The sequence below is a fragment of the Chiroxiphia lanceolata genome, chromosome 3, assembly GCF_009829145.1.
Source record: "Chiroxiphia lanceolata isolate bChiLan1 chromosome 3, bChiLan1.pri, whole genome shotgun sequence".
Taxonomy (NCBI): domain Eukaryota; kingdom Metazoa; phylum Chordata; class Aves; order Passeriformes; family Pipridae; genus Chiroxiphia; species Chiroxiphia lanceolata.
Window position 1 is genome coordinate 1,131,204 of NC_045639.1, and position 478,283 is coordinate 1,609,486.

Genomic DNA, 478,283 nt, shown 5'->3' on the forward strand with positions numbered 1-478,283 from the left:
CCTGCCCGGGCTGAGCCCCAGGATCGGGTGAATCCCTGCCCGGACTGAGCCCCGGGATGGGATGAACCCCTGGACCCGCTGAGCACCGGGACCGGGGGAATCGCTGGACCCGATGAGCCCCGGGATGGGGTGAATCCCTAGTCCCCGGAATCGGGCGAATCCCTGCCCGGGCTGATCCCCGGGATAGAATGAATCCCTGAACCGGCTGAGCCCCGGGATCTGGGGAATCCTTGCCCAGTCTGAGCCCCAGGATCGGGTGAATCCCTGGACCCGCTGAGCCCCGGGATGGGATGAACCCCTGGACCCGCTGAGCCCCGGGATCGGGCGAATTCCTGCACCCCGGTATCGGGTGAATCCCTGCCCGGGCTGAGCCCCGGGACCGGGTGAATCCCTGCACACCGGGATCTGGTGAATCCCTAGACCCCGGGATCGGGTGAATCCCTGCACCCCGGTGTATCCCTGCATCCCAGGATCTGGTGCATCCCTGCACCCCGGGATGGGCGAACCCCCGCCCGGCCCCGCCCCGGTCCGTCATCGGGCAGCGCCGGCCCCGCTCCCGTTGCCCGGTGACGATGTCGGAGCGGCGGGCGCGGGGGCCGCTCCAGCGGGTGCAGCGCCGGAGCCGGGAGCTGCGGGAGCAGGTACCGGGCCGGACCGGGGCTATACCGGGGGGACACGGCCCGATCCGGCCCCTGATCGCCCCCGTTTCCCCCTGTCCCCGTCCCAGGTGGATGCGCTGCGGGCGGAGAGCGCGGCCGCCACCCCCGGGCAGCGGGAGGCCCTTCAGCAGAGGTGAGGGGGGTCCCGAGCCCCATCCCGAACCCCGACCCTCGATCCCTGTCACCTTCATCCAGGAGCCGCCCGGCTCTGCTCTGTGTGTGGAAAGAGATCTCTCCGTCCCCATCACGCTGCATCAGAAGGAGCAAAGAGTTCCCTCTCCGCCTTTCCTTTCTTCTCCCGGTTGTCCAGTTGTCTCCCTGCTCCTTCTTTGCAGGCTGGTTGCTGCCCAGCCCTCCGGGGCTGAGGAAAATCTAGAGAATGCTAAGAAGGAATCTCATAAATCCATACAAATATCTCCAAGGGGTGTCAGAGCATGGGGCCAGACTCTGTTCAGTGACGGGATGAGGAGCAATGGCCATAAACTAAACCACAAATTCCACCTCAACATGAGGAACGACTTCTTTCCATGCAGGGATCAGAGCACTGGTAGAGCTGCCCAGGGTGGGTGTGGAGTCTCCTCTCTGGAGACATTCCAAACCCACCTGGACACATGCCACCTGCTCCAGGTGACCCTGCCTTGGCACTGGATGATCTCCAGAGGTCCCTTCCAACCCCAGCTACGCTGGGATTCTGCCAAATGCTAGTGGGAGGTTGCACCTCGCAGGGAATAATCAGCCAAGCTGCTGTTTGGGCTTGGAATTCTCAATCTGCCCGGACACACAGCACCTAAAATGACGCCTTTCAGTCAGCAGGGACGGTTTGGGGCAGAATTTTAAGAAAATACCATCTGTCTGTCTTGCTTTCCGTGCAGATGTATCCAGCTGAAGAAACTGGTGGAGGAGAATACAAGTGCTCTCCATGCTTTGAAAAAAGTGAGTGTGGAGATGAATTTGTTTGTGGTTTCCTCCAAAATTCACCGCAGAAAGCATTTGAAGACCACCAACCTTCCATTTGAGGTGCACCTCAGGACAAGAGCAGTGCCCAGCACTGCACAGTCCCTGCGTGGCTTCTCTCCAATTTATATTATTTATATCAATTTATGTTATTTAAATACTCGCTTTAATGCTTTGTTGTGTCCAAGTCCTGCACATAAAATGTTTTATCAGCCCAATGCATTCTTTGGAAGCAGAGAGTGCAATTCGAAATTTAACGTGGAATTTCACCTTGGCAGAGTTTGAAAGGGCAAGGAAAATGTCACTAAAGAGGGAGTGAGAGCAGCCCAGGGAGGGGAAAGCTTGTATGGCATGTCTGGAAAACTGAATTTATAGGGGAACTTTGATTCTTTGGGCAATTTGTTGCGTTCTTTGTCAGGCTGACGAGCCCGCTCCAGTGGGGAATTACAGCCAGAGGAAGGAAGAAGAGGAAAAGCTGCTGCTAAAACTCTCCCAGCAGCTGCAGAAACTCCTCCTTGTCTTGGGTCAGGATAACGTGACAAAGTATTACAGAGTGTGAGTAGCTCAAACACACAACCTGTGTTTTTACAGAATGGTTGGAAAGGACCCTGAAAAACTGTTAGTTCGTCCCTTTTATTATCTGAAAAATAGAAGGAAAAAAAAAAGGAGTGCTCACGAGATCAATGATTTCTGGCTCACTGGGTGTTGGATAATGTTTGGAGGAGAGGGAGGGAGGAAGCACCAGTGGGATTTTGGAGCTTCTTCAGGACAGAGAGCAAAACACAGGACTGAAAATGCTGTGTCTGACAGCACTTTCAAAAAGTTTGGTGAAAAGGAGAATAAAAACAGTCTGATTTGTTTTGGGTAGGGATGAGGAACATCAGAAAGGTCCTCATGGAGAAGATGGAAATGAAGAAGAAGAGGAGAGTGAAGATGAAGAAAGTAGTGAGGAGGAAGACAGTGAAGAAGAAGAAGAAGATGAGGAGAAGTTGTTGGATGATCCAAACGTTAAAGAATGTGTTGCTGTTGGAAACTTTGAGGCACAGCAGGAAGGGGATCTCACATTTGAGGTAAATACTCTCTGTAAAGGGCTTTTACTGCAGATCAGTCTATATTAAGCAATAACTATAACTAAAGCCTATGGGTTTGGGGGTCACACAGTTCCTTGTGGGATTTGGGGGGAAGTGGTGTTTTCTTGGAGTCCAGTGTCCTTTTGCCACCCTCTGTTGTGGCAGTGTCCGGGATCTCTATTGTAGGAAAAAATCAAGGGTTTGTGGGGTTTTAACGTAAATATTTAGTTGTCTTTTGTCTCTGTCTCTCCTTCCAATGCTGAAGAAAGGTGAAATCCTGCTTATCCATGACAAGAAGGTGGATGGCTGGTGGGTGGCTGAAAATTCCAAGGGGGAGAGAGGCCTCGTTCCCAGGACCTACCTTGCGGTTGGTGTGCTGCGACCTCTGTCCTGTCTCACCTCTGGGCTTTCAATGATCATACAGCTGCATAAAATTGGGCACAATGCTCGTGTGGGGAGTGTGTTGTTTGGAAATAATGCCAGTTGTTTGGAAATAATGCCAGTTGTTTGGAAATAATGCCAGTTTTTGGGGAATAACGCCGTGTTTTTATCCACGGGGACGGAGATGTCCATCAAAAGCAGCATTTTTGTGCCTTGTGAGGATGTGGCCGAGAAGTTTCTTGACTATAGAAGTCATAATCTTTGTCACTAAAGGTCAGCTCTGATGACTGCAAGCTGCTGTGGATTAATTTGGGCTTTTTAATGATTTATCTGCAAAGTGAGTCCATGTAAATGCTGGACAGTTTTCTGCAGCTGCAGTGATGCATCGCAGACAGAAATTCTCCTCTTCTAAACTATTAACGTGGGCTGTGGTTGGAGAGGGCACTTTTAAGGACAGAACTGGGAAAAAATCAAGCCCTCTGCCCTTTTGAATCTGAACTGCAGGTTCCCAAGAAAGAGGAAGAAAGCCAGGAGGAGAGGGAGGAACACATAGAAGTGGTGGATGAAACAGCAGATGGGACTGAAATTAAAAGAAGGTAAAAGGAGTGATGTGAAAGCAAATAAGTATAAAATTATTCTTCCTCCTCCTCAAAAACCTGGTAGTACATTTCTTACCTCACAGGGGTCTTTGGTTCTTTCCTGTACAAGAGCTATGTGGGTTTTTTTTTCTCCTGAGTGGGTTTGTTGGGGAGTTCTGAGGTGTTAGATATGGTTAGGAAGCTGCTGCTATTTGAAAACAGACCCATATTTAGTGTTTAAATTTTCATCCACAGAAGGCTATGTTCTAAAAACCCCTGTTTTTCTTCCAGGACAGACTCTCACTGGAGTGCTGTACGAGCCATCACAGAGGTGGGTGCACCTCTTACACCTCTCATAATGTTGATTATTCTGCAGATAAGCTTTGCCCTTTTACCAAACAATGTGTCTCATGTTACAGACTGTTCTTTTTAATTAGCATCTCTATTTTGGCAGGGGGGTTGGTAGCAAGAAATGCCAGAGAAATGCTTCAGATGAGGTGGCTCATGCACCAGATCTCTGGTTTAGATAGAGTTCTAAATTAGCTGTTGAATTATGGCAGGAACACTGATACAATTTTGGTTTTAATAGCATGACACAGTGCAGGTACTGACCACCATAGGAGCAGTTCCCACAGGATTCCGCCCATCCACGCTTTTCCAGCTCCTAGAGAAAGGTAAGGATTTCTCCTGATAGTTCCAGTGCAGGATTCTCAGGGGTCTGTGGTGAGTTCCTCGCCCTGGTCACCAGCCTGTTGGAGTACAACCAGTATTGCTTAATTATAATTGGCTATATTTGTCCCATCAAATACTGTATAAAAGGCTTCCCCCCCCCCCCCCCTTCTATTAGGTTTTAATTTATCTGTGTGAAATCCTGACAAATTTCCTCACAATTTCAAAGATTTTCCTCTCTGGAAGATCCTGTTGGCATTGGAGGAAATGATGATTTTTTGAAGTTTATTTCAATCTTCCCTTTTTCTTGGGGAAGATGATTACACATCTCATGTTTTGGTTATCTTTTCTTTTAAAACGTTTCAGCTCATTTTGTTGATTAAATGATTGTGCTCCTGGGATGAAACACTGCACAACACTTACAAATGGTAACCAGTGCTCATAGAAAACACTTGCATAGTTTTGTTTGGTCAAATATTCAGCTGGACCTGAGTTTTGGGTGTTGTTCATTTTGTGGCAATTTAAAAAATGAAGGATTTTCAAACTCACCCTTGTTGTAGGCGATAAGTTTCGAGCGAGTTCCTACTTGCAGCCTGAGCTGACTCCATCCCAGCTGGCTTTCAAAGACCTGGTGTGGAACTCTGAAAAAAACACTGTGAGTATCACTGGTAAGGGAGCCTCGATGCCTTTGGGTTGGGGAAGTGATGGGGTCTCCAGGTGGGAATTGGTGGCAGGATTTCCCATTGGTGGGTGAATGAGAGATTGCCATGTCGACCCAGACTCCTTAGGCAGGAGATGTTACCACATCCTGCTCTCCACTAGGCAGAAAGTCAGTATAAATTGTCAGGTTGGGTATCTTTTAAGAGCCATTTAAGTCTGTGGATTCCCTCCCTGTCTGGGGTGAAGCAGTGGGTGACTGATGTGAAGTTTTAAACCACAAGCCCTGTGAAATCACAAATTGAATTTGTCTTCTTTCCTACTGGCTAATGATCATGTCTTCATTTTTTCACTGTTTTTGGAATATTTCTCCTGCTAGGACTTTGTCTGTCCCACTAAAACACCTGTAGCAATCTCCTCAGGGGAGAACTAAAGGCTCATGAAGGAGTTGTGCTGCTGACACTGCGCTGGGTTTGTGGCTGGGAGAATCCCTGCAGCAACCACCTCAGTCAGTCACAAAACGTGAAGCAGTGGGTGACTAGTGTGAAGTTTTAGACCATGAACCCTGTGAAATCACAAATTGAACTTGTCTTCTTTCCTACTTCTTAACTTCCTGCACCATTTTTGGAATATTTCTCCTGCTAGGACTTTGTCTGTCCCACTAAAACACCTGTACCAATCTCCTCAGGGGAGAACTAAAGGCTCATGAAGGAGTTGTGCTGCTGACACTGCGCTGGGTTTGTGGCTGGGAGAATCCCTGCAGCGACCACCTCAGTCAGGAAACACAAACCACATGCAGGGGTCCCTGGAGGTTTAACCCTTCCTTTGTGCTGTATTCCAGATCCATCCCAGAGTGACCAAAGTGTCCCAGGTTGTGAGTTTGTGCAGCTGCAAGATGATCCCTGTGCCAGGAGCCAGCGTGCAGGTGCTGAGCAGGCACGTCCGACTCTGCCTGTTCGACGGCACGCGGGTGAGCGAGGCCTCTTTCCGTGGCAGGGATGACCCGAGGGGCTGTGGAGCCCCCAGGATCTTTGGGTTCTCTGCTAGCCAGCTCCTCCAGTTGTCTCACTCACACAATCTGCCTCCCCAGGCTGCTCGACACTCACGCTCAGATTGCTCTGGTTTGAGCCCGTCCACCCAGAAAAACAGTTCTGAATGGGTTTAGTGAGCAAGCAGGACGGACTGCACTGACAGGCACCAGGCATGGCCAAACTTGCACACTTACCCCGTGTCCCACCCTTGTTACTCCACAGAGCACCTCCATCCCTCCCTTTTTCTGCCTTGGTTTCTCCCCATGTCTACTTCCATCCCACAGTAAGCCAGGGGCAGTCCCAAAGTGCCCTTCCCCTGCACCCTCCTCCCCTGGGCAGTGTGAGGTGCCCCAGGGAGCTGCTCCTGACTCACAGGGACAGTCACACCCTGCCCCTGGGGCTCAGGGCTGGGCTGGGCTGCCCTGGGAGGGGCCAGGGCAGGAGTTTCTCTGAGCCCATAATTTCGGTCCCCCCACCTGCCCTTGGTGCCTCGTGGCTCGTTGGTGTCTGTGGGGATGAGTGGGGTTGGGCTGATCTCTCTCCTGGGGTGGGCCTGGGAGTAGCTGGGTCAGGGTCAGATTCCCTCCCCTGCCCTCAATGCTCTGCCCCTTTTTGTGGTACGTGCAGAGCAGCTTTTTATACCCCCATCCAACAGTTTTCTTCCAGTTGTCTTTGCTGTGTGCATTGTTGGATTAACCTGGGATGATCTGCACTTTCTTACAGCAGCAGAGCTTTCCAGAAGAACTTTGCCTTAGCTTTTTTCCCCCCACTGTCATGTTTAGGTGCTGAGTAACATCCACACGGTGAGAGCCACGTGGCTGCCTAAAAATCCTCAGACATGGACCTTTTCTCCAAGGGTAGGTGACACAGCTACTGAATAACTAGTTATTTAAGCTTCTTGCTTGTCACTAGGAAGTCTCTTTTTAGTGTGCTAAAACTCTATGGAGTTTTAGTGTGCTCCACAGCTGTGCTCCATGGAAAGAAAAAAGAATAAGGTTTAGACTGAAATCGGTTCTCTTCTCATTTTTATCTGCAGTGGGATTGGGTCTGAGGTCTTGTGTGAGTGAGGGATGTGCTTGGTGGCCTTTAAAAATAAAGATTTGTTTCAAACAGTTACATTAACTTCTTTGTTTCCCCTCCCTCTCTCTGTCTCAGGTGATGGGCCTCTTACCCAGCTTGCTGGATGGTGACTGTTTTGTCAGGTCCAACTCTCTGTCGTCAGACATTGGGATGTTATTTGAGCTTGGCATCACTTACACATGCAATGTGAGTGTGTGAAGGTGCAGCATAAATCCCTCCAAGTGCAGGTTTGTGGAGGGATTCTATTGGCAGACAATACCCCTAACTAGAGAATAAAAGCTTTCTGACTAATGGCCATGAGCAGACCTGTGGTTACACTGAAATAATTTGTTCCAAACACCCCATGTCATGGCATCACGAAGGACCAGTTCTCTCTTCACTCCTGCAGGTTTTCTCTCCCTGTGATTTGTTTCAGACTGATGTGCTGTACAGTTTGGAAACTAAAATTTTAACTGTTCCAACAGCATGAATGAACAGTGGTTTGTAACTCCAGCTTGCCCAGATACAGCCTGTCCATCTGGGATGGATGTGCTGCTGAGAAGTACGACAGGTTCTAGCACAAGAGATGGCAAAGGCCAGAAAAACCACCCTAAGGGAAGGCAGGTTGTGATTTTCAACACACAGGGGTGGAAAGAGGAAAAGGAGGGGGGGTCACCACAACGATTTTGATGGGGTGATTATAATTAACTGTGCTTTGGTCAGCTGCTCAAAGCATTTATGCTTCTCTTTCTAGTCTACAGGTGTAAGGGGAGAGCTGAGCTGTGGCTGGGCATTCCTGAAGCTTTTCACTTCTAATGGGATTCCTGTCCCTTCCAGGTGAGTTTGACACGTTTTCCTGCTCTCTCTGTCCTCACATCCCCATGTACATACACCTGTTTTACACTATGAGTAAAGCTCACCTCCCATACTTACACACTGCTCATCCAGACCAGTCCTCTGGGATTCTGCCTCTTCTTTGTGTGTGCACTTTGCTGCTTATCCCTTCCCCAGGTAAAAATTTGGAGACTGGTTTCCAAGACCTGGAATCAGATGGGAGTTGTTGTGAGTGACTCTCTCTTGGAGAGTGTGAACAAACTTGTATTTTGCAGCTGATTTATGATTAGTTTCTGGGCCCACTGGTCTAAAAGAATAATAGAGTGTACAACTTTCTATTTTGTTAAGTGTAGAAAAGCTTTCTGTCTATTTACAGAAGTGATTCATCATAGCTTAGGCTTGCAAGACTTGGTTTTTTAGCAAATATTGGTAGATATATATATATATATTCTGAATTTATCTGAATTACAGGGCAAAAAAAATACCCACTGTTCTCTAAGTCTCTAAATCTCTTCTAAATCCCATTTCTAATTTTGTTTTACTATTTCATTAAGTTAAATGTGGTATCTACACATTAAATTTCACACTTGCTTCGAGAGAACTGAGATTACATTATTCTCTAAGGAATTTTACACATGGAAGATCTAAAACATTGCAGTGCTGACTCCTCAAAAACATTTCAGTGAAACAGCTGCTAAATTTCATACAAGAAAAATATTGGAGCTGTGGAAAAGAATCAATGCTGCTGGTTGCTTTTAAAATAATTAACCTCCCAATACAAGAAATTCCCCAAATAATTCACTTCCCAATATAACACAGGTTTCAAATTTATCACCTGGGGTTTGGCTGCTTAGTTGGGTGCAGTCACTGCATCCAAAACACTGCTTATAACATGGAGGGATGTGTCAGGTTTTGAGAGAGAGGGTTTTCCTGTCTCAGAAAGTGGTTGTGCTGTTCTGACATGTCCTTAAATGTTTCCATTTAACTGTGCTGCTCTTTTCTGACAGGATGTACGAGCTGCTGCTGAGTGGTGGAACTCCCTATGAGAGAGGTGTCGAGGTGGACCCCTCAATATCAAGGAGAGGTGTGTGGTTTCTCCTAAATGTGATTTAAATAAAACACCGTGGCAAATGCTGTGCCTCTTTTACAACAGCCTGGTTTGGGTTGGTGTGTTCTCATTTTGCATATATTTCATGATTCCTTTACCTGCACTTCCCTTGGCTGTGGAGTGCTGGGTGGCAAAGAGTTCCCATGAGGTTTTTGGGATGTAACTCTGGCCGTTCTTTCCACCTGGCTGATTCCATCCCGGGGCTTTGTTCCTGCAGCAGCTGGTGGGGTTTTCCATCAGTTCCTGGCACTCAGGAAACAGCCTGTGCTGCTGGTGAAGCTGAGGTCACCGAGTGTGCAGTCCAGAGATGTCCTGAAGTAAGTACAAGAGACATCCTGAAGTAAGTACAAAATGAGAAAGAGTTCCAGACAGCCCGGGATGGTCCCAGAGATCAGCGTTCCCCTCCCACGGAACACTGGCTGTGGAAAAACCCGAGGCTCGTGTCACCTGCATGCTGTACTCCATGTCTGTTTGATGCTTGGGGTTATTTTGTTGGAAATAAAGTCTTTAAGTTTAGATCAGATGGAAAACTGCAACAGCAGGAGTTGGGCCCTTGGAGCTGGATCAGTGTCCGGAAGCGGTGATGGATTCATGGAGATGCCATGAATAAACAACCTCCATGGAGCTGTCCTTTCCCTCAGGTTTTGGTGGATGATGCTCTGTAGGAGCAGTTTTCAATAAAGCCTCAACTGCTGTTCTTTGTTTGCCCAACAGTTTTCTGCCAGAAACATTAATTGGGAGCACGAGCTACGTCCATCTCTTGGCGTTTTATCGGCAAATCCTCGGAGACGCCCTCCTGAGGGACAGGGCGAGCATGCAGAGCACAGGTGAGAGCCAAAGAAAGCTCAGGTTCTTCCAGAGAATCACCCTCTCTGTTCATCTCTCTGAGATGTTTTTGTCATTGAGGTAAATCATCCTCTTTATTTTTTAATTACTATTTACTTACTGACTAACGCAGGGAGAGACAGAAGTGGAAGAGTTCTGGTTTTAGAACTCAGTGGCTTGCCCTGATTTTGCAACTCTGTGTCTTATTCAACAAAACTAATAATAGTTTATAGCCTTCCCCATTTTAAAATCCACTTGAAATACAGAAAATTTACATTTCTTAACTGTACTACAGGTGAATTTATATTGGTACTGAAAATGATTTTCTTGTGTTTTCTCCCATCTCTTCTCCAGACTGAATTATGAATCATCTGTTCCTATGCAAATAAATTCCCTTGTGCAGTTGCTGACATTTTTAACTTAGAATCTTTATCATACTTAAGCACCTGAATCACAGTTTCATCTGTCAGAGGTGCTTAACTCCCTTCCTGATTTTCTTCAACTTTAATATACATCCTGCCTATACTGATTTCAGTAGGTGAAAATAAATTAATGCTTTAATTAATAAACTCAGAGAGAGAAACTGAAGTGCTTAGTTTTAAAGACGAGGTGAGAACTGCCACACTTACCTGATTTGATCTTCATAACTTGGCACAGCAGATCAGGCTCTCCTGGGATTAAATTGCACCCCTTTGGATCCAGACCTCATTTGAAACGACTGAAAGGTGTTTCAGAAGTTCTTCTGGCTGTGTGTCACTAAGGAAGATTTCTGTTATTACAAAATCACCCATCACTTCAGAAACAGGCAGTTTAAAATGCCTGCTCTGTCTCACAGGAGCCACAAGTTCTGGCCTGCAGCCTTTAAATGTTTTGGTTTAGTAAAAGCTTCGTGTTTACTAAACTTTCCATCAGCTTCAAGAGGAAGAAATGACAGTGTGTATTAAATATTTGAACTCACAAGAGAAAGGAAAGACTTCAACCAAAATTCTGCCCTCTGTCACTTGTAATCTTATCCACAATCTCATCAATGAAAATAAGGACAGGAGCAGAGCACTTTCTTATGAGAGGCAGCCCAAAAAGCACCAGGACCCCTGTGCAGTGGGATTTACCCCACTTGGTAAATTCTCTGTGCCACTTGGTACCTGCTTCTCTTAAAATGCCACACAAGACATGCCAGGTCGAGGTAGAACCCAAGTGTGTTTATCCATAACATCCCAACCAAGCAGCACAGTTGCAGCTGTGTGTAAAAAAAAAAAGGCAGGTGCAGGAATGAGGGAAAACCCCTCAGGCAGGTAAATGAGGAATATTTAAAAGGAATATATGCTTGCTGGTGCTCCCAGTAAACCAGGAGCTGGTTTTTGTGTGTCTGTTCTCCTGGAGTAAGTGTCTCCCAGCCACTGAGAGCTGGCTACAGTCAGAGAAGTCAGTTGTTAGGGAGCTCTCCTGCCTTCCCTGCCCTCAGGAGAACTGTTACAGCTCATTTTCCCTTTGGAAAAATCCGAGGGGAGGGGATGTGCAGAGTACCTGGATGTGCTCTGTACTTAGCCTTGGGAATGTGTTTGTTTTCTGTTTCAGATTTAATCTGTAATCCTGTTTTAGCAACTTTCCCTCAGCTCGTGGATCAGCCAGACCTGATGGATGCGCTTCGGGTACGTCACCCTGTCGGGATTTCCAGACAAAATTTAAGGGTGTTTTTGTCCTGTGGAAAGATAAAGTTCTCCACAGCCTTGGTCTGATTTTACATTTCATTTTTAGAGTGCTTGGGCAGACAGAGAAAGAACGTTGAAGAGAACTGAGAAGGTAACAAACTACGGGGTTTTCTTTCCATATATTCAGTGGAGTCCAAACTAGCTGCTCCCTGTCAGTGTTATTGCTGCTCAGCTTTTCCTCTCACTCACTTAAAAAATAGAGACACGTTAAATAGAGTTCTCAACACTTCTTACTCAGATTTATAACAGTAAACCAGGAGGAGGAGGATAATTAAATTAACTTGTAACTTTTTGTCTCAGCTTTGTTGGTGGGGAACCTGTTACTCCCATGGATACAAAAGAGGCTGTGCATGCCCACAGAATCATCTGCCCTCCTCCAACCTCTGAGCTCAGGTCTGCCTGGGAAAAGGCCCCCAGATTCCTCCCATCTCCCCACCCCAGACAGTTTTAATCACGTTTTGGTGTGGAGGCAGCTGGAGAACTGACCCGGCTGTCACCAGGCTCGCCCTCACCCTGCCCTACCTCCTGTCCTCTGCCCGAAGAGCAGCTGCAGAGAACTCAGTGGGAAAACCACTGGCTCTCCATCCAGGACTTCCTGGGAGCAGCAGTGGGATGTTTCCTTCCCCGTGCACAAGGATTGCTCCCTGTTTACACAAACCCTTGAGTCAGAATGGCTTTTTCAGGGCCATTCATCCAAAAGGAGAGGTGAGCTGCTCACGGAATCGGTGACTCCCCGGGATCCCAGAACCATCCAGTTTTACCTGACTGGCGTGTGCCCCTCCCAGGGCAGGACTGCTGCCTGCAGGGTGCTCACCCCTCATGGCTCTGTGACTCTGAGCTGCCACATCTCCTGCTGAGCCATGAAGTGCTCGATGCCGGGCACGGCCCTCGCGGCTCTGGAACGCTCCGAGCTCCAGGAGTTTTCCCGCTGGCAGCCGTCAGGATCCTTCCCGTGTGTTTGATAATCAACCAGGCTGATCCTTAAGTCTCTGGGTTTTCCAGACTGACCTCTGCAGGGGAACACATAATTCTCACCCCGGAGCACCCAGGGGCAGACTCACCTCCTGCTCCGAGGAGCGCGGGAGCAGAGCTCCTGGTTCTCCTTCTCTCCGCCTCGGGAATATGAGCAGAGTTTGGGTTTCCAGGGCAGGGAGGATGTGGCACTAGTTTTAGGAAGGAATATAAATACCCCACAAGCAAATCTCAGTGCCCGTGGTTTGTGGGAGCACTGGCAGGGCTTTGGAGAGCAGATTTGTTGATCTATGGTTTGTATTCTTTAGGCTTATCCAAGATAATGGATATTTGTTTAGGAAGGTCGCATCTCCCTGTGCACAATCCTTTGGAGAAGTGCTTGGCAGCACCACGAGTTTGCACTGAAGTATTTTCTTCCCTGCAGAGAGATCAAGAATTCCTGAAGTCTGTGTTTGTCCTGGTGTACCACGACTCTGTCTTCCCTCTCCTCCAGTCCACGTTCCTGCCCAGCTACAAGTGGGCTGAGGAGGAGGCAGAAATGTCCCGCTGGAAGGCGATCCATGACTTCTTGAGGAAGAGCCGGGAGAACGACGGCGCTCTGCAGTACCTGCTGTCCTCAGAAACCACCCACAAAGCCTTTGACATCTCAGAGCTGGCTTATGATTTCTTAGGGGAAGTGAGGAAAAATCCTGGAGAATTAATGGATTAAAGAACAACTCAGGCTCTCTAAGGACGGGGTGACAACACAAATAAATTCTTACCAAAGGGACCATACTATGGAATTGTAATGAGTATTTTAACACTTTTACATTTTGGGAGAGGAGAGACTGGAATTATTTCATCAGTGTAACTTCAGTTTTTGACAAATGTTGGACAAGGCTCTGCTTGTCTGTCACTACCTGTTGTAGCCACTTCGAGTGCCGTATTTTGCCGAAGCTGAGGCTCCACTTCTCAGCACTTTCCTCCTCTCGTGCAGCTTCTTCCAATTAATTCCCAGTGTTGTTTTAATCAGGGTGAACAAAAGGCCCTTTGTGCCTGTCCCCCAGCAGGCTGGGAGCAGGGAAGGGGAAGAGCAGAGATCCTTAAGAATGCTGCTGAGCAAGGGCAGCCAGGTGAGGGGAAAAAAATCCTCTCTTGCCCAACCCGTGGACAGCACGTTCCTCCATTTTTAGACTGTTTGCCTGCTTTTCTGCCCCACTCAGGAGAAGGCTGGGCCATTCACAGGAATGTGCCTGACCTAACACACCTAACAGCTGGTGGGAATTCAGGGCACTGGCTCCCCTGGGATGGTTCCCTCCGTTCTGACCCCTGTGCCAGCTGCTTTTCCCCGAGCACCTTGTGACCGCAGGCTCCGTGTGCTGCCCCTTCCCAGGGGGAAGTTACCAATCCGGTTTCCCTTTAGTGCTGGAGCATCTGGATGCTTCCCGCAGCGTGATGGGGACATTGCCATTGTGTCTGATGGACTTAAGCCCAGGCCAGGCAGTTTTGCCAGGTGGGAAATGATTTAAAACAAGATCTTCCAAGCACAGTGCATGGAGCCCCAGAACAGCTCCCATGGGAGCACCTGTGCCCTGGAGCCTCCAGAAATGCCACAGAGCACTTCCCCCGGCCTAGGAAGGGCTCAGACAGGAAACATGGATTTGATCTTTGGTCTGTGTCACATAAGGCTTGGCAGTTCCTGGGGCATCACCTGACTCTCCTAACACAGACGGGATATCTTACTGGGACAGTGTCCTCCTGCTGGAGCACATTGCCCCAGTTAGTGAGGTGATTCTGTCCCCTCTGGGTCACCTTCAGCCTTCCATCCCATCAGCTATGGGGGAGTTCTGGGGCGAGGCAGAGTCTGCTGGATGAAGCAGTGAGTGCCTCCCGAATCCAAAGTGCATCCGTCAGGATGCAGAAATCCCAGCAACTCTCTCTCAAACCTTTCAGGGCACTTGGGAGCACAGGGGCAAACCCTCCCGGCTTGTTCCAGAGTGCTGTCTGTCCAAATCGTCTGCCAGCCAGTTTTGGAAGGCTGGATGTGCCTGCAGGGCGTGGAGGGGTCCGATGAGAACACGGAGCAGAAACCTGAACAGAAAGGGGAGGAGGCAACAACACTGGAAGGGAAAATATTTCAGGCTTGGAAGCGTGCCAAGGACGGCAACTCTTTGCAGGAAACATTTCTGCCCCGGTGTGTAGGAAGTTTTCTCCTCTCCCCTCTGGGTAAGGACCTTGAACTGACGGTGTGGCAGGGCCGGGGTCCCGCTGCCCTCCCAGCCCTGGCAGAGGGGCGTGTGGAGCCGCAGTGCCGGGCGGGTGCCGAGGGCTCCCGGGCCGGCGCGGTGCCAGCCTGGGCTGGTTCCTGTGATTACGTCCCGCGGGTGTGTCCCTTAAAACCCGGTGCAGGCGAGTGTGAGCCGAGTGATCCTGGTGTCAGCTGAGGAGACATGGCCTCAGTGGGTCCCTCCACGGCCTCCACACAGCCCGCCCTGCCCTCCGGACCCGCCGTCTTCAAAACCATCCCCTACGCCTTCATCCTGCCCGAGATCGTGAGTATCCCGAGCTCCGCTGCGTTACGGCACCTGGCTCATGGCTAAATTCCTGGGAGCAGCCCCCAAATGATCCCGGAGACAGCGGTCGTGGGAAGTAACATCTTGGCTTTGAGCCTGGGCTGGATGCACAAAGGTGGTCTTCGTGATGGGGTTTTTTGGAACAGCTTGAGGACAAGGTACACTCCAGCTCCATCCCAGGGTCACTGGCTGCCGTAGGGCTGGGAGAGGCAGAAGAGCTGCTGGCTCCTCAGGGCACAAGCAGCTCTTGTTAGCACCCAGAAACTGTTTGAAAATCAAGGGAATTTCGCTCTCTGTATCAAGCCTGTCTGTGTCTATCCTGTATCGAGTCTTCCCAGGGGTTGAAGGCAATTGGGCGTCTTCTGATGTGTGACATTCCACGATTCTTTCAAGCGCTCGTGGGTCCAGAGGGCACCCAGTGCGACTGGCTGCAATAATAGCTGGTGTACTTTGACACTGGGCTGGAGACCCACACCCCGCTGCTCCACAGGCATAATCCCTGCTGTGCCAGTGGGCTCAGCTCCCCTGGGCAGCAATTCCAGGCTTCACCCACCGGAGCTGGGGTGGCACAGGGCGGCACTGGCTCATCCTGACAAAGCCCTGGTGCTGTTTGTGCACAGTAAACCTGTTGGGTGGATCCAGAGCGAGCTACTGGCTCGGGGCTGGTGCGGGGAGCTGTGAGGAGGCCTCCTCGTGCTGGATTTCAAGCCCTGAGAATTAACAAGCAGGGCAGGGCTGGGCGATGCTGTGGCCGTTCACCTTTCCCAGATAAAAGCCCAATTTTCTGCTTCTGCACCAAACGCCTCAGGGTGAGACATTTCCTTGTGTGGAAGGCGGCAGCAAACCTCTCCCTTTCGTAGGAACACTCACTTCCCATGAGTGTTCAAGGAAACTGGTGCCGCTGTCGTGCCGGGATGCTCCGGGAAGGATGCAGGGCTTCCGCTGGCTGCTGGGGCCAGCCCAGGAGGGACTGGGAGGGAAGGAGTTTTCCTCATCCCGTGCTCACCCGAGGCGCCTGTTTGTCCCCGGCAGCTCTGCGGGACCTGGGTGTGGATCCTCGTCGCCGCTACCTCCGTGTCCCTCCCGCTGCTGCAGGGATGGGTGATGTACGTGTCCCTCACCTCCTGCCTCATCTCCCTGCTGCTCCTCCTCAGCTACCTCCTGGGCTTCCACAGGAACAGCGAGAACTGGAAAGTGCTGGTAAGGAGGGGCCGGGACGCCGGCAGCTGTCGGCAGGGAGGGTTCATCCCATCCCTGTCCGGCTGTGTGTCCCTCTGGAGCACTCACCCGAGCCTTGCTTTGCAGGACAGTTTGTACCACGGTGCCACGGCCATCCTGTACATGAGCGCCGCTGTCCTGCAGGCCAACGCCACCATCAACTCTGAGTTCAGCCCCAACTCACCTCTCTACTACCAACTCAACAGTGCCGCCTCGGTGAGCGGGCCCGGAGCACCCCGGGCAGGCTGGAGAACCACAGTTCCCCCTGGGAGAGGCAGCAGCAAACATTAAAGCCATGGCAGAGCCACCCCGAGCCCGGCTGTGTCTCACGGGGCAGAGCTTGAGCATGTGCAGCCAGCATGAGCTTCCAGGGTCCACCTTGCAGGGCTGGCCCCTGGGAAAAGTTGGGAACTTTGCCTCTTCTTTGAGGCTTGGGGAGAGCTCTAGGTTGGGGAGGCTTCCCCATCTTGAGGGCACTGGGAGGAGGTGGGGTTGGACTCTCCCGGCTCACCCCAGCTTGTGCTCTTCTTCCTCCTGTGCAGTTCTTCGCCTTCCTCACGGCCTTCCTGTACATCCTCCACGCCTTCAGCATCTACTACCAGTGATCCCAGTGCTCCCAGCAGCTTCTCCTCTGCAGGACGAGGGCTTTCCCGGCGAGGGACCCCGCTGTGCTCCCCGAGATGTCCCTGCCCGGCCATGAGGACGGAGGGTCCTTTTTCACTCTACCAGAGGAGGGATTTTTGTTGGCACACGGTGGTGCCCGTGGGGACATTCCCTGCCTTGCCCCGGGCTGAGCAAGGGGAGGGACGGGGCGCAGGCTCCAAGCCTCCAGCTCCGACATTCCACCAAATATTGATGACCAAGGGGAGGGAAAAAAAAAAAAAGAGAACCACTGTTCCTTCAGCAAACAGTTTTCTTTCTTATGTTATTTGCCTTTCTCTGGTTCAGCTACATTCCTCCCCAACACATAAACTGGCAATAATGATGCAATAATACTGTGTTCCCTGACTGTCAGGTTGTGCCATTTGGTAAATGCTGTACTCAGAATAAAGCGTCGACTGACAGATTTTGACCGCTCTGTAAGCTGTGTTCATTGAACAAGCTCATTTTATCCCCTAAGAGTTAGGGAAAAAAAAAAAAAAAAAACAAACCAAAACCAGAAAATGTTCACTTAGAAAGCTACAACAGGCTTCTTAAACAATAAATCGTAGAAGTCGTAGCAAAGTTATAGACGTAGTATAAAACTACAGCTTGAAAAGAATTCTTACAGCGGGTATTTACAGTCGTGCCTCCCAATTCCCCGTTACAAAACCTGCAGAGTTCAGGCACTGGTGTTGCTGGCGTCACTCCTCCCTGCATCCTCAGCCACGGAGGGAGCGGTGGGAGGAGCTGCCTGCTCTCCCTGCCCCAGGGAATCCTCCAGGTCTGGGATGGCGTTGCCCCGCAGCACGTCCAGGTAGAGCAGGTATTCCTGGAGGCAAACCGGCAGCGGCAATTCCCGGATCGCGCGCTCCGAGCGCAGCCGGTCGCTCCTCAGCAGGGACCGGATCTCCAGCCGGCACAGGTGAGACAGGGGCGGAATGAAGGCTGGAAAATTGAACCCCGAGTCAATCAGGGACACTGTGGGACCGCCTGCAGTTCCCTGGATCCCACCCCGGGCTCTGGCAGGTAACGCTCCGCTCCGCAGTGAAGGGATTTGCCGGTCCCTGAATTCTTCTGTTCCCTTTCCTCTGCCCCCCCAGCTCCCTTTCCCTCTTCAGCTGTGGTTACTGGGTGCTCTTACAACACAAATATATTTACTAATAGCAAAGGAAACAAAGAGGGAACCTCACCTCAATTTCCCCAAATAAACCGTTTTGGTTTCTTTTAGCTCCAAAAGCATCCTTTTGGCCTCAAACATTCCAAAGGAAGCATTATTAAATAACATTATCAAATAACATTATCACCTACACATTTCAGAAATCATTACAGATCTTTTAAAGAAGAATTTGCTTTGAAAGGAGTCACTAACAGACACCTGAGCACAATTTTTCGATCACACCTGTGTGTTAAAGCTGATTTTTCTGAAGGGTGAACTGTCAAAAATTCCTGGACGACCAATTGAATATTTTGGCTGACCGCATTTTTGAGTAGATTTGACTTTTTTTACAGTTTGCATTTTAATTACTGCCCAAAGCTTTGGACAGAACAGGACAGACACTCCACTGGAAATACAAATCGAATTAAAAAAATAATTTGGAATATCAAATAAAAAAATAACTTGGAAGCTGGCATACACACAGACTCTTTTTTTTTCTCCTGCCTCTTCTGCTTACCAAAGTGGCTCTTGGGAGTCCAGGTGAACTTCTCCTTGTATTGGGAAAGGTGTTCCTCCACACCTCGAGGAAGTCTGCTCCAGTTCATGAACTCCAGGACAAAGTTAAGGACGTTTTCACTCGTGGAGAAAATCCTGTGTGACAAAAACTCCCCTGAAATACCATTTTACACAACGGCATAAATAGAATAACGAGAACAACACAGAGAGAGAGCTTTTCTGACAAATCCTTCACAACCTTCACCCTAATCCTAGAAACAGGAAGCCACTACAGAGAAATCCCAAGTAATTCTACAGCACAAGTCTTTACTGATGTAATTTTATTTCCCTCCTTTTCCTTCCAAAAGTAAGTTATTTTTCCAGATGACGGTGTGAGGGGTGTTATATTAAAAAATGGGTGTTTAAATAGAGGAAGTAATTGCTATAAAAAGTATTTGCGGGTTAGGGAATAAAATATCAAAAAGCACCATGTGTGATATGCAAGGACAGTGAGATTTGCTCAGTCACTGAGTTGCATCCCTGTCGGGTGTTTACTACAGCCAGCAGAAAAATACAAGTATTTCAGAACTTTAAACAGGAGCTGAATTCTGTAGTGCCCAACTAAACATAAAACATCACCAAGCCGTTATTCGTATGTGGAAAAACTTAAATTAAAAAAAAAAAAAACCCAACACAAACAACAAAGCCCAGACTGGAACTTTTGCCACATTGTTTTGTTTAACAATCTTGAAACGCATCCGTTTCCTCTCCTCCCAGCCCTGGCCCGGCTTCACTTCCCATTTGCTTCCCATCCCATCCCTCCTGACCTATTTCTCCCATTTGAAATTCTCCTCACCGTTGCTGTATCACAGTATTACACACACCCCTACAAAATCTGAGCTAAATTTGGGGGCCATTAAGAGACGTTCTACATAAAAGTCGGGCAGTGATGCCTTTCTCCGGGGGAGTGATATAAAGCAACCTCCCTCCAGTCTGGCTTTCTTCCTACACCGAATTTTTTTTCCTGGCTCCAGACGTGGCAGTGCGAATGATTTATCTCAGACTTTCCACAGCCCCTCCCATTCCTGATCGTGGCAACTGATTATCGAGGACCATCCTGGGAAAGCCCAGGTTAGAAACAAGTTTTGCCCATCGGCACGTGGTATTTAGCAAGTAGGGGTGAGGGGCTCTGCTCACCAGAGGGCACACATGAAATTCAGGGGGTCAAAGCCAGCCAGGAGCAGGGAGGGCAGCCACTGCTTGTATTCCTTGTGCACCGTGTTGCTGTAGTGGATGAAATCCGTTAATTCCTCCCCGGAGGGCAGGGAACAGCCCAGCCTCAGGAAGCGCCGAAACAAAGCGAACTTCTTATGGCACAGGCAGTGGCCCAAGTTAACGGCCCGGAGGGTGATCCCGTACTTCAGGAGAACGTCGACGAAGTGAAAATACCTGGGAATAGGGAGGAGGAACAGGGGCATCCCGTTAAGTTTTCCCCTCAGAAAGCATCTCCCACTTTCAGCATCCAGCCGTATTTGCAGGGAGCTCCGGTTGTAAAAATGAAACCGTTTCACTAAAATCCTTTTGTCGTTATCCATCACAACAAGGTGATGACGTGATAATGGTGTGATAACGACTGAGATTATGACTGATAATTAGCGTGCTGCTTTTTAGCTTAGTTAATGATTAGAGGGCACATCTCTTCAGGAAAGTGGTGATACCTGTTACCTGCCTCATTTACAGGACATTTTAGTAATCACCTGCTCTGCTTCCCTTCCTAAATTACTTATTATTAAGCAACACCAGGACAGAAGGGGGGAAAAAACCAATATACAAGGATTTTTAAAGACAACTTCCTAGGAGCATGCCATGGACTAAATTCCCCACTAATGAACCTCTCATGAATTTAAAGGCAGCACCTAAGCCATCAATTTTGATCCACGTAAGTGAAACGTTCTGTTACTATCTGGGTTTAAAGAAGATTTAAAAGCCTTTATTGAAGATGTTTTCCCTAATGCAGCACACGAGCCACACAGCAGGACTTGGCATTAATATTCCCAAGGAGGAGTGTCTGCAAAGGGGGAACTAACCAGAATTCTGGAAAAAATACTAAATGACAGGCAACAACTGAGGGAGGAAGGCGGGAAACTGCACATTTAAAGTGAAATAAAAGGTGATATAAGCATGAATAGTTTCAAAACAGAAGAGGTTTCCTTACTCTTTCTGGAAGATCATGCACATGGGGGATCTGCAGTCGAAGTCAAGGCACTCCTGAGCATCTGGGCTGAAGCCCTGTTTGAGCAGCATTTCCAGACACGCCCCGTCCCCTCCGTATATGGCGGAATACACAGGGCTCAGTTTGCCCTTGCCCTTGTCACAGATCCGGTCAGTAACCGGGATCAGCAGCTCCAGGATCCTGCAAATATTTCAAACCACTGGTTTCTGATCTCATGCCACGATTCATTTGAAATGCACAGCCAATTTTCACACGCTTTGGAAGAAAATCCTGATTTTTCACTCCCGAGCTTGCATAGAACAACCTGGATAACTCCATACACAGGTCCTTGGCAAACACTGTGCTTTGGCATGGATTTAGGCTGGAAATAAATATTTTAATCCAAACCAGGGACAGCTATTTCCTATTATCCCCCACTCCTTTTTAGAGCTGCACATTAAATCCGGACTTCTCTGAAGTCTGGAAGCAAGCTGGAAACGTGAGTTGCAAATAAAATCAATATTTAGTGGAACAGAAAAATCTTTCTGTTCATAGCTCACAGCTCCAGGCTACGTCACATTAGTGACAAACATCAGTCCCTTTGCTACTGGAACTTACTGGTGCTGCTTAGGGGTCACATGTCATCATTAATATATGTGCAAATCATGGAGTTCCTGAGAGCTCCTTCTCCCGTGTCCTGCTGCTCCAGAAACTTCCTTCCACTCTTGGCCTTCTGCAGTGGAACTGTCTTGTATCACTCAAACTGGCCAAAGCTACAAATGCATTTCTGGAAGGGTTAAAGGGACTGTTTTATGGCTTTGATTTTTCTGCCTGGTTCAGCTAATTCAATATTTGCACATAATTACTTCTGCTACTTACCGGTTAGGAATATAATTCTAATTAGCAGCTGTTCAAGCCATGTATAAAGCCATGTCATTTATGTTTTATAATGGAGAGTAAAATGGCCATGAAGTGAATTGGTATCTGGTTCAGCACTGTGGAAAACCCTCTAAACTCATTAGAATGTGGATCAAACCCAGGTTAGATGCTGAATTAAAAATCATAGAACCAAAGAATGGTTTGGGTTGGAAGGGACCTTAAAGATGATCCAGTTCCACCCCCTGCCACGGGCAGGGACACCTTCCACTAGCCCAGGTTGCTCCAAGCCCCCTCCAACCTGCCCTTGGACACTCCCAGGGATGGGGCAGCCACAGCTTCTCTGGACAACCTGTGCCAGGGCCTCTCCACCCTCACAGGGAAGGATTTTTTCCCAATATCCCATCTAAACCTACTCTCTGTCAGTTTGAAAGAGAATACTAACAGACATTTAAAATGTGAAAAGAATCAGGACTTCTAAACTACAAATCAGTTTGAACGCTCATTTTTCTTCCTTTTGGGCCCAGAACTTCCTCTTTGGGGATTAGATTTGTGTCACCAGAATCTTCTGGACACCTTTTCCACCACCTACTTCGCATGGCCCATTTCGGCCGCGGCGTGAATCGGTAACTGCCACTGGTCCTCGTTGCAGTAGAGGTTTGGGTCTGCCCCTGCTGCCAAGAGCAGCTCCACACATCCCAAGTGTCCCTCCTGTGCAGCAATCAGCAGGGGGGTGGCTCTGTCCTTGGCCTGGCAGTTGAGGTCTGCACCTGACACAAAACAAAACGGAATTCACGTTCGCCGGTGATTATTTTTCCCCGGCGCGACTCCAAACTCAACGAGTTTTCCACAGCAATAAGGAAAAAAAAAAAAACAAACCCAACCTAAAATTTCAGATCACGTGCAAGAGCAGAACTAAAATTGTGTTTAGTGACAGCTGATGAAGGTTCAAAAAGGGAAATGAAGGCTCATTATTACCGTGGGACACCAGCAGCCGTAAACTCTCCAGCTGGCCATACTGAGCAGCGACAAACAGGGGGGTAATTCCAAAGTCATCCCTACAGTTCTTGCTTGCCCCTTTCTCCAGGAGGATTTCCATTATCTCAGTGGAACCCTGAAATAAGTATTTTTACCCTCAACCAACGGAAAAGCAAGGAAATTACATAATCTGTTTTCCCCCACACACACTCCAAACTGAAATAAGACACAATATATCAATATTCTAAAGATGCATTGAATAATTAATGGTCAAATAAATCAGACAAGTTTCAATTTATCACATTTGCTCACTTATGTGATAAGTACAAACGGTAATTAAATGAGTTTATTGGCACCATTAAGCCAACATATTTGTAAGTACAACCTTATGACTGCTTAGGTTGGTTAGGAAAATGTATCCAACAAAAATGCAATTAAATAAATAAATAAATTATCACTCAGAATACACTAGTGACATGAAAATTACAGGATGTGCTTAAAGGTTACCTGAAAAGAAGCTTGGTGCAAAGAATTCCATCCAGACCAACAATGAGGACCTTCAATATTTGCTCCGTGTTGGAGCAGAAACTTTATGACCTCTGTGTGTTTACTTTCAACAGCTTCAATAGAACAGTAATTAAAAAAAAAAAAGGAAAAATAATTATTATTAAAGAACTATCAAAAGAAAGAATTTAAATATTTGGATTTACGAACTTGCTGAAAAACTCAAAAGGTCTCGCTGCCAACTTCCTGACACAATAATCAGAATTCTTTTAAATTTGTCTTATATGTTCTTACTGTCTTTTGTGTTTACACCCCAAAACCGTGTTGGAGAATGGAAACTATCCACAAAGTTTTCAATTAAACTTGTTAAAATTACACCTCCACTGTGTTAAGACAGATAAAAAAAAGCAAGTTTCTCTCCTCCCTCTTTCCCATGGAACATGGAGACAGTTCCACAGTAGACGTGGATGCCTAAACTCCCCCTATCTTGGAATAGACTTGGAAACAAAGGTAACACAGGACCTGTGATGTTTGCCTGGGTATGGAGGTAAAACAATAAACACATTTAATCAGATGAGTTAGACCCTGAGGATTCACCATTTAAAGCATTTAATTATGATGATTTATGTGAAACATAAATCATAGAAGAAATGCTAAAATGATGGACCTTGATTACTAAACCAGGAATGGCAAAAATTAGTCTTTTCACGTAAGAAGTAGGGAGGAATTAAAATAAAACCAAAAAGACTTGAAACAGCCTCATCCATATGGTAATCCTGTACCTCCTAGAGCCTTCCTGTGCTAGAAACAAAGAAAAGGCTTTTTAAAACACTGCCTGAAACAGATTTACCCATAAATATAAAAGGGGGATTTCCAGAGCCGCTCCATGTCTGAGTCTAAAGCCTGGTGTTTAGGCTACAAATCTATGGGACACGGAACAGGAACTTGATTTGAAGTTGGTTTTTTGGGGTTTCAGGAAAGCTGACCTAGGAAGAGCGGGGTGGTGGCATCGGTGGTGACATCGTTGAGGTCAGCCCCGGCTTCCAGGAGGACACGGAGACATTCCAAGGCCCCGTGACGTGCGGAGAGGTGCAGAGCACACAGCCCTTCGAACGTCCTCGAGTGGATGTAGTCATCAGATGGGGCTACAGGGAGGGATAAGGAGGGGGAAAACGGGATATTCAGCAGCGAAGTACCAAAATACAGTTATTTTGAGAAAACAGGGGAGTTATTTGACATGTGTGGCCTACAAATGTGCCTCTTCCAAACGTCACCGGTGAACCACAACCTGCCAGTTTGTCTTTACCACAGCTCTGAAACCATGCAGAAACTCCCAAAACGAGTTAAGAACACGATAAATCTACATCATTTCTATTTTCCACGACAGGGTAACCGAGCAGAAAAACCACACTATTTACTATGTTCTCTTTACCTGCACGAATGAGCAGCCTCAGGCACTCACTGGAATTGTGTGCTGCCGCTTCGTGGATGGGCACCCACCTCCTATTATCCGGGACATCGATGCTGTATCCCTGAGCAATTAATTTCCTCAGGATTTCAACGTTCCCTTCCCTGGCTGCCAGGCCCACGGCCGAGCACCGGTCGGAATAGGCCTCCGTGAAATCCATCCTTGGGATCGAACTCTGCAGGAGGAAGAGAGGAGGGGGAAAAAAAGAGATGTGTTGGTACAACCTATGTAAGAGAGAGGTTTTTGTTTGTTTTGCAGAGGATTCGGTTTGGTTTGTGGGGTTTGGAGGAGGGTGGTTGGTTGTGGGGTTGGGAGATGGTTGTTTGTGGGATTTGGGGGGAGATGGTTGCTTGTGGGGTTGGGAGGAGGTGGTTGTTTGGGGGATTTGGGGGAGATGGTTGAGGGGCTTGGGGACAGAGGCTGTTTGTGGGGTTGGGAGGTGGTCGTTTGTGGGAAGATTGTAGGGCTGGGGGAAATGGTTGTTTAGAAAGTGGTTGGTTGTGGGGATTGGCAGAAGGTTGTTGGCAAGGTTTGGGGGGGAGGCTGTTTGTGGGGTTGGGGGGGAGAGATGGTTGGTTGGGAGACGGTGGTTTGGGGGGTTTGAGGGGGATTGTCAGTGGGATTGTGGGGAGGTGGTTTGGTGGGTTTGGAGGGTGTGGTTGTAGGGTTTGAGGGCGAGCTTGTTTGTGGGGTTGGGGGGGATAGATGGTTGGGTGGGAGACGGTGGTTTGGGGGGTTTGAGGGGGATTGTCAGTGGGATTGTGGGGAGGTGGTTTGGTGGGTTTAGGGGGGTGTGGTTGTGGGTTTTGTGGGAGGTGGTTGAAGGAGGAGGTTGTTTGTAGGGTTGGGCGGGGAGAGATGGTTGGTTGGGAGACGGTTGTTTGAGGGGTTTGACGGGGATTGTCAGTGGGGTTGTGGGGAGCTAGTTTGGTGGGTTTGGGGGGGTTGGTTGTGGGGTTTGGGGGCAAGGTTGTTTGTGGGGTTAGGGGGGAGAGATGGTTGGTTGGGAGACAGTTGTTTGGTAGGTTTGAGGGGGACTGTCAGTGGGGTTGTGGGGAGGTAGTTTGGTGGGTTTGGGGGGGTGGTTGTGGGGTTTGTGGGAGGTTGTTGGCAAGGTTTGGGGGCGAGGTTGTTTGTGGGGTTGTGGGGAGAGAAATGGTTGGTTGGGAGACAGTTGTTTGGTGGGTTTGAGGAGGACTGTCAGTGGGGTTGTGGGAAGGTAGTGTGGTGGGTTTGCGGGAGGTGGTTGCGGGGTTTGGGTGGCTGTTCGGCGGAGGTGGTTATCTGGGGGACTTGCGGGCGGTTTTCCGGGGGATAAGCGGCTCTCCCCGGCCGGCAGGGACCGCGCCAGCCCCGGCGCGGCCCATCCCCGTCCCCCGCGCGGCCCTGAGGGCAGGCGGCGGGCGGCGGTGCCGGTGCCCCCGCCCGGAGCCGCCCCGCGGCTGCGCGCAGGCCCCGCCGGGCCGGGCCGCCATGTGGGTGTTCGGCTACGGCTCCCTCATCTGGAAGGTGGATTTCCCCTACCAGGAGAAGCTGGTGGGGCGCGTCCGGGGTTACAGCCGCCGCTTCTGGCAGGGCAGCACCGACCACCGCGGCGTGCCGGGCAAGGTGAGCCGCGCCGGGGCCGGGGGGAAGCGCGGCCCTCAGCGCCGGGCCGGGCACAGGCCCCGCCCGCCGCCGGACGGGCACCGGCGACAACTGCAAAAAAACCACAACAGACAGCATAAGGGACTGCAAAAAGAGGGGCTCGGGAACTGGCCAGATCTGTTCCTGAGGTTGTTAGATAGCTGAGGGGGAAACCCCCTCGGTGAGGGCAAACCCCTCCGGGCGGGTGCCGGGCTGTGCACAGGGAATGGGAAAAGGCAGTAACCCCCTCGCTTGTATTTCAGCTTATTCTGCTCTCAGATCAACAAATGCGTGGATGAGGAAATATTTAAAACCTGACCGGAAAAGGAGAAAATAAAATTTAAAAAAAAAAAAAATTAGCAAGAAAAAGTAAACCAAAATTCCCAAGGGAGCATTCCCAATGTCACGCAGACATAATGGGAGTGAGGATAAAGTGTAACCTGCACCCGGTAACTCCACCGTAAACCTGGAATAAGGCTTTAAAAGAGCTCCTCCTGCAGAGAAAAAAAAAAAAGCTTAAGGATTATTTTAAAATAACAGCTTGCTGTGTGTGGCTTTAAGGATTATTTTAAAATAACAGCTCGCTGTGTGTGGCGTGGAAGGAAGTTTCACCTAGGTGTAAATAACACGATAAAACACCTCGCACAGAGCTTAGAGATAACACGGCTTGAGCCGCCGCCGCTCCTTCAGTCCTGATACATGTTAAAAAACAGCAATAAAACGAGGAAAAAACAGCTCTTCAAAGTATACAGCAACTTATCCCTTAGTTGTACTTAAAAAAGGTTGTCAGAGAATTACTCCCAGTAGTACAAGCAGTAATTAATCCCTCTATCAATAAGTAGTTAGTTATTTGTTCCTTACTGTTTGTTTTGGGCAGTTCCAGGTGAGCCAAGGACTCTGCGAACCAATACACTAAATACCCTGCCCTTCCCTGGGCAAACAGATCCCTCTCCCACCACACACCCCACCTGAACACGAAGAACCTCTCAATGCTTCCCTTTGTATTAAATCAAATTAATTTAGACGCAATTTAATGCAGTTAGGCTGCGGTTCTGTAAGGATAAAGTTGTTTTCCACCCCAGAATGTCTCTTCAATCCATGATTTAAAAAAATCTTCATGACCAGTATTGAGGGCACAAGTTATGGAAGCATTAATAGCTATGGAAAAAACTTTCCAAAAGGAACACCTAAGTTATCTTCCATGAATCATGGGAACAGACCTATTTCTCCTCAGGAAATAGGAATCATTTGGTGTTCATGAAGTTTTGTTGCCTTATTTTATCGGTTAGATCAGGATTAGAGGGCTGATGCTGGGAGAGAACTCATTTGATGCCAAAATTAGCGATTTTAAACTGCAGATGTAGTTCAGCATAGGGGTATGTGTTCTAAAATTTTTATAAAAGGAATTTCAACTATTGTGTTTCCAGTATTTACACACTGGCTTCTTACTCTCCCTACAAGAAGTAACTTCTTGGGAAAAATAAGCCACGTGCAAGGTATTCTCCCTCTGTCCAGCGAGACCCCAAGGGCTCCTCGAGGATAGTTTTACATTAATGAAACAGTTAATTATCACTGTTACTGTACTGTTAATACATAATCACTGTTTTAAACTGGAATAGAATTGAGTCTGGACAGCACATATGAAGCAAAGACGTTGAAACCCTCCCCATTTCTGACTGCCCTTCATTTAATTTCTGTGTTGCAGACACTGTCTCCTCGGAATCCAACATTCAGTTTATCAAAGTTAGTCTGATACAGATCAAAAGCTATAATAAAGAAAATATTTATACTGGATCTAGACCGTATTGGGATTGTCCTGGATTAGTTCTCTGAGCCTTTCATTCCTCTTCATTGCTTTTTTCTCGCTTTGTTTTAGTTTTGCTCATGATTTAGGGTAAAAGCCTCTAACTGAGTTATGGTTTCTTCTTTTACATTTCAGCCTGGAAGAGTTGTGACTCTGGTTGAAGATGCTGAGGTACAGAACTCCTGTCTGTCTCTGTGTCCAGAATGTCCTGTTGTATTCCCAATCTCTCTTAATCATTGCTTCTTTACAAGCAAATAATTGTATTATCTTTAGGGAAAAGTTCTCTTAGTGTTCCTTGGAGTTACACCAATGACTCTTGACTGTTTCAGATAATCAATCTAAACTCAGAACTTGGTTGTAGTTTGGGTCTGTTATTACCAAAGGGACATTTTAAAGTGTTTCCTGGAGTAGTCACTTTGGCCACCCAGTTGTAACATGCAGAATTCGATATAAATATATATCAAACATACATCATTTGATGTAAACATCAAGTGATGTGACAAGTCTGCTCTAATTTCAGCGTCACCTCCTGCAGTTGAACAAGGTGTAGCCTGATTTTGAAGGTACCTGGGCAGCCCACAGCAGTGCAGGAGAGGCTGAGGGAGCTGGGGTTCTTTAGGCTGGAGAGGAGGAGGCTCAGGGGAGACCTCCTCACTCTCTACAACTCCCTGACAGGAGGGTGTAGCCAGGTGGGGGTCGGTCTCTTCTCCCAGGAAGCAGCAGTAGGACAAGAGAGCTTGGTCTTAAGCTGTGCCAAGGGAGGTTTAGGTTGGATATTAGGAAGGATTTTTTTCCAGAGAGGGTGCTCAGCCATTTGAATGGGCTGCCCAGGCAGGGGGTGGATTCTCCATCCCTGGAGGTGTTTAAGATGAGACTGGATGTGGCATCAGTGCCATGGGCTGGGAACCACGGCGGGGCTGGATCAAGGGTTGGACTTGATGATCTCAGAGGTCTTTTCCTAAGATTCTCTGATTCTATGAACTGCCTAAATAAAGCAGCCCTTTGAAAGAAACAGCAAAAGTTGGCTTAAGAGAGTTTTGCCCAAATACTGAGTACCCTTTGGGTCTCCTTTTTGGCCAGGGCTGCGTGTGGGGCGTCGCCTACCGGCTGCCGGCGGGGCAGGAGGGCGAGGTGATGGCGCACCTGGACTTCAGGGAGAAGGGGGGCTACAGGACCACGAGCGTCATCTTCTACCCCAAGGACTCGTCGGTGCAGCCCTTCGAGGTGCAGCTCTACATCGGCACCCGCGACAACCCCAACTACCTGGGCCCCGCCCCGCTGGAGGACATCGCGCGGCAGATCCTGGGCGCCGCCGGGCCCAGCGGCCGCAACACCGAGTACCTCTTCGAGCTGGCCAACTCCATCCGCAGCCTCGTCCCCGAGGACGTGGACGAGCACCTCTTCTCCCTGGAGACCCTGGTCAAGGAGCTCTTGAAAAAGCACCAGCCCCCCAACTGTCTATAAAGCCACGTCCTGCTCTCTTCTCTCTAACGACCCGGTTCCATCCCGCTCTCTCTTCGCGACCCCCGGTCCCGTCTCCAGAGGAGTTCTGTGGCTCTGGTAACTGGGAGGAGCGTTTTCTCTCTGCTGTGCTACCTTAATTAGCGGTGCATATCTTTAATTAACGCTGCGTTCAGAACAGGAGTCGGTCATTAAAATTACCAGAATCGTTCATTTCAGCAGGGAAAACATTTTAGGTGTGATTTTGGTAGCTTAGCCTTTCATCCAAAGACTACACCTGCATGGGAATCTCACTAAGCTTCTCTTCGTTTAAAGATATTTTATTTTTTTTTTTAATTATTATTTCAGGTTTAGCATAAAATCTGTAGATTATTTTTAAATAGCACATTCTAAACAGCTTATTTTTAAAATCAGCATTCAGAGACAAGTCCCACAGATCTAAGTGGTGGTTTCTTGTGATTCAAGACCGCAGTGCTACTACAGAGAGAAATTTTGCACAGTGGAGCATTTATATCAGTGTTCAGCTGCTCTGAAATGAAGTTACTCCACTGAATTAGTCATCTTGCCCTTTAGGTATTAATTTATCCTTAAGTGCAGAGGATAAACCTCTTTATTGTCAAGGAAATAATTCCTTTTATTGTCAAGTCCTGACTTGGACTCAAACAAGCCATAACCTCTCAGTGCCTCATTTCACTTTTTAAGCCTAATATAAAGAATAAATCCCAAATGGTAAAATTAACTAAGAACACGACCTGAAGTCACAACCCAGCAAGAAGAGAAACTCTCAACGTCTGTTACTTTTAAATGCTGTTGTTGTTCTCTTAAAAAATCCGCCCAGCTCCGAGGACAGATTTTTAAGCCTGTTTTCAGGGATTCACTGACAGGAGGTAATGAAGGAAGGAACCCTCTTTTCAGTGACATCCCAAGAGGGTTGGGGAGCCCCCCCAGTTTAGGCCAGCAGGCTCCCTGACTCAACCCATCAGCACGTGGAATTTCCGTCCCAACGCGGGTCTGTCTCGCTCCTCAAAAGTTTATTTTTATTAACTTTTAACAAAGTATATTTTTATATCTTAACGTAAATGGTCCTGTTTCAACCACCAGGTAACGTCTGTTTTCTCAGCCAGGGAATGTGTGTTTAGTGGCTGCTTGGAGGCCTGGATTCTGCACCAGTAATTGCAAGAAATGTCTCTTTTCTCCTAAAAAGGTCACCCCTTTCTCTTCTTTGCATCTTCCTGGTTTAGACTTGTGAAAGTAAAACCACGTGCAACGGCATGAACACTGTCTGCTCTTTTAAAAAGTCTTCCTAAATTTAAAAATTCTTTCCTCAAAGACTGAGCCCTGTTCCTTAAAACAGGGCAGGGGGGTGCTCTGTGCTCACTAATGATCCCAAACCATCAAGGATGATTCTCTCTTTAAAACTCTCATTATTTAAGCACTGTGTAGCTCCCCACATGTTCTGTCTTTAATTGTCTTCAAGGCTCTGTTGGTTCATTTGCTTCCCAAATCCATAAAACATGGCAATAATACACATTCCAGTGTATGTGTACAACTCCAGTGCAATAAAAATGCATCGCGTTGACTAACGGGATTGGAAGTTTCCAAAAATGTTATTTTTAAAGTGTGTCCATAGGAGGATGGACATCAAAATGTGTCTTAATTATGCCCAAATGCGCTGGGAATGAGGATGAAAAACAATGCAAGAGCTCCTATAAACTGTCTCACCTTAGAAATAAATTAAAGCACGGGAAATAGAATAATAAAGACATAAATGTGTTCTTGCTGCATGGGATTGGAGCCACTGCTCTCCCTGCAGGCTTGGTCACCACCAAAAGCCTTTCAGATCTGTTACTCACCACAAAAAAAATTAATGTACACCTTTTATAGGCCATTTAGGCTTCTTTTTTTTTTTTCTCCTACTGGTTCAAACTCAATCTATATTTGTGCAAACTAGAGAGATTTTAGATACTGCTTCACTACACAAGCACACACACAAAGCTACTGCTAACCCTGTTCCTAGTCTTGCCCTTTGTATATTAATTTATCCTTAAATGCAGAGGATAAACCCCTTTACTGTCAAGGAAATAATTCCTTTTATTGTCAAGTCCTGACTTGGACTCAAACAAGCCATAACCTCTCAGCGCCTCATTTCACTTTTTAAGCCTAATATAAAGAATAAACCCCAAAGGGTAAAATTAACTTAAGAACACGACCTGAAGTCACAACCCAGCAAGAACAGAAACTCTCACATCTGTTACTTTTATGTGCTGTCGTGACCCCTTCTCTTAAAAATTTATATATACATACAAGTGTGTATATACACATACATATGTACACATAAGTGCAGATATACACACACATCAACTTATATGCAGTGTATACACACAGACACACATATATACAAGTGTGTATATATACACATCTATATACATATATACATAAGTGTGTATATATGGACATCTATTTATATACAATGTATACACACACACACATATATACATAAGTGTGTATATACACGCACATCTATTTATATACAGTGTATACACACACACATATATATACATAAGTGTGTATATACACGCACATCTATTTATATACAGTGTATACACACACACACACATATATACATAAGTGTGTATATACACGCACATCTATTTATATACAGTGTATACACACACACACACATATATACAACTGTGTATATACACGCACATCTATTTATATACAGTGTATACACACACACACACATATATACATAAGTGTGTATATACACGCACATCTATTTATATACAGTGTATACACACACACACACATATATACAACTGTGTATATACACGCACATCTATTTATATACAGTGTATACACACACACACACATACATACATAGGTGTATATACACAGACGTTTATAGAGATGCACACCCAGGGAGCCCTTAGAGCGCTGTCTTACACTCATAACCTCGTAGCTGTTGGTCGTGTTTAACCCTTAGCGCAGACACTAAAGACCGAAGTTAATTACACGCCTAAAGACCGAAGTTAATCACACGCATCCCGCTCTCCCCCCGCTCACTCCCCCCTCACACACCCCTTCCCTCACTCGCCCCTTCGCTCCCGTCACTCACTCCATTCACCGTCCTCACTCACTCTCCCTCTTGACTCACTCCCCCCTCACCGTACACTCCCTCCCTCCCTCGCTCGCCCCTTCACCCCCCTCACTCACCGTCCCCCTTCACTCCCTCACCGCCCCCTCACCCCTCGCTCGCCCCCTCACGCCCCGGTGCCCTCGGATCTCACCGGTGTGCGCGGCGGGGCCGCCCCGGATGCGGCGGGGAGCGGGCGGCGGGCGCTGCCCCGGTTGTTGATGGGCGCTGCCGGAAGCCGACGTGGCGGGCGGTGCAGCGCGGCTTCCGCGGAGCCGCCGGCCGGCATGAGGGGCTGCGGCCCGCCCTGCCCGGGCCCCCCGAGGGGCTGCGGGCCGCCCTGCCCGGCCCCGGGCCCCGCCAGGGGTGGCGGCGGGCCCCGCCCGGCCCCTGCGCTGCTCTGCGGGCTCCTGGCGGCCGTGGCGGCCGTGGCCCAGGGCGGCCGAGCCCTCCCGCAGCTCAGCGACGACATCCCGTTCAGGGTGAACTGGCCCGGCACCGAGCTCAGCCTGGTGAGGGGCACGGCGGGGAACGGGGCCCCCGCCACAGAGCGGGGACGGGGCTCGAGGGCTTGGGGGACACGGCCTGAGCCTGGAGGATCCCGGCGGATCGTGTCCTGACAGCGTGGGGAGGGCTGGGAGAATCCAGGGGGATTGGGTCCTGACAGCGTGGGGAGGGCTGGGAGAATCCAGGCGGATTGGGTCCTGACAGCGTGGGGAGGGCTGGGAGAATCCAGGGGGATTGGGTCCTGACAGCGTGGGGAGGGCTGGGAGAATCCAGCGGATTGTGTCCTGACAGCCGGCATGGGGAGGGCTGGGAGAATCCCAGGGAATTGTGTCCTGACAGCGTGGGGAGGGCTGGGAGAATCCAGGGGAATTGTGTCCTGACAGCCAGGGTGGGGAGGGCTGGGAGAATCCAGGGGGATTGTGTCCTGACAGCCAGGATGGGGAGGGCTGGGAGAATCCCAGGGAATTGTGTCCTGACAGCCAGGATGGGGAGGGCTGGGAGAAACCAGGGGAATTGTGTCCTGACAGCCGGCATGGGGAGGGCTGGGAGAATCCTGGCGGATTGTGTCCTGACAGCCAGGGTGGGGAGAGCTGGGAGAATCCCGGCGGATTGTGTCCTGACAGCCAGGGTGGGGAGAGCTGGGAGAATCCAGGGGAATTGTGTCCTTACAGCGTGGGGAGGGCAGGAAGAATCCAAGGGAATTGTGTCCTGACAGCCAGCACGGGGAGTGCAGGGAGAATCCAAGGGAATTGTGTCCTGACAGCGTGGGGAGGGCAGGGGGTAAAGGGGGATGGCTAGGGCTGGGGGTAAAAGGAAGGTCTTTGTAAGAACCATACAGGGAAACAGGGAAGCGAGAGTAAGAGGGGTGGGGAGGAGAAGTGGGATCTGGGGGACAGGGGGGATATGGAGGAGAAGTGGGATCTGGGGCATGGTGGGGATGGGGGTGGAGGTGAAGGACCAAAGCAAAGTGGACAGCAAGCGACCCCCAGCCAGTTTTAACCACCAAACCCCCACCTTGTGCTATAATTAATGCCCAGGAAATACTCTGGAGCACGTCCTGTGAATCAGCAGCACCAGTTCAGGGGTATTTCTGACCAGTAGCATTCAGAAAACCCACCTGGCTGATGCAAAGGTTGGTTGTTTCCATAGCCCACGACTGGTGTCCTGTACAAAGAGGACAATTACATCATCATGACCACTGTGGATAAAGAGAAATACAAGTGCATCCTGCCACTGATAGCCAGTGGCAACGAGGTGAGTCCAGCAGAGTTACTCTGAAATTATAAACGGGAGATGAGTCTTTATCGTGTCATTTTTAATGTCACAAAATATCCCTTCTGTTCCAGGAAGAAGAAAAGGACTACAAAGGTCCTGCTCCAGGGGAACTGCTGGAACCTCTCTTTAAGCAAAGCAGCTGTTCCTATAGAGTACGTTACTTCTGTGTTGGTATTAAATGCTAATTAAAAGGTTGTATGCAATCCAGTCCGTGTCAAGGTTTGGGTAGTAAATCAAGTACTAGTTCAATTTGAAATAAGGTCTCTGCACCTTTATATCTTAATATTGCAGATAAAATTCTGTATGACTGAAGACGTCAGGATTCAGAGAAATTGTGTTGCTACCGTAGCAATTGAAAAATGGGAATTTTACTTATAATTTTACCTATTTATTTATTTATTTTCCCTTCGTTTTATCTGTGTGAGAGTCAAAGAAGCTTTGCCTGGTGTGTTTCTCTGGAACATCACCGAAATGTTTGGGGAGCACTGAGGGCCCTCACTGTGCTCTTGTTTTTGAGGGTGCCCCCAGCATGCCCACACACTTGCTTGGGCTGCAAGCCCAACGTTTTTGGGGGGTTTTGTGGTGTGTAAATATATCTAAACGTAATTTTTTTAAATGTATTTCAATTTTAAGATTGAGTCTTACTGGACTTACGAGGTCTGCCATGGAAAACACATCCGTCAGTACCACGAGGAGAAGGAAACGGGGCAGGTAAGGCTGCTCACAACCCTTTCCCCACTGGCACCTTCCTGCTCAGCTCCTCCAGAAGGCTGGAATTCCTTCAAAAAGCAGGGAGAAACAGTCACTGACACTTGTTTTACCTTCTTTTGATTGCAGAAAATAAACATCCAGGAGTACTATCTGGGGAATATGATGATGAAGAACCCGTTATCAGAACCAGGTGTGTCTCAGATTATTATATTTTGCTGATGGTAATGAATTGTGTGGGTTTTAATTATTCCTGGCTGAGAAATACAACTGTAGAAAACTGATTCCCAGTGCAATAGAGTAGAATTTTGTAGACTGCTTGGGTTGTTTTCCCAAATAAATTGTTTTCAGTTTATTCTTTTTGACACCTCTCCTTGCACCCATCCTGTCAGTTTTGCTGTGCTAATTCATCAGCTGCATTAATCTGCAATAATTAGTGCCAGGGAAAGAAAACAGAGGATTTAAGACACGGAATCAGTGTATGACAGCCCAGACTTTGGCAATACACCCTTTTATTTGGGTGGGGAGAAGTGTTTTTCAGACTGTGAGCAGAGGGCAGAGCACCTAGCACACCTTGGGCTCTGCTGCTTCCTAACACAACGGAATCTGCAAACCCAAACACTTACCTTTGCTGGTAGATTTGATCCTTGAACAGTTTGGGAGTCTTTTCTTTAGGGAACCTTCAGAAATACTCAAGTGCCTAAGGTGGGACTCAGGTGGAAATCGAGTCGCTGAGCTCCAAACTCGAAGAGCAGTTTAGAGGAACTGATTTTCAGAGCACTTTCTGCCTGTAAAATAGTCCAAAGTTGTCTTAAAAATCCAGAGACTAAGCATTCATTCATCAGGGTCGATGGAAAGAATAGAAAAAAACATCCTCTGGGTTGGGGTTATTGTTTAATTCTAGGCTGGTGTGTAACAGGTGGGCCTGTTTTCCTGTTCCAGGGTTTTCCTAAAAGTGATTAACTGAACACTGCAGTCTTTTGGAGGGGGTTTAATGCTATTAATCCCATTCCTGGATCCCTGCCTGCAGCCCTGAGTTAGGTCTTAGTCCTGGAAAAAGCAGTGCCTGAGAAATAGCATTTCTGTGGGAGTGAGTCACAGGGATCACTGGTGGTGCCTCGTTCTCTGAGGTGCTGCTGCACAGAACACAAGATGTGTCATTCAAGTCACAATTTTATGGGGCTGGGTGCTGAAATGATGTGAGATGATGCTTCAGGTCGTCTCAGCTGAGTCCTTCAGGCTGCTGTCCCTCTGCCCTTCCTGCTGAGGTGGCAGATCGTGTCCCTTGCCTGCTTCCTGCGCAGCAGCTCACGCTCCTCCCCAAGCACCTGCCTGTTCCCTGTCCAGTTCCCTCCCTTCCCAAACAGGAGCAGCAGCAGTGACGTGTTTTCCAGCCCTGCCTGTGGTGTGAGGGCTGAATTAGGCCTGTCCTACCAACCCCAAATTGTTTTAAGGCCATGCTGACTTGTATTTTGCTCTGGACCCCAGATCACTGGTTGTCTCCTTTCTTTCCTCTTTTGCACCTGCAAGTGGCTCTTGGCAGTGCACAAAGTACCAGCAAATACACAAACCAGATAAGCTTCTCTGTATATAATTTCATTTTACTTCAAATGCCCAGACTTACCTCGTTCTTAATTATTCCCCAGATCAAGAAGAGAAGGAAAATTCCAAAGATGGTGCAAAAGAGGCAAGTGAAAAACATCTGTTTTAACTTTTCCCATCAATAGTGGAGGCAATTTATATAGGATCACAGAATCCCAGAAGGGTTTGGGTTGGAAGGGACCTTAAAGATGATCCAGTTCCACCCCCTGCCACGGGCAGGGACACCTTCCACTAGCCCAGGTTGCTCCAACCTGGCCTTGGACACTTCCAGGGATGGGGCAGCCACAGCTTCTCTGGGCAACCTGTGCCAGGGCCTCCCCACCCTCACAGGGAAGGATTTCTTCCCAATATCCAATCTAATGATGAAATTATGTAATTAGTCCCCTCCCAAAATGAGTATCAAGAAATGAAACTCTGTTCCTGAGCTGCACTTTTCTCACTTTTAATGATCAGTCCCAGCTCAGAAGTTTAATTTAGTCTTGCTACTTAAATCTTGCCCTTCTATTTATTTACAGTATTCTAATCTTAATCTTAGATAAGATGAATTCTGTGCTCTCCTTAACCACATAACCACAGACAGTTATTTTCCCAGCCACATTAGAGGTCTCCATTCCCTTAGTGACACTTCCATAGATTTTAGGTGGGGAGAAACACTTAACAAAGCACAAAATCCCTAAGAGATTGACTTGCTGACCCATCCCATAAAACTCTGTGCTTCCCTTTCCCACTTGTTTAGGCCCCAAAATTCAATTTGAGTTTCCAGGTTTACATCAAAACAATGGAAGTAGATGAAGCATGTTGGAGTTTGGAATTAGCAAGAGCAGGTTTGACCTCACTGCCAGTTATCCTTCATTTTCCTGCTGAAATGAAGGTTTTGTGTCTGTGTCCTTTATAATATCCCAGATACTATAAAGGGGTGGCTGTGCAGTGATCTCAGCAATATCCAGGCCTGAGGAGCATTTTGGAGGTCACTGAGGGGGCAGAACGTGGCCTATTTTAATGGCAGTGGTAGCTGTGCCTCTTGGAAAGTCAAGAAGAGCAGGTGTTTTGTAGTGTAGCTGCTTTTTGTTCAGTTTCAGAGGAAATTTAAGAATTTTACTGCCTTTTTTTTTTTTGACAGTATTTATGATGCACTTACAGTGTCTGGATTTCAGCCTATAAAGAATTCAGGTGTGGAATCTCTAGCCAGGAAGGGGCATGTTCACCCTTTAACCTCGTGAATGCCTTACTGTTTCACTCAGAGAACAGTTTTTTGGGAGGGTCAGTGGCCTGTGACAGTGGGATGTGGCTTAAAAGCCAGAGCAGGTGAGGGACAGAAAGGTCTTGGATCCTCGGAGTGTCCCGACCCCAGAAGGCACCTCTGTGTTTTAGCACAGAGCCCCATTTGTTGTGCACTGAAAACCTGCAGTAGCTCAAGCAGCACAGGTGGGAAAAGGTCAGTTTTGTGGGTTCTGGCATAAACAGAATTTTGGGAACCCAAGAACTCCAGCTGCTCCCAAGACAGGAGCCAGGAGAGGGACTTTACCACTTTAGGGAGTTAATTTCTTGAAGTGGAAGCTGGATAGAACACAAAGGAACAAACCTGAAGAGAGCTGACTTACAGGTGTGAAAAAGTGGAATTACTTTGCACATACCTTAAACGTTGTCAGTCACAGCCACAGGCGGGGTGGGATCCTCTGGATAAGGAGCAGCCCGGGCTGGGAATGCCAGGAGGGGCGGTGCAGGTACCGGGGTGACTTCTCAGGGGTGGCTTTGGCTGCTGAAACACCCGAGCAGCTCCCCAGCTCTGGTTTCACCCCAGCGGTGGTGGTGGGTTCCAGAAGAGTGGGAGGGGCTTTCCCTTTGCTCTTCCCCTGCGCAGATCCCCACGAAGAACATCGAGGGGCAGATGACGCCCTACTACCCGGTGGAGCTGGGCAACGGCACGCCCTGCAGCCTGCGGCAGAACCGGCCCCGCTCCAGCACCCTCATGTACATCTGCCACCCCGAGGCCAAGCACGAGATCCTCTCCGTGGCCGAGGTCACCACCTGCGAGTACGAGGTGGTGATTCTGACCCCGCTGCTGTGCAGCCACCCCAAGTACAGGTAGGGTGCCACGCCGTCCCCCCTGCCCGCGCAACGGGTTCTGGGGCACCTTGCTTCCCCGTGAAGTTGCACCACATTTGCACTTTGTGGACACCTGCAGGGATTGATCCCAGGTGGGAAGCAGGACTTGAGTTTCAATAGGCACCACAAAATCACAGAATCAACCGGGTTGGAAAAGACCTCCCAGATCATCCAGTCCAACCCTTGCCCCAACCCCGCCGTGGTTCCCAGCCCATGGCACCGATGCCACATCCAGTCTCACCTTAAACACCCCCAGGGATGGTGACTCCACCCCCTGCCTGGGCAGCCCATTCCAATGCCTGATTACCCTCTCTGGAAAAAATTCCTTCCTAATATCCAACCTAAACCTCCCCTGGCACAGCTTGAGACCGAAATGGGCATTAAAGGCAGATTAAGAACGCTTACCTTCTTTTAGCTTCAAGGTCTTGAGGGATCATCTTCATGGTGTTTGAAGACTGCAGATACCACATGTGTACACAGGCTTTTAAAATCTGTACAAAACCAAAAATGTGATCTCCAGCCATAACCTTAACCTTGATTTTAGCTCCTCACAACATGAGGAGCTCTCTAGAAGCCATTTTCATGTGGAAAATTCACAATTTCCGTGTTATTGGCCAAAAATCAAAGTGTAGGGTTCTTTTTATCCTCCCCTTCCCTGAGCTGTACCTGTGCATCTGAGGGATCCCTTAGTCTCAGCTGTGCCTTTTTGGACCTTCCAAGGGGCATAAAGAGAGGTGCAAAGGGAATAATATGACGTGCAAACACTGCAGGATAATGGACAGGATTCCTGGCTTTACACACAGATGTTGGAAAAGGGGAGTATTTAATCCCTGTTCTGAAACAGGCCACAGAGTCTAAAGGCAAAATCCTGCACTGTGCATTTTACAAACACTTGGCAGCTGGAGTAACTAAGTTAAATGTTTAGTGTCCATAATAAATTTTCTCCTGTAGATGAGCTTGCACATACTCTGTTATCTGTTGCACTGTTACCTGTTTACTGTGGGAGTCTTTTAAGCCTCTGTATCAGTAGCAAAATAAATAGAAAGTGCCCAGGCCAGCGGTTCTGTCGCTTGGTAAGAATAAAATGCAGAGCTGCTGCCTCCTTCCAAAGGGAAGGCATGGAAGGCTTCCTGGCCACCACCAGGAAACACTTCAAATGAACCTGGAGGATCAACATTCCCCACCTCAGTCAATAAGGAAGGGTGGGGGTGGCAGGCTGAGAACGCTGCTCAGTGGCACCACGGGGATCACAGCCCACTGTTTTAAGTGCAGTGCAGTTTTTTCCTGCTGTGTGTTCCCCCAAGCAGCCCCTCAGCCTCCAGGGCTTTCCCCCTGCACTGCCTGAGCAGAAGTAGCTGCACTCAGGAGCTCCCAGCTCTGGTGAGGTGAAGGTGTGACACGTTCCTACCTTGCTGGGCAGGTTCAGGGCTTCCCCCGTCAACGACATCTTCTGCCAGTCTCTGCCGGGATCCCCACTGAAACCCCACAACCTGGAGCAGCTGGAGAAACAGCAGGAGATGCTGAAGACACCCTTCAGGAGGGTCAAGGAGGTAGGATTTGTTTTCATTTTAAAACAGAAAAAATATTTTCCGTGTTTAACACCTTCGGTAGGATGGTGGCAGCCTTTCAAACAGCCTTTAAGCTTGTTGAGACCATCTGGAACTCACCTGATTTGGAAGGGAAACAAAGCAGGTCAGTTTGGGCTACTAATTTAAAGCTTTTGTAGCCTTTTTTAGCCTTCAGGTCACAAATGTTTGAAGGTTTGAACTGGAATTTTCTTTCGGCTAAAACTGACCGAAACAGCCAGCTGGGCTCAGCGTTCAGTAATTTATCTGATTTATAAGACTTTGCAGGGGATTTAACTGCAGCCTTTAAATTTCAGGAAGAAATGCCTTCAACAAAAGAAGAGAAGTTCTCTTCCATTCACAAGCCTGTGGCTGTTGGAAGCCACCAGCTGTTAACGGTGGGGACAACCCACATCTCCAAACTGACTGATGAGCAGCTCATCAAGGAATTCCTTAGTGGCTCCTACTGCTTCCACGGGGTGAGGAACAAGGCTACATGCAATAAACAGCTACTCCTCACCTGCATATCCTGCTTTATGTGTTTGCTTAGTTTTCACCTTTAACCTGTCTGTTGAAATTCGATTTATTTGAGCAGCGAAATGAGAGTAGCTAATGAGAATCTCACTCTGTTAATTGACAGTTATGGAGTTTTACAGCTCAAATTTAGGGTTTAGGGTCTGAAGGGAAAGGCACGGGGTTGTTTTGGGGTGTTCTGGTTGTTTTAGGGGTTCTGGTGGTTGTGCTTTTTAATGCTGAGCTTGTACCTCTCCCCAGGGTGTCGGCTGGTGGAAATACGAATTCTGCTACGGCAAATACGTTCATCAGTACCACGAGGTGTGTTGAAATACTTCTGGTGGTTCTCTGTGTTTTCCTTATTTTACTTTTGTAGTGCATTTGACAGATGGCTGGGGGGGGTGTTAGAGGATCAGGAGGAAAGACACCTCCTTTTAATTTTATAGTGCATATAATAGGTGCGCGTGGGGGTTGGAGAATCTGCCTCCTTTTCTTGGCTGATCAACAGCTTGGGTTCAAGAAGCTAGATTTCAGAAAGTAAACCCCTCTGTATACTGTGTCATTATCAGCCTTTCATTTTCTTTAGGACAAGGAAAGTGGCAGGACCTCTGTGGTCGTGGGTACCTGGAGCAAGGAGGAGCACGTGGAGTGGTCGAGGAAGAACGCGGCCAGAACCTTCTACCTGCGAGAGGATGGCACCCAGACCGTCAGGTACAGACACTGCTGCTGCCACCCCTGGCACAGGAGAGCCCTGGGAATGTTCACCTGATTAACAGATACAACGAACTGACAAGAGCAGCCTGTTCAGATTTATCCCCCCTCCCCCCCCCCCGCCCCAAATCCACATCAAAAATAAGTAATTCAGCACTCGGGAGATGGTGCAGAATAAAACCTTCCACTACTGAACAACCCTTTGTTCCTGCAATACAACCTGTTGCTGTTTGTGTATTAAATTCTTGATGAATAGTGAGGTGGTGGCTCACACCACTTACCTGCCTGCTTAAAAAAGTTGTGTTGAATACTTCCAAACTCTTCCGTTCCGATCTTTCCTGGCAGGATGGTGTCTCATTTCTATGGAAATGGAGATGTTTGTGACTTGACAGACAAGCCAAGGCAGGTGACTGTGAAGTTGAAGTAAGTGAACTGATGTTCTGTGTGTGTTTCCTGGGTTGGAGGGGGAAGCTGCTGCTGTTGTCACGGAGCTCCGAAGGCAGCGATTGTTAACTTAGTAAAAATGCTGCAGATAGCAGTGAAACGCATTATTTTGTGCTTCTCACACCCCAAACATCCCAGTTTCTCCTCTGTTTTCAGATGTAAAGAATCTGATTCCCCTCACGCTGTGACCATTTACATGTTAGAGCCTCATTCATGCCAATACATCCTGGGGGTAGGTAAAGACACGCCTGAGATCAGCTGCCAGGTCTCAGGTGTATGTTTAAGGTGGCCCCTTCCTTCCTTCCAGTGACTCTTCCCAGGATTCCTGCAGTGCCGAGTTCGTGGTCTCTGATGTTTTGGTGTCTCTGTTGCAGGTGGAGTCTCCAGTCATCTGTAAAATCCTGGATACAGCAGATGAATACGGGCTCCTCTCCGTGCCCAGCTGAGGACAGCAAAGCCCCCTCCATGAGCCAAATCCCGACATTTCCCACGGGAACAGCCACCTGTGTGAGCTGACAAAGGCCTCACCAGCACAGCTCTAAGCTGAGGGACTCGTGAACCACTTTGTGTATAACTATGTGTATATAAGAGCTTATGGATAAACTTTTAATGATTAAAACCCTGTCTTGCACTTCCTGCCTGGCTCGTGTGTGACACATTCCACCAGCAGCATCCCTGAGGTACAAACTGCCCACTGGAAGAACTGCACCACAGTAAGAACTGAAGCTTCAAGTGAGGAGCCCAGCTGCCACCAGAAGGAAAAGGTTGAAGCCAACCCTTCCTGCTCAGGAGCCACACCACCTCTCGTGGTTTTTCTACTGCACCAGCTTTACCTCTTTGTTTGACTGCTGGCAACTGTGTTTTCACTGTACCTTACCCCTCTCTTCACCTGCTGTTCCTTCTCCCAGCCTGGGCTGCTTCCCAGGACATTCCATCTATTTATTTATTTATATTTAACACTGGAGGGTTCATCTTCATATAATTATTCTGCTGAACACCCTCCCTGCCATCGGGTCTAGTTCCCTGGAGCGTGTCTGCCTCCCAAAGGAGATATGGGAGGTTTTACTCTGCTGGCACTAGAAATTCTCACAAGCTGGAGAGGGGAGGGGGGGATCAGAAGTTAGAAATAGGTGGAACAAGTTTGTAATGGCCAACACTCAGAGCCTTGAGCATTTGGGGTGTAGCAACAGTGTGTGGTGGTTGTGTTGGTCACTTCCGTGTGCCCACCACGGTTCCTGTTTTGTGGAGCCCTTGTGCAAGGCACAGGAATTCCTGGCTGCAGGGCGGAAATGTGCCAGCCCTGTGCCATGTGACTGGTCAGGTGCTGCCCAAAATAACCCTCCTGAACTGCTGGACTGTTGCAGCACATGCCTTTTAGTGTCTCATCAAGCAGAAAACCCAAACAGCAGCAGCAGCAGCATGACTTGACATTTAAAGTGACAGTCACTCTCCTTGCTCATATCAAGGTGCCAGAGGGAACTGGAAAAGGGGAAGAGTCTTCTATACAGATTTCATCCCCCCCCGCCAGGAAGAGAGTCTGCCCATATTTCCCCACCACAACCTTCTTGCAAAGCATTCACTAGATGAGCAAAAAGTGGCCCAGGTTTTAATCCAGGAGCTTTTAGAAAGAGGAGACGTTAAAACCAGTGTTGCCCACTCTTCAGATCCTTACCTTAGTTTCCCTCGAGTTCTTTTCCTCCCTTGAACAGTCACAGCTGGACCCATCTCATCAGGCATCTGGTCCTGCCTGCCAGAGGTGTCACTGCCCCAGGCCATGCAGCCAAAGTACAGTAAGGAAAGGTTAAGACATGTTTCTCCTCATGCTGCCTTTGCAAGGGGCTGGCTGGGTGAATCCCCTTGTTACAGCTCTGGATCCGTGTGATCCCTTTGGAATAGCTGTATTTTGAATCAAGGCTGCCCTGTAGCTCCTTGGCTGCTCTTGGGAAAACCTGGACAGGCACAGCCTTGCCCCAGCATCCCTTGGGCTGAGTCATGGAAAGGGAAGGGAACCCCCGACACCCTAAACCGTCCTGCCCACCACCCCTCACTTGTGATCAGCCCAGAGGACAGGCCAAGAACAGTCATCCTGCAGAATGTCCAGAATTCCCCTCACAGAAGGGGGAGGGGGAAGCACAGGCCTGACTCAGCAGCCACAGCACCTGGTGCCCCCCACCACCAGCTTGTGCCACTGCCTGAGCAAGCACAGGGTTGCCAAACCCGTGTTGTTTGTGTCCCTCAGCCTCTACTTCCCCCTGCACAGGAACCCCTTCCTGCTCACAGCTATTCCTGCCTGGCATCCGGGCTACAGAACGAACAGGAACATGCTTTGCTCCCCCTCTCCCCTCCCTCCCCAGCCAACAGTCGAGGTGGGAGCGAGGGGAGGAGGCAGGACCCACACAAAAACCCCACAGGGCACAGCAGACCATGAGTTGCTACTGCTACAAGTAAAATCCAGTAGAATTCTACCATTTTCACACATTTGAATCTAAAAGAAATGGACTTGAGAGCAACCTGCTGCCTCAACCCTCTCCCAGACAAGCCTTGAGGTGCAGGAACACGTCAGGGCCAAAACTGGGGGGCAAACAAGGTTCTTGGGTACGCAGAAAGCTCCCAGAACTGGAGGGCTGCAGTTTCTGTGCTGCCCTGCTCAGGTTTGTGCCTGAGGGGTTCTGCAGGTTTGCTCCCATACCTTTGGGAGGTAGAGCTGTTCCACGCAGACAAGTGCATTTCCTGGCCATAAATACCTAAGATTTTCACCCAACACACAAATCTAAGCCCACCTTAGTAAGAGAAGCTCCTGTGACATCTGGTCTCCTGAAAGGCTGGTGCTGATCCTCTCTGGGTTTGAGCAGCTCCTCTGCAGGTTCAGCTCCGCTCCCTTAAATCACCTTTCCAGCACACAAAACCCCATCCCCTGCAGAGAGAGAGCGAGAACAAGTGGCAGACAACCTGTTTTGTGAGTGAAATCTCTTTGCTTCATCACCCTGCCGTGGTCCTGCTCTTGGCCACACAGTGCAGACTTTCCTTTCTCACTCACAGACCTTTCTGGTGTCTTTTCTTCCTCCACAGTCCCCAAAAGAAGAGGTTGCTTAAAAAAAAAAAAAAAAAAAAAAGGAGAATAAACAAATACAGAGAGGGTTGGATGAGTTAAAGATAGAATAATTCCAGCACAGTGTGTTGTAGAATAACTGTGCTTGTACCAAAAAAAAAAAAAAAAAAAAAAAAAAAAAAAAAAAAAGTCTTTTTCACTTTGTCCCTTCCAGCCATGATTTCCTCTGGGATTTTGCTGGGCCCTGTGCTAGGACATGGCTGCTCCACCTTCCCAAAGGGAAGCACAGCCCACGGTTCTCTGGCAGCACTGCTGTATTTAGATGGAGAATTGTCTGACTTCTGGGGCTCACCCCATGCTGAGAACAGGAGATAAAATCTCCCCTGACATATTCTGACTGTTCTCCATCTCCTGTGTCTCTCACCAAAGCAGACTGGGATCTGTCTGAAGAACTGATGACTGCAGGGCAATTCCCAGAACCTGTCCCAGCAGGAAAGTGCCTGGTCGGACCAGACAGACAGCACGAACCACCTCGGATTTTCCAGCCCCCAGGACAGGGCAGGGGAGCCTTCAGGCTACCACAAGAGTTTCCAGTTTCCAGTCACCCCAGTGACCAGCTGCAAAAGAGTGGGGAAAAAAAGTTGTAAGTGATATACAGACAAGTTCTGATCCCCAGTGGAAGCTTGAGTTGATAATTGAGAGCAGGGTCCTTACCCAGTGGGTGTCCCTGTGGGCCACAGACCGACCCCAGAAGGTGCAGTGGCATTTCAGACCCCCCTCCCCACCTGAGCTGTATTTATATTGTATTCTCCGAGGGAGGGCAAAGGTAAAGTTAGAGTGGGTGTCACATCACGCTCAAGTGGAGCTCGAGTGGCTTTGGTCATTAGCATGGGGCAGTGGCAAAAGCAACGGGGATTTTTGAGCTCACAAAGCAAAGTTCTGCTTGGTGCAAATCAGCTCCCACAAGCTGTGTTGCTTTGGATGGAGCACGACCACGGCACCACTGTGCTGTTCCATGTCTTCCACTTCAAGCTCCCTCGGCATTCCTGCTCCCAAGGTGCACAGACAGCCCGTTCCTGGTGAACTCCGGCCAACCCACCCGCTCCTTCCAGCGAGCTTTGTCTTCTCCCCCCACCTGTGATGCTCTGCCCCGGACCGTCCCAGCGCCAGCGCAGCACAACCAGCCACCCCCACCTTCCCTTTCTCCCTCGGCCAGGGGTTGAGCAACGTCCGAGAGCGGCACGGTGAGGAAAACTTGACAGATCTCACCGGGGAGAATCACGTCCGGCACAGCCTCCTCCTCCTCCTCCAGCCGGGCAGAGGGAGTGTGGGGCGGATGCCGCAGGGCCCCGGGGCTGGGCGGGCTCGGGGGGATCCCAGCCCGCCCCCGCTCCCATCCCAGAGCCACAAAAGGCACCGGCGGCAGCACAAGGGACAGGCGAGGGACCGGAGCAGGTACAGGGGGTCGGAGAAGCGGCAGGAGGGCAGGTATGGGGGGCAGAGGGACGGGAGGGTGGCTGGGAGCAGGAACGAGCTGGGTGGTACATCCGTGATGCTCTTCACATCCCTGTGGTGCTCCGGCGGCTGTGGGGGTTCCTGCGGGATGTGGGGTGCGCCGGGTGGTCCTGCGGGATGTGGGGTGCGCCGGGTGGTCCTGCGGGATGTGGGGTGCGCCGGGTGGTCCTGCGGGATGTGCGGTGCGCCGGGTGGTCCTGCGGGATGTGCGGTGCGCCGGGTGTTCCTGCGGGATGTGCGGTGCGCCGGGTGTTCCTGCGGGATGTGCGGTGCGCCGGGTGTTCCTGCGGGATGTGCGGTGCGCCGGGTGTTCCTGCGGGATGCAGGAGAGGGTCCGGGGACACAGCTGGCAGTCGCTGGGGTCCCTTCTCTTAGACTGATGGTCTGAGCCCGTGGGCAGCAAAGGGGACTGTGGTGGCAGCAGGTGACTCACCTGGAGCTCTGCCTTTTCAGGGAATACATCCACGGCACGGAGCAGCGGGATCAGGGACTGGTGACAGAGACCCGGGGCAGGACTGGAGCCGGGCAGTGCTCCCGGCACTGGGAATCCTCCAAAGCCCCCAGATACGGGGGCAGTGACCTCTCCCGGCTGCCTCAGACAAACCTCCCACGTCCCACTTCCAAGCAAACTTCCCCTGACAGGTAAGGCCCAGCAAACCACAGGTAAATCCTCGGCAGAGCAAAGCTCCAGGGGGCTGGGATCACGGGAAGATCCGTGGTCACAAAGTTCCGTGGAGCTTTACTGAGGTGGCTGGACAGGTTTTGGACGGGTCAGACTTGCCTGGTTGTTGATGAGAGACATAAAAGAGACGTAAAAGAGTCCCACGGAGAGGTCCCAGACTGGCACTGCAGATTGTGCAATGGAAGAGGGCATTGCAGAGGTGCCTGGGGAGAAGGGAAAGAGAGAAAAAATAATTCAGACTTTATCTACAATGACCTGAAATGAATAGTGCCCTCCTTGAATCCTTATCTGACACTCCCTCTCTCTTACTCTCAAATAAGTTGTATTTCCTTTTGGTAGATCAAAAGGGATTCATGGATGCAATTAATGAAACGATTTCTGGATTTGCAAGTAAATTAGGATTATTTTTGAACACAGACCACATCATAATGATGGATTTGACATTTCTTTTCTCCAGGATGAGGGTCCTTCCCGTCTGCCTTCATCTCTACTTCGTTTCTTTCTTATTCAGTGGAGCACATGGATTCCTAACGTGGAGAATACCCACAGCCTTCCCAGTAGTTTATAACTACTCCTATTCCAACCTCTCCTCTGTCTCAGAAGCACAAGCCCCCAAAACAGCAAGAGCTCTCAATTTCTCACATAACGTCATCGAAAAAGTAACCAAGAGGGACTTAGAAGGTTTTGAGGCGCTGGAAGTTCTGGACCTTTCCTACAATCGGATTCGGGATGTTGAGCCCAGTGCACTCCAGAGCCTGCTCAGCCTGGTTTCTGTGAATTTGTCATTCAATGACGAGAAGCTGCTTCTGTCAGGTCTCCCACCCCACCTGGAGCTCTCAGCCACTGGCAACGCCTCGGGGTCTTTGCAGCTTTCCAAGCATCCTGGCAAGTCCCCAGAGGCTGCTCCGGAGCCTTCTGTGCCCACCGAGGAGCCGCCACCTTCCAGACATCCTCCTGTCCTGGAAAACCTTAACCCCAGGCTCAGGCGGAGCGCTGGGGATCTTCTCCGGAAGGGAGGGACAAACACAACAGTGTTTCCAGCGTTTCCAACAGCCACACCGAGGCCCAGCCTCTGCGGAACTCCGATCAACGGGACACTGGATCTGTCCCACAGAAACCTCTCCGAGGACGAGCTGATGCTAAAACTGGATGAGGACGCCTGCCAAGCTGAGCTGGCCAGCGTTCTGGAGCTTGACATCAGTCACAACGACCTGAAAATGGACCTCGTGTCGCTGTTCGTCCTGTTCCTGCCGATGGAAAACGTGCGGTCGATCGACGCCAGCTCCAGCAATTTAACCATCAACATCCTGGATGTGGGGGCCATCTGCAAGTTCCCATTCCACCAGCTCTTCTTCGTCAACATCAGCCACAACCCCATCAACAGCCTGGACACGCTGTGCCTCCCTTCCACCATCAAGGAAATCGACTTGTCCTTCACCAACATCAGCCAAATCCCCCGGAATTTCGCTGCCAAACTGCTTAACTTGGAAAACATGTACGTCCAAGGAAATCACTTCATCTACACGGCCTCTCCGCACAGCGGGAACGCACTTCCAACGTGTGTCCCTCCCCCTGGGACCGTGCACATCGAAGCCATTTCCCTTGTCAGGACCCAGTTCGGGACACCCATTGAAAGCCTTCCCAAGAAAGTGAAACACCTGGGCATGTCCAACTGCTCCATCGTGGAGCTGCCGGAGTGGTTTGCTGACACCATGGAAGAATTGCTATTTTTGGACCTCAGCCACAACCGCATCTCTGCGCTTCCCAACTTCCCTCCCTCCCTGAGGCACCTCGACATCAGCAACGGCGACATCAGGGTCATCCCCCCCAGCCTGAAATCCCTCTCCAACTTAACAATGTTTAACATCCAAAACAACAAAATCACGGAGATGCACGTGGAGTATTTCCCATCGGCTCTGAAAACCTGCGACATCAGTAAAAACAGGTTGAAGGTGCTGTCCTTAACCAAGGCCCTGGGGAACCTGGAACACCTCAACGTTTCTGGGAACCTGATTGCCCGGCTGGAAACCACCGACCCCCTCCCTGTGCTCACCAGCCTGGACAGCAGCCACAACCTCATCCCAGAGCTGCCCGACAGCCTCGGGGATTCCCTCCTGGCGCTGAAGTATCTTAATTTATCGGGGAATAAGATCTCCTTTCTGCAGCGTGGCTCCCTCCCAGCCTCTCTGGTGGAGCTGGACATCAGCGACAACGCCATCACCACCATCGTGGAGGACACGTTCGGCCCGCTGACGAGCCTCAGGGTCCTGACTGTCCAAGGGAGACACTTCTTCTGCACCTGTGACTCCTACTGGTTCGTGAACGTCTACATCCACCAGCCCCAGCTGCAGATCAGGGGCAGGGGGGATGTGAGGTGCAGCTTCCCCCCGGACAGGAGGGGCTCCCTGGTGGAGAGCAGCCGCCTGACGCTGCTGCGCTGCTCCCTGGGGCTCCAGCTGGGAATCACCGCCGGCACCGCCGCCCTCGCCGTGCTCCTGCTCACAGCCCTGTGCTGGCACTTCCACGGGCTCTGGTACATCAGGATGGGCTGGTACTGGTGCATGGCCAAGAGGAGGCAGTACGAGAAGAGGCCTGAGAACAAGCTCTACGACGCCTTCATCTCGTACAGCGAACACGACGCCGCCTGGACCAAAGAGAACCTGCTGGAGAAGCTGGAGAACGACGGGTTCAAGATCTGTTACCACGAGAGGGATTTCAAACCGGGGCACCCCGTGCTGGGGAACATATTTTACTGCATAGAGAACAGCCACAAGGTCCTGTTTGTCCTCTCCCCCAGCTTTGTGAACAGCTGCTGGTGTCAGTACGAGCTGTACTTCGCCGAGCACCGGGTCCTGAATGAGAACCTGGATTCCCTCATCATGATCGTGCTGGAAGACCTCCCGCCCCACAGCGTCCCACAGAAGTTCAGCAAGCTCAGGAAGCTGCTGAGAAGGAAAACCTACCTGAAGTGGAGCCCTGAGGAGCACAAGCAGAAGCTGTTCTGGCATCAGCTGAGAGCGGTCTTAAGGACAACCAACGAACCCCTCGTGAGAGCAGAGAACGGAGCCGCTCAGGAGATGTACGAGCTGGAATGAGACCTGAGGAACTGGGAAGGTTGTGCCTGGAAAGCCTGTGGTCAAACAGAAGTGTTTACCTCCTGCAAAGGTCCAGTGGTGCCACAGGGTTTGCCTGGATCAGCCCCAGGAGAGGTCACTGGCGGCACTGTCGCACCTGCGTTATTCCCTCTGATAAAGGAATCCCGAAGGGATGAGACCCAAGTGCTGAGAAACAGCCTTTTCTTCCCAGGTGCTTGAATTTCTCCAGCTATTTCCAGCATTTCTGCAAGTGCAGTGGATGCCACCTGAAGGGAAGAACAGCTCAGGTCACACTGCATGTCCTCGCTGCTTTTTGAGGTGGTTGCAGTGATAAGGGATGTAAAGATTCCCAGAGTAAAGATTCCTGGTTCCAGGACAGCCTAAGGTGGGAACACACCTGTGTGCAGGGAAGAAAGCCACAAGCCAGGCTGGCACACAGGCTGCAGCTCCTTTCTGTGGTTGGAGCAAGAAAAGATGAAAGATTTACTAAATTCAGCCACCTGAGAGGTGCCACTGCAAACCCACACTGCCCCAGCCTTTGGCCTCTGTGACTGCTGGGAGAGAGCAGACTTGGAAACTTCTATAAGTACAAAATAAAACATCCAACCAATGCAAAAACCAGCTGAGTGTGTCGGTGTCTGCTGTTAGGTAACTGGGATTAGCTTTGATTCATCATAAATCTCTGAATAAACAAAGTTCTGTACATTGTTATTTAGATTTAGGAAAGCTTCACTTGACAACAGCCACCCTGACCCATGTCCAAGGGACTCAGTGCCACCTCTGCATGGCCCTTGTCCTCACCTAGTGCCACTGGCTGATTTTATTTATTGTGTTTGGGAAAAAAATAAAAGGAAATTCAGCTGATCTAATTTTCACATTCAAGGAAAAAATCAACAGGCTGTGGCACAAAATAAACACCAGGTGAGGACAAATCGTTTGGTGGAGCACCAAGTCTGGACTTGCTCCTACAATGAGTGAACCCAAATGACTTCCCAGCAGAAGATCCCAGATCCAGGAATTGTAGGATGTCTGTGTGCAGCATGTCTGGAACACAGACTCTGAAAGGGAATTAGCTCTGCTCAGACAAAATAAGACAAATCCAGACCTATTTGCTGCCAAAAGGGGGGGAGTCATGAAACAAAGATCTGCATTTACAGAGAGATCTCCCAGAACTCACCAGGTGCAAACCCACCTTTCCTCAGCAGCATCAACTGCTTGGAGGTCTCAGATTTAGAGGTTGAAAAAACCCAACCCTGCAGCCCAGCAGCTGAAAAAGCCAACTCTTACCACCCACAGAAATTTAGGACTTAGAAAGGCTGTGAATTATAAAAACATTTCAATGTTTCTGTTCATTTAAACAACCAGAAGTCACTTATTAACGAGATTAAGGAGCCCCAAGTCATTCAGCAGCTGTTTTTCTAACAAGCTTCTTTATGCTTTCTCCTTTCTTTCTCAACCACCCAGCGCTCACATTTCCCACTTACTCTCTTCCCACGTTTCCCACCTCCTTTGTCCCGCACTTTGTTCCTTCCCTCTGCCTGGATCTCTGCTTTTCAACCTTGCAGTCACTCTTTGCTGGTTCCTTACTGGACCTTTACTGGTTCTGTGCTCAGCGAGGGGCTAAAAGAAAAAGGAGAAGTTATACTCCCGATTATTTTATCACAAAATTGATTAAATCAGTCCACGGTTCTCTGCGAAGTTGTACCTCCCTATTCCCAAAATCCAACCTCGATTTACTACACCCACAAACATCCCACAAAACAACGAGCTCAGTAAAACTGACAACTTCAATCAGGTTTTGCTCCTACTGCAGATGAAAAGGTGCTGCACCTTCCTATCCATACTTTTCATATTAACCCCAATATTAACACAAGGGTGGTATATCAGGAGCACAGTTGGCACCAGGAGTTAACAAAGTCTTTTTTGTACTAACACATCACATAAAGGCAATAAAACCTCCTTCTTGGACCCTTCTTGCTTTACTCCCACGTGAATATTCAATGCAAACGACTTCCATGAACGAGGTGTGAGGGGTTTAACCTTGTAGCACGTGCTGAAGTTCATGTGATCCAAACTAAAGGCACAGGAGAAGCTGCACACACACACACAGCAAACCCCAAAACTGCTTCATCTGTATTTTTTCCCCTCCAGCACAATTTGTACCGAAAAGAAATTCAACTGTAGAACAACCAAACAAGACTTTCAAGTTATCTTCTATACTTAGTTTAGAAAGAACCCTGTTATTCATTTGGAGAAAAAAAAAAAAATTATCTGGGCAGAGACAAAAGACTGATGGAAATAATTTCAATTTTACATTTGTATTAGAAAGTTGTTCACATCGGGTTTTATTGCAAGAAAGCTGGTTCGAATTATTCAAAACTAATTCAAATTCAGTGCTCAACAAAGAACAGTGTTCCAGGAAAACCTCCAAAGTAGTTCAGTGAACAAAAACCCCGAACCAACAACTCTCTCACGCAGCAGTTACCGTGGATGTTCTTCTGTTCCTTGTTTCCAAAGTAACAAATCACCTTCCCATCGCTGGCATTTTCCTAAAGATGTGGTAGTTTTCCTATAAGGAGGCACCAAATGTTTGTGGCAGGGTTGTTTTGGAGACGCTGAGGCTCTGCCGAAGGTGAAAGGTGATTGCTTGTTTGGCAGAGATTTGGTGACCTAGAGCCAGAACCCTCAGGAATTTAAATGTCCCGAGTCATTGTGTCTCACAGGGAATTCCCACAACATGTGACACAGTACAAAAATAAAACACAGTTCCTTTCCAGTTATTTGTTTGCTGTGTAGACCGACAGAGAAAGTTTCTAAGCAGACAGATTAAATCAAACTGATGTTAAGATTTCTTAAAAAAAAAAATCTCCGAAACTTGTAGTTGGTCAGGACATGTTAACATTTAAAAACGTTAACAGCTGTAAGTTCTGCCTGTCCCAATTTATAAAAACCATGGACAAAGGAGCAACAAGGAACACAACTCCACGCCTAACAGCTCACCAGTTAGGGAATTCCAGAGGTGACTGCATTACTCCTGTCCTAGAATATTGCAACATTCATCTTTATCTCACGTAACACCAATAAGTAGGTATTGCACAGCTACTTCTAGCAGAGGTAAAACACCTCTCCAAATTATTTTGGGATACACAACACCACCATCCTTAAAATAAGCACCCAGCAGATATTGATATATGAACTGCAGAGGTTTATTCCAGTGCTGTACTTCCCAAAAGTCCTTCCCAGAGGAAATATAACACTGACTAATGCCTTGTCCCACTTGAAGAGGCAGAGATCAAAATCCTGAACTTCAGTGGAACCTGATGGAAATTTTGCCATTTACCTCAAGGGAACCAGGATTTCACCCTGTGAACAGAAAGGGCTTTTGTTATTCCTGAAAGGTGCCACCAGTTTTTCCAACCTTCTGAGAGAAATTTCAACCCCAGTAATACCAAGCACCCTCCCAATTCTTCCTTCTTGAAAATACAAGATATTTGTAATACTCTGCCTTATCACAGAAAGGGTTGGGTTGGAAAGCTCATCCAGTCCCACCCCCTGCCATGGGCAGGGACACTTTCCACTAGTCCAGGTTGCTCCAAGCCCTGTCCACCCTGGCCTTGTGACATAATAAATCACATAGTTAGGGCATTTACTTTCTTTACTCGTCCAGCAGTAAAATTCAGTACCAAAAACACCCTCATGTAACGATTCCAAACACAAATCTAAAACGTATCCCCCTTTTTGACTTGCCAATGAAATTCCAGAGAAACCCCCTGACGGTCACCGCGGCGATCGCCCAGCCTTGTCTCCAAACAGCTGGACACCAACAGGAATGGCACTGCCATTAACTGGCAGCAGTGCTGTGTCACCTCCCCAGCCACCCTCGGGGGTGGTGGGTCAGGCTACACCGAAGGCACCGGGATGTGCCTGGTGAGGGCAGTGTCGCAGTCCCGGCCCACGCTGGGGGTGGGATGGGCGATGTAGGGCTTGGAAAAGCCAAACGTGGAGCTGACCGGCTGCAGGCTGTTGGGGGTGCTCACTTCTTGGGAAGGGCTGCTGTTGTACACGCTGTAGTAGGGCTCGATGCGGGTGTTCATGGGGGTGGAGCTGCTCTGGCCGCAGTGCTGGTGGCCCGCGGAAGCCCTGGGGCTCAGCACGCTGTCCTTGGAGTGGCTGGGAGCGCAGGCCTGCTCCAAGCTCTTCTTCTGAGCCTTCGGAGACAACATGTACGCCGAGTTGGTCTCGTGGTGGGAGGACTTGTTCCTGTTGACTTCCAGGCTGCCCTTGCCCATGGCCTGGAGCCGGGTCCTGTGCTTGCAGCAGCAGAAGACGAGGGCGGCGTAGCGCAGGCACCACAGGACGCGCCGCCGCAGCCCCGCGCTGTTGCGGGAGTAGATGAAGGGATTTAACCCGGACTTGAAAAAAATGAGGGTAAACCCACACAGCTCAAACTGGTAGAGGACGAAGCCCCCGCTGCCGGACAGCACGTCCTGCACCAGGGAGATGCCCAGGGGCAGGCAGCACACCAGCACGGAGAGTACGATGACCACACACGTCCCCACGGCCCGGGAGTCCTTGGCCGTGGCCAGGTTGACGGTTGACGCCAGCGGGAGCCGCCCGGCCTGCTTGGGCTGTCCGGGGGCCTGTCCGCAGCTCTGGGTCCGGTACAGGGCTGGTTGTGGCCGGGGGGTGCCCACGGCCAGCACGGGTGGGCCCTGCCTGGCACGCGCGTTCCTGCGCAGGGCCCGGGCGATCATCACGTAGGACACGGCCACCACGGCCACGCAGCAGATGAAGTCGGCGATGTAGAGGTAGAGGACGAGCCTGCCCCGGCCGCTGGCCAGGCTGGCCACGGGCAGGCAGCGGCGGGAGCCACGGGCGCGCAGCGTGGCCAGGGTGGCCAGGGTGAAGCTGGCGGCCCAGAGCCCCAGCGTGAGCAGCAGCGTGCGGGGCGCCGAGGCGGCGCGGGGCGGCTGCCGGCCCAGCACCACGCGCAGCCGGTGCAGCGCGATCGCCGCCACCGTCTTGAGGGACATGATGATGAAGCCGGAGCTGGTGAGGTGGAAGGTGAAGCAGAAGGCGCCCGGCACGCCGCGCGCCGGCCCCAGGAACAGCACGAAGGCGAACATGGGGGCGGCCACGCCGCAGAGGAACAGGTCGCAGAAGGACAGGTTGAGGATCATGAAGTCGAAGTCGGTGCGGAATTTGCGGAGGGCCGGGTCGAAGAAGGAGAGCAGCACGATGAGGTTGCCGTAGGAGCCCAGGCAGAAGACGAGGGCCAGCAGGGAGGCGCAGGCGGCCAAGGTGGCGGCGTGGGTGCCCTCCCGCAGCTCCGCGGGGCCGCTGCCGTTCGCGCCCAGCTGCTCCTCCCCGGGCCCCGCCGGCAGCCGCCCCGACCCGTTCATCGCCCGCTCACCACCGCCTCGGGGGGCTCATCCCCGGCCCGGCCCCCGCCGCCTCGGGGGGGCTCATCCCCGGCCCGGCCCCGCCGCTCACCGCCGGCTCTCCGCCGCCATGGCGCCCGGGCCCGGCCCCTTCCCCGCCCGCCCCGCTCCGCTCGCTCCGCGGCGGGGCCGGACCCGCAGCCCTCCCCCGCGCTCCCGGCGAAGGCGGGCCCGGGGCTGCCCCGGAGCGGGGCGGGGGATGCGGCACCGGCCTCCCCAGAGCTCCCCAGAGCCCCCCCGGCGCTGCTGCACCGCCCCGTTCTCAGCTTTGATGCGACGGGCTGTGCCAGCACAGAATGGTTTGTGTGGGAAAGGACCTTAAAGATGATCCAGTTCCACCCCCTGCCACGGGCAGGGACACCTTCCAATAGCCCAGGTTGCTCCAACCTGGCCTTGGACACTTCCAGGGATCCAGAGGCAGCCACAGCTTCTCTGGGCTACCTGTGCCAGGGCCTCCCCACCCTCCTGGGGAGGAATTCCTTCCTAAAATCCAATCTCAATCTACCCTCTTCCAATTTGAACCCATTGCCCCCTGTCCTGTCAGTACTTGCAAACAGCCTTGCCCTGCCTTTCCTGTAAGTTCTCTCCAGGCACCTCAAGGGATCATTCTGAAATACTCACAGGGAGGTGAAGTCCAGAAAACTCTCCTTGTACGTTCTCCCAGCTGGCTCAGGCACACACAACCCAGGGGCCTCCGTGTCACTGGAAATGCAGGTTGAAGAGATCAAAATCCAGCCAGGCAAGGCACAAAAACGCTATGGAAGTACAGTAGATCCAGTTTCTGACTTATGCATGGTACTTGTCTTACAATCATATATACATCAGTCTTAAACTTGTCTTAATAACCATCCCCTACCCCAGCAATCATACAGAGTTGTTCTTAAACTAGTTGTGTACAGGAGGGGGAAGGTCCAAGACCCAAAACATGTTTTCCTGTGGCTTCAAGGTATGTTCCCTCTCGGCTTGGCTGTCACTTATTTTCCCTCTTATACTTTTGTTCTCCAGCCTTGGTTAATTTGAATTCTGGGGGTGAATCCTACTGAGCCCTACTGACTACGAGTTTTTTTTTCAGGGGCAGCTGGGCTCTCCCTCCTTGGATTTTATTATTTATAAATATCAGAGGACACTGCATTAAGTGATTAAACAAGGCTGACAAAATGTCAGCCTAATGCAAGAGCAAATTACTTCAAAGTGGTTAATGCTGAGGAAATAGTGAGGATTGTTCCCTTCCCATGAAACCAAGGAGCACAAGATCCTCACCTGCTTTCTGAGCAGGCAGCACACCTCACACTTCAGCTGGAAACAAGACCCTGTATAAAAACTGACCTCAGTTTCACACTGTGTCTAACCCCTGAGGCCAAAGCCACAGGAGTAACAACACATTTTGCATAATAAGAGACCTCTAAAAGGTTGGGAAGGTCTGTGTAACTCCAGGTGTCCTCTGGCCAAACGCTCAGCCCTGGGTGACCACAGTTCAGATTCCAGTTCCTAAAAGAGCAGGCAGAAACACACTCACAGAAATAAAGCTGCACCTGTCTCATGGGATTGTTTTCAGCAAAAGGAATGAGCAAGGCTGAGTCTCTGAACTCATGTATGCTTTTGAAACCCCTGAAAATGGATTTAGGAGTCAAAACTGTAATCCTTGGGTTTTACAGCAAGTCAGCTGCTTTAGAACTAGTTACCTGCAATAGAGCCAAAAAAAAGTCTGATTTTTCTCTTGGTAACAGGTTTAGATTGTCACTCATTTCACTAACACAGTGTTTAACAGGTCTGTGAGGAGCAAGGGTGGGTTTAGTTAGGGTGTTTTACCCTAACTGCAGTTTGAAATGAAGGAGAAGTATTGCTGGTTAAAGTCTGAGAGGTTCAAACATTCCAGCAGAAAAGAGGGAGAAGGGTTTGTACTCGGGGAGCAAGGAAATGAGCTGAGGCAAAAAGACCTCTGTGGGAGCACAAACCCCTGCCCAGCCCCTTTGGCACAGCAAAGTGTCTCACTGGACTGTCCCTTTTTAAAAAGAGCTTCTTAACTTCTTAAAAGAACTGTCAAAGTTTGGGGTGGAGGAGAAAAGCATGGGAACAAAGCCTGTTTTGCAAGGCAGAAATCACAAGAGCAACAACTCACCTTTAATCCATCAGAAATCAAAGGTAGAGGCTTACAAATATTATCAGCAGAATTATCAGTGCTGAGAACACCCTTGATGCAAGACCACTTTCCTCAGAGTCACTCTCCCTCCCAGGGAGAGAAAACTAACCCTTTTTCCCCCTCTCACCTCAGGGACTTTCCCTCCTAAATCTCCCTTAACGTCTCTGAGAAGCACCTTCATTAGAAATCCTCTTCTGCAGAGCCTGTGCCCCAAGGTGGCTGTGGACAGTGAGTATCCTGTGACAGGGAAATCCCCAAAAAGCTGCCTTCCAGGTACTGCCAGTGAGGATGTAAAACACGTCAGCTGGTAACTCACAGCAGGGTTAAAGTTAAAACATTCCAAGGACAGGGGCCAGCAAAACCTTCTGCTGCCATGTGGGTTTATTTTCCCTTTTACATCTTACCAGATCATTGTGTTTTCCACAGCACAGGGGAAGCTGGAGGCTCTGCTGCAGGATTCCAGGGAGCTGAAGCTGTGGAGGAAAGTGTGAGACTGAGCAGAGTGTGGGATGCTGGGGATGCCTAACTGTGAAAAACTGCCAGGAAACATCAGCCAGTGCACCCAGCACAGGGCTCCCAGCAGCCTGGGAAAGGATACAAAGGATGAAAGGGGACATACTTGGATGTAAAAGGGACACATCAGAAATAAGGCCCTTCATCCCTTTTACTCTCTAATTAAAACCCCAAACCACCCACACACGAATTAGTTCGACTTGTCAGTAACACATCCAATTTTGAGCCTGTGGTACCACCCAAAAGCACAAGTTTAAAGTGTTATTCACCTACTGGATGATTTTTCTCATGTATTTTTATCAAAATAAGCATCAAATATATTTGGTTATGGAAATATGGGAGATTACACCACTTAATGTGACCATTTAATGTTCTAGCATGAGAATAACTGAGCAGTAGCTCACTGGCAACTTGAGCAAAAAAACCACAAAACAAAATCAACCAACCAACAACAAAAACCCCAAACAAACAAAAACCTCCCAAGCAAATAAAACCCCCCGAAGCAAACAAAAAACCACCCAAAAACCTCCCACAAATGAATTCTACCTTACATTTTTGCCCTTCCTTGGCTTCACAGTGTGGTCACAGGTTATCTGTGCAGACTGACAGGTCCCTAAGGCTATCAAGGCTACCAGACCATCTCCAAGGTGTTTTTCCATCTCCCTTCCTGTTCCAAGGGGAAAAATTCTCTCTTCTCATGCTAGAGCTGTCTCCCTCTCCAGACTGAGGTCCTGCAGTTGGTTCAACTCAAAGGCTTTAGGGAACAGACAGTAGAAGACATCAAAGTGATGGCAGCTCTGAATTCAGGATGTGTGTGTTGCTCGGGGAAAGTCAGGGAATAAAAGCAGTAATGGAGTTGTGGTCTTTGATGAAGATCTCAAAATTGTTCCTACAGTTCTAGAACAGGAGACTAACAACCCTTCCCTCACCAAAAGTCAGTCAGGACAGGTTTGTTCACACTACCACGTGTATTTTGAACCATTTTGCTCTATTTACCAGGTGATTGGTTTGGATCAAGGAATTGACTGTGGATTCACAACCAGCAGTTGGGAATTAACACCACCTCTGACCACAGAATTCCCTACTGGATCTTGCAACCAGTTCCACCTACACTTTGACTAAGGAAAGAAACTCCCAACACAGCACAAAGCAGCAGAGCTGGACCCCACCATGACCTGCCCTCCAGGTAGGCGGGACAGCACGTGCAATATCTGCTCCAACAGTTCACCAGCCAACACATCCTCTAAAGATGATCCTCTGCACCAAATGCTTTCCATCACTTGTAAAGTTCCTTGTTCTATCAGTAAACCCATCTCCACTGCAAACTAGTTTCTCCAGTTCCCAGAAGTTACTGAGTGTTTTCCTGGTACAAAGTGTTTTTCCATAAATGCAGCAGCTCGTTTCCAAGCCACCAGAACGAGGTCTTCAATTAACCCTTAGCATTGCCTTGACTCACTGCCAGATCCCCAGGGCAAACACAGGCCTCGCCCAAAAGCTCAAGAGCACAGCAACGACCCGAAGCTGAGGTCTCAAAATGAGACTTGAGAAACACAGTGAGCTGCAGGTGTTACAAACAGTCCATTTATTGGGTCTTTCACTACGTACACAGCTGAGATCAGAGTTTGGCACTACCCTATACAGGGACACATCCCTGTGCCCACACCGCTCCCACCATGACCCGCTCTCCAGATAGGCAGGACAGCACGTGCAATATCTGCTCCAACAGTTCACCAGCCAACACATCCTCTGCACCAAATGTTTTCCATCACTTGCAAAGTCTCTCATTCTGTCAGCAAACCCATCTCCACTACAAACTAGTAACTTCTGAGAACTGGAGAAACTAAGTGTTTTCCTGGTACAAAGTGTTTTTCCATAAATGCAGAAGCTCATTTCCCAGCCACCAGAACAAGGTCTTCAATTAACTCTTAGCATTGCCTTGACTCGCTGTCAGATCCCCAGGACAAACACAGGCCTCGCCCAAAAGCTTAAGAGCACAGCAAGGACCTGAGGTCTCAAAACAACCGATTTCCACTTGAGAAACACAGTGAGCTGCAGGTGTTACAAACAGTCCATTTATTGGGTCTTTCACTACGTACACAGCTGAGATCAGAGTTTGGCACTACGCTATACAGGGGTACATCCGTGTGCCCACACCGCTCCCACCATGACCCGGGAGCTCCCAACTCTGGGATCGGTCACACGCTCGGAGAAAGGTCTGGGTGCTCCCTCCCATGCAGGGAACAGGGAACACACACCCCAGCTGATGGGCTGTTCCTGTGTACCTCCCGTGTTCCGTGAGGGCATCACACCAGGGTGTGTGATGGCAGCACACACGTGGTGCAGTGAGATCTGAGTGAGACACGGCCAGAATGAGATACGGGGGGAAAAAACCAAAACAAACCCTCTCTTGCCTCTCGGACGCAGAAGAGATTCCGTTAAAGAAAATAATTTAAAAAAACTAAGGATGGCGTTTTGATTCGATACAAAAGCCAGAACCACTACTGTATTAACATCTAAGTATGAATCTTTACAAATTAATCTCACAATGGTGTTATGTAAAAGGTTGCAAACTGTACAATGTTTTGTCAATGCAATGCCTCTACAATTTATACAGTCTTTTACAACTATGTAACACATATTAAACAGGTTATTACACAGCCGATTCATACCAGTCTCTGAACAAAGCTTCAGGCAAAAAAAACACAGAGCTTCCACAATCTTCAAACGAGATATGTTTGCTCAAACAGTGACAATCTTTATGGGAATACACTGTTAAAAACTGCCTTTCCACACTGTGCATACAATATCATTCTGTGAGTTCAACCACCACTTACGGTCCATCATTTCCTATCTTAATTACATGGAGACATCAGTCTTTTCCCCTCAGAAATACGCAGATAATCATAGATTTTTTTATTCCACCCGTGGCCAAGTTCCCTCCCAAGGCCTGGCCAGGCAGGAAGAGCCGTCCCTCCCCGCGCTCTGCCCCGCCACCACCCACACCACACAGGGACCAGCTATTTACATTTGCACAAGGAAGGTACAAAAAGGCAATCCTGCCCTGAGCTGGCTGGATGAGACCCAAATCCCAGGAGTGAAAAATAAAAACTCTGAGGAAGGCAGGCTCCCGGGATCGTGTGCTGAGCAGGGGAGGGGTGCAGAGCTCCGCTGCGAGAACTCCGGGGCGCGGCACTCTCCGGTTCTGCATATCCGTGATGCTGGAATCAGCTGGGAACAGGGGTCAGGAAAAGAGGGTAGGAAGTGTGCAGTGGAGGTCACCGTGTGCAAGGAAGCAGAAACAAGAGTGATGTGTGGTGCAGGCCCAGGAGAAGGGTCTTGCCATGAACTCACGATCGGGCCCCGCGAGCGCAGCCACGAGGGGACCGTGGGGGCTCCCACAGCTGCTCCCTGGGGAGGTGAAATTCATTTTGGATAGAACCAGGTCCTTATGTTTGTATTTTTAAAAGTGGGTTTGATTAGGCATCGGGATTTCCAACACAAAGTTCTCGACATGATCAGTTGCTTTTGAGTCTCCTTTATTTCGCAGACAAGTTCCTGCATCCTCATTGTCCCGGGAGAAACCTGAAAGAGAAGGAATTCAAAACACAAACATTACCTCACACTGTTGTATATATTTGAAAACACACTTTAAAACTTCTCTTGGAATACTGTCACAAAACACCACAACACAAGAGAGGTGGGAGTCTTGTAGTGCAACAAAGAGAAACTCCAGGAATGGATTCCCTCTTTGGGGACGTGCCTGTGGTGAGGAGACCAGGCAGGGTGGAAGAGGAAAGCGTGTGGCAGCAGCCATTCCCCATCGGAGGTGTAGGTGATATACTGGGCTGGGTGGCAGCTAAAGTCCTCACAGGCCCCAGGAGCACAAAGCAGCACGTACCTCCCCTTTGGGGACACTGCCAGGCATTTAAAAGGCAGCCAACTGGCAGAAAATGGAGAAAAGGCACATCAATAGTCAAGAAAACAAGTGTCAATGTCTTAGCAAAGCACTGGGGTAACACAGGGACACATGGAGAGATGGGCAATATTTAATCAAGGTAAATCTGGCCTTGACCAAAGCCACTGGAGGGGGGTAAGGAGGGCAGATTTGGCTGCCCCAGGATGAGGGTTTCCCCCTACTCTCCCCAGGATTCCTCAGGCTGACACGTCTGCCAGGTGATGTCCCAACACATCAGCTCACCCACCTATGCATAATAGCAGGGTGAGACCAGGAGGTCGGTGAGCACCAGGAGCTGGTCGTCCGTGAACTGCTGCTTGTGCTCCTGCCAGTTGTCGTGGTGGGTCCTGCGGAAGTTGGACAGCGTCTTCTTCACAGTCATCTGCAGGACACACAGTCAGGAGGGATCCCTGGGCCCCGTGGATCCCAGCTCCACGCCCAAACAAGTGGAATACAACACACAGAACTGCTCAGAGCATCACCAAATGCTGGAGCAGAACCGCAGGTCGGGAGGGCTCCGGGGAATTCAGCCCGGTATTTTAATTTTCACAGCTCTTTTGGCCAGTGGTGTGACTCCAACACCCTCATAAAAAGAATTCTTGCACCTACAGTTCTGAGTTGGAAAACATTCAGGGATTCTTATGAGGTAAAAGCAAAATGCTTTTCCCATGCTGCCTTTCCCTGGGGTGTTGCAACCAATGGTTTGGGTCTCAGAACATGGGAAAGCAGATGGTAAGCTCATAGAAACACATCAGAGGAAAAACTGTCTCCTGTTATTAAAATAACTAAGATTATTATTAAATTAACAAAAGAAAAGTCCCATCAGTTCAGTTTCCTGCTTCAGGAGGTCACACCACAGCAAAGTTCGCTAAATCTAAGGAATTCTGCAGCTCGCTCCTCTAAAACAGCACAGGTTAACAAAACCCAATACAGGACAAAAAAAAAAAAAAGAGATTTAAGGGCAATTGTTTCATTAAAAACTTATTTCTAGGGCTGCTAATAAATCTTTGTTTTAAGAACTTCAGACTGATGTTTTGGTTCAGGTTGCTTTCTGGAATGGCACCCACAAAAGGGGTATCTTTAATTCAAAATAATATATATATACACACATTTTAAATACAGTTCCTGCAGTTTTCAGCTGATGTTTTAAACTTGAGAACAAGGACAAATGCACCACAAAAAAAAGACTTAAAAGCAGACCATGATTTAACACTATGTGGAATCATTCAGTAAAGGCAGCAGACACTGAGTTTCTTAACAGGTTCCTATTTTTTTCCTGAGAAAGGGGAACTAAGAGCAAGCCACTATTTTAGCTGTGTCCTCCTGACCACAGAAACGCTGTGTTTTTACCTCGATGGGCTGAGGATCGTTCAGGTGGGCACTGAGATCCATGAGGAGCTGGGGCATCCAGGTGGGCACGTCGTAGGGGCTGGAGAGGATGCAGGCGCTGAGCCCCAGGACCCCGGCGTGGCGCTTCACCAGCTCTGCAGGCACAGGAAATCACACCCAGGGAAAATAAAACAGCAGCAAGACCCCCCCCCCACAGGACAGAGACCTCCACCTTCTGCAGAAATCCAGGGAGTTCTACAGGCACAGACCTATGGATCCCCAGATTCGTCCTTCATTTTTGGTTTCTATTGGAAGGACGTGTCAGGGATTCATCTGCAACAGCTCTACGCTTCAAAAACACTTCCAGTGAGCTTCCCTCTCTCAAGGAAACTCATAAATAGTTTGTAGTGAGCTTGATGTATATAGGAAAAGTATTTTCACCATTACTAAGCTGACATGATTAAATGTGAAGCAGATCTATGGAGTATTAAATGGTGGGTTTACATGCTGTCCACACAGGAAGGCATTTTACCCTGTTGGAAGTTGAATTTCTCCTGACACACATGTTAATATTCACAGTGAAATTATAACATCTCTGTTTCAGCTCTACTGAAACCAAGCAATGCACCAATTCTGTGAAAATGTAAAAATAACAGTACTTTTGAAAAATCACTAATGGAGCATTTTATGAACAGCTGTTTGCCTGGACTGGAGCCTGACAGAAACAAATGACAGGAATGACACCATGGAAAATATGGAAACTCATTCTGAGTCAAATGGTTGTGACTCCCGTGCATTAAGTGTCCAGTCAGAAGCCAGAGTTGCAAACTAAGGCTAAGGGGGTTTTTTGTTCTATTTTTTTTTTGGTTGGTTGTTTAGTGGGGCTTTTTGTGTATGTTTGGTTGGGGGTTTTCGGTTTGTTTGGGTTTTTTGTTTTGTTTTTTTGTTTGTTTTTTTTTAGAATAAAAGCCACACTACTAAAAACAGAAGGTAAAAAAATGCGTTACGACAGCCAAGGAAGTTTATTTACTGAGGAACTTGCTATCCCTAATCATCTGCATCCTTAACTCTGCGAGCTGGGAAGTGGAAAAAAATCTCTTGAGTGTTAATTCTAAAAGAGCTAAGAAGTTAGTTTAACGCAAGAATACATGGTAAAAAAATCTGCTTTTGCTGTGTACTCTTGTTCATCATTTCTGCTTGCACATCAAATTCTTGTTTTCATTTAAAAAGGACAAGGATGTGCAGCAGGGATTGGGATCTGCACTACGCAGACAGAAACAGAGCATAGGAAGAAATTCTTTCCAGAGAGGGTAATCAGGCATTGGAATGGGCTGCCCAGGGAGGGGGTGGATTCTCCATCCCTGGAGGTTTTTAAGGTAAGACTGGATGTGGCATCAGTGCCGTGGTCTGGCAACCACAGCAGGGTTGGACTTGATGATCTCGGGGGTCCCTTCCAACCCAACTGATTCTATGATTCTATAAAGGTGCAGAAGGACAAGTGATTTGCCATTATGGTTTATGAAATGCTTAGGAAGGAAAAGCATCCCCCTGCTGTTATCTTTTACCAGGTACACATTAATCTTCCAAACACTGCTTAGCCCCCACCCCTGCAGTGCTGGCAGACTTTGTGCAGCACAAACCACAGGTTTGCCCCCACCCTGCTCCCCTGATTCCCTTACCCCCTGAGGGAATGGTGTCCCCCACGGAGCCCAGGTCCCTCTTCCGCTTCTTGGGCAGCCTCATCTTGCAGAGCTGCTCGAAGTGTGTCTGCATGGGCTGGTCCATGGAGAGGAAGTTGCACTGCAGGAGCCCGCTGAGCGTGGTGGCTGCCATCTCCCTCACCTGGGCATGACACAGAGCAAGGGCTTTTAGAGCCTAAAATCCCTCTCTGAGAACAGGTTCACGGATACCACTTTGAGGAATTTGCTGCATTTAGGTTGGAATGACAGAGACAGAAAACACGTGTTATGAGGTTAATTAAGGGAGAGAAGGTATCAGGCTCTGAGAGGCCTGTTTGTCCTTGGTGTGCTCTATCCTAATGAAATACAACAAAAAGGTTGGCCTAGTAGTCATGAATTAGACAAGATGGACATTTAGGGAGGTCGAAGAGCTGAGTAAAGAGGTTTTTAGTAAGACTTTCAACTCAGGAAGAGTTGAAAAGTTCATGAAGATGAGGAGCAAGAAAAAGACCCCCATGAGGCCGAAGAAAACAGAACGACCCCCAAGAATTCACCCAAAAGGATGACTCCGCCCCAAGTTCCACCTGAACCCCACCTGATATGAATATTATAACTAGATGATGTAATTGTAATAAGTATTCATGTAAAATATTGTAATCCCTCACCAAAATTGTATAAATTACCTGACTTTTCACTGAGAACTTGGGAGCCGGTTTGTCCAGCGCGAGCTGGCTGGCACCCCAACGTTGCTTGAAATAAATACCTTTGCTGCTTAAAGACTCAAAACTGTCTCTGGGCAGTCATTTTATGCTGTTTTGGCATCAGGCACACCAGCACACACAGTTCACAATTAACAACCCCACCAGCACAGCAGCAAACTGGGATTTAGGGACACCCAGCTGGGCCAAGTGGCCAAACTCCACCCAGTAGTACCAGAATTCTTTGAAAGACACAACAGGTGCTGGATTAATAAGCCACAATAAATAACTTCAGTGGCTTATGGCCAACAATTCAGTTCTATAACACCCCAGAATGATAAACTTCCTTGCCCCAAGTGCCAGACCTTTGCACTACCTGAATAAAAACACAATTCCAGGTTGGAAAAATAATGTTCTCTCGTGTAACACAGAAACCCCAGAGAACAAGACTAAACTAAGTTTTCACCTAATTTCCAAACTACTCAAAATACAGATCTCCTTTTCCATTCCTTTTAAAACAGCCACAGCACCTTGTCAGTGGATTCCAAGGAGAGCCAACTCAGAGCTGCTCTTAAAAACAAACGACTAATTTCTCAGGATCGCTGATTTCTCTCATCTCCTCAAAGCTCCCAAAGCCACCAAGTCACAGGACTGTAAGGCCACATTTAAACTGGGAACCCCTCCAACTCTCACTCCTGCTTCCAGTAATCCAAAGCTGCCAAAAACCTCCCCCACATTTCCAAACCTGCAAACCAAACGCCGACAGCGGCTGCCAGGTTTTTGGGAAGTAACTGCAAACAGAACATTTGTCTCTGTGGAGCACAACCACTTCCCAGGGCCCTGAATCCAGGGTGGCAGATTATAATAAATGATATCCTCGAACACAATGTTCTGAGCCTCCCCCAAAACAATAAGTACAGCTGCAAGTGCTGCCATAATTAAAGACGGCAAGCTCGACTAAGCTCTTGAGACCTCGCTCTGCTCCATTTCAATTTCTACCAGGTATTATTCAAACCTGATCCACTTTGCTAATGGCTGGGGAAGGAGGAGGTGAGAGCCTGCCAGTGCTGTTTATCAGCAATTTGTGAGCCCCCGAGGAGCTGAGCCATTAAATGAAACACAACGTGCTAATGGCAGAGCCCGCACACATAAAGCAGCTCGGCTGGGAAGTGAGCGAGGCCCCGAGTGAGCTGGGCTTATTTACATCACTACTGCCTGCATTAAAACCACTTTAATTCCTAAATTAACCACCCATCTAGAAGGAACACTCTGCTGCAAGGAGCACCTAGAAGCAAAGCCTTTAAAACCATACACAAGGGCAGCTGATCGCTCATCACATCTAACACTATATATTTACATATATATTTATCAATCATCACACTCACAGGGTGACTTTATGGAATACAAAAGCTACACAGGAATAGCAGAGGAATCTTGCAATCGACTACAGGATTTGGGTTTTTTTGGTCAGAAGTGACCAAAGTCTGTAAAACTGCAACAATACCAGAACAAAAACCACTGAGCAAAACCCAACTGCAGAAGTTGCAAGGGGTGCTAAAACAGAGAGAAAATACTCCCATTCCTGTAAAACTGTGGTGTAATATAAGAAATGTTCATCAAGACACGAGTGCATTCTGTGTATTAAAACAAAAGGATGGGTTGGATCATCAGGACTGGACCTTTGTATCAAAACAAGCAAAAAAAAAAAAAAAAGTGTCTTAAAATCCAAGAACCAAACCCTCAGTTCTGCAGGGTAAACACACCAAATCCTAGCTAAAGGTGAGGATGCTCATCCCAAAAATCCAGCATCCAAGAGCTGCACAGGAATTACTCTGCAGGATACTGCATCCTGTCAGTTATTATCGAGGAAGAACGAGATTACTTTTCAAAGAAAAGTGAAAGCTTCCATGGCAACAACACGACTGGAAGTGGTTCTGAACAGGGAGCTCTATGTTTCTGTAGTGCAGAGGAATCATTTGGTACGTTTAGAATAACAAGATAAATTGCATTCGAGTGAATAAAAGGGATTTTTTCAAAATGATGGGAGATTATGAGGTAAGTGTTCTGACAAACAACTCGGGGAGCACTGCAAGGTGCTGCAGAACCTCCTCTTTCTTCTAGAGAGGGAAAAGCACCCAAAAGTTGGATTTCATTGGTATCTGCCAGCTGCACAAACACCAGTGGAAATGATGGGGAAGGGGAGATGAACCAGACTGGAGATTAACACTAAAGATTCTTCACTGTCCTTGAGCATGGCTTAAATTCACAGCATTCAATGCAAACCCTCAGCTGTGGTGAGCTTGATGTATATGGGAAAAGTATTTTTGCCATTGCTAAGTTGACATGATTAAATGGGAAGCAGATCTGTGGACTAATAAATAGTGGGTTTACACACTGTCCACACAGGAAGGCATTTTACCCTGTTGGAAGCTGAATTTCTCCCAAAACACACGCCAATATTTACAGTGAAATTATCTCTATTTCAGCTCCACTGAAACCAAGCAATGTGGTTGGTTCGCCAATTCTGTGAAAAAGTAAAAAAAACAGCACTTTTTAAAAAAAAAAAATCACTAATGGAGCATTTTATGAACAGCTGTTTTCCTGGACTGGAGCCTGACAGAAACAAATCCTGTAAAGCTGAGCTGTGCTGAACTCCCACCTGGCAGCTCTTCCACAAAACCCCACGAAGCATTCCAGGGAGAAAGCATTCCAGGGAAGGGGGCACTTGCCTCGAGCTGCTCATCCTCCAGGAGCTGGATGACCAACCACCTGATGTCATCGACGGCCTCGGGGTTGTTGAGGAAGATGAAGAGGTTGTAGAACACCATGGTCTGGAGGTAGGTTAGGATGGTGTAACGGGCGTGCCAAGAATTGCTTCTTGCTGTCTGCAAGGAGGGATAAACCAGGGTGAGACCAAAAGCAGCTGCCCGGTGTAAAACCAGCAATATTTGATAAAAAAACCCCAAACCTTCTGGAGCACTTGCAAAGAACTTCCCTTATTCAGGTGGTTTTGTTTCATACACCCTTGGGTCTCCAAAGAGATCAAATACACTTAATTTCATACTTTGGATTTAAGTCCAAAACTGAGAGAAAATGTTTTGGAGTTCATTTACACTTAAATAAATCTTTATTTTGGGGGTCATGTGTGTTCCTGTTGGATAACTGATTGATGTTTATATAAACTCATGTAAACTGTGGGCATGCAACTGTTACTTAAGTCATAAATTTTTATAGTCTCCACTTCCAAAGCAGACTTATTTAATATAATTATATTATATTTATAATTAAATACAATTACATAATATTTATGATCAAATATAATATTAAATTAAATTATAATTAAATTATAATTAAATTATAATTAAATTATAATTAAATTATAATTAAATTATAATTAAATTTAATATTTATTTAATATACTGCAAAACTATAAAAAAAAGGACACTTCTTTATATGAAGGTTCATCCTGAAACTGAATTTTGAATTGTTATGCTCATGAGGAGACATGTTGGACTTCAACTGAACCCACTACTCAGCCAAATGTGAATTTACTAAAATGCAGTTCAATTTCTTACCAAAACAAAGTGGTTTAAATGTTTGCCAGCAGGAAACAAAACAAAACACATTTGCTGTTTATGGGAATGTTCTAAAACACTTGAAATAAACCCTCTCCTTTCACATGTAAATCAGTGTTTGATTCTCTTAGAATGACAGCTACTGAATAATCTTAAAGAAAAGGCAGAGAACAAGCAGCTTTAAGCTGTTCAGACCACACTCACTTGTTTTAGCACCTGAAGTACCAAAGGCACTTGCTGAGGATACAGCAAACCCTGAGACATCAAGGACAGACACATCTTTGCATCTCTCTTGAGCTCATCATAACTATTGTCGTTTTCTACGGGTGCAATCTGCAGGGAGGGAACAAAAAACAAAGGGCAGGGTTAGTGAGGAACCACTGGCAGGAGCAAAATCCTGAAAGGAAGGGTAATCCCACGAAAGGAGAGTTGTCTAGGCAAAATACATTTAATATATTGCTGGAAGTTAACTGGGAAAAACAAATCAACCTAACATTAAAATATTCTCAGCTGTTGAAAACGATTAAATAATCGAGAGATCCTTGTTCCTTGCCCCATTTCTTATTCACCTGAAGACTATGGCTGGTCTGAAGCTCTTTGGGGGGATTAAATGGGTGCCATTAAGACTTTGGTCCCCACTGCAATCCTCTTGGTATCAAATCCAGTTGATTTCATATTTTAAATCCAAGTCCAAAACTGAGAGAAAGCTTTAATTGAGCTCGCTTTCACTTAAGTAAACCTTTCCTTTGGGGTCACACACATTACTGTTGGATAATGGATTGATGTTTACACAAGGACACGTACTTGGGGTAAGCAAGTCTGGATTATTTCAGATATGTGGCACTGGATGACCCAGTTTCACCAAAGAATGTAAGAATCAGGAGAAATACCAGATTTAGAAAGAATTGTGTAACCAGGGAACAAAAGCAAACAACTCAAGGTCCCTCGAGAAGGGTTTGGGTTGGAAGGAACCTTGAAGATGATCCAGTTGCAAGCCCTTACTAATAAAGGAGAAGTTAAAAGGTGTACCTTGAAGAACAAAGGTAAGAGCTGGAGTTGCTCTGTGACGGCTGTAGAGAAAGACCGTCCTGCGCTCGCCATCAACCACTTCAGAACTGTTAATAAAGAGTTAATAAATGTCATAAAATGATCACTGAGCAAGAACAGTAACAACCCCCAAACAAGTTACAGACCATATTTATTTACTGCAACACTCCCCTGTGAGTTCTTCACACATTAGAGTGGTTCAGTTTGACCCTTGAGGCGACCTTATAAATCCCAACCCTGGAACAACAGCTCCAGTGTCACAGCAGACACAAGAGAAGAAATCCTGGAGTGCAACTACACAATGTCCTAAAATACCCCATTCCTTAACCTCAGGCACTCACTTGTTTTCAAGAGTTTAATGCCCTGAGTTCTCTCATCCTGCTCCCCAACCCCATTCTCTTCCATGACGTGGTTCTGAATTTCTTCATCCGCCTCCATGAGGGGTTTGAGGTTTTCAAGTATCCGGGCGGTGAATTCATGGACACGAGGAGATTTAGTTGCAGCAGTGTTTGGCAAGGAAACATCAATCATGAATATGTAGGTCAACACACTGGGAAAGCAAACAGAGCAAGGGAAGAGCACACAGTCAGCACCACTCCTGTGAATCCAGATCAATATAGTGACCTTTCAAGTTTAACACTCACAGAAAATTTCAGCTCTGCTTCAAAGTTATTTAAAACCAAGTGTCCCTCAGACACCCTCTTTGTAGACATTTGAATCAATCAGGGTTAGACCATCACTAAGCTACAACCCTCCTCCCCTCCAAAGTGATCTGCAACTAGTTTTTGAGTCACTAAAAGGACTTCAATTCTTTAAAGGAGTCACTGTTATTTTTGGCTTATTAGGGCTTAGACACAGAAATTTTGGGGTTTGGAGATTTTTTTGGGGGGTGAGGGGTGTTGTGGGTTTTCTGTGGAGGTTTTATGGGAGTGGGCTGTTTGTTGGGGGGTTTTTTAAGAGCTTCAGAGTCATCAGACATAAACACAATGGGCCATATGCAATAAACTGGTGAGGCCCTGGCATAGGTTGCCCAAAGAAGCTGTGGTTGCCCCTGGATCCCTGAAAGTGTCCAAGGCCAGGTTGGATGGGGATTGGAGAAATCTGGGATGGTGGGAGGTGTCCCTGCCCATGGCAGGGGGTGGCACTGTATGATCTTTAAGGTCCCTCCCAACCCAAATCATTCTGTGATTCTATGAATAAAAGAGAAAACCAGAGAAATCATCTCAAGTTTCTGAAGCAAGTCCGTTAATAGTTTATCTAATTTCTGTTACCAGTATAAATGCTTTCCATTGTAATTATTTAGATACTTAACCACCCTAATAAAACAAAAAGTTAAAAAAAAAAAACACCCCAACCAGCAAGAACTGCAGAAAAGAGAACACTGACCTTCCTATTCTCTCTCGGACGTTTTTGTAAACCTGGGTGAGTTTGGGCTCCAGGTACTTGAGCAGCCTGTGCAGCAGCTCTGGCACCCTCCACTCCTGCTGGGCCAGGCCCCCCTGCAGCACATACAGTCGGCTGGGAAGGAGAAGAGCTCAGCTGTGGTCACACAGAAGGGTTCCTGCTCCCCCAGCCCCCCCAAACTCTGCCTGGGAATGTGCACCCCCTGTGCCAACACACCCGAGTGCCTGGGAAGGAGCTGGGTGCAAAGAGGGGGAAAAACTACCCTAGGGAACAACAGTATAGGGGCTACACGAGCTCCAAACCTTCACAGCCTGTTAATTAACTAGTCTGAATGAGATTAAAAAATTAATCACAAAGAACCTGCCATTTTATGGGGAAGCTAACTGGGAAGTAGCCTCTCTGTTCCCCACTCCAAGGCAGCTGGCACAGCATCCTCTCAACACACCCCTGCCTCATCTCCTTCTTCACTCAGCCACAATAAAACAGGTAAAATTAACTTTACCAGGCATCTACAAATGATCCTCCTTCCCCACTCAGTGGAGATTCCAGCAGCAACTCAAACAACCAGTGCAGTTTCCTGGGATCTCTGCTCTCCTGAAGAGGAACAGGGAACAGAGATATAAGCAAATGGGAGATTTTTAAAATGTGGATAATGAATAAAAAGATGCATAAACAAGGAAATTTTTGATAGAGATTTTCTTTACATTCCTTGGGTTTACTCTATGAAGCAAGTGCAACAATAAATATTTTTTCCACAATGAACCTCAATAGGAGGAAAACCCAATAAAACCATACCCGGCTTTAATTAATTGGTAAATAGAACAGATAGAATTTTAGCTTTGTTTTTGATAGACATGAATAAGTACATCTGAATTTTGCTAATGAGGGCTCTGGTTGACAAACTGCACTGAGCTCTGCTGAACGATTTGACAGAATTATTGACCCAAGATATTTGGGGCCTATCCCTGACCCTGCTTCCCAGGAATCTGATTCCTGGATCCAGGTTTAGTGGACAGCAAATGGGGCACTTACACAGGAGGTTGCAATGCAGGTGCCCCAGTCATTGTAGGTCTCCACTGTGATGTTGGATAAAGCTGTTCGGAGCAAGGGACACAGGAGCTTCCAAAGTTTTTCCACCTGCACAAAGGCAAAAGCCAAGATTTTTTTCTACTTAAGAAACCCAACTCAGATATTAAAAGGTCTGCTTTATTGTTTCATCAAGGAACTGATTCTCTCAGTATTACTTTTGGCACAGAAATTCAGCAAGGTCTAAGACTAAGTAAAGTCCAGGGGGACATAAGCTTGTGAGAAACAAAGTCTCAAATTATAATTGAATAGGAGTTCATTATATGGAAAAAGCAAACAGCTGGCTGGGTGACAGAAATGAGGACTGATTCCCCAAATCTGCACACCTGCACATTTGGCATTTATTTTAGCTACTTTATGCACATTAATTATATCATATACATTTTACAGCTAAGTATTTAATACATGGGTTTTCTTACAGCTAAAGCTAAATGGTTATCTCTACAGCCAGTCATAATTCATGCATTCTTGGACAAACAGGTACCTAAAAAGATTTAAAGTTCTACCATATTTTATTCTTAAGATAGCAGGGAGGTTTAGGACTTGCTGACCTTGCAAGGGTCTGTTTTATTTCTTTATGGGGGTGTAATTAAGTTTTACAACCCCTTTGTTTTATTTTGATGCAGTCATCCATTTGTTTCACGAATCATAGCTATTCATCACAAGCTCTTACTCCTATTGGAAATCACAAACCATGGCAGCTCTGCCATCTCCTCACCTGCAAACTGCTCTCAGTTTTAACACTGAAACGTTTTACTGACACCAAATAATAGCAGGCACTAAGCCAAGCTATGAGTTGTGCTCCAAGTTTGGCAAGGAAGCACCAAGTGCTGCAGCATTTTCCAGTCCTTTCTCAGACCGAGGTGACACATCAAAAGCCCCCAAGCTTCACACTGGTTTAATATTTCAAAATTACTCCTTCACTTCCAAGAATCACTCAAAAACCACCAGTTCAGCACCTTGTCAAAGGTCCAGTGCTTAGAACCCCTTATGAGCCCAGCTATGATCTCAGCCACACATCTCTGGGGGCTCTCGTGGGAGTCTGCGACCAGCTGCTCCAGGTGGGGCTGCAGAACTGGCAAAAAGGCATCATCAAAGTTCCTGAAAAGGCCCTGGAAAACAAGAGGGGGGGAAAAAGTGTCCTCAGGAATCATCCAAACCACTGCCTTCCCACCAACAACACGAGCTGGTGAATTAATTACTGAGGTTTGGACATGCAGAAAGTGAAATGACTTTGCTGCTTTAACAGAATTATACCCCCAGTGTCCTGCAGGCTATTATATCACTCCAAATATGTTTCCCTTAAGCAGTTAATCAGAAGAGAGGATTAATAGGATTACTCAGAGCAGCTTTAAAAATCAACATTTTGCAACAGTGGGGTATTAAGCCGGGCAGTCTGGGGCTTTTCCACGCTCTGCTAAATGGAAGCAATTTGGTTGCTGAACTCTGGTTTACCTTGAAGAGGCAAAATCTGCGAGGATTAAATTTGTCCTTTCCTTTCCTGTCTTCTAAAGACAAAAATTTTATTAACTGCTCGACGAACTTGGGATCAGAAAAGTGATCATATATAATCTGTTCTGCCTGTAATGGGAAGAAATAAAAAAAAAAAAAAGAAGGATTAGCTTTGAGGTGTTTACTTGTCACAGAGATATCCCAATCTTTCCAAGTCCCATGTTTCGTTTTCAGTCTGTTTTTGGCAAAAGTCACGTCTTGGTCATCCATTTCCCTCCCTCATTTTATAGGGAATATTAGGTAATGTTTCCCAAGACTCCTGATTATCTTTATTAATGACTTTGGATTGTCTTTCCTTTCACTCACAACCCCTGCAAATTAGTCCTTCCCACTGTCATTAATTACCTTGTCCTAAACCCCAATAATGATGTGAAAGGGAGCAAGAAAGTGCTCATTAATACAGTTCTTCCATGACCCCTGACAGAAAAGCTGCAATACATCAAAATAATAATTTCTTTTGCATGCTGACACAGCATGAAGTGGAAAAATACAATTAAAAGTGTCTTGTGGGGATGTAGGTTTAGAGAGATCTCCACAGTGACCTGTGGGCAACATTAAAAGAAGAAAGGAGGAGAAATAGTATTTAAAAAAACCCCACAAACCTGCAGCTCTTACCTCTGTCAGCTCATCCCTCCTTCGCCCAAGCTTTGGCTGATGCTCAGCTGGGGCATAAACTGTCATGGTTCTGAAGATGACAAATGAAAAAAACAAAAATAGAGCAGCACATTTTCCAAAGTAAAATAAAGCTTATGGTTCATATATGGTCTCAACATTCCCATATTCTCAACATTCCCATATTCTCAACATTCCCATATTCTCAACATTCCCATATTCTCAACATTCCCATATTCTCAACATTCCCATATTCTCAACATTCCCATATTCTCAACATTCCCATATTCTCAACATTCCCATATTCTCAACATTCCCATATTCTCAACATTCCCATATTCTCAACATTCCCATATTCTCAACATTCCCATATTCTCAACATTCCCATATTCTCAACATTCCCATATTCTCAACATTCCCATATTCTCAACATTCCCATATTCTCAACATTCCCATATTCTCAACATTCCCATATTCTCAACATTCCCATATTCTCAACATTCCCATATTCTCAACATTCCCATATTCTCAACATTCCCATATTCTCAACATTCCCATATTCTCAACATTCCCATATTCTCAACATTCCCATATTCTCAATTAACAGGGTGATAAATATTTTGGAGTTGGGGGATAATCTGGCCCCAAAAGATCAACATTTACAAGGCAATTTACGACAAAAGAATGAAGTTTGTTATCAAAGGTTCTGCCACACAACAGAATTATTACAAACAAGCAAGCAGCAAATAGGACAAAATACACAGTATTTTTTGATGGTTCAATTAAAAAAAAATTAAATATCATAGTAAACCATCCTTTAATTTCCCAAAGGGTTTTTCCTGCTGACTCTCCCAGCTCTGATGGTACTCACTGTGGCCAGGTGTAATACCCCCAGTGTGTTTTCTCCACAAAACAACAGGATTCCCAAGCTTCCTTGGTCTTTGGCAAGCTCTGGCTGTTGTAGTGCAGCCACTGGTTGTCGGGTCTGTCACCAGCCTGGATCCTGGAAGGCTTTGGGCTCCCACCTGCTCCCACAGGAATTCATTCAGCATCAAACTCGCTCATTAAATGTTAGTGTGATTTACTAAAAGATTCCGAAGAGCTTTTATGTCCCACTGCCCCAAATCTGGGCAGTGATTTGCTTCAGGAGACAAAGGAACACCAGTGGAAGAAATCCCTCTATTAATTTATGGGATTTGAAATTATTTAAAAAAAAAAAAATCAAAAAAGAGATATACAAATTCTCACAAGTGACAAAGCTTTCTGAAAGGAGAATCTCTGAAGTTTTAACTCACTTTTAAGAGGTGAATAGCTGAATATACACCCTTGCAAACACAGGAGTGTTTAAAAAAAAACCCCAAAACTGAAAAGTTACCAATTATATTACCTACATAATATATACCTATTTGTTTAGGACATTAACCACAAGAGAAAAATTAAAAGCTTGTGATTCCATGTTTAATTTAACCAGAAAAACTTTTTGAAACGTCTCAGTATAAATGTAAGGCATTGCTTACATTAAACAAAACCTACTTATTTCGTAAGGGCAGATGGGCACTTTCTTGTGTGTTCTCTTGAGCTGCTTGAGAATCCCAGCCACAGCTGAGATGGCCACCTGAAAGGAAGCAATGGCCATTAATGTACCCATTCCATACATTTTCCCCCACAAGGATGTGGCTCATCATCCCTAAAAACCCAGTGACCATTGGAGTGAACTTGGTCACAGCCAAAAGGAACCAATCCTGGTTATCTCAGGGGATACACGACCTTATAGCCCAGAAAAGCCTCCCCACTAATCATTTTGGGTTTAATAACTTTAATTTGATGTTGTTTTAATAATTTGAGGGGGGGGAAAAAAAGTTTAAGTTTCGAGCCTCGCCGAGGCAACGACGGAACAAACAAAACACAAAGAGATGGCTCCCTTCAAATAATAAAGTGCAGGTGGGGAAAAAGCAGCCATCTGCAAAAGGAATTCTGCAATAAATAAGGAGGACTGGCTCCATCCCACACTTTCACAGTTTACAGACTTTACATATGTCACACCACAGCGCTGCCAAGGCTCATCTCCCTGCACGAGGAGCGTCGGGCACGTGCGCGGCTGGAAGGGGGAGGAGGGAGGAGATCCAACCTCCCTCTTTTTGGGCTTTATCCCAGCAAACCCTAAGGAGCTGCAAGGCAAAGGAAGGAAGTTCTTTGGGGTTTTTACCTTCCTGACCACGATGGCATCATGGTTGAGGCACTGCACGAAGAACCTGATGGCCCGGACGGGCAGGGGCCTGTCGTCCCTCAGCAGCAGGGACAGGAAGCCAATGCTGATGTGCTCGAACTTCCAGGGCCTAAAAACCCCCCCAAATATTCAAAAACACGGTGTTAAGGACCACAGCTGCACACACAGGGCTTGCTCAGAAATTATTTTATGTCTTAAGATGATGTAAATACACTTGGACTAACATTTCCACACACAAGTGCCAACAAATGTTCGAGTTCACAGTGGTTTGTTCATCTTGGCATTTCAATAAAACACTGACCTACAGGGATGTCTCTTCACAAGTCTTTAAACACAAATATTATGGTAAGAATTAGAATATATTTGGATGTCAGTATTAGTATTGCACAGACAGAGCTAGAGCTTTGTTCCCAGGACAAAAAAAAAAAAAGTTAAAAGCCCCAGTAACTGGTCAGACTAATTAAAGAAAAAAGTTTAACTCCAAGATGTGGTGATGCCTTATATTAACACATCAAGCTCCCAGTGGAAATGAATCCAAGACCATGCTAACTGCCCTCCTGGATGCCATGGATATTTAATCATGTAGCCACCCAAAACAACTCTCATGCACAGAAAGGGAGACTTACAGGTTTCTCTGTTCCACACAGTCCAGCAGCATGTTGACCAAGTTCTCGTAGTTTCTGAGAGAAAGAGAGGGAGTCATCAGCCAGATGGTACTGAGAGAACCAGTTAAAACAGGATAAAAGCCCCTCAACAAAAGGTGAGTGAAGGCAAAAAGGAGGAGGCCAAAAGGAAGCAGGAGGGCAGAAGACAGAGGCTGCCAAGGAAGGAGGGAAGGAAGGATGGATGGATGAGCCCAGAAGACAGAGGTTGCCAAGTCAAGAGAGAAGACACAGCCCACCAGTCCCTGAGCACTGTGGATTTCTCATTTTAGCCCTTTTGGATGACTCCATTTAATGTGCAGTCAATCCGAGGAGCACAAGCTGGTGTGAAGGGAAGCTGAACTCACCGCAGAGCCTCAGCACTCTTCTCCTTCTGTCGCTGAATTCCCAGCTGGATTTCCTCTGAACCGAGACCTGTGAAGTCTGATTCTGGATGAACCGACTTCTGCAGCAGAACAGCTGCCTCCATGCATTTCTCTGGGACCTATGGACGGGGAAGGAAGAGATTTGGGACTTCACTTAAAAGTTTTTAATGTCTGTTTTGAAATAAGCAGAGAGCAGAATTTCCTTGTCCACACAGCCAAGCCTGAAGCAGGGAACACAACCTTTTGTGCCCACACAGCAGAATTATTTCTCCCAGTACATGTTTAATTCTACTGTAAAATAAAGGTAAGAACAAGCTTTAGTGTTTCATTAAGAATAAAAGTCGTTTAAGGATTGCTTCTATTAATTAACCCCGAGCAACTTACTGCAAAATCCAGCCCAATGGTCTCGTACTGCCGATGGATTTTTTCTGCCAGGTCATCAAAGAGTCTGACTATGGATGGTTTTTCCAAGGACATGGCTTTGCTAAGCCCTGAAGAGACAATGGCTGGCCACGTCTGTGCAATGCAATCCCAGTCGTGGAGGTTTGCCAGGCACACCCCGCTGTGATTTCCAAGGAGACAATATAAGGCACCCTGGGAAAAGAAAGAGGGAGTTTGGGAAGGTTAAAGCCTTGCTCCTGTGTGATAGCATGGAATAAAAATGCATCTACAGTCCCCAACTCATCAAAATGTCCCATAAACACTCAGCTACGTGGCTTCCCTGTCAAAACACTGAAGATTTCTCACAGATTCCTCTTCATTTAATGAGATTGGAAGCCCTGCCAATTAATTTATCCCTAAAATGGCTGATTCCTGAATTGCATTAGAGGAGAGATGATTCACAACTGCCTCATGAGCATTGCCACCTCAACTGCAGCTCCTCAATTCCCATTCCAGGAGTTAAAAATAGGCATTGACACCCGTTTTGGTGATACCTGAGCAAACAATGGAATCAGGAATGAATATGAACACAAGTAATTCCATACACCTGTCATGCATAAGCCACAAAAATATTAGTGATGTTGATATAAACAAGCCCTTTCACCATTACAAATTCCCCCATAAAGGCACTTTGAAGAGACATAACACAAAGGGAAGGAGCCAGTACTTTGAATTGCTTTTGGGTGACGTCGTGCCGGTCGGGACGCAGGAACTCCAGAACCAAGGGAATGATGTCCCTGCAGCAGAAGTTGTAGGTCCCCAGAGCTGTGAAGAATGCCTGCTGAGCTTTACTCCTGACCTGTGTGGGGACAGAGACATCACTAGGAAATCGCCTAAAACAAAACACAAGGACTTAAAAAAAAAAAAACCAAACCAACCATCCTCATCCATTTCAGAGACAAAATTACTTGGAGGAGGTTATAGACACCTCACCCTTCTCAGAGCTGACTTTCTATTTGTGCACAGAAAGAAAATTACTGGCAGGAGGTTGTGAACACCTCACCCTTCTCAGAGCTGTTCATAAAAACCTACCTCTTGTTTCTGGCATTGACTTAAGAACAGCTACAAAGTTAAAGAAAATTCTTTATGTCACCAGAAATGACGTGTTTTTCAGGTCATTTGAAAAGCAAACAGATGGAATAACAGGTTTGGAATATATAACCACTGAAGAGATCAACAAAACACTGCTCATATTTCAGTTTAAAGGGGCTGTTCCTTACCTGACCATAGGAACTCGTGGACAAACACAGAAGATCCCTGATCATCTCCTGGTGGGAAGTTTTATATTCACAGCCTTCCATCGTTAGTGTTCTCAGCTGAATCCATGGAGAACACAAATAAAGGACAGATTGTTTTTTTACATTTCACACATACCAAAGAAACACCAGAGCAGGATTATTGTTATGATGACATTTAGCAAAACTGTGCAAATCAGTTTTTTCGAGGAAAGCAATTAGCAAGGATTGAGGGGGAAGAATTACCTCATGCTGCAACATAACCCTGTCAATCAGCAGAGCTCTGATATGTTGTTTCTTTCCTTGAAGCTGTAAAAAAAATTAAAAAAATACAACACAATTTGGTTTAGATTTCAGGATCATATCAGCAACTTAGGAACTACTTCCATCCCTCCCCAAAGCTTTACACAGCAGAATCACTGACCCTGTTCTCCATGGATTTTTTCACCAGATTAAAGCTTTTCCATCGCGAATCAAACTCGTGCTTGTGAGACCCCTGGAACTGTAAAACATCACTAATAATCTGTGGAAAGAAAGAGAGGGCAGGAGTGACTATTTTGCAAAACAAGCCACCTTGCCTTAAGCATTAAAAATATAAAGTATACCTTTATTATTAGAAACAGAGACTTGGTGTCATCTTCTGAATGATCAAGAATGTAGCCTGCAATTGGGAGAAAAGTAGCTTCTTATTATAATTATATTATAATATATATTATTATTATATTTAAAAATTAACAATGTTTCTACAAAGCTTAAATTTAGGAATTAAAGGCAAAGTAAACAAAATGTCTCATCTATAAAATCATAAACACTGCAGTTTTTAGCTGGAGGAGAGGCTGGACTTACGCAGCAATTTCCTTGTAACCTTTGCAATTGTTTCTCGGTAATTCTCCCTTGAGAAATCTGGAAGAAAATTAAACATTTTGCCTTTATTATATGACAGCATAAAAAGCAGTTTATAGACAAGTAAACCAAGGTAAAGCTAAAGCAGACTGTGCAGAACTGGCAGTATGGACCACTGTAAAAATAGTATTTCCGAGGACACTGCTCCCATCAGTTTTAACAATGCCCAGGTAATGCAAAGAGAAGAATCAAAATTATGGTCTCCAGAAGAACAGCAGAAAAGGGAAGAAAGAAAGAAAACAACACCTAGAACCTGCCTGACCAGAATTAGGACCTACTCACCATAGTCAACACCAGTGTACAGTTTTGTCTCTTCCAAAGACACCAGGCTTGGGACCCTGCATGAGAACAAACCAAGGATTAGAAATCATTGAGGAGGTGCATTTCACTGCCACTTAATTCATTTTAACAAGTCAAATTTAAAAGTTAGCAGCCCAAAGGTATTTGGATTTACTAATAATACGTCTGAGTTCTCACATTTATAAATTAACCATCCCTACGTGGGTCAGACTGTTTGTCAGAGGCAGGGACACCACAGGGACATACATGGGATATAAAAATAATATATATATATAAATTAAAATAATATTAAAATAATGACATAAGGGATATAAAAATAAGTTTTACTTACAGATGAGCCACTCTTTCTCCTTTCAGAGGAGGCAGAATGTTCCCAGAACCAATGAGGCAGTTATGCACAATGGCAAGACTCTGCTGCACATCATCTCTTAAACAAAGAGGAAAACCTGGTTACTTCTCTGTTAAATCCTTGAAAACAAACAAATGATGAACCGTATCTTTTCTGTGAAGGTTTCTGAAAGCTTTTTTCTTTTAGTTACATCAGTTCTAAACACAGGAGGGAGCACTGCAGAAATCAAGCTGTGCTCGTTTGATCCAACTTAATTCTATCACAGAACCACAAGATTTTAACTTCATTTTCTGAAAAACTCGTGAAATTTCACATTCTGCAACTGTGCAGGTAATGAGATCAGCTAATGTGAAAACAGGTAGCTTTGCTCCAAAAAAATTTCTCTGAAAAATTTTATTTAAATCTCAGACATAAACCTATGAAATAACTCCTCGCCCAAGGCTGAGCCAATTCCTTCCCACCACGGGGATGCAACAATCCCAACAACTTCTGTGTTCATTCAGAGAATTAAGGAATTCCTTTTAAACATCTCTCAGCTAAAGCAGGAGCTTCTGTTTTTAGTAACTTGGTCAGAGACAGAAAAAAATCCTTAGGAATGTGACGCAGCATTCCCCGCTTGGCAGCACGAGGGAGAACCTCACAGGACCAAATAAATATCAGCTGAGGTATATTTAGCTGCAAGGACAGGAAGGTTTGACACAAGGAATAAACAATGCTTGGGATGTCAGGCCTGTAAACAGCCTGGGCTCTTGGACACCTGTAAATGCTCCAGCACACATTAAATTTGTGATTGTCTCACACTGCAGGAAGCCACAGCTCCACACTGAGAGTTTCGGGATCTCTTTCAGATGCTCATTTCTGTTTTCTTCCAGCCACGCCTTTAACAAGTGATTGTTTTCTGTATAATTACTCCAGGACTTTCTGTAAGGTGGTATTTACATTGGAAATATAGTCTTTGCACGTGGAAATCTTTGACTCCACTGTCTTAAAAGGTATGGTAATTTCTTCAAGGTCTCTGCCTAAATCAGGACCGCACATGTTTTTGTTTTTTAAAATCTTCACAGATTTCAGTAGCAGTTTCTAGTTATGCTTCAAGATTCTTTTCTTCAATGAAATTATTCCAATTTTTCAGCAGTGATTCTACAGACTCTTTTGATCCATATTTCACGTCCCAGATATTCAGCTTTAACATCACCTCACTGGCAATAGCTGAGCACAGTCCATAGTGGCATTCAAGGAAAGTGCTGGAGTCTGTGAAATGAATATTGCTGAATTTTCTTTTCATTTCCTCTCATTTTTCAGGCAAGACCAGTGGCATATTATTCTCATCTTCGTTCTTAAATGACTGAAGGGCGTCCAAGTGAGAATCAAAACAACCCATCAAACAGGTTTTTTTCTCTGAAGAGAGACATTGCTTTCAATGGGTCCTGCAAATCAGGCAAATCTTCTGCCTGCAGATGTTCTCCCTCCTGAAGCCAAGACTCAAAGCTACCCAGAGGGGAGGGCAACATCTGGTCCAGTAACAAGATTGGGCAACAACGTTCCTGCCTCGGTTTCTGCTCGTGACCTCCCTGACTCAGCTCCAGCCCTGCAGGGACACACCAGGCACTGGATCCATCTGTTCTCAGGGAGGGGAGTGGAAAAAGGCACATTCCCAAGCCACATCAGCCACGTGTTCCACTGCATGGCTTAGGGACACAAATAAATGGCTTTGCCAAAACAACCAGGGAAGAGTCCAGAGGAAGGACTTCCTCAGTGCTGCCTGCAGTTAAATGGAATCAGGATCCATCCCAATTCTGTTCCAGAATTTGTTTTAAATACCTAGGCAAAGGGCCTCTATATTTATTTCTGTTTAAAATCATGTTATCCATTTCATGAAACACATTGCCAAGCTCCATGTATTCTTAAGTTAAAAATCTTGGAGATCTTAGAATAACGTTAAAGACAGTGCAGCATTACATTATTTGACTCCTCAATTTTTGTAGTGTCAGTAAGATTGGCAATAATCCCTGTGGGTGGCTAAATGCACCTTCTCCATCTCACCTGGACATCTCCAGTTCTCCAAGTGCATAGAGCTCCAGCCTGGTGAGCTCAGGCTGCAGGAAAGTATCCAGCAAATAAAAAGCAAAGTTTATCTCCTCGGATGAGGGAACATGCCACTGGATGTCCAAGTTCCACAGGTCACCTGGCTTACCCCAGTCCTATAGTAAATACAGACATTTATTGTTATTCCATCTACAAAACAAATTATGGATTTTAAAAAATTAGCATTTAATATTACTAAAAAAAAAAAAACAACCCCAAATGTGAACTAGCTAATGCTGTAACACAGTTATCCTGACAATTCTAGGAAAAACAATACTGTAAAACCACACAGAAATCCCAAACCTCTATAATGTCTACACATACCTGGAAAAAAAAAAAAACAACCACATATCTGAAAGTACTAAAAGGAAAATGACTGCACAGGTCTAACTGAAATATAACTTGATTATTCCTTTGACTGGATACAAATTCAGACACATTCTTAAGTACAACTCAGACTTTTGAGAGTCCCATAGAGAACAAAGTAATTGTGAATTTTTTCAGTTTCAGATGAGGAATTTAAAAAATATGTGGGTTTTTTTGTTTGTTTGTTTGTTTTGTTTTCTATTGGGGCACCCAGGATATTTGTCTGTTTTGAAATGATTAACTGGCCCAACTGGATGTTCCCAGCAGTTATAAAACTGTACTGGCTTTCAGTAACAAGCATTGGATTATCTGCAGTTGGGAAGTTGTGCAAAAGAACATTTTTCAGCACAAATGCAGTTGTATTTTCAAACAGGCCAGCTGGAAACTGCTGCACTGTTTGTCTGGAACACTGACAGATCGACCTCAGATCTTAACAGACAACCAGCACATGATTTCTGACAGCTCCAGTCACTTTTTATATTGCCACTTCTGCTTTCATTCATCTCAAGCTCAGCAGAATCACTGTTTATTGGTTATTCTGCTGACCTGCAAAATGCCCCATCTCCTTGCTGTGTATTACTGCAGTCATGCAATCCTGGTAAAACACACATCACAACCCACTATAAAACTGTACTCAAACAACACTCAGTACTCATTTTTTGCTACCCATATAATTTTAATTAACATGTCACTTTGCTTTCAAAGCATCTTGCAATTACACTTTCCACTGCTGCTGCTGCCTCCGTTCAGAAACCTCCAAATAAAACCGAGCCACACAGTGTATGATTGTTTAAAAAAAAAAAAAAAAGTCAAATCCTCTAATCCTAAATAAATGAAAATCCTTGCCTTGATAGGAAAGTATTCAGAAAGAGGCTTGTCAAAGCCACCTGGCACACTGCAGTACTCTGTGGGGTAGATAAGTGTAGCAGAACGAAGAAGGTGGTGCAGTAGGTTACAAGACAGAATGTAACCCTGCTTACAGGTTAAGTGGAGGGTGCGCTGCAGTATCTTCCCAAACTGCTCCCTGTACACAAGCAGCTGCTTTCCATCCACACGGGTGATCTGGGAGGGGAGAGGAACATGGCAAACCATCAGTGCTGCTGGAGGGGCTCAGCCCAGCCTCTGCCATTCCCTGTGCCACACTGAACTCAGCTGCAAGGCTGGACTTGCTCATGAACTGCCACGGCTGTTGGACAGGTTTAAGTGACACAGAAGGGGCTGTGACATCCTCCTCCTTCAAAATTTCCTAGCAGTACTCACATACATTTAAAAATTAATTTAAAAATACTCATATTTTATGAGTATTTTTTAAGCATCTCATGTTTTTCCCCCTGCATCGATTCCTCTTCTTTCTCTCCCCCTCAATAATTGCATTAAATGCTTTAATTTCATTCCACATGCACGCTGTTTCTCTTCTTCAAACAATGGCCACTCATGTCCCATTTAAAGTCAGAAACAGAAGCTGTGCAGCATCACTCATACATTTCCTTTGGTTTAATGGAATTTTTTCTTCTTCTTTCAGGGGCATTAAAGAGGATTCAGTGACACACAAGCCTGGGAAGAACGTTCTTTGCAATACCTCTGACAAAAGCTGAAGATTCCAAAGCAGCTCCTTGTCTAGTTCTTCATCATGTAACACATCATCATCTAGAGGAACAAGGGACAAGCTCTGCTGTAACCACACTGCAGCCAAGTTTTCCAAACAAGAAACCAGATCCTTCCACTCCAAAAGTTGACTCTCAACCCTCCCACTGGATCCTTCCAACTTCCCACTCCAACTCCCGTGTCCAGCTGGAAGTCACTTTAGCTGGTGTAACATCCTGCAACTGAGGAATGTCTGGAGACATTTTAAAGTGCCACATTTTTAAGGGATTGTGGCCCTGCAGCCTGATAGATTTCTGCCCTGAGATCACACAGTGGTTTGGGTTTTTTCAGACAAAACATTGGACTTTTCCATCGCTGAAACCAAGTTGTGGGAAAACACAGCCAAGTTTTCAAAGCTGTTTTCACGTTTAAGAAAAGCCAACCCAAGAGCAAGCAAGTAACACCAGAAGTGAGACGAACTTACTGACTGTGAGGTGAGTTATAACGTTGCAGCAGTGGGGCACAAAGAGCTTCAGGGACTCCTCAGGGCGGCACTGCAAACAGCACCACACACAGCCCAGGTTAGAACCAGAGGCAGCCCAGCACACACTGATAAAAATCTAACAACATCACCACAAAAGAGAGAAGACTAGATTGTATCTCAGCTCCAATTCAATCTACAGGTAGCCTGACTTCATGACTCTTGTTCAGTAAAACCTAAATTTAACACAAGAAAAACACCGTGCGAATTAACCCCTTGGAATCTGCCTGTGTGCAACCAGCCGATTTGAGAAGATGCAATACTAAGAACCACCTAAAAATTAAGATACTACACAGGAAAAAGCAGCAGCACTGGCTTTTTTTTCCCTTTTTAAACTGAAGCTGGAGTGGATTCAGAGCATGTTCTCTCACTTTCACTGCAGCTCGGCACATGTCGGCGACCATCCGACCGGCGACTCTCGTCTCAAATATATTTGAAACAGCAAAGTTAAAAACCTTCTCCAAGGCAACCTAAAAGTGAGCACAAAGACATGGAGGTTACTTTTTTAAAAAAAAAGGAAACTAGGTATCCCAAAATGTTTGATGTTACTCAGAAGGCAGCATCTGTGCTCTTCTAAAACAGAGGACTGCAATCAGGAAGCACATTTTAAAACAATCAAAAGAGACAGAGAGAGAAAGCAGCTCTGTGGAATGCCTAAAATATTCCCTTTGGGAAGAGAGGAGATGGATAAAATCTTGTTAACTAATGTAAGTTTAGGGTGCTTCTGAGAAACTACACAGATAATAAATCAGTCTCCAAAATGAAAACTGCTATTTCACGTGTCACAGCGAAGGGAAGTCAAGACATCCCTTAATTTAACAAATAAATAGGGAATTAAATTAACAACTATTTAAGTACTCAGCGTGTTTTAAAGCAGCTTATTTCCATCCAGTACCTTGCAAGGCAAGCTGAATTATATACAGTGTGGATCCCATGAGTACTTTAATAATGAACAATCAGGGAAAATACAAATTAAATACTTAATGACGATGCAGACTTAACTGAAGGTTTACATGAAGCAAAAGATTCCAAACAAAAATCATACCAAAGTACCCAATGCAGTGGTTCAAAATGCACAAAACCTGCCATCTCCAAAATATATATATATAAGCAGATATAAATGTGTTAACCCAACCTACAAGGAAGGAACCTGTCCACATAACAACATGGATTCTCCACCCCCTCTCTCTGAGTTATTTTAATCCAGATAACTCTTCTGATCCCATTATCCAACAGCTCCTTGAACAGCTTCTTCTGCCCAGCTGAAGAAGTGGAAGGGAGAGGGAGAAAAGGAAAGCAGGGGATTGGGTAGGCCAGAAACGATCAGGACGTGAAAAATCACAACCTGAACCCACAGAGGGATAAAATAAGCTCTCAGAATGACTTCATCATCAGTTTGCAAGAGAGCACAAAGAACCCAAGAGCTCTGTACTGATGAATATAAATAAAGTTCTCCTGTGCCCCCCCAGCCCTTTCCTTGGTTAAGTGTGGAAGTTCACAACGGGAAGAATCCCAACGCCCCAGTTGTTCACCACACAAAATTAAGCTGCTTCAATCAGGTGGAAAGCCCACGTTCTACACACCTTAAAGATGTCCTTTGAACACTGGGTAAGGATTGTACTGAAAGTAGAGGAGAGTCCCAGTTCCACCAGACTCTCCAGGTGAGTCATCTTCTCAGTCTCAGTCTCCTCTCTGGTTTGTTCTAGTGTGCTGCTCTCTATGAGTCCAAAACACCTACAAAATGCAACACAACATCAGCAAGTGAAACTTGAATCGAGTTCCTCATGCCAAGCTTTCCCCTCTCCTCAGCTCACTCACCTATCCATAAACTGCAGCACGAAATCCTCGAATTCAGCAGATGCAGAGCACAGTTCTCTTTCCACCTGCAGTTTGCCACCACAGAAGAGACACAAGAGGTTGGCTTTTCTCCAGGAAACACAAACACAGAACATATTTCCTACATGAACTACAGCACATTTCCCACTGCACAGGCTCGAGGACACTCCATGAGACAATTATTGCATGTTCCTTGCCCTGTCCTGTCCCAATTTCCTGGCCTGGATGTCTATCCAAGGAACCTCTGTGGTGAAATCAGGTTGTATCCATGAAGGATACAACCTTTGGCCTTGCTCCTGGATCCTCCTTGGCAGCAGGAGGTCAGTGAGTGCCAGAGATGGGGACAGACCTCACCTGTGTTCACATTTAACCCTCAGGGTACAAACCACTCCTGATTTTTGGGGTGCTGCAGCTCTGGGGCAACGAAACCCACCTTCTGATCTGGGCAAACTGCAGCTACTGCTGCTCTCTGAGCTACAAAAAGCCTTCTGGGAGCAAACAGGGGTGGTGATAAGGGGGATAAGACTCAGTGTCTAATGGTGTTACTATCTCTTGGCTGGAGGGGATTAAAAAGCATCCAAAGAGAAAGTAATAGAATCCCAGTCAGGAAAGGGAAGAGGAGCAGGTGTTTATTTAAGGAGGAAAACAGTTCTGGAAAATGACTAAAAACCCAAACCCTAATGCACTATTTAAAATAACTAGCAAGTTGGGGATTTTTTTTGTGTTGTTTTGTGTTTTATGGTGACAAGGACTTAAAAAATTAAGAGTAACAAAGTTATTTTAATACAAACATTCACATGGCAAGTGACCTCTGGAGACAACACAGTCCAACCTCTTGCTCAAAGCAAGGAAAGCTCAGAGTCAAATGACACTACACAGGGCCCTTGAGCAACTAGGTTTTGACATTTAAATATTAAATTGCGTGAACTAAACATTCTCTACAACAAGAAATGCTCAGAACACACGATTTGCACACTGGTATCAGCTCTGTCATGCTGCCCAGAAGCAAACATGATCCATATCTTATCACACACTGCTAGAAATTCAACTGAAAGCTAAGTGACAGTTTTGTTTTCACAGCTTACCTCTGAAAGATCATCCCTCTCTTGCAATACAGATGAACAATCTACTAAAGGCACCAAAGTAGAAAATGTTGCAATGAACTGGAATGTGATCTGTTGGGAGTTGCAAACAGCTCTTTAGTGTATTGTATTCTACACATTAAAAAGCTTTGGCCATTTATAGGAGCTAAAGCAAATCACACTAAAACCAAAAATATATCAGAGTCCAATTCTTACACCCCAAAACTTCCAACAGTTATTTCAGATTTCATAGACAGAAGGTACTAGTCAGCACTGCACAAAAATTCTCAATTTTCTAAGTAAAATAACTATTATTTTGTGCCGAACTTCAAAGTTACAAACCCCTATAATGTGTATGTTGTTTTAAGTAAATTAATATGAATTCCTGAAGGTGTGGACTTTCAGAACCTAATATAATGAAAACCTAATTATAAGGGTCTTTTCTTTTGATGTTAAAAGACTAGGAATATTTGTTGGGAGCTCTGGAGCACCTACTCAATCTTGTTGTGCAGAGCTGCCCAGAAAGTCAGTACAATGCTTATCACAATCACTTTGCACTGTTCAGTGAGCCAAAAGCATTATCCCAAGTTAGAGGGCTGCAATATTAAATTTTTATACTTCAAACTGTGCAGAAAAAAAAAGGCTAAGAAATTCTGGCCTGCTTTCACAGAAACATAAAAGTTTTTCTCTATAAAATACAAGAAAATATTGGCTGGTTGGCTCACAATCTTCTAAAAAAAAAAAAAAAAAAAAGAGAAAAAAGGAGATATTTCCCCACTCACCATACACTTGCTGAAGTCATTGGGATCCACCCCAGGCAGGGCTCTCATGAGCAGAGGTAGCATGTGTGTGGGACCCTCAGGGAACCAGCTCCCCCCAGACACCAGGCTGCGAGCCACCCCAATGACACAGCTCAGGGTGGCCGTGAGCTGGTGGGGCTCTGTCAGGGTCTCCAGGGCAGGGTATGTTCTGTAAAAAAATTGAGGACAGTCAGGTTAGGAAGGATAATGTCACAAAGCAAATAAAAGTTTCCTGCAGAAAGGGGAAAAAAAAAAAAAAAAAAGAAAAGAAAAATCCTGAGTGAAAAGTTCAAGCTGATCAAGGGTTCTGAAATGGTTTTCTCATCGTTTTCCGATGGACTCAACACTGATCTGTTACCAGGTTCCTTCCATTTCATCAGTGCTATCCACCAGCAACCCAGGGTTAAATAATCAGTGCATGGGCTCCTACATTCAAAGCTACAATGATTTCCCTGCTGGAACCTGAAGTGCACAGCCTGCACCAGCCTCAAGTGTAGGGTTCTTGTGGCAAGCACGGAAACGTGCCCTGGCTGCCTCTGAATAGAGACGGGATCTATGACTTCATGTTACATTGAAGTCCAGACCTTTCTACCAAAACCTGGGAGGTTACTGCGATTTATAAACATTTTCTTTTTACACTCAGTACTTTTTAAGCAAACTGCAGCGCTTCCTGCTGTCACCACCAACCCACAGTTCAGACAAGAGTCACAGTGCTACCCCTGCCCTACGTCATCCCAAGCGCAGCTCGGCCGAGTGAACGTGGAACTGCAGCCAAGGCAAACATTCCAGGGATAGTTTGAGCTGCAGAGCAGACGTGGAGTCTGCTCTCAAAACAGGAGAGAGCAGCCATACCCAGCACTGCTGCCCTTCTTGGAACTGCTGTGCTCGAAATGGTTCACGGAAGAGCAGATTTAGCAAGTTTTTACAAACAGTTGAGTCGGTGAGGTGTGGAACACAGGAAGCGCTCTTCAGTCAGACTCATTTCTCCAGTGGTTTTAAAATACATGGCTGTTAAAAGCACAAAAGACTGCACAGGGAACGTGGATAGGAACCAGGAGGAAAGCTTTTCACTGGAGCAGGAAGGAGCTACATTTCTCTTTGGAAATTTCAGGCACCAAGGCATTAGCAATAATGCAAGCTAAGTATTTCATGGGAGCACATATCTGCTGATTAGCTTATGAAGTCAGAGCCATGACAGCGATTTTGAACAACCTGTAACTGTAACATACCCTGAATGAAATAACAATATAAAATATATGTTCATTGCTGCACAACTCTCACGTGTATCTGGCCCAACTGAAAGCCAGAGAGAACGCACCAGGCAGCTTATAAATAAAGGGTTGCTTTTTCAACTGATCCACCCACTACCTGACACAAAATGCTAGCAGACATGCACAGTACCCAAGGACTGACTACCCTAAAGCACAGGAGCTGTCAACAGCTCTAGTCCTCCAGAACCAGTCCATTTGCCCCAGAACAAATCAAATTAATTAAAATAAAAATGGAAGTCCTCCCCTGCTCTTACCTCTCAAGCACAGGTGGAATTACCAACTCGGGGCGCATCAGGGCCAGGTTCTGCAGGGCCTGGGCAGCCTCCAGGCTCCCAGTTTTACTGAACATGGCCAGGAGAACGGGCTGGATGATGCACTGCACGAAGTCTGTCACGTCCTGGTCCGTGAGCTTGTGGTTCTCAGGCACAGGGGTCAGCCAGGTCACCTTCTTGTAGCGCTCGCGGTGCAGCCTCCTCACCACACTGCTGGGCAGCCTCTGCAGCAGCTTCATCAGCTTGTTCTGGGAACGCACAAGAAATGCTGGGCAGTGGCACCGAGCCCCTCAGTGTACAAGGGACAATTAATAACCCGACATCCTGCAATCACACAACCCCAATACAGGAAAACTCGCAACAGCTCTGAAATACAACGTTCACCGTTTGTCATTAAACTTCACTTCCCAAAATGTCAGTGATTATGCTGCCAGCACTGTGCCCTAGGACTTAAGAAAATCTGGGAAAACACAAAGAAAGGACATACTCAAGAATCAAGACTATTTATCAGTAATTAGGGCACCTTTGAGAGCATTCTCTGCACATTCACGTGTAAGCAAATACGAGTCAGCTCCTCTGGCACTGCTGTGACCAGCCTTGCTGTATTTTCTTCTCTACTTTCTACCAGCTATCACAGGGAGGTTCTTACATTCTCTAGCAGAGAATTCCACTAGTTACACCATCAAAAAGTTATGCTTCAAAGCAGAGATGCATTAAAAATCCTTTTGCTTTGTTTAACGGAATCACAGAATGGTTTGGTTGGAAGGGACCTTAAAGCCCATCCAGTTCCAACCCCCCGCCATGGGCAGGGACACCTCCCACTAGACCAGGTTGCTCCAAGCCCCATCTTAGGTTTTGGGAACTTGGAGACAGTAGGTCAGTAACACAAAAGCTCCACCACACAAGTAATATTGATGCTGTGCATCACCCTCCTGCTGACTTCTTTACCTGGCTATACACGAGTTAGGTGTGCTGTTTTGGACTTCCAAACTGCACCTGGTTTAGATTTTTGAAGAATACTCCCACTAGCCATGGTGCTGACATGAAAATAAGAGCACGGTCTGAATGACAGAGTGGTCACAGAGACCTGAATTTTCAAGATCCAAGCAGCACACAGCAGCAGAACCTGGTTGTTGGAGCACATGAGGCACTGACCAAGAGGGGTGACAGGCTGAAATGACAGCCAAAGCCATCGTGGCAGCACACAGACACTCACCAGCCAGCGCCCGTTGTTGGAGGGGTGGTAGAAAGAGGCAATGCTGTTGAACAGGCCAGACAAGTGCTTCTGCACCAGCTTACTTGGGCCACCCTGTGAGGAATAAACCACAGAACAAGTTCAAATGAACAGCTAACAGCACACAAAGCACAAGTGGAGCACTCTCCCCTCAAAGCATCAAATCCCATCCCACCCTCAGCTCAGCACTAATATCAAGTTCTCTCCACCCCATCTGCTGAGGTTCACCCTAAAAGAGGATTCAGGGGTTCAGCAGGTCCCCAGTGTGTCCCCACGGTGGCATTTGCAGCTGCTTGTTCCTTTCCAGCTGTGGAATAAACACTTCCACCTCCATTCCACACTGACAGTGGAACAATGTACTTGAAAACCAAACTTGGGGAAAAAAGCCTAAACCCACTCTTTTGCAGCACGCTCAACGTCACAAACATTCATCTTAAAAACATACTTAAAGCTTTGCACAGGTTTGTGGTTCCCTTTACGAAGAAGTTACTCACCATCATGGCTGTGATCCACATGACTGCATGTCCTACATCGTAAGCATTTGTCAAGAACCTTGGAACAACAACCTGATTGCTCCCCACTGGAAGATTTAAACTCCTCAAAATCCTAGTAAAAATCTGAGAAGATGAAAAACAAACATTGGCATAAATTACTTTATGCCATAAAATCGGCATAAAATTAATTTTCTAACCAAAAGGTGTTTGGTTTTTTAAAGCCATGTAAGTACCACGAACATGTTTTTTAAAAAAAAAATAAATAAATCTACAAGCAGAAAGATTCCAAAGGTCATACATATTACTTAATCACAAGAATATGACTAAGGGCCTTCCCACAAGAACACAGGGTTAATTATACAATCAGACAGCATTTGTACAGTCAGGTTTGTGGTTGGTTTGGTTGAGCCAGGTGATGACAGTAACACCTTCCAACGTGCCTCCTCCAAAAGGATGGCTCAATGGATGCACCTAATCTGAAAAACTGGGCCAGTGCAGTGTAAAACCCACACAAGGAGCCTGAATTATTCCTGGCATGAGAACACTGAAGACTGGTCTCTAAGCAAGTAAAAGTCACCTCCTGAGATGAGAGCTCTCACCTTTGGCACATACGGATCCCAGTCTATGTACCCGATGTTGTCCGTGGCCAAGCGAGCAAAGAGATTCACCAGATGCTGAAAACGACCAGAAAAACAGGGAATGTTCATTGGAATACATGGATAATAATATATCTACTTCACACAGGCAAGATATAAGCTACCCATGGCACAAAAGCACTTGTAAAGGGAGATTTCACTCCATCAGAACTATTACTGCCCTAAAATAGCTCCTATGTACAGACACAGCAGAAAATCCCCCCAAGGCCTCTGTTCAGCTTTCCCCAATATTGAGCTATTTAGGACTATTTAAGCTCTGCAGGATCCATCCTAATCAACGTGTGCTGGCTGTCACATTTGTGTGCTCTGGTTTAAACACATCTGTGGCTTGCAAAGGTCACAGGCATCAGCTGTCAGCTTCTGTCCAGGAAGAATTAGACACTCCATCACCAGGAGACAGCCCCGTGAATCCAAGGGAACTGAGAGATGTCCTCAGGGAAGAGAATTGTCATGGCTAAATCAGAAAGGAGATGAAGTCTCACTCTTCTGGCTGTGGAAGAGCACATCAACCAGCAAGTCTCCTTGTAGGAGCTTGTCCAAGCCAGGACATACCAAACAGGTTCCTGGTGCCTCTTTCAGTATCTTGAAGCCAAAAGGAAGGGCCTGAAAGAATCCTGCCTAATTCAGAGACACAGGCACAGAGGAACAGGCACCTCTCTGTCTGAAGGACACAGTAAGTTTTGGAAAACCCCACAAGCCACACCTGACCTAGCCTGAAGACAAGGGTTACATTTTCTTAAATGACCCACCTCCTTCGCTTGGTATGAGGAAACACCCACTGAAAAATTCCCTGCTGTGCACACAGACAACTGATTCCACAGCTCCCCTTCAAACAGTCAGTGTAATTCCTGCCATGGCAAGCTGAGGAAGAGCTTGCAGCACACAGAGGCTTAAATGGGATTGCAGAGTCAGAACTCATGTGTCTAATTATCTGCATCCAAGCCTGATGATGTGAACAAGCCTGACTTTAGGAAGTGGGTAAGACAGCAAAGGAAACAAGAAGTGAAAGCCTGAGGGGGAAAAAAGCGAGCAAACTGTCAGCATCCAGAGATAACTTCTGAAAGAAGGCCAAGGATTATTTTTTAAACTGTTTGACAGAAACAAACCAAATCACGATATTCAAGTGCGGGCTGTCATTGTTCTGTCAGAAATAGAATTAGGATTTCTGGGGGGTGTGGCCATGAGGAAGATGCAAAAGTTTATACAGACAACCTCAAACAGAGCTTTGGCATCTCCCATGTTCAAATGTGGACAACTGCCAAGTGCTGGGACCTGGACTGGCTCCCTGGGTTTGTGACGAAACACAACTGAAGCCAAAACCACCTACGGAAGTGGGACAAAGGCAGCGTTCAGGGGTGGCCTGGGAATCAGCTTTCTCCACAGACACTGAGGAGTTCTCCTGGTGGACATGGGCAGGAGATTAGTAAAAGCAGCCAGATGGTCAATGAGCTTATGTTCAATACTGAGTATGGGGAAAAAAACCTGGTGATAGGCCAAGTTTCAGTGCAGCAAATCCCAGGCACGGCTCACACCAACAGCACCTGAGCTGCTGCTGGGGGGCTCAACAGTGAGCCTTTCATGTCTCAAGTTTGCATCTAATCACATGAGACACACAGCAAGGGCACACAGGTACATGGTAGACTGTTCTCCCTGGAAGACAGAGACCCAGGGAATTTTTGGCCAAGGGGAGTACAGGTTCTTTACTGTATCCCAAATAAAGATGACAGCAACTCATTGTAGCGAGGGTAAAACATCACCACTCAAAATGAGGGACCAATGATGTGTTAAGATAAAGACAGGACAGAATTATAATTCACAGAAACCACAACAGCACTTTGAACAATTCCAAGTATCAGCAGGCAGCATTCCCAAGGCTGGAAAGAAAAGCTAGTCTGAGCTAGCCATTAAATAATGTTCATCAAGCACAACTGCAGTCTCATTTATTCAGACAGTAATTGCTTGCTACCAACAATGAAATTATTGTCTCTGCTTTCTTGTACTAGTTAAGGTAGAAGAGAAAAAATCCATTATATGACTGTTTGGCTTCAATTCCTTGCAAGCACATTGTAGGAATATTTAAATGAGGGTTTCTTCTAGTGTAGGTGAAAAGCAAATACTTACCCCTTCCCACTGGGGAAGATTTTGAACCGACACCCAAAGGCCTATAAATTCATCAAACCAAAGCCTGAAAGAGAACAGAATCAAAATAACTTCAACACTGAGAAAGCAGCTCCCTCACTGAAAACGTATCCCTCACTTTGCCAGGTTGCAGGAACTCACCTCTCCCTCAACCCATCCAGCAGGAACAGGGATCAACATGGAATGCTTGTATCACTTTGCCTCCCACAGCATCCCTCCACCCCAAGTCTGATCCTGAGTTTCAGTCCTTGCCTTTTTTTTTTTTAACTTCTCCTCCTCTTAGTCTGTTTTGATTGCCCCTTCACACAAGTGCTTCACCAGTGGTTTCCTCACCCACCTCGGCTTCACTATTCCATCACATATCAACATCCCAACCCAGGTGAGAACAACCCACACCTCATTCCCCTCTGCCTTACACCCTGAAACTTGTCCCTGTTGACCAACAGTCACAAGTGGCATCATCTCCTAGTCTGAGTTCCCCTGAGGCCAAGGAGCAAACCCTCCACGCTCACATTCCCCTTTCCAAACCGCATTCCCTCCCCTCCTGGCGCCACAGTGATCCCTCCCTCCATGCCCCACACAGCCCCTTCTGCTGGCTCAGAGTGAAAAAAAAAGAGAATTCCTTGTGTTTGCAACATCCCAGGACACCCACCTGAAGCCCTTGTGGTGCAGCTCGGGGGGAAGGGTGGTGGGCAGGAAGAGCTCGAAGTAGGTGATTGCCTTCTGCATGGTCACATCAAAGGGACACATCAAAGGCCTCCACTCATCCAGCATCTCCCCAGTGGCATCTTCTGGGAAATACCTGGAAACCACACACACACACAAGCTTGGCTTTGAAGTTCAGGTCTTGTTTTAGACATAATGAAAACCAGCTATTAATTCATCATAAATGTCAGTTTTACAGGAAAACCACGTGCCCAGAGGTTATTGCAGGCAGCCCTCAGCTCCACAGAGACTTCACAGAACAGAGGTAAACCAAGCATCATTTTGGGAACACAAATTGAAGGGTTCTTGTCTTGTTGGACCAGAAAAGAACCTGTGCAATGCAAAACCACCCCACTGTGAAGGCTGGATAAAAATCCAGCAACTACCATTCACAAGGATCATTTATAGAAACATTACAAGAATGCTGGTTATTTAATTGTTGTTAAACTAAATACCTATGCAGTGCAGTATTTTAAATGCATAGCAGATACAGCTGTTCATATAACAATTATTGCAGCCAAGGCTGTTAAAAAGCTAAAAAAAAAAAAAAATAGATATAAACCATGAAACAAACACTTACGGTCTGCAGCTCTTCACAAGTGTTTTCAGGACACTTTCTACAGAACTGAAACAAGAAAGGAAACATTAGGAATAACAAATTACCAGATTTCAGTGGCAGCATAAAACAAACAACCCTTTGCTGACCTTTCCCTTGAGAGCTTAAGATAATGTTGATGCAATTAACTGTCTTCTGTGAACATGCAGCAGCTAATTCCCTTCTACACAGACCTAATCATAGCAGTCAAAACTGCTCTGCTCAGCTCCTGGCTCTGCTTTTCATGTACTACTCTGGTATTTCCTGCTTTGAAGTGAAGAATTATTATCATTTCTTGTAAGTAACCTCTTGTAAGTGAACAATCAGCAGAACAAAGGAACTTCTCGGGCAAGTTGAAAATGCAAACAGAAAAAACGTGTTTGTGGACTTCATGAATCAGATAAATAAAGACAGCAGACTTCAGGAAGTTGTTATTTTTTTGGCTCCAAACATCGTATCTGACCTTTGCAATGGGGTTTTGGTTTTTGCCCAGGGGTTCTAAGAAAGAGAAGTGAACTGTCTGCAAATCAAGGGGTTATTTCATTCGGGTCCCTCACAAAGTAACAGCTGGTTTTAGAAGTGTTTTCATCCACAGCGAGAACATGATTTGAGAGATCATTTCAACACAGGATGCCATCAAAGCACTTAAGGACTAAATCTCAAAATAATAAAGAATAAAAGGGGGGGGAACAAAGAGACCAACCAGTGGAACCATAAAGGTAATAAATGGTCACATTCTTCAGATCTTCCATTTGTCACACAACCACCTCAAGAGTAAATTGCACTTTTATCCAAAAACATTCCCTGAATGAAAAAAATAGAAGTTCTGGCAGAACTTTCTACATCTTTTAGATTTGCTTTCTGTACCCTAAACAGAAATACTGCAACCTTTAGTCCATCATCCAAAACATACAGAAATGCCATTTTGCTCAGAAAAAGATTATGCCAATGCATCATCTTTATGACCAAAGATCAATTAATTTGGAGACACACAAACACTGAGCATGCACACGCTGTCTCTCCAGTCCTACACAAAATAAACTGATCCCATCCAAGCCAGGAGGAATAAAATATGGATAAACCACTATTTCAGTGCAATCCAGCAAAAGCCCACCCAGCCCTCACAGCACTACTTCAGTTCAAACAGAGCTCTAGGAAATGCAAAATTAGGGATATTTTAGGCAACACTGACAAAGTCAAGTCAGGACCCCTCCCAGAAAAGAAAATTTTGAGCTGACTGATAACTCTAACATTTGGAGAGGAATGACCAACTGTTCACTAAACAAAAATCAGATCAAACTCTGCAGGAGGCTCAGGAAAATTCTGGGTTCAAGCAAATATTGTCCTTGAACGAGTCAGAAAACAGGTAACAGTTGTTCCAAGAGTAGATAAATAAAGCACGAAGCAGCAGCATTCCTTAAGAGCATTAAAAATGAACATGATAAATGTTTGTGTGACAAAACAAACAAGCTCTGCCCCTACTGTCACACTCCACTCGAGTGTCACTGAGGAAAACCTGAAGGAGGGGAATTTGATTAATTCCAGAGGCCAGAGATCAAGTTTTCAGCCAGATCTCAGCACCTGCCAGTATGAAAGAGCAAAGGAGAAAGGAGGGGAACATCCCAATCTGGCTTCTGATCCCAAATTTAGGAAGCTAGGAAATAAAAAACAAGAGCAAGACGATTTTGTACCCAAGGAACCTCCACCCAAGAGACAGTCCAGGTACAGCCCAGCTAGAGGAGACATCCTGGAATATTCCCATTTGGGGATTGCTAGGGAGGAAAGGACAGGACAACACAGCTGGGGAGATGTATTACAAAACACCCAACACCATTTTAAGCCCTGTCATTAGTTATCTTTTTGGCACTGCATGTTTATTTTCTTCTTTTGGAAAGGACATGGTGATGTCAATTTGCAAATATGGGTGGGTTTTTTTCCCTGCACTTTCAAAGAGAAACACGTTTCAGTTAAAATGATTAACATAAAACTGACAGTGTTGACTCATAAAAAAAGCAGTAGGAGCACGAATTTCAGTTTTTCAGGAGAGGTTTGGGCCGTAAGGGAAATTCTAGTCCTGAAGTGGACACTCATCACAGAGCTTAAATTAAGACAATTAAAAGAGCAACCAGTTATAGTTTCACAAATTATTTGAGAGAATTCCTACCTACCATCACTGGATCAGTACAACTGAACCTTTCTTTCTCAAATACCCCAAACAAAGCAAAACCCCCTGCAATTCCACTGCCACTTACACCAGTTCTCTGCATTCCTTACACACCAAAAATTCCTGACGGTTTCCCTGCAAGAATTCCTGGTAAACTCTTGACACAGAAGCTCTTCACAGCCCCAAGGCTGTGGCTGGGTGGATTTTCCAGCAGTCATGACCTCACTGCTAAAGCACTTTCCATGATTTCACTGGTTTAACAGGAAGGTACATTCACTCCAGAACCTGTTCCTGCACCAGCACTGATTTCATCCCTAACCAGACACAACAATTACTCCAGACTAAAATCCACCTCTCCTTTGACCCCTGAAACACATTTGCTGGTTAAATTAGTTAAATTAGAGCCCCTGATCAGCCACTTCACACACGTTCTCTGGCTCCCCAATTAGAAGATTTCACATCCAGTGCGACATTCTCATCACCAGTGGTGTCATGTTAAATACTGGCTTTCCAAAACAACCATTTTATGCAGAGAATTCCCCCTCTGTGTGTGCCAAGTGTTACAGTCCAACAGAACATGCAGAAGATACATCAGCCAGAGCTGAACAACAAAAAGTCTTTCTTACCACCTATGCAAAACATTAAGCACAAACGTTTTAGGTGAGGACCAGCCTGGTCGATATGAACTGAATGAGGGGAAAAAAAAAAAATAAAATAGAATTAAAACGAGAGTTAATTTAACAGCTATAAATCAAATCAGCTTTTTTAAAGTATCCCTTGATTTGCACCAAGAAAAAACCCTCAAAAAAGAAGGAGCACTGTATGAGAAGGAATCGCACTGCATGGAGTGGGATAAAATCAAGCTAATCGAAGCTGGATGCTGCACACAGACCATCCCAACCTCTCCTTTTCCCTCCTGGAAAAGCTCCCTCCCCACCACCAAGTTTGTCTCACACAGTAAATGAGAAGTGACCCCCAGAGCAAGGTGTGCAGGTGCAAAGATAGAAGCTGAAATAAAAATAGAGCAAGGAAGGCTCTGCCCTTTCGCATCCTCACCTACAGCCACCAAAATAATGCAACTGAGCAAAGTGATGTTTCCAGCTACACAGACACCAGAGAAATCCAGCCTGAAATGCTCCACAACAAGTGACAAGGCTCCATATATTTTCTATTAGTGTCCCTTATCAGCAAGAGGATCTCCCCCTCAGGAATGACCGCTTCAGGATTACTCAGAAAATTACTTTTTAAAAGCAAATCAAACATTTTCTTCACCTGCATTTCTTCACACGAAGGTTCAACTCAACCAAACATAATGCATTACCCACGTGCTACCTTTTATAATCTGTGGTTTACAGAGCAGGACTTTCCTAATTAGAATCATCAGGAAAACTGTAAATCCTGGAAATCTGACAGATGGGCAAGGATTGACAGGCAAAGAAAGAAAAGAAAACAAGTCCTCGTTTTTCAAATCACCAGAACGTGTCTAAAATTCTTAACTGGGGGGGGGAGGAAATTATTTCTCCCTCTCATGGCATCTCTGAGTATATCCATGTATTTCCTACAGAAGGTACTTCACTTTGCTTCCTGTGGATTCCAGATCCTGGGAGGAGTGATTACAGCACAGATATTTAAGGGCAGCACCATCTCTATTTTTTCCCAATCCCTTATTGTGTTATAGAGCAGCAGAGGTTTAACTTAATACCTGTGCTGGTTTTGACTGGGATAAAGTTAATTCTCTTCATCTTCACATTCTTCCCTGTCTTTAGCTCAACCCCTGAGTTTTCCCACTTTTCCCCCCATCCCATGAGTGAGTGGCTACGCAGAGCTTAGTTGCCAGCTGGGGTTAAACCATGACAATACTGTTAAATATTCCACTTTAAATTTGTTAAAACCTGGGTTACCATCCCAGAATAAGTTGACCAGGACCCCTGTTCCAGCACATTTAGAAATTCATCTCACTCATAAACAAACATGATGCCAAACCCAAGCCCCTGGCAGGAGGAGCTCCGTGACTTAGTGCAGCCCTGCATGCAATTATTTGAAATATGCTCATGAAAACACAACCAGAGTATTTCCCACGTATCAAATTCCAGGGATTAGGAGCAAATTACAAAATGCTTTAAAGCCTTATAGGCACTCACGGCCCAGCAAAGGTTTCGAAAGGCGAACTTACTTGGGAAACCAATTTAATCCCAGATGTTCTGTCTTGGAGTACAATATCCTCTCCAACATTTCATAAAGCGGTCTCCATGGCAACTCCAAATCATCCCTGGAAAGCAGTTCCTTTTTCCTGGTAGGAAACAGAACACCGAGCACTTCAGGATGAAACGTTTACACGGAACACCCCAGCCCCTGCTCCCGGCTTGGCACCTGCTGCAGGAAGGCCAGGCAGGAACAAGCTGGCCACTGGCAGCATTCCCAAGGTTTTCCTGACTAAGTGAAGTAAACGTTATGGAGCTGTTAGCCAGCCCTCACCTCCCCTCCTGGCTGAGATTAAACCTTAAGACTTGGCTCTCTGAGATGTTTGCTTTTCCTTATAGGGGGAAAAATTCCATTCTTACATTTCCACAGCACTCCCAAAGCACAGTGGGAACTCCTGAACCCACAGCAGCTGCCCAGGGGAGGGGAGTGAGGTGACCTGGGCCAGCACCCACGGTTACACACGGATAGAACAACACTGAGCAAGGGCTCAGGAAGCGTCCCCAGCAGGCAGAAAGGTGTCCTTACTTCAGCAGGTTGATGAGCAGCCGTGCAAAGCCCTGCATCATGCTGATCTCCAGCCTGGGAATGGTCACCAACTCGTAGAGCAGCTTGATGAACAGCACGTGATCCTCCCTGCTGAACTTCCTCCCGTACAGGCGGATGTACCTGCCAACCAAACACAGCGTGAGTCAGCCAGATTGGGGACATTCCCATGTCACCCAGCTCCCCAGCCAGAGCTCATCTGGCTGGCTGCTTCAGGAAATGAAACTAAAACCTGGCTCACTGAGCCCGACAAAGAAGAACCTGAAGACACACAGCAAGGGAAGATGGGCAGCTGCAGCTACAGGAAGAGAACGACCAAATAAAGTTTACAGGCCCCTAAGATCCTACAAGTACTGCAACTTCAGGGACAGGACACAGTCCAGGAGCTAAAATACAACCCAGAAAGTATCAAGTCAAGCCCAAATCCAATAGCTTCCAGTAACAACTGATTTAGACACCGAGTTTTCCTGGTGGTGTGTCCCCACTGCTTCCCTTGTTTTTCCTGATCCTTCAGGAAAAGCTCTGGAAGATGTGTTTGCTCTTTTCAAGTTGAGATTGAAAAGAGACCCATATTTTAAGTCTTAAAAGATATTCTGCGCCAGCAAAACCTATCTAAGGCTCCAGGGCAGCATTTAACATGTGGCACAACTATAAATTACTACCCACTGGGAGACAACTTTTCAATTTTATTACTGCTCCAACTACTCCCAAAGATTCGTAAGAAATCTGCTTTCCACTTCCCTTTTCCCAGTGATTTCAAGAGGGGAATTTTTAAACGTTTACATCTGATGGGCAGCATTTCCACCAATGTTCACTTCAACACGTTGTGCTTATTTCAAACAAACCAAACACAAGATAACCCACTTTCCCACTCCAGGAACCTAAATTATGTGGATTGGTCAGAGACATCCCTACCTACAGAATTACACCACCAACAGCTGAACACCTACACCTTCCACAAGCCTAAAATGGACACGCAAAAAGAATCCTCAGGGAAAGAAAAATGGGTGAGACACATATATATACATATATAAAAAAAAAAAAAGAAACTGGAGAGGCCTGGAGAGTAAGTTTTAACTACAAAGAAAATACAGAGATCCAATTTATCTGTCAGCTGCTATTTATAACCGAAAATAAAGTGTTTGGCTGGTCCTCCTCCTTGACATTTGCTAACAACAGTTCTGTTACACAAAATGCTGTTTAATTAAGAAACAGAAGAAGGAGTAAAGTGCACAGAAACGTGCTGAACACAGAGATGTCACTGGGCCCAGGCAGCAGGACCAGATGCCAAATTCCTCCTGTATTTTACTTTATGTAGGAGGGAGGCAGAGTTTAAAAGGGTCAATTATTTGTCTTAATCCAGCTGAGCATTAAGGCAACGACAGAAAATAAATACTTCTAGAAAGGGGTGCTTAGCCTTTTCCTCCGAGAATAAATGGGTGAATTCTAACAGAGGGGGACTGGAATATTTTCAGAATATCCCCTCACAAGGGATGAAATAGCCCCATTACTAAATAAAAGAATTTAGGCATGTTCATCATATATTTATAAATATATGCTGGCTTTTCAGGATTTAAAAAAATAGTTAATCGGGTTATGGGGGGGGGGGAAATGATTCTGGAACTAAACTGTTGCAAAATAAAATTAAGATTTGTTACATGAAAGCAGATAATACTACACTGAGACCTGAACTCTGAATTCCACTGCCCTTTTGGTTCCTTTGAGGTTTTATGAGCTCTCAGCCTCCACCTGCCCTGCAAAAGGGGTAAATTAATTGTCCCTCATCATGCTGGTCCCACGGGTTCTGATTTGGAGAGAGAAAAAAAAAAAACCAACCAACCAAAAGCCACTCACACAACCTAAAAAAACATGGTTAGGAAGTGAAAACACTGGTTTCAGCTCCATGCCTTCTGTACAGAGTGCAGGGTCTCTGCAGATTACCAAAAAGCCAACTCCCTAATCCAGGAGTGCTGGGTATCCAGCCTCTCACTCCACAAGTACAATAGGTCTATTTTTAGGCAGTGTGCTGTGGGATCAAGTGACCACCCTGAAGTGCCCTAGAAAGTTGGCTGCTCTGCCACAGTTAAAAATTCCCCTCCCTTAAGCTGGACAGAGCACTCCCCCAAATTCCTGGCTGTCCCATTGGCATTTTCCAACACACGGGACAGGACCACGACCGGCTTAAAGCTCAAATTTTGACAGATAACATGGAAAATAATGAATCACGCTCAGCAGGACTATTTAAATCACATGCACACAGCACACACATCCCTTATGCATCCAGAGGAAAGCTTTTTTTTTTTTTTGACAAAGATGAAAAAAAAAAAAAGACATGTAAAACAAGAGTTTAAGGCAACAGTGGTTAAAACACTCAGGGGTCCCACTGAGAGGTTTCCATCCTCACTGTAACTTTGTGTCCTGTCAATCTCTTTCCAAACAGCTGAGCTGCATTTTTTTTCCCCCACACCTTACAACAAGACAGTTAAATGTCATTTTGCAGTAAGCCTGTGCCTGACAAGCACAAAAAATAACATTGTCAGGGACAGAAAGGTGTGTCCCTCAGCTTCTAACACCCCTGTCCACTGGAGCAGGAGGCACAGAAAGGCATTTGTGTGTTTTATCCTGGCTGCAGAGTCAACTCCACACACAGTAAGGACGAAGTGTTTATATTCTATTAATATGCTCGTTTACTGCCTACGTTCCAAAAATAAATTTAAAAAAAAAAAATCAAACCATCTGTAAAACACGAAAGAGGGAAAAATTGAAAGAGTGTGTACTTCTGACCTAGAGACCATGAGGGACTGTGGTGCAAGGCCAGTGAAGCAAATTATTTTGCTGCCACCTGCTCTTCCCACACACGCTGGGGCAAATTACACAGCTGAGATTCCCTGCTCTGCTTTCACAAGCAGGGTAGCATTTTACAAGGGGTAGCTTTTACCAGCCAGACCTGGAGGACTCCTGGGGTAATGACTGCAGATCTGAGTGCCAGTCTTCAAGGCAAGGAGTTTTATTTGCTTCAGAAGCCTCACCGAGTCACAAGTCACTCACTGCCCTCAGAGGAAAGTTCTCTCACCACCCTCCACACACATCCCCATCAAAGGACCGGTTCTCACGACTGAAAATTACCCATAAGAGAATTATGCCAATCAGCTTACAGACATTCCACCTGATAAACTCCAATTCTGCCTCATTTCCCCCCCCCTCTCCCTGCTCAGCTCGTGACATCAGCCCAAAACAGCTGCTCTCAAGATAAACATGTGCAAGTCACGCTTCCAGCTGGGCGGGGGGGGGTACGTAAGAAACTCTCCCTGGCACCGTGAAATACTACTCGAATTATTAATTCAAAGAAAGAGCCGGGTTTCACTTTCATTCTTTGCTGCGGCACAAAGAGCTGTGTGTAGGGCTGGGAGCCCTCGAGGGGGGTGTAACTGTTGCAGGTGTATCATCTGCACGCCCTCGTTTTCTTGGCCGGGCTGTGTGTTTGTACACACATCACCCCGTTTTTATTAACATTTGTATCTGTCTGTCTAAACAAGAAACAGATCAAAGGCATAAATTACTTCACAGAAAGCCACAGCCATCATACCACTGTGAAGATTCTGAGCTTTCTTTTTTTTTTAATTCATTTATTAATTACAGCTGTCCAGAAGGGGAAAAAGGGAGCAATTTGATTTGGAGACGAATCGCCGACTATCGAGAGACAGCAAAACTTGGATTTTATTGTCATTATTCTGTAATTTAATTTGGCTGTGACATCAGGACAGCACATGGCTGGAAGTGTTTTATCCAGGCCTAAACTCTTATGGTTTTATTTCACAGATTTCCAGAAGGTTTGGGTTGCAAGGGACTTTAAAGCTCATCCTTGGACACTTCCAGGCACGGAGCAGCCACAGCTTCTCTGGGCAACCTGTGCCAGGGCCTCCCCACCCTAAGAGGTGAATTTTTTCCTAATATCTGATCTAACCCTACACTCTGTCAGTCTGAAGCCATTCCCCTTTGTCCTCTCACTCCAGGCCCTCGCAAAAAGCCTCTTTCCACCTTTCTTGCAGGCACCCTTTGGGTACTGGAAGGCCAAATTAAGTCATCCCTGGGCCTTCTCCAGGCTGAACAATCCCAATTTTCTCATCCTTTCATCCCACAGAGGTACTTTCTCAAGTCAAACAAGCAGCAACACACCTCTCACGTTAACTACACCGGCTCATTTTTCACTCCAAGCCCACTGTTTCCTTCCCTGCCCACACCAAACACACTCAGAAGCCTCGTTACATCTAAATGTGCCACCCAGGGATCTTGGTACTAACAGGCATCAGACAAGCTGCAAACGCACACCGTGAACTCCAAACTTCAAAGAGGAGGTGGAAAAACCCACAAATTAGAGCCTGCTGACCTTCCTGTGATTCATAAGGCAGCGCAGCAGCCGTTCTCAGCGGGCCAAATTCAGTGCCCTGGAGCCTGAAGTGGGAACAGCAATTGTGGTTTACAGAGTGAGTAACGGGGTGATTCTAACGCAGCCCGGCACACTTTGAAAGGGCTTTCTGTGCCTATTCAGCCACAGTTCAATAGTTAAAAGCCCATCTATCCTCACAGTGAAAACTCCCAAGTTCGTTTTAACTCGAGGGGCACACGTAGCTCTACCACAGGTGCAGGCAACAGGTACCTCTGACCCCAGTGGGAAGTAGCAGATGGTTGGGGGGGGGGGGGTAGGAAGGGAAACAGCGTTGAACTGGTTCCAAGCAGGTTCAAACTATCACAGAACCAAACATGTGAGTCATTTTGCAACCACCACCGTAATTCTATCCAAGGCTGCCTCTTGGGAAACAGAAAGGCACTTACATTTCAATACAGTCCTCTCTGCCAGGCTGGGCTGGCAAACGTGTACGAAATCCCTCGCTAATACGAAAAAAATGGCTTAGGGAAGGAGGGAAGTTGTAAGTGAAGATCTTGAAACGGTACAAAATACAGGTATTCCATCGCTCCCGGCACGTAGGAAACGCTGGTTCTAAAGGCACACACGGCATTCAGCAGAATAACGTGATAAACATCCACAGAAGTTACTGATTGAAGCTACAGGAGTCACTGTCATGTGATGCCACATCCAGAGCCAGGGTGCCCAAAAAGAAAAAGGGCCAACCACACTTCGTAAAACTCACAAAGAGAAACCTGTATGTAGCACCGGGTGCTACCTATGAAACCAACGGGGCTTTATCTGTATCAAAACCACCTTCCCAGCACGCACAGCAGAGCTAAAATCAGCATAAACTAGACCGAGCAAGATATCAAGGGCACCAGGGGTGTTTACACAGCATTGAGCCAGAATTTAATCCCGCCAGCACCGACCCAACAAATCGCCCGCCTCGAGAAAGACTTTGTGCCCCTTTACAGCAGAAGCCACACAGAGACGGCACCAACCACAACTTCCCTAGGAAGGCAGGAGGCGAAACAGGTGGCCGAGCAGGAAGAAAAAAAAAAAAAAATAAAAAAAATTTAAAAACGGCAGAACGAACGAACGAACGAACAAACGAACGCGCGAGTGCTCGATTCGCGAAACCGGGAAGTTTCCGAAGCGGCGGACGGGGAGCCACCTTTGTCCCCGTTCGGGGATGTGGCGGCGCCCCTTGTGCGGGCCCGGGGCGAGCGGGGCCGCAGGGGCAGAGGCCGGAGGGGCCGGAGGGGCCGGGGCAGAGGCCGGAGGGGCCGGGGCAGAGGCCGGGCGGGACACCGCGCCGTGCCCGCCCCGAGCGGCGCCCGCCGCGCCGTTATGCGGGAGGCGGCCCGCAGGGGGACGGGCAGGGAAAAGAGGGGGGACGGGCGGGGGGAAAGGAAGGGAGGGGAAGGGTCTGCCGCGCCCGCCCGCAGCCCGAGGCCCCGCTGCCCGCGCCCGTCCCGCCCCGGCGCTCACGTCGAGAGCTTCCTGGTCCAGAAGAGCCCGCCGGGCCAGAGCTCCTGCAGCTGCACGGCGCGGGCCAGGTTGCCCTTGATGTGCCGGAGGAAGCGGGCGGCCTCGGCCTCCAGGCGCTCGCCGTAGGGCAGCAGCTTGTTGTAGACGATCTCCTTCTGCGGCGGCCGGGCCATGTCGGCGCTGCCTGCCCCGGGAGGGCCGGTGGTGACCGCGGCCGCCGCGCCCCGCCCGCCCCGCTCCGCGCCGCTCACTTCCGCCGGAAGGGGCCGCGGGGCGGCTCCGGGAGCGCCGGGACGGGGCAGCGGCACCGCCGGGACGGGGCAGCCCCTGCGCGGGGGGAGGCGCCCGCCCGGGCTCCGCGCTCCTGCGGGTGGCTCCGGAGCCCTTTCGCCGTGGAGCCGCCGCCCGCGTGATTCGGGGAGAACCCTTCACCACCACCACCCCCCCCCGGCTGCGCGCGGAGCTCCCCGCCCGAAAAGTCCCCGGGGCTTGAGCCGCCGTGCCCGCGGGAGCTCAGGGCAGCGCCGGCAGCGCCCCGGGTGACACGGCCCGGCCGGGTCACGGATGACCTCACGGGTCTCTCCCCGGCCTAATTGATGCGGCGGTTCCGTAATTAGCCCCGCGGGTTTGATAGCAGATTGCGCGGCCGCCTGTAAGAGGCTTATTTGAAATAATAGCGCCAGCCGGGGAGGGCAGAGCTCGCCGGCGGGCCGTGGGTGTGGGATAAACGCTGATGGATATGTGATAGCGCCGCCGGTACCGCCGATAGCTGTTATCTCCAGCTGTCCGCAGTAGAATTGTTAATTGAATTTCCCCTCAAGAATTATTGCGTCGTGGCCGTACGACAGCTGCAAACTGATTAGGTTTAAAGCTACTGACAAGGGCAAATCCTGTTTTGTGATCCTTATGCTCAAACTAGCTCTTCTTAAAATTAAAAAAAAAAAAAAAAAGGCTAACTAAATGCTGGAACACGTTAGGGGGAGGAGAGATGCCCCAGGAAACCTAAATATGACAAGCAAAGGCATCATCACGGCATTTTCCTGAGGAGTGCACTCACACCATCTGTGCTTCTCGCCCTCCCAGACCTGTGTTTTTAATAAAGGGAGCTCAATAATTTCGTTCAGTGTCCCAGACTTTTGAAACACCTCTCCATTCCTAGAAGAACTCCTATCCCGTGATCCTGGAAAATACACATCAACTTTCACATGATTACAAAATAGCTGGACTTTGTTATCATTTTTGTTGTGATTTGGAGGGTGTTTGCTGCCGTCTTTCACAGGGACTTTATGATTTTGTTGCCTCATATCTACATGAGGCAAAACAATTCTCTGCCCTTTTCTGGCCTCAGTTACAAATGAAACTTGATCGTGATCAAATTTCTATGGGGATAAAGAACACCTTGGTTTAGTGTTTTGCTGGTGAAGACAACAGGCAAAATTAATATGAAATGAGTAGTTTTATCACCAATTCACACAAGGATAAATTGGATAACTGGCCCAGAAGCTGTAATAAAAACCCAATATATCTGTGAAATATACATGTATTGAAACTGAAAAGTCTAAAATTACCTATTTTCTATCACTTACACTCAATTCTTAATATTTAATATGCAATTGCAACGGTGATTTGTTCAAACAGACATTTTCAGTGGGGGGAAGTGTTTTGTAAATTTGAAGCAGGTAGAGTTTGTTTGGACTTGGAGGAAAATAAAGTCCAAATTATACTCCAGTTTTCTGCAGTTGAAGTTGGCAGATACATAAGGAACTTCAAAGCTGCATTCTGTTGCTTCATAGCCACGTTATAAAAAAAATACTCCTCCCCTTTCTGACTCAGGTTGAAACTGAAGCTTGATCTTTCACACATTTTGGAGTATTTTGCAACGTGAGTGAGCACCTCTGACCTCAGGGAGCATATTTTGTCTGAACCAACAAGCCACCTCCTCATCTGTGACCTCAGACACACAAGTGCCTTCCACCAGAATGAAACACTTACCTGTTGGGGGGAAAAACATGCCAAGTGTACACTTCAGACTGTCATCCTACTAACTCCTCCTTCTCAGGAATATGATTCCTCTTTTCAGAGTTTGAAACAAGGGAAAAGGAGATTCCTAGTCTACTCATAATTACAATAGTAAGCAGACATACAGTACTTGCATTTTGAATGTATTTCCTGCATATCGATCAATTTAATAATTACAGTTAACAATTATTTTAAAAACTTATCCTTTCCCTCTCTTCATTATGCTGCCTTTCTGCTTTATAAAATGGGTACAAAAATGATAAATTTTGCCAAGTGAGTCAAAAATAAACACGTTCTTCGAGTTTGCAATGTGTTTTGGCTGCAGCAGTGTGTGAGAGCACATTTGGTTCCCGAGTCACATGACGGAGGACGGGCCTTTCATAACACAGGACCTGTCTGTGCTTCTTGCATCAACAGCTTTCTCCTCTCTTATCAAGTAGGAGGAAGAATGTGAGTTGCCAGCAACCCAAATGTGGCTGCCACCTGTTGGTTTTGGCACTAAATCCCGAGAGCTGATGAAGCTGGGCGTTGTAGTTGCGAAGAAAATACAACCTTTCCATTCATGAGCAGTTTTGGGTGGTGACAGTGGCTCGGGGCACGCTGGGGGTTGTTCACATGGGTGCCTGGGGGAGCCAACACCAGCACTAGCACAGGGATTTGGGAACTTGTCACTTAGCCTTAACCCTGGTTTCCACTGTCTCAGCTCTCCAGCGACTGCTTTTCTTACAAAGGAGCCCTGGCACAGTTTTCCCAGAGAAGCTGTGGCTGCCCCAGCCCTGGGAGTGTCTAAGGCCAGGTTGGAGCAACCTGGGATGGTGGAAGGTGTCCCTGCCCACGGCAGGGGGTGGAACTGGAGGATCTTTAAGCTCTCTTCCTATGGAGTTCAGGAACGACGCACAGACGATCAGTGCGATCAAAGCGATGTCCAATTTATTATTTAAATGACTTTTATACAGTTTAGTTTTCTCCAGGTACCTGCTTACAACGAGGTGATTGGGTAGCTCGGTCTGTGCACGTGTCTCACGCCTTCAGTTTATTGGTTCTGAAGCTCTGTCCACGCTGCCTGAGATCATTCTTGCCACCCAAAGTCCCTCCTGTCCATCTGCCTTTGGGGATTTTCCTGAGATTTTGCAGGTGTCCCTTTATCTCTAGTTTTCCCACAACTTTCAACTAGAAACACACGATTTTCTCGTCCCTTAACTATAAACATGCAGTATTCACCCAGCTAACAGGTATAAACATTGCATGGTTTCAGTTTGTAAGTATAAACACACCGAGTTTTCACACAGTTTGCAACTTTCAAAGTTATGTCAAGCAGTCCTAGTTCTTCTCAAAAATATGGGTTGTTCAAAATATGTCCATTTTCCTGCAAATACTCTACAAATCCCCCGGCTTGTTTTGAACAATCCATATTTACTTGGAAACTTTGTGGAACATTTTCATTACACATTGTAAAGCACAACTAACAGTTACTACACAACAAATTATAGCTATCAAAAGTGTCAACCCCTAAATTACTGATCCTTTCACCCAACCAGTGATGCCAAACTTGCCTAGCCAGTTGGACAATTTGTCCTCCTCACAGGTGACGTGAGACATGCGCTCCTTCATCTCTCAGAGCTGTGCAGAGATGCTTTCTGAGTGATCAGATAGATTCATGCAACACATCCCCTGGAATTCTTGACACCCATGCCCTTGTGCTAATAACAAAAAGTCAGTAGCAGCCCTATTTTGTAACAGAGCATGCCCTATACTATTTAAATCCACTAACAATCCTAATAAAATTCTAAAGGTGCTGTTGGCCTGCTTTAAACTCCAGCATGCAAACTTCTTCATCTGAGCAGTCACCCGCTGCAGCTCCTCCTGGCAGAAAGAACGCAAGAGCTGAAAAGGCTGTGGGGGAGACAAAATCAAATTTATCATTACAATCTCCCGTAAATTGAAGTCCTCTCTTGGTCCTTGTCCTTCCTGGAAGGCCTAGTTACAACTGTCTTTGCTGGCTGATATGGCAAAACCAACCATTCCAAGACATTCAGTTTCTTATTTACCTGCTAACTGACAAATTAACCCAAGGGGGTGCTGTTTTTCCCCTCCCGAGTTAATAATCATCACAGTCACTGCATGCTCTGCTATTATGTGATTGCTATATCCTGAAGCTACTTTGCCTGCTGTTTTTTGTAAAGCCTTCTTTCTCAGTGCAGTGAGTTCCTTGTACTCATCTGCATCAGTAGATGCACCCAGCAGTGGCATAAGAGGACGTATGTCGTCGTTGGTGATTCCACACACAGGTCTAACCCTCTGAATATCTCCCATTAGTTGCTGCACATCTGCTGAAGTTGATAATTGTGTGTTTACATCAATTTTCTGGGGGCGCACTGTTCCCTGGGTGATGATCCATCCCAGACACTTCCACGGATCGCTTTTCTGGGGCAATTTTTAACCCTCGCTTCTCCAGCTGTACCTGCAACTCAGCCACGATCAGATTTACCTCCAGCTGTTTTCCTGCAATCAGAGTATCATCTACCCAGTGATACACTAGCAAATGGGGATGTTCCTTTCTGAAAGGCTGCAATGCCCGTGCAAGGTACATCTGACACAACGTGGGGGAATTTTTCATGCCTTGGGGCAGAGTCACCCAGTGATAAAGTTTGGCAGGTTCGGCCTCATTGGTGGAAGGCACAGTAAAGGCAAACCTCTCTGCATCCCGAGGATGCAAAAAGATTGTAAAAAAGCAATCTTTCAAGTCAATAATTACGATGTCCCAATCTTTTGGCATCATGACAGGGGATGGGAGTCCTGGTTGTAGCGCTCCCATGTCCTCCATGACCTCATTAATGGCACGGAGATCGTGTAAAAGACGTCACTCTCCAGACTTTTGGGGGGGATGGTAAAAATTGGGGTGCTCCAGGGACTAGTGGATGGCGCAATATGCCCTGCATCAAGTTGCTCTTGGACCGACAACTGAACAATCTGCAGCCTATCGCCTCCCACTGATTTACCCAGACGGGGGTGTCTGTCCTCCGCCTCAGTTTCAGGGTTGGCTGCCTCTCAGTGACCACCCCTAAAAAGGGTCTGTCACTAGCCTTGCTCCCAGCTGACCCAACACGTCCCTTCCCAGCAACGGAACGCGCAACGCCAGAACGTACGGCCTGGTTCTTACCCACCTGCCACCCTTAAAGTAAAAGGTTACCAGGTCACGGCTCACCCAGGTCTCTTGCACCCCGCCCACCCCCACCACACCCCCGGGGGCTCGTGCCAGAGGCCAAGCCGGTGGCCACTTGTGACGAGGAATAATTGAGACATCAGCGCCGGTGTCCAAAAGCATGGTCAGCTGGAGGGCCTGTATGCTAGGATGCAGTACCATCACTGATTCTTCTGGCTTTCCTCTTTTAATATCTACGGCCAATAACGCAGCTCCCTGAGGCCCACCACCCTTTTGACCTGCAGGACACCGAGCTTTAAAATGTCCCTTTTGCCCGCAGTTAAAGCATTTTTTCTCTGCCCTCCCTTTGCCTGGTTTATTTCTCTTTTGCACCAACGGCTTCGCTGCTGCTCCGACAGCTGTAGCCATGTAAGGAGCTTCCTCCTGTTGAATCATTCTGCCTGCAGCTTCTAATAACTGAGCCATCGTAGCACCTCGTGGCAGGTCACTCAAAGCTCGTTTAGTTTTTTCATTGCCATTGTCACAGGCTAAAAAGTCCAAAAATTTGGCCTTCATGTTCTCATCTAGGTCAGGATGGGTATTAATTGCATGATGCAACCGACCAATAAACTTCCCAAACGGCTCTGTTGGCCCCTGCCGCACTGCAGTAAAAGACAGAGCTGTCTTATCATCAGCCACTGCCTGTATTGCTTTTTGTGCCAGCTCCTGGCTGAGCTGCAACACTTCGTTTACAAATTGTACCTGCGAGTCTGCCCGTGCAAAAGGACCCGTTCCCGTAAGCATTTGAGTTGTTACCCCAAAGAGAGGATTCCCCTGCTGTCTGGGGGTCGCAGCTGCTGCATCACACCCTGCCTGCCATTTCTGATAAAACTCGAACTCCTGGTGGGGAGAGAGCAACGTGCTAACGATCATTTTTGTGTCACAGGGTGTCATAAACGTAGAAGAAAACAAATGCTGTAACAGGGATGTAGTATAACTCGATTTTAACCCATATTGAGTTATCGCAGCCTTAGCTTCTTTTAGCATCCAGTCTAAAGCCTGATATCTCCTGTTTCCCCCCCCGCCTAGTAAAACTGAAAGTGAGTTAGGAGTTAACAAAACCTCTCCCTCCATCATAGCATCTCGCATAATTCTCTCCCATCTCCGCGCCGGATCCTCCCTGCTCCGGCCAGCCCCTGGATTCCCAAACGGCAGATTTACGGATCCTCCCAGCGCGGTCCCAACCTCTCCCCCCTCCATGAGTGGATTTTGCGGAGGTGGCGGAATCGACAGAAAAGGGTTTGGGGGAGCCTGCGCCTGAGGAGGGATAGGGGGAACGGGCAGTGGCAGAGGGGGTGCAGAGGGCTCTTGCCGCCTCAGCTCTTTTTCTGCCCCAGGTGCCTCCAAAGCTTTCAATCTCCGCAGGAGTTCCTGCAGCTGCGCCTGGTCCTTTGAACCCCTCTGTCTGCCCTCGAAATCGGATTCTTCAGAATCCGGAGACGAAGGCACAGAGGGCGGCACGGCGGTGCGGGTAGGTCCGCGATTCTTCACCCCCCCCGTTTTTCCTCGCCGAGGCCGTCCCGCCGGGTTCGCCGGGGGAGCGGAGGCCGCGGCAGCTCCCGGCGGGTCGGGGTCGGCGTCGCGCGGCGATGACGTAGGAGGGCGCGACGGCGGCGGCTCAGCGCGGGTCACGGCGGGGGCGGGCGCAGGCGCGGTCGCGGCAGCGGCGGTCGGAGCGAGCGGCAGTGGCGCAGCGCTGGCCGGGCCGGCGGCGCTCGGCGGTGGGGGGGCGGCGGGACCGGGCACGGCTCCAGGCGGCGGCGCGGCAGCAGCCTCGGAGGGCGCGGCGGGAGAAGCGGCGGCGGCTCCCGGCCGAGGCGGGGCTGTGAGGGCTTTCCCGGCCCGGGCCCCGCGGCGGGGAGGGGGCGATGGCGCTGGCGGCGCTGCGGCTCCGGCAGAGCAGAGCCAGCGTGGCCGGGCTCGCCGCGGGCGGAGGCGCTGCACGGAGTGGGCTCCCCGGCGTCCTGCACGGAGCTGGAGCTCTCCGGGGCTGAGGACGGACTGCTGGGGCCGCTGGCTGACGGTCGGGCGGGAGCCTGCGGTTTGGAGCCGGCCGGCAGCGGGATCTGTGGGACGGTGAATAAAAAACTGAGAAGCCGACCCGCCCTCTTTGCTTTCAGGTTCACTGCTCGCTAACGCAGCATAGGCTGAGGCGGTAACTTGCCTCTCGGTTCTCACGGATTGCAGCGCATCGGTTAACAGTCGCCACGGTGTTGGGTAGCGAGCTGCGTCCTGAGATCCTTTGGTGATCTCTTCCCGCAGCTGCTTCCCTATATCTTCCCATACCGAGACTTCGAAGGCAGCATTTACTGTGGGGATACACCCCTTATCTCGGGCCCGATTTAAAAGCCCTTTGAGGGTACCTGCATCATAGCATGACCCTCTCTTAGAGAGAATATGCTGGAGGAGTTTAAGCACTGCTTCTTCCTCCTTGCTCAGTGCTGACCCCGTCTCCTCCCCAGCCGCTCACCTGATTAGGGTGAGATTCCAAACCGGCTGTGGCTCGAGCTCTTTCCCGGTTTCCTGCCCCCTCTTCCCTTTGTGGAAACTGTCCTCGGGGAACGGGGCACTCTGACGGCTCCCTGTCTCCCTTCGGGCGCCACCTACGGACGGCAGGAGTTCAGGAACGACGCGCAGACGATCAGTGCGATCAAAGCGATGTCCAATTTATTATTTAAATGACTTTTATACGGTTTAGTTTTCTCCGGGTACCTGCTTACAACGAGGTGATTGGGTAGCTCGGTCTGTGCACGCGTCTCACGCCTTCGGTTTATTGGTTCTGAAGCTCTGTCCACGCTGCCTGAGATCATTTTTGCCACCCAAAGTCCCTCCTGTCCATCCGCCTTTGGGGATTTTCCCGAGATTTTGCAGGTGTCCCTTTACCTCTGGTTTTCCCACAACTTTCAACTAGAAGCACACGATTTTCTCATCCCTTAACTATAAACATGCAGTATTCACCCAGCTAACAAGTATAAACGTTGCATAGTTTCACTGTTTGTAAGTATAAACACACCGAGTTTTCACACGGTTTGCAACTTTCAAAATAATGTCGAGCAGGCCTAGTGCTTCTCAAAAATATGGGTTGTTCAAAATATGTCCATTTTCCTGCAGATACTCTACACCTTCCAACCCAAACCATTCTGTGACGTTACAGTTTGGAAAAGAATAGCCAATCCAACAGGAGCTTCATGTTACCTGTATCCTACCTGTCTTTGTCTGTGACTCACTCATATCTCACAAATCCCCATGATACAAATAAAGAGGAATAACTTGCTTTTTTGAAGAGGATCCCTTTCCCTCATCCCAGTGTTTCTAAATTGGTCAGTCATCCAAAGCTGGCACTGAAAGGTGCCAAAGGGACAACTTAGAAACATGCCTGTCACATAAAGTTCTATTTTACTGAGAATTTGTCTCCTTGGGTGATGAGGACAAGAATGATTTCAGCCTCTGAACGAGGTGCCAAGGAACTTGAGCTTCCTGTGTAGTGTGGGACAGAAATAGGCTCTTCTAAAGCGTGATTCAGAGGAACTAATTTTAGGTCCCTAAAATGAGGCTGCCAAAATACTCCATGACTTGTTTCAAGTTGGGTGGGGAGGTGGGTTCAGTGTCACCTACAGCACAGAGGCTGAACATTGGGCTGTTTCTGTAATGCCTGGTTAAATCTACATGTTCCAATGTAAGTGGAACATTTCTCAGTTCAGCTGAGCAGAAATAAGAGGCACTTAGGAAGGGGTTAAAGTGTCATTATGGGCACCTACATAATTTGAAAAACTTTACTGCAGAGACAAGGCTGACCAAACACGTGCAACATTGTTATCCTGCACTTTACATTCCCAGTGGTTCATCCACCCTCAGTTGTATCCTTTCAGGAGATACTGTTCGGCCTCCGCTCTTTCCCAACTGAAGCTAGTGGGTTACTGTTCTTACAATGGACAGTCACTGCCTGTACAAAAACAGGACCTAAATCCTCCTTGGCGAAATAAATGAATTTACAGCAAGGCTTGTTTTCCCTCTCCACTTCCTGGATTTGTTCTCTTTGGGTGCCTTACTGCCCAAGATTTGGAAAGCAAAATTGTCTCGAATCTGCCTTTGACAGTCTGTTTCCTCCACATGTCTGAAACTCCCAAAGATATCCCTGGAAACTATTGTGCCTGCAGGGAGAAAAAGCAAGAGGCTTGAGCCTCATTATGAGAGAGAGGCTCCTTCCAAATTACTCACAGCCATTTGAAATACATAATAATTCCCTGGACGTGACAGAAATGCAGCCAACTTTGGGGAAAGAGACATTACTTTTTTTTTTTCTTCCCCCTTTTCCTCTTGAGCCACTGAGATGGATTTTTGCGTCTCGCTGTCTTGCCAAACAGAAACCAGCTGCAGAGGAGCACGTGACGACAGTGAACTCCCAAAGGTCAATCCTAGGGATTCTGCTGTTCTAGGAAAATCAAAGAAGCACAGTCGCTTGGCAGCCTGCAGCCACTCACACAGAAACTGCTCGTTGTGGACTGGGGTGTTCCAAACAGCTGCCTGTGTTTGCCAGGGCAGGACTGTGACACACTTTACCCGAGTGCTTGGGTAGCTGATCGTATTTATTGTTTTTTCAGTGGCCAGTGTGTCTCTTGCAGCTTCATCTGCAGTTCCCAGTCCTCCGGTTTGTCTATTCATCATCAAAAGGAGACATTGGCAATGGCTATTAAAGGAAAAAAAACCATATAGTATTTGTTCTCCCAAGCCAGGATAAATCAAATAACAGCCAAAAACCTTTGCTCAGGTTTCCAGCCTTGTTTCAAGCAGCATTCAGCACAAATAACTGCTGTGTTTATCACGGCCTTGGCTCCAGTGGTTGTTCAGGCTTTGATTCTTTGGGTGGATTGAGTGTTCACTGTTTGGACGTGTGGATCAGGAATATTTAAATATTTACGAATTCTGGAAGAGGAGCAAGCTCACTTAAACATTCCCTTAAGCAATCAGTCCTTTCTCTCCTGCTCAAGAATTACTTATCCTTTGCTCCGGGTTGCGTGCATGGAATCTGCACGGGAGACTTCCTGGCACGTTTCTAAAGCAGCAGCTTCTCTCCTGGGACGTTGTGGAGAGACACCCAGCAGATTAACAACCCTCTGAGAGGATCACATGGAGCAAACTCGGAGCTGTCTAGGATTCATTTGGGCTAACGTGGCACGTTGTTTATGCCCACGTCCCAGTAATGTGGGGATAATAACTGTAATTGTGTCAGGGGCGTGATTATGGCAATGCCAGTCCTGCTGACTAACGCTGAGATTCAAAGAACTCCAAATTGGTCTGTTGTTGTCTCAGGTGTCCCATCAAGAAGAGCTCAAGATGAAACGATGACTGTAAATTAACAGCCTTGGAAATATAACTGTCAGAAAGGCTGTTTAGGGTAGAAGGAATGTTCCAATTAAAGAACACTGTAGGCCTGTAAATTCAGAGAAACCCCCGGGGAGAGGGGAAAGCCTCTTTTGCCACGTTTGTATGTTGTTACTTTGAGGCCAAGCCCAGTGGAAAACTGGTTTAGTCCAAAGCCATCAGCTGCCCTTCTGCTGGGCAAAGCACCAAGAACTGGGGGAAAGAACTAAGGGGGTTTAAAAAATCGAGTGGGAAAGACAATCTGCCTGGAACAAAAAGAGCAGAAAAAACCAGCTTGTAATCCGCAGAGAGGGCTCTGCAGGACAATCTGGTGGGCGTCGACTGTTGATGTGATACCACTATCTCCAACCCCCGTGTGTTTTCCTGCTCAGTAGCACTGAAAGGGATGGATGCAGAACCTGATTGATGCTTGCCTGGCTTTGCCAAAAGCACGCTCAAATCCTGTAACCGTGCTCTGAATTAATCTGCTCTGAATTAAACTCCCCAGACATAGCTGGGGAGATGGTTGTCCCTGGAGATTCCAGCTCCCTTCGCCCGGGAAAGATGGAGCCATCAGCATTTCTGGAATGGTATTAGCAGGAGGCTTGACAGGCTCTGAAATTAGAAGAAACTGGGTCAGAGTCACTCCGGTTATCCCCAGATATCCCCAGCAAACAACCCGGTGCCATCACACCTCTGAAGGTATGGTGGCACCCACCAGCTCTCCAGGAGCTTCTCAGGGAGCAGCAGGTCCCATCAGGGTGGCTTTGTTTAGTATTTCCTCTTGGCTGCCTCACTGGGACTTTTTAAAACTTGAATATTCACTTAGATATTCTATTTTCTCTCTGGGCTCCCAGCCTCTGTGCCTTTTTCTCTCTCCAGCCCCTGCAAACGTTTATTTTCTCCAGGACAGCTTTCAGTTTCTTTCAGACTGACCTCGGCCTTTGCTGCGGAAATGTGCGAGAACATTTTCCTGTGACAAGACTAAAACTGAGAACCAAAGATTAAGAACTGGCTGTGCACACAATCTCACTTCCCCCCTGCACATTCTCCCCTTGCTTCAGTTCACAGGCAGACATCCTGAGTCACGGGCTATGTCGTTGTGCTTAATGGTGCTAAATTGGTTTTCCAACTCCTCATTCATCTGCTTTTTAAGCTCATTATGTTTTCTGGCATCGTGTTCTGCAGCCGCAGTTTCTGATTCATGCACAGTGGGAAAAGTTGTTCCCTTTTGATTGTCATAAAATTTTTATCTGGTGATTTATTTTTTTGATGCCATGAGTTTTCCTATGGGAGAAATAACGAGGCCTCTTCACCATCCATGATTACATAGACCTGTGTCGTCCGCAAAAATCACAGTCAAGAGAATCTTCCTTTGTCCAGATGCTGATTTTCACCAAATTCATCACAAGTTAATGTCTTTAAAACATACCTTTGGCTGGAGTTCATCAGCAGATTCAGACTTGGAGAATGATGTGGGAAGGTGAACACAATGAGTGTGCAAACAACGCTTCTTCAGGGAAGAACTGTGATTCTTACCTGTGTCCTCTTCCTGCTGCCAGGTCCTGCACCAGGGAGTTATGGACCATCTGAAACCCTGTAATAACAGCAGAGAGCTCATTTTGTCCACTTCAACACAAATTGTCACTTAAGCCTTTGAAGTTACCCAGTTCCAAGTATTGGAGTAGCAATCGGTTCAGTGAGACTTTCCCTGATGGCACAGGCTGCAGTGATACAGTTCAAGATCCCAAAATACTAATTAGGGTTTCTCTTTGCTGCTTGTGAGAAGAAATAAAGGCCTGATGCAGTTAAGGAGAATGAATCAAATGGTTTCACAGAGCAGCAGAATGTAATAGCTGTCAACCCACCTCCCTGACAAACCATTCCTTTACCAGCCCACGCTCTTTTGTGCATTCTTAGATCTTTTGTAGAGCCCTAAATCCTCCCCAGATCTGACAGTATTGTTCTGGCAGCTGTGGGAAGGGTGATGCTTACATTTCCTACATTTCAAAGGGAATAAAGAACTCACTGCCTTAAATGACCACATCTCATCCTCAGAATGTTGTGCAAGGAGGGAAAATATAAGTTTCAGCAGCACCTCAATGTGCCCCTCGAATTTTAATGAGTTTCCTGTGAATGGGTATTGCATAAATCAAATGTCAGATGAATCTCCTGCTTTCCTGTCAAACCAGGTGATTAAGGCTTTGAATGTTCTCCTTCTAAATGTAGGAGGGAATTTTAACATTGTTTGCACGCAGAATAAACTTTCCCTGAATAACATCACTTCTACCTGTTTGTTAGTTCAGAATCTAATTTAGATAAAACACCCAGGTCTTGGATTCACAGAATCAAAGTATTAGTAGGGTTTAATTGTCCCTTTGTTCACAAACTGCTTATAAAGTTGGCTTTACATAAAATAACAATAAGTTACACTTATCCTCTGTAATGCCGTTATCCCCACTAAATTTAAATCCTTAAAAATGAAATAATTTAAATAATAATATTTAAATAATAATAATTATAGTAGGTAGGTCTGTGTTTAGATTTAATCACCAAACCAAGACTGACTTGACCCTTTATGCCAGCAGAGGACTGACAGATTTACCCCCAAGTTGCACCTGCTTCTCATGCTTTAGGACTCAATAATTTATCAGTCACATTTCTGTTTGATGTGAATTCTTTTTGCCATAGGACACATCAATTCACATGCTCATGTTTTAATTACCAACACTTTGTGGGTTAAGAGAACTCACAAGTGACGATGCAACTTTCCAGGGTTGGTTTCCTCACAGTAAGTATTTGTTTTTACCTAGTGGTTTAGCTCCTTATTATGATTTCAGATTAAAATTTTACTGCTTACCTGAAGAGTCTTTCTTTTTATGTGTCAGTGAAAACACTTTCAAAAGCTTAATTTAGACTGAAAAAATCTGCACTTTGTTTTCACGTGCTTTTGTTGGTGGAGGTTTAGGGTTTGTTGCCTTAGAGGAGTGTGAAAAAATGTTAAACAAACCAAGGACTTTGACAAGGTAATGATAAAAACGTGTTGAAAAGCAAACAGAAGTTTAGTTTCATCAAATATTCATATATTTAGAAGATGTCAAACAAAACTATCGAGCTGTGAATTAGGGTCACAAGCAAAAGAACTTTGGGCATTGCTACTCTGACTTAAAAAATAAAAGCTCCTTTCAGAGAAACAGGCAGTTGACAGGACTTCATGCCCTAGACAGAATCAGGATATAACACAAAAATAAACTCAAACTAACACAAAACCTACACCACGTGGTCTGGCCACAGGGAAACAAGGGGCTCACAATTTTGTATCTATCACTAGAGAACTCGGGTTACTTTATGTAAGCAGTCCAGGATTTTGGAGCACGAGAGGGACAAATTTAGGTCCCTGCACACAGAGTTTGGCTGCAGCCCTGCCACCTGATCTGTGTGGGCAGGATTCTCCCCCTGCACTTGCCTGAGTGGGCTGCACAGGTGGGGGTCCTCCCACACGGATCGGGTTCCTGCCTCGGGCGTTTGTCTCACAAATGGATCACGAGACAAGTGCTGTAAGCAGGTCACCTGCCTGTGCTCTGGGCACACTGGAGATTCACCTGTGGAGTCATCAATCACTCAGCCACCAAGCCAGCATTGCAGCAATTGTTGTTTGCTGTCTGCCCATTATTACTGCCCCATTGTTATTTTTTGTTTGTCCAGAAGGCAATCAAACCCTCTTTCGAAACCAAACACAGTATTTCTTTCAACCTCTCCTCTGAGGTTTTTCTTTAGGCCACACAGCAATAACTGAAACATAAGTAACCAGGTAGATTCTCCTCAAAGGTTTTATGAAATTTACGTGCTTGAATTTAAATTTTCACAGTTCTGCTGCACAGAGTAAGTTTCCATTTATCCTACAGGTAAAGAACACAATTCCCTCCTGTGTTGTTCTGCTTTAACATGAGACTTCATTTTTGCCAGGCACTACTTTGTTTTGTGGCTTATTAACTTAGGTCCAGATGCTTTCTTTTAACAGACCCCCTTTTCCTACACAGTGCTCAGGCTCCCTGTGGTATATGAATATAAAGCCTCAAGCTTGACTTGAGCTGACACTTCTACATCCATTCCACCTGGTTTTTAATTCCCTCTAGGTGAGCTGACTCATGGCTGTTGGCAGCAGTGCTGGCAGACCCCTTCCAGGGGTCCCTTACAGCACCAGGAACACTCCCTTGTCTGGTGCTAAAGCTTATGGAGTAAAAGTCATTTTGTGTTTATTTCAGCAATCCCGCAACAAACCATTGTTTTATATCTTAGGCTGAAGAAGGCAGACTAAAGCTCTCTAAGAAGCCCTCTGTGAGTTTGCCTTGCACTTCAGGTTTCCAAACCTTATCTTTAGTGCTGGAAAGAAGAAAGTTACTGATAAGCAGTGAACTGCAGGAAAAAAAAAAATAATTGGGAGGTTAAGCCTTCAAAGGGTTTTCAGTGTATTTAGATGTGATGTAAATAAGGACTGCAAAAAAGGCCCTGAAGAAGCTTGTACAGCTTTGAAGCAGAGTCAGCAATCCTATTAACTTCCATTCAGAAATGAAGTTATGGGAGAAAATGCAACTTAGGAGAGGAAAACACCATATGGGAACAAGGAAAAGAGGAAGGGAAGAAGTTTGTAATTTTGCTTGAAAAAGAAAACACCAGAGAAAGGGAGTGCATTATCTTCAAGGAAAGAAAATAAAAACTGATGTACAATACAGCTTATAAAAAAGAGGTAGAAAAAAAAGAAAATGAAAAGGCCAAAATAAGCTTGCATAGCTTTTAACCTTCTTTCCAGGTATTCCATGCTCCCTAAGTAACAGCAAAAACCTGGCAAGGGCAGCAGTGGCTTCTTTTATTCAGAGGCCTTGGTGTCCTTTGGGAAAACACTCACCAAAATCACCTGGGGACCATTTGCAAAGTGACTCGGGTGTAGAGTTTGGTTCAGATACACAGAGTTGCACAGCTAAAGATAAATCAAGAGACCCTCACTCTAAAAGGCAGCAGGAGAGCAGCAATGCCATCATGGGCAGATTCTTTTATCAAATTATTGTTTAATGGTAGTGGCCGGTGTCAAGGGCGCTGATAGGTCTGATCTCCCCAGCCAGCCTCACCTGGGGCCCAACCAGCCTCACCTGGACCCAACCAGCCTCACCTGGACCCAACCAGCCTCATCTGGGGCCCAACCAGCCTCATCTGGGGCCTCACCACACCCCCTCTGCCCCTTGGTGCAGGAGCTGTATTTAAGCTCAGAACTGAAGAGAGCTCCTCCTTACAAGTCACAGGCAGACTTGTTTTCAGTGCTGGTTTCAGCTTTTCTTCTTGCCTGGACCTTATCTATAAGTTGTAGCTGTGTTTCCACCCCAGCTTTCTGCTCCTGGAGGGATCCTGCTGCCACCCCCTGGCTCTGTCTGCCCAGGTACTGTGAGACTGTTGTTACTGCTGTGCTGAGGTTGCTCCTTGCATTGCTGTTTGTGGTATTCCCTAATGTTTGGCTGCAATGGCACTATTATAGGTTTATGGTGTTTTCTAGTAATAATATTTCTTGTTCTGTCCTTTTTTTTTATGCAATGGCTAAAAACAACCTTGTGGGAAAATATTTCTGTACTTTGGAAGGAATTTTTTAAAGGTTTAATGCTCAGAGGAGGAGCAGAGTGCCTAGTGGTGAAATTGGCCTTGCCTACAATGGAGTTTTCCCAGTTGTAAAAAAACTTGCCAGGGAAATGCCTGTTTTAGGCAGCTTCCAGAACGGAGGAACCCTTGTGTACCAGCTGAGGTTGTAGCAGTAGCTGTTCTTTGATAAGGCTGTGCTGGGAGTGAAAGTCAATCTGCGTGTCAGAGGTGAGAATGCAAAGCAGTGTCTTCTGCAAGAGGCAGAAGAGTAAATGCTGGTTAGCCCAGACCTGAATTAGTAAGTGATCAGAACAGAAAAACTGAAATTGCTGAGGTGAAATGAGAGAGGAATCTTAAAGAAGTAATTTTTGTGAGTGTAGCAAAGGCCTGGGCAAATTAACAGCACGATGTTGCTGGAACTCACTGCAGCCTGGAGTTTCTCACTCAGATTGATTGTGACTGTTGCTGCTTTGCTTTAGTAACAAATAGGTTACCGTGATTTACTGAGTAGCAAACTGAGTCCGGCATGTGGCAACAGGGAAGCTGGCAGCACTCTGAGACTCTGGGGTTGTATCTCTAGGTGTTATTGCAGCACAAATTCTGTCCATCCCAAAATAACAGTTTGTTTGTTGCAGGTTCATGATCGTTTGCATTCCTCTGCAGCATAATCAGAGTGTGTCCTGTGCCTTAACAGCTGGAGCTGTTTAGGACTCCTTTACAGTCGGCAGTAGCTTTAGGAATTGTAACCAACTGATCCTCCTTAGGCCAATGTTGCCACTTGAGAATGAACACCTGGAAGTGGGAAGGGAATTCAAAGCTTCATGCAGACTGTGTTTCTTGGTAGTGTGTGCTAAAGCTTTTGTGTTAATTAAGGCATTGGAGTACTGTTTGATTTCTATTATTGATTACTTTGGCTGTAAAATATGAAATGTTTAAATGTCTCATCTTTTGGAGCTCTTCAGGCTCTGCTACTTGCCACGAAATAACGAGAGACATGAGCTTGTCTGGGGGGAAGGTGGTGAGATGTTCTTATGACAAATAAAAAAATCTCTTAAACTGACTTTTCTGAAACAAGACAGAGTGTGGAGTGTGGCTTTGTGGTATAATTAGGCTGCTATTGTAAATCTATTTTTTTACCTGTCTTGCTCTCCACTGCTGCCAGATGGCAGCAATTTACAAAGCATTTTCTGTTTGTCCTGTGTCCTATTCTTCTTTCTGTCGAATCCTCCTCTTTCAAAACAAAATAGTGCTGATTCCACAGGAGTGGAATGTGATGATGATGATGATAAAATGTATGGCCCCTGTAAAAGGCAGGGCTTTCATGTGTCATATAGTTAATGACAAAACTTGGTCTGTTGTGTTCCTATTTGCTGTGATACTGCAAGTTTTCTGATTTATGTGAATATTTGTGTTCTGTGCTGGATTGGGTGGCTGTTTATCTAGTTAACTGGTGTGTCTTGAAAAAGTAATTTTATTATTTCTCCAGAGCTTTATGTATTTTTAACCTCCCTCTAGTGTTGAGATCCAAACCTGTGAACAGTTTGGGTTCTGCTGCATTGCTGTAGGACAGAAATCTCTACGTGGAAGGGAATTGTTTAATGGGGAAAGCAAATAAAATTATTATTTTGATTTTTGTTGTGAGGTTTGCAGTTAACTTGCCTTTACCTGCTGAGTAGGAGAAGGTTGAGTTTATCTTCTCAGGCTGGTTAAATGCTGTTTCTCTGAGGAAATGATACCTGGAAAAAATACAAATCTCAATTTAGTTGCTTCCAACTATCACTTTTTGCAAGGGTACATAGGGAGATTGTTGGGAGTTATAAAAAATCCTTCAGAGTTTTGTTCTCTCCATAGAGAGTGAGGGTAAAACTTTCCTTTTGTGGATGGACAATTATCAGTGCACGTTCTGCCAACTCCTTCCCATCCAGGAATTGCTTCAAAACTGGACTTGGGTAAAGAGAAGGTGGCTTTGCACAGAAAATGCTGTTAAACTTTCCAGTAAAGAGATTTATGTGTGATTTGTAGCCACCTTCTTCTGTGTTGTGTTTTTAAGTGAAGTTGCTTATCTTAGGCTGCAAAATATTTACAAATCCTGAGGAATCTGTTATTTTCCTAGAGGGAGTTTCTATTTTCTGAAAGAACTTTGTCAATAACCTGTAAATATTTATTAAACTCCATGTGCTGGTGCCACTCCTCTGGTTAATTTAGTACACAAAATTGACTGTGTGGGAAATCAGGGTTTGGTTCCCATTTGCTGGGATACTCTTTCATTTAAAAACACTCAGAGCAAACAAGTTGTTTTCAGTTTCTGCTGGTTTGTTTCGTGTTGGAAATCAGTGTCTTCTTCTGATGTGGGAATAATGTGGCAATGCTGAAGTTGAAGTATGGGTTATTAATTTAGGGATCCTAGAAACTCCCTCTAGTGTTGAGATCCAAACTTGTGAACAGTTTGGGTTCTGCTGCATTGCCGTAGGACAAAAAGTTGTATGTGGAAGGGAGTTGCTTAATGAGGAAAGCAAATAAAGTTATTTTGATTTGTGAAGTCACAGTTAACTTGTCTTTACCTGCTGAGTAAGAGAGGGTAGAGTTTATCTTCTCAGGTTGGTTAAATGCTGTTTCTAGTGTAAAATTCTGCTTGAAAATGCCTTTTTTTTTTTTTAAGCAAGTATGGTGAGGGAAGAGTCAAACTGCAAGCAGACACAGAACACTCTGGAGAAAAACCTTTGTGGTGTTTGGTTACAGATTCAGCTTACCAAACAGCCAATTTTTGACTTTGCTTTTGCACATGTGGCATATAGATAAAAAAAATTTACGTGGTGGCACTTCTGGAAAGGTTTGCTAATGAAAACTGGAAGTTGGGTAAATAGTTTGCATGAGGTGAGTTTCCTGTCTCAAAGATCTGCTGCTCCAGCACAAGGACTGAACAGGGAACAGAAATGGGCTGATAAATCTCTGGCTGAAGGCTGAAGTCATGTGGAGATGTGAGGGAAGTCTGTCACGCAGCTTTGATGGGGATGGATGCCAAAGATAAACGCAGGGGGTTTTTTTGCTGTGTTTTAGCTTTCAACCACGTAACTTTCCACATTATCAGGCAAAATTACCTCGGTTCAGCCATGTATGGAGAACACTTTGTCTGGATGATTCCTGTACATCCCTGAAAAAGCTTAATACTGTTTACCTGTGTGCTGGATGCTTGAGGCGGTAACTTCAGGTGAGTGAATACGCGGCAGCGGCAGTCCTGGGATTGGAGGTGGTGATGTTAAGACTGTTCTCTCAAGGTATTTCCAATTTCAAATAGAAGCGAGAATAACATATGAGGGCTCTGACAGACACGCTGTGGCCGCTTGTGCTACCGACGGGGCGCTCGGGGGCTGTGGCTGCCCCTCAGGGCTGCGGCGCCGGGACCCTCATGCCCTCGGTCCGTGAGGGGTTCTCCCTCCATTCACAGGACGAGTGCTGTCACCCGTGAGGGGTTCTCCCTTCATTTACAGGACCAGCGCCGTTACCCGTGAGGGGTTCTCCCTCCATTCACAGGACGAGCGCTGTCACTCCTCGCTGTTAGGTGTTCTCCCCTCACAGAGGGGCCGGTGCATCCCTGCCTGTCAGGGCTCGGTTCGGGGGTGCCCTGACTCCCTCCCTCACATTCCCGCGAGGCGGCCGCTGACGCGGGAAGGTTGAGCCTCGCGCGCTCCCGTCCGGGCGCCGCCGGCCCGCGGAGCACCGGGCACCCACCGCAGCCGCTCTTCCTCCGGCGCTGCCATGTCCGCCCTGGCCAAAGCCTCCGGCGCGCTCAAGTCGGTGGATTACGAAGTGTTCGGGCGAGTGCAAGGTAATGGCGGGCTGAGGTGAGGCGAGGTGCGCTGAGGGGGCGAGGGGCTCCCCGGTGAGGCGGCGGTGGGGACCGCGCATGCGCGAGGCTCGAGCGCCCTGAGGGGAGAGGCGGGAACGTCGTGAGGGGAGAGGCGGGAGCGGCAGCCCCGGCTCGTCCCTGTGGGACGGGAAAGGGTAAAAAAATAAAAAAAATTTTAAAAAGGAAAAAAAAAAGTTGCAAGTGCTCCCCAGCTCTAAGGCTCGGCTCCCCCGAAAGCACAGGCGGTTCTATTCGGAGCAGTTCCCAATAATCGCGTTTGCGCTCATGGCTTCTTGTCGGCGCGGTTGTGTGGGAAAGCCCCCCCCCCATTCACACACTGCAGCGTTTTCATTAACCTTAAAGTATCAATGGAGACAATCGTTTGCCGAAGGCCAGCGTGTTCCTAAATTCCGTACAGTTCGTGTAACGTTAATTTCGCAAATGTTCTGAAATTGATAAAATACCACGAATAACTATGATAGTGTGATGAAACGCCACAAATGACTTGTATGCAGCTTACTGCCCTTCTGTATCAAGCGAAATTCCTGCTAGTGCCATGCTTTCGAATTACTTCAATACTTTTATTATCTTAATACTTATTTTCTTTCTGTTCTAGGTGTTTGTTTCAGGATGGTAAGGCAATACTGGATTTACCAGCTGTACTTTACAGTGTAATATTTCCAGTGCTAAAAATACAGCAGCAGGTCTGTACAGTGTAAATATATCCAACCTGAACTTTGAGTTCTGCGTTAGATGCTTAAGTACTGCGAGTTGATCTAAAAGGAGGAAAACGGTTTTATATGAAAACGGGTTTTTTTTAAAGCTTATTAATGTGTAGTTTGTGTAGTATCTAAAGAATGTGTTTGCATTACTTGTAACGGCAACAAAAAATGTTGCAACACATTGATCTTTGGAGAGGTTAAATCTGAAGTTTTCTATATTGGCTCCTGAAACAAGGATTTCCAGTTTAATTTTTTAAAATGGTTATTTACTACCTGTATTTAAGGAGACTTAGTGTGCGTCCTTGGAAAGACGTGCTACAAATAAACACTCTGTGGCTCACACCCCAGGGAAGTGTCTCCACCAGCTCTGAACACGCAGCAGGTAGTTTTACACTTCACAGAAACCCAGGAAACAATAGGACACATTTCAAATAAGAGCAGTTTTCGGTCTGAAAATAGTGGACAGTGCTTAATATTACATAGAATCTACAAAAAAAAAATTTTATGTTTATTGTGAAGTAGTGCCAGATGGAAATGAATAGAGGATTACAGTAGATATGTCTTGAATTAATTATTCTATCAAGTGGGAAGCTAAGTCTAAGCTTGCTTTGCCTCATAGTCCTCTTGGAAAACACTCTTTACAGTTAGCAATGCTTTTTTTTCCCCTGGCTAAATCTCCCCAAAACATATTTTCTCTTTTGAAGTGGAGTCATATTAACATGAAGTTTGGCTTTTGACACTAGAATAAGTGTCTCAAGAGGCTGATAATGCAGTGTGCACTGGGGACACATTCTAATATGTTTGGTGGCTATTTCTCACCAAAATGTATTGAAAATTGTCAGATCTTGTTGGAGATATCAGGTTGTTCTATAATACAAGATAAAAACCATGGACCAGGTTATATTATACCTCTTCAGTGTACAAAGAGGAGGTACCTTTAATGCAACTAAATTTATTAATGAAGTTGTGTTATGGCTTTGTGTTTCTATTGTCCTACATTGAACAAAAACTTAAATGGATTTCTGCAAAAGAGGCTTTCTGCTCCCTACCATTTCAGTGTTCAGAGACAAATTATGTTTATGTTTTTTATATGTATTTGAAAAAAAAAATGAAAAAGAAGAAAAACCCTCGAGAAACAAGGTACTTGGAAACTGTGGGTTTCATTACAAGGAGTGAGTGGCTGGGAAACCAGAATTTGTTGTGGTATTGCAAAAATACTGGAAAACCACTATAATTGGATTTCCTTTAGTGCTGTTTAGAAACACAGCAGTTGGGGGTAAGATTTAAAGGGTGAAAGTCAGGTGGAAAGGATTTAAAAGGGAACTGGAGGAAAAGAACTATGAAATTTGTAAGTGTAGCTAATTTAATGAGTTCAAACACTGGGGTGGTTGAATAGGGAAATGAGCAGTGATAGGAACTATGGAAAGGAATGAAGTAGGTGCAAGGGAATGCTGTGGGATTAGCAGAGTTCTTTGTGATCAAAATCTCCTTCTTTTTTGAGGATTGGCTGCTCCTGCTGCAGCTCCAGAGCTGACAGGAATATCTGAATGCCTGAGCATGAGGGTCACCCGTGCATTTGTATTAAGTGTAGGACTTTTTCCACAGTGACAGCTGTGAAAAAATGGAAGTGTAGTGCTGGCACTGATTGTCCTCCCTCTTTATTTCCCAAACCAGTACACAGAAGAAGAAGCCAGGAAATTAGGAGTGGTTGGCTGGGTTAAAAATACCAGCCAAGGAACCGTGACAGGCCAAGTTCAGGGCCCAGAAGATAAAGTCAATGCAATGTAAGTATTTTTGTGGTCTTCTTTTTTTTTTTCTTACTCTTACTAAAATTATTTACAGCAGCGTTTTTAATAAAAAGTGACAAGTGGATTCATGTGTCAGTAATGTAAGAAGTGCTCTCAGCCAGTTTTGGAGGTAAGGAGATACATTCTTTAAGCTTGAAAAATAACATATGTCATCACCCAGTTTTGATTTCTAGTGTCACAGAGTTAATCATTGTATGTCCTAAACATCCTCATTCGTTGTGAAATGAAGAAAAAGCCTTTATTTGGGGGCTTAATTCATCAAAACTTCTTTAAGAAACACACTGAAGAACTTCTTGAAATGCTTGTTCAGCCTGTACTTGAATCAATTTTATGGGAACTGTGTTTAAATGTTTTCTCCCTGATTTTAAAAAAACCTAATACAGAAACACACACTTCAGCCAAGGCCTGTAGTCTCCACCGTCTGGAAATCATTTTTGAAGTATTTTGGTGTCTTTAAAAGAATAGGTAATAATTTTCTCTATTAAATTGCCAATTTCTAGAAGCTTAAAGCAATCACTCCGAGGAAATGATGCCTGGAAAAACACAAAGTCCAATTCAGTTGCTTCCAACTTTTTGCAAGGGTACATAGGGAGATTGTTGGGAGTTATAAAAAAATCCTTCAGGGCTTTGTTCTCTCAACAAAGAAAGAGTGAGGGTAAAACTTTCCTTTTGTGGATGGGCAATTATCAGTGCACGTTCTGCCAACTCCTTCCCATCCAGGAATTGCTTCAAAACTGGACTTGGGTAAAGAGAAGGTGGCTTTGCACAGAAAATGCTGTTAAACTTTCCAGTAAAGAGATTTATGTGTGATTTGTAGCCGTTTTCTTCTGTGTTGTGTTTTTAAAGTGAAGTTGCTTACCTTGGGCTGCAAAATATTTACAAACCCTGAGGAATCTGTTATTTTCCTAGAGGAAGTTTCTATTTATTTTCTGAAAGGAGCTCTTCAATAACCTGTAAATATTTATTAAACTCCATGTGCTGGTGCCACTCCTCTGGTTAATTTAGTACACGAAATTGACTGTGTGGGAAATCAGGGTTTTGTTTCTATTTCTTGGGGTACTTTTTCATTTAAAAACATGCCTTCAGAGCAAATAAAAAGTTGTTTTCAGCTGCTGCTTCTTTATTTCACGTTTGACGTACAGGCTGCAGGGTAAGATGCAACTTGGGAGCAACTGGAGGACAAACAGACTTAAAATATGATTATAATGAATTACTTTGAAAGGTACAATGCAAAGTAGTTTCCTCTGGAGCAACCAGCTTGGCCAGGGGCATCCTGGCTCTGCAAAAATCAGTGGGAAACTTTAAATAAAGTGTGAATTTTTGGGGGCCTGGAAAGTGTTGCACGTGCAGGAAGTTGTACTGCTGATGGGCCATCCCATTGGTGTTGAATGTGGGTGTGAATTTTCTGGGCAGTGGTGCAGGGAGGCTGATCCCTTCTGTGGGGGTAAAATCTTTTGTCACACTGAAGACTGGGCAAAATGTCCTGACCTCCCCAAACCTGGGACTGCAGTGGGAATGTCACTGAGCTGCAGGGAGCCCAAGGGATGGATGAAAATGTTTTGATATTTGTGGGTGTTTTCCATTTTTGTCTTCAGTTCGTTTTTAAATGGAACTTTCATTTTCCCAGATCAGGTGAGTTCTGGATGATGTATTTTAGAGCCAATTTTTAATTTCAGTTGGGGGGTTACAGAATGTTTTGGAGGGTGTTTTTAAGAAGTCTCAAGAACCTTCTTTACCTGTCAGCTTGCTTTAACATCCCTTGCTGTTTAACTCTAGATGGAGCTGTTGGTTCTGAAAATCCCTTCTCCCACCCGTGCTCGGTTTGAAGGGATTCTATTTTTAGACTGCCATGGTAGAATCCATCTTTTTCCTCACCACCTCTTTCCTTGCTGCATTTTATTGTCTTGTTCTGTTTGCTGCTACTGCTCCACACAGATCACACCCTTTATTATCCTTTGATACAAAAAGCCCATTTACAGTGCTTTGCCTGTGTGTAAACCAGAGAATACTCAAGGCACAAGAGAAGCAGAGTTGCACCATTCCTAAAACATAATAATTAAGTTTTTATGGTACACTAAAGGCTTTTTTTCCAGATATGGGCTGATGAGAAAAAAATGAGGTAGAGGAGGGTAGGTTTTGGTTCTATTTTTTTTTTCAGTAATATTTACAGTACAGAGATTTTCATTATAGTATCTGTGCTATTTTTTCCCCTTTATTCATTAAATAAGGTTAGAGCCTGTGTAGTCATGGTGGCTGTTGCCATGGCAGCCTGCATTGACAGCCTGCAACTCGCTTTCCATGGGGAATTTTTTTTGAACTTTGACATATCACTCAGTTATCCATTAAAAAAAGGAAGGTAAGAGTCTCTGTGGATTGCCAGATGCAGAATTTATGCCAAAAATCCGAGATTTCAAGTCAGGCTCACACCTTAAAATGTGGAATCCTAGGAAATTTTTAGACAAGACAGCCAGTGTTCTTCCCATGTCTGTGGAAAGGCAGGATTCTAAATATAGATGGCTTGTCTTGGAAATCAGCTTTAATTAGGAAATTAATGCTAATTTCATTTGAATGGGGTAATTTTTAATATCAGTGTCAGTTAAGAAGAATTAATATTCATTAAGAGTTAACTGGCACAAGACTTAAATTACTTCAGTGTGTATGTGAATAGAAAAACCTTTTTGTCATGTAAGAGGGGAGGAAGAAGCTCTTTTTATTAGTTAATATCACACCTGTCATTGTTTTTCATTAGTCAGATGTGTCCAAGGTTCCTCTCTGTACCAGCTGACACTGAATATTTTTTTTTCCTCAGTGTAATTTGTAATTGTTTGCAGAGAGCAGCCCTGATGGCATGAAATTGAACTAAATGCCAGCAAAAATTACCCTCCTTATTTAGACTATAACTGGATTCCTTGAGCAAATTTCTAAATCTTAATACCTGATTGCTGTTTGGATATAAAATGAACATATTTTAGTCTGTGGGTTTTTTAGATTTTGTCCATTTTAGGGTTAATTTTAAATATTAAACATAATAATAATATTTTAAAATTTTCTGCTCAATCATTTTTTTACATTAATCACTGCTGGTGATTTACAGTGGGAATCAGTAGCAGTCAGATGACAGGAAATGGGATTTCTGTAATTCACTGTGGGTCCAACTGTAACAAGCACAGGTTTCTTAGCTTTGGTTATACTTTTTGTTTGAAGGTAAAACTAATGTATACTGGGAAAACAAATTTGCTAAGGTACAACCTATGTGGGTAATAAAATGGTAAATGTGACAATCTCTCTTCACAGTGAACGCTTGAGGTAATAATTTCTTATCTACGAGTTGTTTGTTATTATTTATCTTGTTTATTGCTTAAAACTGACAGTATAAATTGTGAATTGTGCTGGTTATTGATCTGTAAATTAAATTTACTCAACTGTTGATGATGACCTGGGAAAGAACGGGATTAAACCTTGTTCTCTGGGGGTTTTAGCAGTTTAAATTAGATAGATGAACTAATTAGTTCGTAACAACTCTACTCTGATTAAAAGCCAAGGAATGGGCCTGGTAAGTCAGAAAATAGTTTTTTTTGTTGCTGACCTCTGCCACAAATAGAAGTGCCCTCCTGGCACAGCTCCTCTCCTTCCCACTGTGCTGGATCGTCCCTGTGCTCTGAAATGCCACAAACCACTGAAGCTTTTAACCATGCTCAGGTCTCTCTGGATATAGAATAGTGCAAAAAAAAAAAAAATGTTTCCCACCCTCCTGTTTCTTCTGCCTTGGGTGACCTTGCAGATGTTTTTTAATCTAATAGTTTTTACAGTCGTCGTGAATTTGCAGTAGCTCAGTAGGATTGGAATTCTTTATGAAGTATCTGCTTCCTTTTCTGAGCACTTCAGTGCTCATAGTAATATATTTTTATAAAAAAATAATTCTATGATAAACTTGTAGTGAAATAACTGTTTAGGATTTACCAAATACTGTCTATTAGAGTTTAACCCTCATCTTTTTGTCACCTTTTGGGTACTGGATTCTTTCAAGCAGTGCAGGCTGAGCAGTTTGGTCTGATTTGAGACTAAATCAAAAGCTCCTGTTGAAGAGCATGTGTCCTTATTGACATTTAATGTTACTGAGTTAGGGCAGGGTTGAATTCTCACAGCCATTACCCTAAAATACATGTTGTACTTTGGTCTCATACCATAAACACAAGCTGTTGAGGTACTGCAGGGAGGGGGCACCCACAGCAGCTTATGGTGTTTGATGGATGAATGGATCCAATGAGGAATAATTGTTCCTCCCAGCTCCCCCTGAAGCTGCCAGAAGTGTCTGTGTGCTTTACTGGGAGCCACAGGACTGCTGTTGTTCCTTGGAATTTGAAGGTGTTCCACACTTGGCATGTTTGTAGGTCTGTTAAATGGGGGGGAAAAGAAGAGTTGCTGTGGGTCTCCTGCATTCCTGGCCTCGTTACCAGTGGGCATATTAATGGTTGTTTAAATATTAGATACAGAGAAGACACGAAGCTGCTTTTCATGTTTATGAAGCATTTACCAGATACTATTCCTGCATTTAAACAGGACTGAAGTTCTGGAGTTGTGCCTCTGGAGTAAGAAGTGTTTTAGTGCATGCAGCGTCTTGGAAAACTCAGTGTGTGATCCTGGACTTTCTTCCTGTCTCTGATGGGTGTTGCATTAATGCTCCCAAGTCCTTTGGAGTGTTAGCTCACCAAGGCTGACTCTGCTACAGAGTTCCAGGCTTTTGTTGGCTGAACTGATGGGTGTCTGTGGCAACATTCGATTCCAAAATCCCTGTTGCACAGTTCAAAGCAGGAAGGATTGCAAGGTTGTATTGGATTGTACTATAAACACAGGCAAGTGGAGCTGTTGTTTGAACACTCACTTCAGGCATTTTCTTGCATAACCAGAAGTGGTCTGCCTTTCATCCACACTGAGAAGTCAAACTCGTTTTGACTCTAAATTCATCTTAATTAAACCACAATAACTGTTCTGCAGCAGCTCTGTGCAGGATTGGTGGGGCTTTGTGGGAGACTGATTTCAAAACAGAAATTAGATTTATGTATGATTTCCACTGGGGGCTTTTTATTCATTTGAGCACTTCTGCATTCCTTAGTGTTGATATTATTGGGACCACATGTAATGCTTTGATGTTTCCCGAGTGAAGGTGTTCTGTTACTGCTGATACAGGAGGATGTGGTGCAGTTTAATGCTGTTATTCTGGCTTTTTGTCCTTAGTGCTCCACCACAACACTTAAATAGACACATTAATGAGTAAAAGTTCAGTTTAAACCAGGATTTTTAAATGGCTTTTGTACTCCAGCTTATTTTTGCACGCAGTCAAAAATAGATCTGTGCCAACAAGCTGGTATTTATCAATAAAAGCATGTACTTGATGCAGGTTTTCTTGAAACTTATGCTGGATGTGGTGTTTCAAACAAATTGCAAAAATAACAACCAACTAATGTGACTTTTGTTATATATTACGTAATATATGTAGTATTAACGAAAAGGAACAACTTCAGAACTGCAGTTTTTTGTTTTCCTTTTGTATGTGCTGATACTTGAAGATTAATAGGTGGGGAACAAGCCTGTTATGACTGTTTTTCTGTCTTAAGAGGGATGAAGGGCATTATTCTGGGTCTGGAGATTTGTGTTCATAATCCACAGAAGAAAGCAACACTGAACTGATATTAAAGTTGCATAATTGTGAGGATGGGAAGACCTCTGTGGGAATGCTGCTGCTGTCCCAAAAGTGGGTGTTAAATTAGGCAGACATGCAGGTGAAGCTGTTGGTAGCCCTTGCTTCTGGGGAGAGGTGAGGAGGGAAGGTTTTTGAGGTGTATTCCATCGTGTGTGTGGCGCAGCAAGGCTCTCTCTTGGGAATGCCAAGCTCTTGTTCCAAACAGGGCAGGTACTGAGCTGGGAATCCTGCACTCAGTGGGTGGAGTTAGTCCTGAATTTACTGCTGTAATCGTGCACAAATCGTGGATCTTGCTGCTGCTGACCTTACCAATGTTCTGGTGGTGGAGAAAAGCATCATCTCTAGGGTGTAAGCACTTCCTTAACCAGGGGAATCCAGGACTTAAACAAAATCCCTGTCCCTTTTGCCATGCTGCATGAGCTGGTTAGAGCTTGTTTGATGAGCAGAGAACTCTGAAGGCTAGTGATGTTGCTGAGATACCTGGTTGTTTTATCCCCCAAACTGCTGTAGTGCTGATTTGATTCACTGACAAGCTGTGTTTGGTTTATTTACCACATCTTTACAGAGGATGGGGGGGGGGTCATGCTCATCTGCTTAAGATGCACCCTTTGCCAACAGCAGGCAAGTCAGAATTGCTTCTGCTCTGCTCTCAGCTGCTATTAGTGCATTGCAGCAGTGGAAAAATATATCCCTGGGTAACTTGATTATAACTCCATTTTACCTTGTTCTTTTCTCCCAGTTCCTTCCTCTGCTCCCTCATCTCGCTCTCCAGGGAAATAGGATGTTTATTTGCTTAATGCCGTGCCCTGAGATGTTTCCTTTAAACTGTGCTGGGTGCTCCCAACTCTCCTGCAGGGTTAATATTCCTCTTTGTGTCTTTGTCATTCTGTGGCCCCTCTGAAGGGGATCCTCAAGTCTCTTTAGAGAGAATCACATCACCTTGGAGGAGCCCCCCTGGGTTTGGTCTGACAGCCTTTTTTGCTCTTGAGCTGATTTCGTGTGGTCACTGTGTTACTGCATTAGAAGCTTCCTTTTCCAAGCTGGTTTTCTTGGAGATGTTTTTTCCGTAGCTGGGGTGGAACAGCTGCCTGCTTTAATGTAGAATGAATGCTCTGCTTGTGTACCTTGAATGCTTTCCACTGCTGTTCAGATCTGTGCTCTGCTCTCGTGGTGCTGAGGGCTCTTCCTGCTTGTTTCCCTGCTGCTGAAGGAACAAAGGAAATCGGTCTGGAAAGTTGTCAGAACTCAATGAAAAAAAAAGAAAAAAGGAAAGCTTTTAATTTAGGAAAAAGCAGTCAATAAATTTAATTAATGCCTGATTTAAAATTGGGCAGCTGATACTCAGTTTGGACAAAGTTTCCTTGGACTTCCAATGAACATTCTAATGGAAGAGGGTCCTGGATGAATAGTTTTCCTTCTCTTTTTGGCTCTATAAGCCATAGAATTTTAATACATGCTAGAAAGCAAACCATCTGGAGCAAACCCCCAATCTATTCCAGTTTGCAGATCTCCCAGCAATCATTTAATGATGTTTCAGTCATATTTTTGGATCTGAGCAGCTTTGATGTACCACAGAGGAGCTCACCTGCAACCCAGTTACACTGTACAAATGCTAATCCTGAGCTCTGACCCCTGCTCACTGGAATTTATAAACCTTTCCTGGAAATCAGATTTCAAGGGCAGCACAAGAAACTCTTCAGACAGCACAGCTCTGCCCCACCGTCAGTCTGGGGAGGCATTAAGTATTCATTAAATCTGGATGCCTGCTGTTCTGCAGGGGGGATTTTCAAGAGTTTAGGAAAACCCAGCCAAACCGCCTCGTATCCCAAGAGGGGTGGAGAAAAGCTGCTGCCAATCCCAAATCTGTGCCCTGCCCTGCTTTTGCAGGCTGGCTCCAGCAGCTGGAGCTGAGAGCTGAGCTCCTCCTTGTCAGTCAGGGGGTTGCAGGGCTCCAGCCCTTTTTGTTAGAGATGAATGGCTACATTATACTGCTGCTCTCAGGAGCACTGGGCAGGAATCCCCACACTGCTGTGGGACCTGCTAGGGAGAGCAGAGCTGCTGGAATGCTGTCCTAGGGATGAACCCTGCTGTCACAGTTGGCTTTATTTGTGTTTTCAGCTTTCCTCTGGCTGCTCCATCCTCTCAGTCAGGGGAAAAGTGCTGAATATTAGCCTGGGTGAAATGAGATACATCTCTGCTCTGTGTGCTGAGTGTGCCTGGATTTCCCTGGGATCTGCTGGGATGCCCTGGAGATCAGGATCTGATGAGTTTTTGTGTTCCAGGTTTCTGTATTGTCCAGTTCATACAACACAGGAGCAGCTTTGTTAAACTAAAATTGAAAATAATTCTGTTGAGAAGCTGCATGTGGATTATTCCTGTACTGTGGAGGAACTGGGGCACAGGGCAGAATCAGTACAGTCTCTTATGGCAAATTTGTGATGGAGCTGTGGGACTGTTGATATCCAGTCCTGTGCTAATGCTTGGAACAGAGTTTATCCCTGTGAGGCTGGGGCTCTGTGCATTGGTTAACTAATACCACTAAAGCACTGCTCAGAATTTCAGGGTATGTTATGTTCTTATCTGGTTTCCACTCGCTGCTTTTGGACTCCTTCAAACCCTATAATTGCATTATTGTATCGGGTGATTCCTCTGGCCCAGCTGGAGCAGTGGGGCTTTGCCAGGTCCAGAGGAAACCCATCTTTCTAATCCCAAAATTCCCCTGATCTTCAACAGTACAAAGAAAAGAATGATAGGCTGTAGTCAATCAAGATCCCACTCAGCTTTATCAACCTGAGTCCTGTGACCAAAGAACAGACAGGAAAATTAAGGAATAGAGCTGGAGAATGAGAGGATTATTTACAGATGGAAACCTGTAGCACAGAGATGAACTGACTGGCTCAGTCACACAGCAGATCTGGTGAATTCTTCTGAATTCAAGTTGTCTCCTGATTTCTACTCTATTCTCTGCTCTTCTGATCCTATAGTTTACAACAGAACTGTTTAACTTTCATTATTAGTAGCTACAAAATCCAAATGTACCTTTTGTAGTTCTTGCACAACAGAAGTGCAGCAATTGTTAGTGTGCCAGCTGGCTTTTTTTTTTTTTTTTTTTGTTAAATGCTAGCACTAATAATAATTAATTGGGTAATTACATAGACATTTTCTTTCTGGCTTGTGTCCATATGGATGGTATAGGCAGAAAATCCAGTGTGGAGGGGAACATAGAAGCAATTACTCATTTCAGTGAGTGCTTGTAAACAAGGTCAGCTCAGCAGGCACCCAGGAAATCTCTTCTGAAATGTGATGCTGTCTGCATTATCCTTTTAGAGGGGCTTGGGGCAGGACCAGGGCAGCAGCAGGATTTCTCTGCTGTGCTGAGTACACACAGCACATTTCTCAGGGCTTGCACACCCATGGATGAACACTTAAAAAAACCCCCCCAGATCTGTAGTCTTTCATTAAAATTGTATATTCTTATCCTTGAATGCTCTTTTGCCTGAGTTCAGCCACAATTATTCAGTAAATTTAGGCTAACAAAAATCTATTCAATTTAGTGTCTGGTTTAGCTGATACTGAGGGATGTTCCTGTTGCTCCCAACCAGAAGCATGTGGAAGGCAGGCTGCTGACTTCAGTATTTCCTGAGCCCCACACATTCTGAGAAATGCTCAATATTTTGCCTGATTGTGTTTGAGAGACTTAAAAACTATCTTGAGTCTTCTAGTTGTCAGGCACTCAAGGTTTGCCTGCTGGAGACATGGGAATTGCCAAGTATGGAGCACGTGGGACTGGGGCATGAAAGAGTGTGGGGTTGGCAGAGGTGCCTGTGGGTTAAGATTCTTGTGGGATTGATGTGGGAGGGGATGCTGGAGCTGTGGGACAGGACTGTGACCTGTGCAGGGATCACTGAGGGATCCTTCCCACTGGAGACCTTCCCCGTGCCTTTACCCTGAGGAAACCACTGTTATTAACTCTGCTCTTCCTGACTGGGCTTTAATTATCCTCCCAAATGGAGATAAAAAAAATGAACTTACTGCCTTTAGCTGGAGTCCTGCATGGAAACTTGTCTTCTCCCTGGGGGATGGTGTCACTGGGAACATGACTCCTGTAGGAAGGCCTAAAAGAGGTCTGTGTTACCAAGGGGGTTGAAAATAGAACTTCCTGAAATGCTCTCAGCGTTTTTCCAGCTGATGTGGCTCTCCAGAGTGATGCCATTACCTTGGAATGGACGGCTGCCACGGGAACACGGAGCCCAGGTGCCTGCACTGGGATCGTGCCTGTGCATATCCCCCTGCCTGTGTCATGGCACTGATTATGGGATGCACTTGCCCTGCTCCCTTTGGCCTGTTCAAAAACGAGTGTGTTCTCTGAGCCACGGGGCCCTTGACAGGAATAGGACGTGGTTTTGTTCTCTGCCAGGTGATCTGAGCTGTCTGAGCAGTGTTTCAGTGAAGAGCAGGAGCAGATGTGCCAGAGCACTGGGGGCAGTGGCTGTGGGTCCCCCCGGCCGTGGGAGGCTTTGGTTGTGTGTCCCTTTGGTTGTGTGTCCAGGGCAGCTCAGTGTTTGTTTGCAGCCGTGGTTTCCCTGGCAGGCACTTGCTTATTGTTGCTGTTGTTAGAGGAAAACCTCCAAGGACAAAGTGGGAAAGGACAGTCTATTGTTCCTTCAGCAATGTGTTGATGTCAGTGGAGTCACACCTGGTATGTGGCGAGTGTTAGTGGTGAGCAGCTGTCTCTAGGTGGGGATAAGTTCCCTGATCTACACCTCTTAAAATACAGCCCAGGATGGGTGTGTTGAGCTGTCAGGGGATCAGGCAAATCCTCCAGTGGGAGTCAGTGGGGAAAGGAACACCCAGAGGTGCCCAGGGTGGAACACACAGTCCGTTTCAAGGTACTGTTGATGCCACTTGTTTAGGGCACTGTGCTTGGTAACCCTGTTCCCACCCTGCCTCTCCCCTCTTAGAGGGGATCAGCACTGGAAGGTGCCAGTGGCTTTGGGAATTAATCTCAAGGTCACATCTAAATCCAGGAGGACAAAATGGGAAGGGCTGTGCTGTGTCCCCCCAGGCTAGGCAAGAATAATGGATCTCCTGTGTAGCTCTTACACAGAGATCCTGGGGTTTGCTGAAGAGGAAGGAATAAGGTGAAGGACGCTAAATGCTGGCATAAAAGAATAGATTAGTTCTGGTTCCTTAACCAGCCCAAAAAGCCAAACCAAGATGAGCAGGAGAAGCAGGTATTTTTATTTCTGCGTCCATGATTCTGTTCCTCTGCAATAGATAGAGCAGCTGTCTGGAGCCCAGCAGACACTGAAATCCAGGAGCACTTTGTGTCCTGGCTCCACTCCAGCTTGACAGGAAGCAAGATCCTCTTGTGGCAATTTATGTTGAGGTTTTTGGTTATATTTATACGACTGTAGTGTGGCAGAGCGACTGGATGACAAAGACGTTCTGCCTTGATGAAATTTAAGCTCTCTAGTGATAAATAAAAAAATAGAGAGCCTCCTGAAGGGTTTTTTCAGAGCATGTGGCTCTTGATGAAAAGATTTTTCTTTTTTTCTTTTTTTAAGAAAGGTTAAAAATTAAATTTCTTTGGGAGACAAGGTTATAACTTCAGAAACTAGGCCAAGAGGGCTATTGCTCTAGCAAGTAACTTCTGGTGTGATTCAGTTGGTGAATAAAAAAAAGTCTAGAAATAAAGGGAGGCTAGTTTTTAGTTAGTGAACTCTATAGAGACCAGTGCTTTTTAAACCTTTTTTCAGGCTCACTGGTAATATATAATTCACTAATGACTCAGTGATAAGCATCTTGATTGACTGCACTGATAACAATGTCTTTGTGACAATACTTTGCTGTTTCTCAAGGCCCCAGTGCTTGGTACGAAACTGTTACGTAGGAATTGGAATTCTGATTTAAAGAAAGGTTTTCAGTGTTAACATATTGCAGAGCAAGTTGACACTGAGATAATGCCAAAACCCAAAGGCAAGCAAAGCATCTGAATTTTGGTTTAAGGATCCCGTAAGATTTCAGCTGGTCTTGTGATTTTTAATCTTTAGTGAAAATGAGGTAGTAAGAGTATTGTGAATAATTTCTAGGTATTTCTTGTTCTGTTCAGGTTCATTGCACGCTTTGTCCTGGTGTCTAGTTTTCCCTAATAAAGAAAAAAGGATGGCAAAAATAAAGAAAACAATTATGGTAAAGTAAGGCCATGATATATTTGTCTTATTTCTTTTAATCAGACTTGGCGTGATACTAATGCCAAATGAGAAAAATAGGTCCTGAATCAGTTGGTTCAGCTGAAATCTGGAATTTTTTTTTTCTGGGAAATGTTCAGCCAGAGCCTTGTCTGAATCCAGAGAGGGGGCCCTAAAATTCTCCACATTGGGAATCTTGTGTTACTTCTGGATGTGTCCACATTCCATCCTTTCTTCATCTCCTGCAGTCTTTCTTGGGACTGTGCAGGTTTTGTATCTCAGGCTGCAGGGATGTAAAAGGTAATTCAACTAAAATGTCTTGAATTGCTGGTTTGTGGTGTGTTTCTGTTCCTGTGGCTGTGTGAGGTGAGGCACCAACTCCTTTTGGTAGGAATGAACTTGAGAAGTGCTGTGCTGAGCTCCAGATCCATGTGTAGTGTCAGGTGTGGTGGAGGGAAGGGGGCAGAAGGAGGCTCCCTGGATCTGTCAGACAATTGAGGAAAACAAACTGAAGTGTTGTGTTCCTAAACTGTGCAACTTTGCCTTGTTTTCAGTGTGTCCCTGCAGCAGTCTGCAGTCAGGGACCTTTATTGGATGTTTCTCCAGTTAAGTTTCACCTTGTTTGGTTTCAAGCACAAAACAAAAATGGACGAGGTTCAGGTTTTTTTTTTTATTTGTAATTTCTGAAAATCCTTGGCTTGGGCAGCAAGGCTGGATACACTGGAGATTGGCGGGGTCTGTGGGGTTGAGTGAGTTCTCCTTAGCTTCCCCTTTTGAGCTCTGTAGGGCTTAAGTGGTGCCAAGAAACCATTTTCCAGTTGACTTGGCGTGTACAGTGTCGTTACTGTCAGGAAAGTTTTGCTCAGTGTGTAGCTGAGTCCTGTGCCCTTGCGAAAATGGCCCAGGGAGCAGCACTGGTTTCACTTTTCCACATGTCTTTACCATTTCCAGAGCTTATCCTGAAGTCATGGCTCACTCCTGACTCATCAGGCAGAGGGTCCCTTGAGTCCTGAGTTTTCCAGAGTGCTAACAACCCTTTGGTTGTATCCACAACAGCAGGAATTGTCAGTTGTTTAATGAGTAACACATGGAGTCAATGTCATGATAAGGAATCCTATTTACTCAGCAAAAATAATTAATTTTGGCAATGAACCATCAGTTTGGGCAGTGGGTTATCAGGATACAATTAATCATTGGTGCTTTTGGGTTTGAGTCAGATATCATCCTAATAATGTTGTAGAAAATGAGTTATGAATGAGTTGTGAGTTGTGGTGTGGATGCTCTTCCATCAGCTTTTTAAAATACTGCTTTCAGATACTGCTTTTACCAAATTACTGAAGGCAAGAATGTGCAAATGGGTCTGAAAGGGCTGAAGAAATGAAAATATCTGCCAATGCCACCAGTACTGGTGGGAGCAAAAAGGTGACTTCTGAGATGACTTCACAGGAATGAAAATACCTTTGTCTAAATACATTTAATAAGCTGAGTTCTGGGATAATGATGCTGGTAGCAGGGAGTGGAACGACTATGAAAAGCCTTTTATTTATCTCTTCTACAATACATAGACTGTCTTTTCTGCCTCTGTTCCTTTTGCTAAAGGACACAGTTGTCTAGAGACTATTGACACCACTCCTCATCAGTCTTGGAGTCAAATGAAAGCATCCAAGATCTTTTTCAGGCATAAATTCTGATATTAAATCATGCAGGCCTTTGTCTCTGACTCTTTTGCTTCACCTTATCCAGAGCTGGGGAAACCTTCTCCTTGACCAGCTGGCCTGTGCTCCTCTGTCTCGGTGCTCATATCAGAATTCCTTCCCTGATTTTCCTCATTTCCTTTTTCTGGTTTCTCTGCTGACATCTCATCTCTGCTCTGCTGGAAGCTGCACTTCCTCAGTCACTGGTACAACACTTTTGGCTCTGGGTATCTATCTGAAAAAAAAAAAAAAAAAGAATTTTAAGGGTGTTGTGTTTGGAGGATTTGATTCTCTTGTCACTGAAACAAATATGTATATATTTTACTGAAATTAATCCTCATTGATGTGCAGTAGAGGCTCTGTAGTTCAGTGTTTTCACACTAGATGTCAATCTCCTTGCATATGTAGAAGTTGCTGTTTGGTGCCTTCTAGATATTTCTCTCACCAACTACACTGCCAGAATGCTGTTTTCCAGCTACTTTGCAGGGGAGTCAGTGCCATTAGAAAAGGGATGGATTTAAATATTCATCTTCTTTTGGTGGCTTAAGTTGAAGAATACTCATTCCAAATGAGACAGCAGCTTTGGGGTTGCCAAGTGTAATTAAACCCTTTGATTTTTTAGTAAAGCTGGTTGACAGCTTTAATGGAAAATGATGTTTCAACAACATCGAGTGAGAAGGTGGACAGAATTTGGTAGAAATACTTTCTAATTGCTGAACAGCAGTTTAAGATTCCCATTAATGTGGTGTTGGTAGCTGTTTCTTGCTATTTGGAATGTGGTAGGTGCCATCCAACCCGGCCTTGGACACTTCCAGGGATGGGGCAGCCACAGCTTCTCTGGGCAGCCTGTGCCAGGGCCTCCCCTCCCTCCCAGGGAAGGATTCCTTCCCCATATCCATTCTAAGCCCACTCTCTGTCAGTTTGAAGCCATTCCCCCTTGTCCTGTCACTCCAGTTCCTGATATAAATATAATTCATAAAAATGCAGAGAAACTTGTTCCAATTCTTCATTCCTAATCTCTTTCCTTCTTTTCAAATACTATTTTTGCAAGGTCTGGTTGAAATGAGGAGAATTTCTCACCCTGCCATTGCAGAGCCAGCATTCCTGGTAACTGTTTAGGAGTGAATGTGACTAATTCCTGCTGGGAATGCAGGGTTCAGTGGATTACATGGAATTTTCTAGTCACAGAGCAACTAGTAATTGTTATTAACCATATAACTCCTTTGCTCATTGAATCAACCTCTTCCCCTGTGTTACAACCCCAGCCTTGTGTCTCCTCATCGGTCTCTTCTGAGGCCCCAGAGTGCAAAAGCTTTTCTTTTTTCTGCCTGAGCAGTGTTTAAAATGGTTTAATTAGTGTCTGTGTGACTCTAGTTGGGAATATCAAAGAACCATTTCCACGAAGATGTCTTGCATTATACTCTAATTCTGTCAGATTAAAGTATTAAAACAACAGTAATTCTGCCCTTAGTGTCGTGCAGGGGTTGTTACAATTTAGGCACAGTAATAGTAGTACACCAGTGTAGTTAAAACTCTTCTTTGAGAAATATATTGGTTTTTGCATGTCCCTACTTGTTTGGATCAGAGTTTGTATTTTTGTATCTCTGAATCTGTGGACGAAGTTTCACGTACTTCTCAGCTGAATATGATTTATAGTTGCATCCTAACTAATTGCATTAACTGCTGAATTCTTCAAAGCCTTCAGTGCTTTGTCTGGGGCAAAAGAAAGCACCCCATGATTTTTTCATTTTTAGAATATATATCAGTACCTTACTAATATAACTTCCCAGGATTTTCTTTATTAAATTGAAGAGAACAAAAATGCCAAACATCACTGAAGAACCAAGCTGTTTGGTATTCTTAGTCATTTGGAGATCTGGTCTGTGTTATTTAGACATCAGTTTAAAAAGTGAAAATACATTCAGCATGGCAGTAGAACAGACACCAGACAGAGCATCGTGGCTTGTTAAACTGGATTTGGATTTCATTTGCATCATCTCAGGTGGGAGACAGTTACTGAAGGATTTTAAATATGCAGAGGCCCGAAGAATTTGTACTTCATAATGAAGATAATTGCAGATGAAGGGTGAGACAGACCTGGATTCCTTAAAGAGCTCAATAAATAACTTGTTAATTATTGAGGAGGGGGTTGGTTCTAACATATTAACAGTTTTTTGGTTGGGTTTTTTTTTTTTTTTTGGTGCCTAATTCCACTTGGCAGCTCAAAATGCTTTAGAGCTCCTGGAAAATAAAAATTCTTGGTTTGGGATTTTTAGGGGGTTTGCTGAAGGTCCTGTGTTTCTGATTGAGATTCCTGGAAGGAATATGGTACAGTGTGGCTTTTATAGTTATGCCTCATTCATTTTGTGTTATTTCATGGGACTGAGTATCAGTTGAAGAGACACAAACCTGTCTGAAATGGCTGTTTAAAAGTGGTGAACGTATATAAAGTAATAATTAATGAGGAATAATTTGCTCTCAAAAAAATTCTTTTGATGAGCTGGGATGATTTGTGTTCTCTAGGCAGCATCTGTCATGCAACAGTTTCATTATCTGAAGGAATTTTGCCATAAGGGAAGTGTTTTGCATTCCATGGCAAACACGGCCTCTCCCAGGACTCACTGAGGTGCCCTGAAGAGCTGTAAGTAATAAGGAATTGCTTGGGACTTGAAGTTTTCTTTAAAACTGCATTTGCTTCCAGCACATATGAGGAAGGAGTGCAATTTGAATGTTGCATAGTAACATCATGGAACAGATTTAGGCCCTTTATCACATTTTTACATAAAAATCCCCTGCTTTGAGAGCTGTTACTTGGGATCAGCCTACAAAAGTATTTTTATAGAAGCACAGGAGTGGAAAGTGTACCTAGTTCTTCATTTCTCTTGCTCCCATGTTTGAGGATATGAATCCAACGGGAGGTTTGTTCCCTGTCACCTGATCTTCCATCACACCCTGGGGATGTTCTGTCTCGGGTTTTACCCCTGATGTCAGACTTTGCAGTGCAGATGTTACTCCTGCCTTCTACAACCTCCTCAGCAGGCTTGAGGTGGTGCCAACCAGCTCTGCTTGTGAGGGGAATAAAGAAAGCAAAGCTGGAGAGACAGAAAGATCGGTCCATATGTAAGTGAAGTGCTCCCTCATGCCCCTCAGAGCGTGTCTGGGGCTGGGGTGCAGCCAGGTTTCCATCAGAACCGTGGGGCTGTTCAGCTGGAACGTGGCAGCTCTGAGCTCTTCTGGTTCCTGTTGGAGCTGCAGCCCTGGCAGTGTTCCTGTCCCGTGTGCTCGTGGTAAATGGAACTGCATTAAAGTGATCTGTGCAGATAAAGGCCTCAAATTGTTTATGCATAGTTTGCTGTTCTGCTAATTTGTTCTCCTTGGGGCTCTCCCTGTTCAGCTTTAATTAATCTTGTGAGGGTTGTGTATATATTTAGGTACAATATATTCCATTGTCTTCCCTGTTGCTTCAGGGTTTGGTCAGTTGGTGTTTGCTGGTCACACCAGTGCTGCATCAACTGTACATCTGGGAAAAACGTGTGACTTCTTTCCTGATAAAGTCAGAGGCTTGCATTCTGTGAAAGGTAGGGAACTGCCATCCCTTGACCCAGTTCTTGGTGCCATCCAGCACCGGGATCCAGCAGTGCTGGGGGTTCTGCAGAGAAGCTGCTCCAGCAATTCCAAGCTCTTTGTCCCTCTCCAGGCACAGCTGAGGAGCAGTGGATGGGCCTGGTGCTGTAACTCACCTTGGAATGCAGGGAGAGGAGGCCAAGGCTTATTTCTCATCCAGCAGCTACACCTTGATTAGTTGGGCAGGTTTTTTTTGGCTTTGCTTTTATCACTTTGCTGCTGCTGTAGGAGCAAAGCAGCAGATATTAATATTTAATGAAATATTCTGGATCTCAGCTGTGAGCACGCTGCTTTTTGTCTGGACTAAAAAGGGCGTTGCCTCTTCAAGTTCCTGCTGCATTTCTTGTGTGAGGAGCTAAACCCAGATTTTATAAGTGAGAATACTTCATCCTTGAGTTAGATATATTAGCAATTTTCGGGGTGTATACCTGTAAGGGTTCAGGCTCTTGGCTTAAAAAGATTTATAAATTAATATCCTGAATAGGAAGCTGTTTTAGTGCTTAGATTTCATAGGTGTCACTGAACTGATCTTAACATACACCTCAAAGATGAAGGACTCTTAAGAAATGGACTTAGTTATGAATTTTGGGGCTTTGCCTTCTGTCATTGGAAAGGTAAGTCCTGAACAATGTCCAACAGTTAAAAACAGGCTGGAAATAATCATATTTAAAGCTGAAATGTGGAATTTTATCCATTTGAGGGGATTAAGAATTAAGGAAGCATGGTAGTACTTACGTACTGTATCAGAACATGTGGATAAATAAGCAAAATCACATAAAGGAATAAAGGTTGTTTCTGTCATGGAGACAAAGGAGAGTGAAAGGACAGAAGGGTTAGTACCAGAGTAGTAAGAGATCTGTCAGTGCTTGAATCCTGGGCTTTTGTTTCCATTGTTTCAGTAAATAAAAAAAAACATGTAGGCAAGACTGTGACATCCTGTACTAAGTTTAAAGCCAAAGTGGGTGCTCTGCTTTAATTAAGTCCTTTCTGCTGCTTTATATTGTGAGAGAAAGTTGTTCTCTGCTTAAGATCCATTTCTCTACTTGCAGGCACCTTCCTAATAACTCCTGCAGGTCTTATGCTGCCTTTGTCCTGGAGCAAAGGAACAGGAGAGCCGAGTTCCCTGTGGGAATTCTGAACTTGGAACAGTGCTCTGGCTTTACTGGGGCTACACAGTGCACTGAGAATTTCCTACCAGGGCAGGGGAGTTAGACATGTGCTTGACATAAATAATGTGAATTATTTATGTAATAATTTTTCAAGTTCTGTGGGTAAATTCCCAGCATTGCAATGAAAAGTGAGGCAACAACTGATCCTGGGCTGTTTATGGCACTGTATGTGTTCAATGCTTAGAATCAGCATTGGAAGTGTTCCCTGTCTAATGAATTCCTAGAATCCTTGGGGACTGGCTCTTGACATCTGTTGGCTTCCAAATGCCAGGGTTTCCAGTCTGCTGGAGGAACTGGGTGCTAAAATAATACAGTCAGTGTGTCCCCAAGAGGAGATGTGCTCTGGAGATTAAGGCACCGTGGTATGCAGGAGTTTGAGCCATGTTTTGTTTTCAAAATGCATCTCTTTTGAATTGGAAACCCATGTACAGTTACTATATTCTATGTGGAGCTGTCAGAGCAAAGATTGGCTCTTTTATATGTCCTTTTCTAGGCTGTGTACAAATGCAGATTTGCCCCAGGTAGGGGTATTTCTCTTCTTTTTGCAATCCCAGCACTTGTGCTCCTTCACAAGTCTTGGCACGTGTGTTTGCTAATGAAAATTCCAGCAGAATAAGCAACCACTCACTTCTCCAAACACGGGAGAAGGATTCAGTGGGAAGTGAGGAATGAAACCCTGACTCTGCACTTGGAATGTGCCTCGCAGGAGTGATGTGCTCTGAGCTCCTTCCTGCTCTGTTCTGTCTGTCTGGTGCTGAAATCTGTCACGGAATCATAAATATTCTCAAAAAGCAGGCCTTGCTTATCTCGGAATGGGAATTCTGGAGGCTTGCAGTGTCTCTGTCTGGAGGCAGATCCGTTCCAGCCACTCTTTCCATCCCACATATGCCCTGTCCTGAATTTCCTTGCAGCTGTTGTGAAGTTCATGTTTAACTGATAGCATTTCTATAGTGTTTGGACTGGGTTTTTTTCTTGTTTTTATAAACTGCATGATGACATGAACTGCTCTGACATGGGCTCTGTGAAGTGGTTGTTTTAGAACAACTCCCCCAATCATACTCTGATGTTTGTGAGTTGGCATAACTCCTCCTATAAATTATTAGTTTTGTTTGTTTTACTTCTCAGGTCTTGAAGGAAAACATCTTTTATTCTCTCTGCACTTAAAAATGGCCAAACCAACCATGAGTGAATTCCAAGAGCCTTTTGAGAGGTTTTATTCTGGGAATGCTTCAATATCTTCTCCATTCCAGCTCCCTGCCTTTGGAAATCTTTGTCACTGGAAGCACCAATGAACTCAAAGTTTGTTTTGAAATAAGTTGAGTTTTCGTTTGACTTATTTTTTTCAGTTCTAAGGAAGAAATAACCTTGTGCTGTAGTCCTGAATTCATGAATGCTCTTGGAAAGCCCTCTCTGTGGGTTGTGTGTGAGCTTTGTAATGGAAAAGAAAATTTTGTTTCCAAGTGGAGAATCTTGATTTGCCTGGTAGCATCCCATACTCACCCTGTTGTGTCCTGATGAGGCAATTAGCTACAAACCCTGAGCTTTGTCAAGCATAAGGTTAATGAAATATTTGCACATAAATTTCAGTAAAATTAGCCAATAGCGAAATTCATGGTTTTTCCAGGATTTTTTTTTTTTGTAGCTCTCAGTTCACATCACAACAGAGAACTTCAAAAAAAGGAGGGAGGGAAAGAAAGAAAATGGCATAAATGTCAGAAAACAAATGACATGTCTGATATTTCTTGACAGCCCCTGAAGCTTGAAGGGAAGATGGAAGGGGGGGGGGAAGGCAAGATGGGGTTTAGGAGCACATTTATACTTTGTGCCAATAATTCTTTTCTTACCAAGCATCTTAAAATACCCAAACCTGCTGTATACTAAGACATTATAAAGCATAAGCAACAAAAGTAAAAGTGGGTGTGGGAGGAGGTGCTCGTGAAGTTTATTGACAGGATTTATTTAGGAATGCTTGGAAACAGTGTGCAACAATTGTCTTTCCAAGATGCTTTATTTGACTTGGGCTTTCTTAGATGTTTATTTCTTGTAAGTATTTGTAGCTCTTTGTGTAAATCTTGTAAAAAAGGTCAAGCCTATCTCCCTGTGCTCATTAAGAGTGTTACTGTTGGCTTTAGTAGGAATAAGATGCTGCCTTTAGTAGAATTCTGCTTTTATTGTACTTTCTGAAGTCTGAAACTCTCAGCAGCATAAGCATGTGCTGTTAAAGGGCAGATTCAGAGTCAGCAGGGAAATGTCCAAAACAAATGGGAAGTTCAGGTGGAAAGATCAAGCCAATTATCCTCAATTATAAAGTAAATCTGGCTGTAAGTGGGAACTTCAAGTGGCAAAAACCATCCCTGCACTGAGAGGGTGATAGCTTGGGATTCCCAGTCTGGGTTTATTTTGTAGGAAAAAGGATTTATTTTTTTTTTCCCCTAGAAAGTAATCTATTTCTTGATTCACTTTATCACTGCTGCAAACAAACAGGAAGGTATTTCCAGGTGCACAGCCTGCAGACCAGGTTCATGAAAACATGATGTAGTACAGCACAGGAGCCAAGGAATAGCAAGAACACGTATCAGATCTTATTTCAGCAAGTATTAAGGGCCTTGTTGAACAGTTTTTTTTACACAAAGAAACATTGACCCAAGATCCTTGTTCATGCTCTGCTGGCTTCCTTGGATGGCTCGGAGCTCTCCGGGTGTTTTTCTCCTCAGTGAGCACATCCAGAGTGACAGTGCAGAGACCCCAGCACGGGCTGTGCCCTCGGGGTGCTGCACTCAAGAAATCTTTCTTCTATCAGGGTTTTTTCATATTAATAGAGAATATCAAGCCCAACAATTAGAGATGTTACAGAGCTGGCTGGGGTGGTGTTGGCATGGAGGAGATCAGGTTGAGAGTTACATCTGGTTCTCTTGTTTGGGATTGAGCTGATCTATCCAGCATCCCTCTTATTGGAGAGGTTTGGGATCAGGGCTTGGAAGGCTTCTTAAGGTGAGGTATTTAATATAGTGAAATGATAAATGATAACTTTATGGAACTTAAAAAGCCAGGGGAAAATGAGATTTTTATATTAGATCTGTCACAAATGGTATTTTGAACGTGTGTCGAGTCCTGAGAAAAACATCCTAAAGGAGCAATGTGTTGAAGAAGGAAAGCAGTTCTCTTGCTGTAAATGAAGTACAGTTCCTTGGGCTGTGCCAGTGTGGAAGAAAGCAGCTGGTGCCAGGAGGTCTGTCTGCCCTTCCTCGGGGACAGCCTGGCACATCCCACCCCAGAGCCTCCCCTGCCTCGGGCTGTTGTGTCTGGAGGCACCTCAGGGCAGCTGGGACAGGGTGTCTTTGGGAAGAGTGTGATGGAAACAATAAATAATACATATCCTAGTGCCTGGTAACAAGGGGGATGTTCTTCCCAGGGAATATTGTGTGTGCATCTTGTGCATGGCAGGTGCAGTGCCCCCTTCCCTGTAGCCACCGTGCTGGGGGCACCTCTGGGGATCTGGAAACCTCCAGGAGCTCCTCTCAAGGAGAGAACAGAGGAGCTGTAACATCCTCACAGCCATCTTCTGCTTCCCCCTTATTGCAGCTATATTTGTAATGCCAAAAAACAATAGAGCATCTTGGAAGTAAAGTCTTGACAAAGCTCAGATTTTCTCAGCTTATAAAACTTAAGCAAACTGTTAACTAAGTGTAAACCACTTGTTTTCCTGTGCAGTTGTGCTCTAATAGAACGTTATTAAAACCTTTTCCTGTCCTTTTTATTCAGATTCTAAAATATCTGTGTTATATCACAGTTGCTTTAAAAAGGGCAGCTTGAGGTTGGAGGTTAAAAAGCTGGGTGTAGCTGCTTCCTTGGAAAGTGTGCAATTTAAATCAACAAATCGAGTTACACAGTGTAAAATCAAGGGGAAAAAATGGAGCTGAGCTGGCTGAATGCTTAACAAGAACATTTCAACACTTCTGCAAGCTAGAGTTGAAAAGAAACCCAAAATTCTCTGTTGTGAGCTGACCTGTTGGCTTGTGAGTATTTCAGTAGGCATTTTAGGGAAAGGTAAATTTATATATGATCACTGGAAATGTTAAATATTGTCCCTCAGTCTTGCTCAGTGCTCTACAAAATGGTGATGCTTCCCTTTAAGGTTTAAATTGGAAATGGCAGCTTCTCAGTGAGCCTTCTTGGGTTTTTTCAGTCCTTTAACTATCTAAAGAGATCTGTAAAGTAAGGGAGACTTTTGAGGAAAATAGCAGGATCCCAGTGGGGATTGAAGGAATTTGCTCTGGTTTGGTCTGGCATTATTTTTAGTTCTTGCATAATAAATTCATCTGTTCTTCTGTGTAAATCTCTCATCTACGCTGAGCATGCAGCAAGTATGGCAGTGGGAATGCTGGTGTGGATGGACCTGGGTGCCAGAGAACAGAGGAGTGTTTTCCAAATTCCTGGTTGGACTTGTCCTCTGGACCGGTGGCTGTTGGGATTTTGCCGGGCTGTGTAACAACAGGGGGTTTTGTGGGGCTGAATTGGTCAAATGTGGTGATTCACTGCGGCCTTGCAGGGCTGTGGAATGGCCAAGGTGAGGATTTAAGGGACACTTTGAGGTGGCAGCTGGTCAGAGGCAGGAGTCCTTCCCCCTCATTCAGTCTGCAGTGCCCTGTCTGCCCTGGGTACAGTTTGGGGGTGATGTTGCTGAGCTTTCCTTTCCCAGCAGCTTTCCTTGGGACCCAACAGCAGCAGTTCCTCCTCATTTCAGCTTTCCTTGGGACCCAACAGCAGCAGTTCCTCCTCATTTCAGCTTTCCTTGGGACCCAACAGCAGCAGTTCCTCCTCATTTCAGCTTCCCGTGGCCTTGGATTCAGTAGCTGGGGGATGAACTTGCAGTGGCATTCTGTGCAGCGAGTGGGGTTGGCCAAAATTCCTGCTCTGCCCGGGGAGCCAACTTGTCTCCTGTAGAGGCAGATGGATTACAGGGAGAAAATACAATGGGCCTTTTGGCTGCTCCTGGCTTTCTGGGATGTTTACTGCTCTGGGAAGACAAGCTTAACTGGAAATTCCCTTTGTCTTGTGCTTTCTGTAGGTCAGTGTGGACAGAAGAGCTTGTTTAAGTTACTGGAATGGCTGAATTTGGTTTTACTTTTCATTTGCTTCTTTACTTTGGACCAAGTGACTGCAATGTTGCTTAGATTTTTCTGATAAGTTCTCTGAGAGAAGCCAAAATTGACTTGCCTGACATGGTTTAAACAAAGAGGTATGCTGATAACTTTTAATAAAAATATACTTATGATCTCATGTTGAAATTATTAAATTCTCCTTGAAGGTTCCCAAAGCGATTAACAGGAAAAATGCACAACAGATCTTGGCACTGTGTATGACAAAAAAACAACTCCAGGCTTGGTTTCTTTCCTTCTGGGATAATTCCTCCTCTTCAAAGTAATAGGTGAAGACATTTAACATAGATCAGATATCCATGGCAAAGTAAATTGGAGGTGCACAGAGCCAAATTCTGTGTTAATGCAAACTAGTCATGATCACTTTAACATCAAAAGAGTCTTTCCAGTAACATCCAGAACGTGATGAGTAACATACAAGTCATTTTTCTCGAGTTTATAAGTAGAAATACATCACCAAAATGTGTATTTGAGGCTTTTTCAGTCCCGTGTCCCACAATATCTGTGATATCTCAGATCCTGCTAATTTGCCCTCACTGCTGACATACTTTCCAATGTACCTCGAGGAAAAGCTCCTTGTGGATTCCCTGGGGAGGTGCCGGCCCTGGGAGCAGCAGGGAAGGAAGGAATAAACAAATTAACAGCGTCCATCTGACAGCTGTGTTTAAAACACCCAGTCAGGCACTGGTTCTGATTAACCATCTCTGTCCCTCTCCAGAGCAGTTCCATTCCTCGTGTTAAACACCCAATGGGCTGAGCCATTCCCGTTTTTGGGAAGCAGGGAGCACAGCCAGGCTCCCACCCCCTCCAGGCTCCAGCTCTATTCTGGGCCACTGTGCCCACGCCTGAGCAGGTTGTTTGCTTTCCAGCCCTCCCACTTGTTGGGCTGTATCCTGCAGTTGTTGGGCTGTATCCTTCCATCCTGCTGCTTTGGCTCCCTGGGTTTAATCCTCTGGAGTAACCCCTCACTTGGCTGGGATTTGCTGGGGCCACCTGAACAAAGGGGCTGAAATTCCCCTCCCTTGCACTTTGCTTTGTTCTCCCTCTACGACTTCCCCTCCTTTTGCAGGGGTGCACGTATGGTTTGAGTCCTCTTGGCCTTGTTCTGCACCAAATTATTCTTCCCAGGATCCCTCATGTATTTTCTTCCAGAACCTCTTTTCTTCCCCTTATTAAGGCCTTTTGCTCAAGTTAAAATGCTAAGCGTGTTTTGGTTGGATTTTTTTTTTTTCACAGGGCACACGGCTTCAAATTGTGTCAAATCCCAAGGTTTTGTTCTTCCTGCTACTTCTGCACAACAGTAAACCTTTACAAATTTTCTTTCCAGAGTCCTCTTTTCCTCTTAGGCTCTGGCAGCAGGAGCAGAGGCGTGGGGACAGTACAGTGGCCCTGTGCTAAGCTGGGAGGTGTCTTTACTACCCAGGCCATCGGAGGCTTTACCTGCTGTATTTCAGGTTGATAAAAACACAGATGGTAAGTGAAATATTCCTAGCCCTAAAGATGGAAGAGAGAAGCTTGAAAGCCATGGCTAAAGCTCTTCCCAAAAGCTCAGACTCCGGGCAGCAGTGAGAGAATCCCACGTTTCCTCTGCGAACATGGAAATACCAAAGATTTATGAGAATTGGACAGTGCTGTTGCAGAAGGCAACAATATTTTGGAGGTATTTTATAAATATTTGCAAGTCTAGTCTATATGCTGTCACAGATGTAAATACAACCTTCAAAAAGCAACCTCCTTTTCAGTATTTTATCCTAAACAAAAGGAAATCGAGTATAAACAGCCCAGTGCCTTTATTTTCTCTCCCTCTGAATAAGAGCACACGTTTCTCTTGTTCCACTTCAGTGATGCTGTGCTTGAGGTGAAGAGAAAGGAATATTCCTGATTTGTCTAGTTCACCAGGTAATTAATGCTGTTATTGGCATTAATGGCATTTTAATGTATCATATAATATGTACAATATATACAGTATATGTTATATAAATATTAATGGCACTTCCAGCTCCTTTTCTAGCACTGTGGACTGTAAATTTTTCCCATATCAGGCTAAAAGTTTGGGCCTTTGCAAACAATAAAAGATGAACTATTGTAGGGAAATATTTCAGTCGGAGAACAATGCCAAGAGAGCTGTTTATTTTAGAGAAATCTGGTTTATAGCATAGGTTGGAGTTAAAAAAACTTATTCAGGAAATCGGAAGGTTGCTTTGCTTCCTTAGTACTCCAAGCACAGTGGTTTTCAGGGCTGTGCCAGCATTATTAATTGTGCTTATTAATGCTGGCACTTAGTGCCCTGGTTTAGTTGACATGATGGTGTTTGGTCAAAGGTTGGACTTGATGATCCTGGAGGTAGTTTCCACCCTTAACGATTCGGTGACTATCCTGCACTGCAGAGATGAGGCTCCCTAACTAACATTTCCAGGCAGCTCTCCAGGTTTGACCCGGTCAGGCTCTGTGAACAGGTAGGCACGTGTTCCCGCTTGGAATGCTGTGCACAGCCGGGCTGTTCCCGCAAGGATCCGGGGTGGGTGGGGGGAGCAAGCGCAGCTCTTCAGATGTTGTTTTCCAGTGCCGTGATGAATGGGAAGAGCTCCGTTGCCTCGGTGATGAGCCGGCGCAGCTTAGTAGGGCTCTTTTAGTTAATGAAGTGATAAAAAGGGAAGAAGGACAGATCCAATTCTTTTCGGTTCCCAGGAGTAAACCCCCAAGGAGATGGGGATAGGGAACTGCGTGGTTGGCTTGGAAAGTGTTTCAGGAGCACTGGCCTGGCTTCTCCCCCGGACCGGGATGTTGTGTCACTCAGACCTGTGATTATCCATGACTCAGACAGTGGGATCAGAGCGTGGCCAAAAGTCACTCCATGGACACGCAGTGCTTGAGTTGGAGAGAGACTTTGGACAAGGGCCTGGAGTGACAGGACAGGTGGGAATGGCTTCAAACTGACAGAGAGTAGGTTTAGATTGGATATTGGGGAGAAATTGTTCCCTGTGAGGTTGGGGAGGCCCTGGCACAGATTGCCCAGAGAAGCTGTGGCTGCCTTATCCCTGGAAGTGTCCAAGGCCAGATTAGATGGGGCTTGGAGCAACCTGGGCTTGTGGAAGGTGTCCCTGCCCATGGCAGGGGGTGGGATCTTTATGGTCTCTCCAAGCCAAACCATTCCATGAAATAAAACATGGTAGGGAATGACCATTTTCACAGGTATATCCCTCTAAACTGGCTGCTTTGAGGAGTCCAGAACAAGAGCTCTGCTCTTGTTCTGGACTCCTCAAAGCAGCCAGTTTAGAGGGATATATCTGTTAAAATTGAAGACTAAGCTGTGTGGTGTCCTATGACAGCAATGTCCTCGTTTGCTTCACACAAGTGGGGTGGAGGATGTCTTCACACTCCTGAGGAGCAGTGAATTTTAAACTGGGTGCTATAAGTGACAAGCTAAAACTCCGAGTGCTGGTGATTGTAGCTCATCTCCTGCACATGGAGATGTGAAGTGAAAGGAAATTAGGAAGGCTGAGAGAAGCAAGAGGAGGGCACAGAACCTTGTCTTAACTGTTCATCTGGGTGCTCCTAAGTTAATACTGTTTTTAAAAATACCACTGCTAGCAAAGAGATTGGAGATGACATTTAATGCTCTTGAGATAAATGAGGAAACAACTGTGACTTCTTGGAAATCCTGATTTCCTGCTTGCTTAGCTTGTAAAAAATGTGCTTCTTCATAGCGTTGCTGACTTGAGCAGGGAGAGGGGAGATGGATGAGGAAAGTCCTCAGCTTCCTGCCCTACCTCCTGCATTAAATAAGGAATAAAACACATCCTATAAGGAGTTCTCCATGGAGCTGGGTTGCTCTAACTGGATTTTCATAATCTGTGCTCTGTCCTTATTCATGTGAGAGTATGTGGAGCTGAGAATGGATCAAGGTTGCCCTGGGCAGAGCTTGCAGTTATTCCTTCACACAGTGGAGCCTGGGAGGTGGAAGCAGCCAAGTGTGAATCTTTGCTGTGAAGGCTGGAGAAGGAATATATTCCTTTTGACTTTGTCCAGGATAAATTCACCTTCAGAGTGGGGAAGGAAAAAGAAAGAGTCTGTTCGCTTCTGGTTGTCACATTATTAAAACAATAATCTTTGCTATTTTTAGAATATTAATTCAGTATCTCAAATACATGTTCTTCCTTCTCACTCAAGGACATCCAACTTTATTAGAGACTTTCCTGGTAAATAAAAAGGGCCTCTTCAGGTTTTTTTTTGCCTAGTATGGAGCAAAATGGGCTGGTCTGTCCTTAGGCCTTTTTCCTTCTGTTGGAATATCTGTCCAGCACAGAATGGGAAGTTGGGTTGTCCTGTTTCACTCCTGGACTTCTATTCCTGTCTGATATTCCTTACTGGGAAGGCTCAATCTAAAGCAGGGGAGAAGGGAGGTTGTTCACAACAGCAAAGAACAAGAGGTGTGAAGGTGTGGAAACATGTGGCAGATATTTACATTGGAGTTTCTCAGTGCTGAATTGAGGTGAATCCCACTTGGAAAGTGAGATACCTGGGTCTGCTTTCTGTTTCATAGAACATTTTTCCATGTGGAGCTTCTATTTTAGTGGTAAAATGGGACTGAAGGCAGGTTTAGAATTGTCTGTGCCAGTGGTGAGATCCATCTGTGAGGGATTAGCATAATTTATGAGGAAATGATTTGTCTCTGATTTAAAAAAAATCCTGCACATGGGGTCTCAAGCAAGATGTTTCTGTGTCTCAGGTGTGATACACTGATTTACTGGCTCAAGATGAGCAACCTCTAAGCACAATTGTCATTATAAAGACAACAAAATTGTCTCACTACAAGAATATTGCATTTTATAATGCTCAGTGTGATTTTTTTGTAAAGGACTAATTAGCAAGACTCTTAATAAGGCAACTTTTATTGTCTTCAAATCAGAATTTAAATGAATGATTATTGGTAATACTAATGAGTTATGTATCTATACCTGCTTATGCATTATAAAAGGTGTTTGTGGGGAAATATTTCTCCTTTGATATGTCACACTAAAACACTTCCTTCTTCCTATTTCTGGGAGTCTAGCACAGCCAAAAATACTGACCAAGTGTTTTCTGCAAATAACCCTCCCTAAGCACTCACCTGCTGCATCTCCAGTGTTTGGATGTACAGTTATCCAGAGTGCCTGTGTAACACCCAGAATTTATTACAGATCAGTGTTGCCTTGACATCATTTTGATTTTTGTTTGCTCTGCCTTTTGCTGGTTTTGAATTAATTAATTTTCATTTCAGTTCCCATTGTTTTTAGTCGTCAGCAGAGGGTCAACTGGCTGTTGGAATTCTGGTTTTGTGCAATTTTTCAATTATAAGTGGGTTTTAGGTCCTTGCTAAAGAATAGTATTGAATCTGCAAAGGTAATTATACCTGTTTTAATGCTATTAATAGTGTTTAAAAGGGATCATTGCAGTAAATCAGCTTTAGCCTTTTTGTCAGCTGTGATTTTATGTAATATTGTGTAATACTCCTCGAAACACTGGTGGCTTTTAAATAGCTTGGCTTGCTTTTAAAGGAGAGAGGGAGGAAAAACAGAAACCAGCGTGTTCAGGGTAGTTTCCTTACTGAAAGATGCTTTTTATGGCTCTGAAAATAAATAAAAAAACAGAGGGGAAGGCATGATGGGAGAATAAACCCCAGCTGTCCAGCGTGTCACCTGTTAACCCTCCCTCATTTTTCCTGCAGGAAATCCTGGCTGAGCAAAGTTGGAAGCCCAAGTTCCCGCATAGACCGGACAGATTTTTCCAACGAAAAGGAGATTTCCAAGCTTGACTTCTCGGGGTTTAGCACCAGATACTGACAGAAGGAAACATCCCAAAGCACAAAGATGTTTCTGCTCTGTGATATTTGCTGTGCCTCCATCCAGTGTCACAAAAACTAGAGATAAACATAAATGCCCTTCTGTTCCCATCAAGTAAGAATTCCTAGTTTTGCTGTGTTAGCCACCTCACACCAGGGATGTCAACATTTACCATCTAAAATGCCAATATCTCATTTATTGCAGCTCCAGAGACAGATAAATGCTTAGAAGTGTCAGTGGTTATCTGTGCACAACGAGACTTGTTACATACAGCCATATGGTACCTGATCTTTACACTGTGATTCATCTTTCAGCTGCAAAATAATAAACTCATGTTCTGCTGTTTGTAGTCTCACCAAAAATACTTAATGGCAGAGCTGGAACACGGAGGTTTATTGTAACAGCCCTGTGCTATAGATGATGCTCTTTGGGTTAACTGGTTAAGGTGTAGTGGTAATTTAAAATAAATTAAAATAAATATAAGTTGCCTGGAACTGGGATTATCTAACCAGCTGTGGTTTGAAGTTCTCCATAATAATGCAGATAAATCTTGGAACAAGATGATGAAATGTGTGGCCTCTCACCCTGTTTTTTCCTTGTCTCACTGCAGCTCACATCCACAGTGACCAGAAAGGATGTTTTGATCTCTTTGCTTTTTTTTGATGTTCTTACCAGAACTGAAGATCCCAGTGATTTCCCTTGTGTTTGCTCCTGAGTTAAAGCTGTGTGTTGGAACTTGGTTCAACCTGCTGCACCCACAGCCATCAATTCAAGGAAGGTCCTGGTCCTGTGCTTGCAATAACCCTTGGGTGGGTGTGTGCAGAGTGGAGCCAGTGCTCACATTCAGTGCTCTCTCCACAGGCACCACAGGGTCAGGCAGGGCTGGATCACACCCACCCCCTCTGCTGGACTGGGGGGTCAGGATTAGGATGCACCAGGAGACTCCATGAGGATACTTAAGCTGATGTTCCCACTGGCTGCCCTGTGCCCCTTCCCAGGGTAGGTGGTGTCAATTTAGGCAGCTTCACCAAATCTGCAGTTCATAGGTTTAATTTCAGACAGGACACTTCCCTCCACTCTTCCATCTGTGCAAGGTGTGCACAGAAAGGTATTTGTGCCCACAACTAGGTTGATTTTTCTCTGGACCTCTGTGCGTGAAGCAGTAAAATCTCCTTTCCAGAATTTGCAGGAGTTAATTTTAAATTGTGCTGTGATTCTACACAAGCACCCTTTGTTGAAGTCATGACCAGTGACTCTGGTTCAGCTCCTGGTAAATGGCAAAGTTCAAGTGTAGCAGGAGCTCAGTAGCTGTTCCATCCTCTTGGAAAACTGTTTCCTGCCCAACAAAAGGACTTTACATTTTCCTTGGAGCCACCTGGCAGAAGACACCCCTTTGGTCAAAGTTGCCAAGTTGCTTTGCTCGTGTTTTGAGCAGCGAGGGGAGAGTCAGGCAGAAAACAAAGGGGGCATTAAATGTGGAGGAAAAGCAGCCAAAAGTGAAATTGTTTGGATGTGTTGGCAGGGCTGGAGCTGGGTGCTCAAAAGGAGTTGGGAATTGCACCCTGACTCCACTAGGAAGGTAAGGCTGGAGGAGGGGGAAGCAGCCATTTAAAGTGCTTGCTTTTGGGGGGAGAAAATATGTGAAGAGAGAACTTGGGAGAAGTTGAGATCTGTATGGAACTTTGTCACATACTGAAAACCAAAAAGAAACCACTTGAATTTGTTATGAGCACCACTCCAGGGACCCGAGAGCCTTTCCTCTCACAACGAGGTTGTGCTGAGCTACTGAGCATTACAGGTGTGTCACTGTTTCCCAGAAGCCCTGGGCAGGATTTTCAGGTGAAGAGGAAAAGGGAATGAATGTCATAATCTGTACCTTCAGAGTTCTGGGAAGCCTTAGAGCCAGCTGTGCTCTGTAGAGTCTGCCTTCTTGGGAGCATTTTTCTGTGTTATTGCAAGTAAGGAGGCCTTGGATTGCCCTGTGTGTTAATCTTCTCCTTTTATTTAATCCTCAGATTCTTTTACAGTATCGTGAGCCCCAAAATCATCCCACTTGTGGAGGTGCAGTGAGTGCAGAACACCACAGCAGAGACTCTAGATTTAATGAAAACACCATTGATTTTGAGGAGCCAAAGAATTCCAGTGGTAAGATAGAGGAAAAAAAGCAAGAACAGTTGGCTAATTAGACATCAAAACTGAGTTGAGACATTTTTTCTTTTCTATCCATATTAGTGTCACTCAGTTATGACTGTGGATATCCCTTAATTTTATTTCTGACTTATTTTTCAAAGTGCAGTGCAGCAAGAATGAATGATGTCTAGGCCAGCTTTATTCTTGCTGTAAGTGGAAACAGTTTCTACCAAATAGTTTCTACCTAAATAGAAATAATTTCTATCTATAGTTTCTATTCTACAAATAGTTTTTATCTATAAAAGGTTGAGACTTCTGAAAGTGTGTTCCCACCATTTCCGAGTCATTTGTGAATTCTGCACAGTGCTGACGTTCTTGAGGGAGAATGTTGTGCCTGACTTGTGCTCTACTGTAACTTAAGAAAGTTCACCTCATTAAGCCTAAAGACCAGAGGTGTTAATTAAAACTAGAGCTTAACTCCTAAATAGCAGGCAATTTCAGACACTTATGGGTTTGTTTGTGTTTGATTAAAGAATAAAAAATGAGGCTTTCTCAAAGCAACCAGCAGCATGAGAATCTCCAGGGTTCTCCTCAGGAATGATGTAACCTTGCACTGTGCCTTGTGCTCTCAGTATTTGTGGTGCTGTAATGCAGAAGAGGGGGGTTCTGCTGCTCCTACTCATCCCTGGTGGGTCTCCATGCAGGGAGAGGCGTGGTGGCATCTCCTGCCACACTTTCTCTGGGGTGACACCAATCTGTCACTTTGTGTTTCCTTGATGTCCTCGGGAGCTGCCTTGCTTGGCTTGTTTTCTTCTTAGAAAACTGTGGGCATGTTTGCTGCTGGAATCCTCTTACTAGACAGGGGGAACTGGATTAGTGAAGGGAGCTTCCTGATTAATGCATGGCTCCCTCCTGCTGCCAGTGCTCTGGGAGGGGAAAGCTGCCATGAAACAGGAGGGCAAACACTGCTGCTGCAAAAACCACGCTGCCTGGTTTTTTTAAACTCTGTGTATACAACAGCAATACCACAAACTGGAATTTCTGTTGCATTCTCCACTCCTCCAGGCTCCTCACAGTCTGTTGTGCAGCAGTTATAAGTATTAGAATTAAAGAGAAATGATTTCTACCTCAAAACACACTGCAGGGACTTCAAGTAAGTGCACTTGCCCCAGTTCATTTGATATTAATACTGACATAATTGGATAAAAAATACTGAGATGGAAGATCAAAGGAGGATCAACCTTTGGTTACAAGGGCTGCACAAATGGATTGGAAGGTTTTACTAGTCAAAATTAAAGTATGGTTGGAGTAATTAGGAGGGGACGGGTTGTCTTCCACAATTAGGTGATCTTACTGTAATAGTTAAGTTACATAAGTGCAAATATAAATGTTTAACAGTAGTTTCTGATGAATCACTCCCTAAATCACTTGTGAGGTGTAGTTGTCTTTACTCCACAAGCAAAGAATTACATTGGAGCAGCGTTGATGGGGGAGTAGGAGAAGTTTTTTGGCCCAAAATCCAACAAGTGGGTCTGTCTCTGAAAAGGCACTGTGGGCTCTTCCATAGCTTGGTGTTAGGAACTAACTCCTGTGATTGCTTTATTTTGGGAACAGGAAAGTCTTGCAACATTTCTTCCTGCATTTGAGTTGTTCCTGAGCGTGGACACTGAGCTTTGAGCCGTGTTTTGGATTCGTTGGCATTTGTTCAGGGTCAAGGAGTAAATTTTGTCCATCATAACCTTGTACTGGTGTGTGTCCCAGAAAAAAAAGGGACAATGCCCTTGAGGATTTTTGGGACCAGTTCTTTTCTGGATCTGACATGCATACCCCCAGGCTGAATTAGAGGAATACCCAGAATCCCTGGGTTTCTCCAGTAGCTGCAAGGTAACCTGGCATTCCCTGGGATTTGGCAGGGAGATAACAGAACAAACAAGGGAGAGACACAAGTTCTGTGCTGGAGGCACTGACTTCTGTTCCGCTGGAATTCTGCCAGGGACTTCAGTGGGAACAGTAATTGGTCATGGAACTGGAGGAGCTCCGGAGCAAGGAAATGCATTATTAATGGGACAGTGTTGGAGCAGGGGGAGATAAGATAAAGGCACTAAAAGTCACTTTCCTGGTGCTGCCTTTGTGTTTTCCCAATTACAGAAGTATCACTGTGGCTTCAGGAGCTTTAGGAAAGCCTGGACTTCCTTGCATGAGGTTGAGCACTTGAAACCATGCCAGGCACTCACCATGCCAGGCAGGGCAGTAATTACCAATCTGTGGCTGCAGGGTGGTTGTGCCAAGGGTGGGAGCAGAGGGAAGTGGAGACATGCAACCCTTCAAAGCCTTAAGAGCAATACTAAAATTAAAAATGAAATCCCAGCTGGCCCATAGGGGTGGTAAGTAGAGCAGGAAGAGTGCAGGGACCAGACTTTTAAGAAGATGAATGTGGAGAAGTGTACGTGTAATTGTTTGGGGTTTTTTTTGGAGCTGCACTCAATGGCACCACTGGAAATGGGTTCTTGGAGAGCAGCATAAACAGAAAGAGGTGGTGGGGAAGAGGGGCCTGGCACAAGAAAGTCTGTCCTGAAGGAGTTTTTGAGCTTGAGAAGGCATTCAGAAGCAAAAGGTGAGGAGATGGCTGGAGTATAAAAAGAGAGGCCAATGCTGTATCAACTGATATATAACATTTCTAGAACAGTTACTCCTGAACTGCACAGCTGGTGAACTGCTCTGAGGAGTTCAGCTCCTGTGGGAGGAGAGAGCTCACTGCCAGGTAGGGAAACACCTGAACTGTGTATCTGCAGCCAGCCAGGGGCTCTGACAGTGCCATCCCTCCCCAGAAAGAACTGTCTGCTGTCAGGAAACGGGCAGACAAAAAAACTGCAGAGCCCGTTAAAAGTGGTTAATGACCCGCAGTGTAACGGGGAGAGAGAAAACCCTGCTCCCTTATGGGAGTTTGCTGACACCCCGGGAACAAAGTGATGACTAAATAGGAACGTGTGCTCCAGAGGGAGGGGGTGAGGCACCAAATGAATGGGCTTTAGGCACCAGTTTATCACAGTTAAGCCACAGCCTGAATGCCATAGTGCTGATTCCTTACATCCATTGTGCACCAGCATAATCTAGCAGGCAGCAATGTGCCTGGGAGAAGGAGGAAACTATTTCTATTGTTTTAAACTCGGTTGTGGGCACAGGGGGAGGATTGACAAGATTGTGCTTTCTCTTATTCCTAAGATACCACGCTGACATTTGTAACAACACCTTTGTCTGTAAGTCTGAACCCTTACGTTCTGCTGTTTGAAGTGTTTGAAAGCACTGTGAAATTCCCCTCTGCTGGTTAAATTTTGAGGCTGTCTCAGCACCCAGGTGCAGGTTAAGGACCCTCATCTGCAGGAATTTGTGGTCCATGGTGTATTTTATTTGGTGGATACAGAAGGATGTCGCTCCCTACATGGTAAGATGTGTTGGTGATGCTTCCATCATCCCTGTTTAAATAGCTGGCAGTGTGTGGGTGCTTCCAGCTTCTGTTTCTGTGACCAGTTTTTGTCCTGGGGAATAAATAATAGTTTGTTTTTCTGGTGTTAATACCCCTGAGAGCAGAGTTACACAATTATTTGTAGAAATGATCATGTATGAAATAACAATACTGTTCTGACCCAGCCACAAAATCTACTCCTTGGGTGGTAGAAAATGTTGCAATCCTGGGCTGCCCTACAGTGGGAATTCTGCAATATTTGGGGAAGAAAGGAGGAAAAAAAAAAAAAAGGACAGAAATAGCCCCAACTTGTGATGTTTTTTGGCTTAGTCAAGGTATGTCTAAAGCTCACCCACATTCTGAATGAAATAACTGAATTGTTCTGGAAATCCTGAGATAACAACAGTTTCTGGTTGCTTTTTTAAATTTCCAGATAGTATTGAGGAAGTGTAGGGAATGAAAGCACATGGGAAAGCTGAGAGGGGTTTTTTTTATATCCTTTTTGTTTTTCTCTTAAGAGCCACAGCCGGGACTTATTTGCATTTTCTCCAACTTGTCTGTGGGGAAATGGAGGCACTAAAAGCTGTGGTGGATGTGAGGCTCTGATAATTAACAGGGTTTGAGATGCTCGAAGCAAATCACCAGGATTCCAAGTGCTGCTCAGTCCTGAGGGAAAGGCTGGGATACATTAAGTTGCTTTGTAGCAAAGCCCTCAGGGAGAGGCTTTTCCAGTGGTATCAAAGCCAGTTCGCAGACCCAGTTTGCATCCAGCTAAAAACGCCACAGAATTGTTGCTTCTGAAGCACTTTGGCAATAATGAGGTGTCTTTGGTGCCATCACTGCAAAGCAGTAGAGGAAAACTGGATTTTTCTCCCTGCTGCTGCAATCCAGGAGGCATTAACTTCTGGAAACTAGGAGGCAGGCTTCCCCTTGGATGCTGGTATTCCCTGAAATAAAAGATGGGCTGGCAGCTGTGCATTATTCAGTATCAGCCAACTGATGTGTCTAATGGGAGAAGTGAGGGGAAATACCCCCTGAACTTGAAAACTCTGCTTTAATTGAGGCAGATGACAAACACAAAGACCCTCAGCCATGAGAAAAATACTTGAGAAAACAACCTATTTCTTAGTGACCTGAACCAACCACTAAACTAATGCAATTAAATCAAGTGTTCAGGAGAGAAAACAAATCTCCCTCTGACCTAGCAGACTAGAAAATGAGCCATCTTTACCTCTTTGTTCCTGCTGCCACCCTTGGTGGCATCGGTGTATTTTTGGCTGGGTTGGTACATGCAGTACTTGCTGCTCAGTGGTTGTGGACTGTTTGGTTATGCTTCTGTATATCACAATTGTTGTAGAAAATGCTGCTATCAGCGAGGCAAATCCTACCGACTCCCTTGGTAGGATTCCCACTTTCCCCCTGATTTATTTCTCCTCCAACATCTTTTCTCGTGTTCTGCACAGCTGAGCTGTGCTCCATCTGTCTGTGGCAGAGATGTTTATTCTTAGTCCAAGATGCAATTTCAGGCTCCTGTTCCTTGGTTACCATTTCCCTTTACCCCAAGACCTGGATATTTGGATGTATGATATTGACAACTTAAAATTTCAACTGGAGAAACAAACAAAAAAAAAAAATGGAAGCACTTTGGAGGCTGTTGCTGAGCAGCTGCTGCAGTGTGATGTGTAAGGACCATGCACAGGCTTTGCTACACTGAGCTGCTTCCAGGATCTTTTTTCCCAGTCTTTTGTTGCTTCAGATTAGAGTTCTGTCCTACTGGCTAATTCCAAGGCACTCCCTTCTCTGTGTTTTCTAGCTCCCTTGAGTCTGGGGTCAGCTGGAGTTTCACAGCCCATGAACTCCCAGAAACCTCTGTCCCTCTGGCATTTGCCTTTCCATCTTATTCCAGGCTTCCACCAGTGATACAGCTCCCTGTACAAAGCTAATCCAGGCACAGCCTTGTTCCCTGCCCCTCGTTCCTGTCCTCCAGCTATTCCAGTTGAGCTGGCAGCGATCTCTGCTGCCCTGGCTCCTGTTTGTGCTGCCGTCAGTCCCTCTGGGGAAGCCCGGCCCCAACAGCCACACTCGTTTGGATCTGGGGGGTGATCCTTCCTGACAGTGTAACCCCCTGGGATTGCATTAGCCAGGCATGCAGAAAGGAGAGAGTGCCTGTCTGGTGCAATAAAACAAACACACAAGTGGAAAAATCACCAGCCAGAGGTGGAGCTGGGGCTGCCCTCCTTGTCCCACTGTGCTCCCCTATGGGGGTGTATTCATACAGTCTCTGGTTTCCCTGGATCTGAAAGCTTTTCCGTAAAGCTCCCACCTTTTTTTTTTCCTGTAGGCATCTAGTGGGTTTTCATCTGTTCAAATTGCTCGCTTTCATTACGGAGAAAATATTAAAAAAGTGAGGTCATGTTATGTGCAGGCTTAGGGGAATTGAATCCCTGAGCTGACCCAGCAGTTCAGCTCAGAGTCAAGTAAGTTTAATCCAAGAAAACCAAATTACACGAACCAATCTTATTTCTCCTTCATCCCACTTTCCAGTAAACAGTGTTATTAGATCCTGAAACTTCGTTTATCCCTCCCTAACCACCTCTAGCTCCTTCCCTGAAGCCCCCACTAAATCCCTCTCTGCCTGCATCCCACAATCCTTTCAGAGGCAATTGGCTTACAGCAAACAAGTGGAAGCCCAGTTGGCCCCCTCGTTGTCTTTCTGCCTTCTCCCGAGGAACCCAGGGTGACTAAATCCTTCCACAAGGTGCCAAACTTAGCAAGGCACTTTGTTTTGAACTCCTGCTGTAGGTACAGCAGCCAGTTTTCTCCCTGCCTTCCTGGGCAGTGCTGATCTCTGCAGTGCCCCTGCTTACACTTACAGACACGTTTCCCTTGGGATTCTGCGTGGGGGGAACGATTTAAGACAACTTAAATCCACCCATGATCAGGTAAGTGGCTCCAGTGACACGTTGAGGGCTGTAAATGTAAAACCCCAACCCTCACATGCCCCTTAATGTATGCTTATAATTTCTTCTAAATGTGTTTGTGGGGAGAAATGGACAGGAAGATTAGACTTTGTGGCCTCATCTATGCTGAAGAAATTTATCAGGGAACTTTATTTTCATTTCTGCTGTTAATGAAATTGTTAGAGTCCCTTTCTCTCTTGAGCTTAAACTTATTGCCTCCTCCTTCTCAGGTAAGTTATTTCTTAGGACTAAGTGAGAATTCTGGAGGAAGTATGGACTGAAGCTGTGCAGTCACAAGAGGAGCAGCCTCCAAAAGGGTAATTTAAACAGGTGGGGTGTGGGTGTCCTGGTTCATGCCACAGTGAAATGTCTCACCAGGCACTGGAAGCTGAGTCTGGCTGTGGAAACACCACGCTGGAGGTGGGTCCTCCTTTGGAGCTCATTTCTGCTTGGGCTCAAACAGTATCAAGGTATCTCTTGGTGTTAACTGGAGTTGTGGAAGAATTACTCTGGGTAGGTTGTTTTTTCCAGGGCTATGAGCACTCATACAGCATTTGAGAACTGTCAGATGAACTCAGTGGTGATGGAGGTGCTGAGCAGGGCACAGGAAGGTAAAACCTGCCTGACTTCCCAGAGTGCTATTGCAGCTGCCCAGCTGGGATGTGACAGTGGGGAGCTCAAGCACTGCACACGTGGGTGTTATCCTGGATTCCCAGAGTGCTGAGGGGGGAGAAACACCCTCCATCCAGGCCATTTATCTCAATCAATATCTGCTCCTTCTCTGCCTGCAGGAACAGCCCCGTTCAGCAAATGTATCCCCAGGGCCCAGGGGGGAGACTCGGCTCGGTGCTCCTTACTGGAGAGGCCCTTGGTTCTCATTCCTGCAGCACAGAGAGCGATCCAGGGACCTCACTGAGGGCTGGCAGAGGCAGGAGCTGAGGTGGAAGGCAGAGGGGATGTGTAGGATTAGGTTTGAGCCTTTGGAGTACGTGGGTGTGTGCACAGTGGTGTCTTCATAACTGATTATTTATCCCTCTTGAGAAACGGGGAAGTTTGTCCAGGCACTGCAATGCTGCTGGAATTTCAGCTTGGCTGGCTGTGTGTGGGAAGTCAGTGCTTGACTTCACCTGGTGTTACAACAGGTCTCCAAGGAGCTGTGACAGTCCTGGACTGGACACTGGTGGGCTAAGCTGGTGTTAGCAAAAAAAAAACCAAAAAAAAAAAACATAAAGAGAAAAAGAAGCACAAGAGAGAGGATTTGTTCCATAAACCTCTGTGTCCAATTGGGAGCTGAGATTGGAATACAAGAGCACTGTTTTGAGACCTGTAATTGAGATGTCTCTTTTCTACAGACACTTCTCCAAGGTATTTCCTCTGTCAAACTGGCTATTTTGTACCTTTTTTCTCTCCTTTTTTTCTCTTTTTTTTTTTTTTTTTTTTTTTAATTTAGCCACTCACACTCTGGATAAACCGAGTTTCAAAGAGCTTTCCAAATGCAGAGATGGGGACATTATACCAACTAATCTTATGAAGTGAGGTATTTTCTGGGAAAGCCTTCTGAAGGAATTTTTTTCATTAGTGAGTCCCTCATTACAAGATTAAAAGCTAAGCTCCTTCTTCTCTCATTTCTTCCACAAATTAGGTTTTCATAAGACCTTTTATGTGTTTTTTCTAAGCACCACAGGTCTTGCCTCTTCTGGCAGAAGTATAAATGTTAATAACACTAATTACTTAACACTAATCAACTACTTTTGGGATCTCTGGCTAGTAAAGTTTAGGAATCCCTCCTTTTACAGCTTTTCACTGTGATATCCTAAGTGCAGTTGAAGATATTCAGGGCCCCATGGTCATTGCCCATTTTAGATCCAAGTGAGTTTGGACTTTTGTGAGCAGTGTCTCTGGCCTGACAAGAGTAGGAGTAATTATTATTATTAATCCAGAATATGTAAATGGCAGAATTTCTGCAGCAGCAGGTTTGTGTGAATGACCGGGGTGTCCTGTCAGCACTGGAAGAGTTTATATTTATTGCATATATAAATAGGTATGACCATAGTTAACTTGGACCCTGAAAATCTGACACACACACACACACACACTGCTGCAGCTGCACTTCAGAGGCACTGGAGGAAGAGCTGTGATCTCTGCCAGGTCTGATAAAATCTCTTAGACATTTATTTGTAAGCAGAATTGGTGTGGAGAGTAAAACTAGACCAGAAACTTCTCAGAGCTGTGATCCCCCTCTTCCATCAAAAGCAAGGGAAGGAATTACCACCGTGAGAGCTGGGTGAGGATTGAGGTGGAAGACACAGAGGGAATCTGTGTCCTGGGTCACCTGGGGCCCTGGTTTTTTGAGGAGCCTCCAGGCACAGCAATAAGGCCAATGTTTCAGTATGAAGCTGTGCGGCTGGAAACTTGACAGTGTGAATTTTCACTGGTTCTTTGTCAGTGGAATATTCTGAGGGAACAAACTGATGTGTTGCTATGTAAGGCTGATTTCTTTTCTCGGAGTTACAGCACACGCGAGACTTTTCCTTCCTTATCAGAAAATAGCCTTTGGCCCCGCTGGAGAGCATTTCTTTTCTGAGCATTAACTGTACATCCCAGTATCAGTTCTGGTTTATCGCTGGTAATAAAGGGTCAGCTCACTGTCTTGGAAGGGCTGAACCAGCTGGGTGAATGTTTTGTAACTGAGAACTGTTTCCTTTTGTAACTTAAGTACTTAATTGCCTCTAATTGGTTTTTATTGAACAGGAGGCTCGGCTCAGAATGCCAGACCCCAGAGGAAAGGCTGGGAGAGCCCCTGGTAACTGCACCTTGTTAATGTGTCCCAGGCATGATCAGAGCTGTCACTGTGGGGCAGCACAAAGGAAAAGGAGTAGGAGACGGAGGAGAATATCTGGGCATGATCACAGAGAGGCGATTGAGGGATTCTGGGAAAGACGAGTGAGATCAGTGCTGGCAAGCAGAACCAGCACAACAGTGTTTGATGAGGCACAGAGTCCTCAGCTCATCACTGTCCAAAGCAGCTGATGGGAGCAGGGAAAACCTTAGGAATTAGCAAGTCGTTAGCACTTGGGAGAGCTGCAATCCCAGAACAAAATCAGGACTGAAACAATGTTTAAAACTCAAAAACCAGGCAACCCAGTCCAGAAATTTGGATGGGTTTTGTGCTTGCAGGATCAAATGTGAATGAGTCATAGTCTTAGTTGAGGAGAACCAAGAAATTAACAATTTCACTGCAATTTTTCATACAACCTGACCTTCCTTTCACTGCTATGACTCAGGAGTAAGTAGAAGAAAATCAGTGTAAATGAGAACAGAGTCCAATTTTTGGCATTTGCTGAGACGTAAACCCCGATTATCCCCGTTCAGAGCAGTGAATAATGTCATCCAGGGCCTAGTGACCTCTGAACCAGTACAGACTTCCATTTGCTTGGTGTAAACATTTCAGTATTATCAATGAGCAGAGTTCATGTATTGGTGTAAGAGTTCCTTCCCTGTCTGCTGTTGTCTTTCAGCCTAAATACTTAGAGTATGTTGAATATTGATTATGCCTAGGAATTGCCAACAGAGACTTTCTCTCTTTCTCCCAAGTAAACGCTGCTCGTGTTCACCAGTGGCACAATAATCCTAAATTACGTTACGCAGGATTAATTAGCTCCAGTGTAAGGCTGCTAAATGAGCCATTACATTGTTTGGGAGCAAAAGACGCCAAAAGCAAGTGGGTGTGACCAATTTCAGTGTTACATGGGGGAGAGGTTTCAAACTGACAGGGGGCAGGTTAGACTGGATGTTGGGAAGGAATTCTTCCCTGTGAGGAAGTGGCAAACAACCTGCATTTTTCAAACTGCACTTTATGGGGAGCACCTGTCTGCAGAGAGGATTTTTGTCTCCTTATGGCAGCACATATTGAAAACTACCCTGCTGATGTCACTCGGGGCGTGCCCTGCTGGCTCTGCCACCCTGAGTCAGCAGCTGTAAAATCTGACTGTCTCTGCTGACAGAGTTCACCTTTCCCTTGGCACCAGTGACAGCCCCTCCTCTGGCAGCTACAAACCAAACCTTTTGGGGTTATCACACAGGGAAATGCTTCCATTGAAAAAAATCCACATCTGGAGGCTCTGGGATTTTAAGAACCTCCCTTCAGCTATTCTAAGAGTTACTGGGTCCTGGTTTTGAGGGAGCTCGAGTGAATTGGGCTGTCAGAGGCTGTTTGCAGTGGCTGTGGTGGTCACTGGCTCTGAGCTGCTGCCCAGGCAGGACAAAACCAGTGAAGGGTTCTCTCACCAGGGCCCAGGACAGGCAGAACAGCCTCGTGTCCTTTTTACCCAGCTGTCTGAAAAGCAAATTAATGAGAGCAAGTCTAGACCAATTTTCCCCAGACTGCTCAGACAGGCTCTCTGCCTCTTGCTGGTGTTCTGTCAGCGTGATGACTGGTGCTTTATTCCCTGCAAGGAGGGCCTTTGGGGAGCTGAGCCTTCCATGGAATTAGACTTAGGTGAGGGGGGAAGCCTCATGTGAAAGCGTGTCTGTAACAGGTGAGCTGGCTGGAAACACAGAAGTGTCCCTTTAGGGGCCTGGTATAACACCGTCCTGTCACCAGCTCGGCTCCAGCTGCTGTGATTGCCATCACAGCTTGTCTCTGTGAGAAGAATTTGCTGGAGAGCAGCTGCAATCCTGCATTTCTCAACTCCATGTGCGTTTATTCTGAGGCAACTGGTTTGGGAGCCAACACCCTTGGCTGGCTGTGCCAGGAGGATCAAATGAGCCTGGTGCTGTCACCAGAGGGTGTTCCAGGAGAGCAGTGGCAGGCCTGGAGCTGCATTGTCTTCAGCTAAAAAAATTGTCACTTTGATTACTGTTTTAATGCCTGGAAACACATTGAAACGCAGCAGATTATGGCCCAAGAACCCAATGTATTTTCTCAGAGCAGATACACTTGAAATAATGCTGCTTTAATGCTCTGAGCTGCTCAGCTTCTGTGGGCTAATTAATATTATGAAGTGGAGAGAGGGGCTCCCTAATTGGCAACTTCAGAGCAATCTGAGGTGTGGAGGGAATAGGGCAGTGATAAAACCCTTCCAAAAACCTTTGGCAATTACAGTAATTAAGAGAGAGAGAGAGAGAGAGAGAGAGGAAGAAGGGGAGATGTTTCCTGGAACAGAGGGACAGTTTCTTGTCTGCCCTGGTTTGAGGAGGGTTGGGCTGCTTGCTCAGGGCTCTTGCTCTTGAGTAATTGATGAAGCAGATTCATTCTGCAAGGCAGAAGCAAAGGTGATGCTGACTGGGCAGATTTTGGAGCTCCTGAGGTCTCTGGCAGCAAAGGGAGGACAGTGACAGCAGAAGAAAATCATTTATGTTGCAGTAAGAACTCTCATGTGCTGGCTTTCCTTCCTGCAGGATGGGAGGGGAAAGAGAGTGGCAGTTTTTGGCTCCTTTTTGCTGCTGGTGGAGGAGAGGAACATAAAGATGAATGTCACACTACAGACAGGCACAAATCTCCCAGGCAATCAGTGCTCTTGGCTCATCAGGACATCCCTGCCAAGTGTTGGCATGGAGGAGTGAGAGTAGGAGGCAATATTAACTCATAATATAGCTTTTGATATATCCATATCACCTGGTGCTCAGAGATCAGGTGGCTGTTGGTGCAACCTGGGTGCTGCAAGGTTTTTAATTGTATGGACTGTTTTGCATTGAGTTCGTAGCCAAATGTGGGTCATGAAACCATGTTTTAGGATTTACTCTGTGTAGAAATCAAAGGCCACGCTTAGAGCTATGACAACTTTGGCTAAAGTGTGAGAAGGGTTAGAGAGAGATAATTAGGGACTTACTTTCATTTTTCTCATTTTTTTCTGCAGCAAAAGTCAGAGCTGTTTCAGGGGTAAGCAGTGAAATTTAGAATGACTTCTGGGTGTGGTGGTTGTGTTTACCTTTGCCTGAAGGATCCTGAAGCCTGTGACACTGTCCCATGGGTCACGTTGCCTGACTTGGTGACCTAAGTGTGTGCTGAGCACAAATACTGTGTTCCCTTGTGGCAGAAGTCTTCTGAGCTCTTCCAGTAAAGGTCTTGGCTGTTTGATGTTGGCCTTGTGTCAGGGTAGGTGGAAGTGGCCTGTAACAGAATGTTGGATCATCCACCTAGATCCAAGGAAGGAGAGTGCTCTGAAGCCCAAGCCCAAGCCTGGGCAATACCAATTTCCTGGTCCTAACGTGGCCCTGGGCATTGCCTGTGGCTTTGGTCAGTGATTTTTGGCCTTGTGGGACTTTGTTGGTATCCCTGGAGACTGCAGCACTACCAGTTTACTACAGTCCCAAGTGGGACACTTGTGGAAAACTTGTGTGGAGGTGCAGGTGGGGAATGCTGAGGGAACCTGTTTCCCTGCTGTCAGCCAGGCTGTGGAGCAGGTATCCATGTGACGAGTTCCAAATGGCTCACCCAAGTCTGCTTTCCCACTTAGAAAGCTGAGATATGTGAAATAACTGAAGTGATCAACTGAAAACCACAGCACTGGGACAGCTAATGGCTGGAATTCCCATTTAACTCCATTCTTTGTGAGTCAGTGGGGGGGGAAGGGGTTGTGCCTGATCCAGGTGATTTCCAGCCCCAGTGCCAGCAGGCTGGGGCCAGGGCAGGCTGCTCCAGCCTCCCCTAAGTTGCACCCCAGAGCCCCAGGCCAGGGGGTGAGCCGAGGGCAGCCTTGTGCCCTTTCCCCCCAGCCCCATTGAGCAATGCCTGCCCAGCTGAGCGTCTGCTGCTCCCAGACAGATACAATAACTGGTCTGTGAGAGCGCTCAGACCAATTAAATCTTATCATCCAATCATTCTGTTCCATCGCCCCACTTAATTAGCCATGGGCTTTGGTATGTCAGCAATGCTCTGCCATGCCAAAAGCTGCAAGTATTCTTTGTGTGGTACACACCCAGCAACGGCCTGTCTGCCAGCCAGGGGCACACCAACAACTGTTCCTCCTGCAGCAGGGCAGTGTCTGCTGCGAGATCTAAGTGCCCACTTCTGGCTTTTCAAACCAAAATGATTTAGAGCCCCCGGTCTTTTCATCTGGGCACTCAGCTGTCCCTGCAGGAAAAGCAAGCTGGCTTCTCATCAGCTGCTTTGGGAGCATAAACTGTGATGAGTCACACAAAACCCACAGCTGAAAGGGTTCCTCGAGTGTGAGTTGTTAATAGGGCCCTTTCTGTTTACAAATTATAAATTCGGGAAGGCTCTACAGGAACACAAATTAGCTGCTCGTTAGCAGGCGATCAGAGCTGCTGCCTCGAGCCTGGTCTGCAGCAGGGGCCCTTGTATCAGGTGAGGGTCTGACCTAGTTCTGCTTGGTATGTTTGAAAACATCCAAACCCAGGCAGGTTCTCACATCCCACTTGCAGCACGAAAGTGCCTGATTTGGCAACCTGTGCTGTGAATGGCTGGAATTTTTTTCCTCCTTAAATTTGAGCAGCCAGTAAGTGTGGGTGAGGAGCTCTGTGACCTGTAGAACCCAGCCTGGAAGAGCTCATCAGCAAAGGGCAGCAAGGGATGATTAGGAATTGGGAGACAGTTGGTTCCCTGCTACCCACTGATGCTGAGCCCTGTTTTCACTGCCAGGGAGAAAGAGGCCTCTGACCTACCTGTGATGAGGAATCCAGTTATTCAGTGGCAGTAGGATCTATTTATCAGCCCCCCCCAAAGCCCTGCTCTGCCATCTGAGGCATTTGACAGGTGTGAGAAGGCACTTTGCCTATTTTTGTCGTGCAGCAAATCCTTTTTCCTGCTCTCCTTGGGGCTCAGTCCCATCCTTGGATCTGAGCTCACTGCTCTCTGTCACTTCCATGGCAGTGTTCTGTGCCCGAAGGTAGAATTTGGCAGTGATGTGAACAGATGACATCTGCAATCTTCCCCCAGATGGGGACCCAAAGGACACCAACAGGTGCTGATGAGCATCCAGCCAGCCTGTTTGTAAATCCTACATGGATCTTACAGAGACTTGGAGAGAACTTGGAGTTCCTGCAGGAACAGAGGTGAGGGTTTAGTCTCTTTATCTGGGTTGCCCGTTTAGGACCTTAATTGCCACAATGGCCAAAGAACCCAGCTGATGGTTCCTCCTGCTGTGTGTCACAGCTGGGTGTGCTTCTTGTCCTTCATGTGAAAACCTTTCCTTTCCTATAATCCCTAGGAAAGCTAATCCCAGAAGTTACATTAGCATGAAATACTCTGTTCCATCCCTGGTAGAATTCTGACATTCCCATGAACCCCTGGCTTTATTTAAAGCAATGGGGCAATATATGTTCACCTCTGCTGAGCTGCAGTTGGTTTGTGGGCCTGTTTGGGGTGCAGAAAGAGTAACTCCAGAAGTCCCACCATCACTGGTATTCAGTGATTTAAAACATGAATCCTCCTGGCTTTTCACTTGTCTGCTTCAAGAAGTCACTTGCCTTTGTTTCCCTTCACCATCCTTTGCTGTAGGAGCCCAGAAAACTGCCTGAACCAGCCTTTCCTTGCATCCTCAGCAGCAGTTTGCCTTCCTGATCTCTCTATCTCCAGATCATTCACTAGAAATCCTCTTGATTTTCCCCTTGATTTTCAGGCCTTCTGCCGTGGGAGCTCCATGGAGACAGATAAGCTGTCGCTGGTGACAAGGCACGTATCCTGTGGCCAAATACTCACCACTAAACCTTTCCCCTCCTCTCCCTTGCTGAGACTGCCAATGTGTGAAGATTTCCTGGCGTCCCTGGGGTGATTTTTAATTTCTGTGGACCATTCTTATTTAGAACGGCTGAGACTCCTCCTCAGAGAGACTTTTTTTTCATGATTTTTTTTTTTCTGTCACGGGTACTTTTAAGTGCAAAGTGTGGCTCTGTTTAAAGGGAAGGGAGGGGGGAGAAAGAAGGCAAGAGAAGGTATAACTTCAAGACTGTGTGAAACACAACCTTGTCCAGAGCAGCTCAGACTCCTGCAGTGTGTAAATACCTTCCCTACCCTTCCCACTGGGCTCCAGGGATCTTCCACGGGATAATGAGTCGAAGTCCAAATAACGGCCCGTTTGGGATGATTGATGGGGGATGTTGTGCACACACCCAGAATGTGTCATTTCCAATCTAAAGGGAAGCAATTGTTTCCATATGTTGGCACGTTTGGGGGCTTGGTGTGGAGCCAGTTGTCTGGCTGTGATCAGGCAGCAGCATCTCCCAGTGATGGAAGATTATACCTTGGGAGGGGGGTGCTCACTTTAGGCTGTATTCCTTAAAAGGATGTGAACTCTGAACACTTATCCAGGGTGTAATTTATGGCTCCAGCATGTTTTGACTTTCCATAGATGAAAAAACAGCCCTTTTCTCTATGCCAATATGCATGAAAATTCCTCCCTGCCCCTGTCCCCCCCCTCGAGGAATCCAATGGAACAATAGCTGCTGCTGGGCTGTGTGCTCCCTTGGCTGCATGGGCTGTGCCTGCTGAGGCTTAGAAGGATTCCCCCTCTTTAAACCCAGTTCCTTAGAGGTCTTTTAGCAGCTACATCTACTTTTGTTAACTCAATCTGGTTTTTGTTGCTCAGCTGGAATTCAGGCTCTTGGACCAGCTTTTAGAGATGCCCTGCACCTACCAAACCCACCTGTTTGGGAATTTGGTTTTGTTTCTTTTTTAAGGTGTCAAACTAGTTGCATGTTGCTGCACAAATAGATTAATATGATTTTCAGACTTCGGCACTAAGATTCCTCCCTGCCAAGGCCCTGCTAAGTCTTCATCAAGCACAGGTACCTCAGGGAGAGGAGAAGCTAAAGGCTGCTGGGAGAGGGTATTTTTAACATAGTAAGAAGGCACCAATTTAAAATATTCTGCAAGTTCTCTATCTGTCTACAATTCCCTGAACCACCAGGGAGTGTCTGGAGGCTGTGTGTTGACCACCCTGATGATCCTCTCCATGTACATTTGGAGTGAGATGCTGGAATGCTGAAGGCCAAGGATGCACATCTCTTCCCAAGGTGGCTTGCAGTGTTGTGAAAGGAAAGCACAGAGACAGATTGGTTTCTCTTTTCGGTTGTGTGCATGGCTTTCTGTGAATTTATTGGGACTGTTGCCTTATTAAGGCTCTTTACTGGAATATTTACATAATATATTGTGAGTAGATAACATTCCATTTAGAGAAACGAACTAGTGTCTTTTTCATAGATGATTAATTTGCAAAACTAATGTGCTGAAATGTCTGAGGATAGATAATGTATTCAACAGCTACCAAAACTTACTTTGGGAGTAATTTATTGGGAAAACGGTTTTGATCTTTTGAGCAGTTGTTTGGATATTGGGGAAAGAATCCTCAGGACTTTTAAGTGAGCCATGTGCACACTCAGAGTTTCAACCATGGCATTATTCACATGTGGTTTTGAGCAGTTTGGGTTCTACCTTGTCTCTGAAGAATGGTGTTCCCAGGCAGCAAAAGCAGAGTCTGGAATTGATAACGTTCATTACCATGGCTGGTAAGAATATCTATAAAAGTATCCCTCTGTATTCCAGCATGGAGACTGGACAACCAGGAGTGTTCATTCGAAGTGTGTCTCAGCCATTTGGAGCTCCAGGCATCCCTCAGGCTCTTGGGGCTCCATGGACAGGTGCAGATCCCCGTGAGTGCTCTTTTGTGGGAACTTCCCAAGTTCTGTCTGCATCCCCAAACTGCCAGGATTGCCCCTCCTGCAGCTGGGGAAAGGGAGGGCTGAGCTGGAACACATCCTTGCCCAGGACTGCTCTGGAATGATTGACCTAAAACTGCTGCCCTCTCCTCCAAAACTCCTGCATTCCAGTGCTGGAATGTAGGTCTGCCCTCTCCTCAGAGCCACGGTGCTGCTAATTAGCTACTTCAGCACATTAACGGCCCTGGTATATGTGTCAATACGCTCATCTAACGAGCTGCTCGTGTTAATTACGACCTCATTGAGCCAACCAGTGTTTGAAGGGTGGGAGATCCATTTCCCTTCGCGGGTGTGGGGGCTCCTTCCCTCCCTGCCTGCCCTGCCTGGAGCCACGGTGACCTTGAGGGACTCTCTGTTAGAGCAAGGGCTGAGGAAATGGGATCTGCACCAAGGGCTTTGCTTCTGTGATAACAACGGTTATCACACTCTGACTCCTGTGCCTCATCTGGCCTTTGCTGCTGTATGGGGCCCGTGGACCACTATTTCTGTGTGCTGGTGCATGGTCCCAAAATAACTGTCCCTGAATTAGCTGCCTCAGTTCCTGGGAGCAGTCTGGCTGTCACAGCAGGGCTTGATATAGTTGGATTTTTTTTTTTTTTTTGAGAAAATGTGCTCTTTTGAGGTTAATAATTATCTAATTACTCCGTTAATAATAGATACCTCTCAACATACTAATGGTGTAGCATATATTTTTCAGCAGGACGGGATCCTTTGGCAGGTGCAGGTCTTGGTCCAGCAATGATGCAGCAATAAATCAGCATCTATTCATGTGCTGCTGGTTGTATCACAGGGATGCCAACTAGTAATTTACTCTGTTCCAGCTCTGCTTCCCCTTTCTGGGTTTATTTGAGGGGTTTGTGTCCTGGTGGCTCTGACAACTTCGCTGTGTTGCCTCTGTGCAGATGGAAGTGCAGTGGCCTACATTTCCCTGGGATCAGGGAGACAGCCTGACCCACTTGAAACACAGTAACCAGCCCTGCTTTCCCCACAGATTAGTCCACCACTGGGACTGCTCTCATGCCATGCCTCAAGCTGAAAATGCCGAATTTCTGGTCACTTTGGAGAATTTGATACCGAGAATTTGAATGGTGCTTCACATCTTGTTTTCTTCCCCTTGTGCCTGGATGTGTAACGGGTCAGTCTGTGTTTCATTAAATATTAACAGGGAAAATGATTTGTGCTCGTTTGGAGGGTAACACTGCTGTGCTAATGGATGGAAAATTGCCTGGAAGGCTGCTGGGAAAGGTGTAGTGGCAACTGGTCCTGAACCACTGAGCGTGGAGTTTCTAAACTGTCCTGCCAGGGGGATGGGTGATGTGAAGAGGTGAAAAATCTATGGGAAAACAAGAAGAAAGGTACTGTAAGGAGGATTCAGACCTGGCAGGCCTTTTCTGCCAAAGCCTGCCAGCCTGGCCTTCATGCTGAGCCCAAAGCGCTGCTCTGAGGCCACCTCAGCAGTGCTGCCCCTCAGCCAAACCTCTGACGCGTGTGAGCCAAGCCAAGCATCCGACTCCTGGTGCCACTTCCCCTTGTGGGAATGCCGTGGTCTCAGAGCCCCTGGAGCAGCCCAGGAGGAGCAGCTGTCCCTGGTGTTGATGTAGCCTGTGCTCTGGCCTTCCTTGGCCAGGTACAAGTGCTCCCTGCCAGTGTGATCCTGTTGTGTTTTCCAGTTCCACTCGTGACTCCCGGAGCATCCGCAGGTCTCACGGAGATGTTCCAGGAGCCTTTTTTAGCCACTGGTCCAGCGCCAGGGACTCTGCTAATGGACTCCTCCAAGGAAAGGTGAGACAATGTGCATCCTGTGTGATTAATGGCATCCAGGGAAGGGCAGGAGGACGTTTATCCCACAGCTTCCCACTGTCTGTGCACTGTGAAGATTCATTGTAGGTTTGCTGTAGGTTTGCTGACAGTTCTCATGAAGGACCTGCTCTTTTGTAGTGCTGGGATGTGCTCCCTCCGTGCTTTGAGTGTTGTAGCACCCAGGCTTCCTGTGGGCGTGATAAACAATAACCTAATCGTAAATCACATGAGCTGGGTTTCTAAAGAGGGTGTTTATGCTGTGGCTTCACCGAACCCAACTGTCTCTGCCTGTGAAAAAGCTGGAATGAGTAAGATAAGAACAAGGGTAATGCATAGCTCTTAGCATTAACTCTTGCCATGCCTTGGCTCTTAGGATCTTGTATGTGTGGTTGTACATCTCATATAAATCAGTGACTTAGCAGAAATAGGCTATAATATACGAAACCAGACTCCGACAGGCTTCGAGAAGCCCCAAAATGCGGGATTTGATAGTGAGAAACGTTTTGAGCAAGGCGGGGTGTGCTGGCTGCCATGCCTGTCTATTTGAACAGATCATGCTAAGCAGGCTCCTGCGTGGCTGTGCCGAGCAGGAGCGTTGGGATGCACTCACAAATCTCCTGGCCTACAAAGGCAGCGGCTCAGCATCGTCTCCATGGCAACCCCGGAGCCAGAGATGAAATCTGATATGAATAGTCTGGGGGGAAGAGCCGTATGCGAGTCACACACTCCGAGCAGGCTGCTTGGGAACCCGGCAAAATAACATGCATTTGCTCTTACTTGTTGCTTCTCCCCGAGTGTTCCTGGCGTGCCCCGCTCCGTGAATAAAGCGGGCTGACAATCCAGCCATTATTCCAGGGCCCGCAGCCACTCGGAGCCAGGCCAAGGGCCAGCGCAGCGGCCGAGGAACGGGGTGGGGGGAGCTGTGCCAGCACTTGAGCTCATAAATGAACTCAGCCCACAGCTGCATCTCCGAGCTGCTTGTGTTGCCCTGCTTAATGTCAGCCCTGTTCCCCCTCGCAGCGCTCGGGGTGTGCACACACCAAACCAGCCGGGGGTCGGCAGAGCCTGAGGGAGCAGGAACGTTCCTGAGAGCTGCAGGGTCGTGTTCACCAGGACGGCCGGGCACACAGAGAGCAAACTCAGTGCAAAGGGAGTGACCTCACCCAGGCTCTTCCTGCAGAATTCCTAGGAGAGACAGTAGGCTCTGCAAATCCCTTATCAAAACCAGACGTCAGAGGAGTAGCCAAGGCATAGCCCAGAATTCCTGTGGGAGGACACAAAAGTTCAGGCATTTCTCAGACAGTTGGCTGCCCTGCTGGGGAGGAGCCCTCATGTCCTGCAGTGAAACACTTTTGGTGGATACAGGGAGAGGGGGTTTACCCACTGCACATAAAACTAGGGACACACAGATCCCACTGACAGCAAGGGACACACAAAGCGCCTGCAGTGGCTCTGGGGCCGGTCCTCGCTCTGATTTTAATATCAGTAACACCAACCACGAGCTGACCCCAGCGAGGAGTTGGAGGAACACAATCCCCCTTTGACACCCCAACAGCTGCACCATCCTTTGATGTCCCCACAAAGCTACAGGTTTATCAGAACCTTTTTGAACGGTGAATTTTCACCGCCTCCCTTGATTCTTCCTCTACAATCCCATCAGATGACTTTCAAATCCACAAACGCTTCCAGGGCTGCTGCTCAGGAGCAGAAGCCGCTGTGATTCATGAGAAGGTGCTTGGTTTTTCGAAGCAGTTACGCTCTTCCTTCCCTGGCTGTGCTGGTTGCTGGGTGTTGTCCATAAATGGGGTTTATTTCCCCCATCCCCTCGGATGCCGCCGAGCGAAGCATAATTCCGTGTGTGCCGTGTGGTGTCAGCTGCTGATGAATGGGAGCCATTGTTGCTTCCATAGGAAACAATGACAGCCAAGAGGGACAATTTGCTGCAGTCTACAGGAATGCAAAAATAATATGTCACTGCTCTCCACGGCTAATGAAGACAAACCCTGGAGCAGCCCTTCTGAGGGAGAAGAGAATGCTCTTGCCTAGGGTTTAAGTCTGCTTTTTTTCCCCCTCACACTGAAGTACACTAAACAGGATAACAGTGAATTTACTCTGGGCTTTCCCTCCAGACTGAGAAAACAATTGTTCAAGAGGCTGGAGGACAAGTTTTATTGATACTTCTCCAGTATTTTTCCTTGTACTTTTCACTAGCGTTCCCAACAGATTTTCTCCTGCGTTCTTCTTTTTTTAACTCAAAAAGAAAACACCCCCTATACAACATGCTGCGATAATTCATTTTTTCTTGCACACTTTCTCTGGATGGATTTTTTTTTTTTTCCCCCACGTGAAGTGGCAGCAGCCCAGTGTTATATTTAATCAGATATTTATATAACACACACGGATCCCAACACTGTGCTGATTTACTGCTGAGTTTTGCAAAGATCAGTTTTAGGACTTATTCCCAGGTCCTCATTCTGTAGGGCCCAGGGCCTCTAGTCATCATCTGTGTCTCCCTTGTGCCAAGTGCTTTCTGGTGGAACAGTTTTCCTCCCCAGGGCAGGTTTGACACAAGAGAACCGATCACAAACTGAGGTGCTTGGTCCTTGTGCATCCCCAGGGAGCTGCTCTGTTCTTTGAGCCTTGGAAATGGTCTTGGTGGGTTGTTCCCAGGCAGCAAATTTCTGTTCCAAAGGAAGCTGCAAGGGTGGAATTCTGTAAGAGAGCTTTAGCAGGAGGCTCCTAAACCTTTTGTCAGATTTTGGCATGAGTGTGGGCTATTATTAGGAGATAAGTGCAATATGGGAGAGATGGCTCTTATTTTATCTTTCTCTTTTTTTTTTCTTTTCTTTTTTTTAAATCAGAGGTTTTGTGAGCCTGAGACTAAAAAAACACATGATAAGGTCTTTGAAATGTGCTGACATTTTAGGGCTTTTGACAGTGGATACTAAACCCGGCAGTTCCCAGTGTTGCCGCCCAGAACATGCACTTGAGTCTTCAGAGTGTTTGCTGACTTTTCGTGACGTTTGGAGGCATTGTTGGGAGCTCAGGCATGGGGAATTTCCTCGGGAGCTGTGCTGTCCAATGTGTCTGGCTCGCTGGTCTGCGAGCTACAAAACCCTGCAAGGTAAGAGGAGGAGGATAAAAGCACTTGTTCCATCCCCACAGCCACCCACACAGGCACAGCCAGGAGGTGCAAACTGGACAGGCTCTCGCTGCTCCATGAGGTGTCCGTGTTTTGTGAATACAAACACAAGAGGAGATTCAGGGAGCATAGATTTATTTTTTTTTTCTGCCCTTAGAGAGATGGTGGTGGGTAAGGATCATTTAGACACGTGTGTATGTGTGTTGTTCAGAGCTCAGCCATGGAATTCCTTTAGGAGCTGTGCTGTTCAGTGTGTCTGGGTGGCTACTCTGTCCCTTTGGGAGAGGAGTTTCCAATCTCTTTGCACACCTGGACAGGCAGAGTTGTGTGAGAAGATGCCAAAGTGTCCAGGAAAACCCAGCCTAGATGAGCTGAGGGTGGTTCATGATTCAAGACCTGCATTTGTGCTGTGGAATGAGGACAGGCAGTGGTTAACCAGGTTATTGTCCCTATAGCACTGATTGAACAGAACTTGTGAGGTTTGATCTCTCTGGGTGGGCTGAGGGATTTCTGAAACCCCTTAATCAAGTTATAATTGCAATACAGGAGTCTGTCACTGCTCAGCCTAAACCTCGTGTTGCTCTCAGCTGACAACACGCTTTGAAATCCAAATAACCTGTGAGGTGGCACCGAGTCTTTCCCAATGAAGCCCCAGTTGGAGGGTGGGGCTGAAGTGAATGAAAGTGCTGCCAGCAGCAGTTGGGTGCAGCCCTGTGCCGGTGCTTTGTGCTCCAATTGTCTCAGGGCCGTGGCTTTCACCCCCTGCCGGTTAATGGAAGTGCAGAGTCAGTGGTTCCAGCCTAACAAAGGCAGTGGAGCCCCAGCTGAGCACACATTTCCCCTGGGCAGTAAGTGATGGGAGCAGGACAAAACTGCAGCCTTTGGAAAAAGCCCCGGCCCTGGCGCTGCGTCTCGTTGGCACGGATCAGCAGGGATTAGGCTGTGGCCCATGGAAGTTCCTACTAGAACTCCTCTATGAATACAACTGCTGTCACTGCACAGGGGAGGGGAAGTGGTTTGTGCAACCACAGAGTGTCTGTGAAACACTGTGGTTTGAACCAGGGGTGAAAGTGGGGAGCATCTGGTGTGAAGTGAGCAAACACCAAACCTGATGGCTGAAATGTTACTCTAGGAAATCACTGCTGAGTGAGTGCTCATGTCCTGATTGCTGTTCTGACTAAGAGTCTGCTTAAATTTAACAGCAACTAAAGACAGAGGTTTTCTGAGAGCTCTATGGATGGTCTACAACCCCTTCATAGCACAGCTCAGTGCAATTGTGCCTGTGACCTTCCCTCTGCCTCCAATCCCTCTCAACTTGTCCTCAAAAGTGACATTTTTTCAATGTGAAACCTGCTTGAGAGGAGATGTGAGAGCAATGGGATCATAAAAAAATACTGATCTTTGTTTGTTTTGTTTTTAGTGACTCAGAAGAACACGTAGAAGCCAAGAAGAAGTTGAGAAGGCGTGTGGGGAAGGTGAGCATCGCACACAGGTCTGGCACTGATCTCTTCAGCCTCCTTCCCTGCTCCTTCCTCCCTGGACCAGACTGCCTGGGAACACCCCTGGACAGTGCAACGTCTCTGAAGGTGGTATGTGCAACTTATACACTGGGCTCAGCTGCTCTGAGCTTATTCCTGTGCAGAGAATGATACAGAGAAAGCACCAAAACACTTATTCACTGCAAATGTCAGTTAAAACGTTAATAAGATGGCAAGGTAGAACGTGGGCAGTGAGCACGTTCATCCTGCTGCTGAGCATCCAAATCAATTTTAAAAAGAATCGAAATAATTCTAGCTATGCAAAATCACAGAAAAATAACCCTGTTTAAATAATTAATAGTGAATGCTTTTACAATGCTTTTTTGCATAGTTGGGGTGCTTTGCTGAGCTATGAACCATTTTCATCGAGCAATTGCTGCTCCTGTCACTGAAATGGGTCAATACACTGTGGATTTACACAATTTACATTAACCTTACATATAAACAGTGCAAAGACAAAGTATCCTGACAGTATCACCATGGCCTGTGTCTCCAGGCAGAGAGATTTCTCAGGCCATTTGGAAGCAAATTGTTCTGGAAGCTTTGGTTCTCCACATCAGAAACGGAGGAAAGAATCTGCTAGAGCAGAATACTGGGCTTTGGGCACTGGGAGAGCTGTGTTTGATCCCTGGCTCTGAGCTCCCCACCCACAGGGTGACAGGGAGCCAGGCAATTTTTGTGAGCATCAGCACTCCCTCTGCAAGGATGGTGCTTTCCTACTTTGCAGGAATCCTGGATGGAAGGAGCCAAGGCACCGTGATAACTGTGGCAACGCTGGGGCCAGCCATGCCAAGCTTTATTTAGCTGTGCTGCGGATCTGCTGGTGTGGTACATGTTAAGCAGAGCCAAAATCCAGACCTCAGGAGGAGTCTGTGAGCGTTGGAGCTCTCTGTGAGACGGTGCCTGCTGATCTCCTTGGTGACAGGAGCTCGTGTCACTAATTGGTCCCCGAGTCTGCAGCGCAGGGATGACGTGGGGAGGCTGGAGTTCAGGAGCAGGCTGGAGTTTGGCAATTGCAGCTCCAGGGATTTCATGAAGAATTCTGTGAGCTGGGTGTGTACAGAGGGTTTAATGAAGGTCTAGTGCAGATCCCTGGGTTTGTTCACACAGACCTGTTGTCTACTGAGTTACTCTGAAGAGGAGCCTCAGGCAGAAGGGTTAATGTAAGAGCCATATTTGGTAAATCATCTTTTCTGCGCCCAAATCATTGGTACAAACCAGATCTTTTGGTGAAGGTTTGTGTTCAGCTCAGGCACACGTGCCTGCAACTTTACATGCTGGAGGATCCATCCTTGGAGGAGGTGTTTACCATACATCCCACGAGTGGCTTTGCTGCTTTCTTGGTAGCAAGTTAAAATCATGAGTCAGCTAATTGAGCTCGAAAAGCAGTTTAATCCTATTACAGCACATAAGGCACCATCTTCTTTGCTGTTCTTTGAGTGGTGCTGGTTCATGCACTGCTCCCAGACATCAAGAAACACGTCTGTAAGCAGTCTGTCTCCTCTGAAATAGTGTGGATCCACAGGAGGGCAATGAGTGTGACGTGCTGCAGTGCTGTCACTGGGACTGCCAATCCACCTCAGATGTGTCTGCTTCATTACTGTTGGTACAGGCCGTGGTGCAGCTGGGGATGGTTTGCCAAAATGTTCGGGTGTGATTTGTCCCTCACACACTTCACCTGCAGCAAACACCTGGAGTGGAAGCAGCAGGTACCAACAAACCAGTGCATCATGTTCTCTGTGTGAGACAATGTGTTCAGAAAGGGAACGGCAGCCCCTCACTTCAAAAAGGAAATGTGTAAGGGTCAGGTTTGGCTAATGAGGCATGGTTAATAACAATGAAGCAGCTGGCCTATCCAAAAAGTGCTTGGGCATGGAGAATTCTTGGAGTGGGAAGCCTGTAGCCACAGGGCTCTGCTGTTGCCTCTGGAAAAACAAGTTTGTGAGTTCATTATTCCATGGCAGAACTCTCCCTAGCACCTGGGACTGCTCCATGCTTGCAGTGGGAACTCTGAGGTTGGCTGCTTTCCAGTGCTCCTGCTCTCCTGTTCGGGGTGACCTTCCAAGGAGGAACAGGCCAAGCTGGATTGTTCTGTGGACAAAGGCCTGTTCCCGTGCTGTGGGACTCCGTGTGCCGCAGGATGATCAGCCACTTCACTGACCTCACTTCCTCCACCTTCCTGAGGGCTTTAAAGCATAACCCAACAACAGGGACAGCACAGTCCTGCTGTTTGAATCACCACCCCGTTCCCTAGTACTCTGCTGAAGCAGGGGCATGCAGGTAATGGATATTTTATTCCAGCAGTTCGTGTGTATTGAGCAATATATTTCCCTATTATGTGTCAGAGCCTGAAAGGATGATCCATTTTTAATGAGCCATACCAGGCATGGCTGATGTGGAACCTTAATTTTAGACACACATCTGGGGTTCATGCATCAGGGGACACTGTGAATGGCTGTGGTGAGGTAGGGTGACATGAAGAGTGTGTTGTTCTGTGATGGCTGGAAAACCCAAGCACACAGGTAGAGGTGCTCCTGCTGCTGCCTGAGTCCCAGCCCGTGGATATTGCTGAGCAGGAGCTAGTACATACATAATGTAACAGCCTGTTCCAGCTGACCCATTCTGGAGCCTCTGAAAGGCTCAGTTCCCTGCAGGCAAGGACTAAAAATAAGTCATCTGAAAGGGGTACTAGCTCAGCTAATTAGCAGAGGAGCAGAGCACTCACTGCTGCACTGAGAAGTGTGCCTGGTTTGCTCCAGCCCGGCTGGGGGTGCCTGGATCGGGAGGATCCTGCCCCGAGTGAGCTCCACAGTGCAGCTGCTGGGGTGAAATGAGGAGCTCTCTGCTCGGGATCCAACCTCTCTGACCAAATCCACAGTCCTGGATGTTCTGGTGGTGCAAAGCTTGTGTGAGCCTGGCCTGGGGTCCCAAGGAGTGATTCCCTTTCACTGAGGTCAGGGATCCAAGTCCTGACCTGCCTGTGTGGTGATTGAAGTCTGCTGTCAGTGCATCCCACGATATTCTGGGGTACAAATATGAGAGGGCAAACTCAGTCAGGCCAGGCAGAGACAGAAATTCAGTAAGAGGAGCTTTTCCCAGCTTCCTTTGTTGTTGCATCCCACTTCTTTATCTGTTCTACTCACTGCAAAGCCACAGTTCCCTTTCCACGCTCTGCCCTGCTAATTTGGGGTGCTGTGCAGACTTTTTTTTGTTGTTGTTGTTGTTTCTCCTAATTCTGTTTGGTTTTATTTTTTTATTATTGTTTTTCAGCAGCCAAGGAGAACTGTCAAGTACCACATTTATGCTGGTTGCAAGTGGCAGAGCAGTACCACCAAGGCCTTTGTGCCCCAGGAAATCACTGGGGCCCTTTATGGCTGCTGACTCTATTCATCCAGAAGCACCTTTTCGGAATGTTCTCCTTCCCCTGCCAGTTGTTTATTCATGCATCAACAATGAGGAGCAACTGAAGGTGAGCTTACTCTAGCACTTGTAATCTATTAAAATTAAAGAGCTGTGCTTCCAAGAATTGCACTCTCCTTCCCCAAACAGCAAAAGAAAGGACAGACCAGAGCAGAGTGTACCAGGAGATAGGATATGAACCTCCTTCAACTCCCATAATTAAATACAGAGATTCACAAGATCAAAGGGCACCTGGGTAGATGAAAAGAAAAGCCTGCATGGAATGGATCCATCTCCTGAGCAGCTTTCCATGGATTAGAATGATGTGACGCTTTATCAATCAAAGCCAAGATGAATGGCTGGGGTTTGAATGTGTTTGGGCAGAGTGCACTTCTGGCTGGAGTTGAACATAAAAACTGTGGGATTGACAGCAGTGAAACGGGGTGGGAGCTGTCCTAGACCTTGTAGGAAATGGCTCTCAGAGTCAGGGAGAGTCTTTCCATCAGCAGTAGGTGACACTGGGGGGAAGTTGTGTCCCCAGGATGAGTCTGAGCCAGGCTGGAGAACCACAGGGAGTGAACACCCTGGGTGCATGGGCAGGGACAGGCAGTGGGGAATCGGGAACTTTCAGCAGCACTGAAACAAGCCCAAGTGCAGGAAAGGGCAGTGAATTCCTGGGAGCACTGGAGCACGGACAAACCCACACCTGGAACAGGTGGGAGTGACTCACTGAGCTTCAGTGGGAGCTGAGGCTGTTGGGCCTCATGCAGGGGCTGGGCCAGTTTAGCAGGAATTATTTTGCGGGGCACCAGTGAGAGCACCTCTGCTTGCCCAGGGAGTGTTTTCCAGTGCAAGAAGGCTCTTGCTCCTGTTCTTGAGATTTCCCACAATGGCAGCCGGGTTCAAGGCACTTCAGCATCCCTCAGAACAGCCCTTGAGCTTCAAGGAGAGAAGGATCTGAGGCCAATAAGCAGAGTTTAGAGGAACAACACATACTTGACTTTGTTATCGTAAATTATCCCACACCCTTCCTGCGACACAAGTTGCCATCCCGGTGCATCTGCAGGGTAAACACGTGTCCATAATAATTGAGTGCTTATGCCCTGCTTTGTTAAGCCCTGCTCTGGTTCAGAAGTCACCAGGGGTAAGTAACCCTCCTGGAGCCAAGCGAGGTGATTGTACCTCATTTACATTTCAATGTCTGCACTGCTCTTCCAGTTCCCCACTCCTTTATGGAATGGTGATGGTATCTGGGGACTGGGAACAAGAGGGACCTGGAGGCCTGTGTCTGTTTACTGAGCAATTTCCGTGGCAATTAAAAAATCACATCGCTTTGAATTTACATGGGACCCTTGAAAACCTTCTCCTCAGAGGTGTAAGCACTACCAGCCTTACTGCCTTGCCCTGTTCCCTATTTCCATGCACACTTTATCCCTTGGAGTGTAGGAAAACGTGTGTGTGCAGTGTCCTGGTGGTCCAGCCTCTGGTGCCACCCTGAAGGATCTGGCTTGGCTGTGGTATGAGTAGTCTGGCAGGTCTGTGCTGAATCTCTCTGAACAATATCAGATTATAATTGATATATAGAATAGCAGCTAGCAATGGGAACAGATTGCCATGCAAGGAGCGGGAATGTTAAGGTTGGCAGAACTTTATGGAATTGAGATGACAAATTGATTACTAGGGCTTGCTGCTAACTTACAGCAAATTAATCTTCAACACTTGGCTAGGCCTTTGCTGGTCTCAGAGGAGCTGGATATCCATCCCAACATCCATAACCCTCAAAGCCCATGGACTGGTGCTGCTGGTTGGGATGAGGGAGGGGTCACTTCATCCCTGGGAATGCTGCAGAGCCTCCCTCTGAACTCAGAGCACAAACCCTGCAGACACTGAACAGGCACATTTCGATGTGATGACAGGACATCTTATTGCAATTACTTTGGAGGGACTAAGAGGGATTTGGGAGGCTCCAAACAGTCAGGAAAAGGACAGAGAAAATTGGGTGTGGAGATCTCTCACGCATTTCCTCAGTGTTTGGTGCGTGACCGTGACTGTTATTTATTGTGCCTGAACTGAAGTGGGAGGTGGAGGATCCCAGAGCTTTGGGTTCCAGGTCAGTCACAGGTAGATCCAGATCCACAGAGGGCATTCACATTGGGTGAGCCCCTTTTGTTCCACCAAGGCCTGCTCTCAATTCCTAGGCTGTTTTTCACCGACTCTGCTGTTTCTTACATAGCCATAGGTTTTTTGGTTTTTTTTTTGCTCAGCTGGTGGGTTAAATATCATTTACACTAATTTCTTTCTCTCATGGCTGTTAGAATAACTTGGCCTCCTCCATTAGACAATGCTTGGGTATTAATTGCAGGGTGATTAGTTTGCTCAGAAGTGTTCCTTGTTTGCACAGCTGAGCTGTGCATCTCAGGAGATGGTAAATAAATGCTAGCAAATATCAGAGATGGACTTCCAGGCATAGCAATCCATGTACACTGGTTCTCTCCGGAAAAGGGAGGGCAGGACAGTTGGTTTTGGTTAAGGAAAATTCTTTCTAGCACCACTGGAGGTGGGCAAAGGAGCAGTTTGGGGTGAGAGCCACAGGGACGGCTTTGAGCAGGGTAAAAATACCCAAAGGAGCTTGATGTGGCCGAGCATTTCCTGAACAGAGCTGCAGGAGAGGGGAGCATCTGGTGGGATTAATTGCCTGTGATGTTCTGGAGGTGATGGCTGAGTGGGAATGGCTGCAGCAGAGCAGAGATCAGAAGGGTGGGAACAGGTTTGGTTTTCCCCAAAAACTAACTGGTGGAGCATCTCAAAATCTCTCGGAGGAAAACCCACGTGCAGAGATTGTCTTGAGACACCAACATCTCCCAAAAGCTTCAGCTGCTGAGAAAACATATTATGGAAAGTTCAGGTGTCTGTACCAAGAACTGACACAGACACAGTGTCTGAGGCTCCCAGTTCCCCTTTTCCAGTAGCTCATGAGTGTCAGATTTGACCTCTTCAGGTGAAGCATCTTGCCCTCGGTGTCAGACTCAGGTTGAACTTGGGTTAACTTTGAACAAAGGCACTTCAGCTCTTCCTCACAACCAAGTGTGTCCCACATTTTATGACTTTTTTATAGATTGGTTAAACTTTATTGACTCGCTGTTCAGGAAGGCAGTTACCACAGATGTGTGATTTGTCATTCTGTGAAAGTATCCCGAATTTAGACACTGTAAAACCTCAGTAACACCACCACCTACCAGGGAGAGGCTTGTTAGAGTTCATCTGTGGGCACAGAGCACGTTCTGGCACGGAAATCCTTCCTCCAATTCCTGCTCCAGGGACAAAATCTGGGAGGTATAAAGTGCAGGGAAGCACCATTTCCTGCCCTCTCACTGCTCCCTGGTGTGGGAGGGGGAAAAGAGAGGGCAGAGTGAGCTTAGCTGGGATGGAGGGAAGGAGACAGCACTTTTAGGGATGTATGAGTGCAGGGTGAGGTCTGGTGGAGTGGAATTTCAGCATGGCTGAAACAGGTTTCATGGAGCCTGAGCGTGACCAGATAAACAGGGAGAGATTGGAAGCCAAGTGATGAGGATGGATGGTGAGGGTTAGGGAGCACCAGCAAAAACAAACCAACCCAAACACCAGCAAAGAGATAAGAAATGCAGAGTTAAGAGCAGAAAGGAAAAGTGGGGAGAAAACACAGTACCTACTTGTTGCTATTAGGGATCACTTTTCCTGGAGGCAGGCAGGAGGCTGGGGCCCCCTGGGAAAAATAATAATATGTAATAGTTCATAACACAGGGAGGGCTGCACTGAAATTGTGCAATCCATGGAGGGGAGGAGAGGGCTGAAAACTTCCATCAGAGGAGCAGTTTGGTGTTTTTTATTTGTTCTGAGGGGGTTTTGTGTTTTCAGTGAGGAGGGTAAGTAATCACTGCAGCAGTGTAAGAGGCTGCATAATGAGTGAATAATTAATTCTCCTCCTCTTGGAGCCCCCAAGTCTCTGAGGAAGACAAACCTAAACCAAGATGTAATCCAGTTTACCCAGAATTTATTGCTGGTGAAAGAAATGAGGGATGTTGTGGCCTATGTAAGAGGGGAGGGAATTCAGGCAATTATTCCTAGTTAGGGAGTCTCTGTTCCTTCGATTCTGGCACTTCCATCTCTGCTGTGCTTGGCCACCTCTTCAGTGCTGTTCCTTGTGGAGTCAGGTCAGCTGCAGACAGGAGCAGAAGAGCTGTCCCTGCCTTGGTGGCAGCTCACTCAGGTGTGTTGGCTCCTGTCTGTGGCACCAGCCTGGCCTGGCAGCGTGGGCAGCACCGGAAAAGCCGGAGGAGGGATCATCTGGGGAGGGCCCAGGTCTCCCCTGGAGTTCCAAGGTTGACAGGGGCCAGATGATTCTAGAAAGTGCTTTTGGCTCTGTGCCTGCTTGGTCCCATTTCCAGCCTTCCCTGCTGAAGGGAAGCTGATCCTGTTTTCCAGGCAGATGCTTGTCCATGGGGACAGGGAAGTTCTCCTGCAGCAGTGAGTGATGTGACGCAGGAACAGGGGGCAGAATAGGAAAGGCTGGTGGAAGAGAAGGAAATCTCGGTTTTTTTCTGCCAAACATGATGCCTTGAAATATGCCTGGATCAATGAAATAATTTGGGAAAGCACTGGAAAACCTGTGGGGGGAGTGCTGGCCTGCAGGCTCTGAGCGGTGGCACAGATGACACGGGGATCTTATCTGGGGCCTCAGTATAAAACCCAGAGCCTGCTGGTGTTCTGGGAAGGGGTGGGAAGTCCCAGGCTGTGTCTTGGGTGGAGACCTGTTGGCTCTGAGGAGTGGGAAGCAGTCCAGGGGGCTGGGGCCAGCTCCATGGCCTCTGCTATCTCCTGGCACAGAGCTCCCTCCTCCCGGCTCCCGCAGCCAACGCGGCTCCCTCGCCGCACCCGGGACAAACAGGGGGGTTTGCCTGGAAAATCCAGCCAAAGCTGGCTGGGATTTTAAGAGATCTCTGCTGGACTTAGAGGAAAAGATGTCCTGATTTCTGCAGAAGCCGGGGGGAAGTTCTGCTGAGCCCCTTGGCTGGTGCAGAACCGCTCCAAAGCAACACCAGTGAAAATCTGGGGGGTGCCAACACAGTGTGGAAACCCCACTGTCCTGCTTCAGCATGGGCCACCATTTGGGCTGGATTTTTGGCTAAACCTTTAGAATTGGGAGAGCTGAAGAGGTGCAGAGAGAAGGTAGGGAGGGCTGTGACTTGAAGGGCTGTCAGAAGAAGGATCAAACAGGTCTGAGTGTGCCCTGGGAGAAGCAGCCCTCTGGGATCCCTTCCACTCCCATTTCTCTCAGAGTTCAAGGCACTGGAAAGGCAGACTCTCTTTTGGTTTTTGTCACTGACAGTTTTCTGAGGAGATACACAGTGAAACTGTGCTGAGACATGGCAGGCTGTCACCTGGGAGCACCTCTCTCCCTTTCATCTCTTCTGGATTCCAGATAATTCCATTTCTGTGCACACATGAGAGAGATTTTGTCCAAGAAACTGGCTGAGGCTCCCAAATCCAGCCAGGACTGTGAATGAATATTTACAGCTCTTGGAGGGTTCTCCCCGTGACGGTGCATTCAGAGCACACAAACATTTTGCAGAACGCATAAAAAAATCATCTTAAAATCACTTTTTCATGCCACAAAAATCTCACTCCTTTTAAGTTCAGGCAAGGTGTTAATATCCTTGGCCGGCTGGAAACCTCACAAATACCTTTGACATCTCTCTTGGCTGTGCTTCCCCCTGGATCTGCCAAGCATTCTTTCGATGTCAAGGCCTGGATTTATAGGCTGGAAAGCACAGGATATTTTGAGGGCACGGAGTTAACCAGGTTTGCACAAAATGTCCTGGTTACGTAAAAGTCATATTTGAGAACGAAATCGATGCCTTATGGAAAACCCTAAGGATGGAAGCAGGGAGAGAAGCAGATACAACCCCAGGCCTGGCTTTGCAGGAGTCTCCACCCTCCTGTGCTTTGACCATGACCCAGAAGGTTCACGGGCACCATTGCAGCCCTCACAGTTTTAAATCCCCAAATTACATTCTCCTGGAGAGGAGGTGGGTTTGAATCCTGTGAGACTGAAGAAAAAAAGAAAGGCAGGTGGATTTCTATATTTGCCTCTCAGGGGTCTTGGGTGCATTTTTTAAAGCGTTTTTCAACAGCTAAAAAAGACAATAAACTTTATTTTTTCTTTGCTGGGTAGAGCAGCACAGCCTGTCAAGAGATCTGAGCTCTAAAACATTCTTATTCTTCTGATCTATCATTTGACTCTGGGAGCAGGGATTTCAGAAAAAAAGGTCAAATGTCTTAAAATCCCTGATAAAACGTGAGTGTATGTATAAGGAAGGAAGAAATTGAGACTTTTAATTTTTCTTTTTTTTTTTTTTAATTTTACGTTAAAAAATAATTGTTTCTGTTTGTTTGCTATTTGCCATCAGATCTCTGCCTTTTTGGCCCTGTTTCAGACACAGAGAAAATGTGAATACCTTAAAAGATGGAAGCTCGTGGTGGGGCCCCAGAGGTTCTGAAGTACAGGGGTTTTACCTGTTGTCATTACGTGCACAAATCAAGTATATTTGTGATACCTTTATCGTAGCTTAGTTAGTGGAGAGTAAGATATTTCCAAACAACTGCCCTGGAATGGGAACTGAGGTTATTCTTGGTTTTCCTGAGCTGGTCTGATTGGAAGCTTTGATGAACTTTAAAAAATACATTGAATATGCCTTTACAGAAGCAGATATGGATTATTGCTAAGTACATTCCATAATGGAAAGTCTCCATTTTTAGATGGGTGTGGATCCACCTGGAACATGTCTTTGTTTATTTGTAGGATTGTTTCCTGCTTTTCCTTATCACAAACTTCCAGCTGGGAGTTAAGGAGGCACCTGTGACGTCACCCGGACTGAGGGATGAGAAGAGACCTTTGCGTCCACGCTTGGAAGGAGCTGGAAAACCATCCAGAGGTATGTGGACTTCAGCTTCCCTCCTTCAGCTCTTAGTTCAGCTCCACTGAAACACGGGGGATAAGAGCAACAACAGCCCTGGACTATTTCACAGGGATTTTTAGCCTGGTTTCACATGGAATTACACATCTGGGTCTTTGCTTCCCCGGTTTGGAGCTGCTGACTGAAGTCAACACTTGCACTTTTAACAATAATAATGAAGTTCTTACCAGTTTCCTGAAAAGAGGAGTTCAGAGTTGAATTTGCACATTTTTCCCTTTTGCCCCTGGTAAATCTTTGGATCCTTTACCCTTTCCTCCTGCCTAAGTGCTCTGAGGGGTTTTTGCTGAGGATTTAGGAATAATAAATGGCACAGAATTCAGTGTTCTGCTTGAAGAGGAAAGTAAGTCTTTATTTGCATTGACCTATCAACAGGTGACTTGAGTGTTAAAGGTGAAGTGACTGAAGTGTCTGTACATTGTTTTTTAAGACTAGAAGGAACCTCCATGATTGTTTAGTATTTCCATGGCACAGGTCATCAAAGCTCAGGGAGGAATTCCTTCATCTAGCTGGAATTTCCTCCTGAAACCACGGGATCACCTTCACAAATATGTTTTATTCTGCTATTTACTAGAATTCATGAGCTCTCAGTACATCCCAAAGGGAATGGTCCTGATAGTTCATTACTCACAGGGGTGAAAAAACATGCGCTTTGTTTGTGGTGAATTTCTCCACCATCACCTTCAGCAGGTGGATCTGGTGCTTCCCTGATGGATTTGAGCCTGAAGTGTGTTCTGTGTTCAGCACATTCAGAACTGGCTTGGCCTCTGCTTGAGAAATTGAAATTCATGCCTTGATTTGATAAATGACATGCTGGAGCTAAACTAGTTTTGTACTTCTGTCTGATCCTTTCCCTGCATTAAGCTCCTTTTTGTGTCTCAAGAGTAGCCCTCAGAAGCAGGTGCAGCAATCACAGCAACAACAGAAGTAGTGTCATCCTTTCCTCCTGGAAAACAAAGGGGAGCAGGAGAGGGAGTTGACCCAGATTCCTCCCTTGTCACAGTGTCAAAGTCAGTTAGGAAGATTTCTGAACGTGTCAAATTTTACATTACTACTCTTCTACATAAATCTGTAAGGGAAACAGTGATAAAATACGTTTCAGTGATCTTTCTGTTAGTTGGGCTTCTAGAGATAAAGCACTCCAGTCTCTCCTAAGGCAGAAATCAGCCTGGGTATGATTCCCAGGGCTGATGGAGTGACCCTGCCCTTGCACGGCTGTAGCCCAGTCCTTGGCACCCTCCAAGCTGCTGTCCCTGGGTGCTCCCAGCTCCATGGGAACACTCTGCAGGAGGCAGTTTGCCCATGTGCATTCGTCTGGACCAGGGAATTTTAAAAAAGTTGCCATTCTTTAAGCATGAATCTGAACCTGGATCTCTTTTTCCCATCTTGGCCTCTTTGGGATCTGCTGTTCCGAGCAGAGAACGCTCCAGGCTGCTTTCCTGGTTCTGGGTCAGTAAAGAGCAGCCAGTGTGGAAGTGGTAAAAATGGGAGAAAAATGGGTGAGATGAGACCAGAACTCCATGGGAGAACAGACCAGGAGACTCCTGAGTGCCCAAAGAGCAATAAAGGAATTATTGCCATCACCACCCTTGGACAGCTCGGCCCAGCAACGATGAGAGCTCCAAGCCAGGTACCCAACTAAAAGTTGATTAAACAATGAATCTGGGTTGTCTCAGCTGTCCCAGAGTTAGAGCTTCCCTGAAAACACACCCTGGTCCTACAGGACACACAGCAAGTGTAGCAGGGTCAGTTGGTTCATGATCTGAAGGACCACAATAACAGAGCATGTCTGGGCTTCTGATCCATCAGGGAGGAAGATTTTTTTTTTTAATACATTTTTTCCCCTCAATGCTCCATTAACATGCTTTATTCTGGCTCTTGGGATTCACTTTAAAATGAAACAAAAAGTCACAAAAAAAAAATAAATCTGCATTTTCACGCCATATTCCTCTGCAGTCACATTTAACCCTTGTTTTCCTTTCCTGTTGTGCACTATAAACACAGAACTTGCATTCCAAGTGGAAAGTGCACCCTGAATTCTTCCACGTGAACTGGAAGGATGTGGATGACTTTCTCTGTTCTTGCTGTGGAGCTGATCCAAAGCTCAAGGAAGGAAACTTCCAGCAGGCATTGGCCTGTGTGTCACAGACACTTGAATGACTTTCTGCCCACGGTGGGAAAACAGAATTTTCCATTCTCTTATTTTCCTTTCTAAAAGGACATGCAGTATGTACTGGGGCATTTTTTAAATTATTTATACAACTGTATCCTGACAAGCTACAACTTCCTCCCGTGTAAACACAGCTCCTGTTTGTTTCTGGAGTGGGGAGCTGTGTTTATAAGGTTGGGGAGGGACCACAATTACTGTGGGCTGTGCTTTTCCAGAAATCCCCCCCTTTATTTTCTCTACAAACTTTGGGACCTTCTCCTTCTGTGGTTTTCAGATCCTTGTACCACAAAATATGTTTAATGTAACCCATGGCTTTGTTTTTGTTCAACGTTGCACCCAATTCCTGCATCCTCAAATGTCCCAAGGAAGAGCCAAACGTTGTGACTTAAATATGGATTTTGAATAACTATAGACATTTTCCAGTGAGCTCCAGGGGAAAGTTGCAATCACAAATCTTTACTGGTGTATTTCAGCTTGAAATTCCAGCACCAGACTCTTTTTGTCCCGTGTTAAAGGCAGTTTTTCCATTCTAGGCTTCTGTTTCCTAAAGGTGATGAAAGCATTGAGGTTTAAAGGAAACCTGAATGTGAATGCAGGGGAAAAAAAGTCAAATTCTGGTCTGTTAAGTGCTTAAAAATGTTCATCTCTTGGCTGAGAAAATCACTGCTGTCCCCTGCCTTTGTTCTGTTTTCCACAGACAGCACAAAGGCCCCAAAAGTACTCGGGGGATAGGGAAAACCAGCAACCTGTGACTGTACAGGGTCTCTTCCCATCAGCTGTCCCACTTCTCAGACTTTCCTGAGAGTCATTTTGGTATTTTCTTCTCCCAGGTACCAGCCTTTTGTATGAAACTGGATTGCCTGCAAATTGAGAAAGCTCTGGATGTTTTTTCGTGAAATCCCAACCTCAGTTTTGCCTCAGAGGATCCCGTGTGGGTTTGGAGCTGCTGCTTCCCCGGGACCAGAGCAGACATGAATTTCCAGGTGAGTAAGAATAAGTGTGCTGGGTGGGTCCTTGGGGAAAGATCAGCTTGTTTGGCTCTGTAAAAATCACATTTTTCCTCATGACAATAATCTGGATAAAAAGTCATAACCTCTGAAGATGAGGTGACTACTCAGTTAACTGGAAATAAAGCTCCAGGAGACAGGATTCCTGGAGAGGAAGGATGCAAGAGACAATCACCTGCTGTGTAAGTTTTGCTCCGGTTTTTCTGACTTTGTTTTTGCTCCTAGAGGGAGAGTGGATTAAACAATAGCCCTCCAACTTGTTCTAGGCTTTGGGAATAACATCCACCCTGGAAGACAGGAATTTAAAGCATTGTGACCTCTGGCTAGTTGTAATAAAGATAAAAGTTGAGAGTAAGAGCCCAGGAAACTATCCCACAATTAAGATTTAATTCTGCAAGTCAACATTCCCCCTCAGCCATCCACTGATTCTGCTTTGCGATGGAATATCTGACAGATGGCTGGGATCCTCTGGGTATGGATAAACTGTTATTATCAGAATATTAGCAGGCTTTTAAACCTTCCTCCTGCCTTAGCTGGTGTTGCTAATGAGGCACCAATCTTCCCTCCAGGGTTTGGTACCTTTACAAGTGGGTTTTCAAGGGAGCAGGGAAAGTGTTGAAGTAAATGTTGTAGGTACAGCCTGGCAGGAGGAAGATTTCCCTTCATATCCTTTCTGCAAAAGGCTAAATAGTCCTCCTGGTTCTTTTCCCCTTGTGTAAACAAGGTGTTTGGACCTTGAATTCAAGAACTTAGGAATAAACTGTGAAAACCTTTTAAAATTACCACAGAAGTAGAGGGGAAAGGATGTTCTGCAGAGGACTGCTGCTCCAGAACAAGGAGCAGGAAGGTATGAAACACCAGATGCACTGCTTTGGGTTTCATGCAAGGCACTATTTATAGGGTGATCAGTGAAACTGCTCCAGACTGCACTTATAAATAGATGAGCCCACATTTCCCTCCTGTGCCAGAACTCTCCCAGCTGCAGTTCCATGATTCTCTTATTGTTTTGCTGAATGTTGCTGGTGGTTTGTGGACCCGTGGCTGGGCAGGGGTGGGGGCTGATAAAATTGTATTTATCAATAGATTCCCCTTCCTAGTTGGCAGATGCTGCATGGACAGTGTATCCAACCCCACTTCAGGAGTGGTGAGGGAATGTGGGGTCTGTTGCCCATGCACAGACGAGACTGATGACACTTGAAAATGAGACCTGGGGTTTCTAAGACACTCCAGGACTTTTGCCTGCAGTTTGAAAGTCAGGTTTTATGAAAGGATGACTTGCTGTGTGTGGAGCTCTGAGGAAATCCTGCAGGCCATGCCTTAAGCCCTTAAAATCTGCTCTGCTTGGCTGCTTTTGACTCTTTTTTGTTTGTTTGTTTTTTCCTTTGGCCAGATCCTTTCTAACACAGAATTATGGCCCTGGGAGCTCTTTGCCCACCAGACACTGAGAGAGTCACACCCAAAGCCATCGTTTGTGGGATTCAATCTGAGAGTTCACCAGCAGTGACTGCACCTGGATGGGGTTCCACTGGTGTCTGACACATCCCTGCATGTGGTCCAGCTGCCTGGAACTGAACGAGGGATCACAGCCTCAGGAATTCCACCCCAGCGTTATTGGAGTGAGGTAATCACCACAGAGAGCACTTAAAAATCTGGTTATGTTGATGGGTTCTTGGAGCATGTGCTGATGTCTTAACCTGACCTTCACCCAGCTTCAGGTTCTATAGGAAAAGTGGCCATAGTGTCAGAAAAGCGAATAGAATTTCAGAGCCATGAATTTAGCTTTGTTCCCTGTAGCAGTTAATGGACTGTTGTACGTGACAACTTTGTTTTGTCACATCACCCAGACTGTCCAGTGTGTATTTTTCACAGAATCCCAAAATGGCTTAGGTTGATGGGACCTTAAAGTTCATCTCATTCCACCCCCTGCCATGGGCAGGGACACCTTCCCCTATTCCCAGGTCGCTCCAAGCCCCGTCCAACCTGGCCTTGGACACTTCCAGGGATGGGCAGCCACAGCTTCTCTGGGCCTCCCCACCCTCACAGGGAAGGATTTCTCTCTTGATATCCCATCTAAACCTACTCTCTGTCAGCTTAAAAGCCATTAAACTTCTAATTAGCTGCATTTCTAATGCACCCAGAGGAAATGGAGGGGTAAAACTATGGTGAAGCACAAGGGAAGAGGATGTTTGGCAACAAGGGGGAAGGGTTTTTGCAGAGAATCGTGCAGATTTTCTTGGGACAGATAAACACTGATGCTTTTGGACACCTTCCCTCCCCATTTCCCTTTTGGTGCCCATGAGGAAAAACCCTGGTGCACCGACACCTTTAACCCACAGGGTTGAGCCTCAAACTGCTGCACCACAAAAGGGCCTTTAAGAGGGGCAAGAAACTTTACTCTGCATCCTCTGGGATTGGATTTCTTTGTAGCCATCCCCTGTGGCTGGATCCTTCTGTGTGGAGCCCCCAGGACACGAGAGCAGGTCCCAAGGCATTAATTTAATTTTTAATGCGCTGCCTCGCACACGCTGGAGGTGTCTGCAGGGATGGGGTGGTAGGGCTGGCCCCAGCCCCTGCCAGCTCTCACTAATGCTTCCTGTCCCTCCACAGGGCCTCCTGCCAGGGTTCCTCCCAGCCTGGGGATGCTGGCAGGGCAGCAGGAAAGCCATCTTGCCTTCACACTGTCAGCGTTTCCACCGCTGACTCCGGTGGCGTGGGAAGGAGGCAGCAGCTGGCTGAGGCCAAGGCCAAGCCCTGTGTAAGTGCCCTGTGCTTGAGTCATTTTCCAGGGTTTGGGATGTTGGGCACGAGGAGAAATAGGCCAGAAGCTCGTGGGAGCTGGTGGTGGAGAAAATGGTTGAGAACAAATGCTGTGGGCACGGGGCAGGCACGGAGCAGTAGAACAGAGAAATAGGATTTTCTCAGCCAAAGAATATGGCCAGACCTCTGATGTGCAGCCTGAGAGTGGAGTTAGTAAGGATCTGTGTGTCCCTGCTGGCTCCTCCTTCCAGCAGAAGCCCTTCCTCTGTCACACACACTTTCCCTGTGGTAGGAGACTACCAGGTACTGTCCCTGGAGATACCTGGCTGAGGGTTAATTCCTGAGGCAGAGCTTTCCAGGGCTGGTCAGCCTTGGGAGCTGGTTGTGGAGAGCAGGGGAACCAAGGATGATAATCAGGCACGTTTCTGTTTGCAGTCGCTGTTGGGAAACAGAAATATCCTGGGAAATGGATCCCAGGGAATGCTTTGCTATGAAGTGTTGCTGAAGGTAATGGTGTAACAGTGCTGGGTGTAACCCAGATGATGAGGAGAAGCAGAGTTCTGTGAGGAAATGTTTGTGCCAGAGGAGCTTCCAGGCACCTTGTGCACATAGCGAGGAAGCTGAGTTTTCCCTTCAGGCAGGTTATTGCCCATCTTTGATTTTCCTCTCAAGAACCTGGCCAAGTCTGCCACGAGACAGAGCAGCAGTCTGGGTCTGTGCCTTTGAGCCATGCTCTGTGTCTGCAGCCGGGAGTGAGGGGTGGAGGGCAGGTGTGTCTGGTGGGAGGAACGTGCCTCAGTCACACTGGGAACCTGTGGAACTGGAATGCTGGTAGCAGAGGGCTCTTCCAGTCTAATGGTACAGCCAGGAAGGATTTTATTGCAGTGTGAGTTTCTTGGTTTGTGTGTGTCTTCCATGTTCTTGGAAATTGCCACCGTCCTTCAACAGGGTTTTTTGAGTTTTAGTATTGCCTTGGCAATTGTGACTCTTAGTGTCTCATCTAGATGTGCTGCTTTTGTTTCTGCTTGGAAGCACCTTGTGCAAACTCAAATGTGGCCCTTGGGCAAGTGGTTTAGTTGTGGTGGGATAATGGTTGGACTCAATGACCTTAGAGGACTTTTCCAACCTGAGCAAGTCTACCATTCTAATTTTGTTTCGTTTTATTTTTAGAAGTGCATTAGATTATTTCAACTAGGATTTATTTTTAAGTTATCTCTCAGACTCTGGCGTGTGTTTGCCTTTACACACCTGTGCAATGTTTTCCCCTTGGAGAAGGTGTCAATTTGCACATGGATATTTTTCTGTGGGATAAGCATCAGACTATATTATAGAGTACAGTGGCTTGATAGGTTTTCAAAACTAAAAAAAAAAAACCAACAGATTAAATCCATATTTTCGTGGGCAAAATGTGTGTAAGGGAAAAAGCCTTGGGCTTCCCAAAGTAACTACAAAGTAACAGCAGAAGGGGAATGACTTTGCCCAACTTGTTGCTTCCCCTTCCACTTCATTTAACAACAGTTTCTATCTGTTCCATTCATCCCACCCCTTTGAGCATGGTTAGTTGAGGGAAAATGTGGCCATCAGTGGGAACAACCTGTTTGTCTAACTGGGATTACTCACTCATATTGGGAAGTGCTGGTAATTAACCTGGTAATTACTCCCAGATGAGTTGTCACCAAGCTGGAGGTTTGGGCTTTGTAACACTGTGAGTGGAAGGTTCATGCTGAGAATACAGACAAATAGGTTCAGTAATTTTCAAAAATTAAACCATCATCCTTTCTGTCAAGGCTGGAGACCCTGCTTTTAACCATCAGCAGCAAAATGTCTGCACCTGCCCCATTCTTTACCAAATGCGGACTCTGTAAAAAGAAGACAATGACTGTTGATAACTGGGATAACAGGTTGGAGCCCACAGTGCCCCTGCTATTCTGGTTCTAGCTTCTCCAGGCATTCATTCCCACCCAGTTATTTCCATGGGAATCAATGGCCCACCCCTCTTTGAGCTGTGGGGGTTAAGACAGACACAATCCTAAAATACGCGGCATGTTCTCGCTCACTCCCAGACATTGCAATCTTCTGTCCCTGCCAACTTGCTTGATGGATATTAATAGTTGAGTGAAGGGTGATTTTTTAGGATGTTTCTTAATATCCTAGCATTTGAATATAAATTATATATGTATTTATACATGCATTTTTGCTGCATTCCCAAGGACTGGATATGAACCAGCACGGGTGACAAACATGGAAGTATATTCCTATCACGGTTCTTGTAGGCTTCCTGGTGACAGAACATTTCAAAGAGCCTTTCTGAGTGCCAGAGGAGCTTTTCCCAAGTTCGAGGGGTTTAGTCCATTCAGACTCCCACTGGAAATCAGGCGTCTGAGGAGCTGTAGGGAGGTGACTCTGGGGGAGCAGTCTTGGAAACCAACGGAGAACAAAATATCCAGAAGAGCCAGGCTGATAATTCTGACAGGCTGGAAACGAAGCAATATTCCAGAGATTATGCCAGGAAGTGGATATTAGTAACTTTGGCAAAGCATCTGAGTGTGGAGGGGCAGGAGCCAGATAAGGAGTTTGAGACAGGCACAGAGGAGAGGAACTCCAGACAGCAATTAAAGAGTCAGGAGTGAGTGCGGGGATGAAGAGCAGGGAAAAGGGAATGATAACTAAGGAGGTGAATGAGTCCAGTGGTTTGTTGATTCCTGAACAAAGAACATGGATACCACTAGTCCATAGCTGTACTGAAAACGAGGGGTGAGGGACAGTGGACAGGAGGGAACGAGCATGGACACGAGGAGGATGAGGACACACACGGATGGGAGCTGAGGGACCAGGATTAGCACAGGAAATGTGAAGCAGCAGTGTCTGCCTCTGACCTTGGCCGTGGGAGAGGGACGTGGGGGAAAGAGGAAAGGCACCCTGGCTGTGGGATAGCAGTTTTCTCTGGAAAGACAGGCAAAATCCTGCCTAGGAAAGGAGGAAAAGGGAAAGTGCTGCAGAAGGGCAGCCGGGGTCGAGTTTCAGGGGTTGCGTTACGCTGTCAAAGGGAGGCTGTTTATGTGGGAAGGTGGCAGGACTGGAGCGGGAGAGGATGACTGCAGTGGAGGAAGTCAAAGCCGGGATGGGGTTTCCACCAGGAATGACAGAGCAGCGGGAGGGAGAGCAGCACTAGAGGAAATGGATGCTGGGGGCGAGCCAACATTGTCTTTGCGACAGGAGCGGGTGTCAGAGGAGGAGGGGCGAGAAGGCTGGAGAGACCCAATAACCAAATAAATGTTCGGGAGAAGGGAAGGCGAGCCGGGAGCGGCTGGATAACACCCGCGGGAGGCTGTGGGAGCGCGGGCCGGCGGAGGGGCAAGACCTGGCGTGAGCGCAGGGCAGGCCCCGCAGCAGCAGCACAGGTGAGGGTGCCCAGGGGATGCGGGGAGATGCGGCGGCCGGGCCGAGCCTCCAGCGCCGCAGGGTCCGCAGGGCAGGGATGCGGGGCCGGGCCGAGCCCTCCTCAGGGCAGGGTCCTTGGGGCGGAGGATGATGCGGGGCCGTGCCGAGCCCTCCGCAGGGCAGGGTCCTTGGGGCGGGGGATGATGCGGGGCCGCGCCGAGCCCTCCGCAGGGCAGGGGATGATGCGGGGCCGTGCCGAGCCCTCCGCAGGGCAGGGGATGATGCGAGGCCGCGCCGAGCCCTCCGCAGGGCAGGGTCCTTGGGGCGGGGGATGATGCGGGGCCGTGCCGAGCCCTCCGCAGGGCAGGGGCGCGGGGCGGGGGCTCCCGCGCTGTCCCCGCCCCTCGCTCGCCCCTCTCTCCGCGCCGGGCGGAGCACACGCAGCGCAGCGCCGGGGGCTGCGGGCACCGCCGGCACCGCCCGCCCTCCGCACCGAGCGAGAGCCGCGCCGCACGGAGGTAGGGCCGGCCGGGAGCCGGGCACCGGGAGCCGGGGGTGAGCGCCGGGCGCGGAGCGGGGAGCGCGGAGCGGGCCCGGCGCTGTCAGACGCGCGGCGGCCCCGCCCTGCCCGGCCCTGCCCTGCCCCGCGGGCCCGGCCCGTCCCCGGGGGCCGCGGCCGCCGCCCCTGCCCCTCTCCCTGTCTCGCTCGCTCCCTCCGCCGGCCGGAGCCGCCCGCGGAGCCGCCCCCGCGCAGCCGCACGCCCGGTGCGGTGCGGAGCGGAGCGGTGCGGTCCTGCTGCCCTGCGCTGCTGCCCCGGAACGCACGTAATGCCCGGGCGCTTCGGGAGCCGGGGCGGGGGGCGGCGCGGGGGGCGCGGGCGCTGACAGCGCGGCCCCCGCGGGGCTTTGTGCGCGGGAGCGCTGCGGGGCTGCGGGCGGGGGTGCGGGGCTGGGTGCGGGGCTGCGGTCCGAGCGCCGCCGCTTTCCCCCCGCCTTTCCCCGCGGCCGGGGCTCCCGCAGCGAGCGGCGCGATGCGTGGGGCGGTTCGGCCGCTCGGGGCTGGCTCCGCTCTTAGGTGGGTACAGGCCTGATTTAACAAAAAAAATATGGCAGACTTGTGCTAGAGACACAGACTGCAGCAGCGCTGAACGCCGCGCTCAGGGCACCGCGGCGGCGGGGTTGGTCAGGAGCTGATGTTTTTCCTCTCGGAGCGATAATACAAAAGCAGAGCGAGCGCTGAATTTGTGATGTTGGTGTCTTAATCGCGAGTAAAATTGTTTAAAGGTGAGTAGTGATCGGTATTTCTGTATCGTACTCAGCGTTGTCTGTAGGTATAAATGCTAAGTGTTCAAAACCGGGAGCAGGATTGCAGGGAGAGAGAATAAACTGTCAAGATCCGGAGCGTTCTGTACATCCTTCGACCTCTATTGACAGGATACGAGCATTATGAAACCTGCTCACTGAGCAGTTCGGGAGAAAGACTGGAATTCCCGCAGCCCGGCATCCGCTGACAGGCATCTCGGGAAACAATGCTCCCCGGAGCCGGGGCTGGGGAGGCAGGGCACGGAGGGGAATCTGTTCCGAGGGATATCAGCCGTGTGAAAATGTCAGGGGAGGCTGTGACTCCTCGGGCCATTGCAGGAGGAAGGACTTGCATATGCTCAGCAGGCTCTGGAGAGAGAGAGAGACAGGAGATGAAAATGCAGTGGGATCAAGGGCTGGGAAGGTGGGTGACGGCAGTGAGATGTGATTTCTAAAGAATTGATATTACCCTTCGGAATTCTGGTTTTTCTCTCTGGTTTGTCGGTAACGCAGAAATGGCTGTAATGATGCCTCCATGACTTAGCAGTGGTTGTGGGGCTGTGGGGAGGGACTAGGGGCTGGCTTCATGTGTCACCACCACCAGTGCTGGATAAGCAAAAAAAAAAAAAAAAAAAAGAAGGGAATATTTTGTTACTTCATGCAGTAGCATAACCACGGAATTTACCAAGGAGCTCAGGGTCTGCAACACCACCCGTTTGGGTTTGTCTGTAATGCAGGTTAAGTGCAGCAAATGACACTCACTAAAGCAGGATGCAGCATTTTGGGATAAAATAGCAGCTCGCAGCAGTTGTGTGGCAAAAAGCGTCAGAGGTGCTGTTTCATCTCTGTGGTGGCACCGATCCTGCAGCTTTTGGGATTGCTTGCTGTGTGTTCCTGAGCCCTGCCTTGCACCCAGGAGTGAGCAGAGAGGGGTGAGCCCCTCACGTTCCATGTGTGTGAGCCCAGGACGCTGCCCCTGGGCAGCACAAACCGTTCCATGGAAGATGTCTCCTTTTCCTTCATCACACGTAAAATGGAATCAGCTGAACCCCCTGTATGGGATGGGCCTGGAATGCTCGTGTGCATTACGTCACCTGACTAAGGATTTATTTTTCATGTGGGTCAGTTACAGCATTTCACATCTGTAGTTGGATTATTAAATTATTGTATTTCATTAGCGAGGAGTGCCTGGACATCTTCTGTGGAGCACGGAGGGGAAGCTCTGCTCATGCAGATGTTTAAGGCTCGGGCTGCAAAAGTTATTTAGCCCCTTAATCTCTATAGGCACCTAAATTCCTTAGTCATCTGATCTGGGCACAAGTGCACAACCAGGACAACAGTTTATCATTGCCCGTTAGCCATGAGTCAGCTCCTAAATCCTGCCCAGGCCGGGGGCTGTGGCCACAGGCCTCCTGCTCCCCTTTTGCTGGGTCCAGGAAAACCTCTGGAAGTGGTGGAGCCCCAGGGGATGGATGGAGAGCCAGGGCGAGGAGCCCCCAGCCCCCCTGGGGCCCTGGGGGGTTGTGTAGGGGAGCAGAGCCTGGGAAGTCCCGGTGAGACCAGGCCTGTGCTCGTGGTAGGAACTGTGTGGAGACATAGGGGATTTTCTGGCACACCAGCTCATGCCATGGGCTGCTCCTGTTCCCAGCTGATGGAGCTGCCAGAACGTCGGACCCTTCCCTCTGGAAGCTCCTGGCAGCTTTCCCAAGTCAAACCAGCAGGAAATCTGGCCTAGAGATATTAAATGTGAAAATCTGGTTGCCTCCTCTTGCTTTCTAGTGCCTTTCCACCTTGGAAATCACCTCCTGTTGGACTGTGCTCTCCAAACACCACTTGTCTGGTGGAGCAAGTGTTGGAGTCACATGGCACCGAGGGGGGTGTGAGCCCTGCTCTGCAGAGCCTGTGGCAGAGCCTGCTTTCCCCAGTGCTGAGTTGTTTGGTTTTTTTTTTTCCCCCCACATCTGGTTTTCATTTGTCAGACTTTTATTATTGCTCTTAAAATGATCTGTTGTGAATTTGTTTTTCTAATGAACACGAATACAACGTTGCAGCAGTTACAGCTGGACCTCTCCAGGCTTTGCCTTCCTTTAATGAAAGAAGGGTTTCAGGGAGATTACATAGTAAAAAAAAAAAAAAAGGAGAAAGACACAATAAAAATTCTTTTTATGCCCAGTAGACCTCAGCTTCTTCAACAACTTGATCAGAGTGATACAGATCAATTCTACATAGACTTAAGCAGACAGGTTTTTTTCTATTTCATCCAACTTTATATCATTTTTGTGTATTGTTAATCCCAGACATATTTTTTTACTGGCCATTCCTGATTAAAAAAGCCCAGTTTTGCATGGAAAAAGCTTTGATGTGTATTGTTAGGTGATGGTTGAGTTCATAACAGATTTTATGGCTGGGGGGTTGCGTCTGGAAGTGTTATTTCTACTTGTAGTGAAATGTGTGTGATTAGCAAAAGATGTGCACCAATGTGTAATCTTTGTGCTCAGGGATTGTGAACATCTTCCTGTGGCCAAGGGCAGATTAAGGTTGAGGATTATATTAAGCTATTGTTTTTCAGCACCATTAATATTTTTCTCAGCCTCTTCTCTGTGAGGGTTTCTCTCGTTGAATGGTGAAAATTTCAGGATGTTCTTACTTTTTCATGTCTTTTCACTTTCCTGATGCTCTCTTAGTGTATTGATTATTTTATATATATATATATTTTCTTGATATATTGCACAAACTTATATTTATTTCCAAGCTGCATGTGTTTTATCACGCCAGAAATCCCTTTGGTGTGTCACCACTGCCACCAGAGAAACAAACGACACCATTGTGCAGTCACTTTTATTTCACCGTGTGCTGAGTATTGGAACTTTAAAAAGAAATGGTTTGATTTATTCAGCAGCCCCTCACCCCAAGAGGGCAGTGGGAACAAAAGAGCCCCTCCATGTGAAGCCCTGGAGGCAGCAGGTGCTGCCCCACACCTGTTGGACACTGGGAATAGCCTGGCTGGTCATGCCCTTGGAACAGGAGAGGTGTGCCATTAACACCCCATCCTGAGAGCTAAAAATACTCTGCCATGGAACTGCTCACAGGTAAATGTTCCACATTTAGCAGGTTTGCTGTTTGCTGGGATTCCAAACAGGGGCTGTTCCCTTTCTGGGACAAGTAGCCAGGCCTGAAGTTACATCTGCTGAGCAGTTTGCCAGGGATGTGTGAAACACATTCAGGAATGATGTCCCTAGGTTTGGTCTCCTGGTTTTTGCTCACATGTAGAGCTGTACAAAAAGGGAAACCACTTCTCCTCTGTTCAGGGAACATGGATGCTGTGTGGACCAGAGGAGCTGTGGGCTTGCCTTGGAAAAGAATGAGAAGCAAAATGTTTGTATTTTATTTTTGAGACAGGAATAGAGACTGACTGAAAGCTCAGTTTGACTGGTGTGAGCACTGAGTTTGGTTTTGTTGAACATGGCTCAGTTCAGCTGTGGGGAGGTGGGATATCCCTGAAATGGGCAGTTGCTGCTCCCTGTGTGGTATGTGGGGTCTGGAAGACACGGAGTTGCAGACATGGAAGGATTTCTGGGGTGGAAGATGTAACCAGAGACAAGGGATGCAGAGCTGGAGCAAAACAGCCCTGCTCTGCTGCCCGGGGAGGGACTGGCACCCGGGCTGATGGATTGGAAGGAGCCAACTTAAAGACCAGAGGGAGTGAAGTCCCCCTGTAGGAAGGGCTGGACTGGCTGTTGAGCTCCTTCCTGCCCTCAGTCCTCAGGGACTCAGACCTTTCCTTCTGGCTTTCGTGTTTTCACTTTGCCTCCAGGTTTGGTGAAACAGCATCCCTTGGAGGTAATGCCTGTGCTAAAACCCCAGGGGCAGGGCTGCAGTGGGGTGCCTGTGCTGGTCAGGAAGGATCACACCCCGCCCCAAAATCTGTGGAGTTCTGTTTTCCCTTTGTTCCCTTCCTTGGAGCCGTTATTCCCAGAGCTGGGTGGGAGGTGCTCCGAGGTGACGCAGAAGTTCCTCTCCAAGCCTGGCCTGGCTTTAAGGTTACACTGATTACCCAATTTATCCCAGGCACACATTTTTCCCAAGCCAGACCTACAGGCACCTTTGGGAAATCTTTAATTTTCCCTGGGGGATTCAGCCCCTGTAGTGTCCCAAGAACGTGGTCAAGGTCTTCTAGGAGACATTGTGTGCACAGATCTGCATCTTTTGGTTCTGTAAGTTCCTGCCTTTTGTTCTGAATTAACCCTATTGCTCTGTGGGTTGATTTATTATGGAATGACATGGAGTGTCTGCTTTTGACTGCTACATGATAAAAGGGAGCCTTGTGTTTGGAAGGGCAAGGAAGCTGTGGATGGATCTTGTTTCTCAGGGCGTGGGCAGGTCAGAGCCTGGGTACAGTGGGGTTGATCTGTGGGTAACACAGAGCACACTCTGCTTTCGTGCACCAAATGCTTGTTTTTTCCACTCATAAAATCAATTTTGCTCAGTGCCTGAACACCACAAATGCTCCAGCTAATTATAGCAAGTAGCTCTTCTGGTTTTCTGGCTTAGAAGGGAAAAGGTGCTGCTTGCTGTCTGTAAACTACTTTAATGTAGATAAATTCATTTGGGCACCCACAGGTTCTGGTTTGGGCATTCCGAGCACTGGGGTTTGTCTGTAGCTAAAGCAAAGATGAGAGTTTCTTCCCAAGGGCTTTCACTGCCTTTTCTCTCAGTGAACAGATATTTAGTGGGAATGTTTTGGGGTGATCTGTAGCAGGCTCTGCAGGGGGGGGTGGGTAGCTCGTGGCTCTGGGGTGCCAGTGGCACACACATTTATGGCACCACTGGAATGCAGCATGGAGCTTGGAGAAAACAAGTTTTGCCCCTCACCAGCAAATTCCTGGCTCTGTGCTTTTGGAAGGGGGCTTTGGGCCTAAATCTGCCTTGTGCAAGTCAGTGGGTGCTGGTTATAAGGAGGATCATCCAGCAGAACAGCCTTTGTTAGAGCCTGGATCACACAGGGGGCTGGCGAGGAGGGTCAGGAGAGTTCTCCATAAGTTACCAGGAATTCCTTGTCCTGTGGCATCCATATGTGCCAGAGAAAACCTGGTTAGTTTAACACTTGCTTGATTTTTTTGTAACTTAAAATATCGTGACCTTTTTCTGAGCATGATGCTATGAATAATTCTCTTTAATTTCACGATAGTAAGAAGTGAACGGATTAATTGCTACCTTTTTATTTTTAACCTTTTTTTTGGAGTAACATATTCCTACAGTAATTTTAAATGCTTTTAGGGAGCCAGATCCCAAGCCTGGAAGAAACCTTGGTTGACTTTGGTGGAGCTGCACTGGTTATCACCGGCTGAAAAATCTGCCTCTCAGTCTCTAAGTTTTGATAAAACAAACACTGGAGCCCGTTGTGTTTTATTCTGTTGGTGTTTTTGGCATCGCAGAAGCTTTTCCTGATTGTTTTCCTCATTTGAAGGCTGATTGTACTGGGTGACCTCTTGCTACTGAAGGGTGGGTCAGTTTATGTGGGAAAGTGTTAGTCAGTGTGTCTGGGAGATAAGTGGGACTGCATCCCGACGAGCCGTGTGCGTTAAATCCTGGAATGTGCTGGGGCCGTGCCAGGAGATCGGGAGCAGGACTATGCGACAAGCGCGAATGCAGTCACACTCTCCCAAAATAGCCCCGTGGATAACAGGAGATCTGCAAAGTTATCACTTACCTCATTTTCGCACAAATTCTTTCCTAAAAATGGATTATTGACTGAGGGCTCGGGGTTTGGGTTTTTTTTTGGTCACGTATTCCACTGGCGTTTGGAGAACGTTTAGGGCGCTCCCGAGGCTTCGGCTGAGGGCAGGACGGGGCTGCAGCTGAGGGGGGGGAAAAGCTGGGGGAAAACCACACAACCCCACAGTCCCAGCACAGGAAAAGCCATTTCATATCATCATCACCTGAATGAGAAACAAGGTGGGTTTTATCTCAGTGTAGGTCAGTAGGAGCCTCTTCAAATTCATCTTGGGCTGCCTGGGAGCACCAAGGCAGAGATGAATCAGTTGAGCGGCCTCAGACGTGCCTGGACTGGCTGTGGGTGACAAGATTTTGGCACCAGCCCCCGGATCCAAGCAGCCAGTGTTTGGATATTCAAATGAGCAGTGGTTTACCACTGCAGACTGTACATGGGTTGGTTTGAGGGTAAAAATAAGCCAGTTTGATTTTCGGCCCCGTGTCAGATGTGTCAGGGGAGGAATGTGATGGCACAGCTTTACTCCTTGGCATGAGCCATTTAAACTTGAAAGCTGGGACGCCTCAATTAGTTCCTCACAGAAAGAGGATGAGTTGGCTTCTAAATGGGCTGGTGAGAGCAAAGTGTGGGGGCGGCCAGGGAGCCAGGTTGGGACACCCTGAGTCAGCAGGTGCTTGTGCTGAGCCCCGGTGTGAGCCTGCCCAGGGAAGCAGGGATGGAAATAACCGTTCCCTGGATGTTTGCACTGCTGCAGGGACCTGCACAGGGAGCTCGGCAGAAGGGAAAATAAAAGTGGGAGCGTTAGGGAATCACGAGATTGGGAACAGAAAGTCGTGACCTTTCAGTGCCTGCAGATTTGTGCGCCCTGGAAAAGGCAAACAGATTGTTTCATTTGTGGAAAAACACCCGTCAGCTCCTGGGCTGGGGTCAGCCCTGCAGCACCACGAGGTGTAACTGTCCCAAGGATTCCTGTGCCAGCAGTGACATCCCAGCCCCAGGAATTAGGTGCACGCAGTGCTTGGGGAAGAGCAGTGTCACCTCTCCTGTGCCGCCATCCCTGGGCTTCTCCACGGGGAGGAGACTTATCCAGGCTCTGCATTCTCCTGGTTTACAATCCCTCGGGAAAGGAAGGCTGTGGCAGGGCCCAGGGGGAAGTGGGGTGCGGTGGCTGTGCCCCAGGTTTGTTTGGGAAGAGGCTGTGGCTCCCTGGCTGTGCCCCCCGGGGGGATTCCCTGACCCCGGGTGCCCCTCTAATCCAGCTTTGCAGCTTCCCAGCGCCCGGGTGTGCAAAGGAGCTTTAGTGCTGCTCAGGAGCTGCTCCAGGGACTGGGGCTGCACCAGACTCAGGTAAAAGGTAAATAGAGGCAAAGGGAAAAAATGCAATCCAATGGATTCTCACCCAGCTTTGTGTTCCCCAGCCTTGCACACTTTCGGATTTTGTGTTGGGAGGCAGAAAAATTTCCAGAAATGGCAGTTTACGTAAGAGATGTGAATAATGGCTAATAATAAGTTAAACTGCCCTGAAGAGCTGAGAGAGGGGGGAAGCAGGTTATTTTTAGAGGTCTATCCTCATTGTATCCTAGACAAACAAGAGTTAGATGGCTTTGAGTTAAACATGTACCACAAAGAAGTAAAGATATTTTCCCCAGGAGAGTATTGAAGTCACCATGGTGCTGTGATAATCTGCACTATCTGATAGATTAGGAATTAAACTTACAACTGCTTCTTCACTGTCTAGTAAGAAAGAAAGGCCCTTTTATGCTCATTCTCATTGCAGTAGTGTGATTCTTCTTGCTCTGTGATGCTTGAGAGTGAAGGATCTGCACCCCCTGGTTGTTACACAGGTAGATCCCAGCATGGGAAGTTGTGCCATTTGCCCCATCACAGCCTGGGGATCGAGGTTTCAGATCATCTTCATGCGGAAATATTCACCAGACCACATCTGAGATAATTTTGTATCACTCAGTTGCATTTCTGAACCACGTTAGAGATGTAAAGGTTGTAAAAAAACGTGCCAGGAGACCGAAATGTCTGTCACCAGGAGTCAGGGCTGGCGATCCCTCCCTGTGGGCAGGTGTGGGTGACAGGGAGCACACAGCTCTTATCTGGCTGTGTCTTTAGTCTGAGTAATCCTAATCAGGCGGTAAATCCCGAGCGAGATTACGGTGCAGGAGGGTGTGGGACAAAGATCAGCTACCCAAGGGCCTGGAGGTGCCTGGTGGGATGTTTCCTGAGGGGCTGAGGTGAACCACGGGCTTTCTGGGACCTTCCAGCGAGCGAGTGGTGCGGCAGCACCGCGAGGCCTGGGCTGTGTGTGCCGCAGCAGGGCTGACAGGTGAGGAGCACATGGACATTCCAGGGCCAGGCGGAGCTCAGGGATGTTTCCACAGCTGCTGCTGAGCAGCAGAAAGTGCCATGAATCACTGGGGCTGCAGTGGCACAGCTCGCTGCAGAGTTCAGAGCGTCCCAAAGTTCCCCGCATTCCCGGTGTGGGGCGAGGAACCTCCACATCACCTCGGGGGCAGCTTTCCCAGCAGCACAGCCCCGCTATTCCAGGGGGCCTGGAACAGTAGGACAGCTGTTTGCATTTTTGACTTCTGGTTGTCATGAGCTGTGGCAGGATGCCAAGGAGCCAGGCGAGAGCCTTGGGCCTGCGGGGAATTTTCAGCCGACTCATGAGATCGGCGCCCACAGCAAAAGTTAAATGTGTCTGTGTATTTTGGGATAAATCCATCTGCTTTATGATATTTAGTAGCTCGGCCATAATGTCTAAGAGCAAGCAGGGAGGGCATGCAGAGATATAAAACGAGGGACAAAAATATCCTTGGGTGCATTTTTAATGCTCCGGTTTGCGGCTCGATCGAAATGGTGCAGTTTGATGGCGATGAGTGTTGGGAAATGGTCGCTGTGGAGGCAGGAGGATTGCTTTGTCAGAGGGGGATGGATTTCCAAATTGCATCCCAAGCGTGTTATTAGAGGATTAAAGGGATGGGCCGTTCACCTTGGCTAACTGTCCTGAAACTGTGCTTAATAGCACATATAAATATTATGCAAATACCGCTGTAACAACAAACCACATTTTGAATTTGCTTCGTGCCTCGCAAATGACAAAGTCACTTGTTCCAGTGTTGGGAATGATAATCTTATTTTCCCCAAACAAAGAGTGCTTCAGTTGCCAGTGTAGTGATAAATATTTAATTTTGAAATATACCTGAAACTTCCTTTTCTCTGATTTGCCTCAGTGGAGAGTAACAGTCTGGAATGTTACTCCTTCATTGATTAAGTTAAAATTTAAGAGGAGTTCCCATTTTTGTTGTCATCAGGAGCAATAAGTTCTTATTCCTGATAAAAATCTGTCCATTCTGGCCATGACTGACATCACCTGCTGCCTGGAAAAGGCAGGTTTGTCTCTGCAGAGAGGAAACAGCCCCAGTTTGCACCAGGAATATGTAGGTTGGATATTCAGGAAAATGTCTTCCCCAAAGGGGCTGTCCAGCCCTGCCACAGCTGCCCAAGGAATGGTGGAGTCATCCAGGGAGGGTTTAAAGCCCCGTGGATGTGGCACTTGGGGACAGGGTTTAGTGGTGACCTTGGCAGTGCTGAGTTAATGGTTGGGCTTGGTGTTCTTGGGGGTGTTTTCCAGCCTAAATGGTTCTGTTATCCCATGGTTTTAGCACTTCCACATCTGCTGGCTTTCAGGCAGAAGTGCCAGGGGAAAAAATGTAGTGTTTATTGACTTCAGTTCTCGTGGCAGAATGCAGTTTGTGAGGGAATTCTTCAGAGTGTCTCAGCAATCAGAGCCTGGGTGGCTGCTGGGTTCTGCTTCTGGGTGCTCATGTTTGTGCTGATATGAGGTCCTTGAATGTTGCACCTCAGGGGTTTGTCCCCAAGAATCACTTGGAAAACCCTTTGCTGCTCCCCTGAGAAGTCAGTGAGCTGCCTCTGAGATGGGATGTGACCTGCCAGAGGGAACAACCTGTTCCCTGGGGTGATGGTTTGGGAATCAGGGCATTATGGTGAGTTTGGGAGGCTCCAAACTAACTGCAGCCTGTTTTCTTCTTAATAATGATAATTATCCTGTTGTGAAGTGATTGTGTTACCAGCTGGTTCCTGCTCCTCCAGCAGTGGAATGACCAAGTCAGCCTTGCCTGGGGTTTGGGTTTCTCCTCCAGGGACTGACGAGCCAATTCCCAGAAAAGGTGTCATGTTTGGGGAAGTGAGGTGCCCTTCGTGTTTGGTGACTGGCACTTGGCACATTTTGCTGTTGATTAATTGCTCCAGGACCCGGCTCTCTTCACTTGAGGAATGATCCTGGGTCTGTTGGTGTGGAGTCATTTCCCTCTGGCTGTTCCTGATGTTGGCAGATTTTAGCCATGGAAGCCTCTGGGTACCCTCTGTGAGGTGGGATGGAATGGATCCGAGTGGTGTTTGCATTGTGTTTGGCACTATGTTGTTTAAAAGTTGTGCTTTGTGGGAGGAAATCCAGACAAACCAAACTTTGTGGGCTTCCTGAGTCGCTGGTTTTAGAGGGAAGGCCACGGGCTGTCTTGTGGTGTCAACACAAGGGGGAGGAGGCTTTGTAATTTGAGAGTCCACCCGAACAGAAACCCAGCGAAGACCAGAAGAAATGCAGCTGAGGGGAGGTTTGTGCAAGCCTATAGTTAATTTTAGCTGGTAGTTTGGGATGTAGGGCTTTTTTATTGACTTTTAATTTCAAGGACTCTTAGGGGATGGGGAAGAAAGGAGCTTCTGTCCCAGTCAGTCCTGGTGCAGTGTGTGCCACCCTGCCAGCCCTGGGGTGAGCTGGGACACCAGGCTGGTGCTGAGGAGCTTTCCCAACTAGGAACTCTATGGTTGTGCTGCACGGTGGTGTCTGTGATGAGTCTCCCCAGCTCTGTTTCCATGCAGAATCCCGGAGGCACGGGAAGCACAAGCCTCCTGCACAGAACTGGCTGTCAGAGTGTCTTCTTTGGTTGCCTCTGCCTGTGTTACAGTGCTGCGATTGTAAATCATCCACAGAGCCACTGCATTGCTAAAAATAGGCCACCCCTTCTACAAATGCTATTACAATTCTGATATTCAAATGCTAAACCCTCTCTGCAGCGTTAAAAATAGCTGTGAATAGATGGAGAAATTCTCTCCTTGGCCTCAGCTGAGGAGTTAAACATGCAGAGTGTCCAAGGTTCGATCCCGAGCCTGGGGCTGTGTGGGAGTTGGGGCTTCACCCCTGTACCTTCACCCCTCATCCCTTGTTGTTGTTGTTGAACACGGAGGACGAGTGGGTGGGAGAGAGAAAGGAGCAGGAAGTGGATCAAAGGAAAGCGAGGGGGCAGCTAAAATGAAACGAGGGAAATAACAGAGGAGAAGGAAAATAAAAATGCCAGATTTAAAGCAGAAAAGTGCATTTCCCGTGGCCGAGGGCTCCCTCCCAGCCCCGATCCCGGCGGGACAGGGCCAGGGACTGGGCTGTGTGAGGCAGACCTGCCTCCTCGGGAGGCTGTGGGTTCAACCCACAACCACGGAATATTGCAGCAAGCCACTAATTGCCTTTGGGAGGCCACTTACAAGGGTGGGAGAGATCCCAGGGATTGAGCTCGGTGGGAAGATCAAGGGCTTGGCAAGTTGGGGTGTGTGCTCCCAGTGCTGACACCCACAGCCTACACGCTCCAGGAATGCACAAATGAAAGGCAGGTGTTTATTCCCCCCCCCCCCCCCAAATGTTCTTGTGCATTAACTGAAGTAAAATTTAATAATAAAATACCATTTCAGCAAAATAACTTCCTTCAGTTTGCCATCAACAAAAGAGTTATTGGAAAAGAGAATTTCCTGCGGGGTGAAGTAAAGGACAAGCAAACAGGAATGACCATTGTAGATTTACTGGGGAAAAAAAATGGACTTGTCATGTGGCCTGAATGTCATCTTAATGATATTATGAGGCAAGGAAGGAGCCAAACAATGCCCACCTTTTACCATGGAAATGAAGGCCAGAAAGGCTTTCAGCAAACACTGTTTAGCCAAAAATAAGGGCAAAGGAAAATCTAATTTGGCCATATAATCCTGTTGGTCCAGGTGAGCGATGGGAGGACTGTTCTTGCTGCCTTTGAAGTTCCAAGTGAAAAGAGATACTTTTTTCCGTTCTGGAAGAAGGGGACCAGCACTAACATTTATCAGCTTAACTTGGGTTCAGCCAGTTCTTTCCAGCTGGAAACCTCTCTGATGGTCAGAGTCCCCCTGGGAGAGAACCCTGGGGCAGGATGTTTCCCTGTGCAGGGCAGATCCCACAAGGCACAACCGGAATGAGTTTGGGCGCTGACACTGTGATATGTGGCCTAAGGGGCTTGTCCTGGATTTATCCCAGGAGGAATGCTGTTGTGGCTGGGGTGCTGTGCTGCCAGGCTGAGGTGGGGAGGGAAGGGCACTGTAAATCTCCCTGTCGTCCGTCTGTCTGGGATCGTGGCACTCCGGCCCTCCAGCGCTCCCCCTCCCTGCCCCAGCAGCTGGCTCTGGAGCTCTGCCCACCTTCAGGAGGTGCTCCAAGGAACAGAGGGCCCATCTGTGTTCTCCCACCTCTCCTGGCACTGTCCTGCTCTGCTCACAGCTCTGCACTCGACTGGCTCTGAACCACATAAACCCAAAGGGCCGTGGACTCCCACCTCTGGTGAAGCACCAGGAGAAGCCCTGCTATGGAGAGGGGAGGGGATGGCTGCTCACACACCACCCCGGGGTTCAGTCCTGCTCTGCAGTGGCCTCTGGGTGCTGTTCCATCAGCCAGTGGTGTTTCTCTGCCCGGATCAGCTGCTGATGTAAAGAGAGCTGGGATTACTGAGCACATCTGTTCACCTCGGATTAGGTCCCTCAGGTGAGATTTGTACCTGCTTTCCTGCTAAAGGTGGCTGCCTCAGCTCAGGTCTGTGCAGACACGGATTCATTCATTCCTTACCCTTCCCTCAGTAATCAGGGCAGGATTGAATGGCTAGTGTCTGGAAGGTGACAGTGATGTGGTGAGATGTGCCCCTGGGTGTGCTGGGCAGGCCCTCAGTGCCCCCCCAGTGCCTTTACCTGAGCCCAATTAACCACTTTGCATAAAGGGTCTGACGCAGCTGCAGCACCTCGTTAGTGCTTGGTGAGCACTTAAGTGCATTATTTTAATTCAGTGGCATCCTGGAGGGATTAAATTCTGGACACTGGCATTGTTTCCTGGGCAGAGCACACTCGCAGGCTGTGAGCACAAGGCCTGCCTCTGTTCCTTCTTCTCCTCCTCTCTGTGGCATTGGAAAAATTGTGGATAAAGAAGATGGGTGAGCAGTGCCAGCTCTGGACAGTCCAGGTGTGTAGGTTCTGCACTTCCCTGACAGTGTGGTGGCACTTCCCGGTGGTGTCAGTGATCCTGGTGTCTCCTGACAGCTGTACCAGCTTCCCCTTTCTGTGTGGCATCCCCATATCCTTTGTCTCATTCAGTTTTCTTCTGCTGCTTTCCTTTTGAAATGTTGTTTGAAGAGCTGTCTGGGGCCACATGGTCCCTACAAGCCAGTACATCTCCTGACTCTGCCAGCCTGTGCCCAAGCGGCTGCAGCCATGGCTTGGATTTTCTGTTGGAGGATAGGAAAGTAAAAGTGTCTGAAATAGCTTAAGGGGCCTTGGCTTCAGTGCTCATTTTTCACTGACAGAAGCCAGGCCAGCTTTGTAAAGGTGAGCAAAACCCAAAGTTATGTGAGGAGGAATACCGAGACTTTGGCTGGAAGGGAAGGAGAAGTTGTCCAGACTTATGGCTGGCTGTTCTCAGGAGGGGTAGATGGCTGATCCCTCATCCTCAACGTGCTCATAAACCATCCTCGATTAATTCAGTGGCAGGTTCAAGTGGGAGGAAGGAGAGGGAGCTGTGCTGGTCTGGATGAAAGAGGATCTGCCCGAGGAGCAGATGAGCCCAACTGCAGTTCCTGCAGAGCTTCCAACGTGCCCCTGGTGGTGCTGCTTCAGGACCTCCTTCCTCCCAACCTTTGCGTGGGCACCTGAAGGCAAATTTGTCCCTGTCTTCCTTTGTCGATCAGAGTAAAGCAGCGAGGGCTGAGGTAGGAACTGGAGTTCCCAGGACACAGCTGGGAGAGCCTTCTGTCCATGCTGGGAATTAGGATGGTCTGAGGCAGCGAGCAGGGGTCTGCCACAGCAGACAGGGCTCACGTGTGCTCAGGTGGTTTGGGGGAAAAGCCCTAAACAGGGGGGAAAAAGACCAAAAAAAGCCCTAGCAGCATTCCCAGGGCTAGAGAATTCCTGCACAGCCCTGTGGCCACCTGCTGCTCTCAGGGCTCCTCCCAGGATGTTTTGTGGTGTGTCCACTTTCCTGTTTAACTTGCAATGAATTAAATGGTCTGATGGGTGTGATTTTTTTCTGGTTGAAATCTCTGTGGGTGTTCCCTGGACTTGCAGAGAGGGTGACAACCCCTCTCTGGTCCTGTGAGCCTTCCTAAAGCCTGGGCAGGGTGCAGGGTCCCAAAATCCCTGTGCTAGAGACAGAACTGCTGTAAGGTGACTGTTTGGGGTAAGGGAAGGAGGGAGGTGACAGCTTTGCCTCGGGCTTGGAGCACTGGAGACCCAGTGCATTTGGATGGGAGATTGTTGCTGTCCAACAGCTGAGAAAATGAAGCTTCCAGCATCGTGCAGGTAAGGAAGACACTCTGGATTGGAATCTTGGTGCTGTGTTGTCTCAAATGAGGTGTGTAGAGATTGTTACTTTGGGGGTAAAACATTAGTTTTGGTGTTTTCTGCCGGTTCTGTTGCTAAAGAGAATGGTGATGAGGCTGAATGTGAACCCCCCAGTAGACATGATTAATGGTTAATTAACGTGCAGGAGCTGTGCAGTCACCCTGTCCTGCACAGACCCTGTGCTCTGCACTCATTTCAGAGTGTGTGAGGGACACTCAGTACCCAGCAATCCTGCCCCCTGTCACCAGGAATAAATGGGGCATGGAGCTCTCCTAGCACTCAGTGTCCAATATCAGCAGGGGAAGGTTTAACACTAGAGATGTAAACTGGAAATCTGAGTATCCATTTCTCCAGACCCACAGTCTGTCCCCTTGCTGGTTTATTTACCTCTCTGAACACCCAGCTCTCCCCTTGCACGGTTGGTGCCTGTTCTATTTTGGCTGATAACCTGTGTGTGGTTGGGTTGCTCCTGCCTGACACCTGGATAGGGGAGCCCAGCCCCTCCCCTCGTGCTGGCTGGGTGGGAGAGGAGCTCCTGGATCCCTGCTTGGCCTGGGAAGGAGCTGAGAGTTGGGAATCGTTTCCATCCCTAAATGCCAGCCCTGGTGTCCCTCAGAGGGAAGGCAGGGCCTGGCAGCCCTTGGGTTGTATGGAATGTCTGAGGCTCTCCATGATTTCCTGCTCTCCAGATTCCACTCCTGCCTATAACCCACCCCCAGCACTGCTTTGTCCTGGATTTGGCCAGCCTGGAGAGGTGCCTTGCTGTGCTGCAGCTCTCAAGGTAACAAATCCACCCAGGTGTCACCGTGCCCAAGGCCTCGGAATTATGATGCTGGATGAGGCTCTGATGGTCACAGTGGGTGCCAGAACTGCTGATCCTGAGGTACAAGCAGCCTCAGGGAAAATGGCCTGTTTTAAATCAGTGTTCAGTGTTGCTGTTCCTGCCCTGTGTGTGGGCTTCTGGTGTGAACTCAGGCTTGGACAGTCCCCAGGTTTGAGTTTCACCCCCTCTGTGTTCCCTGCAATAACATCTCTTAATGTTGTGCTTCACCAGGGGGAATCCGAGAGCAGCCACTGGTGAAGGGAACAGAGGAGTAGAGGGCTGGGTGCCTGCCTTGGGAAGCTGGAGGCTTTCAGCAGCCTCCAGCAATTCAGAGGTTTTATTTTTAAATCAGGATTTCTGTTCGTCTCTCAGTTAATTTCCCAAAATTCACAGGTTACCCAAAGCTTCTGGAACAGGGTAGCACTTGTATTTGTGCTGCTTATATCCATTTTACATCAAAATACATCACAACAGGCTCCAAAAAGTGTGCAGCAGAACTGAGCTGCAGAACAGCCCCTGTGCTGGTGCACAGGACCTGTGGTAATTTTGAGTGGTATGAAGTTCTAATAGGCATTAAATCTTTGCCAAATATCCAGCATAACTGCTGTGTATCTGCAATTAATAAGTAATTCAGCCATGCCAAAGTCAAGCAAGCACAAATCCCCTTTATGCTGTACCATCTGTCTAATCTATCTGTGTCAAATATGGCTTGTTTGGGTCTACCCTTCTGCAGCCTGTGCTGGGCAGATGTAAATTCAGATTTCTGCTCACCAAAATAGTTTTTTTCTGGATGTTTGTAGCTCAGGTAACCAGCCTGGGTTTGGTGCTCGTTTTCATAATGTATTGGGTAGACAAGAATGTGGTGGTCAGCACAAATATGTTTTTGTCATGGTTGGCCAGGGGTTTCTTACAGCTCCAGCCCCTTCCCAGCAGTTCCTGGGCACAGCATTCCTGTGGAATAGCTGGAGAAGGGCTTGTCCTTCGGGCACTTGCAGGGTGACAAACACCACAGTGGATGCTGTAGATCCATCCATTGCCAGCTCCCACGGCTTGGGAAGGAGCAGGAGTTTGCTCTCTGGAGCTGTTGCTGGAGCAGCACACACACAGCCTGCACTGCTCCTCGCCCTCCCAGGAGAACCACACTGCAGAGCTTTTCTTTGGAAAAAGGAGCCCCATCCAATCTGAAAATGGTGTGGTTTTACTTATTCAGTGGCATTACCACGCTCTGCTGCTCATCCAGCACCTTCCCTCTGCCTCGCTCAGTTGTTTTTTGTCTCCAGCCTTCACTTGCATGTGCTTTATACAGAGACTCCTGGTCTCCAGACAGCCTGGAGAGCAGGGAGAGCCAACTCCAGCACTGAGGAATTAAAATGGCTGAGTCGCCGTGTGGTGAGACACTGTTAAGATGGAGCCAACCAAGCAGATCCTTCTAGAAACTAGAGGGGTCACTTTTGCTGTCCCTGCTGAAGTGATGAGGCTCCTTCCTGTGTGTTGTTGACACTGATGCCATCACTAATAGAGGTGTTTTATATAGAATTCCTCCTCCAGTGCTTCTCTCTGGCCACAGTAAATCCCAAGTGGTGCCCGAGTAGAAACCAACAGGAAGAGAAAGGACAAAGCCCTGCTCCCAGCTCAGCTTTAACCTCTTGCTGTCCCCAGCACGTGGCTTCTCGTGGACAGTATAATAATTGAAAAGCTGGCATGGTGTAATCCCGAGGTTTATATCAAAGCCTCTTACGGGTGCATCACGCATTTCCAAACACTCCCGTTAATGTATTCTCTTGGAGAAACGCACTGATCCAGGCGCTTCCTGGCTTTACCATTCCAAATAAGGATGCCTTAATTACTGCTGACCTGATTTGAATAGGGGCTGGGCTGATTTCATTTAAAATATTGATTGCATTGGATTGGTTATGCTTTTGCTTTATTCCTGGAACAGCCACCGTCCTCCCTTAAATCTGTGTGTTGGGGTCCAGCCTTATCCCTGTTCCCATCACAAAGGGACGCAGTGCTGGCCTGACCTGGCCAGTTAAAGCTCTCCTTGTGCTTTTCCTTGTCATTCCTCTGTTTTTGTGGTGGTAGCCAGCTCTGGCGTGTGGGTGGAAGCCACGGAGAGGATGGTGGTCAGGGCTCCAGGACACATCTGGTCCGGCCCAGGCTGCGGTGCCAGCACCACTTGTGAGGTCTGGGGGAGCTGCACTTTCCCTGAGGAGCTGTATCCACTGCACTTCTGGTGATGGGGGGAGCTGGGCTTTCTCCAGATCCACGGGAGCTCCGGGGGTGAGATCAAAGCACAGCTGGTCGGGGAGCGGGGAGAGCATCCGACCACAAATAATTGTTCCAGCTTGAAACGCCGAGTGACAGTGAATGGCATTTGAAACAAGTGCTGGGGTGGGGCTGCTCAAATCTGTTCCTGGTCGGGCTTAGAGAACTGGTCCCACTGCATTTAAGCTGTCCATCCTTCAAAAGAAAGGACTTCTCTGGTTGAGTGTTTCTTTGTTTTTTCTCTCTGCTCTCATTTGGCAGTGCTTTGAAAGCCTTAAGGTTTTGGTTTTGCCTTGAAAGTGAAAACAATGCTCAGGATTTCCCCCAGGAAACGAGGCTTTTAGAGCCTGCAAAGCCAGCGAAGAGCTGTCTCCTCTGGAGGTTCCTCCTCGCCCAAGATGGCTGTGGAGGGATGTGTGGGAGAAGGGAAAAGCAGGAGGACCTGGAGAGCTGCCAGGCATTTAAGAGGGCTGAGTAGTAAACAGTCATTAGGTGGAAAATGATCAGGATTAGCGCTTTCTAAATGGCCCCGGGGCTGTGATGTTTTTTTTGGGGGGGGGTGTTTGTTGGTTTTTTTTTGTTAGTGTAAACCTGCAGGTGTAAATGTGAAATCTGTGAGGATCTGAGCTTTTCAAAAGCAAAAGCTAAATAAGGTTCTGCCATTTGTCTGCGAGTGTTCCCTCATGGCTGTATCACCCTGTTGTACTTATTCTTCCTTTATAGCTTTTTAATTCTTATTAGATTGAAGAATCATTGCAGGTACATGAAATAAGATAATACTGACATAATATTGACCAATCTGTTCAGGGTCCCAGCAATGATGGCAAGGGAAGGATGTCTCTTCCTCCCTGCGTAGGAATTGCTTCATCTATTTCCATAACCCAAGACAACTCAAGACCTTAGTCTTCTGAAATTCAGGGACAAGGTGGAGGTTTTCCATAGGAAGCCCTGAATGCAGGGATGTGACCCCAGAAACTACAGTGGAGCTGGATACAATGGGCTACAGAGGCTGTGCTGCAGCTTTGCTGTCCTTGGAGGCACTTGGTCAGATTCAAATCTGGTGATAAAAGCAAAACAAACCCCAACCCCATGAATTGAATTGGATTCTACTTTCCTGCCTCAGGGTGGAATTTAGAGCAGATTTGGGTGGCCTGTGCAAATTCCAAGAGAGATACAGTACCCTTTCTGAGCCACTTTTTATACACCTGGAAGAACCACAACCCAAAAGGGCTGAGGGTTTCAGGCCATCACTCCATCCATTGGGAACAGCAGGAAACAGCTCAGTAACTGCTCAGGGGATGGAGTCAGTGTGTAGTGGAAGTGTTTCTTCCCTAAAAGCACAATTGTGACTGACAAAGTGCATTTCAGAGCTGTAGGGAAAAACTTAATCTCCGTAGACTTATTCCAACCAAATTTACCAGATCGACTCTTTTTCAGCTGGGAACTGGGTGTCAGAATCTGTGACGAGGTCCCGACCTTCATGTGACCTGTGTTGTGTCAGCCACGGGCTGGGAAGGATGAAATCATTGTTCAGGAAGGACTGACCAGCAGCTGTGGGAAAGGTGGAGGGAAGTGCCAGGTTTCCTGGCCAAGTCGAGGTGTGCTTGGGCACGGAGGGGAGGGAGCCTGGGTGCCACAGCAGGAGCATCACTGTGTTGCTTTGCAGAAATACCACCTTTTTTTTTTTGGTGGTTTATCCTCTTCTGTAAATGCTTGGAAAAACAGCCAAGTGGAATGTGCCTCCTTTCACCGTTTCGTGCTGGTGGAAAGAAATCACTCGTGACGTGACTGGAAATGGCAAAACCATCACAGGTCAGTTATGAAAAATGCCAGTGGCTTCCCTGTGTTTGTTCTTTCCTAGTGGTTGCTGTCGGCCTCAGAACTTTGCACCTTCCAAATATTTTGTAGAATCCATTTAACGAACCAAACTGGCTGGGACTGGGTTACTTTTGCAGGCAGCTTAACCTGGCCCTTGGGCCTCGGTGAGATTGGGGCTCTGTGTACCAGAAGCAGCAGTCCCCAAAAATGTGGAGCAGATGCTGCTTGCCAGATAATAGGAAAAAAAAAAAAAAGGCTGAAATCATTAGGTATTCGGAATACTGAGAGGTTTAATCATGGATTCTAACTGCTGGGGATTTGGCATGATGTGTCAGGTTTAGTTTTTGGGCCACGAAGTAAGAAAGAAATAGTCTGATTGCATTTGAAAGTTGCCAGATAATGAAAGCAACTGCCAAGATCTTATTTAAATATGAAATGAATATCGAGTGGCATTTATGGAACTCTGAAGGGAGATCGTTACTGAGAGGAGACAAGTGGAGATCAGAAGTTATTGCTTTCTGAAGGAGGAATTCTAGAATATTCTTCCAGGATAGCACACATAGTTATCTTATTAAAAACTCCAAAGGCAAACAGGTGATAGAAACAATCTGTAAGATCCTGTCCACTGGGGAGAGCTCCATAAATCTTCAACATCTGTACCCAATTATTGAGCTTCTCCAGGTTTTTTTTTTTCCCCCGTAGTGCACATTTCTCACTATGAACTAATAGTACATAATAATAAAATCTTGGGTGTCTGCCAGCACAAACAGGGCTTTGGCTGACTTTTCCAGTGTTTGTGGAAGTAGAAAAGCAATGCAGCTGTTGGGTTGGGCCTGTGCCAGCTCAGGATCCATTTCCCAGACCAAAAAAACCTGCAATCAGAAAGAAATAATCATCAGATATTTTCCACGTCGTTGCTCCGTGCAGGTTTTTCTGCGCTGTCGTGACTGTGGGGTTTGTCGGCGGGTTCTGCGGGTTTGCTCCTGGTTCTTCCCCCATGTTTCATGAGATGGGGCTGAGACCTCGGTGTGGAAATACTTGGTGCTGTTTCCCCGTGAGCCCAACGCAAAGAGCCGTGAAGGTTTTGGGCCAGTTTGCTGTTATTTTGTTCCCGTTCCCGTTTCCCTTCCCGGGGTGTGCGGGGCGGGCGGCGCCGCTCCCTGCACACCAAACCCCGCTCACGTGGGGCCAGGAGCTGCTCAGAGCCAAGTGCCAATAGCAATAGTGGGATATTTGGAAGGAGACAATGTCATTGGTGTGTTTATTTGCCTGTTTTGCTTGGAGAATCCAGAGCTGTGACTAAGGAGCAGGACCTCGTGCCCCGGGCTGCTCTGGGGGAGCCGGCGTGTGTGGCCCTGGGGAGCAGAGGAGCCCTTTTCCCGGCCCTGCCTCCTGGAAAACGCCTTTGGCTGGGTGTGCAGCCGAGTTCCAGGCTTGAGGGGTCAGCTGGGCAGGGCTGGTCGGGGTTTTTGTGGTGTCTGTCCTTGGCTGGGGGAGCTGGACTCGCTGGGAGAAGCGTCTTGGGGGTGGCGTGCAGGACAACATTCCAGGTATTAGCAAACTGACATGGAAAACCTGGAAAGCGTCATGGCTGTATCATATATAAAATGATAAATATCTCCATCTTTAGTGCACATAAGAATGTGCACTAAAATATTTATAACAAAAAAAAAAAATTCTCAACCACAGTTGAAACATCAAAGAACCAAAATACTGACCTGAGTTATTTAAGACGTAGCTTTTCTGGGCTTTTCCTTCCCTTCTTCTCATCCTATTTCCCAGGGTTTTAAATTCTGGCCCGTGTGCTTTTTCCTCCCGGGGTGCATCTCAAACTGTTTGGTCACAAACGTCCTGACTAACAAATTGACTTAATTTAGTTGGCATTAAGGCTCTTTAACCCATCTCCAGGGCAGGGATGCACTGAGGGCCTGCGGGCGTGCATTTCAATGAAGGCAATTATGATATATATTTCTCTTCCTTGCCTGACTATTTTATCTATGCATCAGATGAAAGTTGAAGGGGAAAGGTTTCTGTTAGTCTTTTGGGGAGTTGGCCAAAAAAAAAATGTGAAGAATGTAGGAAGGAATTAACAGCTGGTGTCCATTTAAAACTTCCATGTGGGCAAATGCAGGGAATCTGCTCGGTTTGTTGTCTTCCCCTGGTCAGTGCCCACTAACCCACCAGAGGTTTAGTTCAGAATGAGGAGGCCAGTTTGGATGTGGTGCTCTGGGTTCCCCTGCCAAGAAGCTAATGAGTGGATGATGTGTTTTGTTTCCCCTGGGGAGGATGAGACACATTTCCTCCTCTTTGGGAGCCAGCAGCTCAAGCTGTGCTTGGTTACTCCAACCAGAAATCTTGTTGGCCCTGTAGAATCGTGCCCTGCACTGTCTGACTTGCTGATTGACTTATGTGACTGCTGACATTTCCCTCCTTTCCCGGGGAAGGATCCTTCTCCAAGCAGCTTTGGCCATGGTTTTGGTTTAGCACAGTCAGGGATGTGCATGTGCAGTGCTGCTGCAGTTTGTGTGAATTGGCAGAACCACTTGGTTTCAAGTGGGTATTTAGTATCAAACTGCTCTGTTTCTCAGTTCACTTTCCAACCAGTTCTTAATCCAGAGGAATACCAGTATTCCCTTTCCAACAGTTAAGCACTGTCTTCACATCATCTCACCAAAAAGTTGTCCTGTTGTAAGTTATTCTGGGTTTATTTTCATTAAAGAGAGAGCAGTTAAAATCCACATGGTACCTTTGACACGCTCCAGTGCTGTGCTAAGTTTGGCCATGGAGAGGCAAAGCTCTGTGTGATCCTGGCTGTGATTTGGGTTCCAATATCCTAGGGAAGTGCTTGTTCTGGAGTGGTCTCCTCTGGGACCACCACACTGTCCAAATCAGGGTTCTCTGCTAGGCCAGTTCTTTGTCCAGACCTCCGGGGCTGACGAAGCCTCTCTGGCTAAAGCAGAGCTCGCTCGGGGAGGAGGTCTGGAATCTCTGGTTCCTGGAGCAGAACCTGTGTGAGAGCAGGTGGGTATCCGGGCACTGCCGGGGGGTGACTGTCCCGTGTCTCATTAGTGACAGTCCCGGGGAGTGACTGTCCCGTGTCTCATTAGTGACAGTCCCGGGCTGTTGGACTTGGGGCTGCTCCTTCGGCGTTAGTGCTGGAGCTCCGTGTGCCGCAGCAACCAGCTGTTGCTCCAGCTCTGTGCCTGCTGTTCCCTTTTGGAGCGTGTCAGCAAACCCTTCCCCGCTCCCGCCCCCGGCATCTGGGGTTTGTTGCTTGTTTGTTTGCTAATTCAAAACCTGCCGACTGTGGAGCAGGTTATTTCATCCAGGCTGGCCCTTTAAATTGCTTCCATACCTGCCTGGCTGTGAAATATCGCTAATAAACAGAGTCCAGAACAAAAGCCTCCGCAACAAAACATCCTTTTCTCCCTGGGCGTCTCCCTGGGTGCGGTTTCCCACCGCTGCTCTGCAGTTTGGGGGCAGAGCCAGAACAGCTCAGTCTCATTCTTCCTCCCTGGAAGTTGTCATCGATCAGGCAGCCTCCCCCGAGCGGCAGCTCCGAGAAGGGAGGAGGCTCCTGAACGCAGCCTGTCCCGAATTTCTCCTCCTTGGCTGAGCGATGGAGCCTTTCCCTGCCCTTACATAAAAACCTCCGGCGCGGAGGAGGTTTGTCGAGGTGTAAATCAGCGTAGCTTGACATTCCTCCCTGTTTTTGTGCCCTCTCCCTCAGGGACACGCCAGGACTGGGAGTGTGCTGAGCCTCCCACGGCCGCCTCTCGTTCCGGCGGTGCCTGAGCTCGGCACTGCGGCAGGAGCCGGGTGGGCGGCAGCTCCTCCCGCCGGGAAGGGAACGGGAGCCTGGGCCGAGCTCCCGCTCACTCCCACTCAGCCACAGGTTGGACGGCTGTTGGTTGGGCTGGGACCTTGAGGAAGGGTGGGGTGTGGAAGGGCAGAGGGGGAATGGAAGGGCAGTGGGGACGGCAGCTGGCTGAGCGCTCAGCCTGCGTGCTTGGCAGCCTCCTCCCGTAAGGAGGTCAGAGCGATCGCATCTCCTCCGGAGACGGGAATGTGCTCCTGAGGGGAGCGTGGCAGTGCCTGCAGGCAGCCCTTGTGCTCGCACACAGCAAGGGCAGGGCTGGGGGTGCTCTCGTTGTGAATGTAACTCGGGGTCGTTTCTGTGTGGGCCCCAGAAGTGGGGCAGAACCCTCCAGTTCTGGCTTTGTGGTTGAAGCAGCCCGGTGGCACAGCCCTCTGGTGCCTCTCCCTGCCCAGAAATTTGGCTGTGGCTCTCTTCACTTGAATGAACAAAACAGATATAACCCCATATCAGTAGCTCGTGTGGTCACACAGAGGCAGTCGCAGCATTTCCAGGTGACTCCCAGGCGGTATCTTTTCCCTGAGGAATGCTGTGTTGTGGGTTGCTGACTGCCAGGGCCCGTGGGCTGGTGTTGTCTCCATGATGCCCCTCAACCAGGTCCCACCTGGCACTGCCAGTTTGCTGCAGCACTGTCCAAATAAACAGTGATGTCACCGAGGGCACTCGGGGTGTCTGGCACTGCCTGCCAAGGTTGGGTTGTGGCTGGGGCCGAGACATGAAGCTCTTCCTGCACAGACAGCAGTGCCTTCATCCAGAGGGGAGCCAACTGTCTGACAGACCTGAGGGGTGGCTCTGCTTCCAGCCCTTCCCACCCACACAGCAGGTTCCCAAGGCTCTGCTTCTCCTAAGCTGGGTCAGAGTAGAGAACAGAACACAGGAAACTCCTTTCCAAGGGTACCCGGTTTTTACTGGGACTCTGCACTGTGTGAGCACTTGAAAAATACTAAAAGAGACTTTTTGGTTTTTTCCACTGTGGAAAAAGGTAAATAGCACTGTAGACAGTTGCCCTGTATTTTCACATTCTTCTGGTGAAGGTCAACCCACAGATAGCCTCTGGAACACGGTGATACTAAATATTGTCCTTTAAATGCTCTGTGACTGGGGAAGGAATTTTTTTTTTTTTTGGTAGTTTCTTTGGAAGCCTGTTGATAACTAGTGAAGTACATCAGCAATTCCAGGGTCAAAATTTTCTAAGTGTTTACTAGTGGCCTGCTGACAGTGGTGTTCCTCAGAAAAAGGACTGGCACGCCAGCTGCTGGGTGCAGATGACGCCACGGATCGGTGCACGGGCACATAGGAGTTGTCCTGTAAAGCCCTCACAGCATTCAGGATGCTATTCCAGTCCCCCCAGAACACAGGCCCTGGGTTTGCTGCTCGTTTGTCACTTTTCAAAGTGACCCAGCTGCGTTTGCTTTGTGGATGGCCGAGCACCAGGACAAGGCTGCAAAGCCTGAAGGGGCAGATTTGGCAAATTTAGAACTCATTGACTGACACTTGAATTTTCCTCCGTGGGAACACCTTCCCCAGGCCTAGGCTTTGGAAAAGGCACTTTCTGGATGGGTTGCCCTACTCAGAAGTGCAGCTCTTCCTGAAAATGGGTGGGAGATCTAATAACTGGGATGTAGAAGGGAGGTGGGGAGAGAAACTGCAGAGCTGAGCTGGTGCCCCAGGTGTTCTCCAGCCAAGCCACTTGCATGGCAGGACACTCCCAGATATCCTAATAGTTCCAGAGGCTGTCTTTCACCGACACAGGAAACACTGTGAAGGTGGTGAAAGCGTTTTTTAAAAGCGATTGACCAAGAGCTGCAGATTGAAATCTGTGGCAATTCCTTTGTTGACTCAGAAGCAGAAAACAGGATGGCGGGTTTAGAGAACGCCCAGCTGATGTTCCAGCAGATGTTTTGGGTGCTGAGTTACATCTCCTTTGGCCACGTTGGATACAAAGGTGGTTTGTGAGTTGAATCTGTGTTTTAATCCGTGGGTCTCACCTGAGCAGCCATGGGTTACCTGGGGTAGGTACTGGAGTTGAACTGTACTCGTACAAAACTCGCCTTGCCCAGCAGTGATCCTTGAAGGAAAGCCATAAACACATGAGGAAAGAGGTTGAGTACTCTGTGTTTTTCCCAAAAACTAACCAAAGATGTTGTATTCTTTGAGCTGGGCCCGGCACTGGCAGCGTGGGGGGGGGTTATTCCCACAACCCTCACGGGTGTGCTGTGTAACACAGGCTCTGCTGGATCCCAGCAGCCCTTCCCTGTCGGCAGGGATGGAGGAATGAGCTGAGGGCTGAGCACAGAGCCCTCCCCTCAGCAGCTTGGCACAATGTGTTTTACATTCTTCAAGTGATGAGGGGAAAGAAAGGGCAGTCCCAGGAGGGATCTGGGGCTTGCTTACTCCATCCTGAAGTGTTACGTGTGGTAAGTTCAGTTCTGCCTCATCCTTGTGCTCCTCTTTATTAACTTCTTTCCAAAACCTGCCACTTTCTACCTAAAACATCTCAGATTTTTTCTGGTTTAGACTTTTCATGGTTTGTATAGTTGGTGGAGGAGCAGCACGGGCTTCTCTAGAGGATGGTTGAGGCAATATCCATTCTGGGATGAAATCCATCTGAAGCTTCCTCCTGCCCCCTCTGTGTTTAGGAGGCTCTCCAAAGGACGTTGGCACATCTTGGGTTGCATCCTCAGCTGGGTGGAGCTGCCTCAGGTTACAGAGGACAAATTAGGATGCTCTATATCAATTAAATTATTGTAAAGTCTTCAGGAAAAGCTGGAGTCCAGATTTGCCAGGTAATGGATGGGAAACTGGGCGAAACTTTGTCCCTCTGAATGCAGAGAGAATCAGATCAGGTTTTGATGGTCTGTGCTGGAACTGAAAGGTTTGAAGTAGAGATTCACATTTACTAAATAACCTATTTTGAGTCTTTCTGAGCTCCTCTGTGCCCTTGGCTGTGTTGGACTCCTTGTCTGTGCACGTGGTGCTGGGTGTGCACCAGTCCCCTGCTGGCAGCACTGGGGGCTCCAGTGGGGCTGTTGCTGTTCACAGGGAGCAGCACAAACACTTCCTGAAGTTGTTTCAGTGCTCATTTAATATGTACCCATGTCCCAACAGGAGTCTGATATCCCAGGGACCTCAGAAGGAAAATGAGAGCCTGCAAACCACTCTTAACTCCCTGGGCACTGGTTTCAAGTGATGGGTTATCTGAGCTGTGGGAAGCAGAGCTCACTCGTGAAGGACGGGGCTGCATGATTTTAATGACCTTTGCAGGCTTTTCCAGCCTGGATTGGGAATAAAGAGGCTTCAGTCTTGTCTTGTTTGTGCATTCCTGGAGTGCCCTACACGCTGATTGTGGCATTTGAGTCCCTGGTAGCACAGCCTGTCCCCCCTTGGCTGTGACCTTTCAGGGAGCTTTGGGCTCTGGGCCTCCACATCCCGGAGCTTGGACAGCCAGAGGAGTCGGCACCACAAAGTACAATTGGCTTGGGAAGCAGAGACAAAACCATGGAGCACTCTGGGGCTGGAAAATGCAGAAACAATGTGGTTCTGTTTGCTGAAGGAAAGATGGGACTGGGAGCCAGACCCTGCATGCGAGAGAGGGAATATTGGAGGTCAAGGGAGTCACAGCCTTGCTGAGTTACTGCCTTCATTATTTTGGGATTGTTTTAGCAGCTGAAACAACAAGCCAGGATGTGAGTGAGTGTGTTATCCCCACTGCCCTGTCAGGACAGGGAAGCTCCTGTCCCTGGAAATTCTGTGCTGCAGTTCAGCAACACAAAGTCTGAGCAGGGGCAGAGGCTGGAAACCACCTCCTTGGGCTGCTGGTTATGAAGTGGCTGGAACTGGGTTGTGCATTTCCCAGTCTTTCTAAGCTTTATGCTCAGGAGTTCAATTTTTCTATCCAAGGGTTCTGCAGAGCTCTGGGTTTCTAACTAGTATTTTGTGAATACTCAAGGATTTGCCTTGTGGGGGTGTTTGTGTATTTTCATTTTGCATCCACTCTCAAGCCTCTCCCAAGGTGTCCCTGTTGACCTGTGCCTGGGCCACTTTCCTCTCTGTGGAAGCTTAAGGTGAGGATCTCACCCTGATGGGGTGAGGCTGGGAGTTCAGAAGAACTTTTATTCCCCAGCTTAAATATCAGTTTAAAATGACATTTCAAAAATTGTTAAATGTCTATTCTGCTGCTGTTGGGAGGGAGCTCAGAATAAATGCAAAGTTTGGTTATATTTTAACTAGATTTTCCTTTTTTAAATAATAATCGCTGCTCTAAAGTGAATTTGTTGCACTGATGAGATGGTCTGAGCCACCAGTGGGAGAGAAGTACAGACTGGGAGGGAAAGTATCCTGCAAAAAGGGTTGATGGAGTGGATTTCTGTGCTCATCCAGCCTTGGTTTCAGAAGGATACCAGACAGGAGGGAGTGCGTAATTTTGGTTTGTTTGAGGTGCATATCTGATCTGTAGGGCCTCTGTCACAGTGGCTGTGCTGATGCTTGTCACCAGGAGATGACAAGGTGATGTGACCTGGAGATGGAGGTGTCCCCTCCTCAGCCCTGTCACATGTGCAGTGAGAATGCAAGATAAACATACAGTTTATCTTTAATGCCAGAAAGAAACCCTGTGATGGGTTGAGTTGTGTGTCTGTGTACATAAGCAATGGGACCATTTGGGGATTGCTGTTCAAAATATATTTCCTTCAATCATAACCCCATGAAAACCTCTTGACAATCCTTGGTAAGAGCAACATGAATCTTAACTACAGCTTAGCGTGTTTCTTGGAAGAATAGTAACTCTTGAAAAAACTGTGTTTACTTTAAAGATAAATGTAACTATTAGGAAGTAATTCCAGATGTGTGGTTATGGCAGAACTTCAGGGATTACAGTCTCAGCTTGTTTAGTGAATGACATGATTGCATTTAAAAGTAGCCAATGAATTTTTTTAAAATGAATTCATTCTTCAGATGGGCTGAATAAAACTGTTTATTTTCTATTATCTGAGGAAAAAACAGAGCAGAATCTGGTGTATTTATATAAATAAATACAAAAGGTCTGACCCCTGGATACGGCCTTTGAAAGCTGTCTGAGAAAATGCTCTTCCTGGTAGCTGGTTTTTTTTTTTTTTCTTCCAGCCATTTCTTCTTTTTGAAGATAATGCCAACCCCCCGCCCTCCAATTATGCAATAGGTTTTAAAGAATGCTTTGAAATGAAACGGTTTGATCTCTTTTGTCTCATGAGGTCGTGTGGTATTGTATGCATGGCAGAAGGCAAGTGTTGTATTTTGTCAATGAAGAAGTTTGGGGCTGTACAGACCTTTCTTTGCCCGTCCTGAAGGGCCTGTGCTGTGGGTTCAGGGCCTGGAGCAGCTCCATGCTGTTTGTTAGTACACCCCTGTGCCTCCTTATCCCTGGAATTGCCTGCTAATATCTCCGAGCCCAGGTGAGTTTAGGAGCATCTGGACTAGCTGAGAAACCCCAGTGTCTGTTTTCTCTGGTTTTGAGCCCTGTATAACATCCTAGAGCCTGTCTGATTTGGGAATGGTAATGAAATTGGGACCTGCCATTTCTGAAGTGCCTTGATCCCGTTGTGCTTGTGTTTACCGAACCTTAGCGTGGCTCGGTTTGGAGGATGCTGCCCGGGATGTTGACAGCTGGAATTTGTGTTACCTTTGGCTCTCCACAGAAAATATTGTTCCTTTATTAGCTGGGTGTTCCAGCTTAAAGCCAGGCCAGGGTGTTTAAGTGACAAAGGTTTCCCTCTGTCCCTGTGCTCTGTGTTCCCTGGAGGTCTCTCTGTGGGGTTGGTGGGTGCTTTGTGCAGGGCCCTGCACGTGTCAGGTTAAAATAAACCTGTAAATGTGTGTGTGTGACATGTATGTGTGTTGTACACACACAGCATTTTCAGCATGTGTCCTTCAACTGCAGGGCTGATTCCACGGGTGACAATTACATTCAAGGTCATTAATAGCGGGCTCAGCTGCTTTAAGAGCTCTGGAAAAATTCCCGATCATTTTCCCCCCGTTACTCTCTGGGCAGTTGCTGGTGTTTCTTGAGTCATGTGGGGACATCCTTAATGAAGAACCAAGATGTGCTGTTGTGGCCCAGCCCAGCTGTAGGACCTCCACTCCCGCAGGCAGAGCCTGGAGGTTTCTGCTGGAGCTCGTGTTTATCTTCCCTCCCTGTTGCCGGAGGCTCCAGCGGGTTGTGCTGGATCAGAGCTGCAGCAGGAGTCAAGGAAAACTCTTTTCCAGCACAGGCTGGAGGTGATGGCTGCACGTTGTGGAGCTGGGTCTGTTTTGGGATCAGGATTCTGTTGTGTTGCCCTTCCCTCACCACGGAAGGTGCTGATTTTTATCCCTGCTCTCCCTCTCCGCTGTCCCCGTGCTGTGGAGCCGCACCCCAGGAAAGGGAGCTTGATGTCAGGGAAAGAGGCACTGCTTTCATTGGAATCAGAACAAGGATGCAAGTTTTCCAGCCCTATAGGTGTGGGATAACAGGCCATTTCATGCTCAATTTAGCTTTATCTGGGATAGATTTTGTTTGTGTGATGCTCAGGGAGGCTGAGAGAAGTGATAAAGCACGAGTTGGAGCTGAATTTATTCTGGATCCACTTATGTTTATATCTAAACAGCACAGATACATAAACGAATGAAACCCCACGGCTCGTTCCATCTATATTAAATTACATGTCACTGCATCCCGATTTTGGGGTCACTGCTTTTATTTTGACAGCTGGAGCTGCAGCTTTTCCATCTTCTCTTTCTTGGACACTGGTGAATAGAGAAAAAAAGGAAACCGATGCTGTCGACCAGTCTGTTCCCCCTTGTTGTTTATACCCTGGGTGCTCTATGGATTTAATTGGAATTAACCCTGATTCCTGCCCGTGTCCAGGGATCACTGGGAGGTTGTTGCCTAGGCCTGATGCTCGCTGAGGATCAGCTGGTGAGTGCCGTGCGGAGTCGCGCCGAGCGGCATTTAATCCTTCCCCCCCCCCCCGCCTTTGCCGCATCCTTTTGTTTGTCCGTCGCGGCCTTTCCGTGGGGAAGGACCGGAGCCCGTTTCCCTCGCGTTCTCCCGCAGCTCCCGGGGCTGCGGCGGCTCCTTCCCGCCCGCCGCGCGCTGCGACCGCGGCCACCGCTCGGCAACGGCCCCTTATGTAACTGCGGCCCCTCTGCGCACGGCAGTGCGGGACACACCCGGCCGGGGCTGCTATCCCGGGGCCGGCCGGGGCTTTAACGCCGCCGGTGAGTGACGGTAACGCGCTGTTTGTCGCCCGCGGGATGTGATTGATGTCGCGACATGTCGGGAGGGGCCGGGCCGGGCGCCCCCGCGCCGGCAGGTGGCGCCAGCGGGGCGGGCCCTGAGGGCGGGATCGGCTCGGCCGTGAGGGAAGGGCTGTCCCGGACCTGCCGGGAGGGACGGGCGGCGCTCCGCCGGGAGGGGCTGTCCCGGACCTGCCGGGAGGGACGGGCGGCGCTCCGCCGGGAGGGGCTGTCCCGGACCTGGGTGAGGGCGGGATCGGCTCCGCCGCGAGGGGCTGTCCCGGACCTGCCGTGAGGGCGGGATCGGCTCCGCCGGGAGGGGCTGTCCCGGACCTGCCGGGAGGGCGGGATCGGATGCACGGGGAGGGCGGTGCCGGCCGTGAGGGGCGGCCCCGGCCGTGAGAGGCGGGCCCGGCTCCGCCGTGAGGGGCGGGATCGGATGCACGGTGAGGGCGGTGCCGGCCCTGAGGGGCGGCCCCGGCTCCGGCCGTTCGGGGCGGGGTCGGCCCCGCCGTGAGCCCCGAGCCCGCTGCCCCCGAGGGCGGTTGTGGCCGCAGGCAGCCCCCGCTCCCCCGGCCGTACCCTCGCGGCAGCCGTGAGGGGAGCGCGCGGCCCCCGTGAGGGGGCTCGGCCCCCGTGAGGGGCCTCGGCCTTGCCCACATGTTTAACTGCATTTCTAGTAACTGTTACGTTTTACAAAGGTGCGCTGTGTGTTCCTGTGTTCCCCACGCTCCTCAGGGCCGGCCCCGGGGTCTCTCCGAGCGCTGGCTGATGCCCAGCGCTGTTCCCGCAGCGCTCACATCCCTGTACGACCTCCCTGCTCCTCCCCCAGAGGTGTCTGCCCCGCTTATAGCCAGCGCTGATAAATGCATGCAAATTCCTACTAGAAAACAGAATAAATATGGCAACAGCACCCGACTGCCTGAAAGAGGAGAACCTCACCCCAAGAGCTGCGTTGGTGGGTGGCATGGTGTTGTTGGAGAGAGTTCAAAGCAATGCATTAATTAGTTGGTTTTATCTGGATTAGGTCATAAATAAATTGTCAGGACCAGTCACAAAGTCAGCATTTGCATGTAGAGATGGAAATATTTCTTCAGGTCCATGTCAAGAGGCTTCAGCTGGTCAAATGCTTATGTGGCCTTTTAAGAATCTGCTTTTTTTTTTTTTTTTTTTTTTTCTGTCAGTATTTACACCATTTTGTAAAGGTATTGAGGTTGTCTTTGCACTTGAGGCTTTTCTTAGCTGAGTTACCCACAGGTCCATATGTTTTAGTCAACACTCACAGATCTATAAAGCTGTTGGGCTGCTTTTGAAAATAATAATTGTGAAAGTGTCTTACTGCACCGTTCCGTACATGTCCCACTTTGTGGCGCTGAACATGACAGTTCTGGATATGTGTATGCAGCAAAGCTGCTGGCTTTTGTGAAGTACTTAATTTTTAAAGAATATCTGTTCATTCGTTTGTCCCCTGAAGGACTTGTTGGTATCTCACCTGTTCTTGAGCTCGTGCTTCAGGTCGCTGTTTTTTGAAACCAGAACTCTTGAGCTTAAACTTTGATTCTCTTCCGATGTATGTATATGGTCTAAATTATTATTATTATGTCTTTCACAGAGGTTTTTAAGAGGAATCTGATGGTGAGGAGAGGTTAAGAAGGCTCAGGATGACGACGACGGTAGCAACAGACTACGACAACATTGAGATCCAGCAGCAGTACAGCGACGTCAACAACCGCTGGGATGTGGACGACTGGGACAACGAGAACAGTTCTGCTCGGCTGTTCGAGCGCTCCCGCATCAAGGCCCTGGCTGGTAAGCACTGGTCACAGCAGGGACATTCCATCCCAGGCTGTCCTTTTACTTACCAGCTTGTACTGACTCCCTTTCTCACCTCATCAGTCTCCTCAGTTATTAACCTTTTTGACTGTGTATTCAAATGGCTTTGATCAGGTTTCTGTGATTGGTAGTGACGTTGGTTTCCAGATTTGGGAAAAAAAAATAAGCAGAGGGATAACAAAGCTCTGCTTCAAAATATTTTCCTTTGGAGGTGTGCAAAACATCTCACTTGCCCTGGGAATGAGGAATGTGGTAGGTGGAGATAGTTGTCACATAGTGATGAATGCTGGAACTATACACTTTTTCTGAAATACTTGCTGTCTCCTGCTGAATTCCACTCTCATCAGCTGAGAAATTAAATTGGGTTGGCTCCTTTTGTGTTCAAAACATTGGATTATTGCGCATTAAAGGCTGTACATTAACCAACTTTGTTTATGCAGCAAAGAGATGATGTCATGTCCTCTCAGCTCTGAGGCACTGCCCTGCAGAGCAATTTTTATGCATTCTGTAAATGATTTCCTGACTTTTACAGTAGCATGCCCACATTTTTGACCTCTGAACAAAATGCCTTGGCAGTGTGGGACAAGCAGAGAAAACAGCTCAAAATATGCTGAGCGTTCTGCTGGTGAAATCTGAGCTCCAAGGACAGTTTTAAACCCAACACCTCCTGAGGTGTCGGAGCAGGTTTATTAAATCAGCTGCACCGAGCCACAGGTATCAGCTGCTCCATTTGTGATTCCGATGAGGCTGGCTCTGGAGTGCGGGGTGCCCTTTCTCCTCTCAGTTCCAGCTCTGGGGGTGTGTTAGATGCAGAACACCTTTACATGTCAGACAGGGCAGGATCAGGTTTGGAGCTGAGCAGCAAGGGAGTGAAGGAGTTCATTCAGGTGGGCAGAGAGCAGATCATATAACTCTTCCTGAGGATGACTAGTAATGGTATCGACTTAATGGAACTGCTCACAGAGAGGGTGTGTGTTAAATTTTGCTGTCTTTAATTACAGCACTTCTCATCACAGGGTGGGTTTGGAATGACAGGGAAAATTCCTGACCTGGACAGGGCTGTGCTGAGCGGGGTCAGAAACAGTTTGCTGTGGGGGCAGATTGGTGGTGGACAAAAAGAATCTCAACTTGGGTTGTTTTATTTTAGTGGTTTAATTTTGCTTGAGGAAGAAACTGTGTTTTACTCCTGCCACCTTAGTGGTTGTAGGTTATATTCTGCTCCTTGGGTGGGAAATGCTTTTGAGTGCAAAGCTCAGGAGCCACGTTTGGGTCCCAGGTCTCGCCTTACTGCAGTTGGTTGTTCCACTTACTTTTGTAGCAAGCAGAGCTCCCCACCTGAGTAATGAATAATAAACATGAAACTCTTATTTCAGGGAGAAGTAATGTAAGGAAAGTACTTGAATTATTTAGACAGCCTAAAACAAATACCAATGTCAAAGCAAATAATTTTGCTGAAGATTCTATTCAGAGGCATATTTAAACATTTTCCCACAGTATGGTGTATTTATTTTTCTTCTGAATAAGCATTACTCATAGTTATTTTAATTTGATACATTTTCATACCTGTAATTCTCTCCTGTAAGTGCTGAGAATGCTGTGTGCTGCCAAAGCTTGGCTTAGCATGCTGCACTGCTGCAGCACTGCTTGAAAGCCTAATCATGGTGCAGGGAGAGAGGTTTGTATTGCAAATCCAGGGTTCTGGCTAAAGGCTGAGCCGTGGTGCTCCTGGCACTGTTGGATGTGGATTTTCAGATATGCTGCCTGGTGGGTCACCTTTCCTTGCCTCTCCCCAGAAAGGCACTTGCAGGTTTTTAGCAGCTGCAGTCCGGAGCTGTGCTGGCAATAACCTCTGTCATTGTCCTCTGTCAGTCGAGACAGGCTCTTTCTGGAAAGGTGTTCTGTGGTTCAGCTGATTGTCATGGGATCAGGCCCAGGAATGGCTGTGGGAATGCCCGTGGCTGGTAATGCACACAGTCATGCTGGGGGGGTGTCAGGAGGTTCCTCTGGGCTCCACAACCCCTGCCTTTCACTGCCTGTGGCACCATCACTTTCCTCTGGCTGAATTTCACTGCTCTCTGAAGCAGAAGGAGTTGTGTTCCACCTTCAGAGTCTGGATTGACTGAATAACAGTCCAGTTTGACTCAGATGGGCACTGGTTCTTTGTGGGCATGAGCACCTTCCCACATCTCCAAGTGCTGCTCCACCTTCTGGCAGCAGCATTTCTCTCTCCAGACACCCTGGATGAGTTGTCTCTAAGGAGTGCCCGTGGCTGTCCCCCTCTTGCAGTATGTCAGTGACAAGATAAATCAAAAGACTGTCAGTGTTTTGCAGTTCACAAAGTGCTCGTGCATCATTGTCCCCCTGTCCCAGTATGAAAGGTTTCAAATGGGCAGGCACTGGTTCTTTATTTTCCATCTCCTAGGTGGAAGCTGTTGCATTCCAAAGTAGAACAGCTGTGGGCATGTTACACTGCCTGACTAATGGCTGTGTACTCACTCCCCCTGTGCAGGCATCTTCTGTCCATGTTCTTCTGCAAGCTGGGAAGTGCCTCTTCAGCAAAGCTTCCATCTTGTGTTCATTCTAGTTTACTGTAATTTAAGTGAAACTTATTTCCTTTAAGGTCAAATGAGGTTGAGAGTGAGCAGGCCAGAAGTGAGGTCTGTAGCTGGAGTCTACAAAGAATGATGGTGGCCCCGTGTTCCATCAGGGTGCTGAAATATTTAAACAGCAAAGCAGGAGATGGTGGTCAGCATAATCTGTGATGGGAACAATGTCCTGGAGAAAAGCTCAGGTAAAGCACAGACAAACACTGTTGTCGGCACAGCAGCTGGGAACTGATGTTATTGGAATGGCCTGTGTACTGTGAAAACCAGAATGCAAAGGGATGTTGGGCTTAAAACCAGCAAATCATCCAGGAACTCAGCTTTCAATCAGAATCTAGATCTGAAGGGATATGCAACCAGATTGGTTGCCACTCATGTTGAACTAACTCGCTCTGCAACTGATATGAGAAGAAGGTAACTGATCCCTTCTTTGCCAAGTAAGGTAACCCACTGTAGGAAATCATCTTTCACCTGTCCTTGCTCTCTGTGGTGCTTTGGAAGGTCTTGCTGGAAGACCAGGTAATTCTACCTGCTCTGTAGGAGCCAAAAAGATATCACATTTGTCCAAGATTCTTCATTCACAAATCCTCCAGGGTTGGATTTCGTCTGTCGAGGACCATTAGCTAACAAGATTTGTTGGGCAGCTCCTTGGGGCATTGAGCTCTTCAGAAACAGTCCAGTTGTTCAGCAGCATTTTCCACACTCAGCCTGGGTCTGTGACATTCGGGGGTACTTGTGCTTGCCACCTCAGGTGCTGTTTTCAGGTAGCATGAGAATTGTCACCTCCAAAACTTTCTGTTTCTTCAGTTGGCTAATTCAATATTAAAAACACTTGGCTAAAGTTACTCGCTTTTCTGCTCATTAGTGTTTTGCCCTTTTATCCTCTGGGTTCACCCTCGTGACCAGAGGGTCTGTGACTCGGTTCTCTGGCACATGAATTAAAACCAGCTTCAAAGTTTATGACATAAGAGCAGTTTCTCAGTGCAGGCAGGGGAAGCTGTGCCTTCCTTTTCCAGCTTCACCCAAGTGAAGCTTGGGACACTCACTGGTGTTGCACAACATGGTGCTCCTGAGCCTTACAGGGGAATCCAGGTACAGAGGCTGCATCTGTTGTGCAGCTTTCCTTAGCAGGCCCTGTTGCACAAACTAGGCTTGTCATTGACTCCAGTAACTTCAATTCTCCCAGCAGCAAAAGGGGGGAAAGCATTGAAATTCTTCCTGAAGTTACGCTGCTGAAAAGTTTTTCTTCTTAACATAGTGGAGTACCCATTTCTTAAGGTTAAAAAATTAGAGAAAACTTGCAATGGGAAATTTCTGGGTACCATATGTGGGGCTAATTAGCCCTTTTGGCCCTGATATTTAAGCCATTCCTCCCACAGCCCCAGTGCAAAGAGTCAGCAGAACAACCCCCTAAAAAAGTGAAGAGAAAGATCCTGCTGTTAGTACTGTCCAGGTATCATGCACCTGCCTGTCCCTGCTGTCAAGCATCTCTCATAGCAAAGTTTCTGTTTCACTCTGAGTATACACTAAAGATAGAAAATCTGCATGGTCAGAATGAACTTTCAGATCTCAGATCAATAAAAAAGGACAAAGTACAACAATTTAGAGCTCAAGAGAATAAACCTTTGGTTTTTTCTCGGCCTTGAAAGAGCATACTGAGAATAAGCTCTTGCAGGATGTTCCATGAATATCCAGTACCTGAGCTATCCAGGACTTGAAAATCAGTGACTAATTTTAGCGACAGCAAGTGCTTAAGGAAAGAGAACCCAGCAGTATATTGACACTTGTAAATCAACTTGGAAGGGCACCTGAAGGATTTGCTTGACGCTAAAGAGAAATGAAAACCTCCCAGCAGTGCAGTCTCCTCAGCACTGGCAGGGCAGTCAGTGCTGGTTGTGAGCCCGTGGGTTTGCTTAGCAGCCAAGGGCCTAATGCAGGCGTTCTCAGATCAGTGTGAAAGGGCTTATTTTGAAAGATCCTGCTTTGCTTTGCTCAGATAAAAGTTGATGGAATTATTTCAACTAAAGCTTTTCCAAATGTTGACCTCACCCAATGCTTTCTCTCTGGATTTTACTTCTGGAGCAGTTTCTCAGCTGTTGTTGCTGACCTTCCCAGGATCCATAGAGGCTGGTGTTGGAAGCAGGAGTCTCGTTTGGTGTGCTGTGTGTCCTGCAGGCATGTCTGTGAAACATAAAATAACTTCCAAGGAAATGTGAACAACTTGTATTCACTGATGTTACATTTTCCCTTTGAAAATGTAACTTGGTACAGAGGTAATTTTTATCTTACTGCTGTAACAACATGATTGCTATCAGTTAGGCATAGTTTGGGGGGTTTCTGTCTCTTTAGAATCAAACAAGTAGTGTTGCAAGCTACATGGAGGTGTAAGTCAGATTGTTTGTAGTCTGATTAGATCCGTGGTCCAGTGTAGCTTCCTGAGTGTAGAGCCAAACTTCTGAAGAAAGGTACTGCTGAAGGTACCTTTGGAGTTTTCTGGAATCACACGTGCTTGTCTGCTCCGTGGGCAGATTTGTAACAGAGCGATGCGGGACAGTGGTTGCACCCTGGTGAACAACTGTGATCTGGCACTCATTGTCCAGGCGGGATGAGCGGAGCTGGAAAAATAGGCTTTTACTTCTTTGGGAGGGAGCAGGATGGGAGCAGCTGCTGGCAGCTCTGCTCTGGAAAGTCTGACGCTGCCACTGTGGTGAGAGCCTTTCAGGACCGAGCAGTGCCGGGCTGGACACGTACACAGGACAGCCCAGCATCTTGCCAGCATGAGCCTGTGTTGATGGATCCTTAGATCTTTGAATTCCTGTGCATTGTGCTCCTGTGGGACCGGAGTACAGGCCCACGGCTGCCTCTCATGGTTTCTTGTGGAGAGCTCCAGGCACACTCCAGTCCAGTCCTCACGCACACAGGACCTGTGCTTGGACAGCAACTCAATAGTTCAGCAAACAAGGGACAAGAGAATTCTGTGCTGTAGGTCAGATTAAATATAAAAAGCCATCTGTAACTAGGGGAAGAAGGTGGGAAGCTAATGCACGTGTGCTGCTCTGTGTGCATAGCTGTGTTTGCTTTCAGGATATTACCTGTGCAATACGCACGGGGATAATCCTGGGAGCAGGTAAATCTGCCTGATCATTGGAATACCTTGGCACTGCACTAACCTCCACAGTGTGCTTCCTTACTTGCACTGATTTGAGGTGAGAACTACACCTGAGTTCCCAGAGCAGCCCAGCACACTGCTCTCCTGTCTGCTTCAGTTTTCCTCCCCTGTTCATCCCCATGGCATCAATGAAGAGCAAGAGCTCCGGAGTAGAGCTGCCCCAAAACACTGGGCTGAGCAGGAGGCAGCGTCCAGCACCAGCTGGAGCAGGGCAGGATTTGTGAAGGGAGTGAAACACTCCACTTGCACCAGCTGCTCAGGGAAAGGAAAATGCTCCCTGGGAGACACCCTCCATGGAGTCAGTGAGAGCTGAGCTGGGCACTCTTGTGGGGCTGGGATAAAATCGTGCTGAAGTTGATGGTTTAGGAGGAACCTCCCAGCCAGATTGTCAGCTGGTATAGACTGGCATTCTCCTGTGGCTTATGTGAGGTTGTGCTGACTTATACCAGCTGGGAACCTGGCCCAAAGTGGTCCAGCATGGCAAACCTGGAGACTGAGAAGAGTATAAGTGTTCTTTGCCGTTGGAATCAGTGTTTTAGGAATATTTAGTACACAGAAACCATGGGACCCTTCACTGAGATAATGAGATTGTTTTTAGATAATTTGCTGAGTCTTCTTAAAGGAAAGGATTTCTTCTTTATAGAAACCACATGCCAATAATGGATTTTTATTTTTTTTTTTAAATAATGGCTTCTCTCAGGGGTGAGCTTAGCTATGGATGAACTTCAAAACCTAGTCATGACTCTGTAATTCAAAAGAAGTCTTTCCACAAAAAATGCGTATGCAGAAGAGAATGTTCTCGTCTCATGTCCTTAGCATCTAACTAGCCATGTTTCTGTATTTATGTTATTTATTCAGCCAAATCTGCAGTGTGCCTTGCATTTTTTCTTTCTGTTTGTTGCTGGGATACTGCCTGAAAGCACTCCCTGAAGTATAAATAATGTCTAGCAGAGCATACTGCAAAGAGAAATTCAATACAGGGTTCCGAAATGTTTACCAATTTCTGTTAACCTTGGAGCTCTTCTAATGGGGAGAGATTAGCAATGAAATCGTTCCCTCAGATCAGAGCTTTGATTCTTATCTGGAGGTAATATCCTGGAGAGATATAAACCCAGATTGCCTGGAGACAAGTTGCCTCGATGGGGAAGAGGCAAAAAGACCAGGAACGGGGATAAGGACCAGCCAAGTAGAGAGGATAATGGAAATCCACTTCCACGTTTGTTTCCAGCATTCTCCCTAAGAGTTTTGAACTCTTCTGCTGGCCAGCACAAACACTACTATTTTTTTTGCCAACCATTTTTTATGTGTTTGTTTTGTGATTTTTTTTGAGGTTTTTCTTCCTTTAAATGTTATTAAGCCTTTAAAGCAGATGGGTGTCAAGCGACAGTATTTGTACATCTAAGTGTGTAAGATATCATTTTTTTCCTAAGCATTATATAAAAATGAAATAGTTTGCTCTGTAACAACAACTACGTGTTGGACACAGAAAATACTTGTCAATTGATCACTAAGGATTTTTTGCAGGGAGAGCAGTTTCCAGATGGGGAAATACTCCAGCTTATGGGGATTTTTGTAAAGATCAGTGTATTCGGCTGCTTGTTTTCACCCAATTTCCATTTTGCTCAGGAGTAGCAGGAGATTGAATTTTCTTGCCTGAGTGATTTTGGTGTAGCAACCGTGCATCTTCTGTGTTCATGGTCAAATTGGAAAAAGGAGAGAATGGTGCAAAAGGAAGAAGAAAAAAAGGAGAATGGGAACATCTCTCTTCCTTGCCTATGAACAGAGATGCTATTCAGATGGAGGAGAAAGGAGGGAGAGGCAATAAAAACAATTCCAGCCTTTAAAAAAGGACCTTAAAGCCCATAAAAATTCAAGAAGTGTTTTCATGCCAAAATTTCACAGCAAGTGTGTTAAGTGTGTACTTGCACCAAGCTTGATTTGAACTGGATTTTTAAGGGTTATTCATCTATGTCAGGGGAAAAAAACAAGTGCTTTTCATGGGCAACAAATGAAACCTGTGAAGGTAGCTCAGTTTTTCAGGGATGACTTCCCTGCATTGGGGAGTTCAGGAAGCATGGGAAGCATGACAGGTCAGCAGAACCCCTTTGGGCTGGAATGCAAACCAACAGAAACCATCATTCCTTCCAAAATGTTCCCCGAGTTTTCCTGTAGCTCTGTCCTGGGGGCCTTCCTGGCAGGTGTTCCACTCCTGCAGTTAGCAAGGACATGCTGTTACAAAAGTCATGTCAACCTCCTTGTTAATCTGGGACTTGTGTAAACTGAAACCCGAAACCAGGTGGAACTGACCCAGTTTCAGTAATAAGTTGATATTCTGGCCGGAATTGTGAGGAGATTCCCCCAGGTTTTGTGCTGCTTTGGTTTCAGGTGTCACAGCCTCCAGGTTATCTGGAGCCCAGAGCTGGATGGTGCCTGGGACTTGGTGTGGAGCTGCTGGAAGGCCAGCCTGGATGTGGCAAAAGGAAAACATGCGAACAGACCTTTCTCTGATAATAATCCTTGTCTCCTGCCCTTTTATTGGCCCCTTTCCCTTGCCTTTTGATCGCACTGGCTCTCAGGAGCCCACGTGGGTCACGGAGAGTGTGTCTGGAAAGGACTTGGAGGACAAGGTAGTTGCCACTGACCTGAAGTCCCCTTTAAAGAGGCACGTGGAGATACTTTCTGACGTGGAACTGTTACTGAAGTGAAGCTCTCTTGGTTTGATTGTATCTCTCCCACCTTGTGAGACAGTTACCAAGTGTTGCAGGACACGGCAGGTTACGGGATGGATTCTGCTCCCACTGATACCTGCAGCAGAGGTGGCGAGCTTGGCAGGCTCAGCTGGGCTTGGTGTGTGGGCTGCTGCTCCCTCTGTTCCAGCATCTCAGATAAAAACTGGAGGGGAACCAGCTACCTCTTCAGCATTCACGTTATGCAAATTGCCAAATAGGATAAAAATAACTATTTCCTATTACATTCTAGAACAATCCACCGCAAACCCCATCTTTCCTTACTCTCTTGCATACGCAAGGAGAGATTCTGTTTGTACTGTGTAGATGGAGGCAAGTGTGATCATGAGTTTTCAGTTCTCAGTTGTGGTGCTAAGGGGATGTGTAAGAACTTTACCCTCCTTCAGGAGAAGAGCAAACTGTTATGTGGTTTCTCTGGCATTTTAGATTAATAAATCATCCTTTTTATCTTGTAATTTTTACCAGTTAGTTACCAACTAGAGAATTTACAAGAGCAAGAAAGAGTGAAGAGGGAAGACAAGGGTGATGATTAACCAGATTCGTAATTATTGTAAGCTCTGGCTTAGAAACAGTGATAATTAGGAATTGGGAATGTAACTTGGCTACATCCAACAGTAGTTTTTTCCTTAGAAACATCAATTTTTTCCCTTTCTGGTCGGGACCCACTCACTTCAGCAGCAATTTTCAGAATCACATACAGACAGAGCCCAGGACAGATCCTTTTGTGTTCTGTGGTAAGCAGCTGTCCCTAGATGTCCCTTGTACATTCATAATATTGCTGTAATCAACCTCTCGTTCTCCTTGAGGCTTTGCAAAGCTCTGATCTGTCAGCTAAGACCCTCTGCATTATGGCTAAGTGGATAATCAGTTGTGTATTTATTTACTCTGGGCTCGTACACAATGTGAGCCATCCTCACTTGTCAGGTGCTGTGGGAGAGGGACAATTCACACAGTGCCAGCAAAAGTTATTTCACAGCTCTGGGCAAAAAAAATTAGTGGGGAAAAAACCCCAACAACTTCCCTCCTTGATATGCCGACCTTTATTTATGATCTGGCCCTTCTTTTCCTCCAGCGCTGTAATCAGGAATTAATTACAGCACGGACAATTTCCAGCTGTGTTCACTTGATAAGTTGCACTTGGCCCAGTGCTCAAAAGCTATCTCTGGCTTTAAAACATTCAATCCCTCCATAACATATTATCTAATTACTGTAGTTGAGGGCTTAGTCAATGAAAGATAACCCCAGAAAACAAGCAGTACCCGGTGTGACAAAGGCCTTTGTGAGCCTTGGGATCGATGGTGCATCGCCCCATGGCAGCAGCAACCAGGGCTCAGGTTCACTCCCTGCAGTCCCCACAAACCCTGGGATTAGGCTGCTGTGACTCAGACAGGACTGGGAGCTGGCAGGATGCCTGTCCTGGAGCAGCCTTGCTACATACGGTGTAGCATTTCACAAACACAGACACGGCCCCATTTTGCTTTGTTCTTTCCCCTGAATTCCCACCAACCTGTTCAGCGGAGCCTTCAACGCGTAGGGCAGCGCCCAGCAAAGTGGCAGGAAGGCCCTGGCAGCTGAGCCAGCAGCACCTGGCACCAGGGCCTTCCCCAGGAGCCGAAACCATCAGCAACAAAGTCTGTCACAGCTGCTGCTTGGGGGCCCCTTGGTCAGCCCAAATGCCAACCTGCATGGCAACTCAGGTGGGGTCAGAATTTCACAGAGAGTGCTGCCGACAGTGTGTGAGGGTCTGGTGCCTCTGTTTGCCAAACCTGGGACAAAATAAGCTCCGTTCAAACACAGGTTCTTCCCTTTTCTTTTAGCTTTCCTCCCTAATTTCTGTGTAGCCTGCACTGCTCCATCCATACCTGCTGCAATTCCTTTGTTTTTTAAGGAAGCTTTTAGTGCTACTGGGTGGGCCAAAATGGGGAGAGGGGGGAGAGAGGGGATAGGGACAAAAAGAATACCAAACCCCAAATTTTGTTCGGTATTTCTTGAAGCTCACCAGGTTTGGTTGTCCCACAGGGGGCAATATGAAGTGTAAATTTGTGTGTGTGGTGTTAGTGTTTCATGGTGGGGTGGGTAAGGCCAGTCTGTGTTTTATATGGGCCAAAGCCAAATGATTATTTTTAGTTTTTAATGTCTTCCTTTTGCAATAGTGTGCTTTTTAATATTTTTAATAATGGCCACGTGCATTAGAGCATTGCCTGCCAAAGGTGTTGGGAAAGCTTTCAGCTGGGGAAAAGTTCTTGACTCCTGAGTTGTGGCCTTCATGGCATTAAAAATGCTCCAGCTCCCTTGTCAGTCATTTGGACTTCAGTTCTCCCTGTGAGCTCACACAGCAACACCTGTTTGCTCAAGGTGGGATGGCAGTGAGCTGATATGCCTGCAGGTAGGGCCTGGCTGCCTGCCTGCTCTCCAGGGGAAGGGCTTGCACTTAATTATATCATAGGTCAGGCAGCGCAGGCAGGAGCTGCCGTTGGGAGGAAGCTGCAGGAAAAGCTCCATGACGGAAATAAGCCTGTACTTGTGTGCTGGGCAAAACGTGCTCCTCGAGCTCGGGGGAGTTCGCCTTGCTGTGTTAATGGCTCGGTTTACCCAGCTCTGCTCCTGGGAATTTTGGAGCCTTTCGTGTTGCCCTTCTTCCCTCCCACCCCGGCCTGGAAATCCCGTGGCCACGGGCGGGCGTGTGGGTGCCAAGGGACAGCAGGGAAGGACAGCTGGCTCTTCCCTGTGCCGAGATCAGCAGAGCCCATTGTTGTCAGGGAGCAGCATCCTGCTGTGAGTGCAGGTGCTTCCTCAGCTCCCCCTGCCACGGCTCAGGATCCTTTCTGGGCCACGAGTGCCCTGGTCCCCTGCACAGCTGCCCCTGCAGCTGAGGAGTCCTCATGGCCAAGGGTGGGTGGTGCTGGAAGGATTGGAGGCCAGCTTTCAGGATTGTTTGGGGCTCTGCTGAGGTGTGCTGTAGTACCAGCAGTGTTGTGTAAATACAGCTACAGTGACATAAAGGGGTGCACTGAAATACAGCAGTAACAGCCCTTCTGTGGCAATATAACATGTGTTTTGCACTAGGGCTCCGGGGGTGTTTTAAGTAAAAGAGTAGAGTTAAAAGCCATAAATATTTTAAGTGTATTTATGACCTTGGGAGCAACGTGCCAGGCATTTTCAACTGTCCATGTGTTTTTGGAAACCTTCAGCTGAGAAGTGTCAGCTTCCATCACTTCTCCCCAAACCGGCGGTGTTTGTGGTTGGACTTGTTGTGCATTTGTTCCCTGGTGTGCTGGTAATGGCTGGTTGAATTTCCACCTTGTGCCCAGCAGGACCTTGGGCTGCAGCGAGTCGGGGGAGTGGGCCGAGCTTCTCCCACAGAAATTGTCCTCACAGAAATTACTATATGACTTAAACCTTGTGAAATGACAGTATCAAAACAAAGGCAACATTTTGAAATGTTTAATGAGGGGATGGAGTGGGAGGAGGAGAGAACATGGATTCCAGTGGAAAGGAATTTGGAAACGCAAGAAAAGAAGAAAAGAGAAAACACTTGTGTGAACGTTATCAGCAGTTTTAAAAACGAGCAGGCAAATGTTACGTACTGAGAATATGAATGTGGAATTGACCTTTTCGCTTCACCGATGAATAAGGAAGGGGCGGGAGCTCATGTCCCCGAGGGAAAACCGACATCCTCAGTCTGATGCCATGTGCGGGAACTGACTCCTGGTACCCGGTGCTGCCGCTGCTGTGCACGTCTGTGCTCGGGCAGGGTATTGAGGGGCCAGGCAGCTCGGCCGGGCATCCTCGTTTACGGCAGAGCCCTCCCCTTCGGTGCGCGGCCCATTAATCTTGCAGTAATACCCAGCACGCTGATAACTGGGCGAGGAGCCACGCACACAGAGCATGTCAAAACCCTCAGCATCATCCAGTAACCTAAACCGAAGTGACAGGAATTGGCCGTTTAAAGAACCTTTCGACAAAGCTGTCGTTTGTTCGCGGTGTGCTGGAGCGTACATCTCCCCGCGTCCCCTCTGAATGAGCGCCTCTGTGTGCGCGGGGCTGCTGCGAGCGGGCCGCCCCGCAGATAAATACCGAGAAGTGCCCTCCTTTTCGTGCGATAGTAATCTGAGACTTTTCCGTTACATGAGGCTCCTAACAAAAGGCTGTAATTCCAGCAGCTTCGCTGGGGAAGGTACCACCGTGTGCCGCGCTGTGGGCCGCTGTGCCACCGTGTGCCCCGGGGCGCGGGGCCGGGACCCCGCGGGCACCCGCTGCGGGCGCGGCGGAAGGACTCGCTGGGGCGTTGCGTGAGCAGAACCGCTCTTCCCCTGCTCCGCCGCCCCTCCGCCTTGGTACAGCCTTCCTTCCCTCCACCGAGCCGTATGGTAATCGAGTGACATCAGCCCGCGCCCGGGCGGCTGCTGATTATATTACAAACCAGCAGGAAGGGCTGAGGTGTGCGAGGCTCCTGGGAGCGCCGGCCGGGGCGGCAGCGCGTGGCTCCATGCTGCCTGTGCTTTGGGCTGAATCGCTGAATTGCTTTGATTTCACTTCGTTTCGCCAGCGCCAGACAAGCATTTGAACCAGATTCGAGCGCTTGAGAGTTGCCTGCTGTGGAGCTGGGGGAAAAAAAAAAAAAAATCCACGCTCCTGGTGCTTTAAGTTTGAATCCATTACAGAGAGCTTACCCGCCAAGCCACACTGCTGGATTTTGAACCGAAGCTGTTATTTACTTAGGGCTCAGGGGGAGCGTTCTCGCTAGGGACTGAAGCCAAACTGCTCAGGAAGCTGGGATTTACCTGCATGTATGGTAAAGAAGCCTGTGGTTCCTTTATGCTGCACTTCGTCGTCTCCCTGCGTTCCCTGTAAATGGAATTACAAAAATCAGCCAGTATGCCCGGGCCGTTGTCCCCAGGATACGCAGCTCAGGTGCCCTATAACTATAACCAGTTAGAGGGAAGATTCAAGCAGTTACAAGGTAAGCCTGTGCGGGTTTGGGGGAGGTGTTGCCGTGCTGTGATCCCCATAAACATGTTAGTCCGGGCTCCTTCTCATTGCATCAAGGTGAGAGAGGCCAAGAGCGGTGCTGTGGGAAAAAGCTCTGTGTTCTTTCAAGGGATCCCGTGTGGGTTTTCTCACTCCTAAGGTGTCCTGAGTCTTACACAGTGCGAGGTGTGTGTCCAGCCTCGGAGCCACCCAGCCTGGCAGATGAGGACTAACCCAGACCAAGCTGCTTAGAACCAGAAGGGTGCTTAGAACAACAAGAGTGAGGAAGCAGTCTGCTATTTATTCTATCCTTAAATAAAATCTGGTCTTAACTCTGGACACCAACCATAGATCCTGGCTGTGTCTGGGGACAGTTTGCAGTGCAAGGTCCCTTCCCAGCCCCTGAGTACCTCCTGGAAAGGCGGGTGGCTTCACTTCTTCAAATGAGGAAGAGTTGCATAATTCCCAAGCAAATTAGTTTGCTCACACCATAGATCTCAGAAAGAGAACTCGTGTACTTTAACATTCTTGTTCTTTTTCATTTTGGATTGCTCTGCTTTTAGTAGAGAATGTCCTCGAAGGTTGTCCCGTGAAATTCTCTGTCCCTGTGAGAAGCAGAGGGTTCTTTTGGGGAATGGCCGTGCTCTCTGAAGGGAGGGTAGGCCTGGGCCCGGGCTGCAAACCCCCGGTGTGGGTGAGCAGTGCCCAGCTCTGCCCCAGGCAGGGTAGAACAAGCCCTGCTGTTTGTCTGTGTAAGGCACATCCCAGGAATGAATGAACTCTAGCATTGCAGTTGCAAAATAAAAAAGAATTCTTCACTGAAACCAAACCTCCTCTTCCTCTGGATCCATGTGACTCTGTAGATAATCCCAGGGCAGCAAAGTGCAGCCCTTCTGTGCATGTTTCTTATTTGACTCTAGTCTGTGCTGCAAGTGTGGCCTGTGGTTCCTGTCAGAGAGGGAGGAAGAGCCTGGTTAGTGCAAAGAATGTTCCTATTTGTTGGCTAAAGGAGGGAGGGAAAAAAATTCTTTCATTCATAGCACTTTGTTTATCTTGTAAACCGGCGCAGCAGTGGCTGCATAGGGCATGTAATGAGGCAAAGTGACAGCATCCTAAACACTGGGAACAGAGACATTTGTGGGGCAAGGCATGCAAAATCCAGGCTCCAGACTGGCACACGAGGGGGGAATACATCTGTCAGATCTCAGGCTGTGGTATTTGTGTTAAAAAGAACGAGGTAGGTTTGTGACACTGGAGAAAAAAAACCTGGGGAAAAAAACCCTGGCTCGCTCCTCTTTCTTTGCTGGTTAAGTTAGCAGTCTAAAGAAGGCAGATTTTATCATTTTCAGGGTCACTGCTTCAGGAATCCATTATCTGTGTGTTTACATCGGACTGAAAGAGGAAAGCAGACTGCATTGTTGAGAGCACAGAAAGTGAGTTTTCCCTTCAGTGGAATGCACCGTGTCGACTTAAAAAAAAAAAAAAAGTTAAAAAAAAATACAGTGCTCTCTCTAAATGTGCTGCAATTTCCTCCAGCAGGAGAGATAAAATGTGGTGAATTCTCTGCAGTTGTAAGGAGGGATTTTGCAGCAGACCATCCTGTAGCTGTTTACTCACATCCCAGGCTTGGAAGTGAGTGCTGCCGGTGATCTTGTTCAGGGTGGAGCTCGGGTGCAGGAAGTGTTGTGAATTATGCAGCAGATACTCCCTGAAATGCTAAATAACCATACCAAATCTGGGGTGTGCTGTAAAGGGAGTGGCTTCACTCTGCTGACAAGAAGTCGTCTTTCCTTGGATTAATGGCTCTTTGCTTGAAGAATATCTACAGAGCCATTATTTTGGGGTTGTCCCATTTTGAGGTGATTCTTGCTGGGAGGCTCTGGTGCAAACATTGGGTGCTCCGTGGCACTGGGCATTGCTCAGGGCACCCAGGCTCAAAGCAGCAAGGATGAGCTGAATAGAAGTAACATTTTTAAATTACAGATTTAGCACCAGTTGTTACCTTTTTCACTATGGACATGTGCAAACAAGTAAGAGCAGATGCATTTCAAACCTTCATCAGACTGGTAAAAAGTCCCTTGGGAAGCTTTCCTGCCTTGTTGTTTTTGTGTTTTCCTCCTTTATAACTGTTTTGCTGCTCCTGCCTCTGGTAGGACGGTTCTCTAGAGCAGCAGCACACAGGTTACTGTAACCTCTGCTCATGTTCTTCCCTCGATGAATTTGTCCCTCTTTTTTCACAGATCCTACAGTTATCACACGAGTCCCCAGCTTTGCACTAGATTGTAGCAAGGCACAGATTAGCAGATATTGGGAGTTTACCTCAAAAAAAGCACTTGGGGGCATATTGTTTTGTCTAAAATAACAGAGCAAGTGCTCGGGCCCTGTACAAAGAGAAGTCTGAATCAGCAGTGAGTAGGAGACAGCTCTCTATGACCTCCTCTCTCCCAACATAGACAGTACATTAGGTTTGGCACTGGCAGCTTCATATGAGGAGAGGAGCCAGCCGAATTCTGCCCCAAAATGCTCCAGACACAGCAAGTTCAGATCATCCGTGATCCCCATGGCACTCCTACCTTCCGCCTCTTTGAGATGCCTCCAAGTGATGTTTGTAAGGAAACTCTTGTTCTACCTGATGCTGGCTGTGGGGGCAATTAAAGCAGGTTTTCCAGCCCAGTCCCAGCAGGGTGTGAAACCAGGGCAGGTGTGGGACTGCACTGAAGGGACCGGACCGGCTCCTTCTGCACCTGGAAGGGTCACCTTGCAGGGAATCCCGGCTCCCACGTGCCTCAGTGGGCTGGAGGGAAGCAGGGGATGGCAGAAGCCACTGCTAGGAGTGAATCAAGGCTGTCTTTGTGCCAAGAGCAAACCTGAAGTCCTGTGTGTGGTGATGCAGGAGTTCACATGCTCAGCGCTTGTGCTCGTGAGAACGTCAGTGCAGGTGTGGGGAGGAAAACGCTGCAGCAAGTTGTGTCTCCTTCCAGAAGTTTCACTCAGTTCCTATTATGGTTAGTTCCCCCAGTGCTGGGAGGATAAGTGAGTGATACTATCAGTGGTTGCTATCATCCTAAAAACCTAGGTGTGGAGTTTTGGTTCTCATGGCCACTTGTTCGGTGTGGAGGGATCATGTTGCAGGGCTGGAGCTGCTCTCTGCAAGTAAAGACAGAACCTCAAAACTCGTCCGTGGGAAACACGTTGCCATGGAGCTCGTGCAGGTTGTGTCAGTGGAGGAGATTCCTCCTGCTAAGTCGGAGAATTCAGTGAAAATCAAACCAGATCTGTTGCTACAAACGAAGGCTGTCATCTGTGCTACTTGAGCGTGGCAGGATCCTGTGCCTCGGCTGGGCACGGTTGTAGGAGCTGGCAGGAAAAGGTTAATGCGAGTCGGGAATTTGGAAGGAGATCCCTGGAGCTGTATCACCTTCCAGCAGGAAGGCAGTGGTGTCGGTGCACAGGGAAGCAGCTTTCAGCACTGCTCAGGGGCTCTGCCCACCTGCTTAGCGGGACAGCGGGGCATTTGTTAACATCCCTGGCATTTGGGAGCTCGGGCACTTTGTCAGCCGGGTCGTTGGAAAGTCGGGGCTCAGCTCCGGAGCTGTGCCTGAGGTGTGAGATTTCCAGCAGTAATTACAAATGTAAAATCCGGGGGGATGGGGGCGAGCTAGATCAGTGCTCCTGATAAATCCCAGAGGAAAGCAGCTTTCAAAGGAGCTCTGTCCTGTGCCTTGCCGTGTGGGACATTTTGGGTCTGTTCAGTTTTGGAATGCTGCATTTCAGGTTGCAAACTGGGCATTTTTAGTGGGAGCCTGGTGTATTTTGGTGACCAGGCTGCCTGGGAGGAAGTACCTTTATTTTGAGCCACGTCAGAAAGATTTGTTTGAAAAACTGGACACTGGAATAAGCCTGTAGGGAAGATGAGTGTCTCTGCCATCAGAGGTGTTTCAGATCCGTTCTAAATTCTGTTTCATGGGGACACAGACTGACTGTGGCTGTACCAGTGAAGGCAACACAACTGTATTTTGGGTGTTTGGAGCAGATCCCCTCACTGTGAGAGCAGGGCAGCTCCTTGGCTTGGATCCTTTGATCTGCAGTGGCCCAGTAGCTTTGCTCTGGGTTCCACTTTGGCGTGGAAAGTGACCACTTTGTGAGTGGTCACTGGGAATATTATCACTTCCATAATACATGGATCTGTATGTAGGTTGGTTCCCATCCAGGCTGCAGGACAGCTGCAGGAACACCATCCTCATTTTCTGTTCTTTAGCAAGGTTTTCCCCCAGTTTTTCCTGCAAGAAAATCTCTCCCCCAAATCCCTGCCTATGCCCAAGGATAAACTGGGAGCTCCCACTGCCAGCAGAGAAGTTTGCAGGAGTTGCAGAGCTGTCCTGCACGGGGCACAGATGTGTCCTGGGACACCAGGATCCTCGGGGGGGGGGTGGGTCTGGGGGTGCCCTTTGAGCAGCCAGTTTAGCAGTCGTCTTCCTGCTTCCAAGATTTACCTTGTAAAGGCTTTGATTCCTGGGAGCAGTGACCTGCATGGCTCCAGGGGGTGATTACTGACCTGGGACACCCTACTTTGTCTACCAAATGGGGCACTGGCATTTCTTGTCATGGTAATTTCTGGTAAAGGCTGAATTTCATTCCACATGAAATGTGTCTGTTCCTGCGTCTGGTTTACAGGGATTACCTTCCAAAATCCACCGAAGTTGCAAATATATTCCTGTTCTGTGGTAAATTTTGCTTGATTTCCTGCTGTCTGCAACACTGCAAAGCCTGCATGTGTCACAGCATCCAGCTCCTGGGTTTGGTGAACACCTGAGCACGTACACGGTTAGGAGCCCCGTCAGAAGGGTTTCAAAGGGATCTCAAACTCACTTGAATGTGCATTTCTGTGAAAGCTGGGCCCTTATCCTTTCCAGTGCAAAGATCCCTGCAAACATACCTGAATCCTTGACTCAGCTTTTGGGCAAAGATTTACCTTTTCTGGTCAAGGGGTTTGGTGCTTGTGAAGATAGAGAAGGCAGGTTAAAAGGGCTCAGGGTAAGGTATTTATGCTCATGTGGTCAGTGTTGATACAGGCCGAAAAATAAACATTTAGATTGGATTTGGCTCCTCACTGAAATAACAACAGTGAACATTTACAGCTCTGAGCTGTTGGCTCAGGTTTTCTGCAGTCTGTTCTCTTCAGTTTTCATTCAGAGTATATTTGTAATATTTGGGGTTTTAGCTGTGTGTGTAAGAAACTTGATTTGAAAACAAACAGAAATCTCTAGGTGCTGTAGCCCTTTTGAAAAGGGTAATTCTGTGCACTTTTTGCAGCTCTGAGCTGGTGAGGCAAACAAAGCCTGTCAGCAGGTATTTTCACATGGGACAGTGAGGTGGTTTGAATACCCTGGGGGTGATTTGTAGGCAGAGTTAGAGCAGTAAAATGATTTGTGTGATGCTCGTAAGTGGTGTAAATCCCCCTAGCTCTGTGGGTCTGGGAATGCAGCACAGGAACCAGCCCTTGGGTGTTCCTGCATTCCATGTCTTCAAGAAGCTCCATGTCACACTGTTTTGTAGGCATGTTGTAACCACCTGGGAGTACAGGCTCCTATTCCAAATATTTTTCCTATCCAAGAGCCCTATTCAAATGGATTGTGGGTTTTGCCATTAACCAAGTGGAAAGTGGGGCAATAAAAAAAGCCAACGGACAGAGATGAAAGTGGTGATAAAACACCAGAACAATGGTTGTCTTCCATTCTGAGCCCTTCCCCAAGTTGGGTTTGTGATTTCCTCCTTTTCCTTCATTTCTTTCATCTTTCTGTTTTCTGTTGGGTGCTTGCTTTGACTGTTGAAGTGGAGGAGCTGCTACCTAAGCTCAGTAAAAAACTGGTGAAGAAAATCAAATTACAGTATGATTCACAAAATCCCCATTTCCCTGTACTAAACTGAAAGATCCCAGCACGGGGTGTGGGGTTTGGTAACTGCACTTCTGCTCAGAGGCTGAATTTCATGAGTGTTTGAGTACAGACAGCTCTAAAGGCCTTTTTGTCCCGATTTAAGTGGAATTGAGAATTGTTAAGTATCAGCTATTAAGTAGCAGGGTATGACATGTGAAAATGAGTTATCTTCATTGAATAGATGGAGTTGGGAAAACCATTACACCAAATATTGGGAATTAGTCCCTGTTGACTTTCAAAGCTGTGCTGAAGGAGAGAGAATAGCATAAATAAGGTGTTTGAGAATCTGCTTTGCTCTTCCCACAAGAAATGGAATCTGGAATTTCAGCTGGAAGTTTATATCTGGGCCTGGCAGGTAATGGCCTTTATCCCAGTGTGATTGTCTGAGTGAAGTGATGTAAGGACAGCAAAGATTAAAGTTGTTTAATGAGTATTAGTAAACAGCTCCCCTCCCAGCTCCAAATGAGTCCTTTCAAAGGAAAGGGTCATTTGTGGAGAGTAAGGAACTCGTGCATCACTCGCTATATGCATTTTCACCAGCAGTGAGCAATTTTCGGCTCCCATGCCCTCCTTAATTACACGAGGCTCACTGCTCCTGCAAAAGCATATAGCTGAGTCCTCACATTTCTGTCAGAGCAGAAAAGACCAGAGGGATGGGAAATGACCAGAGGGATGGATGGGGAGCACTGGTGCTTGTGACTCGTGCTGAGGAGCCCAAGGTCGCGGTGGCCGGGAGAGCCCACGGTCACACAAAAGCCCTTGTGCGGTGGCTGCTGGAACGAGGGTATCCCGGGCTGAGAGCCTCCTTTGTTGGGAGGGAACTACTGTAGCCAAACTAATATTAACCAGGCTGGGAGCCCAGCTCAATGCCCCAGTGTTTGGGAGAAAGGAGCTTACAGAGAAAGGCCCTTCAGTGTGAGGGGACAGCGCAGACACGCAGGCAGCCGTGGGCCATGGGCTGGGGGCCACGGCCCGGCCTTTGCAAAGGCTTCTCAAAGGCCTGCCATTACCAAGTGGCCTTTCACAGCATAACTGGAAGTGCTGGTAATTCCACATTCAGTCAGTGTGGAATTGGGTTTGTGCTTAAAAATATAACTGGAACTCTTGAAAGCACGGGCCCAATTACATGGACACGATAGACTGGCACTGGACAGGGCCACGGTGCTGTTTGGTGGGAATCAGTAGCGTGCACAGCCCTGCACTGGCTTTGGTAAAACTGTGCTGGGGTGGTTGTAAATATTTATTATATGTTATTGAGATGGGCAAAGAGCAAAAGCATCACCCCAAATGGCATTGTAAGGGAGGCAGGTTTGGTGTCCCTCGCAGAGACCTCAAACATCTCTGCCTTGGATGTTGCCAAAAAGGCAAGGCGGGTGTTTTCAAGGATTGATGTGGGTTTGGGGTTAGACTCTGTAAGTTCTCTTGTCTGTTGTAGTCCTACCAGAACTCAGTTTTCAGGTAGAGTAGCTGCCCAATTGCTCACCAAGCAGTCAGTGCAGAAAGCGGGGTGGTGAGCTGCAAACACGATCTGTGTGACCGCAGCGCTCTAATCACAGGCAGAGGGCTGACCTTATGCCTGCAGAGATTAAACAAAACAACATGTGGTTACAAAGAGATTTAAGAGTTTATCTGAAGAGAATAAACGCTGCCTGCCCGGATTTTTCTTGGAAAAAAACCCCTATGTTTTAAGGAAGATACTTAAATTTCACTTAATGGCTTGGCATTTATTCAGAAAATCAGCCAATATGCAGTACCCACTTCCCAGATAATCTGAACTAAGGCAGCCCCGTTAAAGGAACTGCACAGCAGCACAGTGCTGAGGGATTTGATTTCTCAAATCCAGGCCTGCTCCTGCGTTTTTCTGAAATAACAACTCCTCCCTCCTTGGTTTCACCTTCTCCATGCTAGTGCCATATGTTGGGCTCAGCCTTCTCCTTCCAAAAAACCCCCAAAAGTGCAGTTCTCAGTGCCCATTTTGCCCAGGCAGTGTTTCCAGTTTTTGTAAGTATGATCTGATTGTGATTTGGTTCCAGGAAAAGAGAGAAGTGCAAACCTGGCTGTTACCCCTGCAGTTGACTAACTACAGTTTGCTTTGGGTAATGATTAATTCTCCATCCAGTTTAGTATCTTTCCACAGTTATTTCCAGGGACTCTAGACTTTGGTAGAGCAACGGCTGCTCGTTTCAGGGTGTGCCTGGCAATCCCGTGGAAGAGGCTGCTGTGAAATCACGGTGTGGCTGTGCTGTGATTGCAGTCTGGGATGAGTAACAGCCATTAGGGAATGGCAGTTAGGTAAGGCTCTGAATAAATAGGGGAGGTGTCTGGGAACAGCAGATATTGGTTGTGCTCTGAACTTCTGACCTTTCTGTTACTCACGACAGGGAGTTCAATAATTTGGGTTAACTCTGCCTGTAAACACTCGGTGTCTCGCGTTCCCTGAATAAAAAGGAATTCCTTGGGATGGATGCAGTGTCCATCCCCACTCCCACCCCAAGTCAAGGGGCTGTGCTGTGCCCCCACGTACTGGGGCTGGAGATGCTGGTGAAAGCCATGGGGTCTGTGGCACTTCTCTACTTAAGTGGATGAAGTCTAATTGGATCCAGGCTCTAATCTTGAGCCCAAAAAACAAGGAAAGGACACTGGGGACTGTTTTAGCTATGGCTGTGGGAACTGCATCTGTTTCCTCAGAAGGGAATTGTCCCCCATTCCCTCCCCATGTCTTTGTTCACCCTGTGGGGTGTGAGTTGAGTTCCATCCTTGTGGCCTCTCCTGGGAGCAGGAAGGTGTGCGTCGCTTCCAGCTCCAGGAAGTTGCTTTAGAAAGTTGGCAGTGCCTGCAGCCGTTTCCCGAGTGTTCCCAGGGTGAGGTCCTGGCCACTGTCACTTGTGCAGGTGCACTGATAATCCCTCAGCCCTCAACAGCAGATATGTGCTCCTTGCCCCTGGACCTGATGGCTCTTAACTCTTGCCTCAGTCCTCGCAGAAGGAGCTGCCAGGGCGAGACGTGGAACCGTGGCACAGTTTTTCCATAAATCCACTGCTGCTGATATGTCACTGAGAGCTTCTCTCTCTGCCTCTCCTCCAAAACAAACGTGTCTGATAGGGTATGTTATAAAATCCCCGTGATATAAACCTTATTTGCTGGAACATTTGCTCCCAACAGTTGACTTGCCCTGGTATTTGCCAGCCTGTGGGTGCTAATGATGCTCTGTACCCTGTGCTCCTGGCGCCAGCCGAGTTCCAGCCAATTCCTCACTGCAGATCCTTTCTTCCTAAATAAAAGCAGTCTCAAGTTGTCCTGGAGAGCAGACAACACTTGAGGACACCTCATATGTAAAGCCCTCAGCCATGCAGCGTGTCCTGGCAGTGCCATCCCCATAGGGATGGATCCGAGCTCTGCCCTGGCGCCAGGAGAGCTGCTCCCCAGGCTGGCTCTGGCAGGGCTGGGACACACACGGGTAAAGCAGCAGCTCAGAGGGGACTTCCCCTGCTTTTCCTGAGTGACTGAAATGACTGGGCAGGGCGGTGCCATCTCCACAGTCCCCGTTTCAGGGTGCTGGGTACGGGACTGTCCCTTTCCTCTCCTCCGTCCTCAGGAGCGTGGCCCATCCCAACCAGTCCCTGGCAGCTTTCAAGTGTCCCTGTGTGAGCCACCTAATGCCAGAACACCTTTTGTTTTCTGTGCTGCACAACTCAGCTCTCCCTTCTGGTGTGGCTCCTGTTGCCAAGTTTAGAAACATGTCCCTGGCATGAGCTGCAGGTCACCGTGGACTCCACATTCAGAACTGTGTTCATGGAGCTTTTCCTTCTGCGTAAACACCTGAGGTGTTTGAGTTGGGCTGAAATGTGCCTGTAAGTTTGGAGACCTGGAAATCAGTGAGTTGCCACAGCTCAGGCTTCAGGAACACACAGATCAGTGTAAGGTGCCATAAATGCATTTTCCTGCCTGTGTACACCTGTGTACCCGTGGTGTGCCCTGGAGCTGTGTAAGGTGGGTGCAAGCACACAGATAGTCAAGGAATCTCTGCAAACTGCAAGAGTTCTGTGCTTAACCAATACCTGAACTATGTGCTAATGACATTGCTGTCACATTAGCAGGCAACTGGCAGCGTTAATTAGACACTGAGCTTTGAGAACTTAGTGTGCTCTGTGTTTCCTTTATTTACAGCCATTATCTTATAGTCTGCTTGGGGCTTTTTTCTGGTTTTGGGGGTTTTTAAAGAAAATACCACAACACCGCTTCACATTTTAAGGGAGGAATGCAGAGCCCTCATGCAACCTGGTTAAGGAGGCCTCAGTGAAGTGACTGATCAGGGGTGTTTGGGTGCTTTTATATTGATTAGGCTGAGCTGCCGATGTTGACACTTAATTTTCTGATTGTGCAAAAAATGAAGGAAGTTAAGTGAGGGTAAATTCTTGGGAGCTGCCCTGGATACCTTCTGCAGGAGCCACACCTTTGTCCCCATGTGGGGCCTTCCAGTTGTTGTGGTCAAGGCCTGGCACACTCAGTACAACTCACAAGTCCCCTTTTAAGACTAGAAAAACAAGTGATGTTTCTGGAGGAAGATACACTTTTAAGGTGTTCAAAGTATAATTTTACCCAACTCATTCCTTCAAATTTGCATCGCCTTTTAAATCTCAGAGAGACCTTGGAGGGTTTCAAACAAAGGGGATTTTTTGCTGATACTGATTTGAAAGTTGCTCCCTGGGTAGGAAATACCATGCTGGAAAGGGATCTCTTTTCCCCACTCTTGCATAACTCCAAAGGCTAAAATGGTTTTGCTCAAACATTCCACATTGTCCCACAAAAGCAGATCCATAAATGACCTTTGGATTGGAATCCAACAGGCCAGCAGGAAAGTGTTGAGGTGAGGAACTGGAATGCATGTGTGACTTGTTTGTGCCTCAGGAGTCCCAAGAAAGATTTCTTACTATTAATTATTATTTTTTAATTTCCACACAGATTTCTTAAAAACTCCTTTAATACACAGAGAGTGTGGTTGGAATGTGAGTTCACGTTGATGTTGTGGTTCAGTTTTCTGGAGCTTTCCTCACCCAAGTGAGCAGGTGAAGGTGTCAGTTCCTCCAGGCTCCAAAGACACCAACTCCAGGACTCCCTGGGGAGCTCTGCATGATGGGTTTGCAGATTAGAGCCAGAGAAGATTAGGGATTTTTCCTCTAATGCTTCTTATTGGCAGTTTGTTTCAAATCTCATTAAAATTAATGCATTTTTAAAACTCCCTTTTTAGAAATAACTGCATTTTATAGATACCAGGGTTCCTTCAGTTACACAAGTGATTTTAATTGTAATCTACAATATTTTTGTTGCTGTTATTCATTCAACTTTCACCCTTGGGATCTAGCTTGGATCCCAGGCTTGCTGAGCCATGGCCTGGCTTACCTGTGGTGTTGCTGCTTTTCTCCAGCATCCTGTCAGCACAGTGTAGTGCATCTGACTCCACAAAACAGCATGAACATAACAATGGGAAATTACTGTGTGGCCATGGAAACTGCAGGAACTAAACACATTGCTCAGCAAGGCTCAGAATTCAGCTCCTATTAATCCCTGATCAACACCCTGGTTGTTTAAATATGTGTGCTTCCATTTCAAATATTTTTGGGATAATGAAAATTATAATTTAACAGCAATTAATTATAATGACAACATCTCTTAGCATAGAGATTTAATATTTTGAAAGGATTAAATGCAGCCATCATAGATTTCTTTGTTTTCTATTCATGCTTTTCTGTCATTAGGGTGAAATTAGATTTAAACACAAAACCAACAAAGGTTTGGCATTTCTTTCATCTATTTGGCATTTGTGCTTTGCCACCACAGTGAGTTTTTAAAGGAGCATGGTCAAAACATACCACAGCTTGGGCTTTTCTCTCCATGTAGTGTCTCAACCTGTGCCTCAGCTGAAAGCAGAGATGCCCCAGGTCTCTGAAATCCCTCAGTGGGATTCCATGGGGATCCTGGCAATGCAGTCTGGCCCGTTCTTGTTTAATCTTGAGGATGCTTCACATTGGAAGAGCAGGTTATTTGGCACAACACAGCTGCTCAAAGCAGGGGCACCTTCCATGGTAGGGCAGGTTGCTTAGGGCTTTGTCCTCTCGGGATATGCATGTCCCTGAGGATGGAGATCCCACAGCCTGTGGGGAGCTACTGTCTGCACACCCCCACAGGGAGAGCCTTCCTGCTGGGAGTCCTCAGTGACGGGCTTTTTTGCCAGAAAGGATGGAATTGGCCATGCATTGTCTTCCCAGGGAATGCAGAGCCCTGGTGGCCATCTCTCAGTGACTCATCCTGGTTAACAGCTACAGGGTTGTGTTTCCCAATCCCTGGCTGAGGAGGATCCCAGGCTGGTCACATAGTTGCCTTGTAGGAATAACAGTGCCCATAGTCCTGTGTGAGAGCTGCTGCATTCCCAGAGTGCTGGGAAATAATAAAAACAGCCCAGCTCCTTCTCCCTGCCCTTGTTTTCCTTCCTATAGACGAGTGGGAATCCACTGTAAAAACTCTCCTTCTGCTGGGTTTGGTGAACGTGGGCAGAAATAAGACAGGGAAGTACTTGGCATGTTCCCTGCCCATGCCAAGCCCTGCTCTCACCCTCTCCAACCCTGCCCATGAGACAGTGGTTTGGACAAGTATGGAGGACTATTTTTGTCCCCCCCAAAATCCCCTGGCACTTCCCTGCGTTATGCTGATAGTGGTTGTTAAAGGAAACTGCCGAGACCCCCACAAGGCTGCGTGTCCTTGAAATAGTGCAGTGACCTCAGGTCTGCATTGTTCTCCTGTGGGAATGGCCCAGGCAGTGTCCTGGGACAGGCGCTGCTTTTTCCAGGCTCCTTTTGATGAGGTGATCTGTCTCCTATGCAAAAGGGGAAAAGAGCACAAAGCACTGACATCGGATCAGCCAGGAGGGGTTTGTGTCCCTGCCTGGAAAATGCCCCCAGCACTGAGGCATTTTCGTGCTGCTGTTGAAAGGAGGCCCATTTGAACAACTGAACTGCTATTTTGTGTAAAAATGGTTTTGTAACGTCCTTCTTCAGAAAGGAAAAAGAGAGGCCCAGAGGAGGCACCGAGACAATCAGAGGGATGGAGCACCTCTGCTGTGGGGAAAGGCTGGGAGAGTTGGGATTGTACAGCCTGGAGAAGAGAAGCTTTGGGATGACCTGATTGTGGCCTTGCAGTGCCTGGAGGGAGCCTGCAGGAAACATGGAGAGAGACTATGTACAAGGGCCTGGAGTGACAGGACAAGGGGAAATGGCTTCCCACTGCCAGAGGGCAGGGTTAGATGGGATGTTGGGAAGGAATCCTTCCCTGTGTGGGGGGGGAGGCCCTGGCACAGGTTGCCCAGAGGAGCTGTGGCTGCTCCATCCCTGGAAGTGTCCAAGGCCAGGTTGGATGGGGCTTGGAGCAGCCTGGGCTAGTGGAAGCTGTCCCTGCCCATTGGGGTTGGACTGGATGAGCTTTAAGGTGATTCTAACCCAAACCATATGATTCTGTGATACAGTTTGGGGCCAGGCCTTGGTCCTGATGAACATTTGTCTCAGAATGGCCTTCAGTAATGTGGGCAGGTGTGTGTAACCCAGGGTACAGGGTGGGGTTGAAGCTGCAGGCAGGTGTAGGTGTTTCCAAGAGCAGCACCCAGAAGTGTTAAACCACTTGAATCAGCCACTGGAAAGGTTGTGTTCCTGTCAGTGCTTTGCATTTCGTAGAGAATAACAAGCAGTCAGTGGGTTTCCTGGAGCAGCTGAGTGCTGGCTGTTGGTGCACTGGGCTGCCAGGGGTGTTCTCCACAGCAGGGAGCTGGGCCTGCTGTGGGACAGGGTTCCACGGTTTTGTATTCCAGTTCCCCTGGAGTTAGACAGACAGTTCACATAACCACTGCCAGTGCAGGGACAGCTGAGCACACACTGCTCTAAAGCTGCTTAAACATGTCATCTTCATCTCCTGCATTAAAGGAAAAATCAAAATCAAAAGCTGAGTTCTTCCCCCAGTTTAATCTGTCAAACCCAGATGACTGTTAACATTTCTTTTATTTGCTGTGGGAGACTTTGCAGCGACTTTTTGCAGATGAACATAATCATTCTTGCCCATGAATCCAAAGCTGGCTTTGGGAAGGTTTGTTTCTGTGTTGCTGACACCAAAATGCCATAAACTCTGTGTAAAAATAAAGACAATGAGGGGACCTGCCCTTCCACAGCCCGGATTGCTTGGCTGGCTCCCGGCCATTGTTCTGTGCGTCGGGTCATTGTGTGAGGGAGTTCAGTGCCATCAAACAGACAAAGCAGCACAATTGTTTGTCCCACATGCTGCATTGTGGAGCTTTCCCTTTTCGCTTTCCAGAGCAGTTTCCAGCAGTGAAAGTAGTCACATGCTGTAGTGTTTAATAGGGAAGGGTAGATATTTAATAGGATTTAGGAGCTGGCTGGTGCATCCTAGTAAAAGCAAATGGATTGCTGAACACACCCCGACTTCTCCACAATAGTCTCCATGTAGCAGAGTCAGGAAAGCAGCAAGGATTTTGCTCCTAAAGAAATCACCAGCTAAACAAAACATGAACAAAATCCCCTCGTTGCTGTGTCATCTTTAACATTTGCATTCAAGTTCTTGTCTAAGTCATGTTGGAGCACGTAAAAGCTTTGGTGTGATCTCACCCTTTGGGATGGGAAGTCACTCCACAGATTACTTTGTGCCACAAAATAACCATTAACAAATGCATCCTGTTTGCATCAGAGCCATCAGCTGCTCCGTCCCCTTTCCTCCAAAGTAAACTGTGGACAAGACTGAAAGGGAAGGAAGTGCCTTTTCCTAAGCTCTGGACCCACGTGTATCATGTTCTCTGTGTGCCCTGTGTAGGTTTGACTCGCTGCAGCTTTCCTTCTGGTTTGTTCCTTGTGTCTGCACATGTGTGTTAAGGACATTAAGCTCCTTTTCCCCCTCATTTTCACCAACCCCAGCTTTCAGTCCTGCCCCACCATCTGCAGCTGGAGAAAAGCAGCACCCACTGTTCAGTTTATTGCCTTGCTGCTAAAGGGGAGATGGTTATAGGGCACTTGAATGTTGAGAGAAACTGATTTTATTTCTTTTTCTCTACAGGATCCTCCTGAGCGAGTGATCCTTCCTCCTTCCTTCATTTTCTTCCCTATAGATCAGTTCCAGTGTATTTCTGTTTAGACTCTCTGTGCCTTTACTGTGCATGCTTAAGCATTGTTCTCTCTGGCTTCCTGATGCCACAAGGACTAACAGAGCCTGTGTGGGACCATGTGGAAAGGCCATCATTTGGGAATGTTTATCTAAGCAGATGTTTCTCTCCTCAGCTGCTCCGGTGTGGATGCTCTTTTCCCCTTTGGGCTATATTTAGTGCTGCATCCCTTGAGTGATCTGCAGTGTTCACGCCTCCTGGAACAGCAGAGGTTTGGACCCGTGTTAGAATTATTTTATACTCACAATTGCTCTTGGGTGAAGGTTATCACAGCTCATCCACTCCTGTTGTTTCCTGATAAAATCTTGTTTGATCACCACATTCTGGTCCCAGTAGCTGATCTGCCCTGCTCTCAGGCATCTTTCTCAACTGAGAAACCTCCAAGCACAGCTGGAATTTGTGAAGCCGTGAGCGTTCCTGGCTATCTCACTTCGTACCCCACATCTGTGACAAAACATAGGGTGATATCCTGCACCCTGAAAACCTGCAGCGATGGGAATGTTGGCCTGTGAAAGGAAGCTCTGTTTTCTCTGTGCTCAGTTAAGCAAGGTTATGATCTGGGAAGTTCTGGGAAGCTGTGGATAGTGGATATCAGCAAAAGTGGTGTGCTTGGAGCAGTGCTCAGCTGATCCCTGAGTCAGGGTGTTCAGCAGTGCTCCGGGTAGGGCACGCACCGGCTGCTGTAGGGAAAACAGGAATGATTCTAAACTGGGGAAATTACTTTCAGCATGGAAATCAAAAAAGTATAAACCTGTAGGTGACCTGCTTTTGGAGTTAGGGATTAAAAGTCATCCATAATTTGTCTTGCTTGAGGTGTCCCAGGGATCCATGGACGCTGTCAGCACCTGGAGCAGCTGCTGGGCTCTGCAGGGAGGCTGTCGGTGCCTGGTGGCTGGGCTGTCCTGAGGTGGCTGAGCACAGGCAGCAGCCCCAGGCTGCTCCTTCCAGCTCTCCCTTTGTGCTCCATTGTCTGTTTTTCCTGCAGGAGTGTTTTGGTTCCTCTGAGAGCTCCCCTTTCCTGCCCAGGGCTGGCAGAGGTGTCACAACCCCTGTGCAGGCCTGGCAGCAGCGGCACCACCTGGGTTTGCTGTTTGGTTTGGAGCGGAGTCCAGGTCAGTGTGTTGGAAGTGTGGTTTGCCCGGTGTGGAGGAGCGAGCAGGTCATCTCAGAGCTGTGTTTAGCAAGCAGGGGCTGCACAGGGAGCCTTTACCAGGGCAGTGGTTGGTGCTGCAGGCTTGGGAGAGCACAGAGGGGCTTCTCCCAGAAGGTTCTGCAGCCCTGCCTTTCCCAGGGTAGTTACTGGAACAGCTTCACCATTCTTCTGGCTCAGCCCTGTCGAGGTCACTCAGCAGAGTGTGTGAGTGACAGAGGGGGATGTGTGTGTGACCCCCCCTCCCGCTGTCCCGCACTGGGGACTCTGGGCTCTCACAAAGTTGACCACAGTTTTGTCAGGATTTTTTCTCATCAAATTAGTGGAGGAAGATTTGTCTCTCCTCAGGCGAGGAAGGGACTGGCTGCCTGTTTGTGATCCTTTGCAGCCCTGTTTATGTGAGTTCCAGTGTACAAACTCCCGTTTATTTACCAAACTCCTAAACAAAGTCACTCCTTGATGTATCACAGTCCCGGCGCTGGGGTTTGCAAACCCCTGTGTGGTGGTGGCATTGTCGTGTCCTTCCGCACGAAGGACATTTCCTTCCCAGTGTTGCCTCAAGATAAGTTGGATTCTCCATTATCGATTCTGTGCTTCCGTTTCCCTGCTGTGTGTGTTTTGCATGTTGCCCGTTTCTCTTTACCCTTGGGAAACAAATGTTTTCACAAGCTGTAGGACACCTGGGGCTCCACCCATATCCTCTAGTTTGAATTAATCTTCAGAATCTGTAGCTGTGTTTTTGAAAGCATGAAGGACATTTGTCAAAACCATCACTTGAGGTTCATAAATAGCGCTCAGGGCCCGTGGCTGATGTTAAATCCTCGGTGTCACCACTCAAGGGTGAACCTGGCCCTTAGCATGGAGGGTTTTGCACATTAAGAGAGTCACAGTTGTGTTCTGTGCTTGGCTGAGTTGTCAGGGCTCTGAGTACCACTTTTCTGTGTGTACCTTTCTTTCTCTGAAACGCACAACCAAAATTCATGGAATTTAATTCTGTGCGTGTTTTAACCCGAAACCCCAGAGCAGAAAAATGCACTTCTATCAGTTAGAGAGGGTTGGTAAAAGCATTGCAAAAAACCTGCTGTCATTGTGAAACACCATGTAGAAATAATCAGGAGAGGTTTGAACACGACCAGCCCCAGTCACACCACCTTCCAAACGGGCTTGGTTTGCTCTTTCCCACGTTGAGGGAAGCGATGCGGGGGTAAGAAGGGCTGGGCCTTCTCCCTCCGGGGGCTTCTGCGGCTGAGAGAGTCGGTGGGGAATCAGAGCTGTGCTCTGCCCGTGCCAAGGGCGGGATAAAGCCTGGCCTTCCTGGGTGAGCGCCCCATTAGGGGCCTGAAAGAGCTGCTGTGTCTCCGCGGTGGCATTTTCTGAGATAAGTTGCTGGCAGGGAGCACGTGGGGCCTGGCTCCTGTGTGGTGCTGCAGGGCTTTCCCACGGGCTGCAGGCTGCTCCAGGGCAACCTCCCTGCTTTTGGCCCTTCTTACTGGGAATCAGAGGGGAGATGGGAAGAAAACGAGGAGCCGTGGATAGCTCCAGCTATCGTGGTAGCTCCAGCACTGAAGCTGCCCGAGCACGTGTGAAGAGCCGGCTGTAGGCTCAGCACGAGCAGTGGGTGCTGGCAGCTGCACAGCTGCTGTCCCAGGAGACATTGTCCCCCTGTTTGGATGTGGTGGGTGAGCGGGAGGAGGCCGGTGCCTGAGGATGGGTGGGGAGCAGGTGAGAGCAGCACAGCCAGAGCAGCACAGCGAGAGCGAGCGGGGCGGGGGCGGAGGGGGGACCAGAGAAACCAGCCCCGCCGAAAACAGGAAACCAGGACCACAGAGAGCAAGAGGGAGGAGACGGGAAGGCAGAGGGGGAGAGGCGGCCGCTGCTTGAACTAGAGCAAGGAAAACACACGTGAGGGCACCACCTTCAGCTCCTGGGACACAGAGGGCCTCCAGCTGGGCGGGGAGGGACTGGAGGCTCTGTCCCATCCTCCCCTCCCCCCCAGTCATTCACTGGACTTAAGGATGCTGAGGCAACACAGAAGACAAGGAACCAGTGGAGCTTTCTCAGGGTGCTTTCCCTGAGTCCCCACTGCCTGAAGAAAGCACTGTCTTGTCCTCCTTTAGGGCCACTGATAGTGGTGGGAAAGCCTTTTTGGGAAAGCGGTGCCTGGGCCACATTGACAGGGACGCACCTTCCCCCTCCTGGAAGGGCTGCCTGGGGCCTCTGCTCTCGTGGCTTCCTGGCCTTGCTTTCAGCAGCAGAAGCTCCCAAGCTGCTGTCAGTTAATCCCATGGCACCAAAGGCTCCACAGCCTCACTTGGCGTGTCACTGCATTTCCCACATCGCGTCTTTCATCTGCTCAAAATTAGGCATCTTCTTGTACTAAAACCACATGGAAGTTCTTTTCCCACCCATTACTTTTGCCATGATCCCAAACTGGGAAGTCTGTTGCAACCATAACTTTTGACCACAGATGTTTGTGATGGGTGGCTTTATGATGGTATTTGGTAGCTTTTTTTGTTTTACATAATATTTTCTATATCCACCTTTATTTTTAGGTCCCGTACATCCGCATTTCTCTTTCGAGTGAGTGTAACCACAGGGATCTCTGAATGTTGTGCTTCTGTGTAGAGGCTACAGTGACTAAATAAACAAACTTGCTGAGTTGTTTTGGGGCTTGTTCAAGCTGGTGAAGGGAGATGTGGTAATTTCTGTTAGAAATTTCTTTAAAAAGCACCAGCTATTGCAAGGTTTCTCTTCTGTGACTCATTTCAAAAAAGTGCTTCAAGTAAAGGCATGGATTACTAGACAAGCAGATATGCAGATCCATATTTACTTGTAAATAGTTCATAAAATACATATTTCAGGCTAGTAGACACTCACTGCAGTTCCTGCTGATTTCCTGTTCTCTTCCTCTATCTCAGGGATCCTCTGTCTCACATGGAGTGGGGGCAAACTGTCAGTTCCCTTAAAGCACATCACTGTTTTATCACTAACCCCACCTTTTACAGCTTGCCAAGCCCCATTTTCATTTCACACCTTACAGGGAGGTAAAAGCTGTCAGAAGTGGGGCAGTTTCAGTGCAGTAGCTTCGGTCACACCCTACCCATGGGTAGCAAGGACGAATTCAGAAATCAGTGGGAGGAACTGCAATCTCAGGGTGGGGTTTGTGCAGCTCCAGTGCAGGTCTGCTCTTCCTCCCACTTACACCATTTATTAGCTGACTTCTTGTCTTTATTCTTTTACTTGTTTTTCAGCTTTCTATCCTCTTCAGCCTCATGGCTGTGCTGAGATCATGGCCCCACCATGCCATGCTTTTGGGAAGGGGGCACATCCTTCCTTTGGAAGGAAAGCATCCACCAAAACCTGTCAGATCTGCTCTGACATGGGTGTTTTCTCTGTTTCAAGCAATGTACTCAGAGCTTTCAGAGCTGGAGACGTGTTGCATTGTGGTTTAGGATTCACCTGTCTCCATGTCCTGTTCCTGCACATGCCAGTGACTGATGGAGGCTTGGAATCATCTCTGTTTGGGAAAGCAGAGCACTTCCATTCATATGTCTAGCTGTGGATTCCAGAGCCTGAGCACCTGTGTTTTGACAAATGCGGTCTGTAGTAGTTCCCAGCTCAGTGAAATGACTTTTGGCTGACAGGGAAGGGCTTCATCCAAAGCCCTTGGCAAAAGAATTTAACCACGGAGATGTATAATGCTTCTGTCTGAGAGTTCTGGGCTTGGCAGATGGCTGGGTAGGAGTTTGTGAATTAATGTGGACTGCAGCGAGCCTGTGCAGTGAGGGAGCTCTCAGCCAATGTTTTCCTGTATAAACAGTTGTGAAAGACTGGGAAGGGAAGGTGGAAAGAATCCATTTTTCTATGGCTTTAAATTAATGCAAGTCCCCGTCAGGCATGCAGTTATGGAAAAGTTCATCTTGACATTGTGTAAATACAGTTACCAGTGTTGACTCTGCAAATAAATATTGTCATGAGGAGGGAAAAAACCAGGGGGAAGCTTTGGTCTCTGCTCTCTTTTGTACCTGTCTTAATCCAAAGTGACTTGTGGTATCTGGGGGATCCGTTGTGGGTTTGTTTGCACATTGCAGAGCAGGTGAACTCAGCAGGTGAGGAAAGATGGGTTTCCAGTAGAAAGTCTGAATTTCACCAATGATTCTCCCAAGAAGACAAGCCACACCTTTCATTTAATATGAGTTGTTTGAACATCACATCCTCACGTAGCTCCATGAGCTGTGATTCACTGGGAGTAACGTTGTGTTTCCCCCACAGATGAACGTGAGGCAGTTCAGAAGAAGACCTTCACCAAGTGGGTGAACTCCCACTTGGCACGTGTGTCCTGCCGGATTACAGACCTGTACACTGACCTTCGGGATGGAAGGATGCTCATCAAACTGCTGGAAGTTCTCTCAGGAGAGAGACTTGTGAGTGTCTGTTCGTGTCCATTGTGGGTTTTGGTTTGGGGTGGGCTTTTGGTGAGTCCTTGGCTCCACTCGAGTGCAGTGAAACCGAGTACTGAGGGTTCAGCACTGCAAATGGCTTTTTACACTTGAAAGGAGAAAAAAGAGCTCTGTTGCTTCAGCTGGATCCAGACACCATTAAAATATCTTGCTACTGGTTTTGGTGGGAATCAAAGGCAGTCTTCTTCAAAGGTTCCTTGCTGGTAAGCTGCTGAGTGCTTCCAGCAGCAGGTTCCCTGCTCCCCAGTCTGACAGGCACAGAGCACTGGATTGTGCTCAGAGATAGGGCTTGGGCTCTCTTTGGTTAGGGGGATGTCTAAAATGAATTGAAATACATGGGTGAAACTCTTCCTTTGGGTGTGCTCAGACACCCCTGGTACCAGCACAGGGGAGTGGTGAGTGAGAAAGGCCCTGGAGTGCAGACTGGGTGTCAGGGAACAGCAGGGGATCTGTTTTTCCCTCAGTTCCTGAAATGATGGCCGTGCTCTTAACTGCCTAATTTACTGCAATCTTTTCAAAGAAATACAGGTCTGTAGCTAAGACCCAGGGCTACGTGGGGCTGCAGCTGTGTAATCACTTGTCATCAAGCTCTCCTATTAGTGGAGCTCCATGGCTTAAGACTCTGCTTAATGAGTTGAACATATGGCCAGTGTAGTGTGTGCGTGGTGAGGCAAGAGAGGAGCTTTCTGAGTGCATCTGTGAGGGCCAGGCAGCTCTGGGGGCACAGACGTGCCTGTGTGGGTGAAGGTAACTCCTGGGTTTGCCAGCTGCAGTGTGCTCCAAGCCCTTGCTCTCTCCAGGCCGTTCCCTCAGCCAGGTGTTGGGTTTGACGTGCTCCCTGCAGGCAGCAGGTGTTTGCTACAGGGATAACCTAGACCAATGTGCCCCACGAGGGGAGGGTTGGGGCAGCAGCTGTGCCAGCTCTGCTGAGGTGTCCCTGCCTGCCTGCAGGCTCTGCCTGGCAGTGGCACAGAGGAAGCTCAGAGCAGTCCTGGCACTGTGGTGGCACCATTCATTGGCATTTGTCACTCCAGCTTTTGGGAAGTGCAGACCAGAGTGGGGAGGGGGCACTTGCACCATGGTTTGCTGTCATGCTGGCAGCTGCCACACCAGCACAAATTCCCTTTGCAGCGTCCTTATCTGGGGCTGGAGGACAGCAGGCTCTGTTTGAACAGGACATTCCACCACACCTTCCTCTGCAATGCACTGAACCTTGAGACAATTACACACACCACAAGTATTCCAGGAGGATCGGCACAGCAGCTACTTGCTGATGTTCTTCACTCTTTTGGAATTTATTTTAGTGGGTATTGCTTAAGTTCTGACATCTCCACGGCCACCGAGAGAAATCTAAAGGCAGAAAGCCTAAAACGCAGAAAGCTTAAAATCAAGAAACGTTAAATGCTAAGAAAGCAGAAACTAGCCTACATAAGTATTTTAATATGGTGTGTTAACTGGTGCTGTGGAACAAACAGGAGTTGCTTCCTCACTTTTGAAACTGGGATTCAGATTCTGGAGCTGGAATCATATTCCTGTGGAGCACTCTGGGATTTAGGATGCTGATCAGAAAAGCAGGGCTGCTCTTTGCTTTCTCCAAGACCTCCAGCCTCAACCCCGCATTTTTCAAAAGCTGTTGTGATTCTTGTTGATGAAAACCCAGAGCCTTGGGGGTGTGTTGGGGAAACTCAAAGTGAGAGCATCCAGTAAGGACAACACCTGCATCTTCTTGATTTTGCTAAGCTTGATTCCTAATCTTAGTGTTTAGCCCAGACCTTACTACACAAGGTCCTCTGTGCAGCACAGTATTTGGGAAGAAGCTGATGGCATGCCATGGTCTCTCTGAGCACAGTGGGGAAGGATCCAGCTTGCATGAAAGGACAGCTGTGATTTGGTTTGCACACACTGTTCACCAGCTTCTCCCAGACAGAAAAATAAAGCTGGGAATTGTTTTCAGCATAAGATTAAGCATTTAGCTCAGTTTCTTCCATAACTAAATAAAGGATTAATAAATTCCTTACAATTCCTGGATGCTCAAAGGTCAAACCATTTAAGCACATTCTCTGTAGTGAGTTCTGTCACATTTTCCCTTGGAAAGGGGAAGGGGTTTGATGTAAAACCAGTTTTCCTGTAATGTGTGTGTGCAGACTGGGTTTAGGTGCCTCCTTTCCCTCTGCTCAGTACCTGGAGCTGTGCAGCCCAGTAACTGCACAAGTTATGTCTCGCTGTCTCGTCCCGAGGCTGTGCAGGGCAGTGTGGCAAGCACAGCCACACCTTGCACAAACCAGACTCAGACGCCTCTTCCTCTAAATAAAACTTGTCTTGTGAGTGGCCCTGGCCCTGCCACCGCGGTGCTGGCGCTCCTGAGGGCACGGGGGGGAGCTGCTCAAGCCGTTTTCTTTCTGCTCAGCGGTGTGAGCGTTAGAGGCAGTGCAGCTCCTGCCTCTGGAGCTGAGGAAGGCCGTGTTAAGGCAGGGACAGGCTCAGGTGTGCCACCGCTGCTGGGAACTGGCCACAGGCACAGTCCTTGCTGAGGGCTGGGCACGTCCTCGTGAGGGTGAGCCCGCCTGCCGAGCCGCTCCCGGCTCCGGGCGTGGCACGGGGCTGGGGTGAGCCCTGGGTGCAGCCAGGCCTCCGCCCTCCCTCCCGCCTGCAACAGCCTCCCTACCTGCCTTTTGCAAGGTGCAGTCAGAGCTGCGGTCCAGCTTATCCCACTGCGGGTGATGGGTGGTGCAGTGAGAGGCTGGATGCGGATGGGCCCTGCAGGAGGAGGGATCTCTGGCTGCCTCAGTCCTGCTGCTGGGCCCTGTGCTGGCAGTGTGGGCGTGGGTGGTGTGTGCACATCCAGTCGAGGCCTCTTTGCAGGGACGTTCATACCCCAAAGCAGTGGCAGCTCCTGGGAATTGTCGCCCTTGCTGGGAGCTGTGGGTGACTCTCTCTGCCCCGGGAGGGCTGGCTGAGGTGAAGCTCAAACCACCACAATGGCCTCAGGGTTGATGTGTCCCAAAGGGCATCTCTGTGGCAAGTGTTCCCTCTGCACCATCCCTGGGGCACGGGCTGTGTTTCTAGGGGCTGTTCCATGGCTGTGGCTCAAAGTCTTCCCTTCAGTGCAGGCTGGGGGTGAGGATTGTGCCTGGGCTATTTCCATGGCCGGTTAATTACTTTCACTGCAGAAAACAAGGAAATTATGCTGATTAGTTGTTTGGCTGAGTACCTTTGGTGACATCCCAGTAAGCACTGAACAGGCTCTTCAGCTGTAATCCTCATCTGCAGAACAAAGTGCCTTTAATTTTATTCAGGTTTGCAGCAGATTTCTGCAGGCTGTTAATATATTCACTGCTTTTTTCAGTTGCACTGGGCCTTCATGAAATTGTGTTATGTTGGTGTAGCTGATTTTTTAATTAGCATTTTTACTTTTTTCTTCCTATAAAGAAAGTTTTTGGAATAAATCTCTGTTATTTTTTTACTATTTATCCTATTTACTGACCAAAAAAAAAAAAAAAGCCAATGCCACTTCTTGCTTGAGAGGTTTTATTGAGTAACTTATTGTTCAAACCTGAGCTGCCTTTTTTTAGAGGGTGCATCTGTATTTCAGAGCCTTCATTACCAATTCCCCCTATTTGCCAGTTACCAGCTGATTTATATCTTTATCTTTGCAGAATCTTCTCTTTTAGTGTGGAAGAACTTGTGCTTGGGAAAATGTGACAGGTGTGGCACGATGTGAACAGAATAATTTCTCTTCCAGCTAGTGAGGGAATATCCCAGACAAGGAAAGATGAGGGAAATAAGAGGGCAAAATCCTCTGAAAGGCAAATGAAACTGGTGCCATGTGTTGGCTTTTCCACCATGGGTTTGACTCGTGCTGCCATTATCCTGGTGCAAAGGGGCTGGAAGATGCAAGGAGCCGTTTTGTCCCTGGAATTTGAAGGACAAATGCAAACAGTGTTGCTGGCTGGAAGTGCAGAACATGGTGTTTATGTTTCCTTTTTCCTTCCAGCCTAAACCAACTAAAGGAAGGATGCGCATCCACTGCCTGGAGAACGTGGATAAAGCCCTCCAGTTCCTGAAAGAGCAAAGAGTGCACCTAGAAAACATGGGATCTCATGATATTGTGGATGGGAATCACAGGCTGACTCTGGGCCTTATTTGGACCATTATCCTGAGGTTCCAGGTAAGGCTGTGTGCATGCACACACACACACCTGGCTGTGCTTTCCAGCCTCGTTAGGAACACTCCAGGAAGGAGCAGAGTGCACCCAGCTGCTCCCTCAGGATGGGGTGGGAAGTGTTTGAGTACCTCGGGATAAATTAGTCCTTGTGGAGCTGCTGATGTGCAGTGGGAGTTTCCTGTGTGCAAAGGCACGTGGCTTTATTTCTAAATCCCTAATAAACATGAAGCTCCAGTCACAGGCCTCTTCCCTGGACCCACCTCCATGGGGTTATCTATACCCTGGCTGACTTGGCACTGGTAGGATTAAGGAATTGCTTTAGTGCCCCAGCTGAAAGCTGACATCTCTTGTTTTCCAGCATATTGGTCTTTGCCCACAGTTAAAAAAGGCTGGAAAGTCCTTTTGCAGAAAGAATAATAAATCCATATGCTAAATATATAATTTATAATAAATAGCATACTAATAAATATTTAATAACGTTAACTTTGGTGTTTCTCAGTGTTCTTTTCATCTCATGTGTTCTCTCAGAGAAATATTGAAAACTTCTATGTTCATTTTAGATCCAGGATATCAGTGTTGAAACTGAGGACAACAAAGAGAAGAAATCTGCTAAAGATGCTTTGCTTTTGTGGTGCCAGATGAAAACAGCTGGGTGAGTGTGGATTAAGTGATTATTTCCAAAGCTCTTACAGCATTTTGAGTTTTCGTTGAAATAATTTTAAATGGGCAAACAAATATCTCTCCTTAAGTGGATTCAACCAAGAGAAGTGAATTGATGTTTCTAAGTTAGAAATTCTGAATTTCTGATATTAGTGCTGAGAGATAAACATACAAATCTGATAATCCATGAGTATATATAGTAATATGCTGACTTTTTCACCCTATTCTGAAGAAATAATGATGCTTCAGATGTTTGCCACCAACTTTTCCCTCTTCCCATATATATGGGAATATTTCTCTGACAGTATCCTTCTTGAAAATTTAAATATCCATTTGTAGGAATTCACTGTGTTTCTTCCATTGAACCTGGATGTCCCTGTGTTGATATGGGACACTCCAGCATTATTCAAGTGGTACTTCATCTTCTTCTTCCAAGAACTCTCGTGAAGGTGATTTATGAGCAGCCTGAAATTTTTGGAGACGTGCAAAATAGCCAGCTCAGCAACCCAGTGATGTTTGCTGTGTATCCCCTGCTGCAGTGGGGCTGTTGTACTGATCACACTCTCCTGGTTTTTGTTCTGCCAGGTACCCCAACGTCAACATCCACAACTTCACAACGAGCTGGAGGGACGGGATGGCTTTCAATGCACTGATACACAAGCACAGGTACGTGGGGTGAGGGTCTGCCCTGGCTTTGCAGCTTGAGCTTCAAATCCCTGAAGAGGAGGAAGCTGAGGAATTGCTGAGAGTTCTACAGCAACTTGCCTTGCTTTGGGCTTTACAGCCCTTGTGGTCACTGTGAGCTCAGCTGGGCAGCAGCTTCTCACATCACAAGTCAAAACAGGTTGTGTTTGGTTTCAGGAGAATAAATTACACCCGTGATTATTCGGGTTTGGTTTGGTTCTTGTACCTTAGTGAGGAACCCGTGACCAGCTCTGGTTGCCTAGAATTTGGGGTGGGAGGGGGAAACCACACACACAGAGCAGCCTGGAGGGGAAGGGAATCCCTGCACAAGGATGGCAGGTGTGGTGCTGTGCTGGCATGGCTGGGGATGGTGCCCATGGCAAGCTGAGGCGGAGTGATCCGGACGGCTCTCACGCTACCATGGCCAGGAGGAGACACTCGTGACCACAACTTAGTTCTTTCCTCTCCAGAGTGACCTCCCCTGCTGTTTAGCTCTCCTCTGTTCCTTCCCATGGCTGGGTCCTGCCGTGCCATGTGCTGGGCATTGCTCCATTCCTTTCACACTGCCCTGCAAATGCACAGGGCTGAGGGGCATGTGAAAGCTTGGCCGGGTTTCTGGGGGTTGGACATGTTAGTTAGTTCATTTGAGGGTGGCTGCACTGTGCTTTGGGAAATCTAAAGAATTTTCCATCCTGTCTAGGCCTGATCTGATTGATTTTGACAAGCTGAAGAAATCAAATGCACACTACAATCTGCAGAATGCTTTTAACCTTGCGGAGCAACACCTTGGTCTTACCAAGCTCCTGGACCCCGAGGGTAAGAACTGCTGCAGTTTCAGCACTTCAGGGCTCTTTGTGGGCTCTTTTCTCCCACCCCTCCTTGTCAGAGCACATCTCTGTGATAGCTTTTTGTGCTCCAGAGCAGCTGGGTGCTGCTGACTCACCTGGTGATCCAGCCAGGGAGGGAGGGAGGGAATGCAGGGTGTCTTCTGCAGAAAACTGAGCAGCAGGAGCACAAGAGCCCTTAATCCTGGCCATGTATCCCTGAAATCATTCCAGTCAGGGGCGTCCCTCTGGTCTGCTCTGAGAAGCAGAGGAGTCTCAGCCCCTGCTTTCATGACAGTGTGTGCTCAGTGCTGGGACAAGCACCTTTCCTGTCACAGGGCACAGGTCGTGTGTTCGGGCGACTTTCTTCTTGCCTGTTTCCCAGGGCCTCAGATTTGCTACAGGAGAGGAAATATTTTGTTTTCCATCTGTATCTCTTGGATTTGCCTGGACAGACAAACCATTAGGTTTGAATTCCTGTCTCCAAATGCTGACAGAGCACTGAAGTTCTCAATTAACAGTAGTCCTGTCAACTCACACAGGCACCAGAGGAGTAATTTGGCCGTGCCCAAGCTGTGGCACAGTCTGACCATAGGGCCCAAAGGCCCCGTGCCTTAGCCCCAGTCCACACTAACCCACAGGGATAAATCTGCACTTAGTGACAGAATTCAGTCCTGTCCAGAACCAGTCCAAAGCTGCTCAGTTTATTTCTGATGAGGAGACAAACCTGATGCTGACCCATCTCTTACTGCCCAACGCCTCCTTGGTGCACTGTGAGCTCTGTTGGTGTAACCCCTGCACCCTCAGCACGCTGACATAACTCTTGTTTGGTTTGCAGATATCAGTGTTGATCACCCTGATGAAAAGTCAATCATCACCTATGTGGTGACCTATTACCACTACTTCTCCAAGATGAAAGCTTTAGCTGTTGAAGGAAAACGTATCGGCAAGGTTTGCAAGTTTAAATTATAAATTGTTGCAAAGCAGGCAAAATATTGCTGAGGTTTTTTGGATGTTAGTTTTTGAGGAGTCCACTCCCTGGTAGTTTTTAGTTTTGCTTTTGAGCATGTTTTGAGTGTTAAATAATCCCACATGACTGTGAGGACTAGTTAATTTCCAGCTGCCTCACATTAGAAAACACTTGGCTGGTGTTTTATTTTTGCTTGTTAATTTTGCGTCGATGCTGCTTTTCCTTTCTCATTAACTGCTCCTCACCTTCTGGGTCCTCTGTCCCTTCTGGAGCCCAGAGAAGTCCCTCATTTCAAACACGTGCAGTCCCTCTGTGCCCTTTGGCAATGTTGCCCCTACCCTTCCAGCTGGCAGAGTGACCATGAACCCTTTTTAAGCTCTGCTCCGCTGTTGCCGTGGGATCACGGGAATTCACTGCTGCAAAGTGCTCCCATTCCTCAGGGATGCCGGCCCCCCATGGCACTCTGATTCAGAACCTGGGTCTCCCAGCAGCCTCCTTGATGTGGCTGGTGGGATGTGAGTGCTCAAGGAGCGCTGCCCTGGGGACTCACTGCCCTGGGGACTCACTGCCCTGGGGACTCACTGCCCTGGGGCCTCACGGGGTGTTGTGCTCCTGCAGGTGCTCGACAACGCCATCGAAACGGAGAAGATGATCGAGAAGTACGAGTCGCTGGCCTCTGACCTGCTGGAGTGGATCGAGCAGACCATCATCATCCTCAACAACCGCAAGTTCGCCAACTCCCTGGTGGGGGTGCAGCAGCAGCTGCAGGCCTTCAACACCTACCGCACCGTGGAGAAACCGCCCAAGTCAGTCTGGGCCCGGCCTGGGCCGAGCTCAGCGCTTGTCGGGTTTAGTCAGCCGTGGGTTTCTTTGCAAACAAACACACCCCAGTCACCCTCGTGGTGCTGAAGGGTTTATTTTCTGATCGGTGCTCACTGATGGTACTCAGGGCCTGTTGGCTTTGTGCTGCTCAGTGTGCAGGCACTGACAACAGCGAGGAGAAAAGTGTGTCTCCTGCAGGAACTGGGAGTCCTGGAAGCTGTCCCTGCCCTCAGATGCCTGTCTTATCACATGAGTGGCAATAGCACAGTGTGGCAGTACAGTAATATCACCACTCGTGCTTTTAATAGCAGTGTGTGATACCAATACAGTGCTATTAAAAGATCCCCACTGCTTATCCAAAATCAAGGGGAAGCATGTCTGGCTTTGTAAAACAGCCCTGCTTACTAAAACTGATACAAACAAAACTGCAACTTATTTTGAGAAAGCTTCTTTTAGCATCATGATATCAGATCTATTTATTTTTGTCTAATATAAGTTCTAATGGATAATAATCACAACCCAAAACATGACAGAGTATCCAGACGTCTTCTAAAATTGCAGAGTATTCCCTAGTGCTTATGGAGTTTGTTTATTTCCCAGGCGTACAACTCAGGGAAAACAGTGGGAAGAGTTTAGTGACTGCAGTGGGCTTTAAATAAAACTTCCATTTCTTGTGTTGATGGAGTGAACTAGGACAAGGCATGTACTAGAACAAATAAAATGCAGTTTTCTGTCCCCCAAGGGGGTTTAAATCCAAACACTCAGACAACTGACTTCTGTGGGGTTGCTTTTGCTGTCTGACCCAAGTGGCTCCAGGGGAAGTGTGGGCTATTTCCATTGCTTCCAGCTTCCACAGAAGATGGAGGTGTTTATCTGAATGCTCCACTCATCATGTCAACATTTTAAAGAAGCTCTTTATTACAGTTTATTATGGTTGACTGTATTCAGTATATTATAGAAGTGCTTCTCTGTGAGGGTGGGGAGGCCCTGGCACAGGTTGCCCAGAGAAGCTGTGGCTGCCCCTGGATCCCTGGAAGTGTCCAGGGCCAGGTTGGAGCAACCTGGGCTAGTGGAAGGTGTCCCTGCCCATGGCAGGGGGTGGCACTGGATGGGCTTTAAGGTCTCTTCCCACCCAAAGCATTCTGTGACTCCGTGTTTCTATGATTACAGTTTAGTAGCAATGAAAGCTTGATTTGTAACTCAATTCTCTTGCAAAACTTTGTTTAGATTTACGGAAAAAGGAAACCTGGAAGTGCTGCTTTTTACCATCCAAAGCAAAATGAGAGCCAACAATCAGAAAGTGTACATGCCAAGGGAGGGCAAACTCATCTCTGACATTAACAAGGTAACCCGAGCCAGGCTCTCCTGGGGGACTCAGGGTTTTGTTGTTTTCTGTGGCCTCATCCAGGGAGCAGCAGCCTGCACAGCTCTCCTGGTTGCAGGAGGAGTGCCCAAAATACTTGTGTTTCAGGCAGTTTCACATCTGTTCGGATTTAGAAGATTTAGTTTGTGTTTAATTGAGGGTATTTTTACTGTCTCTGTAAGAAGATCTGAAAGGTGATTAGCTGACTTCCCACATGCTTCTAAGAGTTCTGATTTCTGTAATATCTCTGTCGTGCGTGTGAATAACATCTGGCTTTGGGGGAAAAAAGGACTCGTAAGCACCAAAAATAACCGAATTCTGCAGCTGGTTTTTTTTTCCAAAGTGGATGTAATAAAGAACAACAATTGTATGTTGATTTTAGAGGTGAGAGGCCATAAATCTCTAATTCCCATTTCCTAAAGGAGGAAGATAGAATCTGCTTGTTTGGCAGTGGTGCTCAGGAGATTTTATTTTTTTTAAACAAATGCTTTCTTACACATTCAAGCCAGTGGTTTGCTCAGGCAAGGAAAGAACCAGAGAAAATGCATCTGAGATAAACAACTCTTACAGCCCTCGCTCAGAAAATGACTGACTAAATTGAGAACAGATTGAAGTCATGTGCTTATATGAGCAAACAAGGTGTTTTGTAGCCAGAGCAAACCAGATTTATTGGCTTATAACTTAATGAGCCAGTTTGGTGAAAGTTGCCTGTGGTGACTTCAGTCCTGGTTCCATGCAAAAGAGCTGGGATTTATCATAACTTAGAAGAATGTGTGTTTAGAAGACGCGTGTTTTTTCCCCACGTCTCCAGGCCTGGGAAAGACTGGAAAAAGCTGAACATGAAAGAGAACTGGCACTGCGAAATGAGCTCATCAGACAAGAGAAACTGGAACAACTGGCACGGAGATTCGATCGCAAGGCAGCCATGAGGGAGACCTGGCTGAGCGAGAACCAGCGCCTCGTGTCCCAGGTGCTGCTCTCAGGGATTCCGGGGGACTAATTACAGGAATTAGAGGACACAGTTCTTGCAAAGAGAACATTTTCTCCCCTGTGCCCCCATATTTGACTGAATCTACATATGTGTGTGTTTGTTTCTGGTGTTTAGATAGTGCATATGTGTGTGTACTGTAGGTCCTCTCTCTGATGCATTAGGGATACCCCTTCCCTGGATCTATCAGTGTACTATAGGTCCTGTCTTTAATGCACTGGGGATACCCCTTCCCTGGATCTATCAGTGTACTATAGGTCCTGTCTTTAATGCACTGGGGATACCCCTTCCCTGGATCTATCAGTGTACTGTAGGTCCTGTCTTTAATGCACTGGGGATACCCCTTCCCTGGATCTATCAGTGTACTGTAGGTCCTGTCTTTAATGCACTGGGGATACCCCTTCCCTGGATCTATCAGTGTACTGTAGGTCCTGTCTTTAATGCACTGGGGATACCCCTTCCCTGGATCTATCAGTGTACTATAGGTCCTGTCTTTAATGCACTGAGGATACACCTTCCCTGGATCTATCAGTGTACTGTAGGTCCTGTCTTTAATGCATTGGGGATACCCCTTCCCTGGATCTATCAGTGTACTGTAGGTCCTGTCTTTAATGCACTGAGGATACACCTTCCCTGAATCTATCAGCCTGTGCTCAGGAGATTTGAGGAGGAAATAACTACTCACAGTCAAGATTTTCTTTATCTGAGCGTTTTGGTGAATTCAGTGAAATTAGCCCAGGAATTAATTGAATTTTTTAATATCCAAAACCCCAGCCTAATCCTGATGGCCACGTGATTCTTTCTCAGGCAGTGACTGATATCTCTGATTTTATCAGTGGCTCTCTGTTATCAGAGGTGCCTCTTGTTTTATTAAAGACTTCTTGGGCCATTTTGAGATGCCAGCTTTGCTCACGGGTGCATTGTGCACAGTCAGCACTGCTGTCAGGGGTTGAGCAGTGGGGCTTCTCTCCTCAGCAGCCATCCCTGAAGAGGTGCCTCTGTCTTTGCAGGACAACTTTGGCTTCGACCTGCCGGCGGTCGAGGCTGCCACCAAGAAGCACGAGGCCATCGAGACGGACATCGCGGCCTACGAGGAGCGCGTCCAGGCCGTGGTGGCCGTGGCCAAGGAGCTGGAGACAGAGAACTACCACGACATCAAGCGCATCACTGCCAGGAAGGACAATGTCATCCGGCTCTGGGAGTACCTCCTGGAGCTGCTCCGCGCGCGCAGGCAGCGGCTCGAGATGAACCTCGGCCTGCAGAAGATTTTCCAGGAAATGCTGTACATTATGGACTGGATGGACGAGATGAAGGTGGGTGGGACCCGTTGGAGCACATACACCAAATATTGTCCAGAGGTGGATGTGTCCTGTTTGGTCAAGCTTTAAGATTCATTTTGCCCCTCTGGTTTCATAGACAAACACAGAAGATCCAAATTCCTTCCTAAGAAACAAATTCCTTGTGATGATTTGTTAAAAATAAAGATTAAAAACAAGTAAGGAAAAAGAACAACTTCACTCCTATAAAAAGCCACTTTCCATCTTCAGGCCTGTCTCATAAGGGCCACAGGCTTTGGTCACAGTGCCTGGGTAAAGAGGACAGGTTTGGTGAAAGGGAATTAAATCATCTCTCTTCATCACAATTTACATGGGGAACAAGTCACCTCTTCACCTCTGTGCTTTAAAAAGCATGAATTTCTTCCTGTCTGTTCTCGTGGGATTTGGGAAGGGAAAGGACCGTGACTTGTCCATCAGCCAGCAGAACTTGGAAGCTGTTGGAGGAAAGAAAGCTGTGTGTAGCTCAGTGGGAGCCCACAGCACCTGGGCCCAGTGCTGCTCCTTGGTCCTGCTGAGCTAACTCAGCCTCTCATCATTCCAGACTTAAAACTCATTAAAGAGCAGGCAACTTCTTCATGGTTGCCAGTGATTTAAAAAATATTGGCCCAAATTCCTATCAGCCTTGTCTCTCTACATTTGGAATTGACGTCTTTAATGCACCAACAGAGAACAGTGTCGTGCCTGGAGTCAGGAAGAAACAAACACCTTAAGGCCTTCAACCCATTTCACTTGTCCTTTACATTTTGATCAGGTGCTTCTGCTGTCCCAAGACTACGGCAAACATTTGCTGGGAGTTGAAGATCTGCTGCAGAAACATGCTCTGGTGGAGGCTGACATTGCCATCCAGGCTGAGAGAGTGAGAGGGGTCAATGCCTCTGCTCAGAAGTTTGCCACCGATGGAGAAGGTAACCAGCAGCCACACGCCCTTCTGTGTGTTAATTACCTGTGAGATTAGCTGCAGGGCTCATTAGCTCTGCAGGATAGGTTGGGTGAAATTCCCCCCTGGAATTGGAGAATCCAGCTTCAGTAGTTCCCGCTGTACTTCCCATGTCAATGATTCATTGGCCCAGGAACCTGCTCAGGAGCTGAGTGTGGCCTGGTGCTTTGATGGCATGTCACCCTCCTCAGCAGCTGCCCTGGCTTTGTAGAGGTCACCGGAGTTCCCCGTTCTGTGTTCCTGATGCAAACAACACAGGTTGTTGGGCCCAGTCTGATAGTGTCCCAGTTTATGCCAAAAGGAAGCAATTCCCTAGGAATTGTCACTGAGTAGAGGAAATGGCGTCCATTTTGTGCGGTTGTGTGTGAAGCTGGTATAAATCTGAACTCGGTGAATTTTGGTTTGGGTTTTTTGTCTTTAGGCAAAGAACAGTATTTTCTGATCTGTACTGTTGTGTGGTGGAGCTTGAGCAGCTCACACTCCCTTTCAGGAGACTAACCATGGATTCTTTGGCCTACACTTTGTAGCTGGAACAAGCGGGAATTCCGGACTCCACGTGTGCCCCAGCTGTGGGTTTGGCAGCGAGCGAGCCCGGGTTGTAACGTGTGCTCTCTGTCCGAGCAGGGTACAAGCCGTGTGACCCGCAGGTGATCCGGGACCGCGTGGCACACATGGAGTTCTGCTACCAGGAGCTGTGCCAGCTCGCGGCCGAGCGCCGGGCACGCCTCGAGGAGTCCCGGCGCCTCTGGAAGTTCTTCTGGGAAATGGCCGAGGAGGAGGGTTGGATCAGGGAGAAGGAGCAGATCCTGTCGTCTGATGACTACGGGAAGGATCTCACCAGCGTGGTCCGACTCCTGAGCAAACATAAGGCGTTTGAGGATGAGATGAGTGGCCGCAGTGGCCACTTCCAGCAGGCGATAAAAGAAGGTGAAGACATGATCGCGGAAGAGCACTTTGGGTCTGAGAAAATCAGAGAAAGAATTAAGGATATCCGGGAGCAGTGGGCCAACCTGGAGCAGTTATCTGCCATTAGGAAGAAGCGCCTGGAGGAAGCCTCCCTGCTTCACCAGTTCCAGGCTGACGCTGACGACATCGATGCGTGGATGTTGGACATCCTCAAAATTGTGTCCAGCAACGATGTTGGCCACGACGAGTACTCCACTCAGTCCTTGGTCAAGAAGCACAAGGATGTGGCTGAGGAGATTGCCAGCTACCGGCCCACCATCGACTCGCTGCACGAGCAGGCCAAGGCCCTGCCGCAGGAACACGCCGGATCCCCGGATGTGCAGGGAAGGTTGACCGGAATCGAGGAGAGATACAAAGAGGTCGCTGAGCTCACTCGACTGCGTAAGCAGGCCCTGCAGGACACCCTGGCTCTTTATAAGATGTTCAGTGAGGCAGACGCTTGTGAGCTTTGGATTGACGAGAAGGAGAAGTGGCTGAATAACATGCAGATTCCAGAGAAGCTGGAGGACCTGGAAGTGATCCAGCACAGGTGAGAGTGCCTTCACCGGGAAGTTAGGGAAATATGGGTGGAAGTTTTTTTTACAGCAGCTTGCCTGTGGCTCAGATTCCCTAATGGCTGTGGGATGTTTTGTTTGTTTGTTTGTTTTCCCCGACTCCAGGTTTGAGAGCTTGGAACCAGAAATGAACAACCAGGCGTCCCGCGTGGCCGTCGTGAACCAGATCGCCAGGCAGCTGATGCACAGCGGCCACCCCGGCGAGAAGATCAAAGCACAGCAAGATAAACTCAACACCAGGTGAGCCGAGGCCTCGTGCTCAGGAACATGACACTGCCTGGAACAAGTATGGAGGCGTCATTTGGGTTTCTAACACGTGTTTTTTAAGATACACTGATACCGGAGTGTCTTCGAGGTGGGCCCTAAGTGCTTCAAAAGGAAGGAGCTGTGCCTTTCAAACATTTGATTAACAGATGGGGTTTTGCTCTTGACTTAATCAGGCCCTGAGTGTGTCAGTGCCTTGATTTGAGAGCTGGGAATTGACTGGAATGATTATGAAAATAAAGAAACCGATATAGGTTTGTGTAAACTCACTCAGTTTTTCGCTTCACAGTAAACCAAGAGAGTGCATTTAGTGTGAGAAATCGATGTAACTGGCAATTTTTCACTTGAGGAGAAATGACACTCAGTGTGCTGGTACTTGTCACATGCTAATATTCACTATAGCTTGGTTAATGGTTGCTTTGCTAAAAATACTGATGCTGTGGGAAGGACTGGGAAAGCCATGAGTAGCTGGGTTACACTTACCCAGCTGAGGGGAGCAACTGCTCACTGAGCAATGTTGCCGTAGCCCTTCCCCACAAGTCTCATTTTCTCTGCTCTTCTCACACGTTTCAGGTGGAGCCAGTTCAGAGAGCTGGTGGATAGGAAGAAGGATGCTCTGCTCTCTGCTCTGAGCATCCAGAACTACCATCTCGAATGTAATGAAACCAAATCCTGGATCAGGGAAAAGACCAAAGTGATCGAGTCCACCCAGGACCTGGGTAACGACCTGGCGGGAGTGATGGCCCTGCAGAGGAAGCTGACGGGCATGGAGCGGGACCTGGTGGCCATCGAGGCCAAGCTCAGCGACCTGCAGAAGGAGGCGGAGAAGCTGGAGTCGGAGCACCCCGACCAGGCACAGGCCATCCTCTCCCGGCTGGCAGAAATCAATGATGTGTGGGAGGAGATGAAGACCACCCTGAAGAACCGGGAGGAGTCCCTGGGAGAGGCGAGCAAGCTGCAGCAGTTCCTGAGGGACCTGGATGACTTCCAGTCGTGGCTCTCCAGGACACAGACTGCCATCGCGTCCGAAGACATGCCCAACACCCTGACAGAGGCCGAGAAGCTGCTCACCCAGCACGAGAACATAAAGAATGAGATCAACAACTACGAGGAAGATTATCAGAAGATGAGGGACATGGGGGAGATGGTGACACAGGGGCAAACTGATGCTCAGTACATGTTCCTACGTCAGCGCCTGCAAGCCTTGGACACTGGATGGAATGAGCTCCACAAGATGTGGGAGAACAGGCAGAATCTCCTTTCCCAGTCTCATGCCTACCAGCTGTTTCTCAGAGACACCAAGCAAGCAGAAGCCTTTCTTAATAACCAGGCAAGTGGTCAAGATATACCTGACTTAATTCATATAGGTTGGCACTGTATACTGTAAGCAATTAGCAGACAAAATCATTTGGCAGGAGAGCCACAAATAGATAAATTGCCTTTTTTTTAACTGCATTTTACTTGGAACAGTTCTTGGGAGATGTTTGTTGGGAGATGAGCGGTGAGTCTGTTGTTGCAGCAGCAGCACAACCTGAGTGTAACCCTTTTCCCTCTCTGGTCTCTGCTGTAATCCCAGGAGTACGTTCTGGCACACACAGAGATGCCCACCACCTTGGAAGGAGCAGAGGCTGCCATTAAAAAGCAGGAGGATTTCATGACTACGATGGATGCCAACGAGGAGAAGATCAATGCGGTTGTGGAGACTGGCAGGAGGCTCGTTAGTGATGGGAATATTAACTCTGATAAAATCCAGGAGAAAGTGGACTCTATTGATGACAGGTAAGGTCAGAACAATGGCACAATGTAGCTGTTGGTAACTGAATTCTGTTCTCTGAGAGATGCCCTTTTGCCAGGATCCAAAGGCAAAGGAACAGCTTAGAAAATGTCTCTTGCAGACTATTTCTTTTGTCCTGTGCAAAAAATAGGAACTGCCATGTTTCAAAAACGTGCCAGGCTAATCTTAATGAAATAATACCTCTCCCACTTCCTAGAGGCTTGCTGGGTAATGAGCTCCTGCCCAGGATTCAGCTGTTTGAGGGGTGCCATGTAATTCTGGAGTAAGAGCAGGCTTGGTGGTGTGGTGGGAGCTGTAGCAGTAACTGTGTCTGGTTCCACAAGCCTTGGTTTTCTCTTCTCCCTCCTGGCTGTTCCTGTCCTTCCTCTGAAGGAGGAATGTGGCTCTTCAGGAGTGGGAGGCAATTGGCATTGCATCCACCCCACCCTCAGCTTTGATCTCTTCCAGCTTGTCTGGCCCCTCTGCAATCAGATTAGGCAGCACTGGTACAAATGTGCCTTTCAGCCTGGAACAAGTCCTTTGCCTTCTCTCTCTGGCTGTGGCATGGATGCTGCAGAACATTAAGAGTTCCTTTGTCTTTGAAACCCAGATGCTCGGTTTTTGTGGCTGTGATTCATGTTCTTTCTGCTTTTGGGTAGGATAAAAGTGCATTCTTTCAAGGCACTTTTCCATTGTGAGTGTCAGAACACAGCACTGAACTGTCCAGTGTTACTGATGAGCCTTCCTTTGAGCCCTCTGACAGCCCAACCCCAAGGATTCCCCACATTTCCATTCTCTAACCAGCTTGACTCCAGACCCCAGGGAGCATCTGCAAAGGCCAGCAAGAGGAGATTATATGAAAGCAGTCAAGGGGACAGCTAGGACAGTAATTATCCTTATTGACCCTCTCTGACTTTCAATGTCCTCTGCTCTAAGTTTTCCCATCCACTTGTGAAACCAGGAGAGCTTGATCCCAGCCTTCTGGTCAGGTGTCTTCTTTCTGCAGCTTTTGGAATATTAAAAGATGGAATCCAAGGATGTCACAGCAACAGGTCAGCTGCTGCTTGCAGCCCTGTCTGGGGTGGCTGTGGTGGGACACAGGCCCGTGTCCTGTGTGCTCTGCAGGGAGGTTCCTGCCCCTGTGCCTGTCCCCCCCAGTGCAGCTGCTCCCCTGTGTCCCCATTGTCCTGAGGCACCCCTGTGGGATGGACTGGAGTTCTTCCTTGGAATGGCCAGCAAGTCCTGGAGACTGTATTCCTTTGAGCCCCCTTTTTCCCGAGCGTTTCCTCAATCCCAGAGCTATTCATGCCGAGCGCTGCAAAAACCATCCGGTGGCTGCTCTTCAGGAAATCCGTGGGATTGCTCCCGAGTCTGTCAGGCTGATAAGCCTGGAGAACAAAGCCTTGGGGCTGGGTGCAGTGGGAGTGGTGGCAAAGGAAGCCTCTTTGCTTTTACAAAAAGTGGCTCTCCCGACCCAGCTCCTCCTGGATGTATAACAAAGGACCAAAACAAACACGTCCAAGTATGTGCAGTGGCTCCACACTTCCCCCATGGAGCTCTTTGTAGTTTTCAGTATTGTTCAGTGGTTTTCACAGTCGTGCTTTTCAGCTGTACCCGAGGAGACCCTACTGTCCCTTGGTGCAGCACAGACACCCTGCCCTGGAGTGCTTCCCCTGGAAATACAGATGGTACCAGGGAGAGGAGAGTGCAACAGGAGAGAAACATTTCAGCTTTAGTGCAGCTCACAGGGATAATGGGAAGAATAAATGGGAATAAGGACGTGAAGGAAGGGTGGGAGAAGGAGCAGATGAATTTGAATCCAGCTATTGCTAGCTTTTCCAGCTGGGAAAGAAGCTGGTCTCCCCGGTGCAGCTGTCCCTGCTTTGGGCACTTCTGCTGCTCTGGAGTGTTTTCTCCTCCATTCTCTCTTGCAGGAGTGCTGGGGAACTGCCCCAGTCCGTGTGCCCCATGGCCTCCCTGACTCTTCAAGTGAGGTTTAGTTTAAAGACAGCGGCAGATCTGGCACCAGTTGTGATCTGGGCCTGTTTGCTATCAACTTTTGTATTTGTGCAACTTTCTGCTCAGCAGAGAACAGAAGTAATTTTTGTTCTTGCCCATTCAGAAGGGAGAGGGCCCCTTGTTTGCTGGGACAACCAGAGGAGCTGAAGCTGCCTTGCATATATGTCAGTACTGCGAGCAGGCAGCTGCATTCACATCCACACCACGTGCAGGATTTATTATTTCTGCACAGGCTTTGGAACCCACAAGGCTTTTACAGTTAAACCACAAGTGGTTTTGTCAGTTTTCAGCTCTGTCAGCATTTTCAGGGGCCTCTGGGAGTCAGCATGGGGACACTGGGACAAATTGTGCTGCTCTGCTCTTGGAATAATTTGTGTCAGATCTTGCACTTAGGGTGTAAGTCATGTGTTTGATACAGGCAGGGGAATTCCAAGTCATTCTAAATAATTGGGAGCCTGCAGAGCAAACTTCTCTACAAGTGTGAGATCTACAAACTATTGCAACCAATTAGTAAGAAGCAGTCAGTGGCAACCTTAAGCGTGAATTCTTTTAAAGAATTTGGGGATATTTGAGCAAGCAGTTAATCATATTAAGATGTAGGCAGTCTGGAGCAGGAGAACATAAAAAATGTCAGTGATAAAAACACAGGAATTCCTGTCTGTTCCAGCAGTGTCCATTCTCAAAATGCTTCTACCTTGTTACAGTTCAGCCCTGCTCTTCAGAGAGCTCTCCTTGTCCAGTCTCACTCCAGGTCATCTTGGGCAGCAAAACAACCTTTTACAGTTAAATCACTCTAAGCACCACAGTTCATATTTGCTGTGGTATGTCATCCTCTGTTTGATATCCCTGCATGGTTTCCTTCAAAGTCCTTGGAATTAGTATTTCCAACACTCTGTGGGAGATAATTTTATTAGTTTTTTTAAACTCAAGGTTTCTCAACATAACAACTTTTCTACTTAGTCTTAATTCAAGTAAGTGTCATGAAAGTTCTCCTTCTAACTTCATCTCTTGTGTCCTCTCCAGAGTACAAGAGCCTGTAATGTAATCTAGCCTTAGATCTATGAAATCATCATGATAAAATCACCCCAGCAGTTCTTTGCTTCATTTTAGCGACCTGAGTAATGCACTGGGTTTGCCCAGGCGTGGGAAGTGCAGCCAAGAAGGAGTGGGATGGACCCCAGGGTTGTTTGGTGCCTTGGAGAGGTTTCTCCTGAGGCACAACTTACATGTCTTTTCCTCTGTGCTCTGTCAAAACTTCAGGCTCACCTGGGCTTGGACTCCAGGCTCTTGCTTTGATGGTTACTTGTGTCTTCCTTGCCATCCAGTCTGTAAATCTGTTTTCCTGACCTACAGCTACAGAGACCTGCTCTCCTGGTTATTCACAGGCAGCTCTTGAGACCAAAGAGAAGCAAACTGTAATCCTGCAAAGGGTTTTCTCCTATTGCTCTGCCTACAGACCTTTTGCTTTTATAGCAGATGTATCCCTAAGTGTTCCCTGTGTTTCTGAAGTCACTCAATTCGTGCCACAGAGCTGGCTCTGGTGACTTACTGTAGATCAGGGAAAGTGCTGTCGTAATCCAGTTGTTGTCATCACCATGTAATTTATAGTCCTCTGGAACATCAGGAGTCTCTGGAGATCTCCACTAACACGGATTTATTTAGCTCTTGCCGGCATGTGCTGAGCTCATCTTATAAATTGCCACCCTCTAAAATAATTTCCAAATCTCACTACCTATTTATCTTATTACAAATGGCAGGAATATTTCACTTTCAACCCCTGCACAGTGCAATAGGAACAAATAAAAATTATCTTCTTTACTCTGTCTCTTCCATGTAAATCTCCTCATAAATAATAAAAGGACAAGGAAAACTACTCCAGATAAGCAGTTTTTAAAAAACATGCCCAGAGGTACCTTGGGATCAGCTCTCCAGGCCCCATTCCATTTGAAAAACCCACCAAGACCTTTGGGATTATCAGTGTGACTCATCCTTCAAGTGATGAATGAAACCTAGGGCTTCTGGACTAACCTTTTGTTTTATTCTGTCTGCTCTTAAACACACTGTCCCAAGGTGCATAAAGGTTCTGTTTGCAGAACCCCCCGGGGGTGCTGCATGTGCTGTTGGTCAAACCCAGTGTTGGGAAGGCTCTGCAGCCCCCCCAGCTTCGTGCAGGACAGGGAGGTGCTGGAGGAGTGTTCTAAAGAGCATTACAGCAGGTCCTCGCTCTGCAAGGGCCACACAACCCCACCTGAGTGTTGTCATTTGCAAACAGTTTTCTTATGGTTTTTGGCAAACAGTCTGAACGTTCCTGTGGGCTGCAAGGATCTGGCCCAGTTCTGTCCGTGACAACATGTGAAACCCTGCTGACTTCAAAACTTTCTCTGTGTGTTTAACTGGTCACAAAAACAAACAGAGGCTGAACCTCAGTAAGCCCATTAAATAACACACAGATCTGAGCCTCCAAAATGTCCTCCTTTAAAAGGCAGCAGAGGACACACACCACAAAAATACTCAGCACCTGGGACCCAAAGAGCCTCCAGAAACCCACAGTTTTCCATGAAATGCCTATTTTAAGTTCTTTTCTCTGCTGTTTTTTTTTTTTTTTTGTGACCAGACATAGGAAGAACCGTGAAGCAGCGAGTGAACTTCTGATGAGACTGAAGGATAACAGGGACCTCCAAAAGTTCCTTCAGGATTGTCAAGAGGTAAATCATGTCTTTTCACTTTTATTGCTCAAAGCTGCATCCTGCAGAAGGGCATTCACTCCATGTTTTATGAGGACTGGAAGGCTCAGCATTTTGCAATCAAGTGATCCAGTAATATTTAGTGTGGAGTAAACATAAAAAACCCTGCAAAAATAAATGCTTGGTTCCTCTTGTGAACTGAATTTCTTTTGTCATGTGAGCTAAAGACATAGAAAACTGCAAAAAGCAATGAAGATTTTCTGCTGTTGTATAAGTTATAATCAGTGGAATATGGGGGGATTAGTACTGCAGTTAATAAGAATTTTGTCTACAGGTGTATGTGGCCTGGTGAAGGAGATTCCAAGTGATTTCTCCCAGACATTAGTCAGAAGAATAGGAGGTTAGGAATAAGAGGGGAGCAGGATTAAGCTGGGTTAATCACATTTATAATGTGTGATTTATAATGTGTGATTTACCTGATAGTTTTCATGTGTTTAAAACAGTTAAATATTATAACATTTGAAAAAAGAAACTGTATCCATGATTTATATGGACTCTTTACACCGAAGACAACATTTCAAGGTTCAGAATGCTCTTGTCCTAGCACAAGGAATGAATCAAGTAATGTTCAGGTTATTTCCTGCAGTCCTGGCTGATGTTAAAGGGCCTTTTCTGGGAGGTTTTCTCCTGAACTGGGCAGTGGTGTTGTGGGTGGTTGCCTGGGTGCAGTCTGTGTCCCTGCATTGCGTAAGCCAGCCATGAGCTTGCCCTCAGCTCCTTCCTTGGTAGTTAAAACATGACAGATTAGCAAAAACGCTGCTGTTATTAGCAGCAGCTTCTTCCTTCCTGTGTGCCATCTCTGGTACAAAGATCCCCCTGGCTCCTGGAGCTCTCCTAGAGCCTCCCAGTCAGCGTGGATGTGTTCCCCAGGAGCTGGGTTTACCCCTCTCTCACTGAAAGAAAAAGGAACAGGTGAAAGCTCCAGTGCTGGCTGCCTGAATGCCTCTCCTCTGCAGCCACTAAAGCATGGCTGTCTGGGCTGCACAGTTCAAACTCACAATTACCCCAATGTCACCAGTGTCTCCACTCCTCCTGGAGAGAGCATTGGGCCTGGTGATGATGGAAGGGCTGTTTCCTGAGGAGGCTGAGCCATAATGAGACTCAGGATTTACAGCAGCACAGTTACAAAGTGCTGCTGACGCCTCCCTGGGCGTGATGGAGCAGCACTATGCTGTGGGCTGGAGGGGAGACATGGGAACACCTCGCCTTGGCTTTGTGGTCAGCCCTGCCTGAGGGGCTGAGAACAGTCCCTGTGTGACCTGGCAGTGATCCTTTGTCCTTCCTGCCCCGAGGGACAGTGTCCATCCCTCTGTAACCTGAGGAAAGGAAGAGTGTTCTCTGCAGTGTTCCTTCCCAGGGCAGCCACTTTCCTCCCCAGGCTGGGTGTTGTTATAAGAGTGGTCTCGTGCCCCTCGTCCTTCCTGCTGCTGCTCTGGGCCAGGCCCTGAGCAGGGTCAGTGGGGCTCAGGAGTGACAGGATAATGCTCCTGCCAGCAGCTCAGCAGTGATAAACCTTCCCTGAGGGGTCACAGGCAGGGGAAACAGCAGACTGTGTTGCTGGGAGTCACATTCACTGTCACAGGTTAATCCTGGGGCGCCGCTTCTCTGGCTGTCCCTTGCAGTGTCAATATGAATGTGTTAAATAAATTTGTGAGTGAGTGGAAGAGTGACAGCAGGAAATCCTGAGAGGAGAGGACCTGACAAATGTTGCCATTTAGCTTTCTTTGCCTTCCTGCTCTTTCTCAGCTCACCTTCGAAGAGTTTCCAGCTGCTCTTCCCTGAGGAGTCCCGGCACTGTCTGGGCTCCTTTCCCTGGGGACGCCAGTGAAGGGCCTGGCAAGGCTCCACACTCAGAGGGCTTTTTCCTGGAATGTGCTGGCAGGTTTGGCCATGGGAGCCTCTCCCAGCAGGATGGGCTGTGCCAGCCTGGCTCTGGGCAGGGTCTGGGAAGGGCAGCAGCACTCAGGGCCCTTTCCCCTGCCCTTGTTGCTCTCCCAGGGTCAGGAGGGGTTTGTCTCCGTGCCTGGCTGGCACTGCAGGGTGTTACAGTCTGGGGGAGCTGGAGCAGGAACAGGGCTCTGGGACAGCTGCAAAGAATGGGAGGAAGCCTAATGCTCTGCTGGCCTTAACAGCTGACTTAGGGTTTTCTGGAGAAATAAAGGCTCCAAGTGTCAATCTCAGGCAATCCAAGGAATTGTGTTACTTTCTAAAAATCTGCTTTTGCATGGAAGGTACTGACTTCCCGTGCCTGTGGTTTGCAAAAATCCAGATTTTAATAGTGAGCCCTTAAATACTGTCTCTGCGTTTCCGTGCCCTCAGAACAACACTGTGAGAGGCAGAGACAAGGGGTTTATCCTCCCCCCAGCTGGTCACAGGACAGTGCTGCCTCTCCTTGGGAAGCACTTTGAAATCCCCGGGAGCCCTAAAGCTGTGGCCAAGTAAAAGCAAACAGTGAAAGCCAAGCAGTGCAATTTGCAGGGCAGAGGAGCTGTCTGCTCCCCAGAAAGGCAGGAGTGAAACCACTAATTCTGGGTTAGCTCCTAATCTCCATGTAGCCTTGCACTGCTCAGTAGCCTGTTCTAACATCAACCCCTGCCTACAGAGGTCTTCATTAACATGAGCACTTTTCTATTGAGACTGGATGGGAAGATCCAATGAGGAGTTTCTCTGTTTTCTCTGATAAGTTTTGCCTTTTTGTGGAACTTATGGTGCTTTTAAGGGACAATTGAAAACAGGGTTGTGAGTGCTCAGTGGAATTTGTTGCCCTGTGTCCTGAGCACACAGTGGAGGCCAGGGCTCTGGTTTTGGGCTGCTTGCTCTCCCAAGTGGTGTTCTGGAAACCAAGCTGAGATTTGTTTTGACATTTTCCACTTGGCTGGGTCACTCTAAATATGCAGAAAATGAACCTTTTCAGATTCTATGAGCATTCCTGTGAATGTGGTTTTTATCCACACCTAAGGGACAGATGAAGCAGTCAGACTGGCTCTGGGAGGAAATGGGATGTTGGCTGCTAGGATCATTTCCACATTCCATTTGCCCTTGGCAAATAAACTATCTCTTAAAGTATTGGTTTGCTCTAGGGGTGATATGGAAATTGTCCTCAGTGCCTTTGTATTTGCAGAAAGAAAACCATCTTGGATTTTATATAATGGGGAAAGAAAAGTCTCCAATACCAAAAACCTGCTGGAGACTGGACAAATAAACAGATTATGTATGTAAAGCTAAATAGAGGAAAGACTGTGGGGAAGAGGTACAAGTGTGGTGTGAATTAATGGTACAAAACCATCTCTACTTTTGATACGAGTAGAAATAAGGGATTTCTCATTCAGAGTGTCCGTGGAAAGCTGGAAGTCCTTGGGGCTCTGGTCAGTTCTGGAACTGCCTTCTGGCTGTCACCCCATCCATGTCCTCAGGGAATCAGGAAGGCTCCACATGGTGTGGTGGGACACTCCTGCCCCTGAGTCACACACTGAGTAATGCTGAGAGGAAAAAGTGATCTGAAGGTACCCTGGGACCAGCCAGTGGGACACGTGTCCCTTTGCTGTGCTGGTGAACTGGGTGAGACCTTAGTGATTGTGCTTATCACGGAGTTGAGTCCTTTCTGCTGCACTCATGGCTTCTTTATGCACTGCAGATGGGTTTTTACATTCAACTGTTAGAGGCAGATCCTTGACTGAACCTTGGGTAAAACCCTGAGTAAGAGCAGTCTCTGAATCTTACACAGCTCTTCTCTAGAGGCGTCTCTTTGTCCTTGATCCGGAGGCATTTTGATACTTTGCATTAATTCACACTGGGAGTGTTTCCACAGGCCCCCATTATTTCACACTAGGAGTGTTCCCACAAACCCTCATGTGTTTTCCTTTCCAGCTCTCCCTCTGGATCAATGAAAAGATGCTTACAGCCCAGGACATGTCCTATGATGAGGCAAGGAACCTGCACAGCAAGTGGCTGAAGCACCAGGCGTTTATGGCAGAGCTTGCATCCAACAAAGAGTGGCTGGAGAAGATTGAAAAGGTAAGTAAAGAACACCCAAAAAATGCCCTCATTTTTGTCCAAGGTGGCTGTGCACAAAGATGGGACCTGCTCTTCTGCAGAGTTGGCTCTTGAGTCATCCCCCAGGGAAGGCTAAAGGAGATTTCTGCTGCACTGTGTCTCCAGCTGACCCAGTTTATTCCTCTCTCATGTTAAATGGTTTTCATCCAAGCCATTCTCACAGACTCACGTTGGACAAGGTGCCAGTTTAATTTGTCTGGTCTTTCCTATCTGTCAGGAGGAAAGCACAGCCTGGTTTTCATACCCCAAGGGTAAACAGGGCACATGTGGGGATTTGAGCTAACAGAGTAGAAGCACTAGGAAATAATGGAATGTAGGGGAATAGCTGAGTTTAGTCTCCTGTGTTGCTAAGCTGATTCTTGTTCATTCAGGACTAAACCAGGCTTCTTTCCCCTTGCAAAAGTAGTGCATGAGGTAAAGTACAGCCAGTTTTGTGATTAATTAAGATTCACAGCTCTGTATCAAGTTACTCTGAAGCTTTAAAACACTGTGATGAGCTGTACTTCCCCCCCATTTCTCCTGCACAGCTCTGGAACACTGAGGTCTCCTCTTTGCTCTGACAGTGGGTTTCTGTTCAGTGTAAGTTAGCTTAATTGCTCATTTCCTCTCCCACTTTGGCACTCCATATCCCATTAGAGGCTTTTCTCTGATCTACAAATGGCAATACCCTTTAATGGTGTAATTAAGAGGCTGCTCTTAGTACTGAAAGTTCTTTTTTAGTGATGCTAATACATCCTCCCCCTTTGCCTCTGAAAAATCAGATTGCAGCAAAGGACCAGAATTGTGACAATCCCTGGATTAACATTCACACTGAATGTGCTGGGTTGGGAGCAGCATTCCAGGTGCAGAGATAGAGGGAGAATTAGAATAAAGAAAATATTTCCAAAACTAATGCAATTTTGTAAAGGCAAAAAGGCGTCCAAGTGCCCTGCTGGTGCTGGGTACAGGGTTCCAGCTTCCTGAGGAATCTTGTTCCTCTCTGGCTTAGTCCCCTGGTAGTTGCTGTAACCCACTGACACAGCCCAGTTTTGGGGCCACCAGCTCCCTGTCCCAGTGTTACCCTGGGTCCCCGTGGCTCTCCATGACAAGGCCCCCAAAAGCTGGACACACAGTGTGTGCAGCTCCTGCTCCACCCCCCCTGAGCCGTGTCCCCAGGAGCTCCCACAGGGAACATGTGCAGCAGGGCAGAGAAAGGAGGCATTGCTTGGCCTTCCCAGTGCCCAGAAACCTCTTCCAGGCAACAGGGGCCTGGGGGCTGATGCTCTGGAAGGAGTCACTGGATAATTGGAGATAGGAAATGAGTGGCTGATGCTGGCAGCAGATGAGGGATCCGGAGTGCTCCCTAATCAGGATAATTGTCCTGACGGGCTGTGAGTGCTGTGAGTGCTGTGAGGAGGTACCATTTGATGCTCTTTGCTTTGCAGGAGGGAATGCAGCTCATTGCAGAGAAACCAGAGACCGAGGCCGTGGTGAAGGAGAAGCTGACGGGTCTCCATCAGATGTGGGACGAGCTGGAATCCACGACCCAGACCAAGGCTCAGCGTCTGTTCGACGCAAACAAGGCCGAGCTCTTCACCCAAAGCTGTGCTGACCTGGACAAGTGGCTCAATGGCTTAGAGAGCCAGATTCAGTCAGACGACTACGGGAAAGACCTCACCAGTGTCAACATCCTGTTGAAGAAGCAGCAGGTAAACAGAGCACAGGGGGCAGAGAGGGCAGACAGCAGATGCTGCACTCAAAGGAACAGGAGGGGGAGCCTTTCAGTTTAGAACAGAATTTATTTGCTTGTCTTTCTTCCCGTTGTTTCGAGTATCTTTCAGAAGAACCAGACATACACACAGAAACAAATTTCTCGATGCCCTCTCTGCACATGGCTGCCTGCCTGTGATTCAGACTTGTCCCTGGTTCCCTGCTGTGAAGGCAGCAAGGAGTAGCAGGGTCAGCGGGGAGCAGTTAGCTGAGTGTGCTCCCAAGTGTTTCAGGGTACCCTGACCGATAGAACAACTCATTTATGTCATTGCCAAACTGACCACTTTAACCAGCAGGCAGAGCTGAGGGGATCAGTGCGTGCTCCCAGTTGTGGATCTCTGTTTAAGCCTCATTCCTTGCAATGTGAATGCTACAACAATTACTAACGTGGTGAATCCTCACTGGTTAGCATCTGTTCTCCTTCTGAGGAAGCTGCTGCTGGGCCCTAACTGTACCAACTGCTTTTACCCTGGTTTTCAGGATGTTTTTGCCATGTTTGTGTTTAGATGCTGGAGAATCAAATGGATGTTCGTAAGAAGGAGATCGAGGAGCTGCAGAGCCAGGCCAGGGCTTTGAGCCAGGAGGGCAAGAGCACAGATGAAGTCGATGGCAAACGCCTTATTGTAGAAAAGAAATTCTTGGAGTTGCTGGAGCCTTTGAATGAGAGAAAAGCAAACCTGCTGGCCTCCAAAGAGATCCACCAGTTCAACAGGGACGTGGAAGATGAAATTGTGAGTATGGAGGAAATCCTGTTCCCCACAGTAGGAAAATGCCACACCTACTGAAGGGCTATCCCAGGAGGAACCCTCTTGGCCATGTTGGAGGGCTGCTGCTTTCTGCATCCTCCCTCTGCTGCCCTCCCTGTCCCTGGGGTGGTTTGAAATCACGTGTGCTGCTCTTCTTTCCCTTGCAGTTGTGGGTCGGAGAGAGGATGCCCATAGCTACATCTACTGATCATGGACACAACCTTCAGACTGTGCAGCTACTAATAAAGAAAAACCAGGTAAGTCGGTGCTGTTACAGCTCCACACTTGCTGGTTCTCCTTAGTGCTGACTAATTTGGGAAGGAAAGGTTTGGAGTAAAGCAGTGGGTGCTGTGGTGTGCCCACAGGTGGTGGCACAGCCCCATGTGAGCTGATGGGGTGTGTTTTGCTGCCCCTGACTTGCATTTCCTTTCTGTTGGTGCATTGTCTCACCAGTGAACTTCTCTCTCTTGCAGACCCTTCAGAAAGAAATCCAGGGCCATCAGCCTCGTATCGATGACATTTTTGAGAGGAGTCAGAACATCATCACAGAGAGCAGCCCCAATGCTGAAGTGATCCAGCAGAGACTGGCAGACCTGAAGCAGCTGTGGAACCTCCTCATTGAGGAGACAGAGAAGCGCCACAAGCGCCTGGAGGAGTCCCACAGGGCTCAGCAGTACTACTTCGATGCGGCCGAGGCCGAGGCCTGGATGAGTGAGCAGGAGCTCTACATGATGTCAGAAGAGAAGGCCAAGGTGAGCAGCTCCACAGCAACACCAGGCTGGGTTCGATTGCTTTGCGAGAGGGAGGAAGGTGGTGTGATTTAACATGGCACTACTCATGTAATGGCAGCAGAACCAGATTGAATTCCTGGTGAAACCTCGAGTGGTTGTCACTTCTGTCTGTTATACATCTGACAGTGTGGAGGGTAGGCCTGGCTGTACAGAGCCAGGGAAGCATCCTCACACTCTGCATGGCAACTCTGCTGCCTTGGCTGTAAGGTTGGAACTCCCAGTGTGGCCCAGTCGGGTCCAGTTCAGTGTTAGTTCTGAAGGCCAGCACAGAGCACCTGGCTGTGAAACGGGGCCTGGTACCACTGTCACCAGCTTTGACTACCAGTGACAGGAGACCAGCACAGCATCACACCATACCCAAGAGGACGTGAACTCCTGCTTTCCAAGGCGGTGTTAGTGCTGGATCTTATTTGTGTTGACATAAATGCACTCTGTTCACTGCCCTGATAAAATAAAGCTCAGCTTTGTGTCAGTGTAACAAGTTCTGTGGGTGTTCAGTCTCCAGTTAAGAAGGGCTTGTTTTCTTTTTTCTATCTAAGCAATGCAAATAAGGAGTATTAATGCAAACAGTTCATTATGCAAAATATTCTAATGAAAAGACTTATTGACAATAGCAGTTAACACTGAGAGTTGGAGGTTGTTTTTCTTTGTCATAACAGTGAAGTTATGGTTGGTTTTTGTTGGAACTTCTCCAGATGCTTTGGTGGAGAATCCATTGGCATGGGCTCCATAGGATTTCTTTTCTTTGCCCCATGCTGTCACTGAGAAGCCTGACAAGTGATGTGCCTAAAACTATTCCATGTTTATGAGCCCTGCACAGTCACCAGTGCTGTAGGAACACACAAAGAGCTTCAGAGAAGAGGAAACTCCTCCTGCTCAGTGCACAGCTGATGTCATTTTGTTCTGCATCCCAGAGGGGCTGCTGCATTCTCTCTTTCACTGTTATTTTGCTGTCTGTGGGTACCATTTGCTGTGACCACTGTTATATACCACCAGCAGAATGACTTGTCTTCAGGCTGTACGTGGGAGTAGGTCCCTGTAGTTCTCCCTGGCCATCACTGTTTGCTCCCACACCCAGCTGAACCTGCTGTGTGGTGTCTTTCTGTGGAGTGGAGGCCTGACTGTCACTTGCTGTCCCCTCACAGGATGAACAGAGTGCCGTGTCCATGCTGAAGAAACACCAGATTTTGGAACAAGCTGTAGAAGACTATGCTGAAACTGTACACCAGCTTTCAAAGACCAGCAGAACTTTGGTGGCAGACAACCACCCAGAAAGGTATTAACTGCCATTTTTGATTGGATCATGAGTTCTTTCAGTAGTTCAGTCCCTTTGCTAGGTTGTTCTGACCCACAAAGACCACAGCACAGCCTAAGTAGCTCAGAAGAGGAGTTCAGCCTCACTCAGTTCAGGGTGCAAGCTGGACCACCCTGATTTGGCCAGAGACAGGGTCAGTACGTGCAGCTGCTGATTTACCCTCAGCCAGTGCCTGTGGTGCCCCTGTGCAGGCTGGCAGTGCCAGGTCTGCCAGCACTGCTCAACCTATGGAGGTCTAGCAGTCCTGAGGGACAAGGTCCAGACTGGCTCTTCCAACCAGCTTTCAGGTCCAGCCCCTAAGGTCACAGTCATTTGTCCTCCTGCAGTGCTCCCCAAAATCTGCCTCCTCTCTTTGAGATTCCAGCAGAACCAGAGCCTGGAGTCAGATGCTTTAAACATGGGCACATTAACATCTTGTTTTTGGTAAACTGATCTCAGCTTCCATAAACGGCTTTCCCTGGGGGAGAAGGGTTCAGGAAGCTTTAGAACTGTTTTGCTGTAGGAGCTGCAGCTCAGCACACGGAGTTCTGCACTGGCTTCAGCTGCAAGGCTGACTCCACTCTGAGGCTGATGTGTGTAACTGCTCTGCCTTGGCTGGGACTGGCTTGGGACAGACACCCTCTGCCCCCGGTGGAAGGTTGTCACTGAACTCAAAAGCACTCTCTTGTGGTCGTGATCATTTCTGATGAGAGTGGATTTCCTGGCTGAGCTGTCTGAGTACTGGAATAATATCACCAACTTTGCAAGGCAGAGGGAAGGCACTCTGACGGGGCTGTGTGGTTCAGACAAATACAGGCAAAAGAGACAGCAAGTAGAAATATTAATGATGTGTGGAAATGCTGAACTTTAAGGGATAAGAAACCCATGAGTGCTGCTGAACCTGGACGCAGAGTTTAAATGAGAGTGAACTGCCCCGCCTCAGCAGCCCAGATCCTAACTGTAGTTTTGGGAGAAGACTGCTGTGGTCTGTGGCCAGACAAACGGAGAGCTTGGTTCCCAGCTCTTCTCTCTCTACAGCCAGAGGGTTTTAGTACAGGACAGACAAGTTTTCCAGCTACTGCAGTCACCTCTGCCAGCAGAGGGTTGGTCCAGCGTGTCCCAGTCCAAGCCCTGCATGCAGTAGATGTGTGTTCTGTGGGTGAATCCCCCGAGGGAGGGCTTCGTCCCAGGCAGTGTCCCCCATTGCCGTGGGTTTGTGAGCACAGTGCAGACCCGGGGCAGACCCAGGGCTCCCTGTGTTCCAGCGAGCGGATCAGCATGCGCCAGTCCAAGGTGGACAAGCTGTACGCCGGCCTCAAGGACCTGGCCGAGGAGAGGAGGGGCAAGCTGGACGAGAGACACCGCCTGTTCCAGCTCAACCGCGAGGTGGACGACCTGGAGCAGTGGATTGCGGAGAGGGAGGTGGTGGCAGGATCCCACGAGCTGGGCCAGGACTACGAGCACGTCACGGTGAGTTCCTGGAGGTGCCGCAGGCCGGCCTGCCCTCCCTGGGTGCTGCACACACCGAGTGGTCACTGCAGACCGTCACAGGGTCACTCTGTAACCGCAGCACTGTTGCTCTGCCCTCCAGATGCTGCAGGAGCGGTTCCGGGAATTCGCCCGAGACACCGGAAACATTGGCCAGGAGCGTGTGGACACTGTGAACCACATGGCAGATGAACTCATCAACTCTGGACACTCAGATGCTGCCACAATTGCAGAGTGGAAGGACGGACTCAATGAGGCCTGGGCTGACCTCCTGGAGCTCATTGACACGAGAACACAAATCCTTGCAGCCTCTTACGAACTGCACAAATTTTACCACGATGCCAAGGAGATCTTAGGGCGTATTCAAGACAAACACAAGAAACTGCCTGAGGAGCTTGGCAGAGACCAAAACACAGTGGAAACACTACAGAGAATGCACACGACGTTCGAGCACGATATCCAGGCCCTGGGCACCCAGGTGTGTGATGGGGGAGCGGGGGTGTGGGAACCTGACCGGGGCAGTTCTACTGCTGCCCTTGGCCCCTCCGTGCCGGGGACGCAGAGCACTGCCAGCTGCTTCCCGAGTGGATTGCTGTGGGAATAACTACACCTGTCTGCTTCTCTGTCAGTGCCTTAGGTTGGTTATCTCAAAGAGCCATCTGTAAGTACACAGGTTTCTGAACATGGCAGCAATTGTTTGACGTTGCTCCGTTTCCTGCCCTTGGGTGAAGAAGAAATGATAAAGGCAGAGAGCTTCTGTGTTGACTTAAAGCTACAAGTATGAAGGAATGCATAAGCCTGGTTGGTTTGTTGAGGTTTGGAGTTTTTTTGGCTGGTTGATTGGTTTGGGTTTTTTTGTTTTAAAAAACACCAAAAAGCCCCAACCAAACCCTCTTGTGCCAGGCACTGTTTGTCTTTCTGAGAGGCAAAGGAAGTCTAAAGATCTGCACAGAGGCTTTCTGACTTGATTATGAGACTGGGCATTCTGATTTAAATATGGCCTTTCCTGGTGCTTCCTAAAGGCAGTCTGGAGAGATTTAAAGTCCACAGTCCAGGCTAAGATTTTTAAAAGCACCCAAACTTGATCTAATTCCAAATCTTTTGAAGTCGAGATATGTTAAGTACAAGGCAGCAGCTGCTCATACAGCACATGGGGGGTTCTAAACCAAAATACAGTGTTCAGCTGCCAGAATGAGAATTTGGGAAGGGAATGAGTTGCTTAAGGAACAGAGGAATTACAACTGACTGCATTTATCCCAGTAGGTCAGGAAAGAGCTTTTATGACCAAGCTGCCAGCCAGTTCTTGGTTATGTTGCAATTTGCACTAGAATAAAGGGGAGAGAGCAAGCATTTGATTTTCCAAGTGTTTTACTTTCTGAAGCTGTAGATTTTACACAGAAAATGGGCGACATTCACAAAACATCAATCCCAGTCTCTCAAAAAGGTAATTATAATCAAGCCTTAAATGAAGGAATATGTAATCATAGCAGAGAGCTGTGGGGAAAGCATTTAGGGTAATTTTTGGCTGGAACAGCCAGAGCACTGAGATGGATCATTATGAGAGGCATGATCTCTGTGCCTGTAGCTAGAAGGCAGTTTGTTTTGATGTTAAAAAAAATAATTATTAGGCAAGAGCTAATAGAATGTTTCCTGGCTTAAAAAATATGTGAAACAATCAAGAATTAGCATTTGATGTCCCAAGACAGTGTTTGAAAGAAAAAGAGATTTCCAATAGTAGTAGGATCTTAAAATTTCCAAATTTTCTTCTCTTTGAAGTCATTATCTACATTTTTCAAAAATCACCTCTGTCAGCTGGAGTAGTGGTTTGGATACAGAGATCCTGAGTGCCACTGTCACTTGTGTGAGGGGAAGGAGATGTGATGATGAAAACGGCCCCCACTTGCCGTGACATTTAACAGTCACTTTGTTTTGGCACCACGTTTTGCAGCAGGCTTAGGCAGTGGCAAATCTTTGCTGTTTTGGGGGTCCCTTGACCCACCAGTCTGGTCTAAAATATTCTCCAGGGGATGTATTGACTTAACAACAGAACAGCCCTTTTAGTGCTGGCAGACCAACTGCATTTACAGTGACTGGGGAGCCATTGCAGTGATGAAGGAGCAGCTGAAATGGCCCCTGAGGGATGTGTCTCTCCCCCCCCAGGTGAGGCAGCTGCAGGAGGATGCCGCACGGCTCCAGGCCGCCTACGCCGGGGACAAGGCCGATGACATCCAGAAGAGGGAGAACGAGGTGCTGGAGGCGTGGAAGGCGCTGCTGGACGCCTGCGAGGGCCGCAGGGTGAGGCTGGTGGACACGGGAGACAAGTTCCGCTTCTTCAGCATGGTGCGGGACCTCATGCTCTGGATGGAGGACGTCATCCGGCAGATAGAGGCCCAAGAGAAGCCAAGGTAACGTGAGCCATCTTCTCCATGGCAAGATAAGGCTGCAGGTTGTAGGAGCAGGTCAGTGAGGAACATCTGTCACAGCTGGTGTCACGGCTGGTGGGGCAGCAGCTCATTCTGTGTGGGGTTGGGACTGCTGGAGTCATTGCAGTGCCCGAAGAGATTCGGTCTCTTGTTATGCAGTCTCTCATTCAGGTGGTTATCCAGTCTCTCATTCAGGTGGTTATCCAGTCATTGGTTCAGGTGGTTATCCAGTCTCTCATTTGGGTGCTTTTCCAGTCTCTGGTTCAGGTGGTTATCCAGTCTCTGATTCAGGTGGTTATCCAGTCTCTCATTTGGGTGGTTATCCACTCTCTGATTCGGGTCAGAATGGTGCTGCTCCTGAGGAAAGGCTTCCCGATCCTCAGAGACAATCTAGGAACCAATTCTTTTGCCGTTCAGTTTGACAATGTAACTTGTTTGCAAATGTAGCAGCCGTTAACTCCACAATACATGGTTTTGCTCCTTTTCAGGGATGTCTCGTCTGTGGAGCTGCTCATGAACAATCACCAGGGTATCAAGGCGGAGATCGACGCGCGGAACGACAGCTTCACCACCTGCATCGAGCTGGGCAAGTCTCTGCTGGCCAGGAAACACTACGCCTCTGAGGAGGTACTGTGCTCCTGGGGGACAAACTGGCCCTGTGTCATCTACACAGGGGTAATCTGCGTGTTCACGGGGACATGTGTTACCTCAGGGTGGGGAATCAGTGTACAGTCTCACCCTGTGAACTCATGTTGGGGAGCAGAGGTGGCATCGAGGTTTAAAGGGTCATTTTCAGCCCAGGGAATGCAGAATTTCTCTGTACATTCTGCTCTGCAGAGAGGGGAAGGTGACTTCCTTGAGCAAGGGCAGCTGTGAGACAGCCTGGACTTTGTACAGGGGAACTGGAATGCTGTGGAGAGGCCTGTGAGGGGGAGGAGCAGGAAAAAGTTTGTCTTGCAGGGCGTAATTCTGGGGAATATTAAGAGAAAACCATATCCAACTGCTTAAGGCCTTGATTTGTTTTCTGATGTGTCCAGGCAGAGAAGAGAGGCTTAACCTGTGTATCTCCTGCCTCCCTTTGGGGGAGGGAGGAAAACTAAACGTTGGGAGCCACTGCCCACTCAGGGAGGGGAGGGGTTCTGGAACAGCCCTGAGCAGCAGTTCTTCACTGTTTGCTGTAAAAAGGGCAGAAGATACAATCCAGGACTGCACTGTTTACGTCTGTTTGTCCGTTGCACCCTTTTAATCAAACACTCTTGGTGCTGTAGTTTTTAACAGACACTGAATGCTTATGCAAATGTGATATTTTAATGCAAATGTCATATTTATTTATACTTGGAAGAGAAAACCAGCTGTTGTTTCCCCGTTGAAGTCACTTCCTGACAAACGCCCAGAGTGTCTGTCAGTGCCATTGGCTGCACAGTGTGTGGGGGTGAGCAGGTTTTTGATGCCTGTGTAACAACCCTGCCCTCTCCTCTCCCCCCCCAGATCAAGGAGAAGCTGCTGCAGCTCACGGAAAAGAGAAAAGAAATGATTGACAAATGGGAAGACAGATGGGAGTGGCTGAGACTGAGTAAGGACACCGTTGCATTTCTTCTGGGCTGGGCCGTATCTGACTCTCTTCACTGTGTCTTTCTGAGCATTGAAAAAAAACCCCACAGCTCCTTTTATGTTACAATGCTTGGAATGTGTGAGCTGGAATAGTTGCCAGGCTCCCACTTGTTGATAAGTAAACGATGGAGAATTGGAAACCAAGAAACTGCACCAAAGGTCTTGCCCTGTAGATCAAATTTGGAGCTCGGTGCAATAGCTTTACCTGTTTTGCAGGTGTCACATTCCAAAGGGATTTCTACAAAGGATGCACTGTTAAAAATAGAGAGCAGTAAAGCCCTGCTACCTCCTGCATGTATTGTGCCTGCATTTCCTGAGGGGGTGCAGTGTGGATGGGCAGTTCACTGACAAAGGTGTACTTGTAAACACCACAATTTTGCAAGTTTTACACCAGGGACAGCCCAGTTCTGACACTCTTAACAGGGCCTCGGAAACCTGCAACTGTAGCGCTGTGGAGAAGCAGCCGAGGTACAGAAACACTGTTTGCTGAAGGGAGCTGCAGCTGCTGTCCAGCTGTTCCCTAGACAGGGCAGTCTGAGGGGGAAAACCAGCAGAGAACAGGCTTTCTGTGCAGAAGTTAGTAGGATACAGCAGATTAGAACAAAAACCCCCCTCTGAACTTGCAAAATTAAATAGAATAAATGAAAGTGGGCCTTAGCTTGCGTTTTTCCTCAAAGCAAAGGCAACAGGAGAACGGTGCTAATACCTGTCCCCTCTGTGCTCAGTTTTGGAGGTGCACCAGTTCTCCAGGGATGCCAGCGTGGCCGAGGCCTGGCTGCTGGGCCAGGAGCCCTACCTGTCCAGCCGGGAGATCGGTCAGAGCGTGGACGAAGTGGAAAAATTAATCAAGCGGCACGAGGCGTTTGAAAAGTCCGCGGCCACCTGGGACGAGAGGTTTGCAGCGCTGGAAAGGCTGACCACGGTGGGTGCCTGGGCCTCTGCTGGCCACTCCTCTGGGCTGGGGCTTGGGAGCAACTCCCACCATCACCAACCTCATCCGCACTTGTTGATTCTTCGAGCGGCCTCAGCCAACCCCCCAGAGCCTGAGGGTTCCTGTCCCCAGCGGTACCAAACCCCTGGTGAATTTGAACTCAGCAACCTGCCAGGAAAAAGCTTCAGTGATAAATGACCTCGGGAGTCAGCAAGAGCTGCCTTGAGACAGGAGATGTAACAGCTGAGCAGTTTGCTGCAGCCCTCTGCCATACCAGCTGTGCTCTAAAAGGGGGGTTTTGAGCGAAGAGACCCAGATCCAAACCCTTGAAATGATTTTTGGCTAAAGATGACACTGGTGGGGAGGGGGCCTTGGCAAAAATGTTTGTTGTGTTGTGACTGCTCCAGTGCAAGGCTGTGTTGTCCCCTAGAAAGGCACAATAAGGGAAAAAACCCCAAAGGCCATTGTGAGCCCAGCTGCAGTGTCAGTAATTAATGCTTGGGAGCATGTTGCCATCTTCGGAGAACAGTTTGGCTTTAGACACTAAAATTGAAGTGGCTTGGTTTTTCACACACACTGAGTTTCACAGCTGCAGACAAAAGGAACTGGAGTTTCTCAGCATCTCCACCAATGAGGCTGGTTTATGGAGATGGTTCATTTCAGGGATTCAGATGTGGAACATTTTCATTCTGTATATGGCAAGCAGACAAGAGGATGGCACTTTTTGGTATTTTAATAACTTGGGTTGTTTTCTTGTTTGTCTGGGTTTTGTTCTAATAGAATGAATTGGAAAACAGACGTGGCCAGTGGTTATAAATAACCTGCTGCCCAGGCCCCACTCAGTGTCAGAGGGTGTGATGCTCTGTGCCCTCACTGGCAAACTCAGTGCCACAAACTTGGCGTGCCCGATACTTTCCAAGACTGCTGCCTTCCAATTGCATTCCAATTCACTTTAATTTCAGTTATGTTTCAGAAAAAGGTACAGAGGTGTTTTTAGTTTCTAGAAATCCTCCTGACAAATGGGCAGTGCTTTTAACTGCACAAAACCGTTTCCTTTCCCAGCTGGAGCTGCTGGAAGTGCGTCGGCAGCAGGAGGAAGAGGAGCGGAAGAGGCAGCCGCCCACGCCGGAGCCTGGCCCCAAGGCAGAGGATGCAGACTCCCAGCAGCAATGGTGAGCTGGGCTCTGCACTGCACATGGGCTCTGCCACAGAGTCCTCAGGCTGAAAACGGGCTGTGAAAGGAGGGGAAGTTGTTGGATTTAGTAATGTGACCCTTGTTAGAAGACTTGGTGGTTTATGGGGACAGGACCTTTCCCAGGCCCCTGAATTCACTGCTGAATTGAATATTCCCATTTTCCATCCAGTGTTGTGACTGCTGAGGTGTCCCTGGCCTGGAAGTAGAACTGCTGGTTTTACAGCCCCTGGGTTATGAGTTACAGTTTCTGAACAACCTCAGCTTTTTTCTTTGATGAGCATCACTTACAGATTTTGAGCCACATCCATGTAACATTAACATTTATGAAATTACTTATGTGAGAGGAGGCTTATTTGAAAGGTAACTGTCAGTGAACTCTGGTTTGAATCTCACTTCACACTGGATTTATTCAGTTGGGCCTGAGGATTTTAGGAATTCGCTTAAATTTCTTAAATTAATATTCAGTAGGAATTTTGGTGAACAAGACACGTGACTTCCAAGAACTTAATACAGTTTCTTTTCTTTTCTCCTCTCTCCAACAGGGATGGGACAAAAGGAGAGCAGGTTTCCCAGAACGGTTTGCCCTCAGACCAGGAGTCTCCACGGGTTAGTTACCGCTCCCAAACCTACCAAAACTACAAAAACTTTATTAGCAGACGGACAGCCAATGACCGCTCGTGGTCTGGACTGTGACACAGAGTCATTTGCAGCAAAAGACACCTTTTTTCAGTATGGGTTACTGGTACTGGTTTCATCTTTTGGCTTCAGATTTCCCTGCTGCTTTTCTCTTCCTTCCCATCAGTTGACTTTTATTTGATTAGCAGCCCCTTGGAGATATATTTGCTTCACTTTAATCTTTGTTTATTTGAATCTCCCAACTGACACTCAGTTGCTTTAAGGTGACACATTTATTTCATGTTATTTACTGTGAGTTTTTCATGTCGCTAATAGTATTAAGATTTTCCAGCTAAATCGTCCTTTATATGAGTAATTGAGATTATTGAGATTACAGCCTAATGAAGAAGAGCACTAGACCCTGACAGGTATGACGCATCGAGTTGTACTAACAGGTCTCAGCACGGCATTATTCAATATTATTAAATCAGCTGCATTAGCAAGAGAGTTATTTACAAGGCCAAAGATAATCCACACAAGTGAGCTGGGCAGGGAGGGGGGAGTGTGACTCTGGACAAATAAAAGCCTTAAGGTTAGTTGTATAACATTCCATGCAGAATGGACTCATTGACTGCAGAGACAAATAAACGTGAAATAAACCATTAAAACCCAGTATCTAGATTTATCTGGGGGTTTAGTCCTCATGAAGGGTTGTGATCTTGCTGGAGAGCTGTGCTGGGCCCTGTTTGGCCTCAGTCCTGTCCAGCTGGCACTACAGCAACTCAGTATCCAGGCACTGGACAGACAGGGGGGTAAAGGAGAGCAGGGCGTGGCCCCCTGGGGAGAGCTTGTGATGCTTTAAAAACTAAATAAAATACCTTGGTCTAAGATCCAGCTCTTTATTTTACCTAGAGGCAGGAGGAATGCTCCATGCCTTGTTGGTTCTTTCTTGGTAGGGGGGTGTCCCAGTGGGGTCAGGATGCATGCCAAGCACCTCGCTGTGCAGCCAGGGAAATGCCAGGAAACGTCTCCAGAGTTAATGCAACACAGGAGCTGGGCCTGGCTCCTCCCTCCTTCCCCTTCCTTCAAAGCCTCCTTGTTTCAGTGAATGCTTTGAGTGGTGAGAGAAATGACACTTCTTGTTGTTACTGAACCTGGCTCTCTGAGGTCACATTCCGTGCAGGAAGGTCCCTGGCAGGCTCAGATCCATGGATATCAGGGCTCTTGCAAAGCAAACACACGTCCCAACCGAGGGCCCTGGAGGAAATGCCTTTCAGCACAAGTTTATCTTTCCAACAGCCCACCCCAGTCAGGTCTGAGTCTGCACACAGACTCTGCCAGTGCTCAGGAAACTCAGCAGTTCCACCTTCCTCTTTCTGGAAATAAAGCCTTTTGGGTCATCTTTAATATTCAATTACAAAGTGAGCTGTTGTGTATTCTAATGTTTATAAATTCTGTACAGTTGTGACAGGGAATCTCAGGGACCTGCAGGTGACTCCCAGATCATCATTTTCTTGGTTACCACAGCCTTATACATCCCCTGTTTGCTTCTTTTTTAATTTTATTGTATTTTATTGCCATGATACATAATGAGTTTCCACGTTCATCTTTGCCATCTTCAGTCTTCCATGAGGATTTTTTAGCTGAGTTTGTTGAGCCCTGTGTTGCAGTAGCTCAGGTGTACCCAGCTGTGTCAGGCCTGAGGTGAGGCACCACATCTGCTGCTGTTGGTCAGACTTTTGGCTCTGCCAAGTGGCAGAGCAGTGCAGCTGGATTGTTCTGGATGGGCTGAGCCTGTGACGTGAGGACGGGGGTTGAGAGGATGTGCTTCAGGAATTGTACTTTTGTCTTTCCACTTCATGACGCGTGTTTTTTTTCTTTTGTCAGGATAACAACATGTAGCTTCTTAATGCTTTTAAAAGTTTCCTGTGACTGTGTGGGCACGCTCTGGTGACTCCCACACCAGTGCTACTCTCTGTGCCTGTGAGGTGTGCCAGCTCTCAGGGCAGTACAGCTGGAGCTTCAGACTCCACCATCCACGAAGCCTTCACGTGTACTCAGGCTAAAAATTAGTATGTAGGAGTAATTTAGAGAGAGAGACTCTTTTGTTTGTATTAGTGCAGTTATATAAAAATTCTACTTTTATGATGGAAGAAAAATTAATGATGTCATAGATTAAGGTCATCATTTTAGACACTAGAAGTGTAAGATTTCACCTGTTTATTACAGCCTGTGGGACTGGCTTAATGCATTAGAGAGGTCCTTTTGCCAGAACAACCTGTCATCTGTTTGCATCTGGAACAGGCAAATCCATCTCTGTTTTTTAAGCTGTGCTGCAGAGCCTTGAGTTGATGAACTGAATATAATGTTGCTTCAAGCACTGTGAAAACCAAAGGGGTGTCTCCTGTCATTGTCACCAGCTGTCCTGTTGCATGTCACAGTCCTGCTTTCAGTATCTCCAGAGTAGCCACTAAAGCACCTCCCACTAACCCTGAGTCCCTTTGAGAGCCCTGTCTCGTGTCCCTGAGCCCTGTTGTGCTGTAACAGTGTTTACTGTTGGTTTGTCCCACGGCGCTGTCTCCGCATGTCCCACGCATGTTTCCATTGAAGTTTGTTCAGCTCCTGTTTCCTCTCCGTGTTGGTGACACATCCTTGGCAGAGCCGTTCGTGATTCCCATTTATTTTGCTTGTTTTCTGTTAATTGTAGATAACACGTGACAAGGAAATAAAACCTGACAGAGCAGCAGGAAGGCTTTTCCTGGCCCTTTGACAACCAGTAGAACTGGGCGTAGAAGTCGCAGGTCTGATGGTGTGATTGAAGCTGGCAGTTGTCACTTAAAGCCACAGGGCTGCAGATTGCAACTGAATTCCATGTTAGTTCCCAGGAAACACCTTAAGCAGCTGTGCAGTGGCTGCTGGTGTGAAGCTGGTGTGTTTTCCCTCAGATTAGTGGTCTTAGGTGTCCCCAAGGCAGTCACATTTTCACGTCTGGCTGGTATCGACCCAGCAAACACGGTGCTCTCGGTGTTGGGCAGGGGACAGGTGGTTCTGGGGAGTTTGTCTCATTGTGGGGATGAGTTCCTGTGATCTGTGTAATTCTTCAGAGGCCTCAGGTCCCTCAGACAGGGCTGCAGCAGAGTTTGAGGGGCAGGAATGTCACTGGACAGAAAGATGTGCAAAGGGCACTCTGTGTTCCTGAAGGTGATCTGTTGGCCGTGGGTGACCCCTGGTTAATTGAGGTTCCAGGGGTGACTTGCTGGTTGTTCATTCCAACACCTGTGTTCTGGCAGTGTTCAGATAATCTTCAGCCTCATCTATTGACCCTCTCCCCCACTTCAATCCAACCTTTTTGTTATATGTTGAGATTTGGATGCAAGTAGGGAGGTTTGGTGGCTTAGATTGATCCTAATTGTGAAGGAGCAGCGTAAGGCTACACGTCTGTATGGGCAGAGCAAAGCAGACCTGACTGCAGTGCAGTGTGAGCTGGGATCCTCTCCCTGTGTCAGTGGGCAGTGCCTGGGTTATGGGGCTTTAGGTTGCTGAAAGGCAGTTAACCAATCCTTCCCATATTCAGAGCAAGCTGACACTCAGATCTTCCCGGGTCCACGTGTGAGGTAACGAGGTGTGAGGTCCAATAACAGATACTGGGCAGGTGTAAGAAGTTCTAGCAAACGGTGGCAAAATTGAGTTTGTTGCATAATAATTCGGCTGCTTTTGATTTGTCCAGGCCATGTGCAGAAGTGGGAATGTCTAATTATTGTGCCATTCACAAAAACCTGCTTGTCTGCATAAAAACAGTCCAGAATGTTTGTAATCTACTAGAGCATTAGCAGCACTGAGCTTTAGTAACTTGCTAATAATAATACTACACACTGGTTGTGTAACTCCTGAGCTGCTACCAACAGCTCTCGATGTCAAAGTAATGGTACAGGAAAAAAAACACAAACACTGGGACCAAGCTGCATTTCAAAAGCTTATGGCCATTAGGATTCCAATTTAAATGATTTTTGGATGAATGGCTCCTGAAGACGTCGACAGCTTGAGCAGTGAGAGCTGCTGGAGTCACGGCTGCTCTCTGGGTATCGCTCCCAGTGCGACAGGCAACGCGACCAACAAAGCAAGTGATGGGCAAGGCCTTGGTTCTGTCTTTGTTTGGGGGTAAATAGCTGTGTGATGCTGTGTGACTGTGGTGGTTTTCAGTTCCTTTAACCAAAATCCAACCCACCTAATAACGCCAGTCTGAACCAGACCTCGATAATTGACTTGTGACCTCATTCCCCTTGTCTTTACAATCCAATATCCTAACTGGGATGGTGGAGATGAAATGCATGGTGTAATCTCTCTAATTTCTGCATGTTTTGATTTTGTTGTGTCACTAGGGGAACGGGGAAAGTGGGAAAGGAGCTTTTACAGAAACAAATGAATTGCACACATTTTTGTAAATGCTCCTGGGCGATTGTGACATCTTTCTCTGCTGACTCATAGTTAATACCTTTTATGGACTTTTAATACCCCAGTAATGCCATAAATGTATTTAAGGTGGCTGATGTGTATAACTTCTACTGTTCCTCTAGGTCTGCAGAAAGTGTGATTGTTACTGTTCCAAACATTGGAGTACTTAGCAACAGAATCAAATGCTCTCATTTTAGGATAACAATATGTTAAAGAATACGAATTGACCAGCAGAGCAAAGCACAGTAAAATTCACACTGATGTTCATCTGCTCTTATTTCCCCTTCTCTCCACCTATAAAATGGGTACTAATCCATTCCTACCTTCTAATTTCCTTGGCCTCCTGTGTCTCCATGGAGTGCGAGAGAGAACTTACTGGCCTGTGTCATTTTCCAGGCAAAGTTTATACACAGCCACGTTGTGCAGGGAGGCAGGTTAACTGCAGGATACCCCAGGGCTGGGAGCTGCAGGCTGAACGTGCTCTCCACTGTTCCCAGGTGGCAGAAACTGCAGACACAAACGAGATGGTCAATGGAGCTGCAGAACAGAGGACGAGTTCCAAAGAGTCCAGTCCAGTTCCTTCCCCGACGTCAGACCGCAAAGCCAAGACCGCTGTTCAGGCCCAGACTGCTGCTACCCTTCCAGCCAAAACCCAGGAGATCCCTTCAGCTCAGATGGAGGGCTTCCTGCACCGCAAGCACGAGTGGGAGACACACAGCAAGAAAGCCTCCAGCAGGTAACGTGCCAGGGCGGCCGAGAGGGCTGACCCAGATGTCACACAGCTCGCGCCAGCCCTGCTACCATTGTCTCCTCACAGCTCCCAGAGACCTCCCAGGCTCACACTCCTGCTGCTGCAGGGACTGTGGCTGCAGGGCTGAGCAGTGGATGTGGGGAAGTCTAAAGATGTTTGGTAGGAAAGGCAGCGTTAGCCGTATGTGGCAGGTGGAAAACCGAGGCACAGAGATAGCACGACTTCCCCACTGCACAGGAGGGATTTGTGGCAGCAGTGGGATTTGATTCCACATCTCTCAAGTTGTATCTTACTACAAGAAAAGAAAACCACGTAGGTGTGAGACTAGAAATGTTCGTATTCTTCTGACATTTTGTGTTTGCACATTACCACTTCCCACCTACTCTGTGATCTGTTCAGCATGAGCAGGAGATGATTGGTGTGCCATAGTCGATTCCATTCCTAAGGAGCCAGGCCTGCAGGTCTCAAACAGGCAGAGCTCTGAGATTTGTCTGCACTAGAAAAGCAGACTGGGGTCCTTTGTGACCCGAGAAAGCTCTTGGAACCAGAGTTGTGACTTGGCTGACAAGGAAAATGTTCACAGCAAGAGCTGAGCTACAGCAACGTCTGTGGGGTTTGGTAGGAGCCGAAGCCCTTGGCAGAGCTGAGATCACACATGAGTACAGTACTCCAGGATTTGTGTTCCACTGGGGTTGTTCACACCAGAGAGCGCCTTGGAGGCACTGACAGCCACCAGCACCACTGTCTGGGTGCTCTTATTTCCAGTAATCATTAATTTTCACAGCTCTATTGGAGAATGAGGCACATGGTTTGTGTCAGTCAAGGATTTCACACACAGTCCATTCACCAGTTCGCAGCACAGTGAGAACTCCTTCTACAGCAGAGCTTTGCCATTAAAAGGTCAATGGGTTTCTCTCCTGAGAATGCAAAGTGCCCAATCTACCAGAGTCTTCCCACAATGAGGACAGGCTGGTGTGCTGTCACAGGGAAATCTCTGTTCCATGTGGCTCAATGGCAGTGCTTTTGGCTCAAAGCTGTGCTTCCATGAGAGAATTCCCCGTGTGTGGTTTACAGGACAGTGTAGGCTGTATCCACATCCTCACACTGAACTAATCTCCGTTACCTTACAGAAATAATGGTGTTTGGTTTCCCCACTTCTGCCAGTGAGAGCATTAGATTCATAACTGCCCTTGTTGTTTCCCCTGTGCCCCAGGTCATGGCATAACGTGTACTGTGTCATCAACAACCAAGAGATGGGCTTCTACAAGGACTCCAAAGCTGCTGCCTCCGGCATCCCCTACCACAACGAGATCCCCGTGAGCCTGAAGGACGCGGTCTGCGAAGTGGCAGTCGACTACAAGAAGAAGAAGCATGTGTTCAAGCTCAGGTAAAGTTGGGCAGCAGTTTGCCCTCAGGGAGTGCTGTGCTGGGTGTGTTCACTGTGTGAACCCAGCCTAGGAACTCAGCTCTTCCCGGCACTGACACAGGGGCTGTTTGTCAAAGGGAGCCCAACACACGGGCACAGTGATCAGTGCACTTGCTGTCTGGGACCAGGCCAGGTGCAGGTGCCTGAAGTGGGAGCCTGAATTTCACAGTGCCTTTCACTGTGCAGCTGCTCCCTCTGGAACTGATTGAGAAGAACGTTCATGGTTCTGCTCGTCTCAAAATCAGGCCTCTTGTTTAATGTTTTCTATATGAATTTAGGAGACTACTGAAGACATCTATCACGTTTTCAGGCCCAGAACACGTAGTGACAGACCATTTCACTCTGAGCTATGTAAAGGACCTGTTGCTCAAAGGTTAAAAAAAAAGGCTTTTCCTTGTGAAACTGTGTATTTTACTAAACAACCTTCAGTTAAATATATCTTCAAAATATTTTATCTTTACACAGATGCTAGGCAATCCTGACTTTATGAACTGATCAGGTCACGTATTCCAAGACAGAGGGGTTTTGGTTTGGGTTTTTTTGGAAGAGTATAATTTTATATTGGTACAGGAATCCTCTAAAGATGTTAGAATCCATATCTGGGCAAAATGTGCTTTATAGAAAATATATAGGGAAATATATAGCAAATATTTAGGGAAATGTAGCTTTCTTGAAGACAGGCCTGCAGCTATGTGATTCATCCTGTAGACTATTTTAAAGCCCTCTGAATTGCTAATGTAAGGATGTGCTGTTCCAAATGCAAAGTTAGGCAGAAGAACCAGCTGCCCTTTTTTCCCAGTGCCCCATCACGTGTGCCAGGCCCCTCGGGTACTTGCAGGTGGATATTTTCTTTACTCACTCACTGTTATTTTACTGTTTAATACTCAATTTCATTTCATAAAGAGATGTTAAAATGCTTGGGGTTTGTGGGGAAAGATGGGGAAAGCTCCTGCTGCCCCCGGCTCCTGCTTGTTCAGGTGCCTGGCCTGGCATTATTCAGTTATTTTTTAATTAATATGTATCTTCACACGTATCGTTAATTGTATCCCAGTTAAACCATTTGAGTAAAATCAGCACAGGAATCCAACAGAAGGGAGACCCTGGCCTTCCTTCCCTGTGAGGAGAGGCAGCTCCTCCTCCCTGCCACACAGTGCAGTCCCTGGAGCCAGCCCAGCACAGTGCCCCGAGCAGAGCAGCTGCAGGACTTTGCTGGGTTTTACAAGAGCCAGGAACACTCTGGGTGTTGTTTCCTTTGCAGATTGACCGATGGCAATGAATACCTCTTCCAAGCCAAAGACGACGTAAGTTTGCTTTTCTTGTGGTTTATTTCTGCTGTGCCACGGGTGCTGTTGTAGCAGAGGGGACACGGAGCTGCTGAGAGCTCAGGGCCCTGTCACTGCAGGGTCCCTCCCAGCTCAGAGTACTCTGTGCTCTGTGCTTTGAGTGTGCTTTGATTCCGTGCTCTGCAGGGGGGTGTGGGTGCTGTGCAGGTTCAGGGCTGCTCAAGTACAGCTCTAGGAGCCACCTCTGCAGGAGCACAGCCAGAGGAGAGCCAGGGCACGGCTCAGGGCCGGATTCCTCCCATTTCCCACCCGTGTCCGTTCCCCCTCCGCAATGCGGGTCAGAGCAGGCTGGGGGTTGTAACGGCTCTCTGCCCTTGGGGCTTCTTGAAGGAGGAGATGAACACGTGGATCCAGGCCATCACATCAGCCATCTCGTCGGACAAGATCGAGGTGTCCCCGACCACCCAGAGCACTCCAGCCTCCAGCCGTGCCCAGACCCTGCCCGCCAGCGTCACAATAACCAGCGAGTCCAGCCCTGGCAAGCGGGAGAAGGACAAGGAGAAAGACAAAGAGAAAAGATTCAGCCTTTTTGGTAAAAAGAAGTGAACTCCATCTCCACACACTGCACTTCTCTGACCGTTCCAGTGGAATTCCAGCATGCGAGCTCAGAACCAATACGTTACTCTCTGTGCCTCATGTTCCTCAATGTGATTGACATTTTTTTATTTATAGAGCGTTTTAAAACAAAAAAAAGCCAACAAAAAAAAAAAAATCTAAAGTTACAAATGTATGAGGTGCATTGGGCAGCTTCTGTAGGAGAGGGAGGACCAGGTTTTGGGGGTTTGTTTTTGTTTTTGTTTTGTTTTGTTTTTTTTTTTAAATGAAGTTAATGTAGATTAGATCTTAATATTTAAACTGTTCCTCAATTTTGTGAGGCTGTCTTGGAAAATAACCCACTCCTAGTGCTATTGGTATGCAAGGCAGCGGTGCTTTCGAATCTACTGTGCACACGAGAAACCAATGTCCCAGCTCAGAGCGTTCCCTCAGCCGAGGGTGCCGCGCTGGGTCCTGCCTAGTGGAGCCTCCCCTTGCAGTTCTAACCCTTGCTGAAGGGCAGTGTGTTCTCTTTGCTGTAACAGAGTGCAGGGATGTTGACTCACACACGACGCTGGTTATTAACACGGCCCGAGGCGTTTCTGCATCGAGTACCACCCGTAAGAATGTTGGTGTTCCAGACGGATGAACAGGCTGAGACAGTTTCAAATAAGCTGTTATTTCAAATTGGGTTTGTTTTGTTTTTGTTTTCGTTTTTGTTTTTTTTTTTTCCGAAATACATTATATTGTATGTTTCAGATAATTCTAGTACAAAGTATAATAAGACTAGATGTATAATAAACCCTTTAAAATCATCGATAAGTGTAAAAGTGGAACTGAAGCATTTACTGGAAAAGTAATGTTACTCAAATGGTTACTTGCTTGTCAGCTGCAGCACTGTGTGTTATAATTTTGCTACATTACCTTGCTCTTTGATACATAGTGTGCATTTCTGTCACTGTAACTATTGTAATGAAAAATTTTCATCTTACTGCACAATCAAAAATTACATTTAATAGGAATGAACTTTCAATGACTGGGCCTGTAGTCAAGAGTAGTACTGGAACTGGCTTTCAGTTGTATCGAACTGTACCTCTAGACTTTTACCCTATCTGTTAAATATATGCGATGTCATTAAATGCTTTTAAAACTAAATATGCTGGGTAAGTTTCTTATTTCATTTCTGACGATGTTAAATCATAATTTTGAAAGAGGATCAAAAATAAAGTTATTTTAAAATGTCATCTCTCCTGTGCACTGAAACTGATGTCTCCAAATGTAATTCCATTCTCTCGTGCTAGAGTTCATTCTGAAATAGCTGTTTTCTCTCTTCCCACTTTTCTTTCTCCTCGCTTCCCAGCTGCCCTCCCTTTTGCCCTGCTCCCCAAATTATGTGCCAAAAAAGGAATTAAATCAATATTTTGTAAAATATTTAGACGTAGATACCGTTTGTGAGAAGTAAATCCAGCAGAATGAATGGAAGTAAAGCATAAGCAGAGGCTGGGGCGATGGAGTTACCTGGACATTTACCTGATTGAGGTAAAGCTCCATGTAAAAGTTGGCAGCCAAAGCACATCATTTGGAGTAAGTGCCATTCTCCAGTTTTTTACCCACCTTTTGCTCAAGTGCTTAAGTCCTTTCCTTACCTTGGAGGCTGCCTAGGGAAGCATCCGAGAGAAATAGCTCTGAGAAGCTCCAGTATGTTCTATAGTCAGTGAAATGTAAGAAACCTGGTTTTTAATGTATTGTAATTATTAAAATACGCTCAAATATAACTTCAGGTGGAAAGCAGACAAACTGCAAACAAACGTGTTTCCAAGCGACAGTTTCCTGAACATGTGACCAGTATACAGTGTCTGAATTCTTTTCATGGAGTGTACAGTGTTCTCTGGGTTTTTCTTGTTTTCCAAAGTTTTTTGGTTGTTAAACAACGGAATATTCATGCACATGGATTTTTACTCTGTAATGTTACGTTGTTCCAGTCTAATTATTAGTGAAATGTAGGCTAACACTCCTAGTATTGTAAATGTAAATTTTAACACAATAGAAAAAGCTGAGGTTTAACATTATTAGAGGCTATGAAGCAATGTTCTTAGTTGATTAAAGTGCACAGAGATGTGGATGCCTTAAGTATGTGTCACTTAATTGAGCTGCTACACTGAGCAGTGACAGATCCATCTCTATGGGCTGTGGTGTGTGATTCTGGGGTGACTGGGCTGAACGTGCCTTCAGAGTTGTTTCCTTCTTTGTCTTGCTTCTCGCTGAAAGTTGTTCCCAAAAATGACTTGAATAAAAATGCTTTCTGCTTAGGAGCTGACTGGAAGTTGGTGAGGAGCAGGAGTGAGCCCTAGTAAGCCTTGGAGCGTCAGGGAGCAGTTCCCTGCAGAGAGAGGTGGTGGGTCAGGAGCAGCCTCCGGACACAGCCGGGCCAGAGCAGGCAGGTCAGTGGGCACAGCCAGGGCCAGGGCAGGGAGAGGGACTGCGGGAATCTCTTGGATCAGGTGAAGGGAGGGACTGCTGGAAAATATTGCAGGGGGAGAAGAGAGACTGTAAAGGTAGTTGTTGGAGGCAGGACTGAAATGGGAGCAGCTGTCATTGCCACCAGTGGTCCCTGTTCAGGGGTGGCTGTGTCGCTGCCCAGACTGCCCCAGTCACCATGGCCAGACTCCCAACACAGTTACTCACTGAAGGGGGAGGAGCTGGAGCACAGTTTATATCCTGAAGGGTCCTTCCCATATCCTGGCAAACTGAGTGCAGCGTGGGGGAAAACCCAGAACTCCTTAGCCATTGGAATTAAGCGTGTGTTGGTGGGAGGGCTTCCATTTAGATTGATGCAAATAATCTAATGCAGATTAATCCATCTGTTCTGCACAGACAATATGTTCTGTGGTAGGGCTGTCCTCTGTACAAGGAAGATTAATGGTAATGGTAAAGGAAAAGAAAGGAATGATTAGTCTCTGTCCTGGTGAAATATTGGTTTAGGTGGTTTTTCCCTTCACCATGGGTTTTTTTTTTATGCTTGAGTTCACAGAGTATGGACTTTAAATGTGTAGGGTCCTTAAGAATATACTTTTGTAATTAATAGCTTGCAGGTATGATGTAGTTTTGCTATTTTTGGTGGCTGTTTTGGTTTTTGCTGCCTTAACTAATCACAGGTAGCTGAAAAATATAGAAGCTTAAATAACAACGAGTTGGAACAGACGTTGGTCCTTTTCATTAAAAAAAAAAATCAGAAGAACAGGCTGTGCTGAATGACTGATTAATGTTAAGAATTAAATCACTGAAGAAGTGGAATCCAGCTCGCTGACCCCACAGCTCTGTCCGTGGACTGACCGGTCGAGGCCTCATCCTGTGAGCAGGAGGGACGGGAGCGCTGGGCCAGCACAAGTGGAGCGAGGATTCAGCTACCTTTCCGTGTCCTGGCACCACAGTACCCTCTGAGGCCAAGCAGGACAGAAGTCAGGTAAGAAAGCACCGTGTTCTCAATGCAGTGGGATTCCAGGTGTCCCCACGGTGTTGGGTGTGCAGGGCCTAGTTGAGGAGTCAGCATTCAGCTTGAGGCTCTAATTTGTTTCCTTCCTTACTGCTCACTGTAATTTATCTCTTGTCAAGCGTTTTTCTCCAGCCTTGTGACAGCAGTCGATAGATATTTCGGTTCTGGTGGATTATTGGGGTTTGCTTCCAAGGATTTTAAACAAGATTAAAGTACAAATGAGGCGAGGCATGAACCAGCGCCGGGGGGAGCAAAGGGAAATGTATCACAGCGTAGAGCAATGAAACCCGAAAAGCACAGGAGTGGGGTGTGCTGTGATTCAGCAGGTAGCCCTGGGTGCCTGTGCCGGTGCCACGGAAGGCAGTGCAGACGCTGTGTGTGCTGTCAGCTGACAGCCCGGGGAGCAGCAGCAGCAGCAGCGGAGCCGCTCGCAGGCCCCACGTGGGCGCATCCGCAGTGTGTCATAATGCAGCACGTCCCGCCCCAGCGCCCAGCGGCCCAGCCCTGCTGCTGGGGCACAGGGGGCAGGAAAGGGGCCACTTGGCTTAAATACCCAGTTATGGTGGAAAGGATGAACAGAAGGATTTTGTGCGTCAGCGCGTGCGGATCCTCCCCTGCTCGTCAGGCCCAGCATTCTGCTCAGCCTGGTGGTGGAGAACACCCCAGCTACAGCACTGTGGGAATACACCTTGTGCCATGAACACCACAGCCTCAGCACAGTGTGGATACACTTGTTCTATGAGGCATCATTTACTTTGTGTCCCAAAATAATGCATCTCACAGAATACTCTTTCACCGTTAGATGGGACGCTGTGGTGGCTCATTACATTTTCACTGTAAAAATTACCTGGGCCTAACATGAATTTTGTTATGAGTCTCCTATTGCTCCTACTGCTTTTCTTTTCCTCCTATGCCCAGTGAGACAAAACTCCCTTGCCAGCATCGTCCATGAGAGGTCACTGTGTCCAGGGAGATGCTGAGCTGCACCACACCGAGTGTTATCTGTGCACTAGAGGCAACTGAGAGCTTGGGTGAAAGTTCTCTTCACTCAGAAAGGCAGATTTCTAAGGAGTTATGTAAACTCGAGGCGAGATTTAGGCACGTCTCAGATGCACCATCGTAGGAAGGAAGCCGAGTTGAGTATGGCAGCCAGGCTATGGGAGGGTGAGGAACCACCACCATCCCTGCTGGGGCAGAGGGAGGGAGAGCAGCAATCTGGGAAGGTCAGGCTTTCTGCAGTGATGGTAGAAATTTTAAACTGGTCACTGAGATTCCAGGAAAAGATGGCAGGAAGGCAGCCCCCATGGAGGTCTGGATGGAGGCAGGCAGTGCCCCAGCAGAGATGGGCTCTGGGAGACCAGTGTCTGGTCTCTCAGAAATGGGCTTGAGGATGCAAAATGCTCCATTTTTCCTCTTCTCTGTTTTCCCCCTAATGCTATTTCTGGCCAGATCTGAGCGTTTCATTAATGCAAATCAGTGTTCCTGCCCACAAGGAATAAGAGCTTAGAGCCAATTCCCCTGTTATGATTTTGTAGTTAAATCGTAAAATCACTGAGAGGCATCAATCAGGATTGGATTAATGTAATGCCAGGCAACAAACAAACAGAACCAGATCACAGCTCCTGCTTCTAAACCCTCCCCCCAAGGTCTTAGGGATTTTATAGAATTTAAAAAAGCATTTACAGCTCAAATAAGAGGTACCAATTTTGAAATACCAATTAATATGGCATCTCTGTGCATCTGCTGTACATTCATCCACAAAAAAAGGAGTTATAAAGGCTATTTTGTGGAGCAGAGATCTAGGACATAACACAGATGTTTCTGGGAGGGAAAACCTCACTGTTCATTGTTAATCACAGCTCTTGGACATGTACAGAGTGGGCAGGATGTATCACAGAGGATTGGAGTCCATTTGAGATGTGGTGCTTTTTGGCATCTTCTATACAAGGCTTGCTATAAACAAGCAAATAAAACCAAAAAACCAAACCCAAAGCCCTCAAAAAAACCCAGCAGCAGGGAATGGTCCCTTGGGCAGAGAGCAGAGACTGTCATTCAGGTACTACTCACACAAGATGCCACATCAGTTGGTTTTTACATTTAATACCAAAAAAAAGGCAGTAAAAATATGGGATATGTGTTCCAAGCTAACAGGCTCCTTGCCACAGCGAGGGGCGAAAATGCTGCTGCTATTGCAAATTTTTATGTCTCTTTTAATTAAGTTCTTCAATATATTTCAAAGTGTTAATTTTTACAAGAGTTACATTAAATTGGAAGTACATTCAGACGACTCTTTTTTTGAACAGAAACGCCCCTTTTTTATCAAGATTCACACTCTTGCCTTGATTTGTATTTTTCCTTCCCAGCCTTCCTTTCATTTGTGATGCTGAGGACTCCAAAATCCAGTATTAACACCCAAAAAACCCCAGGAGAGCACGAGGGATATTTACGTTGTGCTGACAGTGAACAGCAGGTTGCAGCACTGAGGAACGTTTTCGGCAACATGACAGCTCCTGAGAGGAAAGTAAATAGTGCATTTTTTTAAATTGAAAAAAAACCCAACCAAACAGCCCACAAAACCCTCACCATTAAATTAATTAATTGAATTAATTAATTCAATCACCACCATAAAATCCACTAAATTCTTGAGGGTACAGATTGCAGACAAATGAGTGAAACTGAACTTACGTAGCTGCACACATTTACAGGTTTTTCTCTGAGGGTTTTTTGGGGCCTTGGTTCATAACTAGTGTACTTAATAATGTACTAGTGTACTAAAATAATGATAATGATGTATAAAAATATTTTTTTTCTAAAACTGAGGATATAGGTTTTCATGAAGGCTTAAATACAAAGTTCAGTTTGACTACTGTTGCTCACAGAGAGGTGACACAAGCAGAGGCTTGAAACTAGTTTTTTGTTTGTTTTTATTGAGTAGTTAAGTAGCCTATTTGTCATATCTATTAATTTTTTAATGTGATTCAGACAGTTTAGCCAAAAAAATGATAAAAGGAAAGCTATGATCACATGGAATTTATGCTATTGAATAATAGTGGGATGGGAAAGGATAAAGAATTTATCATTCACTGGAAGCCTTATTAGATACCCACATCCACAGGGTGACAAAGTGGTTTTCCACAGTCTGACAAAAAAAAAAAAGAGATTGAAATAGTTTTGGCAGCTACACAAAGATGCTTCAGCCCAGCACGAGTGGGCTTCTGTGCTGGTGGGTAATGCAACGAATTTGAAATATTTTACAAATATTAAATTTACAAATTTAAGAGCATTCAGATTAGTGCAGGCCCGGCTGTAACATGAGTAAATAAGGGTGCTAAAAGCCTTTGCCAGCACGTTCCAGGGGGGAGCGCTGGAAGAGCAGGGGTTTTGTGCAGGTGAACCTGCATGAAAGGTACAGCCAGGACGTGTTCTGCCCCAAAGATCTGGCGTGTTGCCACAGGGAATTTAATTACAGACAAGGGGACCGGTCCCAGCGGTCCCAGCAGGTGTAAATTATGTAATGACCAGTGACAGAACTCCAGGGAGCAGCCGGAGCTGAATCAGGGGAGGTTCAGGTGGGATGTCAGGAAAAGGTTTTTCACCCAGAGGATAGTCGAGCACTGCCAGAGCTCGAGGAGCATTTGGACAGCGCTCTCTGGGACAGGGGGGGATTGTTGGGGTGTCCTGTGCAGGTCCAGGAGTGGAACTCGATGATCCCAGGGGGTCCCTTCCAACTCAGGATATTCTATGATAAAACCAGGTGTTTTGCTGGTGAAGCAGTTAAAAAAAAAAAAAAAGTGACTGCGAATTTGGTTGTATCTTGTGAGACTTTTGGAGACTACCGTAAACAGGGAAAGCAGAAAGTCATGTTTTATTGCCTTAATCCGCGTGTCCCCGGCGGGGCAGGGCTGGCGGTACCGCGGCCCCTCACGGTCCCGGACCCCGAAAGGGCGCGAAGGGCTCGCGGCCCCTGAAGCGCCGCGCGCCACCGAAAGGGCGGGAAGGGCTCGCGCCCCGTGAGGCGCCGCGCGCGGCGGCCCCGCCCCAGGGCGGGCGCCGTGAGGGCTCCGTGAGGGCCCCGCCCGCCCGGGGCGGCACCGTGAGGGCCCCGCCCGCCCGCCGGGGGCCGGGCTCCCGCTGGAGGTGGGTCCGGAGGCTCCGAGGTTCGCCTCGGGCGAGCAGCGCGTTCCCCGCGGGCGGCAGTCCCGCCGCCGCGTCCCGGAGTGCTGCCGGCGCTGTGACCCCGGGTGTGAGCGGTGCCAACGCGCACGTCGGTGTGAGGCGTGTGGTGTGGGAAAAGGTACAGGGGTTGTTGTCAACCTTTGGAATTAATTCCCTTCTTCCCGTCCGTCTGGCGCTGTGCCCTGTGAATGTTTGGTTCTGTGATTCCAGCATCCTCTTCCCTGCGGTTGTGGCCGAGTTTCTGGAGGGCTGGGTTTGGGCTCCCGTGGAGCGATACTATAAAGCGGTGGATGTCTTATCACCAACGACATGCAGCAACCACGCTCGGCTGATAATGACAATACAAATTCTGCTTTAGGAAAAGCAGAACACAAGCGAGGAAATGTGTTCCTTGAAATATCATTCCAAAGGATGACAGTACAAAAAAAAAAAAAAAAAAAAGGGGGGGTCAAAAAATAAGCCACCAGCCCCCCACTACCTCATGGTGAATTGGAGTGACTGAAAATGGGAAATTTAAAATTGTATTAATTACATGGTTGCTGTAGAATCCAAAAGGAGGAAGTTTTGGGTCGCTGGGGGATAAGGAAAGCTGGGTTGTATCCCCATATTTATGCTGGATGTTGTGTATGAGACGGTATTGAAAGAGAGGATTCCTGTGAGGACTCGGAGCGTTGAATCGTGTGAAAGGGGCTCGGAAGCGCCCAGAGCACCCCCAGCGCCCATCCCAGCGGAGCTCCCCTCACCCAGACAGTCCCCCCCGTCCAGGCAGAGCTCTCCCCATCCCAGCAGTCCCTTTTAAACACACGTGCACTCTGCCATTCAAACCCACGGGGCTTGTGTTTTCTTCTCTTTCAGCTCTGGCCCCGGGGGTAACTATGTTAAAAAGAGGAGCGCCCAGGAAGCGCTGTGCAGGAAGCCAAGAAGGTGCCGCACGGGAGGCGCAGCGGGAAGCCTTTGGCAGGTGGTGCTGGTGACGCACAGAAGTTACTTTGCCTTCGGGAGGACAGCAGGCCCCGTGTGCTGCCCATGTAGGTGTGCCGGTGTGCCCCCGAGAAGTTGGCTGGTGGCGCGGCGGCGGCGGAGCGGCGGCGGCTCGTCCTGGGCAGCGGCGGCGGCAGATGATGGTGGCGGCGCGGCGCTGAGCGGCGGCATCCCGGCCCCGCCGATGCGCTTCCCGGCCCCTTCCCCGCTCCGAAGGGCCACCTGAGGCTCCGGCAGCTGGGCAGGCATCGCCAACGCCGGAAAGGGGAAAGCGTGCCGGGGGCAGGCGGGTCAGCGCTCGGCTGTGTGCGGGTGGGCAGGGGGTTGGTTATCATGGCGGATCGGACGGCTCCGCGCTGCCAGCTCCGGCTGGAGTGGGTGTACGGCTACCGGGGCCACCAGTGCCGCAACAACCTGTACTACACGGCAGGGAAAGAGGTCGTGTACTTCGTGGCCGGAGTCGGCGTGGTTTACAACACCAGGGAGCACAGCCAGAAATTCTTCCTCGGGCACAACGATGATATTATCAGGTAAGGGGGCTGACTTCTCTGGTGGTGGGGTGGGGTGGGGTTTAAAGGGAAGGGAGGAGAATGTAGGGCTGGCAGAATACCCCCTCCTTGCTTCTTACAGCTCGGCTTGCACCTGCCGTTTTCAAGCCGCCCAGATTTGTCAGCGGCAGGCTGTGTGATAGCTGGATTTCTAGATACTATCGGTTATCGTTATTTTGTAGCAAAGCCTCAAAATGTTGCAATAATTAAGAGAGAGACAGTAAGTTTTTCTCTTGCACTGCACCAAAAGCAAGGCATTTGGTTTCAGCACTGGGAAGATCTTAGTGCAACAGTGCTGCAAAACCGCGTCTCCAGCACAGTGATCTTCCCAGAGCCGGGACCCCGGCTCATCAGTTCTGACATCGCACAGAAGGCAGGTGTAGCTCTCCTTGCCCTCGGCAAATCCCAGCACGGGAGTCCATAAATCTGACACATCGCTCAAGCTAAGCTGCTTTTAATATCATCCGGAAAATTTAAATCAAAATCAACTTCAGCTGTTTGCACTCCAGGCAAAAAATCCCAAGCATGCTGGTGCAAGATGGCTACAGAAGCACAGGTCTGGCTCTTCATCTGTCCAATTTATTGCCTCTTTCTCTCAGATTCTGCCTGAGAAGTGGATTTAATTGATGTTCTTGTCCTACAGAACGCTGATTTTTACTGCACCTCACAAAATAGCACAGTAAAAACACGGTGAAAGAGTTCTAGGTCCCCTCCTAAAAATCTGCCCGAAATACAGAAAATTACATCGGTAAAATAGAAAATTAATGTTGTAGCTACTACTTTGTGACAGAAATGTGAGCCTAGAATATCCCCATGAAGGATGTTGCCTGGCGATGCCACTCCTCTGAGCACAGCTATGTGCTGCCCTCCCTGTTCACCCAATTCAGCATGAATGAAGTGTTTTGTTGATGATGTGGAACCAGAGCGGTCCCAGGTGACTCATGGTGTGGGAGTGCTGTGGAAACATCTGCCAAAGGCAGAGTCCTGACACTGTAACCACCTCACACAACTGTCACGTCATCCCTGGTTATGGAAACCATCCACTTTTCCTAGGAAGAGCTTTTGGCTCCTGTGTGCCCTCGTAGCATCCTTCTCTCTGGGATGTGTTAAAGCGTTCTGTCAAGTACTGTGGATGTGCATAGAAGTTTATGCTGGTTTCAAAGATATTGCAGCTCCAAAAGGCTGTTTAAATGTACACTGGGCTGCTCAGAGAAGAGTCAGGTATTTTAGATGCATCTGCAGTATCATGACATTAAAAGTTTTGCCTGTTGTATGGACACAAATTTCAATACTCTGTGGAATAGGAAGTGTAATCCATGTAGAGAGTTGTATATTTCTGAGGTTAGGCTTGAGTTCTTATTAAATACTAGAAATATAATTCGTTTAAACACAGCTACGTAACTACAGATCTCCACTGAGTTTTGGTTGGACAGTCATGCTTTGGTTGTCTCTCTGTTTTTTTAATATTCAACCAGCTGAGGGAAAAATGTCCCAAATATTATACTTGTACTTTTAAGTAAGTAATTCTTTGTGTGGTCATCACTGATATGACTCATAAACGCAGGAATTTAAATTCTCACATTTTAGGCTTCATAGCTTTCATCCAATTGAGATGAATGGGGTGAATGTACTTATCCAGTTTTTCTGGTTTTGTTGGGATTTACTTGCCTGAGACCAGCTTCTAAACAGCAGCGTGTGCATTTGCAGTCCAACGGGTTGTAATTTCTAAAGAGGTTTGAAACACCATTTAAAAAAAAGAAAAGTTGCAGATTTTGGAAAATACTGCAAATCCTTGAGACCAGAAGACCTTGAAGTGGGAAGATCATCTGCTTGCAAGGAGTGCTGTTATCTCCTTTCGTGTTGAAAGGTTTTTGTGAATGCTGTTCTGTGGCAAAAAAAAATTGATGACCCCGTGATTCTCAGAGCTGATACCGTGTATTACCTGGGAGTGTTTGTTGAAGTCATGAAAGGGGATATTTGTCCTTGGTGGAAAGGTCAGGTGTGCATGTTTAATGTGTTTTCACAAGATTAATGGTTCTGCCTCTTGTTTTGTATCGAAATAATGCAGCTGGACATAATTTAGTTTGGGCTCAAGCAGACCGGCGTGTGTTGGATTAATGGAGAAATGCCATTTTTCCCAAGATCCATATTTAAAGGCGAGTTCTGGCTGTAGAAGGAACTGGATGTACTGCACTTGGCTGGTAAGGTCGATGTTCTGAGTGCACAAGTGAGCTCAGAATGTCCTGTTTCCTGAGCAAAGCCCCCACCAGGTGCTGTGCTTCCCAGCTCTTCCTCCTTGGACTTCAGCATGAGACGAGGTCCTGAACCACCTGATTTACCCTCCAGGTGAGCCCTGCTTTGTGGAGGGGTTTGTGGGTAACCTCCAGAGCTCCCCTGCTTAACTGCAGTGCCCTGTGGTTCCTTTGTTGCTGCCAGTCATCTAACACAGTTCTTCTTGCACGTTACTTAGTTGTGGAGTGGCTCATACTATTGATTAGCAAGCCCTGTCATTACAGAAGAGGATCAACACGTGGCTGAAGTGAATCAGCGTTAGTTCTGGCCTCTGAGGGGTCTGGGTCCTTTGTGTTTGTCATTGGTGAAGTTTACTTTATAATCAAAGAGCACGAAACATGCCCTGTTCTTCTGCCTCCCTCCCGGGGGTGTAGATCCAGCCACGGTGACACTGGGATGGAGCAGTGTCCTGTCACTGACTGTCACTGGCTGCAGTCATTGCTGTGGGGCAGGACTCGGGGTCAGAAGCCGATATGAACACCCGGGGGTTGTTTTCCTTCTGGGGTAATTTAAAAATGGGCTTTTGCAGCAGCTCATTGTAAGAGCAGTGCCTTTGTGTGGGAGTGAGAATCTTGCAGTGCTTGCAGCGTCTCTGCCTTCCACAGGATCCCTGCAAATGTGGGGTCTGTGTGCAGCAGAACCACCTGCAAGGCTGGCTCGTTACTTCTGACAGTACTGGAACACTTTGAAAAGAACAAAAGGTTTTCTTACTTTATGTTGTGCCTTACTCGTAGAACAGTGATCAATTAGATCAATCCTTGTTTTTCCCTTAATTAAGTGTTGAGTGGAGGTAGTTCTTTCCTATAACTGTTCTGCAATTTTTGCATATACAAAAGCCACAGAGAACAGCAAAAGTAAAAATATAACCAGTTGAGATACTTCTCATCATTTAAAATACAGTTGATTTTATTTCTTTTTACAGAATTCACTTGTAAACAGAGATTCATTCCTAGCCTTGAGGAATTTTTCCACTGGTATAGTAGTGATGTCTCCTTGTTCTTGAGTACCTGCAAAGCCCCCTGTTATCCCTGGATTGCAGAGCACGTTGTTTATGTAAGGCAGTGTGGGATTTATCAGAATATTGCTGTAAGTGTGTGTCTGTGTGTGTGTGAGTGCCCCTGTGCTGACAGATTGGGATTAAACCACGGCTGTGCCAGCGGGAGGAGATTTGCTGCACTGACATACAGACTGGAGGCCTGGTTTGTTCCCAGGAGGGTTGTTTCAGGAGACAGGATGTGTATTGGAATATGACTGTACATTTTCTTGTCTTCCTGCCATTGGGGGAAAAAAGGAATAGGATGCCTGAAGCAATGTTGTGTGTCGTTGACTGTAGGAAATGTGATTTTGGAATTAGCGAATTGATGGCAGAGCTACGCAAATCAAAACCCCAGAGATCAAAGATATAATTGTACTTTTATCTTTTTATTTGAGAGTATGTATCATAATATTTCTGGTTATAGGGTGGTGCTTATTTGAAGAGATCTGAAGCACTTTGTTTCCTTGCCCCCAGTTGGATGGTAAGGGACAGCAGTTTCTGTAGGGTGGTGGTCACGTTACTGTGGTTGCTGGATGTGTTTTGGGAACTGTTTTGAGACAGTACGTTGTTAAACAAGTTTCATATGAAAGAAATTAATGCCCCCTAAAAACTCCTCAGCTTTATTGCTTCCTTTGCTTTCAACCTCAGAAAACCTGGGGAAAATGCAGTTTGTTCCATGAAGTTCTGGTGGCCTCTTCTGCCTGCGCTCGGTTGCTGCTCTGCATTTGGATTTGAACTCTTGCCCAGGGTTGCTATAAGCTGCTATAAATTTGTGTTTTAAGTATCCATGTGAATGCATCAGACATGTTGGAATATGTAATTGCAGTATCTTATTGAATGTGGGTTTAGAAATATTAGATCAGTTCAAAGTGGGGAGAAACTCAGCAGGAATTTGTTGCAATATATCAATGAGAACAGTCATTATTTAGCTCCAGTCTTCAACCAGAACAGCCTGTCCTTCATTTTTTAATATATTTTTTTACTTTCTCTGCATCAACTCTCTGCACCTTCTTCACTTGCTTTATTTCAATTTGATTTGAGATGACCAGGAGTCATCAGGTAGTTGTGTGTAATCACCCTTTACTAGGATGAAAACTCAAAGAAAGTATTTTGATATGAGTAACCTTAATTTCAAATTTTCTTCTTAGTTTGAAGGCTGGGGAGGAGCCGATGGCACAGTTTTGTATTAGTGTTTTGTATTATCAAACTTCCTGCAAAAGTATATACACAAATTCTGGTCTTTACAGATGTTTATAAACTGCATCTTGCAGGACAGAAGAGATCAACCTCCATGAACTGTTATTGCTCTCTTTCTTCCTGACGAAATGGATGTCAGATAGATTTATGTAGGCAATTTCCAGATACTTCTTTTTTTTCCTTTCCAAGTCTTGATTAGATTTCTGCAGCAAGATGAGATGCATTTGTGCCCCAAGAACATTTGGTTGTCTGGCTTTTCTGTCCAACAGACAAGCTGAATTTAAATTCTCCTTTAGAAGTGGTGTTTGTAGCAGACTGGGAATGACACCTCCAGAGCTTTAGGGAGCCTTCATCTTAAGGCCATGTATGTGTTTATGTCAAATTCCTTTAAACATTCCAACAGCACAATGGACTTTGCTGCTCTGCAGCTTATTGCTGGAACTTGTGTTAATGCTGGCGTTGAAGTCTGTTCTTCCTTCTGTGACAGATGGATTGAAATACACTGACATGAGCACAATAAAAACAGAATATGAAATAAAGGTTACTCTCAGAGGGATATAGCAACCCTGCTATTTTGGTTGCCTGACTTTCCCTGTTACAAAAGATTTCGCTGGGGTTTTTTTATCAGGAATTTTGAGTGCCTTCATTACATTAGCAGACTGGAATGTTCAAGGCATAATCCTGCTGCCTAGTACTACAGTTTGTATGTAGTCACACTAATATTGATGCCTGCACACCAAAATTGGGCATCCATTCGTGCCAAACATCTGCTTCCTCATCTTCGGAAATTCTTCCATATGCAGAGTTAAAAACTGCAAGTGTTGTTCACTTATTAGCGGCAAATATTAATTGCACAATGATGGTATTTATAACAGTGAATGTAACAGTAAATAACTAGTAGTAGTAGTAGTAGTAAAAAAAGACAATAAAACAATCCCTCTAGGATTCTGAGGGATTCTCATCTGTTTAGAAATTTATTTTTTCTTAAAACCTATTGAAATGCTGTTCAGTGGAACTACCCTGTATTCTGTTAGTGGCTGTAAAAGAAGTTTATAATATACAGTTATGTTCCTAATCCAAGGCCTTGTGCAGCTACAGTGATTGTTGCACGTGGTCTGGCCTCCTACTTCCACAGTGGGTTTATTTGTTTGGTTTTTTTTAAATATGAGGTATCAGGAGGAGGCCTCAAATGCCTCAAATGACATATATTGAGCTCTTTCAAAGCTTTGCTTGTCAGGCTGGAGAGGTTTGTCTGGTTCTATCTTGGGAATTTGATCAAACCCTGTCAGTTTGACAGCCTGCTCCAGGATGGGCAGCTCTGTGCTCCTTCCTCACAGGGAACAAAATCTGCTCTTTGAGACTGGGTCAGATCTTTGAGTGTTTAATGTGTTAAATGGTGGTGTTAAAGAAATGCCACTGTCCTTTTATTCTCTTTTGTGATGGCACTTCCCTCCTCTATTTGTTTCCCACACTGCATCATTTATTTAATCACTTGGGTTCTGTACCACACGTCATGGCATTCAAAATGTAATTAGAATTTTGGGGAGCTTCTTTTGGATGTGCAACTCTTTCAAATACAGGATTTGTGATAGAAATTGTATCACAGAACTCAAATATTTCACAGTAATTTCGAGTGAAAATTTGATACTTCATATTATGACAAAATTTTGACAAAGAATAAATTAAGAGGACTAATTCCCTTTATTTCTTTCCTATTAAGTGGAGGGAGAACACCTTTTTAAAGAAATCTGTACATCTGTTGTAGGCTCATCTCATCCCTCTTATCTCTCCTCTCTGATGAGGACAGTTCAGGTTATTAAAATTATTCTTTTATCCTTTTAAATTATCCTTATATCCTTTAAAAAATTGCTTTTCATAAATTCAGGTCCTCCGTGGCAGAACACTAATAATTCTATGAAAACTGCAATTTTCTAAATAATTGCAATCTTGAGAAGACAGATATGAAGTAATTTCTTCCTTTGAGATTGAACTTGGCCAAGAACTTAAGAGTTTTGAGAGCTTTGCATGTTTTGTTCCTTTCTTCATGCAATGAGAAAATATAGAAGTTGCTAAGTGTTGGTAGTTTAAAGGCTTTTATCAGAATATGCCCTATTATTTCATTGTCTGCTTGGGAGCTGTAGAGGAGAATGCTGGAATAATCTTCAGAAGCACATGTGGCAAATCCTACAGTTTTCAACTCTTGCACCAAATGTCTTATGTCAGTGTATATGTTAGCATAGTTTTTATTGCAGTGCAGGTTAATGCATCACCACAGAAATTAGAAATAAGAATATCAGAAAATTTGTGGCTTGAATTGACAATGAATGCCAGGGATGAGATGAAGTTTTTGGAGGGCTTGTGCACTGTGATCTTTACCTTAGGCTGATAGTGATTATTAGGTGTGATACGTGTTTTTGCCATAGGTTTCTAGCATGGATACGTTAAACACAAATTTCCTTAACTTCCTCTTGGAAAGAGGATATTTTGCTCAGGAAAACTGTAAGGGACTAGAAGAGCAAGCAGATACCTGAACTGTGTACAGGGACACATGAAATCTCCTTTAGCAGCTCGTGTTTTTGGAAGCTCTGGAACACAGGAATGCCTCGAATCAGCGCTGCAGAGACCTGCTCCTTTGTGTCCCCGCACACGGAGCGCTGCTGTTTCCCTCTCCTGGCCGGCTGCCACGGTGTGGGTAAATCTGGAGGCTGCCCAGCCGAGCTGAATGCACTTGATTAGCTGATTGTGTGCAACAGCGCTGCCCTCAGCTCACACTGGCTCCGGGAGCCTGCTCGGCGCTCCCTCCAGTGCCGCGGGAGCGCGCAGCAAAGCCCCCTGCGCTGGGGAGGGGGATTGCACTGCTCCCTGTGCTCGGGCACGGGGGCGACGGGGAGCTGCTGTGGGCAGGGAGAGACATTTCAGTCTCCACAGGAACCTGGGGCTGTGGTGGAAGCTGCTTTCTCTGCTCCTGGGAAGTGGAAGGCAACCCCCCTGTAACATCCGTGATACCATAAGCTGGAGAAAAACCCCAAGTATTAGCAAATGACAAGCAGTAAACCAGATTATAAGTACCTGAGGCTACATGCTGCCAGGCAGTTACATAATGGCACAAAACTCTTCAGCCTCCACTGCAGCACCGAACCTGAAATACAGCAAAAAGGCCTCCCAGGAGCCCAGCTCAGAGATTTCACAGAAGGCACAACCCCAGGTTCCCAATCTCTGCTCTGAAGGGATGGCTAAGGAATCAAGAGGAAAAGAGAAATAATGAGTCGTAGTGCTTACATAAAAACATAAAGAGTCGTAATTCCCTGTTTGTTTATATAACTCCTGGTATTAGCCTCACAAAACTGAAGTTTCAAAGGCGTTCTTTGGATCACCCCAATCCCCCTCAAATAACAGCACGTCAGGGATTTTGGTAGTGGCAGAACTTCACACCTGCTCCTTCCTGTTCCTATCTGCCACTGGCTGCACATCCATTAGAACACAGGGGAAATTGAGAACTGTTTGGATCATTAATAACTGTATCTCGCATTAAAAGACACGTTTTGAGTAACTGGGGGGGTTTCCTATATTCTGAGGGTGCCTAATGCAGCTGGTCCTATGGAAGAGAAGTGGATTTGAATCTCTTTTCCACGTGTCTGATCAGTCGCTCACCAGAGCAGGAAGGTCAGTGAACACTTCCAGGGACATTCCAGATCCTCAGGAATTTAATACTGAAAATTCTGCCTATGTGAAACGTTCATTGAACTGCGTGGCATTACTTGGTATTTGAAACTTGCTGTATTTACCTTTTATTTCAGTTCATTTCTAAGTGACTGTAGAGCAATCCCGTAAACATGGCTTCAGGTAGGTTCCTGTGGAGTTGGGTTTTGGGTGTGGTGTGCGGGCTGTGAACAGCAGGGCAGGTGGTGGTGGAGTTTCTTTCCCTCCTCTGGCTGTGGTGCTGCCTGAGATCCCAAAGTCAGGAGCCTGAGCTTACTGGATGTGCAAAGGCACCTCAAACCTCTACCAAGTTTGTCTCCTAAAATAACAGTATGTAGAGGTTCTGAACTGTTTCCCTTCACATGTTTTTTCCCAACTATCCATTTTGTAGCCAGCAGAGAAGGGAAGTTGCTTGATTGAAAGAACATGCTAAATCCCCAAACTCTGTCTTCCCTTTTTGCTATTTCTCTTCTCTTTCTGTAGAGTTTCCACAGACATGATTTGCTTTTTAGCTCTGTGGGCACTGCCTTATGTGCTAACATATGAATTGCTCTGTTACACAGATGGATCATTTGAAAAGTTTGGAAGTAAATTCATCTTCCATGTCTAAAATTTCTAGAAAATACTTGAATTTCCAGGGCTCATTTGTATGCTCTGAGGAGAACTAGGATGTGGATCTTTAACTTTCCAGAGCCCGGTGAATAGATGAGTGTGACTGGGCATGTGAGGAAATCCTGGATGTGCATGGGAGATGGGTGACAGGTCTTTATTTTTGTAAATGTCTGTGTAAAGAATATGGTAAATCTGAACAGAGAGACCTGTTCTCTGAGGGCTGCCTTACGTGAGGTACAACATTAGCTTTTGTAAGAGAGCTGAGAAGGCAGCATCCATTTACCTGAGCAAGGAATGTCTTGGCCCTTGTGCCTGCATCAGTACAACTTCACAGCTGTATTTTGGTTAACTGTTAGACCTGGTGCTGGGCCAGGAGATAATTTAAGTCAGGAATAACCAGCGTATTTTGTGTTTCAGCAAAGGACAGATTAAATGAAGTATGAATACACTGCTGCTGGATAAGACAGCTCTTTAGCCTGCCCTGTTTCCTGCTGTGTTAAGGAGTTATTTGATGGAATTATTGCGAATGTGCTCTGTACACTGTGTTGCACTTCGCATTTTCCTCGTGGTATCCGTAATGTTTCATTTGTAATCCCTGGGACTCCCCACTGCCTAGAGGTAAATGCTCTTTTACCTTGTCATTTAGTTTGGTGGGAATTGCTTTATGTGTGATGACAGTTAAGTGCACTGCACACTTTTTTTTTCCCTGCCTTCTCCCTCCCTATCAGATACAACCATTTAACGAGCCCCAACCCCTCCAAACTGAGCACATTCTGCAGCTGTCACAGCTCACTGCCAGCTGAGCTGTACTTCCTGGGATCCACCTCAGTCTTTGGCAGGATTGTGTTCTCATTTTTAAACATATATACAACACAAATATATATATATATATATATATGATTATTATATGATTCTGTAGTATTATATAATGCATAAACGTAAAAATTATATATATTTGGCTTTCAAATAACTTGTTGGCTAAATACCATGCCAGGATTACCCCTTTAACTTCTAGACACCCTCTTTTCTGTCCCAGAGGTAACAGCAAGGAGTGATGCTGTCCCTTCATTCCACTTATGAACATACTGGATTTAAACTGGAATTGCTCAGTGGTTGGAACTAAATAGAGATGTTCAGTGTCGGCAAATCTGAGCTTTGCCTGAGTTGTCACAGAATTTTAGGCTCCTAGAAAATGTTACCAGTTAAAAAAAAAGCTCTTGCGTTGTGACAAGAGGGGTTTTTTTGGCTCTGGTATGTGATAGAAATCAAAAAAAAAAAAAAAAGAGATGGTAATAGTCACAAAAAGGCCGCGATAGCCACAGCCATGGCTTGGCTGTGGGGCTTGGAACAACATGCCCCAGTCTGTGGGATGGCAGCAGCAAAGCCCTGAATCCCAAACCCCAGAGCTTCCCTGCTGCCAACAGGGATTTGAGGCACGAGCAGGAGCCGTCCCGCTGTGCCCGGGAGATCCCTGCGATGTTCAGCTCTCAATGTTTAGCTCTCGTGTCTGTCTACAGCCAGAGCCCGGCCTTTCACATGTCACTGCCAGTTATACTGGGCAAGGATTGCTCCTCTGGGAATGGCAGCAGACTCTTTCTAACATGTTGGGTTGCAGCTTTCCCCCTGGCTCCCTCGAGTCACTGGGCTGGAAGGAGTTTCCCGGTCCCTTTGGCACCCACCATCCCAAGTGGAAAAGCTTCAGTGGGACTGAAACCGGAGTAGGTTGGTCTCCTATTTTCTTCTTGGATTGCTCATGGATGTGGGATTTCCCAGACTTGGCTGTTCATACACATTTTCCCTGTCTTATTTGGAAAATTTTAGGATGTCTTTGATCAGCTGTTTCATAAACCAGTAAAAATCCCTGAGGAATTTGGTTCATAGGAAAGGTTGGCAGCATATCACACATTTTGAACATAATTTTGTTGTTAGACTTTAATTTTTCCTGGTTAGAATATTCATATTTCAAAGTACGCTTCTCTCGATTTAATAATTTTTTTCTTTTTTTCCCAAATTTATGATTTTTACACTGTTGTCACAAGAAAGCTGAGCTGCCAGTGACTAAAGAGGAGTGCTTCTCACTGGCCTTGGGGGAGATGAACTCAGAGTTATCAACTAAACTGCCACACAACTGCAGGAGCCTCCTGTGCATGAGACCCCACAGTCACCCTCCTAAAGGCTGCCTTGGGGGCTCTCCAACTCAGAGACATTCTTGGAATGATAGGGGGGAGGTTTCCTTGCTATCTTGTTTTCTCTTAATTCTTTTTTCTTGTTCCATTCTCACTCTTCTGTGTGAATTCTGTTACAGCCTCTCCCCTGGAGTGGTTTATTAGCTGGTGTAGCCGTGGCTATTAGAGATTTTTACCCCAGGATTAAATATCTCACTCCAAGTTACAAAAGTCGATCAGGTCTCTGAGGATAATCTCCTGTGGCAGCCTTTGCGTGTGGTGCCATTGTACAGATTCCCAGGAACTGTGCCTTTCACAGAAGGGGGTCGGGGCAACTCCTGGCATTGTGCTCACCCACACTTTGGTGGCTGAGCTGCCTTGTCCAGAAATAATGGAACATCTTCCCTATTTGTTCCTATTTCAATTTTCTATGGTCTCTTGAAGGTTCAGTGTGTGTTGCTTGTACTCAGTTGTGCATCAGAAACTAGTGAAGTGTTTCCAGTAGCGGGGTTTATGTGAAGGAAGGCCTGGATTGTTCCCAAAATACTCACCTGAAGCCTAAGGGAGATCATCTTTATGTGTGACAAGCTATTCCCACCTTCCTGGGGGGAACCGTGACTCAAATGTGTGTGTTATGTGTGAGGAGATTAAATGGAAACGTAGAAAGGCTCCTCTTCCCAAACCTACTATCTGGGTGTGAGGGCGGTTCTAAAATGAGGAGTTCTTGGGAAAATAGGTGGCAACCTTCAGGTTTTATGGGGGCTTTTTGGAACTGTACCTGAAGGTGTATTTAGATTTGTTCTTAATGTGTATTAAATAACAGAATATATAGATTTATTCTGTTGCAGCTCGTTTCCAGAGTAAAAATGCAAACATTTCTAAATGTATTTATGGCTGCATTATAAGATCATAAAAGCCAAAGCACGTAATTTTACTATTTTAACATTTAAACAATGACTGTGGAGTAAAGCCTTGGCTTTCACAATTTTTTTTTAATTCTGAGCTGATTACAGATCTTTTTTTACTTATTCCAGCTGCCTGCAGAATACAAAAATAAAAGCAAATGTATGAAAAATGCATTGCACAAATTACCATGCATTAAAATTCTCAGCTACCCTGATATTTTTGCAAGAGAGAGCAGAATGTGGATTGTGTGTCACACATCAGTCAGCTCTATTAATATTTTGCTTTCAAAAATACAAACATAATCAGAAAATATTGATGGCTCTATTTTCAGCTGTATTAGTACTGCAGACTATAATAGAGATATTTTAAACTAGGAGACTTAGGTAGCACTGCCATGGAACTCAAAAAGGGTAAACTTCTCCTCAGTTTTATTATTCCTTCTATGGCAAATCTGGGAATTCCTCCAATGCACCGTCCCCTAAATTAAGTCCCTGGGCTTTCTCACATACAGAGCGTGTGCTCCATCCTTCTGTTGTATGTACATTCCTCTGCACATTTATAGCATCCTGCTGTGCTTCCAAACAGGCACCACAGGCACTGAGGGAAGGCTGGGTGTGTTCTTCCCAAATACCAGTAAAATGTTGGCATTAACTCCTGGTTTTTGGATGTAGAACCTCAAGAGTAAGGTTTTTATATCGTAGAAGTCTGAGAAGTAATTTGATTTTCTGGTCCTGCTGAATTACAGCTTCTCATCTGAAAGCACTGCTCATACCCCCATGAGTCCCAACAAATACATTTTTAGAGCTTGTGCAGCCTTTGTGAGATTCCAGAAGGCAAAATCAGAGGAAGATTTTACTTTGGCTCGGGTAATTATTATTAACATTTCCATCTGAAGCTACTTCTTTCTTTTACTTTGTTAAATTGTGGGTTGATGGAATAATATAATGGAGTTTCTAATGGACTTTCTGACTCCTCAGGCAGCTTTCATGTGGCCAACCATGCTGGGGTGAGCTCCCTGTTCTGAGTAACTAATAAAGCCAGTCTCTTCTCCTTAGTTTCATTCCTTTTTTTTTTTTTTTTTTTGTAATAAAAGCATAGAAAGTGCTTACATAACATGACTTAGAGGAAATAGTCAGTAATATCACAGGAAAATACACCTGACATCCAGGAGATGTTCAGTGTAACACCTGTGTCTTGGGCACTAGAGATTCCCCTGGGAAAAGGCCCTGGCTGTAGAAGGAATTTTGTGATATCAAATTGATGTGGGCTGCACTGTTAGCCTTTTTTTTTCCCCTGATAAAAGCAGCTGTGTGCTGTGAGGGTTTTTCTGTTGTGTGACGCCCCTTAAGCACAGATTGTTCTCAGGTGAGGGTTTCATTTCTGGGAGCTTGGAACTAAAAGGACTTGGGCAATGAAAATACCTGCAGCTGGGGCTGGCAGGGGGGGCCTCGTCTGGGACAAACAGGGGCAGCTGGGACAGGAGGGGACAGAGCTGGGGACAGATCCAGAGCTCAGTTATTGACCTGCACTCCCAGGAGCTGCTCTGGTAAGCACCTTCTTTGCTTATTTAGGCTTTTTCAAACAAAAAAATCCCCCAAAACCCTGAACTGCCCAAGCCTGTGGTAGAAAGGAGAGAGTGGAAGATTCTGTTCAGCATTAAATCTCAGCGTGTTTCTGTGGTGTTTTAGCACTGACCTCTCCAGATTTTATGTGCAGAGCATTGGTGTGTTACTGGTGAATCATTTGGTGGTTTTATCGTGATGCTGCATAACTTCATCATCAGGAGGGTAGCAGAGTACAGAGAAACCAAAGTGCTGGTTTTCATCCTTAATTATTTTCTATTTTGGCCTTATAAAGCAGTGATACTTGGCTACTTTTTAATAATAAGCTGTGGCTGGATGACATGTCTTTATATGTCCTCTGCATCTGGGAAACCAGGTTAATTCTGTTATCTGGGAAGTTTAACAGGGTTTTTGAGTAATCTGCTCCCCACAAAAGAGACACTTGATACTTAAAAATCTTCAGGTTGTGTCAGATGATGTAAAAGCCAGATAACAGCCATCACCTACTAAATGAAATCTCAACATTTCAAAGAAATGAAATTGTTTTGTGGATAATAATCCACACTGAAACTTTTCTTGTTTGAACCGTTAGAGAAAAGGGAAAATGGATTTATTAATATGTACCTGTTAAAAACCGCCTTTGAATTTTTTGGCATAATGTTTGTGTTCTCCACAATTCACTGGCAAAGCTGAATTTCAGAAGCCTGGCAAGAGTGCTCAGAGAACTGAGATTCATTCACTTTGCCACGGGTCCACTGGAAGTGGAAGCTCAGAGTCCAGACCCACTCTAATGCTCTACAGTGGTTCCACGTCCCTCCAACCCCCTTGTACTGTGCATTGTACCTTCAGGCCTGACAGCTTATGGAGCTGTTGTCATTCAGAAAGTACAAAAGATCTAATCCCTTCTCCACAGGAAAATTCTTTTATCCCCCTCAGTGCGATCTGATGATCCTCCAGTGTACAACTCCATCTTTTTGAAAAGTAACAGAGTTGTTGGTCTTGGCTTTGCTTTCCTGGGAGCTGATGAGTGTCAGCTGGCAGCATTCAGAGGGGAGAGAAAAGCATCCTTAGTAGCACTGCAAACTCCCTGTGTTCTGAGGGGTCTAAAAAGGAATGTTTTTCTCCAGCTACGTTGGATATTGTCACATTTATCATTTCTGGAGACATTCTGTGTACAAAGAACCATAATTTGCTTCTGACCCGTGAAATGCCCCTTGGTGTGCATTTATTTGATATATTATTGAATCAGGCTCTTACTCTTCTCTGCTTCTTTCCATTAAAGTGCCTGACCTTAAAATATGGTGGGACAGGATTGTCATGAGAAGAATGCCCAAGTAGGATGCAGCTGTCACACTCTGAATTCATTGTACTTGAAGCAGGAACACTTTCCCTGGCCTTAAAATCCTTATTTCTGATGGGCACTGAAAGGCAAACCTATGCAAACAGTGTCATTATCCCAGTGTGGATTTCTTAAGGAGAGCCTGTGAGTTTTGTCAGACCACACAATTTGTCATAAATGTGACTAGACCTGGAGATTTCCAACTGGATGAGATGAAATTGCTTAAACTGAAAATTAAAGTGGGAGTGGCCCAGGAAAGTTCTGGCAATGGCTGAGTTTTTTGCTTGATCTTGGTAATATTTCCCATTTCTCCTTGACTGTTCTCTGGGCTTTTTGGTTATTTTTATCACGTCTTCTGTATTGTATTCGTTTTGCAGCTCTCTCTCGATTCCTCTTTTTCTCAGCTCTCTCTTTTGCCTGTCCTGTTTCCAGGATTTTCTTCCCGTGTCCCTTTGGTGATTCCCGTGGTGATTGACATCACCATGCTGTGGGCAATTAATTAGTGCTCGGGATTTGCTGTTCACTGTGACCACCAGTCTTGGAGCTCTTGGCTTGATCTGAATTATCACATCTCTGCTCTTGGGAGGAAAGGCACAGCTACATTCAGGCCATTTTCAGTTGTCTCAGCCCTGGAATGTGATAAATGGGAAAAATAAAGGCTTTGATTCCCAGTGGTCATGCACAGTTTGTGTGTCTGCTTGGACTGCACTTTGCCTCTGGTGTTTCTACATCAGGCTGAAACAGGGTGAAGGCAGGAAATGAAGGAGGGAACGGCCTGTGACGGTGATTTCTCAACTTACAGCCCTTTTCTGATGGATAAATTACATTTTCAATCACGGTGTTCAGACCAGCCTTCAAATTCTTTATACCAGACGAACATAAAGCTTTTGCTGATTTCTGTTGACCAGTACTAAATTAACAGCAGTGTGTAATTAGTTTTCCATGTATTGGGAAATTACTTGGGTTACCCTGTGGTGCCATTTAAGTCGCTGGTTTTATCTCGGCATCATAGACCAGGGTTCTCTGTTTCAAGTTTAATACTTTGTCTCTCTTGAAGAAATAGTCATACCATGGCACATACAGAGAGTTCTGGACGTGCCCTGGCCATGTCATTTTGGGGGTTGTTTTCAGATATTGGAGCAGGCTGCAGTCATCATATGAATGCAGATGGAGTTAGTCTCAGATGGAACTCCGTGCATGCATGGGAAAACTGGACTATGGGTTCTCTTTGGGGTGGTGTGGCTCATATGCTCTGTGTATTCCCTGATCACTTGTTGCTCAAAACCCACAGTTCATGAGGGCATTTTGTTTCTGCTTTTACCTTCACTGTCATTAAATGGGCTTTGGGTAAAATCTCCCGGGATTTCTTTTTGCTGGGAGAAGCTCAGAGTTGCAAAATATCCCTGAGATGAACATGGATGAGAAAATCAATCCTTTGGGAGCTGTGTGACCGTGGTGTTGCTGCAGCCCCGTGTGAGAGGAGCCCCAGTGCTGCAGGATGTGCTGCAGTGCCCTTCCCTTTTAGGAAATCTGCCCAGTTTTGCTCTCCTTACAGATCCACATGAGTGTAAGTCAGAGCTGGCCTCAATTAAAGAGCAGAATGGTTTTGCTCACAGCATTGCATTTTAAGGGTTTATTTTTCCTCTTGGAAAATTGAGGAAATTTTAATCACTTGATCAAAAGCCATTTGTCCTTTAAATTTGGCCTGACTCTGTGACTCCTCTGCAGCTCCTGGTGGTACAACAAATTCGATGTTCTGCTGGGCTTATGTGGCCTTTTGGGCCTGATCTGTCAGGACTTCTAACAAACACTGGGCAGATGAACAAACCTTATTGAAATGTGGTGGAATAACAAACACTGGCAGGAGGAGCAGGTCAGCAGGAATTCCCCAAGGACCAAGAGTGGCAGGAATGGTTGTAACTTCGTGTGCTTCTGTCACCTGCCTACCACTGCTGAGCTCTGGCAAACAGTCAGAAATAAAATCCCTGTCCAAGTGCTCCTTGGATTCCCAGGACACTCTGAGAGTACTGGAGCTTAACAGCACCTGTGAGAGTCTGTGCTCCCAAGCCCTTTCCTGCAGCCAGCCAAGCTCACATGTGCTTCCCCAGGGAGTCACCTTAGGCTGGGTTTGGGGCCAGGCCTAACGCAGTGGCTTCGGTCGGGGCTGCACTGCCTTCGCTCCGAGCTGGGGGGGTTTGCTTCCTCCAGCAGCAGATGGGAGCTGGCTGAGCAGGCCACCCAATTCCCACAGCCTGCCTGCCTTCTTGGAAGTGGGAAGCCAGTGCAGAGTGGTGAGTAAATGCTGGAACCTCACTGCTTCCTACACAGGGAGTATGGAGGGGAAAACAACCAGTGGGACAGTTAGTAAGAATTTGGACCTAAAAATGCCTAAATGATCTTAAAAACCCACGATTCTGTACACATATCCTGGTTTGTGTTATATATAAACAAGATATTACCATATAAAATTCAAGCCAGTAAATTAAAATTTCACCATTGCAGTGTTTCCATCAACATTTATATTCTTTTTTTTGTCAGGATAAATATGTTCTGTGCTGGAGTTGTTTGCAAGAAGCGCATGGCAATATTTAGTGTATTTAGAAGTGTTATTACAGCTATATGTTCAGATGTGTAAACAGCCATTCAGCTGGCTGAGTGTGTGCACTGCCTGCACTGTACATGAAAATATGTGCACTCAGAGCTCTGTGTGTCTCGGGGCTGCCCCATCTCCGGGCTCAGGCTGCATCCTGCCTTATTTTGCTGCTGATATTGCTCTGTCTGTGCAGGGAGTTCCCTCTGACCCCACAGCTGAGGGGAGAGGCCCCTTTTGTTCTGTGAAGTGAGGAACTGCTGAGTAGGGAGTGAGCTCTGTGCTCAGCTCTGGGTGAGCAGTAGCATGTGGCTGAGAGCATCCCTGCTGTTCAGACATCCCTGCTGGGCTGCCGGGGTCCTGGGAATGCTGCTCCTTTCTCTCTGAGAACTGGCACCGTGCAGCAGGAGGAGACAACAGCAGAGAAGATACCTGCTGGTGCATAATGGTTATTTTGAGGCAGGATTGGAGCCTCTGGGAATTATTTTTTCTTCAGAGATATTTTTTTGCTACAGAGAAAAAGTCTTAAAAAAAATGGTTGTCGTCTTATTTATCTGTCCAGTGTTCGAGCACAGCAGTCAGTGCCCCGAGTACTTCACAAATTTGACCTAAATTCTGAGGGGAGACCTGCTGTGTTTTCTGTTCTGCTAAACTGGAGGGTTTGTAGCTGACTTTGAACAAGGAATGTGAAGTCTTTCATTGATATCTGAAGAGAATTAATCATATACAGACAGTGTCTGCCAGTCCCCAAGTCTCCCTTAACAGAAAACACAGCTCTGTAAAGATGTATCTAAACATGAATGTTATTCCAAATTTAAAGCAGGATGGGTTTGAAGTAGAGATGAATTGATCTGTCTATCTAGAGTTATTTTAGATTAACATCACATCTGCACACTGATTTAAAGTGCAAAACATCCCAGCACAGAGACTGAATTACATTGGCAAGAGCTGGAGGACAAGTCCACCTGACATGGGGATTTCAGCCAGTGTGCAGTGACTTCACTCACAGCTCCGGGTGTTTGTTTCCTTTTTCAAAAAGCAATTGTTTCTTTGTCAGGTGGGATGTTCTGGAAACAAGTTTTAGTTTGTATGAACAGCTAATAGGATGGTTATAAAAAGATTCAGTTTAATGTAGCATCCTAAATAGAAAACATAAAATGTTATACACCAAAACTATAAAAGCAAATGTTCAGCCTTTGGCTGCTGCAGTGGCAAAGTGTTTTCTCTCCCTGATAAATGAGGTAGTGCAGTGATAGATTTAAAAGGCCCAGAGTGGTGAGTTCTAAACCTCTGTCTCTCATCTGATACACTCGTTTCAAGATCTCCATCAGTTCCCTAGGCCTGTATTAAAGATAACAGAAATTGCTTTTTGCAGCATCAGGGAGCAATTATCTAATGCGGGGAAACTGCTGTGAGCCAAAATGCATTTTTACTTTGATTACTTTAGACTTTGCTGATGTATTTCAGTATCTGGAACCACTGAAGAGTCTGGTTTGGAAGGGGCCTCTGGAGCTCATCCAACCCAACTTTCTCTGGAGAGAGCATGGCCTTAGATTAGGTCATCCTGGGGCCTGTCAAGTGAGTCCTGAACCACTCCCACGGAGGGGATTCTGCCATTCTCTAGGCAACCTTGTCCCCATGTTTAGTTTTTAGAACGAGGAATGTTTTCCTTGTATCCAGATAGTGTTTCCCACAAAGCAGCTCGTGTCTCTTGCTTTTTGTCCTCTCCCTGTGCATCCTTGTGAAAAGAGCCCCCCACTTTCTGTGTAACTGCTTTTGAGGTTTGAAAAGACCAGCATTCAACCTCCCCTGAGCTTTCTGTTCCCTCATGAAACTTCCTCAACCATCAATTCCCTCATCCCCTTTTTGTTCTTCCCACTCATCCATTCTTTCTAGCACCTCTAATTCTCTGGTTCCTCAGCTGTGTGCTTTGTGAAAGAAAAATCGTTTTATCTGCAGTTTGGGAACAATTTAAATACAGAAATTACAATTTAACATTTGATTCAATCAAACAATTGAATATTCAGCTACTTGGAGCAGTTTGCATTCCACATCTAAACTATCATACTTAGTTCTGCCATGGTTTTAAACTTCAGACCTGTGCTATATGTTTATAAGTGTATGGAACCTGTTACAGAAAACCAGGATAGGCTGAAACACAGTGTAGACAGGAAACAAATACTTTCTGTCTCTTGGAATTCTAATGTGGTTCTGAAAGAAAAAGAAACTCTTGGAGCAGGATATTGCTGCCACAGAAATTGTGGAGGTAGGAAGAGTTTACCATCTGGCAAGGCCCCCAGACCAGATGGATCCACTAATGACTTTTATAAAGCATTTCATCAGACCTGCTGGAACACGTGTCTGGCATCTCTAATTATCCTGAATTAGCAGCCTTCCAGCCTTGGATGCTACATCCAGGACTGCTGATCTTGAAAGGGAAGGAAAAGGAAGTGCTCCCTGAAAGCTCTTCTTCCTGATAGACCTTTTTATTAATGAGGTGGAATGTTAGAAGGTTCCCTCAGGTTATTGGTTCATCCCAGATGGATTGTTTGCATTAAAGAGGGGCCTGTGGAGTCACGTGGACCCAAGAGGTTTTTTTGCAGACACATCAGAGCGCTTTTGGAATTTCTGCAGGGGCATCCAGGAGCTCAGGAGAGCAGCCTGCCAGGAATGCCCTGCCTTCTTTGCCTTCCCTGGAAGGGAAGGACGGGCACTTGTGCCTCTGTCCCCCCTGGTGCTGTTACACAGAGACAAGGGCCAGTCATGTGGGGAAGGGGTTTGAGCCTCTCTGTTTCCACCCCGGCCCTTTAGTGAGAAGGAATTTGTGGCCTTTTCCCTCAAACCTGGAAAACGGAGTGAAAATCTCTTGTGAGATTTCTTCTGCCCACCCTGCTTAGGTCTTGTTCTCTCTGTAGAAGGAATAGGAATTAATCCCCTAATAATGTTTTCTATACCATAAATTGCTGTTTGAATACCTTATCTCTTCCAATCCTATTTTCCTATAAATACAATATTTCAGTATATTCCAGTGGCACAAAAGAGTGATGTGGTATCACTATAAATGGTCTAATTACTTACAAAAGTTGAAAAAATGCACTTTAACAATTCAAAACACGAGCAATGAAGTTTCTCCTCCTCAAAGAAGGCAGGGAGGGCCAGGGAGGCTGTGCCAGCAGGAAATCTTACCCCCTGAAGGCAGCACATGACCCACCCAGCAGAGATGTTGTATAATTGCACTTAGAGTTTTTACAGTTGAGCACCCATGGCACATGTAAGTCACACCCAGGTATCAGACAGTCCCAGGAGTTGTTCTGGAAATGGGCTCTGTTTCCTTCCTGTAACCCACTGTTCTGCCTGCCGAAAATAAGCCCCTGGTTATCCAAGAGCCAGACTGAGCGTGGGCAGGCGGAGAGCACTGGGAAGGCTGGTGGGGAGATGAGTGTCCTCAGGGGGCTGGGAAATCAGGCTGCTCGTTGGGGGCCAGGAATTGAGAGTGCTCCCTAATTATAGCCCCCCCCCCAGTGATGTCATGTGTCAAACAGGGTAAAACAAACACCACGGACACTCAGAACGAGCACATTTGTGTTATGGGAAATGTTCCTCACAGAATGCAAAAGGGGAGGTTCTGCTGTGTGAGAGCTGCTCTGTGCTGAAGGGTGGCAGAGGTAATTAAGTTCTGTTCTAGCAGGGAGAGATTAGCCCAATTAATCTTTTCCTCTGGTTCTTATCATTGAAGAAAAGCGTTCTAACTTAATTACAGGTGTCACACCTGAAGTTGGAGGCGTCACCCTTCGTTCCCCTTAGAGGTTTAGGATTGAGGTGAACACGTTGCCACAGTCTGGGGGAGAAAGGAGAGACATGAGCAGGAGCAGATAAAACAGCTCAGTTGGGCTAAACTTGTTCTTTTCCCATGAATTGTTCTTTAACATGAACGAATTGAACACCTATGTTTGTGAAAGTTCCTGAAGTTTTTTGATTAAAATGGAACATGTATGTCTGTGAAACTTCCTGAAGTTTTTTGATTCATTCTTCTTAATAATTAGTATCACCTACTCCAGGGGTAGCAGAACTATTCAGCTCCCCGTGGCCATCTGTTGAGTGCCAGTTTATTAATAGGATGTTTTCCCTTATTCCATCTGTAGCTCACATACTCAGCCATTTGTTTCCTGTGTGACTGTAAAACCCTCTTTGTATTCGGATGACTTTACAGAGGGGGTTTGTTATTATTTTCGTATCTGAAGAGTTGTGAACAGAACTATGGTTTGATTCTGGTGAAACAATTTACTTCTGTGTCTCTTCTGAGATTGCTGTCTTTAAACATTTAAAGATGAGAGGATTTCTTGTGAGAAATACTCATTATTCAGCCTCTGATCCTTATTTCAGAACATTTGAGCTGAAGGGCAAAAGAGGAATAAATTGTGGAAAATCATCCACTGACTCCATAAAGCTATGAAAGACTAAGATACAAGTCTGTGTTCAATCAGCTTATCAGTCAAAAGTATTTAAAAACACTGGTTATGTTTTTCTTAATTTTTCTGTTTAAAGTATTATTACACGATAAATTGTATTCTACACTCGTCGTGTTGTGTCAGCAAAACATTACTGAAAGTAAATAATGGAACAGACCGAAGACAGTTGTTATTCCAATAAATCAAAAGGAGCTGTTGGGTTTGGAACTAAAAAAGAAAAAAAAAAAAAGGTGATTTTTTTTTACTGTAATTTTTCCAGTCTCTGCTCAGAAGGTGTATTCACCGTCCCTCCCTCTGTGTTGTGCCGCAGCCTGGCCGTGCACCCGGACAAGACGCTGGTGGCCACGGGGCAGGTGGGGAAGGAGCCCTACATCTGCGTGTGGGACTCGCTGCGGCTGCACACGGTGTCCGTGCTCAAGGACGCGCACACGCACGGCGTCGCCTGCCTCGCCTTCGACGCCGACGGACAGGTGGGTGACACCTCCGGCCAGGTGGGTGCCACCGCCTGCCCAGCACAGATCCCCCTCCGTGGTTTGGCTGGAACGGCTTCCCCACCTCCTTGGCACCTGCTGCTCCGAGAAAACGGGCTCCTGGCAAAGCCCTCCCAGCCCCGCAGCCCTCCTGGCAGCAGAACCGCACTGATCTCCCCGCCGGGAGAGTCTCCTCGGCTGGGCTGCCCTGGCAGGTTAATTGAATAACGGGGTCGGCACTGAGCGTGGCTGTGCAACAGTGGCAGCAGCTCAGGGGATATTCTGAGGCAGAATTTCAAACAGAGGTAAACGGTGGGCTGCTCACAGCTGGGCTTGTCACAGCTAAACACATTTCCCCTGGAGGTGAGCTATTAAAAGCTTTCAGTTGTGAATGAAGTAGGAGGAAAATAGATCTAAAATTCACCTACCTGAGAAATACTTCACAGAGCTTTATAAATATCTGTGTGTGCAGTGTGTCATTATTGATGTCCTGATGAGTGTCCTGGTGTAACACTTCAGAGCTGGTTGCTAAAGTGTTCTTAGGAATGCTTAGATGAGCTGCCACCTGGATTCCTGCATGGATCCTTCCTGGTTTTGTATTTTCTGTACCTCAGAGTTGCATCCCAACAGGACAGAACTTTGGGATGTTCTGGCCTTTCAAAGATTTTCTTAAAATCGTGTCCTAGATGGGTTGCTGACTATTGAAGTGCTTTATTGTCCTGTACTTTGCTACTCTCCCACTGACCACGCAGTGCTTTATTAGTAGTAATAGTATAATTAAATGGTTAATATTTATTCTTTATTTATTTATTCTGAGTTCTCTCTGAGCTCAGAACTGGCCTTCAAGGCATCAAATATATTCTCACATGAAACAAAAGTACTTTTTGTTGTGCATTAGCTTGTGTGTATTCAGTTTGGAGTCTGAAATGAAGGACATCAACATGGGCAGTTGCCTTTAACGTGGTTAAAAAGCATTGGGTAACTGGAGTTCTGAACACCACCACAGATTATATTTCCCCATTAAAAATTGGAACTAGCTTTCTATTTTAAGCCTAGTTTTCAATGACGTTCCTCCAGTTTTCTTAAGGTAAAGCCATTTCCTCTAAAATCTCCTGTGCCAATTCTAATTAATGAAAAATGTGGTCCTTGGAATTGTGGAATAAAAACCTCACACAAGAAAACTCCCGGATCAACAGAACAAGATTTCCAGAGCTGTTATATTTTTAAGGTATCGTTCATTCAGAACTGCATGTTCTTCATTTCCCCCCCTCATTTTTAACTTCATGGGACTGGTGGATAAACTTTTTTTGTTTTTAGACCTTTGTGAAGGTCCTGCTGGGGCCTGGCTGTCATTAACCCCCCAGCTCAGTGCTGGGCTGCCCCTGCAGAACAGGGGAGGGGCTGGGGAAGTTTTAGTTTATTCTGGAAATAAAGATTTGCATTGAATGCTGTTCTGTCTGGAGGAAGAGCAGTGCTGGAACACATAAATATGGATGATGCAGCTTGGCTTTCTGCTGCTCTCCCTGGCTTTGCAGCAGGAGCTGCTGTGCTGAGCCCCAGCTAAAGGGCAGGGGGGGAAGGCTCTGAGCAGTTGGAATTCAGAGCTGCAGCAGTGCTGGTTTGTTTAGTCAGCATTCCCAAGGGAGCTGGTGTCTGTGACAGGGCAAAACAGGCTGTGCACGCCCTGCCTGCACCTTCCAAGGCACACCTTGCCTTCTCCTCCACCCAGGGGCTGCCAACAGCCAGGGAGGGTTTGCATTTCAGCCCCAAAGCACAAATCAGTTCAATAATGCAATCAGAACCCTGCTCTCTCCTCTGTTAACTCCGTCAGCACCACGTCCTACAGCAAAGAGCCCAGGTGGTTCTGCTGCACTCCCTGAGTGGATCCCCATGGAGTCAGCTTGGATTCCCCCAAAATTTCCTGGTTATGTGGTTAATACTGGAGTTTAAAGTTTAAAATGCAGGACTGTTGTAAGTTAAAAACACAGATTTTAGTTTGGGCTTCTTCTGTCTGAGCAGGAGATGCCATTTGGCAGGAGGGGAACTGCATTTGGTTCAGATGTTTAATGAGGAGCTGTCAGTTTGCCTGTAGTTAAAAATGTCTTTTGTTAGCTATAATTTCTCCTTAAAAATACCAACAGCTCCCCTTCATAGAATTACCTATAAATCAGATGCCTTGCACTGAAGTATTTTGTCAATACTACACAGTTCAATTTCTGCTCTGTTTTAGGTGAACCCTTTCTGTGTGCTTTGTAAAGAGACTTATTGTTAATGGGGTGAGGGGGGCACTGCCATAATACATACATGTATTTCTAAGTCTTTCATTAGGTAGCACTGGGCTTCTTTAGCCAGATCTTCTAAATCTGTGTAGATTTAAAAATAATTGTTAATTATGTGCATAAACTACTTGGCAGATATTTTCTTCTGGTAGTTCTGTGAATTCTCTGAATAGAATTCTGTCAAATTCTCTTCCAGAAGGAGGACTAAAAGTGTAAGTGTTCCAACCAAAAGGGAAATTCAGCATTTCTCACTTTCCTGCCAGCAGGAGCCCTTCCTCAGCAGACCACTTTAAAAGAAAATAGCAAATAGTTCTTAGTTTCTGTAGTCCCTTCACTGCCCATCTACCCCCAGGGGTGGTTTCCCGACTGGGAGTTACAGCTCAGCTCTGAGGTTGGTCACATCATGGATCTAAAAGATGCTGGAAGTGCTGCCATGGTTTCCATGGTGAGGAGGAGTGTAAAAGAGGTGAGAAAAAGTTGAAATCAGTGAAGGTGCCATGAAAAATAACTTGTGTTTTGATCAGTACAGCCAGACCTCTGGCGGGTATGGGTTGCTAAGGGCAAATAAAATGCACTCAGCCTTTTCCCTTCCAGGTTTTCCCTTCTGTTTTATTCTGTTCTTTTTATTTCTTGTATTGTTGAGATTGAAAAGTATTAAAATTAAGTTATTTTAAGTGATGATCAATAGAACTTTGGTTTAACTTGGTTACTAATCACTGATTTGAGTTATTTTAATTGGTGATTTGATGCACTAAGCTCTGTAAAAGGCCATTATTAAAAGTACATCCAGTTCTGATTCTAAAGCTCAACAAAATGAACATAATGAACAAAATGGGAGCTGGAAATAGCGAGAGCTTTTATTTCCTGTTTGCTTTTATTATCAAATTAATAATCAAAATACACCTGAAACAAACCCCTCAAACCCTTCCTGGTCAGACTTTCCTTGGAAACATTGGCACCTGAGATCAGTAACCTTTTAGAGAAGGGAGACATTTCAGTGCCCTCTCAGTGAGTACGTGTTGAGTGTGACCGGCTTTGCCTTTGCCAGGGAGTTCAAACGCAGGGCACAAGTGGGCCAGTCCACTTGGGCAGTAATCCTGGGAACTGCAGCAATCCTGGGAATGCAGGGTGGTGGTTTGGAGCTGCTTTGCCTCTAACGGGATCCTGTGGTTCCTCCTCAGCGCTTGGCGTCCGTGGGACTGGATGCCAAAAACACCGTGTGCATCTGGGACTGGAAGAGGGGGAAGCTCCTGGCCACGGCGACGGGCCACTCGGACAGGGTATGGTGGGACAGGCTCCTGGGGGGGCTGGGGGTCACCAGGGTTTGGGGCAGAGTGGGGTTTGGAGTGGGTTCATGCAAAGGGAATTGCACTCCTTCCACCACACTCGGAAATACCTGACGGGGTGTTTGTGCCTCCTCCTTGTGCCAGAGCCAGCACAAAGCACCGGCAGGGAGCCTGGGGAGGAGATCCTTTGTCCCTACACACGGAGTAGGGTGATCTGGAGCTCCTCAGATGAGATGTGAAATGTGAGCTCAGGGGGCACAGATCATGTTTTCTCTCAGGATGTCCAAAAGACAGTTTATCCTGAGGGCAGATTGAATTATTTCCCTTTTAGTTTTGCTTCCGACAGTCACCTGTAGAAGCAACCTAATTAGGGTAAATATTCCTTTTCTATCTGTTAACCTCAGTTAGAGGATCATAACTTCAATAGAGATGAGAACTGACCAGGTTTGAGTTCCGAATGTTGTTCAGGACTAGGAAACGTTTTACCAGGTTTAACACAGGCAAAAGACCTCCTTGACATATATAAGCACATGGATGCACACATTCAGATAAATTATAGGCACAGTCTGACAACCTTTCTTGTGTCTATGTTATGGTATTATCCCATGTTTTAATGTTATGATATTGGGGTGTTACAATATTTTGCTACACATCCTGCATGCAAAGCAGCAGACTGAGCCCGCCCCTGCAGCTGGTGTGACATCCAGTCTGTCTGCATCCCGTGTGTCAGCTCAGTAATCTGCTAGTTCATTTTTACTTGCAATGTTCCCAACACAACAGCATCTCAGTCCTTCTTGAATTTCTCTTTCAGAACTGATTCACTTCCCAGTTACATCAGTGGAAGTTTTGCTACTGACCTCAGTAGGTACAAGATCAGGTTCTGAATTAGCAGAAGACTCCAGGACAGGCAAGAAGTACTAAAATCTTAGTCCTGGTAGAGTTTCACACTCTGAAAAAGGAGGGAGTGGGAAAGAATGCCTGCCTAAACATTGTTTATTCAATAACATCTTGGAGCTGGAATGGATTGGTAGTGTGGAGTCAGGGATGAGGTGTGTTCACAGGACTGTGTGAGGAGCCCTCCATGTTTGCCTTAACCTTGGATTACAGAGTTCCAAATTCACCTCAAGACTGTTCTTTCATTTTTAGTAATATGTTCCCACAGAAATGGTGGCTAAGCACTGATAAAAGCAAACTGAACCTACATGGAATTACCGTGTAATTTAAAATACCAGCTTAATGTACTTCTTAACAGATATTTGATATTTCCTGGGATCAGTATCAGCCAAACAGAATCGTCAGCTGTGGAGTGAAACACATAAAGGTAAAGATCTCTTATTGTTTACTTGGAAAAAGTGCTTGCACAAAAAAAAATCTTACATGATGAGGGCTTTAAATACAAGACAATTTATGCTTTTCTTTCTTTACTGTGTGAATGTTTTGGCAAAACTTCTGGTTTGAAGCCAGTTCAGACATTCAGCAGTGACTGAGGTGCAGGTCCCTGGAACAAGCAAGGTGGGAAGATCATCATTATATACTTGTGATTTTGGGTTTCTCTGCCCTCTCCATGTCACCTAAATTGTCTCAGCCTTTAGGAGTTTCTCTCCTCAAGCATCACAAAGAGTCACTGAGCAGCTGTAGGGTGAACTAAGTTAAAAAGTGAATTAAATGACCTCTCTTTGGCCTCTCATTGCCAGCAGTCATAGGAACACCTGCAGAGATGAGAACTCCAGTGCCCCACTGTTTGCTCCCTCTAAGTCACCTTCTCTGGAAGTGTTCTAAATACAAACCCAGATATATCCTAGATGTTTAGGGTAAAACATCCTCGTGCCTGTGGAAAGCTTAGAAAGGAATCCTTGTTTGCCAATATTCCCTTCAGGTTTCTATTTTTCTCCTGTCTCATCAAAAACCTTCCTAACAGATGGCAATTATTTCACATGACTGGGGTGGGAAGAGCTTTAACTAGAAGTTTAGGAAACCAGTTAATATCTGTAGTTCTGGTTCCTTGTGCCCTTAAAACCACCACTGCTTTCAAACTGTGGGTGGTTTTGGCAGCAGCGATACCATCTGTTGTATTCTGCAAGCTGTTTGCCAAAACCTGTCTTTGTTTGGCACCTGTCTCCTGTTGAAAATGGCCATAATTACCCTGAACACACAGATTACCAGCACTGTAAATACATGGAGATAAAGACATGCCAAAAAAGAACAAAAAAGGCAGCAGGGAGGGGAAATGACTCCGTGTTCCCTCCAGTGAGGCTCCCACAGCAGCCTGAACTTGCTGTTCAGTGCAAGGCTGTGGGAATGTGATAATAACAGCTCCAAAGCAATAGTATCACTGGAAGAACTGGGACTAAGGCTTGGGAATAGCACCAGTTATTCCTTTGGCATGTCGGGTCTGTTGGCTCATTTGGCTGAGCAGGTATTAGGAGCTGTGGTAAAACCTTGGAGCTGAGGAATCTCCCACTGGGCTCAGGATCCTCCCTCCACCCTTTTCCTGGCACTGCTGCCCTCCCACCCTTCCTCTGCTAAGCAGCAGTGAGGAGAGTTTAGGTTTTACTCCCTGGGGGCAGGATTCCCTCTGCCTTCAAAATTGGCTCATGTTAAGAGGCAAAGGGAAAATTTAATTGAATTAGAAATAGAGAAGGATCTGAAGTAAAAAAACTCGATCCGAGGATTTTCTAGATGTCAGCCTTATAGGAATTTTATGGGACATTTTATAAGTATGAAGAAAAATACCTAAAAATTCAGCTTATAGGCATGAAAAGATGCAGGCATATAAAGTGGGGATGAGATGGACATTATGCACTCTGATTCAAAAAGAAGCAATATGATATTTCTCACCACTAAAGACACCCTTCTAAGGCAAACTTTCTGTTCTCTTCTCTGTTTTCCTCTTCCCCTCTCAGTCTTAGAGTCTTTTTTGCAGAACGTTAATGCCTTGTAGAAGCCAAGCAGGTCCCCATTCCACACTTGGGGAACCTGTTACTCTCAGTCTCAGCGTTGTTTCACACCGGAGCGTTTCAGTCTCCCTGGAACAGATGGTTCCTCAGTAACTGTAACTATATTTGAGGGACACACCTCTCCCAGTGCTCTGGAGAAGGGCAGAAGTGCCTGCTCCAGCAGGCAAGTTGTGGAAGATCAAGTATTTTGTCACTTCAGCTGCGTTTTAAGGTTTGCAGACAAGAAAAATGGGGCGTTCCTGGTTTTAAAAACGTGCACTTGTATGGACAGCTTTTCCCAGCAAAACCTGATAAAGGATAGCGGGAGAAGGGGAAGGAAGGGGTGGTGTGGCAACAGCGAGGCAGCTTTGTGCCTCACCTCCCCAAGAGCTTGATGATTTCTTTGGGGTTTAGTGCCTGCCCAGACCCTGCTCTGTCAGGTTGTACATCTGGGAGCTGCACACTAATATGAAACCCAGAAATCCTGCAGGGGTTTTTTCCTGATGTGCCATTTGCATTTCCCAGTTTTGGACGCTGTGTGGAAACGCCCTGACGGCAAAGAGGGGAATCTTTGGGAAAACAGGAGATCTCCAAACCATCCTGTGCTTGGCCTGTGCTAAAGAAGACATCACCTACTCCGGGGCTTTAAATGGGGACATCTACGTGTGGAAAGGGCTGAACTTGGTGCGCACCATCCAGGGAGCACACAGCGTGAGTCGTGTTCTCCTGTCCTTCTGAAAGGAATGGTCATGGAATTGGAACCTTCCTGGAGGCTTAGCTCCAGAGCTTTCCTTCTCCTTTGGGACACAGCAATATCTAAGGCTGTTCATCAGTTAAGAACTCAGATATAACATTGTACTTGGTTGACATGTTGCCAACAGATGCTGAGCTGATAGAACTGCTGATGTTTATAGCCTTGATCTAATCAAGCAAACTAAACCTAAAGAAAAGCTTCTAAACCTAAAGTTTCACAGATTGAGAAGCTTCAGTTACAATCAGTTTACTTACAGATAGTTGGTAAACAGATTACCTGGTTTTAAATAGAATTTTACCACTGAAATTCCCAATGCTGGGGACTGACTCTTCATAAGAGCTGCAGTGGGGAATAAACCTGTTGAATCTGGGACTTTGCATTCCAGCCATATTCCAAAGGCAGTTTAGTCCAATTGGCTTCATAACACCCCCCCCCCTCAGTTTGGAGCTCTCACAATTACAGAGTGAAAGGGGAATGTACAGGATGGTGTTAGATTTCTAACCAGTCTAATACAGTAAATTTACCTCTCTGTTGTTGCTGCAGTAAAGGCACAGTAGGACTTTCTTGTCTTAAATCAAAAGTATTTGAGAACAGTTCCTATTTGCAGTATGACTGTGGTTAATGGCATTCTGCTGTGGTTTTTTGAACAATAGGAAACGAGACTGTTTTCCTTAGAGGAGTAGTATGAAATCCAACCCTTGTCAGTATAGTTTCCCTCTAGAACCTTTCTAGAAAGAGCATTGCAAACAACGGTTTTTTTCTGGCTTCCCAAAATTGTTTATGTGGCCCCTTTGTCAGGATTCAGAGAAGCTCTTCAAACCAGCTCTAAGTGTGCTGGTTGTTTATAGAAGTAACCCCTAATTTATGAAAGCAGTGAGGGGTAATGAGTCTCAGTGTCAGTGGGACATCTTAGCTGAGGAACTTCTGTGAAATTCCATGTGATGTGCAGCTGCAGTAACACAGAAATGTCTTTGGCAAACGATAACCCCCTGTAGGAGATGTGCAGAATTTTATTTAGATCCATTAGAATGATTAAATACAATCTCTTTGGATATAATGTGATAAATTATGGGATTTGCCATGGATAATATGCATTCTCCTGCCCAGTTTCTAATCTCTACATAATTAATAATTAGAAATATTACTTTATTAAGAAATTGCACAAGGCCACTTTGAATACTGAGTTCTTCTCTCCATTGTATTAATCTTTGTGCAGTTCAACTTGTCTCTGAACTGAGAGGTTTTCCTGACAAAATCCTGGCTCAGCAGGCACTCCCTGAGCTATTCCAAGGTAGTCCAGCACAGTCAGCAGTCATGAGGCATTTTCAAAAATGAAGAAGAAATTCAAACTGTGATAGAAACTTGTTTTCAACCAAGAGAATGAATTGACACTCTTTCAGTTCCTGTCGGGTTCCAAGCGATGTCTGAGCTGAATTCCTGAGGGAATGTCTCAGTCACCTCTGCACCTGTAAGAATCCTTGTACTTGCTCCTTTGCTTGATTTGGTTTATTCTGGGGAGTTCGTTATTTGAAGTGTTCCATTTTTTATTTAATTGTCCTTGGCATGATATTAACTCCACCAAATCTGGAGCTCTGCAAGCAGGCCGTGGCACTGCTCTTGGCACAAAGCTTTCTACAGAACCCACTGAAGTGGAGCACTTGAAATAAAAGCTGTGTGTGCTGGTGTGCTTTGGGGATGGACAACACCCTGCTGCCCAGCAGCTTCTCGCCTTTAACAAGGGTCTGTCCCAAAATAATTGCTCTGTGTGTTCCAGTGGGTTGTAAAGGCCTTTAAAACTCGTTATCCCTCGGTTGACAGGCTGGAATTTTCAGCATGTATGCTTGTGAGGAAGGCTTTGCCACCGGAGGGAGAGATGGGTGCATTCGGCTGTGGGACACGGAGTTCAAACCAATTACCAAAATTGATCTCAGGGAGACTGAACAAGGATACAAAGGTAATGAGCTGTTCCTTTAATGGCTTTTACACATCTGGTTAATGCATTATGACACATTGAATGTGAAGCATAAATGTCTCTGCATGCTGCTGATTTTTTTGCTCAATGACTGTATGTATTTTTGGATCTGTATTCCCCTTAACCTCTGACAATGCTGTAACCTGAAGAGTTTTCCATGGTTCATAGTATAAACAGAGGGATGCTCCTCACCATGCAAATGCAAGAAGATAAGTAAAATCTAATTAAACACCTAAAGATAAGAGAATGGAGTTAGGTAACCCTTGATTAATTAATTAATTGCAATTCATTTGACTAAGTGAGATTTCTGGAGCCCGACTCTCAAAGATGCTGACCGACCATCTGAGCCCTCCATTAGTGCATTTGGAAAGGTAGCTCTTGGCAGATTTGTGAGAGGGAATGTTATTAAATTGGTGATCATCATGTTTGTTGAATCTAATCCTGCTTCCTGTGAGCTTAGTCATCACTTCAGTTCATGAGTAGGCTCTCAGAGCACTCCCAGTCTCCAGAGATCCCAGGGAACCTGCTCTGGCACTTTGCCTCCCTGGAGGGTTCACCCATGGAATTCAACCCTCCCAAAGGTGCCCAAGACACCCAACCAGGAGTCCCTTTGCTCTGCAGTCCTGGCTTTATGTTGCTTTTTGCAGCCAGAGCAATAATGTTTAACGTGAATTTTCTAGAAACCAGTAGCAGTTCCTGTAAATGACCATTTACAGGAGCTTTGTAATTCTTTCTAAAAATTGTGGAGAAATAATTGACTGTAGTTGTACTGAAGGTGAATCCTCATCAGACATGCCATGGAGTCGTTCTGACTTGATGTCCTGATTTCTGCCATCTCCTAAATGCCACAGGGCACAGAACACAGAGATGAGAGGAGCTGACTAGAACCAGGCACTGCAACAGCACCTGTAGGGCCGAGACAGGCAGGAGGGGGTTTTCCCATCTTCTTACTTGGCAAAAGCAATAAAAAATTTCATTTGTAGAAAGTAAATCGAGCTGCCCTTTGGACTTGTATATAAATTAGAACAGTTTTTAAAAATTGAGAAATTAATTGATTTCTGAAAACTCGAACTAGAACGCTGCTTTTACAGCATTAAAATTCTTCAGGTTTATGTTTGTTTGTCGTTAAAAAAAAGCAACATTACCACAGTGCCTGCTTTAATGGTGCAAGAAACTGTCTTAAGCAAGGCTGCAAATTTTGTCCAAGCTTAGCCAAAGATGATGTGCCCATGGGGATAATCACTGGGACTAAGGAAAAGGACATCTGTGAAAAATCTGATGGGGCTACTGCTCTGACTGCAGCTATAAAAAATGAGGAGCTTGGGGATGACTACAGGCTATAAAATCCAAGCATGACTTATACCCTGTCACTGTCATTGGAAGGAAGCCCTTTGTCACCCCCTGGATTTGCTGTTCCTCAGTCATCCTGCGCTGAAGGGCACTGAACATTTTCTAAATGAGATGCAAGACCAGCAGCAATCTGATCACAGGCTTGGCTTTGTGTTGAAATGTAGAGGTATATTAGTAACAAACCCTGATAACAGCTGATCTTTATGTGCAGTGTGTCCCAGGGAACACTGCCTTTCCCACATCCAAAGGTGTGCTTTGTGTTCTCAAACTTAACAATGCCCACTTGCCACTTAAGATGTGAATTCCATCCCTTGGGTGCTCACTGGTTTGTATCAAAGGTGGGAGTCAGAACTTGTGGATGAATTTAGCTGGGTCACACAGTGACATTATCAAAATTAAAAGCGGCTGGAGATGGACAAGAAAATAAATGAAGATTAATTTGACCTTCTCGGGAGATGAGAATATTTTATTTATGTGACGGGTAGGTAATTGTATTATGTGTTTGGTTCCAAAAATATGTTAAAATGATGGTGTGGCTGACCTTGACTACATGACAAATGGATTTTTTTATTCATTCCCGTCTCACAGCATCTAGGCCCATTACCCAAACTTGAATTTTCGAGTACTGGAACAGAAAACACAAACACTGCAAGCAGTTGGACAGACAATGCCACCAAATGGCTCAGCCTGCTTGTGATTAGTAAAATTCCAGCTCCAGAGTTAGAGTCAGAATTGTGGAATAAGATCAAGCTCTCTAAAAGTTATACAAAGCAAAATTCTCTTGGTTTGGAGTTTGGGAGGGAGGTTGTTTTGTTTGGTTGTAATAATCCATTGTGACTAAAGTGGATAAGTGTGACAACATGGGCACAAAGCATTTAAATTCCCCATTAAAAATGTATTGCAATGTGCAAAAAATTAAAATCCTGAAAAAATGAGTAAACCCAGTTTCATTCACAGGCACCTGGCCTAATGTAGAATTTAGATGTTTCAGTGCTGTGAAGTGGAACTGGGTTGTAAAACAAACTCCCAGGGTGTGCCCCAAGCACGGCTCTGGGTCCCTGGAGGCCCTGGCACAGCAGTGTCACACACACAGAGTCCTCCCAGGCTGGGGCTTCCTCCTCCTCCCCTGCCCGAGGGAGAAAATCCACCACAACTGCTTGGGGATTGGAGTGACTGTGCTGTTGTGTGAGCCTCCAGTGTCAGAACGTGCCGGGTCTCAATGAGCTGCTGCGGTGCTGCTGCTGCTGCCCCTGTGCCCCCCTGGGCACGGGCAGTGCCTCCCCCACAGCCCCCTGTCCCGTCCCAGCAGGTCTGTCCATCCGCAGCGTGTGCTGGAAGGCTGACAGGCTGCTGGCAGGGACCCAGGACAGCGAGATCTTCGAGGTGCTGGTGAGAGAGAGAGACAAGCCCATGCTGATCATGCAGGGGCACTGTGAGGGGGAGCTCTGGGCCCTGGCTGTGCACCCCAAGAAGCCCTTGGCAGTGACGGGCAGCGATGACCGATCCGTACGGTAAGGCTGGAGTTCCTTATTTCTTATCATTCAAGGCTGGAGTCCTTTATTTCTAATCATTCATGTGCACATTCATTTGTAATTGATTTATTTTCTGGCCTTCTATTAAGGAAAATTTTTTCCCCCCATATTTTTCTTAGCACCTTTGCTTTTTCTCTTCAGCCTTCATATTTGGCCTCCACACATCGTGTAAAAATAATCAGAATTTGTGTTCAAAACATGCTGGGTTTCTCTACTCTGCTGGAAGTGCTGATGCATTGCTGTTGGTACAGCAGGTGTGAGGATCTAAATGGAGAAGGATTGCTTTGTATTTCTCTTCTGTTAATAATATGCAACAAGCCCAAAGCCTAAATACCTTGGTGGTTCCTCCTGCCCCTACTATCCTGATTTCCAGCTCCTCCATCTGGTGTTTTTCCAAACCCTTTACCAGATGGATGGTCACTGCTTTTTGTCTTACATAGATGATTTGATTGCATATATTTAAATCAAGGCCAGGCCGTTACCAAAGAGATGTTCAGTTTTTATGGACTACCAGTCAACTTATTTGAGAAACATCCATGTGGGTTCTACCCTTTGGCCATATTTCAATGGCAAAAATCAATCTCTTACTGTGCATCCAGCTCCTGAATAATGCTCCTTCAGATTCCACATGATCGCTCACCCGGGCCTTGAGGCTTTGCTGCTCAGCTGCCATTGCTTTCCCTTTCTTTTCTGTCTTTTCACTTGTGCTCATTTCCCATTCCTGCCATCCTCCATCACTTTCTCACCACAGTCAAAATCCAAAGTGTGAGACTAAAGAACTGCCAGTTGTTCAGTGCAGTCATGTTTTCTCCCTGGTTCCTACACGAGTGTTATTTCTCTCAGTTGATGAAATGCAGGAACAGTCTCCTGTGTCTGTGTTTGTGTGCCCAGTGGCACAGCCAGGCCCAAGTCCACCCTGGCAGGATGCAGGCCCGTTCTGCAAAGCTGGGATTAGCATTGTACTGCCCTCAAGCCAATAAGCCACCCTAAGACTGGATTTCTTGTCTTGGCTCATCTCGTGGTGAGCAGAGGAACTGAGCCCTGGCCTGGAGCTGCAGAAGGCGCTGCTGACTCACAGCAGGCCTGACCCCTCATGCCCCTCCAGGAAGCACTGCAGGATCTCTTTGTGCACATCAAACCTTAATTAGTGCTGCTCTTATGGCTCTGATCGCTGGAGTAGCAGTTATGATACCCCTGGTGCCTTTGGACATTGCCATTCTCTCAGATATGCAGGGATTTTCCTGCTCTTTGAGCTGTTGAGCCACTACAGAATGTGGGATTTGAATACCAGTCCAGGCAGTGGGAGTTTTTTAGATACTATGTTTTCATTGAGGAATTCCAGTGAAATATGCAAATAAAAACGTACACAAAAGGATTTTCTTCCAGTTTTCTTTTCAATACTAAAATTGGATTGACAGGAGTGTTTCTGTATTGCTCTTCACTGGGTAATTTTTCTTAGTATTTGATTATCACATCATTTTGAGAAGAGTGAGTCTATAATATACATCTAAATTGTTTTAGAAATCAAAGTATTTAGTGAGTCAGGTGATACTCTCATGTCTAGAGATGTCCTGTTGAGAAAAGGTTACTGTAGATTTTCCCCAGCCCAGCTGAGAGAAGGCTCCAGCCAGATGTAGTTTGCTAGCATTTTAAACTTGCAAAGCACAGCATGTCAAGTAGGAAAAGCTGCCTGCTTCCTATCTGTTACCACAGGAGCAGGGAAAAATTACCGTTGTCTGAAGGCACCCAGAATTATTAATTACATTTATTCAAAGCACCTCACACCTGTCTTTGCGTGCCAGAGAACGTCCGGCTGCAGCACCACAGGATGTTCTGGCAGAGCAGCTCTGCTCCACTTCTGTCTTCCTGAGGGACCTCTGTACTCCTGCTTTTCTAAGAATGATTAGAACCTGTTTCTCTCTGAATGCCTTTGAATATTTGTCTCTGATGTTTGTGTGAAGCCGTGCCCTCCACTGGGATGGGACAGAGAGGAGCAAAGCTGCTGGCACAGCCATCAGTCTGCTCATCAGGTTCCAGCAAGTCTCCTGGGAGGCTCCAATAAACAAACTCATCTGTCAGGTACAGGACAGAAAAAGTTGGAATATTAACTAATAGAATAATGTTTCATTGAGCCTATTTGCGTTTTTTTAACCCAGTCATTTAAACAAACGCATAGGAAAGTTGCCAAAGAATGGTAGTGTATATATACTATAATAATGCCTTGTTTTCAAAGCACGTGCACTTTTCATGTGGAAATGGTATATTTCCCCGATTTTTCAAAATGTACTGTGCAGAAGTATTTTGTCCTAAAAGATACTTTTTCTATTTTCGTAAGCAAAGCCAGGCTTTTATTTTGTCAATTGTTTATGCAAATGCCTGTATGTGTGCAAAAGGCTCTTCTTTGCCGTAATAAAAATAAAAAGCTCCTATTCGAAATCACCCTTCCATTAATTCAAAAAATTGTAGTATTTATTAAAGAAAATTGAATTATCCTGCTTGCATTTTGCAATTACTCTTCTAGTGTATTGGACAAAGTGATTTATGTGAAAGCAACATTTTGGAGGCAAATTTTATCCTGGCGTTTCCTTCAAAATCTTTCCAAATCCTTCCTGCATCATTCCTTGAGGCACTGCAGCTTTCCCTTTGCTCTGGAGCAGGTTGTGGAGCCTGGCTGACCACGCCCTGATAGCTCGCTGCAACATGGAGGAGGCAGTGAGGAGTGTGTCCTTCAGCCCTGACGGATCCCAGCTGGCACTGGGAATGAAGGATGGCTCCTTCATTGTCCTTAGAGTGAGGTAAGAGGAGAAAACCGCTGGGGAAAAAGGGATTAAAAACTGGGAGAGCGCAGTGTGGAGAGGGATCTCCTGCATCATACAGTTCACTCCCTCTCAGACACATTCCAGGCAAAACAATTGGTAATTGAAAGACTTTTTTAAGCATTTTCAAGATACATATGAATAGAGTGAAATAGCCAAACCCCCAGGTTTCAAAACACATAGTCTGCTTTAATTGATACTTGGAAGAGCTTCCCCCTTTCCTTGCCATTACTCCATGTGTTTGTTAAGCATATATTTAATATAATAAAAATACTTGGAACTACTGGCTGATAGGAGGGAAAATCCTGTGCAAAGTCCTGTAATGCTCTGCTTTAATGACTTTAACAAAACTTAAGTGGGCTGTTCACAGTCATTTAACAGCCATCCCAAACCACTGTTATTCTTCTAAAGTTAATCTCTCTCTCCCAGCAATCTTGTCTTTGCTAATTTGCCTGATGCCCCCTAGAAATCTCTGTCTTGGGTGGGGGAGGATTCTCCTCTAAGGACTCTGCCAGGATTTCAAAGCTCTCCTTACCGAATGCATCTGGTTTTACATGACCTTGGTGCTTGCAGGGACATGACGGAGGTGGTTCACATCAAGGACAGGAAGGAGGTGATCCACGAGATGAAGTTCTCCCCCGACGGCTCCTACCTGGCCGTGGGCTCCAACGACGGCCCCGTCGACATCTACGCCGTGGCCCAGAGGTACAAAAAAATCGGGGAGTGCAACAAGTCCTCCAGCTTCATCACCCACCTCGACTGGTCCGTGGACAGCAAATTCCTGCAGACCAACGACGGCGCCGGAGAGAGGCTTTTCTACAGGATGCCCTGTGAGTCTGGGAGGGCTCTTGGGATGGACCAGTGAAACTGGGGGGGGGTTGGAGGAGAACACCACAAACGTGAAGGAAATAACGCTCCTGCAAGCAGAGTTTTTGGGCTGGAGTTTACAGAAATACCTGCTGCTCGTTCTTCAGAGCGGCAGTCACGGGACATACCCACCTTCAGCTCTCAGGAAACGCTGCCTCTGCATTTTCTGCTCCATCAGTTTTACGGTTTTACACGGGAACTTTGAGAGGTTGACTCACTTTTGGGTAACTACCAAAGCGCCTCTGTCCCTGTTGTGCTTCCTTCAAGTGATGAACTATTCCTGTGTTACTGATTAGAATGTTTTTACTAGTGTAACAATTAAAAACAGGAGAACTGTTTGAGTTCTCAGTGTCACAGCTTGTTAGTAGAAACAACACTGATAAATAATGGATTTATTCTTACTCTTACTTAAGAATGCTTTCTAATGTTTAGAAGAAACTGTTGCAGAACAGAGGACAGCTTTAGAAATAAGATTTTGTGCTCATTTGGGGCTAATTTGGCAGCCTTCAATCAACTATAAAACGGCCTCTGTAAATGAAAAATGCCATGGAATGACTGACTGACCAAATAATCAAATTTCAGGGTCTCAAGATGATCAAGGCAACAAGTTCCCACAAACACATGTGGCATGATTTAAAAATTTGAGTTATTAATCTTCTAGCACTTAAAAATGTCCTGGAGAGTCGTGTTACATACATATACTTTCTACTGAAGACATTTCTTTGTTAGAAGTGATGTGGAATTATAAAGTTTTTCCACTTTTTTAGGTTTTAGCATCTAATTCTAATTAGCATATAATTCTCAGTAGTATGATAATTAATTCTAATAGAGCTGCATTAGAACTCCTAAGATTTGTGATGGCCTCAAACACCACAAATGTGGGATTATAGTAATTTAAAGAAGATTGTGAATCTTTTTAATTGAGGTTAAAAATTAATCCCAATCAGAACACACAGATAGATTTGGTGAAAAGAAACAGAGTTTACTAAAAAGCAAATTATTACCTCAATTATGCACTTGCACGTTTTCAGCTGGGAAGCATCTCACCAGCAAAGACGAGATCAAAGGAATCCACTGGGCCTCCTGGACCTGTGTGATCGGCTCAGAAGTGAGTGGGATTTGGCCCAAGTACACAAACATTACAGATGTCAACTCGGTGGATGGCAATTACAGCAGCTCCGTGCTGGTGACTGGAGATGATTTTGGGCTGGTGAAGTTATTCAGATTTCCGTGCCTAAAGAAAGGTAGGACACTGTTTTGTGTTGCTGACAAATGCAGTATTTACCTTAATACCACATCAGTGTATTTCCTATTGGTGGCTTTTCGTTCTTGTATATAATTCATAGGAGTGTGTGTACAATACAAAGATGAGACTTGAACCTCTCAGTTTGTAGCAATTCCCTGCCCATACAGGGTATGTACTTGGTTTTAGAACTGTTGAGAATGTGGCTGTTTCCTCAGGGTTTGCACTGCGCCAAGCATAAAGCCAACAATAAATAAAACAACCTTTTGGCTTTCTGTGATCTTGAGTGTTTCATTTGATATCACAGCAGTGTATTTTCCAAATTTGTGTTTATAGGACAAGATGTAACACGTGTGTAGAGTTCATACTGGCAGTCATGGCAACAAAGGGGAAGATTAAACCCTGTGTGTTTTTAATTCCTGCCAAGATCTAAGTACTTTCTGAAAACAGAAGATATTGTTCATATAATTTTATGTCACTTATTTTTACATTATAATTACTTTTGTAGCAGAATATCAAATGAGGCATTTGGGTATTGTTTTCGCAAGTGTCTTTAGACTGTGTTTCCCTTAAAAGCCCAACTTTATTGGTTATGTTAATTTTTTTCTTCTTCCATGCCAACAGTTCCCTTGTTGTTTTTCAGGAGCCAAGTTCAGGAAGTACGTTGGGCACTCAGCACATGTCACCAATGTCCGCTGGTCCCATGATTTCCAGTGGGTTTTGAGCACAGGAGGTGCTGATCACTCTGTTTTCCAGTGGCGCTTTGTTCCAGAAGGGATAACAAATGGCATCCTGGAAACCTCTCCACAAGGTAAACGTGGGCTCTGCTGAAGTATTTATCAAAGGAAATCAGCACAGAATGCAGCACTGCTGGAGAAGCTTTTACTGAATTAACAGCAAATATTTTTGTTATCATTCTCTGGAGTTGCAGACGCTCAGGATGTTTGGGCACTTGGCTTTTCAAAGGCAATCGTTTATTTGAGGCAAGGGGCATTAGAAACTGCTGCAGTATGTGTAGGAATACATGAGTAGTATTCATCAAACTGTGTGAAAGAAGACATTTAAAGGGACCAGATAATTAAATTTCCAAGCTTAGCCATGTAACTTGCATTCAAAAATCTGACTACCTGTGTTGAATCGTTCAGTTGTGTTTTGCAGAGCAGTCTCACAGGCAGCCCCTGCGATTTTAACAACTGCCTCTGCTTCCAAAGGTCTTAGTGCTTAGCCCAGAGTTTGAGTTCTGCCAAAACATCCCATCCCATTTCTTTGGCATTCAATGTGTTCAATGTGTTGGTTTTGGTTTTGAAGCAGAGGGTGGTGTGGATTCCTACAGCGAGGAGTCGGACTCGGATTTATCCGACGTGCCAGAGCTGGACTCCGACATCGAGCAGGAAGCTCAGATCAACTATGATCGCCAGGTGGGTGGGAAGGAACGCTCTATATAACCTGACAGGTCATACTAACTGTTCATCACACTAATTGGGATGGTGTTCAGCAGGTTGCACAGCCAATATACAGATAAACCCAGAGCTTACTTCAGCTGGGGGGAGAATTTAAAAGGCTTTGGAGAAAAGAATTTCCAAGGGTTTTGGGGGTTGGAACTAAATGATCTTTAAGGTGCCTTCCAACCCAAACCATTCTGTTACTCTACCTTCTATTTACAATTCACTGGAACCTGATTTTCAGGAGCTGTTGTCATTGTGAATCAGACATCACCTGTCACCTTTACTGTCCCCCGTGAGGTGCAGTGGTGAAAGGTCAGGAATTCCTCAGAGCAGGACTGGGACCTTGTAAGAAATGTGGGAAATGCAAACTAAGCTTGGTTCAGGTTGGTTTGAGGGATTTAATGGAAAATTCCCCTGTAATGTGCCATGCTTTAGCCAAAGGCACCCTTTGTCTTGTCACCTCACTTTCCAGGTTCTGCAATAAATTACACAGACCTTTCTGCCAACGGCTTCTTTTGCCTGTTTATTACAGAGATCAATCACATTTGGCAAATGAAACGGAGGGTTTTGTCAAATTTTCTCCTTCCCCTCTCTTTCACTCCCAAGTCTCACTGCAGTGCTTGTCCCATCCTCCTCCTCCTCCCCTCCTCCTTCTCCTGTTTTTTCCATCTGTATTCCAATCAAACAGCATCCTCCTCCACGCTGTCTGTGTGTCAGAGAGGACATCTGGGTTTAAAAACTAAAAGTGAAAAGAGTTGTAGGCAGTTAAACAGCAACGTTCCAGGCAGGTTAATGCATGGAAAAGCCAGAAGCAGCTTAAAATAGCATCTTATATAGGAAGTGTGAGACAGCTCTGAGCAGAAGCTGCACTTGGCATTTTGTTAAAGGAAATAATTGACGTGGAAACAGAACCATTAATCTTATGTTGGGAATTGGGGTTTGGGTTGGGTGTTTTTAATGTTGTGGCTGAAGCACATAGAGGATTCTCGATTTCAAGATGCATCAGAAAACGTTGCTCCTGTTTTCTGTTGCACTGAGGAGCAAGAGTAGATGGGTGAGAACGTTCCAGATAAAGTACATACACTGTGCTAAGGCTCTCTGTGCCTTCCATTTCAAAAGCTCAATTCTGTGAACACCTTTCTTCCAAAAATCTGGTGTTCTGTGTTGGCACTCAGGTAGATTTCTGTGGGAATGGCAGTTTCCTTGTCCATTTGTCCAAGAGACAGAGAAAACAAACAATCAAGCTACATTTCAGTGTTATAATGGATTTTGTTTGGGACCACGACTCTGATGATCCTTCAAACATCTTTAGCAGCTCCCCAGAGTTTCAGCATTTCTGAAATGTTTCAGTGGAAAGTATTTTGTGTCTTTAGAGTATTTATAGAGCTGTAATTGTACTTTGGCATTCTGGAGACGTTGGCAAATTCACCGATGCTCAGCTTTGAGCATGGACCCTGGAGCACGTATGAATTGAAAACACTTAAAGATTTCCAGTCAATATTTACATTCCTTTTCACTAACTGACACTGGAATCTTCTAGAAATGATGCATTACTGCTGTTCTGGGCCACTCAGGTCAGGGGAGGTGATCATCCAGAAGAAGGGTGGTAGCAATAGTGCCTGGCTCTGTGTTGTAACTGCTGAATGTCACATTAGCACATACTAAATTTCATAGGTGAAAGAAAGTGCCTTTTACTCATATATACAAACAGTTGGAGAACCAGAGCCGTGCAGTTAACTTGAACACTTCTCCTCCAGGTTTACAAAGAAGACCTACCTCAGCTGAAACAGCAAAGTAAAGAGAAAAACCACTCTGTGCCCTTCCTGAAGCGAGAGCGAGCGCCCGAGGACAGCCTGAAGCTGCAGTTCATACATGGGTAGGGTAATACTGGGTAATACTTGTCATTTCTGAGGGGTTCACCTTGCTGGGATGCTTTAACAATTCGTATCAGAGCATTAGCCAAGCATTTTCTGCTGCTTACCCACAGTAATTTGTTTGTCATTATTACCGAGGGTAGCTTTTAGAATATCAGACATAGGTTTTCTTTTCTCAGTTGTATTTCAGGGCTGGGCTGGACGGGGCTCTGAGCAACCTGGGGTAGGAGAAGGTGTCCCTGCCCACGGCAGGGGGTGGAACTAGATGGGCTTTAAGGTTCCTTCCCACCCAAACCAGTCTATGATCCTATTTGTTAAGGAGCAAGGGAAGGTTACAATACTGTAGCCATTTGATAAATGATACATTGGTGTTGCATTTTGTAAAATTACATTTTACACTGGCTGTTCCCTACACCCGATGTCTCCTGGAGCAAAAGTAAGTTGCTTATGATAGCTGTGATTTCTTAAAATGCCTGATAGTTTTCTGCTTGAATCCCATTCCCTGTAAAACTTACCTGGACACAGTTTTTATATGCTTTTGTGAAATCAGTGCTAATTTAGGCATTGGGTGCAAAATAAACCGTGAGAAGCTTCAAGAATGGAATAGTCTGTGGGGAATGGTCTGGGATGTTTTTGAGCTGAGGTTGAGCCCACAGGACCCTGTGCTGTTACCGCACAAACGATTTGCAGAGTTTGTTCCCCGCGTTCCCAGGACTGAAGTGCTGTGTGCTGGCTGCAGGTACAGGGGCTACGACTGCAGGAACAACCTGTTCTACACTCAGACAGGGGAGGTGGTTTATCACATCGCTGCCGTCGCCGTCGTCTACAACCGACAGCAGCACTCGCAGCGGCTCTACCTGGGCCACGACGACGACATCCTCAGCCTCAGCATCCACCCCGTCAAGGACTACGTGGCCACAGGGCAGGTGAGGGCTTACAAGGGCTTACAAGATTTATAATTAGGAAAAATGTAAAAATGTGCTCCTCTTTTTCCCTAAGTCTGGTGTTTCCTCCCGTGTGTCGTTTCCTGTATCCGTGCCGAGCCGAAAATGGTCTGTGCCTGAGGAGGTTTCGGACTTTCGTTGGTCAGTCACAGTATTTTTGTACTGTAGGAGCTTTCAAAAGCTCAGATAAAAGCTGGTTTGTGTTGGACACTACTGATATCTGGTACTGAATATGATATATTCAGTGTGTTCTTGTACATTCAAACATCAGGATAATTTATCCCACGAATGTGATGCCGAGTAATGTCATTTTAGAGACCATCCACTGATATTTCTCTGAAAGAGAAAATGGGTCTTGAAAAAGATAAAACAGGGCAAGTGGGAAAGTAGTTCCCTCTGGAGTGCTTTGAAGATATGATAGTGCTCGTTACCTGTGTGGGCAGATGTTCCAATGAACCCTCTGATTTAGGTTGGAAGGGATGCTGCTATCCATGTTTGGGACACCCAGACACTGAAATGTTTGTCCCTGCTCAAAGGCCAGCACCAGAGAGGAGTGTGTGCACTGGATTTTTCAGGTGAGCCACAACCCACATTTATCTAAATGATAAATTAAAAAGCAACCCTTGAGATGAAATGTTAATTTAAATAGCTGTAAAATTACACCCAGCACCAACTTCACATGGAAGTCTGCTGTCTGTGTGGATGAAAATAGTGTGTGTGGTAAAGTCAGCCTGTCAATAATTGATTTTGGTGGTGTCTAATAGATAGTGCCAAGTGTACAGCTGGAATTCTGGTGGCTGTCTACACAGTGGTGGAAGAATTTAAAAGCAGGCAGGATGGTGACTCAAAGTGTATCAACAAGTTGGAAATGTCATCTCTGGGCTCATACAACTCTTCACATTTTTCAGTGGGTTTACAGAAGAAGTAAATATGACAAACAGTTGTCTGCTGTCTCTCCTACTTGTCTTTCTGAGTTGGGTGCCCTGAGCTATCTCAGTTTTTAAGGGATAATTCCTGTGTGCAGCACTGAAGAACATCAGCCATATGCTGGGGACTTATGTACTTCTGCATCTTTATAAAAGGGCTTGAACATTTATTCTCCCTCATTCTATTGAAAAAAAGATTACTTTAACTGAATTATCCTTTCCTTAATCTCATCTTTTTTCAATTAAACATAACTTATTTCATGTTCTCCTCTCTAGAAACGTGGTAAGACTCATTAGGACATAGATCACACTTATGAGACAGGACTGTATGAAAGAAGTGACTTCCACAAAGACAAATATGTGGAACTGAGTCATATTCCATTAGCAGAAGAGGAGCCTTGGTGTCCATCCAAGAGCTGGAATTCAGATGTGGAATTGCTGACCCACTGTGTGTTTAACCCAGCTCTGGGAGCAGATTTGGTACCAGGAGAAGGGAACGTGGATAAGGATGATTTAGTTGCCAGTGTGTGCATAGATGTTGAAAATCTCCTTGTTAAGATCTTTAGTTGAACAAATGCTCATATATTTAAAAACACTTTGTGGTTTGCATTGTTATCAAGTAGGACTTTTCTGGGAATTAGAATCCACATACCTCTGTAAAAGTCTAAAGAATAAGCTGGCCACATATTCTGTGGGCATGAATCTGTACAAAAATATTACAGCTCTTTTAAAATGTAGTGACCACTCGACGTTGCAGTGTTGCTTTAGGACCTGATCCCAAGAATAATGCACAAACTGCATTCCTGACTGGCTTTAGTTCGTGTTCTTGGCACAGACAGAGGGGACAGTTGTGCAAATATTGTGGGCTCACAGGGCTACCCTGGTCTTATGCAGGGAGTTTTCACTGTGTGAATAACAAGATATTTCAAAATTGGATTCAAGTCACACTCCTTGGAGCTTAAAGAGACAAAGCTGAAGCTCCCACCCCTGTGTGGCTGTGGCTGCTGTGGCAGCTGACTCTGTACCTGCTTCTCTCTGCCCTTCAAACCCCCCGTGGGCCTGGGCGGGGTCCCTCCGGTGGGACCCTGCTGTGGCAGTGGGATTCCGGGATGAGAACCTCATTCCTGCAGTGTTTGGTTGTGCCCTCTGGTGGCTGATCCAACATCCATGCCCTGGGATGTCAGTGGGAATGTGCAGTCCATGTTAGTGCACAAACCCTCCTGCTCCAGGTGAAGAAAGTTTCTGTCGTTGTGTTGGTTGGGTTTGCTTTTGTAATAAGCTCAGTTTTGGTTTCCTGCCCTGCTTTTCTACTTCATTCCTTCCTGCTTGCTTCACTGCTTCCTTCTGGGCTTGTTTCATTCAACTGTGAATTCTTTTCCTCATTCTGAAATTCCCTTTCTCCTTCTTAACTTCTGTGAGAAGCATCATTCCCAAATCAGTGCTCTTGTTCAGCCTCTGCCCAGCTCTGCTCCCTCCAGCTTTAACTTTTCCTCAATTAAATAACTAAGCCAATAATCAGCTCCTGCTGCATCCTGTGAAGTTCAGTTGTCTTGTCATGTACTGCAACAATTGCAGCTTAGTTTTTATAATTTGCCAGACTTTCCGGACAGAAGTTTGTCTCTGAAAGTTTGTTAACAATGGTGGTGTTTATTGTTATTTCATGCCTGGGTACTGTTAAATTCTGTATTTTTCTTCTTCACATTATCAGTAGTGCTGTGTCTTTCCTGCAGTGAAAGAGGAGAGCCAGCAGTTATTTTTAGCCTTAAAATTTTCTATCATATTTATAGTTTCATCACATTGCCTATGAAAATTTAACCACCCAGTTCATTCTCTAATAATTCTTTTCACCATTTCAAGCAAAAGGAAAGAAGCATCATCTGATCAGAAATATTTCCTATAAAATGTGATGTGAATTTAGTGTGCTTGGGCTTTATGAACTTGACTGTCGTTGTCTGTTTGATCCTTCCTACCTCCCTTGTACTGACACAAGGAATGGTTTTTGTCTGCTTTTGGGAAAGATCAATGATTTTGTAAGGAATATATCAGGGAATTGGAACTCCAGTCTCTCCAACTATTAATTCTGGTTTTTTGCTTTATAATACTTCATTAGGAATTCAGTTTGCAATGTAATTGTGTTCATTGCCTGCTCCATTCTCAGCTAGAGCCTTAGCACCTTTAACATGAAGTATTGCTTCTGTGCAGCTGATGGGAAGTGTTTGGCCTCTGTTGGGCTGGATGACAATCATGCCATTGTGTTCTGGGATTGGAAGAAAGGGGAAAAGCTGGCAACAACCAGGTGAGAATACACAGGGTATGAATGTCCTCTCTGGTTACTTTGTTTTGAGTAGCATGATCCACATCTTTCCTATAAACAAAGGAATAAACCACAACTCCCTCTGCGACCAGAATGGTGCTTCAGAGCAACATCCCACATTAAAACCCTGGGATCTGCAGCTCAGTGTTTGGAAATCAGGAGTTCCCTGGCCTTTCTGATAGCCATGTTGATATGGAGCTCATTTAAGGACTTGTAAGTGAAGTCATATTTTATAATATTTTATATTATATTTTCTCCCGATGTTATGTCCTGACCCAGGGCAGAGGTTGTCAGAGGCATCACTTCCTTTATGCATTGGATGGCATGCTGGGTTCCACCAGTGTACACAGCAGATCACTTCTCTGAACAGAAAAAGCATTCCCTCTAATATAGATTTTTCAAGGAGTGCTGATCCTGCCTTTCCTCTGAGTCAGCTTTTCCTGAGCTGTTTGCTCTTTGCAGTTGCTCACTGAAAGCTCAGCCAATAACCCCGTAGCGAAGAATCATCTGCAATTCCTTGGAAGGACCAATGTTGGGAAGAGAATTGGATTAAAGTTTACATGTGTGCTATTTTATTCTCAAATATTGAATTGCAAGAATAGTACTAGGTTGGAGAAGAGTCAGACTGTTTGAGAACCTGGTTTCTGTCTTGCCCTTGCACAAAGCAGAGGTGCCTGGGAGGTCAGGGACCAGAACTGAGCAGAATTCCTGTAAGGGTGGACACACGTACCAGAAAGGAAAGGAGTTAATTCCATTTGCTGTCTGCAGCCACATAACATGCAGCATTGCTCAGGAGAAATTATGGGTATAACTACAAAAGAGTGCCTGTGAAAGGCATTTATTATTATTTTTCTTCTGGTTGCAGCAGCAGCCAGGTTTTCCCGTGGCAGCACTGTCTGGTGGTGGTGTAGCAGCACTGAGGGAATGCACGTCTGACTCCATGTGTGCACCCATAACCTCTGTCAGCCACACAATTTGGTGTCACACGTGCACTTTCTTGGGCAGGGAGGTTTTAAACCCTGGTTAAAGCCTGTGCTGGAGGATTTGCTTGGCAACGGCCTTGGCTGTGCTGGAAAACATGACATTTTCACTGGCTTTGCAGTCCCAGTCTCGCTGTCTCCAGACAGATTGTGCCTGACATGCGGGCAAGGAACACCTTCTGTATTCCCAGGCTGACCTTTCAGCTTTCAAAAACCACGAGCTGTGTCTCTACCTGGCTCATGGTGCTCACAGGACAGAGCACTCGGGTTCTTCTCAGCACAAAATGCTGTGTGTACCCAATGGACCTACTGTTATTGCTAAGCTGTTAGTTGGGAAATATGCAGAGACCTCACAAAGAGCAGGAAAAATCAATTTATAAATGTATACCTCAAAAAGCACAACTTCCATTACCAGAGAACCAAACCTGAAGGTGTCTGTGCTGCTGAATGAACTGTTTCCTAAATTATAATTTCATAATCTGTTATTTTATTTTTCAGCTTGAAGCACAGTAGATTAAACACTCCCTCATTTTTCTTGTCAGAGTATTTTTTCATATTTATTAGTTGAGTTCTCATCCATTTAAATATTTATGTTGACCTTTAAGCCTTCTCCTAATTGCCTTGCCCTTTGTTTCCTGCTTCTTCATTATGACTTAAATGAACTGGAATTCAGTGGGAGACAATTTTTATTCCCCACGTTTCTGGACTCTAATTCCCCTGTGGTTTATGCTCAAATTCATCCCGCCACCTCTGTGGGGCAAAATTCCAGGGCTAAACCCTTGCAGATTACAAATATGGCTCTCTGCCTTTTGTTAGGTGGGGAAATGATTTACATTAATGATTTAATTAGTTTGAAATGTTAAGTCGTCCCTTGCCATGTTTTTTCTTATTTTTATCTTTACTGCAGGGGCCATAAAGATAAAATCTTTGTAGTGAAGTGTAATCCACATCATGTTGACAAACTAGTCACAGTTGGGATGAAGCACATCAAGTTTTGGCAGCAAACAGGTATTTTATATATTGACTATTTTATATATAATTTATATAAGAATGTGTATATTTTTTAATACAGGAACACCATGTTCTCAGTTTAAGAATTTGTTTTGTTTGTGAAGCAATTTTCCAGTTACCAAAATATTGAAGGGGTGAAAAGGATTTCCAGGTAATTGTGTTTAATCACACTATTAAGGAATTCTCCTGAGCGAAGCATCCTTGGCTCCCAGAGAACATGCAGCCCTGAAATTCCCTTAGGCACATGATGGCCCTCCTTGGGAAAATTTGGCAGAATTTGTATTTTATCCATGAGGCTAAAAATCATGATATGGTATCACAAGAATCAAGATATCAAGGTAATATATTTGTTGTACAGCACAAGAGTTTTCTAAATAATGTAGAATGAAAATGTATTTTCAGGTATTTAAAACCAGGGTAAGATTTTGCAAACCACTAAGGGAAATACTGAGGCTGTTCTGTCAGACTGAGAAAGGTCACAGGGTTGGGTTCTGATTGAGGGTATTTTTAATTCTGGGCTGGATTTTTCATTCCTCATTAAAAGTTCTTCACACTTTTAATTGTGCACACATGGCACAAGTACTTGGTATAAAGATCTCGGGGAGCATCTTCTGTGTGTCAAACTCAGCACAAGGGCAGCTAAAAATAGAACTCCAGGCAGCTCAAAATGAGATGGTTATAAGAACTTCCTACACTTGTACCACGCTTCAAGCCTTCGAGTGGTTCAGGTGCTCTGTGATTAAAAATTAAAACATTTAAAGTGCAGGTTATTTTTGAGGTAATTAGGTGGACTTGCACTGCTGTTTGCCAGATCCCATGGCAGGAATGTGCACTGAGCAGTGTCTCACTCCAAGAGCAGTCTGTCTGCAATCAAAATGTGTATTTTGAATGGAGATCTCCCAGTGCAGTGGGGGCTCGGTCTGGTGTGAGCTGTGCAAGGCACAGGACTCGACACCAGGCCACCACTGCAGAGGGGATTTTGTAATTCTATGTGTGGTTTTGTCTATAAGCATTAATTCATGGGTGTTATGGCCACTTCTGCTTTCTGAACCAAGGTAGGGCTGTGGCAATTTAGTTCCCTGACAACCAGCAGAGTAACAAATCCTGCCATTTCCTCTGCAAAGCTGCTGCCAGATTGTCAGGTTGCCAGGGGACAACTAAAACAAACCTCTAGTCATGGTCACCTACAGAGAAGCAACTTGGGAAAAGCTGCTCTGGGCAAAAAATACTCTGCCAGCCATTGTATTAGTTCTTTTTGCATCATTCCTCCCCAAATTTATCACTTGCTTGGAAAGACCATTTGAAAACTGGAGTCAGTGCTGCTCCAGAGCTGTCATTACTGGGCTGACTCTCTTTGATTGTGCTTTTGCCGTGGGATTTCAGGATTTCCATTATCTGCTGTGCCTCAGGCAGCCACAGGAGACGACGGGGGAAAATATTTGTGCTTTACCAACCCGAGTAGAAAAGGCCTTTTGTGTGTGCTGCAGGTGGAGGCTTCACATCCAAGCGAGGCACGTTCGGCACCGCCGGGAAGCTGGAGACGATGATGAGCGTGTCCTACGGGAGAATGGAGGAGCTGGTGTTCTCTGGGGCTGCCACTGGAGACATCTACATCTGGAAGGAGACCCTGCTGCTGAGGACAGTGAAAGCCCACGATGGGCCCGTGTTTGCCATGCATGCACTGGATAAGGTGTGTGTTAGATCCCATCTTTAAAAGAAACTGTGGCAAAACGTGTTATTGGCATCACACAAATGAGTTCAGGACCAAGTTTTGCCACTGGCAATTTGCAGGTGTTGCTAAGGGAGCATCCTTTCTGAGATTACAGTTTCAACTGTAGAAGGTACAGCATGAGGAAAATGTTAGCTATTAACATTTTTATACAGCCAGGTCAATTAAGATCCCTGTGGTTCAATCCTTTCTGGCCCTAATTGATTGTTCCCAGCTTTTCCATCAGTTTTTCTGTTTGATCTTAGCACTGAACATCCTCTCCACTTACTTTTTTGTTGGTTAGTTATTTATGCTGTTTTACATTCACTTGGCACAGACAACCTACCAAGGGAATTAATCAAAGAATTGGTCCCTAATGCATTATTAGAGCTCGGGTTGAAGCATCTGTTAAGTGTATTGAATTGGGAATAACTCGAGAAGCTATTATTCCAGCTACTGCTTCTTCTAAGGATAAAACCCGTATTTTCCCATAGTTTATTTCCACATGCAGACAAACATCAAGGTCCAGCATTACTGCTTACAGCAGTATGTACTCTGTGTGCTTTTAAATCTTTATAATCTAGAAAAGCAGCTCTAAATCTTACCCCCCTGTATTTTTTCCCTCCTAGGTACAGACTCCAGTATTTTTAGTTTCACACGTGAATAAAATGCAGGGGAGACTTTCCTCTGCCTTTGGACATGTTTTTAATCTTGCCACAGGAATGCTGACACTGGTGTGTGTTTTCCCTCTGTGATTGCACAGGGCTTTGTGACCGGTGGAAAAGATGGAATCGTGGCCCTTTGGGATGACATGTTTGAGAGGTGTCTGAAGACATATGCTATCAAAAGAGCAGCACTGTCTGCCAGCTCTAAAGGTATGGTTTGTTCAGGGTGTTCTGATGAGGGTTCCAGCAGTTCCATCAGGCACGTGCACCTCACCTTTCATGGTGTTGACCAGGTGTAATTATATATAAACTGTAGGTGATGTGAGGCTCCCCTTGATCTCCCAATAAACACGTGACATGAATATCTTTGCATTGTTCAGGTTTGCTTTTAGAAGACAACCCCTCAATCCGAGCCATCAGCCTGGGCCACGGGCACATCCTGGTGGGAACCAAAAATGGAGAGATCCTGGAGATTGATAAAAGTGGGCCCATGACTCTGCTTGTCCAGGTATTGGGGGCATCTCCCAGATCAGACCATTTCCTGTGGAAATACAGCACATGATGAGATTTTCCCAGTCATTTTCTGTCTGTTTCCCTTAACCCTCTTGGCCACCATTCCTTTCCTTGCTCAGGCAGAAATTGGTGCTTTCTTATGTAAATGACTTTGAGATTCACTGTGGATTATGGAATTCTGAGGGTAAAAACAACAGTCCCTCGAGTTCAAAGGCTGATGAGACTGTGGATTTTTTAGGCACTTAAGTTTAGGATACAACATAAAAATGAGAAATGAAGGGTAGAACTAACACAATTTATTTTATTTTGACAGTGTGGTTCCATTTATTTCCTTTGACAGTATATTGTGAAGGATCCTGTGAAAAATGGTAGAGTGATAACAGCTTTCTACAGTGACACACAGTTGTCATTGCAGGTGTTGCAAAGCAGAGAGGGACTTTTTACTTTGGAAAAAAATAGTATTTTTCACAGTTTGGTTAAAAAATGTTAATGTATGTGTCCACTGATGTATTTGGTGCTGCTTTGGTTCAGTGTCTCTCCTAACCCCACTGTCTGTATGTAGGAAATTGTACAGAACATTTCCTGAGTTGTAATTTATCGAGCTTTTACCTTTTGTTTTCTATAACTAACATTGTTTTCTACAAAAACACTGTTTCTTTGGTATATTTTCAGTTAGTTCTGGTCACATGAAGTAATCCTTCAAATTTGCCTTGCCTGCATCCTTACAAACAGAGATGTGTGAAGCTGTATTTTATAAATGATTGAGCTCATTCACTAATCCAGATTGAGAGCAGTAAGAAATGATTTAACCTTGACACAGTGCCAGAAACTGTATGCAAGCTGAAGGAAATCTGGGAAAAAGCAAGGAAAGTGATTAACAAGTTGGAAAACTGAGAATGTAGGGAAAGATTCAAAGAACTAAGTATGTCTGTTTTGGGCAAACAAGCTCTCCAGGGTGTTAATAATGACATAAACCCTGAAGGCAGATTAGCCCATGTTGGGATTTCAGAGTCCTGTTTGGGACATAACTATTTCATGGTCATTTCAGGTGTGGAAAAGAGAATATTGGTAAGAATAGGAATTACAGCCAAGGCTGTGGCAGAGTATTTTAGATAGTTGTCAGAGAAACAGAGCAGATGTTCAGGGCTTTTTGAATGTGGAAAGCCTTGGAGAGGAGATGGTAAAAACCTCGTTGCCTGGGACTTGTCAGATGAGGCAGGGCAGGTATTAGAGCACATGACACGACCCCAAATGCGTTCCTCTGTCTTTCATGGAATGATTTGGGCTGATTCCAAGGGGATGAGGTTCAACAAGGCCAAGTGCCGGGTCCTTCCCTCTGGCCACAGCAACTCCATGCAGCGCTACAGGCTGGGGGCAGAGTGGCTGGAGAGCAGCCAGACAGAGAGGGACCTGGGAGTCTGGATTGACAAGAAGCAGAACAGGAGCCAGAGTGTGCCCAGGTAGCCAAGAAGGCCAATGGATCCTGGCCTGTATCAGGAACAGTGTGGCCAGCATGTCCAAGGAGGTGATTCTTGACCTGGACTCAGCACTGGTGAGGCCACCCCTGGAGAGCTGTGTCCAGTTCTGGGCCCTCAGCTCAGGAAGGATATTGAGGTCCTGGAGCAGGTCCAGAGGAGGGCAACAAGGCTGGTGAAGGGACTGGAGCACAAGTCCTATGAGGAGAGGCTGAGGGAGCTGGGGCTGTTCAGCCTGGAGAAGAGGAGGCTCAGGGGAGACCTCTTCACTCTCTGCAACTCCCTGACAGGAGGGGGGAGCCAGGGGGGGTTGGTCTCTTTTCCCAGGCAACCATCAGCAAGACAAGAGGGCACAGTCTTAAGCTGTACCAGGGGAGGTTTAGGTTAGATATTAGAAAGAATTTCTTTACAGAGAGGGTAATCAGGCATTGGAATGGGCTGCCCAGGGAAGTGGATTCTCCATCCCTGGAGGTTTTTAAGATGAGACTGGATGTGGCATCAGTGCCATGGGCTGGGAACCACAGCGGGGTTGGATCAAAGGTTGGACTTGATGATCTCGGAGGTCCCTTCCAACCCAGCTGATTCTATGATTCTATGATTTCCTTCAGGGCCACATGGAAGGAGAAGTGTGGGGCCTGGCAGCTCACCCCCTGCTGCCCGTGTGTGCCACCGTGAGCGACGACAAGACCCTGCGCATCTGGGAGCTCTCGGCCCAGCACCGCATGCTGGCCGTCAGGAAGCTCAAAAAAGGTACCTGTCCCCCGGCCATGCCCTGGCACACGGCCTGGCACAGCTCCCTCCCTGCTCCCAGGGCACAGCACAGCCATTAATTGGGCAGGGAAAGGGTGCAGTCGTTAAGGAATTGGAAATGCAGGGAATAAATTGTCTTTGGCATGTGTCAAGTCAGTGAAAAGGGTAGGAAGGAGAAGGGTTGTAATCTATTGTAATGAATAGTAGTAAAATAAATTAACTTTAATCTTTTCTCCTCCAGTTTCAAGGGGAATGAGTTGAGCTCAGAATCCTTTTCCTTCCCAGGAACACCCAAGGCCAGCATGTTTGTTGCTGACACCTGAAAAGATTCCTTATAAAGACAAATGTACAATGTCCTGCGTGTTGGGCACAGTCAGCCTTCAGTGGCAATATGAGCTTTACATCTGACAACAACTTCTCTGAGAATTAGCAGCTTTCCTGCCCTCTCCTCTGCATAAAACGAGATGAGCTATGTTGAAATGCTGCTTTCTCTTATTTTGTTTCCTCACTGATATCCTTCAGGAAATTTTGTATTGTTCATTTTCGGTAACAGATGCGGAGCACAGGAACTCTCACTGGCTGAGGGAAAACAGAGTCAGATGGTTTGGGGGATGAGGATAGTTGTAGGAGAGAGTATGGTCAGGAATAATGCTGGGGCAAAAAATAACTGGAGGAAGTGTAGTGCATCTGTTTTAAATGTGCTCTGCTGAAAGGAACCATTATTAAGTCATATAATAAAGAAGTTTTCAGTGTGGTATCCCTGAAGGACGTGTAGTTACGCTGCTCTGAATGAGTTTGAATTTTCCATCTGGGTTTCCTTTCTGTGTGTGTTTTGGGGGTTTATGTTGTTTTAGTTCTATCACTGGTGTGTTTAGAGCATAGCTGGGAGGTGGTATTTGCACATAAACTATTCCAAGAAGGATCCAGTCAGCACTGTCAGCTCAAGAATCCCCTGTACAGAGGGCACATTCCCCTGTAACAGAGCATTAATCATAGCCCTCTCTCTAACATATTTGCTTTAATAAATGGCAAATCTATCTTAAAACTACCTACTTGCTGTAAAAGCCTTTCAGTTTTAGTTCATTCCCTCAAGGCCAGGTGTGTGAAGCTGAGGAGGCTGCGTTTCCCTTGGCAGGGGGCCGGTGCTGTGCCTTCTCTCCCGATGGGAAGGCCCTGGCCGTGGGGCTCAACGACGGCAGCTTCCTGGTGGTGAACGCGGACACCGTGGAGGACATGGTCTCCTTCCACCACAGGAAGGAGATGATCTCGGATATAAAGTTTTCACGAGGTACAAGGTGGGAGGGGAGTGTTTATCCTGGAGTTTGTTCTTCTCTAGACAAGCCTGAATGTTCCAAAGGGAGGCTGGCTTTCTGTGTGCTCCAGGCATTAAACACTTCACAATTCCACGTGGTTGTGTGCAGCCTGGTGAAATGGGCACACTCCTGTCTGCTGGATCTGGGGGCACTGCAGCAGTGTAAATGCATAGCAATATTCATTAGAAGATTTAATAAGATTTTAATAACCTCTGTGTCTCCTCTTTACAGAATCAGGAAAGTACCTGGCTGTGGCCTCCCATGATAACTTTGTAGATATCTACAATGTGCTGACCAGCAAAAGAGTTGGCATTTGCAAAGGTGCCTCCAGCTACATCACCCACATCGACTGGGACTCCAGAGGTAACGTGTTTGGCCACAGGTACTGCTGGAAACACCTGTAAAATGGGAAATCAGGGGACTGTTCCCCTCCCAGTGCCTGAGATTAGCTGTCACCACTAATGCACTGCCTTTTGCCCACAGAGCACCATGTGGGGCCAGTGCAGTTCCAGTCGGTGGTGTCCAGTTCCCTCTCCTTGCTGAGCACTGCCTGGCAATCGCTGGCATGAAGGGAGAACCTCATTGTCACAGCTAATTAAGTCCAGCAGGGTCGTTAATGAGCTCATGCTGATAAGCCTTCCCAGAGCTAATGAGATTCCATGCAGGACCACCTGTGTGTCTGGGCCCTGCTCCCCCTGTGGTGTGAGATCCCTGACAGCACCACCATGGCTCGTGTGGGCATGGAAAACTCCCCATCCAGGGGCAGTTTGGTGTTAGTCACTGTGCCAGTGGGGCACTGAAAAGAGACAGGAGCTGACAGTGCTTTTGCTTTTGGCAAAGCTGTCTTGTAACATTTTAATGAAAATTAACAGCCCACACATTTATTTTTTCCTTCTGTTGGTGTGATGATGAAACACAAGCAGAGTGTTTCCTATCAGCAGATACTGCTTTGCTGCACAATGGTAACTTTTTAAGGACATTGGGTGGTATTTAAAATATTACTTATTCAGTGAACCAGGAGTAAGGGATCCTTAGGAGGCTGATTTTCAGCATCTCTTTTAGTTCTGCTATGGATAATTCTCTGGAGGACAATTTTTTAACTTACACCTGGAAATCTTTTCACTCAATCAAAAGAAAGTACATAATAGTCATAATAATTAATAAGACTCATAATAATCTCTCATTTTATATCCAGGAAAGTTATTGCAAGTCAATTCTGGTGCCAAAGAACAACTATTTTTTGAAGCTCCGAGGGGGAAAAGACACATTATAAGAATTGCTGAGGTACAAATTACATTTACTGGATTTTTTTTCTATGAAAGTTAATTTTCAGAGTTGTCTTCAAATGGTGCTGTTTGTCCTTTTATGATACCATATTTGCAGTGGTTAGCATTAGAATTATTTACTCATTCCACAGTGTCTCTCCCAGCTTTTGTAAATGGTAGAATGTGCGGGTTTCTGTTTGTATCTCTGAATTTATTGTTGTTTATTTATTAGCAGCCATTTGCCATATTCCCATTTCCTGAAGTCGCCTGTTTTGCATGTAATGAGTTGCACACAGGCTGCAAACCATCTTCAAACAGCCCCAGCTGGCTTTTCCTGATGTTGATTATTTGTGACAAGTAATTCTGCTACAAAATTGCCAGTGTTTAACACCTCGGAAAACCTCTAGGGAGATTTGTATCCGTGTTGTGCTCTGCCTTGGGAAAGTGGGAATGTTTAAAGCCTTAAACCTTTTGATGATGAAGATACACAGTATCTGTTTAAATACAAATACATGTAAATACAAATGAACAGTGGACAGTTTCTTAAAAGCTGAAAGAAATTAAGGTAATATCAAGCACGGGAAAATATCCACCTGAAACTGGTGTGTGTTTGGTCCATATTCAAATGGCTTCTTTGGGGGCAACTCTGCTTGCAGATCGAGAAGATCGAGTGGGACACGTGGACGTGTGTTCTGGGTCCCACCTGTGAGGGGATCTGGCCCATGCACAGCGATGTCACCGTGGTCAATGCAGCCAGTCTGACCAAGGACAGGACCCTCCTGGCCACAGGAGATGACTTTGGGTTCGTGAAGCTCTTTTCGTACCCGGTGAAGGTAAGAAGTGCCTTTATTTCCATGATTGGAAAGGCAATGAGAGAGGACGCTGTTCCCAGGCTGTGACAGTGCTGACTGGGGCACTCTCTGTGCTGCAGGGCCCACATGCCAAGTTCAAGAAGTATGTGGGGCACAGTGCCCAGGTGACCAACGTGCAGTGGCTGCACAACGACTCCGTGCTGCTCACCGTGGGGGGGGCCGACACTGCCCTCATGATCTGGACCAGGGAGTTCCTGGGCATCCAGGAGAGCAAACTGGTGGACAGCGAGGAGTCAGACACAGATGCAGAAGAAGATGGAGGTAAAAAGGATTTAATTTAGTCTTCATTCCATGGGGATTTAACTTGAAGTGGGCAAGAAGCTTTGCTGTGCTAAATTTTAGTGTGAGGAGAGCTTGGTAGGACTCACATCCTTCCTTTGGTTGGTGCAGATCTTCCTCTCTACTCTCCCCCTGTGAAGCAAGGGTAGTTTTTTTAATTGTCTGTTTTATTTTTCCAAGGTTATGACAGTGATGTTGCAAGAGAAAAAGCCATTGACTACACCACAAAGATCTATGCAGTGAGCATCCGGGAGATGGAAGGCACAAAGCCCCACCAGCAGCTCAAGGAAGTTTCAGCAGAAGAGAGGTATGTCCCACAAGCTGAGTGTGAAAAGGGGAAGGAAAATGTTGCACCCCTTTTTTTAATCCCAAAGTGTTAACAATAACGTGCTGCAGGAGGATTAGTGATTTTTTCCTTACGATGTTGAACTGTGACATTTTCTTTTCCCCTTCTTTCTTCCCCTCCTTCCATTTTCTTTTTTCCTCATATAAAGGATTTGTTCCTCCATTTTCCTATGAAAAGGCATAGTGTATCCTCCAGTATATATTTGAAGTTTGAGTTAAAAAAGGAAAAAAAGTATTTTATTTTGAGTGAATATTGCTAAATTGTTGTTACACATGAAATAATGATTGCCAGTGCTGCAATGGCCAGATGTTTTACACTAGAAACCCTGATACCTTCCAGCTTCTTTATTCTGCTTTGATGATGCAAAAGCAACTGTAAAACTGAGTTTAATTGACCAATTTAACTGGGCTTAAAATTGTTTTGTATTTGTGAATTACCAACAATATGAGCATCAGTCTCTGCTGCAGCTTTTCAGCACTGTTTTCAGTGCAGGAGTGCAAATCACCCTTCAGGTCCCTGCAAAGCTTCACTTCCCTGGTTGCTGGCCATGGGTGTGCTGTGGGATGGCAGACAGTCCCTCCTGTCTGCATCCTCAGCCCCACTCAGGGAGAGTGTGCTGGGTTTTATCCAGCACTACAAAAGCCCACCGGAGCTGGGAGCTCCTCCAGTGCTCCCACACCTCCCCTCTGCTGGGAACTGGGCCTCATGAAATGGGGAGACTTCTCCTCAGCACTGGGGTTGCCTCTGACTTCCACAATACTCTTTTCATGCCTGTACATGAAAATAGCATCTCGTATTGTATCCCAAGGTCTGGACTGAAGAGAGTAAAAAGCAGGGGTTTAACATTCTCTGTATCTTTTTTCTTCTTACTGTGTCCGTGTAATCGAGTTTTTGTACTTCATTTAAAAAACAGGTTAAAAATAGACCCTTGTGACTTGTCCCTTCCATCTTTTCTGCTCGAGAGTCACAGCTACTGTACACCTTTTTATATGTCCTTTTTCAATTACAGCATCTTCAGAATGATCACACCTTTGGTGTTTGGAATTCACTGTTTTGATACATTTGTCAGCAGATCCCATAATTTCCCTATGTTGCTTCTTAGGCAAAGATAAATTGACTTCTCTTTCTTCATGGCATTGATATAAATAGCAAGAATTTACAGTGAAATAATCAGAAGCGGCAATTTTATGGTGAAATGTCGGCAAAACTGTGGTTTCTGAGGGTGTTGTGCTGGGATAGGGCCTTTAGCTGGGAGGGGTGCTGGGTTTGGGGTGCAGTAGGGTGACATTGATGTGTTGGCTCCTGCAGTTGTTGGCCCCAGTGCACAGTTCATGCAGGATCTTGGCACTCCCAGCTGAGTGCTTCAGGGTAAGCTGACTCCCCTCATAAGACCTATGAATTATGAGGGGAAACTTCGTAGCTGTGCCAGATTCCATCTTTTCTGAGAACACAAAAAGATGTAGCAGCTAGAAAAGGGTTTGTCTGACCACGACAGGCTTCCTGACATCACTGGGCTGGCTTTTCCTTGCGCTCCCAAAGATCCAAAGTGACAGTCGATCACGTGGGTGGAATGCAAAGTCTCCAAGTCCTCAACTGGCACTGTGGTTCAGGGAAACCTGAGTCCCAAATCAGCAGGTCTTGAGGACGTGGAGTCTGGAAATCCCTGTGCACAGGGCTGTTTGAAGTATCAAAGCCACTCCCCAGAGCTTTAGATTTTCTGCCAAAGGCAGACTCTCCCAGTCCCTTCAGATCTGGAGGAGGGACCCAGGGGGATGTGTTCCGTTCTTTGTCAGGAAGGTATGTGGAAAAACCTGGTAGACTTTGGAGAGAGGAGGAAGATTTTCTGGAGGAAATATTCCCGATCCTTCCTCTGTATAATTGTGCCATATGTCTGTCTGAGGAGCCCAGTGATTGTGCACTGATGGGATCTGTGCACTGTGAATACTCTGACACTGGTAACTCAGTGTTTGGAAAACTCTGGAACAAGCTGGAAGGGCACTTAGGGCAGAAACAGGGAGTTAATCATAAGACCTGAAAACCTGCTGGTCCACTGCAACGTGCAGTGAGGGTCTCAGGAGTGTCCCCCTTACTGTATTTCCATTGTGGGTCTGAGAAAGGAAAAACTGCGAATTATTCAGAGGTGTGGTGGGAAGAAACTCAGAATTAAACAAGTTTAAATTAAGAAAAGGAGAAAAAAAAAAAGATATAAAAGCAAGCTTCTGTCTCAAGCAAGAGACAGGAATAAATGGGGCTGCCACCCTGAGCTGCTCCTTGGGGGCAAGGGCGTGGAGCTCACTGTGTTTCTTTCTTTTAATAGTAATATTTAGCAGGTGAACTGTTGCTGAAGAAGGTATTTGCCTACTTATGTAATACAAACATGCTTCAAAGGCGCTATGTGGTGGCACCTGGGAGACAGTTCCATCTGCTTAACCTTTCTGCTTGCTAGAAAAAACCTGCAGGACTCTGTGCTTCTCTAATATCAAGAGTGGTGGATCTGAAAAACTCAAAGTACAATATCTCTCTAGAAATAACAACTCACTGTACAATTCAGGAAGAGTTTGATCTCAGGACAAACTTAGATATGACAAACTTGGGGACAGTTAATCAGGTTTTCCCTTGGAAAAGAAAATGAAAGCCCTTCATGAAATTTATTTTTGCTGTCCTGATTTGAACATCATGAAAATAACCGGGATTCTGCAAAATATCTTGGAGGAACCTAGAAGGTACCTGATAGGTTTTATGACATCATGGTCTGGTATTTTGGGTATTTTCTGTCTCCATCAGCAGTTCTAGCTTTAGGATGGAACAACAGCAGGAGAGATGAGGCTGAGGAACAGTTCTGACGTGTCTGGTCGTTGTATGAGCGCATTTGGTTAAGATCATTAATCGATTCTTGTTTCTCTCTCCTCTCCCCAACCTTCTTTTTTCTTCTTCTCCCTTTCCATGTACCCCTCTCCTCCTCTCCCACCCCTGTCCTCTCTCCCCTGCCCACCGTGGTGGCCCCTCTGTGCTGTGCCCGTGGTGCAGGCGGGGGGTGCCCACCAGAGGGGCCGCCGGAGCCGCCCGGCGGGGTGGGCGCTCCCACAGCGGGGCTCCCACACCCCGGGAGCCCTCGGGCACTGCTGGCACTGGCCCAGACAACCCAGGACAATTGTAAGCTATGCCTGTGTCACGTAGGAGTTGTGCTGTATTTCGGAAGAGGGACCATTTTAACCAGCCAAGAGTTTATCAGATGAGAAGTAACGCGAGCTCGCGTGCGAACTGTGTTTCTGTTACTAACACAGAAGGCAAAGACCTGTCTGCATTTGGCCTTTTACTAACCCCTAACACGTGCCCTGCATTCGCAGCTTCCGTTGAGCTCGATTTGCATGACCCTACATAAACTCTTGTGACGTACCTGGGGATGGAAACCCCTCTAAAGCAGGTGGAATGTGTAGAAAACAAAAAGCAGCATTAGCATGTTGGTCTGGTTTTCTGTTTTCTGAACATCCTGGCTTGTCTCACTCTCCATGAGTTACCTGGGAGCCTGTTCTCCATCGTGCTTGCAGCATGTGTAATCATATGTTCTCATAAAGGTAAAAAAAAAAAAGGCGAAAAAGTTGCATTTTCCCTCTTTGAATCTTATTCTTTTGATTACTGATTTCTTTAAAACAACATGAGATGAATTATATAAGCTTTCCAAATAGCCCCCACAAATCTTTGTAAACTGAATTATTAGACATATGGTTACAAAATTGGTTCCTGCACTTCTGCACACACACGTCTGTGGGTGCAGTGTAAAAGCTTTGAATTGAATCTGTGTTGTATTTATGTGTAGGTGGGAACTATTCGAAATGTATCTGGAAAAACACGTCTTTGGGGTGGAGAAAATAACTCTGGGCTTATTTCAGCAGAAACCTACTGTTTGAGAATGAGGAGCATCCTTCGGAATATTCACTTTTACTTTCTCAACAGAATTACGTCAAGTTAATGCAACCTAAATGTATCTGACAGCCTGCTGGTTTCATCCCAGTTGTCCCCAAGGCTTGAACACATTGTGACTAGTATTTGTCAGTCCCTGCCAAGCAGTGAACTCAGAGTCAATCTCCCTTCTCCCACAGCTCAGCACAAAGCTGGCCCAAAGGGCTTTTTGGTTTGTGTGACACCCGGGGGCTGTGAGACTGACACGTGTTACCAGCATTTCTCTCTCTGCACTGAGGTTGATGTGAAATGTCCAGCTTTTCTGAGGGTTATGGTGTAGGCTGGTGGAAAAAGCCTGTTTCTGGTGTTGTGTTATGCAGAGGGAGGATGGGCCTATAAAACTGCCATATACTGTTGGTTGAATGTTTGTACTTACACAATAAGCACAGTTTTAAAACATGTCAGAGTTTATGTAGGGAATAGCAAAACAAATAGAAAAGACTCTGTTCCTCTCACACGTGATCAAAAACCCTGAGAGAAGCCTCAGGAAAGAGAGACACCTTCCAGATTCTGCTGAAGCTGGGCTGAGTCTGATGCCTCGGTAGCACCTGGAGACAGCTCTCCTGAAGTCTTGTTATTTGGGGTATTCAGAACTTTTTACCTCGAAGGCAGAAATTCAGGTTTGGCCTAAAGCATCTGACAGTGTGTTCTGGGAAACTGGTTTGGGCAAACAAGGCTGAGGGAATTCCTAGAGAGCTGTGTGTGTCCAGCTGTGAGGGACAGCAGGTCTGGGGTGAGGGATGGCAGGTTTGGGGTGAGGGACTGCAGGTTTGGGGTGAGGGACTGCAGGTTTGGGGTGAGGGACTGCAGGTTTGGGGTGTGAGGGATGGCAGGTTTGGGGTGAGGGACGGCAGGTGTGGGGTGAGGGACGGCAGGTGTGGGGTGAGGGACTGCAGGTTTGGGGTGTGAGGGACAGCAGGTTTAGGGTGAGGGACGGCAGGTTTGGGGTGAGGGATGGCAGGTTTGGGGTGAGGGATGGCAGGTTTGGGGTGTGAGGGATTGCAGGTTTGGGGTGAGGGACGGCAGGTTTGGGGTGTGAGGGACGACAGGTCTGGGGTGTGAGGGACGGCAGGTTTGGGGTGTGAGGGATGGCAGGTTTGGGGTGTGAGGGACGACAGGTTTGGGGTGAGGGACGGCAGGTTTGGGGTGTGAGGGACGGCAGGTTTGGGGTGAGGGACGGCAGGTTTGGGGTGTGAGGGACGGCAGGTTTGGGGTGAGGGACGGCAGGTTTGGGGTGAGGGACGGCAGGTTTGGGGTGTGAGGGACGGCAGGTTTGGGGTGAGGGACGGCAGGTTTGGGGTGTGAGGGACGGCAGGTTTGGGGGGTGAGTTGGGGGGTGAGGGACGGCAGGTTCGGGGTGAGGGACAGCAGGTTTGGGGTGTAGCAGGGCCAGCCTGGGTTGGGTGCAGCAGCTGTTTAAGGAACATTTTCACAAGGTGTTCAGAACAACGAACTTGTTACAAAAAAGTAACAGCCCTCAGATCCCATTCCTCAGATCCCATTCCGAAGTGATTTCCCTCCTCATTAGTCACTTATTTCTCACCTGGACCCTGAACTGGAATGATGTGGGAATGCAATGACTGCTGCCCTGACAGGGCCTGGCTGGCCCCACCATACATTCTGCAGCACTTTTGGATTATTTTTTACTATTTTTTTTAAAGAGTGCATCAGCATACATGTGAAATTATAAATATTATAACCATGCTAAGGCTTTTCCAGTGCTACAGTTTTGAAAAATAATTTAGATTCCTGTTGATGTTTCCCTCTAGTTCTGTTTCAGCTTTGCTTTGATCCACTGTATTTGGGAGCAGGGTATTTTCACGTTAAATCCTATTTTTGTTTGTTAAGTTAGCTAAAAAGTGGTAAGAAGAAATAACAGCAGGAAAAGTTCAATGTAAAACTCCTGTGTGGATTGGGATGGGAAAATCCAAGGGTTTAGAATTCACAAAATCTTTAAATCCCTTCTTACAGCTCTAGGAGTTCTGCAGCAGTCTGGGAGCACTGGGGAGTCCCCTCCTGTGAAGGGCACTTTTAAAAGCTGCCTTTGCATTTTTTCTGAAATGAACAGTATATTTTTTTAGATCCTGAATTTTCGTTCTGTTGTCCCACCAAACCTCCATCTGACCTCTCTTTGAGCCTCTCTTTCTCTTCTCAGGAGCAGTCCTCTCCATGTTTGTGTAGCATCCAAGTGTGTTCCCTCTGCCATTCCCAACCATGTGAATCCCTGTGTTAGTCTCCTTTTGGACTCTGCAGCTTTTCCCTGCCCATTCCTGCCGGCTCAACCCATCACCTAAGAGCCAGGACACTCTTATCCATCTGTTCCTGCTCCACATCCCCTTGTTGGTCCCTTTCGTGTGACGCTTTCCAAAGTTCCAATTCTGCTTCCATTGGCCTCAGAGCAGAACATTGGTGGGTTTGCCAATGTATTCCTGCTGCCGACGGCATCTCTGATCAGGCAGCAATTATGTCCTGTGCTCTGGGAACAGGAGTTGGTTATATCCCCCTCCCACAGAACTTACCCTAACACTTTTTGATCTGCTTTTTCTCTCTTTTATTTTCCATCTAAACTGATCTAACTCCCCTCCCCCCCTTTATCTTGGCCCTGTTCTCTAAGATCACGCCTCATTCCTCCCTCAGGGTGCCTCACTCTTCCAAACCTCATTCCCTGTCCCCCCAACCCCACTCTTGGTGTGTCTGTCTGTTATCCTCTGTCCTGGTGCTGCCTGTTCACCCCAGCCCTGCTCAGGCTGCCCTCCCTCCCAGGACATTCCTGATGGTGTCCTGGCCTCGTGGAGGGCATCACATTCCTGCATGAAGGTGGCGGGTGAGAGTTTGTCAGCTGGAGGGTGGAGCTCTCTCACTGACACAGCCGTGTGTGTGCTCGTGTAAGAATATCCTCGAGGCTGTCATGAGTAACAGGGACTTCATCTGCTGTATTAACAGTACCTAAAGGACTGAAAGCCCTCTAATGTCTGACTGTGTCTTATCTTTCCTGGAACTCATCCATCCCATAACGTAATTAATTTATTTTAAATTGCTGGAAAGAAACCGTTAATGCTTGTGTTATGTTTTAACTTGCTTTCCTTTGGAGGCAGGGAATTGTCAAGTAAGTACTAACATGGAGCCCAGGAAAAGCCCAGCTCGCTGGGAATGTGCCTTGCAGGCTGCACAGGTCCAAAAGGGCAAAGGGATGTCATTTGCTGCAGTGCAGATTTCTTGTCTTGACAGTGTCATCTTCTGTCTCAAATCAAATTAGGTGTAGTTATAGGCTTGTTAAAAATGAAATGACTCTTAAAATGTTCAAAATGTGCTGCTTTCCGTTCGTTGTATTGAGATGGTGACGAGGCAGTGACTGCACACGTGTGTATATATACATGTCTATGTATATATGAATGCACACAACATCTGTGTTCGTGTGGATGTGAATAGATATCTCTCAGAGTATTTGTGTGTGTGTGTCTCCAAATTAAACCTCATGCTTACAATCTGGTGACTATCAAGCATGTCACAGTGGTAGTGTTCTCTTGCTTTCATAAAAATTTTGGCTTGCTCTTGTCGTCAACTTTGATATTTGTAGGTGAAGAAATGTGAAAATGGTCTGTTCTGAAATGACACTAAAACAGAAAAAAGAGCAGGAAGCCTACGAGAAAACGATTCTTTTCCTAAGTGCTGGTTCAGAGACCTCATAAACCTGGGCTGAAATAAATTAGTCCATTCGTTTTGTAAGAGAATTAAGTTTTGCTGTAGGTTCCCGTGCCCTTCCCTGCCGGTGCTGGCACTGCTGCTCGGTGTTGTGTGAGGGGACTCCAGTGGCCCCTCTCAGAGAAAATAAAGGTACTTGTTCCCTGTGCACAAAGCAGGACAGGCTGTCCTGGCAGGGACTTGGCCAACCCACAATTATGGGCCAAACTGCAGCCTGAACTGGGATAGGGAACAAGCACCCACTGTGTGGGGTCTCCACAGTGCTCAGGAGTCTGACAACTTCATCCCAGCTTCCATCCCTGTCAGGCACCTGAAAACAGACAGCAGTGGAGTGCCGTTCTCCTCCAGTGTAAAGAGTGCAGGAAGCAGGGCTGTAACTTCCTTTTCCCCTCCACCCCCCAGGATCTGTAGCTCAGTGTGCCCGGGGGTGCCAGGGTGCATTTTTCCGGTCTGTACACTGGTGCACTCTTTAATTTCTGTTTTAGTTCTTGCTGGCATGCTTGGATAGCACGAACTGTGCCACAGGGAATGACTGCTCAGCTCTGAAAGTGCTTGTGCATGAGTAACTGCTCACAAGTAACACCTAAACTCTATTAAGTTTCTTGCTTGGCTTTGTTTGCTGCTTACAAGGGGATCAAGGTAACTCTTTCACTCTTCTAATGTCACGAGATCACCTGCTAATGTAGCTGTTGGTCCTTAGTGAGTTTGCTTTGTTCTGTCTATTGTAGACCTCAGCTTTTCACGCTGTTTCTCAGTCAGTATTTTTGCTGTGTGGCAGTAACTGTTCCAGCTGTGGGGTTTGCCAGTGGTTGCCTGTAATGCCTCCCATAAAAACCCAGCTCCAGAAAAAGTAGCTCCCTGTAAGGGATTTCATTCTTCTGCAATTAATTTTACTGCTGGTTGCAGTTCTAAGGACAAGAGCAAATTTCACAGCATATGGACTATACAGCAAGGATGCACCGTTTGGAAATCCCAAACTGTGGGAATGCTTTCCAAATGCTCCCCTTAGCCTTGTGCCTCTTTTTTCTTGGCAGGATCAGTAGCAGCACCAGAGATTATCTGGCCTTAAAGACCATCAGATTTTGCACACATCAGATTTTGTCTCAGCCTTTGTCTTTGTAGCTATTTTAGCAACTGTAATTCTATAGAAATGCTTTGCTGGCCTTGGTCTCTTAAATTCACATGGATGAGTGACCTGTACATTTAAATGGAATCATTTTATCTTTAATAAAATCTTCTCAAAAAATCATATTAAAGCCATGTCAGGGTTTTGGGATGGGGTTTCTCAGAAGAAACGGGGTTGGGCAGAGGTCAACTGTCAACTGCAGAAAATCTTTTAGATCGTTTCTGAAAGCACCAATTTGCTATCATTTCACATTCGAGGTTTTTTCCATGGATTTATGTCGTTGTGTTTTGGGGTTTTTTAAGTGGTGTAAGGTGGTCTGTTGTGCCACTCACTCCCAAAATCCACATCAATGTCATTTCTGTTCTTTCCATCAAAAAGTGTAGGATTTTAGTCAGTTTATTGTACAACTTTAAAAGGGAGCTCCATTAGCATGGAGCTAATGCAGGGACAACTGGCCATTTCCTGCTCACACACAAAACAGGTGCTGTGGTTCTGAAGGTTTTATTTCACATTCAAACATATTGATCATCTCCTTTTTTAAAATGTTCCTTTCAGGCCACCAGTCAGCAGAGCTGCTCCTCAGCCCGAAAAACTGCAGAAGAACAATGTCCACAAAAAAAAGAAACTTGTTGAGGTCTGGCTTCAAACTTGTTCATTTGCTTGAGAAGTGACATGTGCTGGGTGAAACCCATCCCTGTTCTGTGGGCAGTTTGCAACACTTGGTCTGTGGCTGTCATTCACATTGTTCCAAGGGAGCTGGAGTTGTGTCTGGGACAATCATTAAATCCGTTTTCAGGGCTGGAATTCACCTTTAACTGCAATCCATTAACCATCGCCATGTTTCTACAGGGAATTTCCTTGGGAATTGCTTGTTGTAAGATGCAATTACACCTCTGATTAATGTCTGAAGTACAGAGTTACCTACAGCCTGCTTTGGCTTCCTTTAAGGACTTTGGGGCCATAATTTGGGCTGTTGAAATTTGGTAGCTTATGAGAATGATTTTTGAAAACTCTGCGAATGTCTTTATTTCTTTAATATATCTGATACCCTATATATCTATGTAATATATAGATATTAAACTGTGATGGGAAGAGTAATGAAATCAGTTCTGGAAGTTGTAAGTGTTTTGAGTGGAAATGCACAGAAACAAAACATTTACATTATTAAAGAAATAATGGTATAAGTGCAGTCCCTTAGTTGACCGGTTAAAGTGTTGTAGATAGTCCATGAGAATGTCGTGCCTCCATAAATGAGCAGAACTGGGATAACTAACTATTGTTTAATTATCCTGTTGCCTCTACGAGGTATTTGTAGCTTGTGTAATTTAGAATTGTGCTCACGTGATCCGAAGTCTGAAATCTCCCTGTTTCTTCATTCCTTTCACTGTTCCCTCTGTCTTTTCCCTGACCAGGAGCTGGCTCTGGACCATGTTTTTGGCTACAGAGGCTTTGACTGTCGCAACAACCTGCACTACCTGAACGACGGGGCCGACATCATCTTCCACACGGCGGCAGCCGGCATCGTCCAGAACCTCTCCACTGGTAATGCCACACACACAGCACCTGGAGACCCAAAGTGCTTTACCTGGGAAACAGTTCTGATTGAAAGCCTTAACTTTTTAATATTCCTGTGACTGTGCCACGTTTTGCATCCTGATAAATAATGCACAGCCTGTGGGTGGCTGGTGGATCAGACTGACGGTTTTTCCCACTCAGCTCATCCTGTAGTGAAGACACAGGAATGGTTTTCTCTCCCAGGAGGAGATTGTGGGTTATGAAATGACCAGTACCCCCCAGAATATTAGGAGCTGTAACATGCTTTGTTACAGTCACGCCACAACTTTTTTTTGGTGCAGTCCAGCCTGGAAAAGTTGCTCTTTGGAAGGGGTAGAAATATTCCCTGTCTTTTGAGTAAAGTAAAGGAGAAAAAACACCAAAAATGTATCTGGCCCTAAGTTGTAGCACCAACATCTCCTTATTTTTTCACATCTCTCAAAAAAAAAGAGAGGAGTTAAAGGAATTGTGACTTGATTTTATTCCCAAATGGTGCCAGTTCTGCTGCCAAGGAGGAGCACAGCAAGGAAACCTGTCATGTCTGGTGGCCCTGGGGACTCCAGTCCTGGTGTGCCTCTGACCTGTGGCCCTGGGAAGCACAGGTGGCCCTGGGAGGCATGGGTGGCCCTGGGAAACGTGGATGGCCCTGGGAAGCATGGATGGCTTTGGGAACAGGGGTGGCCCTGGGAAGCATGGATGGCCCCATCTCTTCTTTCTGAGCCTTTTACTGGGATTTTACTGGAAAAGCTGGGCCTTTCATGTAGCAGTTTTGGTGTTTCTTGCAGTTACAGGTGGCTGGGGGCTGATTCCCCTGGGTACAGCTAATTCCCCAAATACAGCCTTTATCTCTGCCTGTGTGTGTCTGTTTGGGAATGGGCCCAGGGGTGAGAGGGGAGCAGCCCTGGACACCTTTATTGTCCTCCCCCATCCCCTGCAGAGCATCAACCAGCTCAAACAGTCTCTGCTCCAGGGGCTCTGAGGTGCCTGCTGGGGGGAATAAAGCCGTGTTTGGGTTTTCCCAGGCAGCCAGAGTTTCTACCTGGAGCACACCGACGACATCCTGTGCCTGACCGTGAACCAGCACCCCAAGTACAAGAACGTGGTGGCCACCAGCCAGATCGGTACGTGAGCCACGCACTGAGGGCCACCCACAAACCACGGGGGCACTGGTGGATTCGGGGCTTTTCCCAGTGGAAATGTTACCAGTGTTACTGTCCTTTGGAAGATGTAGTCAAGCTTCAGGCTTTTCTTGTGGTTTCAATTCCATCTCTGGTCGTGAGTCATTGGATTTTGGAGTTAATTGTAGGATAATCATATTTCAGAAGGCAAGATTTGATAAACTGCCTAAATCAGCTCATTAGTCTGATTTATAGAATGCCCTCTTCCTTTCCTGTATCTGAGGCACTGTTTAGCAGTGAGGATACTCTAAGGACCATTTCCTGTGCAGAAAAGGAGAGAAACAGAGGGAAATCTCAGCAGAAGTCAGGGGCCAGTTGAGAAACCGTATGGATTTATGTGTTCATTATTCACATGGAGAGCCCTGTTAGATTCCCTGGGACCTTTGACAGGGGTAAACATTGTATGGGGAATGTGGGATGACTTAGGAGATCTACTGCCTTTCAGCTTCATGCTGTAATAACTAACTTTATGAAGAAGAACAGGCCCAGAACTCCTAACTCAGACCATTCTGGAAGGAGACTCAAGTCCAGAACTTTAGGACAGAAGTAACTTAACAAGGGGCAGGAAAATGGTATCAATGATCAGTGTGACAAACCATCTGCAGCCTGTACTGAGCACTGCCACTCAGTTTGAGTGTGGGGTGAACACCCAAACCTGCACGTGGTGCCAGGGCTGGTCAAAATGCTGGTTTCTGGAAAAGGTGACTGTTAAAGGCCCTTTTCTTAGGGCCCATGAGGTCAGTGTTCCTGAATTTGGTTGATACTTCTTTGTGTAACTACAGATTTCATTTCACTTTTAAATTGAGTAATTTTTAAAACCTGCATGTCTTTAACCTTTCTTTTAAATACCACTTTTAAAACTCAAAAGTACTAAATATTGTTGCGATATTTGTGTATAAAACCCAATATACCCAAAAAAGTTCAACAATATTGCTGCTTATTTGTTTTGTTGATTTAATCCATATCCATTTTTCAAGTTTTTAATTTCTTTTTTCCTTCTGGTGCTGATGCTGGCACTTGAGCATGAGAAACACGACTTATTTCACCTATTGTTTTCCCTTGGTGCTTCCTCATTTGCCATTGCTCTCACAATGCAGGTGACATGACAGAATTCCCAGGTAAGGCTGACTCCTTTGTGAATTGTGGCAGAGTCCTGTACGAGTTTCATGTTGCCTCATTGTATCTGAATCCCAGATACAAGTGAAACATCTACGATTTCCTTTGCATGAGGCTCTTCATAAATGTTATGTTGTTCTTTTAGAACTTGTCTGATTTCATGGACTGCAATGATTCCCCCTGTGTTTTGCAAGGTCTTATGATTTCTCTCTGTGTTCCAGTAGTGTTACTCTTCAAACAAAACCAAACCCCCAACTTCTGTCTGTTCAGGTTAAATGTTCTTGAGTGCGTGGTTTGCGCTGAGGCCTTCCAGCATTAATCCTCTTTAATCCACCTCTTTGCCCCCAGGTACAACTCCCACAATCCACATTTGGGATGCCATGAGCAAGCAAACCATTTCAATGCTGCGCTGCTTCCACACCAAAGGGGTCAACTACGTGAACTTCAGTGCCACTGGCAAGCTGCTGGTGTCGGTGGGGGTGGACCCAGAGCACACCATCACCGTGTGGAGGTGGCAGGAAGGTAAAAACCACGGAAAAGTCACCTTCCCTCAGCCCAACAGAACCATCCCCAGTGACTGTTCACTTTGCCTTTCAAGCCTTGGGACTAGATCTGTGCTCTTACTCTGAGTGTCACAGTTAAGGGAGGTGACAAAGGGCTAGAAAATATGGATAAGGTGATAAATTTTATATACATCTATCGTAAGCAGAAGTTTTACCTAATACAAAATTACATGAAATTAAGGAAAGCAATTTCTTTTCCTCCCTAAACTCCTTGAAATTCTGGACTGTGGGTACACCTCTGGGAAGTCATTTCCAGGAAAGAATTATCTTTGGGAAAGGTGGAGTGGTCAGGAAAAGTGCCTCAGCTCATTAGTGTGTCCCCGTGCATTTCACCGGATGGGAACTCACTGCTGATCGCCAACATTTCTGTGCTGTTGTTTCACCGAGCCAGGAAGCACTTTGTGCTGTGAGGGCCTTAAATCTGCATTTCCTGAAACCATGGGGTGCAGTGGAGTAAGCAGGGGCCTTATGGCTCGAATGCATTAAGATTGACACACTAAATAATGTCGGGCTTTGCAACTTTCAGCATCTGGGGCACAGATCCCTAATCCAATACCAGGTCAACTGATTTTATAAAATCGTATCAGGGCTTATTTTTACAGGTAAATTTAACTTTCTTTTTATCCTTTCCTGATTCAAACAGGGGCTAAAGTTGCCAGCAGGGGAGGACACCTGGAGAGGATCTTTGTTGTAGAATTCCGGCCGGATTCCGACACCCAGTTTGTGTCCGTTGGGGTGAAGCACATGAAGTTCTGGACGCTGGCTGGCAGTGCTTTGCTCTACAAGAAAGGAGTCATTGGCTCCATGGAAGATGCCAAAATGCAAACCATGCTTTCTGTTGCCTTTGGAGCAGTAAGTTCAAATTCCTTGCTACGGAATTGTATATTAAGATTTAATTAAAACTGCAGTTTCCTGTGTTGAAATCCAGCCCAGGGGGCGTGGTGCTTGTTAGTGAAATGTGGGTTTAACACCTGCACACCTTGAGACCTTTACCTTTCTAAGCACAACTGGGTGTCTGTTGGTGACTGGTTTTTATTAATGGCTGTGCACACCTACTGCCTGGCTTTTATTTTCTTTGCTTCCCTGGTTATTTAGCACTTCACCGGTTAAAAAACTGTAATACTGTTATTTTGTACATAGACTCTGCAGCCTTTTTCTCTGCTAATGGTATTTGGTGTGACAGTGATACAACCAATGGTGACAGCACAGATCACTGTCCAGACCACAGACCATAGACCACTGTGCAGAGTGGTCATGAAGGAATTCTGAATTTGATTTAAGGGATTTCAATTGGGGCTGAACAGAAATGCAGAGGTGTCTCTTACATGTGAGGTTGCTGCTGTTTGTTGCAGAATAACCTCACGTTCACGGGTGCCATCAACGGAGATGTCTACGTGTGGAAGGACCATTTCCTGGTCAGGCTGGTGGCCAAAGCTCACACAGGCCCCGTGTTCACCATGTACACGACGCTGCGGGACGGACTCATCGTGACAGGGGGGAAGGAGAGGCCGTAAGACACATCCCCTTCCTACAGTGCACTCCTGTGGGCTTGTTGTGTTGAGTTGTTCATCCACCACCCCAGAGATAAGTGGGCTCTGTGCTGGAGCAGTTCCACTCTCAGTTTTGCATAACCTGCCCAACTGTCTCAGTAAGTCAAGGACCAAAGGAGGACACACTCCAGGGTGGCAGTTACACACCAGGGTCACAGTGAACCTCTTAGGGATTGATCTGAACACCTGGATAAGCTCCTTGTTGCCTGAACTCCTGCCATGAGTGGGATTTTCTTAATTTCTTAATTCTGTCGAACTCCAACCAACCCCTCTCAGAAGTACCATTTGCCAAGTGACAGAGATTTGAGATTAAGTGACAAGAGAACAATTGGATTTGGGTCTTTTTTTGAACAAGAGAACAAATTAATGATGCTGTTGAAAACATGAGGTGTGAAAACATTTAGTTTCTGATTTACTTTCCACAGCGCAGTAGCGAGGAGTCCTTACATATGGCAGAGATGATTCAGTGTGTGCTCTGTGACAGGAAAATACTGATGGGATTTGCAGATGGGATTTGTGGTGAAGGAGACACTTGGGTAACACAACCCCCTTCTTTGCAGCACCAAGGAGGGAGGAGCAGTGAAGCTCTGGGACCAGGAGATGAAGCGGTGCCGGGCCTTCCAGCTGGAGACGGGGCAGCTCATCGAGTGTGTGCGCTCCGTGTGCCGGGGCAAGGTGAGGGAGCTACACCCAGGGGGAGCCTGGATGGCATCACAGGGGAGGAGACTTTACCTCCCTGCTGCTCTTCCTTCTTCTCATCTTCCTGAGCTCAGGGGTGGGCTTGAAGCTGCATTTGTGGTGCTTAGTGCCAACCTCTGCTCCGCGGTCAGCAGGGGCAGGGCAGGGCTTGGCAGGCCCCCGAGGGACAGTGCTGAGTGCAGGGCCACGTTTCATCACCCAGGCCCTCACCTCCTGGTTTGCTTTTCAAATAGCAAAAGGAATTTGGGTACCTGCAAGGTTTGCTTCCCATGAAAGGCAGGCATGACTCAGGTGCTTCCTTGGGGCACAACAGATCACAACTTTTGTTTTATTGAAGTCAGAAAAACCCCAGAATTACTGAGGGACTTTGGTAAAGTGGAAAACATAGAAATAGGAGAGTAGTTTGACTTGCTGAAGTCACTGTTGCCCATGTTTAAATTGTACTTGTAAATGTGTCCTTGCAAATGCTCCATGAAAGGAGGGTGTGATGCTGCACGTCAGTGACTGTCCCCTGAGCTCTGGGCACACCAAGGCCCTGGAATTCGCCATACTCTGATAACACCCCCACTGGTGGGGAATGTTGTTTTCTATTTCCAATCCAGTAGCCACTAACCAATTCCAAACTGTATCTGCTTTTTCCAAGTATTTGCCAAAGAAGGCTCTTGTAGTGCAGACCGTGAGAGGATGTCAGTGTTACACTGACAGCCTCTGTCCATTCTTTTCTTCTGCTGCAAACAGGGGAAAATCTTAGTGGGCACGAAAGATGGAGAAATCATTGAAGTAGGAGAAAAAAACGCTGCTTCAAACTTGTTGATTGACTGTCACATGGAAGGGGAGATCTGGGGCTTGGCAACTCACCCCTCCAAAGACATATTTATCTCTGCAAGCAATGATGGAACAGCAAGGATCTGGGACCTGGCAGACAAAGTGAGTATCCCCAAGTGGAAAAGCCTGTGATTAAACGGGAATGTTTTATAGAACCCATCGTGTTGCTTCAGGGTTTTTTCCCAAGACAAATTGACTAACAACCACCATTTCTAAAACCAACAGATCAATAAAACATTTTAAAAAAAATGCAGAAAGGTTTCTGCTCCTGCTGGGTAACATAAATCTTTTCAAAAGGTCCTTAGCTGAGCTAGCAGGGATCATTTTCAATAAGGGGAATGAATATGTTATAAACACAATCAGCAAAGAGAAAGTGTTACCAGTTGTTAGGAGATATTAAAGTCACAGATCAGCAAATTGATTTTTTGGCTTTTTCTGCTGTGAAACTGGATGTCACCCTACTAACTAGATGCAAACATGAAACCCCCCTGTGAATTCCATGCACATTCCAAAGCCTGCTCTGCGCCATATGCCTGGTGGGACGCGAGTCGGGTGTGAAACTCCAGGTTTATGTTTAGAGGGAAACAGAGGAGTGGCTTTGTTGGGAACGAGGCGCGTTTGAGGCGCCGTGTTTGGCAGCTGTCCCTGCCCGGGGAGGTGTGAGCTCGTCGCTGTGTCCCCACAGAAGCTGGTGAACAAGGTGGCCCTGGGGCACCCGGCGCGCTGTGCCGCCTACAGCCCCGACGGGGAGATGGTGGCCATCGGCATGAGGAACGGCGAGTTCGTCGTCCTGCTCGTCAACAGCCTCAAGGTCTGGGGCAAAAAGCGGGACAGGAAGTCGGCAATCCAGGACATCAGGTAGGAAATCCCACCTCAGGTGCTCCAAATGCACCGCCCCAGCTCCAGGAAACGGCCAGCAAGGTCCACATTTCCAAAAGGTTTCATAACTCCCTGTTTGTTGAAACCTGTGTGAAATGGAGACGTGCACTCACGTACCTAAGGCTTGCATTTCCATTTACCTAAAGCTTGTGTATATCTTGATACCACACACTTGTTTTTCCCTGTGATTAGTTCAGTGTTCTCAGCCACACTGCAGAGCTGTGATTACTGGAGTTAATATGACAGTACTCCTGTTGTGTATCCCTGAGGATTAGAGTTACTCTGCACATGGCAAGTGCAATGTTAGCACCGGTTAACTGCAAACAATATAGAGTGAAATCACAGAATGCTTTGGGTGGGAAGGGGCCTTAAAGCCCATCCAGTCCCACCCCCTGCCATGGGCAGAGACACCTTCCACTAGCCCGGGTTGCTCCAAGGCCCTCCAACCTGACCTTGGACACTTCCAGGGATGGGGCAGCCACAGCTTCCCTGGGCAACCTGTGCCAGGGCCTCCTCACCCTCACAGCCAAGAATTCCTTCCCAGTATCCCATCTAACCCTGCCCTCTGGCAGAGATATCCTCAGTCTTCCTTTTCTTGGTTTGGGTTCAATCTTGCTGTTGATAGAATTTTTTTCTTGTTTTCCAGTAAAAAAATTACTGTTGTGTTGTCATGAGAAACAAAAGCAAGTCTTGCACAGAAACATCCAGTGACATCCCCATTCCGTGTTTTCTTGTGTAGGATCAGCCCAGATAACAGGTTTCTGGCAGTGGGGTCACAGGAACACACTGTGGATTTCTATGATCTCACCCAAGGCACAACCCTGAACCGAATCGGGTACTGCAAGGACATTGCCAGCTTTGTCATCCAGATGGACTTCTCTGCAGACAGCAGGTACATCCAGGTATGTCTGGGATGGCCCTGGAGGGTGGGACTGACTGTGCCAGCAGGACAGGAGGGAGGCACGAGGTGTGCGAGGGCAAAGGATCCCCTGGGCAAGGGAACGGGGACGACACTGGGAAAGGAGCTGGGGATTGTAACCCTGGGGGATGGCTGGGACTGTGAGAGCTCACCTGACTGGGGAGGTTTCCTCAGAAATGGTTCTGATTTAGTAAAATTGGGTTGAGATAAGGCAGAGAGTGTGGAACAGAAAGGAATCTGTCAGCTCTGCCAGGAACCATCTTCCTGTAACACCGACGTCACGTTGCATGGGATGGATTCTACACAACCAAGAGAAAGGAGGGATTTTATCCCAGATGTTTCATTCCTGGTCAAACTGGTTGCTGCTGGCAATCCTGCAGAGGATGCTGGATCTCTGGCAAAGGTCTCAGCTGTTTCCTTTCCCACTCCCAGGTCTCCACGGGCGCCTACAAGCGCCAGGTTCACGAGGTGCCCCTGGGGAAGCAAATCACAGACCCTGCAGCCATAGAGAAGATCACCTGGGCCACGTGGACCAGGTACAGCCAGGGACATCTCCCGTGGGCTCTGGCACACCCCTGGGGCTGTCTGGGGTCTGCACAATTACACTAGGGCTGTCCCAGAGCCACAGGGCTCCTGTCCTGGGCCCCTCCCATGGCCCGGGCCATGCAGCTTCCCTTCCCCTGTCCCCAGGCTGGCACTGCCTTGTCCCACCCCAGCTAACGCTGGCAGCACAGGAGGTCTGGAAGTGTGTCCTGGGTGTGCTGAGGGGTTGTGGGGACATTAAAATACATTCCCTGACAGGGATCCACCCAGGAGCCTCTGGCCAGGAGTGCAGAGCTGTGGCTCTGCTCCCCTGCAGGAAGTGGGACATGGGATCCTGCAGGATCTGACAGGGGGTGAGAACCAGGCAGGTTTAGAAGGGAAATGAGACTCCTCCTCCTCTGGCTGCTCTGCTGCCAGGCATAAAAATGTGCCCCAAATTCCCTGTTTGTGAGGGCTCCTGACAGCTGGTGGGAGGGGGGCAGGCGCCTCTGGCACTGACTGGGTGGGTAAATAGCAACAGTTCCAGAGGAACTGAAAGCAAGGGCAGAACAGCTATTTTTGAGAACCAGTTGCCCTCCAAACAGGAATTCCCGCCCTGAGGAGGGAACTGGCCTCCCTCACTGGCCAAGGGAACACTGGGTCAGGAACGCCTGGGGGAGGGCACACACAAATCCATAAGGGATGGAGGAGACCCAGGCTGCACCAGGTGCTTGTGTAGAACAGTGCCAGTGGTTTCACAGGAGATAAACCTCAACATTTATGGATAGAGGTGGTTAAAGAGTCACACAAAACCCCTGGACTCCTGTGATGGTCTCCATGATGAGATCGTGTTCAGGGCAGTGATTTAGAGGAAAAACCGTATTTCAAAGGAAGCAATTCCGCATTACTGGGCTGTGTTGCCTCCCCATCATGTGGAAGAGCAGCAGCAAGTCAGTCTGTGGTCTAATGCTTTTATTTTGCCCTGGTTTTGGAGCATCCTGGGAGATGAAGTCCTTGGGATCTGGCCCCGCAACGCAGACAAGGCAGACGTGAACTGTGCCTGTGTGACCCACGCCGGGCTCAACATCGTCACGGGGGACGACTTCGGGCTCGTGAAGCTCTTTGACTTCCCCTGCACAGAAAAATTTGTGAGTGGCCACTTGATTTTCACCTCTCCAGCTTTTGTTTTTCCCAAACTCCTCAGCACTGGGTTTCCCAGCACCCAAACCACACGGTCCATCGCCGGCAGCTCCCAGGAGAGCCTGGGAAAAGACACGGACTGGGCCATGGACCTGGGATTGCTGCGGGGCCCAGTCTGTCTGTGTCCCCTCCTGGTCTGTCTGTGTCCCCTCTGAGCTGCTGTTCCTGCCCACAGGCCAAACACAAGCGGTACTTTGGGCACTCGGCGCACGTCACCAACATCCGCTTCTCCCACGACGACAAGTATGTGGTGAGCACCGGGGGAGATGACTGCAGGTGAGGCCGGGCTTGGTTTGGAGTTCAGCCAGGGCTGCACTCACACAGAGACACACACACACACACAGACACACACAGAGACACACAAACACACACAGAGACACACACAGAGACACACACACACACACAGACACACACAGACACACACACAGAGACACAGACACACACAGACACACACAGACACACACACACACACAGACACACACAGACACACACACAGAGACACACAGACACACACAGACACACACACAGAGACACACACACACACACAGACACACACACACACAGACACACACACAGAGACACACACACACACACACACAGAGACACACACACACACACACACAGAGACACACACACACACACACACACAGAGACACACACACACACACAGAGACACACACACACAGACACACACACACACACACACAGAGACACACACAGAGACACAGAGACACACAGAGACACACACACACACACAGAGACACATGCACAGAGACACACACACACAGAGACACACACACACACACAGAGACACACACAGAGACACACACATACACACAGAGACACACAGAGACACACACGCACAGAGACACATGCACAGAGACACACACACACAGAGACGCACACACAGAAACACAGACACAGACACGCACAGACAGAGACACACAGAGACACACACACGGAGACACACACCCACAGAGACACACACACAGACACACACACACAGACACTGTACACACACATTCCTAACGTCATCCTAAGAAGACACTAAGAACACGCAGCAACACACTAAGAACATGCAACAACTGCTAAGAACATGCTAAAAACATGCAACACGCTAAGAACACACAACAACACGCTAAGAACAGTCAACACGCTAAGAACACGTTAAGAACATGCTAAAAGCACGTGACAACATGCTAGCAACACTAAGAATATGCAACAACATGCTACGAACACGCAACACACTAAGAACATGCTACGAACACACAAACACGCTAAAACAACGTAACACGCTAAGAACATACAACAACACACTAAGAACATGCAACAACACACTAAGAACATGCAACAACACGCTAAGAACATGCAACAACATGCTAAAAACACGCAACAACATGCTAAGAGCATGCAACTACACGCTAAAGACACGCATCATGCTAAGAACATGCAATTCTGGAAATTTCTGGAAAATTCAGGAAAGGAAATAAAATCTCAGAAAAGTAAATAGCTGGAACGTTCTGGAATTTTCCGGAAGGAAATAAAATTTCAGGAAAGGAAATTTCTGGAAAGTTCTGGAATTTTCCGAAAGGAAATAAAATTACAGAAAAGGAAATTTCTGGAAAGTTCCAGAACTTTCTAGAAATTTCTTTTCCTGAAATTTTATTTCCATTCAGAAAATTCCAGAACTTTCTGGAACTTTCCAGAATTTTCCAGAATTTACCTTTTCTGATATTTTATTTCCTTTCTTGAATTTTCCAGAACTTTCTGGAACTTTCCAGAAATTTCCTTTTCTGAAATTTTATTTCCTTTCAGAAAAATCCAGAACTTTCCGGAACTATCCGGAAATTTCCTTTTCTGAAATTTTATTTCCTTTAGGAAAATTCCAGAAATTTCCAGAACTTTCCGGAACTTTCTGGAACTTTCCAGAAATTTCTTTTTCTGAAATTTTATTTCCTTTCGGAAAATTCCAGAAATTTCTGGAACTTTCCGGAACTTTCCAGAAATTTCCTTTCCTGAAATTTTATTTCCTTTCGGAAAATTCCAGAAATTTCTGGAACTTTCCAGAACTTTCCAGAAATTTCCTTTTCTGAAATTTTATTTCCTATAGGAAAATTCCAGAAATTTCCGGAACTTTCCGGAACTTTCTGGAACTTTCCAGAAATTTCTTTTTCTGAAATTTTATTTCTTTTAGGAAAATTCCAGAAATTTCTGGAACTTTCCGGAACTTTCCAGAACTTTCCAGAAATTTCCTTTTCTGAAATTTTATTTCCTTTAGGAAAATTCCAGAACTTTCCGGAACTTTCTGGAAAATTCCTTTTCTGAAATTTTATTTCCTTTCAGAAAATTCCAGAACTTTCCGGAACTTTCCGGAACTATCCGGAAATTTCCTTTTCTGAAATTTTATTTCCTTTAGGAAAATTCCAGAAATTTCTGGAACTTTCCGGAACTTTCCAGAACTTTCCAGAAATTTCCTTTTCTAAAATTTTATTTCCTTTTGGAAAATTCCAGAACTTTCCGGAACTTTCCGGAAAATTCCTTTTCTGAAATTTTATTTCCTTTCGGAAAATTCCAGAACTTTCTGGAACTTTCCGGAACTTTCCAGAACTTTCCAGAAATTTCCTTTTCTGAAATTTTATTTCCTTTAGGAAAATTCCAGAACTTTCCGGAACTTTCCAGAAAATTCCTTTTCTGAAATTTTATTTCCTTTTGGAAAATTCCAGAACTTTCCGGAACTTTCCGGAAAATTCCTTTTCTGAAATTTTATTTCCTTCGGAAATTTCCAGAACATTCCAGAACTTTCCAGAACTTTCCAGAAATTTCCTTTTCTTAATTTTTTTTTTTTTTTAGGAAAATTCCAGAAATTTCCGGAACTTTCCGGAACTTTTCAGAAATTTCGTTTTCTGAAATTTTATTTCTTTTAGGAAAATTCCAGAAATTTCTGGAACTTTCCAGAACTATCCAGAAATTTCCTTTCCTGAAATTTTATTTGCTTTAGGAGAATTCCAGAAATTTCCGGAACTTTCCGGAACTTACCGGGAATTTCCTTTCCTGAAATTTTATTTCCTTTCAGAAAATTCCAGAACTTTCCAGCTATTTACTTTTCTGAGATTTTATTTCCTTTCCTGAATTTTCCAGAAATTTCCAGAATTGAGTGTTCTTAGCATGATGTGTGTTTTTAGCATGTTGTTGCATGTTCTTAGCATGTTGTTGCGTGTTCTTAGCTTGTTATTGTGTTCTTAGCGTGTTCTTAGCCTGTTGTGTGTTCTTGCGTGTTCTTAGCATGTTGCAAGTTCTTAGCATGTTGTAGCATGTTCTTAGCATGTTGCATGGTTTTAGCGTGTTGTAGCGTGTAGTTGCGTGTTTTTGTGTGTTCTTAGCATTTTTATGCATGTTTTTACTGTGTTGTTGCGTGTTCGCTATTTTTCACATGATTTTCAGATGTTCTTAGCATGACGTTAACATGTTCTTCACATGATGTTAGCATGTTCTTAGCATGACATTAGCATGTTCTTAGCATGAAGTTAGCATGATCTTGGCATGTCATTTGAACATGCTAACGTCATGCTAAGAACATGTGAAAATCATGTGTACAAAAAGGGAATTATTTTTCACGATTTTCACATGTTCTTAGCATGACCTTATCATGTTCTTACCATGATGTTAGCATGTCATTTTTAACATGCTTATGTCATGCTAAGAACATGTGAAAAATCACGCTCACAAAAAGTGAAATTAATATTTTTGGCATGATTTTCAAATGTTCTTATCATGATTTTCATGTGTTCTTAGCATGACATTAGCATGTTCTAAATAACATGCTAAAATCACACCAAGACCAGCATGCTGGAAACCTTAGTTTCACTTTTTCTAAGCATGAATTTCACATGTTCTTAATATGGTGCTAGCATGATTGTAACATGTTTGTGTCCCTGGAACATTCATTTTTAGCATGTTTTTGATCATGTTCTTGGTGTGTGCATATGCTTCACTTTTTTAGCATGTTCTTAGTGTGTTTGTGTGTTTAAGCACGTTCTCGGTGCGTGCTCAGCGTATTGTTAACGTGTGTGTGCTCGCAGACACATCCCACACACACCCCCCACATCCCTCACACCCCCCTCCCACGCACATCCCCCCACACATCCCAGCCCCACACACATCGCCCCCCATACACACCCCACACATCCCATACACGCGTCCCACACAGACACGGTACACGCACATCAGAAACACGTCCCACACACCCCACACACACACACCTCACACACCCACACTACACACATCCCATACACCCGTCACACACATCCCACACATCCCATACACACATCACACACTTCACACATCACACGCACATGTCCTGCACACACACATCCCACACGTCTCACACACATCCCACACACACATCCCACAAACACACATCCCAGCCCCCCACGTCACAAACACACATCACCCCCCACACACGTCACACATTCCACACACACATCCCATACACACGTCACATACGCACGTCATATCCACACACATCCCATACGCGCATCACACACACGCCACACATTCCATACACACATCCCACCCCCCACTCACGTCACAAACACATCACACCTCTCACACATCCCATACACACGTCCAACACACACACATTTCCCCCTCACATCACACAGACACAACCCACACACACACACATCCCACACACGTCACACACATCCCACACGTCAGTCACCCCCACACACGTCCCAGACACATCCCACACACACATCGCATACACACGTCATAAAAACACGTCTCACTCACACACACACATCCCACACAGACATACACGTCCCCCCCATCCCATACACACACATTCCACACACGTCCCACACACACACACACACACAAGTCCCACACACACACACGTCCCGCACACACGTCCCGCACACGCACACGTCCCACACCCGCACACGTCCCACACCCGCACACGTCCCACACACGCACATCTTCCACACACACGTCCCACACACTCACCCCCCCACACACACACACACATCCCACACACATCACACACGCACACACATCCCACATGCACACATGTCACACAGCCAGACGCCTCCCACACACACACACGCATTCCACATACAGACGTTCCACACACATCACACTCCACCCACACTCACCTCCACAGTGGTTTCTTCTCTCCTGGGAAGGATCTGGCAGTTGGGGAGGAGCTCTAGGGTCCAGTCTTTATTTCACCCCCCCAAATAGTCTTATTTCACACACCCCCCCAAATTGTGTTTATTTTACCCCCCTAAACAGTCTTTATTTCACCTCCCCAAATAGTCTTTATTTCACATACACCCCTCAAATTGTCTTTGTTTCACCCCCCCACATAGTCTTTATTTCACCTCCTGAAATAGTCTTTGTTTCACACACCCCCCCCAAATTGTCTTTATTTCACCCTCTCCCACCCTGCCTTTATCCCCCTCTCTCCCGTGTCCCTGGGCTGTGCCCGAGGTTCATTCCCTGCTCTCTCTCCCGCAGTGTGTTCGTGTGGCGGTGCCTGTGAGGAGCCTGTTCCTGCTGCAGGGACCGGGACAGCCAGGAAGGCCCCAGGATGGTGCCCGGGGAGCACCTGCAGAGCACTCACAGCCCCGGGACAGCCCCAGGGCCTGGGAAGGAGGCCTAGGTCTGCAGGGAACCCTTTGGGGCCCTGGGAGGCCAAAGGGGGAACAGTCCACTCATGGAGCTGCTTTGGCCCAGTCCTGTGCTGTTCAAACCAGGGCTGCAAAGGGAGAAAACACTGAGAAAATCCCGGGCCCTTCCCTTCCCAAATTTCAGGCCTGGCCATTTGGGCAGGAGGGGGAGGCTCTGACCACACCCGCTGTTGAATCCACCTGGGGATCCCCAGGAAAGCTGGGAGCCTTTCCCGAGCAGGAGGGGGGCACTCTGCAGCTTTCTGGAATTGGATGAGCAAAGGATCACGGTTTTAAGTCCATTTTGCTTTTAAATACATACATTTGGCTAAATTTCTCTCCATGAAGTGCCTTGGAATACTTTTCCAGCAGTCTGGGTTCCAGCCTTGCCTCTCACCCCCTGCTTTCCACACACGGTGCTACAACTCTGGGCCCAGGAGGGCTGAGCCACCCCCTGCCCCAGCTGGACTGACCCCATCCCTGGGCTCTGCCTGGCCTTTAATACCTCCCCAGGGAATTCCAACAGCATTCCGTGCTGCCAGAGGGACCAGCTGATGGCACTGCCCCTCCTGGGCAGGGGGCACACAGGGTTTGCACACCCGGGCACACTCACCTCCACACCCACACCGAGGCTCATTCCCGCAGAGCTCCTGCCCTCAGCTCTTCCTGGGAAAATGTGCTTTACAGGGAGCTACTTCCACAGGCAGTGGCCAGCCAAAACCTTGGAAAAAGCCCCTAAGGAGCCCTGTTTCCTGTTCTGGAGGGGCTCCCTGGAATGTCCCTGGAGGGCCCTTGGGCTCCTCTCCCCATCCTGCTGCCCCCAGAGCCCCTCGGCCCAGCCCGGGCACTGCGGCAGCTGAACTGAGCCCGGAGCTGCCCCGGGGGGGACTGGGACCACAGACATTCCCAAAAGGAAAGGAAAGTCACTCTCCACTTGTTACAACCTTCTGCCAGAACCAAAACCCCCAGGGATGGTGGACTTGGAAAAAGCAAGTTGAGCTTTTTCCACGGAAACTGTTCAGAAAGGAACAGCAAACGTGGGCAATGTCAAAACTGGCATTTAAGCCACTTAAAATTCCTGGGGTGGAACCACTACCAGATTTTTAAATTACCTTTCTTTGTTAATTAAAATAAATAAAGGCTAAAACAAACCATGTAGACTTACTTACATTTAGTCTTTGCAAAGCAATGCTAAATAGTGCTTTAGTCCCAGTTCAGGACAACAGGGTCTGAGCTCTGGAACCTTCCTGCCAGGCCACTCTGCTGCCACTGCATGGAAAAGTAGCGAAAACATCCCGTTAAAGGAGTGGATTCCTGCTTGTTTGACACACAAAGTGCTTCAGCAACCTCAAAAATCACCTTTTTTACAGCTGAATTTATTAATGCCTTATATGACTGCACAGCAGAGCAGTTGGGCACACACAGAGCAGTCCCTGTGCAGTCTGTTTTTAGGGAAACCTCTGGGATCCAATCCTGTTCTGTCACGTGGTGACATCAGTGAGCTCCTCACTGAGCTCTAATCAATCATCTTTGCCTTCCTTCCACAGTGATTGTATCCCAAATAACTGCAGTTGTGTGGCAGAATTCATTAATTAATTAATCAAGTGATGTGAAAAGTACCTTAAAGCAATAGTGTGTGTCAGGCAAACACAGTCTCTGTTTCTCTGCTCTGGCTTCACGTATGAAGTGTTCCAAGGAACGCTGTATTAAACTGTAAACTAAAACATTAATGCATGAATTTATATTTTCAATGGTCAAGGTGCCATTAAAGGAAAATCTCTGTCTCAAATAAATTTGGATACAAGTTTTCCATGTCCAGTTCTTAAATCCAAATAGCAAGTTGATCTGGAAAGACTCCTGGGACTTGCTTTACAATTCCCTTCCAAGCAGAAAATGGCCCCAAACATTGTGTCAAAACCCAAAGAAACCAAGACCCCTCAGACTTACTGGGAGCTGGAGCTGCCCCACCTGGTTGCAGTGCCGGGAGAGGAGGAGCCGGGAGGAGCCGAGGGACAGGGCTGGCACCGCCTGGAGCCACCCCACCACCTCCCAACAAACACAAAGGGTTAGAGCTGCCTCAGACACCAGATACCCAGGGCACGTTCTGTCTAGAAGCTTTATTGAGACTCGGGGTTCTGGGGGTGGGTTTTTTGCGCTTTTGTTGGTTTTTTACATCTCACAATGCATTCCACAGACTTAGTTCAGTACAGCTCAAACTGCAAGTGTAGAAATGTTCACTTCTCATTTCTTGCATAACAGGACAGGGCTTAAAAGTTTCCAAACAACATTTGCAGCATTAGATACTCGGTCCACAGATTATCAGAGTCTGAGAGCTGGAGAATTATTTGCTCAAGATCAACTACTGTACATTTGTGCAACAAAGTGTGTAGCTGGAATTCTCTGTTACTCTATGTGCAGGTTCTTTGTTCGGGTCTCTGCTGTTGTTTCCAACAGATGCCAGTGTTTACAGAAGACCTTTGAGTTTGTCAGGCTCGAGCTTGGAGCTCGCCCAGGCCTCAGCCAGTTCTCTGAAGTACAAAGCACTGTGGAGCAGCTGAAAGATCTAAGCTTTGTGAAACACATATATATATATATATATTGGCAATTGATAAAACAATAAAATCACAATACAGCTATACTCATACCAAAAAGGCAAGATTTTTCAAAACTTGCTAAACTGGTATATTCTCCTAAAACATCTCATTTTAGAAAATCTGCATCAATCTACACAGACCATACACAGTGCACAGACTGGGAAGTGTTTGTTCTCCTCTGCCCCCCCTGCTCTCCCCTCCGGCCGCAGCACAACTACCTGGGTGAAGCATGTACAGCTCTCAGTCGTGGTATGAGCAGAGCTGCACAGGGGAAGGAAAGATGATTAGTTTAGATCCATACATAGCAGCTTACAATACTTAACATGATGAAACACATGGCAGTCAAAACAGTTATTTTTTTTTTTTCCTCAAACACTGCGTCGCTAAAAAATAAAGATCTGTGAAATTGCACTGCAATGTCAAGGGGTTTGCTATTCCCTGACCCTCCCCGTGGAAATCCAATGAGTATTTTTCCCCCTTAAAAGATGAACTTCCTATTGATAAGTTGCTTCGGGCTTTTTTTATTCAGTTTTGCGCTTCAACCCAGGGATCTTTGCTTGGATCCTGCAAGAGGAAGGAGAAGGAAAAGAACAGCCTTTGAGTAACAAACAGAGAAAAAGTAGGTATAAACATAGTCTCCAAAACAGCAACATGTAAAAAGAACCATCACAACACAACTTTAGAACTCTAAACTCTTCGCTCCCCCCCTCAACTGCACTTGTTGAGAGGCTCAGGTGTCACTAATGGGTGGAAAACCACAGATTTCCATTAGAAATAATAAAGGCTCAATTTAACACCAGCATCAGCAAGAAAGGAGGTGATTTTCTCACCATTCCAGAGTTAAAAAGACCTTTTTCCTCCTGGCACATGCAATGACACATTTGCTGCCCTAGACAGGAGTGGCACACGTACCAGGAACTGTCATCAGCACAAAGGGAAAGCAATGAAACCAAAGCAGAGCAACTCACTTTGCCATGGCATCTTTGACATTCTTGTTCACGAGTCCCAAGTAATGGTCGATTTGGGCCTGGAATTGAAGCAGACACAAGTTAGAGCCCAATTGTCCCAGAGTCCCAGAGAAGCCCTGGGTGCAGTGGGAGCTCAGCTGTGGGGATTTCCCAGTGATCCAGAGCTCCTGTGCCAGTGTTTGCCTCCAGGGATGCCCAGAGTGCAGGGCCCAGCGGGCAAGGCCCCCGTTAAACCCCCCTGGCTCCTGCCTGGTCCAGCCCAGCCAGCTGTGGGTGCCCAGCCAGGGCCCCTCGGGGCTCCCCAGAGCAGCAAAGCTGCTTAGCTGGGCCTGGTAACCAGCTTGAGAGGATTGAGGAGCCGGGCTAAGCCCCACCATCCCTGGCCATCCTCCTGCCCTGGGCTCCAGCTCTCCTTTCACTGCACAGGAGCTCGGAGGACCCCGTGGGGCTCCACCATCTGCTCCAGCCTCCCTTCTCCCAGTGCCAGCCCGGGCTCCGGGGCCCTTGTTTGTGAAAGGGGAGAAGAACGGCTAAGCCAGAGCTGGCTTCCCCCCTCCTGTGCCCTGACCTGCCCAAGACAGTCCTGGCTATAATTTAATCACAGGCATTTGAGTTTGGCTCCTTCTTCCCTCCTCCTTTTACACTGGTGTCTCTCCCCAGGAGCAGCACTGGACTGGGCCAAACAGCTCCCACCTCCTCTTTTTGCCAGGGCTACAAATTCCACAGGGCTTCGGGAAACCAATCCTGAATATCAGCTCCAAAGAGGTTTCTTCGGGAATTGTTTTAGAGGTGCTGCCAGCAGGATTAGCACACCTTGCCTAGTGCTGCTCTAGTCCTGACCAAAGCTGACCAGCACAGAAGGCCTCCAGGTTGATCAGGCCTTTCCCACAACTGTTTGCTGGGAAAACCTCTTCCAGTTCCACCAAAAAGGAGGAGGGAAGCACACACGGTCTGGACTTCAAAATGAACTTGATTTTCTTGGCCCTGGCTCCTGGTTAAAGGCCTATTTTTAAAGGCTTTAAAGATTTTAAAAACCAAAATTAATTCTAGTTTTATTTGTTTCCGGTTCTGCTTCAAAAAAGCTGATTTTATGAGGCATTTAATGAATTCTACTAAACACTCACCTGATGTCTCTCATAAATAACAGGAACACTGAAGAGCGAAATCAAAGCTGGAAAAGAGCACATCAAAGGTATAAGTACTGACAACAGGGATGGTGTTCAGGCAAAACAAAGACTGGTTTCCACCCCTTGACCTGTCTGGCAAAAAGGTACAAGAAATAACTAAGCCCCAGACACAAACTGTTGGTCAGTTAATGAAATAATCCCTATTAAGGAGAGCCTGGGCTGTTCTCCAGGGCTCACTGTACAGTAAGTCTGGTCACAGGTCACTTTTCCACACTGTGGGTTATGCAAATCCTTCCCAAAGGATGCTCAGGCATCACTTGATTCTGACACTGAAGCCAGCCTGCTGTGGGATACAAGGAATAAAACTGCAGTGGGACAGGGCCACAGCAGATCCTGTACCTCCCCAGAGTCCCAGTACAGCCAGGGCAGGCTCACCCTGACAGGGACAAGCACAGCAAATGTGCCTGTAAATACGTCTGGAAAACCAGCAGCCTCCAGACTCAAAATGACCTGTTGTGCAGCGTTACCACAGGCCTAGAAAAAGGCCCCACAGGTAACAGCTAAGGCCACAGGAAGAGGCTCCCAGCGTGGCCCAGAGCTCAGTGCTTCCCCCAGGCAGGAGTGGCAGGAGTTGAAGGGAGCTGGCAGCACTTACCCAGGATCAGCAATGTCAGACCATTGAACAAGGCACCGACATAAGTGAACACCCACATCAACACCGCGAACTGCAAAGGCAAAGAGAGCCCGTGAGCGCGGCCGGGACAGCACAGACCCTGCAAACCCCACTGCAAACCCCAACAGCACACCCCACAGCCTCACAGCCCCCTGCACAGCCCTGGAACTAGAGCGGGGACAGCCTGGTTGCAGGTGCAGGGCACAGGGTTGGAGTCACTGCCCGTGTCCTCTGCCCTCACTGCGCTGCCACTGCCATGGCAGGGACGACGGGCAAACAGCTCCTGCCTCCTGCCCTCCCGAGGGGGCACAGGCCAGGAGAGGCTGAAGGGCTGGTGAGTGACACCGAGCCAGAAAGAAAGCAGGTCACTGCTGTGGGGGACCCTGCAGCCAACTCTGGAGTGTCCACTGTGGCTCCAAACTGCCATCATCACCCTCTGCTCAGCAAGGCTCTCACTGAACCCTCGACTAGACCAGGCAGAGGTTTCTGTCACATCAGAGGAAAGCCTGTCTAGGAGGTAACATGGTAGGCTGGGCTTGATTTACCTTTTTTCCTTAAAAAAGCCCAAAGGTGCTTTGGATATTAAAAGATTTAGGAAAGAGAGGAGTCAACAGTGCCCTAAAATGGAAGCTGGCTCCAAGTCCGAGGCAAGTTCAGAAGCCAAGACACCCCTCGTGCTGACAGACACCTGCAGCCTCACAGTGCCACATTCCAGGCTCCCTATCCAGCCCTGTTCCTCCCCCCTGCTGACAGAGCCCCGGTGGGACATAGGCTCTGCTCCACCAGCTCCACAAAGCTCTGCCCAGGCCCAGCCCCTCTGCCCGTGCCAGGTGGAGTGTCCCAGGCACACCTCTGACCTATCCCAGGGGAGGGGTGCCATGCCAGCTCTATTTCGGGGCAGGATTCCTCCCAAGGAAAATCAGCCAGTTCCATCTAGAGTTGCAGGGCCAGGGAGGAGCTGAGCAGCAGCAGGGCTGGGGGTCACCAACAGTGGCTTTCCCAGAGTTGGTTCCCTCACACAGACCCCCCCAGCCCCTGGGTCAGCCAAGCACAGGGGGGTATTTTCTGTGCAAGGCACCACAGAACCCTGGACAGACACCATGGGAAGGCTGACATGGCACCAGGTGGGAAGAGTTGGGCACAGGGAACAGTCCAAGGTGAGACACCGAGGCAAGGATGGGACAAAGTGCTGGTAGGGAAAATAAAAACCCAGTGAAGGGCGGAGGGTGGGGACCAGGATCCTGCTGACTGGCCTGCAGCCAGGTTACTCTGAACTTATATATCCCAACCTCCAATTTTAGTTTATCTTAAGATGTAAAATACCCAAAGCAAACAAAATCAACAGCCAGAAACAAGATAAGGGCCTGACACTCAACACAAGTTTAACTCCATGACCTTTGAGATGAAATGAAGTTTACTGCAAGAGGTTCATTCACAGCTGATCCCATTCAAAATTCAGGGGAATGAACTGCAAGTGATGCAGCTCTTTATCTGGCAGCACTCTGGGGACATGACAAAGCAGCACAAGGGGCACAAAGTCGACGCCCAGACTGCAGAGTTCCCAGCCCTGCACTGCCACTGAAGGTTTATCAAGAACAAGAAAGCAGCTCTGCCCCACCTGGCTCGTGGCTGACTCAAACCTTGGCCCAGCTCAGCTCTGCAGTGCCAGGGTGAGCCTGGCTGTGCCCTCCCTGCACAGGGCATTTTACTGGAGCAAATAATCCCAGGGCAGAGCCAGCACATGCAGCACATGCCCCCAGTCAAGGGGGGAAAGGCTCCAGCTTTTACTGGGCAAAGAGTCTCCAGGTTTGTGATGGTTCACAAGGATTCTCTTGCAGTGAATTAACCAGCCTCGAGCACCCACAGTGAAGCATCCTGACAGCTATCCATGCTTTGTTCCCCATGGACACAATTCCCAAAGCCTCAGCACCAGCCCAGTCAGCCCAGCAGTGAGGAATACTGCTGACAACTGTGCTCAGGGCAGAAAGTGTGAGTTTACGTAAGCAGAGGGGTAACAGGACATGAATCAATCCCAAAGTCCAACAATTATCAGAATTATCCAACCCTATTAGTGAGCACTGAATTTATGGCTCGAGAAAGAGCAAAATCCAGGAGTTCATGTTGGACTGACTCAGGCTTTGCTTCTCCCAAAGTCTGTCCAGAGCAGCACCAGAGTCTAAGCAGGTTTTGATCCCCTTGCCTTGCTGGGGCTGGGTGGGGCAGGGACCCTGAGCCCAGCCCCACACACACTGCAGTGAGGGGCAGCTCTGGGGAAAGCTGGGGCTACAGAGCCCAGAGCTCAGACCCCCCCTGCCACAGCTCCTCTCCCTGCACTCTTCTGACACCCCAAACAGGATTATATGGACACTCAATCCCACACTTCATCATCAGGTTCCAGGGTTTTTTCCCTTGGAAACAAGGCAAACCCAGGGACCACTAAAACACTTCAAGGCTCACCTGAAACACGCCTAAGAGACACTTAGAAGCACAAAAAGCTTTACCTGGAACACCTCCAAATGCCTAAAGTTTGAAGACAAGAGAAAAAAAGGAGCAGGCAGCCAGGATGGACCTGCAGAGCTGATCCTGCCCTTCCCACGTGCAGGGCTGGGAATGCCCAGGGCTGTCCAGCCCAGCTCAGCCGAACCCTTCCAGTGCTGTGCACACCAGCAAACCCCCTCCAGCTGATGGACTGGCTCCAGCTCTGCCCAAAACTGCCAAATCCAGAACTGCCCCCATGTCCCTTCTTTACTACAGAACATTCCAGGCCCAGCCCACAGCTCTGTTTCTCAAACCCTCAGCTGTGCCAGGGCCAGCACAGCTCCCATTGCACTGATCACTCTTTACCAGGACAAATTGCACCTTCTCCCAGGACTCTGGCAAGGGCTCCTCTGGCACTACTCCTCAAGAGCTGTGAGGAATTTCTCCTTGTGCTACATAAATATTTAGAGTCCGTTTTAAGACTTCCCTGACTGAAGCATTGTTTAATAAAGAAGAAAAAAAAAATCTTCACAAGATAGATTTTACAGTTGGAATTATTACACACAATAAACTGACCTGCAGACATTTTCTACATTACAGGTCTGTAACTTGAATTATACACAAACATATGATTTCCTATAGTGAAGATGTTTAAACTACATGAGCCAAGATATTTTTATTTTAAACCAGGGCCATTCTATTACATAAGAGCCCAGAATCCCAACGTTCTCCTCGAGCACAAACTCTTCAAAAATCAGTAACTTGTGCTGGTGAACTGTCCTGACATTCACTGGCTTCATATAAAGGGTTGTTCCCAACCACCATAAATTAGACTAATTAACCTACATAAAACATTTTAAATGTCAGAAGGAGAGAGGGGAAACGAATTAGTTCAGCTGAACAAACATGTCTTTCCTATGTACTGTAGCATTTTAAAAGTGATTAGAGTGCCTTGAAGTCATTCTGTCTGGAATTAACTCTAATTCTAACATAATTCCTCCACAAGGCCTCATTTTTAAAGCAGTGCTCACTGCAACAGCAGTTGGCTGCTCACTCCTCCTTCAATACAAGGGGTTGGGATCTCCACACAAATGGTGTGAAAACCCTCCTAACCCAGAGCAAAGGCTGTACCACAAAGGGCTTCATCCCAAACACAAGTGACCTTGGGATTGAGTTGTGCTGTGCTGTTCTTTAATCAGATCCAAACACGACTTAAGCACAACTGATCATGGCCAGAAAAATGACCAGAAAAGAACAACTCAACCAGTTCCCCCAAAAAACACCTTCTCCTACACAGCCTTCCCAGGCTTCCAGAGGGAATGGACTCCCTGCAGGAACCCTGCCCAGCCCCAGGTGCAGCTTTTGTGGCACAGACTGTGTGAAGGTGGAGCTCGACAAGAAACTGGATCTGGAAACTGAGGGTTAAGATGCCCAGATCTGCCCCCGGTTTCCATCCCACAAATCCCACACAGCCTCCCATGTTCCTCATGCTTCACAAGGAACCCTTCCCCCAACCTCACAACAACTCCAAGGACTTTACAAAGCACTAAGGAAGGGATTTACTGGAGGATAAAAGCAAGTTTTTTTCAAGAAGATTAAGCAAACTGAAAGAGAAGTGGACAACACACTGCACTTGGTATAGGAAACACCCCTTTGAAAAACAAAGGAAGGTGACTAAAGCCTGAAAGGGGAGAATATAATTCTCTCAGAACAAAACTGAGGGTTTTCAGCCAATTCTTTTATTTTGGGGATTGGTTTTCTTGTGTTTTGGGTTTTTTTTCCCTTCTCTTTGTTTCTTTTTGATTTTTTTATTATTCTTCTTCTCTGTCAGTTTTGCTCTGCCGCCCTCAATAAATCCCATTAAATCCCACTTGGATGTACTGCACACTTCAGGCAGAGTAACTGCAAACCCAATTTCAGTAATTCACTAAAAGCAGCAGGAGCTGGGACAAGTGTCCACCTTCCCAGTAGCTCCAGGGGATCACTCAGGAAGTGGACACAAGAACCCTCCTGTCCAGGCAGGGAGCTGTGTGCTAACCACAGACAGAAATCCAGAACACTGAGGCAATGCAGCCTCAAAACAGGTTTTCCAGAGGGACACATCCTAAATGCACATATTGGAGCACTGGCTTGTTTTTGTAACAGATTCCTGCTGGGAATCACCAGTGAGGAGCTGGGATTTTATCCCCCTGTCCAAGTGCAGCTGAAGTTATCCATCCTTGCTAACTCTGTGCCTGAGGTACCTCCCCAGCAAACTGAACCTCCTTGTTTACCCAACCACAGCCATTGTTTGCAGGGAGCAGCAGGGTTTGCTGACCTGGTGTCCTAGTTACAACAGCTGGGACCAGTTCAACCCAAAACTGTGTATTCTAGAGCCTTCCGTGCCATTGCCCAGAAACTGTTATCAAGAGACCATTTACACCCTCTGCCCAGAGCACCCCTGACTCCTCAGGCTATAAACTGGGTGTTAAGAGGCCCCTGAGACAGGAGGATGCTCCTGTGCTCACACCCAGTGTGGTGAGGGAGGCACTGGGCATTCCTGCCTGAGCTGGAGGATAGATAATCTTGGGGTCTTGGGACTTTTTTAACCACTCGTGGGATCCAGAGGAAGACTGCAGACCACCACTCTCAACCAGACTGCACCAGCACTCTCATCAACAGATTTTCCCCTCTCCCTTTACTTTGGACTCAGGGGGCCCAACGAACACCACTCTGTTCATGCCCCGGGGTGCTGGGTTATACAGTTGGGTTTGGTGGGTTAAAACCAACTGTTTGCCTGTATAATTGTACTTATCGTATTATTTTATTAAATTGTTATTCTGATTTATAATCTCTCTTTTGAGTTGGCTTCATTTTCCCCTGCTGGTTTACCTTTAAAGCAGCACCTCCTCACACGGGGCAGGGAGGACTCACCTTCAGGGAATCCACCAGGTCGTCGACGAGGAAGAGGCGCCGGAGCTCGCGCACGGTGCCGTTGACGTGGCCCAGCACGACGTTACTGTACTTCTGGATGAGCTCCTCGGACACGGCCACGTCACAGTCCAGGTAGGCCCTGCAGGGAGAGCAGAGTGTGAGACCTCCCTGTGCCACTGCTGCCCTACAGGGTCACACCCGGGACAAACAGCCACACACCTGGCTGTGTGTGACACAGGGGAAAACCTCACCGGGGGAGGAACCTCAAAAAGACACCACAGAACTACACAAGTCATTCTCAGTGAACCTTAAAAAACCCCCACAATCTCTCAGGAGAAAAGAAAAACATCTATTTCTCACTGCTGCTTGCTCAGTCACACCCAGGCTTACCTTATACATGTGGGCAGGCTAACACATGGATAAGAAAAAACCCCACCAAAGCAACATATCCATTTATGCCCCTGGAAGGCACCTGTGGAGCTGCCACTAAGCTGCAACAAAGCTCTTATGGTGTGGGAAAATGAGCTAAATTTTTCATCTTTTGCTAAAAAAAAAAAAATAACAACACCCAAACAAAAAAAGACTTTCTTACAGTGAGTGACAGTTCTTTTGCATAAAGATATAAACCCCTATCTGGTTAGGTCTCCTTCCACTCCACTGCCACCTTTATCTGTAGCTGCAGTGGCCGTGGCCACAATTTCTGTCTTTAAACAAGGTATAATTTATTTATCTAACGTGCTGGAGGAGGCAGAAGGAGTGAGGCAGCACATCTGTAACAGGGAACTCATTTTACAGTTGTAAACTTTTACTTTTGGTTGGGAGGATTCTGCTTTGGGTTGGGTTTGTTTGATTTTTTTTTTTTATTATTTTAATAAAATATGCACAGTGGAGGCTCCTGTGTATGTCACTTAAGGCCAAGCTAAACATGACCTTGTGGCGAATCCAAGACAAACTCAAGTACTTTAAATGGTAACTGCAGCAGCCATTTCAGGGCTGTATTCTGCAATCACCCTTGGCTTCCATCTGCTCACCCTTCTCAGCTCATCCAGGAGATATTCATCAAAAATTCAATTATCTCATGGCATGTTACAAGCAAAAACAGCCTTCCTGTAGCTGAAGCTACACAGACAAAAAGTAACCAACCAAGGATGTTGGACAAGAATGCCTGGAGGCTACTTAGGAATATCAGCATTTTTAGGAACAAACTGCAGAAAGGGCACAGGTAGAACAAGTTCTGCTTTTTCTTGTGAAGAAAGAACTTGGAAGTGTTGTTTGGATACTGAGGAGCAAACAGGATTTCAGCTGGGAATTATTCATCCTAAGGAGGGGCATTTGTTCCCCAGGTTTGTCCCATACTGTGTTAGGCCTGCAGTGGGTAAAGGAGGCACTGCATGTGGTGTGGGAGGAAGGGAGGGAAAGCACAGCTGAGCAGGACAGGGCTGGCACGGAAACAGGGAACATGCACTCTCAGGAACAGGAAACAAGTCCTCTAACACAGGAATAAGTTTTCATTTCTTTTAAGATGCAGCTTTGCAACAACAGGCACCTGGATTCTGTCTCTGACAAGGCAGCCTTGGAGCTCAGAACAAACTACACATTTTAAAAGTGTTCTTAAGAGTTCCAAAAAGATCAAAGCAGCCCCTTGTCACAGTTAAACCCCTATTATATTTATTCTGATTTCTGCTAAATAAATTGCGTTGAAAGTGCTGGGTATTCTTTAAATTCTGTCCCTGGTTCATATTCTAAAGGTCACACCATTCTGAAATGCTCATATTACTCCACCAGACTGAAGGGGCTTAGTTTTTTAATGCATTCCCAGGGAAATCAATGCCCCTGTACCAAACTCTCAGTCCATTTCTGTATTTATTGTGGGACCACTGAGAAAAACAAACTGTGGGGAACACAGCTTTCAGTCTAGAGACTATTTACGTTATTACCCAACCTGTTACAGCACGTGCCACCCTCTGCTTCCCACAACCCCACAATGGAAGGGGAAATCCCACCTGAAGGGGTGGCCTTCATCAGACTTCTGGATGGCCTGGATGACTCCCTTGTATATCCTAAAGCTGATGGTGACGGAGAGCAGGGCCAGGGCGATGTAGGCTGTGACGCTGACGATGCTGAACACTGTTAATGAGAGCAGCAGGAACAGGCTGGCACCGAACACCACTCCCGTCTTCTTGATGTCTCGCCAGTAAAGCAGGTCAACAACTAGGATTGAAACAAGGGGAGAAATTAGAGCGAGGTACCTTTGGCATCCACGGGAACACAGGAAAACAGCACTGGTCACTCGGCTGCTGAGAGTCACCGAGAATGGAAGGTGTCAAGGCAGAGCTACAATCACAGCTAGAAACAGGTGAGTTAGTGCTGGTTCTGCACTGCACTCCAGATCACTGGCATTGCTGCTGTCAGGGTTACCTCACATGCAACTGCTAAAACTTAAGAACAATTCTGCCCTTAAGCAGTGTCAGAATCAATCTCTTCAGCTCCTGTGCTCTGTTCTGCACCAGAACCACAGCACTTTGTGCTTCAGTTCACCCCATTGTTGTGCATTCTGTGGAGGTCACTCCCCGAAGAGATGGATTCCAATTCCCTGTTAGGACAGATGACAAGACACCAACACATCTCTAAACCATTCCATCTTTCCAAGTCTGGTGGAGCAAAGGCCCTGCTCAAAGACTCATTAACCGTTCACTTTGTTTCCTTTGGATGGAAGCATTCCCAGGGGAGTTTATAATGTTGATTATGGGTGACAGACTGAGCCATCAAGAGGGAATAATCTCACTGAGATGTCAATCCAGGCTGAGTCTGCCTGTTCCAATGTAAAAGACTTCATTTGCAAACCAAGTTTAGTTTTCCTTAAGCGACCCTCATTAGGGAACACAGCGTTGGGCCATTTTTAGCATCACTGCCCAGAGTAAACTACACCCTTGCAGAAGCCTTAGGTAAGGGCTCACAGCACTCAGTGCAGATCTGTTTGCTTGCATTAGATACAGAGTTCAAGATAAATTATGCAACAATTATTACTACTGCACTGCAGGTTTAGTAATCCTATCTCCTCCTAAACATCACCAAAATTAACTGCAGAATAATGTACCAGAGTTCAGGACAGATTCTTTGTCTAAATGACTGAAAAAAAAAATTTGACTAATATTTCTTGCAGGATGAAAACCTGGTAATGCACCAACACTCAATTCTTGGCAGCCTCTGCAGGGCAGAGTCTGTGCAACACCTTTGTAGCTACAACATGCCAAGGCCACTGGGGCTGTGGTGTGTTTTCACACAAGTTCTTTCCAATTATTGCCACAGGAAAATATTAAACTGCAGGAAAGATAAAAATCATGGTCAGAAAATTAAATCCATAATGCAAAAAAATTAAATTCATAATGCAAAACATTGTATCCAGATATTCAAAGTCATGTTTCAGCAGAAATTTCCTGCAGCCCTCCAGAGACAGGTTAGAGCTGCAGGAACACCTTCAGTGTGCAGGAACACCAGAATTGCTGTGGGAAGAACAGCCTCCCCCCTCCAGCACCATCCAGGCACTGCTTCCCCCCAGCCTGGCTCCCCATCCCATCCCAGCAAACCAGGAGCCAGATCGGGCCCTGCAGTGGCCACCACGTGACGGCACAAACATATGGGGTGAGAGATAGACCCTGAGAGATAGACCCAGCACTGCCAGTCCGAGTCCTCCTCCAACTCCAGCCCAGCCCAGCAACATTTCCCTGGGTTTCTCTGACTTTGCTCCTGGGCACAGAAGGGCCCATCAGCGTCTCTGTACACCCTGCACTAAGCAAGTCGAGTCTGTAAAAGGAGCTTGTAAAAAAGAAATGAGAGATTGACTTAAAGGTCGTTGTAACCTGTAAACCTAAACGGAGCTGCAAGCAGCCCCCTGGGTGAGATCCTCAAAACCAGGCTTGCCAAAAACAATCCACAACGGTGGATTTTGTACTCCTAAATAATGCAAGAAACTCATTTCTTTCAGAGCATCTGCTGTAAATACTGAAGCTGTGTTTATTTTTAAGTGCTGCAACTTGAGCATCCATACATTTGAGTTTGGGAGCTGCCCCTGTATCAGGTGACACCGAGTGTGAGCCCTGCTCCCCTTGCAGCAGCACTAGTGCTGCAAGTGAGAGACTCCCTCCTCTTTAAAGCCTCTCCAGGGACAGGGGGCTCTTTGCTCCATAGAAAATCACTTATTCCATGCATTAATGCATTAGAGCAGTTCTAAGGAATGTAAAGAGAGCGATTCATCCCAGTGACGGGTTCCAGGAGAGAGAAACAAAGGTAGGCTGCTGGAATTAAAGCACAAAGCAAATGCCAAATGGCCTTTAGAGACCCATCAAGTCCTTTGTTCTCAGTAATCAATAAGAAAAATCCCCAAGCCAGGAGCTCCCAGACCAGAGTGAAGCTGCACATGGAGCATTTTTCCTCGTTCCATCTCCACTCCATTTGGAGAAGGAGCAAATGAGCCTCGGCTTAATGACATATGGATCTGGTTTCATTTAAATTCCTCAAAGGAAACTCAGTGGTTTATAATTCTGCAGTCCAGGAAAGCACACAATGCCAGTAATTTATATTCTACTGATGAGAAACAGGTATTTGCATTTATTTCTAAAGGAAAAGATACAAAGCATTACTCAAAGCAGCTTTCTGGCTTTAACCTACACACAAGATATTCACAGCAGATGAAAAGAAAAAAAAAAAAACAAACAGAAAAAACCCGAAAGCAATTCTGAGGAACAGCCCTGCAGTATCTTCCCTTATGGAAACTGTTGAAAGCTTTCTTTTCTACAATCTCAAGAATAACCTCACGCATGTAATGCCCGTAGCCCAGGCCTATTCCAACCCAAGAACAGCTGCCTACATTTGGTAAGCACGAACTGGCACTTGGCACGTCTAAAAATAGTGCTGCTCCATCCGTGCCTTACATGCACAACTCATCCGGTTACATTTTGCTTTGAAAGCAAGTGCTAACAAAGCTTTCTCGCCGTATTCCTAAAAACCTGAAAGAAAAAGGCTTTTAAGTTACAACCGAACAATTAACACCGGTTTTGACGACAGAAAAAAACCCAAGCGGTCTGATATATATATTTAGCGCGATAATCCTCTTTAAAAAAGCAACCCTTTGAACCGAGCGCCCGCCTCTTTTTTTTTTTTAGAAAGAGCAATGGCCAGGCGAGAGCCGCTCGCCGCCCGCAGGTGCCCAAAGCAAAGCGAGGAGAAGCACTGACCCATTTTGGCCTCCATCTTGAGCGTGCAGCTCGCCGGGCTCTGGCAGCGCTCGGCCCCGCCGCTTTCCTCTTCCTGCCGGGGCGCTGCGGGGTCGGAGCTACGCAAGCTCCGCCAGCCATCCCAAAGGCGAGGGGCCGGCCCCAAGGGCCGCGTCCCGCCCGGCAATGCAGCTGTGCAGGGGCTCCCGCCCGGGGAACAGCTCCCCTCTGTGCGCGGCGCGGCCCAACAATCCCGCCGCTTCAGCGCCGAAGAAAGGCTGCTTGTGTCGCGGCACAGGGCAGGGGAACACTGCGGGATTTACAGGCGTTACACTGGGACCTTTCTGTAATCTGGAAGGTGGGCACAGAGCCTTTATGTTGCTCTGATAACAGCGCACAGGCACGGGGCAGAGCCTTTTCGGAGCAGCTGAGGAACGGCCAGGGCTGTACCAGCCCAGAGCCGGGACTGCAGCGCTGAGAATGGGCAGCTTTCAGGGCGGCGTCACATCTGGCACCGGGCACACTCGGCTGGGAGAAAACCCACGGCAAACCCCAACAACACCACCACAAACGGGTGTCACTCCTGCCCAGAGAAGCCTTTTCCAGCTACGCTACATAAACTCCACATCCACACACGATGTGATCTCCAGGGCTCCCTTGGAGCAGAGTAGGAGTCCTGACCCTGCGGTTCCACATTCCAAGCCCAACCCCGAGGAGAAGCCACCAACCATCAGGTGGTCGCCGTGTCCAGCACCAGCCCCACCAGCACTGCAAAATTTGACGTTTTCAAGGCTTCCTGCCTCAGAAAGATTATTTAAAATTCCTGTTTGTGTCCTAAAAGGAGCAGAGACTGGGCCATAGAACTGAAGGCTCCGTTCACGCTCCTCAGACACATCAGGAGCCGGTTTGGTCCTCGAGTGTCTCCCTGCAGGTCAGAACCAAGCAAACAAGCCCCAGCTGGTGGGAGCGGGTGTTCCACATGACTGCACGTGGGGCCAAGCACGTGGGACCGACCGAGCCCAACAGAGCCTTCCCTGTCCCAGGGACAGACATCCCCCCGGAGCAGCACGTCCAGCGGGACGCATCCCAGAGCTCACCACACAAGGCTGCATCACGCACGTTCCAGACCCGGCACATCTGCCCCACAATCCCTAACCAGAAAATACAGATTTCACAGCCCAGCACTGCCAGATTCTCAAAAAACAACCCCAAATATTATCAAAACATTCATTACTAACAAGCCAAAGAGGCACTTTTCTCTCAGTTCTACTTAACCGTATACTCGCGCATGTGGGCACAACGCACCAACAATCAGTCCAAAGCCCTGATTATTCACGGAAAAAAATTAAAAATATCCAGGCCTGCACAAGCCTATGCAACCTCTGCCATCATTCAACTGAGCTGAACCAGAATTCAGACAGATTTTTCAGCCCATTACTTAAAAAATATGAATCCTGGGACGGCCTAGAAGTACAGCTGTGGTGTTCATCCTACCATTAGCAATATTCAGCCATTAAAACCTGACAATTCGTTGAAATCATTAAAAATTAAATAAATAAATGCTACATTTTAGTGCCAATTACTCCTATCTTTAAAAGAGCTAAAAATAAAAGTCATGCCACCCCCAGGGTAAACCTATTTCACGCTGCCTATCTAGATGATCAATACCACAGGTATTAATCAATACCACAGGTTGTACCACTTGCATTATGCTGGTTCCTCACCTACAGCACACCTATCACATCTAAATTTGGGGTTATGTTCACTAGAAAGTTGTGCTTCAGCTGCCAAGTCCAACTGTGAACCCACAGTTTCACTCTTCCCTGGTTTTCAATTTAATTCTTTTGAAAGGCATTTTTTAGCATGGCAAGGGGCATGTTGCAATGTTTGCTTCTCTATTTATTTTGGGGCACCACAAATAGTGCAATCGGTCCCTGAACTTTACCCATCGTTCTCCGTGCCCCTGGAGCCTGACCTAAGGAAGGAGGAACACGAAACACGGCGCCTTCATCTTGTTCTAAACAAAACAACACGCTAAGCCAGGCTTTAGCAGCTGCAGGAGGAGAGGAACCAGGCTCTTCTCCTTCCCCCAAAACCCTCCTGTCTGCTTCCATCTTCCTTCAGGCCTCATCTGTACGAGTTAAATCAGAATTAAACCTCAGGGCTCTGGGGGCTTCCATGGAGGGAGAACCAGGCACTAAAGCAGCTTCCTCCACTTCAGGGGATGTAAAAAAACAAGGAGGGGGATTTCAAAAGCTTCTCGGAGCAGCTTTAGCAGCCCCAACCCCCCCCAGGCAGGGCAGGTGTGCTGGGTTTGTTGTCTGATGCTCCCATGACCCCCTGCCCAGGGGCATCCCCCTGTGCATCCCCCCCAAAGGGTGCCACGCTCAGGACGGGCAATTCCTGCCTTTTAAACCAAAAGAGGACTCCCTGATTGCCAAGGCCTCAAATTCCAGGGTTGGAAATGTCTGCTTTCAGTGGCACTGAGGGACAGACCACCAACCCTGCTCGGCTGGTTGTAAAGAAACCTGAGACCTAAAAACTGGGCCTCAGCACCCAAAGGGAACCTGCCTTTCGGTTTCTACACAAACCTGACCTCACCCCTTTCTTTTTTTGTTTGACTTTCCTTTTTTTCCTTCCCAACTCCAAGAATTTCAGGCCTGCTGTATGAAACACTGACCATTTCAACTACTCACACACGACAACATATTACGAAACAGAACGTTTTTTCTTAATATTTTACAGCCCCTTTAACGAAAGATTAAACTTTGAGAAGCTTATTTTGCAGAGGCAAAGTGTTTTCACCTGCAGGGCTTTTTTGCTACGTATTTAGGTACTGCTAGAGCATTCTATGGATTCCAGCTGGAATTTTTGTCCAAGTGGAAAAAAAAAACCAAACAGATTTTGAACAACAGCTATAAAAAAAGAGTAAAAGTTCATAAGCACCAAGCACAACAGGCCCCTTTAAAAAGATATTTAAGGATCCAGAGATGATTAAATTTTTTTGAAGCTTGTCCTGTTGATAAAGTATGAAGATTATGTATTCAAATAAGGCTTAAACTCTAACACACTGAGCACTAATGTAATGATCCACAGAGATTTACACTGGAGATCTCCCATTGGTGCTTACAGGAACAAAGGTCAGCACCACACTAATTTAAGGTTAGCTACTTATTTACCTCAAACAATTTGATATTAGGGTTCTAAATCCTGACAAATCAGGCACAGTTTTACCTAGAATTCAACAGACATGAGAAATCCAAAGCAAACGTGATTAAGGGTAGATTTCAAACACAGTACCTTGAAAAGACCTCCCCCCCCACCACGGTCTGCAGGCGATTTCTCCTCGTAAAAAAAAAATTAAACCACGACCTGCAGACACTGTGTTTTATTCAGTTAATGGCTGGTATTGATAAATTATTAATAATCTAGAAATTTCCAAGGCACAGGCACTAAATTTGGACCGTGCCGGTGTTTGTGCCACACACTCCCAAACAAGCCATCCATTAATATGCTCTGTGGGGCTGGAAAGATCTGCAGTGTCACACGAGCTGCTTCACCTACATAAATTATTGATTCTTCTGCACTGCTCGTTTTTCCCCATTTTAACCCCCAGCTTTTGCAATCCCCAACATAAAGCACAAGGATCTCCCATCTTAGAGCCATTTCCCGATCCAATACGTGCTACAAACCCCCTTGGCTATGAACAACCCGGAAAATCAGGAAAAAAAAAAAAGGGAAAGAATAAATAAATACCCTTATCCTTCCAGCTGCTCGGCTGACTGTCCATCTCTCCTGAGCCGCGGTGTGCCCTCCAGCCGGGGTTCTCAATTATGCATTCCAAGGGCAGAGCTGCAGGAAAGGACCCTCCAGCCCAGGGTGGGACTCATGGGCTTCCCCGGCAGTCTGCAGTGGTGCTGCACTGGTGCTGCAGGAGCGGGTCAGCTGACGGGGTGTGGAGCTGACGCAGTGCTGGCAGCGCTGCCACGGCCCCAGCGCCGCCCCAGCGCCGGCGACGAGCTGCTGCTGCTCCCCCGGCAGAGCTGCTGCTGCTCCCCCGGCAGAGCTGCTGCTGCTCCCCCGGCAGAGCTGCTGCTGCTCCCCCGGCAGAGCCGCTGCTTCCCGGCACGGCAGCTCCAGAGCATGGGAATGCCGGCCAGCGGGGCTCGCCCGGCCGCCTTAACAAAGCCCAGCCAACCGCCCTAAGCGGCTTTCGCAGCGCCGGCTAAAAGTAGGCACCAGACGGGCTTTAAATAGATCGATTGCTTTTCAAAGAGCCCGAGAGGCGTTTCCAAAGCTGCCAGATGTATGGCTGCCCCTCGCCGCTCCAAACAAAGCTGTGCCACACAGCTGTGCCACACCTCTGCCTGGCAGGGACACGCCAAAGGAACCTTTCTGTGCCGGCAACAAAGGCAAGGGGCTCACACACAGGACACAGTCAGTCTGTCTGCTGGTGTCTTCACTCCTTATTCATCTTAATGGAGGCTGGAGAAGAAGTTATCCAGCCCTTCACCTAATTCCTACAAGCAAACACCTTCCCCTTTTTTTATTTTCCATCAGCATTTTCTGTTGGCAGGGGCTGACCTGGCAATTCAACGTTAAAAACAGGAACCTCAAAGTTTACGCTCACGACATATAGAAAGTAACATATTGCACAGGCACAGAAATGAACTAGAGAGCCCAAGTCTGAAAGAGAAGAGCTGTGAGAATCATGTTGTCGTTTTGTTTCCATCCCTGCTAAAAAAAAAAAAACAGTTTGGAGACTCTTCTTAAGATCTGGGGCCGATAGCAAAATGCTAAAACCTCCCCTGCACTGCTCCAAAACCTCTTGAAAATTTGATACACCATTTTCTAAAGAACTGGAAAAGGGCATTCCTGCATTTCCAGAAAAATACTGTAGACCAGGTGGGCCAGAGATCCTAATTCAGACCTTAAATAGACAGTTTTACTTTTCATTAAAAAAATCTTTCACTGATAAAGATCACTACAAATTTACCCAAAAGCTGTTTTTTACTTCAACAGCTACATAAATTTAAGGTCTCCTTTGACAGCAAGATCTATTTTTACCTTCTGCAAAGATGTGCATTTCAGTCACAATTCCAACAGGTAAATCCAAACACGTGCTACAGGAGGGACCTGGGGAGTTTGTATTCCAACATCACAGTGCAAGCAAACGGGAAAAGATGCACTGCACAAAAAAAAAAATGGACAAAACAGATCTGAAAATCTGCTTGTCTTTGAGCTGAACTGGAAACCACGAAATCTGTGGGTCTCCTTCTGCACTTGTACTGTCACTAAATTAGACAAAAATATGATGCTTTCAAAGGTCTTCTCACTACTTGCCAAATTTGTGAGGATACACGATTAAAGCCTCTTAATTTCCTCTTCTTTCTACCACAGACTTCAAATAGTGCAATTATGCAACTGCTCCCAAGCAGACATTTTGTGGTGGCCACGGCAGAGCGGCAGCAGCCAGAGCAGGGACACCATTCCTGTTCCTCCCAGCTCCAGTGATCCGCTCGCTCCCCCCACAGGAATTCCTCTCCCTGCCCTCCAGATCCTCCTCTTCACTCAGTGTTCACCCTCAGCACTCCCCAAAGGAAACCCTCATCCCCCTGGACTCACAGCTCTCAGTTCAGGCAGGACGTGCCCCTGTTCTACACCTAAACTGGGCACCAGCACTGCCAAACTGCGGGAAGAAGGGCAGTGTTCCAGCAGGAAATTCCAGGCCATTTACACCAAAAACTGCCCAACTCCCAGGCTGCTTTACCTTTAAGAGGTGCTTTTATCAACCCAGCCAGACAACTCAGGCACAATCAGTTCTGAACACGTGCCAGGGAACAGCCCTGGTTCCAAGGGGCAGCTCAGGGCAGGGTGAGCACTTCCCTCACTCCCCAGGCACACACTGACTCACCCTGGGCAGGGGGACTGGCACCAGCATTCCTGCCTTGCCCAGGGCAGGATCCCACCTCCTGGTGCTCCCCCTCCATGCTGCTGCTGCCCATCCAGCTTTCTGGGAAAGTGGAGACTTACCCAAAATGCTCCATTTTGTCCACAATGCTGCCACTCTGCAGGGAACTCCCCCAGGCCTTGCTCTGCCAGCAGCCTCAGCTACACAAGTCTTTGCCTCTCAACAGGGGCCCTGAGAGCTCCAAGTCTACATCTCTCCTTCAGAAAAATTTCTCTCACTGCTTTCTTTTTTCCTCATTCCTCCTACTCTGTGAATTCACCCTGGAATGGAAGTCTCTGTTTATTATTATTTACCTGGTTGCATAAAAGACAACATGAGAACAAGCAAAGAATTGAAGAATACAATGAGATTAAATTAACTCAAATCAAGACTTTATGTTGGATTAAATGGAATTTTATCAATCTGCTTCTGGAAGAAACTCCAGACGTTCCAAGGTATTTTTCCTCCAGCGAAAACCAACAAAAAAAACCTAAACAAAACACTTCCCATCTGCTGAATGGTTCCATTTAAGTCACTACAAACACAAAGTAACAGAAATGACCCAAATGTGCTGGTGTCAGGCAGAATTTCTAATGCCCTTTATGCTTCACACAACTGCAGTGACCTGGTTTGCTGTTCCAGCATCACAGGAAATAGTTTATTTCTGCCCCAGTGTTTGGGGAGTAAAAAGGAAAGATCTGGTGTTCGGAACACCCTCTCAAAGCACATTTCCCATTTGGATTTCAGCTTTGCATTTGCCCCCTCAGGAAAATGCAGGAAATGTAAAATATTAGTGATTAGCTGCACACTCCTGAGTGTCTGTAAGCAAAGCAAGTAAATCAGATTTAAGGTGAAAGGAATAACTGATGGTGAAACCCATCCTGAAACAAGGGTGCTCTGGGAAACCAAGTGCCCTGATAGCAAAGACCTCACCATTATTTCCAAATATTACTGTAATCTCAACAAGAACATACTGAGAGACCTAAACTGCCAATCTACATTTCAGAACACAACTTGTTATGGTCAGAGGTTTTGGGTCTGTAATCCAATAATATAATTATCAATAATATAAAATCTTCCACATCCCTTCAATCAAAACCAGGTCTATGGAAAGCACGGGTTTCCAGCCTATTTGGGATAACGAGTGATTCCCTATCAGAGATTAAAGTCTGTGCAACAGCAGGGCTGGGATATGCAATGTGTATATTTAGTTTTCAGACTGTCCAAGCTGGGATGGAGTCCCTTGTGTCCCAGCTCAGTGACAAACACTAGGTGGCATTAAAGCCTCTCCCAGGAGCTGGGTAAAGCCAGCACTGCACTGCTCCTCAGGTCCTGTCCTGCTCTCACCCCCCCCCAGCACAGCCCAGCAGCACACAAACCAATTTGAAGTGGGGAACGCTCCCTCTCAAGTCACAGCTTCATACACACCGATGGAGCTCAGAAATGGCCATTTGGAGCTGCAGTGAGGGAAACAGTGAAGCAGCTCAGAGCCAAACACAGCAGGGCCTGAGAAACACAAGTTTGCAAAAAGTATCACTGTATCCAGGCCAGCAGGAATTGCTGCTGTTGCAGGGAGGGGTTTGCCCTTGAGAGTGTTACAGTTGTTACAAGGTTTCTTTATAGTTAACAACAGTTCTGAATTTATTGGGCTTTTTCTGGTGGTGTTTGTTCCTCAAACCTGTGCAGCTCTCAAGTACCAGGTCCCCGAGGTCACACATCATAAAACAGGTTACCCAAGAGTGCGCCAGGCAGCACTAAACAAACCTCCTTCTACCCAGGGGCTCTTCAAAGCTTTACTGGAATGGTCAAGTTCAGAAAATACCTGCAGCCTTTTCAGAGTCCCTGTTAGCTCCCTGGGGACTCACAGCACACTGGCCTTTAGGCTAGTTTCCAAAAACCAGCACTGCTCAGTGAGCACTGAAGATCCTGGGGTTTAAGTGCACCAGTAAGGCAGTTCAGAATAATTAACAACCATCAGTCACACAGTCCTACCACCTGCATTCCACAAGTCTAAAGGCCCAGCAAAATCTATTTCAGTTCCACTACTGGGAAGAGAGGAGAAACCCCCACAGAATAAAGGTAAAATCAGAAGGTCAAATATATGCACAGATGCACCTGGCCTATTGATGAACTCCTCGCTGGTTCTTCAGTGACACTCTGAAATTGTTCCTAAGCAGTGTGGTACCAAAGCACACAACTCATGTTGTTTAGGGCTTGCCTCAGAGGCCCAGTCCTGTATTCTGGAGTGCAGCAGAAGTGAGCAAAAAAGCAAACAGCAGAGCGTGGAGAAAAATCCAGAAGAAATGGCCCCTTTTGAGTTGGTATTCTCAGCTGTTTAGCTTTAAGCAAGTGTTCCTCCAGAATAAAGAACAAATTTCTTCCCAAACAACACAGCATGTCACAAACGAGAACTGCAGCTGCTTTAGGGCCAACACAGCACTGCCAGACTGCAGTGCCCCAGCCCAGCTCACACCAACACTGCCACAGTTGTGCCCCAGCACTGGGCCACAGGATGGGAAAAAGGCATTCAGCTCCCTCCTGCTCTTGCAGATGGGTTTGTGCAGCTCCTCTGGCAGCTCCCCAGAGTCAGCAGAGCAGCAGCTGTGTCCTCCTCAGAGCCCAAGGAAGGGTGTCCCTCCCCAGGCAGTGCTTGGCCACCCCAGTCTGACCCACGTCGTGGTTAAGGACCCCTCTGCAAAGGTCTCCTGTTACAAGAACTCACAGAAGCAAGTGCAGTGGTTTGGTTTGTCTGCTCTGGTTTTTTTCAAAGCAGTCTGAGCTCTAAGCAATTAACCCTTGACATGAAGTCCCAGATCCACAGCAGCTGTTCTCCAGACAGTATGATCTGCTGGAAGTCAGAGGGAAAGGAGAGGAGACTTTGCAGAACACACACAGTGTTTTAGCAGTGCAGGTATCACTGAAATTCCACCCCAAGGGAAAAGGAAAACTCTCCTTTCTGCCTACCTGTGTGTCTAGAAGAGGTGAAACAGGAGAAATGGCAGCTATCATGCAAAGGTCAACAGAAATACATTTTGCACCTTAATTTCCAAACCCTATTTCTTTTGCATCAACACTCACGTTCTCCTCAACATTCCCGTTCTTCCCTTCCAACTCAGGATGCCCCAGGATTCCATTTTATGAACTGCAGACTGCAGCTGCTGCACAAAGACACCACTGCTGAGTCAAACTGACCTCTGGGTTTCTGTTGAGAGCATCAAAAAGTGCTTTTGCAGGAGCTGGTTTTTAGTGTGAATGCTTCTGGTCAAGGCTTAAGTAGCAGCAGTGCTGAGATATCCCAAAAAGCACAGCACTCCTCTGGTCTACAAGGGTTGGAAATGTCCCTAAGTGCTCAGTGTAGAGAACAAACTGCAACATGACAGTGCTCTTATTCTTCCTTCGACTTCCTGCTACTGTAACTGCACCTGAGAAAAATTAACCACAACCAAGTGCAAGCCTGACCTGAAAGAGAAACAGAAATTAATACCTGGGCTGTGTATAAACCAATTTTGGCAGGATACTCAAGTTCTTAATGGCCAGTTTTCTAGTAACCTGAACGTTCAGCTCCCTTTTGTGCAGCACCTGTTTTAAACCACTGATCTAAGCCAGGCTGCAGTGTGGAGATGCACAGACTCTTTGCCAGGTTCCAGGCACATACAGGAGCAGAAGGGTTATTTTCCTAAGTCTGATGTCTAAACTGTTAAAGCAAAGGAAGAAATGTCTCTTTCAAATGAGGTGCACACACCACCCATGGCTTCCTATCCCAGCGAGAGAGTTGGGGGGGCCACCCAGTGCCAGTGAGGCTGATTTCTGCATCCACACACCACGGGCAGGAGAACCGAAGGAGAACCCTGGAGACAGTGAGTCCATCCCTGATAAACAGAAAAAAGGCACTACAGCAATCAGAATATGGAAAAGGTACAAGTGCAGGCACTAACGGTGCCTGTTACCCTCGGCCTGCAGAGAGAAGTTCACAGAAAGACATTTAAAAAGAGCAAGTTATGACATGCTTAAGTTTAGCTACAGAATTATGTGGATTAGCAAACTGCAAGACAGCATACACAGATTACCTGAAGATTTAGTCAGCTTGGCTGAAAATACAGCAGTAGGTTTTTTCTTTTCTTTAACAGAAGCAGGTTCTTTCTCAGCTTCCTTCTCAACAGCTCCTGGTTTTCCTACACTGACTATCTCTCTGTCAGCAGGTAAAGGTGAGGTATCTGTGGCCGGTAAGGACATCGTCGGTACTTCAGGCACTTCTCTGTCCACAGCCTCCAAGGACTTTTTCAAGGCATTGGTATCTTCCTTGGCTTTTACTTCTACATTCTTCACAGACAGGTCACAGGGCAGCTCTGGGCAAGGCAACTGCCTCTTCTCACCTTGGGTCGCCTTACCGACCCCTTCATCTCTGTGCATTCCTTCTCTGTCAGTGGCTTCTGTCATGAATTCAGGAGAGGTTTTAGGATGAGCCAACATCACAAAGTCATCTTCCACCGAGACTGGGGAAGAGTCCATGGGCGAGAGAGCTTTGTCATCTCCTGTTTTTGGTTCCATAGCAACAGACACATCAGCTGAATAAGCCAAAGCATCCAGCTCTTCCATCTGAAGAGCAATCTTCTCTGCCTTGGCTGTTTTTGCAGGTATTGGCTCAGATGGTAGAGCAGCAACAGTTTTGGAAGAGTCCAGCTGGGGTTGGAACGACTCCAGGTAAGGCTCACCCGCAGCAGCTGCTGAACCCCCCAGTGCTTCCTCGTGTTCCTCCTCACTTGCAATGCTCTCCGTGGATCTGCTTGTTTGCAGGAGAGATGGATCCTCACTGGCTTCCTCAGCAAAGTCAGCTATCGCCTGGCTACTGAACAGCTCGGATTTGCCAAACTGGGGGGACAGTTTTCCCTCCAGTTCCTCGTGTTCAGGCACATCCTGAGGAACGCATTCTGCTATCGGTGCCTTCGAGTACTCTGGAAAGGATGGAGCAGCAGTTTCACCAGGGACCTTTGTTCCCTTAATCAAGTCACACGCAATGGATATATAAGGAGTCTCCAGATCTTCCGGAGTGGAGCTGCTCTCGGGAGCAGGCTGTTTAAATGCTAATGCCTCTTTAGCTTCCTGGGGCTGTGTCAGAGGTACATTCACTGCCTCTTGGTACACGGGAGGTTTCTCAGCCTCTGCTTTGACATTCTCGTACTTGGCAGCGGGACTGAAGGTGTCTAAGGGGGAAGCTTCCAGCTGCACAGCAGACGCTTCTGCCCCGGCAGCCCCAGTGCCCAGCGGGGCCTCCATGACGATGTCTGGCAATATGGGAGAGGGAGCAGCTTCCACCCCTTCGAAGGAGGGGCAGATCTGTGCCACGGGTTTCAGGGTCTCCTGTGCCGACTCGGAGGTCTGAACCAAGTCAATCTTGGGCTCGTAAGCCAGCTTTGTCCCTGCTGCATCGTGCAGCTCGCTCTCGTAGGCCTCCTGCACCAGGTCGGGGGTGAGCCCCTCGGGCATGTTGGCTGCAGCGTCAGGGGGCACTGCTGCCCCGCTCTCTGCCTTGGCAGAGTCAGCCCCCTGCCCTTCCCTCCTGCCAACTGCTCCAGCGCTAAAATTACCTGGTTCTGGGCTCGTCTGAGCCTTCAGCTCGGCAATTTTTTTCTCGTCGTCGGTTCTATTTTCTGAAGTGACTTCCTCCAGTGGAGACAGAGACTTGCCTTTGTTACCATCAGGACTCGGAGAGGAGTCAAATTTAGTACAAGTGATGTAAGTCTGCGAAGGTTCTTTTACAGCTTCTGGGGTACTTGGGAAAGAGGGCTCTTCAGCACTGCCCTCGCTCTCTCTTTCGTAATCCTTCTGCACACTCAGCTTCCCCATGCCATATCTCTCATCCAAACTGCTCTGCGGTTTGGCATCTATCTTGCTTCCAACATCCTCCCTCATGCTGCTCAGTCCAGGACTAGCACCTTTTACTTCCCATATTGGCTCAAATGGTTTGAAATCTGCATATTCTTCCCTCTTAAGAGGGTCCTCCTTCAGCCCCCCTTTCTCACGGTGATCACCACCCCCGGACGTGTCTCTGCTATAGAACAGATCTTCCTCCTTTCTCTCAAACAAGTCTTGGGGAGTTTCTGGAGACATTTTCAGAGGCTGTGCAGGCATTTTCTCCAGGTTAGATAATTCTTTAGGGCCCTCTAGCTGTGTTTCTTCTTTAGCAGGAGAGAAAATGGCTGCTTCTGCTTTAGCAAATGGGGGTTCTGAGTGTTTCATCTCTGAAATGTCTTTGTCATTTCCCTCTGCAAGGAAGGGATTTCTGGCATTTTTCATTGTTTCCTCATAAACCTCACTTGCACTTTCCTGGTAAATGCCTCTTGCAGGTAATCCATCTGAGAGTGTACCAAAGGCTGTGTGCTCTTTAAAGGGCTCAGCTGAGAGAGGAGAGAAGGAGGGGAGAGAAGGAGCAGGACCAAGCGGGACTGCAGTGAAATCCTCTTGCCCAAGCGCCTTAGTGCTACCTGGCTGCTCCTGCAAGTCCAGACCTTTGTCTGTGACAGAAAGGAAAGTTAGAGAATGCAAGTGCTCTTAAGTCAATGCAAACTTTCAAGACAGGTTCACATGGTTTTAGTTAGTTAGAGGCTCTTCCAAGTTCTACCATGGATACTGGGAGCCATGAATACACAGTATCAGCTAGAGCTACTCTAGTTCACTTCTAGCAGAAGAGGCTGGAGAAGCAGCAACTTTATGCAGCACAAAGATCTCAGTAAAGCTGAAGGTGCCAGATAAGTACAGAGGGCAATGTTAACAAAGTCAGAGTGGGAGGGTGGCAAGGTGAGACAGAGAGAGGGGACCTGTGTGTGCTTGGCCATAAACATATGTGTGCCAGCAAAGGCCTTTCTGACACTTCTCATAAACAGGAATTTGGTGGACACTGTACCAAACCAAACACTACAGAAATGCTACAGGTACAAATTTTACTTCTATAAAATACTGCAGAAAGTTACTGTGCATTAAATCTTTCTGCTAAACCAGTAAAGCAACTATGCTCTACGTGTTAACCTGTTAACAGTATCGACTCCCCTCCTACATCAAGGGTCCAAGAATTCACAGATGGCTGTATCTTGTTTATCCAACAGTTTGCCATGTCAAGAAATGAATGCGTATTAAAATCTGGAATAGATCGACTGCCAAGTCAAACCTGAGAAATGTGACAGAGGCTATTCTTGGACCCGTGCTGACTTTCAGTCAAGGCAGACTAAAGGGAAAGGGTTAATGAGCTCAGAAATGCAGGAGGGGTCAGACAAAGGGGAGCAGAGAGAACTTGCCTGCAGAGGAGGGCATCAGAGGCGCAGGTGTAGCAGGAAGAGCAAAAAGGGTCTCATCTGAAAAACAAACAAATAACCTCAGCAGAAGTAAAGGGCAGGCTGAAGAGGGGACAGAGCACACGAGCAGTCAGTTCCCAAGAAACCAAAGAGATCCAGAGCCAACACCCACAGGGAACCAGGGAACACCACACGGGCCAGGTGATGTGGGAGAGACAACACCCCCATTTCCCCGTGGATCTCACTGGGGGATCTCCCCCTCCAAGCCAGTGACAACCAGAGGGTGGGACACAGCACAGCAGCCACTGTCCTGAGGATGGAAATGCTCCCCCAGGATGGAGCAGCTGCCCTGGCAGTGCCACAGTGTCCTCACCCAGCTCCCCGTGCCAGAGGGGCTCCAGCACCCACCCGCTGCTGGGAGAGCAGCAGCCCCAGGAGGTTCAACCAACCACTGTGCCCAGGTACCAGCACTAAATAAACTCCAGAAACCCCCCAAACAGAGCACTCACACACATGCCCATACTGGGCAAACTGGGAACAGCAAAGGGCTGATTGCTTTACACCTTCATTTTTCTTGTGTTGTAACATGGGCAAGCATTGCTTTTAAAACCTTCTTTGGTATGATCCAAGGAGCCAGTTTGGCCTTGCTGAGTTTGTTTTAAGCCTAATATCTCACCAGACAAACTCAGCTCTCCAATTTCCACCCAAAGCAGCAAAACCAGCCATGAGGAACCAGGCAAAGCAAAAACAGACCTCTGCATTTCTGCATCAGCATTTTTCCCAGGTCCACCACGGCCTGTTGGCTTTACATTAATGTAAAAATAGCAACATTTAGGAAAATATATTTTGTTCTGAAAAGTGCATAAAGTTTCCAAATTAAGGCAGAAGGTAGCAAAATTACACTAAAACATTTAAAACAAGATTTTTAATTTTCAGTAGAGTTTTGCTATTTGCCTGGGCAAAATCAAGTACTGGAAAAGACGGTTTTCTTGGTTGTTTGTTTTAGTTTAAAGCAAACAATAACAGAAGCAACGGATTTTAGGAGATGAAAAGCAAGAAGTGAGAAATATGGTAGATGCAGCAGCACATCCATGACGACCCAGTGAGGCAAGGCTTTAAGCTAAGCTGTGGTTTGGCACTGAACCATGGCTTTGTGCAGGAGCAATGCCACTTGCAGACACTCATGACCTGCCCGGCTTACTCAAGTTAATCCCACTTTTCCAAAAACCAAGTTTCCTCAGACCTGCATTTCCTGTCACAATATACAGTTGGCTGGTTTGGTTTCGCAAAACATTTCTCCCTTGCCGTGTTTTGTGGATTATAAAGCTCCCTTGAAGCTAACAGGAGGCAGTAACAAAGCTGGAGTGCAGGACTTGGTGTTTAGAAGCTCCCTCAACTCCTGCCAGACCAAAGGGATTTCTGCTCAGCTTTCTAAAAATGACGCTTTTCCGTTAAGGACCACACGGAGAGAAACCTCAATTCCAAATTTAGAGCACAGCAAAGCGGTGTCACAGCTCAGTGGTGGCAAAAGCTTTTAAGGACAAAACCCCCACTGGAGGACAAGGGATCAATATGTGACACCAAGGACTGCAACGCTCAGCCCTGTGGGGTCAGGTACCACCACGGGCCCTCGGAAAGCCCGGCAGGAAAGGGGCTCACAGGGAACCGGGAATAAACCAGGGGAGAGGAGGTGCTGAAAACACAGAAAGAAAAGAAGGGTAAACAAAGACAACAGAGTCCACTGGGGTAAGGAGGAGAAGAGGAAAACGCACAACAAGTCCCTGAAGGTGCAGTTCCCTTCCCGCCCAAAGGCCATCAGCGATCTTGACCCAAAATTCTAGATCTGAAATCTTTTGAACACTTTGCAAGCCCACAGGAGATGTTTGGGTTTCAGGAGCACGGGCTGTCGTTTCTCAGCACAGTGCACAAAGTCCTCCTCAGGTCTGGCTTCCATTTACTCAACACAACACAATGAATTCCCAGGGTCTCTTAATGGCAGGATTTTAAGTCCACACCCAACCTTTATTTTCCACCCAGAGCTGAAGTGTGAGAAGAGATTACATAAAAGCAGTATTTCCTAAGCAGCCAAAGGAGAACCACCCACTCTCCCTCCACCCAGCTCAGAATGGCATTTTTCCTGCTGGGAGGAAAGAGATACAAGGGCTTTTTTCCTGCTGTGGTCCTGTGCAACACCTGCAGGCAAGCAGGGAAAATGGGGCAGGACAGCTCCCACAGCAGCACGGATGTGAGCTGACCCATCAGTGCCTTCAGCCTGTAACTCTGTGACATGGTGACAGGGATGGCAGTGACAAGTGCACCGAGGAATCCTCCCCTCCCCTCCTCTGCTGCAGGCAGAGAGAGCCCTTCCAGCAGCACCCTCTGTAGGCACAGAGGGCACAGCCAGGACACCCCACTGATGGGGGCTCTTCCAATCTGCAGCTCAGTGGTAGCAATCAGGTGACAAAAACACACAAACAAGTAGCACACTACTACAAGAACTAGGTAAAAAAACCTTCAGAGTACAGCCAGCTCTAAGCAAAATGATTTCAAGCAAAGGCAGATATTTAAAACACTTCAACTAACCTGCAAGGTGAGCCTCCTCTACAGCAAAGTTTCACCCAAAGATAGACAGAAAATCTGAGCCATCTCCAGTTGTTACAAATCATACATCAAAATCTCCTTCAGGAAGATGAACTGCTCAATTAATTCCTCCTCAATTAATCCCTCCTCAGAAGACAGATTTGTTTCATGAAATACAAAAGAAAGAGAGCTCGAAATGAACACAATCTCAAGGAAAAAAGTCTTTACTCCCAATTTTATCTGCCAAAAATCCCTAGTGATGCAGGTTAGTAAAGTACTTTCAGCACTGCAGTGAAGGTTGACCTCTTATTTATGAGTGGTATCACTTCATATTAGTGACTGAGCACTCCAATCAATGGCTTTTATAGAGAACTTCACACTCAACCTGTCTGACTGTATTCCTATTTTTAACCAGAAACATTCTGCAAATTAAATATTCCCCCCCAAAAAAGCCACCCACAAATAACTCTGTAGCTTCTTCTTTCATCAACATGAACCTTCCTACTTCCAAACTCTCTATTATCTCAGTTAAAACACAAGGTTTCCCAACCAGAATCAGATTTCAGTTTTGTTTAAAAATAAAAAACCCCTGACACCAGCATGACAAAGGAGTGTGGTTTTAAACTCTAATTTTAATTTTTGCTGAATGCCCACTAACATTAAGATGCTGATATAACCAGCACAAAACTTTCCATTTAAATATCAATGTTTCAGATAAAAAATTGACAAATAAACAGAGGGAGGTTTCCCAGATAACAAATTAGGTGAAAGTTTGCTGCAAAGATTTCCAGAGAAAAAGAGAAGAATGTTTAACACTCAGAAGTAGTAAACTGACAACTCCAAGAAAAGCAATTTATGAGAAAACAGTTTTGTTGGTTTTTTTTTTTTTTCCCCTCCCACAAAACATTTGCCAAAGGAAAGCAGGACTTCAGCCTGGAGTGTGTAAGGATCCACTCCTGACTAACAGGACAGGGAGTGCTTTACCTTACCCACCTCCCACAGTGGTGGAACATAAATATTTCACAATAAAAGAAAACAGGGTAAATTAAAACTCCAAGGAAGGGCAGCTGGGACCTGACTCAGGGGTTGTGTGACAGTTCCCTTTGCAGCAACCCCTCGGGGCAGAGAGGAAAGAGAAACTGTTTCTTTCTCCAGTGCACCAAGTTGTTCCTGTGTCAGCACTTCTAATCTCGGGCTGTGTTTGCAACACAGTCCAAGTGGCCATTAAAAAGTTAAATGGAATTATTATTTCGAGTTCTTGGATGCCTGATTTCCACATGCAGCACAAAACAAGGGCACACAACTTCACAAGAATTTCCCGAGAAAAGCAGCTGCCTACACAAACTCCATTTAAATCACCTCCTGTTATGATGCCATTGTTCTAAATATGGGATTTCACCAAATATTGAAGCCATTCAAGATTAGGAATGTTAACCTATAATTGCATATTTTCACATCATTAGATCCCCCTGCAGAGCCACAGCAAAGCACTAGTTTTTCTCATTTGGCTCTTAGTTAAAGGTGTAAATTTATAAAGACAAGTTTCCAGAGTAGGAAACTCCGACTGTAAAATATTGGGAATCTTGGAGCAAAGTGTACAAGCTGCTACAGGAAATGGAGATTTTGTTGAAGATTTAAGGGGAGAAAGGAGCTCCATTTTGAACATCTTGAGGGTACCACAGCTGGGATCACCAAAGGATCCAAGACTTTGATTAGTAACAAGAGCAGCTGCAGGTCATTGCAGGCCTTGATGGAAATTACTGCAAGTGGAATCACCTGCACTGCACAGGAGATTTCTCATTTCATGTTAACTGAAACAATGAAGAAAAGTTCAAAACGAGCATTTTGAGCAATGCTTGCTGCTTTAAACAGTCTGGTTCTGCAGGCACAGGGCTCCAGCAAGACGTGTTTTCCTGTTGTCTAAGCACAGATCTATAACCAAAAACTGGTTTAGGCAAGGGGGTTTTTTTCAGTATAGTTTTTTCATGGTACAATTTGCAGCTGCAAAAACCTCCACTTGAGGCAAAGTGCCAGCAATGCAGAGCCTGGAAAGCAGTGGCAGAGGTAAGGCTGGGCCATTCCTTCTCCTTTTGATCAGCTATTCAGTGAAAAGAAAGGCAGCAGCACTCCCCAGGTGCCAAGCACAGCAAGAACAGATGGACAAGGAAGAGGAGGTAATTCTGCTCTGTCACAACACTCTCCATTTCCATTCCCACACTGCCAAAGCCAGGCCCCAATACAAGGGGCCTTTTAGAAAGGCCATTAAACCCTTCAGACACAACTGCCAGTCTCACCTCAGCCTTGCAGCCTTCTGCTCAGTGACACCCTGGACAGGATCCAAAGAGCATTCCAGAGGCTGGTTCCATAAAGCCACTTCCTACTAAAAGCCCCTCACCCAGGGGAGTGTCCCTGCCCCTCCTCAGAGCAGGGACAGCCTTTTATCTGGTGTGTTTTGTTACTCAAACCAAACAAACAAAGAACAAAGCCTCACAGTTCAGCTCCAAAGAAACTATTCTCACACCAAGAATACAAGAGACATTCCCAGAAAGGGGATACACGTACCTCTCCCATTCCAGCAATCCACAGGGATGCACAGACCTCTCCCATTCCAGCAATCCACAGGGATGCACAGACCTCTCCCATCCCAGCAATCCACAGGGATGCACAGACCTCTCCCATCCCAGCAATCCACAGGGATGCACAGACCTCTCCCATTCCAGCAATCCACAGGGGCCACCAAGAGGAGAGGTCAATCCTTGGAGGAGCCAAGAGAAAACCCCTGGGCTTCTGAGCACAGCACAGGCTCAGGAGGAGTGAGGGCACACCCAAGTGCCTTCTCCAAGGAGCTGAGCCACTGGCCAATCACCAATCCTGCTTTGTTGCCCAAATTGCCATCAGCTGGGGGCAAAGCTGCCCCTCATTGCAGTCAGGTGGGCACAATAAACCCCAACCACTCACATCCTCCAACACCCCCTTCACAGTCACAACTATGTCTAAAACCCAAATCAAACAGAGCTCAGAGCAAGGCTTAACATTAATTTAGAGCTCTCTCAGCTGGGAACATTCCCAGATTCAGCATTTCCAGTCACCAATTTCTACTATTTCAATCTATTTGATTAAAAAGAAGCAGAAAGAAGCAGTGTAGCCAACTGCAAACACACGTGTCCAGCCAGACACAGATTTACAGCCAAGTGTTCGGTCTTTGGTAATATCTGAAACAAACAAAAAAAAATACTAGATAATTCCTCTAAAAACTAAATAACTCTTAAGACCCAGACTCTTTACCATACATTGAAGTAACAAACAGCAATTTGAGTTCTGGCAGCGCCACAAAGCAGAAAAATATAATAATTACATCAAAACTTATTCAAAGGGAGGAGGTCTAAAGAGCCATGCAAATCCTATCATTATGCAGACACGATCCAATTTAATTTTAGAGATTATACCAATCATAAGATTCCCTTTCACTGATTTGTACAGATGGAATTTTTCCCTGCTTTCCCCACAATTAAACAAATTAAGCAGTATTTAGATTAGCAACCTTATCATTGCAGAAGAATGTGTTTATTAGCTAAATTAATCTTGGAAGAATGGAGCAGAGATGCTACTGATTTCTTTTGGCATCTCTTCCCAACACATTACCTTGTATGACAAGCCTCTGACACAAGAGCTTACAGTCTGCAAAATAAAAACAAATTGGTGCATAAGAAATCTTCTTCTCAAAACAAAAAAAAAAAAAAAAAGAGAGAAAAAGAACATTCTGGCCATTAGTATCTGTAGAATATTTTTAATAAAGCAGTGTGAAGATTCCCAGTGTCCTGAAGTCCCTGTGACCAACCAGCACTGCAGTGGATTGGGATAATACAGGTCTTGCCAATCCACTTGTGTGCCATTTAAGACACAATACTGATTTTCTTACCAACCAGTGTGATCTTTTCAAGACAACTTGGGTCTAAAACACCCTAAATTCACCCCTTTGGCCAGGCTGAAGGCCACAAAAGAAGACACCTCCCTACCACCACTGCCATTTTCCTCCTTGCTCCTTCCTTTCTGTTCTGCAGCTCCAACCTGCTCCTGAAGGCCTCACACCTGCTCTTTCCTGTGTTTTCCTTGGCCCTGCATTCCTCAGCACACAAAGGGGACAGGGAATGACAGGCACTGAGCAGTTTTAGCTCTTGTCAGAGAAGAGGGGACAGCAGAGGTCAAGAAAACTGTCACAAAGCAGGGATAACTGGGAAAAGCAGGAGGGCTTTGACAGACTGACAACATTTTTAACTGGCAACAGAAAAGTTTATATTTATCTCCGTCTTGTGTCTTATTAAAGACATGTTAATTAACATATTCTGCCGAGCTGATGAAGTTGATGACATGATTGCCCTGTTCATTAAAAAGCTGCAAGCTGAAGCTGACAGGCATTTCCTGACACAAAGCAAGATCCCAGCAAAGCCAGGGAGAGTCAGGCTGGTATTCCCAACACTTCTACATGAGTGGGGGGAAATCAAACTAAAAGTATTCTTTCTTTAGACATCAGAAAGCAACAAGTGGAGACAAACACATGAAAAACCATGGGGGAAAGTAATAATTTGAAACCTTAAAATCCAATCCGATTTAAAATCTTCCTATTTTGACAGTTACAGTTGGCAGCAGATTGATTATTTCCATTTGGAAGATAAAAACATTCCATTGAGATAATTTGATTTTCTCAGACTTTGTGAATATTAATAAGGCCATTATTTCATTGCTACTGTAACAGTCCTTACTGATGGAAGGGCCAGTTAAAGCTCCCCACCAAACGTGTGCCATCCAGCTGGAGCTCAGGGGTCTCAGTGCTGGCTGGGCTGCCCTGCCCTAAAAACTGAGACTGGAGAATAAGCAGAAAATATTATGCAGTGATTCCAAAGCATAACAGGAGTAATTCCTGTTTTAGATCATAAGCCAAGAAATAATAAAAAAATAAAACCTGCAAGAAAACACCTCATGTTCTACTGAGGCCTTGCAGTTCCCTATTTTTACTTGGCAATAATACCTTTTTTCCCCTCTTTCATTTCTAATGCAGATTGATAGTTACACAATTTTCCTCCTACTTCATGCATAAGCAATTCTGAATATCTCAAGACAATTTACCTGTGAGCTATATGTTGCTTTACATTTCCCAGCCAACAAAGGACCAAAAACTATTTCCTTGCTCCCAAACTATCTGGAACCCGAAGGACATTTTCAGATTGAACTCTGCATTGCTAATTTTTTTTATCTGAGTTTCATATTTACTAAAGAAACTTGCCAGCTTAAAACAAACAAACAAACAAACAAAAAAGCATCTTTCAAAATATTAACAGAAAATAAATGTAACTGCAGCACAGCCAGACATGGCTCAGGTTTGAGGTTAAGCACCCTTTGTTCCTGTCAGGCAGGTCCATGGGTGTGGAAAATGGAAGCAGGCACACAAAGCCTCTAAAGCCCCTCAAAACTGCGTGGCAAGCACCAAAGCCCCCCAGAATTCCAACAGCATGGGAACACTGCTCTCCAGGGAGAAGAGGGATGCCTGTATGCCTCCTGCTACAGCCAGGCTCCCAGACTGGGTGCTCTCCAAAATCCCCTGGATACTGGAGGGAGAGGGAGGAAAAGTGAAAACACAATCCACTTTCCCAGAACTTTGTACCAGTCAGCAGGAGAAAACCACTGAGTGGGAAGCCTGAATGCCCTCCTTGACTTCCAGGAGTGCTGCCTGTGGTTTTGTGAGAGGTCAGAGGGAGGTTCCACGGTCACCAGTGGGGACACAGCCAGGGGACAAGAGAGTCCAGCACAGGGGACTTGACTGTGGGGTCACTCCATAGCTCCAAACTTCCCGAAGTACAGACAGGGAGGAAGGGGATAAGGGGCAAACAAACAGTGGTTCTTCATTGTCTCCAAACTTGTGGTTTGTAGGATTTCATCTCCAAGGGGAAAACTCCCAGTGCAATTCCCAGCTTCCCTGAGGGCTGTATCATTACAGGGTGGGTGGAAGCCGTGTGGTTTTATCCTGGAGAGCAAGTCAAGGGCTACACACACAAAGCAAACGTCCCATGAACTTGGCAGCACTGTCCCTGCACGCACTCCTGGTTAACAGAGGAGCTGTTTGGCTCCTGAAACTCTTACAGCAGCTCCACTACAGACACAGGCCCAGTGCTGGACACTGCACAGGACACTGAATAAAACTGAAGAGATAACTCGATCCCTTGTTGAACTCACCTAGATAGGAACATGAAACATGAAAACGAAGATACCAGCTTCACTGTACCAGTCAAATGGCTGATTACTCTGTCTTCTAATATACATACATATAAAAAAACCCCTCACATTCTGTCTAAGATAACTCAGCTTGTGATCACCTCCCTTAGAGCTTTACCGGGTATATCTGGGAAGAGAAAGAGTCTTGCACCTCAGAGAGATGCTGAACATATTTTAATCAATGAAGGGTGCAGATGAAAGTCACCACTGGTAGCATTCAAGGACAGCTATGGATTTTTTCCAAGTCATGCTGCATCATGTCCTTAAAATCCACACGCTCCTCTGTCCAAGTCCATGCACACAGAGCAGCAAGAAAACCCGAATATTCTGCATTAGAATTTGTACAAAACACAAATGCCAGGACGTGCAAGGAAAAAGGGTCAGTGTGTGGGGTGAGCAGAGGCAGGGATAGATCCCTGCATTTCATCAGCACCTCCTGCAGCTCAGCTTGGCCAGGGCACAGGACAGCTCCAGGCAGCTCTGCTGACCTGCGTTTGACACTGTCTGGCTCGTAAGCACACCCCCCTCCTGACAGCTCTCCTCAACGGGGAGGAATTAAAGAAAAAACCCCACATCATCAAATGGAAACCCAAGACTAATGAACAAGCTGGCCCTTCACGACATTTGCATGTGTATTTACCCGAGGTCAGTGCAGGCAAGTGAGACACAAGGAAACATCTTTATTCTCTCTGCATGCTGGCCCTGGGCCAGGCTGGTGGCTTTTGTATACAGCTTCTTGTAAGTGCAGTGTAACTTCCAAACACAACAGTCTCTTCCAGGAAAGTGATGTATGACCTCCCCTTAAAAGCAGGATTTAGTGCTGCAGGATCTAGAAGGGAAGTGGTATCTACTCATCATAGTACAGTGGTTATTCTTACTTTGGGCAGCAAGCCAAAAATAAAAAATAAAAAAAGAGAGGGCATTGCTTTGACCACATACAACTACCTCAGACTGACCTTCCTTTGCACTGTATGTACAGTCAAGTAATCAAAAGATTTAAGTAGCAATGTCTCTGGAAAGAATGTAGGGTTTGGTACCCCCAAAACAGCGAGTACCAAAGCACCAGAAAGCACCCAGGACAGCCCAGGTCTGACTGCAGTGCTCCTGCTTGTTTTCCTCTCCTGCAAATATTTATATTAGCCCTTCTGGAGGGAGGCTGCTGTTACCCTGCCAAGGACTTGCATCACACATAATTATGTCCCAGTCTCTTATAACAATGATACCGAATCCTCCTAAGTGTGTAACTAATAGCAATTACAGAGGTTTTCTTTTTCAAAACACCCCCATGTATATATAAAACACATCTGAACGGGCCATCGCCCAGGCAATTCGTTTTTGCTATTGTTACACTGACAAAAAGCAGCAGCAGGGCCAATTGTTGCAGATCAAAGAAGCCCCACTATTCTCAAAGCTCAAAGTAAATGAAACCATAACTCTGCAGAGGGAACCACCCCAGCCACGTGGCTGTCCCTGCCACGGTCACCCTGCCACCAGTTGCAGGCAGAAAATTCCTTTTGCCCATTTCCCAACGTGACTCAAAGGCAACTCACTTGAAGCCAAGCCAAATATTTTGCCTCAGACCGTTTTAACACCAACTGTTAAATGCAAAGCCAACAAACACCCGATGTTTAAATGGACACTCCTGCATCTGAGAGGGCCAAAGTGTTCAGGAGATGACCTGCCCATGCTCTCATCCAGGAGTTTCAGGTGCACAGCCTCTAACGTTTCAACTCCTCATTAGAGGAGCATTGTGTTACAACACCTTGTCTTTGGAAACCAGGCCTCCCCCAGATGCCAATCCTCACTTCAGCCCTAAATTAATCATCGCTGACACATTAAAACCACTCTTTGATACCACTCTCAGCTACACGATGCAGTTCTCACAGTCAGGTCTCCTCTGCTCTAACCAATAGCTATTTCCAGAATTACTGCGCTCTTTTTGCCTTATCCTTCAGGGGTCAGAGAGCAGAAAAACAAATCACCTCCAGAAAACACACTTTTTTCCCTACTTTTCAAAGCAACACGATGTGGTTGATCTTATTTCTTCCATTCAGTTCTGCTTAAACCACCCAGAGCTCCACTCAAAGAACGTGCCCAGAAAAAAATTCCGTTCACTCATCACACAGAATCCCTCCTCTTTAGTCTGTTGCAAGCTTTTGTCATCATCTGTCCTCCAAATGGTGGAAACAAGAAAAAAAAAAATTAATCTCCTCAGAGTATTGCTACACTGAGAGCTTCCGGAGGAACAAAAAACCAGGCTTCGTGAGAGACAACAGCACAACTAGCCAGGAACTCCTGGCACACATGCAAATAAAAAGCATTGGGAAACTCCCCCTGACAAAACTGAATTCGGGTTTAACAGGCCTTTTCTTTATCATTGTTCCAGATGCTTTTCTTGATTAGATCTTGAGTATCGTGCCCCCTCATACTGTGATGCTAAGTTATTACTGAAATCCTGCATCTTTACAGCACAGCAATGCCAGGGCAGCAATGAAGGTGAGCACACACCACTGTGATCACGAGGCACTTCGATTTGTTCCTTTTCGCTGTTTTAATGGCCTCGAGTCAGCTCTCGCACTTTGAATTAAGCAGAAGCAGAGCCAAAGCACACTCGGAATCCGCATGCAAGGCATTAGTCATGCGGGTCAGCTCCTGGATTAGACCTTGCCAGAAGGGCTCTGGCATTCCAGCGGCACTAGGAATTGATGGGGGGCGGCACTCCCCCCCGCTACACAACTCTGAACTCCCCCACATTACGGGGCGACGCCTTGGAGAAGCCCCAGGTGAGAGCCGTGGCCATCCAGGGCGGGGGGTTGACATTCTTCGCCAGGGCTGCCACACCTACACCAGCGAGCAGCCCGGGCGCCTTTTGTGCTGCCACACATTCCTCACGAGTTTACGAGTTCCCTCTCCGGGGTTCGGCCCCACAGTCCGCGGCCGGGGCGCGGCGTCCCCACGCGGGCTGCGGCCGCGGGGCCGTGCCGGGCAGGTGGAGGGCAGGCGGTCGCTCCGCAGTCCCCCGCCTCGCCCCTCCCTGCGGCCGCTGCGTTCAACATGAGTAAGATTACAAGTATCTGCGCTCCCCTCCTCCCCCGCGCTCCCACGCCCAGGCCCGCAGTGCCGGGCCGGCCGGGGGAACCGTGCCCGGGGGAACCGTACCCGGGACAATGCGGCGCGGGAGGGGCGGGCTGTGCGCCGGGGCAGAGCCGGCCGGAGCCGCGCGGACCCCGCGCCCGGTCCCCTCGGGGCTCGGCCGGTGCCGCCGGGTTCCGCGGTGCCTCGGGCTCGGCCGGTACCCCCGGGCTCGGCCGGTACCCGGCTCGCCCCCCGCTCCCCCCGCGACGCGGCCGTTGCCAGGCGGCGGCGGCGGCGGCCTCGCCCCCGGGCGGCCCATGTGCGAGGCGGCGGCCGGGGTGGCGCTTCCCCCTCCCGCCATTAGCATAACACAGACGGGAGGAGGAGGGAAAGAGAAGAAATTACAATAAAAGAAAAAAAAAAAAAAAGAAAGAAAGAAAGGGAAGGGGGAGCTCTTTTTCCCGCATGAGAGCTGCGGCGGGGCCGCGGGGAGCGGGGCCGCGCCCGAGCGCGGCGGAGGGGAGGGAGCGATGCCGCAGGAGGCGGCCGAGGGCCGGCAGACAAAGGGAACCTCCCGGCGGGGCAGCGGGGCTCGGGAACCGGAGCGGCTCGGGCGGAGGCTCCCCAGCCCGGCCACCGCCCTCCCGGCCCCGGGGCGGGGGCACTCACCAGCCGAGCCGGACGAGGACCCTCTTCGGCGGGGGGCGGCGGCGGGCGCGGGCTCGGGCTTGGGCAGGGGCCGGGCGGGGGCCGGGGGCTGCTCCTGCGCGGGGGACGGCGTGGTGGCGGAGGAGGAAGAAGAGGACACGGCTCCCTGGGGGCTCCAGTTGGGCTGCGGCGGCTCCGGGGCTGCGGGGCGGGGCGGCTCGGCGGGACCGCCGAGGTCCAGCAGCTGCGGCGGCCGCTCCTGCGGGGCTGCGGCGGGAGCCGCGACGGGCTTCCTCTCCATCACCTCCAGCTGCTCGTCGAAGTCTTCGTCCTCGTCTTCCTCTTCCTCCTCTTCTTCCTCCTCCTCCTTCTCGTCGTCGAGCACAAACTGGTAGTTAAACTGTGGCTGCTGCGGCCGGGCTGGCCCGGAGGAGGAGGAGGAGACCAGGGGCGACTGGTCCAGCTCGTCCATGGTGCCTGGAGCGGGCGGAACAATGAGCGGCGCGGTGGGGGAGGCGCGGGCTGCGCTGCCGCCGCCGCTGCGGGACCCGCACTCCGCCCTGTGACTCACCGCGGGCGCGGCCGCCCCGCCCCGCGCGCGGAGCGACGGCGGCACCGCCCAATGGCAGCGGCGGGGGCAGCGCGGCCGCCAATGGGGAGCGGCGGCGGGCGCGGCCCCTCATGAATATGCATTGGGCGTGGCGCGAGCCCCGGGGCGGGGCCGCCCAACTCGGGGAAAGTTCGGCGCGGGTGGGGCGGGGGCTCGGCCGGGGGAGGGCACGGCCCGGGGGGGGACACGGCCCGAAGGGGGACACGGCCCGAAGGGGGACACGGCCCGGGGGGGGGACACGGCCCGGGGGGGGACACGGCCCGGGGAGGGCACGGCCCCGGGGGGGTCCCGCCGCGCCCGCACCGCGGGGGCAGTCACCGAACCCCTCCGCCCGCAACGGCGCCGCTTGCTCTTCTGCTGCTGCCCCTGAACGGCAGCCAGAAGCACTCGGCGATTTCCCAAAGGGGACGGGATGGCCGGGCTCCGGGGACGGAGGGCGTGGGGCCCCGAGCCACCCGCACCCGGGTTCGCTCACCCTGGATGTGACCGAAGGCGTCCCGGGCGTCTCCGCACCGCGGGGCCGAGGGAGGGGGAGGCGCCGTCCCCATCCCGATCCCGATCCCGCTCCTCGGGCATCGTGCCGATCACCGCGGGCAGGACCGTCCCCTGGGGTGGGAAGCGGAGTCAGCCAGCGCCTTCCTCCGAGCGCAGTGGGAGTTTAACCAAACATGATGCAAAAACCTTCCCGAGCCTGAAAAAAGAACAGAGAGGAGGCACTGTCAGAAGAGACGAAGTTGTTTAACCACCCGTGTTAGTGTATGGCCTCCCCCGGGCAGATCTCATCATCTCTCAAAGTCTGCATTTCAATTGTGCAACTTCTGCACAATTGGGAATGGGAGGGAAAGAAAAAAGGAAAGGGAAGGAGAAAGGAAAGAGAAAAGATGGAAGGAAAAGAGGAACTGAAAGGAATAATGAAAGAGGAATGGGAAAAGAAAAGAGGAAAGGGAAAAGGAAAGAGCAATGGAAAGAAGAGAGGGAGAGGAGAAGAAAACTTGGCTCCTGCCAAGCTGGCTCCTGTCAGACTGCTGTGGTCTCCAGCTTTCTGCTCAGAGATGGAACATTGGCCAAAGCCCTGAGGGTAACACTTAATTTAACTAAAATAGCATCTCTTTGGGTGCAGTTTCCACCCACACAGCTGCCACGATAAGACCAAAAGCCCTTATAACGCTATATTTAACACTCCTCCAACATTATTACGGGGTTTTAACCCACAGATGATTTATTCTCCCACATATGCCTGTATAGAGAGATTAGTTCATGGAAACAGTCAGAGCAAGCAGCTGCACGTTCAGTGAGACACGAGAAGTGAAGGAAGAGCAGCTCTCCTGTCACTTCCCTTCTGCCATGAAGGATGCAGTGGATGCAGGGAGGGAGACAGGGATGGAGGCAGGGATGGATGCAGGGATGGAGGCAGGGATGGAGGCAGGGATGGGAGGAGTCTCTGGCATGGAATTGGGGGTTGATCTCCAGCTGCACTCAGTGTCTGAGGAGCAGGATGGCAACACACAGTGGAGGGGCTCGGTGGGGCCTCTCTTGTCTCAGGAGAACATACCAGAATCTTTGCATGAGCTGTCTGCACCCAAACATTTGTTGCTGCCCTTCTAAAATACCTCATTTTCTGAAGAACTGGAGACCTCCTTCCAACTTCCAGTCTTAGTTGGCTCAAGGCCAATGTACATCCACTTCTCCCGTTAATTTAAATTGTTCTTTTCTCTGAACTTTCATTTCTAAGAATACACTTTACCCAGCCCTTGCTTTCCTAAGCCAAGGCTGGAGAAGCTGGTGCTGTCACCCTTTCCCCTGCTCCTCCAACAGCCCTTCCCTGCACCCAATCCACTCTCAGTCCAGGCACAGGAAATTCCAGATGAGATTTTTTTTTTTCCCAGGAATGTACAAAGACATCAATATTCCCTATCTCTACCAGAAATTACTAGAAGGAATGTGCAGAGTATTTTTATAAAAACTGTCATCACCGTTACCCCTAGAGAGATGAATTTCCCCAGCAGGTGAACAAGCACTTGACAACCTGTGAGGTCTTCTTTGCCCCTCAGATTTTGTATGTTCTATTGACAAATTACCCATTTATATTTTCAAATCAGCCCTTTTTACAGCCATATAAGGGATGTTACAGCAGCAGCAGCAGGATGGATGGATAGCAAATAAAAATATTTTGATTGACTAAAGTCTTTACAATTTCACCAGCCAATCTACTTTTTGCGTGTCCCGGTTAAACTAGAAAATGGATTTTTAAAATTCCATTAAAATATACCCTAAGGCAACAAGGTACCTTTAAAAACTTGGAAAATTCTGAGCTAGACACGGCACTGACATTGATTTTGAAATATCTAACTATGGGGATTTTTGGTCATCTACAAGGAGGTAAAGTCTATATATAATTTGGCTGATTTTATCAGAAAACTTGGAAGAGTTTCTGTCATCAATTAAGGACAAATGAAAGGGTTTTTATTTAGAGACAGGAAGTGAGTAAAGGTCTTGGAGGGAAACAGGAAGGGAGTTCCAGATTCCCTGAGCAAGTCAAATTAACAAGCCAGAGGAAAACACACTCTCCAGTAGTGACACTACTGCAAAACCTCCTTTCTTTTAGCTCTTTGGAGAAGTATTTTACAATTCTGACATGAAAATTGTCAACAAGTAGGAGTATTTTGCAGATATTCATCAGTTTAATTCACAAGCTTGGTTTTCATGAGTTGTTTTCCTATAGCAAGGTTGGGAAGAAAGGCATTCCACAGGTGTTTCTGAGTTTCCACAGGCAGTGCTGCCAAGGGCCACGTGGATTTTTTTTCTGTCCACTCTGACCTTCTGCTTGATCTTACACAGAAATAATATGACAGCACAGCATATTCTAGACTGGGATAATAACTGTGGTGGGCCAAATGCAGCATTCTCACTCCACAGCAGGATCCCACAGAAAAAGAACCCCCACATTTAGTCTCAGGTGGCAATTTTAAAGGATGGATTAAAATTGCGAGGGTGGCTGGAATTCTGTCCCTCCTTTTAAGCTCAGGAGACAATCCCCCAGGTTTCAGGCACCTGGAAGGATAAAACCCTGTAAATCTTTGTTTTCAGCTTATGCCTGTGCTGCAGAGCCTTGGGTATTGAAGCAGATTTGCCTCAAAGGTTTGTCCTTGCTTGAACACCTGCAGGACTCCTTTTCAAGAGCAGCAGTGGGGTGTTGGGACAAAATCACTCAGTTGATCAACACAAATGCAGCATGTGGGTGGAAAAGGTAAAACAACAGAACGAAGGGACTGTCCTCTGACCCCCAGTCAGGCTGGCCTTCTCAGAATCTTCCAAGACAATCCCCAGTTAATGTTACATCTGACTGATGTAACAGTGTCAAGAGGTGCAACAAGCTCAACCATTCCCTGTAGCACTTCCATGTTCCTGGATAACCTCCTCCCTGAGCCCTGCAGAGTCCTTTCCTCTCTGCCCACTCAGAGGCTGAAGGCTGGACACTTTGAGTTACTTATGTCCTTAAGTGGGTTTAATATTTCTACTTGTCAGCCCCTCTCACTTCTAAAAAAGGCAATTAAATTGTTCACTTACCAGTTTGGCCACACTGCTTCTCACTCCTGAGGAACATAAGGACCACCAGCTCCACTGGACCTGGACACAAAAAATCCATTCTGTTAACACCTCCTGCAAACAGTTCCAGGTTGTATCAACTACTGCTTCTAACTCGTGTTCTCCCCTCCTACTTTTAATTTTAAATCAATATTAAGTTTAAACCCTGGCATTCCTAAATCTGTGCCCATGGACATGCCTGAATTCAAACTTTCAGGGGGTTTCAGGGTTTTATTATAGTTCTGTTCCGTGAATACCCCCCACTGTAATCAAAAGTCTGTAATGAAATGTTTGTTCCCTGTGTGCCTGGGGGTTCAACGGAGGGAAGAAAGTCCACTGATGCTCAGGAACTTTGGGGTCTTTCTGACTGACAGATTTGTGATGTTCAGTTCTCAGGGAGTGAAGCAAGGAGGATCCACTCATTACATCCCAAATTAGAGCATGGACAGAGCAGTTGTACAATTTACAGGTGTGGGTGACTAGAACTGACACCTCCAACAGCAAGAATGAACTATGAAATGATGCCATTTTACCTACAGTATTTTAAGAGCTCTTTGAAAACTTTGGGATTTGTTGCAGTTATAATAATTTGGCATTCAAATTGGTTTGCTTTGTAAAGGGAAAAGTGCATATAATTTAAATTAGAAATCAATTTTTGCTCTTTTTCAGCACTGATACTGACCCACTTAGGAAGGAAACAGCCTGGTAACCAACATCCAGGGTTATTCCCTTGGCTGCCAAATGTGCCTGAGGAGAAAACAGATGGATGGCAGCAACATTTTACCATTCCTGGAGACAAGGCTGATGGCTTCACTCCTGGAGTTGTGAAACTTCAGCACACAGGCAAAGGGTGCCCAGGGAGCAGCAGCACTGACCTGAACTGGCTCGTGTTTGGAAGGTCCCAGCTGCCACCTTCCAGCACTTTGGGAAGCAGGAGAACTTGGGGGCTGCCCATTCCTTTGGGAGCCAGGAAGTGGTTTGGTTTCTAAAGCCCAGCTGACATTTACCCAGATGGCAAAAGCAAGAAGGAGGGTGAGAGGTGTGAGAAGGACTGAAGGTACTCCAGGACAGAGATGCAAACAATGTAGGACCTGAAGCTACAGGAAACCTGAATTTGCTTGTTTTACTGGTTTTGGAACTCGTTTCTGAGCGCTGTAGACAGGGATGTGTTTCAGGTGAGTCATGTCAGGGGAAGTCTGAAGGCTACCTGGGTGCAGACAGAGTTTTGGCAAGGGAAAAAAGGGAGATAAATCTCATAGGATGAATTCTCTCTCACATATCCTGTGAAAAGGAGCAGAAACAAAAGGGAAAGGTCTTGAGAAAACAGCACATGAAAAAGAAGTTACCTAGGGCTACTTTAGTCCCTAAAGAAAATCAAAGTTCTTCAGACTTCTAGGGCATAATGTTTGGCAGGTATCACTTACTCTAAACTATTTTCAAATGCATTTTTTTGCAGTGCAAATACAGTTTTGACTCTTCCCTTTGTAACTTGTCAAAAACTAGCATGTTTCAGTAAAAACCAACTACTTGACTACCATGTAAGTCTGCTCAAATTACTACTTCTCTTAGCTAAGATTCACTGGGTTTATTCCATCAGGCAGAATCAGGTTGCTAAAAAGTGCAAGTTTCAATATATGAGCCTGGAAATAACTAGAACTTGACCATATCCTGGGTAGAAATGCCTGGATAAATTGGGAAAAAACCAATCAGTTTGACTTCACGGTCATATCCCACTGTGGGCTCAGAGGGAAGACAGCTGGGGGCAGACATTCCAAACTGGATGAGCCCTCCAGCTGCTGCCCCAGAGAGATCAGCCCTGGCAACTGGCACAGCCTCAGACTGTTCCCTTTGGTTCCCTCAGACTAAACCAGCCCAGGATGGGGTAATTCCTCCTGCTCCATATAGCATCCATCTAACTGCAACCAAATAAAGAGAAACACATTATTCCTAAAAATAGAGCAGGACAGCATCACTCATATTCCTCAGAAATAGCAAGGGCTATTTAAACTGCTTTGACAATGAAATCAGGTGCCCCCATATAAATACCCTGTATATGATCCATTGGTTCCATTTTAGATCGTTTTATGGCAACTGAATGGTATTTAAACTTTTATGGCATTCCTATCAAAATGTAACTTTTAAACACACTGTGTGAGGGAGTTTTTCTTCCTCTCTGCTTAGAAATTTAAGTTGAAATGAGGGATTTTTTTTCTTCCTCTCTGCTTAAAAAATTCGGCTGAAATTATGGATATTCCAAGTATTTCTGCCTTTACAGTAGGGTGTGGCACACAGGGTGTGTTTTTTCACACCCAAAAGGTGAACCTGTATCAAAGGTGTGAGTGGCTGTTTGCCATCACTGAGGCTCAGTTTGGAGCTCAGGCTTCCCATCGGGTGTGGAGGCTCCGTGTGTTACACAACAGTGACACGTTCCAAAGGCAATTCCTCCCACACACAGCTCCCAAAGCACAATGCAACAGGTGCACTAAGGATGGGTTGCGTAGGGGTGTTTTGGAAAACTGAGGCAACAACAAGCCAAAGGGGGCAGTGGAAAAAGAGCACTCAGCTTGTCACCTGCCATTCCTGGGGAGCTGTTTGCTCCTGCAGATGTCTGGGAGTTGAGAGATCTAGAACAAAGCAAGGAAAGGTACACATGCATTGAGGAAAAAAGAGTGAAAACTGAACTTCAGCGAGTCAGGAGCAACATCCCACAATACTAACCATAGTCTCAGGCAGTGTGTGTTGTATTAGAGGTGGTTGCACACCCTGCTGTGAGTTCTCCCCAGCTGTAAGCTCCTAAGGCAAAGCCCCCTTAATCCCCGACTTACGGAGTAGCCCAAGGAACCCACGGTCCCATGGCAGCCCCTGAGGCTCCGTGGGGTTATAAATACCTCTGCCAGGAGGGGTGGCCAAAAGCTCTGTCCCTCAAAGCTCTATCCCTCAAAGCTCTGTCCCTCAAAGCTCTGTCCCTCCAAGCTCTGTCCCTCCAAGCTCTGTCCCTCCAAGCTCTATCCCTCCAAGCTCTATCCCTCCAAGCTCTATCCCTCCAAGCTCTGTCCCTCCAAGCTCTATCCCTCCAAGCTCTGTCCCTCACACTGCCCACAGCCTGGCAGCTGGAGGCACCACCCAGCCACGTGCTGCCACCACAGCGGGACGGTTCAGAGCACCCTTATTCCCAGGGAGTGACCGGCACGAGGCACGGAACAATTGAATCCCACCCATTCTGTGGTGTGTCAGCACACCAGGGGTGGGTTTGAAGTCCTCCCTGAGCTTTGCCAACACACCCGTGTGTGGGATAAGTGTTTGGAGCCACGGCACCCGGGCCAACATCACATGGCATGGCTCAGGATAGGCGGGTCTGGGCTTTGGCAATGCCTGGAAAAGGATCCCACGGGATTAATGAAAGAGAGAATGGGGGTTGTCTCTGTGAGTTTTGGGGCTCCCCAGCGAGTGGGAAAGGTGGGGAGTGCTCAGAGGTGTGCTGAGGGCTGGGCAGGCCCCGGGAGGGAAGGACAAACCAAGCACTGCCAGTCAGCAGCAGCTGGAAAGAGAGGAGACAGGCACAACAAAATGGAATCTGCATCCCCGAGCTCTTGAACAAGTGGCCTGTGGCCAGATGTGAGAGGGAGAAAAGAGTGAGAGGAATCACGAGCCCAACACACAGAAATTGTGGCAGATGAAGACAAAAAGGAAAGGGCAAGAAATCTCCTTTTCTAGCCCAAGAATAGATGAGGCAGAGAAACAGTGAAAAATGTAATTTCAGGTTACCTTGCTGCACTGAATGTATGAATAGTTTGATTCAGTTCTCTTACTTGAAAGGAAGGCAGAAGAAAGGAAAGGGCAGAAACTCGTCCTTACAAGCAGAAAACCAGATGAGGCAGAAAACAAACCAAAAAAATTCTAATTTCAAGTTCCCTTGCTGCACTGGATATCTGTAGTTTGACTCAGTCCTGTTACTTTAGATACACAACGAAGCCTACATTTTCTCTACTCTCTCTTCTTATTCCAAACTTATTTCTGAGGACCTGTTTTTCTCTCAGGGATGTGCATGTGAGTCTTACTGCAATAAAGTGCAGAGGTTTGTGGGTACCTGAAGGCAAGAGGACTAAAATCTGGTGCAAGGTAAATCACGAGGCAGTTGTTACAGTGCTTTTAGTGTGACCAGGACTGACTCTCCAGCCTGACCTTCCACTCTGCCTGTGCCAATTGTATAAAGATATCAAAATAGGAGGGTGCTACCCTAAGTTAGGTAATATTCTGAAAGAGCCATGCACTTATTTATTGAATAATAACACATCTGAGTCTCTGCATTTATGAATATCCCTCAGATTAAACTCCTTATAGACTAAGAATTCACCCTCAGATGACTATTAAGCAAAAAAACCCACCCACAGATAAAAGCTGAAAAGACATTTGAATGCATAATAATAGCAATAAGCAAACCCATTACTATGATTAAACCTTTAATGTGATTAATGTGTTTTGGAAGGATTACACCTAAAACCTAGAAAGCACCATGGGGCTGGGGGGGGGGAAAGCAAAAGGTGTTCAGACTTGGAAATAAGATGTTTAGCTCATCATTTCTTCAGCTGAAGGGAGTCTGACTCCAGTACAGCAAAAAAGGGCCCTGCAAAGTCTGAAAAATCAAGAAAAGCTTTTAAAGTTATTGTTGTTTGTGATTTTTTTTTCTAGAACTGTATACTGGGTTTTGTGCAACCTGCATTTTTAATATCTGGCCTCGCTGTTACCTGGGTCTCTGAAAACAAGTGAATGTTGCCACTGCCTGGGTTCTTCAGAACACAGTGGAAATGGGATGTGCCCCTGAAACAATCTTTAACTTGTACCTGCAGATTTCATCTAGTCTTTGTGCTCGATTCTAAGCTGCAGGTTCTCCTGGCTGAAGTCTCCATATTTCTAAGAAGGAGCAGTTCAGATATTGCTATTCTAGTTCCCACCACACCACAAGAACTGAAATAGCATCAATTAAAATTGTCATTGACCTCTCACAGAGCACTGATATAAGGGCCATTCTCCCCTTGTCCCAGCTGCTTCTTATACAACGGGCTATTTGATTTCCTTGGAACATTTGAGAGAAAGATTAAACTGTCCAACGTTTCCAATTAAAAACAGTTTGTGTTCTACAGTGGGTTTAACCACTTCATTAAATCACTCATTATGTGTCCCCTCACAGCACTATTTTCAGGTCTTTCCTTCAGTCTGTAAATTTTTTTTCACTTATGGATCTAATAAAAACATCAGAAAGCTTAAGTTTCATTCATATGCCAAGTATCACAAAGATGTAATTAAAAATCATTCCCAGGATTCCATCTGGCACTTCTGTGCTCTGTCAGAGCACCTGACTCCTCTGTGAGAGTGTTCACAAGTCTGCAAACCAGAGCAGCAGGAGCAGAGAAACTGCCTGTGCTCTCTAGATCTCCTCCAGCCCTGGGTCCCTGCTCCTCCCCACGCCCAGGGCCCTCGGGCCCAGCCCAGCCAGTGTGTTTGCATGGCAGTGTTTCCTCCTCTCCTTTTGGGAACGCTGCCAGGGCAGTTCCTTGGCTCCAGGATGCCAGCCCTGTGTGCTGCAGAGGGGACACACTTCAGCTGCTGCACAGGGCTGTTGGCAGCAGTGCCCCTGGCAGCAGGCACAGCAAGCACACAACTGCCTCAGTGGTTTAGTTGCCCTGGTTGCCAGCACAGTCAATATTGGCCTCAAGGTGCTTCCTCTTGACCTTCACAGCCTCAGGGAATCTCCACCGAGCGCTTTCTCCAAGGCACTGATTCCCTCACCTCCCCAGTTCCAAACTCAGGCTCCCCTGAGTCCTCCCTGTCCCACCAGCAGGTATCACACGTGCCCAGGTAATGGGCAACTCAACTGCATCCACTGACCTTCCCTGCAGAAATGTCCAACCTACTGTGAGCATCCCACTTACTCAAGATTTTTTGCCATTTTTCCCCCCAAAATTTGCTGTCCAAAGCTCCACTGAAGTCCTCAACTTTTATGTCAGTGCTGTATCTGGCTGTTACAAATTCCATCACATTTGAAGTTGTCACTCCTCCCCTAAGAAAACAACACTGAGCTTCAAGAAGCAGGTGACAATCGGACACTAACCCTGATGGCACCTCATGTCACGGGGTGAAAGGATTACAAACAATGAGTTCTCTTCAGAGATTTTCAGCACCAACTGAAAAGACTGTTTAAACAATAGGCAATGTGTGTTCACTCAGATAATAACATTTCTCCTTTCTTATTTCTCCTCCTGATACGGTTTTCATAGATAAAAATGTTCAGCCTGGTTTTACAGCCGTTGTCTGCAGAGCAGCACGTGGCTGTGTTTGAATGGAGGGCACAGCCTGTGTTTTCAAACTCTGGTTATATTTAACCAAGTCCTGCCACAGGCCTGCAATGCAGAGAGTTTATTCTGAGCACTGAAACCAGCATAAAATGGGAAAGCTGATACTGGCCTCTTTTTACTGGAAAGTTTGGCTCAACTCCAACCTTCCCTCAGTTTAGAGAGTAGTTAAACTACTTGTCAGCATAAGAAAACAAAATTACTCAGCCACTTTACCTTTCTGGCATCATTTTTCCTTGAGATCTGTTCCCTAGTCCTATTCCATGTGCCAGAGTTTTCTGTCACAGTCCCAGGGTACCATGAAGGGAGTGTGACAACCCCCCCCCATGGTACCTTTGCTGCAGGTACCCTGCAATTGCTACAAATCAATCTTTTCATGGTAGTAAAAGGAGGTGTGGTTTGGTTCCTGCTCCTCAGAGGGGCTGGAGGAGTTTTCACAACACAGAATCAACACTGCTTTTATTTTAGCAACAAGAGCTGTTCAAGTGATGGCATTTAAGGAATGAGGTCACATATTCAAGCTGTTTAGATACAACAGTGTTTGGAGATGTCAGTCAGGCTGGAAAGCAGATAAAAAGTGCATCAGCTGATCAGCCAGACATTTCTAGTACAGGGCATGCCCAGGGAACTCCAGCCTGGCACAGGGAGATGCTTCTGAAGCCCTTCACACCCTACAGCACAGGTAGGAAAGAGCAGGGACAAGACCTGCTGTACATCTCTGAATGCTGCACTTCGTGGCTCGAGACAAAAGAGGAGTGTTCTTACCCGAGTCAGGAGTTTTTCCTCTGTTAGGAAAGGTGTCAGTACAAAAGGTGGTGCAGCAGGAAATCCCACACAGCACTTTTCATTACTATATTGGTGAAGTTTACTCAGCAGTGTAAAGTACTAATCTGACCTTAGAACTTCACGCAGATATACTGAATAACATGGAAAATTTGGCTCAATGTTTTTGGCCAATGGCACAAAATACTTCAGTGTTCCACTGCATCCATAGAAAGACCAAAATTTACTCCTCCGAGTGTCCCATTATGTAAAAAAAAAAATGGGTCAATGGCTGACATGGTCTGAAAGCAGTTGGTATGACTGTAACCTCAGTAGAAATGTGCTTGATCACAACCAGACTTGAATTTGGTCTTTGCTAAAAAGATCAACAAACGGTTGATAGCCAAGGGGCTCCAATCTGATTTACCATCAGCAATTCAACTGAAATCCACAGGAGTGGAAAAACACTGAGACCAGATCTTATTTGACCCACAACACTGGGCCAAATTCCTTCACAAATGTAGTCACTTAAAAAGAATCATCTCACTTTTCCTAAACACGTGGAGTGTGACAAGTCACATACATGGACACAGACAAGTTTGTCTGAAAAACTTAAACTTTGTCTCCCAGAATACGTAAATCCAGTGTTTTTTCACTCCTATAAATGTCTTCTCAATGGTTACTAAGTGACATGTCCTTTCTCAAAACACATTCTAGAAAGAGAATTTGCCACTTCTGTTGTTACATATATATCTCTGATATATGTTTAAATTATAATTTCTGTTACAGCAGAGCCAAAAATTAGGCATCAGAACCACTTCTCTGAAGAATTTCCACTGACCAAGGCTCCACATTGAAAATATTTACATGTAGAGTTCAGTAAGAGTATTGCCATAAATAAAATAACTCGCGTACAAATGCTGCAGACTTCAGCCAAAAAGGCAACAGCACTCAGCACAAACCCACTGCAATTGTCTTTAATACATGCAGGATAAACCAGGCAGTCAGGCAGGGATCTGTATTCAATTTTTATGGAACTGTTTATGCCAAATATACATCCTCTGCCTTCAAAACTGCAGAATTATTTCCAGGCCTCACTCGTCTACCAGGCTTTAGTAATTTCCATCATTACAGGGATATCAACACCGGGCCCTTGCACTGGTAAATATTTCAATAAATCTTATTTTTACGTTTCTCTCTTCCCCTAAATTGTATTTTAGTGTTTGTGTATTGAAGTAACAAGACTGCAACGGCACTAACAAATATTTATGGCACACACACGGATTTGCATGGCTTCGTGTTTGCACAGAAGCCAAAACCACTCAACCAGCCTCACCTGTACATGGGGGTTCTACTCGAGGAAATGAGCCTGTGTTGCTCAACAGCAGCACTGGGGTGCATAAGGAATGAGCTCCCAAGGGAGGACCTGAATTTCAGGAATGAACCCTGAGAACCTGCTGCAATGCCTGCTCCCATTATTTCTGTACAGCCCCAAGGCAGTGTAGAATCAGCTCCAGGAATCCAAGAATACTGAAGCATAACTGGAAAATACCACAGTTTCAGCCTTCTCCAAATGTGATCTGACCAAGTGTTTGTTATGTTGAAGAGGAACAGAAGATGGAGGGGTACAACCTTTGGGAGGAACTTGATTCAGAGCAGACATGCAAATGCACGACATAAACCTGTCCAGGCATAACCAAAAATCAAGCAGCAAGCTAAGCAGACAATTATTTCACTGAATTCTGACCAAAACATTAACAATTTAATAACTGTCCTTTCCCCCTTACAGCCCAGACAGCAAACCCCCTGGACTGTAAGACATTCAGTATTATTTTCAGAGAGAAGGAAGAGCTGGGGAATGTCCAGCTGTAGAAGAGATCAGGGAAAGTTCTGCCATGGAAAGTGAAAGTACCCAAAGGGAGCAGCCAGTGGGTAAAACTGAGCTCAGTTGAACTGAGCTTCTGTTTGAAAAAGAGTATTTTCACTGACACAATTACAATTATTCTTGTTTAATTCCACACTCTATCAATCATTCTTTTCTTTCTCTCTCTCCCCCAACAGTAGACAGGGATAATTTTTGTCCTCTCCTTGTTCCAAAATGAAATTAAAGCCTGCCTGAAAGAGGCTGATTTTTCTTTCAGGAACTTTCATCTTGCTCCTTTGACTTCAGCAAAAACTTTTTGATCAAAACTCCCTCATCTGTGGAGCACAATAAACACCTCAATAACCTCCCAGAGAAATGAAACCCATCTCGAGTTGCCCATTAAGCAATTTTCAGCCGAGGTGATTTGCTTCCAGTGTAACCAAGAGCAGTGGGGCACCAAGAGCACTTTCCCACTTGGTTATTTCACGTTATCAGAATGTGGGGGATCTGCCTCGTCCAGATACCTCATTTCATGGCTGGACAAAAGCTGCCACAGTCACTCTATGCATGTGAGTCAGAAAATCTGCCATTGCTTCTTCCAGGTGCAGTTCCAACAGACAGGAATGACTGAGCCCATTTCAGTTATTGCCCACATACACCAGCAATTACGAGTGTTTCTAATTCTTTGTTAATTGAAGGGACATTACAGTTGTGCTACACTCTGTACTTATTTTGGCCAGATCCTCAGCTACAATAAACCAGCACATGTCAATTATTTTAATTAACCTGTGTAATTTAGGCCACTGACTGGAACTGCCTTCTGGATGTGTTGATGTTTTTTAGGCTTGCCCTTGTTTCCTGTGGAGAAGCAGAATCACGGTGTAAGTGCAAACAGAGCCAAGTCCAGCAGAGTAAGCCTGGAGTAACCTCTCCTAAAATCACACATCCAAATCCAACAGCTTTTCAAAACAACTTCTGAGCTCACTTCAACACTCTGCCGTCATTCCCCTTGGTCCACATCATCTTCCTCTTTTCCTCTATAGTTATTTCCATCTTTCTATGCTTATTTCCTTTAAACATCCTTGAATCTTTTATTGTTTTTAAACAAAAGCACATTTTATTTTTTTATTTTGCAAAATAGTGACAAAATCCCGGGCAGTAAAGGGGACACACAGCTCTGGGGTGACAGCACATCTTGTCCCCCAGCCTCAGTCTCCAGATTAACCCGAGGCCTCAGGGAATCTTTCCTCTGAGTCCCAGAGACATTAAATCTCCATGGCTTGACTTCACCATGTGACAGACACAAACAAGGCACTGCTCTGGACTCTGGCAGGCTTTGCTGTTCTTTCTGGCTCACCCTCAGAATATCAAACCTAACATTTCTCTCCATGCGTTACCCAGTCAAACCAAGTCAACATATTGTTTATTTTAAGCCTGGATTTCCTGTTTGGTGCCAAGAGAGACGACAATGAAAAGTCCTCCAGCTCTGTGCACGTGAGCACAGAGCCCAGGATGTCACTCGGCCCTCGGGAACACGCCACGTGAACTTCTCCCAGACGTTTCAGATGCACCCAGCCAAAATCTGGAGCTTGATTTGTCTACACATGTCCCCTTCCTTTCCATCCCCTACTGTCCTTCACACATTTTCACCTGCCAAGGCACATTTTCACACACTAGATAGACAGTTCACAGGTCTCCCTCAGTCTTTTCCCAAGACTCAACAGTGAAATGTTGATCCCACACACACACACTCCCCACAAACACTGGGACAAGGCACAGGCCAAGCTCTCTGCAGGCAGAGCACAAACGTGGCACACCAGGGAACTCTTACTCTACAGAGTTTCCCTTGAAGCTGGAATTACTTGCTAACCCCAAAGGACAAACTAAAATTTTACATGTCTTACTTTTGCCAACAAAAAAGCTCTCTGTTGAACATCCATGTGAATATCTGGAATTCTGAAGCCCTCTGAAAATGCAGAGGGTGGGCTGAAGCACTGTAGAAAATGCAGCCTTTTGTCTCCCCGTGGAGTTTACACAAGTTTGGGTGTGCAAAGATGCAGCAGCTTACAGAGGAGCCAGGTGGTCCCCAGGGTCGCCCAGAGCCTGGTTTAGTCACAAGCCACGAGGTCAGACAGGTCTTGGCACTGCCTTGGGCATGAACAGCACTGGGGCATTTTTTTCCCATCAACATCCCAGTAGGAATTCTGCCTTGGAAACTGAAAGGTCTCCTTGTTCCCCCTTGGTCACACACGGTGACAGTGCAGGAGCTGAGCACAAACCCCACAGATAATGACTAACATCCAAAACCACCCAGCTCCTTTTCCCAGTGAAACGTGGCAGCTACAGAAAATCCATCTACAGCCTGTCAAGGGGGGGGGGTGAAAGAAAGAAAGGCAAACCACAAAGGAGCTAATTCTTCATCTTTTCCCCTCTTCAGTGGTTAGTGGAGCCCATTAAGCCCAGCTCCAACTCCCCTATTAAGGCCAGCAGACCCCTGCAGAGGTACAGGGGGATTGGAATGTGAGGAGCCCTGGGCCCAGCCTGTGCACTGCCATCTGCCACCTCCAGCTTCCTGGGGACAATCTCCCCTCCGGGATCCTGAATGCAGCCAGTCCACTGCTCTCAGCTTCTCTGACTAAGCAGCTTTTGGCTGAGAAAACGTTCAGTTACTTCACCACTGGGACCAGATCTCCAATTCCGGGTCTCAGCATTTCCTGGTTAGGGCTATGCTGCTAAATATCCAAGGACAGGCTTGGCCCTTGGGGGGTAAATGCTGGTGAACAGCTCAGAAAGGAATCCACAACTAAGCCTCCTTTTGCATCCTGAAAGTTAACAAAGGGATGACAGGACACACAAAGATGGACAGAAACCAAACTGATAAAGATACCACAGGAGCTAATTCTATTCTGGATAAAACATCGACTAGAGATACTCTGTGAGAATTTACTAAATCCAGCACTAAAACTAACCAGCTTTTTAAGGGTATGGAGGAATACTCACAACCCCTGAGAGAGGTGCTCCTGGTGAACAGGCTTTCTAGAATCCCACATGCTGTAATGTTAATGCAATATTGATGATGCTTTGGAACATAATGCACAACCTCATACCAGCTTGGTATTTACTGCTTAAAATGTGGGAGTTAAGTCTTGAGAGAAACTTCCTGATACAATCTATATTAACTGCAGACAGGTTTCCTCTCAGAGTGGGGAACCTGGTGCCAAAAAGTAACTTTTCGTGTGCATGGCGGTAACGTGGTCAGCTTTTGTGGGCTCCTACAGACCCGTCTCTCTTTCCCTCCTGCACACTCTGGTTTGTTTGCAGATGACAGGGTTTCTCAGCAACGTCAGAATGCGAGGCACAAACAGCATGTGTCAATAGGAACAATGCAGGGACTCAGCCTCGCTTTCCTTTCACAATCTGGTGGTTTTCCTCCCGTGCCTTTCCCCTGCTCTGCTTTCTGCCTCCAGACTACCCAGCCATTCCAGAGCTGTCTCAGGTGCCACCCCTGCTGCACACACAGAAATGCCCCAAAAGGGGAAATAAAGGGCATAAACGTAAATACTTGGTGAAATGGTTCTGCTTCACATGCACCTCCACAACACAAGGAAACACCCAAGGTCCTACTCTGCATTACTGGGGAAAATCTCAGAGCTGACGCAGTTTTAGGTCTGTTGGGAGGCAGGATTGCAGCTCCTTAGCTTAGCACTCAGATCCACCCCCCCTGGGTGTTAGGGGTGCTTCTGGACAATCACACTGGTTTCACCTGATCCAAGAGTGGACAAGTTAAACAGGGCTCTAATGACCAGTTCTAACACTCAGGACATATGCACACTAGAAAGCCATTTACAGCTTTTTCTTAATGGTTATATTCTGGAGTAGAACCATTGGTCTCTTTGGCACTTTTGACTGCAAATCACATTCCTCAGTACTGATGTCACCATATTAATCAGCTCTTCAGTGCAGCCCCGTAACTATCACCGAGAGCTGCTTCCTCCCCACCACTGAAATCCATTATCTTTACATCAAGCCTCAAACTGACAGGCAGTGAGGAGAACTACAGACACAAACGGCCCAAGGTGGCCACCCCCAAAGTGCTCACAGCCTTTCTTCACACGGGGAGAAGCAAGAGCAGCCTTGACCCACAGCACTCCTGGGGGGGTCCACCCAGCCAGGCTAAACCAGATTCACTCACCAGCTCCAGCTTTGTCTGCAGAACTTGAGACCAAGTGGAAAACAACGCCAACAACTCCTCGAGGCTCGGTGCAGTTTGGCTGATTTTGGGGAAGGAAAGAAACTTGTTGCTGGACACCCTTCACAGAGGAGCACAAAGGAAGGGAAGAAGTCATGTCTCATTTCCCTGTCCCAGCAGGCTGCTGTCCTGCAGGCTGTCATTCCAGCCTGGAATATTTATATCACTGCCAGTCACCAGCCTGTTGTCTCCCAGGCTGCAGCCAAAGCGATTGCTCACAGCCAAGCTGCTGCTGTTCCTCCCCGGCCTTTCCAAGGGCTCCACTTCCCCTTCTCTACATAGACAAAGATCAGGCTGAACAAGGGGAAAAATTCACACATTCTCAAGCCTCAAGACAAGAAAGCAGAGAGATTCACACACCATCACAAGGACCAAGGGCAGAAGGAGGCACCAGTTGATTTTTTGGAAGAGGAGTTGCGTTAGGAGACTATAGGAATAATATGAATATTTTGGTAGCCAAGTGTGTGAAGAGAGTGGTTGGAGCATCACCACAGAGGTGTCCCTGTGCCTGCCAGCTTGGGGGGATCAATCCCTGCCTTACAGAGGGGGTGGCTTTCAGAGCAGAACAGGAACTAGAACTCAGCACTCCCAGCACAGGGGATGTCACCCTGACAGCCAGCTAACACATCCACCATGGGACTGAGCACACTGGGATGGAAATTCTTGTTGCCAGTGTCATTCCTCTGTTTTGTCATCTCTTAAATTACCATCTGACCACATGGGATAAGGGTCAAAGTTTGAAATCTGCAGCATCTGTCCCACTCATTCTCAGCAGGATGTGGGGAATATAATATTTTATTAATAACACTTAGAGAAGTCATCTCGTGAAGAGAGTCCCAGACCTCTTCACATACAAGATTCCCCATACAAGGGCTAAGGCAGCCTGCTTCCAGGATGGAGCTACAGTCAGCCTCTCAGAACACTGGGGTTTTTCCCTAAACTTCCCACTAATTAAGACATTTTACTTATCCAGGATAGTTCAATGTTATTTTAATAAAGTGCCTTCTGAAATCGTTATGGAATTTCCTCCTGCTCTGCAGAAGCAGGGCTCTCCTTTCTAATACCAAACACAGATCTTGGGATGTCAATTTTTATTTCCTCCCCAGCCTGCCCACAGTTCCTGGCAGTGGCCCAGACCCAAGGACATAATTACTCAAAGAAAATACATTTTCAGCTAAGCACATTCATATTCCTGTGGGTTAGCACGGCTCACAGACTCATGGCAGTGGCACTTGCACAGGAATGTCTTTGGAAGGTGATCTTTGAACAAACAGACATTATTAAACACACTCTTCATTGTTCCCTGGACACTGAAGAACACATTGTTTTGTTAAATCTGAATTACCATTATGAAGACTTTGAAATGCTTGTGCCATATAGTTCAGAGGAGGCTTCCTGAGTTCCATTAGAAATAAAAAAGAATGAAAAGTCTGACTCGTAGTATTTTTGTCTCTATCTAACTTTTTGCCTGTCATCTTCTGCCACGAGGCCCAGCACTTGCTGAATTCCATCCTCAGTCCAGGCCTAGGATGGACTTTGGCAGCACCTGCACACACTGCCTATGAGCCACACTTCTCTAGGATATCTCAGCTCTCTATTTGTCTAGAACAATAAACAGAAAAAAATGTCGAGGAAAATATAAAAGTAATTGTTCTCCTTTTTTTAAAAGCCAGTATTACATCACCTGTGGTAAAACAGGCCCTAGGACCATGTTTAGATCAAGCAGCTTTAATAAAAATCAGGAAAAGGTAATAGCTACCAACCATAAAGCAATCTGTGACCCCTGTTTAAAAGTGGCAAAAAGAAAAGTCTAGAATATAAACCTTAACTTTTTTCCTGCTTCTGAAGCAAAAGGCAGAATGGGAATGAGTTCAACCTACTCCAGTTACATCTAGATGACAGATGACTTCATTCATCCAAGCTGTAGCATTCCCTGAGGTTGCCAAGACTCGGAGGAAACAAAAATTTCTTCTGCAAATTCCAGTGCAGATCTGCAGGCTTGCACCAGGAATGACAGCTCTGCAAGGCCTGGAGCTCCTTCCCTTGGGAATGCTCTGGAGAGTGGGACACAAGGACTGCAGACCCCCTGAAAGGCCCAGGTGGGCAAAGGGGCAAAGGAAAGGAAAATGTTGGTTCCAAAAAGTACTGAAGCTTCACCAGCTTTGGCCACATGAACTTGGTGGTTACAGCCCCAGCCAGATTCCAGCAACACTGTTTTCCCAGTGTCTGCGGGGCAGCTTCAGGCCTGGGGTTGTTTTCTGCCAGGGGAACCTCTGTTGCTGCGGTGCTCCTGACACGGGGAAAGGTTTGTGCAGGCCCCAGAGGAAGAAAGCTGCAGTCACATGCGGGGTCACACAGATGAAGTCATGCACTGGCAGCACAGCCAGCGCTGTCAGTTGTCAAAGGCCATCTGTAGCCAGCAGACTCAAACTGTCAGCCTGGAAAAAGATGCAAACAAGCCTAATGGGAGATTGCATTATCCTCTCCTTGGCATTCCATCAATGAAGCTTGTTCCCTGAACAGATACGGGAAACAAAGGGCCACATTCTTTCGTTTGCTTCTCTGTCTTCTTGAAAAAGAAAATCATTATTTTTTGGGCGGTTGCTGTGTTTTCGGAATGACGGGAAAAATAGGAAGAACCAAAGAACTCCAGAACCAAAGAGTCACTTGGAAAATGTGGCTTGTGTAGAGTTGTTTGCTGCTCCAGGAAGAGAGGGATTGCTCTGCCCTTTGCACAACTGACTCACAGACTTCTGATTTGAATCATTTAGGGGGGTTCTACACAGGCAATTTGACACCGTCTTTGTGTTTTCCCCAGTTTGGGGAGTGGGGAGTTATTTTTACAGTGTCAAACACTCTGTGGGAACTGCTGGAAAAGGATACTAAGTAAAAGATCCGTTCCTTGGAGCAGGAAATGGAGACACTTCGGGATGCTGCATTAAGCATTCCTGAGGGGCGGCAGTGGTGGCTCCCAGTACACTTTGTGTCTCCTGCAGCTGGTGTCGGATTTCCAGAGGAACCTGCCCCAGAAAGCCGGGAGATGTGCGGGGAGAGGCCACATCCCACCGCGTGTAGGCCCCAGGGATGCACGAAGGGAAATGTTGCGAGTCCGTGCTCCGGGAGGCGGAGATAAATGTGCTTGTTTGGTCGGTCCTGTGCAGGCAGGGGCCGAAGAAGAGGAGCACTGAGAAGTGAAAAATGAGCCTTGGGATCTGCGCCTGGTACTGATGCAAATGAAGGTGAAACTATACAAACAGCAACACAATCAGGCCATTCATCAGTCCTTCATTAGCAGCTTTTCTTTGCAACTCCATCACCGAAGGAAAAAAACCTTCCCCCTTTTTTAGGAAGGACCAAGGGGATTGAGAAGAAAGCCTAATTGGTGAGTGCGGAGCATGCAGGCTGTAAGGCCGTTTGTTATGCAAATAGGATGGCCCTGAATCCATAGGTGGTGTCAGTGTAATTCAATTTACACAGCCTTTGTACTACGGGAGCTTACCGAGCATGTGATACCGAATCTCAGCTTGTGGCTAAACAGTGACTGCCACAACCAGAAAAGCTTCCAGCCCCGTGCTCAGATACAGATCTACACTTCAGATGGAATCAGAGACGTGTCATCGGCTCAGATTTACAGGAAAGGTCAGGTTTCCATAATACCTGCAAATCTAATATGCTGGCCTTGCTTATCCACAGGAACACAATCACCAGGAGTGAAAAACGATCACCTTGTTTGAAAATATTTGACATTCCTCTAACAGTACAGAAGGCTTTCATATTCTATTCCCCTGGACAGTTTAACATTGCAGTTGTGTTTTCATATGTGTGTATTACACTCTGGGCTCACAGAATTCCCTACCGTGAACGTTCCTGCCACTCCACATCAAAACAACCTGACTTCAGCTTCTTACAAACCTTCGTGTCAAAATTTTCCATGCCATTGGCTGAAAATCCTGGAGAGCTTTTCAGCCAGAAATGATTCAGCTGTTTCCGAGAAACAAGTCAGAGAGAAAAGCACACTGTCATGGTGATATTAAAAATGAAATCTTAAGAGCCTTGGGGTTTGCACTGTTGTGGGTTTTTTTGTTTTGTTTTGTTGTGTTGTTTTTTTTTTTTTATCTTGAGGAGCATGTAACTGGTAAGGTGTGCACCTTGTCCTTGAAACAAATATATATAACTATTCCTCAGAAAAATTCTAACTCATACGTACTTGGAAGAGTTTCTTGAAGAAAGTCTCTAAATTTCTAGAGATCCCAACATCTTTCACAAGTCTGTGCTCTTGTGACACCCCACCTGGAACACTGTGCCCAGTCCTGGTGCCCCCAACATGAGGACATGGAACTGCTGGAGCAGGACCAGAGGAGGTCAGGAAGTTGATAAGGGCACTGGAGCACCTCCCCTGTGCAGACAGGCTGGGAAAGCTGGGGCTGGAGAGGAGGAGGCTGTGTGGAGACCTCAGATCAGCCTTCCAGTATCTGGAGGGCCTACAGGGAAGCTGGAGAGGGACTCTCTCAGGAACTGGAGTGAAGGAGAAGGCAGGAACAGGTTCAAGCTGAGAGAGAGTAGGGTTAGATTAGATGTTAGGAAGAAATTCCTCCCTGTGAGGGTGGGGAGGCCCTGGCACAGGTTGCCCAGAGAAGCTGTGGCTGCCCCATCCCTGGAAGTGTCCAAGGCCAGGTTGGACGGGGCTTGGAGCAACCTGGGCTAGAGGAAGGTGTCCCTGCCCATGGCAGGGGGTGGGACCTGATGGGTTTAAGGTCCCTTCCCACCCAACCCATTCCATGATGTGATCAGACAGACCAGGCACTGCCCACGGGCAGAGTGTGAGCCTGAGGACCCACAAGGACTTTGCTCAGGTGCTGAAGGCTGGGCACTAAAAGGAGGTCAGGCCCCTCTGTGTCCTGCCCCAGGAACATCCTGCTCAGTGCAAGGGCAGCTGTTCTCTGCTCAGAGTGCACACTGCATTGACACAAGGAAATGAAACACAGGAAATCAGTAAAATGGCACCAAAGTCTTGCCTGCGCAGCCACAGAGAGCTGATTCCACCTAACAGAGTTCCTCATTAAAACAAAATAAAGCATTGCCAGGTTACCTAGAAAGATCACAGATGGGGACTTGGGGCAACACAGCTTGTTTCTTACTTTCCCTCTTTGTTCCAATGTTTGTAACACTGACTAATTCATTACACTCACTGAACTGCTGATGTGTGGGGTGATGGGGCTGGAGGGTTTCTGTGCTCAGTCTCCTGTTTTTAACCCCAGGGAGACAGGGAGCAGAGCAGTGGCTGTGTTCAGCTCCAGCTCTTTGGAGGAGTGCTTTGTATCCCACCAGTCCTGCCCCTGGACTCACAGAGCAGCCTTGATGCAATTCCAAGTGTGCTTGCATGTCAGCTGGAACAGTAGGATTAAAGGAAATTAATACTTTAAAAAGAAAGTGCAAAAATACCAATAATCCATAGGTGATTAAAGGACTGCTTCAGGAAAAATAACACAGCAGCAGAAATATCATTAAATTCTGGGGAGGCACAGGGAGGAACAAAAGAAATTCAAGACAAAAAGGGATTAGGCCTTTGGAAGCAGACCAAGAGCCAAGGATCCTCTGGATTTAAGGTCAGCCTTAGCCACTGGCTGCATTGCAGAAATCGTATCTGAATAGATTAGAACAAATGCAGATTTCAGCACTGTGGTGCCTGAGCCTGAACACTTGCCAGCCCTGTCCTTGGTTTGACTTCTGCTTAACTCTGGGCCAAGTCTGAAGAGCACTTCTGCAACCCATGGCTGATCAATAGGGATCTTTAATGCACGAGCTGCCCTGTTATGAAATGCAGTGAGATAACTGGCAAAGGAGACAGAGGAATCCAGAGAAGCTGAACACATGAGGCACTACTAATTTCTGCAGTGTGTGCTTGTGTGCCTGGCTGTTCCAGACAGATGTGTTTCCCACAGTCAAAGCCCAGTAAAACCAAGAAGGTAGGTGGAAGTTTGGTTATAAATGGGGGTTATCTCAAACATCTGTGTATCAGAGGAGCTGCATAAAGATGAGCAGGTCTAGACATTCACAAGTTGTTCTTGCCACTTTGGAAGGGACTAATTCCTTTCAATCAAAAGCTGGGGATACAAAACAACAGGAATCAGAACTGGAGAAACCACTGTCCACGGTGTTCCCAAAGCATACACAGGTCCAGATGCAAATCTCTATAATTCTAGCTGAAATCAGCACAGCTGATATTTGTCAGCCTGGGTTTATGTCAGACTCTCCCTCTCCATGAGACCAAGACGCCTTTGGAACAATTCAAGGTGCCCAGCTGCCAAAGCTGTGGAAGCAGGGCTCAGAATGG

At 46.9% G+C, this 478,283-nt stretch overlaps 12 protein-coding genes and 2 long non-coding RNA genes across 37 annotated transcripts; 8 read left to right on the forward strand and 6 right to left on the reverse strand.

The window, feature by feature from the left end:
• Positions 1-561: 561 nt before the first annotated feature.
• Positions 562-13,277, forward strand: NPHP1 (nephrocystin 1). 3 transcript variants are annotated; one of them, XM_032682202.1, is made up of 20 exons: positions 562-641; positions 728-792; positions 1,532-1,592; positions 2,032-2,168; positions 2,482-2,683; positions 2,949-3,050; positions 3,569-3,660; positions 3,934-3,973; positions 4,232-4,316; positions 4,872-4,966; positions 5,810-5,938; positions 6,782-6,856; positions 7,155-7,265; positions 7,813-7,895; positions 8,900-8,976; positions 9,218-9,317; positions 9,715-9,827; positions 11,401-11,474; positions 11,581-11,625; positions 12,931-13,277. In XM_032682202.1, exons 1-20 carry the CDS (start codon positions 573-575, stop codon positions 13,213-13,215), a joined length of 2,040 nt encoding a protein of 679 aa, XP_032538093.1. In that variant the 5' UTR covers positions 562-572; the 3' UTR covers positions 13,216-13,277. The 3 variants fall into 3 exon arrangements, with proteins under 3 accessions (XP_032538093.1, XP_032538094.1, XP_032538095.1); XM_032682203.1 differs by having other exon boundaries at positions 573-641; positions 13,000-13,277; XM_032682204.1 differs by lacking the exon at positions 2,949-3,050 and having other exon boundaries at positions 573-641.
• LOC116784031 lies at positions 822-16,596 on the reverse strand. 3 transcript variants are annotated; one of them, XR_004355942.1, is made up of 7 exons: positions 10,455-16,596; positions 9,099-9,312; positions 7,979-8,098; positions 4,861-4,952; positions 4,255-4,391; positions 3,740-3,847; positions 822-1,031 (listed from the first exon to the last, which is right to left on the reverse strand). It is a non-coding gene; the product is annotated as an uncharacterized LOC116784031 (long non-coding RNA). The 3 variants fall into 3 exon arrangements; XR_004355943.1 differs by having other exon boundaries at positions 3,740-3,850; XR_004355944.1 differs by lacking the exon at positions 3,740-3,847.
• MALL (mal, T cell differentiation protein like) lies at positions 14,740-17,348 on the forward strand. The gene is made up of 4 exons (XM_032682209.1): positions 14,740-15,037; positions 16,091-16,258; positions 16,364-16,492; positions 16,819-17,348. The coding sequence occupies exons 1-4, from the start codon at positions 14,936-14,938 to the stop codon at positions 16,879-16,881; spliced, it is 462 nt and encodes a 153-aa protein (XP_032538100.1). The 5' UTR covers positions 14,740-14,935; the 3' UTR covers positions 16,882-17,348.
• On the reverse strand, positions 17,176-32,883 carry ASB3 (ankyrin repeat and SOCS box containing 3). Of its 3 annotated transcripts, none has more exons than XM_032682208.1 (10): positions 32,793-32,883; positions 24,572-24,786; positions 24,126-24,284; positions 23,143-23,255; positions 22,636-22,771; positions 22,250-22,427; positions 20,785-20,982; positions 19,767-20,018; positions 18,592-18,725; positions 17,176-17,863 (listed from the first exon to the last, which is right to left on the reverse strand). In XM_032682208.1, the coding sequence occupies exons 2-10, from the start codon at positions 24,765-24,767 to the stop codon at positions 17,598-17,600; spliced, it is 1,632 nt and encodes a 543-aa protein (XP_032538099.1). In that variant the 5' UTR covers positions 24,768-24,786; positions 32,793-32,883; the 3' UTR covers positions 17,176-17,597. The 3 variants fall into 3 exon arrangements, with proteins under 3 accessions (XP_032538099.1, XP_032538097.1, XP_032538098.1); XM_032682206.1 differs by lacking the exon at positions 32,793-32,883 and adding an exon at positions 26,132-28,683 and having other exon boundaries at positions 24,572-24,782; XM_032682207.1 differs by lacking the exon at positions 32,793-32,883 and having other exon boundaries at positions 24,640-24,775.
• Positions 26,650-29,501, forward strand: CHAC2 (ChaC cation transport regulator homolog 2). The gene is made up of 2 exons (XM_032684504.1): positions 26,650-26,682; positions 29,118-29,501. Exons 1-2 carry the CDS (start codon positions 26,650-26,652, stop codon positions 29,499-29,501), a joined length of 417 nt encoding a protein of 138 aa, XP_032540395.1.
• A 141-nt stretch (positions 32,884-33,024) lies between the features above and the next one.
• Positions 33,025-42,701, forward strand: ERLEC1 (endoplasmic reticulum lectin 1). Its single transcript, XM_032683948.1, has 14 exons — positions 33,025-33,146; positions 34,291-34,395; positions 34,488-34,568; positions 35,050-35,127; positions 35,254-35,317; positions 36,771-36,811; positions 38,588-38,811; positions 40,253-40,382; positions 40,715-40,876; positions 41,172-41,231; positions 41,497-41,621; positions 41,967-42,044; positions 42,222-42,297; positions 42,440-42,701. Exons 2-14 carry the CDS (start codon positions 34,333-34,335, stop codon positions 42,509-42,511), a joined length of 1,254 nt encoding a protein of 417 aa, XP_032539839.1. The 5' UTR covers positions 33,025-33,146; positions 34,291-34,332; the 3' UTR covers positions 42,512-42,701.
• Positions 42,702-47,769: 5,068 nt separating this feature from the next.
• LOC116784172 (toll-like receptor 2) lies at positions 47,770-50,840 on the forward strand. The gene has a single exon (XM_032682470.1). It carries the CDS (start codon positions 47,770-47,772, stop codon positions 50,404-50,406), a length of 2,637 nt encoding a protein of 878 aa, XP_032538361.1. The 3' UTR covers positions 50,407-50,840.
• A 1,874-nt stretch (positions 50,841-52,714) lies between these two features.
• GPR75 (G protein-coupled receptor 75) lies at positions 52,715-55,808 on the reverse strand. Its single transcript, XM_032682471.1, has one exon. It carries the CDS (start codon positions 55,806-55,808, stop codon positions 54,306-54,308), a length of 1,503 nt encoding a protein of 500 aa, XP_032538362.1. The 3' UTR covers positions 52,715-54,305.
• Positions 55,809-60,777: 4,969 nt separating this feature from the next.
• Positions 60,778-108,578, reverse strand: PSME4 (proteasome activator subunit 4). The gene is made up of 47 exons (XM_032682469.1): positions 108,348-108,578; positions 102,431-102,571; positions 101,877-101,993; positions 97,525-97,569; positions 96,892-97,041; positions 96,222-96,285; positions 94,044-94,118; positions 93,445-93,567; positions 92,933-93,025; positions 91,699-91,964; positions 90,156-90,342; positions 89,377-89,466; positions 88,274-88,338; positions 88,039-88,189; positions 86,827-86,925; positions 86,399-86,468; positions 85,910-85,977; positions 85,177-85,392; positions 83,923-84,080; positions 81,862-81,957; positions 81,513-81,568; positions 81,174-81,230; positions 80,933-80,988; positions 80,752-80,850; positions 80,574-80,636; positions 80,313-80,408; positions 79,760-79,891; positions 79,036-79,245; positions 78,634-78,770; positions 78,251-78,304; positions 77,604-77,733; positions 76,931-77,012; positions 76,269-76,422; positions 75,401-75,470; positions 74,729-74,854; positions 74,233-74,385; positions 73,220-73,324; positions 72,690-72,781; positions 72,170-72,301; positions 71,125-71,333; positions 70,766-70,851; positions 69,941-70,069; positions 68,891-69,046; positions 65,464-65,626; positions 63,806-63,939; positions 62,703-62,837; positions 60,778-62,082 (listed from the first exon to the last, which is right to left on the reverse strand). Exons 1-46 carry the CDS (start codon positions 108,518-108,520, stop codon positions 62,703-62,705), a joined length of 5,463 nt encoding a protein of 1,820 aa, XP_032538360.1. The 5' UTR covers positions 108,521-108,578; the 3' UTR covers positions 60,778-62,082.
• A 10,863-nt stretch (positions 108,579-119,441) lies between these two features.
• On the reverse strand, positions 119,442-128,274 carry LOC116784114. Of its 2 annotated transcripts, XR_004355961.1 has the most exons (4): positions 127,730-128,274; positions 126,220-126,290; positions 125,692-125,855; positions 119,442-119,544 (listed from the first exon to the last, which is right to left on the reverse strand). It is a non-coding gene; the product is annotated as an uncharacterized LOC116784114 (long non-coding RNA). The 2 variants fall into 2 exon arrangements; XR_004355962.1 differs by lacking the exon at positions 125,692-125,855.
• On the forward strand, positions 128,230-160,794 carry ACYP2 (acylphosphatase 2). The gene is made up of 4 exons (XM_032682308.1): positions 128,230-128,380; positions 129,018-129,034; positions 130,798-130,907; positions 160,177-160,794. The coding sequence occupies exons 1-4, from the start codon at positions 128,311-128,313 to the stop codon at positions 160,289-160,291; spliced, it is 312 nt and encodes a 103-aa protein (XP_032538199.1). The 5' UTR covers positions 128,230-128,310; the 3' UTR covers positions 160,292-160,794.
• A 44,843-nt stretch (positions 160,795-205,637) lies between these two features.
• On the forward strand, positions 205,638-321,200 carry SPTBN1 (spectrin beta, non-erythrocytic 1). 7 transcript variants are annotated; one of them, XM_032682299.1, is made up of 36 exons: positions 205,638-205,742; positions 239,099-239,301; positions 273,385-273,536; positions 277,567-277,740; positions 278,298-278,389; positions 278,983-279,063; positions 279,782-279,897; positions 280,744-280,856; positions 281,494-281,681; positions 282,925-283,042; positions 283,872-284,030; positions 285,059-285,361; positions 286,137-286,290; positions 286,947-287,817; positions 287,948-288,082; positions 288,680-289,436; positions 289,683-289,885; positions 294,514-294,604; positions 298,511-298,657; positions 300,121-300,384; positions 300,952-301,176; positions 301,359-301,448; positions 301,665-301,943; positions 303,128-303,258; positions 304,542-304,746; positions 304,868-305,242; positions 306,925-307,169; positions 307,676-307,814; positions 308,676-308,760; positions 309,524-309,720; positions 310,792-310,901; positions 311,467-311,530; positions 316,489-316,727; positions 317,956-318,129; positions 319,427-319,469; positions 319,842-321,200. In XM_032682299.1, the coding sequence occupies exons 2-36, from the start codon at positions 239,154-239,156 to the stop codon at positions 320,055-320,057; spliced, it is 7,083 nt and encodes a 2,360-aa protein (XP_032538190.1). In that variant the 5' UTR covers positions 205,638-205,742; positions 239,099-239,153; the 3' UTR covers positions 320,058-321,200. The 7 variants fall into 7 exon arrangements, with proteins under 7 accessions (XP_032538190.1, XP_032538192.1, XP_032538198.1 ...); XM_032682301.1 differs by having other exon boundaries at positions 205,638-205,737; positions 239,100-239,301; XM_032682303.1 differs by lacking the exon at positions 205,638-205,742 and adding an exon at positions 206,143-206,243 and having other exon boundaries at positions 239,105-239,301.
• Positions 321,201-327,700: 6,500 nt separating this feature from the next.
• On the forward strand, positions 327,701-413,173 carry EML6 (EMAP like 6). Of its 8 annotated transcripts, none has more exons than XM_032684119.1 (43): positions 327,701-327,832; positions 328,570-329,225; positions 351,421-351,580; positions 355,041-355,139; positions 356,398-356,466; positions 358,607-358,792; positions 360,654-360,789; positions 363,464-363,668; positions 366,347-366,484; positions 367,079-367,335; positions 368,404-368,616; positions 369,259-369,426; positions 369,924-370,033; positions 371,818-371,936; positions 372,674-372,860; positions 373,348-373,453; positions 376,007-376,100; positions 378,006-378,106; positions 379,597-379,799; positions 380,581-380,692; positions 380,863-380,990; positions 383,079-383,220; positions 384,356-384,508; positions 384,765-384,896; positions 385,729-385,817; positions 386,455-386,631; positions 386,730-386,931; positions 387,130-387,256; positions 396,639-396,717; positions 397,496-397,625; positions 398,660-398,758; positions 399,913-399,933; positions 400,280-400,453; positions 401,138-401,346; positions 401,847-402,004; positions 402,605-402,719; positions 403,482-403,670; positions 404,254-404,426; positions 405,187-405,349; positions 405,799-405,902; positions 406,883-407,036; positions 407,264-407,364; positions 412,606-413,173. In XM_032684119.1, the coding sequence occupies exons 2-43, from the start codon at positions 329,029-329,031 to the stop codon at positions 412,628-412,630; spliced, it is 5,904 nt and encodes a 1,967-aa protein (XP_032540010.1). In that variant the 5' UTR covers positions 327,701-327,832; positions 328,570-329,028; the 3' UTR covers positions 412,631-413,173. The 8 variants fall into 8 exon arrangements, with proteins under 8 accessions (XP_032540010.1, XP_032540014.1, XP_032540013.1 ...); XM_032684123.1 differs by having other exon boundaries at positions 404,257-404,426; XM_032684122.1 differs by having other exon boundaries at positions 369,927-370,033.
• A 1,686-nt stretch (positions 413,174-414,859) lies between these two features.
• RTN4 (reticulon 4) lies at positions 414,860-455,093 on the reverse strand. Of its 4 annotated transcripts, XM_032684128.1 has the most exons (9): positions 454,551-455,093; positions 441,963-442,019; positions 438,741-441,185; positions 425,514-425,721; positions 423,511-423,649; positions 418,102-418,171; positions 417,444-417,490; positions 416,320-416,378; positions 414,860-415,915 (listed from the first exon to the last, which is right to left on the reverse strand). In XM_032684128.1, exons 1-9 carry the CDS (start codon positions 454,999-455,001, stop codon positions 415,873-415,875), a joined length of 3,519 nt encoding a protein of 1,172 aa, XP_032540019.1. In that variant the 5' UTR covers positions 455,002-455,093; the 3' UTR covers positions 414,860-415,872. The 4 variants fall into 4 exon arrangements, with proteins under 4 accessions (XP_032540019.1, XP_032540020.1, XP_032540022.1 ...); XM_032684129.1 differs by lacking the exons at positions 438,741-441,185; positions 441,963-442,019 and having other exon boundaries at positions 454,551-455,006; XM_032684131.1 differs by lacking the exons at positions 438,741-441,185; positions 441,963-442,019; positions 454,551-455,093 and adding an exon at positions 432,480-432,705.
• Between the last annotated feature and the right edge of the window lie 23,190 nt (positions 455,094-478,283).

What these genes read in the sequence shown, in the direction of transcription:
- CHAC2 (XM_032684504.1), top strand. Translation starts at nt 26,650, where the DNA reads ATGGGAGTGAGGATAAAGTGTAACCTGCACCCG. An exon ending in TAAAGTGTAACCTGCACCCG is followed by an intron (nt 26,683 to 29,117) that starts GTAACTCCACCG and finishes CTTTTTGGCCAG; the next exon opens with GGCTGCGTGTGGGGCGTCGC.
- NPHP1 (XM_032682202.1), top strand. Translation starts at nt 573, where the DNA reads ATGTCGGAGCGGCGGGCGCGGGGGCCGCTCCAGCGGGTGCAGCGCCGG. An exon ending in CGGGAGGCCCTTCAGCAGAG is followed by an intron (nt 793 to 1,531) that starts GTGAGGGGGGTC and finishes CTTTCCGTGCAG; the next exon opens with ATGTATCCAGCTGAAGAAAC. An exon ending in GGCGAGCATGCAGAGCACAG is followed by an intron (nt 9,828 to 11,400) that starts GTGAGAGCCAAA and finishes TTTCTGTTTCAG; the next exon opens with ATTTAATCTGTAATCCTGTT.
- ASB3 (XM_032682206.1), bottom strand. Translation starts at nt 26,332, where the DNA reads ATGCTGTCTGTTGTGGTTTTTTTGCAGTTGTCGCCGGTGCCCGTCCGG. An exon ending in GCCGAAATGGGCCATGCGAA is followed by an intron (nt 20,983 to 22,249) that starts GTAGGTGGTGGA and finishes AAATATTTGCAG; the next exon opens with GATCCTGGAGCTGCTGATCC. An exon ending in AATTTCATGTGTGCCCTCTG is followed by an intron (nt 18,726 to 19,766) that starts GTGAGCAGAGCC and finishes TTTGTCACACAG; the next exon opens with GATTTTCTCCACGAGTGAAA.
- ACYP2 (XM_032682308.1), top strand. Translation starts at nt 128,311, where the DNA reads ATGTCCGCCCTGGCCAAAGCCTCCGGCGCGCTCAAGTCGGTGGATTAC. An exon ending in GAAGATAAAGTCAATGCAAT is followed by an intron (nt 130,908 to 160,176) that starts GTAAGTATTTTT and finishes TTTTTCCTGCAG; the next exon opens with GAAATCCTGGCTGAGCAAAG.
- GPR75 (XM_032682471.1), bottom strand. Translation starts at nt 55,808, where the DNA reads ATGAACGGGTCGGGGCGGCTGCCGGCGGGGCCCGGGGAGGAGCAGCTG.
- EML6 (XM_032684119.1), top strand. Translation starts at nt 329,029, where the DNA reads ATGGCGGATCGGACGGCTCCGCGCTGCCAGCTCCGGCTGGAGTGGGTG. An exon ending in CCTGGAAACCTCTCCACAAG is followed by an intron (nt 369,427 to 369,923) that starts GTAAACGTGGGC and finishes TTGGTTTTGAAG; the next exon opens with CAGAGGGTGGTGTGGATTCC. An exon ending in ACCGGGGGAGATGACTGCAG is followed by an intron (nt 407,365 to 412,605) that starts GTGAGGCCGGGC and finishes TCTCTCCCGCAG; the next exon opens with TGTGTTCGTGTGGCGGTGCC.
- MALL (XM_032682209.1), top strand. Translation starts at nt 14,936, where the DNA reads ATGGCCTCAGTGGGTCCCTCCACGGCCTCCACACAGCCCGCCCTGCCC. An exon ending in CCTTCATCCTGCCCGAGATC is followed by an intron (nt 15,038 to 16,090) that starts GTGAGTATCCCG and finishes TGTCCCCGGCAG; the next exon opens with CTCTGCGGGACCTGGGTGTG. An exon ending in AACTCAACAGTGCCGCCTCG is followed by an intron (nt 16,493 to 16,818) that starts GTGAGCGGGCCC and finishes CCTCCTGTGCAG; the next exon opens with TTCTTCGCCTTCCTCACGGC.
- SPTBN1 (XM_032682299.1), top strand. Translation starts at nt 239,154, where the DNA reads ATGACGACGACGGTAGCAACAGACTACGACAACATTGAGATCCAGCAG. An exon ending in GAGGCCCAAGAGAAGCCAAG is followed by an intron (nt 307,170 to 307,675) that starts GTAACGTGAGCC and finishes GCTCCTTTTCAG; the next exon opens with GGATGTCTCGTCTGTGGAGC. An exon ending in AGCAAGAAAGCCTCCAGCAG is followed by an intron (nt 316,728 to 317,955) that starts GTAACGTGCCAG and finishes CCTGTGCCCCAG; the next exon opens with GTCATGGCATAACGTGTACT.
- RTN4 (XM_032684128.1), bottom strand. Translation starts at nt 455,001, where the DNA reads ATGGACGAGCTGGACCAGTCGCCCCTGGTCTCCTCCTCCTCCTCCGGG. An exon ending in TCTGACATTGCTGATCCTGG is followed by an intron (nt 417,491 to 418,101) that starts GTAAGTGCTGCC and finishes GCTCTTTTCCAG; the next exon opens with CTTTGATTTCGCTCTTCAGT. An exon ending in GTCAAAGATGCCATGGCAAA is followed by an intron (nt 415,916 to 416,319) that starts GTGAGTTGCTCT and finishes TTCCTCTTGCAG; the next exon opens with GATCCAAGCAAAGATCCCTG.
- PSME4 (XM_032682469.1), bottom strand. Translation starts at nt 108,520, where the DNA reads ATGGCCCGGCCGCCGCAGAAGGAGATCGTCTACAACAAGCTGCTGCCC. An exon ending in TGGACCAGGAAGCTCTCGAC is followed by an intron (nt 102,572 to 108,347) that starts GTGAGCGCCGGG and finishes TTTGGTTGGCAG; the next exon opens with GTACATCCGCCTGTACGGGA. An exon ending in TCTTACCTTTGTTCTTCAAG is followed by an intron (nt 70,070 to 70,765) that starts GTACACCTTTTA and finishes CCCTCCCTGCAG; the next exon opens with ATTGCACCCGTAGAAAACGA.
- LOC116784172 (XM_032682470.1), top strand. Translation starts at nt 47,770, where the DNA reads ATGAGGGTCCTTCCCGTCTGCCTTCATCTCTACTTCGTTTCTTTCTTA.
- ERLEC1 (XM_032683948.1), top strand. Translation starts at nt 34,333, where the DNA reads ATGACCACTGTGGATAAAGAGAAATACAAGTGCATCCTGCCACTGATA. An exon ending in GAACCCGTTATCAGAACCAG is followed by an intron (nt 35,318 to 36,770) that starts GTGTGTCTCAGA and finishes ATTATTCCCCAG; the next exon opens with ATCAAGAAGAGAAGGAAAAT. An exon ending in CATGCCAATACATCCTGGGG is followed by an intron (nt 42,298 to 42,439) that starts GTAGGTAAAGAC and finishes TCTCTGTTGCAG; the next exon opens with GTGGAGTCTCCAGTCATCTG.